General features: G+C 59.3%; 6 protein-coding genes and 1 pseudogene across 10 annotated transcripts in view; 5 read left to right on the forward strand and 2 right to left on the reverse strand.

Moving 5' to 3' along the window:
- PTPRE (protein tyrosine phosphatase receptor type E) overlaps nucleotides 1–33,006 on the reverse strand; it is a 52,673-nt gene extending 19,667 nt beyond the window's left edge. The window contains exons 1-5 of one of the 3 annotated variants that reach the window (XM_036439321.2): nucleotides 32,862–33,006; nucleotides 7,687–7,805; nucleotides 4,851–4,947; nucleotides 4,333–4,406; nucleotides 951–1,087 (exon numbers count right to left, since the gene is read on the reverse strand). In XM_036439321.2, coding sequence (XP_036295214.1) covers nucleotides 951–1,087; nucleotides 4,333–4,406; nucleotides 4,851–4,947; nucleotides 7,687–7,798 — 420 coding nt within the window. In that variant the 5' untranslated portion in view covers nucleotides 7,799–7,805; nucleotides 32,862–33,006. Of the gene's footprint in view, nucleotides 1–950; nucleotides 1,088–4,332; nucleotides 4,407–4,495; nucleotides 4,632–4,850; nucleotides 4,948–7,686; nucleotides 7,806–32,861 lie in introns of those variants that run through there. The other 2 variants (XM_036439320.2, XM_036439322.2) reach the window with 2 other exon arrangements.
- LOC118719587 lies at nucleotides 20,511–20,748 on the forward strand (annotated as a pseudogene).
- Nucleotides 33,007–69,345: 36,339 nt separating the features above from the next.
- On the forward strand, nucleotides 69,346–78,546 carry CLRN3 (clarin 3). The gene is made up of 3 exons (XM_036439325.2): nucleotides 69,346–69,574; nucleotides 74,501–74,680; nucleotides 77,633–78,546. The coding sequence occupies exons 1-3, from the start codon at nucleotides 69,346–69,348 to the stop codon at nucleotides 77,911–77,913; spliced, it is 690 nt and encodes a 229-aa protein (XP_036295218.1). The 3' UTR covers nucleotides 77,914–78,546.
- Nucleotides 78,547–138,846: 60,300 nt separating this feature from the next.
- On the reverse strand, nucleotides 138,847–343,273 carry DOCK1 (dedicator of cytokinesis 1). Of its 2 annotated transcripts, none has more exons than XM_036439319.2 (52): nucleotides 343,120–343,273; nucleotides 325,710–325,793; nucleotides 317,275–317,315; nucleotides 316,093–316,148; nucleotides 314,675–314,771; nucleotides 311,536–311,684; nucleotides 309,224–309,359; nucleotides 308,180–308,337; nucleotides 307,104–307,185; nucleotides 306,585–306,720; nucleotides 305,250–305,322; nucleotides 301,578–301,657; nucleotides 298,398–298,523; nucleotides 296,229–296,353; nucleotides 295,200–295,298; nucleotides 293,933–294,005; nucleotides 290,770–290,873; nucleotides 289,743–289,926; nucleotides 288,466–288,563; nucleotides 286,834–286,923; nucleotides 286,446–286,546; nucleotides 285,021–285,155; nucleotides 283,102–283,210; nucleotides 267,390–267,460; nucleotides 265,032–265,138; nucleotides 254,979–255,106; nucleotides 253,066–253,161; nucleotides 195,184–195,285; nucleotides 192,499–192,593; nucleotides 177,708–177,786; nucleotides 177,058–177,158; nucleotides 175,857–175,915; nucleotides 173,134–173,282; nucleotides 169,135–169,220; nucleotides 168,785–168,941; nucleotides 168,110–168,150; nucleotides 166,816–166,906; nucleotides 164,722–164,841; nucleotides 159,354–159,443; nucleotides 158,377–158,481; nucleotides 156,532–156,673; nucleotides 156,343–156,421; nucleotides 155,164–155,248; nucleotides 154,212–154,298; nucleotides 152,485–152,661; nucleotides 150,803–150,886; nucleotides 146,763–146,900; nucleotides 145,306–145,451; nucleotides 143,377–143,575; nucleotides 142,689–142,842; nucleotides 140,580–140,731; nucleotides 138,847–139,943 (listed from the first exon to the last, which is right to left on the reverse strand). In XM_036439319.2, the coding sequence occupies exons 1-52, from the start codon at nucleotides 343,163–343,165 to the stop codon at nucleotides 139,848–139,850; spliced, it is 5,598 nt and encodes a 1,865-aa protein (XP_036295212.1). In that variant the 5' UTR covers nucleotides 343,166–343,273; the 3' UTR covers nucleotides 138,847–139,847. The 2 variants fall into 2 exon arrangements, with proteins under 2 accessions (XP_036295212.1, XP_036295211.1); XM_036439318.2 differs by having other exon boundaries at nucleotides 301,578–301,720.
- Nucleotides 232,435–249,470, forward strand: INSYN2A (inhibitory synaptic factor 2A). The gene is made up of 3 exons (XM_036439324.2): nucleotides 232,435–233,568; nucleotides 242,389–242,460; nucleotides 247,052–249,470. Exons 1-3 carry the CDS (start codon nucleotides 232,457–232,459, stop codon nucleotides 247,233–247,235), a joined length of 1,368 nt encoding a protein of 455 aa, XP_036295217.1. The 5' UTR covers nucleotides 232,435–232,456; the 3' UTR covers nucleotides 247,236–249,470.
- A 39,938-nt stretch (nucleotides 343,274–383,211) lies between the features above and the next one.
- On the forward strand, nucleotides 383,212–441,677 carry CUNH10orf90 (chromosome unknown C10orf90 homolog). The gene is made up of 7 exons (XM_045582191.1): nucleotides 383,212–383,801; nucleotides 417,494–418,622; nucleotides 434,218–434,411; nucleotides 435,494–435,671; nucleotides 439,608–439,671; nucleotides 440,591–440,690; nucleotides 440,895–441,677. The coding sequence occupies exons 1-7, from the start codon at nucleotides 383,583–383,585 to the stop codon at nucleotides 440,931–440,933; spliced, it is 1,923 nt and encodes a 640-aa protein (XP_045438147.1). The 5' UTR covers nucleotides 383,212–383,582; the 3' UTR covers nucleotides 440,934–441,677.
- A 13,635-nt stretch (nucleotides 441,678–455,312) lies between these two features.
- The window catches only part of ADAM12 (ADAM metallopeptidase domain 12), a 92,214-nt gene continuing 52,526 nt past the window's right edge, over nucleotides 455,313–495,000 (forward strand). The window contains exons 1-3 of one of the 2 annotated variants that reach the window (XM_045582190.1): nucleotides 455,313–455,964; nucleotides 475,696–475,829; nucleotides 490,918–490,991. In XM_045582190.1, coding sequence (XP_045438146.1) covers nucleotides 455,481–455,964; nucleotides 475,696–475,829; nucleotides 490,918–490,991 — 692 coding nt within the window. In that variant the 5' untranslated portion in view covers nucleotides 455,313–455,480. The remainder of the gene's footprint in view (nucleotides 455,965–475,695; nucleotides 475,830–490,917; nucleotides 490,992–495,000) is intronic. The other variant, XM_036438015.2, reaches the window with a different exon arrangement.

A 495,000-nucleotide genomic window follows, 5' to 3' on the forward strand; every position in this document is an offset into this window, starting at 1 on the left:
TCCTCTCTGAAATCAATACAAATATATATATATTTTAAATTAACAACGCCAGGGGAGATGTCCTTGCTGTACTTGTATTTCTGGCAGAGAGTTCACAGGACCAGTTTGCTACCACAGGGACCGTACCAGCTGGTCAAATCCATCTCAGCTGCTGTCATTGCTAAGTTCATGAAGGCACTCCACCCAAGAAGCATTCACTTGAGGAAACAAGCCAAAACCTTAGATTACACGGACTCCAACAGACGCCAAAGAGCTTGGGCCTGGCCAATGTGGCTCAGTGGTTGGGCATCGATCTATGAACCAGGAGGTCAACGGTTTGATTCCCAGCCAGGGCACAGGCCTGGATTGCAGGCCTGGTCCCCAGTGTGTGTGTTCGGGGGGAGGATGCAGAAGGTATTGGATCTCTCTCATCATTGATGTTTCTCTCTCTCCCCTTCTCCTTTCCTCTCAGCCAATAAAAAATATATTTTTTTTAAAAAAAGCTGTTGAGGCAGAGGTCTCCCTCCAGGTGGTCCCCGCAGTTTGACTGACCTGTGATGCTGGTACGGTCCCCATGGTAACAAACTGGTCCTACCAGCTCTCCACCACTATCAGATGCCTGGCAACTGGAGGCCCGAGGCTTCCTTTTCTAAGAGAATCATGTTTACTGGTGACACTGGGGATGCCCACGGCTTCAGTGGGAAACGATTACACTGTGGCCTCCCGGGCCCGGTCCTCCAGGCCTCGGACCAGTGTCTCTGCCACTGGGTTTCGGCGTTCGGGCCAGAAGGAGGCTTCACGCACCCCGCCTCTCCGGGACGTGTCATAAACGAGGAAGGGCGTCAGTCAGTGCGGGGATTGACAAGGACGGGGCCCGGCCAGTCCTGGGGGACCGTGTCCTCAGGGAGGCAGGAGTCCGGAGCAGCCCCCCGCCCTGACTGGCCCCGGCCCCGGGCGGCGGCCCCACTCACGTGGAACTCCTCGCGGAACATCTTGCCGTCGTCGGCCGAGCGGGCCCGGATCTCCTCCTCCAGGCGGCCCACCGGGATGGGGAAGTACTTCGTGGGCCCCGACGGGGACCGGCTGAGAAGCATCACCCGCTGCTGCTCTGCGGGAGCGAGAGACACAGGGGCCGCTCAGCGGGACTCGGTGGGCGGGCGAGTCATCAACCAGACTGGCCGGCAGCATGGCCGGAGCAGCTGCAGCTGGAGGACCTGTTCCTGTCGGGCCTCAGGGCCTGGCCCCGCGGCCTGAGCAGCTGAAGGCAGAGGTCCCAGGCCAGAGGACACCGCACCCCTTCTAAGGGCCGGGGTGCCCATCGCCCGCTCTCAGAAACCATAGACGCCTTCTCTTCCCTACGCCCCACCCCTCTCCCCCACCCAGCCACCCGCCTTCCCTCCAGCCCCTGCCCCTCCATGGAAGGTCCAGCAGCTGCCCCGCAGCCTCCGGGCCGGCACGAGGGACGGTGGTCCTGGGTTTTGGAAGCAAGCTCAGCTCAGACTGGAATCAGCAGGCCAGGCCCTTCCTCAATCCTGCTGGTCAAACCCCCAGAGCTCCAAGTTTTGGGTTTTAAAAAATATGTATTTTTTATTGATTTTTCACAGAGAGGAAGTGAGAGGGATAGAGAGTTAGAAACATCGATGAGAGAGAATCATCAATCAGCTGCCTCTTGCACACCCCCTACTGGGGATGTGCCCACAACCAAGGTACATGCCCTTGCCCGGAATCGAACCCGGGACCCTTCAGTCCGCAGATCGACGCTCTACCACTGAGCCAAACCGTCCTGGCAAAATATGTATTTTTTTTTTATTATTGATGTCAGAGAGGAAGGGAGAGGAGAGACAGAAACATCAATGATGAGAGAGACTCATGGATCGGCTACCTCCAGCACACCCCCTACTGGGGATCGAGCCCACAATGCAGACATGTGACCTTGACTGGAATCAAACCTGGGACCCTTCAGTCCACAGGTCGAGGCTCTATCCACTGAGCCACACTGGCTAGGGCGGTTTTGATTTTTTTTGGAGGGAGGTGGTGGGTGAGGCAAGGGGCATTGGGAAGGAGAAGGCTGCCGGCTGGTGTGGCTCAGGGGCTGAGCATCCACCTATGGACCAGGAGCTCACGGTTTGATTCCCGGTCGGGGCACAGGCCTGGGTTTTGGCTGGATCCCCAGTGTGGGGCGTGCAGGCGGCAGCCGATCAGTGATTCTCATCATTGATGTTTCTATCTCTCCCGTTCCCTTCCTCTCTGAGGTCCATATAACCATATATTTAAAAAAAAAAAAAAAAAAAAAAAAAGACAAGGAGAAGGGTGATGGGCAGCAAAGGGCACCCACAATTTGGAGCGAGACAAGGTCACCATGGTAACCTTGCTGTTTCGCTTGCTCAGGGCCTGTCCCTACCTGCCCGCCTGCAGGGCAGCGGCTCTGGGCCCAGCCACGGCCTGCCCCAGGCTGTTCCCGACACCCAGGCTGCAGAAGGACCCACACCTTCCTCCCTCCCACAGCCTCCTCCCCCACACGGCCTCCCCCCCCCCCCAAGACCTCCTCCCTCAGCCTCCTCCCTCCCTCAGCCTTCTCCCCCCAAGGCCTCCTCCCCACCAAAGCCTTCTGCCCCCACAGCCTCCTCCCTCCCTCAGCCTCCTCCCCCAACAGCCTCTTCCCTCCCATGGCCTCCTCCCTCCCTCAGCCTCCCCCTCCACAGCCTCCTCCCTCCCTCAGCCTCCCCCTCCACAGCCTCCTCCCTCCCTCAGCCTCCAGGAAGGTGACCTGGAGGCCACATTATCACCCACCCAGGTCACGCCCCGGCACTATCCCTGCTCAGGCAGGTCCTCTCTGGGGGCTGGGGGAGGAGGGTGCTGGGGGCTGGGGGAGAAGGGGGCTGGGAGCTGGGAGCAGGGGGAGGAGGGGGCTGGGGGCTGGGGGAGAAGGGGGCTGGGGGCTGGGGGAGAAGGGGGCTGGGAGCTGGGAGCAGGGGGAGGAGGGTACTGGGGGCTGGGGGCTGGGGGAGGAGGGTGCTGGGGGCTGGGGGAGAAGGGGGCTGGGAGCTGGGAGCAGGGGGAGGAGGGTGCTGGGGGCTGGGGGCTGGGGGGGGAGGGGGCTGGGGGCTGGGGGAGAAGGGGGCTGGGAGCTGGGAGCAGGGGGAGGAGGGTGCTGGGGGCTGGGGGAGAAGGGGGCTGGGGGCTGGGGGCAGGGGGAGGAGGGGGCTGGGGGCTGGGGGCTGGGGGAGGAGGGTGCTGGGGGCTGGGGGAGAAGGGGGCTGGGAGCTGGGAGCAGGGGGAGGAGGGGGCTGGGGGCTGGGGGCTGGGGGAGGAGGGTGCTGGGGGCTGGGGGAGAAGGGGGCTGGGAGCTGGGAGCAGGGGGAGGAGGGTGCTGGGGGCTGGGGGAGAAGGGGGCTGGGAGCTGGGAGCAGGGGGAGGAGGGGGCTGGGGGCTGAGGGCTGGGGGAGGAGGGGGCTGGGGGCTGGGGGCTGGGGGAGAAGGGGGCTGGGAGCTGGGAGCAGGGGGAGGAGGGGGCTGGGGGAGGAGGGGCCTGGGGGCTGGAGGAGAAGGGGGCTGGGAGCTGGGAGCAGGGGGAGGAGGGGGCTGGGGGAGGAGGGGGCTGGGGGCTGGGGGAGAAGGGGGCTGGGAGCTGGGAGCAGGGAGAGGAGGGGGCTGGGGGAGGAGGGGGTTGGGGGCTGGGGGAGAAGGGGTGCTTTGCAATCCCCCTTGAAGCCTGACAAGCTGCACGCTTGCTCCCCAAACCACAGAGCTTCCGCAGCCGCCGGCTGAAGGAGCCGGGCACCCACGGAGAAGCCTCACTGCTCTGTGCACCTCGAGGGGCGGCCAGACAGCCAGGCCTCTTAGTAGCAGTGACCCCTGAGGCCTGGGCGGAGGGAAACGCCCCCGGACCCATCCTTCCGGTCTGACACCCCCTGCTGGCCCCTCCCGGCGCGGCCAGGAGCCCCTCGGAGTCTCCGCTGAGGGCCCCCCCCCAGCAGGACTGCGAGGCGCTCTGAACCGGTGCCCGCTAAGCCCAGAAGCCACCAGCCACAGCCCTCAGAGCCCCACACCCCTCAGAGCCCTGCCCGCAGGGAGGGGGCTTTGAAACGGCGCCCCGGGGCGCTGCCTCCCGGGCCCCCAGTACCACGGCTCCCGGAGGGAGGGCAGAGTGCGGGAGGGAGCCCCTGGCTCGGCGGGTCCAAGCACCGGACCCTGAACCCCGGCTTGTCCGCGTCTCCCGGACCACAGCCCCCGGCATCAGACCCCCCTGGGCTCGTCGGGCACCGGGTCCTGGCGTGAGGCCCCGGGGTGGACCCCGGGACCCCGGTCCGCGCCCCGTCAGCCCGGCCCCGTCAGCCCGGCCCGGGGGCGAACCTTGCTCCTCCAGGATCCCGTTGGGCATCTTCCTGTCGCCGCCGCTGACCGTGGCCTTGCGGTGCTTCCTGAACCTGGGACAGACAGACAGACAGACAGACAGAGGGACGGGTTAGGTTTCCGCCCAGCGGCGCCCCGCCCGCCCCCGAGGGAGGGCACCCACCAGGTGAGCCGCGAGAAGCTGCTCCGGGAGCTCATGGCCCCGCGCCCTGTGCCTCCGGGCCCCACGCCCGTCTCCGCAGCCCTGGGCGCTCATTTCCTCCCGGAGACGACGGGGCGGCCCGTGGGGAGGGACCCGGGGAGGGACCCGGGGGAGGAGGGACATGGGGAGGGGGAGGGACACAGAAGGGAGGGACACGGAGGAGGAGGGGCACAGGGGAGGGACACGGAAGGGGGGCAGGCGGGGAGGGACACGGAAGGGAGGGACACAGAGGAGGAGGGGCACAGGGGAGGGGCACGGCAGGGGGGCAGGCGGGGAGGGACTCGGAAGGGAGGGACACAGGGAGGAACACTCCTACCTGAGGAAGTAGCCGGCCAGGAGCAGCAGCAGCAGCAGGAGCAGCAGTGGCAGCAGCAGCCAGGCCAGCAGCGGCCGGGCGCCGGGGGCCTGCGGCTCTGGGGGCGAGAGGAGCGCCCGTCAGGACCGGACTCGGCTGGGGGGAGCGGGGGTCCGGGCCGGGAGAGCCCCAACCCCGGGCGGTGCTCCTGGCTCCCAGCCCCCCACCGGCCTTCTCCCCGGGACATGGCCTGGCTTTCCAGTTTGCCTCCCAGCAGCCCTTCCCCCACGCCAGACCCCTCACCCCGGTCACCAAAAGCTCCCTGCTTCCCACCAGCCCCTCCTCCCAGGCACCGCCTGCAGTTTGCCAAGTACCCCCCCCCCCCATATGCCAGAACCACGCTCTGCAGTCTGTGACGCAGCCCCTCCCCACGGGCCTTCTTCTCGGACCCGGGACCGCCCGGTACAGTCCTACAGCCTCCTCCACCCGCCTCCTCCCTGCACACAGCCCCCCCCCCCCCTTCACAGGTGCAGCCAGCCCACTCCCGTCCACAGCGGCCACGAGGGCCCCCACTGCACAAGTGGCGGCGTGGACACTGAGAAGAAGTGACTCGTCCAAGGGGCTCTGATGCCTCCGGGCACAGATCTGGGGGGGGGGCGGCCTTCTCCTCCACGGCCACCTGGGCTGCTGCCACCTGAGCTCAGAGCACCAAGCATGACCCTGAGCCAGGGGGCTCCCCCCAACCCCCCTCCGCAGCCTCCCGTCAGCCTGCACCCCAGGTGTGAGCTCCGGAGCAGCCGTCCAGCCCGCTCCCACCCGGCCCCTAGGGGCCACGGCCTCTGCCTCTCACAGTGGCCGCTAGATGCAGCGCTGCACGGAGGGCAGCTGGGCTGGGAGGAGGAGGCCAGGCCACCATCAGCCTGGCCTGCCCAGGACACATCCTCGCCCAGGCTGTGCCAATGCTGCCCCCTCCTGGCCAATGTCAGGCTGCAACCTAAGGCGGGGGGCAGAGCGGAGGCCTGAGACTGGGCTCCATCTCCGCCTGGCTGGGCAGCCCAGGGCTCCGGCGGGCCCCTCCCCTTGCTGCCACAGAAATGCCCACCTCTCACCGCCCGGGGCCAGGTTGCCCGGCTCGGCAGTGACCAGAGGGCGGTGGGCTAGGGGAGGACACAGCCTGCCCCGGGGCTTCAGGGGCACCTGGACCCCAGACAGCCCGCCCCGGGGCTCTGTCAGGGGCTGGGAGGTGGGGAGGGCTGTGCACAGGGATAGAGGTGGGCGTGGGGCAGGCGGCCCCCCTCGGGGTGTCTGCTGTGTGCCCACGGCGGCCTCTGGGGGCAGAGGTCAGCAGGAGTGCCCGTGGGCCGATCTGCTGGCCGCTTCACAGCCCAGCCCATGGGGGCCAAGTGGACAGTGGCCAGAGTGTCCACTCCTCTCAATTCTGCAAAAGAAGAAATCTAGCCGAAACTGGTTTGGCTCAGTGGATAGAGCGTAGGCCTGCGGACTGAAAGGTCCCGGGTTTGGTTCCGGTCAAGGGCATGTACCTTGGTTGCAGGCACATCCCCAGTGGGGGGTGTGCAGGAGGCAGCTGATCGATGTCTCTCTCTCATTGATGTTTCTAACTCTCTATCCCTCTCTCTTCCTCTCTGTAAAATAAAAAAATCAATAAAATATATATATATTTTTTTTTAAAAGGAGAAGAGATCTACTCCATCGTCCTCTGAAGCTAGCTGACATTTATACGTTGGAATAGTTCAACCGGAACACAACTCTGAGGAAGAAATGGGCCCGGCTAGGCTGTCCCGGCCAGATTCGCTCAGAGGGGGAGTCTACGAGGAAATGCCGAAGCCGGTGTCTGCTTCATTCACACGGTGTGCTCAGACAGGGAGGGGGATGTCGGGGGGGGGGGGGTCAGGGGGGCCCCAGATGGTCACCTTGGAGCAGCCTTCTCCCCAAATTCCGGGTGTGTGGTGCGCGTGCACACTCCGTGCACGTGTGACCTGCACAGTGTGTGTCTTACATGGAGGCTGGTCCTGGACATGGAAAGTGGGGGACTTGAGCCCGGCCGGTGTGGCTCAGGGGCTGAGCATCGACCTATGAACCCGGAGGTCAGGGTTCGATTCCCGGCCAGGGCACACGCTGGGGCTGCCGGCTCGATCCCCAGTAGGGGGCGTGCAGGAGGCAGCTGACTGGTGAGAACATCATTGGTGTTTCTCTCTCTCCCTCTCCCTCTGGAATCAATAAAAATACATATTTAAAAATAGGCGAGAGAATAGAATGATGCACCCACGGGCCACCCGGCCTTCTTTCAGGACAAGGCTGAGCACGCTTATCTGTAGCCCCGCCCACTGGCTCTTTTTCAAGTCACTGCTGAACGTGTGAGCACTTTAACATGTGTCTCTGAAAGGTAACGGTTCTTGTTTTTAAAAACAGTCCCACCCGGTAAACCAACATCTTATCTAAGCATTAACAGGCCTCCATCCCACTGCTGTGTCCGTATTTGAGGACTGGGTGGCTGTCCCTGGGTGGCTCTGGCAGGGGCTGGTCTGAATGGGCTCCCACGGGGTCTCCTGCTCCCTCAGCAGGGGCTTCTGTCTGCTGCCTCCTGAGCCCGGGGCTGGGCTCCGGGCAATGAATGAACCCGAACCACCGTCGATCCCAGGCAGCCTGCTTTTCTAGGCGTCCACGCCCACACACCTGACCCCTAACCCCTGACCCCTGACCCCTCACACAAGCCAGCCCGCCCCCCTCCTCCCCTCTCAGCCAGGCTAGCCCCGGAGGCCCTGTGAGCTCCTGGGCGGGGCGGCGGGGTGCTGTGGGGTGGGGTGGGGGGCAGCTGGGAAGGGCGGAGGGCGCTCACCTGCGGTTGTGGAGGTCCAGTTGCTGTCGGCGGGGGTGCTCTCGTTGACCGTGAAAGCCCTGGCGAGCCGCAGACTAAAACCCGCCAGCAGGAGCGGGCAGAAGGGCTCCATGGCGGACCTGGAAGAGGCAGGCAGGCTCAGGGGACGCCCCCCCTCCCCCAGGTGGGCACGGGAGGGCTGGGACTGGTGACAGTGGGGTGCTGCGGCAGCACTGCCATGTCAGTCTGAGCATTAAAATCCTGCTATTGCCAAAACCGGTGTGGCTCAGTGGATAGAGCGTCAGCCTGCGGACTGAGGATCCCGAGTTTGATTCCGGTCAAAGGCATGTACGTTGGTTGCAGGCACATCCCCGGTGAGGGGTGTGCAGGAGGCAGCTGGTCGATGCTTCTCTCTCATCGATGTTTCTAGCTCTCTATCCCTCTCTCTTCCTCTCTGTAAAAAATCAATAAAAAATAAAAAAAAACACACCCTGCTATTGAATATGGCTATTATTGATTTCAGTGAGGGAGGGAGAGGGAAAGGTAGAAACCTCAATGGTGAGAGAGAATCATGGGCCAGCTGCCTCCTGCACACCCTCTACTGGGGATCAAGCCCACAACCCAGGCCTGTGCCCTGACGGGGAATCAAACCGTGACCTCCTGGCTCATAGGTCGACACTCAACCACTGAGCCAGGCCAGCTGGCACCATACTTTTAATACGTTGAGTAAACGATAGAGGAATTGAGTAGGGAGGGCGTATTCATTGGCTTAACACAGAACTCCTAGTCACACGCATTCATGTGAACCCCCCCCCGCATGTGGACCAATCAGAGAGGAGGCCAGCACCCTTGACCCAAAGGACATTTTCTCCAGCATCTAACACTGGGTGATTTTCCTGGTCCGGCCAGCAGAGGGCACTACACTTTGCAGCCTTCAAGCCCGCCCACCATCCAAGTCCCTTTCCTGGAGCAATTATGCTTGTTGCCAGACCAACCAACTTGTCAGGCCCCGGACATCCGCCCTCCCAGGGCGCTCACTGCCACCTGAGAAGCACAGAGAGGAACCAGCACAAAAATAACATGTGGGGTGGCCATGGACTCCAAGCTGAATGTTCACCATGTTACTGAGCCAGCTTACCGGACCTGACACCTTCTCTGTTCCCGGCATAAAATACACTGGATCAAACTACACCGAAGATTTACTTGGGTGAATGATAGAATTATATATGTAAATCACAATGTTGAAAACAACCTCAAATTCATATTGATAATCACTGACTTAATAATCTTATTTTCTGTTTTTAATATCACAAATATGTTCTGTACTTAAAGGCCTAAATATACCACTATTTATTAGTTGAAGTAGAAGTGACCATGTATACATACTATCTTGCTTGAAGAAGTCTTTGACAAAAAAGCAATATCTGTCATTTGTAAATTTTCTTGTTTTAAAGAAAGCAATTATGTTCTACAGATATAAATCATGTAAGTAAAAGTTATTTTATATATTAAAAAAAAAAATACACCGGCTCTCCGGAAGGGAGACCAACACAGCTCATTTGCAACAAAGCAGACTTGCCTCTGGCTCCCAGCGAAAGCCAGCCAGCTGCCGTTCAGATTAGAATCGCCTTTTTCATTCCACTGGACGAATTTTAAAATACGTTTTACTCTCGTTGATTTCGGAGGGACAGGGAGAGGGAACGGCTGGGTGAGCTCTGCCAGAGGCACTTCGCACCCCAACAAACGTGAGGAAGACGTGCCGTCTCTCTAGAAACTTCCTCCCTGTCCCGTTTCAGCCTGGTCTTCCCGGCCCCGGGAGGCAGGTGCTGTTCTGACTCCTGTCTGCAGAGCCGGTGAGCCCGGCCTGCCCTTGACCCTGACCTTCCTGGGCATGGAACCACCAGGATGCACCCCATGTGCGGGTTTCTGGCCTTTGGCGGGCTGCTGAGGCCCTCCCTGGGGCTGGGCACTGGCCTGCTCCTCCTGGTGCTGAAGGCTGCCCTCTGAGCGGCCACCATGACTGCCCGCCCACTCGCTCCTCCCGGCACTCGTCCAGGTTGTTGCTGTTTTTGTTTTGTTTTTTTCCATGATGAGCAAAGCTGCTCTGAACTTGGGTCCCAGTCTTTCTGCGGACAAATGTTTCTCATTGCTCAGGGGCAAACGCCTACACGCGGAATTGCTGGGTTTGAGGAACAGGCAGGTGTATCCTTTTTATTTATTATTTATTATTATTATTATTTTAAAAATATATTTTATTGATTTTTTTTTACAGAGAGGAAGGGAGAGGGATAGAGAGCTAGAAACATTGATGAGAGAGATACATCAACCAGCTGCCTCCTGCACACCCCCTACTGGCAACCAAGGTACATGCCCTTGACCGGAATCGAACCCGGGACCTTTCAGTCCGCAGACCTACGCTCTATCCACTGAGCCAAACCGGTTTCGGCTATTATTAATTTTTAAATCCTCACCCGAGGATATGTTTCCCATTGGTTTTTAGAGATAGTGGAAGGGAGAGAGGGAGACAGAGAGAAACACTGGCGTGAGAGAGACACTCTGGTGGCCTCCCTCCCGCACAGCCCCTACCAGGGCTGGAAGCCCGCAACTTGAGGAATGTGCCCTTGACCGGAATCGAACCCGGGACCCTGCAGTCCGCAGGCTGACGCTCTGCCCCGGAGCCACAGCAGCTAGGACGCATATGATTTGGGAAAGGTTTTAGATTAGTTTGAGATGATTAAAAAAGGGGAGCGGCCACGCACAGTCTGGAGACGTGGCTTCTCTTAGGACAGCCGGGTGCCGCCTGCGTGCCCGCATGCCCGGGGCTGGCCCCACGGCTGGAACCCGGGCTCGCCGAGGGTCAGGCGGCCCCAGCTGCCCGGTGCTGCTGGGCCGCCCTCCTGCCTCCTTCGTCACACGGCCCGTGGCTGCCTTTCCCGGGGGCCAGGCCCTCCGTCACCCACACCCGCACCCACACCCGCACGCACAGCTCAACAAACAAATCTGAAACAGGAGGGGCTGCTGTGAGACGTGTTAGTGATTCCGAGGGAAGCCAGGCCTTCGCCCACCGCTCCCCACGGCTGGGGAGGGTTTTGATCTGGCTCCATCTCCCTGCGTATGCTTCGGACACACTGTTTTTAATCTTCTTTTATCAAAAATAAATCCACCCTCTCGCCCGGGCCTCTGGGGTGAGTAGCTAATTAGGGCAGAAGCCGGGCCAGCCCAGCAGGGGGTGTCGCTGTCCCTCAGGAAGGAATCGGCTACCCCTGCCCCTCGAACTGGGCCAAACAGGGAATCTGACGTACTCAGAACCAACCCCGGCTCCGGAAGAAGATGCGCCTCCATACTGCAACGGGGACAACAACTCACCGCGGGCGGCTGCTCAGGCCGCCCCGGGCACCCAGCGTGGTGGGGGACACCCACTCCTGCCAGGAGGGGTCGAGGGGCCCGGGTCCCTGCTGAAGACCTGGCCCACCTCGTGCCGGAAGCAGGGTCACATGTGGATTTAATCTAAGTAAGTCCGTGGTAGCTCCATTCATTCATGCATTCATTCATTCATTCATGCATTCATGCATTCATTCATGCATTCATGCATTCATTCATGCATTCAATCATCCATCCATTCATTCATCCGCGGGCACTTCCTGCATCACGGTGAACACAATGAACAGGCCCCGCCCTTCATGACCTCCCTTCACGCTCTCCCTCTGCCCACGAGGACTCTGCTTACAGGGACTGCTTTTCCCAGCAGGCTCCGCCTCATCATGCTGGCTTCCGTCTGAGTCCTCGCTACCACCAGCCCCCAGGGACCCTCAGAAACAGGATGCACCCCGTTTCTATCAATAAATCACCCCCACAATCGCTTCTCGGCCTTTTGGCTAAGATCAAGTGTCTAAATCACCCCCACAGGCTTCCTCGTAGAGATCCGCCCAATCTTTGACCAGGAAAAGTCAGATCTGCGGGGCCTCTCCAAGATCCCTCTCCTCGCTGTCTCCGGGGAGAACATTCTCTGTGCCCGTCTGACCCGCTGACCAATCAGCTGCCGCCCGGTGCCACCAAACCCCTGGGGTGGCCGTACGGGGCCCAGTGCTCCTCGCGGCTGCCTCCAGTAAACTACAACCCGCGCCACCCATTCTGGGGTGAAGACAGCAGCACAGCGGCACACCGAGGGCCCCCCTCGGGGAATATTAATAAATCGACATTCTTTATACCTGTTAACCGAGCGGGACCTATAAATACGTCAAACGTAAACAACATCGGGAACGGGTAGGACGTATGAACATGTCCTTGAAATATATGTTGCGCCCTGAGAGGGACGGTATATATTTTTTGTAATCTTTATAATTGTTTGTAAAATTTATAATTTTTTAATTCCATGTTTCCATTTTTTTGTTGGTATTCTTTTCTATTTGTTTGTAGCTTTCTATTTTCCTTTCTGCTTTATATATAAATAAACAAAAAATATATATTTCATTTATTTTAATTAAGAATAAATTAAAAAAAATAATAATATGAAATTACATCCTCCGGGCGTGACATACTGACACGTCCTAGTGAAAGAGTATGCGCCCGTTACAGGTTGCGGAATTGAAAAGGGAACTCCCCGGTTAACAGGTTAACAAAGAGTCAGGCCTGGTTCCTCCGGTGGTCTGGTCCCACCCAGGGACACGTCAGGACACTCAGGAACGTTTACAGAAACACGACTGAGTCCAGCCAGGAGCCAGAGATTTGTTTTGTTCGTCCGTCCAGCAAATATACACAGTGCCTTCCGCACACAACACGGAGGGAGGGCTCGCTGGTCGTCAGGGGCGGACGGGGCTGCGGCCGCCGTGGAGGGGTGTCTGCTGGCCCGGGGAGACCAGCCCCTGGGAAGGATGCCTGCGGGTCACAGTGGGGTGGGCTGGGAGGGGCTGGCATCAAACCCCTTGGAAGTGTGTTCCCTTCCTGGCGTCCAGCCCAGGTCCGGTGCGGGAGACCCACAGCCAGGGAGCGATGCCTCTGTCTGTCCCGCGCGTAGTAGGTGCGCATGACGACCCCCGGGTTGAGCAGAAACCCGGATCCCAGCATGGCTGCTCGCAGACGGCTGCAGGCCCCCTCCTGAGTGCCCAGGTCTCTGCCCTCCTGCTTCCGAGGAGCTGTCCCCGGTCGGTCTTCAGCAGAGCGAGGCGGGAGGGGCAGCGTTTGGGCGCCTGGGCCCCTGAGCGATGGTGACCCAGAGCGTCCCCAGGGCACCCACTGTCCTGGAAGAGCCCCTGGGACGCAGGAGGCCGCCAGCCGGTGAGGAGAGAGGCGTGGGTCCGGGTTCACGCCTGGGCCCCCGCCTTCGGGTTCCTCCTCTGTGGCTGCGGCCGGGCCTGCCGTTAGGCGCCAGGGGGCACAGGCGGCTCTCAGGCCCCGGCTCTGCGCTGAGCTGGTGGGAGGAGCAGCGACACCCACTTTCCTGATGCTCAGGGCGCCTCCTGTTCATCAGATGCATCCAGACTCGCCAGGGCATCTCCGTGATTCCTCTACTTGCTGTTTTTTTTTTTTGTTTTTTTGGGGGGAATGTTCTCTTTGCCCGTTTGACCCGCCTCGGGCTGGGAGCCCACCGCGGTCTCTTGGGGTGCAGGGTGTCCCCCGATGCTCAGAGCCCATCGGGGCAGACAGACATAATAGCTGCTGCAGAAAGAGGAAGCCCAGGGCGGCAGGGATGTCCAAGGAGGGGTTTCACGTGATGGGAGCATTGTCATTTCACGGTCTGTTTTCTGGGCTCAACTTGCGCCCGAATTTGGAAGGCGACGGGGGCGGGGCGGGCGTTGTCTCAGGCATGCGCTGTCCTGGAAGCCCGGGGACAATGCCAGAGGAGACCAGCAGGTGGCGCCCTCGGGAAGCCATAGGATGGTCCATGCACACCTGCTGGGACTCTGGGACCCAAACCAGAGGGTTCCTAACTCCACCTCCTCCGAAGGCGGCCCTCCCCGCCAGCCTCTTCCCCGGGCCCTGCACCCGCCCTCCCCCGCCAGGCAACCTCCCCGCAGGACACACGCTTACTAACCATCGCCTTCCCCGTTCATCAGTGGAAGCCAGGAGCTGGGAGCAGCGTGGAGGGATGCAGCGTCCTCACGCCGGGTCCCAGCTTGGAGTTTTATTTCCTAATCTGTCCGTCCGTGACCTTGACCCACGTCAGGAAATTCCGCACCCGGTGGGCTTTCCTGGCCCGAAGCGAGAGAGGAACTAGAAAGCCAATGGCATCTCCCGTCCAGGAGGCGGGCGCGGTGCCCACGTAGCGATTCTCGCACACGCATGAACATGGATGTACTGGGGACGGTGACTCGGAGTGCACACGGAGCGGGGTGCCGGGGCAGCGGGGGCCACGGGGCAGCTGAGGGCGCGGCAGACGGCCCGGCCACGCCTGCTGTCGCCTGTCTCCCCGCACGGATCACTGTCAGCTCTTAACAAACCCACTGCTGACACGGCTCGGCTGTGACATCTGTGTTCCGGGAGACTGAGCTGGGAGAGAGGAGGAGAAGGGAAAGGAGACAGCGGGGCAGGGAGGGGCGGAGGGCAGGAAGTGGCGGGGGGGGGGGTGCTCAGCCCTTCCCCAATGTGGGGACACCTGCTGCCCAGGGTTTTAAACAATTTATTTTTATTGACGTCAGAGAGGAAGGGAGAGGGAGAGACAGAGAGAAACATCCCTGGGGAGAGAGAATCATTGGTTGGCTGCCTCCCGCACGGCCCTACTGGGGATGGAGCCAGCAGCCTGCCATGTGTCCTTGACCAGAATCAAACCCAGGACCTCCTGGTTCATAGGTAGACGTTTAACCACGGAGCCGCACAGGCCAGGCCGGAGGGAGAAGATCTTTCACGCCGGTTCCCCGGGCCCAGCTGGGCTCCGTGCTCTCTGGGGAGGACCTGCCGGGGCTGCCTGGGCCCCGCCCGCTGCGGTCAGGGGGACCCTCCGGGGAGAGACTGGCAGAGGCCGGGTGGCAGAATGCTGCCAACCATGGGTCATCCCGGCCGGACGGGTGGCCCGGTCCGGCCAGCAAAGCCCTGGCGCCTGGGGCTGCCTGAGAGGGTGCTGCCCAGTGAAGGGCCAGCGGGCGGAGGGCGGCCCTCATTCCCGCGGCGTGTGGTGAGCAGGGGCCATACGCCTGGAGGCCCGGGCAGCCTCGGTCCTGCACTCAGTGGCCCTGAGGGAGCCCTGGCTGCCCCACCTCTGTGCCGGGCGCCCGTGACGCCGTGGCTGGGGGAGGTGAGGCTGCGGCCGGGGGAGGTGAGGCTGCGGCCGGGGGAGGTGACACTGTCGCTCTCCCCGAGGAGCGAGGCCGGCTCAGCGAGAGTCCGTGTGAGGAAGAGCCGGGACCTTCTGACCTTTGCTCCCGCGTGTGCGCCCCCTCCTGCTCCCTGTCCCTGACCGCAGCCCTTCCCTCCCCTCCCCCGGGCAGGTGCCAGGGCAGAGCGCCCAGGGGATGGCCTCGGCCTGCAGGAGCTGGAACGACCAGCAGGTGGCACCTCCCCACTCGGAGACCAGGGGAGGGGCCTCGCATCCCGCCAGCCTGGCTGGTGGCTGAGGGCTGCCAGCCCCTCCAGAACCGCGGGCAGCAGGGACAGAGGCCACGGGCCCAGGTGGTTCCGAGATGGAGAGCTGCGTTTTGAGGCCTTAACACCCTTAACACGGAGCGTTACCTGTGGCTCCTGGACTTCTGCTAAGAGCCGCTAGCTTTCTCCCTTCCTCCCGAGGCGGCCCTGGGACTCCGGGGCTCCCCCAGGGAGGGGTGCGGTACCGAGGCGGAACCCGCACCCTGATTCCGAGAAGCAGGCGAGCTGATCGTCACAGGAAAATCGCAGACACTGGCCGTGGCCGTGGCCGTGGCCGCTGGCCCACCCCTTTCACACACACAGCGGCCCTCACCTCCCACAGCCTCCGGGACTGGCCCAGGCCCTCCCCGCCTGCCTTCCTGCAGGGAGCTGGAGGATCAGAGCCGTCACCTCCCTGCCCAGGGCCGCGCCGCTGGCAAAATGGCAGCGTCTGGGCTCAGACCCGGGGGTGGGTCTGAGACGCGGTGAGACAAACGTGGCGAACACGGGACTCTGTCTAAACTGGGTAACGTATCATTTTTGGACGAAGGGACACAACTTCGTAAATTCCAAAAACGTACTGAAAACATTTATTTACCCCGCCTCCTCCCCAAAGACCTCCACGCCCTGCGTGGGCACGCACAGACGTCAGCATTCTGGGGCTTGGATTCCCCGTGTGAACGCGGTCTCACCTGGGAGGCACCCCGTATCACAGACTGAGTGTCCAGTAAACAGTTGTCCACCGCGCGGACGGCCGGCTGGCCGGACGGAAGCTTTGCCAGAAAGGGCTGCCTTGAGCTTTCTCTCCGCCCCCCCCGCCCTCAGCATTTCCCCCAAACGCCCCGGTTCCTCTGCACACACCTCTGCATCTCCTCAATATTTTTTTAAAATTTACTTTTATTTAATTTCATTTGTTTTATTTTTTAAAATTAAATTATTATCTGTGTACATATCTTATCATTGCCCCCTCCCATACATGCCCTCCCTCCCCAGAGTTTTGTGTCATTGGTTGTACTTATATGCATGCATACAAGTCCTTGGGTTGCTCTCTCATCTCCCCCAGATCTCCCTACTGCATCTCCTCAATATCTATCAACAGTCACAGAACTGTGGCCTTCGAGAATTCCCAGTTCTAAGAAAAACAAGAAAGGAAGGAAGATAAGAAACCTCCAAGGAGAGGACTGTCAGGCCGGCTGGGACGTCAGGTAAGAACAAGGGGACTAGGCCGTATGCGTCTGAAGTTTCCATTCTGTTCAGAAACGTTCAGGGCAGGAAGGGGCTGTAAGGCCTCGGAGCTGCGTCCCTCTCTGAATCCCTCAGGGCTAAGAGCCTCCTGTGTCTGAAACCGAGGACAGCGAGGAGGAGGAGGAGGAGGAGGAGGAGGAAGGAGGAGGGAGGAGGAGGAGGGAGGAGGAAGGAGGGAGGGGGAGGAGGGAGGGGGAGGAGGGAGGAGGAAGGGGGAGGAGGGAGGAGGGAGGAGGGAGGGGGAGGGGGAGAAGGGAGGGGGGAGGAGGGAAGGGGAGGAAGGAGGAGGGAGGAGGGAGGAGGGAGGAGGGAGGAGGGAGGAGGGAGGGGGAGCGGGGAGGGAGCGGGCAGGAGAGCCCCTTCCCGCTGAAAGAACGCTTTGTGGTCCGGGCACCGTCTCCGGTGTCGGCTTTCTCCCTCCTTTCACCGCCCCGGTGACTGCTGACCTCCCTGCTGGACGGCGGCCGCCGAGCCCGAAAACGCCAGGGAAGGGCAGGTGCCTCCCGGCTCCGACTCCGACTCCGGGCAGGGAGTTCCAAGTGCAGCTCGACTGCCTGCAGGCTTCAGAGACAGCGGCTCCTGTGTCCGCGGCTCAGCGCTCAGGAGCAGAGGCTTTTCAAGTCAAAGGCGGGTCAGTCCCCGAGAGGCGCCTTGTGGTAATCACGCACATCGTCCTCGTGCTCTCACTTTCACCTCAGTTCACTTCATTTCTATGCTCTGACTTCCCAGGCTCTCCTACGTCTGTGCCACGGTGGCCTGGGATCCAGGGGGCGCAGACTCCAGCGGAGGTCAGACTCCAGAGAGGAGGTGGGTGGGCCAGGTGTGGTCTCGGGAGATCCACCAGTGTCCTTGCTACCCCGAAGGCCTTCGGTGGAAAGGGAAGGCCAGCCAACTGCCACGGATGCTGAACGGGGCTGAACGTGCCGCCCCAAGTTCAAGTCCACCCGGGACCTTACAAGGCGACCTGCTCACGGGTTCTCGCAGGGGTAGCTGTCAACACGAGGTTCCTGGACCAGGCAGGACCTCGATGCAACGCCTGGTGCCCTTACGAGGCAAGAGGGCCACGTGGGACGCTGTGACTGAGGGCCCACCGGCCGGTGTGGTTCAGTGGATAGAGAGTCGGCCCACGGACTCAAGGTCACGGGTTCAATTCCAGTCAAGGTCACGTAGCTCAGTCGCAGGCTTAATCCCTGGCCCTGTTCGGGGCGTGTGAAGGAGGCAATCAACTGATGTGTCTCTCTCACATGGATGCTTCTCTCTCTCTACAAACCAATGGAAAAACACCCTCAGGTGGGGATTAACAACAGCAACAAAACCCCGAAAGTATCTACCTGACCTTCTTCCCCGTTCCTGGCGCAGAGCACCCAAACCCCTGGAATTTCCTAAGCGATGAGAGCGCTAAGGGCACCGTTTGTTTTAACGTTTGGCCTTTGACCCCAGTTCCTGAAACCCTTGTAACGCGCTGGCTGAGCGGAGTGTTTGTTCCAATGAGGAGGCTCCCGGTGGCTCCCGGGTGAGGGGCTTTGAGTAACCCCCCCATCTTCCATCCCCGCCCTCCAGATGCACATGCATCTCTCTCTGGCCACCGTCCGTGTCCGTCATCACATCCTTCTGTTCTCCCAGGGTTCCTCTGAGTCCTGTGAGCCCTGCCAGCTGGTGCAGGGTACTCGAGGGGGATTGTGGGAACCTCAGGTGGACAGCCATCAGTCAAAGCACAGAGACCGGCTGGGTGTGGGATTGGCGTCTGAAGTGGGCGGGCCGTCTTGTGGGGCTGAGACCTCACCTTGTGGGGCCGGAGGCTCTCCCCAGGGAGACGGGGTCAGAATGGGGTAACCTTGTGGGACGCCCAGCCGGTGTGGCCGAGGACGGCTTGGCGGGGAAGACGCGCAGACCTGCGGTGGCCCTCGGGCGGGGAGTGACGAGCTCTGTGTGAATAAAGGAGAGCCTCCGGGAGGAAGGACGCCGGGTCTTCCCAGGACGCTGTGCAGAGACGCAGACGCCCTGACCTCCGACCTCCAGCCTCCCAGAGGCGGAGGATGATCGCCTGTGGTTTGAGGCCCCGAGGCGGTCCTCGTGGCTGGAGCGGCCACAGGAAACGGTTCCGGATGCTGAGCTAAGACAGGTGTGGCGAAATCTCTAGGAGGCCTGCGTCCCCCGCCTGCCCGTCTTCCCCTTCGTTGACTACGGGGTCCGGTGGGACCTTCTCTCTCCGCAGGTCCCACACCCATCGGCCACCACGTCCCCACATTCCTCTCTCAGACACCTTCCACTCCTCTGTCAGGTCTTCGCCCAGTCTCTCGGGGCCCAGTACAGCTCCCGGGACACACCCAGGACTCACCAACGGCCGCCCCGTTGCTCCATCGAGCCGGCCTGCCCAGCACCTCCCAACACCCGCTCCGCGGCCCTGCTCAGGGGGCCCGGGGCCTCCAGCGAGTTCTCACATTCCAGTATCTTCTGACCACCTTCACCGGCTCTGAAACGTCGTTCACTCATTTCGCTAAAACATTCAATCGCGCGTGTAGTATTTAAAAGGACACTCTCTCCTTAGGGTAAAATGGGAAAGCCAGCATCACCAGCCATGTAGAGAGATGACCCTGACATCACTAGCCACACAGAGAGACAGCCCTGACCATCAGCTCAGTGAAGATGGGGAAGGTGAATTTTGAAATTCTTGCTCAACACCGGGCCTGTGCAAAGCTCGTGGGCTAACGTCTGCTAAAAAGCTGCCTGAGCGAACGCTGAGCCGTGCCGACGTGCCAGGGGCACGCCGAGGGCCTCCCGTGAGGGCGAGGAGGGCTGGCGGAGGAGGATTCGGGAGGCGCCTGCCTTCCCCGCGTGGCTCAGGGTCCACCCAAACCTGACAGGCGTTTGTGCGCCAGAGGACGCCCTCCCGAAAGCAGAAAGCGGTGTCGCTGGCGAGTATTTCCTCCCACGCACTGGGTCGTCTTCTCGTGCTGTGGATGGTTTCCTGGGCTGTGCAGAAGCTCCTCCGCTTGGTGTAGTCCCATTTGTTTATTTCCCCCTTTTGTTTCTCTTGCCCGCGGAGACAGAGCAGAAAAAAAAACCAACCCATGTGAGAAACGTCGGAGGTTGTGCTGCCGATGTTTCCTGCCAGGATTTGTATGGTGTCGTGGTTTCAGTCTTTGGTCCATGTGGAGTTTCCTCTTGTGTAAAGTAGGTGGTCTGGTTTCATTGTTTTGCAAGTGTCTGTCCAATTTTTCCAACACCGTTTATGGAATAGACTGTCTTTTTTTTTTTTTTTTAAATATATTTTATTGATTTTTTACAGAGAGGAAGGGAGAGGGATAGAGAGCTAGAAACGTCGATGAGAGAGAAACATCGACCAGCTGCCTCTTGCACACCCCCTAACGGGGATGTGCCTGCAACCAACGTACATGCTCTTGACCGGAATCGAACCTGGGACCCTTCAGTCCGCAGACCGAAGCTCTACCACTGAGCCAAACCGGTTTAGGCTGGAATAGACTGTCTTTATCCCATTGTACGTTCTTGCCTCCCTTGACCATGGAGGTAAGTGTTTATTTCTGGGCTCTCCATTTTGTCCCATTGATCTCTGTACTTGCTTGTATGCCCATGCTGTTTTGATTCCTGTGGCCTTGTAGTATAGTTTGATATCAAGTAGCAGGATTTTGCCAACCTTGTTCTTTTTACTCAAGACTGCTATATTTGGGGTCTTTTGTAGTTCAATATAAATGTTTGGAGTATGTATTTGTTCTAGTTATGACATATTCCGCTGCCATTTTAATAGGGATCTCATTGAATCTATAGACTGCTTTAGGTAGTGTGGATGTTTTTATGATGTTAATTCTTCCTATCCATGAACACGGTATATGCTTCCACTTACTTGTATTGCCTCAGTTTCTTTCTGCACCATCCTATAATTTTCCAAGTGCAAGTCTTTTACATCCTTAAATTTATTCCTAGATACCTTTTTTTGTTGTTGCTGCAATTATAAGTGGGATTATTTTCTTAGTTTCCTTTTTGGATAGTTCATTATTGGTATATAAAAAGGCCACTGATGCCTTTTGCCTCGTTGCTACCGAGTGAGCAAGATGGGTCACCAGCAACTCCACTGGAGCCACCGGAGGAAATTCGGCAGGGCTCTCGCTCTTGCCGCGTCTGCTCCAACCGCCACGGCCTGATCCGAAAGTACGGCCTCAACATGTGCCGCCAGTGTTTCCGCCAGTACGCGAAGGACATCGGCTTCATTAAGTTGGACTAAGGGAACTTCTGTGAATGGGTCATTGAAGACATCTCTCTACCTTACGACAATGCTATCTCTTTGTACATAAAATAAAAAAAACACTTCAAAAAAAAAAAAGGCCACTGATTTCTGAATATTAATTTTGTATCCTGCCACTTTACTGAATTCATTTATCAGTTCTAGTAGATTTTGGTGGAGTCTTTAAGGTTCTCTATGTATAGTATCATGTCTTCTGCAAATAAAGACAGTTTTATATCCTCCTTTCCAATTTGGATGCCTTTTATTTCTTCTTCTTGTCTGACTGCTGTGGCTAGAACTTGCAGTACTATCCTATCTAATAAAAGGGTAATATGCAAATTGACCATCACTTCAACACACAATATGGCTGCCCCCAAGTGGTCAAAGTTGGCTGCCCCCATGTGGACTCAAGATGGCTGCCACAAGATGGCTAGCAGGGGAGGGAAGTTAAGGTTGACCAGGCTGGCAAAGGAGGGCAATTAGGGATGACCAGGCCTGAAGGGGAGGGCAGTTGGGGGCAATCAAGCCAGGAGGGGAGGGCAGTTGAGGCAATCGGGGTGGCAGGGGAGCAGTTAGGCATTAATCAGACTAGCAGGGGAGTGGTTAGGGGGTGATATGGATGGCAGGCAGAAGCAATTAAGGGCAATCAGGCAGGCAGGCAGGCAGGCGCGTGATTGGGAGCCACAGCTTTGGATTGTGAGAGGGATGTCATCCCTTGAGGGGTCCCAGATTGGAGACGATGTAGGCAGGGCTGAGGGACACCCTCCCCGTCCTCCCATGCATGAATTTTGTGCACCGAGCCTCCAGCGTTGAATAAGAGCAGTGAAAGCAGACATCCCTGTCTTGTTCTTGATCTTAAGGAAAACACCTTTGGCGTTTGCCCATGGAGTAGGGCGTTGGCTGTGGGTTTGTCACATGTGGCTTTACAATATTGAGGTATGTCCCCTCTGTTCTTACTTTGCTGAGAGTTTTTATCACAAATGGGCAAAGAACCCGAACTGAGACTTCTCCAAGGAAGACATCCCGACGGCCCACAGACGTCCAAAAAGATGCTCCACACCACTCGTCGCCAGAGAGATGCGAATTAAAATCACCATGAGCTGTCCCCTCACTCTCAGGTACGGGCCCAGCAGAACTGAAACCAGGCACTGAAACACAGACCTGTGCGCGGATGCCCGCAGCAGCACTGCTCACCGGAGTCCAGAGGCAGAAAACCACCGAACGCCAGCGGCCGATGCGCTGCCAGCCCTCGAAACGTGGTCGATGCAGACACCGGTGCTGCTCAGCTGTGCAGAGAAGGGAGCGTCGCACGTGCCGCACACGGCCCGGCCTCACACGCACTGCCGGTGAGAGAGCCAGAGCCAGCGCCCCTGTGCCGTCTGAGTCACCGCTGGGGCACATCCCGCTCATGTAAGTCAACAGGGACAGGAGCAGAGGGGTGCGGGGGGGGGGGGGGGGACGGGGACTGCTTACCGGGTACAGGGTGTTCCTTCGGGATGAGGAACGTGTCAAGACAGTAGCTGCACAACACGGGGCGTGCCCTACGCGCCACTGGGTTGTCCTCCTGAGCACGGCTCAGACGCTGGATGTGATTTTCCCTCCGCAGCGAGAGAGCCCCTCAGGAGGACCACAGACGGGGCTCTGGGACGACAGGCCCCGCTCCTCCTGGCTGCCAAGACCTTCACAGCCCTAACTCCCTTCCGCTCTGAAGTCAATACAAATATTAAAAAAAAACAACATATTGTCCACAAACATTACAAAAGGAGTTGATGTCATGTCATCCGTTGGTTCATACCACGTATTCAGAAGCAACAGCCTGACCACCTGCCATGTGCCAGGCAGGGTGCCAGGCGGGGTGCCAGGAGCTGGGAAGACAGATGAGCAGGTGCAGGCACCACCTCCTACATCCAGGTTCAAGCATCACCCACTTCCCTGCCAACCCCCCACTGTCCCCCTCCCTTCCCGCACAGTCTCCATCCTGGGGTCCCTGGAGTTCAGGGCGGGACCCCATCCTCACTCTCCTGAGGCACCTCTCCTATAGGGTCCCTGGGGAGCTCCCAGGTGGCCGTCTTTATCCCAGCTTCCGGGAAACACCGTCCCGCCCAGCTCCCGGGAGGGCCCTCTGCCCTGCTCCCCCTGCCGCCCCTGCTGCCCCTGCTCCCCGCGGCACCGGAGGCCACACCACAAACAAACCAGCGGGGACAGTCCGGATGGAACATCCAGTCCCCTTCCAGGACACACCCGCTCCGGGGTTGGGAGCATGGCCGCCGGGGCACGGCCTGGACGCCCTCGGGAGGAGGGACCAGCTCCTCTGTGAAGGTGCTGGCGCCCGGGCAGGAGAGGGGATGGGCTGAAGCCACAGCCCCTCAGCCCGGATCCTGTGCGGCTCTATAGGACTCCTTCCCTCAGGTGAGGACCAGGCTGCCTCCTGCTGCTCCGCGAACAGGGGGCGCCTCTCCCAGCTTCTGCGGGCCCTCCTCGCTCTAAGGGCGTTCCCAGGCGGTCTCCCCAGGGCCTCACCCGCCCCCTTCCGTCCCCCTCACCTCCCGCCCCGGCCCTGCCTGGGAGCACCGGGGGCCGGACACAGAAGGCCCGTCCTCAGCTTGCCTCCATCACCAGGGCGGCTCCTCAGCGGAGCGGGACCAGGATTTGGGGCCTGATGCACAGACGCGGGAGCCCCCAGAGAGGAAATGGCAAGAAGACACTGAGAGACAGTGCGAGGACTTAAAATCTGTGAGATCCAGTGACATTTGAGCTGCCCAGACGGCGCTCTGCAGGGTGGGAATTGAATTACACACGAGGAGGCTCCAAGCTGCTCCCCAGGACCTTCTCCCGATCCCCAGCCCCGCCCCGCCCCGCCCCGCCCGGCCGCGCAGGGAGAGACCACAGCCGCAGACCAGCCTCCCGGGCTCCCACGTCCCCCCGGAGCCCGTGCATACGACACGCAAACGGACGACGTGTCCCCAGAGCTTTCCTAACAGCAGAGCCTCAGCTTTCAGGAGAACACACCAAGCAAACACGGAGGTGAACTCCAGACCTCTGCGGCTGTCTGGGCCAAACCCACACGCCCCTTCCAGCTGCTCCGAGTGGCCAGGCTTCCTGCCCGGGGCACCGGCACCGCCCAGACCAGGGGTCTGACCACAGCCGAGCCTCTGGGGCGGTGAGCTGACAGAAACCCCCTTTTCTAACGCGGGCTCACGTTTCTCCCCACCGTCGGCCCCAGAAACAAGATACGGACGGGGAGCTTCCTCTGGGTTCACCGCGTCGCAGATGAGCCACGGACAAGCGATCTGAACGCGCACACACACATTCTCCGAGAACACGGCTGGTCCGTGTGACAGCCTCAAGCCCGGCAGCAGCTCGGGAGAGAAAGGAGAAAGCAGGAAAGCAGGGCGAGCCTCCCGTCCGGGGGCCACGGCGGCTGCTCGCCGAGCCAGCCCGCCTGCACACGCTTCCCAAACGCCCGGAGAATCTCCGGATGAGGTGAGAGATGCACGGGGAAAAACGTTGAGCACGATCTCTTTGATTCAAGGACATTTAGTTAGCTCAATGGCTAGACCCGTGGTTGGCAAACTGTGGCTCTCAAGCCACATGCGGCTCTTTGGCCCCTTGCGTGTGGCTCTTCCACAAAATACCACGGCCTGGGCGAGTCTGTGTTGAAGCAGTGGCATTAGAAGAAGCTGAAGTTTAAAAAAATGTGGCTCTCCCAAGAAATGTCAATCGTTTTACTGTTGCTATTTGGCTCTGTGGACTCGTGAGTTTGCCGACCGCTGGATTAGATCATCAGCCCGAGGACCGAAGGGTCTCAGGTTCAATTCCCAGTCAAGGGCACAGGCCTCAGTTGCTGGCTTAATCCCTGGCCCCAGTCGGGGTGCGTGTTCGGGAGGCAACTAATGGATCTGTCTCTCTCACATCGATGTTTCTCTTTCTCTCTCTTCCCCCTCCTTCCTCCCCTCCACTCCATCTAAGAAAATACAAACTAAAAATCAATGGGGAAAAATATCCTTGAGTGAGAATAAGAAAAAGGGACTTTTAGTTATTGTATTTTTTTTTTTAAATATATTTTATTGATTTTTTACAGAGAGGAAGGGAGAGAGATAGAGAGCTAGAAATGTCAATGAGAGAGAAACATCGACCATCTGCCTCTACCGGGGATGTGCCCGCAACCAACGTACATGCCCCTGACCGGAATCGAACCTGGGACCTTTCAGTCCGCAGACCGACGCTCTACCGCTGAGCCAAACCGGCTGCCTTAGTTATTGTATTTTAAGCGAAAGAAAAAGTACTTACACGTTAAATCGCAACTTAAGAAGAGGAAGACATGAGCCAGCCTAAGTCACCTGCACAAAACCGCCAACCCACCTCCCACCTGGACGTGGCCGGCGGGTGGGGTAATGCACACACAAAGCCGACAGAGCGGACCGCCGTGTCCCGCCCGCGTGCTCAGTGAGGCGCAGCACGAGATGGGAGCGTTGAAAAGCCTTTGGAAAATGCACTTTTCTCACAACCTAATCCAGCGACGGAAGGAACATTCTGGAAGTCTCCCTTCGTGTCGGTACTCTGCATCCATGCACACCCCCAGAGCGCGGCTTTCGGGGAGCCTCTAGGTGACCAACTCCTTCAAACCCGTGCCCAAGTTGGTCCGAAGGTTGTGGGTTATTGTTAAGCTGATTAACAAACCCGTGCCCAGCACAGTCCCCGGGCGGGTGAGACGGCCACATGGGAGGCAATACGTCATTCCTGTGCGTTTCCTGCGTCACCCCCTCCCAGGCCGGCAGCTGCCCGCCCTCAGGCGATGCCCTCACACGCCAGACCCAGCACCGGGGCAGAGTGATTGGACAGATCACTCATTTCTTTTCTCTCTCTCTTTTTTTTAAATCAGATCACTCATTTCTAGCTGAAATGCATACTCAACGGAAATTTATGATTCCCAGAGGTGGAGTGACTTTTTAAAAAAGTATTTTTTTATTGATTTGAGAGGGAGAGGTAAAGAGAGAAACATCAATGATGAGAGAGAATCATCGATTGGCGGCTTCCTGCTCGCTCCTTACTGGGGATGGAGCCCACAGCCCGGGCACGTGCCCTGGACTGGAATCGACCCGGGGCCTTCAGTCCACAGGTTGATGCTCTATCTACTGAGCCAAACCAGGGAGAGCGGGACTTTTTTTTTTTAAATTCTAAATAAACCTGTGAGAAAGGAGGCATAGGATCCAGTCCGGGTCCTGGGAGCCATGCAGGTGGGTCCCTGGCCATTGCTGCCAGCATCCCAGCGGGGCAATCAGAACCCGGCGCCCTGGGCCGGGGGGGAGGGGGGAAGGACAGGAGGGGAGCCCCCAGCACCCACAACCCTGACTCCCCTGGGCCCCGTGTTTGTCTTCAAATATTACTGGTGGTTAATGTTGCATTTTCTAAAGAAGCTTTCAAGGCAAAGCGAAGTTGAAACGTAAGCTGAATTGAAAAAAACGAAGGACACCTATTATTAGTGCCTGTCCCCAAACGGGCTTTAAAGATAAAATTCTTCTGCCCGGCCCTCGTGGCTCAGTGGTTGAGTGTCAACCTATGAACCAGGAGGTCAGGGTTCGATTCCCAGTCAGGGCACCTGTGCAGGTTAGGGGTTTGATCCCCAGTAGGGGGCGTGCAGGAGGCAACGGATCCGTGAGTCTCTCTCGTCATTTATGATTCTACCACTCACTCCCTCTCCCTTCCTCTCTGACATCAATAATAAATACGTATCCATATAAGATGAAAGTCTTCTATTCCGGCTTTTTCTACTCAGCAGAAGGAGCCGTTCTATTTCTGGCGTGCGGCTGCTTGGAAGTGTGGAAGTCTCATATCAAAAATATCTGTTTCCTTTTTCCCCACGGCGCTTCCTAAAGCACACAGGGAAGCGTGCCCTCACGTTCCCGCTCAGGCCTGCTCTCCCCACACAGGCTCCGCGGCAGCCTCGCTCCCCAGTCCCCCTCGCTCCGGGCGGAGCGGGAGGGCGCCAACAGCTTCTTTACTTTGCATTCGGCGGGTCGAACACCGTGGCAGCATGGCCGTGGTTCCCGGTGCAGGCACCACATGGGTACGCCCCCCCCCCCCCAAAAAAAAGACAAGGTTTTGCCAAAACCGGTTTGGCTCAGTGGATAGAGCGTCAGCCTGCAGACCGAAGGGTCCCATGTTCGATTCCGGTCAAGGGCGCGTACCTTGGTTACAGGCACATCCCCAGTGGGGGCTGTGCAGGAGGCAGCTGATGGATGTTTCTAGCTCTCTATTTCTCTTCCTCTCCGTAAAATAATCAATAATATATATATATATATATATATATATATATATATATATATATATATATATATATATATATATTTTTTTTTTTTTTTTTTTTTTTTTTTTAAAGATGCGGCTTCAAGTGTGCCCAAAGGAAGCCCGGGGGGAACGCCCTGGCAGCCGCAGCCTGGAGCGCAGCTGGCGGCGACGCCTGCCTTCTTGTTCACCGCCGTTCCATCCCAGCCCCGGCCCAGGCGCCGGTGTCCACGCTGCCCTGAGGGTGTGAAGTGCGGTGGGCTGGGCACGTGCTTTGTGCCAAGGACGGTGCTAGGGAGTGGCAGCCGCTGTGCCAGTCACTCCCCATCATTCCTGCCTCCTGTGAAGGCGCACCGGCAGGTCCCAGGGATGAGTGTCCGAGCGGCTCCTGGCCCCATGGTGCCTGGGCACCACCCTCCGGGAGAATGGACACAGACCAGGCGGGTCCGCCATCGACAGCCTCTCCAGGTGCCGCCTGCCCGGACTGAGTGACTCCGATGATACTCTGCAAACCCGTTTCCTTTCTCAAGAGGCCGCTTCTCGTTCATTTCCTGGTGCCAGAGAATGTCTGAAACTATCACCGAAAACCATCTCCGCCTGCAACCGGAGCTGCGATCCCTCTTAGGCTCCCGGGGGCCTTCGTTCCCCGTTGCCGTGGTGATGCTGCAGCGTCACTGCCGGCTTCCACTGGGTCCCCCGGCAGCCACGGCACTCGCTTCCATGGAACCATGTGCTGCCCGAAAACAAACACCTGGCCGTGCTGTCTTCCCAGGGAACTCACAGCCGATGTGGAGAGCAATTTTTTAAAATTGACTTCAGGGTAGCAGGGAGAGGGAGGGAGAGAAGCACCAGGGATGAGAGACTCATCCATCAGCTGCCTTCACGGGCTGCCTCCTGCACACCCCACACTGGGATCAAGCCCGCAACCCGGGCCTGTGCCCTGACCGGGAATCGAACGGCGGCGACTGCCTGGGTCATGGGTCACGAGCACCACCAGCCAGCGGTGCAGTGAATTAACACCAGAAGAGACACCTTAAAATACCTCCATTCACGCCCTTCCAGTAACGTTCGGGGAGTTTCTTACTATGCCCAATGACCTGAGAAATGCTTTTTTACAAAAAGCGAAAGTAAGAGGCCTGGGAGTGAGGAACTGAACGCGCTCACGCCGGGAGTTCCCGTGAACTGACCGTTTCTGAAGCAACAGCACAGTTCCGCCTCGCTTTTAACGTGTGAGCAGTGCACACACACCGACAGGTGCTTACACTCATTCCATAGGCCTCCCACTGTGCGTCTGGGTTAAAAAGAAAAGACAGCCGGAACTGGTTTGGCTCCGTGGATAGAGCATCGGCCTGCGGACTCCAGGGTCCCAGGTTCGATTCTGGTCAAGGGCATGCACTTTGGTTGTGGGCACATCCCCGGTGGTCACCCTTCCCTCTCACCCCGCTCCTTTGCGGACCCTGTTGTTTCTACCAGGCTCACCCCATAGAACAGGCCGCCTCCCTGCCGCCCCCCACACCTTCCTGTGGGCCTCTGGCTGGCACCATCTCCTGCCCCATGGACCTCTCCATCTGCGTGCCCACCATCCCGGGGGCCTGAGCCAGGCTGGGCGGGACGGGTCACTGGAAGGGTGGACGGATGGCCATTCCCTCCTCCAAGGGGCGGGGCTGAGGGGAGGGGATGCCTGAGATGAGCTAACAGCTCCTGTAGCCAAGGCGACTGTCGGCCCCCGGGGGCGAATGTCCAACGAGGCCGTGCACCAGACCCCAGCTGGGCGGAGCGGGACACACTCGGCGTGGAAACTGACTGTGTCCGGCGGCCGCTGGGGAGGCCACTGCTCGGCGCCTGAGTGGAACGGGCTCTCCATGACGTGAAAAAACGGTAAAAAATCACACAACTTTCAAAACCATCTCGATAGAAAGCAACATTCGGGGTGTTTGACGGGGCACCGGCTCCCCAGGGGGAGCAGGGGGGTTACGGGAGGAGACTGGCATTGCCGCCTCCCAGGAGCTGGAAATGTCCCCATGGCCCCGCGCCCCCACGCTCAGAGGACTGGGGCGCTCAGGTGGCTCCCGAACCAGGTCACGTTCGACTCCCCGTCAGGGCACAGGCCTGGGCTGTGAGCTCCATCCCCTGGTGGGGCGTGCGGGAGGCAGCGGTGGATGATTTTCGTGCATCACAGACGTTCCTATCTCTCTCTCCCTCTCCCTTCCTCTCTGAAATTGACAAAAATGTATTTAAAAAATAATACAGGAAACATGACTTAATCCTCAGCTCAAAAAAACAGACAGCCCTGGGCGGTGAATCACTCATTAAAAATTCAATGAATCCGCCCCCGGCGGGAAACTGCATCCCGGAACGCCAGGGGGCTTCGCCCCGGGAGGAAGCAGCCGTGGGCGCTGGAGACGGGGATTCTGGTGGATCCCGCTCCGCTGTGAGCCCCCGGCCGGCCTGTCTCTCTCTCACTGAGCGCTCCGGGAAGAGGGGGCGGCTCTGGGGTTTCCATGGTTTCCGACCAGATGAAGTACTCTGCCTTCGCGGGGGCCTTCCCACTTCCTCACGGCCGAGGACACCCTCCCGGTGCCCCAGGTCCCCGCGGGCAGGACCTCCGAACGGCGGGCAAAGAGCTTCGTTCCATTAACAGATGCGCCTGCTCACGTGTTCACATCAATGCCCGCCTGGGGACCCCAGCCGTCCCTCCCCGCCTTCCCGCCACATCTCAGGAAGTGTGACTGCCTTCCAAAACACGCCCCTCAGCAAGCCCTCCCTGCCAGGCCCCTGCCTCTCCTGGACGGAGTGGGCAGCCCCTGCAGCGGAGAAACAGGGGCGAGAAAAGGCCCGGGGGCTTTCGGAGTGGGGCGTACACAACAGGGCCCTTCCACGGACACGGGGCACCCCACCGGGGAAGGCGGCAGCACGTGGCCCCGGACACGCGGCACACACAGCCGTGGCTGCCTCGGGGCTGCTCTGCCGTGAGCTCAGAACCAGGAAGCATCCCCCGGGCTCACAGGACTGCCAATGTCCACGCCGCCTTTTACTGTATAGGCAGAGGAGGGCGGGCCTGAGTCACTCAGCGCTGGAGAGCTGAGCTCTGTTTTAAAAAAATATTTTATTGATTTTTTTTTTTTTCTTTTTTACAGAGAGGAAGGGAGAGGGATAGAGAGCCAGAAACATCGATGAGAGAATCATCGGTCAGCTGCCTCCTGCACACCCCCCACCAGGGATGTGCCCGCAACCAAGGCACGTGCCCTTGACCGGAATTGAACCTGGGACCTTTCAGTCCCCAGGCCGACGCTCTACCCACGGAGCCACACCGGTCAGGTCTGAGCTCTGTTCCGCCCACTCCTCCTGCTAGGCTCCCGTGCAAACACAGGATCAGAACTGGGACCTCTGACCGCAAGAGCGTGCGCAGCCCCGAGCCTGCGGGAGGCGCGCCGGGCGGGCGGGCGGGCGGGCGGTGCACAGACCCGCCACCGGCTGGCGGTGGGAAGGAAGCCCGTGCGTGTGTGCAGAGAGATTAGGAGCGGGATCGGCCAGCAGGTCACACGCGGAAACAGAAATGGAAGCCTGGCCAAGATCAGCCCGGGAACCGGGGAAATGGTCCCAAAACACAGCTACTGCCAGGGAGCGGCGGGCAGCGGCGTCCACGGGACAGGCCCCTGCTCGCCAGCACGCTCTGTGCCTGGAATGGCTGCGGGCGGTGCCTTTCCTAACGGAGGTGCTACTTTCTTCCGGCCGCGGCACCCCCTTTGGGGGAGGAGAGGACCGGAGAGGTGCGGGGGACACCGGGCCCACGGCTCCCCACCGTCAGCACGGAGGTGAGATGGACACGCCCACGGCCTCGGGCGCCTCTGAGGCCCAAGCCATTCAGTGTGCGTGGGCGGCCCGTAAGCCCCCAGGCGGCCCCTGCCCCGTGGGTCCTCAGCGCGGTTTATCTTTCAGCAGGAGGCCGCGCACTCAGGCTCGCTGGGAAAACAGGAAGGAGACCAAGTCCTGTTTTTCGTGACTAAATCTTTCCACCAACATGGCGTTTTTGAAAAATTGATTTCTCTGCGGCCACATGGTAAAAGAAGGACCATTTCTGACGGCAGATCCATCCATTAGCGTTGTCTGAGCTCATTGGAATACGTCAACGTATCGTCTTTAAGTTGTTAGCATTCAACAAGCCCCATCATAAAATAACACAAATGCAAGTTTTGAGGTTTTTTTCCTTTCTTTTTTTCTTATCCTCACTTGTATTCAAAACCAAGAGGAGAAAAGCAACTCAGGGAATCGGTCATGCCACTGGCTCTAGTGCAGTAAGGCCACTGGGGTCTTTCCTTTCCCCGCATTTTAGACACATTACACAAAACTCTGCATCATAATGAGCAGGTTTAATATCTATAACTCTATCTATCTATCTATACGCACGCACACACACACTCAGTGGCCAGATTATGATGGTCTCTGAACACATAATATTCTGGTCACTCAGTGTATATCCTATAGAATAAAAGGCTAATATGCAAATTGTCCTCTTGATCAGGAGTTTGACCAGCAGGCAGGCCGGCCAATCACCCATGTCCCCTCTCCCTGGCCAGGCTGGCCGGACTCTACCCATGCATGAATTTATATATATGTATGTACACACACACACACACACACACACACACACACAATGAGTGGCCAGATTTTTATGTGTTCAGAGATCTTATTATCTGGCTACTCAATGTATATCCTATATAATAAAGAGCTAATATGCTAACTAGACAGAACAGCAGATTGGCTGTCCAGGTGACCTTCCAGAGGAGGCGGGGCTGTGAGGGGCTGCCAGGGCCGAGCCCCTTGCACGAATATATATATATTTGTATTAACTTCAGACAGGAAAGGAAGGGTGATAGAAACATCAACAATGACAGAGAATCATGGACCGGCTGCCTCCTGCACGCCCCCGACTGGGGATCGAGCCCACAACCCGGGCCTGTGCCCTGAGCGGGAATTGAACCGTGACCTCTTGGTTCATAGGTGAACCCCAACCACTGAGCCACGGGGACGGGGCCTAATAAACAGTTTTATAAAACCATTTCCAGTCGGCGGTTTTGAAGCCGAACGCGTCTAACATCCCGAAGCTCCATTCCCGGTGCACAGGGGGACGGGGCCGGAGCTGGGAGAGCCCCTGCCGCCCAGGGATTGGCTCGCACCCCTTCCCTTTGCCCCGGAACGCATTCTGAGCCCGTGTCTCGGCGGGCCTGAGAAGCCTTTCTGTGGCCCACACCGAAAAGGCTCCATCAATCCCTGCCCTCCCGCAGGGTGGGTGGGTGATGCCGCTGCCTGGGGGTCGGCCGGGCCTGCAGCTGAGGACGCCATCTGCTCCCGCCGGGTGAGGACAGCCTTGCCCCCGGCCCGCCGGCCCCGCCCCGTGGCCCCGAACACAGGCTCCCGGGCCCCCGGCCCCCGGCCCCCGGCCCCTCGCACGTTCTCGACACGTCCCGGGGCCCACAGGGCACGTCACGGGTCCTGTTGCTAAGGACAATGGGCGGCGTTTGGAGGGTAGAAACAGGAGAAGCCGGGCTTCACGGGGGTGGGGGTTGGTGTGTGCGGCCGGCCCGGGGCCCCACAATGGTCGGGGCCTGTTTTCCTCCGAGGCGGGCCTGCCCCCGGTTCCTGGCGGCCTGACCGCCAGCAGCCCAGGCGCTGCCCGGGGAGCGGGGACCACGGGGTTTCCTGCGGCCACACCCAGATTTCCTGCCGGGCTGGGCCAGTTCCCCCGCTGCCAGCCAGTTTCTCCCTGCCCCGAGCTCCCGGCCGGCGTTCGGGAGCCCAGGTCTACATGCCTCATCACCCGTGACCACCGTGTACACCCGCACACGAAGGCTCTCCTCGGAGCTCCCGTTACCTCGCGTGCTCCGGGGGCGGCCCCAGGGGACCGTCCTGGCTGGCGGCAATCCATGCTTTCGGGCCTGTGGCTCCTCGGGGCTCTGGAAGGAGGATTCCGCTCGGAGCTGGGCCTGCTGGGAGCTGGGGCGGCCGTGGGTTTTATAGGGAAGCTGTGTCCTGTGTCCCCCCGCCCCCCGCCCCCCAGGGGAAACTGTGACTCCCGTGCCCAGGCCTCGGTCCTTTCGGGGCGTCTGGGAAGGACGTGGGGACTTTCCTGGGGGCGGAGTGGGAGTGGAAGGAAGAGGATGAGTCTGTCGCCAGCAGATCCAGGAACAGCCTCCTCGGTGGCTGGCGGCGGCTCCTCACCGTCTCCAGGCGGCTCACCGCTCTGGGGGAGAAGGCGTGTCGCTCAGAAAGGAAACCCGTGGGATCCGAGGAGGCTAATAAAAGCCGGGACCGGCCGGGGAAGGAAGTGGGGCCGGGCTTCGTGGCGTTTTCAGAGCTTCGTGCCGTGCACCTCCCACGCGTCTCCGCGGACTGCGCGCAGCACGGAGCCCTGGGGCCAAGGGGGCGCGGGCCAGTGGCCCTGCGGCCGCTGCAGAACGCGCCTCATGGAAAAACTTTCAGATTTATTTTTCTTTTCCTGACGTGGTGGCCATGCAGACCAAGGTCAAGGAGGAAACATGACTCAGAGGACAAAGGTCACCGTGTTGAAACGGATGGAGGGGGCAGCATGGGGCGTTCTGGAGGAAGGGCTGGCGAATGGACGTTCCTGGTTAAATTTAAAGTCAAATCCGTGTCATTTGACAGTAGCCCTTAACTTAGTTTTCTTTTATTCCTTTGGTACTGCCACGAACGAGAGTAAAATAGTCAAGACACCCTTTGGGATAACCATGTAACGCCTCAAATAGCCTGGAGCAAAGATCTCAACCTGAATCCTGGGCCTTCCATGGAGTCTTGATTCTGAAATTCCATCGCATTATTTAAATACCATGCGACGGAGCCGCGGACTCGCAAACCGTCTCCCCATGAGGGACCATGGTCATAGAAGGTGATCGATAAGAACTATAGCATTGCCAAAACCAGTTTGGCTCAGTGGATAGAGCGTAGGCCTGTGGACTCAAAGGTCCGGGGTTCGATTCCGGTCAAGGGCATGTACCTTGGTTGTGGGCACATCCCCGGTGGGGGAGTGGGGGGTGCAAGAGGCAGCTGATCGATGCTTCTCTCTCATCGATGTTTCTGACTTTCTATCCCTTTCCCTTCCTCTCTTTAAAAAATCAATAAAATATATATATTTAAAAAATATATATATATTAAACTTCTGAAGTTTATTTTTAAATACAGATTTTTTTTTTAAAGGAAAAATATGAGAACGGGTGGCTGTGCTGAAAAGATTCCCCTGAATCCAGTTTAAGTGGGAACATTTTTTACTCTGAAAACATTCAATTACCAGCGTAGCACTCGTTTATTTAACGGAAGATGAGGGATCACTGCTCAGAAGGGAAAGCCCTATGCTCTCCACGGTGCCCCGGCACGCACACCGCTGCCCAGGCAAACGCCTCCTTTAGCAGCTGACAGCGACTGCCATGCTTTGGAGCTGATGTTAATAACAGCAATGTTCCGTGCTGACTTTGAGTCACCTCCCTTCAGCGTCACCATGATCCTGGGACGCGATGATTGACAGATGGGAGGGAAGGGGGCGGGCCCAGTCTGTGGGCTCCCTCTGCTGCCGGCCGGCCACGTGGGTCAGAGGCGGGACAGTCTCCATCCTCAGGATGCTTACGCTCTCCCGTCCTGCTCAGGGTCAGATGTTTTTTATCTTATTTTATTGACCTCAGAGAGACAGGAGGGGAGAGGGAGAGAGAAACGTCAGTGCTGAGAGAGAATCAAGGACTGACAGCCTCCTTCACATCCGGTACTGGGGACTGAGCCCTCAGCCCAGGCATGAGCCCTGACCGGGAATCGAACCTGCTTCGTAGGTCGACGCTCAGCCACCGGGCCACCAGCCAGGCCAGGTGAGCTAGTTGACTCAGGAGCAAGTGGCTGGTTCCACGAATTGGAAATAAACCCTTTCCTGCTGGTTGACATCCAGACGCTCTGGGCCGAGTCTCGAATGCTGAGCCGTGGCAATGCCCTGGGCTGAAGCCCAGTCGGACGCTCTGTCCCGACGCCCAGCAGGCAGATTCCAGAGGCAGCGGGTCAGGTTCCAGAGAAAGGTTCCCGGGACCGGAGCACCTTCCCTCCAGCTGCTCAGCTCCCCAAAGCAGGAAGCCCCGCTCGGAAACGGAGGCGAAGGAGGGGCCCGAGGATGGGTGCTGCCCGGAGCTGCTCTGGCTCGCGAGGGCCTGGGTGGGAGCAGCGGTCAGACGCGGACTCCTGGGTGACGCTCAGTGACTCTGCTCCGTGGCCGGACTGTGAGTCTGTTTCTGGCTTTGGTACGACGCAGGAAGGTGGACAGGCCTGGACGCACAGGTCCCAGGCTCACAGCGAGAGGACACCTGCCCACTCATGGCCACGGGGCAGCCCGCCGACAGGCCAGGTGGTCCGAGAGGGCGGGCGGCAGGTGGGTGGGTGTGGAGGGAGCCACGGTGAGACCCGGTGAACCATCAGGATCCGTGCCTGCGTGGCGGAAGGAGACCTGCCTGTGGGCCTGACTCTCCGGAAGTTCACCTCAGCCTGGGGGGGACCCGCCGCTCTGGATGAGCATGTTATCCAGCCATTCGAACCCGAGCGGAGGAGCCGGTTTCTCTGGCTTGGGACGCGGGGGCAACAGGGACTGCCGACTCCTTGTAATGAGTCTCTAGCCCATGGGTATGGCTGCAGTAATGACCCTTCTCTCTGACCACACGGAGAGCATGTCACCCAGAACAGACAGCACCAATGAGGATGCGACAGCGACGGTGGACAGCACAACCACCGAGAGGCAGCACAGGCGGACGTCTGTCCTCGCTCCTAAGTCACTGACTATCACTGCCGCTCCTTCACGAGAGCAGCCGCCACCCATAACCATCACCCAGGAATGACCAGTCCATCATCCAGGAAAGACCAGTCCATCACCAGGAATGACCAGTCCGTCACCCAGGAAAGACCAGTCCATCCCCCAAGAAAGACCAGTCCATCCCCCAGGAAAGACGAGTCCGTCACCCAGGAATGACCAGTCCATCCCCCAAGAAAGACCAGTCCATCCCCCAGGAAAGACCAGTCCGTCACCCAGGAATGACCAGTCCATCACCAGGAATGACCAGTCCGTCATCCAGGAAAGACCAGTCCGTCACCAGGAATGACCAGTCCGTCACCCTAGGAATTACCCGTCCATCTCCCAGGAATGACCAGTCCATCACCAGGAAAGACCAGTCCATCACCCTAGGAATTACCCGTCCATCTCCCAGGAATGACCAGTCCATCACCAGGAAAGACCAGTCCATCACCAGGAGAGACCAGTCCATCACCAGGAAAGACCAGTCCATCACCCAGGAATGACCAGTCTGTCTCCCAGGAAAGACCAGTCCATCACCAGGAATGACCAGTCCATCCCCCAGGAATGACCAGTCCATCTCCCAGTAAAGACCAGTCCGTCCCCCAGGAATGACCACAAGCGTTCGTGCCTGGATGGACGAGCACTGCGGAGGGCCTGCCCCCCGAGAGACAGCCAACCAGGCACAGACGGGCCCCCCGGCCGCAGGCCCATCGGAGCGGAGCGCGGGCGTGTAGGACCCGGGAGGCGTTAGGAAGGAAGGACCCCGGGCTGCCCGCGTCTGTTCCCTCTGAAAGGTCTCACTGAAAGCGCGTCTCCTCCACGCAGACGCTCCTCCTTCAGCCTCCCGAGGGGACGGGACCCCGTTCCGCGGGTCGACTGGAACACAGAGGGGCTTGGTGCTTCTCTGTCTAAATACAAGGACACCAGGACCCTCGCTCTGGCCTGGACGCCGAGAGGCACAGGATGACGTGACCACAACCCCTTTAACAGCAAACAGGCGCAGTGCAATCCAGGAAGCTCCTTGTGGGCCGCCCCACCGCAGAGCACGGAGGGAGCCCTGACCCCCGATGGGACTGCGTGCCTGGGCTCCCAACGGCCATCGGAGGGTGCCCCCGGGGTAAGACAGGCCCCTTTAAGAGGGTGGACCAGGCAGCGAGAGGAAAGCTGAGGAGACGGCGTTCTCAGCAACGCATTCCGGGCCCGAGCAGCGGAGCCAGACTTTAAATGCAAACAACAACAAGAAGAGTAAGAGAAGTGGATACGAACCAGTCCGAGCCCGATAAGGCATAGAACCCAGTCCCAGCACGCGGCCCGATGGCCTTCTTTCTCCGGAAGAGGGAGTTTCTCCGACAGGGAAACCCTCACGCTGTTTTTAGGCAGCGGACGCTGTCCACGTCAGAAATAGGTTTGATAAACGTGGTACTCACCCCGGGCCCAGCGCGGCTATAGTCTGAAAAAGAGAGAGAGACAGAGAGAGAAAGGGTGAGTTTCGGCCACTGCTTTCTCTACGTCAGGGGTGGAATGTGCCCACTTCTGCTTTTTATCTTCAGGACCATCGATGCCTCTTGCTGAAACCATCAGCTTTCCAAAGGGTCCATCCTCCAACTCTCCTGGACTCGCTGTTTGCTGGAGGAGGGGATGGCTGACCAAGACCCAAAAAGAGTGGCCGCTAGCCGCCAGGGCAGCCCACCGGTCAGCTGCTCCCTCTGCAGCCCACAATGCCCCTCCCCGGAGGCATCCCCTAAGCCCCCCCTCCCCAGAGACACCCCCTTAAACCTGCTCGGGGTATCCCCTCGCCCCAGCTCGCCCCAGTTAATCACCGTTGGGCTTCCTCATTCCCCCACTAATGTAACGCTAATGCTCTTGTAAAGACAGTTTTATGGAGGTGTAATTTACACACCATAAAGCCCACCATTCAAAGTATACAATTCAATGGGTTTTAGCGTATCCTTGAGTTTCATAACCATCACCGTTATCTCATTCTACATTTTCATCACCCCCCCAAAACCCATGCCTTTTCACCCACAAACTCCCAGCCCCACCCCCCCCCCCCGCTCCCCAGCTCCTCTTCTCCCCAGCCCACGAGCCCTGGCAACCACGAATCTACTGGCTGGCCACGGACCCGCCTATTCTGGACATCTACAGCGACTGGTTGTTCCGCTGTTCGATCTATTTCCATGTTAGCCTTTTATTACACAGGATTGTACTGGGCGTCGCAGTCTATGCAATAAGGCGGGAAAAATAAATAGAAGACACAGAAATTGGAAAGAAAGAAAATAGTACCACTTTAATTCTCACATGGCAAGAATGCCTACATAGAAAACTCCAACCAATCTACAAAGAGCCGGTGGGCCTCTGCCTGTGGAGTGACATGGAGCCCAGGGGAACACAGCACGTGGCAGGAAGGCGAGGGGCGCTGTGGTGACCCCCGGGGGACGGAGAACTGCTTTTTTGTAAGAACAACTTATTGTAAGAGTCTTCCCCTCTCGTCCCCCAGAAAGAATCCGGGAAGATGCTGGAGGGGGTCTGCCTGGGACCCAGCATGGGACAAGCCAGAGCGGAAGGAACCCTGCACACTTCAGGATCCCTAGAAATGCTAACGGCGACCTTCCACACGGTGCTGAGTCACGTCAGCATGAAACGCTGAGTCATGTCAGCATGGAAGAGGACCAGTGACGAGCAGAAGCCTGTGACAGGCAGAAGCAGGGCTGCAGGCTGGGTCAAGCCAGACTGCGACCCCAAGGACAACCCCGGTCGCATGGGAACCAGAGGGCCCTCTGTGGACGCCTGGCTGAATGGGTGAGTGGGCACCATCGGCCACCTGTCAATCAAACACAGCTGTGCTTTTCCGTTAAACCTGGAACGAACGCTGTGCTGTTCTCATTCTCTCCCTTTCTATTGCCTGTCGAGGGGTGACATGGTGAATACAACTCCATGGGTTTCAGGGGTACAATTCTGCACCCTCCCCTCTGTACACTGTGCTGTGCGCCCCCCCCCCCCCCCGGTCAGGTCTCCTTCCATCACCACGTCCGTGCCCCCCCCTTTGCCCTCTCCTGCCTCCCAGACCGGTGTTGTTTGGTTAAACAAAGCAAGAACACGCGGAACCGCGGGCTCTACGAATAGATCGCACAGGGTCTCGGCTTGGGGCGCGCACATGTTGGCGTGAAACCACAAGCGGCAGCTTCTCTCAGCAGAGAAGTCGAGAAAAACCACCAGCCTAGGGGGCCCGTGAACGCCAGCTGGGTTAAAACATATTTTAAACTCACAACTCAGGGGCCTGGTGCAGACGGCGGCATGCAATGGAGCGAAAGGCTGAAAAAGGTGAAATGAGCACATTTCGAAATTGGGGGGACGGGGGTGGGGGAGAGGAGCGTGGGCCTCGTGGACACACGGCTCCTGGGGGGAGGGGTGGCCCTGAGGCGCTTGCACAGTGTCCTTCCGCCACGGCCCCGGCCCCGGTTGTACTGGGGCAGCATCGTCCTCCAAAAACGGGAAGCAGAGAAGCCATTAGACTGACGGTCAGCCAAGTGCCTCGGTGGCCGCTGAGGCCGTCCCTCCCACAGCCCACAGTCAGCCCGAGGACGCTGGTTGAGTCCTATTTTTTTAAAATTATTTTTATGTTTTAAATATATATATATTTTATCTCAGCGAAGAAGGGGGGGAGACAGAGAGAGAGAGAGAGAGAGAGAGAGAGAGAGAGAGAGAGGGAAACATCAATGATGAGAGAGAATCATTGATGGGCTGCCTCCTGCACTCCCCACCTGGGCATTGAGCCCACAACCCGGGCATGTGCCCTGACTGAATGGAACCGTAACCTCCTGGTTTATAGGTTGATGCTCAACCACTGAGCCGCACCAGCTGGGCCAGTTGAGTCCCATTTTAAAGAGAAGATGGAGACTTGATTAGTGTCGCACAGAACAAGGCAACGGGCAGCGGGCACCCCACGGCGGGTCGCTGAGACCACGCTTGGCTGGGCCGAACGGGGAGCCCACACTGTGGTGACATCTGTCCGTCCTTTCCCCTGAGAGAGTTCCCTGTAACCCTTCACTCGGTGGCGGCACAGCCTGCTCAGGGCGAAGCTGCCCCCGGAGAACCCGAACTCTAGGAAGGGCGCCCTGCGGTCTGTGCGCCAGAAGGATCTGGAAAGGCCCGGTGGGCCACACACTCCCTGCGGAGGTGGAGCGCGCAGGAGAGGCCTGGCTCACAGAGGCCTGGGCCAGCTGGCCGCGGGGGTCTGGCTGGGCACACCGGCACCATCACTGGCTTCCCGAGACCAGACCGGGAGGATGCCCAGCTGGACCGTGGAGAGGCGAGGTGAGTGCACAGAGCCTGGAGATCCACCTGGGGCGGGGAGGCCAGCCCGGGGGTGGCTGGGGGTGGCTGGGGGCGGGGAGGCCAGGCCGGGAGGTGGCTGGGGGTGGCTGGGGGCGGGGAGGCCAGGCCGGGGGTGGCTGGGGGTGGCTGGGGGCGGGGAGGCCAGGCTGGGGGTGGCTGGGGGTGGCTGGGGGCGGGAAGGCCAGGCTAGGGGTGGCTGGGAGTGGCTGGGGGCGGGGAGGCCAGGCTGGGGGTGGCTGGGGGCGGGGAAGCCAGCCCGGGGGTGGCTGGGGGTGGCTGGGGGTGGCTGGGGCGGGGAGGCCAGGCCAAGCGCTGGCTGGGGGCTCTTGCAGGAAGTGGCTGCACTGCAGGGTCTGGTCCGGATCCCTCACCAGATAAGGAAAGACCACATCGCTGTGCGGCCAGGCCTTGCAAAGAACAAAACAGACTCCAGCACTTAGCCCCGCCCCTCCACCTCGGACCTGCAGCTCTTCCTGGTTTGTCCGGTGCTGAGGGGGCAGAAAGGGCAGACTCCCGCATTAGGCAGGAGGCAGGCCTCTGCTCACCCAGCCGCGGGTGCAGCACCAGCCATCCTGTGGGCGGTGCCTGCCTCTGCCTCTCCATTCCAATGATGGCAGCAGCGTTAGGAGGTCTGGGGACGCACACTCACATTCAAAAGGAAGTCTGCGGGCATGCTTCCGAGTGCCGAGTGCACCTCGAGTGATTTTATAACACACACACACGCACACACACACACACACACACACAGGGCATGTCACACCGGAGAGGAATGGCCAGGAGCACAGAGCAGCGCCTGGCCCGGGAGGCGTCCGGAGCCCCAGGCTGACGGGGGGATGACCTCATGGTGCCGTCAACAAGGAGCAAAAACGCTGCGACTCCGAGCCTGCTGTTGCCCACACCGCCCGAGGCCCATGCTCCTTCCAGGCGGTTCTGAAACTCACCCTCGAGGGGGCGCCCGCATGGAGGGCCCTGGTGACCAAGCCTGACACACCCGCCTGTCTCCACCGCCGGGCCAGGCAGGAGAGAGGCTGGAGGAGCAGCTCAGGGGGCAGCGACCTCCCCCAGGACCGCTCTGTCTGCAGGCCCTGCGCCTCCGTGCTGACCTGTGCCAGCACCTTGATCACACTCTACCTGACACTGTCCTCCTCGCCCCGGCAGGGAGGGTTTCTGGAGAGCCAGACCTGCCTCACGCCTCCTGCTGGGGTCGCTGTGAAAGGTGCCAGGACGGGCTTCCAGGCCCATGTGCTCTTGGGAACTCAGCTGTGAGCCTGATTCGGAATCCTGTGTTTTTCTTTTAATAAATGTTCCCTTAGCCTCAGCGAAAAGGATTTCTCTCTCATCCTCAGGCAGTGAACCCCCGTTCATAGGTGTCGTTTTCCAGGGCGTCCATTTGAGGAGGCCGAGGCCCGCAGCCAGGCCGCTGAGCCTGCAGTGCAGGGCTGGGTGGGTGGCTGTCCTACCCTTAGCTGTGACCAGCAGCAGCTCAGAGGCCAGGGCGAGGCCACGGTGCCAGGGCCTCTCACCACGAGCCACGGCCCCCTCACCACGAGCCACGGCATTGAGTGACCATTCAGGAGGCCCTGGACTCCCCTGGACCCAGAATGAGAGGAAACGCACATCGAGCTTCTTAAATTAAACGTAACAACTGATGCTGCTGACTCAGACGCCAGTTCCCACAGCCCCGGACCACGGGCAGAGGCACACCCGGCTGCCTGAACATTTCGGCCTAATGCCTCCCTCCCCCTGACGGCTGAGCTGACCCCAGTTCTCTCCTGAGAATCCGTGTGAGACGCAGGAAGGGGGGCTGGTTCTAAAATGGGGGGGGGGTGAGCATCACCTGTGTCCTAATGCCTGAAAGAGAAAAGCCGGAGTCTCCCCTGAACACGGAACAAAACCGTGTTACAGCACAGACGTCACAGTTCTGGACAGGCCCGGGCCACAGGCGCGCTGTCTGCTGGCGGTCTGTCCGTCCACCTGCAAAGCCAGCCCTCCTCCTCGGGGTGGGGGGGAAGGTAGGGGAGGGAGGGCGCGGTGGTGCACTCAGCATTCTCAAGGAAATTGTTGTTGTTTTTTTAATCCTCACCTGGGAATATTTTCCATTGATTTTGAGAGAGAGCGGAAGGGAAGGGGAGAGACACACAGAGAGAAACATTAATGTGAGAGAGAGGAATCGATTGGTCGCCTCCTGCATGCTCCCAGAAAATCCGGGGCCCTTCAGTCCGAAAGCCGACGCTCTAACCACTGAGCAAAAACTAGCCAGGGTTGTTTTCTTTCTTCACAACTCAAGGAATCACCTTAAAATGTGTGGATCTGAGCAGCTTCCACTATCTGCATCATCCCAGGCATTTAGGTCCACCAACATGCAGATGTCAGAGGGGACAGACGTGGGTCTCAGAATGGGGGGGGGGCACCCCAGGTCCTCACCTGCCTCAGGATGGCCAGTAGTCTGCCCAGTGATCCAGGTCCGAGGGAGCGAGGAAGGCAAGGGGTGGGCGCTCCCCAAGCCAGAGCCCTGCCCGCTGCCCCTGGGGCAGGCTGGTGACCCTGCCAGCTGGTGACCTTGGGCAGGCCCAGCAGGTCCCTGGACTCCGATGGCCTCTGCACACGAGTTCCTGTGAACTCCGAAGGTGTGACCCTGAGATCCTGGCCAGGGGCGGGCGTGGTGGGCGGGGATGGGGGGCGCAGGAGCGGTGGAGGGGGAAGAGGCGAGGAGAAGGGGGCGCCAGGTGCCAGGACTCAGAGCGGCACTGACGTTCTGCCGGGCGCCACGTTGGCCACACTCCCGCCAGGGCCCGGCTCCCAGGATGGCCTTTCCTGTCCTCGATGGGAATGCGTGATAACGGGACTGGGCCTGTCACGCGTCCGCACGAAGGTCGCGCACGGGAGGAGCGCAGTCATGGCGAAGGGGAAGGAACGCTGGGAGCGGCGAGGCCGAGATCAAGCCGGTCACATGGCCAGGAAGGCGGAGAGGACCCCCAGCAGCTGGCCCCTCAGGAGCTGACACCCCCCACGTTCCAGGGCCCCTATGCTTCAGTCAGGGGTCACTTCCGGGGAGACAGGCTGTTGGGGAGCAGCCCGGGCCAGGGGAGGGGGGCGCCGTGGCCCAGCGCCCGCGGGAAGGACACTGGCCGGCCGCTCCCTCTCCCACATCCTCCATGGCCACCGCACACCCCTTCCTAAAAGCCAACAGTTTATGTGACATCTCAGCCGGGGACTCGCCATCCCATCCTCCTGCCTCACCCCAACGGGGATCCACCAGCCAACTCCAGGACCAGAGCGGCTCCTGACCCAGGCGGGGTCTCCCCGAAGGCGGGGCTCCGGAGTGGAACCCGGGAACCGGCCTGGAGCTGACGGCCCGCCGGAATCTGAGGAGGCCTCAGAGATCTCGGACGCGCCCTCCCGGGCTCCCCGCCACCCCACGGGGTCCCAGACCGGCTGTCACCAGCCACGCCCTCCTGGCCTGCCCTGTGGAGAGTGGAGAGCCTCATTTCAGAGCAGCCCCGTGTCTGACAAACCCCCTTTCATTTACACTAAGCCGGGCCTGTCCCCAAGTCCTCTGAGATGAGGCGAGAGATGGCCAGGCCCCAAGCCGGCCGTGGTGTGCACGCCCTGCGGTGGGTGCCGGCTCCCGGGGAGGGGACCCCGCGTAGCCCACACGGAGCCAGTTCTGTCATTTAACTTCCGGCCACTCCAGCGCGTGCACGTGTGCTGTGTGTAACCGCAAGAGGAATCGGGGCGCAGCCGCGCGGTGTGTATGGTGTGATGTGAAGTGTGAGAGGAAGGCCGAGGGGAGCGAGGCTGCACCCTGGGTTAAGGTCTCTGAGCACGCCGGCGGGGAGCGGGCCTCCGCCCTCTGCAGACGCCCGGCAAGGGGTCAGAGACCACGTTTATCCCCGACAAGCCCGCATCCGAGGAGAGCACAGCTTTTTTTTTTTTTTTTTTTTTAGAGAGAGAGAGAGAGAGAGAGAGAGAGAGAGAGAGAGGGAAGGGAGGGGGAGAGGCAGAGAGACACAGCGATGTGAGAGAGACACAGAGACCGGCTGCCTTCAGCAGGCCTCGACCGCGGCCAGGGATCGAGCCTGCAACCAGCGTATGTGCCCTTGATTGGAATCGAACCCGGGACCCTTTAGTCCTTGGCCTCAGCTCTAGCCACTGAGCCAGGTGGCTGGGGCCGGCCATCCTTCTGCACATTGGCACTGGGGTGCAAGTCGGTGTAAGGACTTAAAATAGCCCCGAAATGGGGGTGGTGCTCATCAGTTACCATGGGGATCCCTAACTGAGCGCTTCCCTGGGTTTGAAGGGCTCCTGCCAGGCCGGTGACATTGAGGAGGATGAGCATCAGGGGGGCAGCACCCATCTCCTGCCATTGGAGGTGACAAACATGTCAGCACGCCAGTCCCAGCTGCAGAGGCTTCGCAGGACGTGACGCCGACGTCGCGTGGCCGCGGAGATCCACTCTGACCCCACACCCGGAGTCAGCCCATGGACTTCCAAGGGTCCCGAGGAACAGGGACGGGGGTGCTGAGGGCCACATGCTCCCCAGCGTCCGGGCAGGAGGGCGCCCAGGCGGGCTGGACGGACCCACAGAGGCCTCCGGGAAAGGAAGCACTTCCATTCTCCATCCGGGGCCACGCTCCGCACAGGCCCACACTGTTCTCCCTCACCCGCCCGCGGGGGCTGTCACCGCCGCCGGGGGGATGGGGGGGGCAGGCTGCAGCTGGGTCGCCCCTGAATGCTAAGCGTCCTCGCCGTGGGAGCTGAAGAAAGCACGTCTATGCCCTGAAGAAGGCCACACAGAGGCCGGGCAAGTGGGGGCGGGGCGGGGGGATCCCCCACCCCCACAGCTCCGCTTCAGAGGCCACACGTTGGCACCGGCTGAATGCACGCTCACAGCGAAGAGGGGGGCAATGGGGACCCCTTGTTTCCCTCCCAGAGAAAGTCTCCCATTTGGGGCTGATGGAGCTACATGATCACGAATTCCTGTGACGTCTGGCCGATGGCAAATCCCCAAGTGCACGCCCTGACGGACCTGCTGCAGGGCCTGGGGGCGCAGCGCGAAGCGGTGAACGGGCGAGTGTGTGCGCGTCTCCGGGAGCTCAGGGCCAGAGGGGACCCGGCGAAGTTGGTGGTGAGACCCCAAGGAGCCACCACAGCTACGGCAGGCACAGAAGCACACCTCGCCACACACCTGGCCTCTCAGAAACCCCGGAGCCTCCAGGGGGATGTCACAGTCCAGGTCCAGCAGCTACTCTGACTGGCAATTTCCTTCTCATCTTCAACTACAGTGTAGGGCCAGGTAGTAGCCCACCAATGGCGAGACCCTCCAGGGGTCAGCAAGGCCAGAACCACCAATGGTGACTACCTCCAGGGGTCAGCAAGGCCAGAACCACCAATGGCGACCACCTCCAGGGCTCAGCAAGGCCAGAACCACCAATTCCAGGGGTCAGCAAGGCCAGAACCACCAATGGCGACCACCTCCAGGGGTCAGCAAGGCCAGAACCACCAATGGCGACCGCCTCCAGGGGTCAGCAAGGCCAGAACCACCAATGGCGACCACCTCCAGGGGTCAGCAAGGCCAGAACCACCAATGGCGACCGCCTCCAGGGGCCAGCAAAGGCCATGGGCAGAACAGAGAGTGCATTTCTGCGGTCAGGTGTGAGGGAGGGTGACGAATCTTGCGGAAGGAAATGCCTCGGTCACAGGAAAACACGCCCTGTGGAGCTCTGAGAAGAAGCGAGCCCGTTCTCAGGCCCAGCGCTCACTCCCTGGCCCCGGCGCTCGGTCCAGGGACACAGCCCCTCCCCGAGGATGAATCAGCAGCGCGTCTGCTTCATTGACAAACGCGGCTCCGGGAGGGAGGCCACACACGCTGCATCCGCACAGCTTCCTCTGCAGCCGCGGCAGTCAGAGCCGCTGCCATTTGTCACGGGAAAGGGGCCTCCCCGACAGGAGCAGAGCGGAGAGGGGGGCACACAGGCCAGGGGCGCGGAGGGGGAGGCCTGGGAGCTCGGTGCACGGGGCTGGACACGGACACGGTCCCCACTGCCGTCCATGCCAGGAGCTCCTCCGCGGCCGCCGGCCGGCTCCTCCAGCCTGCTCTGCCCCGGCTATGTGTCTCTGATGACACTGTCTGACCCAGCTCCGTGTCCAACAACATCACCCGGCAGCTCGCACCCGGCACGGGCAGAGCACTGGGGCGCGTCCCGGCCCACGCTGCCCACCCAGCGGGCAGGCCCCGCTCTGCACGGCCACTCCCACCCGCCTGTCCACTGGCCGAGGTGAGGCTGGGAAGCCTGGAAGTAAACGTCCGGGAGGACAGACAAAATCCCTGTGGGAAATGCTGACCCCACCCCCACCCCCACCCCCGAATAACAGGGTACGAGGCCCCCAATTCCAGGGCCTGAGAACATGAAGTGCGGGCGCCTGCCCAGGGGGCCTCCCACCATTCAAGGCAGCACGTCTTTGGGGCCGGGCCGTGGAGGAGGGTCCTCGGGTTGCAGGCCCCACACTGGGGCTCTGAGGCCACAGGAGGCCGAAGACCACCCCCACCCCGCTGGGATGCGCTGCGACAAGAAGCTTCTGGAACCCAGAGTTCTGGAAGCCCTCGGGGCCGGAGGGAGAGAGGCCAAGAGAGAACTGGGAGGTGTGACTCCTCCGGTCCTCAGAGCGGCAGAGACCGTCCGACCTGGGAGGTGGGGGCGGCTTCCTCAGGGACAGCTCAGGGGACAGAATGGAATCCTCTCCACAGAGGCCGTCCTGAGGGATGAATGCACCCCCCGCGGAATGCAGGAGAGCCGGCGTTTACGTAAAGGTGAGACGGACAGGGGCCATGGTGCTCTGAGCAGCCGTGTGGAGACTTTCCCGAAATGAGCCTTCCCTCTCCAGTTCACGGGCGAGTTCACGGGGCCTTCCTGGCAGCGTGCCAGGCGAAGGGTAAAGTCATGAAAGCGTCGTTGGATTTGTTAGAACAGTGGCTGGCAAACGTCTTAGTCCGCAGAGCCAACTATCAACAGCACGATGGACATTTCTTTGGAGAGCCACATTTTTTAAACTTAAACTTCTTCTAAAGCCACTTCTTCAACACAGACTCGCCCAGGCCGTGGTGTTTTGTGGAAGAGCCACACTCAAGGGGCCAAAGAGCAGCAGGTGGCTCTCGAGCCGCAGTTTGCAGACCGCGGAGCTAAAGAATCAGGTTGAGACCCCACAAAGGCGTAGGTTTCTTAGTGGATTGGCTTGTGGGATTTTTGCTTGTTTGTTTTTTACAACAAGAACTTCAGACAATTTAAGGGAAAATGTTATTTTATGGAACCGCATTTTAGGCAGGTAGGTGGTCAGCACCCAATCCCAGACGACCTCATTGCTTCTGACTGACCTCAAGTTTCCTGATTGGCTGAATAGAGCTGGCCTGACTGGCTGCAGGAGAGCTGGCCTGACTGGCTGCAGGAGAGCCGGCCTGCATTGGAGCCATGCTGACCTCATTCATTTCTGCGAGATATAACAAGTCGCTCACCTTTGCCTGTTTTCTTTGCCTTTTCTCCACTGGTGACACAGCCTGGGCTGCGCTGGTGAGGTCAGAGCGTGACATTCTCACAGCGACCCTGGGCTGGGCCCTGAGGGAGGCCTGGGCTGCCCTGCCGTCCAACCTGTTTGCCACGCTGCGAATCAGCTGGCTGTCGCTGAGGCTCTGGGACCTGTGTGCATGAACGAAGGAAGCCGGGACGTAGACACAGAGCCTTTGGCAGTGCCCATGGGGACGGGCATGTGTCGCTCTCGTGAGATGGAGGAGTGGAGCTGGGTTGTAGAAAGGGCAGGGGGGTGGAAATGCATTAATTCAGGGGAAGCTGAGTGCCCAGAGAGCAAATGCCATCAGGAAACCAGGAAACATATCCCGTTCAGCTCACCAGGTGTAAGAAAATAGACATTAACGTAAAGTAAGCACATGTGCACACACATGTGCAGTGTGCATACATATATATTTGTGCAGTTGTTCACATTTTAAAATTGCACATTTCACAGGAATAGCTTGATGCCCAGCCTCTCCTGACAAAACTCAGAAGGCATGTCCCCTGGGCTGTGTTCTCGGCGTCTGCCTGGGCTCACCCTGCCTGGGGTGCTCACCCTGATGAGGGCGCCCCCTGTGGCCAGGGCAGGTCCTGCTCCTGCCGGCTCAGGCCCACCCGGCTCTTCTGGTCCACGGCCTGGGGCTGCTGTGCCAGCGCCCAGCACAGAGCGGGCAGTGTGTGCTCCCCCCTCGACTGCCACGTGGCGGCTGCCCAGGAGCCGGGGAAGGGGGGAGGCGGAGGGTTCAGGTTGGAAGGGACATTTCACGTGACATTCATCAGAGCACCCTCTGCAGCTTTCGGCGGCTGACCTTGACCTCTCACCCCCTCACTCTGCTCTCTCCGCCCCACCCCGCCCCACCTCTGCTTCCATGGCACAGGGTCCTGCTGTTCCTCCGGGCACAGCCCTGCCAGTGCCAGCGTGCTCCGCAGCTCCGCGCTCTGCTCCGCTCCGGCTCACTGGGGAAGCCCTGCATTTCTCCTTTCCCCAGGCCCGTGCGGGGCCCTCGGAGGGCAGGGCTGCCCGGCACCAAGAGCGTTTCCGGAACGAAAGCCCAGGGCTGCGTCTGCAGGAGACGGTGCCCAGGAGGACGTGCCGGAGCGGGAAGGGGGTCTCAGATCCATCCCTCCCTCCGCTGCCACCCAGGCAGCCGAGGCCCTGGCCGGGGTCAGCACTCATGGCCTCGAAAGGACGCCAGTGACGAATGTTCGGTCATTTTAAAAATTTTAAGCTTTTAAAAATTTCTTTAAGTTAAATCTTTGTTGTTGAAAGCATTACATGTGTCCTCTTTCCCCCCATTGGCCCCTCTGCCGCCCCCCCCAGGCCTTCACCCTATTGCCTCACTCGGTCATTGTAGAGGGACGTGGCATTAGACAGGAGCAGCCGTTGCCTGTGCTGAGCTTCCCGGAGCAGGAGGAGGGCTCCTGGGGGTCACAGCACCCACTTTTCCTCGTCGTTGTCCCTTTCCGACGGAAAGACCGAGTCCCCGGGAAGGGCTTTCATTGCGTTAAAATGAAACGTTATAGCAAGACCTTCCCATGCCTCATGTTCTTCCCGTGTTCCCAAACAGGAGCTGCACAGAACAAAACGAATATAGTGATCATAAGGAAGCATGGTCGTTCCTGAAAGCGGTGACCATTGGCGCGTGTACGGAAACCGCACTCACGGCTTCGGTCATGACTAAGTCAAAAATTCAGCTGCGCATTTACAAAGCTTGATAAGAGGCTTAAAATACATATCTCCGCCCGCCGGCCTGGCTCAGTGGCTGAGCACTGATCTAGGAATCAGGAGGTCCCGTTCGGTTCCCGGTCAGGGCCCAGGCCCAGGCTGCGGGCTCAATCCCCAGTGCGGGGTGTACAGGAGGCAGCCAACTGATGATTCTTTCTCAGCATTGATTTCTCTCTCTCTCTCTCTCTCCCTTCTTTTCTGAAATATAAATATATATATGAAATTGATAAAAAGCATTCGTTTGGAGGTGAGTGCTGACGGAGAACTGTGACAGAGGCCAGAAGTCAGGACGAAGGAACGTGCCATCCACAGAGCTGTGGCCCCAGATGGCGATCAGACACGCAGTCCTGCTCTCGCTCTGAGGGAAGAAAGCTCCTGCCTCTGACGGTGGGACGGGCGCGGCCGCCTGGAGCAGGCTGGCTCACATGCTTTCCTGCGGTGAAGGAGTCCTCCCCGTGGGCAAAGACTCAAAGACAGCCGAAGAGTTTCCCAAATAAAAACAGAAGAGAGAGAAGGGGAGGGAGGCGTATGGGATCCCGCCCACGTGGCAGGGCGAGGCTCTGCGATCCCGGACCACACGCTCTCCGGGAAGCGGCTGCCGTGGCGAGGGTGCGGGGCAGCCCCTGAGCAGGGCGGACCCGCCGCACAGAAGGCAAACTCTCAGGACTGAAGGCAGTCCACAGACCGACGCTCTATCCACTGAGCCACACCGGGTAGGGCACTATGTTTTTCTAAGAGACCATACACAGGTAGAAGCTAAGAATCTTTCTCAACATCTCTTGTTCCCCACACCAGAAGCACGTAACACGCGGTAGTCCTGCAGCCAGGGTGTCTCCCGAGGGCTCGTAACCTTTTGGGCGATGCGGGTCCCGCTGGCAATTCTACGCAATGAAATAGAATGGAACCAGCAGCCCGGCCTTTTAAAAGGACGAGGAGCTGGGAGCAGACACCACCCAATCAGCTCACGGAAAGACACTCAACACCATCGGGTCACAAGGGAAACACAGACTAACACCGCCCCGAGATACCACTGGACGCCTGTAAAAACGGCAGAAATCAGAAAAGGAGAGAACTGGCGATATTAAACGCCGGCAAGGACGCAGAGCCACCGGGACACCCCCGGCCGCCGTGGGAAAGCCGGGGGCACACCCGCTACGGGAACCGGTGTGGGAGTCTCTCAGAAGCGAAATATACTTAACACTTCAGAGAACCTCAGTTCACACAAACACCTCCGTGGGCCTGTTGTAGCCACTTTATTTGTAAGTGCCGCCAACTGGAAACCACCCAGTGGCCCCCAGGTGGGCGGGCTGCACACACGGGGCACAGCCGTGCAGCGGAACACGACGCAGCAATAACGTGGGGGGCACTTGTGCCACGTGCCACCCCACGAACGCTTTTGACGTCCGAGTGCCGAGTGAAGGAAGCCAGACCCCAAGGCCCCGTGTTCTGTGGTTCCATGGCCATGACGCTGCAGAGAAGGAGAAAGAACGAGGAAGGAGAACCGATCAGCGGCCGCGGGGGTCCGCAGCGGGTGGAAGGGCCTGACCGCCAAGCCGCACCGTGAGAGAATCTCGCTCTGCGGAGGCGGCAGCACTGGTCTCCTTGAGGATGGTGCTGGCCGCACAGCCCTCTGCCTTCCTCCAGACGCACGGAAGCCACGTTTGCTGTGTGTTTGCTCAGAGCTGGGGTTCCTGCGCAGAAAGGAACGAGCGGAACACATCACGCCAACGAGGCACGTTCTAGAGTGGCTTTCAGTGCTCCCGTGGCCCTGGGCTTGCATTGACGCGATCTGACCTTCTGAACGGGACACCAAACGTGAGTAGATGCTATTGTGAACACGTTATTAAAAAATGAGATCTGAAATTTTTTTTTAAGGCATGAGGGACACAGATGTATAAAGGAAGCCACTTCTCTGACAATGAAGGTGCATGCTTCTCCCCAGGTGAAGGAGCCTCTCCCAGGAGGCCCAGGTGAAGAAGCTGGACTCCAGACCAAGCGGCTCAGGAGTGTCAGGAGGAAAGAGTCCGTGTGGCCAAGGCGGCTGGAAATGTCTGCGCTCCTTGCACCCTCAGGACACCTGCTGCAGGCTCCGCCCTCGCCACGCCTGGCCGGCACCGGGGCAGCGTCCGGGGACCTTTGGAAATATCTAGGTTAGCAGGCTCTTGAGGACCAGGGCCATGACTGCCAGACCTGAGTGTCCCTGGCTGCTGGCCCAGGTGCAGACTTGACAAATATCTGGATCTGTTAAATAAACAAAGCGTCTGCCTTCACTGATTTCTTAAAAATAAAAAATAAAAAATAAAAAATATATATATATATATATGTATATATATATATATATATATATATATGTATGTATGTATATATATATATTGATTCAGAGAGAAAGGAAGAGGGAGAGCAAGACAGAAATGATGACAGAGAATCGCTGATCAGCTGCCTCCTGCCTGTTCCCTACTAGGGATGGAGACTACAACCTGGCCTGTGCCCTGTCCAGGAATCGAACGGTGACCTCCTGGTTCATAGGTCAACGCTCAACCTCGGAGCCATGCTGGCTGGGCATTAAGAAAAAATAAAAATAATTTTTATAATAATAATAAAGTCTATTTGCCTTAGAATGCATAGTTCCAAGTAACTTACTTGAAATACTTTATTGCACTAATATTAAGGATTTATATAGTAAAAATAAACATTTGAAAGGATTTATAACTGTACTATTTGCACAGCACACAGCCTGGAAGACATTAACCTGAGAAATTACAGTTGACAGGAACTAACTACGGAAGCCACCTCGAATGCAAAGTCCCCCCTAATTCCATTCTATGCATATTAAACGTCTCCCCCCCCCCCCCAACACAACGGCCTAATGCTGTACCTCGGAATGTACACAATCCAAGGTGAAAGCTTGCTTCTCAGGTGAAGTGGGACACGTGTCCTTTCAAAGTGACTTGAAATAGCCATCAGGTCCTCGGGCCTCCAGTGAACGAGGATTTGACAACCGCGGGCAGAGCGAATGCATAGACGCCCACTCCCAGCCACCTCCGCAGTCCACGGACAGGCCACTGCCCACGGCTGTGCAGCCCGGTTTCCTTTTCCAGCGGGACATTGGACTCATGGTGACCTTGACCTGGGACCCAGCCCTCAGTGCCCTGTTCCTCTATACAAGCTGGGCTGGAAGAAGGACCCTGACACCAAAAGCTGCGATCGCTTCTCTGATGTGACATCACCGGCAGCCGTCACCACCACGTGCTGTGCTTTGTAAAGCACCGAGGTGGGGCGGACACACGTTCCCGGGCCCCAGGCTCGCCAGGAGAGCGTGTGTGTTTACTCAGCCGGCCTCGCAGGCGGAGTCAGGGCGGAGTCGGGGTCAGAGGGCCGGCGAGTGTCACACGCCGGAAGACCTGGCCCCGGGCGGGCGCCTGGAGGAAAACCATTGAGGTCGTGAGAAGGAAATGGCTTGGCACTGGCGACGTCAGAAGGCCAGATCGCATCGGTACAAACCCGGGGTCACATGAGCACGGAAAGCCACTTGAGAGCGTGCCTCGTCGGCGTGACGTGTCCCACCAGCTCCTTCCTGCACAGGAATCCCAGCTCTGAGCAAACACAGGGGCCTGCGGCCAGCAAACGTGATCGCCTGACGGCGGAGCGGGCCAGGAAGCAGCCAGATAAACAAGCCAGGAGCGGCCGGAGGACGGCTTCCTGGCGGAACGAGAGGGACGGTCGGTGCCTTCGGACGCCGCCCGAGACACGCTGGGCGGGCACCCGGCACACGGCACATGGCACAGGGCACCCGGCACCCGGCACACAGCACACAGCACACGGCACCCGGCACCCGGCACACAGCACCTGGCACCCGGCACACAGCACCCAGCACCCCGCACACAGCACCCGGCACCCGGCACACTGCACCCCTCGGGACGGGGGGAACCTTGCAAAGACAGCGTCTGTGAGGCTTTGCTGTGGGCGCAGAGGGCACTGCCCATGCCGTGTCCGAAGCTGGAGTGAGAAAGCCACTCGAGGGTTGCCTCTGGGAAGGGAATATTTCCTCTCACGGACTTTGCTGGGAGCATCGATTTTCCCGGCCGAGCAATGAGGATGCTTTTAGTGCTTCCCACCTCCGTGAGGTACACACAATGGAAAAGCCATTTAAAAGGCATCGGCCGTAGCTCTCTAAACCGTAACCGCTCTGCAATAACAGCAAGTGCGCCAAACGCTCAGGCAGGTAGGAACCGTTATTCCCTCTTCGAGGCAAAAGCACGTCAGAGGCGCCAGCACAGCTCCCTGGACGCTCCCCTCCGTGGAGTCAGCGTCGCCTGTGCCTTGACGCCGTCCACGACTAAAAGGACCCACTCAAAATGCTACTTCCTGGGGCATTTAAAAAAACGTTTCTTAAAAAAACAACAACTTACTTTCTTAATTGATTTCAGAGAGGAAGGGAGAGAGAGAGATAAAAACATCCATGATGAGAGAGAGACTCCTGGGTCGGTTACCTCCTGCATGGAGCCCACAACCCGGGCATGCGCCCTGACCCGGAATTGAACCGTGCCCTCCTGGGTCATCGGTCGACGCTCACCCACGGAGGCACGTCCTCCGGGCTGCCTGGGTTTTCTCTGGCCACATGTTTTATTCAAAGGCGCGGCCATCTCAGACTCATGACCTGGAACACAGGGGGCACCAACGAGCTGCCCAGGTCCGCGGGGGTCTCCCAAGCTCCTGCCTCCTCCCCGTGCAGCCTGTCTCCCAGGCCTGCGGGACCCCGGCCTTGGGGCCAATGGACACTAACCCCCTCCGGCTCCCCCTGCCCCATCTCCCTGAGGGGGTGAGAGCCCGGCCTGGGGCCTGTTATGTTCCCATCCCTGCCTGTCGTGCTGACTCTGTGGGTACAGAGAGGCCGGAGCTGTGAGCACGCTGGCACACGGGGCACCTGATGGCGCTGCTAGTAGCCTGTCTCTCTGCTTCGCAGATCTCTCTCCCTCTCTCTCTCCCCCACCCCCCCTTACTGGATTAGGACAGCAGCTTCCGAAGGGTCTCTCTGCCTGCTTCTGCTGCCTCCCCTCCTGCCTGTCCTCCCGCCCGTGGCCCCCTGGGCTGTCGCGGACACTCAGCAGCTGCCCGGACGGTGAGGGCACGGTGGGCAGACAGCGAGGCCTCCTGTGCCCGCTCTCCACGCACCCCGCCGGGCTCCCACCCGGACCGGCTGTCGGCCTGGGCTCTCTGCCCTCACTTATCCAGGAAACGCGAACGCAGCTCTAGGACATGGAAGCGAACACTTCTGCCGTCCTGTGACAGCCCCTCCGCGGAGAAGGAAACATAAACCCATGTCAGCGGCGACGTTTCCCGAGTGCTCGCCGGGCGTGAGGACTCGGGATGTCTGCTTCGCCATCAGTCCGCTGCTCAGCGCGCCCGCCTCAGACAGCCTGGGGCGCACGGGGGACCGGCCCCCACACTCGGAGGCTCCGCGGCTGCGCCTCCGCCGGGGACAAGACGGGGAGGAAGGACGGAGCTCCAGCCCCCACACGCGGAGGAAGGACGGACTCGGCGTCTGGTCTCCGCGCAGCATCAGCCGCTGGGGCGGCGTCACGAAGCCGTGCGTTTCCACGAGAGCAGAGGAGGCCTGCCGCCCGGAGACGGACACAGAGTCCCGGTCTTTCCAGAGGAAAAGGGGACGGAGTGAAATCTATAGGCGCCGGCAGGCAGTTCAGGCGGTTAGTGCGTCATCCCGTTATACCCAGGTTCCGGGTTTGATCCCAGGTCAGGGCATTGGTAAGAGTCAACCAACAAACACAGGGGAACAGCCAACCCATCTTTCTTTCTTCTGGGTTTTATATTTACACGGGTTTATGGTTGACATACAATAAACTGCACACGTTTAAATGATACAATTCAAGTTTTGACATATTCATATATATATAAGACCACCATAACAACCAACATACTGAATATATACATCACCCCAAACGTTTCACTGTACATAATTTCTCCCTCTCATCCCTTCCTAGGTGTGAGGAGGGGGCATTTTCTGTCACTACGAATTAGTTAGAATTTTCTAAAGTTTTGTTTAAATGGAATCACACGATATGTCCTTCCTTTAAATTTTTAGTTTTTGCAATCCACCTTTCTCTCCCCCCTCTCTACAATCAACACCAAGCTGACTCTTTTCCTCTGAAAGGATCAGCTGCTTCAGGGGGATCTGCGGGTTTCTGAGCGCTTCACTGAGGCAGTGTAAGAGCCAGCAGTCACATAGCACCATCTTTCAGGAACCGGTGAGGCTGGGGTGCTGGGTATGGGTGGGGACAAAACGACCTTAGCTCAGCCTGTAGAGACCCCCACGTCGGCACGCAGGCTGCAACCCTCTCTTTCCCCAAATACATCCTTTCGGCGATGAAACAGCTCATCCAGTGGTCGGCAAACTCACTAGTCAACAGAGCCAAATACCAACAGCACAACGATTGACATTTCTTTGGAGAGCCGAAAACCGACTTCTGCGCATGGGTCACGAAGTTTCAGTCACACCGTCTGTGCGCGCCCGCACACGGTGTTTTGTGGAAGAGCCACACTCCAGGGGCCCAAGAGCCACAGTTTTCCGACCACCGAGCTAGCCCACCCTGGCTTCCACCGACAGAGGCCTCCTCCGAGGACAAACACCGGGAGGTAAAACCTCAGCATCCAGAGTCCCCTCAGTCCCTCTCTCTCTGTGCTTCTCTCTGCCCCCCCCCCCCGCCCGCCATCTGCTCCCGCTGTGTGTCTCTGTCTCCCCGCCCCACCCGTGCTCTCCCTTCCCCTCCGGGGTGCACAGCGGAGGCAAATGGGGCTGAGGACAGGAGAGCGGTGGAGAGGTGCGTGAGCACCTGTCCCTGGAATTCTGGGCCCAAACCCACCTCTCCCTTCCCCAGGCAGGTCTTTCTGGGATCTAGAAGGTGGGCGGGGCACTCTCTAGGGAGGGTTTGCAGGGTCTCCTGTACGCCCTCCCCCTGTAGACACCCCCTCTCCGACCCCCAAACCCCGCAGCCTTTCCCCACATGTGAGCCCTGTGCCATGGGGCTGGGGCTGGAACGGCGGAGAGCGGCCAGTCCCGGGGACAAGGATAAGGAAGCTGACCAGGAGGTCCACCAGCCCCCTGAGCCCTGCTCCTCCTCTGCCCCCAAACCCTTCGCCCCCCAAACCCCACAGCCTTTCCCCACACGTGAACCATGTGCCATGGGGCTCGGTCTGGAACAGCGGAGAGCGGCCAGTCCCAGGGACAAGGATGAGGAAGCTGACCAGGAGGTCCACCAGCCCCCTGAGCTCTGCTCCTCCTCTGCCCCCGAACCCTTCGCCCCCTCGCCCCCACAGGAAGCCAGGCAGCAGCCGCCTCGGACGTGAGCGCCCCTGAGCCAGCCTCCTCTCGGGCTTTCCACCTGCGCCCTAGTTCAGACAACGCAATGAAAGCTCTATCCCACGCCGCAGCCAGACGGACAGGCTGTGGGGGAGGCGGGGAGCCCCCAGGCCGTGACCTCAAATCGTGCAGGTGCACGTCCTCCTTTGAGGCTGGCCTCTGTGAACAGGAGAAGAAAGAGAGGCCGGCACTCCCGGCTTAACGAGGAGCCTGCCGGGGGAGCGCCACCACTTGCCTGGGCTCCCGCTCCCGCGGGGCGCCGCCCTCCACCGGAACTGTGAGCTGGGGGAGCGAGGAGTAGGGGGGGTGGGGGGAGCAAGGAGTGAGGCCAAGCCTCAGAGAGACCCTCGGAGAGACCATCGGACTCTGCCGAGCGAGCAGGCCAGCGGAGGCCCGGCCCCAGGCACAGCCGGGAACGCCACGTCCTCTGCAGTGAGAGTCCAACCCGACAGGCCAGAACCAGGTCACCGGGAGAAACACACGGTGACCAACTAAAGAAGGAAAACCGCCCACCCGCTCACTCCGTCCTACAAAAACCGGAGACCGATGTCCGGCCGCGAACATCCGAGCAGAGTGAAGCACATTCACAACCGAGACCGGCCCAGCCACGTGGCTCCGGGGTTGAGCGTCGACCTAGGAGGTCATGGTTCGATTCCTGGTCAGGGCACGTGCCTGGGTTTTAGTCTCCAAACCCCGATGGGGGGCGTGCAGGAGGCAGCTGATCCGTGATTCTCTCTCATCCTGGATGTTTCTCCCTCTCTGAAATCAATAAAAAATATTTTTAATAAAATAAGGAAGACTGGGAATTTGGAGGCCTGCCCTGAGGACGCAGGCCTGGGACACTGCCCTGCTCCCTGGGCCCCTGACAGGCACCAGGCCCGGTCTCCGGGCCCCCCTTCAGCCCACCCACCCGACACTCCGATGGGAAGGGTCATTGTCGCCATCAGGGTAACGAGGGATGGCACTCGATGTCTGACACTGGACGTTAATGGGTTATATTAACTGGGCAACGATCGATTGCATTTGAAACGGGTAAAATAGGCATCCTTTCAAAAGAGCGCTCCGGGCCCTATTTCACCAGGAATCGATGCGAAGGGATAGGCGCGCCGTCTTCCTGAAACAGCCCGGGGACTCCGTGCACCTCACAGGCGCGGCCGAGCCTTTTGAAGCACCTGAAGGGAAGGCGGAGGCCCACGCGTCTGGCTCTGATCTGGCGGCCGCCGAGTTCAAAGGGCTGAGAACCACATCAAACCACCCCACGCGGCACCTGGCCGGGCGGGCCTGGGCGGAGGAGATTTGGGGAACAGCAGCCAGAACCCCAAGAAGAAAAGGAAGCTGGCCCGGGAACCCCCCAGGCTGGGGTCTCCCAGCTCGCATCCTAGGGGAGCCCCCGCCCCTGCATGCCCCTGCCCCGCTGGAGGTCAGCACCGCTCGGCAGAGGCCGCTCCCTGCAGGCAGCGGGGCTGACACCCCAGCCCCTGGGATACCGTCCGCACACAGAGCGAACTCCCGGCACGTCCGGGGCCCGCACCTAAAGTTACCCGCTGCCGAGGTACCCGTGAGCCTCGTCTTACCCGAGGCAGCTTGGTGGGTGCCCAGCGCAGAGAGACAGACATGCCCCGGGGGCGAGCCCAGGACAAGAGCCCTGGATGGGGCTGTGCCCAGATTGCCCGGGGAAGCTGGGGAGAGGGCGGCACCCATGGGCGCACCGGAGCTGGCACAGGCTCTGAGGTGGCAAGATGCCATGTGTCTATGGCGCTCGGCGGAGGGAAAGCTCTGAGGATGTGGGGGTGGGGGGAGGTGCTGGAGTGTGGAAGCCATTCCCCCGACGGGGGCCACAGAGCAGCAGGAGGCCACGCCGCCTCCAGCGCTGGGTCTGGCTCACTGGGGTGTTTCTGGGCATGCAGCCTGTTCCATGCAGCCCATGGGCCCACGTTCCAGTGCACAAAACCATGCATTTCTGTCTCCTAAGCCGCTCTAACGCTGAAGGGCCAGCCGTGTCCAAGAACGGGCACGGGTACTCGGTAACTTATGAGAGTAAAACGCTTGGTCAGGCAAAGTCCGCCGTCATTCAAGTTACATGGCAAAAAAGGAAGTTCCCCTCAAGTCACTCCACACCGATCTGACCTAGCACTTCCGGTGGCTGGGCGTGCGGAAGGCATGTCCCTATGAACACGGATTTTGACCTTATCCATTTGCGAGAACCCCCTGGTTCTCAGTGGGGGCGATGGATTCACAGCCGGAGGTGCTGCTGGGTGTGGTGGCCACGCTGTGTGGCGCGCCGGGCCCGGGCCCTGCCCTTGGCACGGTTATCGGCCACGCTCACCAGCCGTGCCTGTGCAGACATCACTCCCATTGCCGAGAAGGAAACGCTGAGGCGTGGATGCTGAACAGGCGGCCCAGGCCACTCAGAGCTGAGACTTACGGAATTCATACCTGAACCCAGAGCTTAAGCCCCCACACACACACCTTCCGTCCTCAAAGCACGAGCCCCCGGGCGGAGCAGACGACTGTGCCAACAAGTGAGCTGGAAACGAACACCGAGCCTGGCAGCGCTCTGGGACGGCAAGCGTGCTTTTCCCAGGTGCGGGGTCAGGAGGGCTTCGTGGAGAGGGGGGCAGCCGGAGTGGGCTCTGAGGTATGAGTAGGAGCCCCTACATGGGAGATAGAGAGGAAGGCGATTCCGAGCAGAGCGCTGAGCGGGCTCCACCTCAGAGGCCTACGGCGTGTCTCCGGGCCAGGAGACAGCACGCCAGCGGCTGGCGGTGACCCTGGGACACAGCACCTTCCCGCTGATAACCGCCCATCAGGCCAGCTTCCATCCTAACGGACACAACCGTCCCTGTTGTGACAGCAAGCTGCTGGGAGGGTAACGCCAAGGTCATCAATGAAGAGGACGCATCCGGACAGGAACGGAGGGCAGCCCCGTTCAGGGTCCCCCAGCGGCTTCCGAGCCTGCCTCCGTGGGGCGAGCCGTCCTGGGCCCCTCTGGTCCAACCCCGTCATTTTAGCAGGTCTGTTCAGCGTCCCCAGAAGCACTGGCAGTGTGACCCCCACACAGACCTATTTCCCGTCTCCACGATCCAGCTCGATCCGCATCCACACAGATGTGTGGCTGCCTCCCAACCACGTTCCCGTCCACTAAAAGCACCCGGCCCGTCCACGGCAGCAGACGGGCTCCCAGCACGCGTCACTCCCTCCCACACCCGTCTGCCCCATGGCAGCGGCGGCCTCCGGGCGGGCCCGAGGCTGGGCGCCGAGGACACGGGTCCTCAGGGGAACTGCACACGGCCGCCTCTGCCGGAAGCCGGAGCCCTGAGGCGGACGAAGGCAACACGGCAGAGTGCTGGGCTGAGGGGGGAGATCACAGCTGGTTTGGGGCGTGTTGAATCGGGCGTGTTTGATATGCCGGGAGACATGTTGGCGTGGGCGGGGGACTGGGCATGACAGTGGCAGAGCAGTGGTCTGGGCCAGCCAGGCGCCTCTGCCTTGGAAGGAGGGGCTTTGGTTGGAGGGGTGTCCGGGCCTGCGGGGAGGGGGTGGGAACAGCCCCAGGGACCAACAGAGGCCTGGCGTGCAGACCTGCTGACCAACTGAAGTGCACATTTCAGCTCCAGGACTGACAGACTGTCGGCGACTGTTGCTTTCTCACACATCCACCTTCAACGCGCCCCCATGGCCACCCCCACGCCTCCCCCATGGCCATCCCCATGGCCCACCCATGGCCATGGCCACCCCCATGGCCTCCCCCATGGCACCCCCATGGCCCACCCCATGGCACCCACAAGGCACCCCCATGGCCCACCCATGGCCACCCCCATGGCACCCCCATGGCCTCCCCCATGGCCACCCCCATGGCCATGGCCACCCCCATGGCTACCCCCACGCCTCCCCCATGGCCACCCCCACGGCCACCCCCACAGTCTCCTCCACGGTCTCCCCCATAGCCACCCCCATGGCCTCCCCCATGGCCACCCCCATGGCCATAGCCACCCCCATGGCCATCCCCATGGCCACCCCCATGGCCACCCCATGGCCACCCCCACGCCTCCCCCATGGCCACCCCCACACCTCCCCCATGGCCGCCCCCACGACCCCTGCAGCCCTCTCAGGGTGATGGACGGACGTGCACAGGGATCCCTGGAGGGAGGGATTGCTCGCTGGAGCGCGGAGCCGGGACCTCCCACAGCGTCCATGGAGGCACCGGCCGGGGACACTCTCTGGGCCAGCGGTTCCCCCACAGGAGGGAGCGTGGCCTCTGTGGGTTTGTTTTTAACCCTAAAACCACCCGGGCTTACCCAACAGCCTGGACTTCTCAGAGACCATCCAGCTCCGTGAACGCGTGGCCAGTCTGGGGCTCGGAGGAGGGAGGTGCCGGCTCCCAGGCGTCACTCACCGGAGCCCTCTGGCCTGGAGGCCGGGCTCAGAGTGGGTGCCTCGAGGCGGGAGCTGGAGACCCTGCGACCCTGCAGGTCCCGCCCCCTGGGCCTGCCTGTCCCTGCAGGGCCTCTGCCCCCTGACAGCCCATAGCCTGTGCGCAGGGAGCCCCGAGCCCACCCCGGGTCTCCCATGAGCTCTGCCTGTGCCCGCCTGGGCCACGCAGGCCACCCCTTCGTGCCCTGGATTTGACAGGCACCTTGTACACACACACACACACACACACACACACACACACACACAGGTAGACGCTCACCCACCTTCAGGACATACACCTCCAGGCCCCTGGGGTCGAGGGGCACCTGAGGAGGAGGGCAGACGGGAGGGCAGACGGGAGGGCAGACCTCGCAGACGGGATGTGGACACAGGCACTCGAACGCCCGGGACCATCTCTGCTGGTTTCCAACCCTCTTCCCTCCACAGTGTGAGCACAGAGGGCTCCCTTCCCGCGGGGACTGGGCGCCGAGGGCCGGAGGTCCTGTCCCAGCGAGTGGGCGCCTTTCCAGAAAGGCTCGGTGCCAGGCGGGCCCTGGGCCATTGCGGGGTCACCAGCGCCTGGCTCTGCCCTCAGCCGCGGGCTGTCCCCGGGCTTCCCCGGTGGCCCCGGAGCCGCGGGCTGGGCACAGGTCACTGCAGGGAGGCCCCGGCTGCACCCCATGGGCTCCCCTCGCCTGGAGCCACCGGCAGCGTCCACAGCCCCTCCTCTCCCTCCGGAGTTGGCGCAACTCGGAGCCACTTTCCCAAAGGCTCCGTCTCCTCCGCAGCGCGGGCCCAGCTCCCCCGGCCCCTCCGGGTCCGCCGCCTCCGCGCCCCGCCGCCGCCCGGGCGCTGCCCCCGCGACACCGCGCCCGGAGGATGGGGGCCCGGGGGATCGGGGGCCCGGAGGATGGGGGGCCCGGAGGATCGGGGGCCCGGAGGATGGGGGGCCCGGAGGATCGGGGGCCCGGGGGATCGGGGGCCCGGGGGATGGGGGGCCCGGAGGATCGGGGGCCCGGGGGATGTGGGGCCCGGGGGATGCGGGGCCCGGAGGATGGGGGGCCCGGAGGATCGGGGGCCGCGCCAGGCTGGGGCGGGGGGTCCGGGGTCCGGGTCCGGGTCCGGGGTCGCGCGGTCCCAGCTGCGGGCACCGGCGCGCCGCGGCGGGCGGGCGGGCAGGGACCGGGCTCCGGACCTGGACCCGCACCCGCACCCGCACCCGCACCCGGCACCGGCCCGGCACCGGCTCCTCCCTCCCTCCCTCCCCCGCGGCGGCGCGTCCCCGCTGCTCCCCCGGCGCCTCCCCGGGGCCGGCCGCCGCGGGGCCAGCGCTGTGGTCCCCCCGCCCCGCGCTCACCTCGGGAGGCCGGGGCCGGCCGTGCGGGTCCCGGCGCCGCGGCTCCGCATCCCGGGCCCCTGCGGCCCCGCCGGGCGCGGAGGGGGAAGCGAGGACGCGGAGGCCGGGGCTGCGGGGCTCCCCGCGCCTCTCCCGCCTCCGCCGCCGCCGCCGCCGAGCAGGGGACTGTCCGGGTCCCGCCGCCGCTCGGCTGCCGGGCTCGGGCTCCGCCGGGCTCCGCGGGGCGGGCGGGGGCGGCGCCGGAGGAGCGGGGGCGACGCCTGGTGTCCGGCGCGGGGAGCGCACCCGGCCCGCCCGCCTGGCCGCGGCCCCGCCCGCAGGGATGGGCGAGCGCCCTGCCCCCGGGGGTCCCTGGCCAAGGCTAAGGCGCCCTAAAGAGACCCTGGCCCGGCCCCCCTGCCTCCTCCCAGGCGCGCAAGGAGGTGCCAGGATATGCCCGGCGCTCTCCCCAGCGGGCAAGGCCCTGCCCGCCCAGCCCGGCCCGGGCACCAGGAAGTGGTGTGGCCGGAGGTCATGTCAGCACAGGGCACCGAACCACCGCCGCTCCAGGAAACACCCTCCCGCTGCTGCTCTCCCAGGTGTGGGCACTGGCCCGGGGCCAGTGAGGCACCCAGGGCTGTGAGCCCCCAGCCCCTGCCCCCCTCCATCTGAGCCCCCGGGTGCTGGGTGGGAGCTGAGGGGTGAGAGGAGGGCGGGCACACAGCCCTGGCAGCCTGTCTCCCCGGACCCAGCAGGGCAGGCGCCCCCATGGGTCGCCCAGGGTGGGGGCCCAGGGTGCCCAGTGAGGTCCCAGCTCTGGACCCCCGCCCGTGAGCAGAGAGGAGAAATGGGTGTCAGGCTCTGCGGTAAGGCCATTGATGTGGAGCTCGGATGGCCCGGGTGCTTGTTCGCCCCCGGGTGCGGAGGCAGAGCTGGGGCCCTGCGGGGAGACAAGCCGCCTTGTCAGACCTCTGCTCTGGCAGGCCGCAGCCCTGCCAGGAGCGTCCTCACTGTGGGACCCGGGTCTTCAGGAACTGAGCAGTACCCGCCACCTCTGCCAGCCTGAGGAGGCTCGTCCTTGTCCCACAAAGAGGGCGTGTGTCCCGTGCGGAGGCCTCGTCCTCCTTACCCCCTGCCCTCAGCCTCTCAGGCTCCAGGCCTCTCTCAGGCCCCGCCACATGCGGTCCTTTTCCCTCTTCTCCTCCGAGGCCTGGGGGACCTCCCCCAGCCTCCTGCCATCCTGGTCCTTTGGGGCCTGGGACTCAGCCCTCATCCCACTCACAGCTTCCTCTTTAGCCCCTGGCACACTGAGAACCCCATCCGCCTCGCTCTGCCACACCCCTCCCACTCACTCTCCACCACACCCCTGCCCTGCCCCTAAACCAGTCCCTGCCCCTGCCCTGCCCCTGCCCCAGCTCCTGCCCCTGCCCCTGCCCCTGCCCCTGCCCCGGCCCCTGCCCCTGCCCCGGCCCCTGCTCCTGCCCCTGCCCCTGCCCCGGCCCCTGACCCTGTCCCTGTCCCTGCCCCTGCCCCAGCTCCAGCCCCTGCCCCTGCCCCTGCCCCTGCCCCTGCCCCTGCCCCGGCCCCTGCCCCTGCCCCTGCCCCTGCCCCTGCCCCTGCCCCGGCCCCTGCCCCTGCCCCTGCCCCTGCCCCGGCCCCTGCCCCTGCCCCTGTCCCGGCCCCTGCCCCAGCTCCAGCCCCTGCCCCTGCCCCTGCCCCGGCCCCTGCCCCGGCCCCGGCCCCGGCCCCTGCTCCTGCCCCTGCCCCTGCCCCGGCCCCTGCCCCTGCCCCTGCCCCGGCCCCTGCCCCAGCTCCTGCCCCTGCCCCTGCCCCAGCTCCAGCCCCTGCCCCTGCCCCTGCCCCGGCCCCTGCCCCGGCCCCTGCCCTGGCCCCTGCCCCTGCCCCGGCCCCTGCCCCTGCCCCTGCCCTGGCCCCTGCCCCGGCCCCTGCCCCGGCCCTGAGAGTGCGGCTGGGGCAGTTTCCTGTGACCAGGCACAGTAACTGGACTGTGAGTGTGTCTTGTTTTTCTCGGCGCTCGAGGCCTGGCCATTTGGATTTCCTCCAGGGAACCCCGGTAACGTTCCTCACCCTGAGGGGCTCGATGACAAAGTCACCGAGAATGACAACGCTCAGACCAGGCATGCAGTCCAGGAGGCTAAGCGAAACGGCAATATCGGTTTGTAAGAAAGCCCATCGGAGTTGCTTTTAAACCACGTACAGGCACACGGACATCACGTTTCTCTAGGACCATGACATTCCTCTGGGACCGTGGTCAGCAAACTGCGGCTCGCGAGCCACATGCGGCTGTTTGGCCCTTTGAGTGTGGCTCTTCCACGACATACCCCGGCCTGGGTGAGTCTATGTTGAAGAAGTGGTGATAGGAGAAGTTTACGTTTAAAAAATGTGGCTCTCCAAAGGAATTTCCATCTTCAGGCTGTTGATGTTTGGCTCTGTTAGCTAATGAGTTTGCCGACCACTGGCCTAAGAGACAAAGTCAGAGGCTTATGATGGGTGATGGGCTGAGGGTGGCAGGCCGGGCAAACCTACTTCAGGGCCGACCCCCACAAAGAGGGACCTTGGGGTGGCTATTCTGGCCTCAGGATGAACCAGAATGAATGTGTCTACTGGACAGAACGTTCTGCTTTTACCTCACTGGATTGTCCTTCCCCTGCCCCCACTCCCAAGCCACGCCCAGGGAGAAACCCTGAGTGATCCATGAAGCCCCGGGGGCGGGCCCTTCGCATAGCTTCCGGCACGTCCCAGGAAAGCAGAGCTGCTTCATCCTCCTCATCCTCAAGCCTAACTCTTAGCTTCCCTCTGGGAACACTTCCGTTGTGGAGAACGTGCCTGTCCCGGGAAGCCCTGCCCCCAGGCCCGAGGCAGCCGCTCGGGGTCTCTCTGCCTGATCCATCTCACCCCATGGACGGAACCTTCAGTGTGAGCTCTTTCCTTCCTACTTTCTTTCCCACGACAGCATCCTCTTGAGACCCATGTTTTGCTACCTACATGGAGAGCTCGGGCGACGAGTCTTTTCCTCTGGCTGTTTTCAAGGGGTTTCTCCGCAGGGTGGCTTTTTTATGGGCACCGGGTTAAAACGGGGATTTGCGTGGTTGTCTTTGTGTCTGTCCTACTTGGGATTCGTTGTGCTTTTTGCTTTATAAGCTTAGACTTTTTGTCTAATTTGGAAAAAAATTTCAGACACTATTTCTTCACAAATATTTTCCTCCTTCTCCACTGTCTGGGCCTCTAATTCTATGTACACAATATCACCGGCCGTTGCCCGGCAAGCCACGGAAGATTTTATTTTTTATTGTTATTCTTTAATCCTTCCCCAAGGTATTTTTTTCCATTGATTTTTAGAAAGAGGGAAAAGGGAGGGAGAGAGAGAGACATCGATGTAAGAGACACATCAACTGATTGCCTCCTACACACATGCTGGCCTGGGCCTGGGATTGAACCTGCAACCCAGCTCTGTGCCCTTGACTGGGAATCGGACCTACGGCCCTTCAGTCTGCAGGCCGGCGCTCTAACCACTGAGCCCACTGGCCAGTGTGGCAACCGGACCTTTTTAAACATTTAAACCTCTTTTTTTTTTTTTTTTTCCTGCTTCAGTTTTGATCCTTGTTATTGCTCTCCCTTTCCATGTATTGACTATATATCCTTTGCTAAGTTCACCTGCTGGAGATTCTCACCACAGAGAAGGAATTGTAACTGGGTGGGGAGGCATGGCAACCGGGCTTCTTGCCGTGACCGCCTCCCAGGATGGTCACGTACCAGGTCATTCCGCTGGACGCCTGCAACTGTCATCTGTCTCCTGGGCCTTCAGCGTTGAAAACCTCGCTCAGAAAGGCGGGCGCTCGGGCAAAAATGTAGCCCCCCCCCTCGCCTTCCTCCAGAAGCTGCAGACCTCGGAGAGAGCGCGGGCAGAATGAGCCGACTGCGTGGCTTTCATACATCCTCACCAGGAGCCGAGGCCGGTAACCCCGGACGCCGTCATGCGTGGAGTGATGGGCCCTGCGCCCCGCTTTGCCGCCTGCCCAGCTCCGCTGTGCTCTGGGAACTGGGGGGAAAGGGGTAACAGGATGTGGTTGCACGGCGATATCCTGAGGGAACTTGGTAAACAGGATATAGGCAGCTATTTTTTTTTATCCGTGATTAAAACAAGATAAGACGTAGCTTTTAAACGTTTGCTTTCCTAGAGCAATGGGACTTTCAGAAAGGATGTGTGTTTTTAGAATTGCCTCTTTCCTGGAAAATGTCCTTCTTGAGGTAGTTTTCCATGAAAGCGATCCCAATATGTAGGTAAACCGCACACATGTTATAGCAGGAGCATACACATACATGAGCTAATCAAAAGGAGTAAAATAAACTCCAGTGTATCTCCAGAGCTCTCTGAGTTATGAGATAAATATTTGTGGTTTTTAAAAACAACCCTCTGATATTTCATAGCTCGCAAGATAAACAAAAGGAGAGATCAGCAGCCGCCAACTGCGGTAAAAAGAAAAAGGGAGACAGCTTGTCCCATGCATTTTGGCGACACAGCGGACCTTCCTCTCTTCGTATCAGCACCTTCCAAAGCAGGAGCCGCGAGCAGCAGGTGCGGAGCAGGCAGGAGAGGACCTGGACAATGGGTAGCATCTCCTGCCACGTTTCTCTCCTGCACAAGTTACCTCTGATGGTCCTGTATTATACAAACACTAGGTGCATCCTCCGAGGGTCCTTATTACAACGTAGAGAGTGTCACAGCCAATTACTTCAGAAAGCGTTACGAAGGACTCAGAGGCGGTAACCACAGATGTAACATTTGCAACAACGGCACCCAATGACTGTTCTCCTGAGCAGAGCCACCTCCCAGCTCTGCGTCCCCTGCACCTCGGGGGTGGGTCGAGCGGTCCCCTGCCTGTAAAGGTCTGTGCTCGCAGCTGTGCTCTCTCTGAGGGGCCTCCTCACCCCAGGCTCTGACATCCCTCCCCGAGGCCGCCCACGCCCGGCCGTGGTGTGCCCTAGCCCTCCTTCCTGCCGTCCGCGCCCGGCGGGGTCCCTGGCCTCCGCTGACTCCTAACCAAGGTGCTAGGCCCTGGAATAGTCCCACTTCTGGGTGGAGGGCGTTTGGGCTTGAAGCGCCATCACAGACCTGCCTCCCCAAACTAAAAAGGAATAAAAAGTAAATTTCAGTCACCAGCAATCCTCCCCCAACTCAAGATCTATGGATGTGCTACCGTCTTAGTTCCAGGCACATCTGTGAGCGCAGGAACAGGCCCACGAGAAACACGACAGATGGAGAGAGGGCATGACGAGGCGACCCTGTTTCAGGGCCTGCACCAGGAAACGGGGCTCCTGTTACCCCCAACTTGTGGGAGCTGGACTTGGGTATTTGAGATGTGGGTACCTTGTCAAAGCTCTGTACATTCGTCCCTCCTGGAGGAATGATGACAAGGCATCTAGCTAAGCACTGAAGTTTGGGGAAGATCAGGCACACAGGGCCCAGGTAAGATAAAAGAGATGTCAGGGGGTCACTCGCAATGTCTGAGAGCAGAGCAGCGGTCGGACAGGACAGCCCCCATGAGGCAATTTGCATATTAGCATTTTATTGTATAGGATATACACTGAGTGGCCAGATTATTTTGTGTCCAGAGATCATCATCACGTGGCCACTCAGTGTGTATTACCTATGGATTTAGATGATAGTGCAGAGAAGGCCTGGGGGTGGGTGGGAGCAGGGTGGAGGGGGCCAATGGGGGAAAGGAAGACATCTGTAATACTTTCAACAATAAAGATAAAATTTAAAAAATGTCCAATCCAAAACTGTCTGCCTGAATCAGCCATTCTTCTCTAGGAATTTATCCCAAGGCTAGGATTAACAATCTCTATCTAAGTAAGGCTATGTGCGCAACAGAATTTAATAATAGCGAAAATGTCCCAAACAGAACATTGTTAAATGAATGATAGTGAGCCCACAAAACTGAATGGTATTGAGTGATATAAAATGTTGTAAACATTTATAAAAGTAGCTTTTCAATTGACTGCCTCCCCTCAAAAAAAAAAAAAAAAAAACACCAATAAAATCCAAGGAGTAAATATTGTAAGACCACAATCTTTAATCAAAATCGTCGCAAAGTAGAAATACCTGTAACTAATAAAAATAGAAACAATGCTGTCATATAATTATTTTCAAAACTTACTCCCAGGCAAGGAAGAAATAAAAAATGTCATTTCAAGATGTTGAAAGACGATTTACAAAAGACCACTCCATGGTGCCTTTGGCAGAGGCGTGCTCCTGAGGGCTCCCTTTGGAACGATGGTTAGGGCCAAGTTAGTAACCAGCCAAGCAATTGGGGGTGAGTTCAGACCCAATGTGGTTGGTTGCTAGCATCAGCAAGCTTTGGGGGCACGGACCCCCCATTCCCTCATGCTTCAGAAATTCTGCCCTGTCGTGGAAGCTGACCTTCCTCCCGCGACACTGGCCCGGGAGTTACAGATTAATGGTGAGACTGGGAGCTCTCAGGAAGATCATGCTCCCCTTTGTTCCTGCTGGTTGGCTGTCACCATAGCAACCTCCCACTCCAGACCAAAGTTCAGCTCCTGCAAATCTTTATGACCATGTTCATAGTCCAGTGCTCATTGGTGTAACCCTTCCTTATGAAGAGTGAGCGCTTATATTTTACAACTAAGGATGACTCGACTCCATTCCTCAGTTCCAGACTCCAAATGATAAGGCCCACAGACCTCCCACCAAGATACACCTGCCTTTTCCCCTAGGACCGTGCTTACCTGGGACGATGCCTTCCACTGCGAAGACACTGACATTCTTATCGAGCTTCTTCATGAGCTTCGGGGCGTTCGTGGTGATCTGCGTCATCCTGGGGACCCCTAGCTGGGTCAGCAGCACCATCGCCGTCAGCGACACCTTCTCCAACGGCAGCGTGGTCATCACCTACGGGCTCTTCAGCGGGCAGAGCACGCAGCAGCTGGACCACGGGTTTGCGGAGCCGGACAAATACTTTGAAGGTAAATGAGAACCGAATTGGAATGGGGAGCGTGAGGCTGAATGACCTGGGTCAGACGCGTGTCATCTCATACCTTAATATCTGCTCCTGGTTAATGTTTTGGCTTTTTTCTATTCATTCGACAAATATTTATTGAACGCCTGGTCCACAGGTAACGTAATGGAACCAACACAAAGGCATCTACTGTAGAGACTTAGCCCTTCAGAAGCTGACCCGGGGTTGGGAAGGGAAGACGGACAGCCGACGAGACACCAAGTGCTGGCATTGCCACCCCCTTCACGTGTCTTCACTCTTTCCTCTTCCTGCCATCCTTAGAGCTGCTGGGTTCGTTCAGGCCTTCGCCAGCTCTTCCTGCGCTTCCTCCAACGTATCTCCCCGTCCGCAGTCTTGCTGGCTTCCACTCCAGTCCTCACGGTGTGCTTCCTAGCACGCTCATCTCGTCACTCCCTTCCCTGACCCCCGGACCATTCACTATTGTCCTTGGGATAAAGCCTCCATTGTCACCGCGGCTGAGTCTGGCCTCGCCTCTCTCCCTCAGCGTTTGATATTTTTCATATCAGTTCACCCCACAGCCGCTGTGTCATTGTTTCCTCTCGCAGTGGAGGCGACTGAGAAGCGAGCTCCGGAGTTTATTGACAAGTAGATGCTAAGGAAAACGGTGTCATGGCAAGACGGTACCCATCCCCGGTACCCGTCAGCCGGGAGGGGCACAACCTGTAACCGCGTTGGCTGTGGGGTGTCAGCGGGAGCCGCCGCCCCTGCCCAGAGCTTTCTGAGTGGCTGGCCACGCAAAAGCTGGGGAGGAAAACAAAACGGGGTGCATTCCTTGTCCCTGTGCCCCACGTTCATTCCTCCAACCAATTCGAACTGGCGTTTCTGCCTCCAGAACACCCACTGCTGTTGGCCATGACGTTAAACTCCCATGAGTCCTATTAATCCTGTTTTGGGAGAACACCCATTGTTCCCTGAGCTCTCAGGGACGCATGCCCTCCTCCCTCTCACTGGGCGGGAAGTGAACATTCATTGAGAATGACAAGAGCGCTCCTGCTTGGGCTGTGGGCGTGTGAACGCCCACCTTTGTGTTGTCTGAGTGTGAGGGCAACACGTGCCACTTGCTTCGCACCCGGCGTGGGTTTCGCTTTGCACAGTGGTGCCGGCGGATCCCCTGCAGGTGTGTGTGTGTGTGTGTGTGTGTGTGTGTGTGTGTGTAAGGGGGGTGGAGGGGCTGTGGCCTCCTCCGTCCCTCCCATTCCGGGCTGGGCGTCCTCCTCTGACATTTAGTCCCTTCTATGCACCAGGGCAGGAGCTGGGGCCTGGGCACTCGCTAGCTCCCAGCTCTAGGTTGTGAGTTTATGGAGGAAATGATTGTCCTAAATCAGGGCACCGTGGTGAGGGCTCCAGGTCATCCGTGTGTCTCGGGGTGTCCGCAGCCCCGCCGCCCCGGTTTCCGCAGGCCCACCCCCTCCTCCCCCGGCCTCGCAGCTCAGGGCGCAGGATCCGCGGCGCAGCTGCTGGGAGCCCAGACTTTCCAAGATGCGGTCACACTTCCGGACGTGAACAACATTTTCAAAGCGGAGAGACGTGAACAACATTTTCAAAGCGGTGCTGGGTCTGAGTCTCAGGCTCGCTGAGAAAGTCTAAAATAGGAACTAGCACCCCGTGGGGTTGAACATTCCCCAGCGTCTGTGTGGAGCGGTGGCTCCATCTGCAGCCAATGGCTCCCTGAGCGCCGGCCCCACACACCGGGAGGCTCGGAGGAGGCCAGGGCCAGGCCGGGCCCTGCAGCCTGTGGGCGACGGAGGCCCTGCGTGTCCAGCGGCGGGACAGCGGGGTCAAGGCCAGCCCGCAGGCGGCGGGACCACGTGGGCACCCCCTGCAACGTGGGAGCGCTATGGAGCGGGGACCATGGCACTCCCTGGCCTGGCTCTCTCCTTTGATACTTTATTCGGCTTTATTCTGGAGAGCCACATTCCAACCTCCCGACGTCACTGTGGGGGACCCCCCCCATGTTGGAGAAAGTCAGCCACGCCCCCAGGAGCTGGAGGAGAGAAGCCACGCCCCCAGGTGCTGGAGGAGAGAAACCACGCCCCCAGGTGATGGAGGAGAGAAGCCACGCCCCCAGGTGCTGGAGGCAAGAAGCCACGCCCCCAGGTGATGGAGGAGAGAAGCCACGCCCCCAGGTGCTGGAGGAGAGAAGCCACGCCCCCAGGTGCTGGAGGAGAGAAGCCACGCCCCCACCAGCGAAGGTGCAGTCTCCTGCTGGTGATTTGAGCCCCAGTAGCCAGGGGCCCAGCTCTGAGGAAGGGGTGGGAGAGGGGCTGTAAGGAGCCTGTCCCGCTGCCGCTGCACCGTGGGTGTGCCCTGGATGGCAGAACCCCACGTCACCGGGACACATGCCGCTCTTCTGCTGGTGGCTGTGAGCACACGGGGCTGTGCCCGTGGTTGGCCGCCGGGGAAAGCTGCCTGCGGGGCGGACTGGGATTGCCTTTCCATGGAGGCGTGTGCTGTCAGCGTGGCTGGATGCGGTCACACTGAGCACCTCCTAGGACCTGTGGACACCAAGGGCTCAGTTCCGCTTCCCTGGGATGCGTCCCGCTGGGCCCTGTGGGCTGTGGATTTTGACACGAAAGAGCCCAAGGAAGTCACTGTGGCCGATTTCAAAGCAGCGGAGGAACCCGGTCAGCAACAGGTCACCCGGTGGGGAAGGTCGTGGGCGAGGCCTGTGCAGGCCGATGGCCGGAGCAGCTCTCGCCGGCCCGGAGCCCCGCCAGCGTCACCGGAGGCATCGCCAGAGGGGCAGGGACAGGCCTCCTGTCCACGCAAGCACCTGCCCTGGCTGCTCCTCACTCCTGTGGCAGTGAGGAGCGTGGGCACCGTGGACTGCACACACGCCTGGCTCGCGGGGCTCACTGTTCTTTCTAGAAAAAGACTCGCAGTAGTGAAAGCCAGCCTGCCAGGAGCCGCGGGCACAGAGAGAGTCTCCCCCCAACCTGGCAGCCCGGCTCCCCTGCCCACCCGCCTCTCCTCCCCCCACCCCTGTGTGTCCCTGGGGAGCTCAGACCTGTACTCTCGGCCCACGCCGAAAACAGCCCGGGAGAGGATCTGCTGCCAGGTCACCTGACTGCGGGGAGGGCACGCGAGGTCTCCTCCACGGTTTACAGAAGCCCGTCCCATGCGCCTGCCGCCTGACCACGCGGGGAAGCGGGGCGTGGGGGGCAGAGAAGACAGCACCCACCCTTCTCGCCAAGAGGACCTGACACGGTCCCCAGAGGCTGGGGACGCCGGCTGGAGCAGCCCACGCTCCGGGCCTGTGGACGTGCCATGTCCCCCACCCCCTCCCCTGGGGTTGAGACGCCGCCGGGCTCTGCTCCCAGGGGCCAGGTGCAGGAGGAGGGGGAGAGGCAGTGCCCAGCGCCCACCAGGCCATGGATGCTGAGGGTGAAGTCCCTGCGCGCCGGAGCCCGGAGGTCCTGGCGGCACGTTTTCCCGCACGGCCCGCCCCCCAGCTGCAGCGCGCTGGCCTCTCTCCCAGTTGCCGATATCCGGGCAATTAGTTCCAATCAGGAGGTGCTTCTCCGGATTTCAAAGCCTGGCCCCCGAGAGGAAGAGGGGGAGCGGGGTGCATTTGCAGATTCTGCGGGCGGAGAGCAGCTGTCAGATGCTCTGGGGCACTATTTCCCCGAGAACCTTCTCTCGGTCCCCGGCTCGCGTGGTCTGCGTTCTGAGCCAGGCCGGAGGGAGCAGGGCGGTCACAAGCGTGGGGCAAGGCGTTCAGAGGCTGAAGTATGATGGTGACGTGTAGCTGGGAAAGGACGGCGGATTGTCACGTTAACACGGGAGTGAGTCCTCAGGTTTTGGAAGGGTCCCGTCCCTGGGTCTCACCAGCAGCCACAGGCAAAGCTCGCCTGCCGGTCACGTCCCTCATTTCCTCAAAAACAGTGGTCGCCCACCTGCAGCTTTAAGAGGGCAGAGGGCAGAGGACAGAGGGCGGAGGGCAGAGGGCGGAGCGGCGCTCCAGGCACTGGGCTCAGGGCACCTCCATCCCGAAGCCCCTGTTCTCTGGTTCAGGGTCCAGTGGAGGGGGAGCTGGTGTGGAGGGGGAGCTGGTGTGGAGGGGGAGCTGGGCGAGCATGACCAGAGCAGCCCGAGGCCCCTCGGCGTCACCTGCCCCTCCAAACAAGGTGTCTTGCTGCTTCCGGTTCCTCACGGTCTGGCACCCCTCCCACTGAGTTTCCAAACAGGTGTGTGCCCGCCGCTGCAGGTCCTGGGTGAGCCAGAGACGCAGGAGGCTCAGCCTGAGGGCCTAGCCATGCCCAGCCAGGTGCCCCCCTCCACCAGCGGGCAGGCACCCCCTCCAAGAGGACAAGTGGCCCCCCCAGAAGGCAGGTGGCCCCCTTCGAGGGCAGGTGGCCCCCCAGAAGGCAGGTGGCCCACTCCGAGGGCAGGTAGTCCCTGGCACCCCACCCACCCCCACCCGGGCACCAGGTGGTGACAGGCAGGGCTAGTTTGCAGTTGAACCAATGACACCGATCATGGAGGCTGTGCAGAGAGCTGAATGGCCATGGTTCAGGGTTTCGGGGTTTCAGGGTGGCCCGCCCTGTACGCGCCTCCATAGGAAAGCCGTCGGAGCTCCGATGAAGTTGGGAGGACGCCGAGTGGCCAGGGTCGAAGGCCGGAGCTGCCGGGGAAGGCTGGCCTCTGCAGCAGCTCACCAAGGGGCACCTGCTCTCCTGGGCTTTGAAGTTGGGGTGGATCCCTAGCCGGAAGCACGTGGCTCCACCCTGCACCCTGAGGGCCAAGGACGGGCCTGGAGGGGAACCGTGGGGATCCCCAGGTCCCAGAGATGCGCCTGCCCGCAGAGCGCACGCAGGAGTGGGGCCATGGGAGAAGCTGCGTTCCTGCCTCGTTCTCACCGACCTTACTTTAGTTTCAGCGACACTGGGCCAGTCGGGCCCGAAGACGCTGCACTCGGTGGTGATCCTGTGCCTGGTCCTCAGCCTGTGTGCGGCGCTGCTGAGCGCCGGCTTCACCTTCTACAACAGTGTCAGCAACCCCTACCAGACGTTCCTGGGGCCGCTGGGCGTGTACACCTGGAGCGGGCTCAGCGGTGAGTGCCGCCCGGCTCCGGGCAGCCCCTCGCCAGCCTCCGCTCCTCTCAGTCCGCCTGCGAGTGCGGGGCCTGCTGGGGTGGAGGGGAAAGGGTGGCGGTGGGGCTGGGGGTTATTTTTGCATATTTACGGCATTTATCAAGCCTCCCCGGAAACAAGAGTCTGCATTAAACGCAGTGGTGAGAGGCAAGGAGAGGGGTGGAGGGCGTGTAGGTGTGAAAGCATATGAGCACCTCATGTGGGGGTTCAACAAGCCACACACGTCACCGAACACCCCCCGGCTCCTGCTATGGGTTCCCTCCGAATTAGGCTCCCTGTGATGTACAGAAGAGCACACGCACACACATGCATGCACACTGCTCCCCCCATGGAACACGCAAGCATACGTGCACACGTGCATACTTAGGTACTTCTCATCTCCATATCCCATCAGTCAGCCCGTCACATGACTGTGCCACGGAGAGCGTGGCTCAGGAGAGCTGGTGCCCACGCCCTCCGTGGGCGGCGGAGGAGCCCGGGTTACTGGGTATTTTATTGGCAGGGTGGGGCCGCTGCCTGCTGGGGAGGGAACCAGCTTGAGTCACAGCAGGTTTGCCTCTCTCCGTGGCTTCCGGGCTCTGCGGCCACCACCTCTGCCCAGAGGCGTGGCCCAGGGGCACCTCTCCGCCCAGCAGGCAGCCGGCGTTCTCCTGCTCCCGCCCTGGGAGCCAGCCCTGTAACATGTAAGCCAGGCGGAGCGTCTGCTCCGGGGGCAGGTGCCGGGGGCTCAGGGGAAGGGCCAGGTGCTCAGGGAGCTAGGGGTGGAGCCAGGGGCAGGTGTCAGGGAGCTAGGGGTGGAGCCAGGGGCAGGTGTCAGGGAGCTGGGGGCGGGGCCAGGGGCAGGTGTCAGGGAGCTAGGGGTGGAGCCAGGGGCAGGTGTCAGGGAGCTGGGGGCGGGGCCAGGGGCAGGTGCCATGGAGCTGGGAGTGGTGCCAGGGGCAGGTGTAGGGAGCTGGGGGCGGGGCCAGGGGCAGGTGTAGGGGAGCTGGGAGTGGTGCCAGGGGCAGGTGTAGGGAACTGGGGGCGGTGCCCTGGCCCTCCCTTTCTTGCTGAGCTTTTTCTGCCTGGTGGGGGAAACCATCCTGAGGTCAGTGGGCACCCACTGGGCCAGGCACAGGGCCAGCACAGGGAGTCCTGCTGCCCACGCTCACAGTGTGGCTCACAGCCTCGCCCAGGCCAGGGTTCCCAGGCTATTTCTGTGGTTACCTTTGGCCTCGGTTGACCAAGCCAAAGGCAACTCTCATCGGCCGGTGAGACAGATGGTCCTAACTCTGGCTCACGCCACTGCCGAGTCTGGGGCAGCAGGGGCACAGGGCTCAGCCCCGGCTGCCGCCCTCTGCTTCCCTCCCGTGGGCTGCCTCCCGATGTGCCAGCCCAGCTCCCCGCTCCCACTCAGCAGCCCCGCTGGTCCTCCCGAAGGCGCCATGGTGGCCAGCCGTCCTTGGCCCATCACCATGGAAACAACCCGGAGAAAGGCTCCCTTCCCCAAATCAGGGGGCACCCAGGGGGCACCCTCTCCCCGAGCCCCCTCCTCGTCTGCAGGGCTGAGTGCGCGGAGCTGTCCTCCCCGGGCTGCGGGCCCTGTGCACCCGGAGCGGGGCCGGGAGAGCGGGGCTGGGTCAGCGGGGCTGGGGGGCTCCGAGGGGCCAGTCGGGGTGGAGGCAGGGAGAGGGCCGAGGGTGACCCACAGCCTCCGGGCTCAGAGCCCAGGAGGCGTCTCAGCCAGAGGGAGCCCTCGTGCCAGGTGCAGGCTGTCCGCTCCTCAGCTGAGGCTGAGCTGCCTGCCAGCTGGAGGGGCCGAGGCTGGATGTGTCTTTGAGGGAAAACAAGGAGGAAGGACCCCCTTCCCCACCTACTTCTCCCAACAAAGACGTGTTTGACCGGAATGAGGCATTCCGGCCGCATTCCTCTCCCTCGAGCACTGGGTGGGCGCAAAACAATGGGAGACATTGATGTGTCCGGAGGAGACTGTTCGGAGCAGCTGAGGCCAGGACCACCTCTGGCCCCACCACCTCCTCTGAGCTCCCACAGGTCTTTCCCCTGTTTGTTTGTTTTTTGTTTTATTTTGTTTATTTGTTGTTTTTTTAAAATATATTTTATTGATTTTTAAAGAGAGGAAGGGAGAGGGATAGAGTTAGAAACATGGATGAGAGAGAAACATGGATCAGCTGCCTCCTGCACACCTCCCACTGGGGATGTGCCTACAAACAAGGTACCTGCCCTTGACAGGAATCGAACCCAGGACCCTTCAGTCCGCAGGCCTACGCTCTATCCACTGACCAAACTGGTTCCGGCTCCCCTGTTTTTTGAGACAACTGAGAGGACTCTGCTTCCAGGACAAGCAGAATCATCCTCCACCCTCTGACCCCAGCCTGCCCTTTGCACCATGAGGGGCCTGTGCCCTCTGACCCCAGCCTGCCCTTTGCACCATGCAGGCACCATCATACAGGCTGAGAGAATGTGGGAGCCGGAGAGAACCGGCTGCTCCAACACGTTTGTTCCTCCACCGGGGACCCCAAGAGCAGCAGTGAGCACTGTGGCAGGTCGCAGGCAGGTCACAGGGCGGGATGGGACAGGCAGGAGGACAGGAGCCGGCGCCCAGAGCCTTCTGTCCCAGGACGCTGAGGCACAGGCAGTGGCGGGCTCTCCTCCCGAGGGCACCCCCTCCTGTGCCCATGCCAAGCCCTGGCACCCACGTCAGGAACACGGCTCACCCCTCGGCCCCTCCCTGTCCCCCGCACACTGGGAGCTCTGCCTAGACTCCAGCTGCCTCAGTAGGTCTTTGCGTTCACCTTCATTCCCATTGGGTGAGACCACCCATGTAGTTGGCAAATGCCCGCGGAGCACACGCCCCGAGGGAGCCGTCTGTCTCCGGTGTGCCCGCCCCCCTCACTCACGGTCCCCTCCCGCAGGCTCCCTGGCCCTCCTGGCCCTGGTGCTGTTTGTGGGGAACGTGCAGGCCAACGGGCTGTCGGAAGCGCTGGTCCAGGCGCTCTACGCGCGCTACCCGCTGGCCGGGCAGCACGGGGCGGCGCACCGCTACGGCAGCTCCTTCTGGCTGCTGCTGCTGGTCCTGCTGCTCAGCGCGCTCACCGCCGTCAACGTCGGCTTCTTCGAGCAGGCCCGGCGCCGGCGCCGGCAGGAGCAGCGGAAGCCGGTGGAGCAGGCGCCGCGGGACGGCATCCTCTTCTGAGCGCGGCTCCTGGGCGGCCACTGGGCCTGGGCTGCGGGCGGCTCCCCCGCAGCGGCCCTGAGCCGGTCCGGACCACGGCCTGGCCACCGGCAGCCGGCTGACACCGAGCCCGGCTCTGGTCTCTCCGGACGCCACGTTCCTCACACGTGTTGCCCCCTTCCCACAAGGGCGGGCGATGGAGGCGTAAGCTCTCTGGTCCGCGTGGTGGACAGCGCAGCCGGACGATGGCGCGGGGGAGGGCCGTCCCGCCCGCCCTGCTGTCTGCGGTAATAAAGGCTTGTGTCCCGCTTCCCCGAGGGGCTCAGCGCCTCAGCGCCCGCCATGGCGGTCTGGTCGGGATGGCCAGGTGCTTTAATTCCCCTCATGAAGGAAGACCTCCATGCCAGAGGGACACGGACTCGCCTTTCCAGACCCCATGCTGGAGGCAGAAGGAGATCCAGGGGCGAAGGACCTGGCCCCTGGCCCCTGGGTCCTGCCATGACAGACCCAGCGGGAGGCAGAAGAGCTGATACGCATGTGGGGGTTCCAAGGTGGGGAAGAGATTAGAAAGTGAAAATATAAATGAGAGGATCTTTACCCTGCAGCCTAAAGGAGGCTCAATGTCAATTCTATACTAATAAAAGGGTAATATGCTAATTAGATCAGACGTCTTCCAGACATCCTTCCGAACGTCCTTCCAGACAAAGCCATGCTGGCGGGGCCGAGGCAGAGATGGGTAGAGGTGATCAGGCCAGCAGGGGAGAGCCCTTAGGGGTGATCAGGCAGTCAGGCAGGGTTGTTAGGGCAATCAGGCAGGCAGGCAGGGTTGTTAGGGCAATCAGGCAGGCAAGCAGGTTTGTTAGGGCAATCGGGCAGGCAGGCAGGCAGGGGAGCGGTTAGGAGCCAGTGGTCCTGGATTGTGAGAGGGCAGTTGGACATCCTGCGGGATCGGGCTTAAACCAGCAGTTGGACATCCCTTGAGGGGTCCCGGATTGGAGAGGGTGCAGGCTGGGCTGAGGGACCGCCCCCCCCCCCACCATGTGCATGGATTTTGTACACCAAGCCTCCAGTAGATATGTATTTAAGTATAGTTTTATTAATTGAAGAGAGGAAGGAAGAGGAAGAGATAGGAACAGCAGTGTTCCCGTCCCGCCCTCTCCCCTGTCACCTCCCCCTGTCCCCTTCCTCTCCCTCCTCCCCCTCTAGCAACCTTCCATGTGTTCTCTGTGTCCACGAGTCTGTTTCTGTTTCGTTTTAACAAACTACCTTATAAACAAAGCCCGTACTGACTCCCGCCTCCAGTCCTTGCCAAGAGGGGCAGGTTTTAATGTTCACCCTTGACCTCCGCGGGATGCTCTGCCCGGCCGGCTCTCTGGACCCGCGGCCACCTCAGTGGGACGTTCCCCCGTGAGTCACGCAGCCCCGAAGGCTCCCCGGTGAGCTGTCACCCAGCCCGGGCCACAGCACGCCATGGCTTATAATTAATCCATTTAACGGGGAGCTGGGGGCATGTGGCCTGGCTGGGAGGTGTGTCCGTCCTGCCGGGAGGACAGGAGACAGGTCCCACGGCGGCTCCGAGAGGCAGGGGCCGGGCGGCGGGCGCCCAGGGCGGGTGCGTGTCCGTAAAGGAGCAAAGTGTCAAGAGCACTCCCGCTCTGGACTTTGGGCTCCGCGGGGCGCCCCGGGCACGTGGCCTTTGGGGTTCGCTGGGTTTGCCAGATCCTCGGAGTGTTTGGTCATGTGACCATTCCCGTCCGGATCAAACTTCGGGCCGTGCCCACCCAGCACTGCCCTGGGCCCGCCGTCTCTCCGGGCCGGAGGTGGCAGCGTGTCTGAAGGCCCAGGGCGTCCGGCAGGGACTCCGTGTGCACGGCGGGCGGGCCCGGGCTCCTGTGGCCAGGGCCTTGGTGTCCGCAGGTGGCAGTGACCAATAGTTACCAGGCCTCGGTCTATTCTAGACGCGCAGTAAGAGCCGGAACCCAGTGCTGAGTGTGACAGCCGCATGGATATGGAGCAGCTGGACAGACAGAGGTCCAGTCTACCACCACGGGAGCAGGACGACGGGGTGCAGAGGGGCACCCAAAGGAGACCCTTCTGTCCACAGGCCGATGGTCTAACCGCTGAGACACACCAACCAGGGCACCTGCCTTTCTCCTCTGGGAGCCGAGGGGATGCCCTGGACCAGGCTCAGCAGCCGTCCTGTGGGCGAGCACCGCCTTCACCAGCTGCTCCGCCGCACACAGCCGCGCCGTGCGGCACTCCCTCCAGGCCGCGGCGTCACCTGTCACGCTCCCTCCACCTGCCCGTGGGTCACCAGGCAGAGCCCAGCCCCAGCAGCCAGTGGCCGCACAGCCTGTGCATTCCTATCTGACCGGCTCTGGAGCCTCAGGGAGAGCAGCGCTGCTGCCTAGTGGGCAGTTTGGAAACTGTGCTTCTGGCCAGTCCCCGAAGGAATCATTCCACAGGTTCCCTTTTGTTCTGAGGGCTCTGCTTTATGTCAGTGTGCCGGCGTCCCACCCCTCTCTCAGGGGTTTGGAGCATCAGCAGGTTAGGCCTCTATGGAGTGAGTTAGGGGGGATTCTGAGGCGGCGGGGACAAGGCCCTTAGGGAACCTGGGCGGCCCAGGCCTGCAAGGCAGCACCAACGGGCCATTTCAATGGGCAGCCACTGGAGGGCAGTAGAAGCCCGTGGACCAGGGTAAGACAGGAACCTTTCCAGCAGGGAGATGGGGGCAGACCCAGCTGCCTCCTCAAAGCCTGTGTGAACCCTGCGTTTCTGGAAGCTCCTGAGCTCAGAGATGCCCCTCCAAACAGGGCCCTGCTCCCCCACCCTCCTGCGGGCCGCGACGGCCATGACCTTTGGGTGCCTACCATTTTGGGAGGTCTGCCAGAGATATGCCCCTCCGGCCGCACACCTTCTCCGGATCATTGGACATGCGGGACTTTGGTGTGAGCGTGTGTGTGTGTGTGTGTGTGTGTGTGTGTGTGAGAGAGAGAGAGCAAGGGCGAGAGCAAGGGCGAGGGGGAGAGCGAGGGCGAGGGGGAGAGCGAGGGGGAGAACGGGGGAGAAGGAGGGGAGAGAGGGGGGGAGAGAGAGGGGGGAGAGAGAGGGGGAGAAGAGAGAGAGAGAGAGAGAGAGAGGAGGGAGGGAGAGAGAGAGAGAGAGAGAGAGAGAGAGAGGGAGGAGGGAGAGAGAGAGGAAGAGGGAGGGAGGGAGAGAGAGAGAGAGAGAGAGAGACTGTCCTACATGCGATGCAGCCACTTGCCTTTGCAGGGTGCTTGTTGTTGTTATTTTCAGGTGCATTTGTGCCCGTTTGGAGCTGATTCTGGCCGTGACCGGAGGCCGGTGTTCAGGAGCCTCCCGGCCGGACTGGGAGGCACAGACACATTTCCGGTGCCGGGAGGAGCGGGGCCCACCCCCTCTCAGTGCCCCAGGCCCCCACCCTGCCTGCCGGCCCGATGCTGCGCCCACCCCGAGGCCCCCAGTCTGCTCGCTCCTCTGAGAGACGAGGTGCCGGGGAGCCGGGCGCGTGGCTGACTCCGGAGGCGGTCACCACACCCGCTGGGAAGGAGCAGCTCTGCCGTCCAGGCGGAGTCAGCACCACCTGCGGGTGTTTCCCTCCGGGCCCGCGGGCCAGCCCTCCCCTGGGGACGGGCCCTCCCTGGGCCTGAGGCCCTCCCCGGCCTCCGGGCGCCCTCTCCATGCCGAGGGCCGGCCTGTCCTCTCCCAGGTGGGTCCCCGCTTCCCGGACTCAGGAAGAGAGGGAGGAGCAGGGGTCCCCCGTCCCCGCCTCCCCGAGCGTCTCCCTGTGGCCTGGCCTGTGGGCACAGCTCCCCCGCCTCCTGCTCATGCCCCGCAGAGCAGAGCCTGTGCCCTCCCCGTCCCCGCCAACGCCCCAGTGAGACAGTGAGGCCCCAAGGAGGGGCCTGGGGAAGAGAGCGGCCCTTCGCACCCAGGCCCCCCAACCTCTCCCACCTGGCTCCCCTTCCCTCCCCATCCGTCCCCACCCCGCCCCGCGACCGGCTCCTCACCTGGGAGCTCCCTCCAGGCCGGTCACTGGGGGAAGGTCTCTGAGCAGCCCCCGGCCTCCCTCTGCCTCCTCCCCGGCTGCTTCCGGGGCAGCACCAGCTGCCTCCACTCTGTCCTCCCTCATCACACCACGTGGGGCGCTCTCCGCCCCCCACACCTGGCCTCACCCTGCCCGGCCTGCCCCCACCCAGCCCACCAGCACCCTGGCTTTCCGGGACCCACCGCCTTCACCCCACAGCCCAGCCCGGCCGGCAAGTCCCCGCTGCCTGGCCCCGTCCCACTGAGCCTCATGGACAGAGAGCAACGCGGGGGGTGGGGACCCCAAATCACCGGTGGGCTTGTGGGCCCCACTCAACTAACTCGGACGTAGCGTCTGTTCCGGGGCCTGGGGATGGACTCAGATGATGTCAGAGAGGAGGGGAGAGGGAGAGAGAGACCTCAATGATGAGAGAGAATCATTGGTCAGCTGCCTCCTGCACGCCCCCTACTGGGGATCGAGCCCATGACCCCAAGCATGTGCCCTGTCTGGGAATCGAACCCTGATTTCCAGGTTCATGGGTCAGCGCTCTGGATCACTGTTGAATGTCCACACGGTCCATCTCAGTGATTTTTATAACAATTTCCCCTCTGACCTCAGACATGGCGGCCACAGGGGACCTGGCCTGCCTCCGGAGACCGCCCTCCGGCCACAGAGCCTGCGCGTCCCTGTGGGGGCCCACGCTCGCCGTGGCCGTGGCCCGGCCTCCCTGCCCACGTCCACGTGTGTCCACGTCTCTCTCCACCCAGAGCCCCTGCCCAGGGCCCTGCCAGAGACACGGCTCCGACCGTGGAGGTGGAGGGCGGAGGGAGCCGCTTACTGGGCTTTGGAGAGAGAACAGCCCACGGCGAGCCTGCGCGCCCTTCCTCCTTTACTTCTAAACCGGTTTCCTCTGCGCAGTGGCTGCCGCGGGCTGTGGGCCCAGGCCGCCCCTCTGGAGGCGGAGGGCGTGGAGGCCACGTCTCCTGGCTCCATGACTAATCCGAGCTCTCAGAGCCGGCAGTCGTGCCCGTGGCCGAGTCTGTGAGGGGGGCCTGGATCCCAGACGCTGTAAATAGAGAAGCATGGCCGTGGCCGGGTGGTCCAGTGGTTAGAGCACCGTCCCAGGCACCAAAAGATTGTGGGTTCAGTCCTTGGCCTGGCGCTTTTGGGGGGCAACCGATCGATGTTTCTCTCTCAAATCAATAGACACGCGTCTTGGGTGAGGACAAAGGAAACGGAGCAACCAGGAGGAAGCCCTGTCTTAGGAAATGCCCCTGCGCGGAAGGTTCCAGGGCAGAGCCAGCTTCCTGAGGGTCTGAGCAGTGGGGTGGGGTGAGGGGTGGGGTGGGGTGGCGCCTCCATCCCTCCGCAGGCTCTGTGTGAGGGGTGGGGGTGGGGTGGGGGTCCCTCAGCCCCTTCCTCCCGCTCTCCTTTGATGGGATTAGGGGGCTGGGAGGATTAGAGGGTGGGAAGAGGATGCATTTCCCCTCACGGGCTCTGACCTCTGACCTCTGGCCGGTCAGCTCCCAAACCCCATGGCCTGGGGACAAACATTTCTTCCTGCTAACAATTCCCGCAGCCGCCCGTTCCAGCCCGTCTCCGCAGACCCCCCACACGTGTCCAGCTGACCAGTGCTCCGTAAACAAGGGCGGCGTGCCCTCACAGAACTCCGGGTGTCCTTTCTCCTGCACATTCATGTCCAGCTGTGACTTATCTGACAGACCATGCCGCCCCCGGGGCCCGCCCAGCGCGGGGGAAGCCACACTGCCCGCGTCCGTGCCCGTCCTGCAGCCCCAGCGGGCAGCTCCCAGGCTGGGCACCCCGCGCCCTGCTCCCTCGGGGCGTGTGTGTGGGTGCCGCCCAGGCTCCCCACCCCTGCCTCTGCCCCGGGACCCCCGCTCTGCTGCAGAGCCGTGGTCCGCACCCGCCTCGTCACCCAGGATCCAGCCCACTTGCCTTCAGCGACACTGCGAGCTCAGTGCCTGTCTCCTCCCCTCCGAGGGCAGCTCAGTGGTTAGAGGGCCATTGCCACACAACAAGGCTGCAGCTTCAGTCAGGGCACACACAAGAGGCAATCAATGAATGCAAAATAATGGAGCCACAAATGGATGTCTCTCTCTCTTTCCCCTTTCTTCCCTCCCTCCCTCCCTCCCTCCCCATCCCTCCCGTATCCCTCTCTCCCCTCATCTTTCCCTCCCTCCCTCCCTCCCTCCCTCCCCCATCTCTCCCTCCCCCTCTCATCCCGCCCCCATTCTTCCCTCCCCATCCCTTCCTCCCTCCCTCCTCCCGCACCTCCCTCCCTCTCTCCCTCCCCCCCTCCCTCCCTCCGTCCCTCCCTCTGCCTTCCTCCCCTCCCTCCGCCTTCCTCCCAGGCCATGCTCAGTGCCCAGGATCTCCAGCAGAGGTCGGGCTTGCCTTGGGGATGCGGCAGGGCCTCTGTTGGAGAGAACAGCAGACCAGCCTGTGGCCTGTGCTGTCAATGTCGGGGGGGGGGGGGGGGTCACAGTGACCCCGCCGCTGGGGCCGGGGGGATGGTCTGAGTCTAAGCCGTAAATCAGCTGCGACCGCCCGCCAGGGGACGGCCCTGTGCTGAGTGTCCGGAGGCCATTGGGTGTGTCTGTCCTTTGCGGATGTGCTGGCGGGGCTGGTGGTGGGAACCCCGGACATGAGCCTTTCCCGGGGCGTCACCGGGGTTTCCCTAGCTGGCCGTGCCCGTCAGGGAGCACTGCGTGGTCTCAACACCCAGGCTGACCGGGCCCGGTCCAAAGCAGCCGGAGAGCCAGGATTCACCTGCCGCCTCTTAAAGCCGCAGCTCACCGCGCTCTCCTGCACCGCCTCACGTCGGGCTGCCGCTGGGAGTCAAGGTGAAGCCCAAGGTCGTGTGCTTTGAGGCGGAAGGACCCACAGGCGGCAGACCTGAGCACCCCAGGGAGGGGCCCACGTGTCTCACCACACGTTTCATCTCCTCTCCTGACCCAGCCCCGCTCCCAGCCCCGCTCCGGGCCCCGCTCCCGGCCCCGCTCCCGGCCCCGCTCCCGGCCCTGCTCCCGGCCCCTCTCCCGGCCCCGCTCCCGGCCCCGCTCCCGGCCCCTCTCCCGGCCCCGCTCCCGGCCTCTAGCAGGGCTGGGCCCACGTGCAAGGCGTTCAAAACTCAGCACCCAGGGCACGGCCACCCCATACCTACCAGGTCCGCCCAACCCCCTTACAGTCACACACTCACACTCACTCACAGACACACTCACACTCATTCACACACACACTCACTCATACACACTCATTCACACTCACATACTCACACTCACACACACACTCACACACACACTCACAAACACACACTCACACCCACACTCACACACACTCACACACACACTCACACTCACACACACACTCATTCACACTCACACACTCACTCATACACACTCACACACACTCACACCCACACACTCACACCCACACACACTCACACTCACACACTCACATCTACACACTCATACTCACACACACTCACACTCACACACTCACACACACACACTCACACCCACACTCACACCCACACTCACACACACACACACACACTCACACTCACACACTCACACTCATTCACTCTCACACACTCACACTCACACACACTCATTCACACTCACACACTCACTCATACACACTCACACACACTCACACCCACACACTCACACCCACACACACTCACACACTCACATCTACACACTCACACACACACACACACACACAATTACCAATGGCAACAATTTGAAAACTCTTCTTAATGGGCCTTATGTGTGTTTGGGACTCTGAGTACACAACTGAAGGGTGTTTTTAGTCTAGGATTTTTTATGCCTTGCACACTTTATATATATATATATATATATATATATATATTTAAGTTGATTTTAGAAAGGTGAGAGAGAGAGAGAGAGAGAGAGAGAGAGAGAGAGAGAGAGAGAGAGAGAGAGAAACATCGGTTGGTTGCCTCCCTCGTGCTCTCAGGTCAGCAACAACTGTGACCCCATCTCAGTCCCTGTGGCTGGTCCCCACCCCCCCCCCCCCCCCCCCGTCCAATTCTGGGTCTGGTCCCGGTCTCCGGGCCGGACTGCCACGGCGTTTCCGGGGTGAAAGACCACCTTTCTCGCTCGTTAACACGCTGAGCACCACCTCTGGGGCGGAGGTCCTGGCCCACCCACCGTGTGACCTCAGGAGGCCCTGAATCTCAGCCAGGAGAGCGGCCAGCTGCTGAGAGTGTCAGCGGAGGCAGGTGTCTGGGTGTCACTCTGACCCGCATCAAACACCCTATTTACTGTGAACCACGTGGGGCTCCGTGGCTCCTGAGCGTATGCGGGAAGGAAACCGGCTCCATCCGACGGCCAGAATCCTGTCGCAGGGAAGCGGCGTGCCGGTCACACCCGTCTTAGTCCCGGGGGAGCTCTCGGCGTGGGCTGGGGGGAGACGGAGGGACAGAACCCCAGCTCCGGGGTCACCGAGGGGAATGCCAGCCGGTGCACGCCCGGCCTGCGGGCTGCGGGAATGAAACCGCGCCGGCCGCCTCTGTCACACCCGCGCCCGGGCTCAGCGAGTGGGCGGCTGAGGAACCCCGTCTAGTTATCTCCTGGCAATGAGACAGCAGATTGGTGTTTACCGAGCTGCGGGCTGTGTCAGAACCCCCACTGCCGTTCCCATGGCAACCAGATGCTCCGGCACCTCTCTGCAGCGCCGGGCCCTGCCTGAGCCGGTCCCCAACGTGTCTGGAGGGTTATTATCCCGTGGACATGGCGCTCGGAGGCCGCTCTCGCAGAGTAATCAGCCTCAGAGCTCAGAAAACCCAGGAACGCTCAAACTCGGGGAATTTGCAAAAACAAAACAAAACAACGGTCAGTCAGCAGCCCACGTGAAAGCGCGATGAGCAGGTCAGGGCATTTTCTACGGAAGAGGCACGCATTTGGTCCAGGAAAGCAAGGTGCTGTGGGTCATGCATCTCAGATGGAGTCCCCCTGAGGGAGAAGCCAGCTCCCAGCACAAGGCGCTCCTGCCAGCAGAGGTAGTCCCGGCGGGAGCAGGAGCAGCCAGAGGAGAAAGGGAGCGTTTTCGGGGGAACGGGGCAGAGATGTGGTCCTGAGAGCTCGTTCCGGGCTGCCTCGGAGGCCGTGGTCTGGAGCACGGTGTGGCCGGGGCTCCCCAGAAGCTCTGAGTTAATCCCTTGGCTTGCGAAGGCCACTCGCCCTCTCCGAGCCTCCGTTTCCTTATTGGAAAAGTGTGGTGGACCATGTTACCTCCTGCGGGCTCTCTGGGTATCAAACACCGCAGCGCATGGGCGCACATGGGTCTGACACACGGAGCGTGGGCAGCGGCCTCCCAGGCCTGACACACGGAGCGTGGGCAGTGGCCTCCCGGCTTCCTCGTTTCGTTGATTGGGCATTGCCAGGCCATGTGGACTCGTGGATGTGCGTGTGTCAGCGCCTGCCTTCACGGAGCCGAATTCTCGTCGGCAGCGTCAGGGGGAGAGGTGTCCCTTGGCCTTGCAAGTTGACCAGGCTGAGAGCAGAGGAGCAGACGTGTGGTCAGCCTGCCGGGGGGGCCTGGTGAATTGTCGGACGCAGCAGCCCAAACACACGCCTTACCAGAGCGCTGAGTTTGGCAGGTGGAGGGGTGCGGGAAGGCACTGCAGGCGAGGCTGGCACCGGGCGGAGGGACTGCTTGGTGCAGGGAGATGCCTGGAGTCCTCGGATGAGGCTGCTGGGTTGGGTGTCACCCAAGGCCCTTCAGCACCCACGCCTCGTGGACAGCTCCCTGGTCCGTGGGTGTGTTTGAGGGGATTCAGTTCGATGGAGAGATAATTCACACACCGTTCAATCCACCCATGTCTTACCATTGCCCCCCCCCCAACTCCCATACATGCCCTCCCTCCCCAGAGTTTTGTGTCCATTGGTTATGCTTATATGCATGTTTACAAGTCCTTTGGTTGATCTCTTATCTCCCCCAGATCTCCCTATGCAAAATCAATTTTGAGTAAATAGAACAAAAGTAACAGAAATAACAATAAAAATCCAAAACATTACCCTTACCCAGAAGTTTTGACTTCAGATTAAAGACATCAGTACATTATTAAAATGTTTTTTTGTGTTTTTTTTTTACATGTTTTCCCCTAGGGCAGTGGTCCGCAAACTCATTAGTTGACAGAGCCACAGTTTGCCGACCGCTGTTCTACACCAACAACAGCCTGTCTGTCCCAGGCCTGAGCCTGTGGAAGGCCACACCCAGGGATTCCCGAAGACACCAGGCAATCTGCAGACACGCTCACTCAGCCGGCGGGGCCCAGAGGGTGGAGGGGTGGCCTCCAGGCTTGTTGGCAGCGGGCTTCTTAGCCAGAGTCCGCCCTCCCCTGGGGAAGAGGGAGGAGGCCACGGCAGGTGTGGGGCATCCTTGGAGGCCATTCCCAGCGGGAAGGCTCTGCTCAGCTCCTGGGAGATGCAATTCCATCGGGTCCCTGGAGGGGGCGCACGACCTCCCTGCTCCTCCCCTGCATCACAGCTCTCTCTCTGCCTGTAAGGGAGGCGCTTTGGTGCTGTCATTCAGAGATGCTTCTTAAACGCTCAGTGATTTATTCAATCAACTAGGTGGCATTTTCCACAGACGAAGGACGCTCACAGATCATACTGCCCCGCAGTCCTGGCTTCATAATAAGATCAGAGACGTCAATGTTGGCTTTAGTCACACAGCGAGTGGATGGACCCCAATCCCCGAGCCCCTTTCTTAACCAAGACAGACGGTCTCTATGTTGTATTTTAAAATAGATTTTTGTCGATTTCATAGAGGAAGGGAGAGGGGGAGAGAGGTAGGAACATCAATGATGAGAGAGAAACATTGGTCAGTTGCCTCCTGCATGCCCCCTGCTGGGGACTGAGCCTTAAGCCCAGGCCTGTGCCCTGACTAAGAATTGCACGTGACCGCCTGGTTCCTAGGTTGATGCTCAGCCACTGAGCCACGTCGGCCATTTTTATTCCAGCTGGACACTCGCGTTGTTGTCTGTGTCCACTTTTCCTCCTGTTTTGGCATTTTCTCAAGCCAGGAGGCGGGGTGGGGAGGAGTGCTCTTTGACCTCCTGTCACCGTTTCACACGGCGGCTCTGGCCTGGGGCTTAAGGAAGAGCAGAGGTCCGGAACACTCTCCGGAGGGCGGAGGCCCGCACCTCGGCTGGAGCCCACGGCAGCTCTCCCGGGACAGCCGGGCCGCTCCAGCTTGTCCCCGGGCGCCCTGCACACGCCGAGCCCGGGAAGACAGCCAACAGCGGACTGGGAAAGGAGAGCTGGCGTCCTTCAGAGGCAAGCGGACACCCCTCTTTGGCACCGGTGCCGCTGGCATCAGGTTCCAGAGGGGAGCGTCAGTAAATGCCATTTTCTCTGGCGGTAAATACTGGCTGCAGGCTGCGGAGCCGCGCTGGCCTGCTGGGTGCTCGATTGTATGCAAATGGCTGGTCCGAGTGCAAGCCCCGGGCTCTGAGGGATCCCCCTGGCCAGCACCCCGGGCTGGGCAACCCCAGCGAGTTGTGTGTGCAATTGTGTGTGTGTGTGAATGTGTGTGTGAATGTGTGTGTGAATGTGAGTGTCTGTGTGTGAATGTGTGTGCAAATGTGTGTGTGACTGTATCTGTGTGTGTGAATGTGTGTGTGTGAATGTGTGTGTGAATGTGAGTGTGACTGTATATGTGTGTGTGAATGTGTGTGTGAATGTGAGTGTGTGTGAATGTGTGTGTGTGAATGTGTGTGTGAATGTGAGTGTGTGTGAATGTGTGTGTGTGAATGTGTGTGTGTCTCTGTGTGTGAATGTGTGTGTGAGTACATGAGTGTGTGTGTGTGTGTAAATGTGAGTGTGTGTGTGTCTCTGTGTGTGAATGTGTGTGTGTCTGTGGGTGTGTGCGAATGTGTGTGTGTGACTATATCTGTGTGTGTGTGAGTGTGAGTGCATGAGTGTATGTGTGTGTGAATGTGAGTGTGTGTGTGAATGTGTGTGTGTGCACCCAGGGCCCGGCAGGTGTGAGCGTTCACTGAGGGCCCGGCAGGTGTGAGCGTGGCCAAGGAGAGAGGGGGCTGCGGAGCCTGCAGGCTGGGGCAGTGACCTGGGCTTCGAAAGGCAAAGGGCTACTAAAAGGCTAAGCCAGGGTCCCAGAGTTGTCAGCGGGGGCTCCAGGGGTGGGAGGGTGCGGGGGCACAGCAGTGGGCAGGGAGGCAGAAGGGCAGGGGGCAAGGGAGCAGGTGGGCAGATGCTGCCGGAAGAGGAAAGGGTGAGGCAGGAGAGAGCAGGGGCTTGGATTTTTCCAGGGACCTGGAAGCTCACCAGCCCCTTTAGTGAGACACAAACTCAGTGCTTCTTCCCACCCCCCCTCACACTCCGGAAGGAGAGGGGGAGGAGGAGGAGGAGGAGGAGGAGGAGGAGGAGGAGGAGGGCAGAGCTAAGAAGGAGGGAAAGCAAGGCCCCCAAACAGAGAGGCCTCTGTTCCAACCTGTTCCTACAAGCGGGTGAAATGGGAGCCCGGAACCCGGATGGCTGGGCCTGGCTCATTTCCTGGTTGAGAGGAATGCTCCTATTGGTCAGCCCCAGGGAGGGAGGGTCAGCAAGCCCGTGGCCTCCCTGCCTCCAGCTGCAGAGAGAAGGAATGGGACGCAGGGAAGCGGCTTGTCTGAGCAGGAAAGTGGGGTTCGAGGCAGAGAAAAGCCACCTGAGCAGAGACCCTCGCCCACCTGGCCCCACCCCAGCCACGGCCTCTCCGTGGGTCGTGGCCTGGGACACGTGGCCATCCTCAGCACCAGCAGAAGCTCAGGGAGGTTGGCGGACGCCCACCTCCCGGACAGACAGCGCTGTCCTAACCGTCCCGTATAAATCCGGGGAAAGAGATGTTTGTAGCCACCGGCGTTTTACTGCCGCTGTTTATCGGCCTATCTGCTCGCAAAAACGGCGGCCGTTCTTCAGAGAGTGACATCCGCAGAAATCGGTTTTGAAAATATTTTCATTTTTATTACATTTCTCCCTCCCCATTTCCAGAGAACAGTAAAACTCGATGACACGTGTAATCTGATCAGCTTCTCCTCCGCAGACCTGCAGGAGCGTGAGGCTCAGTGTGCAGGTGGTTTTTAGGAAAAGGGGGTTTTACCTGCAGAAAAGGGTGGCACCCTCAGCTGCTGGTGGTCAAGGCTGGCGTTGGCCCAAACTGGGCCACCCAGTGCCCCCCGCCGCCCTGCAGGGAAGTACAGCCTGCAAAGGGCAGGAGCCGCGTTGACCTGGGGTCTGACTGTTGTAGGCTCACCGTTCACCTACAGCCAGAGTCGGGGTCCAGGGCATGGGCTGGTGACAGGCCTCCGGGGGAAGCACCTAAGTGGTCAATCTTTCTCCATCCATCAGGCTGTTTTGACTTGACTTCCGCTTCTTTTCGATGTCAAGAGTGTGACTAAAGCCACACCATCTTTCATGGCTGCACGCCTCTATCAGGAGACAGACCCTTAGTAATAGGGCCACACATCCCCCCCCCCCACACACACACACATCCCTAGCTGCCAGCGGTTTTCAAGGCTCTTGAGTCTGCCCGGCCGGCGTGGCTCAGTGGTTGAGTGTCAAGGGGGGGTCATAGTTCGATTCCCAGCCAGGCCACTTGCCTGGGCTGTGGGCTTGATCCCTAGTAGGGGGCGTGCAGGAGGCAGCCGATCAATGATTCTCTCTCATCGTTGATGTTTTTCTCCCTCTCTCCCTCTTCCTTCCTCTCTGAAATCAATTTAAACATATTTTGCTCATGTAGTCTTTCTTTCTTCCTTCCTTCCTTCCTTCCTTCCTTCCTTCCTTCCTTCCTTCCTTCCTTCCTTCCTTCCTTCCTTCCTTTCTTTCTTCTTTCTTTCTCCCCCCCCCCTCTTTCCTCCTCCTTCTTCTTCTTTTTAGAAGAAGCCAATCTTTATTTCTCTTGCTTTTTAAGGGACCCGGATATTAAGAAGTGAATTTTAAATGTTCCCCCGGGATCTGGGCTCCTCTCCACGGAAGGGTCTGTGTTCCTGAAGGGAAGCCCGGCTGGGCTGTAGCTCTGCCTGACCTCCCTCGGGCTCTCGCTCGATGGCTGTAGAAAGCCTCTGATCCAATCGCCGAGGTGAGCGTGTCCGTCTCACTGCCCACAGCGCCGTCTGGCTGGGTGAAAACACCAGTTGTTCCACCTTTCGGTGGCTTTTATTATATAGGATTGTTGACTGTTTTCCCCACGCTGCACTTCACATCCCCATGACTATTTTTAAAAAGTGTGTCTAGAGTAATTTTCCTGGTGAATATGTATGTGAAATTACTGTGAAGGATGATATAATCAGCGCATTTTATGAGTTTAAGGATAGGCATGGAAATACATTTTTCTCATGGATTAGTCATATTAGGTCAAATGGTTTTTCTTAAAACACCGATAATACTTCTTAGTGTAAGAGACTGTTGCTATTTTTTTCTTTGACAGAGCCATTGGAGGGCAGTTTAAGTTGAGTTGGTAAAACATCACTCTTGTTAAAAATTGTGATTTTTAAAGCGTTCCATAGACTTGTAAAGTGGAGTGGCTTTCATTGTAGAATGATGCACATGCTGTCGACGAATCCTTCCGGAAAAACGTGTTTTCAGAAATAAAATGCCCCCAACTGTCGGCGCCCTGCCTCTCGGTCACGGAGGGGCGGAGTGAAACAGGAAGCAGGTTTGTCTGTCGGGAACGGACAGACGAACCTGCCTTCAGGCCCAGCAACCTGGACAGCTCCTCCCCCCTGGATTCCAACGCATGCCAGGCGCAGGCGTGAGAGGTGAGGGGTCACACCCGTGCTAAAATTGCTTGGGAGGTGCATTGGCTCTGACCCCAGAAATCTGTGCTTCCATGGAAACCAGAACCTTTTGGAACGGGGAACCCTGGGAAGGGTATGTTTACGTGTGGATGTCAAACCTGAGAAGCCACAGATGGCCCCTGCACAGAAATGCCCGGCTCGCCTGGGATGGCGCGGTACCCACCCCCAGGGGGCGCTGAGAGAATGAAGGCTGACACACAGGTGAGTGTCAGCATCCTCCCACACATGTCCTGAGTGGACAAGGTGAGCTTTCCATAACAGAGCTCTTAAAATTTTTTTAAAAATATATATATTTTATTGATTTTTTACAGAGAGGAAGGGAGAGGGATAGAAACATTGATGAGAGAGAAACATCAATCAGCTGACTCCTGCACACCTCCTACTGAGGATGTGCCCGCAACCAAGGTACATGCCCTTGACCAGAATCGAACCCTGGGATCTTGCAGTCCGCAGGCTGATGCTCTATCCACTGAGCCACACTGGTTAGGGCCATCACAGAGCTCTTCACGTTGGAACTTCTCCCATTTCTCCCATTCCCAGGTCATAGTTGATCATGGGCTTTACGCCAGTTGAGAAACAATACCAGCATGGGCAGAAGTGGGCTGACAGTTGTGTGGAAAAACACGACACAGGTGAAGAGGAGACGAGACAAGAACAGGCCCGTGTTTCAAACACTCACAACCACAGCCCTCCACGTGCCCCACCTGCAGAGTGTGACCTTGAGGCGAATGGAGGACACAGTTGCCTTCCAGCTGAGACGTCTGAGCTGGGAGGATGCTCTGCGGCTGCCCCAGGACCAGGCCGAGAGTGGCATTTTCTGCTCTCCAGTTTTTAAACGTATGTTTTTATTGGCTTTAGAGAGGAAGAGAGAGAGAAAAACGGATTGGCTGCCTCCTGCACGTCCCACACTGGGATGGAGCTGGCAACCCTGGCCTGTGCCTTGACCCGGAATGGAACAAACCAGTGACTTCTGGGTTCACAGATCAATGCTCAACCACTGAGCCACACTGGCTTGTCTCCTCTCTACAATTAAAAAAACACACATCCTATCTAATAAAAGAGTAAATGCAAATTAACCATCACTTGGCTACCCCCACCAGCCTCGCCCACCAGCCAATCAGGAGCATATATGCAAGTAAACCCAACCAAGATGGCTACCGCCACAGAGAGCAGGAGGGAGGCTTGGGTTTCCCTGGCAATAGAGGAAGCCAAGCTTTCTGCCTGCCTAGGACTCCACTCAAGGACTCCACTCAAGGCTACAAAGTTTAATGATAGAGATACATAAACCCAAAGAGAAATGGGCAGCCACGGAACTGGAGAGAGCAGGAGGGAAGCTGTAGACACCCCTCCCCCCTGCACGAATTTTGTGCACATGCCCTTGTGCACAATCAATATATATACATTGATTTTAGAGAGCAAGGGAGCGGGAGATTGATTTTAGAGAGCAAGGGAGCGGGAGAGAGAGAGAGAAACATCAACGATGAGAGATCATCACTGATGGGCTGCCTCCTGCACGCCCCCTACAGGGGATGGAGCCTGCAGCCTGGCTGTCTGCCCTGACCAGGAATTGAACCGTGACTTCCTGGTTCGCGGGTCGGTGCTCAACCACAGAGGCACACGGACCAGGCGTATATTAGTATTTCAGAGTTGACGAGCCAACACTGGAATTCCATTGCTGAGGCAAGTTTTTTTTTGTTTTTTTTTAAAGGAAAGAAATCTATACTTAAGCTGTATCTACCACCACGGAGGGTTGCCTGCTGCCTGTGCCTTCAAATTACATTTCGGCCGCACGGCTGATGAAACTACGGTGGGTGGCATTTTTAAAAGCTAGGTAACATTCCTTTTAGAGAAAAACAAATCTGAAGTGCCATTTCAAAGCGCTAGTAGATACACGTGAAAAGCTATGGCATCTATTTATAAACACGTGTACATAAACACATACATATTCATGGCTCGCATTTGCATAGGCCTCCATGCAGAAGCCCACAGATCATCCCCAGGAAAATGATGTCTGTTGCTTGGCATTTCGGCTTCCTGATCACCCGGCCCCGCCATCCGTCACCCTCGCCGGAGCGCGCTGCTTCTTCACACGCTCCCCTGGGCTTGCCGCCTTCACTCCCCGCACGGAAACCCTGACCTCCTCTCTCCTGGGGCCGAGTTTGACTATAAATTAAAAATCCTAACCATCAACAGGAGACGTGGCTCTCGCCCCCCTCAGATTTCCACGCGCGGTCTTATTTCCCTCCGCGTGGGCCCTGGTCCCTCCCCGCCTTCACGTCGCCCCTCACCCTAACCGGAGCGGCTCCTCTTCTCGACGAGACGCAGGTGAGTGCTCCCCGCTAATTGAGCCGCGTCCTCCCCGCCTCTCAGCCGGGCCCGCGCGGGATGCTCCGCAGCTGCTAAATGTCAGCAGATAAACAAACCTCTCGTGCTGGAGGACGCGGCCCCCTCGATGCACACTGAGCTCGGAGCCGGTGTTAAGTCCGTAATCATCTGGAAACGCTCTTTCCTCCTCCATTCCGATTCCCAGCTCCTTCCGGCGTGATTGACAGCCCCGCAGAGCGAGTCACGTTCGTGTACTTAGCGCAGGAATTTATAATTGTACCACGGCATCATTTTCAATCAAATTTTGATGTCCCAGGAGAACCACCCCCTCGTCCACAGACCCTCTCCTGGCACACCGTGAGGATGATTGCTGTTTTCCTTGGAATGTGGGCTTCGGAAGAGCAGCGGGTGTCACGTACAGAGGCGCCATTGCCTGGATAGCCAACACCGTGTCCTTCTCTCTCCAAATGTCACCGCATTTCCCGGGCAGATCGTGCGGGGAGGAGAGTCTGCAGCCCGCGGTGTGAGAGACGGTGGGGACAACCCGAGGTGCCACCTGAACTCTGGCAGCAGGAAGCAGGCAGATGCTGCCGCCAGACCCTCCGTTAATGTCCTCAGGGGAAGAAATGGAGGAAAAGGCTCAGAACAGGAGACTGTCAAAGCAGAATAGCTTCACAGCAATCACTCTTTGAGACTCATCCTAATGGATGTTAATATGTTCAATGAAGTCTCAGGAATGAAGAGTTTGGTGCTAAAAAAGAGATGGAGGTCACAGTGGACCAGAGCAACAGATCAATGAAAGGATCAAACTCAAACGTTGGTTCTTAATGTAACGTAAGCAAGCGCTTCAAATACACGGACAAGGAGGGCTATGTATTAAAAAGTATAACTAAACTGTAGGCTGGACTTTAGAAAGAAAGTAAGAAGGTGCGGGAGAGAGACATTCCTATGTACTTTTCACATCATAATCAATTCTAAACAGAGTAGAACATAAATAAAATAACAATAAAATAAAGTCATAAAAGAAAAAAATACCCTTCACATGGAATGTTTATAACTCAAAATTTGGAGGACCTTTTTAATAAAAGCAGGACATGAAAATTAAGAGCCATAGAAGAAAACTGAGAAGTTTTATTATTTATGTCCGAATAAACCCATTGTAGGTTGGAAATATCGTAAATCAAAAGGCATTTAATACATTGAAGTTACCGAACATCACCCCAGCCCACCTTAACCAGCTCAGACACGTACATTAGCCTCCCATCGGCCACACCATCCCACACATGTCTACTTTAGAATCAAGTGCTGAATATCTCATTAATGCATTACGTGTATCGCTTCCACACCATCATAAGGTCAAAAAAAGGGCTAATTCCACTAATTTACAAAAAAAAAAAAAAAAAAAACCAAAACAGAAGAGAGAACCTAATAGAAAACCAAGCATAGGGAATAAACAAGGAGTTCGTGGCAAAGAATGTCTACCAATGACTAATTAGCCTAAGAAAATCTTACGCATAATTAAAGAAACACAAATAAATACAGTGACATAGTGTCTGAAAATCTATCTGGTTATCAAACATTTGATAGTACCTGATGCTAGCCTAATTTTGAAACCTGAAACCTTAGTTATGCTGGTCAGACTATAAATTAGGACAATAATTTTCAGAGGGTTATATTCTAATGTTTAAACAATTTTTAAAAACATGAACCAAAAATCCTGCTGCTGATACTGATGGGGTTTCAGGCTAATCCACATGTAACAATTAAAAAATATTTTCTAGCCGCAGTTGGTTTGGCTCAGTGAACAGAGAGAGCAGCAGCCTGCAGACTGAAGGGTCCTGGGTTCAATTCCAGTCAAGGTCCCTTTACCTCAGCAATGCAGCATTGCATACCCGAAAGGGGTGGGTGATGGGGAGGAAGCAAACAATAAAGGGGAAAGAGAGGGAGAAAGGAGAGAATGCAGAGAGACTGAGAAAGATATGCAGGCGAGAGCAGAGAGAGCAGAGTAGCGAGGGACAGACGAGACGAGAGAGAGAAGAGAGAGAGGGCGAGAGAGAGAGAGAGAGAGAAGAGCCGAGAGAAGCGCGAAGAGAGAGCGCTAGAGAAGAGAGAGAGAGATGAGATGAGAGATAGACGAGAGATATATAAGATAGCGAGCGCTAGAGAGATCTCTATGATCGCTATCTCTATTCCGAGCTCTACTCCTCTCTCTCTCTCTCTTCTCTCTCTCTCTCTCTCTCTCTCTCTCCTCTCTCTCTCTTCTCTCTCTCTCTCTCTCTCTCTCCTCTCTCTCTCTCTCTCTCTCTCTCTCTCTCTCTCTTCCCCCACCCCCCTCTACTCTCTTTACAAGTCAATGAAAAATATCCTCGGGTGAGGATTACCGCATAACAACAACAACAACAACAATAATGATAATAACAAAGATTCTCTTTAGAAAGATATTTTCTAAACAACGAATTGAGTATTCTAAAAAAGGACGATAAGAAGACAGAAAGTCGCGCAGACAGAACTTTGCAATAAAAGACACGCATTGGGTAAGATTCAGTGTTTTGCCTGAAGCCACTCCTTCGTGCTCACCGCCTGGGGGGGGGGGGGCTAGAGAGGAGACGAACACCGGGGACTCCCTGGCCGGAGCCCCCAGAGGGGTGAGAAGAGAAGGGGGGTGTCCTGGAACAGAAGGCGGGCCGAGGGAGAGACCCCGAGTCTGAAGGGGTCTGGGCGAATCCTTGGCCCACAGCGGACCCAGGGCGCCTGGGGAAGACTGGGGAGACCTTGCAGGACGCGAAAGGGGACAGGCTGAGAGAAATGGTGGGCTTCTGCCCACCCGTCAGAGTCTGGGGGTTAACGGAGCCCCGCTGATTGCTCCGTGGGAAAATACCAACAATATTGGAAGAAATATGTCAGAAAGGAGACTGCTGGCGCCCCCCGCCACCCGGGCAGAGACCGGGCATGTCCTGTTCTGTCACTTACTCCCAACCTCAGAAAATGCCCTGGCCTCCGGCTAGAGGCTTGGGGAGTCCGGGTGAAGGAACGAATGAATGAATGAGCACATGCGAGCACAATGGATGAACGGATGAATGATGCACGGGCACATGCAGGCCTCTTAGGGAAAGCTGCAAGCGGCCATCGGCCGGGAGGTCCAGGTGTGAAGGCCTGACCGAGACTCCGGCCACAGGAGGGCAGTCTGGACAGAAATGGGTCGTGGCCTCCCCGCCCCATCGACTCCAAACGCCCTGCTCTGTGCCTGTCGGTGCTCGGTGCTTGCTTCCTCCGGGCAAGGTGACCGGCTCCCGTCCCGGCCTTGACGTGCCCTTTGGAGAGCACCGGCAATCAGCTGCTTCCTGATTGCCGCCATCCACCGTGAATAATTAACATTATTATCAGACCGAGCGTGTGACTGATAAACAGCCTCTTAGGCCTCTCACATCCACGCCGCGGCCTCCGGGGCTGTTGACATTAGGCTGAGAGGCTGCGGCTCCTCGGGGGGCTTCCTCTCAGGCCTGGTGAGGCGCGTGGCTCCTGAAGGCGGCCGCCAAGACCGCGCTCCTCCCACAAGGTCAGGCGAGGCAAACCCTGGTGTCGGACATGTTCAGCGCCAGCCACGCACTTGGCCTGTGGCTCGTCCTTTAACCCGCCAGTCACCCCCCCCCCCCCCCGCCCCGGGAGGAAAGGGAAGCTGTCAGGACCCTGGGACTGGGGTTCTTCTATAAATGCGGCCCAAACGGTCAGGCTCGGCGGTTGAGCTGTTTCTGGAAGCATCTCCCCCACCAGCCCCCGTGCACCCCCAGCCTGAGTGCGTCTGAAGGCAGATCTATAACCGGGAAGCAGAGCAGGCAGATCGAAGAGGCGCAGACACATAAATCACCCGCAGCTCGCACGGCACCGATAGCGCGCGGACGCTACACCTGCATGGAGCCGCCCGCGGCAGCAGACGGGCCTCAGAGACATCTCCCAGGGAGCAGGCGGGTCTCATACACAAGACGGGAGCCCAGGCACCGTGAGGGGCGCTCTGGGGTCAGCGCCTGTGCCTCGGGGTGGGGCTGGGGCTCAGGTAAGGGAAGGCGGCCGCCTCCTTGCGGGACCTGATGGCCAGCACCTTCCGAAGGGCAGGGCCACGGGTACAGAGACCCCACGCCCGGTGGCCAGCCTCGTCGCAGACGTCTCGTGCTGAAAACGAACACGTGCCCATTGGCTGCCACCTTTATTTTATTTATTTATTTATTTTTAAAGAAAGAGTTCCCTCTTTTTAAAAAATATATTTTTATTGATTTTTTACAGAGAGGAAGAGGGAGGGATAGTTAGAAACATCGATGCGAGAGAATCATCGATCAGCTGCCTCCTGCACACCTCCCTCTAGGGATGTGCCCTGCAACCAAGGTACATGCCCTTGACCGGAATTGAACCCAGGGCCCTTCAGTTCTCAGGCTGACGCTCTATCCACTGAGCCACACCACCTTCGGCTGGACGCCAGGTTTAATTCGCCAGCCTCGCTCCCGGCTTCCTTTCCATCCCCCCCGTCAGGCTGTGTGAGAGCCGTCTGAGCCCGGATCAGGCTGGGCAGCGGGCATCGGTCCCTCCTCCGGGATGGAGACCCGTTCTGCCTCGCGTCCTGGAATTACACCTGTCAGCGCGTGTTTTACCGGGGCCGCGTGACGAGGAGCAGCCGCGAGGCGGATGGCACTAGCAGGCGCTCTGAAGGGATGGGAGCCAAGGACGTTGCTTGCCAGGAACACGGTCTGTGCGGCTCCCTCGCCCCCCTCCTGGCCATTTGCAAAATTGATGTCTGCTCCTCCCTCCTGCCTGGCCCAGAGTCCCAAGGAGCCTGGGCTGTGGCTGTGGGAGGGGCTGGGAGGTCGGAGGCGGCTGCCGTGGTGACGGGCTGATGGAGGGGCTCCTGTGAAGGGAGAAGGGTGTTCAGCGTCCATCTCTCCCCTGTCAGCTGCCCCTGACCTGCAGCAGCAATGAATCCAGGCAGAGAGGGAAGCTCGATTCCAGGCCCTCGAACCGCTGGCTGCTCTGCAGGGCCTGCCCGGCCTGGGCAGCGCTTCGCACAGGCCGGGCAGTGTCTGTGGGCCCGGTGGCCTCCTGCCCGGGGGAGGGTGGGCAGATGGTGGTCAGGACAGGCAGGGCCCCTGGTTGTCTAGGGAGCAGCCTTCTGGCACCGACCACGTGGGCCAGCTTTCAAGTAACAGAGAGATTTCCGCGAATGCCAAGCCGGAAGACCAGAGGAGAAACCCACCTCACTGCCCTGAGCTGCGGCAGGGCTGCGCACAAGAGCGGGGCTGCTGGGAGGCGGTCTCCCCCACGGCGGGTGGGGGGGTGTGTGTGGACGGGAAGTCCCCGAGGATCCTGGCTCCTGGGCGTTGCGTGGACGAGGAGCGTGAGGTCCCGCCTGGGGAAGTGACCTGAAGGTCACAGAGCGAGTTGCCTTTTTGATCTGCGCTCGTTTGTTCAACATCGAACAGAGAGTCTTCGGCCTTTTCCGAGGGACAGGGGCCGGGCTCCGCCAGGCATTCTGGAGGCGCAGGGGTCGGGGCTGTGAGCAAGCGGCTCTATTTTCTGGTCACGTCACCCCACAGGACACGAGAGGCTGTGCCCGCCATGGGCCATGGGGTGGGCTGTTCGTACCCCAGAGCTCCTGGGGGGCAGCCTTCGTTCATTCCCCAGGTGGCTGGGGCTGTGCCGGGCGCCCTGGGGTCTGATCCCACGGAACTCAGGGCATGCCCTCCGGGCCTGTCCCTGCCTCGGGGACCCGTGCTCCCTCGGGGACGGTGGGTGGGTGAGTGGGCGGCACTGGGACGCTGCCAGGGCGTCAGGTTGGCGCCCTGTGAAGGCCCAGGCTCCGCGCCGGCTCCTTACCGGGGATAAATTGGAGAGCAGCTTGCCGGGGGCATCTGTGGGGAGCGGAGCACAGCTTTCTCCGTGGCCGTCAGAAGCTCATATTAAATATTTTATTAATATCCCACAACGAAATTACAGCCCGGCTCCTTGGGTTTGGTTTCCAGTTCATTTCATCATCTTTATGACTATCTTATGGAGCCCGCCGCGCATTCCCTATATTTCTCATATTAGTTTTACCCAAACAATTTACATCATCTCCAAATGAAACTTCAAATAGATAGAAAAAAATTCACTTAGGTTCCCGCACTTCAGAAACAATGATTTTCCTTCTCTCTGACTAATATTTATGCGCGTGCAAAGCCTTCGCCCGAGATGTCGCTGGCATCCACCTTCCCGGCCGTGATGGATGGGCCGTTCCGCGGCAAACAAGGCACGTTTTATGCGTTCTCTCCGCTGCTGTTTGTGTGTTTTGAAGCTGCAGCTGCGTTTATTCAAGACACAGCCGTGGGGAGAAAGGAGACCCGGCTCTCCTCCCCTGGCCTTGGGTGGGCCCGGCTGGTCCTCACACGGGCACACACGTGGTCCAGGCCCCGTTAGGGACGTGGCTGGTCCTCACACGGGCACACGTGTGATCCAGGCCCCGTTAGGGGCATGGCTGGTCCTCACACACACACGTGGCCCAGGCCTGTTGCACGCACACCTGGAGGCAGAGAGTGAGGCACAGGGAGCGAGGGTGCGGACCAGCCCCGCCCGCAGAGCACCCTGAGGATGGGATGACCCTCCTCTCCCTCCGACAGGCGAAGGCCTCACTCAGGGCCACATGGGGAGAGCATCTACCGCAGACCTCGCCCCCGGAGAGCCATGTTCGCAGGGAGCTGTCTCGGGGGAGGACTCCTCACTTCCTGCGATGCTCTGGGCCTCCTTGCACCCAAGCGGTGATGCCACGTGACTGCTGAGCGTTAATGAGTTTTCAGAATCTGCTCATCCAGCTCCAGGCTTTTCACTGAGTGATGAGCGGCGGTGGCTAACGAGCTACGCAGGCGCACACAGAGATCGCCGGGATGGCCCCATGCGCGGCCAGTAAACACCCGATGAGCAGCCGGTGTGTTCAACAACAGGACGCACTCTGAGGGAGAGGAGCAGAGAGGGGTACATCTGTTCTCACAGAGCAGGAGCGGCTGCCCCACAGGAGAAGCCCATGTGTGCTCAGGGAGAGGACCGTGTTCAGGGGGAGGACCGTGTTCAGGGGGAGGACCATGTTCAGGGGGAGGACGGTGATCAGGGGGAGGACGGTGATCAGGGGGAGGACGGTGCTCAGGGAGAGGACGGTGATCAGGGGGAGGACGGTGATCAGGGGGAGGACCGTGTTCAGGGGGAGGACGGTGATCAGGGGGAGGACGGTGATGAGGGAGAGGACGGTGATCAGGGAGAGGACGGTGATCAGGGAGAGGACGATGATCAGGGAGAGGACGGTGATCAGGGGGAGGACGGTGATCAGGGGGAGGATGGTGATCAGGGAGAGGACGGTGATCAGGGAAAGGACGGTGATCGGGGGAGGACGGTGATGAGGGAGAGGACGGTGATCAGGGGGAGGACGGTGTTCAGGGGGAGGATGGTGATCAGGGGGAGGACCGTGTTCAGGGGGAGGACGGTGATCAGGGAGAGGACGATGATCAGGGAGAGGACGGTGATCAGGGGGAGGACGGTGATCAGGGGGAGGACGGTGATCAGGGGGAGGATGGTGTTCAGGGGGAGGACGGTGTTCAGGGAGAGGATGGCTGTAGGTGACTTTAGTTATCCTAAGGTGACCAGACGTCCCATTTTTGGCAGGACAGTCCTAATTTTTAACAATTTGTCCCGTGTCCCGCGGAGTTTTAAAAAAGTCCCGATTTTTTCTTTCCAAAAAGAAAAACACCTGAGTTCAGTCTAGGACGCGGGACAAATTGTTAAAAATCAGGACTGTCCTGCCAAAAGCGGGACGTCTGGTCACCTTATCCTAGACTGAACTCAGGTGTGGGGTGTTCTGCTGGAGCCAGTGCAGCTGAAACCAGTGTTTCCAGTAGCCAGGGACCCCCACGAACCCAGAGGACCCCAAAGCTACGGAACCACCGTCAGGGAAACACGCTGCTTAAGGTTCATGTGGGATCCGACCAGGAAAAGACTCTTTTCTCTTAGCAATGTTCTGTACCCTCCCGGCGGGCTCCCCAGTCCTGTCCTCCGCTCTCAGGGACAGTAACGCTGGCTCTCAGACTCGGCTCTGCTCCGCTGTCATCGGGGTGCTGCTGCCGGCTCTCCCCCGGCCGGCTGGCTGCTCTGGACGCCGTCCTGCCTGGGGCCAGGCTCCCCGCCAGGCAGCGGTCCAGGCACGGGCTCTGGGGGCTTGGCGCTGGACTCTCAGCATGCTGGGAATTTCTACCCACTGGAGGGGAAACTCCCTCCCTCTCATTCTCCCCCCACCCCCGCCACACACACACATACACACACACATGCGCGCGCACGCGCACACACATACACACACACACACACACACACACACACACACACACAAGACTGTCGACCAGTAATGTCACTGCAGCAACCCCCTTGGCTGTTGGAGAGCAGACTGGCAGCCCCACGCCCGGTCGCCCTCCTTTCTCCCCGCCTTGGGCACCGGGTGCTGAGAGCAGGGGATTCGGTGATGCTGCAAAGGCGGCCCAGGTCCCGGAACGTGGCACTTCCTCCAGAATGATCGCGGCCACGTTTTTGTCCGGGTGCTGGTTTAACGGACGCTCCCAGTCCAGTCCTGTGACCAGAATCAATCTTACACTTTGATCGCCGTGTGGACGTGTGTGGTCCAAAGTGGCAGGGTTCTCAGCAGCCCGAAACCACACAAGGCAGCAGCCAGCCCATCGCCTGTGCCCCAGCCTCGCCTCCCGGAGGCAACGAGATGGGTCTCCATCCTGGTTTTCTCCCCCGTTACCTTCGTAACCAGGACAACACACACACCTCGTGGCCTGACACGCCACTTCCCCTTCCCGCGGTTATTCCATTCGTGGCGATAAATTATCGTGTTATTTTATAATGGCTACATTAGAGAGCACACCACGCATTCTTCCTTTGTTAAAATCTACTTTAGTGTTTTTCACAAATTTCTATTTTTATTATTTCCTTCATGAATTATGTTTCCCCAATGTTCTCTTTGTGGGGAAAAGTAATCACCGTCTGGTAAATTCCTTAAGGAAGGCCCATGGGTACCGAATTCTCTGAATTACTGCATGTTTATGACTGTTTTTCTCTTTTGCTTTGATACAGTAGGACAGAATGAATGGAAATCAGATCCTTGGATTATAATTTCTTTCCTTGAGTTTTCTTGAACATTCCACCTAACTTTGCTTTGCATAGTACTTTTTAGAAGCATGGTATTAGTTGAATTTTCTTGCACTTGTAAATAGTTTGTTGTTGTTATTGTGTGTGTGAGAGAGAGAGAACTTTTGAATGTTTTTCTTTATCATTAACATTTAATCATTTTTCTTGGATATGCCTCAGACATCATTATTCCTGTCCAATTCTCTCAACTACCCATGGAACTCTTTTGTTATGTAAAGTCAGGTCTTCCTAGATTTTCAGAGACTTTAATTGAATTATAGTTTTAAATATTAGTTCTGTTTAATTATTTACCATCTAACTTTAGGGGTGACAATTATATGTATGTTAGACCTTTGCCTGGCTTCCATTTTAACCACTCTCCCTCTAAACATTTCTCCTCCTCTTCCTCTTTCTCAGTCTAATTTTTTCCGCTCTATATTTTTCACTTTTCTTTTCCTATATGCATGTTATTAAAATGTTACTCAATACCAGTATATCCTTTTTTTGGGCATCATGCAGAATAGATGTCATTTCTGATATGATGCTTGTCTTTTCTTATACTTCTTTTTTTAAATTCAATCAACTCTTGTTTAACGACTTTCTTTTTTTTAACATTTAAAAGTTTTCCATCTCATGGTGGTTCTTCATATCCCTAAATGCTTGTTAAATGATATTTCATTCGGTCCTGAATTTTTTCTCCCATCTTTCTTCTGTTTCATGGTTCCTGGCAGCAGGGAGAAGAACTGCTATCAGCTGAAATGTTTTGTTTGTTGTGGTTTGTTACCTTCTTAGAGAGGCTGTAGAAGTGAAGATTCCTCATATTTTTATCACACCACCCACACACACACACACACACACACCACGGTGAGTGGTTTGGGGTGATTTCAAGAGCATGCTCTTCCTATGTGCTTCGAAGTTTATTCAATGGCTGGATTCTCGTTGTTCTTTTAAGTATCTTATTGCTTTTTAGAGCGAGAGGGAGGGAGAGGGAGAGAGAAACGTCCATGGCTTTGGGTTTGCACTGAGAGAAAGGGCATACACCTTCTGCTGCTACTTTTACTTTAGTCTGTTTTACAAAGCCTGAGCTTCCTCCCTCGCCCCCTCTTTCCCTCCACCACCTGTCTCCAGAGGCTCTTCCTTGTCCCTTTCCCTTCAGAAACACCCCTTTCCGAACCTCCTGGTGGAGCCCTGTGCTCACCGCTAAGCCTGCCCCCTGCAGCCCGAGCTCCTCCCCACGAGGATGCTTCCTCAGCATCTCACGTGCACTTTGTTTCTGAGGGTAATTAGTCCCTCCGGCCCCTTTGTTCCCCCCGTGCAGCTGTTTCCGGGGCTCTCCCCGTCTCTCGTCTCCCAGTAGTAGACATTTGAGGAGGAGTCCTCCTCCTGCCTGGCCAGTGTGGCTCAGTGGTTGAGCATCAATCTATAACCAGGTGGTCACGGTTGGGTTCCAGGTCAGGGCACATGCCCAGGTTGTGGGCTCGATCCCCAGTGTGGGGTGTGCAGAGGGAGGCCGGTCAATGATCCTCTCATCACTGATGTTTCTATTTCTTTCTTCTTCTCCCTTCCTCTCGGAAATCAATAAAAATGTATGTATTTTTGAAAAGTAGTTCTCCTGGACCTTGATGTGCGCTTTCCACATTAGCTAGAAGAGTTTAGTGTTCTCCGTTTTTCTTTTTTCTTTTTGCAGAAGGCATGGGACTTGTGTGGTTTTATTGTTCTTTGTGTTGATTGGGAAAGTCCCTGGTGGATGGGTGGAGTGTTTGTATTTAAGTCGTCTCCGTTACCTAGCAACCAGGAAGCCCCTTTGATGTAGCTGTAAGTCACAGCTGCTCTCCTTTTACCTTTTTTCTTTGTGGGAGTCCTTTATACTTACTGAGTAAGTGGAGACACATGTTTTCAAAATTTGATTTGTGTCAAACAGTAACATCCCTGCCCCGGAAGACACAAATCCTGTTTGGTAAGCCTTAATTAACGTATACTATACATTCCGTTGTTAACAAAGTTAGAAGAGCCGTCCATGTTGAGTATCCTACGGGAAAACTCATCATCGCGTGTTTTGTTCAAATTCCTGAGTTTCATGACGTTTGAAGTTCTCATCCCTCATTTGCTCAAATCACCAAAGAGGTAGGAGTCTCCTGTCCTCTCATTTGGGCCCTGGGCATCGTCTTTGGAGCAGTTGAGTGACACCTCAGCATGAGAGGTACACGGAATATTCTAGAGCGAGGCAGCGGCCCTGGGACCAAAGAGGATTACATGGGATGGAACCATGCACGCGGCAGGATTGAACCTGGCTGAGGTTTCCTTCGCATTACATGTTCATAAATAATGTCTTCACAGCAACGGGAAGTTTGTTTATACAACATAATTATTCTGCGCGACGAGTCTCCTGTTATAATAGAGAATGCTGGGGTGTGCTTTGCAGAAAAATGCTGAAGTTTATTAAAGATATAAATTATGGATTCAACAAATGCAACCTAATAAATCTGAACCATATCGTTTGTGTGCTCAAGTAATTACTCTCTTATTTTCTCCTAATATCCCGTTGTTATTGGAAATTTTATGCTCTATTAATCTTCTTTGACCCCCCCCTCCCCCAAAAGTGTACCGTTACTCTCAACCCCCCGCACATGTACAAACACAGCGGCGTCCACGCACGGGCGAGTCAGCAGACACGGAGCAGCGTGCCTGGTAAGTGGTAGGAAGACTGACGTGTACGAGACAACAGGCCTGTCTTCCCAGCAACGTAAGGACCCGCTCTCCAGCTTTATTCTAAAACACGTGAGCAGGGAAATGTGCACTCGGAGGAAGTCCTTTTCGTGGGAAATCTCTGCACAGAAGCCGGGGCGGTGTTTTCTGTGTAAATCCTGGCGCTTGGCAGGAAGTCAGGCTGCAGGGATTCTGAGCCGCAGCTGGCAGCCCCGGGGTTCTGAGTGCTTCCTCGGAGCCACAGAGAACTCGTGGTCACGTGGCCCGTATTACAGAACGCCATCATTCCTGGAGAGGCTCCGGGCGAGTCAGTGCACGTCGCCCGAGAAGGAGGGTGAGCTCACTGACGGGAACTCCCCATCTGAGTGTGACATTTACGCTCCAGCCACCGATAATCAAGCGGGTGACTCTGGGGTCAATGGATTCGCGTTGTATTAAATCACACCTTTCCCTGAAACACTCGGAATATGTATGACCGGGGGGTTGGGGGGGGGGGAGGAAATGTGTGATTGCAGACTTTCAGGATGCTTCCCATGTCCAGAGTGCACCGTGGGCTCTGAGCCAGTCAGCTCGGATCGGGAATGATGCAGACCAGGTGTTCCCATCCCTCATTGGCTGAAATCGCCCAGGATAACGGAACGGAGGCAGAAGTCTCCTGTCCTCTCAGTCAGTGCCCCCCCACTCCTCCCCAGAACTCTCCTGTCCTCTCAGTCAGGGTCCCCCCACGATGTCTTCCCCTTCGTGGCTTGCGCATTGGCCCACACTCTGCAGGTGCAATGCATTTAGGAAGCTGGCACCACTGCTTTGCTCTCTGCCGAGAGACTCCCATTCTGGTTGGGTCCCGCTTCTTAGAGACGTTGAGAGGCGGGTGCAGAGAGGGTGCCGGGAGGGGAGACATGGAGACAGTTATTGATCACTCAGTCGTGGATGAGACCTTCATCCTCGCCCGAAGCTGAGATTCGGATGCTCATCTAAGAACCCAAAGTCCCTGATGCCTGGCCTCCGCACCTGTGCATGCCCGCCGACTTGCAGTCACCAGGGGGCAGCGGTTTCTGAGAAAAGCTTCAGTGGATGTCTCTGGCTGCCTTTCCTTCCAAACAATTTTCTGGGTCACATTTCACCTCGGCTCGTAAGTCTTGATCAGATCAGTATGAACCCAAAGCTCACAATTTCTGACACATCCATCTAAATCATTCTTTTTCTTTTCTCCACTACTAGAGGCCTGGTGCACAAATTTGTGCACAGGTGGGGCCCCTCGGCCTGGCCAGTGATCAGGCTGATAGGAGTGTGCCAGCCCGGGAGGGGCCACAGGAGGGCTCTAGGTCTTGTCTAGCCCTCCTGCCCAGTCCCAATTGGCTGGACCCCAGCAGTGTCTGCCCCCTGGTGGTCAGTGAACATCACAGTGACTGGTCAACTGATAGGTCGGACATTTAGCATATTACGCTTTTATTATATAGGATGGAAAAATCCATCCTTAAGACTGGGGTAAAATATATTTTCCCCCTTAAAAAGAGCACACACAGAAAGTCATATTTTTTTGTGTACTTTGTGCAATAGACACTTATTATTTTCACCCAAGGAAGAGTCAGATTTGATTTCTGTAAAGTAAGGGTTGGTAATAAGAAATTTATGAGTTTCAAATCCCTAGTCAGACTCCTTTAAGCAAAGTCAGTGCTAAAGATCTGGTCCTTGGTCTGAGCCCCAGTGAGCATGTTCATACACACACACACACACACACACACACACACATTTAGGGAGGATCAAAATATTCTCATGGCATAAGAGAGACTCACAGTCACTCATGGCTTTTTTATACTGACTCGCACCCTAATGTGGGTGTAAAGACAGTATTTTGGAGAAAATATCCCAAGTGGTAATGTTACATGGTGCTATTACTTTTGTGCTATGCCAGAGGCTTTGTACTAGCTGTTAAGACCCAATTCCTAGACACAGCCTAGATAATAAAAGCCCAATATGCAAATTGTCCCCTGCACCAGAAGTTAGACTGGGAGTTCAACCATGGGGCAGGGCTGGCCAGCCAACCGCCTGTAGCTCCTCCCCAAGGGAGGCCCCAGCCAGCAGTCAGCAGCACTAGGGACCCTGCCCATGTACAAATTTCATGCACTGGGCCACTAGTAGGAATGTATTTCAGATAGTTGACACAGGGCATGACCCTTGATTTATTAGAATACACTTTACGCATGATTTTTTGGAGGTAGCATTTTGATATTAAAAAATTCAGGGCCAAATCCACTAGGTCACATCATTGCTTGCTGTATTGTAATGGCAGCTGTATTTACTATTAAATATATATATATATATATATATATATCCTCAATATATATAGATAGATAGATATATAGATATAGATATAGATATAGATATCAATAGTTGATTTTTACAAAGAGGAAGGGAGAGGGATAGAGAGTTAGAAACACTGATGAGGGAGAAGCATTGATCAGCTGCCTCCTGAACAATCCCTACTGGGGGTCAAGCCAACAACCCAGGTACAAGCCCTTGGCCTGCATTGAACCTGGGACCCTTCAGTTGCAGGCCAACGCTCTATCCACTGAGTCAATCTGGTTAGGCTGTAATTACTATTTTTAAATGGGTCTCTCCAAAATGTCTTTAAATAATAGTTTGATCTACCTTTGTAAGGATAAAATGTCTGTTTTGCACTGGTCTAAAAGTGAGGACAGCAGCCAACGTGGCTGGGTGGCTGAGCATCAAACTATGAGCCCGGAGGTCACGGTTTGATCCCTGGTCAGAGTGGCAGACTTGATCCCCAGAGTGGGGTGTGCAGGAGGCGGCCGATGGATGATTCTCTCTCCTCACTGAGGTTTCCATCTCTCTCTCTCCTTCTCCCTTCCTCTCTGAAATCAACAACAAGAATTTTTTTTTAAAAAGTGAGGACAATTCTGACGCATCCCTTTCTGTAAGCGCCATGCTTATCACCCAGAGATACGCCTGCTTCCCGGGATGGGGTGCATTTCCCTCCGGAGCAGGCAGAGGTCGAGAAAGAGCTTCGCCAGCATTGCAGGTAGTAGTTCTTCAGGCTCAGATGGAATCACTGAACTTTCAGAATTCTCGCTGAAATTCTCCTCCCCAAGAAAATGCATTTCGTGGGTTAGACCTCGGCTTTCTGATCTATGTGACCCGCTAACACTGGTCTTTAAAAAAGCGAGAAAAACACACCCTTGCGTTCCAGCAAGTTGGAGGACGTGGACAGTCCACGGAGTCCTTTCCTGCCACTTTATGACCCCGTGCCTGTGCGTGCGCCTTTGTCTCAGATCACTCCCTTACGGTGTGATTTTCCTCTCTGTCGGCCCAGTGTGGCCACGGTGGGCCTCTTTCCTCGGCTCCTGGAAGGACCGTTATGAATTCTGTCGGACTGCTCCTAACTCTGAACTTCTCTGTTTGCTGTGACTCCATTTATATCTCCGCTCTCTACGCTGGAAACGTGCAACGTTCATTTTGCTGAGGTCGTTTTTCTTCTTTCCCGACTCCCTCCTCCAGCCGAGCTGGGAGAACTGGGCCGGGTACATCCATCTTCTTGGAACTTGGAGACCTGCCCTGGGACTCTCAGGCTGACAGGCACCTCCTGCCCAGAGGGCTGTGGTTCCCTCCACACTCCGCTGGGCAGGTCACTGAAGAGCAGCGGGGAGGGGCCAGCCGTTACGTGGGCGGCTGAAGGGGAGCCCTTGGGCCTGGGTTCTAGAAAGACCGTGAGTAAACCTAACGTGCCTGACACCACAGAGCCATGTAGGAAACTCAGACGGGTGGTCACACTTATGTCCTCCAACTGCAAACCAGCCGAGTTCTTCCTTTTTCCTGGGCAAAGAGGAAGGAGGGGAAAAATCAGGTCTTGAGAGTGTCATTAGAGAAACGCAGGCTCAGACATTCTGGGAAGCAAGTTCCACTCCATTAGTATTGAGAACAGATGGAGAAACACTGACCCCACCACCGATGTAGGAAAGAAAAGGGAGGAAACAGCTGAAAGGGAGCCGAGCAGCAGACGGGGGAGGGCAGCGAGAGGGCTGTCCATCGTGGCAGGTCAGGAGGCGCGTGGACTGATGGGCACGCTCTCGGGGGCCTTTGCCAGGAGAGGGACGGTGTACTGGGTCAGAGCCGGGAGCCTGGCTCCGGCGTCACCCTCATTGCCTGCCGGTGCTCAGCGGCAGACGAGGGCGTTTGCAGGCGGGACCGCTTCCTGGCGGCGAGGTGTTTTGAGACGGGTCACAGAATCCCAGTGTTCATCTTATTTAAAACCGCAGTTCGCTGCAGTTATGAATATAACCCGTTACCCAGGACGCGTCTGGCGGCCATTATGCATTATGGGCATAATTACAGCCCCTGCATTCGCCTCCCTCGCACTGTAAAATGTAACCGTGGCCGCCAAACGGGAGCTGGAGGGGGTCTCAGAGGGAAGGGCTGGTCCAGGTCACGAATGGCCGCCCTGCCGCCTGTGCCGAGGCCTTGTACTCCCCCCCTCCCCCGCTCCCCCGGCTCCAACGGCCGCGGCTGCCGCTCCAGTCACTCTCACACCCCGAGCAGCTTCTCTCCGCTCAGCACGTGTCACCATGGGACAGAGATGCCCCTGCCCTCGGGCAGCTGTCCGGGGAGACGGCCTTCGAGGGGACACGTCACTTCAGACTGGATCTCCCCAGAGGACACATTCGCCAGGGAAATGGCAGGTAAGGGGTTCAGATCCACAATGTGTAAGGAACTCAGACAACTCAGCACCAAAACCCTTGATCGATCCAACTGAGAAAAAGGCAAAGGACTGGACAAGACACGGCTCCACAGAGCACACAGGTGCCGAGCCACGTGAGGACGCTCAGGGGAGGGGCCCTCAGAGCGCCCGTCCCGCACGTGCCTGTGCAGGTGGGCCTGTGCAGGGAGCCGGACTACCTTGGCCTTGGGTTTAACTCAGGTGACCCTGCCTGGGGGGTGGGGGCGGAGGGGGGGGGACGCCTAGCCCTCCTGTCCCCCCGAGAGGGGAGAAACAACACAACACTCACAGGACTGAGAGCAGCCTCCCCACACCCCTCTCCAGCCGCTGGGGCACCTGAGGGTCACGACAGATACACCTGCCCCCCTCGGACCCCTGGAGAAGACTCTCCAGGGAATCCCGCAGACCAGGGGAAGCCCCGCCGGGGGAGGCGGCCTGCACCTCCCCCGCACAGACAGAAGCACAGGCAGCTCCGGGCAGGGAGGCGAGGCCTGCGCACCCCGTCCCTCCCCCTCCCCATTCCCCCGTTCCCACCTCCTCACATCTGCTTTCCGCAGAAAGGTCCAAAGCTAAGTAGGCAACAAACAGAAGGAAAACCAGGGGCGGGGAGAACACACGTGCACATGTGGAGTCTCACCTGACCGTCCGGCGTCCATGGCTCCCAGGCCCACCGCCTGGCGCCCTCTCCTCCGCCCCGCACCTCCAGGCCCGGCCTCGGCCTCCGGGACAAACAGCTGCTGTCCTCGGGGCTGCAGGCCCGGAACCCTACACTACCTTCCTCCTGCTCCACGCACTGCGGCCCCGGAAGGCGCGGCCCGCGGCTCCCTCTTCCCGTGGAGCCTCCTCCACCCGCTGACAAAGCCAGCCCGTGGATCCACTCCCACCAGACCTGCCCACCCCGTCTCCTCTCTGCTCAGCCTCCCGGGAGACAGTGTGTCCGACAACCCCCCTCCCTGCAGTGCAAGCCCCCGGCAGCAGGCGCCAGGAGAGAGGGCCCGGCTGCGGGCTGTGCCCCCGACAGCCCCTGGCTGCCCGAGCCCCCCTCCTGCACAGCGGACGGTTCCCCGGGCCAGTGTCTCGGGCTGGCGGGCAGGGCCTCCGGGGAAGCACTGGCACACCCTGTGCAGCTCCATCCGGTGCAGGGCGGTTATAAGAAATCTTGTGTTGTCAAAACCGGTTTGGCTCAGTGGATAGAGCGTCCGCCTGTGGCCTGAAGGGTCCTGGTTCGATTCCGGGCAAGGGCATGGACCATGGTTGTGGGCACATCCCCAGCAGGGGGTGTGCAAGATGCAGCTGGTCGATGTTTCTCTCTCATCGATGTTTCCAACTCTATCCCTCTCTCTTCCTCTCTGTAAAAAAGCAATGAAGTATATATTAAAAAATAAAATAAAAGGGAAGTTGAAGACGAACCTGGAAACAAGACTCCAGGTGAGGGAGACACGGAGGGTCAGGAGTCTCGGGGGCTGAGGCCACAGACCTTGGTCTGGAAGCTCCCTGCGCACCGCGAGGAGCAGGAGGCCCCCCACGAGGTGGGCACCCCACATTCGGAGGGCACTCCCTGAGAGGCGGGCACTCCGTGTGGCGGGCACTCCCCGTGGCGGGCACTCGTGTGGAGGGCACTCCCCGTGGCGGGCACTCCGTGTGGAGGGCACACCGGCACAGCCGCTCCTCAGGAGGCTGGCCTGCCTAGGAAGTTCCTTCCAGGGTGGATTTTCCAGCCGTGCACAGCAAACACGAGTAAATCTCCCGCTCCTGCTTAAGGAAACGGAATGACAGACCGTACTGGACGGAGGCCGTGTGGCGCGTTTGGAAACACCTGTGCGCCATAAAGGAACCCGAGGCTGTTTCTGCATCCGGAGGCCAAACGGAACGAGTGAAGGGGACGATCCGACGAAGCTTCAAGCGAGATGTCGCTCGGCTCGCCCCTCCAGCTGGGCTTCAGGGGCAGCGGGGGAGACGGGCTGCGGGAGCCGCGTGCTGGGCCCGGCTGCCTCCGTGTGGCCGGCTCCCACGGGGACCGTCAGGCGGCCTGGCCGGGAGCGGTGGGGGGTGGGTGTGCCGCTCCTTCAGCTCTCCCGTTCCTGTTTGTCCCCTCCTGCCGGGTGCCAGGCGGCAGGGGCCAGCTGCAGCAGGAGATGGCAAGCGTGATAGTGATGAGGATTGCCACAAAGGCAGTGGCATGCAAAGACGGAAATGCAGACTGGCCTCGGTCCTAGGGGCGCCTGCACCAGCCCCAGGTGCCCATCGTCTCCATGTTTGTCTTGTCGGGGAAACACATCCCACGCTGAGCTTCTTGCTGGCCATCGTGTGAGTGTTATGACAGCTGGACGTTTTCCAAGCCGAGCAGTAAAGAGAGCGACGAAGACGCTCCACTGAATAACGGTGCTTCCCTGCTTTGTTTTGGTTACATTTTCATAAGACGGGAGGGAGCCTTATGTTTTTGTCCTGACTTGGGGGGAGAAGGGACTGGTCGGAGTCTCCTGTTCGCGGTTGAATTGCTGTTCTTTTCCGGGGAGGGACGCGGACAGCCGTCACTTGAATAGAGGACGGACTCACGGTTCCCCCGGACGCCGGAGACAGGCTCGCAGGCCGCGCTGCTCAGCAGATGGCTCGCCCCCTCCGTCAGCCAGCGCGGGGAGAATGGGACACGTTTCCTGCCGGTGACAGGACTGCCGAGGATGAGTGTGGGGCTCGGATGGAGACTATTGATCACGAAGACCATTAATCAGGCAGACGGTCGGCTCATTTACCCAGGATGAGATTTACTGCGTTTGTTGTGAGATAAAGGACGTCATCCATCATCTTTCCTCGCCAAGAGCTGGTTGAGATGACCTTGTGAGGACGCGCAGGGGTGCATGCCCACGGGGCCAGTCCCGGAGCCCCCCTGTGTGAATGACAGGAGGTGCAAATGCCAACGTCCCCTCTTCCTCCTCCCCCGGCCAGGCCCTGCACGGCAGGGAGTCATTGCCTCTCCTGTTCCTGGTTCGATCCCACTCCTTGGCCACAAGATGGACTTGCAGATTCCATGGAATGACTGGTCACAGAGGTCAGCGATCCCTTCCGTTCACAGGTACGTGACCTCCCACCCGGAAGGTGTGTTCAGGGAGCTTCCCTCCAGCGGGCTCTCAGACACTGGCCTGCACAAACACTGGCCATCTCCAGTAGGAACCGCTCCCGTGTTGGCGGGAGAAAGTGATAACCGTGAAGCCACTGGTGTCTGTGCACTGCCGCTAGCCGGCTGGGCTCTAGCCACACGGAGCCCACACGCCAGGAGGAGCAGGCTGGACGGAGAAGCCTGAGAAGCCGAGGTGCAGGGCGGCGTTCTGCGATTCGGGCCGATGGCGGAGATTGGCAGGATCTCATTGGTTGGGCGATGAGGCCGGAAGGAGGTTTTTGCTCCCTGCTGGGATATTTAAATGGTTATTCTTCCTGTAGAGCAGGCGCCCATGGAAATTAGAATGCGGAGTGCACTTGCGAGGGAGTGGCAAGGAGAAACTTCCGGAAGGGGAGGGGGAGATGAGAAAAAAGCAGAGGGGTTTAATGTTTCCCACGTGATTCTGCCCCCGGGGGGCGGGGAGGACCGCGGAGGGAGTCTGAAGAGTCTGCGGCAGTAAAACTTCCCGGGACGTGTACCAGCCCGGAAAGACCAGTGCTTTCTACCTGTTAAATGCCACTTACTCCACAAAAACCAGGATAATCGCGCCAACATTTTGAAGGAGCAGGGGTCACAGAGAGGCTTGTTCGTGGGTGTCATGTCCATCACCTGACATCAATTCTGACCCCGGGGACACGCCCTCCCAATAATAATAAGCACACAACAAAGCCAATCTAAGCCAACAGCCACGAAGGACATTACTGAACAGTGGGAGGTGGGGGTTGGGGGTCAGGGAAGGGGATACTGGTTCCTATTGCTGTATGGATATTACATTTCTGACACGTGATAAAGGCAGCAATCTTTTCTCAGAGGCTGGGCTGGGCTGAAGTGGTGAGGTGTGAGGGGAACACCATGACCTCTGGAGGTGCTTCCGGGGAAGTAAAGGCTCAGGACAAAGACCTGTGCGCACGTGTGTGTGTGTGTGTGTGTGTGTTCATGTACATGGGTGCATGTGTGGGGAGAGAGAGAGAGAGAAGGAATGCAAAATGTTTACAGTTGGTGAATCTAAGCAAAATACTCTTTTTAAAATATATATATTTTATTAACTTTTTTACAGAGAAGAAAGGAGAGAGCTAGAAACATCGGTGAGAGAGAAACATCAACCAGCTGCCTCTTGCACACCCCCTACTGAGGATATGCCTGCAACCAATGTACATGCCCTTGACCGGAATCGAACCTGGGACCTTTCAGCCCGAAGACTGGCGCTCTATCCACTGAGCCACACCAGTTTCGGCTAAACAAAATACTCTTATACTCTTCTTTCTACTTGTGGGTTTGGAATTTTCCAAATAAAAACTGGCCTGAAACGCCTTCCTCTTTTTCGATGCGGTGATGACAGCTGTAGGGAAAACAGACTCCACACCCAACGACCGTAAGGCCGGAAAGTCACAGAGCGAGCGGCTGCCCCGCGCGGCCCCTGACACAGTGGCACTCGGCAGGTTTTCCCTGAAGAAGTGGGCACGTGCGTGAGAGGGCGAAGGGCAGACACGTTCGTGTGCACTCACATAGCGGAATGCTGGGCAAACACCCGGGTGTTTTGCTGAACATTTGATGACGTTGAAAAGCTTTTGCTGTGCTCAGTGAAAAAGATCAGGCTACCACACCTAGGAAGGAATCTTCTAAAAACACGTTTTCGAAAGACGTGGATTGTCCCTGGTGACAGGATCTGGTTTGTTCATACTCTGTCCTGCTTCCCAGTTTGCTGCGCGGAGTGTGTTTGCCTGATCTCCTTACCCATCATCGGAATCCCAGCTTGGGTTTAGCGGCGCCGTGCATGGGAACAAAACACATCCAGGAAAATCCCGGAAATCAGGCATTTTAGGGGACAAAATAACGGAGGCGAGCGAGAGCCACACGTGTGGTGAATTCACTCAATGCTTGATTACCTAATTGGGTCGCCATGATTTACGTTATCGTGGCAAAGCCTCTGGACTTACATTGAGTTGTTCTCGTGGCTGAGAAAGTATTGCAAAAGGCTAATAAGCAGTGCAGTGGATGGAGAGCACTTCCTGATTGCGGTGTCACTCGTGCAAAGGAAAAACCGCACGAAACGCAGCTGTGGAGGGGGTGCAGGCTGGTGCAGCGGCCGTGGGAAACAGTATGGAGTGTCCTCAGAGAACTAAATAGGAAACTGGCATCTGACCCAGGATCCCCCTTCCAGGAATACAGTCTAAGAAACCGAGCACAAAGCACCCTGTGTGGGAGGGGCCCACGGGCCACCTGAGGCCGCCCCCCCCCCCCCCCGCCACTCTGTGGTCACTGGGCTGAGTGCAGCTGTGCCCTGTCCACGCCGCCCCTCGGCCCTGCCCCGCTCCCCGCACCTGGCTTCTGTGGGGGTCCCACGAGAGGGACGTTCCGGCAGGTCCAGCTCTGCCTCCTGGAGGAGGAGCCCCACACGTGCTCCCTGCTCAGCATGCGCCCCGCCCCAGGAGGTCCCTCACAGGCCCCCTCCCGGGAAGGGCGTGTCCCCGCCGTGACAGGTGCCCCTGCTCCGGGGCCCAGCGGCCAGACGCCCACGGTGATGGCGCTCCTGCTCTGCAGCTGGGTCAGCGGGAGGCCCGGGGCCTCGCTCCTGTTCCCAGATGGAGCGGTTTGATTTTGCTCGGGGTGTTAGCGCTTGAAGAGACATCTGAGGCCACGTATCGATGCTCTACAGCGAGGTCCCGTGGAGCACGTCACATGCAGACGCAGCGGTAGCTGGACCCCCACACCCGGAGCTCTGGGGGCGGCCTCCCCCGGGGCCCCGGGAGGAGTCCTGCGGGGTGTGGGTCCCCCAGCTCCGAGCTGTAGGGAAGCGGGGAGCCGTTGCTGTGAGTCACCGACGGAAACCGAGATATGGGGCGGTTCCCACGGCAACCACCGGCCCCGGGAACCTCCCGCGGGACCCACGCGGGGGCGGGGGCGGGGTGTTCTCGGGTCTCCTTTCTCTGCGAGCGACGGGGAGCGGCAGGCGTTGCGAGCGGCTGTTCCTTTTTGTGAAAAGAGGAAAGATGACCTCTGCTCGAGACGGCGGTCCCCCTTCCAGGAAGGGGAGCCGGCTCGCTCTCTCTCCCTCAGGAGAAGGCCCGAGTCGTTATTACCCAGCTGCTGGCAGTGTTTCCATTAAGACGAGAGGGAGTGGTATCACCCCCCTCCCCCAACCCCCGTTATTAGATGCTGAAGAGGATGGATGTCCAGCTCCTTCTCCCCCACACGCTGGAAATGCCAGTGAAGCCACGGAAGCCGAGTTTTCGGTCGTTTCTCAGTTTGTGCCACGAGGAACGTGCATAACCACAGGAGGAACATGCATAAACACAGGAGGGACATGCATAACCACAGGAGGGACATGGAGATGTGGTGTCTTCTCCACGGCCAGCCCTCAGCTTCGTCTGTGCGCACGGAGGCAGCACGGAGCGGCCGGGGCCCTGCTCCTGGACGGGTTGACCAGTCGGCCGGCCTGGGCTGCCTGCGGAGCTGTGTCTCTGCTGGGCTCAGCTATCCTCCACCTGTGCTCCATGGATGGGAAGGAGCTGTGTTCCGCTCTCTCCTCTAAAATTACCCCATGCCTGTCCCCGCACATGCCCCCCACAGACAGCGCCACCGAGTCGCACGTCACAGGCGCGCAGGGCGCCCGCCGGCTGTTATTTCCGTAGCAGGATCAGTGCCAGCAGCCAGCACCCCCTGGGCCCACATGTAAACCCCAGCGCGGCCAGCGGGCCGCCCAGCGGGTCTGGGAATGACGTTGTCCTCTTACTCACAGGACCAAAAATACCCAAGGCCGTGGCCCTTCCATCTGGGGATGGATGCTGCTCCTTCTCTGAGAGACCGAGCTCCTATCCCGCCCCCCCTCCCGGCCCCCCCGCCCCGTCTGTGTGGGCCATCTGCCCGTCTCCATCTGGAGCCGGGTCCCAGCCCACAGAGATGTGCATGAAGCCGGTGCCCGGACCCGAGCTGCCTGACCCGGCCCACAGCAGACCTGAGCAACACAGAGCAACTTTACGGCTGGGGGTCACCACCGCACAAGGGGCTGTATGAGAGGACCGCGGCGTTAGGAAGGTGGGAACCGCTGCTCCAAAGGTATCAGAGCCGCTGTTAGGAACCAGCTTCCTGCCAAATGTGCCCACGGCCGGGGAGGGTACGTCTCCCAGGCTCTGCGCGGCCTCGTGCCCTCTCCGTCGTCTTCTCCCAGCTTGGATGTCTGTCTCTCCTTCTCCTTGGCCGCGGTCCCAGCGCCATTTCTGAAGGACACAGACGTGGACACTGCGTTCCGCCTCCCTCTTTCCCTGCAGGGCCAGCTCAGTCACCCGACACAGGTTTTAAACATCAGCGTCACCAGAAAGGGCTCCCGGGTCTGCGTCAGACACCGATATCCGCGTTCTGCTCGCTGTCTCGGGGCGCTGGCCGGGACGGTGAGGGGCAGCTGGCACTGCCCGCCTCACTCGCACTATCCTGGGCTCTGTGCCGCAGCGGCCAAACGGATGGAAGTGACTCTGCTCTTTTGTTAAGAATCGTATCGATTTTTAATCTGTGTTTCATCGGCATTTACGATCCATTGTGATGCCTCAGGTCAAGTGCAGCTCTGCTTCCTCCTGGCGAGTCCTTTCCTCGGAACAGAGCGAGGCGTGAGTCAGTAAGGGGTCCATTCGGGCAGCAGGTGCTCCTTACTCCTGGTCCCTGTGGGAAGCACCCGGCCGGCCACGGGAAGGGATGGTCTGTGGAGCGTCCACGCCGCCGCCGTGGCTCCAGCTGCCCCTCGCGAGCTGGCCTGACCGTGTTCTTTGGCCCAACTAGCTCCCCGCTGTGTCTGCTCACCTGGACTTCTCCTCCGAGGCCACCCTGCAGCCAGCGAACGGTCCCACTGCAGGCCCCAAGTCCCCGGAAATGAATGACCACAGAATGCCTTTGGGCGGAATGACACGTTAGGTGCTATCAACTTGCAATGGGGACATCACTGCTATTCTGGGCACATGTCTTTCATTTATTTTTAAAAAATATATTTTTATATGCTTTTATTGACTTCAGAGAGAAGAAGGGGGGGGTGGGAGAGAGAGAGAGAGAGAGGGAGAGAAACATCAGTGATGCAAGAAAATCATGGATCAGCTGCCTCCTGCACACCCCCATCTCGGGATGGAGCCCACAACCTGGGACTGTGCCCTGCCTGGGAATCACACAGTGACCTCCTGGTTCCTGGGTTGATGCTCAATGACTAAGCCTCACCGGCTGGGCTGGGCACATGTCTTCTATAGGTAACACAAAAAATGCCACTTCACACATCTTACGCTCCCCCCAAGTCCTCATGGCTATTACAGCTGCTATTCTCTTAGACTACAATTACAATTTTTCACTCAGACATTCAGCAGTATGGTTTTGACTCGTGGGGAAACCTGTTAAGAGGCTTCCGTATCTACAAGAACCAGGTTGGCACGGTGGGCACACAATATGTTGGTTTCAGGGATCGGCTCGGGGCTCTTACATGGAAAGCAGCCACGGGACCCCCGCGTGTGTGAGCGGTTTGCAGGGTGATTGACTCCTTTGGCCTGGATGACCTAAGACACAACATTCTTGTAAAAACTTGTGTTGCTTGTCCTGTTGTATTCTGACTCCTGTGTGCGGTGTCCGAGGTATGACATCCAACACATCACTCCGGCCTTCCATGGGAGACCAGCAAGGTCCTGGACTGGGGGAGTCCGGGCACTCGATCGTGGTGAGTCACAGGAGATGGGTGACCAGAGTCCCCAGACAGACCGAACTTCTGTGTGTGTGTGTGTGTGTGTGTGTGTGTGTGTGTGTGTTTACAACAACAACAATGATGCTGTATTGCCGGTGCTGAGTTCTGCTAAGAAAGATACTACCCTGTTTCCCCCAAAATAAGACTGTCTTCCATTAATTTTTTTCTCCCAAAGTTGCACTAGGTCTTATTTTCAGGGGATGTCTTATCTTTCCATGCGCTAGGTCTTATTTTCGGAGGATGTCTTATTTTCGGGAAAACACGGTAAAATGGCAGCAGCATTTGGTGAGGACTTACTGGTCTGGGGCCTCCGACTGAGGTTTCCATGAACCCCCTCATTTAATCCTCATGGCCCCGGGGAAGAGTGACCCTTACTGAGCACATCTTCCACACAGGCAGCTGGTCCTGGAGAGAAAAGCAGCCGCCCAGCCAGGAGCAGTGCGCGGGGGTTGCCCTGGTTACGGCACGGAGCCCAGAGCCGTGGCCCAGGAGGGACCCCACACCCCCAGCCGCCTGCTCCTGCGCAGGGACCCCAGGCCGGGTCTGGGCTGCCTGCACCTCGGTTCACAGGGCCTCGCCGCTCGCCGCTCATCACCGCGGCCCAGGGGCCTGGCCACCTGGCAGGTCCGTCCCTCTGTCTGACACGATCCCCGCTTCCGCGATGACGACGTCAGGAGACGCTGGCTGTAACGGCGATTCAAACCTTCCGGAAGTTCTCCCGAAGTATTGAGCGAAGCCTCTAAAAGCTAATTGGTTTCAGGGGTGAGTAATGGAATCACGGCATCAGCTGCAGCGCTGCCAAGGGCTTCTCATCCCGGTTGGCAGAGTCTGGGATCCCGGACGAGGGATTCCGGTCAGCGGCGAGCCAGGCACACGGTCTGGAATACAACGCGCTAGCCCATCGCCTCTCCCTCAGAAAGCAGCGCCCCGGAGGGAGGGAGACACTCCCAGCACAGACTCACGGTCGGTGCCCTCCCCTCGCTCACCCGGTGCACCTCAGTCTTTCGCCATCAGAGGGAAAGGACATCTCTCCTGCTCTGCCTCTCAGAAATGGGCGGAACTTTCTGGAGAAACGGAAAGAAAGCCTGGTTTGCAGGGAAACCCTTATTTGTTACAGGCACGCCCACAGAGCCACACAGGAGCGCCTGCCAGCCTCCCCGTCCTCCTCCACTCCCCGCTGCGGGCACGGGTCCATGCTCGGCACAGGTGCCACAGCCTCCCTGGGCCTCGCCGCTCCCAGGTGCTGGACGCAGACACGCAGGCCCATTGAGCGGAGGGAAGGCAGAGCCGCCCCCTACCGCCCCCTTCCCGGCCTGAGGGCCTCAGCATTTACCAGAGCTGGGAGGGCCGGCCGCGCACCCAGGAAGGACAGGGCGTGGTCCTCGTTCCGCTCGGTGAGAGCGGTGGGTAGCTCCTCCGGTGACACAGCACCCTCAGCCGGGTCCTCGGGCCAGTGAAATGCTACGGCCCCGTTCGCAGAGAACGCCAAGGTTATTTAGAGCAGGGGTCTTCAAACTTCTCTCATTATGAGAATCACCTGGTGGAGGTGTTAAAACACAGATTCCTGATAGCACTTCTTATAGTTGGGATCCGGGAATCTGAGTTTTAACAACTCCACCAGGTGATTCTCATAATGAGAGAAGTTTGAAGACCCCTGACTTAGAGGAACCCAGGCCTGGAGGGAGGGCCGACACCTGGCGTCGATGGGAATAAAGAACCAGGAAGCCCTCGCTCAGGTGTCTGGGATGCAGAAGTGTGTGGCGGGGGGGTGGGGTGGGAGGTGAGGGGGTGGGGGGAGTGGAAGGGGAGAAGGAGGAGGAGCAGTGTCTGCAGGCTGCAGAGGACTCGGCTCAGAGCCGTTTAGATAAAAGGGTTCTGTGTGAGCTCACGTGGGGGACGGCCGTGGCATGAGGGACTCCAGGACCCCAGCCCTGCGGCCCGGCGTCTCCCCACGTCCCCACGTCACTCACCACGGCGGACAGTCTTTCCTCACCGTGACCACGGGGCTGCCACTGCGCCAGCCCTCACAGCACCAAGCCTATTGAAGAACGAATGGTAACGACCAAGATCTATCCTGGTAAGATGACCAAACTCTTACAAATATTTAATAGGAAGAAACGGGTGGACTTATAAGCAAAAAGCAAAGAAACAAAAAAACACCAAAAATAGTAAAAGACTCATTGGAACTTCTCAACAACATAAGATTTCAGGGGAAGGTGGAGCAAGCAAATGTCTATAAACTTTGAACAGAACAAAAACGCTCACGTCCAAATAGTGCACAGAGCAAGCTGCTGCTCAGAGAAGTCACCCCAAGGGCGTTCTAAAAGCAAAGAGGATTAGTGCACCTTTCTGAGAACGTGACGCAGCGGGAGACTGCGTCCTGGGCCGGAGATTTAAATAAACCTAAAACCTCTCATTATCTCTAACGGGAGCATGTCTTCTTCCCGTGACCACAGCCAGGCGCCGTGAAGGAGAAAAAGGGAGATACGTCCATGCTAACTACAAACAGAACAAAACGTAATTACATACATGACAAAAACGCTCAATATCTTAGTACACACCAAGGTTTTAACATCAAGAGAAGACACCCAGCCGGAAACAGCCACGTACCTGAACGGACAGTTCATGAAGGAATCCCAGTGTGTGTGGCTAGATGGATATACGTATATGGACAACTATCTACTCTTAACAGTAATTTAAACAATTACAAAATTTCCAAATTAAACGATGCTTTTCGCCAATTAGCAACCTAAGAGACAGACAGCGTCCTGGGTCCCTGCGGAGAGCTGTGTCCTGGCGGCAAGGCAGCCAAGCGCTGAGATTGGGCATGTGCACACCTGTGGGCCGGCCTCTCCCTCCGGAACCTGGTCATTGCACACAGCTGGACAGGTGTCTGCACGTGTGTACGGGAGTGTTTTCCCACTCACACCGGCGAATGACCTAAAAATGCCCGTTAACAGGAGATGGTCGGCAAACTGCGGCTCTGTTGACTAATGAGCTTGCTGGCCACTGGGATAGGGGCTTAATCACAAGGAACAACAACAGCCTGTAGTTATTGGAATGGATTGGACACCATACAGACATTCAGTACCATGGCCGCTTCCACGTTCACGGACATGGGACGCTGTACCCACACATGTGGTGGGATTGGAAACAGATTTCGAATTCATATAAAAAATGTGTGTGCAGACGTGTGTGTGCACGTATGTGTATGTTCCCATCCACATCACCTAGCCACCTGAAAACACGGAGCGTGGTCACCACTGGGGAGTGAGATTAAGGTCCTATTTTTGTTTCCTTGTCCCTTCTTTGCCTAAATTTTCCTTAATGTCCAATTTTTAAATTTACAGGAAGGGGAATGAATAAAAGTGTCCTTGTTTTAAAAAATAATCAGAGTGGTCAGCGTGGCTCAGTGGTTGACTATCAACCTACGAACCAGGAACTCACAGTTTGATTCCCGGTCAGGGCACAGGCCAGAGTTGCGAGCTGGATCCCCAGTGTGGGGCGTGCAGGAGGCAGGTGATCAATGACTCTCTCATCATTGATGTTTCTCTCTCTATCTCCCTTTCCCTTGCTCTCTAAGATCAATAAAAATATATTTTAAAAAATATATTCAAAAGTTCATATCAACAGATTTTAACTTCAACAAATATTGTTGAGTTTCTTAATGCAGGTGAAGGGCTTCTTAATGCAGGCTGCCTCGCTGGCCTCAGAAGCGGGAGGTGGGCAGGGAGAAGCAGGGCGTCCTGTGTGATTGGCTGGGCGCCCAGGAGCCTTTCTGAGGTGGAAGTGGGGGCAGATGAACGGGGATCTGGTTGACCAGGTGCAGACTGTGTGGAGCCAGTTGCCACCGAACTTGGCTTCTGGGACCGGTTGCCTTATGGTGGGTTTGGTGTCACCCGTGCTCTGGCCACGAGTGTCTCTCTATCCAGCCTCTCTATGTCCTTCCATTAGTCTATAGCAGTGGTTGGCAAACTCATTAGTCCACAGAGCCAAGTATCAACGGTACAACGATTGAAATCTCTTTTAAGAGCCACATTTTTTTTTTTAAACTTAAACTTCTTCTAACTACCTCAAAACAGACTCATCCAGGTCGTGGTATTTTGTGGAAGAGCCACACTCAAGGGGCCAAAAAGCTGCATGTGGTTCTCAAGCCCGTTTGTTGACCACAGGTCTACAGGATCGACCACACCGTTTCTGAAAACATGGACATGTCCCCTGGACTCAGCCGGACACTGGGGATCGGATCCAATTTTTAAAAAAAAATATTTTATTGATTTTTTTTACAGAGAGGATGGGAGAGGGATAGAGAGTTAGAACTATCAATCAGCTCCATCCTGCACACTCCCCACTGGGTATGTGCCCGCAACCAAGGTACATGCCCTTGACTGGAATCAAATCTGGGACCTTTCAGTCCACAGGTCGACGCTCTATCCACTGAGCCCAACCGGCTAGGGCTGGATTCAATTTATGTTTCCATCAGCAGCGAGCAATCGCAGCCTCTGGTCCTTCATCGACTGAACCTGTGGGTGCGAGTGAGAGACCGGCTTCAACGCCATCGCTGTGGGCTGTGAGCCCTCCTGCAGCCGCCGCCCCGGCCGCGGACACTCTGAGGCCGGCCCTGGCTACGGCACAGCACACGGATCCCCCCCCCCCCCCCCCCACGGCATGGGGTCCTCTCCCAGAGGAGCCACCAGGCCAGAGGGCTGGGCGTACGTCTGCAGTCCTGTTCCGGACGCTATGCGAGCTCAGCTGTGTCTGCAGCCAAAGCCTGGAGCCTCAGCGCTCGGAGGCCCCTGGGCGGTGACGGGCCGCACACACGGGCCCCCGAACCACGGGAGGCCGAGAGGCCGGCCGGTGCGGAGCCAGGACCCGGCTTCGGGGCGGCCGTGAGCACCGGGGCCCGGAGTGCCTTCCTGGACCTGGAGGCCCCGTCAGCGACAGGAAACAGGACCCGGGCCGTCCTCCCGGCAGTGACGGACTCACCTGGACGACCGGCCCTGCCCAGGGGTGTGGGAGTCCTCCCTCCCCCTCCCGCCCGCGGGCAGGCCTGGCGCGGCCTCCTCCGGGCTGGCCGCTCCGGACGGCGGTGTGTGCGGCGCCGTCTGTTCTCCACGGGAGGTCCCACGATGTCCCGTCAGCGCGGACGTGGGCGGAGGCAGCACCTTCCCACGGCCGGTTCCCCGTCGGAACCACATCCAGTCGCTCTCGGCCACTGCTCTCTCTCCGCTCCCTCCGGGGCACGGACTGCAGGCACTCCCTCCTTCCCGCCTTTCCACTCGCCTGTCTGTGATGGGCAGACTCCACAGCGGCCCCGTGACCCCCGCCCCATGGCAAACCCCTCCCCGTGACCCCTGCCCCATGGTAACCCCCCTGTGACCCCCGCCCCATGGTAACCCCCCTGTGACCCCCGCCCCATGGTAACCCCCCTGTGACCCCTGCCCCATGGTAACCCCCCCTGTGACCCCCGCCCCATGGTAACCCCTCCCCGTGACCCCTGCCCCATGGTAACCCCCCTGTGACCCCCGCCCCATGGTAACCCCCCTGTGACCCCCGCCCCATGGTAAGCCCCCTGTGACCCCTGCCCCATGGTAACCCCTCCCCGTGACCCCTGCCCCATGGTAACCCCCCTGTGACCCCTGCCCCATGGTAACCCCCCCTGTGACCCCTGCCCCATGGTAACCCCCCTGTGACCCCCGCCCCATGGTAACCCCTCCCCGTGACCCCTGCCCCATGGTAACCCCCCTGTGACCCCCGCCCCATGGTAACCCCCCTGTGACCCCCGCCCCATGGTAACGCCCCCTGTGACCCCCACCCCATGGTAACGCCCCCTGTGACCCCCGCCCCATGGTAACCCCTCTGTGACCCCCGCCCCATGGTAACCCCTCCCCGTGACCCCCGCCCCATGGTAACCCCTCCCCGTGACCCCTGCCCCATGGTAACCCCTTCCCGTTACCCTCGCCCCATGGTAATCCCCCTGTGACCCCCGCCCCATGGTAACCCCCCCCCTGTGACCCGCCTTCAGCCCAGGGAACAGGGCAGGGGTGATGGGTGCCCCGGGCACAATTATGCTTCATAGGGTCCCAGGGCCCCTGGCTGGATGGCCCCCCTCGCAGGTCTGGAGGAAGCGGCCATGGGCGGGGGGACGCCACGGGCTTAGTGGGCGACACAGAAGGTGCTCCGGAGCTGTCTGTGGACCCGACAGGACAGACCGTGGCCCGGGAAACGGTGCGTGTCCAGACCCGCGTGGTGAGGAGGAAAGGATGCCCTCAGGTGCCGCAGAGCCCAACACGCGTGTGCACGTTTATTAACCTTATGCTTTTGAATAAGGTGGCAGAGTCATTTCAGAAAGGGGTGTCCGGGTTCCTATGGGAGGGGGTCCGCTTGCCTGGGGAGGAAGGGGGGGCGGTCAGAGAGCCTGAGGACCTGGCTCCCCAAAGATCCGTTCCAACCCACCCCCAGGCGACCGGCCGCCCGGCCGGCTCATGCCCGCCACGGCGGGATCTCTGCTTTACGACTTGGAAAAGGAGACGGAACAGCGGTCCGGGTGCGAGTGTGTGTGACAGGCAGGTGGCCAGCGTGACGCAGGAGGACGGTGCTCGCTGCTGGCCTTCGTGGAGGGAGACACGGGGGACCCGGAGGTTCCCATTGGCGAACCTCAGAGTCTCAGGAGGGGAGACAGCGCCCCCCAGAAGCCGCCCTGGAAGGGGTGACTCCCTGTGTGACCCGCAGCCTCACGGGCGGGAGATCGGGCACTGCCTTTTGGGTGAAGGACGCACACGTTCCGCCGATGGAAGATCAGGCGCACGTGTCCGTGGCCGGGAAAGCCATCCCGGGCCTCCCGTCCTGTCTCCGGCGGAAGCGGAGGCAGCGCATGCTTCTCAGACTCGGTTTACTCTTAGCGGGGAGGGAGGAGGGCGCTGAGGGCAGCGGGCACTCAGGATGGAGGAGGAGCCGGGCCCTCACACGCCAGCCCCGCGCTCGGGCGCCCGACGGCGGGCCTGGCGGCCGGGGCGCAGGGCTCAGGCCTCCGCCCGGGGGAAGGGGTTTTTCTTGGTCCCGGTGCCCACGCCGTTGCGGAAGGACCTCTTGGCCAGCGCCTCCTCCAGCAGCGGCGTCAGGAAGCCCAGGCCCCGGCCCCGCGCGGCCCCGGCCCCGCAGCAGCCCGGCAGCAGGAGGGCCGAGTGCGGGGGCCCCGGCACCTGGGGGGACGGAGGGAGAAACAGCCGGGAGTTACACGTTGGTTTCCAAGGTAACCGTGTCCACACCTGACAGCGACACGTCCCAGGGCCCCAGGTGGTGCCAGGTGTTACCGGGCCGCGGCGGCTGACTGCAGGTGGGAGGGCAGATGATGTTCTTGGTAAATGTAGGAATTAATGTCTCACGTGGCATTTCACGGAGATCCGGCATTTTACCCGCATCCCCATCCGAACACGTTATCCGTCATCGCAGCGTTAGGAAACCCCCTGTTTTTGAGACGCGAACCTTTGTGTTTTTTTCTGTTGTTGTGTTTTTTTTTTAAAAGCTGATCTAGCGGGTGACCTTGGTTAATAAAACGCTGCAGGTTCCTCTGATACCTCACCCGCCCGCCATTCCAGTGGCCACACGCTCACTTCGGCTGTGGGTGGAGGCATGGAATGCGTGGACTGTCAGGGGCTAACCAAGGCCCGCTTGAGAGTGAAATAATATTCTCCCTCCCAGGGGCCAGCTTCTCAGTGATTCCAGGCACACTGTCTGATGTCCCAGGGTTGCCTGTTGCCACATAAATGTTTATTTTTACTAATTTCCCGGCTCTGCGTATATATGTTTCTACGAAAAGCTCCAACAATAAGAAAACTGCTTCTCTGCCCCATCTCCCCTGACAGTCGTTCGAGTTGCCCAGTCCCGTCACCCACGCGAGTCTGGAAACAGCGGCAGCTCACTCACCTCCGGCGAGGGGGTGGGGTGGCCCCAGGACGCGGGCATGGCGGACACGGACAGGACGAGGATGAGGCTGAAACGCAATGCGCTGCAAAGTGGGAGAAACACCGCGGGTCAGGCCCCCGGGCAGCACAAACCGAGAAGCACCGCGGAGAAGCACGCGCGCCGCCCGCGTCCCTGTGGGGGGGAAGGCAGGCTCTTACCCGACCATCTCGGACCCTCCCGGTCTCCGCGGCCGGTGGCTCTGCTGGCGGGTCCCTCAGGCTCCCGGTGGCGTCTCCGAGGGCCCCCTTTTATACCAGGAGAGTCCGGAGCAGAAATGCCAGCGCGTCCGGTCCGCCGTGACTAATTGGTGCGGCCGCGGCCTCCTGTCTCGTCAGGTTTGAAAAGGACACAGCGTGGCGGTGCCACGGGCGCCAGCGGCGACTCCGTAAAGGGCGCCGTCAGCACGGCCCCGGCCGCAGTGCCTTCTGAGCAGCCTCCCGTCTCCGGAGGGCCCAGCTCTGCTCCCCGCCGAGGCCAACACGCTGTGGGCACCGGGACCTTACGAGCGGCCCAGGCCACGTGGCAGAGACCGAGGCAAGAGGGACGAGAGAGAGAGAGAGAGAGAGAGAGAGAGAGAGAGAGAGAGAGAGAGAGAGAGAGAGACAGCGCGCGCACGCGCTCACGCGCGCCCCCAACACCTGCCATGCGTTATGGTTTCCTTCTTTTTATAAAAAGTATATTTTTATTGATGTCAGAGAGGAAGGGAGAGGGGGAGAGAGATGGAAACATCTGTGATGAGATGTTTCTCTCTTTCTCCCTCTCTCTATTCTGTGAGTCTCTTGGAACCCTTTCCCACCCTCATCACTTGAAAGTTCTCACACATCATCAACCCCAGCCCGGCCCCACGCCCTGTCCTTCCGCTGACCTCAGCGAGGCGCTGGTCCCCTCCTGCCCCCTGCTCCTCCCCCCAGTCCTGAGGCGTCTGCATGGGCACTCACTAACAGGCCGCAGGGGGCAGCCCGGGAGAGGGCTGGGCTCGGGTCTGTGAGGTGCCCCGGCGTCTCAGCTTCCTTCCCAACCTGCTGACCAAGGCCCGGCTTCCTGGGAACCCGAGCTGAGCCCCCACCCCGGGGGGGGTGGGGGCGGGGGTCTCCATCAAGGTGCCTGGCCCCGCGGCTGCTGGCAGGTCGCACGCGCCTTAGCCGGTGACGGTCTAAGCCCGGTGCTGAATGCGGGGAGGAGACGGATGCTGGGCCCCGGACGCCTGACACGGTGGGTGACTTTCGGGCACAGGAGGGGGGAATGGGTCTGGCGTCAGGGGCCTCCCGAGCAGGCTCACCGGGCTTTGCCGGCCCAGGCCGCCGTCTGGTGACGGAGCCTGTGGTGTGATGTCTATGACAGGTGTTGGTGAAGCCGTTAGAACATGCAAAGGCCCACTGTCAGCCCTTAAAGGGCAGGCTGGCATTCAGCGCGTCCTGGGATTGAGTGGACTTTCCTCATTAACGGCTGACCCTCTTCCTGGTCATGCTGGGCCTGGCCTGAGTCACCGCCCTTTGCACAGGCTCCGAGACGGCGGCGGCGTGAAGAGTGAGGAGTCCCGCCTCCAAGTCCAGGCGCGTCCGTCAGAGGGACTTGGGACAGAAGACACCCAGGAAGGCCCTTTCCCTCCTGCCCCAGAGGGGGCCCAGGCCCCGCTCCCCGGGGGGCGCTCCGGCGGGAGCCGGGCTGGGCCGCGTGCGGACGGCGGTGAGGGACGCGCTGGGAAGGCCTTCGGTTCGGTGTGGTTTTAAACGTTGGCGGCTTTTTAAAAACAGCGGCGCCCGTGAACCCAATGCTCCTAATGGCGATGCACATCCCCTGCGGCTTTCGGCAGATGTGGGAAATCGATTGAACTTTACTGCTTCTCAGTTCACACAGTGTCTCCTGCGGGAAGTGGTTACAGGCGAGGGCGGCGGGGAAGGGAGCTGTGCGGACGGACGCGGGTAGTTTGTGGACAGAAGCTTTGCTCAGGTTCACGGCCGCTCCCACACGGCGTGGGCGGAGTCAGCACCTCCGCATCCGGAATGGGCGGCGTTGAAGATCCAAAGGCAGAGACACCCGCAGGCGATGGCCGAGCGCAGGGATGCGGGACTTGCCCATCTGCTCGGATGCTGGGGGCATGTGGGCGGAGGGTTCGGTGGTTGGGAACTGGGGGCGGCGGGGTGTGTGTGTGTGTAGGATGCTCAGCAGCATCCCTGGCTGCTAAGCACCAACTGCACCACCGCCACCACCACCACTGCCACCGCCACTGCCACCGCCACAGCCACCCCCGGTGAGAACAGCACGAGCCCCCTGACACCCCAGTGCTCCCTCGGATGGGGAGCTGAACTGCCGCTGTAACTGACAGCTGCTTTTCTCTCTCTCTCTCTCTCTCTCTCTCTCTCTCTCTCTCTCTCTCTCTCTCTCATAGATTGCGGTCATCACCCTACAGACGTATTGTATTTGTATCAGAAAAACGTCTGCTTGTTTTACTTCTTTTCAGTGAAAGCCTGGTAAAGACTTGCCTGATTCAGCCCTAACCGGTGTGGATCAGTGGCTAGAGCGTCGGCCTACAGACCAAAGGGTCCCGGGTTCAATTTCGGTCAAGGGCAGGTGCCTCAGTTGCAGGTCGGGGCATGTGCAGGAGGCAACTAGTCGATGCCGGTTCCAGGCCTGCCTCCCTCACTGCCCCCTGGATGAGGGCGGCTGGGGTCCACATCACCTGTGGGTGCTCGGCCACCAGACAGGATTGAGGGTGAGGCGCCGGGGGCGGGAGGGGGGGGCAGATCTGCCAAAGGGAGGTGCGGGCGGAGGAGACGCCGAGGATTCATCGGGGAAGCGTGTGTGTGAGCACCGGTTAAATAGGAGGACCGTTAAGGAATCTCCTCCCGCCATTCGTGTGATAGGCAATTCATTCTGAACGGCAGCGAGGCGAGGGTCTGGGATCGTCACTTCCGCGGAGCCCGGAGTCACAGCTGCCTCTGCCTCGGCATCCCCACGCCGGCTCCAGGCAGACAGTGCCGAACCTCCGTTCGCGGCACAGACGTGTCCCGTGGTGTTTCCCCAAACCGCTAACTGCCCATCTCACTGCTCCATTCAGAGACGGTATCCTCGGAGTAAAACCCGCCACAGCCTCCGTCGCGCCAGGAGCAGGCGCTGCCGGCGTGTGTCTTGAGCCCTGACCGGGGGCTGCCAGGAGGGAGGCCGAGCCACGGGGCTGTGGGTCCGGAGGGGAGGGCAGGCGGCATGGGCGACGGTCCAGGAGGCTCACTTACCCCCGGGCTCTGCAGGGCTGGAGGGAGGAACAGGACCTGCGAACTCGCAGGAAGGAACTCGGCTCCCCCTCAGCCAGTGTCCTGCACCCCGAGAGCGAGAACGCTGGTCTGGAAAACCCCGCTGTGTGCCCAGGCTGTCCTGAGACAGGGACACGGGTCTGTCAGTGTCCTGTCCTGTCCTGCAGAGTCACAGCTCAGCATGGAGGGAAGAGGAGAACGAGGACAACAAGCAGCTCAAAGCTCACAGAAATGCCAGCAGGACGCCCGGCCGGCGTGGCTCCGTGGCTGAGCGTCGACCTATGAGCCAGGAGGCCACGGTTCAATTCCCTGTCAGGGCACAGGCCCAGGTGGCGGGCTTGACCCCCCAGCAGGGGGTGTGCAGGAGGCAGCCGATCCATGATTCTCTCTCACATGTTTCTTTCTTTATATTTCTCCCAGCCTCTCTCTTTCTCTAAAAAATAATAAGTAAATAAAATGATAATAAAAACATATGTTTAAAACTATAAATAAAAGGGGGAAGCAAGAAAGGGGAGGCCGACCAGGCCTGACCTGCATCCCTGCATGTGGCCCTGGTGGGTGTGGCTTGCCCGGAGGGCCCGTGCTGGCTGAAGCCTGTTTCGGGGTTAAAAGGCCTCCAGCGCCAGCGTGCTCTGACCTTGACGCACAGACACGGAGGAGCAGGCGCCAGAGGTGGGAGCTGTCAGAGTGACGGATCGCGGCCCGGGCGCGCAGATGTTCCCCTCAGAGCGACCTCGTCTGCTGCTCACTCAGCACGTCCTCCCGGGCCTCCCACGGCAGACACGCCGAGGCCCCCCGGCCCCCCGGCCCGCGGCTCACAGCCACTCAGGGAGCATGCTCTCCCCCCACCCCGTGGGGGCCGCACCGCCGCTCCTCTCGGAGGGGATGCAGCGCGGAGGATGGGCTGGTTCTCTCTGGAGCTCCTCCCTCCCACCTCGTTAATTCACACACACGCTCCCGTAGGACCCAGCCAGCGGGCTTTGGGGGTTCATTGAGAAGACACGTGCGCCCCACGCTCATGGCAGCGTCCCTTACAACAGCCGAGGAACGGGAGGCACCGGCACCGTCTCCCCTGAGAAAGAAGGAAGTCCCACCCTTCCCGGCAGCACGGATGGGCCTGGAGGAGCCTGGGAAGGAGCCTGACAGAGAAAGACACGGGCCACCTGGGATCGCACTTCCATGCGGAACCTAAAGAACAAAATAAACCAGCGAAAGAGAGACAGATGCACAGAGACAGAGCACAGACTGATGGTGCGGGGGGATGGGGGTCGGGAGGCCAGGTGAAAAGGTGAAGGGCGTGAGAAAGGCAGGGGGGCAGTTACAGCACAGTCACAGGGATGCAGAGTACAGCACACGGAATACAGTCCATATCTATAATAATCTATAAAGCATAATATGCTAGTTAGCCTGGCATCCTTCCAGACCGGACGAAGTGAGGGGAGCCGGGGTCCCAGGGGCCGGCAGCTGGGAGAAGGAAGGCCTGCTCTCGCACGGATGTCGCGCACCGGGCCTCCCTCTAGTCGTTGTGATGATGATGTTTGGTGCCAGGTGGGCCCGAGGCTCCTGGCGGGATCTCGTTGCACGTTATATAAATGTCTAACTGCCACGCTGGGCACCTGGAACTAATATAGCGGTACATGTCAGCTGTAATTGAAGAAAAAAAAAATTAGAAGATGATATGGAAAGAGAAAACCTCATCAAAGACAAGCAGTTAAGTGAATCAAAGTTTGCCAGGAAGAGAAATAAATGACGCAGAGAGAGAAAACAAGATAACATAATATATGCGCATTCAGATCCTGCTTTCCAATTTCCCGCAATCTGCCGCGCTCCGCACCTCTCGACGTCGGGTGTAATTACTTCTGCCTGAACTTGGCAGCGTCGTAACTCAGGATCCCAAACGAGCATCAGCGCCTCGGGGCTCACCGCGCACCCCGAGGCAGTCACGGTGCAGAGGGATCACCGAATACTTTTAGTGCAGAGCATACTGACCTGTGGACATGACAGGAGGACGTCATGTGCTTCTGGCGCCCGGAGTAGGAGGGACGGCTGTGCTTCTGCTGGGGAAGCACCGAGGTTGGCCTGTGAGGGATTCCAACCCCAGTGAGGCAGCGGGACCTGGGGGGGGGGGGGGGGCGAAGGAAGGAACCACAGGCCAGCGTGCCAGCTTCCACGTGGACAGAAACCACATCCGTGCGCCCGTCGACATAGGGAGGGCCCCTCGCTGTGCAGAGAGCACCGGCGTGCTGCCGTCTGTCCGTCCATCGGGCGGGGCTGTGGCTTTAGGATGTTTGCACGGCCGGATGCTCAGCTCCATGGCTGCACCACTATTTGCTTGTTAAGCAGGGGTTGCCTCCGGGGAGTGATGGGGTGGGGGTGCGGCTGAGTGAAGTGTGATCGCAGGGGCGTACCCAGCGGATTTCCACTACATTTTACTTATTTAAATTTTTTTAAACTATGTTTTTATTGGTTTTTGGATAGAGAGATAGAAACATCGATGAGGGAGGAACATCATGGATCTGCTGCCTCCTCTGTGTACCCCGACTGGGGATGGGGCCCCACACCTGGGGACTGAACGCATGTCGGTTGTGATCCCTGGATTTGGGGGCATTTGTGTCATCCTTGCCACCCCCCCGCCCAGCTGCGGGTGAGATCGGCCTTCCCCTGGGTCTCCTCCCTCCGCAGCGGTACATATTGTCGTGTGTGATCCTGAGAAGCAGGGCACTTGCTAAAACAGCCCCCCTGCTTTGGATGAAAGTCCTGAGTGACGGGGGAGAAGAAATACATTTTCTAACATGAAGGGGGGTTATTAGAAACACCCACCGAGTCATGGCTGGTGTGGCTCAGTGGATAGAAGGGTCCCAGGTTTGATTCCAGTCCAGGGCACAGGCCTGGATCTCGGGCTCCATTCCTAATAGGGGGCATGCAGGAGGCAGCCAATCAATCATTCTCCCTTGTTGATGTTTCCATCTCTCTCTCTCTCCCTTCTTCTCTGAAATCAGTAAAAAAAAAAATTTTTTTTTTTTTTTTTTTTTTTTTTTTAAGAAAAGAAAGAAACACCCAGCAAGCATCATGCTAATAACTCGTTAGGCATCTCCTGTCGAAGCTGGCTCTTTGGCCCCTGGAGTGTGGCTCTTACACAAAATACCATAGCCTGGGCAAGTCTATTTTGAAGAAGTGGCATTAGAAGAAGTTTAAGTTTAAGAAATTCAGCTCGCCAAAGAAATTCAATCATCCTGTTGATAGTTGGCTCTGTTGACTACTGAGTTTGCCGACCACTGGTCTAGGCTAATAGACATGATTTCAAAATACCCTTGGGTCAAGTATAAAAGTTAAAAACCTTCTACAAGGGTTGAGGTCACCTTCTCAGACCACAACGTTGTCAAATTACAAAGGTCACGATGAAAAACTCGGCGCCTGGAAGTCAGCCACGCCAGCCCTCTGACCACCCGAGCCTCGGGGAAGGAGGGCCGTGAGGACGGGGCGTCTGCAGAAGACAGTGCCGCGCTGGACGGGAGAGCCTTCGTCCCACGCTCACGTGCTTCCGATGAAGCCGAGAAGATGCGGTACTCAGCATTCAATTAGAGAAGCGAAAGAGCCAGGAGCCTGAGCGCCCGATAAAGAAACTCAATCAAGATAAATAGGAAAACAATGGAACTGGGATATATAGGACAGCTCAAAACACTGACAGGCCCAAACAACGTTTCTATAAAAAAAACCGTAAGGCAGATGAGCCGCCGGAAAATCTAATCAGGCAAGATGACAAAGCAGCCTCGTTCTGCGAGTGAAGGACGGGACAGACTTAATCTTCTCCACGAGGAGAAAGCAGCGCTCCGAAGACATCGCGCGGTTTTAATGGAGTGGGTGGTTTCCCCCACGTCTATAAGAAAACCAACGTCACTTTTTTAAAGGAAGAAGTAAGCAAACCTAATTCTTAACTCTCCCCAGGAGTGATCACAAAGCCAACCATCCAAATGAGCCAACGAGAACATTGAAAAAGCTATCAAGCATCAGCCCTAGCCCGCTTGGCTCCGTGGGTTCGATTCCGGTCTCTCTCACATCGATGGTTCTCTCTCCCTCCCTTCCACTCTCCTTGGGTGAGGATCAACCACCACAACAACAACAACATTCTATCAAGAATCTACCTCCAAAATTCAACTGAGGATCAAACCTGTTGTTCTAAATGAATTTGGAAGTGAATTCTACCAAATAGATTTCCATGTGCTTTCCAACACCTCAGAGCATAGGAAACCAGAAAAAAACCTCTCAATGTATTGCTCCAAGTAACAGCTCTATTGGTGAGCCATCGCTGCAGATGGGGTATCCCCAGGACCGAGTGGATGTCAGCAGCATTTCTTATCACGGCTTCCGTGAGTCAGGAAGACAAAAGCCACTGACTTGGGTTTTGCCTCACCATCTCTCATGTGGCTCATAGAGGTTTCGGCTGGGGCTGCAGTCATCTGAAGACTCGACCGGGGCTGGAGGACCTATTTCCAGGATGGCCGACTCTCACGGCTGTTGGCAGACACCGTGACTCCTTGGCTCTCGGCAGGTGACGTCATTTCCTCACTGTGAGGCTCCCCACAGGCCGGCGTGGGGGTCCTCAGGACATGGCTGGTGACTGAGGGAGCCAGCTGAGGGAGAAAACAGGAGCGTGGCAGTGATTTCATGGCAGAGGCTGGGAATTCACCATTCTGCTTTGTTCTGCTCATTAAGGGGGAATCACCAAGTCCAGCCCACATTAAGGGGGAGGGGAATTAAGTTCCACACCTCGGAGGAAGGCGTATCAAAGGATTTGTAGACACAATGTAAATCCAACAGTCTGCCTTCCGGCCACAACATCTTTCCATCTCTCTCACCCGAGAAACTCCGATCCCTTCTCAAGGCTGCTCCTGAAGTCCAGTCTCAGAGCGTTCGCTCTAAACCAGGACCTCACATCGAGACCAGGTCCAGGCCTGAGCGCCCTCCGCTGGCTCCTGAGGTACCTAGCCCACTTCCTCTGGCTGAGGACCTGGGAACCCTCCGGAGCAGTGACCTGCCCCTCACACACCCAGCAGCGACGGGTGGACACGGGTCCTGGGTACCAACAAAAGGGGAGAATGACAGGAGGTCACCATCCCCATCCTGACGTCCAGCGGGAAGACGCTGGGAGTTTTTCTTATTCCTCCTCCTGGCTCTGTCCTCTGGGCTCTTGGTTCTGCTGAGTCATCCTCTCTTTTTCTGTGAAAGATAAGCATGTTTCATGGCAAACCCTCCACTTGCTGCCCGCTAGCGAGACTCTGGGGGCCCCTGGCCTCTTCCTGGTGTCCTTTGGCCTTTCAGTCCAAGCAGGTTCTCCTCATGTCGACACACCTCTTTTAAGTGTGTGTGTGTGTGTGAGCGAATGTGTGTGTGTGAATGTGTACAGGTGTACACGAGTCTGTGTGTGAATGTGTTAGTGTGTGCATGTGTGTAAATGTGTATGAGTCTATGTATGTATGTGTGGGTATGAGTATGTGAGTGTGTGTGTGTATGCATGTGAGTTTATGCATGTGTGTGTGTGCATGTGTGTAAATATGTATGAGTGTGTGGGTGTATATGTGAATATGTTTGTGTGTATGTGTGTTTGAGTATGTGTGAGTATATGTTTGTGTGTGTGTGTGTGAGCTCCTTGTTTGATACTAAGTGTCTTTCTCCCCGAGCAAGCACTCAGAATGCTAAATGACCTGTTAACAAGCATTTAAACCAGCACAGTTTATGCTAATTCAGGATTATCATGGCTCCCAGAACTCTTAGTGTTACCCTTGAAGTCACTGCTCTCTGCTTCAGAGGTGGTGGTGTTAGCCTGTGATGGAGCATCCGAGTGGCATCTGTGCTCCCGGTTGGGGTCACGGGTTCACGGATGTGTGCGCCCAGTGTGTGCACCGTGTGCCCTGGATCCGATCTGCAGGTGGAGTGAGTTTTAGGAGCCCAACAGCCACCTCCCCTTCCCTCCAGTCCTCGGCGGGAGAGCCGTCCCAGCTGCCCTGGGACGGAGCCGGCTGAGGGTTACACGTGCACCGGGCCCTGCATGCCCGCTCTGTCTGAGCCTGGCATCGGGGTGGTCACAGGCCCCTCGGCTGCCCCTGCTGCTGTGTGCCGGTGACAGACACTCCTGGGCGCGGGGTTCAGCTGATTCGGGAGCAAAGACCGACTGGCCCAACAGGTTCCCGCTAAGTGTAGCCCAGCCATCCCTGGCTAAGCAGATGTGTGTGTACAAAACCCAGAAGGCAGACTGGAAAAATAAGGTGCAAGTCCCCGGACAGACTTTAAAAGGTTAGTCAATTCCTGAGATGTAATTGGAGATAAAAGGAGGAAGCAGAGGCTGAGACCACCCCCACCAACGGCTGCTGTGGAGACCAGAGCAAGGCCTGGTCCAGAGCCAGAGAGAATGCCGAGGAGCAGCCCTCTGCTGACAGCACGGCCCCGCGCTGATTCAAACAACTCCTTCAGACACAGGAAGCAGTTCCCGAGCGCCCGAGTGGTTTTAAAGAAGAAAAAGACACTTCTACTATAAAGTGACCAGACGTCCTGATTTTTAAAAATCTGTCCCGCGTCCCATCCCATCGGGACTTTCTTAAAACGCTGCAGGACGCGGGACAAATTGTTAAAAATCGGGACTGTCCCACCAAAAGCAGGACGGCTGTTCACCTTATTTTGTGGGTAAAAATCTAGCTTCTATACGCGATCTCCTCTTAACAAAGACCTGAGGCAGGCACGTGTGAAGCGGCAGGGTTAAAATAAAGACGGATCTGTAATGGGTCACCAGGCATTTTGGAAGGCAGCCAGACAAACCCCAACTCTGAATGGGGGGGGGGGGGGGCTAAGCTGGACTTGGAGTGTCCTGGCATCCAAAGCAAAACCAGAACAGAAGCCCCTCCGGTGGGCGGCTCTGAGGAAGGGGTGCAGTGCCCCCCCCCCCCCCCGGGGTCTCACAGCTCTCCCAGGAAGTGAGAAGCCGAGAGCAGCACTGGGGTTTGGCGTCAGGGATGGAAACACAACCAGAGGACATGGGAGTCTTTTAAAATAACGTTTTATTTTTCCTCGTCAGTGATTAGCTTTGGAGCCTACCGGAAGGGCATTGCGATTACAGTGCATACAAAAATATAGATGACAGGATAAAAACATTAGGTTACACAAAGTTAGTTGGTTTGTTTTTCCCCCAAATCACCATGCAGGACAGTTTCAGGACATCGGAGCTTCGAAAAAACACGACGGAACTTCACTTGGACTTTTTATTTACTTTTTGTACATCTCCAGCAACGAGCAAGGAAGAGCCTGCTGGAGAGCGCCCGCGGCCGCCGTGGCCATGAACGGAGGCCACGGAGGCGGGCCCGGGAGCCGTCCGATACCCTCGCTCTGCACGGAGGGTGGGTGTCACCTGCCGAGCCACCCCCGGGCTCACCGTGCTTTACCTAAAAGGAGAAAGACGACGGGTCTTCCTGTGCGCAGAGCTCTTTTCCACTTGATCCAGGACGTGGAAGGGTGTCTCCCCTCCGTAAGTTAGTAGCTGTTCAGTAGCTGAGAAAGAGCCTGTTTTAAGCTCCCCAAGGAGACCGGGAGCTCCGGGAGCTCCAGGGAGGGTGGATGCAGGTGGAAGAAGAGGAGTCCAGCCAGCAGAGGTGCCCCCCGGAGTGCAGGGAGGAGGGCGGAGGGCTGGACCCCATCCTGCGGGAAGCTGGGGTCCGGCCGAGGAGAGGGCACCCTCCGGACGCCCAGCGCCATCGGTTCCCAGGCCCATCAGGTCAGCTCCCCCTGCTCCGGGCTCAGGTGTGGTTTGGCACCAAAAGGAAGGCTCTGAGGCAAGACTGCGGCTCTCCAGGAGGCCCCCTGGCAGCCCGGGTGCGGGCACAGGCCCGGGACGCCCCAGGCCCCCGTCCACCTGCCCCCCACACCCCGGGGGCTGCGCGTCCCAGGGCGGACAGCCACCGCCTCTTAGGGAGGAGCAGCTGCCCCGAAGGCAGACGCCAGGGTCCGATGAGGTAAACGCCGGGCAGAGGGGACGGCGGGCGGCCGCTCACTGCACGATCCCCGAGTCCACGGACGTCTGCTTGCGTGTGGTCTTGGGGGGCGGCGGGGGCGGGGTCTTGCTGGGCAGCGGGGGCGGCAGGTGCTGGAAGACAGGAGGCGAGGGGCGCGTGTTACCCCGCGGACGGGAAAGGAGACCTGGCGCAGGGCAGGGAGGGGGAGAGGGCCTGCACCCCGGTGGGGCTCCCTCTCCGCGTGGCTGGTGGTGGGCAGGGAGGGAGGGGCCTGCACTGCCCTCTCTGCTGGAGCACCAGCGACAGTGCCACAGACTGCCATCCGTGTCTTCATTTCACAGCCGACGCCACGAGGCCAAGGAAGGGCGCCATGGGGCTCCTCCCCAGCGTGGCCAGGGGTGGGCAGGGGGCTGCGCTCAGGCCCGGGCTGCTGGCCTTTCTGACGAGCCTCTTTGCACAGCCCTTGGCGTCTGCCCTCCCTGCTCCTTGCACGGTGGCTTCCCACCTGGGAGCCCTGACCGAGGGCCGGGACTGGACCGACCGCAGACCCGGGCCGTTTCCTGGTTCAGAGCACATCAAAAGGAGGGAAGCGGGACCCGGGCCGCCCAGGCCGCCAGGGTGTCATGGCGGAGCCCTCCTCTTGCTCCATCTCAGGCTCAGACAAAGCCCTTCCCCAAATCAGACCAGGCCAGACCCCAGGCAGCACTAGGCATCGGGAAGGGGTGTCAGCAAAGACGCCGATGACGCCGGGCCGGGCTCCCACTTACCCTGTGGTGAGGAGGGGGCGGCGGGGGCGGGGGCGAGCCCATGGCGTCCGGGCTGTCCATCAGGTTCCCGTAGTCCGCCGTGCTGCCCTTCAGGGGCAGAGGGGGCGGGACCTCGGCCGCGTCCATCCCGGTCATGCCGTTCAGCTCCAGACCTGGAGATCGGGGTGGATTTCACATCAAACCCAGAGCCACGGGGCGGCTCGCCCTCAGGCGGCCCCCATCGCTGCAGCTGAGGAGGCAGAACCTTTATCCTGAGGAGTGCCTGCTCCCTCAGGGAGGAGGCGGGAGGGGGACAGGGCAGAGGGTGGGCCCCTCCCAGGGCATGTCCTAGGGAGAGAGCAAGAGGTGCCACGAGGCCCCTCGCCCAGGGCTGGAGCCCACTGTGAAAACAGCCACGTCGCCGAAACCGGTGTGGCTCAGTGGATAGAGCGTCGGCCTGCGGACTGAAGGGTCCCAGGTTCGATTCGGGTCAAGGGCATGTACCTTGGTTGCGGGCACATCCCCAGTAGGGGATGTGCAAGAGGCAGCTGACCGATGATTCTCTCTCATCGATGTTTCTAACTCTCTATCCCTCTCTCTTTCTCTCTGTAAATAAAATCAATAATATATATATATATATGAAAACAAATAAATAAAAAATAAAAGTACAAACAGCCACGTCACCAGGACCCGTCGGCCCTTCCCCAGGTGCCTTCAGCTCCCGGGTATTTAAACAGCTGGGTGGGGGCGGGGGGTCAGCAGACCGGTCCCCGCCTGCCCTTTGCAAAGCCCAGCAGCCCGGGCACTGGCCTCCGCCGCCACCACTGCCGTCTCCAGAGCGTGGCAGGCGAGGTCTGACGTGCAGCCCGCCGCTCAGCCTCACCGGGCGGCCGGGCGGCGTGAAATGAAGTTGTTAGCATGAGCGGCCGGGCTGCCTCCGGTAAGCCGAGGGGAGTGCCGGCGGTTTCAGAAGAAAACGGGAAAGTGGCCGTTTGCACGCGGAGAAGCCGTCACCGGGGCGTCGCACGCAGCCCTGCGGGGACGCTCAGACACGCCGGCTCTCCTCCGGGCGAAAGGAGCACGTGTGCCCCTGCGGTGGGGCTGCCCGCAGCGGCCCCCGAGGGCCCTCTGGCGGGAGGGTCTTCCCGGGAAGGGCCGCGTGGAGGGAGGGCCCGGAGGCCTGGCCGGGGGCGGCCGGAGCGAGGAGGAGGCCTCGGAACGGTGCTGCCCAGGCTGGTGGCCGGCCCCTTGTGGCAGAATGTACACACCGTGGCCCTGGCCACGTCAGCCACTGAGTGCACACGGCACTGGCCTTTGTCGCTCACAGTGCAATGTGCGGCCATCGGCACTATCTACTCCCACACTTCCCGTGGGAGCCGGCACGGCCACGGCACACACAGCCCCGGGCGCCCAATGTGCCCCCTCCGCTCAGCCAGGTTCGGGGCCCTGAGGGGGCGGGAAGGATTGGAAAGGACAGACAAGAGAGGAAAGCTGGGTCTCGGTGGGACACTGTCCTCTGATGGAGCGCTAGCGTCAGCGCCACAGACCACCAGCGCGTCTTTATTTTACAGCCGATGCCTCGAGGCTCAGTGAGGGCGCGGTCAGCATGTTAACAGCATTCTCCTGGGATTCGATCCTACTCAACTACAAGCACCTGGCAAGCCTTGTTTGCCGCAGCCTCTCTCACTCAGGCACGGGGGCCACGTGTTCGGACACAGGTTCACGCTCACAACCACAGCTGTTGGCTGTCATGGTGCTGGGGGCTCTGCCCTCTGCGCTGGGCCTTGCACCTGGCCAGGAGGGGACTGTGCCCTCTCGTCAGCCCGAGGCTTGAACCTGTCCAGACGCTGTAGCCCCTGCCCCCACACTTCCTTACCCCCCGAACGCAGAGTCCCCATCCAGAGCACCATGCCCTCGCCCAGCGCCTGGAGGTCCGGAGAGCCGGAACCTGCATTGTCACCCGGAAGCCCGGGGGGCGCTCTGCCCCCTGTGCCCGTGTCCCGGGACACTGCCAGGGAGCCGGGTGCTCCTGGAGACTGCCCGCTGCCGGGGGAGGCGGGGCTCACTTTAGGGACTGGGACCGAGGGGCAGGCACAGGGTGCGGAGGTCAAAGGCGGACGCGCCACTCACTGGGCTGCAGGCTGAAGCTGAGCTTGGTCCGCGGCATGACCGGCGGGGGCGTCTGCTGGGCGGTGGGCGAGGACGGGGACACAGAGAAGCGCCTCTCGCTCCCGATGGCGTTGATCACCTGGCTCTTCGGCCGCTGGGGCCGCAGGGGGCTTATCTGGGGGAGTGGGGGGGGGGCAGAGAGAGAGGGGGTGAGGGTCTGTCCTGGGCTGCGGTGCCACCTCCAAATTCCACGGAGCGAACGGATTCCCCGGGACCTGGCGTTCACGTCAGCGCACCAGCCCGTGTCATGTTAGTGTCTGACATCCTCCCAATGGGAGCGCGGAGCAGAGGCGGGTGGATGGCGGGGGGCTGAGGGGAGGTTGGGGGACGCGTTGAGCAGAGCGGGCCACCCTCAGTCACCCGGGCTGCGTGGTCTCTGGCCGGGAGGGGCCGGGGACAGACGCACGGGGTGCTGTTTTCGGAGACACCAGGATGCCCGAGAACACGGGGACCTGCTCGGGCCCTGGGGATGCAGGGCAGTGTGAGTGGGACCAGGGGAAGCTCCCCTAGACCCGTGCCCGCCCTGCAGCATCGGTTAGGCGAGCGGTGGTAGGAGGGAGACCCCATACTGACGAGACAATTTTATCGCCAACTCACCCCCCGAGGGGACAGCCCGCGGGTAGGTGTGCAGGGGGTCCCCGGGGATTACCGTCTCCGACAGGATCACGGCCTCCGACCCCTGCGGGGCCGCGTCCACGGGCCGCAGCTCCTTGTCGAACGCCTCCTGGTGCTTGCTGTTGCGCTTCTCCTTCTTCTTGTCCTTCTTGTCCCGATCGGGGTCGTCCTTGTCCAGCTTGTCCTGCGACCGCGAGTGCATCTTCTTGGGCAGCAGGGGCTCCAGGGCGAACCTGGGGGAGAGAACGTTCAGGTCCCGCCCGCAGGGGTGCGGGGCCTCCCTCCCGGGAACCCAGGGCGGCCTGGGGACCGCGGCTTCCAGGAGGAGGGGCCACCGGGAGGCGCGGGGCGGCGAGACCTGTGTTAACCCATCGCAGCAGATGGACTGCGTTGGCACCTCAGTGACAACAGCCGGAGGAAGACTCGCAGCTGCAGGGTGAGGGGGGATGGGGGTTCCTGTGGGTCTGTGTGTGTGTGTGTGTGTGTGTGGGGGGGGCTTGAGTCTATTCCAAAGGCGAGCCCTCACCTTTTGTTTGTTTATATCAATATATCATATATACACATACACACTGAGTGGCCAGATGATGATGATCTCTGGACACATAATCATCTGGCCACTCAGTGTCTGCCCTATAGAATAAAAGGCTAATATGCAAATTGTCCCCTGGACCAGGAGTTTGACCAGCAGGCAGGCCGGCCAACCACCCATGTCCCCAGTGCCAGCCTGGTTCTGATGACCCCAGGCGACCTTCTTCCAGGTCGCCTGTGCCATTTGAGACTAAAGTCCCATTTCCACCCCATCAGCCTCCTGGCCAAGGGAGGAAACTCTGAGAAGAAACGAAAACCTGGACTCTATTCACGATGCCTCAAGTTCAAGGGCAAACCCCGGCTCCCCAGGGAGGCCGGGACTGCCCGCACGGTGTATTCACACGTGCAGCACACCACACGCCTGACCCAAACCCAATGCTCCTGGAAACAGGAAACCTTTCCCTGACCAGCTGGATTTTCTGGGGAGCAGCCTGATCAGATTTCCCTGGCAATCCTGCCGCCAGGGACAAGCACGCGTGATTGAAATGCCTCCTCACTGAGGCTTTCCACGCGGACTTGGCCTTCTAAATAGCAGACACGGATAAGAACTGCTGTTAAGGGGAAAAAGAAGTGGGTATAGTTCTCATTTAGTTCCCCATCGGGCACACCCGTCCCCGGCAAGAAAGGGCGCTCGGGGTGTGCCCGGGGCCGCGGGAGCTCGCTGTCTGTGCGGGGCCGGGCCGGGGCCTGGGGCGGCGGGGGATTGAGGGGCGGCCGGACGGGGTTGGTAAGCGCGCAGCTGTGCAAACTCCACAGTAAAACCTCTGGAAGCGCTTCTGGATGTTCAAATGGCAACATTGTTCCTTCTCGTGTAATGACAAATGCTACATGTTTGCTACTCAAAAGCACTAAAAGTATCAACACATGAGAGAGCGAGAGTGAGAGAGAAGGGGTGAGAGCGAGAGAGAAGGGGGCGGGCTTGGCCAGGGCGCCTATTAGGTCCTGTTCCCTTCCTGGCGGCTCTGTGCCCCGCAGCTCAAGAGCCAATCTGGCCCCCGAGAGGTCTCCCAGGTGAGGTGGTTCTCACGGAAGCCTGACGGGCAGGAGTGACGCTGGGGGTGCGCAGAGGTGGGGGGTCCACGCACGCCTGGCGAGGGCGCACCACGCTGCCTCCTGGACGTGCTGAGAGGACAGAACACTCCTGGGAGGTCACACTGGACGGAAACTTTACAGCCACAGTGGTACCCAAAGGGGGGACTTCTCTCTCGAAGACTCACAAGACCCTGGAAGTCTCACTGGGCTCTCAGTTCGAAACGTCATAAAGGTCTCCGTTTCATAGCCAGTTTTGATTTTAAAACATCCTCAGGTGTGATCCAACCGGCCCAGGGCCCCGGTGGCCCCTCCCACTCCCTCCCGCGGCGGAGCCCCCTCTCACCCGTCGGAGCCTGGCCTGGAGGGCGTGCTGTCCGAGGACAGGGAGGAGACGGAGGCCACCGACAGGGGCCGGGACGAGGAGGGCATGGTGAAGGACCGCACCATGGACCGCGGGCGGCTGCCTCGCCGGTCGTCCAGGCTGGAGGGCTGCGGGGGAGAGGGAGCAACAGAGAGAGGCTCGTCGGAGGTTCGCGCCAGCAGACTTCCGGTCTGGCGGGCTCAGGGTCCTGGACCACGTCGTCTCAGCCTGGAACCTAGACCCAAACTGTCAACACTTTTATGTACTGTACACGGTCCCACTGGGAGTCAGAGAGTAACTGATGATGATTTGGTTTTAGAAAATTTTAAATGCAGATTTCTATTATTATTATTATTATTATTATTATTAATTATTATTGTTTTACCAAGACCACAATCCATCAGCCTCTTCCACAGTCACGGCAGGAAGTACTGACCAGAGAGCCTGATTTACAGAGTAACATCTGGAACGGGATGAAAGAATGAGTAAGACCTTTAGATGGCCCTGACTGGTGCGGCTCAGTGGAAAGAGTGTCGGCCTGCGGACTGAAAGGTTCCAGGTTCGATTCCGGTCAAGGGCATGTACCTTGGCTGCGCGCACACCCCCAGTGTGGGGTGGGCAGGAGGCAACTGATCGATGTTTCTCTCTCTTTGATGTTTCTAACTCTCTATCGCTCTCCCTTCCTCTCCATAAAAATTTTTTTTAAAAAATCAATAAAATATATTAAAAAAAAAAAAGACCTTTAGACGAACTGGGTACAACTCTGCTGACAAACCATGCCCATGAAGGACCTATGACCACTGCACTCCTGGGCATGAGACACCATGCCCTGCTCTTAATTAAGGGGGTTCCTCCCGTGTGGTGCCCGGCGGGTGGATTCAGGGAACCTCACTGGGCCTGCCACCCCTGCCCCAGGATGGAGTCTCCCATCCTCTCTGGGACATGCTCTTGGACATTACCGAAAAGTGTGTCCCTCAAATATTCTGTGTAGAATAGGGGTGTCGAACTCAATCAGAGAAGGGGCCAGAATCTAAAATCCAGCCTAAATCGCGGGCCGAATGGTTTACTGAACAGTCATAAACTGTCATAGTGATGACAGCGCGGTGCGGGCCACATTGCAAGGCCTGGCGGGACGGATTTGGCCCGCGGGCCTTGTGTTTGACACATGTGGTGTAGAACATGTGTGACAGGTGCCTGATGCTGTGTGCTGTGGAGTTCCCTGTCGCTCCCCCCCACGGAGGGAAGCTGGAGATGCAGCCAATTCGTGGGCGGTTCCCACACCATTTCCCGTGACGGAAAGGAGGCGCTGGTTTCGCTGGCCGAAGGGCGACAAAGGGGACCAGGCGTCCCGTACACATCTCAGTCACTCTGCCGCGTGAGCCGACCACGTGACACCGTGCCCCCCTGCCCCCCGCACGCCCCCGCGCGGGGCCGCTCACCATGGCCCGCACGCCGTACTGCTTCTCCACCTTCTCCCGCAGCTGCCGGAAGCAGGCCTCCATCCGCTCGTGGAAGGGCCGCAGGGCCTCCGTGATCTTCTCCCCGTGGATCCGGATCCCTTCGGCCAGGAACGGGATCTGGAAGACAAGGGGGCGACCCTCCGCACTGCCGGGCCGCGCCTGGTCCGGGAGGGGCGGGCACGCAGGGCGGGCGGCACTGCCACCCTGCATGCTGTGAGGGGGGCTCTGCTGGGGGAGATTGCTTTGTAAATCAGTGGGGCTCAGCCCCGAGGACTCCTGGAGGACTCCCTGCCCTGGCTCGCCGTCCCCTCCACCTGAGTGCCCGCCGGCTGGGCGCTAGCCTTGGCGAAGAGCTGCTTTGTGAGTCTGTTTATATGCAACCTGATCTGTTGGCCACAGGTCATGTCACAGCCCAAAAGTCTTTCTTAGCGAAGAATATTCTAGGCAATGAGAGCTCTGCTCCGAAACGCAGACATCTAAGCCTGTGGGGTCCATCTAGTCTGTGGGATCCATCTAGTCTCTGGGATCCATCTAAGCCTGTGGGGTCCATCTAGTCTGTGGGATCCATCTAGTCTGTGGGACCCATCTGAGCCTGTGGGATCCGTCTAAGTCCGTGGGGTCCATCTAAGCCTGTGGGATCCGTCTAAGTCTCTGGAATCCATCTAAGCCTGTGGGTCCTGAAAGACATGCTTTGGAAACGAATCCGCATCTTTTCTTCCTCAAAACTAAAAATAATACCTTTGCTGCCGGCCCGGCTGTCACCAAGTCTCCACCAACACCTCCCTTCGGAGTGGAGACACAGCTGACCTTTACAAGTGTCACCCAGAGACGGTTCCTCCCCAGCAGGACTGGGACCCTGCGGTGCTGTCAGGGCGGGGCAGGAAAGGCCGGCTCCCTCCCCGGCTCTGCCGCCCTGCCCTCCCGCTCTGACAGGAGTACAGGAGCGCAACACTCTCCACGGCAATCAAGCACAGAGCTTCCTCTTCATAACTTATAATTAAATCGACGCACTGATTAGAGACAGATTTCCGCGCGCTGCCGCACCCCAACCTCCAGGAGCAGACTGGGAGACGGATGATGAGCGCACAATTGGATTCCACGTGAACAACTTCTGGAAACCTTGTCAAGATGAATCACGGCACAGCCTGCGCCTGGCTGGCACCCACGGCGGGCAGCTGCGGCCTCTGTGCACGCAGGAAGGGGGGCCGGGAACGTGTCCCCCGCGCCCCCCGTGTGCAGCCCTCTGCCTGCACCCACACAGCTGGTTTGGCTGACAGTTGGGCCTGACCCCAGCGGACATGTGCAGTGAGGTCCCGGCCAGCAGTGTTTACCATTCCGTGGGAATGGCCCCTGTGGACTGCGGCCTCCGGGGGGCGGGCTCTGTGCAGGGGACAGTGGTAAATGCTGACCAGAGCCGTCTGCTCCCCGAGTCCCCCTCCGGCCGGCAGGGGCAGCCTGGGACAGCCTGGGGGGCTGGTAGAGGCGTGTCCAGCTGGGTGGGAAGGCAGGTGTGGGGGTGCGGCTTGCAGGTTAAAGTTTCACAGCCAGCCCCACGCTGAGCACATTTCGATGAAGAGAGATCTTTCTGGAATGTCCAGGATGCACTCTCAGCAGTGTGCTGTGGGTTTGACAAAGGCCTGCGCTGGGCAGATTCTTGACCCAAAGAGGCTACTTGCTGGGCTCATGTTAAGATCCGGAACTGCAACCTGGCAGGTGACATGAATGGGGCATAAAATTTACCCCCAAAGAGGTGCCTGGCCAGGGCCTTCTAGAACCTTCTCTGGCAGCGGGATGTGTCCACCTGGCGCTGAAGTGCAGCCATGAGCGAACACTCTCTCCAGCCGCTCCGGCGCTGAACACACGCAGAGGCCACAGCGCAGGGCCTGGGCGGCCTTCCGCGGCCCGTCACTCCAGGGGGGCCTACTGCTGAGCATGGAGACCTGGGACACACTGCTGACCCCCACGCGGGCCCCGATCTGCTCTGGGACGGGGCCCAGGAACCTGCCTTTCTAAAGAGCCCAGAGCGGGAGAGCCCCCTGGCTTTGCTTCCACAGAGCACGAGGTCCTTGTCCGGGGCCGGCCTGCGGGCAGCAGGGGCATCTGGGAGGGCTGCCCCGGGCGTGGGGGGGGCCACCGGGCCACGGCGGCGTTCCTGTCCCAGCTGGGGACGATGAGGGAGGCTGGCCTCTCCTTTCAAAGAGAAACGCGGGCGCATCCCAGCGGGTAATGCGAGTCTGTGCGGCCTCCCGGCTGGGCACGGGGCAGGGGCGCTGGAGGAGACAGCTGCTCTGGGAGGGACCCAGCTGGGCCCTCGGGGCCCGGCCAGACCCTGGCACAGAGCGGGGAGCTGCGGGCACCCCTCACCAGCCTCCCCCAGCGGCTTTAGGGAGCAGGATGTGCGGGGATTCCCGGGGGAAGCTCGCTCCACCCACGCAGAGTCTCAGAAAAAAAGCCACCACAGACTGACAAAAGCAGAAGGAACACGCAGAGAGCCCCACGCTCTGCTTCCTGACTGCCTGGCTCCGCCGGGGAGAGGGACAGACGGGCTTTGGGAACGCGGCGAAGGAGAGTGTGTATTTCCGGGGCTCCTGCCGTAATGAAGCTGCTGGAAAACAGCTGCCTTCGTTTGGCTCCCCCGCAAGCTGCGTTAGAAGCCATCCTTTAATAAAGTTATTAGGGGCGATGACACCGTGCTGACACAGTTCTCTCTGGGGAACAAATTATTTTCCTCGGCAGGACTCGAAACTCTTAAAATCCAATTTGCTGTAAAAGCTTGCAGGGGGAAAAAATCAATAGGACTTTTGCAGACCAAACTGGTTTTAGTGAAGCAGCGGCCGCACAGTCTCCGGGAGGTCCGAACTGTGCACCCTCCGGTTATGGCAACGTCTACCCTGGAAGCTTCCAGACCCTTCCACGCTCTCCCTGCTTTGTAGTAACAGGAAACCACCCACAGGAGGCTTCCATTCCAGGCAATGTGGCCAAGGAGGTCTTACTTTAAAAAAAAAAAAAAAATCTATTTTTATTGATTTCACAGAAGAAGGGAGAGGAAGAGAGAGTGAGAAATGTCAGTGAGGAGAGAGAATCATGGATCGGCTGCCTCCTGCACCCCTTCTGGCCTGGGGATTGAGCCTGCAACCAGGGCATGTGGCCTGACCGGGCATCCAACTGTGACCTCCTGGTTCATAGGTCCATGCCCAGCCCCTGAGCCATGCTGGCCGGGCCCAGCCCTTCTCATCACGGAGTCTCCCAGCCAAACCGAAGCCACAGGCACGCGATTTGTGGCACTGTCACAGCCACGAGGATGGTTATTTCCAAACTCGCACACTATACAGAAACGGAAAGTAGCAAGTGCTGGTGAGGACGGGGAGCCACTGGGACCTGAGCAACATGGCGGCAGGCGAGATGCCGACAAGGCGCAGCTGCAGCGGCAAAGCCCTCGGAGGCCACGTGAGCTAGTGGGCTGACGATGGAGGAGCCACGCAGCTGAGGCTCGGAAAGGCCAGGACAGAGGGGGCCCAGAGGTGTCTCAGGATTTGCCGACTGTATCTGGGACCCCCGTCAGCCTGGGAGCCTCGCTTGGCAAGGCGGCCAGGGGTGCTGCGCCCAGCCAGGCAGAAGGAGCCCGGGCTCCCCGACACCCCCACCCCCCACCTCTGAGCTCTGACCCAGCGGCTGTGGGTCACACCAGCCAGCACCCTGCTGGCCACCCACGAGAGAAAACAGCTGGAAGAAGTGAGCTGCCCAGAATGGGCAGAGCTCCCAGGAGAACCGGCGTCCGCCCCTGTACTGCTGGCTCCCAAGGCTCCCCAGGCTCCCAGATGCTCAGATGCTGACCAGGCAGCGTCCATGGAGCACAGACCCCGCGGCAGTCACAACACCCCCCCCTCTTTTCCGGACACGCCCCTCCGAGGGAAGACGCCCGCAGAAAAGCAGAGCAGTGAGCCGCGCTGTAGCTGGGACACCCAGCCGTGAGGGCCCTCCCCCCCACCGCGCGCCCCCGGGGCTCCCCCCACGCTCACCTGCCACGCGATCAGGTCCTTGAGCTTCTCGATCTTCTCGTGCGCCTCGGGGTGCTCCTGCAGGTACCGCTCCGTGAAGAAGGCCTGGAGGGGTGGGAGCCACTCAGCACCCCCAGCACCCAGCACGCGCTCGGCACCCCCACCGTGCGCCAGGCCCGGGGACAAGCTGTGGGTCACACAGACTCACACTCATGCCACCAGGGAGCACACGCCCCTGGCTGGACCCCCACCCAACTCCTTAGGACTCTCCGAACCCCAGAACCCAGGGCACAGAGCCTGGTCAGTCCATGGAGCGAACGGGCAGCCAGGAAGGGCATTGGGTGGCACCCCAGGCCTGGGAGCCCAGCAAAGCCACAGCGGACCGAGACTCAGTCTGCTGGGTGGGGGCTCCCCAGAGGCTTACAGGCCGTCACCCCACCCTGAGCCCTGCCCAGGTCTACAGAGCGGCACCTCTTTGTCCAGGACCATTGGGGGGCCCGCTGGGCAGGGACCCTCGGCCTCCGCTTTTGCTGGTCTGGACCAGGGGTCAGCTCTGCTCTTGTATCAGAGCAGCCGCAGGCGGGCCCCGCTGCCCACTGGGCTTACAAGGACGGGGCAGCTGTGGTGCCAGCGCCGGGGCCAGACCACATGGCTGTCCGTCAACCCCGCCCACTCCCTCCTGATGCTTCCCGGGCCAGCGGGCTTTCTCCACGGGCCCAGCCCAACAGCCTCCATCTTGTGGCCTCAGTGACCGCAAGGGGCCGACCCAGGGGACCAGGCCTTGGACCGTCTCCCGCCCGCGGGGCTGCCAAGCCCCTGGCCTGGCCTAGCTCATCGCTCTGCCGCTAGGAGCCCGGGCGGGCCGTCCGGGCAGGGCTGTGGGGAGGGCCGTGGGCAGGGCTGTGGGGAGGGCCGTCGGGCAGGGCTGTGGGGAGGGCCGTCCAGGCAGGGCTGTGGGGAGGGCCGTCGGGCAGGGCTGTGGGGAGGGCCGTCGGGCAGGGCTGAGGGAGGGCCGTCGGGCAGGGCTGCGGGGAGGGCCGTCCGGGCAGGGCTATAGGGAGGGCCTTCGGCAGGGCTGAGGGAGGGCCGTCGGGCAGGGCTGCGGGGAGGGCCGTCGGGCAGGGCTGTGGGGAGGGCCGTCGGCAGGGCTGAGGGAGGGCCGTCGGCAGGGCTGAGGGAGGGCCGTCGGGCAGGGCTGTGGGGAGGGCCGTCCGGGCAGGGCTGAGGGAGGGCCGTCGGGCAGGGCTGTGGGGAGGGCCGTCGGGCAGGGCTGAGGGAGGGCCGTCGGGCAGGGCTGTGGGGAGGGCCGTCGGCAGGGCTGAGGGAGGGCCGTCGGGCAGGGCTGAGGGAGGGCCGTCGGGCAGGGCTGTGGGGAGGGCCGTCGGCAGGGCTGAGGGAGGGCCGTCGGCAGGGCTGAGGGAGGGCCGTCGGGCAGGGCTGCGGGGAGGGCCGTCGGGCAGGGCTGTGGGGAGGGCCGTCGGCAGGGCTGAGGGAGGGCCGTCGGGCAGGGCTGAGGGAGGGCCGTCGGGCAGGGCTGTGGGGAGGGCCGTCGGCAGGGCTGAGGGAGGGCCGTCGGCAGGGCTGAGGGAGGGCCGTCGGGCAGGGCTGTGGGGAGGGCCGTCGGGCAGGGCTGAGGGAGGGCCGTCGGGCAGGGCTGTGGGGTAGGCTGTCGGGCTGGGCTGCGGGGGCCGCATGCCGCCTGCCTTTTCGTAGTTTGCGAAGCCGCCCATGACGGCCGGGTCCACGATGCCGTTGAGCAGCATGGAGAGCGGGTTGATGGGCAGGCTGGGGTCCTCCAGGTGCTGCTGCACCATGCCGTCCAGCTTGTCGTTGGTCAGCTGCATGGTCTCGATGGCGTTCTCCAGGGGGCTGATCTCCACCTGCGGGGGGCGGCACACAGGCGTGGGGCCGGCTGCTTCCACGCCCCTCGCCGGCCCCTCGCCAGGGAGCAGCATCTGCGAGCGAGGACAGGCTTCCTCCCTCCGCGGTCCTTTCCAGCCTGCGGCGTTATGGGGCGTGGTCCCCGAGTCCCCGGAGGCCGGCAGCCAGGCCTTTCAGTCTCACTGTGTGGCCACACGTGTGGTCCCCATGCAATGATCCCAAAGGGACAGTGCCAGCCGCCTCCTCCTCGCCCCCCAGAGGCTGAGCAGCTTCTGGGGCTCCTGGGCAGCCCCCCGACTACGGAACCCCAAGGACACAGGCTCATGGGCAGAAGCCCATCCAGGGCTGAGCCCTGGAGAAGGAGGGGCCTTGGCCCCGCCCCATGCCACGGTGCCCACCAGGCTTGTGTGCTGCCCGGCACCCGGGCAGGCCCACAAGGGCGCTCCCAGCGCAGAAGGCGAGAGGGCCCAGGTGGGGACAGGCACGGAGCCCGGGCTCCGGATCAGGAGGGCCACCTGGGGGGGAGGGGATGGGGTGAGAGGGGTACGCTCTGGGGCAGCCCAGGGCTCAGACCAGTAAGGATGAACGGCCGGAGGGAAGCACAGCTGGGAAGAGAGGTTCCTGTGTGTTCCAAAACCGAGTCTGGGCTTTCAAGGGTGTTCACTGTGCACTCAGTGGTAGCCCACGCCCTCTGGCTAAGACCCTGCTGGGGGACAGCAGCAGGAGACACTACAGAACGGACATCTCTCACTCGGGCAGCACACGCAGGCCATCGCTGCGGCCGGGCGTCCAGGGAGCCTGTGGCTGACCGGCCCCTGAGGAAACGGCCCCACAGCTCTCCGAGGGCAAAGCAGGGCTTGGCCAATGAGATGCAAGTCTTTGTTTCTTTAAAAAGCACTGGGCGGGGGGGGGGGGGGGGGGGGGGGGCCCGCTCGGCCAGTGTGGCTTAGTGGTTGAGCATCATTCCATGCACCGATTCGATTTCCGGTCAGGGCACATGCTCAATCCCCAGCAGGGGGGGTGCAGGAGGCAGCTGATGTCTGATGCTCTCTCATCACTGATATTTCTCTCTCTCTCTTTCTCTCCCCAACTCTCTGAAATTAATAAAAGAACATTTTTTTTTTTAAGTGCCAGGGAGGAGTACCAGCTATCTTGGTTGGAAATGAGCAAGTGCTATTAATCAAGGTGTTTGTCATGCAAATGGCGATGAGCCATCAGGAAGGAGCTGGGAAAACCCTATGCAAATGGCCCCAGTCCTAAACCCTCCATTCAGCTGAGGGAAGGGGGGCTGTGCCACCCCGGGGAGGGCTGCTCCCCACCTTGTGGGAGGCAGGAAGCTCAGGCCCCTTTCCCATAAGCTCCACGGCTGTGCCCACATCTCACTAGGATGTTCAAAGACGGAGAGGCTGGGGCTCCGGGGAGCACGGGGTGGGGAAGGGGGGAGTGTGATGCTGATCTGGGGGCAGCATGTGCACTGGGCAGTGACCCCACCACACACGTGGGGAAGCATGAGCGAGGACCACGACATGCCTCGAGGGCGTGTCCTTACCATGAACACGGACTTGACTTCGAACCACCGGAGGATGCCCGGCAGCTTGTATGCGGTCGTGTAGATGGTCCTCTCGATCCACATGTTCTGCGGAGGGAACACGCCCGTGTGAGCGGGTCAGCAGCTCGGCGGCTTCTGCCCATCGGGACTTCCGGCCTCGCAAGGCCAGCCCCCAGGACGGGGTCCCCCTGGAGAGGACGCTGGGGAAAATGGGGGGGGGGGTTCCCTCGGAGCAAACGGTTTCTGGAAAGGCTGTGGGAGTGAGGCCCGGGCCGTACGGAGCCGTCACGTAAGGGACACGCAAAGGCACGTGCACGAGGACCACGGGGCTTCACTCCGGGGCCTCTCACACAGTAACAAACCCGTGCTCTCAGCTCTAGTGCTCCCACCCAGCCAGCGCGTGGGAGAAGAATCACCCGCCACTCAGACACGGTCACACACGCATGTGCTAAGAATGAACACGTGCGCATAGTTTCAGTAAAACACCACTTCGTAATCCACATGTTTTGTAACAGGCCGCCGTATATACCGGGAGGAAAGTGTTTCCAGCCAATCAACATCGCTCCTTCTCCCCCCTCCTGCGCTGTCACCTCCCCCTGGGGCGGTGCTCACGGAGCTGCTGAGTCTGGGTACCGAGACCCCGATACAGACACGGGCACTCGGAGGCACCTGTCCCAGAACCCGGGTCCGGATGGAGGCGACTCGGACACACCCCGGAGGAGGCATGTGTGTGCTGTGACCTCAGAGACACGTGCACAGCGCCATCTGTCACCTGTCACACCTCCTGGGGACCTGGGGTGTCGTGTGTGAGGCACCATCGTCTCACGGCGTTTGGGGGCGCTATGCTAGGGTGTCTGCACAGCGGGGCCTCGGAGGCCGCACTGGCCCTCTGTCTGTCTGGTGGGGCTGGCATGAGCTTTAGGGGCGTGTGTGTGCGCGCGTGTGTGTTTACCGCGAATTCATTGTCTGGGTTCTTCTCTCCCTTGCGGATTGGCCGGGAATATTCAAACCGCTGGACCTCGTTCACCCTGTAAAAGCTGCAGAGAGAGGGGTCGTTAGGCATCGAACCCCCAAAGCAGTCGATCTCCTCTCCGAGGCCAGGCCTTGCCTCCCAACAGGTCCCCCGTCCCCCACAATATCCCAACCCTGACCCGGGCGCCCTCCGAGCCTGTCTCTCCCCGCAGCTCCGACGCGGGCGGGCGCTGGGAGGTGGAGAATGAGCCGGCGCCGCCTCCTCCCGCCCCCGCCCGCAGGGAGCCAGACGCGGAGTGACAGGCGCCTGCGAAGGTGACGGGAAGGAGAGGGCCGCCGCCCGCACGCCTGTGCTCGTTCCATCACAATGGATCCGAGCAGCTTAGTCTTTCAACAACGAGCTCCTCAAGATAATGTCACTTAATCCTTTGTTATTTCGAAAATAAAGAACTGCATCTTCATTGCTGTTAAACAGGTCTTCCGTGCTTTACTAGTAGTTTCAGATCCACACGCGGCAGATCGGCCATCAGCAAGAGCGGCGAGGACGGGACCGGCGCGCCCCCCTCACCCGGGTTTCCGCAATCACGTGCGTGTTTCCACCCACGGCCGGAGCCCCGATGGGGAGGGCTGACTGCGCAGGGGGCCAGGCCGCTGTGTGGAGGGGCCCGAGCAGGGGGTCCTGGAACCCGTGCCCCCGGGTGCCGAGGGACAGGACGTTCTGTGGTTGTCGAAGCGAGAGCGAGGCTCCCGGTCCCTGGGCGCTGGTGCCCCTGAGCCGGGGGCTGTTCACGGGGCAGGTGGACCTCCTTCCCTGCACCCCACTTCCTTTTTTTTTTTTTTTTTTAATATATAATACATCTTTATTGTTCAGATTATTACACATGTTCCTCTTTTATCCGCCCCCCCCATAGATCCCCTCCACCTGATTCCCCACCCCACCCCATGCCCTTACCCCCCACCACTGTCTTCATCCACAGGTGAAAGGCTTCTGTCTGAGGGGTGCAGGAGGAGATTGGACAAAAACCTCACTTCCTTCTTGATGCTGGAAGCAATCTGCTCCCCTACGCCGAGGCCCAGCCCAGCCTTCCCCAGGAAAACGACGGGGGAGCGCTCCGCGGAGGGCCCCTCCCGCCCTCGCCGGCAGGAAGTGGGCGCTCACCTCACAATCTGCTCGGAGACCGGCCTGTGGAACCTGGGGGGCAGGTCCAGCTTGGGCTTCACCGTGAAGCACTGGATGTCTGGGGGCGCCGAGGTCAAGGATCACCGTCCCGGGAGGCAGCCCCGGGGCCCCCGCCCTCCCCCACCGGCTGGCGCTGGCCCGTGGCGGGGCGGGCGCTGTGAAGGATACACTGGCCGGGGGAGCTCCTGATCTCCTCGCTGGGCGGGGACGTGGTCTTCATCTTCTCGGCGTTGGGAAACTGCGTGAGGAGCCGCGCCTCGAAGTCTTCGCGCCGCTCGTACTCCTTCCCCCGGTAGATGAACACTTTGCCCTGCAGACGGTGGCGTGCAGTCAGGAACGGGGCGGGGGGGACAAGTTCACACAGGAGGGTCCTTCCCGTCTCCATCAAAGGGAAAGGCTCTGCCCCAGCCCGCGTGGCTCAGTGGGGGACCTATGACCCCGGAGGCCACGGTTCGATTCCCGTCAGGGCACAGGTCCGGGTTGCAGGCCCCGTCCCCAGCGGGGGGCGTGCAGGAGGCAGCCGGTCAGTGATGGTTATCATTGATATTTATCTCTCTCTCTCCCTCTCCCCTCCTCTCCAACATCAATAAAAGTGTTAAAAAAAAAGAAAAGAAGAAGGAAAAAGGCACTGACGGTGAAACTGCACGGTCTCACTCAGCAGGAGCCCAGACAAGGGCCGTGTGAATTAACCCCGTGTCCTCAGCACCATGCACGGCTGAGCTCAGGGCAGGGCTGCGGGCTCCACAGGAACAGCCAGGCTACAAACCGAGGCAGCGAGAGGGAAACCCGGAGCCAGGGCCAGTGGGTCACGTCACGGGGCCTCACGCGGGGCAGGGCTAGGAGCTATGCAGCTGCCAATGTGTGAAACACAGCTTATTCTGCTGACCGTGGGGCTGTGAGCAGGTCTGCATGACCGTGTGTGTGTGTGAGTGTGTGAGTGACTGTGTGTGAGTGTGTGTGAGTGTGTGTGTGAGTGTGTGTGTGTGTGTGTGAGTGTGTGTGTGTGTGTGTGACTGTGTGTGAGTGACTGTGTGTGTGTGTGTGTGTGTGTGTGTGTGTGTGAGTGTGTGTGTGAGTGTGTGTGTGTGTGTGTGAGTGTGTGTGTGAGTGTGTGTGTGTGTGTGAGTGTGTGTGAGTGTGTGTGTGTGAGTGTGTGTGTGTGTGTGTGAGTGTGTGTGTGTGAGTGTGTGTGAGTGTGTGTGTGTGAGTGTGTGTGTGAGTGTGTGTGTGTGTGTGAGTGTGTGTGTGTGAGTGTGTGAGTCTGTGTGTGTGTGAGTGTGTGTGAGTCTGTGTGACTGTGTGTGTGTGTGTGAGTGTGTGTGTGTGTGTGAGTGAGTGTGTGTGTGAGTGTGTGTGTGTGTGTGTGTGACTGTGTGTGTGTGTGTGAGTGACTGTGTGTGTGAGTGTGTGTGTGTGAGTGTGTGTGTCTGTGTGAGTGTGTGTGTGTGTGTGTGAGTGTGTGTGTGTGTGTGTGTGTGAGTGACTGTGTGTGAGTGACTGTGTGTGTGTGTGTGTGAGTGTGTGTGTGAGTGACTGTGTGTGTGAGTGACTGTGTGTGAGTGTGTGTGTGTGAGTGAGTGTGAGTGACCGTGTGTGTGTGTGTGTGTGTGTGTGACTGTGTGTGAGTGACTGTGTGTGTGTGTGTGTGTGTGAGTGTGTGAGTGTGTGTGTGTGTGTGTGTGAGTGACTGTGTGTGAGTGTGTGTGTGTGAGTGAGTGTGAGTGACTGTGTGTGTGTGTGTGTGAGTGTGTGTGTGAGTGTAAGTGTGTGTGTGTGAGTGTGTGTGTGTGTGAGTGTGTGAGTGTGTGTGTGAGTGTGTGTGTGTGTCTTTGTGTCTGTGTGTGTTTGTGTGTCTGTGTGTGGGTGAGGGGGGTAAATACACGCCACGGCCCCCGGGGTCACTGCCATTCACACTGGGCACGTGTCGTCCCGGTGGGGTGCCGGGCGGACACTGACCCTCGGGTGCAGCCCCGCGCCCTCCGCCTGTGAAGGGCTCGCGAGCAGCAGACTCACCCGCAGGAACGTGGGGAAGCCCTGTCCGTAGTAGCCCACGGCGAAGTAGTCCGGCTTCGGCCTGATCACCTTGACGATGTTCTCGTAGAACTGAGCTTGCTTTTTCTGGAAGGAAGGAGGAAGGGCGATTCGGGTTTGAACGGAGCGTGTGGGTCTGTTCCGGATGCCGCCGGTGGGCTTCTCCAGTGCCAGGAGGGTGGGTGAGGGGCGTGAGGCCGCCTCCGAGGCGAGCTCACCACCCCGGCTGCGGGCTGACGGCATTTCTCGCTGACCCTCTGCATTCCCAGGGGATCTGACCCAAACCCCACATTCTGCAACCGGCTGCGACTCACAGGTGTTCTCAACGACCACCTCACAGCCGTTTGTCTTTGGGCAAAACGGCTGATCTTTAGTATTTTTTAAAAATACACATATATTTTTATTTCAGAGAGGAAGGGAGAAGAGATAGAAACATCCATGATGACAGAGAATCACTGATGGACTGCCTCTTGCACACCTCACACTGGGCATGTGCCCTGACCGGGAATCCAACCCTGACCTCCTGGTTCATAGGTTGATGCTCAGCCACGGAGACACGCCAGCTGGACTGTTCTTTAGTATTTTAAATGTGGAGTTGGTCAGATACTGGGACACATTAAAGAAGAATTTTAAAGGGCCGAATTCTGCTCTAAAATAGTGGCAAACACCACAGCATCATTCGTGGGTGCCGTGGTTCCAGGAAGCAGGAGGGAGGACTGACAGCTTCGGTGGCAAGAGTAAGGCTCGTGTGGGCACGGGGTCAGCACTGTTTGCATGCAAACCCTCCGTGGAAGCCGAGAGCTTGGTCCCCGAGGGCCAGGAGCAGCCGGCAGGTAGGAGGAGGCTGTATGCCGGCCACAGGTGGGACGTGGCCGGAGGCCACAGGGAATGGGGGTGTGGAAGGGAGCGGGGAGGTCGGAGAGCCCGGCTCCCTGAAGCAGAAGGAAGGAAGGACCTACCAGCAGTTTGCTGAGCTGCTCGTAGTCGAACATCTCGTTCTCATACTGCTCGGCCAGCTCCTTGCCCAGCGTGATGGCCTCCTCCCACATCTGTGAGGAGAGGGGGCGGCAGAGAGAAACCAAACCTGAGCCGTGCGGCCCGCGCACAGAGCAGGGCCACAGTGCTCCTGGTAAAACAGGTTGGAAATCAGCCTGCTTAAATCAAAATACGGCAGGAGGAATGTCAGCAAAGACACGCAGTTCCCACAGACACGAACCTCCGGCCACGATCAGCATCCGCTGAGCGCCCTGCGGCCTCTGCCCACCGTCCTGCTGACCTGCGTGGCCAGCAGCCCCCTGCGTGGTCAGCCGCGGAGCCAGGGACGATGACAGGCTGTGACAAGCCTGATTTTGCTTCTTTCCCTGATCGCCCCGTCTCATAAACGCTCTGTCTCTGTGGTCAGCAAGACCAGGGTATGGGTCAGCGCAGTGGTCGGCAAACTCATTAGCCAACAGAGCCAAATATCCACAGCACAATGATTGAATTTTTTTTGGAGAGTCCAATTTTTTAAACTTAAAACTTCTAACGCCACTTCTTCCCAACAGATTCACCCAGGCCATGGTATTTTGTGGAAGAGCCACACACAAGGGGCCAAAGAGCCACATGTGGCTCGTGAGCCGCAGTTTGCCTATGGGGTTAGCACGAAACTCAGGTTTGCAGGAAGTCGGCTTTAAGTGCGAAGAGACAGGAGGATGTAAAGCCCGCTATCACGTGACCAGGGGGCCTTTCTGGGAAGAGCTATTTATTGAAAGGCCGACAAAGCTCTGAGGCCTGTGGGATAATTTGCTGAGACACAGAGGAGGCCCAGGCTTCCCTTAGTTTCCTTGGGAAAAACAAAAGAGAGGGGTGTGCCTGAGGAGAACACGGAAAATATTAATGCCCAGGAGTCGCCTCTTCCAGGAAGCCTGCCCTCCTCCTCCTCCTCCTTTGCTCTCCCTATTTCAAACCTTTTGGTAACGTGCCCTGTCACTCCTCAGAGGCAGCAGGCCTCAGGGGGCAGAGACACGGACCCGAGCCCGGCCCGGCTGGGCAGCATGTCCCGCACAGAACGGAAGGCTGTTGGCTTAGAATCCCCACCATCCCACATCCCGTCCTCAGACACCGATCGCCTCCTTCTCCGCCCTCCGCGGCCGCCGATGGAGCAGGGATCCTCGGGGCAGATTTCCTGCATCCGTCCGCTGGGTCCGTTCTCTGTGTCGGTCCTGCCCCTGGCCAGGCGGGTCTCCTGATGGTGCCCGTTTTGCAGATAAGGAAGTTGAGGGTTGAACGCGTCAGGCACTTGCCCAAGGACACACAGCGGGCAGACTGGCCCAGCGTGGTCTTTTCCTGCAGTTCGGCTCCGGATAATGGTTACTAGTAGTTTGAGCTGCTATCAAAACACCACCGACGGCGCCTCCTCAGCACACTTTCTTGCTCACGGTTCTGAGCTGGAATCCGAGACCAAGGTGCTGGCGACTGGGCTCTCAGCGAAGACTCTCCTCCTGCCGTGCGGACAGCTGCCCCTCGCTGGGCGGCCCATGGCCTTGAGCTCCCTGCCTTTCACCTGCATCAGCACTAAGCCTTCAGGGTCGTCCTGGTCATGACTGGTCTAGACAGAGTTACCCCCGGAGGTGTGACCTCCTGGCCCCATCACTGGCGGTTGGGGCTGCGACATGTGAATCGGGGTGGATGTGTGTGTGCAAACATTCAGCCCGCAATACGGATCACGAGTGTGAAAAGTAAGTCTACTGAGAACACGGGCCACCAAGCCCTATGCCTGGCAGACCCTGGGCACCGACCCCTCAGCCACCTGCCCGTCTTTCCCTCTCCTTAGCCGAGTGCCCCCACCCCGGGCCTGCCTTATCGCTGAGTCACCACGGGACTGAAACACGTGTCACACAGCCACGGGCTAAAGAAACCGCCTGCTGTTGTTGCTGAGAAAAAAGCTATTCTGGTCAGAGTTGCATTTAGTACTTGGAAAGACAAAATGAGAATCAGCCCAGACTTCGGGGGAGAAAGAGGCGGCCAAGTCCTTCTACGGAGGGCACACTCGCTCCTTCCCAGAATCCCCTCTGCCCACCCGGCCTCCTCCTGCGCAGGCTGTCCACGCCGCGAGCATCCTTCCCATCACTTCACCGGCGGGCGGGCCTTTCTCCGTCCTCCCGGGCCCTCCGCGTGTCCAGGAGGGGGCGCCGCCCCTTTCCGTGCTTCCCACGTCAGGGAACACGGTGCTTTCACGGCCACTCCCTCTCCGGACGCCACTTTTCTGCAAACTCACTCCCCCCCGCCCCTCCCTGCCTAACGTGTTCTTGCCTTAAAGGACGGGTGAGATGCTTTTGATACGTATCCGAGCCATTGTGTTTACAGCATGTCTTTTATAGAAACAGATTTGTATTGATTTCAGAGAGGAAGGGGAAGAGAGAGACAGAAACATCCATGATGAGAGAATCACGGATCGCCTGCCTCCTGCATGCCCCGCAACGGGGAATGGAGGCCACCATCCAGCCCTGTGCCCTGACTGGGAATCAAACCATGATCTCTGGTTCATTGCTCGATGCTCAACCACTGAGCCACACTGGCCGGGCAAAAGCATACATGTCTTGAATAAATATCTTTTCCAACGCATCCTGAGGTCTCCCGGTTGTGTTTTCTGTCAGATTTTCTATGCACCCACCCGCCCAGCACCCAGCCTCGCGGAAAGGAGGCGGCCTGGTGATTTCCATCCGCCTTCAGTAGGACAGGCTCTGCGGGGTGGGGCACTCCCACCTCCGATGTGAAAACCTTGAGGAACAGTCCGAGCCAGAGAGGACCAGGCTCAGCACGATCCCCACTGAGGTCGTCTGGACGAGGAAATCGCTTTAACGTGTGCGGCCGCGCGGCCGCCCAGCCCCCAGGGCCTGGCTCTGTGGCCCCGCAGCCTTCAGAGGACGCCCCATCTCCACGCTCAGCTCCGCGCTCGGCGTGACGTCCTTAATCCGACGGCAGCGTTCCGGACGCTGTGGGTTCACTCACCATCCGGTGCGGGAGCGGGGAGGGTGCTGACTCCGGAGCTGGTTTTCTCCGGCTTCCGTAGCACATGGCCGCCCCTGCAGAGCGGATCCTAATGGGCGCTCCGGCCACGGCCCGATGGAGGGAACAGATGCTGGAGGACGTCAGGATTTTCCCGATCGTGAGAAAACGCTGGCGCCCCCCCCCCCCCCCACACACACAGAGGACGTCGTTACATCCGTCCCTCCAGCTCCTCTCATAACCACCGCGGCTTTCCGGGTGGACCAGTTCTTAGAAAAGAAGGCCGAGCTTGTCACCAGACACAGAAACCGGCTCCCAAGCCCCTATTTTTGGTTCCCGGGATGACGCAGACGCCCCGCTTCTCGACTTGGGCACGAGGCGAAGTGCGACTCTGTCAGGGCGAGGCTATTTCAGGAGGAGCACACAGCGGGGGTGGAAATAGTCCGGCTGCCCACCGCACCTGGCTGCCAGTCAGGGCCCCTCCGAGGCTGCTGCCGGGGGCTCCGGCGGAGGGGCCCTGGCGGTGCTGAGCGCCCGCGCCCCCCCCCTCCGCCTGTTCTGGGGGCAGGTCTGTTCTGACTCCTCTCTGGCAGCCGGTCACTGTCAGAGCCGGTCACTGTCAGTCAGAGCCGGTCACTGTCAGAGCCGGTCACTGTCAGTCAGAGCCGCGCTGGGAATGAGGCTCTATTGGAAGTTACTAGGCCTCCACCCGGCACAAGCAGACAGGCGATGGGGAGCGTGTTCAGGGAGGAGGCTCGCCCGCCGTGCTGACACCGGCAGGAGGCGTCCGGGGGCCGCTGGGGCGGTGACAGCACAACAGGGAAGGGCTGGGAGCGCCTGTCAGCCCAGGAAGGAAGCACCGAAAAAGAATGAGAAGGGACAGAGACGGAAATGACGTGTCACGGAGAGGAAGAAAAAGTTAAAACACACACACACACACACACACACACACACACACATACGGGGGCTGAGCTGAGAGACAATGAAAACTCTTTACAACGGGGGCAAAGCAGAAATGAGAGAACGATTTTACGTGGAAGAAATTCGGAAAGATAACTACATAACTCAAAAGCCAGAGGAGCGTCCGACCTAAAGACAGACCATCCTCTTGGCTGCTGCTTTTGGAGCACTAGCCAGAGAAAAGAGAATTTTAAATAAATACGATACTTATTTGATTTCAGAGAGGGAGGAAGAGGGAGAGAGAGGGAGGGAGATAGAAACATCAATGATGAGCGAGAGCCATTGATTGGCGGTCTCCTGCACAACCAGGGATCAAGCCTGAAACACAGGCATGTGCCCTGACCAGGAATCGAACTTAATCCTCCCGGTTCATAGGTCAGCGCTCAACCACTGAGCCACTGGGGCCGGACATGCTAGAAAAACGTTGCTGGAAGCTGGTCCCAGCTTCCTGCCAGAACCGGGGGTGTCCCTGCAGCGACGATGCTGTCCACGGCCACGCCATGCCCACGGGCTGCCCGAAAAGCCTGCTCCAGGTCTTTGCAGGCAGGTCAGCCCGGGCCTGGAAGTCCACCTCCCTGGGGAGCTGCGGACATTTGAAACAGTGAGAGCAGCTCTGGGGGGGCCGTCTGCCCCACGCGGACAGAGTGACGGTCCCTCAGTTTCGCAGGTGACAGCCTGTGTCCATGAGCTGAGCTGTCCTTTGCCCACTCGTGGCTAATCTTCAGTTTGGGGATCCCCAGAAGCGGATGGTCTCAGGTTGAACTATGGTATCGCGCCCTTACGGAATGATGGTTTTAAAGAATTGCAATTCCCCCCCTGAAATCAAATGGAGCCAAAGTCCTGGGATCTGAACACTCCTGCTGCAGAAGGGACGCCGAACGCAGGCCCGATGGAGCCGCGGCAGCAGTTCCCTCCGAGTCTGTCCCCGACGCGGGAAGGCCCTCCCTGTGTGCCGGCCCCGCTCACACTGGGGACCCCTGCGGCCACTCTGATCGAAGACGGCTGTTTCTAACCGGTCCACAGGAGCACGGGGGGGAACAGCCAGACCCGTTCTTGCAAGAATCTGTGTTTGTCTAACCTACGGCCTCTGCAACGAAACCTTCCAACCCACAGCTTGTAACAAATGTCCGGGCCACAAACACGCAGCTCAGAGTGTGTGCAAGTGGTGCAGGCAGGGACGCATGGGCAGGCACACACAGACAGGTACATGCAGGCAGGTACACACAGGCAAGTACACGCAGGCAGGTGCATGCAGGCAGGTGCACGCAGGCAGGTACACATAGGCGGGTACACACAGGCAGGTACACACAGGCAGGTACACGCAGGCAGGTGCACACAGGGCCCCGGGACGGGGGCAGGGAGCAGAGCCCGTGGCCTCACCTTGCCCTTGTCGAAGTAGTGGATGATCTCCTGGTACAGCTGCTCCTTCAGCTGCCCCTGCGTCGTCGCTTGGTACCCGTCCCGCTGGGTGAGGTGGGCCACACACACGTCCTCCGACCACTGAGGAGAAAGCAGTGCGTGAGTCCTGCCACCGGGACGGGGCTCAGCCGTCCCCCTCGGCCCACCCTCGGGCAGAAAGCGCAGGGAGATTGGCACTTAGAGCCCTAACACGGCAGCCATGCTGTCACCAGGGACGCTTGGCTGCTGTCACCAGGCTGCTGCGCCTAACAATGAGGCAGTGCCCTGTGAAAAGGCCCCGAGAGGTGAAGACAGAAGAGCTGTGAGCCGGTCACACCTGGGATGGACTCTGAGCCTGGTCACTCCTGGATGGACTCTGAGCCCGGTCACACCTGGGTGAACTGGGATGGACTCTGAGGCTGGTCACACCTGGGTAAACTGGGATGGACTCTGAGGCTGGTCACACCTGGGTGAACTGGGATGGACTCTGAGGCTGGTCACACCTGGGTGAACTGGGATGGACTCTGAGGCTGGTCACACCTGGGTGAACTGGGATGGACTCTGAGGCTGGTCACACCTGGATGAACTGGGATGGACTCTGAGGCTGGTCACACCTGGGATGGACTCTGAGGCTGGTCACTCCTGGGATGGACTCTGAGCCCAGTCACACCTGGGTGAACTGGGATGGACTCTGAGCCCAGTCACACCTGGGTGAACTGGGATGGACTCTGAGGCTGGTCACACCTGGGTGAACTGGGATGGACTCTGAGCCCAGTCACACCTGGGTGAACTGGGATGGACTCTGAGGCTGGTCACACCTGGATGAACTGGGATGGACTCTGAGGCTGGTCACACCTGGGATGGACTCTGAGGCTGGTCACTCCTGGGATGGACTCTGAGCCCAGTCACACCTGGGTGAACTGGGATGGACTCTGAGCCCGGTCACACCTGGGTGAACTGGGATGGACTCTGAGGCTGGTCACACCTGGGTGAACTGGGATGGACTCTGAGCCCGGTCACACCTGGGTGAACTGGGATGGACTCTGAGCCCGGTCACACCTGGGTGAACTGGGATGGACTCTGAGGCTGGTCACACCTGGGTGAACTGGATGGACTCTGAGGCTGGTCACACCTGGGTGAACTGGATGGACTCTGAGGCTGGTCACACCTGGGATGGACTCTGAGCCCGGTCACACCTGGGTGAACTGGGATGGACTCTGAGCCCGGTCACACCTGGGTGAACTGGATGGACTCTGAGGCTGGTCACACCTGGGTGAACTGGGATGGACTCTGAGCCTGGTCACACCTGGGTGAACTGGGATGGACTCTGAGGCTGGTCACACCTGGATGAACTGGATGGACTCTGAGGCTGGTCACACCTGGGATGGACTCTGAACCGGTCACACCTGGGTGAACTGGGATGGACTCTGAGCCCAGTCACACCTGGGTGAACTGGGATGGACTCTGAACCGGTCACACCTGGGTGAACTGGGATGGACTCTGAGCCCGGTCACACCTGGGTGAACTGGAGTGAACTCTGAGCCCAGTCACACCTGGGTGAACTGGAGTGAACTCTGAGCCCAGTCACACCTGGATGAACTGGGATGGACTCTGAGCCCGGTCACACCTGGGTGAATGGGGCTGGTTTTCTGTTTTAGAAAGTAAGGCTCTCGCTAGAAAGATGCTCTGATGAACCTGGAGGTGGTGTGGGACCACCTCCTGACTCGGGCTGGGACGCTCTGGGGCAGGGAAGGTGTGTCTCACCCCCTGTGGCTCCTCCAGCCCCACATTCCTCCTCCCGGACGCCCTGCCCACTGCTCTGCGCCTGGTTGGTGTGAATGAGGCCCTGCGGGGTCTCTGACTGCCACCGGCCAGCCTGGAGACGGGCGTTTCCGTGTTTACGACGCCGAGGACAGCTGCTGCGACACCTTGTCACACCCACACTCACTGGGCCAACCTATCCTCACGGCACTGCCCGAATGCCTGGCTTCTGGCTGCACTGAGCCGGCGCCACGAAGGGCGTCTCACCGTGCGGGTCACCAGCCCAGGGACGGCGTGTGCCCTGACGCCCCTCACCTTCAGCAGCTTGGCGTGCAGCAGCAGCGTGTAGGCCGCCTCTGTGTAGTTGTCACACTCCTTGTGCAGGTCGCACAGCTTGTACAGGTACCTGAGCGAGAAACCGGGCACGTTCTTACGGTGTCGCCGGACAACCAGCATGAATGACAGCAGGCACTCCATTCCTCCTCCGAGACCAGTCTGCTGTGCTCCTTCACCCCGCGCACGTCCACAGCGCCGGGGGCTCCTGTGCTGCAGGGAGCACTGCCCCCCACACACACCAGAGGGTCATGGTGACCCTGAGCCCACGGGGGCCCTGCCGCACAGAAGCAAATCTGAATGGATTGGCCATTTGTGAAAAAAGGAACTTGGTGGTTGTTTTCCCAAAAGGGTATTGTTATAATCATTTGGCACTTTTTTTTTAAAGGAGAAAAAAAAAATCGTAAAAATCCGAAGTCAGAAAGCCATGGGGTGTAATAAACCCATGGTTACACACGATGCGCGGGGAGAGCGTGCTCGCAATGGGGTCCTGCTTGACGGTGTGACACTGGCCCCCACAGGGCGGCAGGCGCTGGGGAAAGCCCCGCGGGAAGTACAAAGCGCGAGGCAGCTGTGGTGTCAGAATACGAGTGGACTGACAACCTTTCACTTCACCGTTTCCGGTAAAGAGAGCCCATGGTGCGCCACCAGCACCTGCAGACGCCAGCGGCAGACCTTCCTTCCCCACACGCCCCCGCGGCTATAAAAACATCGTTTTCCCTAAAGGGAGGCCCTGACCAACTTTAAAATCATTTTCCGTGGGAACTTTCAGCTGAAACTATTCAAGAACACCCGAATGGCCAGTAACGTATTTACTTTGATAACATTCACTGCAAATTGGTTTCTTAAAATTAAATTCAAAGCAGCATCGTGGCGTGCGGGGTGGCTTCCATTTTGGACGCGTGGTGTTTACGGGTTAAAACCGGCCTCTTCCTTTGATCCTGGGGTTTCCTGGGAGACATGACGATTTGTGGTGGTGCCTTTTCTCAAAAGGTCCATGTGGGTCAATCAAGAAGTATAGACCCCGTGAAATCATCATCTATGTCTGCTCTGAGCCGGCAAGTAGGAGGACCACCCCCTTCCCACAAATCTCCGCACGGGCCTGGACGGTGCACACAGGCTCCGTACACACATACGTGCTCCCCAAGCTCAGTCTCTAGGCTGCACGACTCCCACACGATGAACCTGTGGTCTGTCAACATTTCTTGGCGTGGGCGTGACCCGTGCAATTATTAACAGACGTGTAGAGGGCGCAACACACATGGCACCTACATACCTGATATACATTTCTTCTCTTTCGATTTCTTTGTAGAAATTCTGAAAAATGGAAGCACACAACTTTAAGAGATCTGTTCTGGAAGAGGTGTGACAGGCACACAAAATGTCACGGCTCCTCGGCGTGTCCGCCCCAGCCACGTGGCCCAGCGCTCTGCCCTAAAGCCACAGTCACATGGGATGCACAACCCACGTACACACGCCTTCCCTTTTTTTTTTCGGGGGAAGGGAAGGGTTGAGAAGGGTCTAGCCTAATGATTCCAGTTCCTACACTCGGCATTCTATTCAATCCTGCACTGCACGACTGGAGCAGCTGCTCTGGGTTTTGGAATTCCCGTCGGAACCACCATGCGGGGGCCCCGAAGAGAGGGACTCTGTCTGTAATAACCGCCTTGGCCACGCTCAGAGCCGGGCCTGCGGGGGGCGGGGGGCACAGCAGCGAGGCCAGGGCACAGCGTCCCGGCAGGAGGTGCTGCCGGCAGGGCAGTCAGGGGCGGAGGGAAGGCTCTCAGCCCCAGACGTGCATTTCCTCTGCGGGAGCCGCCGTGGATACACAGGCCCGGCAGCGAGCAGCGCAGGCTGGTTCTGCCCGGGGCCTGAGGTCACTGGGGCCAGAGGTCACCGGGACCAGAGGTCACCGGGACCTAGGGAGCTGGGTGGGGAAGGGGGTCCTCACCAGCACGTTGACGGTGCAGCTCATGCGGTTCTCCTTGCTCTCATCATGCATGATGGTCCTGTAGTCCAGCAGCCGCTCCATCAGCCGCACCACCAGCCGCACGAACGTCTCGCCCGTCTTGGCCAGGTACTTGTGCTTCCGGCAGTGCTCCAGGAGGCTGCAGGCCGCCCCGTGTTCACCCGTGTTCACACATGTTCACCACACCCATGTTCAGCCCCACGGGGTGCGCCGTGCAGCGATTCCCGTGGGGATCGCTGCTGGGCCGCAGAGCTCACTGAGGGCTCCCTACCTCCTCCGTGCCCACCTCGAGGGCCCCCCTACCCCGTGCCCCGCTGCGGAGCAGCACTCACATCTTGTCGAAGAGCACTTTGTACTGCTCGTCCCCTCGGCCGCCTTCCACCTCGTGGTCCAGCTTGGTGATGATCTCGTTCTCGAACTGTAACGACAGAGCCCGTCAGCGAGCAGAGGGCGGAGTTCCCTCCTGTGACAGACGCCCACAGCACGTGCACCCGCTACGTCCGTGAGGATCAGCCTCAGACAGCCCCCACGCCTCCAGGCCGGGTTTCACTTGGCAGGCGCTGTGCCCGGCCCCGGAGATTGCTGATGGACCCCATCACCGGGGGCTCTTCCGCTTCCTTCCCGGGCCTCAGCGAATCCCCCAAATCCCCCTTGATCTTCTCCCCCGACAAGCCCCTCCCCCTTTTGATTCTGTGTAGCCTCAGCATGCAGGGCCAGGAGCAGCATAGGAACGGATTAATAGAAGGAGCGTGACCTGCTTTCATTCCCCCACAGCCTCATGATGGTGGCTTTTACCGTAAGTAACGGCCTCTCGCTAACCCACAAGCCCTCTGCTCTCTGCAGGGGCGAGTTGGCAAGGGGCAGTGCTCGCGGACTCCTGCGTGCGGGGAGCTGGCCGCTCCCAGCCGGCTGGCATTTCCGACCCCACCTCCCGAGCCAGGCCCTGCGGGAAGGCCGGAGAGCCGGTGTCCGGGAGGGCTGAAGCCTCAGGACAAATAAATCCCGGAGAAACAGCATGAGACTCAATGCCGTGACAACGCACGTGTCAACCCCACCCGTGTGGCATGAGCACCCAACGCGGAAGGCAGCGGGAGTGCAGAGAAACACGCGTGACCCTCACGCAGGCCAACACACATGAGCATTCGGACAACTCATCCCGGCTCACCGGAGGACACAGAACTGGGCCTCTTGCTACCGGACATGCGTGTTTGCTCCGCTCCCGGGTAAACCGGGCTGCCACTGTAAGGACAGCGGGGAGGGCGGCTCGCAAGGCGGGCTGCCAGTCAGATGGCAACGGTGAAGCTAACGCCTTCTAAGAAGAGCCAGGGGATGTTATGTAATCAGGGACCACAGCTGAGTCTCATTTGACAAACCTCCCGTCCACACCAGGTCGCCTGCACCAACACCTGGCAAACAACCCAGAGCCGCTCCCTTGGGTCTTGGGTGAAGGCTGGCGCTCTGGCTGGAAGTGTATGACGGGAAGGAGAGGCCTACATGCGTGTGTCAGTGGGTGCAGCCAGGCCTGCACTTGGCACACATCCGCTGGGATAGGTGCGAGCAAGCTGGGCAGGGGCCGGAAGGGAAGGTTTGCCGAATGCTTCTCCGCGCGGATGCGGCGCCCGGAGGCTGCCCGGAGCCGGGGCCGTGACCCAGGAGCGGGCTGTGCGTCCGCGGCCGGCGGACCTGAGCAGACGGCGGCGCCCCCTCTGCCCAGCGCGCTCTGCCTTCTCCTGGCCTTCAAAATGCTCCGGCGCTGCCGGGCGCGGGACCGAGGTCTCAGCCCCCGGCCCCTGGTGGCAGGGAGCGTCCAGAAGTCCAGGAATCGGAGTCCCCGCTTCTGCCCCTGCAGGCGGGACCATGCCCGTCCCGGGAGAGGGCAGGACCGCCCTGGGCCGTGTCTGTGTGGAAAACGTGGCCAGAGAGAAGCAACGGGCGTGGCTGGGCAGAGGGCAGCTGCTCGCCACCAACCTGGGGCGCGGCCTCGCGGGGTGACATCCACGTAGCATCGATTCCCCCAGCCTGTCACTCCGCTCAGACACGGGTGTTTTCCTGTGTCCTGCAGGCCTTGCTTAACCGCTCATAAACCTCATTACACACTTAATTAGTCTTTGGTGCTCCACATCCCTCCCGCTAACGCCCCCGCATCCTCCCACGTCCCCCGAGCGGGCGGCTCAGCGGCCCTGAAGCTCCCGTGAAACACTCAGGGGCCAGAGGCTCCGAGGCCCCAAACTCGAGCGGCCTGGCCAGCAGCACCCGGGCAGGGGCTTGGCCGGGCTCACTGAGTGGCAGCCCACGCCAGGAACACGCCCACAGCGAGTCCGGTTCCCTTTGGTGAAGAAGACGCTGGGAGTTGGGCCCCTGTGGGCTGGAGGGCTTTTAAGAACAGAATGTAATGTGATTAGAACTTTCAGAATCAAGGGTATGGGCTTTCACGATCTCTCCGACCGCTTCAGGTCTGAGCTTGCATGAAATAGCAGCCCAATCTTCTCCGTATTTCCCCATGAAGCATCCAAAACCACACACTCAAGTGTGACTCTGAAATGGAAATGAAGGTACAGCCGCCGACACAACCCTGACGGACGGGAGAGAAACAGGACAAATCGCCTCCCAACGCGACCACATTCACCTTCCGGAGCAGGAGGCACCGTCCCCACCGAGAGCAGAGGCTGCCGCACCCGCTCCGGCCGTTCGGTCACCGGCTCCGGGTGCCGGCGCGGGCGCAGCCAGGCGGACCCGGGAACGCGGCCCGGCGCCGGCACCGAGGTGACTGGTGTCCGGAGGCCCTTACCCTCCCGGGGAGCTCCGGGAGGCCGCACAGAGAGGGCGAGCACAGCTCCGCGGCCGGAAATCTCATTCCGTCACTAATGGCCGGAGCCCCACGGTCACTGGCGGCAAGGTGGCGGTGAGCTCGGTGTTTGCAGACGTAGCCAGGGGGTCTCTGAGAGGGGGAGGAGCATGCTGCTCGCAGGAAGCAGACCCAGAGGGTCTGAGACAGGAAGGGGTGCCCCTGAGGGGCCGGGACTCCGGGAGATGGGGTGAGGGGAGCCACGGGGTCATGGCCGGGCAGGTCCGCATGGACCGTCTGAGGGCCGCTAAGGCTCAGATGCCAAAGCTCCAGGCTGGCTGAGCCGATGCGGAAAGCTCTCAAGGAGAATCTCTCTTTGGAAAAAAAAAAAAAATCAATATTTCCCAAGTTCTAGTTTACGGGTAAACAGCTCCTCCGGGCCCAGGGGACAGGGAGCACAATTGCTGTTTTCTTTGCAAAGAGAGAGTCCGGAGAGCGTGTCCCCTGGGACAGTAGGATGTGGGGGGGGAGGGGCACGGGGCCACCGGTGAGGAGAGGGGCCTCCGGGTCACCCCGAGTGTGGGAGAGCCTGGGAGGTGCAGGGCGGCCACGGGACCGGGGCATCGGAGGCTCCAGGACACTGGGAGAGGCGGAAAGACTTGCTATGGGGACGCAGGACAGAGTGGCCACCTGCATGGGACTGAGACACCACAGGGGCCCCAGGACAGGGCAGGCAGGGTCTCCCGGAGGGCACAGCGAGAGGACACAAGCTGAGGTTCTCAGGTGCATTCTCGCCCCCTGCTGACTGGTACCCACAACGCCGGCAGGAAGAGGATGAGTCAGTCCAGTGGGAATCTGGGGGTGGGAGGGTGCCAGCCAGGGCCAGGCAGCACCCAGTCTCTGGCATGTCCTCCTCGGGATGATGGGACGCATGCACGCGTGTTGTGCTCATGGCACGTTTATCCGGAGAAGAGACTGTCTGCATGCAGCCTACGTGCCCAGCCACGGGGGGGGGAGGGGGGGGGCGAGGAAGAGGCGGCTGAGGCATTCCATGGAGGTCCCGCCAGTGTGTTAACCGTGCGCGAGTTTCTGCCTTTGGTGTATCGTCCAACAAGAAGACGGACAGAACATGGACAGTGTGGACACCATCACCATCACATTGGGACAAAGACAGAGGGTGGCTGCAGACCGTGTTATAAACATCCAATGGCCCCGGTAGGAAAAGGCCCCGCCCCTGGTCTAAAGTAACAGACGCTGGAGAGCACAGCCAGTCCGATGGAACGTTCTAGCCTGTGCCACGAGGCTGAGGAGGTCCAGACACAATGAGTCAGAAAGAGCTAAACACCGAGACCCATCCTTCCCCCAGTGAGAGGCCGGGCCAAGCCCTGCAGCAGGAAGGCCTGGGGGGGACCCACCCTCCGAGCTGGGGGAAGCTGGGTCTTTAGGTGGGCGCGCACATGCCAGAGTCACCTGCGAGTCTTTCTCACGGTTCCCACCCACACACACCCCCCCACACCCCCCCCCCCCCCCCACCCCCCCCCCTCACCATCTGGAAGCTGCGTGTGGAGTGGAACTCGCACTGCATCATGTCGAAGAAGATGGGGATGGTGGCCTTGCGCAGCTCTGTCTCGGGGATCAGCGTCATCTCCAGCATGGGGCCCACCATCTCCGGGATGAACTTGATCTTGTGCTGACCTTGAGGAAAGACATGCATTCGTCAGAAAGTGCTTTTAAAAAAGAATTCTGGAATGGGCTTCAGCGGACACAGGCCACTACGAAGTGGGTGGCAGGGGCACGGGAGTGGACACTGCGAAGTGGGTGCCAGGGCGTGGGAGTGGACGGGCACCCATCCCATCTGGGGGTGTCACGGTCGCGCCCAGCCCTGCGTCGGAGAAGGGGACGGTGTCCTGATGGCTGTGAAGGACGCCATGGACACGTCCAGGATGACGTCTGCAGCCCTGACTCCTGGCAGAGGGGACAGCCCCGTTTCACATGTAGAGGGTGTGGTCACGCAGCGAGAGGAGGGGAGCAGCTCATGGGGTCCCCGCCTCGGACCGAGCGGGGCTGGGAAACGGACACCCGCGTCTCCATTTGGGGACAATGACTACACAGTCAGGCGAGGGCGTCTGAGCAGAGCGTCTGGTCCGTCCGCTCTGCTTCTGTGTCGTACAAAGAGGAGGCTTCTACCCAGGCGGGTGGCTCAGTGGTTGAATCAGGAGGTCACGGTTCCATTCCCGGTCAGGGCACAGGTCTGGGTTGTGGACTTCATCCCCAGAAGAGGGTGAGCAGGAGGCAGCCCATCAATAATCCTCTCTCAGCACTGATGTCTCTGTCCCTCTCTCCCTTTCCCTTCCTCTCTGGTATCAGCAAAAAAAAATAATAATAATAAATTAAAAAAATATATATATATATGTATGTATATATATGTATATGTATATATTTAAAAAAGTCTACCCTCTTATCCTTAGTGTCAAAAATCTTGACTTATTTTCCTTTCCAAAATATGCTAGAAGAATACGCAAGAATTAAATGCTTGAATGAATTATTTGTGGCATTTTGTGTTATTAACACCAGCCATTTATCCAGTTAATCGACCTTAAAAATAATTTTACACGCTCAGAAAATAGAATCGATAGTCTGAAGAATTTAGTTTCGTTTATAACTCTGCTATTTGATACAGATTTCTAGAAAGAGAACCATTAAACAAATCTGGCTCTTATAAATAGCTATACTTACCATGCTACCTAATCCTCCTGTTAGTCTAACTTCATACATTTCTAACATTTGTCCGGGGTGGACACAGTCACAAAAATATAACCTCTGGTGAGGAATCCGAATAGAATAAAAATCTGATGTTCAGCTTTCCTGAATAATTAATACCATGGCTAAGGCCAGACCCCCGGGACTCTCATCACTTCCCAGACGCTGCGTGTTTCTGAGAGGCGTGTAACAGCTGCGAACCATTCTCTTAAAAATGCGATTATCCCCGTCTCTCCGGTGACACTTTTCTTGTATTTTGCCCAAAAATGTCAGAGCCAATGTTTCAGGAAACAGTTGATAGTGACAGCGAGTTGTTCATCAACCGCAACTTGAGTGCCAGGGAGCGCTCGCTGGTCACGGCGGCTCCCGCTCCCGCTCCCGCTGGAGGCGCACATGGGGACGGTGGCTGAGGGTGCCGGGCGGACAGACAGGCTCTGGCCAAGGCGCTGGCTGCACCGAGGATGACACCCCGGCCCTGAGCACGGACACTGGCTGGGTCAGCACTGAGCTCTGTGGTCAGTGCTCTCCCAGGACTTAACCTTCCGGAAGGAAGGAAGGAAGGGCCCTCAGGGTGAGCAAAGCGGGGGCTGGTTGGGGCCGGGAAGACAAAGGAAAAGCGGGGTAATTGGCGGGCATCTGTGATACTATCCACATAAAACACACACATAAGCCGAAACCGGGTTGGCTCAGTGGGTGGAGCGTTGATCTGCGGACTGAAGGGTCCCAGGTTCGATTCTGGTCAGGGGCATGTACCTTGGTTGCAGGCACATCCCCGGTGGGGGGTGTGCAGGAGGCAGCTGATCGATGTTTCTCTCTCATCGATGTTTCTAACTCTCCATCCCCCTCCCTTCCTCTCTATAAATAATCAATAAAATATATTTAAAAAAATAAATAAAATACATAAAAGAACACCAAGAAAACATACTCTCCACAACCAATAAGCCAAGGAAATGAGAAAACATCAGAGACAAAGACACCGTGAACACAACATAGCCCAACATACGTGAGGCGGCCAAAGCAGTACCATGAGGGATGTGAACAGGGATGCCCGCCCACATCGGTTCCTGACCTAACACGCATGACCCCACGGCTCTGCTGGCACCGGCGTGTATAGCTCCCACCACCGGGGCAGGAGCCTGAAACAGGGGTGGGGTTTTGAGTGGGGACCAGCCCCTTGTGAAGGCGGAATCGATGGCGGGGAATCCAACAGGATGGCACTGGCACAGCGATGCGCTCCGTGGCCGAAGCCTGAGGAAGGGAGGGGCGTCCGCGATGCCCAGGGCTGCGCGTGGGCGCCTGACGCGGGAGTGCTCTCCCGACGCTCCTGTTTGCCCCGCCCCCGGACTCCTCCTTCGCTGGGTCTCCAGGCTCCGGCTTCCTGAGGAAAGTTCTGGCAAAGGACAGCCGTGCTTCTCCACGGGGCAGAGCGTGGACACGTGTGGATGCCCCGACGCTGACTCCACGAACGGGAGACAGTCCCCCCGAGGGCCCGAGCCCGCGGCCACTCACCGAGGTTGTACCACATGTCCCTGATCTCGAAGCCGATCTGCCGCCTCATGTCTCCGTACCTGAGGGGGGGAACGGTAAGAGCGGGAATCAGCCTGCAGGGCTGGGCGCCTCCCCTCGGGTGTGAAAACCAGACCCGGCTATTCTTAAGTGCCGCGTCTCCATCACCGCATCGCACAGAGAAGAAGGCGTGCCTTCCTTTGGCACCAGAGGGGATGGGAGGAGGGGGAAGGAGCTGGCACCACACTTACTCATCACCACACACACACACAGACACCTCTCCCCCGACTCCCAGGACTTGGGGGAGGTGGAGAGCAATGAGAGAATGGCCCTGTCCTCCTCCTCCAGGGGCAGGTGAGAGAGCCCAGCTCCTTGGCCGGCGGGAGGGGGGGGGGGTTTGAGAGGGGGGCACTGTTTTCCGTGCCTGGCGTTAGCATCAGGCCCTGCAGACCCCGTGACCGCCCACACCCCGCCCACAGCACGCTCAGGCGCCCAGAGCAGTGAGCCCCGGAGTCCACACTCAGAACAGGCGGCCCCCTCCAGGGCCCCCCTTCTCTACCAAGTCCAGTGCTAGGGAGGGCGGAGCACCTCCTGCTCCCCACAGATACTCCCCCAGGTTCTTTGTTTACCAGGAAAACAAGCGCTAATGTTCCTCCCAGCGGGCGGGGAGCGGGTAGGTTTGCAGAGCAAACAGAACCGAAGCTTTGGAAGATGCGCCTTTAGGAGCTGGTGAGCAATTTACCTTTTCCCTTTACTGCCCGGGAACGGCTGATCGCGCTACACATAATAACGGGAGGAGTCAGCTCCCGCCTGGCTGTCTCCCCGTTGCCCGCCCCCTCCCGTCGGCTGCCGGGCGGGGCCTCAGAGCGGCCACTGCGTGTGGCTCCCAGGTCACCGGTCAGGCCCCCGCAGGAGGCGGCCTCGGCGCCCGACACCCCTGCCCGTCACGTGCGGGCCGGTCCCGGAGGGAGAATCTGAACGTGGCGCCTCCGCCCCTCCCTGGAGGGACCGCTGGTCCCCCGAGGCCATGGACCTCCAGCCCAGCACTGCCTGCCCCGGCCGGCCGCTGTGCTGTTCCCGGGCGCAGGCCTCCGGAGGCGCAGGGCCTGGCGGAAGGCGAGCTTCGGGGAGGCCACGAAGCCTCTCCCCGCGGGAGTGGCGTGGGGGTGGCGAGGCCGGGGACCAGCCCGCCCGGCGGACTCACTTGTTGAGGATCTTGGCTCTCTTGGCGCTTGAGAAGTTCTCCAGCTGCAGGGACTCCTGCGTGAGGAAGGCGACTGCCAGGTGGAAGTAGTTGTTCCAGAGCTGCGGCCAGCGGGGACAGAGGTGAGCGGCTCCGCAGCACGGACCACGCCAGCCACACGGGCCACGCGGGCCACGCCGGCATCCGTCTGCCCAGCCCGTGGGGACGGTTCAGACCAGGCGCGCCCTCCCCGGCTGCCAGCGGCTGCCCAGGGGGTGGCTCCGGCCCATGGCACGTGCTCCAGTGCCAGCTCTTCCGCGTGAGTGGGGGAGTCTCCCTCCTCTCCGCGCCTGGGTGCCTCCTGAGCTCAGGGTGCAAAGCCACAGGGTCTGAGAACACCCTGGCCACGCTCCCCCAGACCCAACGGCCTCCCTGTTGAGTCCCCAGGAGTCTCGATCCAACACTTCCTCTGTGCCACAGCCCCGTCCCCTTCTCTGTTACACGGAGCGAATCCCCAGAAGGCACCGCCATCAATCATCGTGACCGCCATCCCCACACCTCGAGGGAGGCCAATTTGTGTGGATCAGAGAGAAAAGATGGCGCTCAGAGGAGCAATTTGTCTTAACACAACTTCCCCCCAAGGTCACGCCCGCCGGCCCTTCTTCGCTCACCTGCAGCTCAAAGTTGGCTTGATCCAGGAACTTCTTGTTCAGCATATCTGCATACTGATTAATGGCGCGCAGGAAGACTCTGCAAGATCAAGAGGAGATCACATAATGGCGAGGCCCCTCGGGGGGGCTGACATTTCAATTAGATCCCACCCCAATCCGGCAGGGAGGCAGCTCGCCAGGCCCTGGGGAACGTGGCGAGGTTTGGCCCGTGAAAAACTCTGACAATTACACGCAGCCTCACTCGAGAAAATCAGCACGTGTAAGACAAGAGTCAGACGGGGGTAACGGGGTCTGGAAGTGACAGATGAAAAGCATTGCTGGGAAACCCACTTTAAAAAGGTGCGAATGAAACCCTTGGCTCGGGTCACAGCTTCTACATGTGACATATCACACTGTCACAGTGCCTGCATGTCATATATTACACTTTCACAGCTTCTACATGTCATATCACACTGTCACAGCGTCTGTATGTGACATATCACACTGTCACAGCTTCTACATGTGACATATCACAGCTTCTACATGTCATATTACACTGTCACAGCTTCTACATGTGACATATCACACTGTCACACCTTCTACATGTGACACATCACACTGTCACAGTGCCTGCATGTCATATATTACACTGTCACAGCGTCTGCATGTCACATATCACACTGTCACAGCGTCTGCATGTGACATATCACACTGTCACAGCTTCTTCATGTGACATATCACAGCTTCTACATGTCATATTACACTGTCACAGCTTCTACATGTGACACATCACATTGTCACACCTTCTACATGTCATATCACACTGTCACAGCGTTTGCATGTGACATATCACACTGTCACAGTGCCTGCATGTCATATATCACACTGTCACAGCATCTGCATGTCACATATCACATGGGTCCTGGCTTGGCGGGCGTCATAACGTGAAGCTCTGAAAGGGCTTTACACCTGACTGGCGGGACGTCTTACTTCGGTATCATCTGTCCTGTAATTCAAATGCTGATCTTGGCCACTGTTTACTTTTGTTTCAGTAAAAAAGTTTTAAGACCCTTAATAGCGCTGAAAGTGCTTTAACAGACCTGTCGAGGAATACTGATTTACTGACGGCGGACTGCTTTAAGCACCCAGAGTAAATATCCCTCTCTCCCACGCCCTCACGTTGGTTTTATGATGAAATGTGCAATCTGAACTCTCGAAAATCACTGAACCAAGCCCTTCACCAGCTTGTTCGTGTAGGTTTTCTTTCTTTATCTATTTTTTTAAAATATGTTTTTATTGATTTTCAGAGAGAGGAAGGGTGAGGGAGAGAGAGAGAGAATGATGAAGAGAATCATCGACCGGCTGCCTCCTTGCAGGCCCCCCCCTGGGGATCCAGCCAGAACCCTGGGCGTGCAGCCTGACCGGGAATCAAACCCTGAGCTCTGTGCTCCTGGCTCAGTGCTCAACCACGGGCCATACGGGCCCGGCTGGGTTTGTTTATGACTCTGAAGTGTTGGTGGTCAGGAAGCTTTCCCCAGACACACCTTCCTACAGGACCCCTCTCACCCGCAGCCGGATGCAGGAGGAATGAGCCTGAGGGCACAGGACCCCTACACATGGCCGCTCAGAAGGGCGCCAGCGCGTCCGGTTCTCCTTACACAACCGCTCTCCATCTGCCCTGGCCCCAGCCTTCTGGAAAGGCTCAAAATAGACCGTGTTTGTACGCTCACTCACATCTGCCTGCTCTCCCTGCAGGCTCTCCGCCTCTCCTTTCCTAAGTGACCCCTTCATTCCTCTCCGGCTCTTCCCACCGCGTGTCCCCACTCCAGAGGGGCGGTGGGATGGAAGCGTGAGAGCCCCAAAGCCAGGCTCCGGGACTGCCGCCAGGAGGGCTGCTGGGAGGAAGGGAGAGAGAGCCGGCAGGAGCCGGGAGCACGCCCCATGCAGAAGGCGCTGCCCGATCACTCAGGGAGGAGCCCAGAGGTGGGTCCGTGGCAGAGGACTGACCAGGGGCCACTGAGGAGCTGATGGAAGATGAGGAAGATCCAGGACGAAGGGGCCCTGACCTGGTGCCCCTGCCCCGCAGAGCCCAGCAGGCGGGGCAGCTGTTTGCACAGCCGGACACGCGGACGGCAGACCCCGGAGCCAGGCGAGGCCCGTCCGCTCCGAAGCCCACAGCCCCGAAACGCGATGAGAAAAGCAAAGCCACGCGGACACGTGGCCACGCCGGGCTCCGCATCCGGGGGAGGGGGGGAGGGGAGGGCCTGGCAGCCATCATCCCTGGCCACCTCCCCCCTGATTTTAGGGAGCCAGGCTTGCGTGGGCTCCGTCTAGAAAATCATGCTCACCAGCTCAGCCGTCCCCCCGCCCACGTCTCTCCAGTTCCACCCCCGCACGCGGCCAAGGGACGGGTCTCAAGGAGGGACAGTGGGTGATCTCGGGCTGAGCGGGAAGGAAGCCAGGCATGGTCGCCGATCCTGACCACCGGCCTCCTTAATGCCAGGCAACAGGTCACCCACAAACACGCGGGCGCAGGTGCTGCGGGAGGCCCGCCGGCCGCACGCCCGCACGCCCAGCTCCTTAATTGAAAACATAATCCGCGGCGGCGATTAAAATATATGGGATTCATTTCGCCTCTATTCTTCCCGGTTGTCCCACATACGCTGTCTTTATGCCGCACAATCAAACCAGTCCTCCCGCTCCGGAGACTGCCCACGCTATAATAAACCAGCGTATGGCGGCCATGGCGGTTTCCTCGCTGTCCGTTCCCTCTTGTCTCCTCTTCCCCTCCGGCATCCACGGGGAGGCGCGGTGCTGGCGGGTGGAGGGGCAGGTGGGGTGCGGGGCTGTGCGGGCACCCCGGTCCCCGGCCGGGGGCCACCCATGCCCGCCCTGCCGGAGCCGCACAGCCTCCTGGGCACGCTCTGGCCCCTTGTCCTTTTTCTCACAGCACGTATTGGACTCTGACATCATATACTCGAGTTCCAGGCCTGCGGGGTCACTGTCTGAGCCCTGCCGAGTGGAAGGCAAACGCCAGAGGACCGGGTGACATCCGTCATACTCAGCGTGCGGTCCCAGCAGGTTTGGTGGGGCGGGGCATAGACAGTGAGACCATGCGCCCCCTGGAGGCCAGCGAGGGGCGCTGCAGGCTCACGGAGGCAGGGGCGGGGCGGGAGAGGGGAATGTGGGCCAGAAGCCCTGGCGCCTGAGCCTGCAGGGTGAGCACAGTGTCAGCCCCTCTGGCCTCCCGCAGTGCTGCCCGCGGGCAGGGCCTTTGCACCTGCTGGCCCTCCCCCGGGAGGGCGGCCGCCTCCTGCCTGGACACAGCGGGCCCTCTCCTCCCATCCTCCAGCTCCCCGCCTTCCCGTCGCTCTAGGCCCTCCCACAGGCTCCGAGAACCAGGAACCTTGGCGCATGGGGCGAGGACCCCGCCTGTCGCTCTGTGCTCACCGGCCGGGTAGCTGGTGGGCGATGCCCCGTCCCCCGCCCACCCCGCGGGCTCTCAGCTCGCTGGCGGCGGGAACCCATCTGCTCCGCTTACAGGTGGCCCCTGCGTGACCCTCCGTGGGCACCTCACAGCCCGTGCACGGAGGAGGCAAGGCCCGGCGTGACCGAGGGAGTGCGGGGGGACTCATCTATCATGTTCCATTTGGCCGCTGCCGAACTTGGCCAGCCGGACCCCCGCTGTGGCCTTCTGCCACGTCCGCCTCGAGGCGGGAACGGACCGTTAATAACCGCTGAGCACGCTGTGCCCACAACCTGCCTGCTGCGCAAGAGACCCGCCTGCCCTCACGGCCACCGCCTTCCCCGCCCTGGGCCACGCAGCCACATGGCCCTCGGGCGCCGGGACAGCGCAGACTCCACAGGCGGCGTTGGCTGTGGCTGTTTAACCACCTCGAGGGTCAGGGCCAGAGCACACGCACGCCCGGCAGCCGGGAAGATTCCGTGCCAGCTCTCCAGAGCCCGCCAGCTTCCTGATCTCCGCTGGCTGCGCCCAGGAGGCCGCGCCAACCTGGCCCTGGGTTCCACTGCCCTCCGCCTCCCGGTGACCGCCAACGACCCCGGGGAGGGCGGGAGGGGGCCTGGAGGGGGTATGCAGAGGGTCACGGAGGGGATGCCATGGGGGCACACAGAGAGGGCGGGGAGGGGCACAGAGAGGGCATGGAGGAGGCACCATGGGGCACACAGAGAGGGCGGGGAGGGGCACAGAGAGGGCATGGAGGGGGCACCATGGGGGCACACAGAGAGGGCGGGGAGGGGCACAGAGAGGGCATGGAGGGGGCACCATGGGGCACACAGAGAGGGCGGGGAGGGGGCACAGAGGGGGCACCATGGGGCACGCAGAGAGGGCGGAGAGGGGCACAGAGGGGGCACCATGGGGACACACAGAGAGGGCATGGAGGGGACACACAGAGGGTGGGGAGGGGCACAGGGGGCACGGAGAGGGCACCATGGGGGCACGTGGAGAGAGGCACAGAGGGGGCAGCTGTTTCCGCTTGAGATGCCTGAGTAAGACAGCGTGTGCCTCCGCACCCGAACCACAGGCTCCTACAAAAATACACACGTAATGAGGTCACACAGCCAGGACTGAGCGGCTGGAACCCGGAGTGTGGGCTCGGGAGGCTGTCAGCAAAGTCTCAAAATAGCTTCACCGAGGCCTGTGAAAGGGGGTGGGGGTGGGGGTAACCCAGGAAAATGATGCCCGTGAACACAGCAGCACCCGCGTTCCCGATGGCGCCCGGGCGCAGGGCTTTGGGGGAGACCTCTGGGTGTGGAGGGGGGTGCTCTGTCCACGCGGACTCGCCAAGGCCTCGGGGTGAGGGTCCTTGTTCTTGGTGAGGAGGGTCATGTCCAAGTCTGTCCGACCGCCCGGGGGACAGGGGCGGGGCGGGCAGAGGGGCAGCAGCCAGGGGAACGTGGAGCCAGTGTCTTGGGCCCAAGGGCAAGTCTCTAGAAAGGATGCCTGCGCTGGTTTGCGAGCAGCAGGGATGGAGTAGAACCGGCCCTAGGAGAACAGCCTTGAACCCTGGTTCCTGGCTCCTTCCTGGCTCTGGATGGGAATCGAACCTGCGTTTCACTAAGCGCTCCGGGACACTCGTGTGCGCTGGCCGAGCACTGGGGAGCGCCCCCTGGGCCAGGAGCTGTGTCCGCACCCCCCTGAGGAGGCGTGGGGCCAGGCTGGCCCCCAGCGCAGCATCCCCCGCCGGCTGGTATCACACCCGCTCCAGCTGAGCGCGCTGCCCTGGGCTCTGGCCGTCCTGCCTCGCCCTCTCGCCCTGGGTCTGACGGGGGAGAGCGGGACATAGCTCAGCCTCCGAGTCGGGGCGGCAGGAGGCTGTGGGTGGGTGGGCTCGGCGGCTGCGGAGTTTATTTCCTCCTGCTTCACGACAGCCCGGCGTTAAATAGCCCGTCATCGCCGCCTCCCTCGCCTGCTCCGTGGCCTCTCCTGGGGCTGGGAAATCCAATACGTGGGATCTCCCTCTGGCGGCCTCCACCGCGGGGAGCAAAGCGATTTGGAGGCCGTGTTTACGGGAGCGGCGTGTGCATCCTCGGCCTCGGTTACAAATTAATTCCTCGCTTGGGCGGCACTTACAAAGCACACAGTTTAGGGAATATAAATGGGTTATCAGCCCGCCGCCGGGTGAAGCCGGAGAGGGTGCCGCTGATCGGCGCTGCGAAGGGTGGGTGCGGCGGAGCTCGGCGCTCTCCCTGCCGGCGGTCCTCCCGGCTACGCTGCCCCGAGGGGCGTGGGACCGTGTCCCCACGTCCCCGTGTGACGTGCGTCTCCCGTGCGGGGGCGGGGCCGGGGGCGTGGGGTGCCGCGGGCAACAAGCTCCCGCTCCGAGGCGACCGCAAGGTCCAGGTCTCGGTGTTAGCGACGGCCGGGCCCCTGGCAGAGCACGTGGAGCGAGGGATGCCCTGACCCGGCCCAGGAGGCGGGAAGAAACCTTCTTCGCGGTGTGAGCCGCCTCGTTGATTGAAAAACATAAACATGAAAACCAGGAAAGTCCACCTGAGGCTGGCGCCGGCGAGCCCGGGGAAGGGTGGGCGAAGCCCTGTGGGGGGGACACAGCGTGATCGGGGGACACGGTGAAGCACGCCAGGCCGAGATGACCAGGGAGGCCCTGCATCAGGGCACCTGGGCCGGGAGTGAGGAACAGGGCCCAGGGCCGGAACCGCAGGCTCACACCGCCGTCCAGGCGGAAGGCCCAGCGGGTTCCTGCATTTCCAGGAAGTCAACACGATGGGATGGAGGGACAGTGCCACCCACCCTCGGGGCCACCAGGGACAGCGCCCTGGCCCTCGGAACGTTCCCGCGGACTCCACCCCTCCCCCCCGGACCTCCTCTGGCTCAAAGGGAGTCCCTCCTGCCCAGCCCGCGTGGCTCCGTGGTTGAGCGTGGACCTATGAACCAAGAGGTCCCAGTTCAATTCCCGGTCAGGGCACAGGCTCCTTGTCTTCTCTCCCCGAGGGCATGCCTCACTTCTGTGCCCAGACTGCCATCCTGCCTTCTAACGGGCATGCCCTCAGGCCGGGACCAGCCCACGTATCAGGGTTCGAGAGGGGCACTCCCGTACAGGAGGAACCTCACAGGGCCTTTCCAGGGAGATGAGTCCCCGAGTTCGCCCGCGTCCTGCAGAGCCCGGTGCCAGGTGCCGGGGTCCAGGGCACGCCGACCACGGCAGCCACAGGCTCCGCTCTGGCCATCCGGGTGTTCCTGAGCCACGCACTGGGGCGCACGACCCTAAGATCAGCTGGGCAATGAGATACAACACGGAGCAGTGAAGGGTGAGCACCCACAAGGAAGAGCCGTTTTTAGAAAAGCAGATTCAGTGCTGTGGAGATTATGAAGGCAAGGAGCGTAAACATCCCGCAAGAGCAGGCATGCGTGAGGAACCTGGAGAGACGATCACGCGCGAAGGCCTCCCACCTCCTCGTTAAATAAGTCTCAGACGCAACTCAACGGCTGTACGTCATGAAGGTTAATCAGTAGACCAACATTCAAAAAGAAAAGGCATTAGCCCTACGTTTAGGAAAAAAGCAAAAAGGGGGAACGTATAAAAGATGCATTTATATAAAAACCGGAGGCCCGATGCCTGCAACTCATGCAGGAGCAGGCCTGCCTTCCCCCTGCTGCCCTCCCACCCCTGGGACCAGGCTCCCCTCACCAAGGGAGGCCCCACCCAGCCACCAGAGCCCTCAGATCCTTGGCCTGGGGCTCCCTCTTTGGGGCGATCATGGAGCCCCCAACTGATCGCCCCGCCAGCTGGTGGCCTGGGCCTCCATCTGCGGGATGATAGTGGGGATGGCCAGGCCCCTGACCAATCAAATCACAGCCATCTTGAATGGCCAGGCCCCTGACCAATCGAATCGCAGCCGTCTTGAATGGCCAGGCCCCTGACCAATCGAATCGCAGCAGTCTTGAATGGCCAGGCCCCTGACCAATTGAATCGCAGCCGTATTGAATGGCCAGGCCCCTGACCAATCGAATCGCAGCCATCTTGAATGGCCTGGCGCCGATGGGTGTCTGCAAGGTCGTCCGGATGGTCGTTCCACTGTTTGGCCTTCCGGTCTAATTAGCATAGGACGCTTTTATTATTACCGATTTCAGGCATATGACGTTACAGTTGGATATTTGTAGTCTGCACTGCGTGCTTTTCTTTACTGTGGTCCGGCTGGTGTTCAAGGTCACACATATCTCAGGCGTGAGGCGTTGTGATCGGCAGACGCCACCCGCACTGCGTTGTGCCCGGCCCCGCTGAAGCACGGTGGGGACATGAGACCCTCTCCCCCTCCTGGCCCAGTGGTGGGCAAACTCATCAGTCCACAGAGCCAAGTGTCAACAGGACAATTGACATTTCTTCTGAGAGCCGCATTTTTTAAACGTAAACTTCTAACACTTCTTCAAATTAGTCTCGCCCGGGCTGTGGTATGTTGTGGAAGAGCCACACTCAAGAGCCACATGTGGCTCGAGAGCCGCAGTGTGCCGACCACAGTACTACACTAAATTTTGTTTTAACCCCAGCACCTGACCCACACGTCAGTCACTGCTGAGTAAGGAGGCTAATGTGACCAAATGCTAGCCATACGCCCAGGAGCTGTCTTCTCCGCTCAGCCTGGACGTTGGCCCCCAGCCCCAGCCCCAGCCGGCCCTTCACAGCCCCGTTTTAACGAGAACCCCGCGGAATCCGCTCCAAGGGAACCGCCCCCTCAATGTCCTTTCAAGGTCCTCTGTCCCCCACTTCGATGCCTGAGCTGGGCCGGCCTTCAGCGAGCATCCCTCAGGCTGGCCTGGCTGCCTCCTGTGAGTACCGTCCGTCCACCGTCCCCTCCCCCACCCGCTCCTCGGGCACAGAGCCCTCCTGTCCTTGCTGAAGCTCCACGTAAGCCCAACCTCAGTCCCTGCACTCGCCTCGATGCGATCACGGTGGCGCGATGAAGGTCTGAGCCGTTTCTTTAAATGGTGGGCAGTGCTGCCCAGCCCGTGTGGCTCAGTGGACTGAGCTTATCTCCTGCCCCGAGAGGTCACGGCCCGATTCCCAGGCACAGCATGTGCCTGCGTTGCCGGCTTGAACCCCAGCAGGGGGTGTGCAGCAGGCAGCTGATGGCTGCCTCTCTCTCATCGACGTTTCCATCTCCCTCCCCTTCTCCTGTCCTTTCTTTCAAAAATCAGTAAAAACATTTTTTAAATTAGATTGGCTTCCAATTTCCATTTACAAAACAAACACACACCTCCAACAGCAGAGAGCCGTGCTTTGGATGTTCCTGGCAAACGTAAACACCAGAGGTAACTGTGTCCGTTTGTAAAACAGATTTGCCACCACAGGGTGCTCAGGCGCTGGAAACGCAGAGAACAAAACGGGGCAGCCTGCCTGGTGACCCAGACCCGAACGGCCACTGCTGGCTGTCCCACTGTGCGCCGTCACTGTGCAAGGTCACTGCTCTGTGCAGTCTCTGCTCTGCTGTCCCACTGTGTGCTGTCACTGTGCACGGTCTCTGCTCTGCTGTCCCACTGTGCGCTGTCACTGCACGGCCACTGCTGGCTGTCCCACTGTGCGCCGTCACTGCACGGCCACTGCTGGCTGTCCCACTGTGCGCCGTCACTGCACGGCCACTGCTGGCTGTCCCACTGTGCGCCGTCACTGCACGGCCACTGCTGGCTGTCCCACTGTGCGCCGTCACTGCACGGCCACTGCTGGCTGTCCCACTGTGTGCCGTCACTGCACGGCCACTGCTGGCTGTCCCACTGTGCGCTGTCATGACAACTCGCTCTGAAGGGCCTCTGCCCTGCGGTGCCTGACGACGCTCACGGCCTCCCGCAACTCCGAGTGGGGAGGCTGCACCTGCGGGCCACGCTCCTGCCCACTGTCCTCATCCCCGCAAAGGCTCCGAGCAGAGGAACCGGCTAGAAACCAAGCTGCCCCCCCCCCCCGTCCCCTCCACAGCGTCCTCAGAGCCCCATGTCCGCGCAGGGGCCACAGCTCCCCCACAGCGCCCCATGAGAGTGGATTCTGTGTGTGTGTGTGTGCATGTGAGTATGTGTATGTGTGTGCATGTGTGTGTGTGCATGTATATGTGTGTGCTTTGAGAGTGTGTATGTGTGTGTGTGCATGCGCGTGAGAGAGTGTGTGGGGGGGGGGGGGACGGAGGGGGGGGCACCTTTGCTGTCCTCAGTCGCCTGTCTCAGCAGCCACACCAGAGGCCAGCTGAGCGAACAGGAGCACAGATCAGGCTCAGAAGCCCCTCTGAGAGGAGGAGGGGAGGCGTCCCATCTTCTCTACCTCGACCTCAGCCCGTGGCCTCGGGTTCTAGACGGATCCAGGGCGCAGCGGGAAGGGGTGCCAAGGCTCCGCCACCAGAGGCACCTCCACGGCGCCAGCCACGTATCGCCCTGCCTCCGGCTCTTACAAACCTAAACCCGCGATTGGCACGTGGCTCAGCACACGTCCCCTCGGGCACCTGCCGAGCCCCTGACAGCTGTGTGAGCGACCTGTGAGCGAGTGGCCAGAGCAGCTTTATTGTCGACAGCCCCACAGGCCGGGCTCTCCAGTGGTTAGAGCAGTGCGCCACTTCCACACAATGGAACAGGACTCAGCAGTGGAAGAAAAAAAACCCACAAAAAACCCTTCAATACATGCAATATCTTGAATGGCTCTCAAGGAAATGAAGCTGCGAGGAAACGGCCGCCCTGGGAAGGGTGCGTATTGCTGGATTCCAGCTCCACAACAGTCCCCGCAGGACGGCGGGAGGAGCGGAGGGGAGAGGGGCAGGCCCGGGCTTCGGGAGGCACAGGAGGAGGGGGAGCCGCTGCGGTGGTAAAAGGGACCCAGAGACCGTGGTGACGCTGTGAACGTCCTGCTTCTGCTGCTGGTCATGCGACTCTACACATGTGACAAAACTGCACAGAACTAGATACACCTACACATGCACGACAAGTGCATGAAGCTAAGAAAAGCTGGGTCACACGCAACGTAGCTACGTCTGTTTCCTGTCCGTGATGCAGCATGGGGAGGTCACCACGGAGGACACCGGGGAAAAGGGGAGCGGGATCGCTCTGTATTACTTCCTATGCGGCCCGGCAATCCGTAATTAGCTCAAAATAAAAAGTTTAAGAAATGCAACTAAACATTGCTCCCCACTCGAAGCTACCTTCGTCCCCACTCTGAATGTCGCGGGAAAGCAGGGCCGGGAAGACACCAGGTCCCGCCGACCACACACGCTGCCCAGAGTGGCCCGTCACGGTGCATCGGGGAAAAGCATCGTTGTCAAACCACAGAGGGTTCTTTAATTAATGAATGGTGTTGTGATAACTAGGTCCAATTTAAATATCAATTCAGACACACAGAGCGCAGGAAGTCAAATTCCAGGTAAAACTAAGAATGTAAATATAAAATAATAACACAAACTAAAACCTGGAATTGAATATCAAACTTGCGGGTGAAGGATGGGACTCTGGAGAATGACAGAGGAAAAGGCGGAGAGATTCCGATAAGTTAGAATTTTGTATGTGAATTAACAAAAACAAACTTTTTTAAAAAAAATCACATAACCTAATGAAATAGTAAACACCACGGGGAAAATATGCTAAGAAATTTTAAATGGGTTAATATGAACCTGCATAAAATGTTAGTAAAATTCTCATAAAAAACAAAACAAAAAAGCACTAAAAGTGAATAGATCAGTAGGCCAAGGAAGTGAACAGTTTACCAAAAGAGAAATGTTTAAAAGGAAAAGGAAAATGACTGAATGCAGCAAATGGTAAAATAAATAAATAAGTAAAAATGCAAATATAAACAAAATAAGGCAACGTTTTGCCTGTGAAATGAACACAGCTCTTAACAAGATAATACCAAATTCTAGCAATGGCGCAGAAACACCCGTCAGATCCCTCCGGAAAGCAGTCTGACCATGTGTGCCAAGCCCGCTAATCCCGCTTCTGGGAACGGGTCCTCGGAGAAAATCCAAACCGGGGAGCCGCGTGCACGAAGGCCCCACCACGGCGTCTCCCACGCGCGCTACAACCGGAGCGCGCAGCACCAAGGGCGGGCCCCCGTGGTTCTGTGGCAGCCAACGAGGGAGCCGGAGACGAAAAGCTAGTGCCACGGAGGGCGTCTGTGGCAGACGGGCAGGTGAAAAAGGCAGTGGCCCGATGACAGTCGTACCAGGGCCCTAAGAAAGCGAGATTTGCGTGTGAAATGATGAATCGAGTAGAGAAACCAGGTGACTGTGCAGGGCTACACGGCCGTTCCCCACTCGATGCTCCAGGAGTTCGGGAGCAGGTTACGTGCCTCCTGGAGGCGTCTGCAGCCTCCGTGGTGAGAAGCCAGCTCCCTTCCCACGTGGGAGCTCCATCCCGCGTGCATTCGGGACAGAGAAGCTGGGAAGCTGAGGCCTCACGGAGACCACAAAGCGACGGCCATGACACCGGACAGCCTGGTTCTCTAAATGCTGGCTGCCGCCCTGGTGTCTGGGGCCAGACAAGGAGGCTCGGACCCGGGAGCTCCACCCGCCAGAGGGCTCCGGGCCTCTGCTCTGTGGTCCTAAGGACAGGAGGTGAGGAGGGCGGCGGGAGGAACAGGACCACAGCCTTCTGGAAATTTCTACACCGAAGCCGGAGGAGAGGAACCTCAGGGAGCATGGTCTGGAAGACACCCAGGCAGCACAGAGCTCACAGCCAGCAGACGGAGAAGCAGGAGGCGGCCGGGTGCCTGCAAGCAGATACTGAATGCACCCCGTTTCTCCACGGGAACGCCCCCCTCTGGGAGCCTGCGAGTGGACAGCCCCGGAGCCAGGACAGCAGCAGAACGACCATGGCCGGATGCTGGTTCTGTCCAGTGGGCCGGGCTCCCCCCCCGCCCCCCGCCACCCCTCCCAGCCTCGCCACCCCTCCAAGCCTCACCACCCCTCGCAGCCTCACCACCCCTCGCAGCCCTGGCGCCGTGGGGGGAGGGGCTGCAAGAAGGCTATTTTGAGAGACCAGAGTGCTTTCATGGCTAATAGGGTTTGTTGGAGCTTAAAAGACAAGATCCATCTAGAAACGTTCACCGCAGGATGATCGCACAGGAGTTATTTAAAGCAGCGTACCCTTTCCGGCGCCACCGGCTGGCGGCGTCTCCCGGGCCTTACGTAAGAGGCACGTGCTGCAGGCCCCAGCTCCGTCTGCACCCCCAGAGCGCGTGAACAGGGCGTGGGGTGCAGGCGGACCATCCGGGCATCGTGTCCATACGGTTACCATTGCCCCTTCCCCGAACACCTTCTCGCTAATGGGCCTGCTTCCTACGTGGGTGAGACACTAGGAAGACACCAGTTTTCCTCACCAACCAACTCCGACATCGACACCCGTGCCGACGTCTGCACCCCCGCCGTCTCCTCTCCTGGGACGATGCCCCACTGGCCGTGTTCCTGCCCTTCCCTCCTCTCCGGGCCTCCCGTGCCCCCTCGCCGCCTCCATGCTCCATGACCACTCGCCGGCTCTCTCTCCACCAGATGGCTTCCACCACGCTCCACACACACACCAACCCCCGTCTGAGTCACGCCTGCCTCCAGACACTTCCTCAGATGCGGCAGCACCGGAGCCCACAGGAGGGGCCCACGCCCGGTGTGCCGTGTCCCCTCCGTGTCCCCTCCGTGTCCCCTCCGTGTCCCCTCCGTGTCCCCTCGGGCTGGATTCCACCTCGGCCACGCCAGGGACACGGCTCTGGCCGCCATCAGCAGGGACCTCGGCGTGGCCAGAGCCTCCGGCCGCTTCTCCGCTATTTCCACGTCCTCCCCCGGCCGTTCGCTTTCCCGGCCTGTCTCCTGCTGTTGGCCACACGTGGGCTCCGTAGGGCCCCTGTCCCTGGTTAAGTCCCTGAATCTGAGAGCACCCGGGCTTCGGCCTGTGCCTCCTCCTCTGCTGCCACGCTCAGCGCCAGGGGCCTCGCTAGCGTCAGCTAAATGGCAGGAGCACCCCGGCGTGCACCTCCTCTCTCCCTGTGGCTCCGAACGCTTCTCGAATCGCTTTAGCTCGCCGTCTGCACCTCCTCCACGGGGCCGTGTCTCTGGACCGGGGTGGAGACTCATTCTCTGGGGCCCAGAGAACATTCCCACATTCCCATGGCCCTACAGAGCCCACCCCGGCCTACACAGTCTACTTTCTGAGCACTCAATGTCTCCTCTCCATTCACCTTGAGTGCGGTTTGATCCATCTTCCCGGCAGGTGACAGAAGGATGGAGAAACACTGAGCGAGGCCAAAGCACAGCTCGTGACTATCCCCCCCCCAACCCAACCCAAGGCTCCACCCTGTTAGCCATTCCACCAACCGCGTCTGGCTCACATCACACATCTAAAGACTTTCCTCGGCTGCTCCTTCTCCTTCCCTCTAGGCCAGTGGTCGGCAAACTCAGTCAACAGTCAACTCATGAGCCGCGTGTAGATTTCTTTGGAGAGATTTCTTTAAATTTTTTTAAACGTACACTTCTTCTAACGCCACGTCTTCAACACAGACTCGCCCAGGCCGTGGTATGTTGTGCAAGAGCCACACGCAAGGAAGGCCAAAGGGCACATGCGGCTGGAGACAGCAGAAGAGCGCCCCCCTGGTGGGACGGTAATGTTCACAGCCACAAACAGCACCGCACACGGCCAGCCCTCCTCGGAGCCCGGGCACGGGACCCGCAGGCAGGGGCACCGGGTGGGCACGCGGCGCCGGCGCCCAGCGGCTCCGACACGGCGGCGTGGGCGCGGCCTCTGGCGTGGCTTCTGTGTGGAACCATTGCGTTCACTGAGCTGCAAAGACCAAGCTGTCAGAGCTCGCTTTCCTCCTGCATCACCCCGCGGCGGGGTGGCACCAAATACTGCGCGTTACAACATAATCTGTAGCCGGACGGACGCGCAGCGCCGGGAACCTGACAGGCGGACACGGAGGACGAGGCTCCCCGCGGTGCACGGGAAAGGTCACGGGAGAGGGAGACGCCGGCTCGGCGGGCAGCGGCCTCCCGCGGCTCAGCCCCCGCGCCTGCCGGCTCCCGGTGCAGGCGGAGCGCCCTCAGGCGGGTTTCCTGCTGAATGCCCGAGGCCCTGACCGGCTAACGGTCCTGACGAGAACAAGGGGTCCCCTTGTCCATGACAAGGGGGCCGGGCCTGCTCAGGTCTGCTTCCTCCGGGGCCAGAGCCCGGGTGCTTTGTACCAAAGCCCTGTCTGGGCACCAGGGAACCCACAGCCTCCAGTGTTCGGTGGCAGAGGGGAGACCACGGGCACCGTGGGGAGGGCCCCCGGTGACCAGGCAGCCCCGGGCCCTGGCGCCGGGAGCGGGAAGCCGCTCGGATACTCACTTGTTCTGCATCATGTTCATGATCACCCAGTCGAACGGGTACACGTTCTTCCCAATGAGGTTCTTGAACATGATGAAGGTCTCCATCAGGAAGTCCTGGAGGAAGAGGGACAAACTGAGACAGCGCCGGGGCGGGGGTGAGGCCGGCCCTGCCCTACCGTGCCCGCCCCGCTGCACCCCTGAGTCATCCCAGGATGAATGACTGTGTCCTCGAAGCTGAACGAAAACTTCCTAAAAAGTAACGCAGATGTATTTCCCGGGCGCCGCAAACTATTTCTATCTCCGTTTGCTCAGCACCTCATAACTTTTCCAAAACCATGGCTGGAAACAGCCCACAGGCGTGTCTTCCTGACTTCCCAAGGATTACAGGTCTGTGGTAATCACTTTCTGCTCAGAGAAAAGCATGTTTACACACATAACATGAAGGTTATTTATAGTTCTTTACAGTGCCTAGCCGGTGTGCTCAGTGTTGACCTATGAACCAGGAGGTCACGGCTCCATTCCCGGTCAAGGGCACGTGCCCAGGGTTTTGGGCTTGATCACCAGTAGGGAGCATGCAGGAGGCAGCCAATCAACGATTCTCTTCTCTCCCTCCCTCTCCCTTCCTCTCTGAAATCAATAAAAACGTATTTAAAAAGAAAAACCCAGGGAGCAACTATGATCACCCTTTTGCCAAGAGGCCGCCAGCGGAGGAGAGCTTGGGGTCCTGGGCGTGGTCGGCCCACGGTCCCCATAACCCAGCTCACAATGCTCTGGCCACAGCCCTCCCAGCAGGGGTGTTCCGCGTGCCTCCCGCACACAGCCAGCGGCTCCGCTCCCCGGTTTCAATATTGAAATCCATATTTCACTCCTTAAGTTCCCCACTTCGTCAAGAGTTCCACATGTTAATGACCAGTTTGCAGATTCCGCCGGCGGAGTGCGGTAATTTCGCCGCGTCTCCATTTGCATGAAATTGCCCGCTCTCTTGCTGATCGCTCCTCCAAGCCTAATAACGGAGACGCAGGGTCTGGTTTTTATTATTCTGGAGGCGACGCCTCTCCCCACCGCCTCCCGCCGCCCTCCCGGGAGAGCGCCCCCCTCCTCAGGGGTCGGCTGCTCCCCGCGCTGTGCTGAGCACGCGGGGCGCTGTGCATTGTGGGCCGCGGGTCTGTGGGCGTCCGTGTCCTCGGCATCACTCACAGCCGTGGCCGCGGCCCCGCCGGGGCATCTGCCTCGCAGGGGGCCTGGCTGCACAGACGATGACGCTGGCATTTCCAAGGCGACAAGGGGGATGGAGGGCGGACAGGAGGTGTCAGTGACCCCTCCCTCCAGGCCGGTCCAGGCCGAGGCGATTCCTGCGTTGCTCATGGAGAGGGTCTGGCTGCCTCGGCCCGCCCTTCCCGCCAAGGCGCTCAAGGGCCAGGGTCCGAGAGTGAACTCGTGAGGGTCCTGCGGCCCAGACCCCTCGCCCAGGGGCGGGGGCCAGGGGCGGGGGGTCTTCCTTAGGCTTCACGGACACCCGGGGTTTCCGGGGGGGGCCCACACCCCAAGGGGGTGACTTGATGTTTAGGGGGGCAATCTGAGAGCGAGTTATTCACAGTGAGCTCCGCGCGCTTCCTGGGCTCTGTAAACACACATTGTGACGTTTACGCGTCTCTGTACTCTGGTGGATGCTTTGAAGCTTTACTTCCTATTTTTCATGTCACTTCATGTTATTTTTTAAACAGTTTCTGAGTGATTTCCTCCTCAGGACTCCCACTGTCCTCTCCTTCTTTTATTTTCCTCTCTCATGGAAGCCGTGCTCTTTGGGAGCTCGTGTGGACCAGGCTCACGGCCCATCAGGCTTCCTCCTGGTGAACAGTGTCCGCTTTTGGGAGAATAGAATTGTACGTCACAGGGGGCGGGAGGGGGGCATCGGGATGTTAGAGATGCTGGGGGGGGGGGGTGCGGGGCCAGGACAGGCTGGGACCAAGGCCCACACGGATGCTCCCGAGGAACAAACACAGGGACAGACCTCAGGCCGCGGCTCCCGCTCCGCTCCGCTGCCCTCACAGCGTGGGGGGCTGTTCTGCACTGACTCCAGGCTCCCAGCGGGAGGCCACTGCAGAGGTTTCCCAGCCAGACAGTCCCCTGGCTGACCTTCTCACCATGGCCACTCCCAGGAGCACTCTCACCCCCCACTTCCCGGTGAGAGGCGTCACCCTGGACCACCCAGGACACCTGCGTGAGGGCCTGGGTGTCAGGGAGCACCTGCCCTGAGGCCCTGGGATGCCGGTCTTAGGGAGGGTGCCCCTAATCGTTCACTTCCGCCCCGTGGCGCGCCCCCCGTCTGGCTGCAGGAGGGTGCTACTGAGCCATGCTGGGGCCCATGGGCACAGCTGGTGGATCAGGCAGAGAAGGGAAGCCGCAGGGCTCCCTGGCTCCTGCTGCTGCAGGTCCATCAGCGGGCGAGCGGGGTGACGCCTCCTGGGCAGCACCCCAGCCTTCAAGGATCCCGAGGCTTGTGAGGGGCCGCCCCGCCCCCAGCGAGCAGCAGGTGTGCGAGTCCGGACCTCATCCTGGGCACACGGCTCAGGCGGTCCCTCCCCGGAGGCTCCCATCGGCGCGGGCCACCCCCGTGCAAAGTCACCCTTACAACGACGACACCAGTGTCTTCCCAGACCGCTGGCCCCTGACAGGGGGTGGACAGGGTCACAGCGACACTCACCACCACGTCCGTCCTCATCTTCCCGAAGGTCGTGATCAAGTGGGCGTAATGGTAATCCTCCATCTGCCGTAAGATCGCCGTCATGCACGCCACGAAGTTCCCCTGCAGAGGAAGCGGAGACACAGTGAGACGGGGCAGGGGGGGGGGAGCGGGGAGAACCACACCGGGGGAGAGCGGGCATCACCCAGGAGTCTGGGCTGGAACCGGCAGCGGGAAGCCCCACTCCCGCCACCGCTGGCCGGCCCCCAGCAGGCACTGGACACTCCATCGCACCATCCTTCCCCTTTTCCTTTTCTCTCCTTCCCCCTTCTCTCCGCCGCCGCTCTGTATCAGTGCTTCCTGGCCAGGGCGGTCCGGGCTGGAGAACAAGCGTTACGTGTGCTCGTAGGGAACACGCAGGGGCTCCAGGCAGGACTGAAACCTCCACCTCCTCTGCCCTGTGCTCCGTCACCTCTGCCCTGACCGCAATGTGTGTGTGAGCCCTGACCTGGGGCTGGGGCACCCAGAGGCCCCTCCGCCTCCAAATCCTGCCTGCACCCGGGAGGCAGTCCCCCGCTCACAATGAGCTCTCCTCCAGAGCTGTGAGAGGTGATGTGAAAGGGAGTTCTCAGGGCGGACGGGACTGGAGGAGAGGGAAAGGAGGAGGAAAAGGAAACCGACAGACAAAACCAAGACCCGGAGAAGTCAAGGGCAGAAGCAGTCAGCAGATGGAGGCAGCCACCAAGTCGTAAGCTGTGAGTATGCACATGTATGTGTGCAGGTCTGTGCAGGTGCGTGTGTGCACGCAGGTCCGTGCATGTGCGTGCAGGAACGTGCATGTTTGTGTGTACAGGGTTGTGGATGTGAGTGTGTGTGCAGGTGTGTCCAGGTGCATGTTTATAGCTTTATCCATGTGAATGTTTGTTGTACAGGTCTGAGTGCATGCATGTTTGTGTGTGCGTGTCTGTGCCCATGCATTTGCATGTTTGCGTGTGCTTGTGTGTGCAGGCCTGTGCATACGTGCATTTGAATGTATGCACTGAAGGGGGTTTATGTGGCAGGAGGGCAGGTGGCTAAGTGGCCCTGTTGCCATTGAGTACAATGTATCACACGTCTGGGGTTCATGGCCAACAACATCTTAAAAGCCTCCCTTCACTTCAATATTTCATCCTAAATTATTGACATTTTAAGAAACACGGGACATGCATTTTCTCCCATTAAACCAGTGCAAGGGCGGTGAAATTATACGATGAGAAATACTTTCCGACATGCCCTAATTTCGCCTTATTAAATGAGCTCCCAAATTGCATTCTTTTACGAACTCCACTTTTACAAGCAGTATATCTGAATGCCTAAATGCCTCCTGCATTAATTTGAAATTCACTCTCTGCAGTGAAATGTTAAGGTCCGATACTGTTCCAATTCATTCTCCATCTGCAGCATCCATCCATGCTTCCCAACGAGCCCTCCTTGGCGCATTCCGTAAATTGAACAAATACAGTAATGACACGATGGTGTCTTCCGTGCGCCCAGAAATGTAAATTCTTTGCGAACAATAATAATTGAGGTTTAGATGCCGAGTTGGGGTTCAGAAAAAGAGCTAAATAACGTGTGTTTTCCACTGGAGGGATGAGTGCTGACATGGCAAGATGCCTATTGATGAACAGAAACTTTATTTCATCCTCACAGGAGGGTAGGGTTTAATGATTTTTAGAGAGAGAGGAAGGGGGAGGGAGAGAGAGAGAGAGAGAGAGAGAGAAACACTGATTGGTTTCCTTTCATATGTGCCCGGGCTGGGGCAGAAACCACAGCCCCGGTTTGCGCCCTGACCAGGAACTGGACCTGCCGCTGCTGAGGTGTGGCTGATGCCCTGGCCACCTGAGCCCCCAGCCAGGGCTACAGACTTTAAGATACACAAACACTTGGCCTCCCGTCGAGTGCAGGAGAAGCCGCCTTTGCAACTCCTCAGGCTAGAAGGTGCCATTTGGGGTCATGGTCTTCACAACCTCAGGTGCTGATCAAGTACAACGAGGCCGGCGGAACCACAGCCCCCAACCCAGTCTCTGCGGCCCCTCTGCAGGCCTCTGAGCGGCTCCCTCCGAGTGACGGCCACAGGGCATCGCTCAGCAGCTCAGCTCCACCTCCCCTCACCCGGAGGCACGTGGCGTCCTGAGAGCTCCGAGGCCTCCGCGGACGCCCCCTCCTCCCCGCGCCCCCCAGGCAGGGCCCGCTGTCCCCCCGGCAGGCGGAGAACGCGGGCGCAGGGAGAGGAAAGGTAAGGCCGCCACAGGTCATGCCCAGCTCTGGCGCTGATGGAGGGAGGCGGCCATGACCCGGGCTCCGCCCAGAGACAGCTGTTCCAGAGCGAGCAGAGGCCTGTGCCGGCCACGGTCCCCTCGCGTGGACTCGCGTTCCTTTTCATGTCCAACAACGGCGACACCCCCCCCGGAATCACCGGGATCACACGCTAGCATGTCTGGCCGGAGGCCATACACCAAGCGCTGACCTTGAAATGCCAAGCTCAGAGGAGAAGAGCCAGACCTCAGCCGGCCTTGAGGATGCTGAGGGCATGGGCCCTGCCACTGCGGGACTGGGGCCGGGGCCGCTCTCCCCCGAGGGGCAGGCGGCATGGGATGCAGAGAGACCCCGCCTGGCCCGGCGGGGAACGGCCGGGGGCAGGAATGGAATGACACACGGACCATGATGGAGCCCTTCCAGAGAGCGAGGCCGGGCGTGCGAACCGGCCAGGCGTGCGAACCGGCCAGGCGGGAGTCTGCAGGGAGGATGAGAACGTCAGCGAGGAGGCAACTCAGGGCCTGAGCCAGGGTGGGGACCCACTAACGGAGCCCGGGAGACGGGTCACTGTGGTCAGAGGTCAACAGGCCAGCTGGGCACGCGTGCTCTTGGCTTCACCCGAGGGAATGTTCCAGATGGGACCTGCACCGTTCAGTCCTTCCAAGAAGAAGCAAGTCCTGCAATGTCAGCTCTTCTCTAGCCTGAGCCGATGGACCCCACGGGAATGGGCCTGGGCCTGGTCACACGCCCAGGAGGGTGCCTCCCATGCGTGGCGAGGGCTCCATCCCCAGAGTGCCAGGCTTCTCAGGGCAAACACTGGCACCTCGAAGCTTTACCGCCACGTGGCCCCCAGAGGGCGTGAGGGCGGTTAACCCGCGCAGCCACGGAAGCGCATCTGCCGCCGATTACACACTGCAAGCAGAAATGGAAGAACGGTGAAAAGTTTTCGTTTGCTTCAAAAATATATTGTATTGATTTCAGAGAGGAAAGGAGAGGGAGAGAGAGAAACACTGAAGATGAGAGAGAATCATTGATCGGCTGCCTCCTGCACGCCCCCTACTGGGGATGGAGCCCGAAATCCAGGCCTGTGCTCTGACAGGGAATCGAACCGTGACCTCCTGGTTCCTCAGTTGACCCCCAAACACGGAGCCACATCAGCCAGCCGGACATGTGAAAAGCAAAGCTCTATTCTGAAGGCTCAGAAAATAACACGACTCTTGTGTGGCTCTGCATTGATTTATGGGAAAAGCATTTAGAAGTCAAATGAAGCTTTTACTTTGCACGGCGGGGAGGGTGGCAGCTCCACCAGCGGTGGGCGTCCCGCCTCCTCCGAGCCTGAGCCTGGGCGCCAGTCCCACCCCGGGGCCGAGCCAAAAGGAATAAATAAATAAAACGAAGACCTCTGCCTTGGGCCTTCAAAGCAATGCAAAGCGGGGGCAGGGAGGCCGCGCGCGGTGGCTGAGATTTAAGATTCAGGACGCAGGATGCCTCATAAACAGAAAATGTGAACTTCATTAGTAATCAGAGATGGAGATGATGCCGCGCTATCTGCTCGCCAAAACAGCAGCAGGGCCGAGGTGATGAGGCTGTTAGCGAGGGTGCGGGCCGAGCACTCACACACCGCTGGTGGGAGCCGAAATGGCCTTAACCTTTTTAAAAAGTGATTTAGCAATCGCTTCGAGAAGTCTTGAAAAAAAGACTCACCTCCTCCGTAATTTTACTTCTCAAAGCACCGCAGGTCCTGATTCAAAATCGGAAACGTGGTGCCACAGCTGCCCGTGGCGTCCGGAGAGAGCTCCGGGTGGGGGCAGGGCTGTGCCCGGGGGGGGGGGGGGGCTGTGCCCAAGGGGGGGCGGGAGAGGGGGCGGGGCTGGGGATGACCTGCTGAAGAGCAAGGCCCTCAGGTCTCAGGTCGCAGAGCATGAGGAGGAGGTCCCACACTGCAGGGGAGACACCTCAGGGGAGACCCACCGGCTACTGGGAACCTACGTGTTGTTCCGTCTGAGCCTGGAGGTCACGGTTTCATTCCTGGTCAGGGCATAGGCCCGGGTTGTGGGCTTGAGACCGGCTATTTCGTTTCGCAGCGTCTGTCAGCTCTGCTGGCTGAAGTCTAAGCGTGCGGGTATGAACTAGAAGGAAAGTAACTTCATCGGGCCCTAACCGGTGTGGCTCAGTGGATAGAGCAACGCCCTTCGGACTGAGAGGTCCCTGGTTCGATTCCGGTCAAGGGCGCGTACCTTGGTTGCGGGCACATCCCCGGTAGGGAGTGTGCAGGAGGCAGCTGATGGATGTTTCTCACTCATCGATGTTTCTAACTCTCTATTCCTCTCCCTTTCTCTCTGTGAAAAATCAATAAAATATATTTTTTTAAATTGCAGTTTCGGGGGAGATGTGTGAGTTGGTGAATTCTGCGTGACTTTCTCTGGGCGAGGGGTGGGGGGGCATTCAAGCCAAAGAATCCCCCCACTGAGGGAAGCACCACTGACACTGCACAGGAGGGGAGCAGCTGACAGCCGAGTCTGCCACTGAACAGGCCGACGGGGCCGGGAATAAACCTGGGCAGCGGCTGACGTCGGTGGCGCGGACACACGAAAGCCCCCGAGAGCACCAGTCACAGTTTTCGAGAGCGTCAGGTTGAAGGGCGCCGCTGCTGTTCATGGCAAAGGTGCTGCCACGCTGTTAATCCGGTGCTCGATCAGGCCTGAGACGGAATAGGCAGGCGAACCAGCTCCCCTGCCAGCACGGAGGCTCCGGGGAAGCCAGCGTGTGCTCACACACCGTCCGCCCGAGCTCCACTTCCCCGGAACGGCCGTCCGCTGGACGCCGAGACGGTTTCCTTCCGTTCCTCCTTTAAAGACAAGCTCCGTCCCACGTGCTGTTCCCCAATGTATGGTTAATTCCAACGCATTTCGTTTCCAAAATATTGCGACTCCTTTTTTCATAAAGGACCGTAAAATAAAAAGCGTTTGCAGACGCAAACTACAAGAAATTAAAAGCAGAATGGCCGATCAGCTGCATGAGTGCCGTCGATTAGTGCTTTTCAACTTGCAGCGAAATTAACCCCCAAATTCAAATGGAGTGCTGGGTGCAGTTCAGGGAGTCCTAGCGTTTTATAGCATTGCAGACGGTACAAGGAGAGAGATCTAATTTTAAACCAAAATCAATTCCGATTTTTACAGCGGCAGTAAAGGGCTTGTTTGCATCTGAAGGTACCCACAGCAATTAGCTGGCACTTATTCAGCGTGATGCATTAAACACACATTCATGGCTATGAAAATAAAAATAAACAATCAAATTTTATACATACAATTATACTTTACGGTAGAATGCGGAATAGTTCTCTTAAAATAATTCATTTGTTGCTAACCAAGTAGAGCAGACATTTTATATTTTTCATAAACTCAGTAGATCAGACTAATATTAGCGCCTCAGAGAATTTAGAATCTTCCAAGTCTCCCCCATGATACATAGTATCTCAAAGTATACTGTAACCGAAATAAGAGCAACTCAATCTTAATGCAATTTTACCTTTGAAGGGAGGATCAATATGCCTTCGCTTTTTTTTTTTTTTTAACTGACTTCGGTCCATAAAGAACATTATTGACACCAGAGCTACAGATTCAAGTGGAAACTCCTTATTGAATGAAAAGCAATTCCTCTAGATGAATCATAAAAAAATCCTGTCCTCAACATCATCAATATTGGATGGAGGAGTTGGTAACAAGGAAACCATGTCACAGAGCAGGTGTTAAAAATTAAATTAATAAATCATAGGGAAGATCTTGAAATAGAAAGTTATTGTATAATAGAAACAGAGATGACCTAGGTCAGTGGTCAGCAAACTCATTGGTCCACAGAGCCAAATATCAACAGTACAACGACTGACATTTCTTCTGAGAGCCACATTTTTTAAACTTCTTCTAATGCCACTTCTTCAAAACAGACCCGCCCAGACCGTGGTATTTTGTGGAAGAGCCACACTCAAGGGCCGAAGAGCCGCATGTGGCTCGTGAGCCGCAGTTTGCCGACCACAGACCTGGTTGATCAGATAGTATTCTTGGGAAGCATTTATACACAAATCCATGCTGACCCAGTGACACAAACCACGCGATACAGTGGAGGGCACTGATGGAAGGGGCGGGAGGGCACACACCACCGAAGCTCAAGACGCAGGATGAAGATCGGGATCCAGAGAGCGTGGTGAAGGCGCAGACACACAGAGGACACACTAACCACACGCCTACCACAGGGCTCCCTGATTTTCAAAAAAGGGGCTCAGAGAATTCAGTCAGGAAAAGGCGGACATCTTGTCGACAAACGGTATTCCAAACGGTACAATGTGACACGACTGTGAAAAGGCTGGGAGGGAAGGCAGGGAGGAGGGAAGGGAGGAGGGAGGAGGAAGGAGAGCCCATACCTCACACCACACACAAGAACCACCTTCAAGCGCATCCCAGGCCTAGATGCAAAACACGAAACAACAAAACTTCTGGAAGAGAAACACGGAGGAAACCTTTGTGACCTTGGGTTGGGCGTCAATTTTTAGGATACAAAAAAAAAAAAAAAAAAAAAAAAGCATGAAACATATAAGAAAAGAAAAAAAAGGTAAGTCCTATTTCAAAATCAAGAATGCTTGCTCTTCAGATGACATTGAGAAGAAATTGAAAAGGCAGGCTGCCCCGCTGGAGGAGACCTTTGGCAGACGCGTACCTGGCCAAGAGCTTGTATCCGGACTACAGAGAGCGCTCGGAGAGCCAGCCACAGACAAACGGCCGGTCAGAAAACTGGCCACAAAATCCAACAGGCGCTTCTCACAGAAAGAGATCGAGAGGGCCGGGACACATGGAGACAAGGTCACTGGCAGGGTTAAAACCACGATCAGATCCCATTGCACACCTGGGAGGATGGCGGGATTCTAAGAGAAAGAAGAAGGCTGCAGAGCCGCCGAAACCTCCCTGGTTGCTGGTCTGAACGTCAAACAACGGAGCCCTTTGGGAAGACAGGCCGTTTCCTACGTGGGGACCAAGGACTTACCCACAACCCCACCATCCTGCTTCTAGGGAGCAGCTCAGGGAAGGAAAGCATAAGCCGCACAGAGACCTCCACAGCAGCGCACCGGCTGTAGTCACCGCTGCCGACGGGAGACACCCACCTGCCTGCCGTCGGGTAAACGATGGAGCGAGGGTGGAGCACGCAAGAAGCAGCCCTGAGCCCTGAGCTAGAGCTACTGACACATGGCGTGGCCCCCACACGTGGCTCAGCCGAGGATGCCAGGAACAGACAGGCCACACATGTGACCTTGTGGAAATGGCGACAGCAGTGACGGGGGGCGGGGGGCTGGCTCTGGAGGGACTCGGGGGCCATCTGGAGGGGATGGAAATAATTCAGATCTTGACATCGGTGGTGGGGACCAAAGTGTCCCTGTCGGTTGAAATTCAGAACTAAAAAGCCTGATTTGGCTGAGGAACCTGAGGACGAGGCGGGGAGGACACGGTTTGAAAGTCACAGAATCCCGGCAGGCGACAGCGGCGCGCGCTGACGTCTGGGGCTGCTCCGCAGGCACACAGAGCGGACAGGCCCTTCGATCAAAGGGGGTCAGCGCTAATCACTGCGGCGCTCTGTTGGGGGGGGGGGGGGTCCGACAGGGCTGCGCGGGTCGCCATGTCCTTCGGGAGCGCCCCGGCGATGGATTCCTGTGCGTGAACTTTAAGACCGCACTGTCGCGTGTAAAGCCAGTCCCGCTGGAAGGTACACCGAGATCCCACCGACAGCGTATGTTCATCAGGAGGCTCGCGCCGCCCGTCTGGTGATTGCTCACACACGCGGCTCGCCGTTCGCCCACGTCTAGGTCCGTGCCGTCCATTAGCTGTCCACGTGGCAAACACTCACAGAGGCGTGCCGTGATCCGGCCCCAGGCGCTCACACTGCACAGTAAGCGTGTCAAGCTCTAAGGCTAGCACGGGCCATGCCTGTTCTACAGGCTGGAGTGGGAGGGGGCTTACTGGCACCTGAACGTGAACATCAGGCTCGCGTGTGCGAGGTGAGGTACACGAGTGCCTTAAGGGGGCCCTCTGGCACCTGGGGTACCATCACACACCTGGTAAGTACACCCTGAAGCTACTTTTCCATCACATTTGGCAAGAACAAAACAAGACAAAAAAGCCTCTTGGATGAAGATTTGTTGAGAAACATCATTTTAGGAGATGCCAATTAAAATGTACAGCAGCTACTCCCGGCCGGCGTAGCTCAGCGGTTGAGTGTGGAGCTGTGAACAGGGAGGTCACGGTTCGATTCCCGGTCAGGGCACAGGCCTGGGTTGTGGGCTCCACCTCCAGTGTGGAGAGTTCAGGAGGCAGCTGATGGATGATTCTCTCTCATCAGTGATGTTTTTATCTCTCTTTCCCTTCCCCTCTGAAATCAATTAAAATATGTATTTAAAAAAAATACATAGCAATTTACCCGGAGTTACATAAACGTTATTCCAATTTCTGCACAGACATAATGACAACACCAGAAGCCATTCCACTAATCTCACCCACATCCGGAGTCTATACTGTAATTTTTAAATTACTTAGCACTGATTATGACGGTGACCATTATAATTTTAATTAAGGAATACAAAACCTTGGTTGATAGCGATTAATCTCCTCAAACTAAATTCATATATTCGAAAGATTAATTTTTTTTACTTATGACAATCAGAGCCGTTTCCAGTCACTGCCACCCACACGCAATGAAAAAGGATGAGTCGCAAATCACCCGGGCTCCCTCCACCTGGACCCCATACGCCACTCCCACGGCGCACGCACAGGAAACACACGGGAAGTCACTCAGCAACAGATGTTCCGTGGAGATAATTTATCTTTTGATGAATCTCCATCTCCCGGCCTGGAAGGGAAGGTGCATCCGCGGCGTGGTACCTTAATCACTAATTTTAATTATGTTCCAGAATCACAACTCGTTTGCAAAACTGAGTATGTGTTTCACCAGTTAATTATCTGGCTGTGCAGTGAAACGTTTGCAAGATGCAAGGCTCCTGGTTCCTGCCTCCATGGGAAGCTGCGGATCACGGAGCGCACGGGGTTCAAACTGGAACCAGCTGTCCAGGTGTCAGACGGGACAAAGGGGACAACCCAGGCCGATCCATTAGGCCAGTGGTCGGCAAACTCATTCGCCAACAGAGTCAAGTACCAACAGGATGACGATGGAAAATTCTGTGGAGAGCCACATTTTTTAAACTTAAACTTCTTCTAACACCACTTCTTCAACATAGACTCGCCCAGGCCGTGGTATTTTGTGGCAGAGCCACACTCAGGGGGCCAAAGAGCCGCATGTGGCTCGAGAGCCTCAGTTTGCCCACCACAGCGTTAGGAGGAAGCTCGGTCCATAGGAGGCACGTGTCGGAAAGAATCAGGAACCCTGGGCATTGCTCCATGGGGATTCTGTTAAAAAGTAATTTATTTAGGAAAAAGCCATTACCATAAATGAAAAGCAAATCTCAGGACCACCGTGGACAAATGTACAGCCCTGCAGGCCACCACGAGTTGCTCTGACTGTCCCCAATAACCCCCTGAGGCCGCCTCTGAATTACATCCTTCCCCCTCACCGCCCCCCGCCCCCAAATTCCCAGGTTGAGTCTTGACCCCAGAACCTCAGGATGTTGATGGCCTGGGGTGGGCCAGTGAAGGGGAGTGGAGAAAAAGGTCACCGGTGTGAACCTAATGCCACCTGACCGCTGTCCTCATCAGGAGACCCCGCAGAGGGAGGGCCAGCGAGGCCCAGAGGACACACCTCCGACACCTTGGCCCTGGCCCCTGGAGGAAATGAATTTCTGGGCTCACGCCACCCACTCTGTAGCATTGTGTTGGCAGCCCCAGCAACCGCATGTAACCCTCCTCCCTCCTGGTCCCTAACATGCTCTCCAGGGGCCCGAGGGCCACCCTGACTACAGACACCCCCCTGCCTGTGCCCCCCAAGCTGGCTGCTCCCCAAGACCCCGGACTCCCTCCCGTCCTCCTGCAGAGCCCGGCTCCACGGCCTCCTTCCCAGGTGGGACCCTGAGCCACAGGAAGACCTCAGGGCCAGCCCCCCCCCCCCCCGGGATCCCCAGGAGGCCTGTGCCCGTCGCCGCCACCAGCACGGAATCACGGGAAGGTTCTCGCTGCCTGGAGGCGGCGGCCGTGGGAGAGGGGTCAGCCTGGGGCTCCCTCCGGTGCACGGCCTTCCCTAACCCACTAACGACAGGCGTCCAAAACAGAAACCCCTGCCACGATATTTTGAATTTAATTTAAAAAATCAATTTGCAATGACTATTATAAAAATAAACATATTAATCAGCATTCGGGTGTTCTTGAATAGTTTCAGCTGAGAATTCTCACGGAAAACGATGTTAAAGTTGGTCAAGGCTGCCACGGAGAGAAAACGTTTTTTTACAGACGCGCGTGGCGTGGGGGGGAGGCCCGCCGCTGGCGCCCGCAGGCGCTGACGGGGCGTCCGATGGGCTCACAGCTGAGCGGGATCGGCCTCTTCCCCCCGCCAACGTCCGGAGGATTAAGAGGAGGGACTTGGGTGAGGCTGAGGGGACAGCCCAGGCTGAGGGTCTGACGGGAAAGCCGTGCTAGGGACCGGGAGGGAGGAGGGTTACATGCGGTTGCTGGGGCTGCCAACACAATGCCAACACAAGGCCCCAGACCTCCCCCAGCCCCCGGCTCATGTGGACGTGAGCGTGTTCCGCGAACTGGCCTCGCGGGTGACAGCGTGTCCTGTCGCACGCGCTGGCACACAGCTGCCAGCCCTCCCCCGGGGACCGCAGAGAGAACAGGGAGAAGACGCCTTGGACACCACTCACCATCCTCCATGCACCCCGCGCACCCCCCAAGCCTCCCCCGTCAGAACGCGGCGGCCGGCTCCCCGGGCAGAGAGCTGAGCTGCCCTGCCTTTGGGGGGCAGCCAGGCAGCGGGAGATGGTGACCTTGGGGGCCAAGGACGGGCTCCTGTGCTGCCTGATGTCTCGGGGCTCCTAGCGCAGCGGGGTTCGGGCACAATGCCAGGCACCACCCAGAGGCGGGCCACGGGCACCCGCTCCTCTCGGGGAGGTACTGGGGACCCCTCTCCTCCCCGTGTGATACCTGGGGACTCCTTCTCCTCCTGACACAGACCGGGACCCCCTGCCTGCCTGAGAACGGGGTTCCTCTCCTGCCGTCACCAGCAGGACATGCAGGTAGGGAGAGAGCACGGCTCGGTACTTGGAAAACTCAATTACAGGGCTGCCGGCAAATTACAATGCTTGTTCCCCATCAATTACTTTTTCTATTTGTGACACATAACCATGTAGCACTCCCAAACCTCACCAATTCATTTACCCGCAGAGGGAGAACGGGTGTGTGTGTGTGTGTGTGTGTGTGCGCATTACGGGATGTATGGCTTACAAACAGACTGTGTGCCTATAGTTACCATAGTCAGGCTCAATAACATGTACTTGAACTTCCTACTGTTTTGAGTTCAAATAATTTTTATTATAAACATTCTTCCTTGCCGTTTCCTAAGAGTGCTGCTTGAATTTTCATTTATTTTTATCTGAAGTTATTTCAAATAAGTTAAGCCATGGTGTGTGTGTGTGTGTGTGTGTGTGTAAAATTAGTCTTCCTCCATCCTAAAACACATGCTCCCAAGTTATCGTTGGATTTAATGAAAACAGAACATCTCTTATTAAACAATGGAGGCCTTGTAGGAACTGGTTTTCCCAGGCACAGAAAGCACATACACGGTTTTTTAGGAGCAGCATGAAAGCCCGAGGCATGGTTATAAACACCCAGCACACATTCATATCTCATGTGTGTTGAATCCCCAACTTACTTTGATCAGCTAATAAGCAGCAGGCCAGGAGCAGGATTCTCGGGGCCATGGCAGCCTTTCTCATGAGGCAGTCTGCTGAGCCCATTTCTCTTTATCCCTCCCAGGAGAGGGGTAAGGGAGGACACAGCCCCACCCTGACTCTCCCTGCAGCTCACCCCAGCCGCTGCCTCTGCACCCTGGGAGAGGAGCCGAGGAGAATGGCTCCACGCTGTGTCATTAGCTCTTAGGGACAGACATCACCCCAAGGAGCTAAGCGCCATCCTGCGGGCACCCTCCCCCCTGGCTGCTGGAGGAAGAGGAGGTGAGTATCCTTCTCCCCTGAGCAGGAACTGAGGGCGCCGTAGCGCAATGGAGTTATCAGGCTCCAAAAGTGGGAGTTCAGTAATAGCGTGCTATGAAATGAAAGGGCATTAAAAGATGATTCTGATAGGGCTAATTGATTTTTAGCTTTCAAAACGTACACCATCTAATCGTCCGCTCCTGGTAGACATTGCCAAACCTTCTTTCAAAATATCCCCCCCGGGTGCTGACGGGTGTTGCTGCCATTTTTTTACAGATGGTTCCCTCTAACTAACCACACGCTCAGTGGATTACTGAGCAGAGACACAGGCACCCCCGTCAGGAGAGATGCTAGCGATGGGAGCTGAGGGGAGCACCTGTGACCCCCGGTCTGGTCCCGGCTGCTCTCCCGTGAGTGTCAAGGAGTCAGAAAGTCACGTTTCTGAAAACCAGGAGCAATGCAACATCAAGTAAAGGAGGGGGAGAGGGGGGTCCCTGTCTAGAGGAATTATAACATACATCTACGAGGAAATGTGTTTGTCCCGTAAAGATTTCCAGCCAACAAGATGGAACAGAAAGGCCTGTGGGTCAGCCTGCCCGCCCAGCCTGTCCATCCGGGGCCACTGCCTGGGCCGGACGCAGAGCAAACCTTGGCTGCCTCAGAAGATGCCATGCTTGCGAGGAGACCGTTAACCCCACGAGGCAGGAGTGGGGGGACGGAGCACCTGCGCAGCACCTGAAGCTTCTTCGGAAGGGACCGTCCGCCCACGTGGGGGGAGGTCGGGGGGAGGGTGCTACTCGGCGGGGGGTGGGACCAACGGCACAAGTGAGCAGATTCCACGTTCCCACAGGCCGTCCGTGGGCACAGACACCGCTTAAAAATCACATCGGCTGCCTCTGCGTGGTTCGGGTGCTCAGGCAGCCTGTCCCGCCCTGCACCCCCGTCCCGCCCCGCTCTGCACTCAGGGTTTGCCCTATCCTCAGGGCCTGCCCCGCCCCTGTCCAAGGCCTGAAGATAAAGGCCCGAAGGCTCTCTGAGCCGCTCTCCCGGGGGGGACTTCGAAGATGGACGGTCCCGGGGGACGGCCACCCAGGACCCGTTGCCCAGCAGCGGGTCTGCACGCAGCGCGGACTCAACCCCTCTGAGCAGCTCTGTCTGCCGCTTTTCCCAACAGAAAAGCTGGACGTCAAAGCTGCAGAACGTCCCTGACGCTGACCTTCGTGTTTCTGACATTAAGCTGAGGACCCGACAGAGGAGACCCCGTGGAGATACACGGTCGTGAGCGGGGCTCAGAGGAGAGCGAGCATCCTCCGGAGACACATTCTGACGCCGGGACCGCCCGCCACATCCCCGGTGGCAGGCCTGCCGCCCAGGGAGCCCTCGGACGCTGGCCCAGCGGCAGAGGCCGTTCCCCGAGTCCTCCCTCCCACGTGACGCCTGCCTGAAAGGGACATGGCGCCCGGAGGGTGGACGGACACGGGGACACCCCAGTTTCAACCCCGGTCTGTTGTGAGCCCGGAGCAGCAAACCTCAGGAGGAAAGCAGGTCACGCTGAAGGGCTGCCAAAGGAGGAAAGGATGCCTTAGGGTCCGATGGTCCCTTTTCCAAAAAGCGTTCTTGTTGATTTCAGAGACAAAGAGAGAGGGAGAGCGAGACATGAGAGTGGCCTCCTGCATGCCCCCTGCTGGGGATGGAGCCCACAACCCTGCAAGAGCCCTGACCTCCTGATTCAACTGCTGAGCCACGCCAGCCAGGCTGATGCTTCAATTTCGAACCAAACTTTTGACCTGGCTCTAACTACCGGTATGAGTAATACGACAAGGAAAGCAGCAGATTCTATTCCGACACAGGACGATTTTCAATTGTGCAGCCGCACTTACTGCCCATTAAGCCAAATTAGGTTTCTGTCTCTGTGAGGGTAATCCCATCAAATATTTCCTTGAAGAGTCTCTCGGATTAATAAAAGTATGTGAATTCCACGGCTTTTGCATGCCTTAGAACCGTGGTGGGCAAACTGCGGCTCTCAAGCCACAGGCGGCTCTTTGGACCCTTGAGGGTGGCTCTTCCAGAAAATACCACGGCCTGGGCGAGTCTATGTTGAAGAAGTGGCGTTAGAAAAAGTTTAAGTTTAAAAAAATGTGGCTCTCCAAGAAATTTCACTTGTCATACTGTTGGCATTTGGCTCTGTGGACTGAGGAGTTTGCCGACCAGTGCTCAGAGCACTGCACAGAGCACTCTGCCTCAGAGAAAGGGTGCCCGCACACGGAACCCTGTCCGGCAGTGGGCAGAGGCACGCATGGCATTCCCAGAGTGCCGTGTGGCGGCCTTGGCCCCTGAAGCACGGCTTATTGTCTTTCCAGGAGGGTCTTCAAACAGACAGGGACCTGCTCACTGGACTTAAATGTATTAGCTGTGCCCGGCTGCCCGGCCTGGCTCAGGGGCTGAGCCTCAACCTGTGGACCAGGAGGTCTCAGCTCCATTCCTCGTCAGGGCACAGGCCCAGGGCTGCGGCTGGATCCCCAGTGTGGGGTGTGCGGGAGGCAGCCGATCCACGATTCTCTCTCATCACTGCTGTCTCTATTTCTCTCTCTCCCTCTCCCTTCCTCTCTGAAAGCAATAGACGTATACTAACAATAATTAAGTAAGTGAAATGGGTCAGCTGAACATCGCTTTTAAGTGTAACTTTGCTTTGTTCAGAGCAGCAGGGAGACTCCCTGGGCGTGGAGGCCGTCCTGGCCAAGCACGGGGCTGCCCCACCTCCCCGAACACAAGGTCGGGAATTCCACACCCAGTGCCCCGGGTCCCAGGGATCGGAGGCCAGCACACCGTCCGGAGGGGGGCCTCCTGTGGCCGCTGAGCTGAGCTTTGCCACGCGTTTCCGTTCCGGGTGGAAGGCCCCGTGGGCTGGCTCAGCAGCAGGCGCACGTGGGTATTCTCAGCCACTTCCGAACGGAAGCAAAGAGACTCCTGTGGCCAAAGGCCTGGGAGCTCAGAGGGAAACCCGGCTCTCGCTGCCCGCGGTCTTCCCTGCTGGTTCCCGGGTGGGCTTTTGTCCGTGGCTGCCATAAGAAAGCTGGATTGAGAGGATTTTGGAAATGTCCATAAATCATCGCGTGGAGGTAGGGTTCTCCTGCGTCTTCCCTTCTCCGGCTCTCGATAATTTATCTGGAAATTGACCTCACGGAAGCACAGTGTGAGCCTGGGGATGGGATTTGGTTACGGAAAGTGGCCGCCAGTGAAGGAGCGTTATCAGAGCCATCCTGTGTTCCAGGGTCTAAGAGAACAAGACAAAGCAATTTGTTCACAATCCATCATGAGCCGTCCCTGCTCGGAGGGATGCAAGATGCGCAGGCGACGGGATTGAGCTGAGTTTCCGATTTAAACTGTGCTCACTCGGTGCCTGGGCTGCCGGAGAGCGGAAGCTGGGGAGCAGCGGCGGGGACAGGGCTCTGGTGCCGGCCACCAAGGTGCCCCCGTCACATACAAGGTGCACGCGTGTGTTTAAAAGTCCGATACCGTACAGCCCGGCTGGCGTGGCTCCGTGGCTGAGCATCACTGACCTATGAGTCAGGAGGTCCTGAGCAGAGAGTGCTCGAGGGCAGGGACGCCACTGTGCCACTCTGCCTGGCATGATGACGGCGGATGCACACCATCACATGTTTGTCCAGGCCAATGGGAAGCCTGCACCAGCAGTGAGCGCTCGGACGGTCTATGGACTTGGGGGGTGGAGGGGAGGTGAAGGGGTGGAAATGACCCATGGATGCAGGTTCATGGGTTGTAACGCTCGCACCCTCCGGTGGGGACACTGTAAGGGGGGGAGGCTGCGGGAAGAGGGGGGCAGGGGTTTTATGGGAAAACTATCCTCCTCTCAATTTCCCTGTGAACCTAAAACGGCTCTAAAAACCAACATCTGGATTTAAAAAATCAGTTATAAAAACTGCTAAATGTCCGCGGCAGATATGACAATAATAAAAGCACTGCCCGGCCTGCATGGCTTAGTGGTTGAGGATCGACCTCTGAACCGGGAGGTCACTGCAATTTCTGGGCAGGGCACATGCCTGGGTTGAAGGCTCGATGCCCACTAGGGGGCATACAGGAGACAGCCGATCGGTAATTCTTCCTAATCATTGATGTTTCTATCACTCTCTCCCTCTCCCTTCCTCTCTGACATTAATAACCATATTTAATAATAATAACAACACTACTACTAATAATAATAATAATAGCATTCTCTAAGGCAGTGGTCCTCAACCTTTCTAATGCCTGACCCTTTAATCCAGCTCCTCATGTTGTGGTGACCCCCAACCATAACAGTATTTTCCTTGCTACTTCATCACTGTAATTTTGCTGCTGATATGGATCATAATGTAAATACCTGTGTTTTCCGATGGTCTCAGGCTCCACAGCAGCGTTTCTCACCCTGTGGGTCGTGCATTATGATTCATTAACAGAAGCAAAATTACACTATGAAGTAGCAAGGAGAATAATGTTATGGTTGGGGGTCACCGCAGCATGAGGAGCTGCACTAACGGGTCGGGCATTAGGAAGGTGGAGAACCACTGTCCAAGGTAAGGAGGGGCGGGAACTGGTCAGGTCATAGCTCACAACTACCCGCTTAGAAGCAGGGGTGCAGTCACGGGAGACGCCTCTGTAAGGGAGGGGCCGGAGGCAGGAAGGCTGCCTTAGGGAGGGCCAGCGCCGAGTCAGGAGCACCTGCAGGAGGAGGACTTCCCCTTTAAGGGGTCTGATACCGTCACCAGTAACCGAGCTATTAACCGGCCGAGGAGACACAGAGACACGTCTGCCCAGCAGAGACAGGAAAAGTCCTGTGCTCCCGTGGTGTGCTCGGCAGCCCTGCCGCCCTCCCGGCGGGTGAGGGCCCGGCAGCTGGGCCCTCCTGCCTGTCCTGCCGGGGCGAGGACGCCGGCACCACAGGAGAGTCTAGGAAAGGCCTGGCGAGGCCCTGCCTCGGGGGCTGCAGTGTGGGTGGTCCTGCTCCCAGGAGGAGGTCGTTTAGAATGGCAGCTGTGACCCCTGGAAACTGCCAGTGTATCTGTGCATTCACACACATATTCAAACATGCACATACATATTCACACATGCACACATATAGCCACATATGCAAATGCATATTCACATATGCACACATGCAACCACATGCGCACACATATAGCCACATGCATGTGAGTAACCACACATGCACACATAGCCACACAATGCACATATAATCACACACACGTAGTCACACATGTATAGTTACACACATGCACACATATAGTCACACTTGCACACATACCCGCACATATATAAGCACATGAGCACGCATGCAGTCACACAGTCACACGCATGCACACACATACTCACACGTGTACATATGTAGCGCACATGCACATATATACCGGGATAACTGGTGGGTTGCACCAGAGGCACACGATGCCTTATCCATGGAGCCGCGGTTGAAGGCCCTTTGACAAATGGAGCCCATCTCACTGCACGAGGCGGGCTGCTAACGGGAGCTTCATTGGAATGGGCGTTGGGTCACGTGAAACCCGTCCGCTTACATGTCGCTACGCCCCGTGTTCAGGTACGGAGCTTGCGTGAAGGGAGCTCTGCCTGTGGATAAATGGCTGCGAGCGTATCGACGCTGCTTGGTATTCACAGGTGGAGAGGAGGCACGCTTGTCAGGAGGGGAGGAAGGGGACGTGCACGGAGATGTCTGCCTTCTGCGTGGCCTGTGGCTGCCGCTCTGCTTTAGCCCGGCACGTGAAGGTCACGGCGAACACAGCCCTGTCCCCGCACCCGTAGGCATCCCACCGCAAGCGGGCCGCCCTCAGCGGCGCTGTCCAATGTCCTTTAAGGTGACACAGCATGTGCGTCCAGGACAAAGCGAGAAGCCAGCAAAGCTCTCCCCGGGCCTCCGGCAAGGGAACTTGCCGCGGGGGCACCTGCCTCTGTGCATTCAGGGCCCGGGGGCGGGGAGGGGACCCTCTCTGCTCCTGGGAGGGCGGATACAGGATCCGGCTGGGTTCACGCGGATCGCCCACCACAGCCCACAGCGGGGACAGCGTTCGGGATCCCCGGGGCGGAGGCCCAGAGCCCGGCCAGGCAGCTGGGGACGGGGGCAGGGAGGGGAGGGACCTGAGAGCGCCCATTAACACCCGGCCCACACGGGAACAGCCCAGAACGCCGAGCCGCAGGTGAGGATGCTGCCGCCGCACTATTTCAGGGTGTGAATGAGTCACTCGCCTTATTTTAAGGGACTCGAAGGCTCATCCGCAATTCCATGTGACACCGTATTTACTCGGCGGGAAAGGGGGGGAGGTGCCACGAGAAGGAATGGCTTCGTGCTCCCAGTGGGGTGCGGCAAACCGGATAAACCATCGATCAAGTTCACCTTCTCCTGAACGTGAGGGCATCACGCTCAGGGCCCGACACAGCGAGATGGAAAGGCGATTCCACAGCTGCTGGCGCTGATCCGACGGGACAGGGGATTGCACCCCGGAGTGTGAGACAGCCCAGGAGGGACAAATCACACACCACGCCCCCGTGCCGAACGCGGCCAGAGGCAGCCGATGAGGGCTCCGACCCTCGCAGCCCCGGGAGCCCTCATTTCCTGCCTCACTGCCTGGCCCTGCGTGGACACTCTCCGTGGTTAACAAGCTCAGAAATCGATGTCAGAGTTCACGGTGAGAACACACATAAAATGAACTAAGATCTGCTCAGACGGCACCCTGGGTAACCGATGTGTGATCTTCTCCAATAAAGCTGCTTCGTCCTTTATGGCTGCATAATGTTCCAATTTACATCTTTGGTTTAATTTTTTAAAAGCTCACTGATTTTGCCCGGCCGGTATGGCTCGGTGGTGGAGTGTCCAGCCCTGAGGTCTTGGTTTGATTCCAGATCAGGGCACATGGCCGGGTTGCAGGCTCCATCCCCACTAGGGGGCGTGCCACAGGAGGATGATTCTCATCATTGATGTTTCTGTTCCTTTCTCCCTCTCCCTCCCTCCATTTGAAATCAATAAAAATGTATTTCTTAAAAATCACTGGTTTTTCAAGTTTCTTCCTTTAATTCACTGAAACAATGAACAACCGGTTGAAAGCATCGGCTGAGCTGCCTCCCTCACTTCAATAAAAGCCTTGTTCTATAGCACCGTGGTCGGCAAACTGCGGCTCTCGAGCCACATGCGGCTCTTTGGCCCCTTGAGTGTGGCTCTTCCACAAAATACCACGGCCTGGCCGAGTCTATTTGGAAGAAGTGGCGTTAGAAGAAGTTTAAATTAAAAAAATGTGGCTCTCCAAAGGAATTTCAATCGTTGAACGGTTGACATTGGCTATGTTGGCTAATGAGTTTGCCGACCATGGGGCTAGGAGATCAAGACTGAGAAGGTCCAAGGAGACGCCTTCCAGGGGAGGGGGAGAGCCCGCCATGGGGCCGGGGCCTGGCAAAGACAGGCACCAGAGTGAACCGTGACCACAAGAGCCACATTCCAACCACATCCACGTGAACCGAGGGCACTGCATTGTGCACAAAAGCATTTTAAAAGAGGAGGAGTCCTAAACAGCATTGAACCGCGTCTTCCGGCCTTTGGATCGGGGAGGAAGTGCCGTTGGCGGGCAGTGTGGGAAGACCTCCTCGGTGAACACTTTCCCGGTAGTTACAGGGACACTGAGGCACAGCTGAGACGCGCAGAGCGAGGCGGGCGTGCACACGACAGAGGGCAGTGTGGACCCAAGGCTGCCAACGCTCAGGTCAGGCAAATGGGAGACGGCGGTCTGCAAGCGGGCAGCGCCGTGGCGTGAACGTGCTGACCTATTTAATCCCCTAAGGGCGCAGGAACACGGGGAAAAGAGGAATGTTTGTGGACAACGTGGAGCTGAAAATCTGTGTGACCTTAGCGCCACCAAGCATTAATCAGGTGTTTTTCCTAAATCCTCACTCTTCCCATCTGGAGCCTGCAGTGAAAACAGAACGCCTGCTTCCCAGACAGCAGCCCGCTGCCCCATCCTCCGTGGCCCGGACTGACGTGACCCCGTGAGCACATGTAACGTCACATGCACGTAACGTCAGGTGGCCAGAGCGGGTGCGTAAGGCCGTGGAGGACCACGGTGACAGCGTCACAGCCCCGGCAGCAGCAGAAGGCGAGCTGGTCCGTGGGGGACGCGGAATAGGTTCTGGGCCGGATGATTCTAATAGCCGCTTGTCAGTGGAGAAAGTGGGCGATAATGTCCCGAAACGACATCGGAGGAGCAGAAGGTGTTACTGAGCCTGCGGTGCTGATGGCCTATTGCTTGGAAGTGTAATTGATCCGGTAATGAGATGGGGCATGTGACAGGGGGGAAGAGGCCTGACGGACACTCCTAGCGAGCCTGCGGGAGGTGCCGGCTGCTCTACGGGAGCCTGCCACGTGCAGGTGACCTCTCCGGTCTGGATCCGTCCCAGGAGAGAGCCACGCAGATCCCCCAGGAGGATGGAGGTGTAGGTACACGGGACACGGGTACTTGGCGTGGCTTGGGACCAGGGAAGGATCTCATTGGTCAATGCCACTCCTCCAACGGGACCCGAATGTCCGAGGGGTGGGTGTGAACTTGGAGGAACCCTGAACTATGAGGTGTGTTCTTGAGTAAATCTTAAGTTCACGTCAACATCACAGACCTGGGCAGGGCGGGTTGTACTGGGTCATCCTGAGAGCGGGGCGTGGCTCCAAGCTTGACCACTTCACTTCCTGGCTGTGACCTGTTCCTCTGCAGAGAGTATAACGGCACTGACTTCCTGGCTGTCTTGCGAGGACACAAGGAGACCCTGCCGTGGACCAGGGGCCGGCATGCCGTGGGCACAGGACGAAGTGACCGTGGCAATTGTCAAACAGGGCTTATGGGAGCCAAGGCCTGGGATCCGGAGGGTTCTGTGTTCCCCTCCTCCTCCCCCGGGTCCCGCATGTCTGTGAGGCTGGAGGTGGGGAGGGAGGGACACCAGGAAGTCCTGTACCTAAGACCCAGAGCGCTCGGTGTGGTGTGCCCGGGGCGGGGGCATCGGCAGTGTGGAACCAGCACACGGGGTTAGCAGAGCAGACACTGACGTTTCAACGGGCCATCCTTGGGCCTGGGCACAGCTCTGTTAGGTGAGGGGTGCCTCTGGCCGTTTGGAGGGATGCTGGCTTTCCAGTCCCTTAGCCACACTTGCCTGGAGAGGTCTGCTCCCCCCGGATTAGATTTGGATCATGAAGGTCAAAGTGGCCACCTACAGGGAGGAGGCAGCACGCATCGCCTTGAAGGTGGTGACCCATCAGCTCACCCACGTGGCACGCCTCTCCCGCCCGAGGAACCCGGACACGAGCTCTCGGGCCTTATGCTGTGACGTGACAGACAGACTTGCCATGAGCTACTCCAATGGACTTCACAAGGGGAGGGGGAGGACCAGTGACTAACAGACTCAGAAAAACAACTGTACGTCTCCCAGGCCCCTGAACAGCTGACAGTCCTGGTGAAACTAAGACGTTCCATTCTACTGCCCTCTCATAAGCGCAGGGTTTCCGGCCCTGCCAACCCCGGCCTTTCACTCCCTTCCCGGAATGTGTCTCAGTCACAAGGTCCCCGGAGCCCCTCTCCGGCGGCTCACACTGCCACCGGTGGCTGTGCGCTGCGCTGCGGGCACACACCTAGTCTATCTGTCTCCACTCAGGCCCGAATGTTCAGCTTCCTCACCACCAGCACCGAGTCTGTGTTTCCTGGGGGCTCCACGCACAGCGACCCGCTTAGGAGATGGAAGGCGGGCGCTGACTGACGGATTCGCGGTCCTGCAGGATTCTGCAGAGGGCTCCCTAGACTTCAGGAGAATTACTGAGCCACAAACATCCCCAGAGAGGTGATGATGGTTGGGGAGCTCTGGTGATGGCCCCTCCCACCTGACACGAACGGCCCATGTCCTACACTCCCCCACCTCGGCCCCTTCCAGGCAGAACCACGAGGGACAGGGCTCCAGGCTGCTCACACAGCACCTCAGACTGGAATGAACAGAATCTTATCCCTCCAGCCACATGGCACCAGCCTGCCAGCCAGCCAGACCAGTAAACTAGCTGGAAATTCAATGTGTTGGCCATTGGCAAGAAGGTGTAACAAATAGACCAGGTGGGAAGTGTTTGAATGCACAGGCCCAGGAGCCCCTTCCTGGCCAGGTATGGAGCCGAGGGAAGGTGCAGGGCAGACGCTGAGAGGTCAGACAGAGGATGCTGAGAGGTCAGAGGAGAGAGGGGGGATTTTAGGATGTTTTCTTCTAACATATCTGGACATACCACCACAAGCATCCGCATAAAGATAGAGCATTTCCTGTGAAGCCATTTATAAAGAACCCGCCCTCTATCCAGCACAGCCCTGGGCTCAGTGCACTCAAAGCAAGGACTGTGCCACGGCTGGGCCCCGGGCACAGGCCGTGCAGGGCCTGCCACACGGAGATGTGCCCGCAGAGCAGCATGCACTGTGTGTCTGGGGAAGGCCTCCCCCTGGGTCCTCCCCACTCTTCCCCAAAGCTGGCCCCTGACCGGGCCCCCGTCACTCTGTCTTTTCTTGATAGAGACTCGGACTAATGAACGGGGGCTACTTGTGAGTATATCCATGGAGACAGAACTTCAAGCCCCAAGTCTGAGAAAATTCAGGGAGCCATGAGACCTGGGGCCTGCCCTCTCCAGGCCCAGGGCCTGCCCCAGGCCCCGCCCGGGCCCCGCCCCGGGCCCCTCCAGGTGTGGACGAAAAGGGGCCACGTGCTAAGCTGAGGAGCTCAGGGGAGGCCTTGCAGACTCCAGTAGCCACAGGCAGTGTCAGATTAAAACTTTAACCAAACGCAGGTGTAGTAGGGAGTCAGGTCCAAGCCGGGATCGTCCCCGACTAAGGCCAAGCTTTACCTTCACCCAGTCTGTCTTTTCGCATCAATGACAACTTTGATTTGGAATGTCAAATAGCGTCCTCTCTCTGCAGCCCTCAAAGGACAGGCACCCCTCAGCAGAGACCACAGACCCCTCACTGTTTGAGTTAACTGGCTGTTAAGGACCCTGCTCCCACCTGAGTACAAGAAGCCATTTTACTTTTCATCCAATCCCAGGTTTCCCTGCTTGGCCCTCTCGCGCCTCCCTAAATCCCTCACAGATGGGTGGGTTCCTGTAACCCACTTGTGTCTCCTCTCTGGGGTGTGAGGTATAAAGCAAGGTGAACGGCAACAACTACCCCCCTCTCTGGAGCACTAGCCCAGTACGCTGGGCAGTTCTACTTCCAGGCAATTGTCCACAGTTTGGCTCAAATAAACACCCAATTCCTTACAGGTCTGAATGTTTTCTTACGTTAACCCAGGAATCAGGGGCCCTGGGCCAGGGGCTTTGAGCTGGGGAGACCCACTCCCAGTGGGGGCGGGGGAGAAGGAGCCTGAAGCAGACAGAGAGTGAGCCAGGAAGCCTGGGTGCTGGGCGCAGGGGCGGGCTGGCCAGGAGGGGCCGTGGCGCCTGCTCTGGAGGCTCTAAGTACCAAGAGGGGCAGACCTGGCAGGCGCCTCCTTCCTCAGGCCACTCAGGGCGGCCCGTCAGGCTCCACTCCCGGGGGCTGAGCCTGGGCTGGACTCCACAAGGCAACTTCCCGGAACCCCCTCTCCACAGCCACCCCCAGGTGCAGAGCTGCTGGATTCCAAAGCCCCTGGGCTGGGGGCTGGGGGCTGGCCTAGCGCGCGCGCGGACACACACACACACACACACACACACACACACTCACACACACTCACACACACTCACACACACACACACACACACACACTCACACACACACACACACACACACACACACACACACACACACACTCACACACACTCCCCCGCGGGGCCGGGCAGCCCCTCCCCGTGGAGACGCAGGTCCCCGCCCTCCAGCTGCTCCAGAGGCGGCTCGGGGCGGACTCAACAAGTTCCCGGGCCGCACAGCGCCGCCTACCGCCGGCCCCGCGGACGCCGTGCAGCCCGGGCGCAGGCGGCTCCGCGGCGGCTCCTCCGCCGCCTCCTCCAGCCTCGCGGGGGCTCGGAGCCGGCGGGGGGGGCTCCTCCGCTCCCTCCGGATCCCGGCCCACGCGCCGCCCCCGCCGCCGCCGCCCCCGCCCCCGGGCCGGCTCCGCCCGCCTCGGAGCAGCGGGGCGCACGGGAGGCGGCGCGGGCTCGGCCCCTGTCCCCGCCGCCGGCTCCGGAGCAGCGGGACCGGGGCCGCGGCAAGGACTTCCCCCCGCGCCGCCCCCGCCCCGCCTCCCCCCGGCCGCCGGCCCCGCGATCGCCGGGGACGATCCAGTCAATGAGGACGGCGGAGCGGCGCGGAGCCCGGCGGCGGGGGCTGGCTCCGCCGAGCCGCGAGCGGGAGCCCGCCGAGCCGCTGCCGCCGCGCGCGGGGCGCTGAGCCGGGGAGGGACCGGCTGCGGCGGCCGGGGGCCGGGGCCGGGGCCGGGGGCCAGGCCGGCGGCGGCGCGGAGCCCCAAGTTCCCGGAGCGGAGCGGAGCGGAGCCTCCCGCACGCGGCCCGGCCAGCAGCCTCCCGCGGATGCCCTGCCCGGAGCGCTCCGCGCCGCGCCAGGCTCGCCCGGGTCCGCGGCCAGACATGCCCGAGCCGGGAGCTGCACCGACCTCCACTCCCGTGTGAGCGGCGGAGGTAAGCGGGGCCCCGCGCCCCTTCCCGCCCCCGGGCCGCCTGCGCCTGGCCGCGGGCCGGGCGCCGCCGGGATGGGCTCGGACCCGGGCGGAGGGCTTCGCGGGGGACGCGGAGCTCCCGTGCAGCGCAGCGGACTGGGTCCGGGCGGTGCGAGGGGGGAGGCGGGGGGCGAGGTTATGCAACCGCCTCTGGGGTGGCTGGAAGGCTGGGGGGCGTCCTGCAACTTCGCTGAGGGCGAGGGAGGCGCGGGCTGCACGGCTGCGAGGTGGGTTCCCGGCAAACGCCACAGCCTGGCATCGCGGGAGGGCTGGGGGCGGCAGGGTCGCTGGCGTGCCCAGTTTTTAAGTCTTCTCCAAACTAACGCGAACTGGAGAGAGAGCAAGGCTGATTAACTCAGGGGGGTCCGTCCGAGCAGGGGGCCTGGGGCTGGCCACGGAGGAGAGGTACTAGCGGGAGCAGAGGCAGATCGATGCCCACGTGAGACGCCAGTCTCCTTCCTTGCCGCCAGGGCTGTCTGGGGTTGGCACCACCTCCCCGGGGCTGCGGGCTGGGGTCAGCGCCCGTGGGGGTCCTGGCACCTGGTGCCTGGCATCCTCACAGGGTGGGAGGAAGCCCTGCTGCAGCCACAGCCTCCCAGCCTGGGCTGGCAGGAGAGGGCAGAGGGAGGAGGGCATCCTCGGCCAGCGGGGGCCGGGGCAGCGCCTGGAGTCCAAAGTGGAGAGCCAGAGTCTGCGTCTTGCTGGTTCATGCTGAGCATCAACATCTCTCAGATCCAGAGCCCGTCCCTGTGACCTCGGCATGCATGCTGCTCCCCAGAGCCGTGCCCGGGGAGGGGGCGCCAGCGGTGGCGGGGCGGGGAGGCAGGCTGGAGTAAACAGGGAGAACATGGGTGCCTCTGGCTGGCGCACAGAGCAGGCGCAGGCCGACCCCTCTCCCGCTGCAGGTCTGAGCCTCTGTGCCTAGGGGCTGGGAGCCGGGCAGGCCCCTGCGCCTGAGGCAGCAGCGGGGGAGCAGTTCCATTTGACCTTGTCTGCTTCGGCACTCACATTCTGCGGGAGCCTCCGGGGGGGACCTGGACCGAGGGAAGGAACTTGGGGCCGGCCCTGCCTCGGCCGGAACACATGCCACCCTGTCACCAGCCTTCAGCCGGACTAGCAGAGAGGGAGGTCGGGGTGCTGCCTGCACGCTCTGCCGAGGACCTGGGTGGGCTGGGTGGGGAGACGGGGGTACCTCTCCGTTCCCCGCAGGGGGAGAGGAGGACTGTCAGGCTTGTAGTGCTGGGACCCTGATTGCACACACCCGGTCACCCACCCGGCCGGCCCCAGGGAGCAGTGTCTGCCGCGAACACGCTCTCGCCCTCCTCGGCTCACGCTACAGGCGAGCACGGGGTATCGTCGCCTCCCTCTGCGGAGGAGGCCGCGCCACCCCGCTGCTCTGAGGCACGCCGGTCCTGTTGAATGTTTCTTCTCAGAGAAAAGTTCATGTTTATCTTTGCCCCCTTTTTTTTTTTTGCAACGACGATTAGCAAACGTACAAGCAGCTCCGAGGAGAGATGGAAGTCCTGCCATCTGCATGCCTGGCTGCATGCTAAAGCCCCCCTCCCTGTTCACTATGTGCGTCAGGGGCGCTGCCGCTCAGGGGGGTGTGGTGGAGGCACACTGGGGGAGGGGGTGTGCCCGGCGCAGCCCCCCACTGGTGGCGTGGATTTGCACAGATTATGTTCCCCTCCCCAAAGCCCTCACTGCCTCTCTGGCTGCGCGACAGGCCTCCACTTCCAGGCGGGATGCCCTTGAGAAGCTAAGTGTGCCTTTGAACTCACTCCAGTGGCCACGGCTCCATTTGTCAGGATCGTGGCCGGGACTTGGAGCTTCTGCTTAGATCAGGCTCCTCGGCGTGGGGAGAGGCGCGGCTGGAGGCTGGGGAGGAAGCGGGCTAATGAGGCCGGAGCCGGGAAGCTCCTTGTGCACAGAGGGCACTTCCAAGCCCCCTCGAGGCCCTGCTCTCTGCCCCACCCCACCCCGCCCCCTGTCAGCAGGGGAGGGCATTTCGGTTTTGTGCTTCGCCCTCTGCGAGGAGAAGAGCTGAAGTACAGAAGTCAATAGATGAAAGACGGTGCACAAATAGCGAGCGTCTCCCTGGAGCCTCCCACTCGTGGAAATAAGCAGCCAGAGGAGAAGGATGAGGCTCAGAACTAACCGTTGTGCACAGCGCAGCAGCTGGGCAGATGTGCTCACTCAGGGAGACACTGCTTTCTCCGTCTGCGCCCCCCTCCCCGCACCCCCGCGGCTCTGGGTGAGGCAGGCGGCGCCTGAACCCTCTTCCAGGGCGCCCCTCGGGGGAGGAGGACAGGGACATGGCAGCCTCCTGGGGGCCACCCTCCCTCTAGGATGCAGCGACGGGGGCACAGGCAGCTTTTCCTCTAAAGCTCGAGGCCAGCTCCCCACGGCCGAGCAGGTGCCCGTCCCGGCTGCCCCCTGACCGCTCAGGCCCGGGTAACCATGCACGTGAGCAGATCTGAGGCCAGCCACAGTCACGTGGGAGAGGGGAGGTCATTACGACGCCCGGACAGAGGACACTGGCATCAGGAGAACAAGCCTTCCGTGGGTGGGGAGAGCGGCCCCCCGGCCCCTGCCACCACCCTGCCCCTGCTGCTGGGCCAGAGTCCCTCGCCCCCCGCCTGAAAGGAGCCCGCGCCATTCCAGAGGCAGACCCTCCCAGGGCTGACTTTAATATTTCCTAACATTATTGAATATTTTAAAGCGTGATTGGCATGACACGGCAACGCTTCTCTTACCCTGGAATTCGCAGGCAGACATTCGGATGAGTCTTTACCAGTGTTTGAGCTAACCCTGGAACTTAAGTGCAGGGGAATGCTGTAACTTCGCACCAGTTCGTTGTAAACATGTCTTACTGACAGGCTCAGGGGAGACCGGCGGTTCGGTGCCAAGTGGTGGGGGCCCTGGTTCATACCAACAGCTGTGTAGGTGCCCATCCTGGAACCTCTGGACCAGGGAGGGTAATGCCTGGTCCAGATCCAGAGTAGCGAGCTAGGAGGTCTCCAGGCCACCACGATGCTAACTCTCAGACTCAGAAAAGCCGTCCCTTCAGAATGTCCTGGTTGCAAATTCCGTTCCTGACATAGAGCCTTCCAGAGGCCCCCGCCCCAGAAGCCACCGGGGTATTCGGGCGAGTCTGGGTCACGTGGGCTCCAGATGTCACTCAGGCCGGATGAATGAGTGTGGGGACTTGGAGGGACACAAAGAGATTATCCGGTGACACTCCGTGGATGGGAACAAAAGAGCCCCAGGCCTGGTCCCAGCGGGCGTGGGGCTGGAGGAAGTGGACTGGGAGGCAGAAAAGCATCCTTGAGGGACGAGAAGGAACCGCGCCTCTAAATCATTAACCTTTTGACCACGTTTCAAAGGGGCTCGGAGAGAAGTGTCTCCCGAGTCATTACTGGCAAGTGTCGCCCGTATTGAGCGGTTGTTCACAGCGCTGGTGTCCACAGACAGGCTGCGTTCGCCGTGCCGGCTCTGCCGGGCGCCTCTCGGGAAGACCCGGTGGGAGGGCCCTGCAGTGCATGCAGGGTCACCGGAGTGCCACTCCCGGAGCCGCGGCAGGGTGACACATTTCTCTTTTTTAATTAATGTTGAGAAGTGAGCTGCGTTTTATTTTGTGTTTTTATTAATCCCCACCTGAGGACATTTTTCCGATGGTTTTTAGAGAGAGTGGAAGGGAGGGGGAGACAGAGAAATACCGATGTGAGAGAGAGGGGGATTGGTTGCCTCTCGCACGCGGCCCAGGGCTGGGGATGGAACCTGCGACCGAGGCACACGCCCTTGACCAGAACCAAACCCAGAACCCTTCAGTCCTTGAGCCAACGCTTTATCCACTGAGCCATACCAGCTAGGGCATGAAGACTCTTTTTAAAAAATCTTAACACAGTGCTGGCTGAAATCTATGTTGTTATTCCGAAAAATTCCAACTCGGGCCTTAACAATCTAGCCGTGGGCATCCAGTGAAGGGCAGTAAGGATAGCACATGAGACGTGAGGAGGAGGAGACGGTGGGGGGGAGGGGGGGATTGAGAACACGACAGGCGGCCTTGGGCTGAGGTCTGGGGCCTCATTTCAGCTGCTCGGTGGGGAGCCAGTGAGAGGCTCCCAGGGTCACGGCCCACCTTAATGACCCTGGCCAGTCTCCTCCTCCTCTTCCTTCTCCTCATTTCTCCTCCTCCTCCTCTTCCTCCTCCTTCTCCTCCTCTTCCTTCTCATTTCTTCTCCTCATTTCTCCTTCTCCTCCTCCTCTTCCTTCTCATTTCTTCTCCTCATTTCTCCTTCTCCTCCTCCTCTTCCTCCTCATTTCTCCTCCTCTTCCTCCTCCTCCTCCTCCTCCTCTTCCTTCTCATTTCTTCTCATTTCTCCTCCTCCTCCTCCTCTTCCTTCTCATTTCTCTTCCTCCTCCTCTTCCTCATTTCTCCTTTCTCCTCTTCTTCCTCCTCCTCCTCCTCCTTCCCCTCTCCCTCCTCCTTCCCCTCCTCCTCCTCCTCCCTCTCCTCCTCCTCCTCTTCCATCTGCACTGGTACCTAAAGGTTTGCTTTTCCTTCGTCCTTGCTGAAATCACGTGGCACAGGAGAAACGCTGCCTGTTCGTCATGCATTTGAGACTCGGGTAGCTTGGAGTGTGCGGGGCGAGTCCCAGGGAAGTGCACACGCGTGCAGGTCAGTTTACGGCGAGGAGATGCTGAGGGAGGCCCACTCCTCGCCATCACCCTCTTCTCCACTCGCCTCTTGGGCCCCGGAGGAGCCCAGGAACTGCTTTCCTCGGTTGTCTGCTGTTTCCTTTCATAGCTGTCAGCTTGATGGCAACCGTATACCTGCTCTTCACTGTCTCATCCCGCCCCTCCTGTCCCCACAACCCAGTGCAGGAAGAGGGACCCAGAAATGGCAACCACAGGGGATCGGATGGCGCCTGGGGGCCACGCCGGCCTCCGGGGGCGGGGAACTGGGAGGCCTGCCTCAGACGCCTGCCCCGGCCTGGGGTTCGTTTCGCCCCAGGACGAACTGTCAGGCTCCGTCCTGACGGGGGAGGAAGGGCAGTTAGGCTGACAGTGTGGCTCCATCTATCAGCAGGACAGGTGCCCGGCCACTGCAGGCCTGCCATGTGGTTCGCCTGGACTCCTTTCCTGAGCACCGCCCTCGCCTCCTGTGCCTGCCTGCCTGTCTGCCTGTGTGCCTGTCTGCCTGTCTGCCTGCCTGTCTGTCTGCCTGCCTGTCTGTCTGCCTGTGTGCCTGCCTGCCTGTCTGCCTGCCTGTGTGCCTGCCTGTCTGTCTGCCTGCCTGTGTGCCTGCCTGCCTGTCTGTCTGCCTGCCTGTCTGCCTGCCTGTGTGCCTGCCTGTCTGTCTGCCTGCCTGTGTGCCTGCCTGTCTGTCTGTCTGCCTGCCTGTCTGCCTGCCTGCGTGCCTGCCTGCCTGCCTGCCTGTCTGTCTGCCTGCCTGTCTGCCTGCCTGTGTGCCTGCCTGTCTGTCTGCCTGCCTGCCTGCCTGTCTGTCTGCCTGCCTGTCTGTCTGTGTGGTTCTCACTCTCACCCCCCCAACCCACGCCTTTGTCTCTAATTACTCATTTATCTTTTCCTTCCTCTCCACGTTCATCCTGTCATACAGTCGCAGAGAATTATATTTCTATTAATTCTATTTATTACTACGATTTTATATTCTGTGTTCTCCATTCAAATAAGGAAAACCTATACAGAAGACACTGATTTCATTCAAACCTTCGTGCCAAACCACATTCCCCCCGGAAGTCGCCCTGAAGGCCGTGGCTGCCTCTAAGCAAACATGTCAAACTCAAGGCCTGGGGGCCGCATGCCTCGTGTGTTTGTCCTGTGTTAACCTTGGAGTTTGACATGGTTGCTCTGCAGCAAACACGAGTCCGGTGAGAAGGCGGGGCATAGCCGAGATCACTCACTTCCAGATGTTCACCTCACTCCATGTCGCCGAGACTTTGCAGTTACATCTTCATTCATCCCTCCACCCCCACCCCCACCCCCGAGAAGAAAGCTGATGCTTTAGCACACCTGCAGGCAGGCCTGGCACAGCACGTCCACTGCCCCAGAGGGGTAGTCAGGCCGGTGGACTGCATGAGCAAACACTAAACAGACACCCCCCGCACCCTCTTCCCACTGTTCTGGGGGCCATCTCTGTCCCTCCATCTACCAGTGTCTGCCAAGAGCACTCGCCAGCTGCCATGTCCACGGGGACATGCTGGCTCCGCCCGGTCTGGTCTAGACTGGTGGCGGCTGCTCCTAAGGTTGCCCACGAGATGCAGCAGAAGGAGAGACATGCTCACCCGCTTTGCCTCGTGGGTCTCCATCCATGCCCTTCGCACCACTCAGACCAAACCAGCCCTGTGTCACCTTCTAGCTCAAGTCCAGAGAAACCACGCCATTCCCACACGTGACCTGGCTGACAGGGGTGTGGGGCCCCCACGTTCCCCCTGCCGCTGGCACTCCGTTAGGACTGGGCGCTGGGGTCTCTGTGCCTGCTGGCTGTGACACCCGCTCGCTCCTCCCTTCGCTCTGGCTTGCTCCCTCCCCGTCAGCCCAGGACCCCGCAAGTCCCCGGGGGCTGGACGCAGGACAGGCGGAGGGGCGCTACAGTGGGGCCACGGCCTGTTTGGTGGGAGGACGGGCATGCTCAGGCCGTGCCAGGAGTCGGCTGTGCCCTGAACGCTCACTGATCTCGGCTGTCCCAGCAGGAGTCCCCCCAGGGTCCCTGTGAAGAATCTCGAGGTTCACCCGGGAGAAGCAGGGGCGGAGAGGTACTCTTGACGTAGTTACTTCTCAGGGGGAAAAAAACCCATGTTCTAATTTTAACTTCAGATATGTCGTGAGTCAAAGCGCGCCATTTAGTAAAAGCCAAGCGGATGCGTCACAGACCGTCCGAAAGGCGAACGCTCCGAAGCCGTTCCCTGGTGGGTTCCTGTTTTCCCGGGAGCGGCTCCGGGCCTGAGGAGCAGCACCAGCCTCTGCGCCCCCAACCACCGGTGATGGCGGCTAACTCCCCTGGCACCGCCGGGGACGGGGGAGGCGGCATCGGCCGCGATGACCCGGCGCCCGGGAGCTCCTCGCAGAGCGAGCCCGGACCGCGCTGACCGCGGCACCCAGGCGGGCGGGGGGAGCAGCAGGGATCCCTCCTCTCGCAGGAACTGGGCGAGTGTTTGGAACCGGCTTTTCTGGATGTTGTTTGTTAGCAAAGCCAACTGCTGCAAATAAAATTAATTCTGCACACTCATGTAACGTCCCGTTTGGAGGAGGCATTTTTTCCAGCTGATTTTCTCCAATATCATAAAATTTTGCTAATTCATTTCTGCTCATTTGCATTCCATTTGGACAGAAAACAAGCAAGGGTTACCGTCAGCAGGAGCTGAGGATCAGAGACCTCAGTGAAGCGCGAACCAACAGGAAAGGCTGGTCGCTTTTGGGAGCCACAGGCCCCCCACCCCACCCCCCGCCCCGAGCACCCATGGACAGCGTGGCGGGTCCTCGCTCTGTCCCTCTGGCAGCAGGCCAGCGTGAGCCCAGCGCTGAGCCACATCCCGGCTGCAGGAATGGGCGATGGGTTTTTGCTGGTTAAACCATGTTTGCTGAGGTCACGGACACGGACACGTAGGGCCTGACCTAGAGGGTTTTTCTGCAGCCTCTGCCGCCTCTAACCCTGCTCCGACTCTCCAGGAGCCCCGCCCCCCCTGAACATGGGTCCCAACGAGGGCAGGCTCCCCACAAGATCCCACTTACGGGGTGCACGGGGCTCGGACGGCTCCCTCTGACGGGCTGCCACGCTGAGATGGGGTGGCACCCTCCCTAACGCCCCCTCTTGGGGGTGATTATCTAGGCACCCCCTGTGGTCCCCGTAAACAGACGAGTGCCGGGAAAAAGGTCATTTCAGTGAATCACAGAGAATGAAGCCGGATAACGAGTCTGACGAAGCCACAGGCCACAATCCCCCGGCAGGGAGCTCTGCCTGCAGACAGGGCTCCGTGGGAGGCGCAGGCCCTGACAGCAGAGCAGGCCCAGCAGCCCTTTCCTGCGGGCGAGGCGCTCACTCCTGGGGGGAGGGGGGGAGGGGGGCCGTCCCCACCCCACCCCGTCCCTTCCCTGGCCCCCGGCAGCTGGGTGTCAAAGACCCACAGTGTCCTGTCGCCACCCTCCACTCTGAGTGGCCGGATGTCCACGTGTCCTCGGGGCCCGAGGAAGAAAATGCTGACCCAGTTATTCTTGAGTTCCCGCCAGCACCTCCGACTCCAAGGTGTCTCAGGCCGGAGAGCCACCAGCAACGCCAGGATGTCACAGGCCTATGCAGGCTCCCGCGCTGCGGTCCCAGCTCCTCTGCATTGCCCCCAAGCGATGGGTGGGGGGTGTGGGCAGGACAAGCCTGTTCCCAGCCCCCACCCCATCCACGGACTGCATCCCCCGTGTGGACCACACGCAGGGCCACGCCGGGCCTCTGTCAGGGCAGGCTTGGTCTGAGGGCGCGGGTCCTGTACTTCCCTGGGCCCTGGACATCCCTGTCCCCTCAGAGCAGCAGCGAGGCTCTGGCCACGCCCTTCCTGCTTCTGGTTATGCAGCCGGCGGCCCCTCCCCACGGGTTTGCTCGCACATGGATCCTTCTCCCACAAGCACGCTAAGGCTCGCCCCACCTGCCCCTCCACATCTGGATGCACACACATGTCCAGACTGTGCCCAGCCCACACACACACAGGGTCCATAATTTGAAATTCATTTATTCATGCAAGGCTCCCTCTACATAACAGATGATTTGAGGGACACTGCATCTCCCCAGGCCTAGTCATTTCCGGGGTTTCCTTACTTGGATTCAAGTTTTTGCACTGTCCAGAGCCTGCTCCTGCCATCTGCCCACACGTGGGCTGACTGTCCGTGTTCCAGTAACTGGTTGACAGTCAAACAGAGTCCCTCCTGGGGCACGGGGTCGAGAGGGACCGGGAGGGAAGCTCACAGGAGAAGGCTGGCGGCAGGTGAGGACACAGAGCATGGCCCTGGCATCCTGAGGAACCGGGAGGAACCGGGAGGGGAGCGCAGGAGGAGGCTGGCGGCGGGTGAGGACACGGCGCTCGGCCTGAAGGTGTGGCACCAGGAACGAGTCCGTTCATTTGCCCAGTGAAGGCAGGAAAGCACTGAGGCACGAAGCGAGAATGCGGTGCCAGGAGGTCCCGTTTGTCTCATCTGCCAAACACCCCCTTTTTCTTCCAAAAGCTCGTTCTCAATGGGAAACGGGTGCCCGCCCTCCGACGGAAGGAAGCTCCCTGTGGGGCACATTCTGCCCCGAAGCCTGCAAAGAGCGTCCGCAGCCGCGGCCAGCGGCCAGCGGACCCCGCAGAGCCTCCTGGCCCTCCCCGTGCCGGGGGACGGGATCCGGGCTACTCGGCCGGCGTGGCTCCGTGGCTGAGCGTCAGCCGAAGAACCTGGAGGTCATGGCTGGATTCCTGGTCAAGGGCACAGGTCCCGGTTGCAGGCTCAATCCCCAGAGCGGGGCATGCAGGAGGCAGCCGGTCTACGATTCTCTCCATTGATGTTTCTATCTCTCTCTCCCTTCCCTTCCTCTCTGAAATCAATAAAAAAATATATATATATATTTTTTAAAGGGTTGGGAACAACGCACTGAGCTGATGAGAATTTCTATTTGTTGCCATCGTTTTTACTTACAAGGAAATGGTGCTTATCATTAGCAGCTCCCTGTAAAACAGGAGCGCCTCGAACTTTTGATTACTGTGATGATGATGATGTTGCCCCGGCCATTAATTTTCCTGATTTGCTCTATTAGTGTGATGCCGGGCCTGAGACTCCGGGTATCTTTCAAACCAGCAGACGGAGGTAGGAAAATTATTTCGGTGCAGCTCCTGGCACACCGCGATGATGAATAGCCGTGGCAGGACAAACTTATTCAGACACACATTTTTCAGGAGTGGCAGGGAAAAGGCTGAAAAATTACTAGCAAATTGCTTTTTGTAAAAATGCTCTCCCTTTCCAATTTCCCCGCGGCTGGCGGTCTGCGGCGGGAAGATGGCGCCGGGCCTCCTGCAGGTGAGGGATGGACGGGATGCGGGTCAGGGTTACCGTTGAATCTCCTCGTTAGGTCCCGCACTCGCACCCACACCGGGGCTGTGGTGTGCATCCTTTTAACCGGTGGGGACAGTGGCTCTAAAACCACGGTCGGCAAACTGCGGCTCGCGAGCCACACGCGGCTCTTTGGCCCCTCGAGTGTGGCTCTTCCACAAAATACCCCGGCCTGGGCGAGTCTATGTTGAAGAAGTTCAGGCGTTAGAAGAAGTTTAAGTTTAAAAAATGTGGCTCTCCAAAGAAATGTCAGTCGTCGTGCTGTTGGTATTGGGTTCTGTGGACTGATGAGTTTGCCGACCACTGCTCTGAAAGATACAGATTGTCACCCCGGCTGGTGTGGCTCGGTGGGGAGAGTGTTGGCCTGGGGGTCTTAAGGGTCCCGGGTTTGATTCCGGTCAAGGGCACATGCCTGGATTTCGGGCTCGATCCCCAGTGGGGGGAGTGTCCAAAAGGTCTGTCTGCCACCGGCGGGGCGGGGCGGGGCGGCCAGAGCCTGATCTAATCCACTCTCTGGGCTCAGGCCCTGACCTTGGCTCTCGGGGCGCCAGGGTCTGCTGCCAGGGCCCTGCACCCCTCAGAGTCCGCCCGCTGCCTCCTCCGGGAGCCCACCGGGGTGGGAGCAAACGCTAAGTCCCCCCGCAGCACCTGAACTCTCCTCGCTCCGAGCTCGTCCCTCGGGAAGGTCCTTCTACACGAAATAACAGCTGCGGCCCTGCCCACGAGAGCGAGCGAGGGGTCTACCCCACTGGTGCCACCGAGCGGCATCCAGGGCCACCTGCCTCTTTATAGCGTTTAATCATTCCGCCCAGGATGAATCTGCGTGATGAACCGGCAGAAAGCCGCGTGGCATTATTTTCTCCCAGGATTTAAAGGCCGAAAGCACCAACACTGTTTCCCTTTTCAGGGCTGTCATCAAAACTTCATTCTGGAAGGAATACCCTTTTTAAGTGTTTTCACAGACCGCTCTGGGTGGCATGGGGGGGCGGGGGGAAGACACAGTTCCATGGCCGGTGCTGACCACTGGTGCCGATCTGTCCTTCATGGTCCCCCATGCGGGGGGCCACTCTCCCCGGCGCCCCGAAAGGCTAACGTAAAGAGACCTTTTTCAGTCCCTCCACTCGGGGCTCTCCACGTTTATCTGATCAGGAGCTAGACGGCCAGGAAAAGGTCTTTAAGAGAAAGCAGCAATTCCCTAGCATTCCAATAATAGATTAACCACGTCACCCTTACTATTTACTAAAATAGTAAAAACCCAAACCAAGTAAATCGCATTTGGAGAACCATCTGCCTGGGAGGCGGGGATGTGCGCTCGGGGACGGTGATTGGCCGGGCGGCGGCGGCGTGTCCCGGGGTGTCGTGGTGAGCGCAGTGAGACCGTCTGTCTGACGGGGAACGGGCGTTTTGATCAAAGGAAAAGCGAGCGTCTCCCACGTGGGCGAGGAGGCAGGCTTTCCTGTCAGACCACTTCCAGCTGTGCCTGCAGGGCCGTCTGACTTCTTAATGTCACGGCCACCTCCCCTGTTTTGGAATAACCAGAAAGCTCAGCTGGCATGGCTCAGTGGCTGAGCATCGGCCGAGGAACCAAGGGGCCAGGGTTCCACTCCCAGTCAGGGCAGATGCCCAGGTTGCGGGCTAGATCCCCAGCAGGAGGTATGCAGGAGGCAGCTGATTGTCATTAATGTCTCTTTCTCCCTTACTCCCTGAAATCAATAAAAATCTATTTAAAATAAATTAAGCTCTAGCTGGTTTGGCTGAGTGGCTAGAGCATCGGCCTGCAGATGGATGGGTCCCGGGTTAGGTTCCGGTCAAGGGCACGTACCTCAGTGGCAGGCTTGAGCCCCAGCCCTGGTTGGGGCGCATGTAGGAGGCGACCCATCGATGTGTCTCTCTCACATCGAGGTTGCTCTCGTCGTCCCTTCCCCTCTCCCTAAAATCCAATGGGAAAATGTCCTTGGGTGAAAACTAACAACAAAAAGTAAAATGAAAAGCATCGAGCGTCAGCAGGAAGCCGTCCTGCTGCTGTGCCCTCCCCCCACTGACGCCTCTGTCCCTGTCTCGCCCGCAGGAACCATGGTCAGCAAGGACGCGGGCAAATGCGTGCTCACAGCCCCCGAGAGCGATGCGGAGCCGGCCGCCTGCCTGGCGCTGGAGGTGAAGTACGCGCTGGACCCCCGCCGGCAGGTGCGGAAGCGGAACAAGGCCCTGCAGGTGCGCTTCAAGGACATCTGCGAGGCGCAGAGCGAGCGGCGGGACCCGCCGCCGGCCGCGGGGCCGGGGCCCGAGAGGCGCGAGGCCCGGGCGGCGTCCTACCGGGCGGCCTACCGCAAGTACATGACGGTGCCCGCCCGCCGGGCCATCCCCAACGTCACCCGCAGCACCGGCGTGCAGACCTCGCCGGAACGCAGGAAGTGCTACCAGACCTTCCCGCCCGACCGCCGCACGGGCAGCCTCAAGGGCGTCCCGGGGGCCGAGGGCGCCTTCCAGAGCCAGAACAACGGCTTCGTCCTGGACGCCAGGCAGCGGGGCGCGCAGGGGCCCGGGGCGGAGGCCGCGGCGTGGGCGGCCGGCCGGGTGCAGAAGACGGCGGCCCTGGTGTCCCGCTCCCACCAGCACGTGGACGCGCTGGGCCGGCCCGAGGGGCTGGGCGGCGCGGAGCTGTGCCGGGACCCCCGCGGGCACAGCTGCCCGGGCAGCGCGCTCCGGAACGCCCCCCGGCCTCCCTCCGGGGAGCCCGCCCACCAGCTGGACCGGACAGCCCCACGGGACCGGGCCGCGCCGGGCACGGAGGAGCCGGCTCCCGCGGGCCAGGGCAGAGTGTTTAAAACGGAGGTGGCCGCCGTCTACACGGCCGCCCCTGGCGCCCAGGCCCCCGAGCCCGCCCTGTCGAACTCGGCCGCCACCAGCCAGTGGTCCCTCTGCCCCTCGGATCTCAATGGGCTCCAGGCGCCCCCGACGACGCAGTGCCTGTCCCCCGAATGTAGTGACCTCCCCCCGCAGCCTCCCGCCCCCGCGGGGGTGGCCGGCGGGGAGGAATGCCAACAACTCGTGCCTCCCACGGAAGTGGTGGACCTCAAGGCGCAGCTGCAGGTGATGGAGACGCTGATCAGCTCCAGCCAGGAGACCATCAAAGTGCTCCTGGGCGTCATCCAGGAGCTGGAGAAGGGCGAGGCCCACCGCGAAGGGTACGTATGCCCGCACACCTCACGCCGCCCTGCCGCTGCACTGCCCCCCGGCCCGTCCCCCCAGCCCACCCCGGGGGCAGCTGCCGCGGAGCACAGAGCAAGCCCGGCGGGCACAGGCGGGCTCTGAGGCCAGACCCCCTGCATGCGCTCCTTCGAGGTGGCTGTGGGCTAGCTCTCAGCTGCCCGCCCGGCCTGCCCTTCACACCGTCCTCACTCTCCGGAGGCACGATGTCCCAGGGCGAAGGGTTTATAGTAAGGTGACCAGAAGCCTGGCTTTTGGCGGGACAGTCCTGATTTTTAACAATTTGTCCCGCGGCGTTTTTAAAAAAATCGGGACTTTTTTAAGATGCTGCAGGACAAATTGTTAAAAATGGGGACTGTCCCACCAAAAGCAGGACGCCTGGTCACCTTAGTTTACGGTGATGAGGGAGAACGGCCAGGCCGGTCCCAGCATGGACACTGCCCCGCTGAGGAAGCACAGCGCGGGGCAGCGAGGAAAGGTTTCCGGTGGCCTTCTGAAGAGCAGGTGCTGACTCAATAAGTGAACAGCGGGGTGGCGCGGGTTCTCAGGGCTGGGCAGGCTTTACTTGTTCCCTTCCTACCCCGAAACTCAGAGAAGCAGCCAGCGCCCGTCGCCAGACCAGCCATCTGTGTGCGGCGGGAGAGGTGCCTCCACACGCACTGCCCTCCGGGCCCAGGCGACAGGGAACAACACCTCTAACAGCCGGCAGTGGCGACCGATGCTGAACTTTGTTTTTATTGACGTCAGAGAGGAAGGGACAGGGAGAGAGAGAAACATCCATGAGGGGAGAGAGTCACGGACCGGCTGCCTCCTGCACGCCCCCCACTGGGGATGGAGCCCCAACCCAGGCCTGTGCCCTGACCGGGAATCGAACCCTGACCTCCTGGTTCATAGGTCAACGCTCACCCGCTGAGCCACGCCAGCCCGGCTAGATGCTGAACTGTGGTTCCCAGGTTGTGAACGTGAAATTGGGCTGCAGCAAATTTGAAAACAAATGACCGAAAGCTAGGATGCTGGACTTAAGCCCGGATGGGCAGGCCATGAGGGGGGAGGGAAAGGGGTGGGCAGGCCTGGGGGAGGGGGAGAGAGAGGAGTGGGCAGTAGGGGGGGAGCAGGCCATGGGGAGAAGGGCAGGCAGTAGAGGGGCGGGCAGGCCGCGTGTGGGGGGCAGGCCATAGGGAGAAGGGAAGGCCATGGGAGGGGCAGGCTGTAGAGGGGCCAGGCAGGCCGTGGGGGCCAGGCAGGCTATGGGCAAGGTGCCGGGAGCAGGATCTGCCTTGGCTTCCGGCTCTCCGGCTTCGTGGGGGAGCCCCATCTACGTGAGGAGTCAGTCCTCGATACCCCACCTCCCGTCCCAGTGCAGGGTCTGCAGTCACTGGGCACGTTTCCAGCCGGAGGCCGTCTCCAGGAGATCCCGAGGGGCCTGCCGTCAAAGGCCGCCAACAGGCCCCCATCTCCACCTCCTCCCGTTTCAGGCCCGTGGACTGAGCATGGACACACCCAGAGCGAACAGGGGTCCCAGGCATGCCGGTCGTAGACCCCGTGCCCACCTCTGTCCCAAGCCCCTCCTGTCCTCCTCCTCCGGCTCCAGCACTCCGCTCTCGGAGGACGAAGCAGCAGGTGTTTCAAACCCCTGCCCGCCTTGCCCGTGACCCTCGTGCTGTGCCCAGGTCATTTGTTTGGTCCAAACTCAAGCTCCCCCCTTCCCCCAGTGGGAATGTGGAGAGGAACCGCCTCAGGGGGCGCCTCGTCCCTCTCCAGGGTCCGGGCAGGGAGACGGCTGATGCTTCCTTAGCGACAGCGTGGGGGGAGGGGGAGCAGCATTTGCTGATTTCCTGGGTGTATTTCCACCATCGCGAGGCCCCGCACATTGGACGTCCGGGCCCTCTGAGCGTGGGGCCTGACGGCACGCCCCAAGACCCTCACTTTGGAGGGAGGAACCCCACAGTGTCCATCAGAGCTGGGAAGCCAGTGCTCTGCCTGCCTCCCAGGGCAGAAGGCAGCAAACGCCCTCCACTCTGTGGAGATGATCCTACATTATGTAACCGGTGCAGGGCCTCACGGCCAAGTTCAAGTATCAGTGCGTTTTCCTTGGGAGACACGCTGCCGTTTGTAATGAGAGTGGAGGAGGCTCAGAAGCTGGGTAAAATCAATGTCTCTCCCCACCTTTCGCCCCCTCCCTCCCCCGCATGCCCAGCGTGGAGGGCCTGCTGGGCACGGAATCTCACAGGCCTCAGCCCCGGGGGGCAGGCACCCTGGCTCTGAATCTCCTGAGAAATGCCGCCTCACACTCACTGGGCACGGCAGGCGGCAGCAGGTCTGGCGGGCCGTGGCCTCGCCCTCGGGCACGGTGCTGGCGCAGGGCAGGTGGTGCCTTTGAGCTGGGCCGGTGGCCATGCCAGTTCCTGCTTGGAGCACAGCGAGTGCTCTGCACGGGGGCCGGTGTTCCAGCTCCAGATGGGGTCTGTCGGCCCCAGGGAAGCCGACGTTCCTCATCAGGCCTCACTAGGTGTCACCTGCAGGCCTGGGGGAGGGGGGGTAGGATGCCATCAGGCCTCACTAGGTGTCACCTGCAGGCCTGGGGGAGGGGGTGTGTGGGGAGGGCGCGGCAGAGCCTGGCCACTTGGGGGCCCTGAACTGCCGAATGGGCAGAGAGGGGCCCCTGAACCCCGGGGCTGCAGTTTAATGAGTGACATGTATGGGCACTCCCTGTGACACACGGGCAGGGTCTGGCTCTCCCAGCGGCGCGCTGTGCGATGTGACTTGCTTTCACCTCGGACCTGACGCTCGGCGGACAGAAATGGGACGATCACTCAGAGGCAGGCGCTCCTCCGCCGTCCTCACCCTGACGCCCATGCCCACACGGAACCACGGCCGCCTCCCCGACACGGAGGCCGCAGAGGGGACAGCGTCTTCTGTGTCAGTCAGAGCAGAAGACCGCATGCCTGCGGCAGCCAAGGCAAAGACGCCATCGCCGGGGCCAGGGCGTGAGGGTCTGCCGGGGACTCACCAGGGTCCGTCCGTCCCCCCGTCCCCCGAGAACTGGGCGCCCTGTTCAAGGACGATCGGGTCGCTCCTGCCAAAACCTGCCCACGCAGTACATTCAGACCCAAGCTCCCCTGGCTCGCTGGGCGGTGGAGTTAGGAGAGGGCGCGGGTGCCGTTGTCTCGCTGGCCTCCTGGTGCTCTGCCAGCCGGCCTCTCGGGCGGCGTCTGGCTCGACCTGGCTGGGGGATCAGAAGCCAGAGGGTCCTGCCCTGCAGCTGCGCTCCGTCCCTTCCTCCTCCCACCCTGAGCCCGGATCCCTGATGTTCTAGATGCATGTGTGTCTGTGTCTGCACGCTGGCTGTCACCCACACAGCTGACAGCCTGCCAGCGGCCGCGGTGGCTGCTCCTGGCATTGGCTTTTCAGGGGGACCGAGTGGAAGGATGGGGCTCAGCTCAGAGTCGGCAGCGCTGTCCGGCCGCCCCCGCTGACTGTGCTGGGCAGCTTATTCCCCGCTCGGAGCCTCAGCTGCTCGCTCTGCAAAGGAGCTGGGAGTGCCTGCCGAGCTGCTCCGGAGACTGAGTGAAACGCAGTGGACAGGGCGCTTGTCCAGGACTTGCTGCCTTTTTAGTTACTTTGTTAGTATACTTCCTGGCTACTTTGTTACTTCCTAGTTAACTTCGTTACTTCCGATGGTCTTAGGCTCTACAGCAGCTGTTCTCACTCTGTCGGCCATGACTTACAGGTTGAGAACCAGAACCGCTAGCAGGGTCGCCTAAGACCATCGGAAAACACAGATTGTTTACAGTTCATAACAGCAGCAAAATTACAGTTATGAAGTAGCAACGAAAATAATTTTATGGTCGGGGTGGCCACCACGTGAGGAGCTGTATTAAAGGGTCACAGCATTAGAAAGAATGAGAACCACCAGTAAAGAGGCTGCTTTATTCCCAGGAGTTGGGAGAGGATTACAGAACGGAGGCCTCGGCTTTGTGCTCATTTTCAGAGACGTGTGCAGGAGAAGGTTATCTGTCGTCACGGACAGAGCCGCTGGTGTGGAGCCAGGACCCGTGGGTTGGGCGTGGCTCACACTGGCCCAGCCTCCCTGAGCTGCGTGTTCCCATGTTAAAGGGCCCCTGTGAGAGGAGGCACCCAGGCTTCTTTCTGCTCCACAGACAGATTTTCAGAGATGTCTAAGAGCATCATCACTTCAGCCACTGCCTGAGAACACTCACAAAGGTTGAGAGAGAGAGGGAGAGACAGAGAGAGGGGGGGGGGGGGAAGGAGGGAAGGAGGCCGCCATCGATGCCCATCAATACACGCACAGCGACCCCACAGTTCTGTTCCTTGTTCGCCCCCCCATCCCTCGCCCATCCCTCATCCTTCTACCAACATCCGTGCCAGGCTTGGCCTCTGTCCTTTTCTGTTTCTGCTGCAGCTGATGGCTTCCACACATTTGCGATAACGTACTCCATTTCTAAAGCTTGTCATATCTGATGCCTTTGAAAGGGAAGCCCACGTCTATTCTTTCTAGCATTTTCTTTAACCCACAGGGCCACGGGGAGTCTTCTCTGTAGCTTGTGTTTGTATAACTTTGTAAACACTATTTTTTACGTTCCTGAAAAATAACAGGCTTCCCAATCTTAATGTGAGAAATGAAGCCAATATGCTGCTAAGACTATAAACCACGTTCCACATTCTTGCTTTGGGCTCCGAGTAGGCTCGCACACTTGGAAATGTAATTTAAATAATCTCCCTCCGCAGAGCGCCAATGCAGATTCCAAATGCCGCCCCCAGCCTCCGAGGCGGGCAGGTAAACAGAGCAGACGCCCATCTGCCGGCGAACGAGCGACTCCAGGCTCGACCCGAGAGGTTATGGAATTTATGGATCTGTGTCCTGGAATTCAGATTTTTCTTTTAAAGGGATGAAAAGCAGGTTCTAGTTTTCAGATGCTTTTTAAAACCCCGTGCAATTTCCACTGAGCTCTGCAAAAAACGGTCTCACCTTTCCCGGCGGATCTGGGGAGACTCCCTGGAAACGTCTCTGGGCCGAGCACCCACAACGCTCCCCTCTTCTCTGCACCCCTCATTCTGTGCCTCCCAAACCTTCACTGACTCCTCTCCATGACTGGCACACCACACGGACTGGCACCCCACACGGACTGGCACCCCGACACGGATTAGCACCCCGACATGGACTGGCGGGACAAACAAAGATACAAGGCCGCCAGGATGAGACCCGAGGGCAGGTGTTCATGTAGGGAATTACTGAGGGAGGTCAAAGGGCACTGGGAGGACCGAGGGGGCTGCTCCCGAGGGTGCGCCCTGAGCACCCTAAGAAAGCTTCACACAGCCAACCCCCTCAGACGCCCCTAAGGCAGGGGAAGTGGGAGGCACAACGAGGGGGGATCACTGTTCTCAAACACAACCTCAGTTAAAACAAACCAAGTGCTTTGTCTGCGTGGGGACCCTGGCCACTAGGGGACACAGCTGCTCAGCAGAACACAGTGGGTCCGCCGCCGGCTACAGACGCCGCCACTGGGCTCCCGGCAGACGGACAGTCACGCTCACTGGGAGGACCAGTACTGCCTCCCTGACTGACCGGTGACCTTGAGTTCGTTAGGAAAATCGACGTCACGTTTTAACAAGCTGAGCTGGGGTGTCCCCAGATCCGGTCGTGAACGGTGCGTGGGACAGGTCACCTCCTCCTACTCGCACTGTGGCTCCTGAGGAGCTTCCAAACACAGCTGGCGAATTCCCGGTGGGACCCCGGACTCGGGACCCGGCCCGGACCACAGCGGGGGGGCGGGGAGTTGCTCAGCCCCTGTTCGGGGTCACGGAGAACCGCTGACTCCCCCCGATCAGGCGTCCTGCTCCTCCCGGCGGCAGGAGGGCGCGGCTCTCCGCCTGTCACCAATGCGGCGCGGAGCCCGGCGTGCAGAGGCCCGTGAGGAGGCGGAGATAAATGACGGCTGGTTATCAGGACGGGGCAGCTGGCACGCGACCCGGGCGAGGCCGCGGCAGGTCTCTGGCACCAGGGAGGACGCCGCGGACAGAACCAGTGCACCGGGACGAAGGGCACCAACTGATGGGCGCACAGCCCTCTGCCGGGAGCAGGGCTGGCCCCGCTCTGCCGTCCCGCCCGCGCTGCGGCCTCACTCGGAGCAGCAGTGCCAGGGATCCCGGTGCCCCGTGTTCTGAAGCCCACAGTGACAGGAGTGCGCCTCGATCTTACCTGAGCCCAGGTGCCCTTTGCTCAGGCCCTAGAGACGCTACCCTGGCGGAGAACCACCGTGCTGTTTACAGGAACAGACACTCGGCAGGGCCTGTCTCCGCCCGCACAGGCCGAGGCCCGGCCACGGCAGGTGCTCACAGAGCGGAGAGGGCTTCTCTGAACCCAACGTCACACGCCCCGGGGGTGCCAGGAGAGGCTTCTCCATGGGAGCCCCCAGCGTTTGATTAGAACGGGGAGCCCGGGCTGGCGCTCACGCCGTCTCCCAAACACGTACTTCCACTGAAGAGGAGCCAGAGCTCCGGACAGCGGCCTGGCCTCCCTGCCAAGCAGGAGGGGAAGTGACCTTCAGACTTGACTGAGACGGCGTGGCAAGCTCAGCCTGCGCAGAGCCTCCTGCCTCGGCCAATTGGGAACAAGCCCGGCACCACCAGGCGCTCCCCCCCTCAATTCCATGGCTCACGCCGCCGCCTCTGCCTCCCACTGAAGCCCCCCACGACCAACGAGGGCCCAGCGGCATCATGTGAGGAGAGGCCCAGGGTCCCAGATGGGTCCTGGGGTGGGAACTGTGCTCCCGAGGGATGGCGAGTGGGGTGTGGGTGGTGAGGGTGGGAGGACCGAAGAGGGAAGGAGGCAAAAAGCCCTGCAAAGGTTCACTCGGAGTCTCGGCACTGTCCTTGGTGCTGAATGCTGTTTTCTTAAAGTTCCATGCATCTCTAAGACCAGGAAATCATGGCAACCAGCAAATTATTGTCACGGCGCAATACAGGGCGGGTGCTACAGAGACCGATGCGCTAAAAACCCACATTTCCACCGAGCACGCCTGTCATGGGGGTCTGCCGGGGCTCCTGATGGGAACAAACGAGGGCCAGAGCGTCCCACAATTTATACTTTTCATTTGCTTCCCGCACGCGGCTGGAATTTTTCTCATTAGACTTGTCTCTCTCCGCACTTCCATCTGAGAGCACAGAGGCTGTCTTATTTGGTCAGATCCACATGGCGCAAACGCCGGGGCGTGTGGGCATGGAGACCGGCCCAGGGTGAGAAACCTGCGCCGTAACGAGTTGCTCACGTCAGAAGGGAAGAGAGATTCGCTGACGGAGCCGTTCGCCTGCAGGACTGAGCACGCTGATTTCTGACCAGGACTTCCCGGCCCCTCGGCTTTAACCAGCACCCCGAGCTCTCTCTCCTCACTTCCCGTCACAGACAGCGCGGCCCCGCTGGCCCTGGAGACACCCCTGCTCCACAGGGCCCGCTCCTCGTGGTGACAGAGGGGGAAAGGGAGATAACCACCCCACGTCCCAGCTGTATGGCTTGCTTCCCAGCGAGACGCTGAAACCAGGGGGAATCCATATGTGTGTTCCCTGTCCTGTAGCAACAAGTCACCTGCCAGGTCTGTATCCGGAGAGCACGTCCCCTCAGAGGCTGCGGCGCAATGATGAACGTGACAGTAAAACGCCCAGCTAAGCCAAACCCTGCAGCGTGGAAGCGCCAAAGACAGTGAGATGGATTATCGAAGCGCTGAGCCCACGGGTGAGTCCTCGGTGGAATAAAGAGCAGCAGGCACACCTGGGCGGAGGCAGCCTGGGCCTGAACCCCAGGGCAGGAGGCAGCGCGTGGAACTTGACTCAGAAATTAATCTGGCACGGACCTCCACGCCCACAAACTACTATGGACCCCAAGCGTCTGAACCCTTTTCACACAGAAAGGTCCAACGCAAACCCCGAGGCCCACACCGAGGGGTGTCTCCAGGCCAAGGTCCTGATAACGGGGTCCTGGAACACTGCCAGGCCCGGCGGGAATGTGAGGGGGGCTTGTTGGGGAGGGAGGCGTGCCGGGAAGGGGCTGGCGGAGGAAAAGGGGAGGTGCCACGTACGCGCTCTTCCCTCTTCCTCTCCTGCCTTAGTCCCGGGCAGCGAGGAAGGCTGATGGGGGGTCCCGAAGGCGCCCCCAAAGGGAAGTGGTGGTGGATGAAGGTCAACACAAATGCCGCCTCGGACCACCCCCAATCCTGCTCAACCAGGAGGACGGCACAGACGAGGACGGCGCCACGCCGGGCAGAATGCAGTCCCTCGTCCCCGGGTCACGGAGACGCCAGGGCATCGAGGAGAAATCCTCGGCCGGGTGTCCGTGTGACGCAAAACGTAACGAGGACACACAAGCCAGTTCCAGGTGGAACCCGGGATGCGGGCCAAGGTTTGCACGGCTCGGGGGTCTCCACCGACGGCCGTGTGGACGGAGAGCCGGGGGGGCTGCTTCACGGAAACCTGCCCCTCAAAGCTGGGGGCAGACACGGGGGAGCTGGTTTCCCCTCCGGGTTCCTCGCAAACACCAGACACGAAAAGCCGCACAGAAGCATCCCAGGCTCCCTCTGCTCATAACCGAACCAGATTATTCGCTTCCTCCGGCAGCTTGTGTTCACGTTCCAGATTTAATTTACACACCGTCTCAGCGGTGTGCAGCCACAGAGACGGGAGCGAGATGGGCACACGTGACTCCCCCATCGCCGTGAGGAGAGGGCCCTGGGACGGCGGTCCCGGCCCCCGCCCCCCCTGTAACCTCTGCTGCTCTCCCCCCGCAGGCTCTCCTACCGCACCGGGCAGGACACGGCCAACTGTGACACGTGCAGGAACAGCGCCTGCGTCATCTACAGGTACGTGCCCCCTCCCTGTTAGAGCGACGGCCATGCTTACCCACAGACGCAGGGGCCCCGCGCGGGGAGGGGGGCAGCAGTCAGGAAGGAAAGGGCATTCTCCACCCGAATCCAGCACCTTCCTCCGGCGCAACCCCAGGTGTGTGCTCACCGGACCGGGGGAGCTTGATGCGTGTATCTCATGTGTCTGAGCGGTTTCGCTGACTGGTATGTGTTTGATGGCTGCTCCCTTGGGGTCAGGAGCAGGAGCCCCGCACTGCACACCAGTGGGGCCTGTTTCCCTGCGTCCACGCTGCAGAGGGAACTGAACGGAGAGTGAGGGGTGTCCCTGACCTGTCACCCTCCACGCCATCAGGCGGGAACATGGGCGCTCACGCATGTCCTCGGGGCTCACCTTTTGCTACCCCGGGAGCTAACGCTGAGCCCCCGGGCAGACGTGAGCCACGGACTCCCCGAGAAGGCCCGGAGCGCGCATGGCGAGCCCCCAGCCGTTTAACATTCCGCGCGAGATGAGAAGAGAATTTATTAGGACGTCCGCCATGTAACCGGAGACATTTGAATACATTTGGCTCTAAATCCAGGAGGAACATACATTAAACGCGGTATTAGAGGCGATTTAACAGCCTGTGGAGAACAGGGATTCCTCTTCTTCGGGAACTACCCCGGGGGGTTACTATTCGGAATCGCTCAGTGACCTCCTGGACAGCTCCTCCCTCCAGCCCCCGCCCGCTCTCCGGAGAACCACGGGAGGCGGCCAGTGTGAGCGAGGGTTCTCCCGGCGGGAGCTGAGCCCCTGGGGTCCCTCAGCGTGTCTCCCCCGAAGCGGGAAGAGGACGGCCATGCACAGGGACCTTTGTGCCCTCGTGACTGCTGAGTTGGTGACGTGCCCCTTCAGGAGCTGCGGGGAGCGGAGCGGGGGGTGTCCACCACCTGCGCCTGCCCCGATGCTGGCCTTGGGCACCTGAGCGGGGTTTCCTCTGTGCGAACAGAAAGGGGAGCCGTGGGCGCGGGGCCAGGTGATCGCGGCACCAGCCCTGTGAGCCGTGGAGCTCGGGTGTCTGTGGGGAAAAGCCCGCGGCGAACGTGAGGCCCTGGCAGGAGACGACCCCGTCTGCTGACTCTGCAGCGGGCCCGCGGGAGCCACGTCTCAGAACCAGGCCCACGGGAGCCGGAGAGCGGCCACGCGCCCATGGGCGACCACGGCTCCTCACGGACGCGAGCTCCTTCGATTCCCGCACGGGGCTCATCGGGCAGGAGAGGGTGGAGGCCGGGGCTCACCGCGCTGCCCCACGGCCGGCAGTCCCCCCACCACACGCCCCCCCAGGACTCAGCGCCGGGCGCAGCCGCTGGTAATGGAGAAGTGCCAATAGGAATCAGCCGGACAGATAAAGTCCAGCCCTCCCCCTAACAAGGGCCCAGATTAGATTTCTCTGTGATTACATGGTTCCGCGGTGTGATAAATTGGTTAATAACGGGATTCCCAGTGTAGTTACTTAATGGGAATCCGATGATTACAGGCACCCAGGGCTGTGGTGCTGGCCTGGGGACAGCCACCACCGCCCCACGGCCTGGTGATGGCCGGCACGGGGCCCCGCCGTGGTTGTGGTGTGGGGGACACGCTTTCAGCGTGCACCAAGCGCCCGGGACAATCGCTTCCTGCCCCTGACACGCCATACCGGACACGGTATCGTATCAAACACGGTATCGCACAGGACTCCGTATCCGGCACTCGGCAGCGAGGTCCCGTGTTTCTTGTTCAATATCCCGGTGAAGAACCCCCGTGGGTGTTGCCCCGATCACTGCCAGCTCCTTTTCTCACTGCAGAATTGACGGTCAGCTGATAATCAGCAGAACATAAGGTTTGACTTCCACGTCCCAGTTTAGAAAACCTTTTCACCAACTTTTACTTTTGGGGAGCGGGCGGGTGAGGGATCCTTACCTAATTCAGGGAGACAGTCAGGCAGTAGTGATTATAACCCTTGAGGTGAAGGAAACTGAGCCCTAAGGAGGATAAGGTGCTTAGGGGAGCCTCTGCCCCCCAACATCGACAGCACAGATCCCTTCCCTTCGAGGGCTGTGCTTTCAGATGCAGTGCGTTCTGAGATTCCCACCTTTCACAACTGTCCTTAGAGGCATATGCCCACTGTCACATGATCCAGGTGAGGAACTGCCAACTGTCACGTGATCCAGGTGAGAAGCTATGTCCATTGTCATGTGACCCAGGTGAGCAGGACCTAAGCCACAAGTGCTGCCTCTACCCTCTGTAAAAGTTCCTGGCAATATTTCTAACCTTTCCATAATATCGATAGTGCAGAGCCTCTGACAGTAAGGAAATGGAACAGCGGATGTGAAACACAAAACGGCCATTACCTGGGTCTCAGCTTGTGTTTAGAACCGCAGATCACACAGCTCAGCAGTTTCTCTCCTCGGTGTCAGGGTCTGTCCAGGATTAATGGACCGCTAAGTCAGTAGGGCTTCGTGTTTATAAATGGCTGGGAGCTCATGGATTCTCCTGGTCACTGGACCCTGACTGAAATCCACTGACATTCAGCAGGGCACCCAGGCCACACGCGGAAGGGGCATGAGCGGAGCTGTCCGGAGCCTGGCGGCTTGACGCAGGGTCCGAATGGAGGATGCCAGGGGTCCGGGGAGGCGGGCGGAGGGGCAGCAGGCTCGGCAATGCGGGCTGGTTACGGAAAAATGACACCGGACCAGGCGTCCGATCCCAAGGCCAAGGCGACCGTAAAGCGTTAGTGAAGGTTGGAGGATAGACCACGGCCTTTTCAACACGAAGGGAAGGGAAGGGAGGACTCTCGGCAAGCTGCACGCTCTGAAGAAATTCCCGGAGAAACAGCATTTCCTTCAAACAGCCACGCGGATCCTGCCGCTGTCACACTCATCACCACGCCGTCCCATCCCCACGGGGCTGCGTGTTTCCGCACGGCAGCTTTGCAATGCCATTGCGGTTTGGGGTTACTTTTCATCCAACTCTGTGCTTTGGCCTGAACAACCGCCTTCAGTAACGGTACCGTCCGAGATGTCGACGGGATGAACACGCCCCCTTCGCCCACATCGGCATCTCGGGGTCCTCGCTCTCCAGGTAGCTCAGACTGGACCAGAGAACGGAATCACGGCCTTCTGTTCGCCGAGCGATCCGGTGGGAACCCATCGCTGTGACCATGGAAAAGGGCCCAGAATAGAGCTTGCATGCGCCGGCACGTGTGTGCTGAGAGGCCTTCTGAACATGCAGACCTTCAGTGACCTGCTTATAACCGCGTGCAGTCCACGGACGAGCTGAGGGTGACTCCGACGCCACGTTCTCCACTCCAGCGCGTGACGGCCACGCGCCATGTGCCCACGGGGATGAGTCTGAGAAGCGTGTCTTTGGGCAGCTAGGTTGTGTGCGAGCATTGTAGGGCACTTCCACACACCTGGCTGGTGCGCCGCCTGCACACGTGGAGGCATGGCCTGGCCTGTGTGCCCGGGCTCCACGCCTTTCACAGACAACGCTGTTTCCAGGAGGAGAAAGGGCCCTCACAAGCAACCATGAGACATCTAGTCGGCAAAGCACATGCCAACAGAGCCACGTGCCCTTCCGTGGACATCATCCCGTACCATGAACATAAGTGTGTGGGGTTACTTTTACATGACGGGCTGGGCAGGGGGGCCTACACCAGCATCCCCACAGACACCCGGGCACCTGCTTGCTGTGACGGCTACGGCGTCACTAGGCAACAGGTGGGGTCAGCTCGGCCTCACCTTCGGGACCGCCGTCCCTGACCGGACTGGACGTACTTGACCCCAGCTGTGCGTGTGGACACTCCAGGGGTTCAGAATGAAAACAAACCAGTTATTTTTCTAGGAAAAGAAGTCTATTTGAAACACAATGGACCCTGAACAACACAGGTTTGAACTTACAAGCGGGTTTCTTTTTTCCAATAAAAATACCATGAGTGTGTTTTCCTCTTCCTTATGATGTCCTTGATGACATTTCCCTTTCTCTAGTGTACTTGACTGTAAGAATACAGGATATGATACATGTAACCCACAAATACATGTTAAGCGACTATGCTATCTGTAAGGCCCCCACTCAACAGTAGTAGGCTATTAGTAGTTAAGGTTTTGGGGGGTCAAAAGTCACACACAGCCCAGCCAGCATGGCCCAAGGGTTGAGCAATGACCTATGAACCAGGAGGTCATGGTTCAAATCCCGGTCACAGCACATGCCCAGGTTGTGGGCTCAATCCTCAGTGAGGGAGGGACATGCAGGAGCAGCCAGTCAATGATTCTCTCTCATCATGGATGTTTCTATCTCTCTCCCTCTCCCTTCATCTCTGAAGTCAATAAAAAAGTAAAATAAAATTTAAAAAGGGTTAAAAAGATTGTCAACTGCTAGGGAGACCGGTCCCTTGAACCCATACATCGCTCAACAGTCAAGGGTACCTCACAATGACATAAAATAGATTGCAACCATGGAGCCGTCAGCTGAAGGTATAAACACGGTATGCATGAACGATGACCCCGGTCAGGTCACCAGGGGGACCTTTGGGGGAGAGGCCACCCACTAAAGGCATTGCTCTCTCCTTTGCAGCGTGGAGCTCGACTTCAAGCAGCAGGAGGACAAGCTGCAGCCGGTCCTGCGGAGCCTCCACCCCTTCGAGGACTCTCAGGTCGCACCCTCGCCTTACTCTCAGGAGGCGCACGCCTCGACGCCCAAGCGGAAATCCAAGACGGAGCCCAAAAAGCACGGGAGGTGGAAACTCTGGTTCCTCTGACGCGCGCGGCCTGTGGCGTCCACGGGCCTTCTTCACCACCCACGGGGGCGCCCGGTCCCTGTCCGAAGCGAGGAGGACGGGGGGCCCCGTGGCCGCCGCGGGCGCCGCCCTGCTCACCAAAAAGGCCTTCGCACGGACGGACCGCTGGCGGAGCGAGGGCGTCCCGGCGCCACTTGCCGGCGGCCCCTCGCCGCCCTCGGACGTGGGACGTGAAACCGAGAGGACAACTAGCCACGCCGCCCCCGCCCGGCCCGCGGCCGGCGGCTGTGTCCACCTGCCGATCGGCGGGCGGGCGGCCCCCCGTGCACAGCTGAGACGCATCATGACTTCCAAGCCTTCATCCTAAAGACGGGGCGAGGAAAAGCGAGCCTTACGTTTGCCAAGGACTTCATTGTCACCCTCCCATGGCCACCACGCAGGGGGCGCGTGCGGGGTCCAGCACATCACGCTCCGGAGAAAGCACAATTTTTTCAAGTGGTCGGAGACCATGAACCATCTCTCACACGGGACTCTGTGTGTCTGCCTTCACGTGCTGCCGCGCTAAGCCACGTGACCCCCGAGACTCGGCACCCCCTCCCCCCATCACCGCCCCTGTGCCACGTTTACTGCTCATTTCCAAACGACCGGCTGCCAGGAGGCCCCGGGCCAGGCCTGTCAGCGCTGCCCCTGGACATGGAGCTTTCTTAGGTCTCATTTTTAATCTTTTGATACCCAAAGGCCACGTGCTGAATTCTGGCGTAGAACCTGCGTAGAGACACACAGCGGAGGACACGGCCACCAGTACATCGCTGTGTGCCCTGCCCTGGGGACGTGTTCCGGGGCACCAGTCTGGGAGACACTGTTCCCCGGAGCGCAGGCCGGCGCCCGGGACCACTGGCCGCGCTGACTGAGGCAGGCCGGTCCGCCTCGGAGCGCGGCCCTGTGTCTCGTTCAGCGGCCGCCGTCACACCGCGTAGGACCGCCTACACCTAAGCTAGTCGCAAACCGTAATCACTCACACGCTAGGGGAAAGCTGTGAACCAGATGTTTTTAGGTATTTTTCCAATCAGCCCGGACAGAGGTCTCTTTTGATTACACATTGCAATACAAATCTCAGTTCCTTTATTTTTTCACTCATCCCTTTGCCAGTATCTTTTGATAGAAATCGGAACCCCTTGGTCTATTGAATGACGTCGTCTGTCCGTTCGTGTGCTTTTCACAGGAAGACGTGTAGGGATCTCCCTTTTGCCTTTTCTCCGTACGGATCACGTTTTGAGTAGTCTGTGAGCGCCCGAGGAAACCCAGTGTTCGCGCTTCTGTCCCTCCGTCCGACATCCACGCTGCCGCCGGCACGCTCGCCCTGGTCCCGGGCCGCTGCCGGGAACGGAGCGGTGCCCCGGGCGGGGCCGCCGGGAGGACGAGAGCTGGTTCTCGCCTGCGTCTCCCTCCTGATGCAGCAGCGAGTCTCCGTCTGTCCGCGGTGTGCCCGTCCTCAGGGGCCTCGCAGGGGCCGGCCTGGGGTCAGAACCGGAAACCGAGCGGCATCCTTCGGGAGCTGCTCCAGCGGGCCCCAGACGCCCGCTCCCGGGACAGGAAGCACAGACGGCTTTTGTGGAGACGCTGCAGGAGGGCACGCGCATCCTTGGGGCTGGGTCAGCGGGGCTGGGAACTATTTTGTGGGAAAGAAGGACGAACCGGAGGGCCCTGTACCACGGAGGAACGGTGTCACGCAGACATGGAATTGGAAAGCCGTGTTTCACGTGTTTATACTGTTTCTCACTAACGTTCAAAATGTTTGCGACAAGCTGTCTCCTGTGTCCCGAGAGGCCCCCCGCTTGGGTGGATGGAGCGAGGGGGTGCGTGGCTTTCTAACGGCTCTGTGCCCGCCCACGCCGCCCTGGTGAACGGAGCAGTCTAGGTTCAGAACAACAACCAACCAACCAACCAACCAACAAAACTCGCGGAGTCGGAAGGAGACTGCAGATGCGCCCCCTCCTATTCAGAAATCGCAGCGTCTTCGGGTCAGAAAAAACGAGTGTTTCCAAAGGCATCTCGCAGTTCCATCACAACGTGTCTCTAACGCGACCCGTCTCTTAGGAAGATTTAAGTCAAAACTTTGATACAAAAAACAAGGTGAACAGTCGTGCTCCCTCCTCTGTAGATGTTCCCATGGCATTACGTGTAGAGGTTAAATTATTATACTTGTCGCTAAGTTCTTTGTTAGTTTTTAAATAAAAAAAAGAAGAAAAGAAAAGGGAAGTTCTGTGTGGCTAACTTATTTCGTGGTCGCAGTAACTTGGGGAAGGAGAAGTAAATCTAAGAAAACAATGACAAAGGAAAAGAACTTCATGGGGCCCTGGCCAGTTTGGCTCAATGGATAGAGCCTCTCTCATACCCAGGAGCAGCCCCTACGGCTGCTGCCCCAGAGGTCCCTGCCTTACGCCACTGGACACACGAAGGACACCATGTCCTGCCGGTGCCACCAGTCCCCCGGCCCGGGGCCACGGGCTCGGGGAGGTCCCAGGACCCGTGTCCCTGCTCTCATGCCCTCAGAGCCTGCCCATCTCCAGCAGCGTGGACACGCTCACCCGTGTGAGGGCGGTGTTCCCAAACCCCGTGTCCTCGAAGTCACTGGTTACCAACCATCCCCGGGAGCCACTGCCGGCCTCGCCCAGGGCGCCCGGCCCCGCCGGCGTGAGGCGTGTATCGGGTGCTGCTCTCTTTGGAAAATAACATTCAGAACAGCATTTTTTAAAAGCACATTTATTCATGAACCCTATTAGCATAAATATTGCAGAGCTCATGTTCACGCCCGGGACGACGTCTGTGTGGAAAGGTTTGGGGAGGAGCCTCGGTAGCAGGGGGTCTGTGCACTGAATGAGCACTTCAGTGACACTCTTAAATGACCGGGCAGGCAGGTCCTCGAAACACCCGCCCACCAGAGAGAACGTGTGCCCCCTACGGTCCTAGCAGCACCATCACCACAGCTGAGAGCTGGATACAGCCCAAGCATCCCTCAGCAGAGGAGTGGATCAAAAGGCTGTGGTGCATTGACACCGGGGAATACTCTGCAGCTGTGAGAAAGAAGGACCTCTTACCCTTGAGGCAGCACGGAGACACCTGGAAAGTATCATGCTAAGTGAAACAAGCCAGTCGGAGAAAGACAAGTCTCACGTGATCTCACTCATAGGTAGAATCCGATGAGCATAATAAACTAATGAACGGAAGCATGGGACAGAGTGCAGAACCTCGGGGGGCAGGCGGGGGAGGATGGGTGGGAGGTGACAACCCACGACTTTGCATTGATGCATCACCCGTGGACACAGACAATGGGATGGTGAAGGCCTGGGGTAGGGGGCAGGGCAGGCTGGAGGGAGTCAGTGTAGGGGGAAAAGGGAACATATGTAATACTTTCAACAATAAAGATATATTCAAAAAGGAGACGAAACAGGCGGGTCCTGGGGACTCAGCCAGGCTCACAGGAAGCCCTGTATGTCCCCTCTTCCCCTCCGAGGATGCTGTGGTTGCAATGAGCCCCTCCCCACCCCATCGGGTCCCCAGCAGCCGGTGCGCAGGGTGTCAACCAAGTGCCTGTCCTCACAGGATGGAGGCGCCAGGGGCCTGTGGTCAGGAGGGCCACTGCACCATCGAGGGGGGGGTTCCCCGTCCTGAGCAGCTACCGCGTCTGCCCACAGCTGTCCTGGGAGGGCTCGCGTGTTCCTTTCAGAGAATCGGCGGTGCCCAGTCTTCTCGTGTGCACCCAGGCCACAAGGAAACGCTTCCGAGGTCCCGTCCCTCTCCATTACGCTCTTAAAGGGCCCCTTCTCAGAAGGGAGTCTGACCACCGACAGCAGCAGGGAGGCCCCCAGGACACCCTGCCTGCTGCCCATTTCACCCGCTCGCTCCCCACCCAGCCCCCCAGGGCAGGAGCCGATTCCAGCGCAGGGACATGGGGCGGGGGCATGGCCATCCACCCATGGGACAAGGGCCCCTCAGCCCCCATGGCCACCGCCCAGAACTAACTGGAACACTCAGCCGCTGCCCAAGGCGGAGGGCCTGGGAGCCGCCACCGTGTGGAGAAGGGAGGCCAGTGGAGCGCCCCGTCAGCCGCCCGGCACCTGACACAGGAGAAGTACGCGGTGAGGGCGCTCTCCTGGCCGCGGGCACCTCTGGGCTCCAGAGCTGAGCCAGCTCCACGCAGGCCTGGGCCACACAGGGGCAAGACACGCGCTCCATCCTCCCTGCCTTCCACCCACTGACAGCCCGGGAGCCGCTCTCACCACCTCCTCCCACCGCCTCGCCCGGGTTCACTGCCCCACCCAGAGCCGGACGAGCTCTCCGGTCACTGGCCGTGTCCCCATGGGCCCCGACAGCCCCTCCCAAGTCACCGTCCCCCCTGAGCCATCAGCACCCACAGGCTGCTGACCAGCCCCTCCCAACAGGGTCCTAGCAGAAGGTCACAAAACCAGTGTGACTTCCAACCCCACATCCTTCACGCTCCCCAAGCCCCTCCCCGGCGTGACAGTGCCCCAGGGCTCCCCTGGAGCAGCCCCAACCACACAGGGTCCTCAGGCCTCGGGGTCACCCCATGTCCCGCTCCATGGGGCTCCATCCCCCGCCTCTACTAGGGGGTTCCGATGGCAGAGCAGCGACGCGGGGAGCGGGGAGAGGCTGAGGCATCTGCGTACAGAACGGGGCAGCCCGTGGCAGGTGAGTCCGATTCACAAGGAAATACTGTATGTTCTGGTTTGTACACATGACAGCCCGAGCCTCAGGGAGGAACACGGGAACGCATGTGCCGACCTCTGAGACGGGACTGGACTGTGTCACTGGCGGGAAACACACTCGGGTGGCCATGAACCTACTTCTTCCCCCAGAACTGTTCCTCGCAGCAGGAGAGGGGTACACCCAGCCCGCGGGCCCCCACGAAGTCATCTGGTCTGGCCGTGCCGAGGGAACAGGGGCGGGTTAGTGTCTGACCAGACAGAGCAGGCTAGTTTGAAGCTGATCGTTCCGTACGGCCCTCAGATGATGCTGTGACCATCCAACGGCCCCACCCGTTTCTACGCTCCTGCCTGGCCGTGGGGGGAAGACATGGGTGTCACCTCCCTGGTCAACGCCGAGGACCCAGAGACCGCGGAGGCCACACAGGAAGACGGCATGCCATCTGCTGGCCTGGGAAACGCCAGCTGTGTGCTCTGGCCTTTGGCTGGGAAGGGACTGCTGTGAAAGGCCATCAGACAAGCTCAGGGGAAGGGTGCCAAGGAGAGAAGCGAAAGGGGACCTCGTGGGCACCCTTTGCCAGAGAAACCACACTTCAGAAAGCAGGGGGGTGAGGTAAGGGCCAAGGGGTCAACTCTCGAGAGCAGGCCCGGTGACACGGGTTTTATATTATTCTTAGAAATTCCCCCAAAACAGATCCCATGCCATGCCGCAGTGATCTGCATGGGAGAAGCATGTACAGCACATGTGAGTGGACACGGAACGGCTAAGCTGGAGGAGCAAAAATACTGTAAAACTTCATTCCTGCCGTCTTCTGTGGAAACAGGTGGAGAGAAACTGCCCAGAGGACGAGGGCGGAGAAGAAGCGCTGGAGGAAGGCATGGGAAAACCAGAACCAATGCTTCTCTAACACGCCGATGGCGCGGCCTCCCAGTCCACACGGGCTCCAGCCACGGTGGGAGACCAGCCACGTCACATACCAGACGGTAAAGCAGGGCAACCGAGGCACCTGCCCGCTCGAGAACGCGGAGGGGAACAGCTCAGGGTGACAGTTTGAAGAGAAAGCCCCGGAGGGCGGCCAGGCGGAGAGAGGCCGCCGGCGGGAGGCCCGGCCCCGGGCGCCACTTACGATGAGCTCCGAGTCCCGGCCCATGGAGATGACCGTGCGGTTCACCGTGCGGAGCAGCCGCTCCATGATGATCTGGATGTGCCGCTGCGTGGGGCCCTGCGAAAGGACAGGCGGTGAGGGCGGCGCCCGGGACGGGCACCCACACACGTGCCGGGCGTCTGCCACCCCAGCCCCCGGAAGAGGAAACCAGCCTCGGCAGAGCAAGCTCAGCGTGTTATTAATTACCGCCCATTAATGCTAATTTGTCCCATCACCACGGCCGTGTCATGGAGGCAAAGCTTAATGAGAGCAAATCTGCCCAAACAACACGTGTGTGGTCCCTGACCAGCCCCCTGGGTTCCCGGAGGCCGTGGCCTCAGGCGGGTCCCATTGCCCCCTGGTCTGCAGGCCCGGCCGGGGTCTGGGCCAGCACGGCGCTCAGCGAGCCACCAAAACCCAGCGGGCCCCGGCCTCGCCCCGCAGACACGTGGCCTTCCCCTCGGGGGTGATGGGGCGCGGGGGCCCCTCGGAACCCGGAGCGTGCGGAAGTAGGTTCTCCAGTCACTTCCGCACAAAACCAGGTGGGCGCCCCGTCCTCCGGGAGGTCTGGCCCCTGGACCCCGTTCCTCCCACATCCTCCCCGACAGAACAGGGGAGCCCCGGAGTGGAGGCACGGAGGCTGCTCTGCGGGTGAAGCTTCCGCTCCTTTCAGAGCCACGTCCCGAGAACGGAGCCTGAACTCAGTCCGATCTCTGCCTCTGAGCTGAGGAGGCCGGGGAAGAAATCGCCGGGAGAGCAGACAGCTGCCCCTCAGAACTCTCAGGAGCGGCAGTGACGGGCACACAGAACAGAAACGCCGTGTGCACGTGTGACTTTAATAGCACAGGAACGTCTCCCCTTGTTCATTTCTCATTTCTCTCACCAAGGCCTCTGTCTGGCCGTAAGAATTAAAACCTAAGTCCTGAGAGACATTTAGCTGAGAAGTTGTAGGAAAGAAACTAAAAAAAAAAATGTATTTACTGTGCAAGGATGAGCAGTGTCATATAATGTTTATTAATGTGTCACAGTACGTTTGTGATTATACTGAGCGCCTCACGCAGAGACAGAAGCAATGTGAAGGTGCAGCTTTATAGAGAGAGGGACACCCCTTAAAATGAAGGCGTTTCTTTAGGAATGAGTCCGGGTGCCTCTGTCCCTGAGGGGTTTGCGTGGACACCCGGGATGGGCCTGCGGGATGGGGTTAGGTGGACCCGGGACGGAGACGGGGCATGAGGTTGGGGTGGATCTGGGGGGGCCTGTGGGGTGGGTAGGGGTGGACCCAGGACGGGGCCTGGAGGGTGAGGTTGGGGTGGACCCTGACGGGGCCTGGAGGGTGAGGTTGGGGTGGATCTGGGGGGCCTGTGGGGTGGGGTTGGGGTGGACCCTGACGGGGCCTGGAGGGTGAGGTTGGGGTGGGTCTGGGGGGCCTGTGGGGTGGGGTTGGGGTGGACCCTGACGGGGCCTGGAGGGTGAGGTTGGGGTGGATCTGGGGGGGCCTGTGGGATGGGGTTGGGGTGGACCCAGGACGGGGCCTGGAGGGTGAGGTTGGGGTGGATCTGGGGCGCCTGTGGGGTGGGGTTGGGGTGGACCCTGATGGGGCCTGGAGGGTGAGGTCGGGGTGGATCTGGGGCGCCTGTGGGGTGGGGTTGGGGTGGACCCTGACGGGGCCTGGAGGGTGAGGTTGGGGTGGATCTGGGGGGCCTGTGGGGTGGGGTTGGGGTGGACCCTGACGGGGCCTGGAGGGTGAGGTCGGGGTGGATCTGGGGGGCCTGTGGGGTGGGTAGGGGTGGACCCTGACGGGGCCTGGAGGGTGAGGTTGGGGTGGATCTGGGGGGCCTGTGGGGTGGGTAGGGGTGGACCCTGACTCAGGGTTTGGGCCGGGCGCCCACACTCACCACGTCCCTGCGGGACAGCACCTCCAGCATGTTGCTGAGCAGCTGGCAGCAGGCCTCCAGGTCCTCCTGCCGCTCCAGGTGGTACTTGAGCTGGTCGGTCATCATGGGCAGCAGGAGCTCCCGGCAGTCTGCGGGGACAGGGCGCCGTCAGCAGGGCCGCTCGGGGCACCCGGCCGGCCGGAGCCTGTTCCCGGCACGTGGCGCCGCTCTCCAGGGCGTCCCACATCCACGCCGCCCACCCATGAGGAGGGATCCCTTCTAGTGCCACATGGATCATTCACACACAAACCGCGCCTGGGCACCAATGCACACGGGAGTCCCCGTGCAGCACACACAGCCACACACACGCCGCAGCACCCGTCCACCATCACGCTTCCCACGGTTCAGGTACCGGTACTCCGCCGCGGGCCGGAAACGGCGTGGAAATTCCCGAAAAAGAAACAGCTCACACGTGTGAAGCTGCGCGCTCCTCTGAGGAGCAGATGGAGTCCTGCACCCGCTGCTCCGTCCCCCGGGGACCGAACCGACCCTTGCCCGCACAGAACCAGGAGACACTGGGAGACGGAGCGAGGCCACACTCACGTTATATTGTTCCATCTCACTGTCAGTCACTGCGGGGACTCCGTTCCCGAGCCCCCCCGGACCCCAAACCTCCCCCCGAAGGCAGGGCCGGCTCGCTCTCTGCTCCCGGCCATCACCGGGTCCCGGATCACAGTCCCCACAGGGAAGATGGTATCACGCACACCCCTGCCAGCACACACACACCCCCCCCCCCCTCCAGTGTGCACCCAGACACACAGACTCCACAGGAGCTGTGACTCTGTGCTGTGCCCACACATTCAGGGCATCCCCCCTGTCCAACGCGCACCCCGTGCACCCCAGCCCGGCCACTGCCTTCCTCAGCGACGCCCCATCGCCAGGACGCCTCCCGGGAGCAGGCGGGCCCTGAAGACCTGAGCAGGCGCACAGAGGGGACATGGGACGAAGGACACAGCCGCTGTGGGAGCAGCAAGGCTGCCCGGAACGTTCAGCAGGGACCTGGGGGGCAGCGGCCGGGGCTGGCGGTCCTGGGGGAGGTGTCCCTGCCCGTCCTGACACAGGAGGGCCCCGCTCCCCACTCAGAGCTGGAGGAAGTGTAAGTGGCCACTCAGGCTCTGGGCCCCACATGCCCCAGCCTAAGTCTTTTTTCTTTTTCAACCTCACCTGAGTATATTTTTCCATTGAATTTAAAATAGTGTAAGGGAGAGATAGAGATAGAGAGAGAGAGAGAGATAGATAGAGAGAGAGAGAGAGAGAGAGAGAGAGAGAGAGAAACATCAATGTGAGAGACACACTGACTAGCTGCCTTCACACATGCCCTGACCAGGACAGGGGACAGAGCCTGCAATTGAGGCACGTGCCCTTGACCGGAATTGAACCCAGGACCCTTTAGCAGCAGGCCGATGCGCTCTCCGCTGAGCCACACTGGCCAGGGCCCGGGCCACAGGCCATCCCTCACCGCCCCATTCAGCCGTCTCGCTGGCCGGGCTGCGGGGCCTGGCTGCGCTCAGAGGTAATTGAGTGTGTTGGTGTCATTTGTCAGGATTACTCCGGGTGAGGAGGCCACGGCCGCCCTGTCCATCTTCGGTGGGAGACGCTGTCGGCCAGCGGGCTCCCGGGGGACGCGCCCAGGCCCAGCCGGCGGAGCTGTCTGTCACCGGCCTCTCGTGACGAGAAACAGCACCACCTCAGGGAGCGTCACTGCGCTTCGCCCCGTGTAATGACGTTTCTTTGTCCGAGCCCCTCGAGGACATTAAAACGGAGCGTTACAGCCTGGGCGTTCTCAGTACCCCCCCCCCCCCACCCACCCCCACACACACACCAGCTGGTCAGGACGAAGCGGGGAGATGGGGAAGCAGGACCATACATGAGACTTTGAAAAGCAGCCACACCTCCCAGGCACGGACGGAGCTCCAGGCCCGGACCACACCCCCCAGGACCTGGTCACTGGTGCCCAGGCCTCCCTCGAGGTTGCACTGAGCAGCCCGGCATCTCAGCAGGCCTCCAGGGACAGAGGGGAGCAGACCCTCAGAAACAGGCCAGCACCCGAGTCCTCCCGAGGGGCCCCGGGCGGCCCCTGCTCCTCGGGGAGGCGCCGCTGGTCCTCCATCTGCTTCCCCCCCTGGGGCCCAGTCTGCACGAGAGAGGCCCATGTCTCATCGGTGCGAGCAGCCCCTGCACACGCACCGAGATGCACACGCCTGCACATGGGCTGCACACGGCCGTCTGACAACCTGGACGCGGGCCAGGGAAACGGCCACAGGACCACCAGAGAGCTGGTGCGGAGGCTGCGGTGCCCCGGTGTCTTCCAAGGACGGACAGGCTGTCCTGGCCGCTGGCCTCCTCGCCACGGAACAGGTGCACGGCGGCTCCAGCATGAAAAATGGCTGTGGGCAGCAGAACCGGCAGCTCCGTCTGGCTGGGAACAGAGCTCTTATCCTCAGTGAACATCACACACACACACACACACACACACAGATACACACACAGAGAACACACAGAGAACACACAGACATGTAGACACACATAGAGATACACACACACACACACACAGATACGTACACACAAACACACTCACACACACAGACACAGAGATACATGCAAACACACATACATGCAGACATACACAGAGATATACACAGACAGACACACAAGACACACACAAACTCAACACACACACACACACACATTCATACATGCCACACACATTCCTATATACCATACTCACACACATACAGACACCACTACGCACAAGCACATGCACTCCTGCAGTGATCTAAGTGGAAGCATGACACTCCATCCCAGCAGGACAGGAGGGGGCTCCTGTCACACGCCAAGGCCCAGCTCAGTGTCCTGAATGCCCTTTCCTCCCCTCCCCACGAGCAGAACGTCGCTTCTGTATGACGATTTGTGTCAATGGTCCCTCTAGGCACCAAACAGATGGCCTGGGAATCTGACCATCACACCCGGAAGCCAGCCCTGTATTTCAACCGATCATCACCGACAGCCGCGTGTGAACGGCTGCACCAAGTGCTGGGCCAGTGGCCAGGCCCGGGCTCCCTGGGGGCGGGAGCTCCTGGGCCAGCCGGGGCGGCCGCCACCGCGTCAGGAAGGGCAGAGGTCAGCCGCTCGCGCTGTGCGTCGGGCCTGGGGAGTCACTGAGCATGCTCCACGCCTGCTACTGCCGATCTGTAACCTGGGGGGCTGCTGTCCCCCCTCGGGTGCTGAGAATCACGTGGCAATGTGTGAAGGGGGCAAACAGCGCACCCAGTAACTGCAGCTTCAACTCCAGTGCCAGGAACAGCGTTACAGTCAGTCTTTCCCACCGGAAGTGCTACGAGAAGCCAGTGCTGTGAGCGGAGCTGCCCGTCTCAGGGGCCGGCGGGCAGTGGCTGAGGAGGGACATGCTTCCCTGCACTGACTTTTAAGTCCTTTCCATTTAAATGTAAAAGAGGATACTCGGTTCAATTTTGGAAACAACTATTTTGAACAACTTGGGTAAGTAAATCTTCCTCTCTTGTAAAAAAAAAAAAAAATGTGTATTAAATACAGATGAAGTATCTATGGTGAAAATGGAGCGCCTGGCCAGGCCAGGGTGGGTCAGTGGTTGAGCGTCGACCTATGAACCAGGAGGTCACGGTGTCATTCCCGGTCAGGGCCCAGGCCTGGGTTTCGGGCTCCATCCCCAGTGTGGGGCGTGCAGGAGGCAGCCGATCCATGATTCTCTCTCATCGTGGATGTTTTTCTCTCTCCCTCTCCTTCTCCCTTCCTCTCTGAGATCAATAAAAATGCATTTAAAATAAAAAGAAAGAAAAAGGAAAGGGAGCACCCAGACGGACACGGGCTGTAAGTGGAAAACCGTGTCCCGGAGACTGGGCGTGGAAACACAGGATGACGGGTGCCCGCAGCGACTTTCAGACTGAAGTCACGTCGTGATGATATTTCAGATAAAGTGTATTATTAAAATCAGTCTCAGCAACGGTCCTGCACTTGTGTTTAACCGCGGCTCCGGAACATTTTCAGCGACAGATGCGGCTCGCGCCCGGCTGCAAGGGCTGCGCGGTCTGGAGGGCGCCAGCAGGCAGATGTCACAGCCCTGAGTGCCCTCGCTCACTCCGAGGCCGGTGCGCAGCGCGGAGAGCAGAAGCCAGGCTGGCTGTCTCCGAGCAGACCCGCCACGCACGGCTGTGACGCGGGGGCTGATCGCTGCCGCTAGCTGTGAGTCCAGACACAGACACAACCCGTGGAAGCAGGACCAGGGAGGACCGTGGCCCGGCTGCCTGGAAGAGGCGGGCGGCCCGGCGGGCTGACTCCACGCAGATCAGCTGTGGGGACCGGAGGTCCTACGGCCCCCGACCTCCTCCACGCCCCCCAGCGGGACCCACTGTGATCACAGACGGCAGCACCGCGCCATCTGCTCGCCCTCAGCTGTGTGAGCTGGTGCCCCGATGATGAACGCTTGGGAATGGGCTCGTCTTTATCCAAGGTGTTCAACAGGCATCATCAGCTGTGAGCGTCCGAGCGGAACTCCCGCCCATAACCTCCTGACGGCTCTGTGTTCCGGCAAGATGCAGAGACGGGAATAAATCTGCTCATTTAAAGCGTTTGTTTTATGAACACTGAGTCACGTGCTCCTTAATTTTTAGCTGGGTCCCATTAAACAAATGATCCATAGGATGATTTAATAACCCGAGCCTGTCACACAGCACCGAGAGGCACAGCCCCGCTCTGGAGGGGGCTCACACAGGAAGAGCCAGGCGGCCGTGGTATTTCCCAGCCATCCAGGAGCTCCGTGTCCTCGTGGTTCAGTCTGCTCCAGGGACTTCTGCCCTCCAGGCGAGTCTTCAGGCCACAGAAATGCACACAACAGGGCCGGCCACGGGAGGGGGTCAGGACCGTCCAGGTATGTCCGCGTGGCATGGATGTGGGAAGGGATGGCACCCCAGAGCGGCTGCAGACCCGATGCCCGCTCCTCAGCCAGAGCACCTCAGGGCAACGGACCCATGCATGTGCACATGTGTGTGGACATGTAGGATTCTGGTATCTTTACACGTCGAATGCAAATTAAGTGTCTCTTAATGCAACAAGTCATGATTGTCCACAGTGCCAGGAGGAAACCATTGAGCCACCGAGGCAGGCTGCTCTCTCGGTGCTACACATGGCATCTGAAGTGAATTCCGTGTTCAGAACGCACTTCTCCTGCGGTGGGTGTGAGACAGTGTAAGCTGGGTGATGTATCTGTGACAAGACGACCCCTTAATCAGCACCACGGCAGTGGACAGCTCCCTGCCCACACTCCTTGCAGACAGGAACTATGTACTTAACTCCTAGGCCCTTATCTGTAAATGAGGAGAATTACTCTTTTCTAGCTCTGCGGTTCTTATTAAGTGGATGGCTCCAAAGCCCTGTCAGAGAAGTCAGACTGGCTAACAAACAGTCCGGGGCACGGGGCAGGTGCTCAGTGACTAAGAATGGAGTTAAAAATGGCGATAATTAAGAAACTGAAATGGACTTCCCCGTCTGGAATTCAATAAACCATTTCTAAAAGGCCGTGCCGTTCTGAACAAATGGCCTTTTCAGACGCACCTGTAATGAGAGATGTCGGCTGATAGGTGAATGAGGGATGGAACAGGGAGGCACTTTCCAGAAGAAGATGAAAAATGTTCTCGGGGCGTGAGAAGATGGAAGAGGGGGAAACCGGTCCCCGCCCGCCATTATTTACAATAACCAGCTCGGGGGCTCGCAGCTGGGATGCTCGTTTGACCTTGTCAGCACCCCTGTCCGGAGGACCCCGAGGATGTACGAGAGGCCCCTGAGTGGTGACGACCCCGGGAGGTCCCAGCCCCAATCTCTCCTTCGGTACAACAACCGTCAGGTTCGCACAAGGACCGCAGAGCAGATCTGTGCTTCTGTTTCCGTTCGCTAAAGAGTCTGCCTCCCGGGTCCCGCTGGGGAGAAGCGGGAGAGGTTTTACGTTGATGTTTGAGGATCAAAAGCATTAAACACTATTTTGTCCCAGGTCTCTGTTAAACACAGCTTTCCTTTCTACCACGTGAAATAAAGCAGGGACAGGAGGAGCAGGGTCATTGTGGGAGAGATAAATGCCCTACCTCGGGTCTAATCGCCATCAAGCAGCCTGGCGCTCCGGCTTCAATGGCTCCTAATGGGAGTCCCTCGGGGGCCGCGGCCTCTGCCCTCGGTCTCGAAGGGCTGCTGTAACTAATGGCCCCGCCATTAAGACGGAGCGCTGCCCTCCCTTCAGAGCGGGAAGAACCATTCACCTTGAAACGAAGAATGAGGAATGTAATTTAAGCTCGTTATGCCGGCAGTTGAAAGAAGCTCTTTATTGTTCAGAAATCGGACCCGAATGAAGTTTTATGATGAGCCCTCTATAAAGGGTGCCTGTTGGCTGGATTGAAGGGAAGTGTCAGGGGGACAGCCAGGGAGAGAGGGGACGGTCAGGGAGGGAGGGGATGGTGAGGGAGGGAGGGAACGGTCAGGGGGGGGGGGGGGGGAGGGAGGGGACGGTCAGGGAGGGAGGGGATGGTGAGGGAGGGAGGGGACGGTCAGGAGGGAGGAGGGAGGGGGGGGAGGGGAGGGGACATCAGGGAGGAGGGAGGGGACGGTCAGGAGGAGGGGGACGGTCAGGAGGGAGGGGACGTCAGGAGGAAGGGGGTACGGTGGGAGGGAGGGGACAGTCCAGGGAGGCGGGGCACTGTGCCAGGGAGGGCGGCGGACGGTCAGGAGGGAGGGGCCGGTCGGTGGGCGAGGGGACGGTCAGGAGGGAGGGGTCGGTCGGGGGGGAGGGGACGGTCAGGGAGGGAGGGGACGGTGAGGGAGGGAGAGGGTGGTCAGAGAAAGAGGGGATGGTCAGGGGCGGAGGGGATGGTCAGGGAGAGAGGGAACATGTGGAGGGCAAATGGGGGAGGGCGTGGGGGGCATGTGGAGGAGGTTTGTGGAGGAGGGCACATGGGGGTACTGGGGGTGTGTGGAAGAGGGCATGTGAGGACGTGGGACAGGGCATCTGGGTGAGGGCACCTGGGGGCAAGGGCTTCTTGCAAGCCCAATGCTCTTGTCTAATTTCTAAGCTACGGCGACCTCAGGTTATTCCTTTTATTCCAATTTCTATACTATTGATGCAAGACATTTTGTGATCACAAACCCTAGACCCTGGCCTCCCAGTGATTATTTTAATTTAATGGCAAAGAAATCCTCACTCCAAGCACAGGATCCAAGCTGTCATTCCCACGGCTTCTGTCACGTCCCCGGAGGCAGCCTGACACCCCCCCCCCCCCGGGCCCAGAGCTGCTCACGCCTCCCTCCCCCCCTCCCCACGGCCGCTCCGGTGCCCGTCTCCCGTCCTGCTATAGAGCCTGCCCGTCCCCCCACAGATGATGGGAGCCATTTCCGTGGGAAGCCACACTCTTCCCAGCCGGCGCTCAGGGAGGCAAGTCACATCGCGGAGGCGCGGAAGCCATCACCGCCCATTCAGGGGCCGCGTGCTCGGCATGCTAACGAGGCGCGGGCCTGCCTGGGGCCCAGAACCGGCGGGGACACGCAAGGTCACTCCCACACCAGCAGGTGACCAGCCCCGTGCCCACCCCCGCTCCCCAAAACACCCGCTCACTGGGGACCCCCAGGCACTGAATCATTGATCATGGATGCCTCACGGAGTGGCCGAGCTGTGCTTCCCCGTCTCCAGGGGAAACAACTGGCCAGAGCTCGAACACGGGGAGGCCCAGTGACGGACACGTGCGCGCGCGCGCACACACACACACACACACACACACACACACACACACGTGACGCCACACGCACATGTGTGACCGTTCCCACTGTCTGCATGTTTGAACTGCTGCTTCATACTCATGGAAAGGGGTGCTGAGTCCAGAGCCAGGGCTGAGCTGCCTGCCCTCTCTGCCCGCCCCCTAGCTGGGGTAGGAGAAAGCATCTCCACCAGCACACCTGGGGGGGAGGGGCAGGGAACAGCGAGGAGTCCCCACAGGCCGGCGGGCAGTGCCATCGGCAGGCACACTGGGCTCTCAGGTGCGGCCTACAGACCTCACCTGCCGGGCGCCTGAGGAGAGCGTGTACCCCGTGGAGCTTCGGGCCAATTTTGGCTCCCTGAGCCCAGGATATGTAAAGTCACATATCTCACACACCCCATTTACTATGTTGGTGGGAACAAGTTGCTGTTAAAAAGATACAGCTTGGTGCTTAAAAAGATGCAAAGCATCCTGCAGAATTATGTATTCTGGTAACTCCTTATTAAGCAAAGCTACTGCTTCATAAAAAGCTATAAATGCTTAATAAGAGCTATAAATGTTTATTTGCACGGGGCATACTTCCGGCACAGGCTTTGCGTCGGTCGGTGATAAAGGGCTGGTAGGACCAGAAGAACAGAAACAGGAGGAGAAAGAGAAACGCTCCCCTGGCCGCCAGGGCTTTCCCGGCACGTTTTCCAGGGGCCAAAGCAGCGGCCGCCAACCCTTCAGACCTCACCACCACCAGGGGTCCTCAGCCCACCGCTTGGTGACCGCTGGAGTAAGAACTAGAGTAAGGCCCGGCTGGTGTGGCTCAGTGGTGAGCATCGACCTATCAGGAATCAATCAAGGTTGATTCCTGATCAGGGCACATACCTGGCTTGTGGGCTCGATCCCCAGGAGAGGGCGTGCAGGAAGCATCCGATCCATGATTCTCTCTCATCATAGATGTTTCTCTCTCCCTCTCCCTTCCCCTTCTCTCTCTCTCTCTCTCCCTCTCCCTCTCTCTCTCTCTCTCTCTCTCTCTTTTTTTTAAAGAAGGCTGTCCTCTTCTTGCCTTGATGTTTTTCCTCCAGAAGAACACTCAGAGGAAGCCCTCACATTTTCTCTGAATATGAGCTTAGCTGTAAGTGTAAGCTCCAGTGCATTTTTAAAATATATGTTATTGATTTTTATTTATTTATTTATTTTTTTTTTTTACAGAGAGGAAGGGAGAGGGATAGAGAGTTAGAAACATCAATGAGAGAGAATCATTGATCATGGATGCCTCCTACACACCCCCTACTGGGGATGTGCCCCCAACCAAGGTACATGCCCTTGACCTGAATCGAACCTGGGACCCTTCAGTCTGAAGGCCAATGCTCTATCCACCGAGCCACACCGGTTAGGGCGGCTCCAGTGCATTTTACGAAGTTAAGTAGGAAGTAAGATGACAGAGAGCAGGAAACAGAGGGTCCAGGAACCCAGAAGGCACAAGGGACCGAGCCACACACACTGGCTGTCAGCCCAGCCAGGACTTCCGTGAGGGCCTTCTGAGGACCGGGCGCGGGCTGCCCCGCCCCTCAGCCAGCGTGAGGACGCAGGAGAGCAGGCAGCAGCCTGGGCCGGGGCCACGTGGAGAGAATCGAGCTGTGTTTTCCAGCCAGAACGTCCCTCCTTGCAGGTTTCAGCCTGCCTTCCACAAACCAGCAAGGTGACGGGATTATGCAAAGGTTCGAGGCTTTGAAGAAAGCCGCCTGACAAGATTAAGATACTGATCAGCCGGTCCGAAGAGAGAGAACACGGGCGGCGGGAGGCGTGGGGAGGCAATGCGGGGCAGGTGAGGTGCTCTGCAGGTTACGTGCGTGGAGAAGTCATTAAAATCCCCGTTAGTTGGAGCAGGGTTGGAAGAAAACGCATCCGAGGATGCAAAGCGGCGGATAAGACAGAACCATGACTTCTGCGTTTAAAGGAAACGTGAGGTTCTACTTTGCAATCCTCCCAACAGGAGTGGAGACTGCCTCCCGGGACAGACAATCAGCATCCCGGAGGCTACAATGCCCGCTGATTGCCGAGGGCACGGCGTGCACCGCATGGCAAACCCTGAGGCCGTCAGGTACCCTCCTCCCGGTGAGGGCTCCATCTTCCTGTCTCCTAACGGAGCTGTTCTAATTGGCTGCCACCTCCACTCCTGCACACGGAGGAGCGAATCCACAGGGCCAAGGCCCACAGACAGGACTGCAGGGAGCTCAGGGACGCGCAGGGCCCTCACCGTGCTGCGTGAAGAGGTCGCTGTGGATGAGCTCAATCAGGCAGTACAGCTTCTGGATGGTCAGCAGCCCCACCGGGACGTTGAGGATGAAGTCGGTGAACATTTTGCTGCGAGAAAGAACGAGAAAAGGGTTTAGGGAAATGCCGCTACATGGTCCCGAGTGTCAGGAGACTGTGGAGACGCAAGGTCATTCAGGGGTCACCCCATGCGGCCAGAATGCTGGCTAACGCCTGGTATACAATAAGGGCCAAAATCTTGTCCCAAAAATGATCCTTTAAAATTTTCCTGTTTCATTTCACACCCACTGGCATGGCTACTGTGTAACAGACAGGAAACAACTGTTAGCCAGGAGGCGGAGAAACGGGAACCCCCAGCCTACGCTGGGGGACTGTAAGACGGTGCAGCCACTTGGGAAAACATGCTGGCAGTTCTGCAAGATATTGACAAGTTACCCTCAGAGCCAGCCTTTCCACTCCCAGGCATGTGCCCACGAGAAACAGAAATGTGTATCCATGCAAATCCATGTGCGTGACCCGCAGCAACGTGGCTCAGGGCCCTGGGGGGGAGGGGGGGAGACAGCCCAGAGGCACAGCAGCCGGAGGGTGCACACACTACACGCAACACAGCCCCGCCACTCCCCCACCACAGGATCGGCACTCGGACACGGCCTGCAGCATGGATGTGCCCTGAAAACATCACGCTAAGTGAGGAAGGACACACCCCCACGGGCCACACAGTGTGTGCCCCCGTACACCCCGAAAAGGCATGTCTCTAGGTGCAGAGAGGAGCGAGCGGCTGCTGATGGGCATGGGGGAGGAGGGACAGGGGATGGGCCCCAGGGGTCTTACTGGGCAATGCATGCAGCTCTTCTAAGACGATATTATGGTGAGGGTCCCAGAATGGAAACCGTATCGCTGAACGTGCTAACACGGGAGAACTTTATAGCACACATTTCACATCTCAGCAGCAAGGGAGCCCAACCTTACGTTCACAGACGGCCAGAAGCACTTCCGGAGCACTAACAGAGCTCTTGTCAGCAACCAGAGAAGCGCAAGTTAGAACGGTGAGATCCGCCCTCGCCTATCACGTGGTCAGACTTGTACAATAATAATTTCAAGTTTTGGCAAAGTTTAGGAAGACAGGTGCCGAAACATGCACCTGTTTAGTATGACCTTCGGGAGGGCAACCAGATGATAGCTATGAAAAATCTTTTAAGAACACGCAAGACCTAGTCGTTCCGCTTCTGGTTATGCTAATGACGTAAATAAGGGCAGATGCTACAATTAAGCTATAAGAAACTGTATCCTCGCATAGTTCCCAATAATTAAAACCTGAACAGCCCTGGCCGGTGTGGGCCCAGTGGACAGAGCATCGGCTTGCGGACTGAAGGGTCCCAGGTCCAATTTCGGTCAAGGGTACATGCCTGGGTTGTGTACTTGATCCCCAGTAGGAGGATTGAAGGAGGCAGCCGATCAATGATTCTCTCTCATCATTGCTTTTCTTATCTCTCTCTCTCCCTCTCCCTTCCTCTCTAAAATCAATAAAAAATATATTTTTTAAAAAAGTAAATAAAATAGAGAATGAACTGACTACAGTGTACCACCCGTTAGTACACAAACCACTGACTCAGCACAGGAGGGCTAATAACGGCCCCTCGGCCACGCCCCCACGGTAAGATTAACTGACGGCACGTGGAAAGCGCTGTGTGCGGGGAGGAAACACGCAGTCACTGTGTCTCTTGTTGGTATTTGGGTAAATGACGGCCAGTGTCAGGGCGCCCCATGAAGGTCACAGAGGTGATGATGTGGATGATGATGCGTGCTGTGGGGAGGCAGGGTCCGGTGGGAGACAGTGAGCAGGAGCTGGGTGTGCGGGGTGGGTACGGGGCGGTGTAGGGGGGAAGCACAGAGAACAGAGGGACTCAGGGATTTAGGTGTGACTGGTTCTCCTGTGACCTCTTCTGTTTCGTTAGAACGGGAATCAAGTTTCCAAGCAGGAAAAGTATGCCCGTGGTGTTCCATGTCTTTTTCTTATTCTTAAAAATATATATTTTATTGATGTTTCACAGAGAGGAAGGGAGAGGGATAGAGAGTTAGAAACATCGATGAGAGAGAATCATCAATCAGCTGTCTCTTGAACATCCCCTACTGGGGATGTGCCTGCAACCAAAGTACATGCCCTTGATCGGAATAGAACTTGGGACCCTTCAGTCTGCAGGCTGACGCTCCACCCACTGAGCCACACCGGTTTCGGCATCTTTTTCGTTTTTAATCAGCAGAGACGGTGTGCACCCGGGGACCGCACACTGAGCAGGCCCGGGAAGGGCCTGGACGGCCTTCAGGCCCGGAGCCACCTTACCTGAGCTCTTTGGGGTCAAACACCAGCTTCACGTCGTTGACAATCGTCGGCAGGTACTTGAGCGCGGCCCCCTGCAAACCAAGACCAGAGGGGACGGCTGAGCCTCGTGTGGTGGGGCAAACAGGAACACGGATGGGTGATTCCAGTGCGGAACCACAGGCACGCCGGGAAGAGTTCGGAACCACAAGAACGCTTGCCAGGTGAGCGGCTGCTGGCTGGTGACCAAGGAGCCAAGAAAAAACCGATGACCACATGCCGGTCCCTGGCCACAACCTCCGCAGAGCGTGGCAGCAGCACTCAGAAGCCCAGCTCAGTGCCGGCTGACCAGCGCCCACCTGCCGTTCTCTCCTCGGCCCTGGCGCAGCGAGCACACGGGGAAACTGTGCCCTCAGCGGGACCCTCTCCCATCCGGATCCCCGCACGCTCTCATGGTCAGCAATTAAACCTTCTTCCCCTCTACGTCCAGCCCTATAGCAGGAAGCATTTTTTCTGCAGTAACTGTATCGCCTATGTTCATATTATGCATCTCCTAGAAAGCTGATGCTTGCAAAAACAACAGAGTGGTGGCAATAATGTTGCAATGCACTAAGCTGGGACCCCGGTACAATGTATCTCTCATCCCCTCAGACCTCCCACAGGCAGTGGGCAGTGCTGGAAGGCGAGAAAACTCACAAGGGAGACCTGAGCCAATGGCTTCGCCCCTGGTCGCACAGCCAGCACTGAGCTGAGTCCGAGGGGAAGGCAGGTGGGGGGGGGGGGGGGGGGGCAGAGCCTCTGCCTCCTCTCTATCCGGCGGGACAGGTTCCTGGGTCGGGCGTCCTGATGGGTCGGCCGCCCCAGCGGTCACTCAGTGACCCCTCCCCCCAGGCTGGGCTCCCCACCCTGAATGAAGCGGAGGAAGGTAACACTCGAGCCAAACCCCCCCGGGATGCGTTAGCTCAGAAATCACACGGAAAAGCACCGGAACGCGAAGACTGCAGCGCCCGTTCGGCCAGCCCTCCTTCGCCTGCTTCCCAGAAGCCGGAGCGAAGTTGAAACACAATTCGAGGTGCGACCTCTGAAGCGGGCGTGGGGCGGAAACAGCTTCGTTCTGGCCTCAGAGAGTCTTGCTCAGATGGCCTTGAAGCGGCTGTGAGAAGCTAGTCACTTATCGTGATGTTGAATAATCGGCATTTGCATGGGTGACTGCAAGTGACTGCTCGGACCCCCAGCTGCTCCACTTGCGTGTGAGGGCCCGAGAGCCAGGGGCACACGCATCCTGCACTTTACCCCGAGCCGAAGCGTCCCCTGCCCGCAGCGACCGCATCGATCCCGCCACGGGACAAAGCAGACAGCGACCAACGACATGGGCTTTCCTTCCGCCGAGGCCTCCAGGCTCCCTGTGAGCCAGAGAGGCCGGCGTCCCCACCCGGGGCCAGGCCTGTGCCCACAATCCACAGTGGGGTGTCTGCCCGGGACCCAGACACCTCAGAATCTCCCTGACACCCAGGCTGACTGAGATTCCTCCAAAACCACCCAAAGACATCCCCCCGCACCCCTTTCAGATGGCTGCATCCGGGGCTCCCGGGAGCTGGGTCCCCTCAGCTGGAGGAGCAGCCAGGACACGGAGAGGGACAGGCAAGTCCCCTCACCCAAGGGCTCTGACTGACTCCCAGAGCCCATTCCACCTACGCCCCCCCGGGCCACACGGCTCTTCGTCCACAATGTCAGCTTCGGCACCCTGTGGGCCTATCGAGACCCCATTTGCTCTGTGGGGAGCGCCCCACGGAGAGGGCGGGGGAGGGGAGCTAATACAAGACAGCAGCATGCAGAACCCCCAAACTCCACCTCCCTTCAGTGAAAGCTCGGGCTTACGAGGCCCCACGCAGGGAGGAAATATCCCGTGGAATCATTAGGCAAAGCACAAACCAGGAAGGAGTCAGGATAATGGGAACGGAGAGTAAGTGGGGGGTATTTTCCCCATTTTTGTCTTATTTTTCTTAGTTTTTTTGTAAATCAGTTCTTTATTTAATAACATCTTATTCAGAATGTGTGGTAATGGGGGGCTGTGGGTTTGGCCCCCCCGGGGTGTGTGCAGGAGGCAGCCAATAGATTATGCTTCTGTCACTGATGCTTCGGGCTCTCTATCCCTCGCCCCTCATCTCTTTTTAAAATTCAGTAAAGGAGCCCTGGCCAGTTTTGCTCAGTGGATAGAGCATCGACCTGTGGACCAGAGGGTCCTGGGTTCGATTCTGGCCAAGGGCACGTACTTTGGTTGCAGGCTCCTCCCAGGCCCAGCCCTGGTCTGGGTGCGAGCAGGAGGCAACCCATCGCTGTGTTTCTCTCACATCAATATTTCTCTCTGTCACTCCGTCTCTCTTCCACTCTCTAAGAATCAGTGGGAAAATATCCTCAGGTGAGGATTTAAAAAAATAATAAAGGGGGGGGGGGGGGAGAAAACAGAAAATGCTGAAGTTTTTCTAATTGCTGGCATAGTTCACATTAAAGAAATTAAATAAACTTTATACCCTTTTCTAAGCGAATTAAATTGTCATGCATCTCCGGAGAGTGCCAACTTAATCCAAACCGTAAACCAAAATAAAAAATAAAATGCACTTTCCATATAGTAGCGGTTTAATGGTGTAAGTGCCTCTCTGGCTAAAAATATTACCGCTGATGGTGATTAATAGACACTATTTTAGGGTAATGTTCAGGCTAGATTATTCAGTATAATTATTTTAATTAAATCCATTAGCATATCTTTATATAAGATTACAAGAGCTATCGATGATACAAAATAAGTTTTTCTTGAATAATGTATGAAGCAATTATTAATTTACATATTTCTCGGGAAAACGCATGGTTAAACAATTCCGTTTGGAGGTTTGAGCTGAAGTGTGTAGGGCCCCCAATCCTCCTCGGAGACCTCAGCGTTCTGTCTCCGGGAGATTCAGGCACGGCCTCGGGAGAGCCGGAACATTCTGGAAGCCCAAACTGGCAGAAACTGGTTACCTCTCCAGACAGCCCCATGGGGTGGAAAGGGGGAGGGGGTGGCAGCGTGTGACTCGAGCCCAGTGGTTCTCAACCTTCCTAGCGCTGCGACCCTTTCATACAGCTCCTCAGGTGGCGGTGACCCCCAGCCATAACATTATGTAATATTATCTTGCTACTGTTGTGAATCGTAATGTCAGTATCTGTGTTTTCCGGTGGTCTTGGGCGACCCTGCTAGCGGTTCTCACCCTGTGGGCGCCTAAGACCATGGGAAAACAGATGTTTACATTGCAGGGACTCGTTAGCAGGAGGAGCTGTATTAAAGGGCCGCGGCATTAGGAAGGTTGGGAACCGCTGAGTGAATGGGTGATTTAGGATGCAGCTGCGTGTCTCTGAAATGCTCTGGGGAAGGGAGCTCCAGCTGTAAGCTCGCCATTGGCTGGGGAGCAGGCGCTCAGACGGGCCTGCGGGCTGCGGTGGCCGGAGCCGCGGTCATAGACCAGAACGAAGCCCCCATGAGCCTTTGGTCTCCGAGGCGGCCGGCTGGGCAGGCGGCTCCTTTCCCAGCGCGACCACCATCTTCACGGGGACACCTGCGGCCGGGCTGGGGCGCGGCCTGTGGCAGGTGCGGGCCAGCCGTTCGCAGCCTCCCGCCAGCGCCGCCCTCTTGTCCGGGGACACAATGAGCCACGGGCTCGGTGCGCTGACTCCGAGCCCCTGCGGCCGGTCAGGGAAACGGAGGGGAGAGTGAGGACAGACGGAATCACAGGCAGTTTTGGGCCCAGGAGCCATTGGAGATTTCTAAGTATCTTCCCACGTGATCTTGTTGGATGGGTCTCACTCGCGTCTGCTACGTTCCCCCGAGTCAGACCCCCTCCCTCGGGGTTTGGCGGAAGACAAGGGACTTCCGTGACGTCGTTGCCGAGATGGGAACCTTCCGTCTGCAAAACGGTGACTGGGTCTTTTTTAAAATATATTTTATTGATTTTTTACAGAGAGGAAGATAGTTAGAAACATCAATAGAGAAACATCCATCAGCCGCCTCCTGCACTCCCCACACTGGGGATGTGCCTGCAACCAAGGTACATGCCCTTGACCGGGATCGAACCTGGGATCCTTCAGTCCGCAGGCCGATGCTCTATCCACTGAGACAAATCAGCTTCGGCCAGTGACTGAGTTTTGCTTGGAAGGCTGCCTCCTGGCCGCGCTTCCTGCATTTTGCTCTTTCACAGTCGGTGTGGTCCCGACATCGGACATGTAGGTTCCCATCATGGGTCCTGGTGTCCTGTGTTGGGTGAACTCTCCGTTTTCTCTGTGGAAATGGGGGTACATTTGTGACCCCTCTGGCTCAGAGAGAATGTGCAAAGCCTGGCGCAGTGTCGGGTTAGACGTGGCTCCTAGGGGGACCCCTGCTGGCTTAGATGTTTGAGATGCTCTGACCCCCCCCTCATTTGCATATCAGAGGTCAGCATGCTCTTGAACCTTTTCGGCTTTGATAGGGGGCGACCTTCGGTGTGTCACCTCAGCACGGCCACGGTGAGCCTGAGAGGGCGGTGAAGGACGGAGAACAGACAGACGAGAAGAAAGCTGGGGCTGGGTGGGACCCCGCTGTCTGACGGAGAGACAGCGCCACAGCCCGCAGGCCGAGTCTCCATTTTACAGCAGATCCCACGGGCAGAGGAAGGGCCTGGTCATGTTCTCGCGGGCTTCGATCCGCTCCACCACACGCACCTGACCCAGCCTGTTTACCGGCTGCTCCTCCCGCAGCCCTGTCACTCAGCCACGTGGGCCACAGGTGCGGACCATAAGGGCAAGCTCACGAGCACAGCCTTTGGCTGTTGCTGTGCTGGGACTTGCACGTGGCTTCGCCACGAGAGGAGCTGCCCTCTCATTAGCCCAGGCTTGAACCTGTCGGAACGCTGTGGCCGCTCTCCAAAGTCAGGGTTGGGGGTGGAGGGTTTGCTGTGTCCCAGGGTGCCGGCACCCTAGTCCCCTTCTCAGAACTGAAGCCGCCTCACGTCCACGGCAGGTGTGAGCCCTCTGGCAGGTGTGAGCCGTCAGCGCGTTTATGCCTCAGTGAAGGGCAAGGCCAGAGGAGGTCCAGCCAATATTTAACTTCAGCACCAGCGCGGCATCAGACCGGAGTGTTCATTCCTAAAGCACTGACAAAGCTTTGGCTGTATCCCCCCAAACTGCGTGTGTCCTGCGGGGGAATAGGGGTGAGAAGGGGCTGGGCATGAAGGCCACTCAGGGCTGAGATCTCAGGCACGGCCACGGCCATTGTTGGCAGTGGGGGCTGCCCTGGACTGCTCGGCTCTGCAGAGTTGGGTTTGGGGCATTTGGGGCTTCGTGGTCAGAACTATTCCAGGCGGTTTTCACTCATTCCCCGATGATTACTGCTAACTCTGGGACCATCCTGGCAGACACTGTCCTGACAGACACTGTCCTGGGACTTACGAGGAGTCTCCTGTTCTGTCCAGGGCTGAGCATTCCAGAACTTTCTGGAGGGAAGCTCGGACGATGGTCTATGGTAGGGGTGTCGAACTCAATCAGAGAAGGGGCCAAAATCTAAAATCCAGCCTAAATCGCGGGCCGAATGGTTTACTGAACAGTCATAAACTGTCATTGTGATGGAAACACAGCAGAGTGCAGTGATGAGCGTGCGATGCGGGCCACATTGCAAGGCCTGGCGGGACGGATTTGGCCCGCGGGCCTTGTGTTTGACACATGTGGTCTATGGTAAGAGAGAGATTTCTGTGTGCACATATGTGTGTGGGGGGTGTGTTATATATAAGTGTGAGCATGTATATGTGTATCTATATGTCTGTGTGTGCATGTGTGTGTTTGGTACATGTATGAGTTTGTGCATGCATGTGTGAGTTTGTGTAGGTATGTGTACATGTGAATATGTGTATAGGTGTGTGTTTGGTGTACGTGTGAGTTTGTGTATGTATATGTATATGTATGTGTATATGTGGGAGTGTGCGTGCGTGTGGCTGCTGTGTACATTCTGACCTGTGTTCCATGTGATGGACTTGGGGTTGGTTTGGAGTGTCCTTTGGTCTATTCTGAAGCACCGTGTCTCACTGAGAAAACCCTGGCTGGCAGGCTCTGCACCGACTTCCTCAGCTCGTGTGTCCCAGCCACGTGAGGAAAACCCTGCTCTCTGCCCTTCCTGAGGCTCCTGCCCGGCTGGGGATGGAGTTCAGTGTTCTGTCTGCCCGTCCTGTGGGCATCAGCCGGCACTCGGCCATGGTCCCTGCGGGCGGGCGCGGGGCCTGGGGTGCGGATTAATTGAGTCTGAGCCTCCGGGTGGGGGGCGGGCGGCACACAGATGGCGAGCTGGCTTCCTTCCGGGCGTCCCTGGGGCTCCATCTCGCCCCCTCCTGGTGCCACTGCTGCCTCCCCATCCCGGTAGGCAGTGTGCCCACAGCTGTGTGCCATCACAGTTAACACGGTGGTTGGGTGAGCTTTGCTCACCAAGAAGCCGGCTCTTATTTCCTTGAAAGGAATGACCCGGCTGGGGATGAATCCGTTTCCCAGCCTCATCCAGAATCCGTCCTCACCGGTGTTTGCTGCTTGTTGACCCTCTCTAAGCTCTCATCTGGGACACAGCCTCTCCACGTGGAAGCTCAGCATTGCTTCTGGCCTCGGGAGCTGTCTGAAGGTATGAGGGATGATGGCGATGCAGACCAGCAGTCTCTACGGCTTCCTGGCCGGGGCGGGTGAGCTCGCGCGGGTGTGCTGGGCTCCGACGGGCCCCTCCTGCAGCCAGGGTGCTGGTACCCCTCCCTTCCCCCCGTTCTGGTCGGCTGCCCGGGTCTCCAGCTGCCGTCTCTAACACAGGACTGGCTCTCGGGACAGGTTCTCCTGTCCTTTCGTCTTTGGACCGTGTCCCGTTCCCACCCCGTGTGGCCGTCCCCTCGGCCCTGCGCTGGCCGGGCCGCGCTGGCCGAGCCCCGCGGTGCTTGGTGACGCAGTGCGGTGCAGCGGGCCGGCCGCTGGCCGCCGCGTGTGGGAGCTCCTCTGCCTGTCCAGATGTCGGCGGAGCCGAGGTAATCCTAATCCCCGTGTCCGTGCCCGCTCACCGGTGATCCCCTGATCCTCCGGCGCCTCCGCGGGGTCTGTCAGAAGCAATAATGGAAAAGCTTCCGGGAGGGATAAGCAGGGCCACAGTCACGCCAGGGCCGTGCTTCTGTAGCTGGGTCGTCCATGGCAACACATGTGCCCACCACGTGTGCCCACGGCCTCCGGCTTTTCTCTGGGATCTTCAGGGTCCAGCTGCCCCGTGGAGGCCCCTCCCAGAGATTTCTCTGTAGGAAAGTGGGGGGGAGGGTCAGAGGGTCTCCACCAGCCTGACCAGTCTAAGCAGGGTGTCCCGGTGAGCTGGGTGCAGGGTCCGCAGGGCGGGGGCACCTCCCCCGGGAAAGCTGTTCATGCCTTCACGTGCTGTGGTTCCTGTAGATCTTTGCATGTGCCGAGTTCTGCGGATGGAGGCCTCTTGATTGCAAACTGCGTAACCCTGCAGTCACACCGGGCAGCTGTTCCAGGTGATGGGCAAGGAGACTCATCGTGTTAGGCCACATGTGTCAAACACAAGGCCCGCGGGCCAAATCTGTCCCGCCAGGCCTTGCAATGTGGCCCGCACCGCGCTGTCATCACTGCACTCCGCTGCGTTTCCATCACAATGACAGTTTATGACTGTTCAGTAAACCATTCGGCCCGCGATTTAGGCTGGATTTTAGATTTTGGCCCCTTCTCTGATAGAGTTCAACACCCCTATGTTAGGCTGTCCAGTCTTTCCGACGTGACACACTCAGGCCGTGTGATTCAGAATCCCAGCAAGTCAGTCACGTGGGGAGGGTGACACGCTGATGCTGAGGCCGGAGACCTGGCAGACACTCCCGATGCTGGAGGAGGACGCCGAGCATGGACACTCCCTGACCTCAGGTCTGACCGTAAGGCTGGTCATCTGATCGCCTGGACCCCGCTCACTGAGCTCTGAGAGAAGGGAATCATGGGTTCTTGGCCAGATGGGTCACTGGCTCCACAGTGTCCAAGTGTTAAAGCGTCCTCACTCTTTTTGTTTTATTTTACTGATGTCAGAGAGGAAGGGAGAGGGAAAGAATTGCTGCATAGCAGCTTCCAGTCCTGCCTGTGTGACCTCTGCACACGGTGATGGATTCCGCATCGAAGACGGTTTAAAATATAGGTTTTTTGCACGGATTTCCTTCTCTCCAGCTTAGTGTTTAAGGTCAGCAGGTGGCCAGATTGCACCCCCTTCTCCCAGCCCCGACGGGGTCGCAGTGAGAGCGCAAACAGAGGCGAAAGGGGGAGATGGGTGGGGAGGGAGGGGCAGCGACTGTCTGGCTGGAGCATCGGGAGCCAGACGTGCCTGCCCCCTGCATGTCTCCTCCCTGGCTCTGGGCACTTGTCAGCCTTATCTCTCCTTCTCCCCCGCCCTTGCTCCTCTGTGCTCCCCAACATCTCTGCTCGGCCCCAAAACGCTGCCCATCCCCGGACCACACTGCGCTCGCCTGGCTTGGAGCCTTGGCTCGGTAACGGTGTCTGTCCCTGGAGCGCATCCCTCTCGGGGGACTTGCCCGTCAGCACCGAGGCCTCCGGTTCCTGTGTACCCCTCCTGTGCTTCCCGCTCTCGCCCCCAGAGGCCTCGGCCCAGCCCCGTGCCTGTGAGCGCCGAGGAGCAGGTGTGCTGGCTGCTGCCTCTGGCCCTTCCCCGTGGCCCGCAGCCCCTGGCGCTTGGCTGGTGAGCACCTGGCCTGGCAGCCGGGCGCCAGCGCCTTCAGAACAAATGAGGGTGATGTGTGAGCAAGGCCAGCTGAGCGCACTGCACCGGCCTGGCCGGAGAGGCGAGCCTGGGCCCTGGGCCTGTCTCCCGCACGCGGCCCAGCCCCATCTCCCTGCCTCCGCCTGCGCTGGGCCTTGTGTGCGCCGCTGAGCCCTGACCCGCCTGCTTAGATCCGAGAAGCCCTCGCTGTGGACACGGGTCCCGTGGTGCAGGAGAGCCGCCATGCCCTTCCCCGGAGGGTGGGCTTCCCGCGGAGAGCTCATCAAGCCCAGAGCGCGCTGATTCGCACTCGCAGTAGTGGACGTGATTAGACACAATCCTCCCGTGTGCTCGCAGAAAAGGCTGGATGGCAGGTGGTGGGCGGGCTGCCTTGTTTTTCCGAAGGGGAGTTCTCAGCCTCCCAGCGGGGCCTGTGTGAGGGCCGGAGAGGAAGTGCGTCGCAGGCGCGTGTTCCCTGCGCTGTGGGTCCCGGGTCCGGTTCGCAGGACGGCTGCCTGGCCCCAGTGTGGGGACCGCTGGCTTTTGTCAGGAGGAGGAGGAGTTTATGGATTTAAAGATCACAGGCTTTCCCCTCCTCACACCTTCCCACACACCCCCCACCGCCCCCAAATTAGAATTCAAAATGTCTCTACTCCTTTCAGAGCCCCAGGACTTTACGTTCTGTCGTCTGTTCACTAAAGGCGGCCCTCTGTTGTTTCCTTTTACCTCCTTTATCCCGCAATCTCTCACCCGTCACCTCCTGGGCGAACTATGGGTGTTTTCACGACTTAGGAGTCACCAGTACTGCCCTGGGAGTGACTGCTGTGCACTGCAGCCAGGACGGTGACAGACAAAGCCCCTTTCGGCTGAATGGGTGCGCGCGCCACGAACTCGGGGGGAGAGGCGTCTGGGTGCTTCGCTGTAACTGCCTCCGGTGTATGTGGGTGAGCAAGGTGCCTGGTTCAGAGCCGCCCGCCCCAGCGGGCTAAGGCATCAAGTCCAAGTGCACCCAGGAGGCCCTCCCCCCGGCCGGCCGGTCCTCTCAGCGCCAGGCTTCCCGGCACGGCCCCGCTGCCCTTGCCCGTGGGGTGCCCCCCACTGCACGCCTGGGCTGGGGAGGCGGGCTGTGGGTTAGCGTGTCCTAGGCCACACTGTGCAGGTCCTATCATACAAACCGGATCTGAGAACCCCCACCCCCAGGAGCGGCCACCTGCCCTGTCCTCCGAAATGCGCCTCTTGAGGCCTGATCACAACTTCTCATTTTATTTCACAAAGGCACCGCGACGTGCTGGCTGGGAGCCTTGATGCCAGCTTGCCGTGCTGGTCCAGGCGGCCTGGCAGAACGGGCTCAGAAGGAGCAGTGTAGCCGCACTTGGCAGCTTCCGGCTGCCGGGGGCAGGTGTTGGCTGTCGCTGTAATCACCCTCTTAAAGGTCATTTAAAGGGCAGGATCCGTGGTTACACTGCAGCGACGGCAGATCAGGACTGTGTGCCCGACACGCACGCGAGGGAAGACAAGTCCTACCGTCACACCGAGGGCGGAGGGCGAGGGGGGGGGGGGGGGGCTTGGGAAACTGCTCCCCGGGTCCAGGCAGGGCCGCGCTGTGAACATCTCAGGTTCATGTGAGATGGTCACCACAAAGGTGTGCGAGAGGACGGAGGCCGAGGACGCGGTCAGGAGAGAATGTAAGACCAGCCCGTGCCGCGCGGGAGCGGACAGAAATGTCTCCCAGGTGATAAACAGGGTGACAGGGCTGTGGGGGGACGCCAGGAGGAGGCGCGGTGGCGGGAATGAGGCATTGCAAGTGGACAGCTGGCTTCTGTCTGTAGACATAGAAGCAGATGTGTGTGAGTGGCCAAAACAGGACACTCTCTCACGGGGAGAATGAGGGACTGTCAGACCCAGAGCCACCTGACTCCTGGGCACAAAGGTACTCCCTGCGGCAGGGCGGGTGGGAGCGATGGGGCGAGTGATGTCTGTGGAGTGCTCCGGAGTGCTCCGGAAGGGGAAGAAACGGGGTGCGGTTTGCGTGGAAGGGCCCACACTCTGCAGCGGGCACTCAGTGCTGCCCCTGCCCCTGCCCCTGCCCCTGCGGGTGCCCTGGGCTGTCCAGCCTCGCAGGGCTGCCTCCCGGGGTGGGGACACGGAGCTCCCCTGAGTGCCCTAGGTCAGCGTCCGCGGGCACTGGTGGTCCCTGAGGTCCCAGAGGTTGGCCATCGCCGTCCCAGGTGGCACTGTGCAGCTCCCGGACCGGGAAACCCGGCCCCTGAGGGGCACCTGCCTGCTCCGGGCGTGGCTAGATCCACACAAAGCTGCCACAGCGATGGGAGCTTCCAGAACGTGGCTCCTGACTTCCCGAGCGTCCCAGGAACCCGGCTTCTCTACGGATGCTGAGCACTCAGCCAAGATGGGCCTCTGCTATGTCAGAGCTAACCTGACCGTGGCCGAGCCCGGAAACCTGTGCGGGCGCTGTCCACGGGGGCCGGGCCGGGGCGGGGCGGGCAGCTGGGAGCCTTTGGGAGAACACTGAAGGGGCTGGTTCCTGGCCCTGTGAGGATGATCGGATGCGGGGGGCGGGGGGGGGGGGGGGGAGCAGGGGAACAGCAGTCCCTGAGAACGCCGGCTTTCGCTTCCAGATCCCAGTTCCCGTAGCCTGAGGAGGAGCGGGGGCTTCAGGGAGGCACCCGGGGAACTTCAGTTAGAGTCTTTGTTCCCAGGAAAACATTGCCCTCCTCCTCTTCCCCATCCTCCTCCTCCTCCTCTTCCTCCCCCCCTCCTCTTTCCCCCCTCCTCCTCCTCCTCTTCCTCCCCCCTCCCCCTCCTCCTTTTCATCTTTCTCCCCCCTCCTCCCCCCTCTTCCCCATCCTCCTCCTCCTCCTCTTCCTCCCCCTCCTCCCCCCTCCTCCTCCTCTTCCTCCTCTTCCTCTTCCTCCCCCCTCTTCCTCCTCCTCCTCCTCCTCCTCTTCCTCCCCCCTCTTCCTCCTCCTCCTCCTCCTCCTTCTCGCCAAGCGTGCTGGGGGTCGGGACTGCAGCCAAGTGCCAGCGAGGTCCCGCCGATGAATTGTAAGGAACAGCGCTGAGCTGGAAGCCCGCGTCGTTTGGGCTGCCTGCCTAACGGGAGCCAGAACCACGCGGGCATTAATTGGTCATTAAAGAGATAAAGGACCCCGAGGCCGCCCTGGGGATGAATGGGAACCTCTCCCCATTTTTCACGAACCCTCCTGTTTGTCCCATTCCCGGCCTTCCGAGACCGGCGCCGGTTACTTAACTTCCTCTGACGAGCCGGCCGCTCCATTTTTCAGGAAATGCAATTATTTTCTGGCGGCTGCCTTTGTATTTAATTTCAGTTTTCTCTGTTGAGCCCACCTCGTGCTTTACCCGTGGGTCTCCTCCCCGTGTGTGTGTGTGCGTGTGTGTGTGCGTGTGTGTGCGTGTGTGTGCGTGTGTGTGCGTGTGTGTGCGCGTGTGTGTGTGCGTGTGTGTGTGCGTGTGCGTGTGTGTGTGCGTGTGTGTGCGTGTGTGTGTGCGTGTGTGTGTGTGCGCGTGTGTGTGTGTGTGTGTGTGCGTGTGTGTGTGTGTGTGTGTGTGTGTGTGTGCGTGTGTGCGTGTGTGTGCGTGTGCGTGCGTGTGCGTGTGTGTGCGTGTGTGTGTGTGTGTGTGTGTGCGTGTGTGTGTGTGTGTGTGCGTGTGTGTGTGTGCGTGTGTGTGTGTGCGCGTGTGTGTGTGCGTGTGTGTGTGTGCGTGTGTGTGCGTGTGTGTGCGTGTGTGTGTGTGCGTGCGTGCGTGTGTGTGTGTGTGTGTGTGTGTGTGTGCGTGTGGCCGCTGTAAGAGGGAGGCACCCCGAGTTCTGAAGCCCATTGAACCCAACGGCCCGCCCGCCAGCCGCCACCAGGTGCCTCGCAGGTCCCTTTACCAGTTCCGGCGCCCGGGGAGACGCCCAAACTTGGATCCATTTCACTGGTTATCACACCATTTCCTGCCCCTTCCCAGGACCGCTTCCCTGTCCTGCGGCCACCCGGGAAGGAAGCTCTGTCTTCTGGAGCAGAAGCACCACTTCCGCCCCCACCCAGGCTGCAAGCAGGACCGTGGCTTCTCTGTCACCCACACCTGCCAGAGGCGGTTAGAAAGACACCTGTGCGAGCATCCATTTGGGAAAAGGAGAGGCCGGAGCAGGTACATGGGGGTCCCCACCCCCCTGATCTCGTGACCTGGCCTCTGGGAGCTGTGCCCCGTGTGTGTGTTACTGTCCTCACCCCGACCTCCTGGCCTCTGGGTGTCAGCGTGTCCCCACGAGCTCCCCAGACCCGTGCATTGCCTCGGTTCCGTGGTGACCTCTTAGCCTCCCTCTCCTCATCCCCCAACTCCCCCCTGACTTCCTGCCTCCTGCTCCGGGCTCAGGAGAGCGGAAGATTCTGCCCCTGCCCCTCCCCCCTCCCCTAAGACAAAGGAGAGACCACCATTCCGGGGAGCGGGACCCGGGTGGCTTCTGCCTCTGCAGGTCCCAGGGCCTGTGCGTGAGGCCTCGGGCCGGGTGCGCCCTGGGGAGCAGGGCTGCTGCGCTGGCCTCGGGCTGCTCTGCTCGGCTGTGCGGGGGACAGCGACATTACTCTCCCCACAGCTTTGCTCCGGGAGGAGATGGGCTCATTGCCCCCCGGAGCATGCGCTCCGTTTACAGAAAGCCCCGTTGTCCACCTGGGGACGTCGGTTTGGAAGTTACTCATTTCTGTGTTCACATTGTACACCTCTGCCTGCACACTCCTCTACAGAGAGCGAGGGCACGTTTAGGGGTGGTGTGTGGGACACGAAGCCCAGGGGTGCCCAGGCTGGGGACACGGAGATGCTGGGGGGGGGGGGGGGGGCTCTCTGCTGTCCCTGGGTTTGTACCTGGGTCGATGGCACCGAGCGGCCTTAATTATGGCCTTGGCGCAGCCCTCCCAGGAGCCGGGGGGGGGGGGGGGGGGGGGGGGAAGGGGCGGTGTGTGTGTCATTATTTCACGCCTCATTTTAGAGACTGAGGCCCGTTTCCAGGGTGCTGGTGGTCGCCGCTGGAAACCACTGTGGTCAGTCCCTCCTCCTGCAGACGGGGCCTCTGAGCCGGGAACAAAAGGGCAGTTCTGTGACTCTTAAAAGAACCTTTGTTGTTGAGAAGTATGAGGTAGGTGCCCCTTCCCCCCTTCACCGCCCTCTCCCAGGCCTTCGCCACCCTATTGTCCGTGTCCATGGGGGATGGTGTATGCATCCAAGGTCCTTGGTGGATCTCTTCCCTCCTTCACTCCCCCTCCCCCGCCGCCCCGCCCTCCCCTCTGCCTCCGTCCCCTCCCCGCCAAGGTTCCGCAGTCTGTTCCAGGCTCTGCCTCTGTGACTGTTTTAATGGAAAGCGTTATTAAGCACCAGAGAAGAATGCTCTTATCACCCCAGTTAATTGAATGTTCGGTGGTGACACGCACTTAACCTAAAATGCATCCTTTTCACTGTTTTGTAAATGAACGTTTAGTGCATTCAATTCCTGCCCCGTCACCACTCCATCCCATCGCCTGTTCCTAGTGGTCAGCCGTCTCCCCGCCCTCCTTGACCCCCAGAGCCTGACCGCCCTGAGCCACGGACACGTCATTTCCATGGCGTCATGCAAGGTGTGGATGTCACGACCACGGACTGAGAACCGCTAGCAGGGCCGCCTAAGACCATCAGGAAACACAGATATTCACATTACGACTCATAACAGTAGAGAAACTACAGTTATGAAGTAGCAACGGAAATAATTTGTGGTTGAGGGTCACCACAGCATGAAGAGCTGTATTAGAGGGTCGGGCATTAGGAAGGTGGAGAACCACTGCGTTCCCAGGACACACCCGGAAAGGCGGGCACCGAGGCAGGGACGGTGCGCAGCCGCGGGAACGCTGCCAGGAGTCATGTGGACAATTCCTTTCCTTTGAAGGAATTAGCTGGATGGCAAACGGCCCACTGCACGGGCACCAAACGCCCACTGCACGGGCACCAAATGCCCACTGCATGGGCAGCAAACCGCCCACTGCACAGCTCCTTCTGCAATGAGCCAGCGCCACAGGAGTCGCCAGCACAGGGTGGCCCACAGCGTGCAGGGCCGGGCTGCCCGGGGCCTCCTGGCCCCTCACCCCCAGCACCCCAGGAGCACTCAGTGCCCCTCCGGTGAGGGCACCTTCCCCCCAGGGCCGGAGGGAGACAGGTCAGCACAGGCGGCGAGAACAGCGGGGCACAGGGACAGAGACGGGGACCCAGACCCCTCTCTCCTGCACAGACGGAAGGTGCAGTCAAGGCTGAAGACAGGACCCCTTGTCTGGGCGCGGCGGAGGCCTGACTGATGCCCGGGCACTGATAGCACCTGCTCAGACTGAGGCACCTGGCCCCGTATTCTCATCAAAGCCCCCACAGTTACAGGTAATAAAAGGTAATATGCTAATGAAACCGAACGTCCTTCTGGACGTCATTCCAGACATCCTTCCAGACAAAGCCAGAGCCGGAGGGAAGCAGCCTGGGTCCTGGGCGCCTGCTGGCAGCGGCCAGAGCGAAGCCCGAGTCCCAGGTGCCAGAGGAAAGCCGGTGCCGGCAGCCGGAGGAAGGAAGGCCTGGTCTTGCACAAATTTTCACGCATCGGGCCTCTGGCATTTACATAGAGTGCAGAGCCTCCCTGCCTAGGAGCAGGCACAGCGGACTGTCAGGCCTTAGAGGCCCACAGAGGACAGCATTTCCATGGAATGCAGAGCCTGCCTGCCTAGGAGCAGGCACAGCGGACTGTCAGGCCTTAGAGGCCCCCAGAGGACAGCGCCAGCCCTCACGCAGCGGCAGGGTCCTGGGCACCGCCGAAGCCAGCCGGGCCTCCGGGCTGGGAGGAGGCGCGGCCGCTCCGCCCAGCGGCCCCGGAGCCCTGCAGCCAGGGGCTGGCCGTGAGCGTGGCCGTGGCAGGGAGTGCGGGCCTACCTTCACCATGAGGGTCTGGTCCGACACGCTGCTCATCATGGCGCTGATGGACCGGAACAGCTGCAGGAGGGACTCCATGAAGTCGGCCTCGCCCTTGTTCTCGTAGAGTCTGCAAAGGAACGCACCTCTGTGGCCACGGCGCCCACCCCTCAGGGTGCCTGCGTCTCCCCGCTCAGGGTGCCGGCCGCCAGGTGCTGTTGGGTGGCAGTGAGCCTGTGAGTGACGCTCTGGGCATCCCTGAGCCAGGAGGAGGCTGCTCTGGACCCCCGGCCACAGAGACGCCAGCGCCTCCGAGAAGCTGGGTTTTAATCCGGCTGCATATTGTTTCTCATTGTAACATAACCCAGTTCGTAAACCTGAAAACAGAAATGTCTGGAAAGGGAGGGGAGGAGGTGAAGACAGAGAAAGGGTGAGAGGAAGGAAGGATGGAGAGACCTTCAGCTTTAATTCTATCCCACGGAGGTTACATCGTTAATATTTGGGTATATTTCCTTCCAGTGGTTTCATTTTACTTTTTAAAATACTTTTATTGATTTTAGAAAAAGAAAGGGAGCGAGAGAAATAGAAACATCAACGATGTTTTGCCCTCCTGCATGCCCCCTATTGGGGATCAAACCCACAACCCTAGAATATGCCCTTGACTGGAATCAAACCCAGTACCCTTCAGTCCTCTAGCCGATGCTCTACCCACTGAACCACACCCGCTAGGGCCTGTCAGTGGATTGAAACCTATAATATTACATAATTGAGGTACACAGACTCTTAATTGCCTAAATTTAACATAATTTTATAACCACCTGAGAATGATACCATAACAGTAAACTTGAAATCACTTTATTTTAAAGAACTGATACTAGACAAGTTCACTCATCCCAGAATGGGTGCTGGTGGGAAAAAGGGTGGAGCAGTCAGTAAGTGGGCAATGAGTAAGTTACGCCTGGGTGCATGTATGCAAATGCAGGCTGCTCACTGTGAATAGGTTTCATCCAGAAAGTACTTCTTAGCCGTTACTTCAAGTTGCTGTGTCATGAGGCAGCAACGCGCTTGCATTTAAAAATGCTGCAGCTCAGATGCTTTATCGACAGATACGAGTCTCCAGCCTAATTAAAAGCACCTCTCACCTGAAGACTTGTGCACCAGGCACAGCTTTGTAAACTGAAAATTAATTACCCTGGAGGTATTTATCTCGATTTAAATGAGTCCCTCCGGAAAGTCAGAAACGGTCTAAGATGGGAAACTGGGACCCTGTCTGTCAGCGGAGGGTGTTCAAGCGGGCGTTGGCGTCAATGGCGCAGCGAGCAATTACAATCACGGAGTTGTGGGGTGGAAACCGGGTGGAAGGGAGCTATGGGGGGAGAGAAGGAGAAACAATTGTAATAATCTGAGCAATAAAGATTTATTAAATTAAAAAAATAAAAAATAAATAAAATCACGGGTCATGCCAGGCCAGTGAGCTCAGTGGCTGAATGTCACCCTACGAGCCAGGAGGTCATGGTTCCATTCCAGGTCATGGCATAAGCCAGGGTTGCAGGCTCAATCCCCAATGCAGGGCGTGCAGGAGGCAGCCGATCATTGGTCCTCTCTCATCACGGATGTTTCTCTCTCTCTCTCTCTCTCTCCCTCTCCCTTCCTCTCTGTAAAAAAATCAATAAAATATATTTAAAAAGAAAACACAGCTGACAGCTTGTGAAAGAAGGCAAAATCGACCTTCGAGTTCCTGCCTCGACCCTCGGTCTCATGACCGTGCTGCAGCCAGGCAATGGAGGGCCCTGTGGAGGCCCTGCCATCCTAGCCCGGAGGGCAGGAAGGAACGCGGAGAGGAAGAGGGAGGAGGAGGGGAAGCAGGGGATCAGGGGAGGGAAACCCCTGAGTCCTGGGAGCGCCCGACTGCCCGCCCGCCCAGCGGCGACGACACCTACTGGTTGAAGAGCACGCGGGAGCGCACGATGAACTTGAAGATGTACTCCAGGGCCTTCATGGCCTTGTACAGCTGCTCCGTGACGGCCGGCTTCTCCGCGTTGTCCACGTAGGTCCGCAGCACCTTCGTCAGCTTCCTGTTCGCGGCAGAAACACCCGTGAGTGAGTCCCCCAGTCACAGCACCGCGGTGCGTCCCTGAAACTAGAGAACCTCGTTTGTCAGCTCTCATTTTTTTAAAGGCATTTCCCAAAGAATTATTAAATCTCTCTTCTCACTGCAACCCGCACAATTAAAATTCTGAATAAATGTCCGTGACCCCCACTGTGCGAGGCAGAAGGTAACCAAATGGTCACAGTATGCTAACCGTAATGAACCCCCACACCTACAACCGTGCCCATTTTCCAGATGAGAAGACTGAGACCTAGAGGGGTTAAGCAGCCGAGAGCATCCACAAAGCCCAGGTGGCTGGGCTCCAGTACTGTGCCCCTCGACCAGTGAGCAGCGTCTGAGGCCTGGTCTCCCACCGCCCTCTGGTGTGTGTGTGTGTGTGTGTGTGTGTGTGTGTGAGAGAGAGAGAGAGAGAGAGAGACCCACAGGGCTGGCGGCCAATCAAGAGCAGTTGGGTGGACGCTGAGAATCCAGGGGAGCCACAGCTGAAGCTTCAGAACAAGAGGGAGCGCCTTCTTTAAAGAGCAGAAAGCTGCACTGACAAGTATCGCATGGACTCTTAATCCCAAGAGGCAAGCCGTGACCTCCAAAGAAGCACACACACACATTCATTCATTCATTTATCTGAGGGGGAACTGTGGGGGCGGGGGGGGGGGAGCAGACACCCACCCCCATCTCATCTCTCGGTGTCATCGAACAGGAACTGAAAACATCAGGTAAGGAGAAGAGAAAGAATGAGCCAAAACCAGTTTGGCTCAGTGGACAGAGCATCTGCCTTCAGATTCAAGGATCCTGGGTTTGATTCTGGTCAAGGGCATGTGCCTTGGTTGCGGGCACATCCCCAGCAGGGGATGTGCAGGAGGCACCTGATCGATATTTCTTTCTCATCGGTGTTTCTAACTATCCCTCTCCCTTCCTCTCTGTAAAAAATCAATAAAGTAAAAAAATATATAATATATATATATATATGTATATATATATATATATATATATGTATATATATATATAATTTTTATTTTTTTTTTAAGAGAGAGAAAAAGAATGAATTCCAGAATGAATTGCCAGGATGTACTCCATAACTCCGCGGGGAAGACTTTCAGCTCGTGAGGAGGGAAACACTCATAAACAAACATTCTCCGCAGATTCAGAGCCGTGAGGAGGGGACTGCCGGTCACAGGCGAGAAGGACATGGAGAAGCCCCTTACCAGCAAGCACACGCCAGTAAGCGCTCTGGTGTTCAGACACCCGGAGGACTCACGTGTAGGCCAGCGTGGCGCTGAAGTGCTTCCGGATGTAGGTCTCCAGCACAGGGTTGAAGTGCTGGAACTTCCTGTCAGCGATGAGCCCGATGATGAACACCTGGGGGCGATCAGCCATGCGGTGAGCACGGTGATGCCCTCGGCATCTTCCCCGCGCCCTGCGCCCTGGCCCCAGTGAACCCTGAGACGCCCGGCCAGAGGCTGGCCGGCCAGCTGACCTCTGCTCACCCTGGACATGGCTGTGCCCGACCAGAGTGACTGAGGGAGACCCTCTCGCTCTCCCCGACCGGCCCGGACTGGATGCACAGGCAAGGCTTTGGAGGTCCCCGCGATGGATCCCCGCCCCGGCTCCTCTTCCCGTCTGAGGGCGCAGAGCAGGCCTCTTACCAGGGCATCGAACACCAGCGTGTCGAAGGTCTCGCTCTCCGAGTTCTCCATCATGATGTTGAACAGCGCGTCCAGGGTGTCCTGGAGGAACTGCGGGGACACGGCCTGGGGTGAGCTCGGTGCCTCGCCGGACGGATGCCTGAGCACCGGCTCTGCTCTCACGGCCCCTGGGTCGGGCATGGCCACCCAGAATGCTGTTCACCTTGGGGGCATTTCCAGCCGGCAGAGGCCAAGGCCAAAGCCAGAGGTCAGCGGCGTCGAAACGAAGACGTGGGTGATCTGAGTGCAGCGAGGGGCCCGGCCGCAGGGGGCGCCCCGGGTCCCCGCCCCCGGCCTTTTCCACCCTCTCCTGGTGTTCCCCGTCTGCTGACCAAAGGCTCGGCAGCAACTGCTTTTGTATCACGTGTCCCCGTGTTCAGATGGAAAGATCCTCACAAAGGTCAACAGGCTGCCATCTGTGACCGCCCGTGTGACTGCCAGCAGGCTCTGCTCCACGCCCGGGCTCGTCACGGTCCGCCCGGCGTCCCTGCCGCAGTCCACCGACAGGCACACGGTCAGCCCAGCGCGCCCGCCCGCCGGGGCCTCCGGTTCCCGTGTGGAGCTCGGGGCTGGGAGATACGAGCGCCGCCAAGGGGTCCCCACACGGGGCTGCGAGGGGGCTTCTCTGGACAGCGCCCCCACGGACAGCGCCCCCCACAGGCGGACAGCCGCTCTCTCTCTCTCAGACTGTCCACTGCAGAACCCAATTCACCGTTTTCATGCTACAAAACGGGAGACGGTATCTTCTGCTAACTAAGCAGGTGCTGTTCTCAGTCTATCACTCTGCTTCCGGTTTTAAATAGACAGAAGGCAGGCCTTGAATAAACAGGGACCACCCAGTCTACCGGTGTCCTTACACAGGGGAATAGGAGCCCCGCTAAGCAAACGGGGACCCCCCTCACCCCGGGTCCTGGCTCCCTGTAACAGCCGTGTGCCTGGGACACGTGGGTTCCAGGCCTGCAGGGCGCATAGGACACGCCGGCCAAGGCACCGTCAGGCCAGCGAGGGGAGGGGTGGGTGGGTCCCCCGGCCTGAGGGGTCCCTGGTCTGAAGGGTTCCCAGTCTGAGGGGTCCAGGTGCACACGGAGCGGAGTGAGACAGGCAAACGTTCCCGGGAGGAGCAATCGGATTTGAAAACAGGTTATTAGATCAGGGACCGGGGACGGGAGAACAAGACGGGCTGGACGGCTCCTGCCCTCCCTGGTGAGGGTGACAGAGCAGCAGGAACCACTGCTCCGGAGGTGACGGGACAGTCTCACTGGCTGTGCGTCTCCTGGAGTCACGTTAACGTGTTCCCCCCGTCCCTGGAGTCAGGGCGCTTAGAGCCAGGGAAACGGGTTAGGGTGCCTGTAACTGGTCAGCGCGGGAGCCGGTGAGGACCTGGAATGACGGTCCACGCCGGGGATCCTGCGAAGTTCCGAAAGTGGAACAACGAGATTTTTTTGACCCGACATAGACCATATCACCGTTTAATTAAGGCCATTTCACGTAATTAATCTTCACAGAGATAAGACAGTCGTCCCTCTGAAAGCGTGTGTGTGTTGGGGGGGGGGGGGTTGGAGGTCGTCCTAGCCCCCGGGCCCGCCCGCTCACCTTGACCACCTCGCCGCCGTCCACCTTCATGAGCTGGCGCAGGTTCTGCTGCAGCAGGCTGGTGTTGGAGCGCCACTTGAGCAGGCCCAGCAGGTCCACTGCAACGGAAGCCGGTCAGTCCCGGGCCGGGGCCCTCTGCACGCGTCTCACACCGCAGACCCAAGCTGCTCGGAACCTTCCAGCGGCACAGGCCGCCGCGTCCTCCCCCCGGGGAGCTGGACTCGGGACTCCCAGCTCATTCGCCGGAACTGACCTCCACAGACCAGCCTCGAAAAGTGGCCGGGGGCCGCGGGAAAGCCGGGGCTCCCCCCCCCAGGAGGCCTGCGCATCCCAGCCTCTCCTCCCACGTCTCCGGACAAGACTCCTTTTCCATCAGATCACGTGAGAGAGTTCCCATCCTCTCAGGCCAAGGCTGCGAGGTGACAGGACTGAGGGGTGACAGCACTGAGGGGTGACAGGACTGAGGGGTGACAGCACTGAGGGGTGACAGCACTGAGGGGTGACAGCACTGAGGGGTGACAGCACTGAGGGGTGACAGGACTGAAGGGTGACAGCACTGAGGGGTGACAGCACTGAGGGGTGACAGCACTGAGGGGTGACAGCACTGAGGGGTGACAGCACGTGAAACACGTGCCCGTCCCCATGACGGCCCCATGTTCAATGCCCGCTCCTCTCTCGGTGGGCCCCCGCCCTGGCCTTCCTTCTGGGTGTGGTGCTGTGTTCTCCGGCCGGGCTGCTTCATTCGGCACCACCGCGTCTGGTCATCTTTGACCCACAAGGGGAACAGCCCGGCCGCCCAGCCCGGACACCGTCTGAGGCTGGGGCACAGCCACGTGCTGACGGTGTCCATCAGCAAGGGGCGCCTGACCTCCTGCTGGGGGCACTGGAAATGGCATCAGAACCAGCTTTTAGAAATCCAGGAGAACGGTCATTTCCCCAAAGGCCAGCTGGGAGGGGCACACACAGGGCTGACTCCCAATCCGGTGGATTTCACCGTTATGCCATGCCCCCTCCCTTTGGCAAAAAAAAATAAAATAAAATAAAAAATAAAAAGTCCTTTCTGAGTGTAAATCCGTTGCTTTATCTCCCTTTAAGGTTAATCTCAGATCAAATTCTGAGCGTGGACTTTAAATCCGAGGGATGTCACCCTCCTCGTCCCTGGACACCCACAGGGACCACCTGGAGGACAGGGGGACGACGGCTGGCCCTCGGCAACCGGAAGCCGGCGGAGGGAGGGAGACGGTCTCCGGGGAAGGCGCCCGCCCGCCCGCACTCACCGTTCTGCGTGAGCTTCGTGGAGCAGACCAGGGTGCCGATCTGGAAGGAGTCCTTGCTGACGGTGCAGCTGCCCAGGCTCTGCAGGCCCTTGCCCGTGGCCGCGTGGCCCTTCTCCTCCAGCTCCGCCTTCGTGGACGGCAGGCTCAGGTACGTGGCCACGTCCTCCAGCTTCTTGGCTTCGGCCTGCGGGGCAGGGCGATGGATGCCGCCGTCAGCACCCACAGCTCCTTTCCCCTGCCTCGCAGTCCCTCCGCTTTTTAGCCATCGTGGTATCTGCTCTTTATCGCTTGCTAAACTGTTTATCCTAATGATCTCTCTAACTCCTGCAGAGCAATCCTCGCTAACAAGAGCGTTTCTTTACTCAGCACCTGATGTGTTCCTGCACAGCACCTCCTCTTGGGAGGAGCAGCGAGCAGGCGGGTCAGGGGATGTGAGCGTTGGCCTAATGACACAACCCCGGACAGCAGCTGCCCGCGAAGGTGAGACGGGCTCAGGCCAGACGCCCGGGAGGGAATGGAGCAGCAGCCTCAGCAGCTTTGCCCATCCCCCCATCCTCCCTGGCTACTTTATCCTGTCCCCCCCTACACATTATTCCGCACCCCCCCACCCCAGTCTATACGTTATCCCGCCCCCCGCCTATGTTATCCCGCCCCCTATACGTTATCCCGCCCCCCGCCTATACGTTATCCCGCCCCCCTATACGTTATCCCACACCCCCCACTCCAGTCTATATGTTATCCTGCCCCCTCCTATACGTTATCCCACCCCCCGCCTATACATTATCCCGCCCCCCCGCCTATACATTATCCCACCCCCTATACGTTATCCCGCACCCCCCACCCCAGTCTATACGTTATCCCGCCCCCCGCCTATACGTTATCCCGCCCCCCTATACGTTATCCCGCACCCCCCACCCCAGTCTATACGTTATCCCGCCCCCCTATACGTTATCCCACCCCCTCCTATACGTTACCCCGCCCCCCTATACGTTATCCCGCCCCCCTATACGTTATCCCGCTCGCCTACCTTATAGACGATGAGGTCGTGCTCGCCATCCCGCAGCGTCGTGCCATCGTATCGCATCAGCTTCACGAAGGCCAGGGCGAATATCTTCTCCGACTTGTCCTTGGCTGTAAAGACAAGGGATCGCATCAACCTGTGAGTGTGCATGATTCCCACCAGCGTCTCAGGGAGGCGCGTGCTGGGGGGACGAGATGCTGACGGAGCGGGAAGGGCCTGGGCCCAGGAGGAGGCGGAAGAAGAGCCTGCAGGCCCGGGAACCAGGAGTGACCCTGGCCCAGTGATACCAATGCGACCGCCGGCTCTTACACATGGAGAGACACGCCCGGGGGGCGGGCAGGGTCTGGACACAAGGCCATGGTCAGCGGCAGCCGGAGGGGCAGACCATTCACTGCGAAAGCTGGCCTTCGATGGGAAACACAACATTGGCTGGTTCCTGCCTGGCCCCGGGCATTGACATTGACCACAGGCAGACAGGGGCGGGGGGCCTGAGCGGGGACTCTGTCTCCTGGCAGGACCGTGCTTCCGCCAGGCGCTGCACGCGAGATGCAGTCTCTCCCCGCCAGCGAGCGTCTGCTGCAGTCCCGCGTGACCTGCCATCTAACAGCGAGTGAACGAAAGGCCAGAGGTCAGAGGGGAGAGGAGCAGACGCCACCCACCCTGAGTCAGGAGCTGAGAAAACACGTCTCATCAGCCTTTGCATTCTGGTGTTCTTCAGTATCCGGCACAATCAATGCGGATTAGATAAATGAATAAACGATGGACGAAACCAGTGGCGGCAAACTCATCAGTCCACAGAGCCAAATATCAACAGTACAACGACTGACATTTCTTTGGAGAGCCACATTTTTTAAACTTAAACTTCTTCTAACGCCACTTCTTCAACGTAGACTCGCCCAGGCCGTGGTCTTTTGTGGAAGAGCCACACTCAAGGGGCCTAAGAGCCGCAAGTGGCTCTCAAGCTGCGGTTTGCCAACACCACTGGACTAACCAAATATAACAAAAGTAAGAGATGTACCCTAGGAATGGAAAAAAGCCTGTTGCAAAAGGGCACTCTAGACTACGTGAAATATCGTAATTAGCATCCGGGTGAAAAGATCAGACTCTTCCACGTGTGACATGATGTGAAGAAACAGTAAAAGAAAAGCGCGTCTCTGTGCAAGCAGCATGAGTGACAAACACACGTGCCCACCCCCGATGGCCAGGGCCTCCCCTGATCTCACTATGGAGTGGCACCGAATAAAAACGTGTCCTTTTTCTGGTAACACTGTACGTCTGCCCGGCAAGGGACCACGGCACTTGTTCCCCGCTCGTCAGCAGCTGTTACGGGGCAGATTCCAATCTGACAGAGTGTCAGGGGCCACGGAGGGCCACGTGCTGCCAAAGCAGGCCTGGCGGCCCCAGCGACAAGGCCCCCTCCAAGCGGGCGGGGGACACACACGTCAGCTCCCCGCAGGCTGGGCCCAAAGCCACGCATCCCCCGGCTCCCCCAACACGGGAGCCGCCGGCTCTGGAATTGCTAACGAGCTGCGGGAGCCTGTCAGAGTTCCAGCAGCAGCACAGGCCCCAGGCCGAGGGCGGAGCCAGCCTGAGAAAGCCCGGCCGCTCCCTCTGGGGGGAAAGCAGCTCACACTGCGGGGAGGGGGAGCGCTCAGTGTGGCCCCGCTCCTCCCGCTTCTGACCAGGTGTGTGCAGATGGGGCTGCGGGAGAGGCCCCGGCCGCCGCCATCCCAGCAGCCGAGGCTCGGTGGCACCGGAGCCAGCTCTGGATGCGCAGCACGTGCCCGGGCCCCACACGCCGCGGCCGGGGCGACTTCATTAATTACACGATGTGTCATCGGCGGCCGGTGATAGCATCTTGTCTATAATGAGCACTTAAAACTGACAGGAAAACAAGGACCTGGAAATTGAAACGCCACACGAGGTACCCCCCCGCCCTCGTGTGATTTGTTAATTAGGGAGAATGAACTCGCTGTGAGGGGGAGCATGCTCGCATTCCGAGACGAGACCTCGCTGGATTCAAGAACCGTGCGCCACCTCCCCCCCCCCCGCCCCACGCCCCTCCCTACCTGGGCCCCTGCAGCCCCCGTGGCTGCCCGCAGACCAACTCCCGCCCTGCCGTTCCACGCGCGCTGGGAGCCAGCCCCCACGGCCTTGGCCGAGAACATGCCTGACCCCAAAGCGTACCCCAGGCCTGTAACCCCCCCCACTCACCCCACTCCTGCTCACACGGTTCCCCAAGATGCCCTTCTCTCCTTGGCTCTTGCAAGCTGACCTCGGCCCTCGACTCAACCCCCAGTTCTGCAGGAGAACCCGATCCATGAGCTGTGTATACAGCAGGTGCCAAATAAAGACAAGCGATGAACGTGGCCTGGCTACACGCGGGCCGGGTCTGACCCAGAGCCCTTCCCGGACTAACGAGGGGACCGTGGCCCTGGGAGGGCACCGCGCCTCGGTCTCCTTTTCTGCGTGTGGAGCTGTGATCATGTGGAACGCACGAGGGACTGCTGTGAGGACTAATTACATGGCACAGACACCTCCGTGCCGGCAGCACCGCAGAGCACAGCGAATGTCAGTGAACATCCGTCCGTGGCCGTGCTTGTCCAGGGCCGGCCGGCGGGGGGCGCACACCATTAGCAGAGCCGGGCCGGCTGCCGGGGCCTGGACGTGGCCCTACAGCAGGCTGCGGGGTGGGCAGGGTTCCCCAAGCTGCCCAGCCTCCACCCCTGCTTCTCCCACTGGACCTGAACCCTGACCCTTTTTGCCGGACCCAGCTCTGCTTCAACACCGGGGCCACCCCGACAGGCCTCACGGGGTTCAAGGCCGCACACAGAGCAGGAAGGAAGAGCGGGTTTGGAAATCTCCTCCCTCCTCAGTGCCTTCTCTCATGGATGGACCAGCATTACCGGCCAAAACGGAGGAGGAGAGGGATTCAAAAGAGCAGCAAGGAGCCGCGCCTCCTCAGAGACGTTCAGGAAGACAACGAAGGTCTCCTAATACGGCCTCAAGAAAGGCGTCGATAACGTTCCCCAGGACGGGAGCTGAAGGCCTCACTGGGTTTAGGGAACCAAGTTCCAGAACTACCCAGAACTTTCCAGAACAATCCAGAACCAGGGCAGCCCCCCGGAGCTGCCCCCTCGTTTTCCCGGGTCGCACAGCGGTCACTCACAGTCCTGCGAGGAGCGGTGGCGGAAGGTGAAGCGGAGGTGGCTGCGGTTGACGTCCTCGATGGGGATGGCCACCTGCAGAGGGAGGGGAGGGTAGGCCGCGGGCGCCGCGTCCTCCAGGGGCAGCGCTGTCCCCGGAGGCGCCGGGGAGGGATGCCCAGCCCCCGGGTGTTTTCCGAGCGAAGGCCGGGCCTTTGGAACACGAGGGGACCCCGTACAGCTGCCCGGGACTCTGAGCCCTCAAGCTTCTCTAAAGCCTCTGGCCCTGCTGTGAGGGTGCCTGGCCCTGCTGTGAGGGTGCCTGGCCCTGCTGTTAGGGTGCCTGGCCCTGCTGTTAGGGGGCCTGGCCCTGCTGTTAGGGTGCCTGGCCCTGCTGTTAGGGGGCCTGGCCCTGCTGTTAGGGGGCCTGGCCCTGCTGTTAGGGTGCCTGGCCCTGCTGTTAGGGGGCCTGGCCCTGCTGTTAGGGTGCCTGGCCCTGCTGTTAGGGTGCCTGGCCCTGCTGTTAGGGTGCCTGGCCCTGCTGTTAGGGGGCCTGGCCCTGCTGTTAGGGTGCCTGGCCCTGCTGTTAGGGGGCCTGGCCCTGCTGTTAGGGTGCCTGGCCCTGCTGTTAGGGGGCCTGGCCCTGCTGTTAGGGGGCCTGGCCCTGCTGTTAGGGGGCCTGGCCCTGCTGTTAGGGTGCCTGGCCCTGCTGTTAGGGGGCCTGGCCCTGCTGTTAGGGGGCCTGGCCCTGCTGTTAGGGTGCCGACGGCTTTGTCCTTGGCCCGACCCCCGGCTCTGCACCCCAGGCGGCTGCGGGACGGGATGGAAGTGTCTCACTGTGGCTCACCGTGGAAGCACACAGAGCGAACACACGGCCCTCAGCCGAGACTGCCCTCACCCCACCGCACATGTGCACCCACCGCTGCGGGCACCCTAAAAGGCAGGGGGCCAGGGGACGGCCCGTCTCCCTGCACAGCCTCTCCACAGCCTCTCTCCTCCACTGGCCTAAGGACAGCATTTCACACAGAACCGGGCCCGGGAGAGAAACACATCGCGGTCTCGAGGGACCTCCCATGTGTCTCCGTGCGCGCCCTGCCTCTGTCCAGAGGGGACGAGAGGAAATGTAGTTCCAAGAAACGCCCGCGTGGCTCCTTAGCGACCTCGCGTGACGTGGCGAGCGCTCAGGGTGCCCTCCGCGGGCGGCCCGGGGGGCAGCAGGGGACTCCCCTCGGCTGCCAATGAGCATTTCACCACGAACCCCGCGGGATGAAGGGGCCACGGCCACGGTACCTTCACAGTCTCGAACCAGCGCGGCTGCTTGACCTGGTAGTAAATCACGGACTTGTACTCGGAAATGGCCCCGTCGCCGGCCCCCGGGAAGATCACGTGCTGAGAGAGGGCACAGGACCCCATCAGGTCTCCCCAAGCCCGACCCACATCCGGCTCCCCACCTCCCGCCCCAGGAGCCAAGCCCGAGGGAGGAGAGTGCCCAGCGGGTGCCCATCACCCACTGCCGATGGCTCGATCCCAGCGACACAGGGCCCATCCATCCGCTCCCCGCGGCCAGCATCACCCGCTCCCCGACCTGTAGGGGCTGTCACCTGGGACTGCCGTCCCGCACCCTGCTCACCCTCACCCCTAATGACGCCCACAGCAGGGCTGGAGGAAGCCGGTCCCCCAATAAAAGGCTACAGACAACCTTTAGGAGGTGGTAACACCCCTGCCGGGTGTCCCCAGCGTGAACACTGACCACTGGGCAGTGCCCACGGGGACAGGACACAGAGCCACCCAGAGAGAAAGATGTCCCTCCTCCTGGCAGAGCTGGGCCCCACGTGCACTCACAGGGCACTGCCCTCAGCCACGGGCCACAGAGCCAGCATGGCAGGGGCTGGGACACCTGCCATGGCGTGGCCTCCAGTCACCAGAGGTGACCACAGCCTCTGGGCACTTCCCAGGACCCTGTGTCCTGCAGCTGCTGTGGCCACACAGGTGGGGGCCTTGGTCCCACCCCCTCCCAGATGACTCCACGCTGTTACAGGTCAGAGGACCACGTTCAAGCCCAGCTCCACCTCTGACCTGAACAGGCCAATTGCTTTCTCTGGACCCCAGTTCCCTCCTGTCCCCAATGGAGGCCACCGCGCATCTGAGCTTCCAGGCCGCTGCCGGGCCCCGGGGAGCCCGCGTCTGGGCAAGCAGGAGCGGGGAAGGCAGGCCCAGGCCCCGCCCAGGAGCAGGAGCAGGTCTGTGCAGAGCTGAGGTCAGAGGTGAACACGTGGAGAGCCACACCAAAGGCTGCGCATCAGCTCGGCCAGTCAGTACCTCCAGGCGCTTGCCGTCCTCGTCGTACACGGACACCGTGACCTCCACGTTCTTGGCCGTGGTTTTGCTTCCTTTGTCGAAATCTCCTTGGACCAAGGTCACGTAGATGTCATTTCGAACATCACCTGGGGGAGGGGGAGAATCGTACCTTGAAAACAATCTACCCGGCATCCACGGTGTAACCGGGAATTCTGCGGACGGGTCTAACTCGTTAGCGCTGCTAGCAGAGCGCGACAAATACTGCTTTGGAGCCCTGGCCGGTGTGGCTCAGGGGATGGAGCGTCGGCCTGCAAACTCAAGGGTCCCAGGTTCGATTCCGGTCAAGGGCAAGTGCCTTGATTGCGAGCACATCCCCGGAGGGGGTGTTTAGGAGGGAGCTGAACGATGTTTCTCTCTCATTAATATTTCCAGTATTTCTAACTCTCTTGAACTCTCCTTTCCTCTCTGTAAAAAAAAATATATATATATATTTTTTTTTAAATCAATAAAATAAATTTATTTTTTAAAAATACTGCCTGGGGCCGGGGACCAGGGAGGCATCAGGAGAGAAGCCTTCTTCTGCCTGGTTCTCCCTCCCTCCTGGGGGGCAGCTGTCCTGCCCGGAGGCTGAACGGGGACAAGGAGCAAGAGAGCAAAACAGCCCTGGGGGTCTTTTTAAGGGAGAGGGAGACAGAAGCATCGATGATGAGAGAGAATCACTGATGGGCCGCCTCCTGCACGCCCCACACTGGGAATGGAGCCCTGGCCTCCTGGTTCATAAGACCCCTGAGGCCCGGATATCTTATTTATTTTTTTTATTCAAGTGTAGCTGGCACACAATTCAGAACTGTGCGTTTTACAGTGAGATGGGACTTAAATTGTGCAAAAAAAAAAAAGCAACTAATGAGCTCAAGACACGTCTGGCTCTGAGCACATAGGAGGCCCCGGGAACAGCCCGACAGGGAGGACTTAGCGGAGCTTCGTTAGCAGCGTGATGCAGGTGAAGCCTCGCACCCGGGACCGCTCCTGGCATCCGGCAGGCACACCCCGGGTGCCCACCCTGTCCCCCGGGGGACACGGGAACCGGTTCGTTCCGAGTAGCATAGAGCCCTCACTGGGCCAGAAACAAGGATCCCTTAGGAAGCCGTCTTGTTTTCCTTGGTGGCGGTGCTTTCTGTCTACTCTGCTTTCAGTGTGCCCGAGGAGTACATTAAGCTTCCATGTAAAAGTCATTATGACCAGAATCCCAGTGGTCGCTGGGGCAGCCGAGGCAGCTGCTGGAGATGGAAGCAGCGCACCGGGACCCTGACCCTGAGCGCCGTGAGGAATGACAGGGTGCAGGGCGGGCTGGAGGCAACAGCTGCGGGCCCAGGACCTGCCACCATGGAGCTGTGCAACCGGGGACAGCCACTTAGCCACCCACGGCTACTGGTCTCGTCCGTGAGGCAGGGTGGGCTGTGGGGTCCCTCAGTCTGAAAGGTCTATCAAGGCACAGAATTGACCCCGAAGGAAGTCCTCGGCCCACAGAGGCCCCGTCAGCCAGAGGACCGCCACGGCTGGGAGGTGGTGAGATGCCAAGTGCCCTCTCCCGCTGGCCCGGAGAAGCCCACTGCGGGGTCCCCAGAGGCAGACCCACAGGGGCTCACAAGAGGCCGTGGCACTGCCCCAGCTGCTGACAGAAGGCCCAGGCTCACCCTGGCAGGTTTGGCTCAATGGATAGAGCATCAGCCTGCAGACTAAAGGGTCCCGGATTTGATTCCTGATCAAGGGCCCAGGCCCAGGTTTGGGGCTCGATCCCCAGGGCGGGGCGGGCAGGAGGCAGCCGATCCCTGATTCTCTCTCATCGTTGATGTTTCCATCTCTCTCTTCCTCTCTGAAATCAATAAAAGCATATTTAAAATAAAACAAAAAAACAAGGCGGCGGCTCAGGCTCTCGGGCTGGGATGCTGGCAGATGCTGATTCGCCCTCTGGTCCCCGTTCTGGTGCCCTGAACAGTCGCCCCTCCACCCTCCCAGGTCGCTGTCACCGAAAGCAGCCGCCGCCCTCGGCCTGACCCGCAGCACCTGCCTGCGGAGATGACCCTGAACCGTGCGGAGGTCACCACCCCGCGCGGCCTCTGCCGGCCGGGCTCCGCGGTCCCTGTCCATGCAGCGCCCACCGGCCGGCACCGCGGGAGGAACCGCTCTTACCCGGCATGATGATCTCGGGGAAGCCCGTCTTCCGGGCCACGGCCGTGGTCCTGTCCACCAAGTGGGGGAACTCCTTCCTGATCTGATGGATGTCCCCGGGGAGCAGCTTCAGAGTGACCCACAGGCCTAGGGAGACAACAGGCGCGCCCGTTACGTCCTAGCTCATCCATGTTTCAAAGACGCGTCGCAAACCAACCAAACGAGCGAGCAGCTTCCAGCTCCTGACGTGAGGCTGGGAGAGGAGCGGTCGTGTGTGAGGAGGAGGGCAGGAGAGGGGCAGGAGGCGGAGCTGGCCCGGGCATCGCCGGCGTCTGACTGGCTGGGGTGCAAACCCCGCTCGGCTGGGGCCTCAGGACAGGCGTGCTCGCCGACAGCTCTGAGCGCCAGCTCTGCCAGGACCGGAGAGGCTGCTGAGCTCACATGCAGGGTAAATGATGAGGTAGCATTTGGAGGGTGGGGGGCTGGTCCGTGGGGCTGGCCCCGTCCTGTGGGGCTGGCCTGGTGGTGGTCCACAGCCCAGCGCTCTGCCGCCCACCGTCCAAGCTCGGATGCTGCCCAGCAGTTTGGAACTTGGGGTACGTGGAGCTGGGAATTTACCTCCCACGTTCTCCTCTATTGTCCCTCTTGGGAGAATGAGAAGTGAAAGCCTCTGAGCTGAGACTCGATGGGAAAGCGACAGGCAGGTCCGGTCACCTCTGAGCACTCAGACTACGGGGCCCGCCCAGCAAACAGCAGCTAATTCTGCGCAGTGCTCCCGGGCCATGGCCCTCCCCGCTCTCCCAGAATGCACTGGGCAGGGAAGCCCTGAAGAATGCTCACTTCTAGGGTGAGGCCAACCTGGCCCCGGTGCCTTTTGGTTCAGAGGCCCCGGTTCTCCCTAGAAATCCAGGGAATACGCTCCTCTGTCCGCTCTCACTGTGACCGTGGATGCCCCCCTGCCCTTGGGCTCACGGAACTGGGCCCGTGGGGCCCCAGGTTTGGGCCACAGCCCAGTGAAACTGACAGAGGTAGGCTGGGGTCCTCTCTCCTAGAAATGGTCTGCTAGCCAGCACCCTCTTCCTGTGACTGAAATAGTTCAAGTTCATCAACGCGGAGGGCCCTAGAGCAGGAGAGCAGGGCAGCCAGGGGCCTGGCACCCAGCTGACCGGGGCTCCAGAGGAAACAGCGGCCACTGGAGCTCCCGGGCTTCCAGACGGCTGTGAGAGGACGACTCCTGGTCAGCTCCACATGCTCTCACTGGTGACGGCGGCAGTGCTGACGGACATGATGAGGATGGCAATGATGGAATGATGGTGAGGAGGAAGAGGAGGAGGTGGTGATGATGATGGTGGCTGTGGTTGAGCCTACACCCGTGAACCAGGAAGACACGCTTTGACTCCCGGTCAAAGCACATGCCTGGGGTGCAGGCTTGATCCTCAGGAGGGGGTCTGCGGGAGGCAGCCGATCCATGATGTTTCTCTTTCACCCGTTTCCATCTTCCTCTCCCTAACCCTTCCTCTAAAACCTCTGAACATCAATACCAACATATTTTATAAAAACACAGGTGCCTGGGCCCACCCCAGAGACTGACTTTAAAAAAAAAAGGCTCTGCCTAAACAGGTTACATTTCACGGCGCTGGGCTGGAGTCTCTGTTCCATGGATGTTCGCCAGCGAGGCGGCAATCCACACCCAGAGAGCCAAGGTCCCTCTGCGGCTGAGGGTGGGCTCCGCGGACCAACTCTCTCTCCCTTAGAGCAATGTGGCCTGAGTCAGGGGGCCGTCCCTCAGAAGTCACCGGCACAGGCACTGACGCGGCTCGCTAGCCGATGCATCGGGGTCGCTCGCAGAGCGCTGGGAGTTCACGGGAAGCCCACATCGCATCAGGGGCTGAGAGGCAGACGGGGGCCTGAAGCAGCCTCAGGTCGGAGTGCTCTGAAGGTGCCTTCCCCTCGGCCGGGCAGGGCCTGGGTAAACAGTTGTTTTCCGGGGCCTCCCGTCCGCCGAGTGCCAGCTGTCACCCGCCGAGGCGACTGATTCATTGCCTCTGCCAACAGAAGGGCAGCTGCTGGGGAGCTTGTCAGCGTGGGATGAAAAATGATGAGTGTGGGACGGGCGGCGGGAAGGAGAAATCCCTCCATCACCACACTGAAGGGGAAGGAGGGCAAATGAGCCCACAATCTCGAGGGGGGAGGGCGAGGGGGATGAGGGGGCGTCTCAGAAAACAAAGTGGCAGCCATTAGGACGACACCTGCAAGGAACACAGTGACAGGGGCACGTGTGGAGGCGGGTTATGTCGAGCGTCTCGTGTTTCTCTCAACAGCAAGTGAAATAACAGCTGAGACAGTTACTGTAGACTCACTCCCGTGAGGCCAGTAAAATGATTAGGATGAAAGGAGCGGCTGGTGAGACTGAGGAAGGCAAACAAATGAGTCGCTTCTAGTCTCATCAACTCCGATTTCCAAAGGTTTCATTGTTTCCCACTCTGCCGAGCCCTCACATCAAGGAAGTTGGCTCTTAGCAGTGCTTACAAGGGTGATCAGCAAGAAAAGCTTCATAATGCTGTACATCAGGCAAACGACCACAGATGTTATCCCAGCTGCCATCATCACTATCATCAACATTGTCATCACCATCATCACCATCAACATCATCATCAGCACCATCATCACTATCATCACATTTCTCTACTCACAATTATCATTACTATTATCACCACCACCATCAACATCACCATCCTCTTCTTCCTCATCACCATCACACCATCACCATAATCACCATTCTCCTCCTCCTCACCATTATCACCATCATCATTACCACCATCACTTATCATCACCATTCTCCTCCTCTTCCTTCTCCTTTCTTCCCATCATCACCACCATCATCACCACCACCACCACCATCATCTCCATCATCACTAACACCATCAACATCACCACCATCATCACATATTCTTCTTCCTCCTCCTTGTCACCATCACCACCATCACGAGTTTCACCATTCTCCTCCTCCTCCTCCCCTCACCATGATCACCACCATGATCACGCACACCATCACAATTGTCATCATCTTCATCATCATCTTTGTTATCATCATCATCATCACCATCGCATGATCATCATCAAACTAAAGTGCAAACAGCACAGCACTCTCCAAACTCAAGCAAGTGGACATTTACAGAAACAAAACCGCAGAATACGTACCTTGGCCCTTGTGGTTGACCTCTTTGGCAGCAATGACCTTGTTTATAACAGTCTGAAGGAAGTCATTCTCCCCTGCCACCCTGGGTGAAAAACGGGATGACATGTTCAGCGGCTTGTGTCGAATGGCGTCGTCCAACGCGAGCCTGGAGGGCACGGGACGACCAAGACCACAGGAGACAGAGGGGCACAGAGACCCGGAGGCCCCGGAACAAGGGAGCACAAGAGATCAGCGTCACCGGGTGCGAGAGAGTCGTCATGAGCCAACGCACGACAGAGGACGGGAGAGGTGACAAGAGAGACAGGGAAGAGCATTGATCAGGAAAACGCTGAACCACACGAGAAAAGTAAAGCCAACGGGGCCGACCCTCTCCCCGGGAAGTAAGCGGGCACCAGACCCACACCCCCCGCTCCGGGGCAAGGAAAAGGGGGCAGATCTGGAAGTATGCGGTCGGATGGCATTTAACCCCAAGGAAACATGTATGGATAGCTCTTCCCTGTCAATCACGCTGAAGCCTAGCGTAGGTCAAGGGGCAGGTGGTTTGAAGGGAAAAACGCAATATCAATATCAAGATTTTTTTTTTTAAAGGACCCCAGCCACCTAATTTCTTAGGAAGCGTGGGGGGTCCCCACTCGGGTGGTGCTCCAAAAGGCCGTTGCTCAGTGTGACGAGAAGGGCACTGTCTCAGAGAAGCCAGCGACCACCCCGGAAAGTAAAATCATGGCACACATATGGATGTGAGCCCCGGCCGGGGGTGCTCAGCGGTTAGTGTCGGCCTGTGGGCCAAAAGGCCGAGGGTTCCATTCCCGGACAAGGATTCAAGGTTTGATCCCCGGCCGGGGTCAAGGTGTGGGTGGGTGGCAACCAATCCATGTATCTCCCTCATGCACATCAATGTTTCTCTCCCTTCCTTCTATTCTCTCTCAGAGCCGGTGGGGAAAATATCCTCGGTGAGGATAAAACGTAGTAAGTAGGAGGGGCCAACCATGTTTTCGGGCTCAGAAAGGAGGACCCTCTCACAGACGCTGCACCAGAACCAAGAGAATAAATACAAAGGAGCCAGTGTGTGCAGAGACGGGCGGAGTGGCACAGCAGGGACACTATGCAACGAGCGAGGAAACAGACATCATGTGCACAATGTTCACCGTCATTTCTAGAACCAACGAAGGGCGCCATTCATCACTGAGCCCCCATTCCCCAGGAGAGCTGAGGCCTGTTTACACTGACCGGACAGAGAGAGAGAGAGAGAGAGAGAGAGAGAGAGAGAGAGAGAGAGAGAGGGAGGGAGAGAGAGAGGAGAGAGGAGAGAGGAGGGAGGGAGGGAGGGAGGAGAGAGGGAGGGAGGGAGGGAGGAGGAGAGAGAGAGACGGACTGCACTTCCCTTCCCTACACTCACCCTGCCACATAATAAATCAGCTTTAATGGAGCCAAACACCGGTTTCATTAGCATGCCTCTCCCAAGGAGCGGGTTTCGTCGTTTGTTTTGCTCTAAAAGCGTGTGCTGTTTGTTCCCGATGCTGCAAATATCAATCTGCACGCAATTAGCCTCCTTTAACGGGGCGAGGAGTTCAAATCACAGAAGAGCTCACTTGTAAGAACGTTTTGAAGCGGGTGTCTCGCTCAAGGACAGAGGAAGATGGCAGCCCCGCGCTGGCTCGTGTAGCGGGTTAACACGTCCCAGGGAACATCCACCACGAAAAACCCACCCCCTACCTTTCCAACCAGGAGCCCATGTTCTGCTCTTTTCCCCCTACTTTCCTCCCAGAAGGCACGGGCAGGCAATGGGTAATTCCCACTAAATGCTATGACTGGGCCTCAGGACGCCCCGAGGTCTCATATACGCAACAGCATTTGAAAGAGAACTGGGCAGCCAGGCCGGTATGGCTCAGTGGTTGAGCATCGACCCATGAACCAAGAGCTCACCACCGGTTCCATTCCTGGTCAGGGCTCATGCTGGGTTGTGGGCTCCATCCCCAGTAGGGGGCATGCAGGAGGCAGCCCATCAGTGAGTCTCTCTATCCTTCTCTCTTCCTCTCTCTCTCCCCAAATATCCATAAAAACATATTTAAAAAAAATAAAAGAGAACTGGGCTGCACTCCTCCCATGGGGGAAGGAAGCAGCTTAATATCATCTTGTACTTGACCTCTATAGCTGCCCGTGTTCAAAAAGGACACCCCGTTGGGCATGAAGGAAACTTCTAGACTGTGCAGCGGCTTCCTTTGTAACGAGATGCACTGGGTGTGATTCCAGAGCAGCTCCGCCCATGGCACCTTCTGCAATGGCGGAAATGCCCGATCTGGGCTGACCCATGTGGCCGCCGCAGCCGCACGCAGCACTGGGCACATTAAAAGGGATGTGTGTGACGGAGAAGCTGAATATTTAACTGCGATAAATGTTCGTTCATTTGAAATAGCCCACGTGGCTGGTGGTGGCTGTATTGGACTGAAAAATAGAAGCCACATCGGTCGTTGGCCTCCTGTGGGGAGATTCTTACAGGGGAGTCGCCCTCCATGCCAATCCTGATGCTCCCTGTTCCTCTGTCAGACTGCAGAGCCGTCTGCGGAGCCGGGCATCCGGCCGCTGTCCGACCAGCTCGCCCGCCTGCAGAGCACCCTTCTCCTCTCAGCTGGAAGCAGGGTCAGTCCCGGGCTGGGTGGGCTGGTCCATCGAGCAAGGGTGGCGGTGCCAGGGGAGGCGCACCCCACCTCTGCTGCCCACCCCAGCCCGGGACAGCCTCCTGCAGCCGCCCACCTGCCAGCCAGCACCTGGAGGCCGTGGGCACCGTCTACCTAAGACCTGTGTGGAGTGTGAGGCCGCTCAAGCCAAACCAGGAAAGAGGAGAAGAGACAGAATGCGGGGCAGGCCCTGGCCCGGCCCTTCCTCGTCATCGGCTCTTCTTCCAAGAGTCCACACCCGGGGACGCCGTCTCTGACATGGGGCCTCGCCCTTTCTAACTCCCCCACCTCTCTGGGCCCCTGTCCGAGGGGCAGGGCTGCCCTCGGAGCAGCTGCTCCACATTCCCGGGCACCCTCTCGCGTTAAACTCCAGGGAAATGACCCCGGCCCTCTCGCCTTTCCTACGGGATCTACCTTCACATCGGAGGACCGACTGAACGGCTCTCCTCTGGGTGCCGCCCAAGCCCCCTCCCCTCTACAGACATTTGTCCGAGCCAGACAAAGCCTTCACAGTGGGTGCGGATCCAGCCGCTGAGCAACAACCGCGACGGGAAGGCCCGCGGCCTGAGCCCGGCGTGGAGGTGCCCCTCGCTTTAGGAGCGCATTCGCCGTGCTCGGGCTGGGTCTGCTGTGTCAGGAGGAGAACCTCCTGGGATGAATGTGAACGCACTGTATTATGAGAATGGGAATCGCTACGAGAATAAATTAATTACGTAAGGAAGCATTCATGCTCGGAGGGAATCGTAATTCTGCGTGACCTGCGTATAAGGCGATTCCAGGGTCACAGATAAAGTATCCCACCTGCGGGACCACCCTCGAACCCAGGTTCTCTTCAGGCTACAAACACCCCATGCGCCACCGCAGTGCCTAACGGGCCTTTCATTGTCTCAGAGCAGCCCGCCTGCTTGCGCTGCGTGGATTCGCGAAGGTAATCACTGCAGCACGCGTTCCCCCGGCCCCGCTGAGGGAGTCTGCCCCAGCACCGACGCCCGCACTTACGGCTGGAAGGGGATGAAGTGCTGTTTGTCCTCGTCGTCCACTTTCCCGTTTATTATGTCGGTGACATCCATCACTGCGGACGAGAGAGGAACAGACATGGTTTGCTTACACGCCACCGTCAGAGGAAAACAAAGAAACAAGGAACTGCCGACACGCCACGGGGTGAGCTGCGAGGTGGAACTCTCTTACAGCCAGTCACCCATCTCCCTGCCGGAAAGATGGATTACATTCTCTGAAAACCCGGGCCGCGCGGGGTGGGGCTCCAACGGCAGAGTTCCCACGTAATCAATCCCTTTGCCTGGGATCCGACAGGCCCCATGGCGTGGCACTCCCAGGAGGGCTCTGTGGGCTGGAATGTTCTAGAAACTCGAGCTGCTAAGACCTGGCAGGGGTCGTGGAGGGCCTGAACTGGGACGGTGATTCCCCGAGCCCACCTTCCACCAGGGGCTGTTGCGGCAGGCGGTGGGAAATACAGCTGTTACGTCGGGGTCCTTATACCCTGGCGAGGTGGCAAACACGTTCAATGTGCGCGCGCGGAGGGATCTGCAATGGAAGGGTTCGTAGCGGGGTGAAGGCCCGGGGAGAAGCGGGGCTCAGGGAAAGTCTGCGGGGAAAGGATGCTCTGACCTTTGTCTCGATAAAAAGTGTACATTAAATGCAGATTGTACTCTAGTTCAATGGGTTTTGAAAAACGCAGATCCGTGGAAACACCACGCCAATCGAGATATAAATCGTTTTCACCCCACACACACGTCCACACGTGGAGGCTGGGGAGAGGCCCACTGTAGTCAACAGGAAGGCCAGCGGGGCTCAATGTTGGAGTGTCCAGCCAGGCACCAAAGGGCCACCACCTCCCCAGAGGGTGAGAAATGAGTGCCAGCCGGAGGCGGCTCGGCAGAGCTTCCCGGGACCGGACAGCTTGCTGGGCGGAGGCAGCCAGGCTCTCCCTCCTCCCGGGCGGCCCACACGCAGAACGGAGCAGAGCAGACATGGCGGCGGGGCCCGTGCCCCCTGGCTGCTGGCCACTCGCTACAAACTCCCTCCTCGGCCCCTCCATCGCCCCGTCCAGAGGCCTGACCCCTCCAAGGCCAGGCTGCCCTCCAGGCTGAGCGTGAGGGCCAGGTGCCCCCAGGAGAGGAGGCCACCTGAACACCAAGCACCTGGTGGGCACGCGGCCCTTGGCGGCTCCCTGCGCAGCCCCTGCCCGAGACCACCGGAGAGAACGGACAGGTTATTTCTCCCCCACGGACGAGCTGACCGACACAATGCCCAGCAGCGGCTCCCTTCGGGGCCAGAGCGATGACCAAGACCCGAAGGACAAGGAGACAGGCTTACCGGCCACGCCGAAGGGCCGCCGCAGGCCAGAGGTCAGCTTCCGCGTGTTGTTGTCCCTCAGCTCCATGCGGCCCACGCGGACGATCTGGCAGACGAAGCTGATTTTCTCCCTTTTCAGGTCTTTGCTTCCCAGGTCCTGGAATAGGAATTTACGTACGTTATCCGGAGCCCCAGCTCCCAACACCGCTTCCTTCCGCTGGGACAGACAGCAGGGAGAGGCGCAGAGACGCATTTCTGAGCAGCGGTGAGCATTTCATAAGCTGTTCAGGACCGAAAGGGAACTGGACAACCACAGTCCAGCAGCGCCCGAGTCCACATCGGAGAGATCGGCCCTGGCAGTGCCATCTGGGGAGGCTGCGGGCAGCTAGGGCCCCAGAGGACCGCTGGGAAGGGTGTCATGATGACGAAATGGCCGTGAAGAATGGGCACCCCAAGAACCATGTGCCCTTGAGGGGAGAGGTGGAGGGGGGGGTCATTAGAACCTGAGCGAGTCTGCCCCACATCGCCGGATGCACTTACGGTGAAAACAGCTCGCAAGTTGTGTAGTCTGTCTATATCTTTAGGCAATCCTGAACTTGACCAGCGGACCAGGTAGTTTTCACTAGAAAGAGAAGCAAATCGATTTTTCCAACAATAACAGGGCGCACTATGCACAGCCACATTAGCTTGTAGTTAACGCCAGGAGGTTCACGGAGCAGACAACCACAGAATTCAATGCCGAGGGCAGCTGCTGCCCTGCTGACGGAGAAGAGGAGCCCACATGGAAACATTTGAGACCACACCCCCCACCCTCTTGCTCCAAATAAAACCCCGGGCGGGTTCCACCCGGGCGTCCAGGGCGATCCTCACAAAGGAACTGTCTGAAAATGGCATGTCAACATCTACTACTTCTAAAGCATATCTGTTCGTTGAGAATGACCACAGTCTAAAATTTACCATTCGACCAGCCACTGTGGCTCAGCGGTTGAGTGTTGACCCCTGAACCAAGAGGTGCCTGCTTCAATTCCCAGTCCGGGCACATGCCCAGGCCCCATTCCCAGTAGGGGACAGAAAGGAGGCAGCCCATCGATGTTTCTCTCTCATCGATTTTTTGAACTCCCTATCCCCCTCCCTTCCTCTCTTTAAAAAAAATCAATAAAAAATATTTTTTAAAAAGACCCTCAAAGCCCGGCCAGTGTGGCTCAGTGGCTAAAGGTCAACCTATGAACCAGGAGGTCATGGTTCAGTTCTTGATCAGGGCACATGCCCAGGTTACAGGCTCGATCCCCAATAGGGGGCGTGCAGGAGGGAGCCAATCAATGATTCTCTCACCACTGATGTTTTCCTCTCTCTCTGTCTCTCTCTCACTCCCTCCCCCCCATCCCCCACCTCTCTCTTCCCCTCTGACATCAACAAAGATATTTTAGAAAAAAATACCCATGTACAGAAGGCTGACCCTGGCCCAGAGCCTGGGCTGCCTGCCATCACACTGTCCGAGGAGAGCACGGGGTCAGCCACTGGAGGGGAGTGTGGCCTGAGGGCCCCGGGGGCTCTTAGCAGGAGTAAGACATGGGGACGGCTCAGAGCTGCTGTGCCGGCATCGGGATGGCACCGACCTGATGAACCTGGACACCCCGGGGTCGTAGAGAGACATGAGCACCTCGGCGTCTTCCCCGATCTTGCACACCACGTTTTTGAGGTTGACGAACAAGGCCAGGGAGGGGGTGGCGGCGAACTTCGCCTGCCGGCTGAGGTCCATGTTCTGCTTCTGGGACTGCAGTGGAAGCCGGGGGAAGTCGGCATTAGCAACACTCTTTCTTATTAAGCTCGCTTTTTCATTACCTCACACAGAACAGAAAGCCAGGCACAACCAGTCAGCACAACACGGCCCAGTCACTCCTAGTGCCCGGAGTTCCCAGAACCGGGTGCAGCCAGCTGAACAGAACAGCACCCGGTAACAGCCACAGACATGGGGCGCAGACGGAGCGTTTCCTTCAGACACACAATCACTGCATGGACCTCTGCAAACCTCCTCTTACGCAGGACGCCTCACACGGTCACTAGGATGTGTGATGAGAAAGGTCACTAGGATGTGTGTTCCCTGCCCTCATCCAGCCTAAAATGTCACCCCTGCACAGAGCCAAGAGGCCGTGCAGAACCAAGCGTCCTTTCCCAGGAGGTGAGAACGAGTCATTAGAATCCTGCCTCCCGCCCAGCTGGCGAGGCTCAGTGGTTGAGCGCCAACCAATGAACCAAGAGGTCCGTGGTTCGATTCCCAGTCAGGGCACACGCCCAGGTTGAGGGCTCGATCCCCAGTAGGGGGCGTGCCAGAGGCAGCCGATCAATCCATCGATTGATGTCTCTTTCTCTCCCTCTCCTTTCCTCTCTCTGAAATCAATGAAAACATATTTTTTTTAAAAATAAACATAAATAGGCCCCGCCTGCTAACACCCCTGCACCCCCCCCCCCCCCCCGAGGGATGGAGTCCTTCCAGGCATCAGCACCGCGTCTGGGGCAGGCCCCCTCCCTCATCGCCATGAGGAGCAGGCCGGGGGCTGTGCCTGCCGGGTGTTTTCAGTGAAGCCTGGCCTTGCCGGTGTCGGAGCGGCTGGAGCTGACCCTGTCCCAGAAGCACGCCCCCAGAGGTGAGCCGCACGCACCTTCTCTTCCTGTAACCGTTCCTCCACTTGTTTCGACGCCACTTCATGAGCTCGGAAGAGGCTGATCGTGCTGGTTAGCTCTGGATCCAGGATGTTCCCATCCTCATCCCTCACCACCAAGTCCAAATCGAGAATTCTGGAACGACAAGAACACAGAACGTCAGGCACAAAGACCAAGGGCTTGGATTTTTCCTCACACACCTTCAGTCCAGGCAGCTGTGCAGAGGAAAACCTCACAGAAAGTCGAGGTCACCCACAAATATTCAGTAAACGTAAATTCTGTAAGGTCACTTCCCCGAGGAACTCAAAAAAATACATAAATCAGTAACAAAAACGTCCTTTGTCACAGGTCTATAAGCCCACGTGACCAGTGTGTTACCAGCTGCTGTATGAACAGTATCCACAGCTCACAGCACACACACGCGGTGCGGTGTCTATTCCGGTGAGTCCTATGCAAGTGTCCACCTACTTCGAGTCGGTTCTAATCCCTATATTAGCCTGTCGGGAGTTACCCCCAACTGCACTGAGCAACCTTCTGGCCAGATGGTGAAATACGGCAGCCGACTGAAACCATGAGCGGCGTCTCGCCGAGAAAGCCGGCCATCCCTCGCTACGTGTTTTGTCGGCAGCATTCTCTCCCTTTCCCCAAATCCAACTAACTGCTTTGGTGATTTTTTTTAACCATCATTTCTATGGAAGGAGCCAAAGTGATTACATAGGAGACGAGGGCTGTGCCATGGTGGAGCCACATGAGCATCTCACCTCGCCTTTGAGAGTCCCTGCCTGCTGGTCACAAGTCTATGGAAGCAGAAAATGCCTTTCTTTTTTTTTAACCATAAAACCTAGGGAAGTTGCTTAAAGAAAAAAAATTCAATTAGAGGGTCTTTCCTGGGCACCAGCTGAAGAGGAAACGGACTGGCCATAAAGACTCCATCCGGACAAAGGAGTCCAGCTTCTTCCGGAGGGAGGGCTGCCCGCGTGCGCTGTGATGGGAGTGAGACCACGCGTCAGGCAGGGTTCAGGCGGGGTTCGTTTTGACCGTCTGGACAGCAACCACAAAACCTAACCCTTTCCTTTCAATATCGATTAAGCAAATTCACCGGCGGGAATCAGGGCCATGACGGCCTGTCCGGGGCGGGGGAGCACTCAGGCTTTTAAGCAAATGGTCTCCATCCCTGCAATGACCACAGGCATCTCATTGGTTGTCTTTGCAACATGTTTCCCAAATTCTACTGCTTCCCCCAGCCCTGCAAGTGCCCTCAGGCCCCTGGTCGAGAGCCACATGCGGCTCTTTGGCCCCTTGAGTGTGGCTCTTCCACAAAATTCCACAGCCTGGGCCAGTCTATGTTGAAGAAGTGGCTTTAGAAGAAGTTTAAGTTTAAAAAATGTGGCTCTCCAAAGAGATTTCAATCATTGTGCTGTTGGTATTTGGCTCTGTGGACTAAGGAGTTTGCCAACCACTGACCTAAGTCCCTCAGAGACCAACACCCTGGACACATCCCCACCAACCCCCAGCCCGAAGCACCGCTGAGGACGGGGGCTGGGACCGCCCAAGGCATGACATGCAAAGCTGTGTGTGTGTCACGTACGTGCATTTTCCTAGAAAGAGGGTCCTCGACGCTAATCAAATGGCTTTTGTCAAATGCTTCCCGGAAGCCGTTTTTAAATCAAACCTGCAACACCGAGATTCTATTTTATGTCGCTTCTCCCTGGAGAAGGGCCTGGAGAGCTGTGTGCGGAGCCCTGGGCTGGAGAGATATGACGGCGTGCACGCAGCTCCTCAGCCAAAGGACTGTCTTCCAAGGACTGTGTTTTCTATCAAAGCAGTAACCCCGTGGGAAACACCTCTCTTAACGGCATCGCTCCGCAGCACAGTGTGCTCCGGCAGCTTCCCGCGACCAGATCAGGCCGGGGGTCTCAGGAGGCAACTTGGAAATACCGTGCTCTCGTGGAAAATGAAAGCAGAGCTCCCACAGCGTGGGTTTCTCAGGCAGGAGGCCATGGCATGGGTTTCAGGTGACAATGTCAACTATCCTGTATCTAGAACCTATGGGGGGGAGAGGGGGAGTCACCAGGCAAAGGGCAGGCCCCCTCTCCCCAGCTTCCTGGAGAGAAGAATCGGACCCAGAAAAGTCCCGGTGTTCGAGACCCAGCAGAAGACAGCCCCTCCCTTTGAAAATGAAGAACACACACTGGCTGGCCGCGGGGAGTTGGGCTTTCCGATAAAGGATGGGTTTAGTCTCCTCGAGGCTCTGGTCGGAGTTACCGCGCCGGCTCAGTTAAGCATGAAATCAGCTCCCAAATGGACACACCTGTTTCCGTAGTCGATCTTGGCAGTGACCTTCTCCTTCAGCTCCTTGAGCTCGTCCTGGGGCAGCGTCCCGGAGAGGATCTGCGAGCGCCACTCGATGAGGTCGTAGATCATGTGCCGCACGCTCCTGAACATCTCCCTGTTGTCGTGCTGCGCGGAGGGGGCAGGGCGGCCAAGGTCAATGCGCCGGGGCAGCCCAGCACTGCCGATGTGTTCTTTTCCACACACACACACATGCAGTCAGTGCTTTATATGACAGAATGCACCTTGTGTCCAATTAAAAGCCATGTTAGCCCCGCCAGTGTGCTCAGGGGTGCGGGGTCAACCTATGAACCAGGAGGTCAGGGTTCAATTCCTGGGCAGGGCACAGGCCTGGGTTGTGGGCTTGATTCCCCAATGGGGGCGTGCAGGAGGCAGCCCATCAGTGATGATCTCTCATTGTTGATGTTTCTCTCTCCCTTCCTCTCTTTGAAATCTATAAAAATATACATTGAGTGGCCAGGTTATTATGATCTCTGGATGCATAATAATGTGCCCACTCAATGTCTATGTGCATATATATACATATCTATTAGAGGCGCGGTGCATGAATTCGTGCATGGGTGGGGTCCGGCCAGCCTGGCCAGGGGAAGGGGACATGAGCGGTTGGCCGGCCTGCCTGCTGGTCGAACTCCTGGTCGAGGGGACAATTTGCATATTAGCCTTCTATTCTATAGGATAGACACTGAGTGGCCAGATTATTATGTGTTCAGAGATCATCATCATCTGGCCACTCAGGGTAAATTAAAAAAAATAAAAAACGTTCTGTGGAATGTGGTTACTACCAGACACTCAGGATTAAAAGATAAAAAAGTAATGTATGACCCTCCACATGGTGTCTGCACTGCAGCCTAGGCACCTCTGGGTCAACAGTCCGCCAGCGCAGGGCTGCCTGAGAGCCTCCGGGCTGCCCACTGGAGAACCGGCCCCGCTGGGCAGCCACGGACACTCTCCGGAGTGAGTCTGAGCCGACAGGTGCCGCCTCTCAGACGCTGGCATCGCTGCCCAGCACCCCCGAGCACTGGGCTCCTGCAAGAAGCCGAGTCTGAATCAATGAGTCACAGGGAAATGCAGATAAGATGCAGAATTCACTTCTTCTCACTGTCCACCTGTCTCCAGGACGGACGGCACAAAGAGGGGCCACCGTCTGCTCCTGCGAGAGGCCAATGGGCCTTAGGGACCCTCAGAGGGACCCACAGAGCCTGTGGGCGTTCTGTGAGAATAAATCTGGGTGACACCGGAGCAGGTAAAATTCTGAGCCTACGACCCTATAATATGTGTAAGTGTGATCATCGCTCCCTATTCAAACAGCGTCTCTTCACACCTGAGCCTCAGCCCAGCATTTCCAGCATTTCACCTCCTCCCGAGGAATTCCTCAGCTCCCCACTTCCATCACATAGAACACACTAGCATCCCAGTAACCCTTCTCTGCAGCATGATCCCGATGTTATTAAATGAAAACTAAATGGCCAAAATTAACCATTTAGTGAAAAACTGTGTTTGTTCCCCTCTTACTAATTCCCCTGGCCCATTTTTCTAGAGCCTTGTCAACTATCGAAAATCCTTAATATTTTGCTAAATTGTCTACAACAACACAGTAGAGCAAAAAGTAATCACACACCAAAAAATAAATAAAATAAATAAATAAAAATATCACAAGCATTTATCTTCAGCTTTGTACAAATCCCACAATGTAGGTCCATAAAAGGCAAATAGGAATTTTTAAAAAGGAGCCATTGGGAAGGCCTATTTCCGGGCAATATGGCTAAAAACTTGTCCGCTGCCCAGCCCACGTGGCTCCGTGGCTGAGCATCGACCTACAAGCTGGGAGGTCACTGTTGGATTCCTGGTCGGGGCACAGGCCCTGGTTGCAGGCTCGACCCCCAGGAGGGGGCGTGCAGGAGGCAGCCAATTCATGTTGATGTTTCCCTCTCCAAGATGTTTCTACCTCTCTCTCCCTTCCTCTCCAAAATCAATAAAAACATTTTTTAAAATTAAATAACACCGTGCCCACTAACACATGAGCCAGCATCCACTCCTGTTTGTTTTGCTGCATTATTTTGTTTAAAAATTGCTAAGTCAAATGTGAAACAGCAATGACAAAATTGCTCCGATTTACACAAAACATTCGTGGCTAACTTGATGCGCTGAGGTTTTGGAGAACGTTTGATGAACAATTACAGCAACTGCTTATTACTGTGCGTTTGCAGGAAGCGGCGCACAATGGCAACCAAGGAGCCTGCCTTCGCAGCTGCAGGATCCCAGGAAGCGGCCCGGGTCCCAGAACCAGGAGCGGCTACCCGCACAGCCAGCTAGGAGCGGACAGCATTAGCATGCGAGAAGCAAGCAGCAGCTGGAACAGAAAGAAGGGCTAACAAAAGGTAATCTTTGCAAATGTGAATTTCTGTGCCCCGAGGGAATAGGAAATGGAAGAGGCCAGGGCTCCAAACTCTCTGCATTAATAAGACTTCCCCCACAGCCAGCAGGATCAGACCGGAAGCCAGAATGGAGACGATGCCCCGCTCCTAACCATCACGCTGGAATCCACAAGGCTCAGCAGTTTTCTCCAATGATAACAGCAGAAAATGTCCAAAAATATATAGATAGATATAGATATAGATATAGATATAGATATAGATATATAGATATAGATATATAGATATATAGTAATCATCTCCTACTTAATCCCTAAATGAGCACCTACTGCAGCTTAAAAGCAGGTGTTTGCCTTCGAGGACAAAATATGAACACTGAGGGTCCGCCAGCAAGGACTGTCCAATCCTCTTTGGAAAGCAAAGCAGCCTGTCCCTCTTCCAACACAAGGAAGGGGAGACACAGCTGCACCCCAACACAGCACAGGTCAAAGGGCGCACGACTCTCCCCACCCCAAAGGCTGAGCAGAATCCAAGCCACCTGCTTCCTTTGCCTTTTCTGCATATCACCTGGTCCCAGCTCTGCTTCTGAGGTTTGGGGGCGGGGGGGGGGGGGGGGGGGGGGGGGGGGGAGGGGGGGGGTAATAAGGAGGGACACACATCGATCGGACAGAGAAGACCCAGACGGGCCGAGGTCACGTGTCCAGCCGCGGTCACACGGGCGCTCACCACGTAGAGCTGCCGCCAGATGGTGGACCACTCCCGCAGCGTCGTGGTGACCTCCTGGATGAGCGGCAGGTCGCCCGGGATGACCGTCTCATGTTGCCTGGGGAGAGAGGCGGAGAGGCAGCTGAGTTCACGCTCCGCCAGCCCTGAGAGGGGCACCCTGTGGGCCCATGGCGGACAGGGAGAACAGGCGCTGCAGGGCCGCAGCCACACGGAGCACTGCCCGCGTCTGTAAGAGCCACAGGAGGTGTCAGGACAAAGCCGAGGAGGCTGGTCTGCCGCCCGCGGTGCACGCCGCCCGCCTCCGATGCCGAACCCTGACGAAGCGGGCGGGCAATACCCCCCCGAGTACCCATCGATCTCGGACGTGCCCCAGATTACAACCAGCCGCGTGGCGTTAGGCCTCATGATACTAGTTCCCGTGCATTTGTATTCAGCAAACTATTTTTTAAATTAACCACCCCCGGTCTGCCTGCTGCCTGCTGCCAATGGAGACCGATGGGAAGCACACCGACAGCACCCCTTGTTCGGTCAGTTCCGGGCGGGGGGCAGGAAGTTCCCCTGCCACTTCCTTTGTGGCCCCTGTGAGGTACTTATTTCCAACCCTGCCTGCACAGCATCTTGTCCGTATAAAGCAAGACCACGCTCTGGGCCGTCACGCCCATGCCTCTCGGTGACTTTCTCCGCGTTAATGAGGCGTCTGTCACGGGCCCCCGGGAGCCGAGCGGGCGCCCTCCACGCGCTGAGAGGCAATTTTGCAATCAGCCGGAGAGGCGTCATTATGCAGCAATCATCTGATTAGTAATTTGATAACCTGCGTGTTTGACTGAGAGCGAAGAGGTAGCTGAGACAAACAAGGAAAACATCTTGATGTGCCCTCTCTGCCCCCGGCGCACCTGCCTAGTCATGTCTCACGCCTGCCTCGGGGGTTCCCGTGCCGCAGTGCCCTTGGAATGACCTTGTACAGCACGGGGATGACCTCTTAGAAACATGGGATGACCTTTAATAAACATAGGCCACAACCGGAGAAATTGTCCATGTTACAGGCCCCAATTTAACAGCTGGTTGTTCACCCTAAACTCTCCCAAAGCCTGCGGAGTCTTCCAGAAACCCCCTCCGAGCTGGGGGTCCGAGCAGCCTCTGCCTCATGGGACAGCCCCCCGGGGAAGCACAGGGCACTGCGATGCTCTCCAAAATCGACATCCGGTTCAAGGACCATGACTGCAGGTAAGGGGCTGATTTGAGACTCTTCAAAAGGCTCAAACCCAGGTTGCACTCAACCCTAAGTCCCTCTTCCTCCCCCAAACTCCTGTCACCCGTGGCCAGCCGCACCCGCCACCCAACCCCCTCTAGGACTCTGCATGGGAAGGCCAGCACGGCCAACCCTGCATCTTTCGTGGACACACCAAGACCAGACTCACCCTTTTCCTTCAACTATTGCTTCCTTCAGATGAATGTATGAGGCAGGAAATATACCCTTGGGAAGGAAAAAAAAAGCGTTTTTATTATCAATATGATTATTGACTGTCAATCAAACAACTGTCCCCAAACAAGATGGGGGAGACTGGGTCTCTTTTAATCCTGCAAACTTAAGGTCTCACGGAAAACAAAGCAAAGAAAACAACACGTGAAAGACGGCAACGCATCAGCTTGTGTTTCTGCGAGGCTGCGGATCCGTTAGGAAGAAGCAGAGGGGGTGTGTCTGCAAAGACAGGATCGCGGGGATGGTCCTGAGACGTCTCCACGGCCGCCCCCCCGTCCGCACTGCCGACCTGGACGCAGGCCAACCATCGGCCACCGGACACCCACGGGCCACTGGTGTGATGGCCGCCGCTGGTTCCTGACTGCAAAGTGCTCAATGACCCCAAAAGCTGCCTGGCCCACAGATGTTCTCAACAGTCTGATGCAGAAACGGGTGCATTTCGCCCCCTCGCCACTAGGGAGGGGAGCACGGTTTGCAGGGCTCTCATCTCCAGGGTCAGTGGTCAGCTAACCGCGGCGAGCCTAGGTTTGCCGCTCTGTTGACTAATGAGCTTGCCGACCACTGGGATAGGGGCTTAACCACAAGGAACAACAACAGCCTGTAATTATTGGAATCAAGAGTCTAGAGCAGTGATCGGCAAACCGGTTTGGCTCAGTGGATAGAGCGTAGGTCTGCGGATTGAAAGGTCTCAGGTTCGATTCCGGTCAGGGACATGTACATTGGTTGCGGGCACATCCCCAGTAGGGGGTGTGTAGGAGGCAGCTGGTCGATGTTTCTCTCTCGACGTTTCTAGCTCTCCATCTCTCTCCCTGCCTCTCTGTGAAAAATCAATAAAATATATTTTTTTAAAAGTCTAGATCAGTGGTTGGCAAACTCAATAGCCAACACAGGCGCAGTTTGCCAATCACTGTGCGCGGGGACACACAGCGGCAGCTCCTAGGCACACGTTGGCCAGAACAGGCTGGATGGCAGTCCCACTGCAGGGCTCCTCCCCCCCCCCCCAAGTTTAAATTCCAAGAAAGAGACGCGAGGAAACGCCAGGGGTGAAGGAGAGGGAACCGATCCCCTCTCAGGGTGATTTATGGAAGGGCACGCGCTGGGTTCAATAAGAGCGACTTACCTTCTTAGACTTTTTCCTTAAGGTGTAGCCTCGGTACCACCCTACACAAACACAGAGGCCAGAGGTTAGTGCACAGAGACGCCCTGGGGCCCTGACCACCCTCACGAGGGAGGACGCATTGCTTTGCTGACCCTGGGCGAGTCTGTTTTGAAGAAGTGGCGGTGTTAGAAGAAGTTTTAAAAACGTAGCTCTCAAGAGAAATTTCAATCGTCGTCCTGTTCATACTGGGCTCTGTTGACTAAGGAGTTTGCTGACCACGGGGCTATGGGACTGTGCGCAGACTGTGCTGGAGGCCTGGGAGGGCCTGGACGGGCAGCCACCGGCTCCTCCTGCCACGGGCCCTGGAAGGCGTGGCTCGAAGCAGCCAGGCTCCGAGGAGGATCCCTTGGCCCACGGGCAGGCTCTGAGCATGCGTCCTCCCGCCCCTCCCTGTCTGACTGGTGGTGGGGTCCCCCAAGTGCAAATGCCAGCCTCGGCCCCACAACAGACGTGCCATTGAGGCGGACTTCCCGCCGAGGAGCAGGCCCCGCAGTGAGGGTCTCACAGGGAGCTTCTGTGGCCAGCCCCACAGGAAGCAGCAGCCCTGGCACCGGCCCAGACGCCCTCGGGCCTGGCCCACACTCAGGCCCCCTCCCTCCTGCGGAGAGGGGAGGGGAAGACAGCGGTGAGGGGGTGAGGGCAGGCAGACAGGGCAGCTGTCGGCAGGGGTTCCATTCTAAAGGGAAGAGTCCCTTCACATAGGGGCCGGCACACCACAGCCTCGCCCTGCCCTCAGGCTGCGGGCAGACTGTCCCTGGAAATGCCTTGGGTCCTCGCCAGCACCCGCCCCCCACACCCCACACCCCACACCCCGCACAGCCTGACGTCAGCGTGTCCTCAGCCCCGTCGCCCTGAGGTCACTTGAGGCCACGCACTCGGGGAAAGGGCACCCCCAGCGCACAGCCCAGCTGTGCCCGCAGGAGCCAGAGGACCGAGCCCACACCCAGCCGCCACGTGGGGGTGCAGCGGGCCGGTCCCCACACATAACCACACCCGGGTCCATGCTGTCCACCCTGAGAAGCCGGGGGGACGGAATTAGCTCAGAAACGGGAAGTGGCCAGAGGCAGGAAGCTCAGGGCTGAGGGGCCAGGGCGGTGGGGAGTGGGGGTGTGGGGGCGTGGGGGCCCCCGGAGGGCAGGGAGTAAGACGTGGGCCGCCCACACGCAGCGGGAGCCACGGGCTCTGTGTCCCGAGACAGCAGGAGGCAGGAGACCAGGAGCACGATCACAGGCACGACCCCATGCACATCCACGGAAGCCAGAGGCACGCCCTCCGGCGAGGACAGGAGCAACAAAACCCTGCACACAGGCACAGGCTCGCCATGGGGGTAGGGAGGGGGGAGGCGGTGAGCGCAGGCACCTTCCCTCCGCTCTCCTGCAGGCAGCCGGCCCTGGAACGGCCTTCCTGAGCAGAAGCAGACCCTCGTGCACCAATCCTCCAGGCGCCTGCGCCCACGGATCAGACCCAGCCTCTGCCCTCCGAGGGCTCCCAGGCGGGAGGGCTCCCTCAGGCCAGCAGGAGGCAAACCCCGAATCTTGCTGCAGCACAGAGACTGTGGCTTCATCCAAGGAATGGTTCCAAAAATAATAACAACAACAACTCCCTGATCTCTGAGCAATGCCTGCGCGTCCCTCAGGGTCAGCATCCCGCCCCTGGGATTCGGCAGAAATGAGCGGGCAGCAGGCCGGGCACGTCTGTGGCCACAAGAGTCACTTCCTAACCCTCCGTGGTCTCGGGGCAGCCTGGCCCTGGGCCCTCTAAAGGAGGGGGGGTCCTCCACGCCCCCTCACAGCTCCTTCCCCCTCCAGGAACCTACACACTTCCTTTCCCGCCCAGGCCCCCAGCCTAGAGGAGCCTGAGACAGAGGAATTAATCATCGCCTGAGGGCGAATTCGTTTTCTAAAAGTTAATATAAAGGGTGATCCTTGCGAAATTTTATATTCTCTGGAGCAATCTCAGTAATATCCTGAGAAGGGTCACATAGCAAAAGGAAATCAAATTTGACAAACAGAAATAAATTTTCGTGGAGAGAAAGTGGGAGCAGGGGGTGAGGGGGGAGCAGGAGGAAAGACGGAACTCTCGCACCCTCACGGAATGTAAACGAAACGCGAGGAACCAGCAGAAAGACAGTTACCCGCCGCTGTTTGACGGTAATAAAACCACCCGTCTCCCAGGCCCATACTCTTTCCCCGGGTGCCTTTCTCTGGCCGGGTTCTGATTCAAACCCAAAGACAATTCCCAAAATATGGGGGTTCATTGCCCATGAAAGGTCTTTACAAAGAAAGGAGGATTCTAATCAAACCTCGGAAGATTTTTTTTTAATTTTTAAAAAATATTTTTATTTATTTCAGAGAGGAAGAGAGAGGGCCAGAGGGATGGAAAGAAACATCCATGATGAGAAAGAATCTTGGATCGGCTGCCTCCTGCACGGCCCCTACTGGGATCGAGCATAAAACCCAGGCAAGTGCCCTGACCAGGAATCGAACCCGGACCTCCTGATTCACAGGATGATGCTCAACCCCTGAACCACACCACCGGGCAGCACGTGGAAGAGTGGCTAGCCCCCAAATACGTGCTCCCAAAAGGGTCCTCTCTCAGGACGCCGGCCCAAAAGTCAAACGCCTCTACTCTCCGGGTATTTTTTTAAGTTAAATGTCTGATGGGATGACGGGCTCGCTAAGGACGCCCCTTCAACAGGGACATTCCTCCGGTGAGGGAAGGACAGGACGCCGCAGTCCCCTCGAACCCGCTGCCCAGGATACTGCCATCTGCCCAGGAATGCTGTCGCCGCCCGTGCCCGGTAACCGGGAAGCCCCTACAGCTGACTCGGCCAGAGAACAAAAAGACGCTCCCTGCCGATGAGGAAGGTGTCTGAGAGGAGAGGGCCGGTCCTTAACCTCGACTTCATTTCTCTCCGTCTCCGCGCAGCCAGGGTTACCAGACGCGCAGAGCAGACCGGGCAGCGGACCACCAGCTGTACAAGATGCCAGCGCTAAGCTGTCCGTCACCCCGCCTGCCCCGAGGACGGGCCTGCGTCTGTGGCGTCACCATCGGCTCTGAGGAAGACACTGCTAACGCCCTTTCTTTCTTTCTGTTTGGGGGGCACAGGGTGTGAGGAGGATGGGGTCTCAGCGTGCAGCCCCTGGGGAGTGCAGGGCAGGGATGGGTGTGTGGCCGGGCTTGGTGCCTCCCGGGACACGGGGCAAGCCGGGGCTCGCCTGGTGCCTAAAGCCCGGCACGCTCACTGGAGTGCCGAGCGCACACCGAGCCCAGTCTGAGGTGTGCCTGCTGGTTACGATGGGACCTCGGAGCCCGTCTGAGGTGTGCCTGCTGGTTACGATGGGACCTCCGAGCCCGTCTGAAGTGTGCCTGGTTACGATGGGACCTCGGAGCCCAGTCTGAAGTGTGCCTGCTGGTTACGATGGGACCTCGGAGCCCAGTCTGAAGTGTGCCTGCTGGTTACGATGGGACCTCCGAGCCCAGTCTGAAGTGTGCCTGCTGGTTACGATGGGACCTCGGAGCCCAGTCTGAAGTGTGCCTGCTGGTTACAATGGGACCTCGGAGCCCAGTATGAAGTGTGCCTGCTGGTTACAATGGGACCTCGGAGCCCAGTCTGAGGTGTGCCTGCTGGTTACGATGGGACCTCGGAGCCCAGTCTGAGGTGTGCCTGCTGGTTACAATGGGACTTCCGAGCCCAGTCTGAAGTGTGCCTGCTGGTTACAATGGGACCTCGGAGCCCGGTCTGAAGTGTGCCTGCTGGTTACAATGGGACCTCCGAACCCAGTCTGAAGTGTGCCTGCTGGTTACGATGGTACCTCGGAGCCCGTCTGAAGTGTGCCTGCTGGTTACAATGGGACCTCCGAGCCCAGTCTGAAGTGTGCCTGCTGGTTACGATGGGACCTCCGAGCCCAGTCTGAAGTGTGCCTGCTGGTTACGATGGGACCTCCGAGCCCGTCTGAAGTGTGCCTGCTGGTTACGATGGGACCTCGGAGCCGGTCTGAAGTGTGCCTGCTGGTTACGATGGGACCTCGGAGCCCGTCTGAAGTGTGCCTGCTGGTTACGATGGGACCTCGGAGCCCATCTGACGTGTGCCTGCTGGTTACGATGGGACCTCGGAGCCCGTCTGAGGTGTGCCTGCTGGTTACGATGGGACCTCGGAGCCCGTCTGAAGTGTGCCTGCTGGTTACGATGGGACCTCCGAGCCCAGTCTGAAGTGTGCCTGCTGGTTACAATGGGACCTCGGAGCCCGGTCTGAAGTGTGCCTGCTGGTTACAATGGGACCTCCGAACCCAGTCTGAAGTGTGCCTGCTGGTTACGATGGTACCTCGGAGCCCGTCTGAAGTGTGCCTGCTGGTTACAATGGGACCTCCGAGCCCAGTCTGAAGTGTGCCTGCTGGTTACGATGGGACCTCCGAGCCCAGTCTGAAGTGTGCCTGCTGGTTACGATGGGACCTCCGAGCCCGTCTGAAGTGTGCCTGCTGGTTACAATGGGACCTCGGAGCCGGTCTGAAGTGTGCCTGCTGGTTACGATGGGACCTCGGAGCCCGTCTGAAGTGTGCCTGCTGGTTACGATGGGACCTCAGAGCCCGTCTGACGTGTGCCTGCTGGTTACGATGGGACCTCGGAGCCCGTCTGAGGTGTGCCTGCTGGTTACGATGGGACCTCGGAGCCCGTCTGAAGTGTGCCTGCTGGTTACGATGGGACCTCCGAGCCCAGTCTGAAGTGTGCCTGCTGGTTACGATGGGACCTCCGAGCCCGTCTGAGGTGTGCCTGCTGGTTACAATGGAACTTCCGAGCCCGTCTGAAGTGTGCCTGCTGGTTACGATGGGACCTCGGAGCCCAGTCTGAAGTGTGCCTGCTGGTTACGATGGGACCTCGGAGCCCGTCTGAGGTGTGCCTGCTGGTAGATGGGACCTCGGAGCCCAGTCTGAAGTGTGCCTGCTGGTTACGATGGGACATCGGAGCCCGTCTGAGGTGTGCCTGCTGATTACAATGGGACCTCGGAGCCCGTCTGAGGTGTGCCTGCTGGTTACGATGGGACCTCGGAGCCCGTCTGAACTGTGCCTGCTGGTTACGATGGGACCTCCGAGCCTAGTCTGAAGTGTGCCTGCTGGTTACAATGGGACCTCCGAGCCCAGTCTGAGGTGTGCCTGCTGGTTACGATGGGACCTCCGAGCCCAGTCTGAGGTGTGCCTGCTGGTTACAATGGGACCTCCGAGCCCAGTCTGAGGTGTGCCTGCTGGTTACGATGGGACCTCGGAGCCAAGTCTGAAGTGTGCCTGCTGGTTACAATGGGACCTCCGAGCCCGTCTGAAGTGTGCCTGCTGGTTACGATGGGACCTCCGAGCCCAGTCTGAGGTGTGCCTGCTGGTTACGATGGGACCTCAGAGCCCGTCTGAGGTGTGCCTGCTGGTTACGATGGGACCTTCGAGCCCGTCTGAAGTGTGCCTGCTGGTTACAATGGGACCTCCGAGCCCGTCTGAAGTGTGCCTGCTGGTTACGATGGGACCTCGGAGCCCAGTCTGAAGTGTGCCTGCTGGTTACAATGGGACTTCCGAGCCCAGTCTGAAGTGTGCCTGCTGGTTACAATGGGACCTCGGAGCCCGGTCTGAATTGTGCCTGCTGGTTACGATGGGACCTCCGAGCCCAGTCTGAAGTGTGCCTGCTGGTTACGATGGGACCTCGGAGCCCGTCTGAAGTGTGCCTGCTGGTTACAATGGGACCTCCGAGCCCAGTCTGAAGTGTGCCTGCTGGTTACGATGGGACCTCGGAGCCCGTCTGAAGTGTGCCTGCTGGTTACAATGGGACCTCCGAGCCCAGTCTGAAGTGTGCCTGCTGGTTACGATGGGACCTCGGAGCCCGTCTGAGGTTTGCCTGCTGGTTACAATGGAACTTCCGAGCCCCTCTGAAGTGTGCCTGCTGGTTACGATGGGACCTCGGAGCCCGGTCTGAGGTGTGCCTGCTGGTTACAATGGGACCTCGGAGCCCGTCTGAGGTGTGCCTGCTGGTAGATGGGACCTCGGAGCCCAGTCTGAAGTGTGCCTGCTGGTTACGATGGGACCTCGGAGCCCGTCTGAGGTGTGCCTGCTGGTTACAATGGGACCTCGGAGCCCGTCTGAGGTGTGCCTGCTGGTTACGATGGGACCTCGGAGCCCGTCTGAACTGTGCCTGCTGGTTACGATGGGACCTCCGAGCCCAGTCTGAAGTGTGCCTGCTGGTTACAATGGGACCTCCGAGCCCAGTCTGAGGTGTGCCTGCTGGTTACGATGGGACCTCCGAGCCCAGTCTGAGGTGTGCCTGCTGGTTACAATGGGACCTCCGAGCCCAGTCTGAGGTGTGCCTGCTGGTTACGATGGGACCTCGGAGCCCAGTCTGAAGTGTGCCTGCTGGTTACGATGGGACCTCGGAGCCCAGTCTGAAGTGTGCCTGCTGGTTACGATGGGACCTCGGAGCCCAGTCTGAAGTATGCCTGCTGGTTACAATGGGACCTCCGAGCCCGTCTGAAGTGTGCCTGCTGGTTACAATGGGACCTCTGAGCCCGTCTGAAGTGTGCCTGCTGGTTACAATGGGACTTCCGAGCCCAGTCTGAAGTGTGCCTGCTGGTTACAATGGGACCTCGGAGCCCGGTCTGAAGTGTGCCTGCTGGTTACAATGGGACCTCGGAGCCCGTCTGAAGTGTGCCTGCTGGTTACAATGGGACCTCGGAGCCCGTCTGAAGTGTGCCTGCTGGTTACAATGGGACTTCCGAGCCCAGTCTGAAGTGTGCCTGCTGGTTACAATGGGACCTCCGAGCCCAGTCTGAAGTGTGCCTGCTGGTTACGATGGGACCTCGGAGCCCGTCTGAAGTGTGCTTGCTGGTTACAATGGGACCTCCTAGCCCAGTCTGAAGTGTGCCTGCTGGTTACGATGGGACCTCGGAGCCCGTCTGAAGTGTGCCTGCTGGTTACAATGGGACCTCCGAGCCCAGTCTGAAGTGTGCCTGCTGGTTACGATGGGACCTCCGAGCCCGTCTGAAGTGTGCCTGCTGGTTACAATGGGACCTCGGAGCCCGTCTGAGGTGTGCCTGCTGGTTACGATGGGACCTCCGAGCCCGGTCTGAAGTGTGCCTGCTGGTTACGATGGGACCTCGGAGCCCGGTCTGAAGTGTGCCTGCTGGTTACGATGAGACCTCCGAGCCCAGTCTGAAGTGTGCCTGCTGGTTACGATGGGACCTCCGAGCCCGTCTGAAGTGTGCCTGGTTACAATGGGACCTCGGAGCCCGTCTGAAGTGTGCCTGCTGGTTACGATGGGACCTCCTAGCCCAGTCTGAGGTGTGCCTGCTGGTTACGATGGGATGGCGACTGGTCCTCTCCACCCCAGCGCCCCCCGGTGGAGGGTTTGGCTACGCCTAATTGGAAAGCAATTTTGCTGTTGAAACGTTCGGTCTTCATGGCTCCTTTCGGTGCCTCTGCTCTCCAGGAGCCACGCTCCGAGCCAGACCTAAAGCACCAACCAGTCAACTCGGTCTCACCCAACCCCAGACCTGCAGAACGTGAAAGCCAGCCTGGCGCTGCTTCTCTTCCTGCCTCTCCTCCGGGCAGCAGTGAGCACAGGGCAAAGGAATCTACAGACACTCGCCGGGAGCACAGCCTCCGGGGAACCCCGGGCCTGGGCCGCCATGCCACCCCGCACGTCCGCTGGGCGCCGGGAGCAGCCGCAGCTCTCACCAGCTCTGTGGGCTCCTCGGAAAACGGGGTCACGGATTTAGAAAAGAAAAGGAGGTAAGAAACAACAAGGCTGGCTCCCCCGAGGGCACTCCTGGCAGATTTCTCGAGAGCACAGAGAAGGCTCCGCTCCCATCACACACCTCACAACAGTGACTTCCGCACTAAGCCCTCTCGATGTCTTCTGAGAATTTTTCTCAAGTGGCGGTTAGTATCAGTCAGGAATGACATGCACCTGCAAAAAAGGAACCAATGAGGTTCCTTTTGTGTTTTGTTTTTAATGAAAACCAGTTTTTTTCAACAACAAAAAAATGTTAGAGGTTAAAATAAAAGGAGTTTTCTTTTTTTTACCTGGGAAGGGTAACTCCCTTGGCGGGAGCATCGTCCAAACACTCCAGCGGTGCAGGTTCAGGACATTAAATAAAAGGAACTTCGCGCTTTAATTTCCTCTCTATAAAGCCTTCGTTACATAAGCAACGGCCTTGCTGCCGTCCTCACCGGACCGCCCGCCAAGACCACCGCAAGAACAGCAGCCCCGCGAGGGCGGCATGTGCGTGCGTGTGCGTGTGCGTGTGCATGTGCATGTGCGTGTGCATGTGCATGCTTTCTCAGTCAGGAAGGCTCTGCCCCGGGCCCCGGGAAGTGTGCCCGCTGCCCAGGACCCGCGAGCAGGGACCCCGGCCGGATACGCACCTTCGTACGTCTCCAAGATGTGCACGGTGTCTCCGATCTGCAGGGAGAGCTCGTCCGCGCCCCGGGCGTCGTAGTTGTAGAAGGCTGGGGGGGGAGAAGCAGGGAGTGTTAGTGGAGGGGGAGCCGGTGCTGCTCTCACACAGTAACTCATCATCTCAGGGACTTTCCTATATGGTCACCAAAATTCACAGAAATGTAATGTCCTCCAAGGACGTAAACAGTAATTACAGTTTGTTTGTTTGTTTTTAGATTTAGCATTTTATGGTGAATCTTTTACAAGAAATAGTTGCATCAGGTACAGGAAACTCAGAGCATATGCCAGCCCTTCCCAGACCGGCACAGCCGTATCCCCACGCCTGGAGGAGCCAGAAGCGCACTTAGCACCGCTCTGCCAGCATGCCTGCCAGCGTGCCAACGCAGTTACAGATGTGGAAAACAAACAAACAAACAAAACACATCATAAAGAATAACAATAGAACCAGAGGAACGCACCAGCACCCGCTGTACATACGCCCGGGCCCACGTGAGTCTGTGAGCACACACAGATGCCTGAAGGCCCCGCCCGCCCTCTCCTAAGCAGGCAGACAGCAGCCGCTGAGAAACCCTCACACGTGAGTACAGAACCTTCGTCTTTAGCTATGATACGAGCCTAAGACCCCGCCTTTATGGGTGCAGGATGAAAGGGCCTGAGGGATTATGCCTGAACCTCAAATTACACAGAAGAGCTGAGGGCCACAGGCAGGCTGCCCAGCCGTAACCCCAAATTGCACAGAAGAGCTGAGGGCCAAGCGCAGGCAGCCCAGCCCCCAGCTCTGCCTTAGACTCGCTGCCTGAGCAGACCTACATTAAAGCCCAAATAAAGACTCAACTTCGCCCGGCCGGCGTGGCTCGGTGGCTGAGCATCGACCTAGGAAGCAGGTGGTCACAGTCCGGTTCCTGGTTAAGGGCATGTGCAGTTACGGGTTTGATCCCTAGTTTGGAGGCAGCCAATCAGTCAACTCTGGGAGCAGCTCCTCTACCCCAGGCCTGTCCTCCTGAAACGTGCCTTCAGGATGGCAAGCAGCAATTAAAAGTTAATTCGTTCCTTTAAAGTCAGTTTGCAAAAGCGAATCATTCCGTCTGTGACCTCATTCGCTCTGTCTTGCCTTCAGTTGGGAAAAAGTGCCCAGTAGCACTCCCATCTTTCAGGGCTGGGGAAAGGAGACAGGTATCTGTACAGCATGTCCAGAGCAGCAGTCTACAGCGTAGCTGCACAGTGGAAGCAGCCCCAGGGTCCATGGGCGGATGAATGTCAGCAAAGTCGGGGACCATGCCCAGGATGAAAAGCCACCCGCCTTCACAAGGGCCCTGACCCGCCCATCCGCCGGGAGGACACTGTGCTCAGTGCAGTGAGTCGCACACACAGGCCAGCACTGTACGAGGGCGGGCACAGGAGGGACCGGGACAGTCGCTTCCACGGAGACAGACAGAAAGCAGGGTGGTGACTGCCGAAGGCGCAGGGGAGGGGCGTGGCGAGTTAATGTTTAATGGCTGTAAAAACAACAACAAATACCTCAGGGATGGAACCTTCCAGTGGGGGAAGAAGGAAAGTTCTGGAGGTGGGTGGTTGCACAACAGCGTGCATGTGCTTAAGGACACAGAGCCGGACGCCTAGCGGTGGTTAAATTGCTCACCGTGCAGCAGGTCTATTGTGCCATCGTCAAAAAAAAGATGCCCTGGCCCTGACTGCGCTGACTCAGTGGCTAGAACGTCGGCCCTGGGAATGAAGGGTCCCAGGTTCGATTCCGGTCAAGGGCAGGTACCTCGATTGCAGGTTCCTCCCAGCCCTGGTTGGGCCCACGCGGGAGGCAACCAGTGGATGTCTCTCTCACATTGATGTTTCTCTGTGTCTCCCCTTCCTGTCCATTCTCTCTAAAAATCAATGGGAAAATATCCTCGGGTGAGGATTAACAATAACAAACAAAAAAGATGCAATGGCTAAAAGGGAAGGCTGGTAAAGTAAATTGAGGAAAGTTCCTTATGGATTTAGCATCTCCTTGACTGTGACGGAAGAGACTCGATGGTCCCACATACAAACTGGGGAAGGTGGGGGGGGAAGAACACCCACATTTTTAAAAAAGATGCCACTTTCAAACTCACAAAGTCACTCCTGCGGGTCCCTATCTTTCCTTCTTAGGAACAGAGATGGTTTCTCTGCCAGTAAAATCCCCGGAGGCAGGACTTCCTGCAACATCTGGATATTAGAAGCAAGGAAGGCTTCTAAATAATTAAAGAGGGAGCAGGGCGGCGAGGTACGGAGCGTCCTCTGTTATTCAACATTCTCTCTGCCTTCGGGGGAACAGGTGGGAGGAATGATGAAGATAAATGTGGAAAGAAACATGTAAGGGAGTCTTTTCTCAAAGTCTAATTGAAGTGACAGACACATTTTAATGCCTTTCTTCAGAATGGAACAGCACCGCATGCCTCATTCACAGCCCGCCAGAAGGTCACCGTGCCGAGCACGCAGGCTTCGTGGGAAATACACTGGGCTGTGGGTGAAGGTTGCTTTGTTGTTTTGTTTTTTGCTTGTTTGTTTTTTTGTCATCTTTCATCAAGTCCGGGCTGGGGGAGAGAGCCACCGCCCTTGTCATTGACAGTCTTTGCAACCCCCCAAGAACAAGACAAGCCCTAGCTGACCCGAAAATTAGCTCCTTTCGCATTTAATTGTGTTCAGCAGCAGAGGGCGCAGAGATGAGATGGGGGAAAGATTCGATCTCTAATCATCCTTCTCAAGGGAAGAAAGGCACTGCCCTTTAGGAGGGCACATGCTGGTGGAGCAGCCAGAGCCCTACCGCCCCCTCCACCCCCAGGCAGGGGCACTCCCCAGGGGGCTGGGCCTGCAAAGCCTACCCCGTGGGCAGTTGGGACCAGCGGTACAGCCAGCCAGGTGGGTCTGAGCCCAGTGGACCCACACCCAGGGGCGGTCCCACACCCCAGGGTGTCGTCCCCCCCCCCCCAGGCTCCAGGTGGGGACCTGGGCAGCCAGGACCTGCTGAATGGTGGATGGGAGGCAGGTCTCACTTTCTCTGCTTTAGCCCTGCCCCCCACTGGTCAGACTGGTTCTTCCTGAAGGGCACCCTGAGCAAGGGCACCTGGTTCAGTCTCTGGTGTGGGGCGGGCAGGAGGCAGCCAATCCAGGATTCTCTCTCATCACTGATGTTTGTCTCTCTCTCGCCCTCTCCCTTTCTCTCTGAAATCAATAAAAATATATATATATATATATTTTTTTTTTTTTTTAAAGAATCTCCCTGGACAAGTGAATGGGTAAACAATGTGTGGTTTACACACAGGATGGAACGCTATTCAGTCTAAAGAAAGGAATGGAGTCTGACACCTACCACAATGTGGATGGGCCCCGAGGACACTGCGCTAAGTGAAATAAGCAGTCACAGCAGATCCGGGATGGTCCCACCTCCACAAGGCGCCCTGCGGAGTAAAACCCAGTGGGACAGAAGGTGGAGTGAGGGAGCCCAGGGTTTAATGGGGAGATTCCGTTTTGTAAGATGAGAAGCTTCTGGAGATGGGTGGCAGTGACAGCTGTGCAGTACTGTACCCCTAAAAATGGCCTCACTGTGCCTTTAGTGTAATCATATTTTCCATGATTTAAAGGAGAAAACGCAGTCAGCGCACGGGGCTCAGGCCTGTGGACCTGACTGGGCCTCCAAGGTTTCTGGTCCAGGACGAGGTCCCTTCGTGAGGGCGGGCTCCTCCGGCAGAGCCCGGCAGGGCCTGAGGAGCTGTGTGATATTTTAATAGTCATTGCAATGGACTAAAGAAGACAGAGGCCTGTAATAAAACTGCTTGTGCAGCGCGCTGGAAATACTCAGCGAGCATGAGAAATGCCCAGCGAGAGGCTGTGGAAGCTATTTGCTTGCTGATAGCGCTACTGCTGAATGGGACAAAAGCAGGAGCTGATAAAGCAGGCAGGAGAGATTCCGCCCCAGCAAACGCAGCCACAATGCGCTGCCATGATCCCCGCAAGCAGGGGCCGCTCTGAACGCGCTGAGCAAGAAACCGACCCTCTCTCTAGGTGTGTGCCTTTGTGTCACTTTAATGCTTAAAGCTCCACCTGATCTGACATCAGGACACACCATTCCCCCCCACCTCTCTCCCCTCCCCCCCATGTCCCTGCTGCTGTGTCTGACCCGCCTGCCCGTAGAGGGCTCCAGAGCCGCGGTCACCAACTGGTGGTCCCGTGAGGTCCGAGGGGTTGGCGGAGGCTGCTCTAGGTAACACCTCAGCTGACCACTGTGAAGCCACAACACCCCTCGAACCCAATACAAATTATTTCCTCTACCTAAACAGCTTCCTAGGAAAACTCCCAATCACAGAGGGATATCCTACCCACACTGTCCCCATGAGATCTATTTCCCACAGGTATTTGGTGAGAAAGCTGGGTCCTCACCATCACCACCATATCACCACCACCAGCAACAATAACAATACCATCACCTCCACCACCATCCCAAACATCACCAACATCATCACCAACCACATCACAATTCCCACAATCATCCATACCACCACCACCAATACCAACACCACCACCAATAACATCAATATACTTCCATCAACACCACCATCACCACCACCAACACCATTACCACCACTATCATCATCACCATTATCACGACCACCCATACCGCCACCATCATCAATAACATCAATACACCTCCATCAATACTACCATCATCACCACCAACACCATTACCACCACTATCATCATCACAATTATCCCGACCAATTATACCACCACCATCACCACCATCACCAATAACATCAATACACCTCCATCAATACCACCATCATAACCACCAACACCATTACCACCACATCATCATCACAATTATCCCAACCAATCATACCACCATCACCAATAACATCCATATACCTCCATTAACACCACCATCATCACCACCACCACCATTACCACCATCATCACAATTATCACGACCACCCATGCCATCACCATCACTACCAACACCATCACCACCACCATCACCATGATCATTACTCTCTCCACCATCAACACCAACAACCACACCATCATCACAACCATCATTACACGGTCAGAATCACAGCTGGCGTTCATTCTGCACTTACTAAGACCAGCCAGTGCACTTAAAATTTCCTGACTCCCTCCTTTCACCCCACACTAGCCCTAAAGGCATCCCCATTTCTGCGCAGAAAGCTCCGATCAAAGACCGGGAAGCAGGCCATGGGCATCATGTGACCTGTGGCTGGGGGAACAGCCTCCCTCCCTCCTCACAAACAAAGGGCACTTATGCTGCCGCCTGGGATGCCTCCTCCAGAGCCAGTTCCCTTTGGCTCACAGGGGCTATGCAGTGACAATCCGGACAGTGTCAGAGGCCCCACAGCCCTGACTGCGGGAAGCCCTGAGACATCATGAATAACAATCCCCTGACCCCACACACGGAACCCCCGCTAGAGGAGGCACTGCCTCCCTGTCACACTGGCTAAGCTCCCCTGCGAGCAGCTGCCCTCCCAAGCCTCGAAGGCCATCGGCCACCCGGTCCAGAGGGACCCCAAGGCCCAGGGGAGCACAAGGGGCAGGTGGAGACAGACGACAAGACTCCTACACTGAGAGCTCACAACCTCCAACCACTCCCCTCGGCCAAAACGGGGTGTGAGTGATCCAGACCCGCTGGGACAGACTGAGTTTCAGCCCGTCTCCAGAGGACACTGCCTGCAGGAGCTATCAACCCCGACCAGGAACTGCCCCGTGCATGCTTCTCAGATTATGTAATCACCAACAACCCCGGGCAGGCACGATGATTACCATCCCCGCGTCACAGGTGAGGAGCGGGGGCGGTGGAGATGGGGCAGTGCCTACCCGGGTCTCGGGTCTGGGGTCTGGGAGGCGGGGACGTGGGGTTTGGAGCAAAGCATCTGGGGAGCGAGTGGCAGCAGCACACGGGGGGGGGGGGGCCGCGGGGGCGGGGAGGGTTGGGGGAGGCCCACCCTCTCCCTCCCCAGCGTCCCTCCCTCTGGCACCGCCTGAGTAGCTCTTGTGAAACCAGGCAGAGAGATGTCAAAGCAAAAGTCACACAAAATATCATCTAACATCACACAAGGACGTCACAAGCAAAGCTTGTCAGCACGCCCTTCGGAGGTGAAATATTCCTTGCAGAATCTCGCCCCTCCCCCCGCCAGGTCCCTCAGCCATCCGTCAAACGCCCGCCGCTTCCCCTCTGACGGGAACTGATGTTACAGCCCGGAAAGGACATTCCCTACCCCAGCTCCTGTCACCGGGGATCCGTCCTGTCCCGCTCTGCCGTCTCCTCTGCCATACAACGGGAGCTGCCAATCCTCGGGGACAGGGTCCGAGGGACCAGCCAGGCCGGATTCAGACGTGTTTCGCTACATCCTCCTCCTAGCCCAGCTGTCGGCAAACTCATCAGTCAGCAGAGCCAAATATCAACAGCACAACAATTGGCATTTCTTCTGAGAGCCACATTTTTTAAACTTAAACTTCTTCTAACGCCACTTCTTCAACACAGACTCGCCCAGGCCATGGTATGTTGTGCAAGAGCCACACTCAAGGGGCCGAAGAGCCGCAGTTTGCCGACCACGGGCCTAGACAAACCACACAGCCCATAATAAAAATGTGACCTACGCTTCACTGTCTGAGAACGCGGCTCCCACGCCTGTGCCTTCCGGGTCAAGGCTCCCTCACGGGGCCATGAATGTGACCACGGGGAAGGCCCGCCGGGGAGGGGGACTCCTGTGGCACCTGAGCTCTCCTGCCCTCCTGGGGAGGCCTGGGCTTCCCTGCGTGAAGGGCAAGGGCAAAGGGCAGATGCCCCCACGCCGGAGCTGGCACCACCCACAGGGGCAGAGGGGGCGTGCGGAGGGTAGAGAGGGGTACCAGCCTGCCCCGTGCTGCCCTGGCACTGGGAGCCCCCGCTGGGACCTGCCCAGAGGGCCACCCGGCTGGCCTGCAGCCAGGGACCGGCTGATAATACAGAAATGACAGGTAAGTGGATAAGTGGACATCGATAAATAATAAACAAACACACACACAGGCAGGCCAGGCCCCAGGGGGCCACACCGAGGGCCCTTCGCCACCCCTCCCTCCCGAGTCTGAGACCCGCCCCCCTCGGCCTGAGCCCGTCTCAGGCGCTGATTCTAGGGACCGGCTTTGAAGTGAGAATTCTCCTGACAGAGGGAGACCCGATAACCCCCTCAGACCCCAGGGGGAAGGGATGGGCTGTGGACTGGGAGGGAGGGGGGAGGACAGGGGCCTGGGAGGAGAGGTCCGCCTTTCACAGACCCCACGAGGGGAGGCCCGGTCTGAGGTCACAGCAGACGCCCCCGCCGGCCTCAGAAGCGCCCTCTGGGCTCATGTGCGAGCGCAGCGGGGACAGGGCCACACGCCCGGGCACTGGCCACGCGGCTGGCTGACCGGCCTGAGAGGCATCCGCGGCATCGCACCGGCATCGCACCGGCATCTCACCGCGCCTTCCACAGGCCGCGCCTACCACAGCCGGACCGGGAGCCCGGAGCCGGAGCCCGGAGCCCGAGCCGGAGCCGGAGCCGCAGCCCGGAGCCTGGAGCCCGGAGCCGGAGCCCGGAGCCGGAGCCCGGAGCCTCTGCCCCAGGCCGCGCGGGAACAAAGGGCGATCTGGTGATGGGAGAGCGGCTGTCCCAGGAGCTCAGCCCCCGGTGGTGAGAACACGGTGAGAGCACGCACCCACCCACGCACCCTGCAGCTGGGATGCCCGGACCTGCGCCTCCGAAGGACCGCCTTCCCTCCCCCGGCGGTAACCCCGCTCAAGCATGACCGCCCCTAAAGACAGCGAACCCGCCCACGTAACCTTCCTCCAGAGGGCACCTCCGTTCCATCCCGTTCCATCGCGGCGCCTGCTGCATGTAGGTGTGTGCGCTGGGCCTGTCCCACCAGGGCCCACAGGAGCGCTCTGTGGCGGGGCCCAGGCGTGGGCAGGGCCGTGTGCTGGGCACCCCGACAGCCCGATGGGACGGGGTCCCCAGGACATCCCAAAGGCGAGGACTCACTCGGCCCTCTGCCATGAGCACTGTGATTGCCCCCATCGGACAAAGACACGGGCACAGGAAGGCTGACCTGCCGAAGGGCACCCAGCGAGGAAGTGACGGAGCTGGGAGGTGACCCCTGGCTCCAGGGCCCGTGCTCTGACCCCAGAAAAAGCAGCCCCTCAAAGAAAGTAACGCAGTGAGGTTCAAACACTCCGAAAACCTCGTTTGTTTGCTTTTAATGATCATTTCGAGATGAAAAAGGGAAGTCAATGTTGGCAGGGATAGCAGACTCACAAGTGCTGATGAGAGCTAAAGAATCGATACTGAGGATGCGAAGCATTTCATCTACGTAAGTACTTTCTGGAAAAACGCCTTGTCCACGAAGACCGGCCAGAGGACCCATCGCTGCCCTTCCTCTCCATCGCCAGCTTCCCAGAGGCCGAGGTGGCCATCTGGTAACGGAGCGCGATGCTGAGGTATTTACAGGAAAGGCGAGCGGGACGGTCTCTGCTTCCCGGAGGCCCCGGTGCCGAGGCCGCTGGTCCCCGGAGGCCGCTCACCCCATTAAGGCGACTTCCTGCGAGTCAGAAGTAAGTGAGGCCGTGTGGTCCATTCCTCTCCCATTCAAATGCCTGGTCTTCCAAGGTTTACTTCCACAGTAACACCAGGCACCCTGCTCCCATTGCCCGACCACCCACTCCCACCAGGAACGGGAAGTGGGCTTCCCTCCACTGGAAACAAAGGAGAGGGGCTGGGCCCACCTCCCCCGTGCCCATCGCCCAGGTGGGGCCGGGAGCAAGCATCCCCACCGGCCAGCACACGGCCTCCCGACCCTCCACTCCTCACACCCAGATGCAGAGCAATGGGGTTCAAAGACTCGCACAGCCCGGCACGCTTGACTCAGTGGTTGAGCGTCGACCTAGGACCCAGGAGATCATGGTTCCCGGCTCAATCCCCTGTGCGATGTCAATCACTCGCTCTCATCAATGATATTTCACTCTCTCTCTCTCTCTCTCTCCCCCTCTCCCTTCCTCTCTGAAACCAATAAAAATACATATATTATTTTTAATTTAAAAAAAAGACATGCAGGGAACCCCTGCCTGCAGTGTCCTCAGCTGGGACTCTGAGCTGTGGGCGTCCCACCTAGGAAGGCTGCCTGAGGAAGGGGGATGTTTTCCAGGCCAATATAAGCCCTGAAACCACCAGGCTGTCCACCTGGAGCTCCCCACGATGGATGTCAGCTGACACTGAGAAGGAAAAACTAAATCACTTAGAAATAAGAACGAAAACTAAAATCAAATAAATTCCGCATCGGCCACACGATGCTTCTGAGCCGCACGCCACGTCGCCCAGCAGGTGGGCAGACAGATAAAGCCGCCACCCGTCGCCTGGGCAGGAATGAAACTGGGACCCGCAGGGGGAGTGAGGGCCGCTGCCCGGGCCTGCTCCAATTTATCGCTCCACGCCAGGTGACCTGATTTCTTTTAAAGTTAAAACTCATCTCGAGGCATTGGCAGAATCTATCAGGCTTGGACGCTGAATGCTGCCCGTGAGGACCCGGAAAACGTAAATCCAGTGGGCGCTGGCCTCTCTCGGAAGTGGGGTCTGTCACGGAGCCGCGGCGAGTCAGGTGCAGTTTGCTCAAGGTCAGGGCCGTCCGCTCAAGGTCAGGCCTGAGCATCTGCGTTGACCACACAGAGGCATCCATCCAGCTGGGGTGCTGCTCCTTCCTCAGACACGCACCTGACCGGCGAGGGCCAGCCATTCTAATGGAGGGGAGGGGCGTGGGGCAATGAAAACCCAAATTCTCTGAAGATGCAAAGATAATGAAGCCTGGGCCCAGGTGGAAAGAAGGCTGCAGTGTTCAGAGAAGATGCAACCCCTTCAACTTGACACATCTGATGGGCTGGAGAGCCTGTGGCTCAGAGGTTCGAGCCATTTCACCTTCTGCAAACACGAGGCTCTCAAAGGGAAACACCATGAATCAGGACATGGGCATGTGTACCTGGGCGGCATCCCTCGCTTCCCTGCCTTCTGTCTGCCCCCTTTCCCCCTCCACCCCCCACCCCGCCGCCCCGACACAGAGAACACAGAGCCCCAGGGAGCCAGGGTGTCCCTCCATTCCTTTGGTTCCGGTCCTGGGCCAGCGCCAGGCAGCAGCCCCAGCAATGCCACCTGCTACACCCAGGAAGGTCAAAGATGCTCACAGGGTCCCCACAGACTCTCCCACCCTGACTCCTCCCACTGAGAAGAGGAGGAAGTGACCTGTTCCACTGCACACCAAGGAGCAGGCTGGTGTTGACCTGGGTCCTCCTCCTCCGGCCCCTCCCTCCTCCCTGTCCCTCCTTCTTCCCGGCCCCGCCCCTCCTCCGGACCCCTCCCCTCCAGGCCCCTCCCCTCTCCTGGCTCCTCCCTCCTCCAGGCCCCTCTGACCTGCAGAAGACAAACCCTCACAGCAGGGCTGTGTCTCCAATGGCCTCACCATGCAGGTAAGACTGCCATGAGGTGCTGTGGGTCCGGACGCCCAATGCACCATAGCATTCACAGAGACCGTTTTTATCAGCCACATAAAGTCACACTTCCCCCCAGCACACCTGTGAGAGCCGCACACCTCAACTCCCGCCCCCTCAGAATCTGACCCTCCCTCTATCCCCTTACACCCCCGTGGGAAGTGGCACCAGCAGACGCACACCTGGCCCATTTCTCTCACCTGCCATCCCCCTCACACCCAGGCCCCTCCTCCCTGCTGAGGGAGATCACAAGGTCACCACACCAGCACTGACTGGCAAACCCCATTACTGGGACGTCACACTCTGGGGACCCGAGAAGCCATCCTGCCGACCGGAGAGGGACGCCTGGGGGAGCTCTGAAGACAGCGCAGTCACAGAAGCAGTGCGTGCGGTGGGCGACCTTCTGGCACATTCCATACATTCTCTCTCCAGGCACCCGGATGAGACTAACAAGCTGAGAGCCCTCGGTCCAGGATGAAGCTGACTGCCTTCGGCGGGCAGAGGGGCTGTGTGCACCCACACTCAGCGCCCACCCGCACGCCGGTCAAGGCTGAGCCTGCCCCCCAGCTTCCCCCAAGAGCCTCCTCCTGGGAATCCTGCAACTTCCTGTCCGGGTCTGCAGCCAGCCTGGGCATCTCCTCCGTCCCCATCCGATTGCAAGGAATGTCCAGGTTTCAACACAGAAACCACCGCGAGCCCTAAGGTTAGATCCCATCAGCCTGGGGACGGAAGTGGGTTTTACACTGCCGGCTCCCATCTCTGACCTTCACCTCTGACCTCCCTGGTGTCCCCAAAGCACTGGGAACCTGCCACCCGACAGAGGCATCGCCCAGATGGTGGGCACCGAAGGTGGAGCGAAGTAAGCGGGAGGAAAAGCCTTACAGAATGTGAGGGGCCGCCGCGCCCCCAGGTACAGATGCTGGCGCTCTGACCCCGGCACCTCAGAAGGCGACCGTGATTGGAGAGAGTCTTTACACAAGTGATGAAGTAAAAGTTCAATAAATGAAAAAAATCAAGAATCCCTGTCTTATGCCCTTGCAGGTATCGAACAGCAAATGTTGGCATTTCTGGCACTTTAACTCCGTCTGCCACCGCTCAAGGGCATGTGGTCAATGTGGAGTAATGGAAACTTTCAGAAAATGTGAGCAGAAACCACGTGAGCAAAGAGCCGTAGAGACGAGAAGTGTTCCCCACACGTGGGCTCGGAGCACAGCTCAGCATTCAGACCACTTACACCCACACAGACACGGGAGAGGATCTACATTGCACACAGCCAAAACATACACACCTCAGAATGAAGGTGTGTCTCTGTGGCCTTCATAAGACGTCCTCAAATTCAGATTTTTCTAGTAACTGCAATGGCTTTGCAGAGAAAACGGTGCCAAAAGACACCTGTTGGTTTAGTCGCATGTCACTCACTGCTCCGTAGGTTTGGAGAGAATCTCCTTGACAACGACATCGCTTTGGGACTCTGGAGAATGGCCCCATTCACTGCGCTCATGTTCGACGTTTCATCCAAATTCTCTTTTCCCATAATTCTGCCACTTGACCTGAGTGCCCAATTAAAACACTGCTCTTCTGTTTTTGGCGAGGTTAAAGGGAAATGGATTCATAGGGTGGGCCCTGACCAATAGGACTGAGGTCCTTACAAAAAGCGTTAGGACACACGCACCCAGAAGGATACCCACGGGAGTACAGCCCACTGCGGACACCACGTGAGAACAGCCCACTGCGAACACCCCCGTGAGAACAGCCCACTGTGGACACCACGTGAGAACAGCCCACTGCGGACACCACGTGAGAACAGCCCACTGTGGACACCACGTGAGAACAGCCCACTGCGGACACCCACGTGAGAACAGCCCACTGCAAACACCCACGTGGGAACAGCCCACCGCAGACACCACGTGAGAACAGCCCACTGCAGACACCACGTGAGAACTGCCCACTGCAAACACCCACGTGGGAACAGCCCACTGCGGACAGCACGTGAGAACAGCCCACTGCGGACACCACGTGAGAACAGCCCACTGCGGACACCATGTGAGAACAGCCCACTGCGAACACCCACGTGAGAACTGCCCACTGCAAACACCCACGTGAGAACAGCCCACTGCGGACACCCACGTGAAAACTGCCCACTGCGAACACCCACGTGAGAACAGCCCACCGCAAGTCCAGGAGAGAGGCCTCCTGGGAAACCCACTGCCCACACCTGGGTCTCGGATTCCCGCCTCGGGACTGTGAGGAGAGAGAATGCCTCTGCTCAGGCCCCAGCCGTGGCCGTGAGGCAGCAAACGAACACACACCCTCCACACCTGCGTTTGCGGGCGCCCCAGGTGCCTCCCCCACACTAACAAGAGCAAACCTGGGAAACATCCCGCTGGTCTCTGCATACCGGAGCTCCCAAACTGCCTGCAGCCGAGGTCGGCAAACCGCGGCTCACGAGCCACCTGCGGCTCCTTGGCTCCGTGAGCGTGGCTCTTCCGCAAAATGCCCCGTGCGGGCGGGTGCGCACGGACAGTGCGATTGAAACTTGGTGGCCCGGGCGCAGACGTCGGTGTTCGGCCTGGGCGAGTCCGTTTTGAAGAAGTGGCGTTAGGACACTCAAGGGACCAAAGAGGGTCCTGTGTGACTCTCGAGCCTCTGTCTGCCCACCACGGTTCTAGGCACGCACTGGCACATGAGTTTTAAACTTTTTATGATGTCTCCAAAGTAAAATCCAGTTTGTAGACATATCATGTGCCCTAATTAGGTTTTTCCTGCAACTCCAGTGCATGAAAACGCCTGCATTATTATTTCCCTGCGATCCAACCCAATTTTCCTCCCCCAGCAGCGGCAAGTGTGCCTGCTGCTCCGGATAGGAGAGCTCTCCCTGCAGCGCCCACGTCCGATGTACCGGGTGCCACACGGGTCCCAGCACGGTCTTCCCGCAGAGCTAATCCGAACACACCGCCTCGGCCTCCGACCCCAGGCGAGCGTCACTCCCCCCACACCGGGCAGCACCGCCTTAGGAAGCAGCTTCTGACAGAGGCTCCTCCAGCGCCCGGGGCGGAAATCCGAACAGGAAGACGCTGTCACCACACGTCTAAGCCGGGCTTTATTCCATAAAAAGTTAGTGACCCAAGGCTCCGTGCTCATCTCAGAAGCGGCCCCGTGCCTCGCCCGCCTCAGCTCCAGGGTCCTCGCTGGTTCCCACGGGTGTCCCTCCACTTTCCTTCGGGGAAGCCGGAGCGGAGAGGGCAGGCGCCACCTGCTCCAGGGGCACTTGAGAGCCGGGACTTCCGGCGTCGGGGTGCCCGGCGCACAGCCCTGCGTGGAAGGGCCCGCGGGGAGAGCCCACACTCGGTGCACGGCTGGTCCACCTGCCTCATGACGAAGCCATCCTGGCCGCGCCGCTCTCCACGCCCGTCCCTTTCCCACGGCTGCCGTGACAACCACACCCCGGAGCCGCCAACACCCGCCCACCCAGCCCCGCTCACCACACACACCTGGGCCAGGCCGGCAGGCGTCCGCAGGCTGGGCGGCTCGGGGGCGCACCTGTTTCCAGGAAGCACCCAGCTGGGATGGAGCCCGGAGCTCCTCCTTCCTGGCTGGCTGTCAGCTGGGGGTCGCCTGAGCTCCCATGGCCTCTCTCTGGTCCTTATAAGGGAGCCCTGAACCCTCAGGGCCAGCAGCTACGCCCTGGGCCCTTGCCAGGCTCAGCATCGCTCGGACACTTGTCCATCTTTCTTCTGGGTCCCTCTTCCGTGACCAGGCAGAGGAGGCCCCTGCTTATGGGGCCCGCGTCTCCTGCAGGGTCTCCTCCACGTCTCAGGTACAGAACCTCCATCATCAGCAACAACCCCCCCCCCCCCCATCCCACCACGCCATACACGTTCACAGGTTCTGGGGATCAGGCCGGGACATCGGAGGGTGCTGCCCCACCCGCCAGCCTCAGGGGTGACTGGAGGACAGGCTGCCAACCCCCCCCAATCCTAGGATCCACAGGAGCATCACTGTGTGGGTGCGGGGACTCAAGACCCTGCCTACCTGGGGGAGGGGAGCGGGTGGAAAAGTTCATCTGGCCCAGGCACAGCCAGGTCAACGTTCATGCCTGCGTTAGTAAGCCAGATCCCTACACTGACCCTCCCGACTCAAAGACTGGGAAGTCTCACAGGGAACCCCACTGGAACGATTGGGGGGAGGAGAGGGGGCAGGGGCGGGGAGGAGGGACCAGCATTTCCTGCGGAAGCAGTGGGCCAGCTGTTTACTCCTTTCCCGATTTTACAAAATAAATAACTCATGTGTCTCATCCCCAGACAATGCCGCTAACAGTCCGAGCCGCACACACAATGAGCTGTGATTCATGCTCCCAAATGAGATGGAGTTTTATCATTTTCTCCCCCTCGTGATTCACCGTCCGCCAGGCCAGCGGCCAGGGAAGCCTAGCCCACGCTCAGGCTCGCCAGCCCCGGCTCACCAGGCCCCGCGGGCCACGCAGCCCGGCTGTGGCCGGTAAGGGAGGTGGCCAGTAATTTCCCCTCAGGCCACCGTGAGCTTGGGGCTGGAGTCCTCCCTCAGCGCCTCCCAGAGGGAGCCTCCCAGCCCCAACTCCCACCACGTGCACATCGCTCTCCTCCCTGCACCCCTCCTCCCTGCGCCCTGCACAGCGTCGGAGCCCCAGACCTGGGTCCCCCCCAACAGGGACCTCTGGTCCCCTTCAGAGACGGGGAGCTGTGCTGGCTGCCACGCAGGTGAGTGCTCCCTCCACCTGGTGCAGCAAAGCAGAACAGCCGGCTCCTCCCCCCGACGGCCATTCACACGCTCCCTAGAACCAGAACCGCCCGGAAACACCACCCAGCATCCTTTTCTTCGGCAACTTTCCAACACAGACTGTTCTTAAACCAAAGCGTCAGCCAACGCTGCAATGGTAGAAGCCACCACAGTGACCGGTGGGGAAGCTTCCAGAAGGTGTGAGACTTGATGCCGAGGGACACAGCTCTGTTCTCACCCACACCTGCCTCCCCAGACCCTGCCCCTCCACCTGCACACCTTCCCTCTAGTCCTCGAGGGCAGCGGTCGGCAAACGGCAGCTCTGTTGACTAACGAGTTTGCCGACCACTGTCCTAGGGACACGAGAGTCAAGCTGCTCACAGGTGTCGTCACCTACAGCGGGCACGCCGGCACCACCCACCCGCGGCCAAGAAGGGATGGAGGGTCTGAAAGTGGGGTGCCCCGAAGAGAAGCCCTCCCCCAGCTCCTGGCTGCCTGAGCTCTAGCCAGGGTCAAGGCCAGGGTCATACCCAGAAAGAGGCCCTCACTCCTGTGAGAGTGTGGGTGAGCCTCAGTGCCATGGGAGTGGCGGTTCCCAGCACAGGACTGAGGGCCAGCCCTGCCCGCTCCTGGGCCCTCCCTGCCTCCTGGCTGGCCCCAGCCCCAGGCCCCAGATCCTCCTCCACCGGTGGGTGCTGATCCCAGTGGGTTTGTGTGCACACATCCCCAGCGGCTCACCGCAGCCTCCCCTGGCCTCCCACCGCAGGCAGGGTCTCTGTGCCAACCTCCCTCCTCCCAGCAGACTCCTGGGGACATTTCCATCAGGAGGTGCCCAGGCTGAATCTGCGGGAGGTGCCCGGGTGCTGCTTAGAGGACGCCCACTCTGCTGCTGGCTCTGTGCACGTGCCTGAGCCTCAGTTTCCCCATCTCTACGACAGGCATGGGCGGGGCTCAGCCATCATGTCTGAAGCAAGGTGGCCCCCCTCCAGGTGTGGGACAGCTGCTGTGACCCAGGCCCACCCCCAGGCCCCTGTCCAAGGGGCACCATTGCAAGTCCCAGCCACTGCGCAACGGGGTCACAGAGGAGCACCCTGGAGGCTCCCTAAGGTCAGAGGGTCAGAGGTCAGAAGGAAGGGGCCAGCCGTGGGCCTGGGCCTGACACTCCTGGGGTGGGGGCCGGGCGGTAAAGGCTCTGAGATGGGGGACAGGGAACCTGAGGAGCACACAGCCCAGCCGGAGGGGAGGCCGGGCCAAGGGCAGAGGCCACAGGTCAGAGTTCTTGGGGCTGCCTCACTGGAAGGAGGAGAGTGAGGCCCAAACCCGCAGGAAAGATACTGAGGCCAGGGAGCAGCCACCCCCGGCTGGAGGCCGGAGGGCAGGTCGGAGGTGGCAGGAACCCAGACCCCCCTCCCCATCTCCCCCCAGGCCCCTGGGAGGGACAGCCCCGCGCACAGGGGGCGCGGTTTGGATTTGTGTGGCCACCAAGGAGCGCCAGGGTCTGGAATGCGCGCCGGGTCCGAGACAGAAACTTGCAGCCAACTCCCCTCCCCTCCCCAGGAAGTGACAAAGAGCGGGCCGGCCAGCAGTCCCGCCTCCGGCCCGGACAGGGCGCCGGGCCGGGTGTGCAGGGTCCGGGCCGGGCTGGGCGCGCTGGGCCGCCCGGGCGCACTGCCCGCGGGGAGCGCCGTCCCGCGCGGACCCGGCACTCGCGGGGCGCCCGGCGCGGACCGCACACGACTTCCCCGACGGGGGGCGCGGCCACGACGGCTCCGGGCCCGCGCCCCGCGCCCCGGCGGGCGGAGGGCACCCGCGTGGGGCGCCCGCGGCGGGAGGCGGGTGACGGGGCGCAGCCCGGGCGCGGCGGGCGGAGGGGACCCGGGAAGGGACCCAGCGCCCCCGCCCCGCGCGTCCTCCGCCGGCCGCCCGGGTCCGAGGGGCAGAGCGGGGCGCGGGCCGGCGGGGGCGCACACCCCCCTCCCGGCGCCCCCCGCCCCGGGAGGGCCCCCGCCGGGGAGGGAGGAGGAGGAGGAGGGGGAGGGGGAGGGGAGGGGAGGGGAGGGGAGGACGGGCGGGGAGGACGGGGCGCTCACCGACGCCGTACTTCTCCTCGCGCTTGGTGGGCACCCAGCGCGTCATGGCGCCGCTCCCAGCCGGCCTAGGCGGCCATCTTCGTTCCCGTCGGGCGGGGATGCAGGAAAAGTTCGCGGCGGAGGCGGCGTCAGGGGGACGGGCGGGCGGGCGGGGCGTCCGGCCGGATGGGAAAGGCCGGGAGCGGGGAGGCGGGACGGCCCGGGCCGCGCGCCGCCTCCCCGACCGCCGGCCGCCGCCTCCTCCGCCGTCAGCGCGCCCCGCCGCCCCGTCCCCCGCGATCCGGGCCCGCGGACACCCCCAGAGGGGCACCAGCCCCCCAAAGGGGCACCAGGCCCCCAAGGGGCACCCAGCCCCCCAGAGGGGCGCCCAGTCCCCGCACCGGCCACCCCTCCCCCGGGCGCCGCCGTCAGCGCGCCCCGCCGCCCCGTCCTCCGCGATCCGGGCCCGCGGACACCCCCAGAGGGGCACCAGCCCCCCCAAAGGGGCACCAGGCCCCCAAGGGGCACCAGCCCCCAAAGGGGCACCAGGCCCCCAAGGGGCGCCCAGCCCCCAGAGGGGCACCAGCCCCCCAGGGGCCTCGCCTTTTCCGAATGGCTGTGGTTCCCTGATTCAGGGGATCCTTTGGGGGCTGGGTGTCCTGCAGGGAATGAGGCGAAGCCCACGAGGGGGTGGGGGGGGATAGAGGGAGGGTCCAGGCGGCTCAGGAACTGTATGTTTTGGGTCCGAGGGCGCCCCCTGATGGAACGCGGCTGATTCAGGTCCCGCCTCCAGGGACGTCCGGGAGCAGCGCACCTGGGAGGTCCCCTGGGAGGAGCCTCCGGACCACGTGGTCCATCCATTCATTGAACAGAAGGGACAGGCACTCACTGAGCACCTACCCGCCTGGGTGCCAGGAGCACCAGCCTGGGTGTGCCGGGAGCACCAACCAGCCAGGCCAGCGCGGGAGGCCTGACTCAGGTGCGACAGGTAAACAGGCTGCTCCGAGTGGCTGGGCCCACACCTGGGCGGATGGCTCCACCAGGTCAGAGCGCCCTGGGGTGTGAACAGTCTCCACCGAGGCTGGGAGGGAGGCCGGCGGGCTCTTTGGGTTTGTGGGACCTCTGGGGTGGGGAAGGTGGAAGAGAGAAAGGAGGAGGAGAAGGAGGTGCTGCTGGGCCAGGGGCGTGGGCCAGGCCCGGGGCGGGCAGGCTCCGAACCTGGTCCTCACTGGAGGTCAGTTCTCACACTTGCACGGTTCTCACACCAGGAGAAGTCGGGGCTCCAGATTTCCTCACGGAAACACTTAGAACACACACACACACACACCTATTTCTTTTTACCATGATTTCAGGAAGGAATAGAACGGTTACAGATGGCCTCCGTGTGAAGGCAGCCCTTTAAATGGAGTAAATCTGGTGCCGGGGAATGTTAACTGAGAGAACCAGTGACAAAGGAGGAGGCCTGGAAGCCTTCCAGGACTGGAGGCCAGGAGGTAGGGAGGATGGGGTCGGGGCAGCCCTGGGTGGGGAGTGGGCAGGCAGCTGGGAAAGGCCAATGGGACACGAGCATGCCCGTGTCCTGGGTAACCTGTGACCTGAGCGTGCTGGTGAGTCAGCCACAGACTCCCAGCCTGCTACAGGCCTGCCTTTCTGATAAAGAGCTCACAGCCCACAGCGGGAAGGAGCCGGGCTCCAATCACACTCACGCAGAGCCTTCTGTGGAAACTGGAACCCTTAGAGGCTCGGACCCTGCACCAGGGCCCGGTGACTCTGGCCCCAAGAGGGCCAAGCAGCTGTGAGGGCGCCCTACAGGGGTGGAGGGTGCTCGGAGACAATGCGCTGCTCTAGGTCATGGCGGCTTCCCCGAGAAAGCGATGCGAGCCTGGCTTTCAGGAAAAGCAGAAACTGGCTGAGGGACCAGCCTGTGCAAAGGCCCTGGGGTGGAGGAACACCCGCCTTCGAGGAACTGAGAGGCCCAGCAGCGAAAGCAGAAGGAGCAACGGGAAGAGGCACCGAGCCAGCCCTCACTGGCAGAGCCTTCTCAGTCCTGCTCAGGATTCAGTTTCCACAAAGAAAGCCAGGAAAACATATCTCGGCTGTACTCACCTCCTCTTTCAAGCTCAAGTTCAATCCTGCTTGCGGGGCTATGTTACCCACGGGCGGGCATAGAAGCCGATCACGTGACGTCGTTTTTGAGAAAAGAAAGAGCGATCTAATTAATACCATGTTGGCTACCAGGAGCCACCACTCTAATCTGCCTCTGGGATCCAGGGTTCGAGCAGGCGTAGGGGGTTCCGGGCAAGTTTTAATTGCAGGAACTTGAAACTTGGCCAGGTATCCCGGACCACGGTGCTCCCTCTGAAAGATTCCGGTGTGTGAGTTCCGCTTCTGTCCTGACCCTTTGGTTCCGGGAGGCGGGGGGGGGGGGGGGGGGGGGGTGGAGAAGCACACTTTTGTTCCAGGGCACTGGAGGTCAAAGTTCGGCCTCTGCGCATGCTTTGTGCTCCCAGCAGGGCCTGTGGTCTCTGGAGAGCAGCTCAGCATCTCCTTAGAGAGAGGACGGGACCCTTCGGGGCTGGTTCTGCAGTGACAGCCCCGGTGGGACCGTGGGAGCCGATGTGTGGACATGGAAGCCCACCCGGAGGCCTGGCCTGGCCACCGCCCTGCCCTGGGCTCCGGGCCTTCTGCCTCCAGGCTGGGGGCCTGTATTCTGACGAGGAACCACGGGGACGCTCCTGAGGACTGCAGGGCAGACTCCAGCTGCGCATCCGACCCTCCGCCCAGGTCCCGGGAGAAGCTCCAGTTCACATTTCCCCGAACGGTCCCCTCATTTCCCCGAACAGTCTCCTCTTTCCTTCCTGTGCAGCTGACCCACGGAACACAAGTACATGTGGCGGGGCTGCGCGCCGCGTGCGCTGTCAGAGGGCACGTCTCCAGGGAGACAGGGCGGCTTTGTGCCCGCTGTCATGGGTGCAGCCCGTCCCGGGTGAGAAGCGGTGCCTGTGGCCGGGGCCCGCAGCTCTCAGCCGGCCCGCCGGTCTCTGCCGTGGTCTCATCCCGCGGATCTAAGTGGCGCCCGTGGCCCTGGATGCTTTCCCCATGGTTGCAAGATTCCAGGAGCCCGAGGGGTCAGCCAGGGGCGTTTTTGACTCCTGAGTGGACGTGGGTGGGTCACGGGTCTCAGCCAGGCCCTGGCGCCGTGCAGGACCTGGGTCTGGGCCAGGCTGGCAGGTGGGACCTGCCTCGAGGGCAATGGGTGGCCCAGCCTCAGCCTCGCGGGAGCAGAGACTAGCGAGCCCTCCATGACATGGCAGACTCTGGAGTGGGGTCAGGACAGAGCATCTTCCACATTACAGTTTAAGGGAACATGTTTCATTTGGAAACCATGTTCATATTCACCATGCACACGCAGGAGTTAAAGTCAGCAAGTGTTCACCTGGCAGAGGCGCGGTGAGTGTTGGGGACGGGGCATATTTCTTCTGGAGGCAGGGGGGGGGGGGGGGGGGGGGGCACAGATGAGAATGGGAATTTTACAGACTTTTTTTTTTTAACGTAACACATTTTGTGGGGGTTTTTTTGTTTTGTTTTGTTTTTAATTATTTCAGAGAGGAAGGGAGAGGGAGAGATAGAAACCTCAATGAGGCGAGAATTATGGATCAGCTGCCTCCTGCACTCCCCCTTCTGGGGATTGAGCCCCACAACCTGGGCATGGGCCCTGACCTGGAAGTGAAACCTGACCTCCTGGCTCAACCACTGAGGCATGCCAGCAGGGCAGAATTTTACACACTTTAAAGGGATGTGCCCTGGCTGGTTTGGTGTGGACTGAGGGTTTCTGGGTTCGATTCCAGTCGAGGGCACAGGCCCAGGTTGTGGGCTCCCTCCCCGGTGTGGTTCCTGCAGGAGGCAGCCGGTCCACGGTTCTCTCTCATCATGGATGTTTCTGTCTCCCTTCCTCTCTGAAATCAATGAAAGTTTATATTTAGAAATAAAATAAAAAGGGATGTGACCAGATTGCTTGTCGCCTGAAAGGGGAGGAACATGGTCTCGCTGTGCGGTGTCTCCTTGCTGCCCTTTGACCCGGGGGCAGATCTTGGCATCGTAGTGGGTGACAGGCATGTAGTCACAGCGCCGGGGCCACGCAGCACGGAAACATATAATCAGGGCTTTCCGCCCGGCTTTCAGCTGCCAGGAAGCGGAGGGGATGGAGGCGCCACAGAAACTGGAGGTGGCCCCTCGTGGACACCCATAACCAGCAAAGCAGTGCTACGGACCACGACAGGGCAGATGAGAGAGGGTTTAGACCTTTAGAAGGCCTCAACTATAACAGTGAAATACAAAGCCTGGCCCTCGGCTGGATACGTACCCCTTTAACCAACTCCAGAAGGTGTTAGGGACAAGAGGGGCGTTCAAATCTTTTTTAAAATTTAGTATTTATTTTGTTAGATCCGAATAATAAGTCTCTACATGTCAGAGGTGCCTGCTGAAGTGGTCAGCATGAACTGTCCACGGCATTACTTTAAAATACTACAGAGAAAAATACAGAGGAATAAAGCTGTTTGGGTGAGGGGTCTGCGTGCTTCGTGTAGCTCTCTGCTTTACATGCATACATGCCCATTTGAAACTTCTATAAAATAAGGTCAGAGTGGGGGAAGGAAGGGCTTGGGGGTTAAACGATGCCTAGAGAACCAGGAGCCGGACCGCCCTCCCCGAAGCTCAGGCTCTGCCCCTCCTGGTCCGCTGCTCAGCCTCTCCAGGAGGATCCGGGCACACCTGGATGTTCACCCCAACCGCTCCTTGGAGCAAATACGTTGTTCAGCAGAGGATCAACGTATTTGCGTGTGCCTGGTGGGCAGCTGTGACCGTGGATTGAGTGCACCCAGCAGTCCTTCCCACACTGAGCACACGCAGACTTGGGCTGGGGATTGGGGGATGGGGATGGGGGGTGGGGGCTGAGGGCAGGGACCAGACAACGGAAATAGTCTGTCCTGGATCTGGGCTGCCAGGCCTGAGGTGGTCCAGGCTTGCCCTGGAGGCTGGGTCCCCAGCCCCCTATGCCCCTGGGCCTCAGGGCCCTCAGACAGGGCAGGGTAGCCATTCATAGGATCAACCAGACACGTGACCGTGACCAAGCCCTTGGCCGCTGTCTGACTCTGGGCAGGTTACCTGGCAGCTAAGTTTCTTTGTTGTTAAAAACACCTGGCTTCTCGGGTGCCGTGACGATGCAATGGCATGACGGTAACAGAGCGTAACGGGGGTGGGGGCTCCAGGCGTTTCCCAGGAGAAGGGAGCTGGGTGAGGGGAGCTCCTGTGGGTGGCCCCGTCGGCCTCCAGGAGGCGGCGTCTGGGAAGGAAGCTGAGAGGGAAGCAGGCTGAGTGGGGAGTCCTCACAGCTTAGTCACGGCTCCTTCATGGAGAACGTGCCACTGAGCACTGGGATGACTGAAGCCAGTGGTCGGCAAACTGCTGCTCTGTTGACTAATGAGTTTGCAGACCACTGACCTATGCGTTAGACGCTATAGTTGCCCCATTTCACAGATGGGGACACCAAGGCCCAAAGGCTCTCTGTAGAGGTCACAGCTAAAAAGCAAGAGTCAGGCTTGAACCCAGTCCGACAGAGGCCGGGCGTGAAGACAGAGAAGACAGCCCTCTCAGAGCCTGGAGAGGCCTTTGGGAAGTCTGCCCTCTGACCCCTCATTGCCCCCCTGTGGGGAGGGTGAGAGGGTGAGAGGGCGGTAACACCGTGAGGAGACTTAGGGGGATGGGAGCTCGCTGGTGGATTCACCTCAACAGGACCAGAAAGCCGTTCCGCGATGAAAAAAAGGATTTAGCCAAAGACGGTGGGAAACCGGCTCTGGGAAAGTTACGTTAACAGCCTCCGTGGCCTGAGACTGCGAAATAAACTGTGATTAACAGTAAGCTATCCTCGCTCATCAGGAAAGCGAGAGGAAGAAGCAGGACGGCCTGGCACTGTCTGCGAGCCCCCACGTGCCCCTTGGGGCTGAGACTTCCGAGGTGCAGGGCCTCGTTCGGCTCTGAGAGCCAGGCCAGCGGACGGCCCTCTGCTCGGCATTGCCCGGCCCAGGGAGGGGAGGCTCCGGCTGTGTCCGGGGAGTGTCTCGGCGGACGGGGCGGGCTCACTCCTCTCACCTGCCCTCGGCTCCGGTTTGGGCGGAGGCTCAGGTGTCCTGGGGGGAGAGCGGGCAGCCTGGGCGCTGGAACACCAGGGCCGTGTCAGAGCGCGCTGACCTGCTTCCTCCCCGCGCCCGGGCATTCTGCCAGCCCTGGCCTCCCGGTGGCCCCGCCTCAGAGGCCGCCCGCTGCTCTGTGCACCTGGGCCCTTGTGGATGAACCCTGAGGTGGCGCTAGTCACATGCACAGAGAGGCGACCCCAATAACCTGGTGTGTGTGCGTGTGTGTATGTATGTGTGTGTATGAGTGTGTGTGTGTATGTGTGTGTTTCACCCTCTGCAGTGTCCATCACCAGGTTTGTTTATCCCATTGCTAGTCTTTGGGGCTCAGTTGGTTTCTCCTTACACTGGCAGGCGTTCTTGGTAGAAGACAGAACATGTTCTCCCTCTCACACAGGGGACACATTGCTCAGGGCGTCCGCCACTTGTGCACGGACCTTACACCCGAGAGAGAGCAGGGCGGTAACCCCACCACCCACTCCTCAGTGGAGCCTGAGCCTGCGTGTTTGTTCCTGGAATGCTGGGGAAAGGGGGCGGGGACAAAAAGATGGGGCTGTCATTCTAACATCAGACTTTCAATCACCGGGGAGTTTGCAGCGAGCGGATGAGGGCTGTGGCAGGGGGTATTCTGGTGCCCACCTTGCAGATGACCAGGTAGCAGGGCTGCTGGGGCGGCCAGCCAGGCCTCCAGACCTCCCGCCCCAACTTCCCTGCCCCCCCCCCCAAACTGCTGGAGGCGCTTTGGCTGAAGTTGCTCCTGTCTTTAGAGTGAATAGAAATGGGGGGGGGGGGGGAGAAAGGGGGGCACGGCCAGACAGCCTCGGGCACCCCTGCTAGGAGCTGCCTCCTGGCCAACACCACATCTCCCAGCCCCCTCCCCCACCACACACACACACACACACACACTCGCCCCGCCCCCAGCTAAGCCAGGTGCTCTGAGGGCCTGCACCCGCCCTCTGGCTGCAGCCACACCTGACCTTGCAGGTCCCCTGGCAGACAGTTTGCTCACGCCCCTGAGAGCACTGCACTGGAGCCTTCCTGGGCCGGCACTCTGCCTGCCTCTGCTTCCCCCTCTGGCCAAGGCCAATACCATCCCTCCAGGAGGGGCGAGGTCAGCCAGTGACCCTGCCATGGCCCAGGCACTGCCACTCCCTCTGTGGCCCTCTCAGAAGCCCTTCCCTCTGGGACTGACTGCACTTACCTGGACTCACCCGGTCCTGGAAGGTCTGTGACTGCCCCCCAGGCTGGGCGGGAGTCCGGTGCATTTATCTGCAGGATCCGCACTGGGGGCTGATAGCAGTGAGGAGAGGGCACTGGGGGCTGATAGCAGTGAGGAGAGGGCACTGGGGGCTGATAGCAGAGAGGAGAGGGCCCTGGGCGCTGATAGTGTGAGGAGAGGGCCCTGGGGGCTGATAGCGTGAGGAGAGGGCACTGGGGGATGATAGCAGAGAGGAGAGGGCCCTGGGGGCTGATAGCAGAGAGGAGAGGGCCCTGGGGGCTGATAGCAGAGAGGAGAGGGCCCTGGGGGCTGATAGCAGAGAGGAGAGGGCACTGGGGGCTGATAGCATGAGGAGAGGGCACTGGGGGCTGATAGCAGTGAGGAGAGGGCACTGGGGGCTGATAGCAGTGAGGAGAGGGCACTGGGGGCTGATAGCAGTGAGGAGAGGGCACTGGGGGCTGATAGTGTGAGGAGAGGGCACTGGGGGCTGATAGCGTGAGGAGAGGGCCCTGGGCGCTGATAGCAGTGAGGAGAGGGCACTGGGGGCTGATAGCAGTGAGGAGAGGGCACTGACAATGCAAAGCAGCGGCCCCTGGTGAGCCCTGGGGTTAACTTTCATTACAGCCTCCTGTCTGGGGGTAACTGGGAATGAGGGAGTGAGTACGGGGGCAGGGAGGCCGCCTCCCTGCTGGGTGTGGCTTCTGCGGGAGCTGGCACACAGGCAGTGTCAGGGGGACACGAGCTCCCGTCCTGCCTGTGGACCGGACGATGTGGCCCATGCGGGCTGCATGAGTGACAGTAGGCACAGGGCCAATCCCAGTCCTTTTTAAATTTGCCCAACCCACCTGAGCCTCAGCATCAGGGAGGCCACTCCCAGGTACTGCACCCAGAAGAGGTCAAGGCCAGACCCACAAGCACATCGCCAGCACACCCTCCCCATCCCGGGCCCCGACCAGGCTCTGCCAGCCACCCCAGCCACACTGCCCTGCCAGGTGCAGGCGGCACCCACAGAGGCCAGGCGTCCGAGGAGAGCCCTCCACGCTCACACCTGCTGAGATCCGCTCCGCGGCCTGAGCCCCAGGCCGGCGTGATGACCTTCAGTGACCCCGCGGGCTTGTTCTAAGGAAGTGGCTGGGCCGGGGCCGCCTCTCTGTTCCTCTCCAGCGGATGCCGGAGCAGCAGCTCTGGGTTCTGCTGAAGAACCGTGACTCAGCCCTCCGCCAAGAGCAGGGGCGTGGGGGGCGGATTTCTCCGTCCGCGGCCCGGCCAGGTCGGACAGCCTGGGCAGCAGCCGGGGGCGGCCCTGTGTGCGCCGGGGCCGGGGCCACGCTCCCAGCGCGGCTGTCGGGGCGCCCCTGTTTCACAGACACTTTCGCCCTGATGTGAGACAGAGCAGTTTAGCTTTCCGAAAGGATACCGGCCTTGGACAGACCTTTGTTGTTGCTTCTAATAATCGTTTTTACTGGAAAATAAACCACGAATACAGGAAACTGTACAAAAATCAAATGCACGGCTGAGCGAATTGTTTCAAGGCAAACAGTATCAGGTTAGGAGAGAGGATTCTAAGGACCCAGACAATCCCTTGGTGAAGGCCTGGCTGGGCCGGCGGGGGAGGGTGGGGCTCGAGGGTGGGGCGGAGGGGTTCAGTGGGGATGAAAAATATCTATAATATTTTCAATAATAAAGATACATAAAGAGAGAGAGAGAGAGAGAGAGAGAGAGAGAGAGAGAGAGAGAGAGAGAGAGGGAGACCTGGCTGGTTTTCTCAGTGGATAGAGTGTTAACCTGATGACTGAAGGGTAGTGGGTTCGATTCCCGGTGAAGTGCATGTACCTCGATTGTAGGCTGGATCCCTGACCCGGTTCAGGGCACGTGACTGGAGGCAACCAATCAGTGTGTCTCTCTCACATCAATGCTTTTCTCTCTCTACCTTCCTCTCTAAAATCAATTATAAAACACATTTTAATACATAAAAATGTGTGTGAGTGGCCTGTAACCAGACATTTGTTTATCCCATGTTGAGTGCACAGCAAATTCAGAATAAAAATGCTAGTCCTAACACAATCATATTTAAAATATTTTTTGCAAACTTTTCCACCATCTCTCCTCCCCCATTAAAAAAAAAATAAAAAATACTTGTCTGCACCCAATTCGGCAAAGAGCACGCTCACAATTCCCACAGCCTCCCTCTTCCCCCTCACTTTGTCTCAGTCCTGCAGGCAATATGCTTGTTGCTCACCCCCATCTGGAGGCTGAGGACTGACTAGTCATTTAGGGGCGGGAAGCTTAGTCTCCATTAACTTCTCAGGAAGAGCTTTACAGCACATTCACCATAATGTGTGTTTATATTTGAGAGTCGGTTTTGCTGGATGTAAAATCTTATGGCGTAGAGTTGCTTTCTTTGAGTTTCTTAATATATGCTCCCTTTTCCTTTGGAAGCAAGCATTGCACTGCAGAGTCTAAAGATTGCGTGATTTTCTTTCCCTTTTGTGTCTCCTGCTCTTATTTTTGTAAGCTTGGCGGAGTTATCAGACGAGGCCTCCGTGTTGGTCTTCGGGGTCGGCAGGCTCAGGTACACGGTGCACGCTTTCCACAGGCAGCTTCCCATCTTCTTGTCCATTTCAGGGAGTTTCTCTCTCATTATTTTTAAATATTTTTCTCCCCTTGCTTTGACTATTCTCTTAATGGACTCCAATTATCTGTATGTTTCATCTTCTTTGCCTATCTTCCATCTTGGTTACTTTTTCTCAAGTCTTTTTTATTTCCTGTTTATTAATTTTTTTATATCTGCTATTTCTTTTCAGGCCTTCTTTTTGTTTGGTCACTACTGTGTCCCTTCTAATTGAGTCTTCATTTTTTAATGTAAATTTTTATGGCTTCTCATTCACCTGTGAGTTCCATTATCCCATTTCTGAATTTTCCTAAACGTTCACTCCTATGTCCTATCGCTTCAGCATATTTTGGAACAAGAGGTCCATTCTGATGTGTCCTGTGGCCGGACCTTTCTGGCATTTTATTGTCAGTAGGGATGTTTCTCAGCCTCTCTCTTGTTCCTATAGTGAATGTGTATGGGATTTGTTTGACCTTGATCCGTGCCTGTTGCTGGCTTGTAGTGGAATTAGTTCTTGGGGAAGGTTTTCTCTCCCCACAGAGCTCCCTCTTCTGTTGTTCGTGTGAATTGTTGGTAAATATGGGAAAGTTTCCCGGATCGGTTCCTCTTCCCCAAGGCACTCCCGACCCTCTCTTACCTGTGGTCCCGTCCCGATCAGTTTTCACCCACCCCCTGAGGTTCCTCCTGAGTGTGCCTGACCAGGACACCCCTGCCAGGGCAGTGTTGCAAGGTCACAGGACCTGAGCTGCCCCCAGCCCTTCTGACCTTCTTCCCATGGGCCCTTGCAGCCAACAGCTGCTGGACGGGGCCAGACCCCTCCTGAGGTCAAGTGCTCTGCTCAGACTTCCCCTTGACCTTGGCTTTGGACGGCTTTTCATCACGGCCCCCTCCTTCCATCATTGCCATCCAGGCGGACGTAGCAAACAGCAGTGTTGTCACTGCCAGATGCTGTGACACTGAAAGGCGGCAGAGAGCATATTCGCCAGATGCCCGGGCATGAGTCCTGAGCCATGGGCAGCCGAGCCTTCCCAAAGTGGGTGGCGTGTGTGTGGCTGAAGGAACACTGGGGACCAACAGCAGCCGCCTGCCAGGAATTACATCCCGAGCTGAGAGCAGTGATGTTTGTGTTCCTTTCACATCTCAATTGGGAAAATTCTGACTTCATTGTCATTCAGGCGCAGTTAATATTGTTAAAAGTCCTCATTAATATCAATAATAAATGCTAATTCTAGGACATTGAGTAAAGGAGTGAAGGGGGAAGCCTTAAATCTTGAGTAGGTCGGTTAATCTCTGTGTTCGAGTAGAAATGAACTGAAGGATTATTTTAAATATCACTCTGGCGTAGTGAGGGGTCGCTTTAAGTTTAAAAAAATCAATCTTGAAAATGAACTGGAAATTCCTGTTTTGTGACCGATGGGGAAAATCAGGTTATAAATCTTTCATGGCCCACAGTGGATGAAAATTATTGCAGAAAGAGCAATCTGTTCACAGAGTGTCATTTGTATTCTGGGGCTGACTACTGCGGGACCCTGAACTTGGGGCTGAGGCTTGAGCAGAGGTCATGGCGAGGTCAAGGCTCACCCCCTCAGGGGGGTAGGGCAGAACAGACTATCGGACAATTAGCCCTTTCTGGAGCAATGCGGTGATTACACAGGCTTGGCCTGAGGAGCCGGAGCCCGTGTGAGGTCACTGCCCTCGGGAGGCCAGCCCCGCTGGGGAGACTGAGGCAGGGGGGCCCCTGAGAGGCAGCAGGAAGTCTGGGAGGAGAGGGGCAGGAGCGGGAGCATCAGAACCCCGAGAAAGGAAGGGGCCAGCGCAGACTCTGGATGTTAGGATCGGACAGAGAGGAGGAGCCAGCAGAGGGAGCTGGGAAGGAGCACCCCAAGATCAGGAAGGAACCCCCGGCAGAGGGAAGCCCTAGCAGGCGGGAAAGAGGGCATGCTGGGAGGAAGGAGTGGGCCCTGGGAAGGAGCTGAGGAGCTGGGGTGAGGAGGAGGGACCCTCTGAGTGGCCACCTGGAGCTCAGGGGTGACCCGGACATGAGCCACCTTATGAGCAGCCCCGGGGAGTTGGGAGTGAACAGACGTGGGTGCAGGCTGATGGGAGGGGTGGGACATACCGGAGCCCAGCCCTGGCAGTGACGGGGGCGTGGGGGTCAGAGCACCGGTGGCTCCCTGAGCTGGGACAAGTGTCGAGTCCTGGAACCAGGAGCAGGGGGGAGGGGGCGGCTCAGCGGGAGGATGGGGTGTTTGGGGCCCTCTGAGCAGCCTCGGAAGGACTCTCTCACATGGACAGCTCGGCCCTGCGCTGGGTGCCTCCCTCACCACCGCCCGGCACTCGCCGTCACCGGGTGTTTGCGGGGCAGAGCCTGGTGGCTGGCCCACGTCACAGGTCTCCCAGCGGAGGGCGGGCGGGAGCAGGGCGCCGTAGTTCACTGCGGGCTGAAGGAGGAGGAAATTGTGTTGGTCTCAATGCCTCCCCGGGGCCCGGACTGTCCTCGGCAGCAGCAGTGCGGCAGGAAGCGGCTGACCTCAGCGCCGGCCTGGGGCCCCAGGGAGACATGTGCATGGTGTGTGTGTGTGTGTGTGTGTGCTGACCTCAGCGCTGGTGCAGGTGGCCCTGCAGGAGGTGTGTGCACAGGGGCCTGGAGTCCCAACCTCAGCGCTGGCCCTGAGCGGGGGTGGGAGGTAGGGGTATGTGTGCATGGGGAGCAGAAGCCAAAGAGCCCCTGTGAGCAGGTCTCCTGGTTCTCGGGGACCCTGAGGGCTCCTTAGTCTGCATGTTTCTCACTTCCTCCTCCACTACTCCCCTCGCCCAGCTCCGCTTTTCCTGCCCCCTCCTGTCCCTCTTCCCATGTCTCTCAGGGGCCTGGCCTCTGCCTGGGTCTGTGTGCCAGTCCTTCAGGCCGTGAGGCTGGGTGCCCAGCCCCTGCGGGGCGGTAGGTTCCTCTGGGAGCCTGCGTGGCTGTCAGCGACTGAGCGGAGCTTCCCCAGGCACAGAGGGCAGGGTGGGACCTGGGGCTGAGCTTTGGGGCGGAGGGGGGGTCCCTCACAGCCACTTCCTGGCCAGGGGAGGCCTCTGGGGTGGTCTCACCTTCCTCACAAGGGCCCCTCCATGGCTGCCCAGGCCCCACCGTACCGCCCAGGAGGCTGGTGCTGTGGAAGCTGTGCAAGGGCGCCCCGAGGAGGAAGTGTGTGTGTGTGTGTGTGTGTGTGTGTGTGTGTGTGTAGAAGGCTGTGAGAAGGGCGCCCCCAGGAGGGAGTGTGTGTGTGTGTGTGTGTGTGTGTGTAGAAGGCTGTGAGAAGGGCGCCCCCAGGGGTGTGCCCGAGAGGCCTTGCCTCTGGCCTGTTTCCTTCCAGGGCAGACGGGCCGATGGTCGCATGGCACGGGGTCTGCGAGGGACGTAACGCATGTGACCCCCAGGCTGTCCTGGGCCAGGGCTGGCCAAGCGTGCGGCAATGCCGTGTGGGAGGGTTGTCCACCGAGATGAAGAGAAGGAGGAAGAGAAGAAGGGAGGTAGGGGGGAAGAAGGGAGAAGGGGGGAGGGAAGGAGGGAGGGGGAGGAAGGGAAAGAGGGGGGAAGAAGGGAAGGAGGGAGAGAGTGGGAGGGAGGGGGGAGAGAGGAAGGGAGGGGGGAGAGAGGGAGGGAGGGGGGAGAGAGAGAGAAGGGAGGGGGGAGAGAGGAGGGAGGAGGGAGAGAGGGAGGGAGGGAGAGAGAGGGAGGGAGGGGGGAGAGAGGGAGGGAGGGGGGAGGAAGAGAGGGAGGGAAGAGAAGTGGTCACATAGGGGTGGGTTGGGGTCACTTTCCTAAAAAGGACAATCGGAGAGGTGCAAGCATTGCATCCGGAAGAGTGTTCTCACATTAAACAGTAACACGGGGCCGCGGAGTGCTGGCACAGTAACTGGGGAAGCGTGCTCTCTCCGCAGTGTCCGTGACGGATGGCTGCGCCATGTGGTCCACGCTCCAGGAGGCCCCTCGATGGAGTAGGACAGCGTGCAGGCTTGTTCGGGGAGAGCGGTGACAGCACGAATATGTATAGAACGAAACCAATTCTGCAGAAATGGCGTGTGAAGTACACATTTAGAAAGACTGCGAGGAAACACACAAAAAGTTCAATAATGATTAGCTCTGGGTGAGGGAATTACAGACATTTTAATTTAGCTTCATACTCGTCTTCGTGTTTGCACGAATAAGAATTTATTTTTATATTATAAGGCCCCGATATGAGTGGGAAAGGGAATGGAAAAATGTGAAAAAGGGAAGGACTGGGCCCTGGCTGGTGTGGCTCAGTGGATAGATCCTGGGCCTGTGTTACCGGCTTGATTTCCAGTGGGGGAGGGGTGTGTGCAGGAGGCAGCTGATCGATGAATCTCTCTCATCGTTGATGCTTCTTTATCCGTTCCTCTGGCAATGGACTGTTTCCTTGTCTTGGCTGCTGTGAATGATGCTGCCGTGAACATGGGGGTGTTCTCGTCAGTCTTTGGGTAAATGCCCCAAGTGGAGCTGCTACTTTTCTTTTTTTGAGGAACCCCCACTGCGTCCAGAGGGACTGCCCCGTCCACACCCCGGCAGCAGTGGGTGTGGGTGTGGGTGTGGGTGTGGGTGAGGGTGTGGGTGTGGGTGAGGCTGTGGGTGAGGGTGTGGGTGAGGGTGAGGGTGTGGGTGTGGGTGAGGGTGTGGGTGTGGGTGAGGGTGATGGTGAGGGTGTGGGTGTGGCTGAGGGTGTGGGTGTGGGTGAGGGTGAGGGTGTGGGTGTGGGTGAGGGTGTGGGTGTGGGTGAGGGTACGGGTGTGGGTGAGGGTAAGGGTGAGGGTGTGGGTGTGGGTGTGGGTGTGGGTGAGGATGTGGGTGAGGGTATGGGTGTGGGTGAGGGTAAAGGTGAGGGTGTGGGTGTGGGTGTGGCTGAGGGTGTGGGTGTGGGTGAGGGTGAGGGTGAGGGTGTGGGTGAGGGTGTGGGTGAGGGTGAGGGTGAGGGTGTGGGTGAGGGTGAGGGTGTGGGTGTGGGTGAGGGTGTGGGTGTGGGTGAGGGTGTGGGTGAGGGTGAGGGTGTGGGTGTGGGTGTGGGTGAGGGTGAGGGTGTGGGTGTGGGTGTGGGTGAGGGTATGGGTGTGGGTGAGGGTGAGGGAGTGGGTGTGGGTGAGGGTGTGGGTGAGTGTGTGGGTATGGGTGTGGGTGAGGGTGAGGGAGTGGGTGTGGGTGAGGGTGTGGGTGTGGGTGTGGGTGTGGATGAGGGTGTGGGTGAGGGTGTGGGTGTGGGTGAGGGTGTGGATGAGGGTGTGGGTGAGGGTGTGGGTGAGGGTGTGGGTGTGGGTGTGGGTGTGGGTGAGGGAACAGAGCTGATCACAGCCCGCTGCGTGCTTGGAGGGCGCCCTGGGGTCTGCCTCACCCTCCAGCCGAGGCTCCTGAGTAACTCCTTCCCCGAGGGTCCCAGCCCTTTTCTTCTCGGCGCACACAAGCCAGCCCTGACTTTCTCTGGCACAACCGAAAATAACTTCTTGCCCATCTGACACAAAAAAAGAGGGGAAATTTGATTCACTCACACTGGGCAGCGATGCTGTGTTGGCTGCTGTCATCTTTTATTGGACAACCACCGGGAAAGAGGCCAGGCCCCGGCTCGGCAGCAGGTCGTGCACGTTTTCACACTTCCCGCGGCACCCCGGTGCCACGGCACCCCGGCTGAAAACCGCCGCCTGACGCCGGCAGCCCCGGCTGAAAACCGCCGCCTGAGCCGGCACCCTGGCCGCCCTCCGCGTCCTCCGCTGTGAGCCTCCTGCGAGCCGCGCGGGCGGCCCATCTGCCCCGGCCCCTCGGACCCGGCCGTCACCGCCTCCCGCCATCTGTGACCGGCCAGTGCCACCCGCCCGCGGGCCGTGGTACGAGCCCAGGGGGACGGGAGCGTCTGTCCGAGCCCAACGCACCGCACACGATCCGCCAATGCCGTGCCCGCTCCGGACGTCTGTGGGCATCTCCTGCCTCGGAAGCGGCGCCTCCATTCTGCCTGCTCACAAGCTGTTCCGCTTCCCGTCCGTTTAGGGAGCGGAGCGCTCAGGCCCGTTTTCAGAATCGCCGTGGTTTCCCACAGAACATCTGATTCCGCAGTGTTCTATCTCAGTGTTTCCCAACCTTCTCTCATGATGAGAATCACCTGGTGGAGTTGTTAAAACACAGATTCCCGGATCCCAACGAAGAAGTGCTAAACTAGAATTTTTGGGAACATATAGGTAAAATTGCATACCTAACTTAGTGCTCTGTATATAAAATCTGTCTTAGAGCACTAGTTAAGTATACAATTTTACCTATATGTTCCCAAAAATTCTAGTTTAGCACTTCTTAGTTGGGATTCAGGAATCTGTGTTTTAACAACTCCACCAGGTGGTTCTCATCATGAGAGAAGGTTGGGAAACACTGTTCTATCTCAACAGCCCGCGTCACATGACGGCGAGTGAGCCGGCGGCCTGTGACCCCGGGGGCTGCGGGCCCGGTGGTGACGGCTCCCACCCGGGGCTCCCACATCACGAACACAGGCCCCGAGGACAGGCTGCTGTACATGCGTGTCACCTGCCGCCCAGCACCCCCGTATCCAGCTCCCTCTCAGCAGGAAGGGCAGATGTCGGAGCTCTGGCTCCACACCCCACCGACCCGCTTCTCTGGAACCCCGCCGCCCTCAGTCGCCGGGAGGGGCGGCCGCCGTGGGCCGGGCTCCCCTGGGCTCAGAGCCCGCACCTCCCATGGGGGAGGCCCGGGGACCCCGAGAGCCCACCAGATCCCCCTCTAAGGAAAGCCAAGAACAGCTCGTCTCGGCTGGCCTGTGGGCACGGGGCTGGCGACAGACCCCCTTGTGTTATAAGAAAAGATTTCCATTTCTTTCTTTTTTTAAAATATGTTTTATTGATTTTTTTTTTTTTTTTACAGAGAGGAAGGGAGAGAGAGAGCTAGAAACGTCGATGAGAGAGAAATATTGACCAGCTGCCTCTTGCACACCCCCTCCCGGGAATGTGCCTGCAACCAACGTACATGCCCTTGACCGGAATCGAACCTGGGACCTTTCAGGCTGCAGACCGAAGCTCTACCACTGAGCCAACCGGTTTCGGCTCGATTTCTTTATATAATAAACATAATAAATGCTCACTAAGGTAAGATGACCAGACGTCCCGATTTTCCACAATTTGTCCCATGTCCCACAGTGTTTTAAAAAAAACTTTTTTTTAAAACTCCACAGGACAAATTGTTAAAAATCGGGACTGTCCCGCCAGAAGCGGGAGGTCTGTCACCTTACCCAGGGGTCTTCAAACTTCTCTCATTATGAGAATCACCTGGTGGAGTTGTTAAAACACAGATTCCCAGATCCCAACTATAAGAAGTGCTATCAGGAATCTGTGTTTTAACACCTCCACCAGGTGATTCTCATAATGAGAGAAGTTTGAAGACCCCTGCCTTACACGAAGGCTGTCCGGCCGGGACCGGACGCAGACACAGACACAGTCTCCTAAAGCATCACGCGGTCCTGCTCCTCCCTCCGGGCGCTCGGTCAGAGGCCTCTGGTTTTTAAAACGTGCCTCTGCCGTGAGGGCCCTCCTGCAGCGGGAGGCGGTGCAGACGCCGGGTTCCTGCTAATGTTCGATCACGTGGACGCCCGTGTTCTGAGGAGGCGGCATTAGCATGATTTTAAACAGCAACATGGCGCCTTGCGAATCTATTATTTCCCAACCGTTTCCCGGTGGCCGGGCATCTCAGCTGCAGGTCATTTGTTTCCGGCAATAACGGGCGAGCGAGTGAGTGCAGCCGCCAGGTGATGTGCTCGGAAGTTAACCGTAACCATAGCGGGAGCGCCTCTTCTCCGCCCAGCTTCCGGCAGTTTCCACGTGGCCCATTTGCAGTAGGATTTCAAGGTCAAATATCCGTCCCCCTGTGCCAGGCCCGAGAGGCTCAGTGGTTGAGCCTGTACCTATGAACCTGGAGGTCAGGGTTCGATTCCCAGTCGGGGCACACGCCCGGGTTGTGGGCTCGATCCCCAGTAGGGGGCGTGCAGGAGGCAGGCGATCCATGCTTCTCTCTCATCATGGATGTTTCTATCTCTCTCTCTCCCTCTCCCTTCCTCTCCGACATCAATACGAAAATAGGAAATCCATAAAAAATATATTTTAAAAAAATTAGTCCATTCACTTGCCCACTCACTCCTCAGCTATTGTTGTGACATCTGTGCGTCCGGTGACACCACGGAGCACACCGAGGGGGTGGCCCGTGGTCGGACACTCCCAGCCCATCTCTGTTCGCGTATAAGGTGAAGGGGGACGGGGAACTGGCCCCGCGCCATGGCTGGTGCCGCTGGCTGCCGTCCCCCACAGTGTAATTACAGAGACGGATGCTAATTGTTAACTTGGTTAAGGAGTGTTAACTTAGACAGATGAACCTCTCCTCTCCCACTAATTAGCTATGCAAACAAACACCCACTTCCCTTCCCAGGGGGATGGATGGGAACTTTCCGCCCGAGCAGGTGTCAGGCCGCCCTATTTGTTAGTGGTTTCCACTTCAGCGCCCTCGCTTCACAAAAGCAAATGACACCATAAAGCAGCGCCATAAAACCGTGGCTGGGAAAACACCCTCTGGTTTTGGAGGAATGAAGCCTGGCTCTGATGCTGGAGACAAAGACGCAGCTTGGCGGGGATGGCGGGCTGTTCCCAGGTGAAGGGTGCTGAGGGGCTTAAGGGACAGTGGGTTCCCAGGGGCACATTTCCAGGGTATTTATTTTTTTTAATATATTTTATTGATTTTTCACAGAGAGGAAGAGAAAGGAAAAGAGAGTCAGGAACATCGATGAGAGAGAAAAATCGATCAGCTGCCTCCTGCACACCCCCTACTGGGGTTGTGCCTGCAACCAAGGTACATGCCCTTGACCGGAATCGAACCCGGGACCTTTCAGTCCGCAGGCCGACGCTCTATCCACTGAGCCAGGTTTTGGCTCAAGGTATTTATTTCCAATCCTCACCTGAGAACACTTTTCCATTGATTTCTAGAGGGAGTGGGAGGGAGGGGGAAAGAGAGAGAAACATGGGTGTGAGAGAGACACCTCCATTGGTTGCCTCCTGCACGTCCCCTGACCAGGGACAGACACCGAACCTGCAACCCAGCTTGACCGGACGGAACAGAAGCCAGGACCCTGGGGACTGTGGCCGATGTTCTAACCACTGGTCGGGCTCCAAGTTATTTATTTTTCTAAAAATCCACTGAGCTGAACCAGTCAGGGCCGAGTTATTTTTTACTTAAAGCAGTAATGCCTGTCCCTTTGGTATATACAGAACAGGTCCTATCAAGCAGAGGTGATTTTTTTCTTAAATTATGAAGTTGGTGGAAAAAGGAAATACATTCAAAATTTATACACTCTTTGGCCAGCAATTCCCAAAGTGTGACAAGTGTTTTATTTATCTACCATCTAATTATGTCTATTATCTATCTATCTACCTACCTATCATCTATCTAGCTGTCATCTATCTATTATGTACCTCTATCTATCTATCTATCTATCTATCTATCTATCTATTTATCTTTTAAACCTCTGCAGCTGTGTGTCTGTGGCACACAGCACCGTGGCTGCACATAGTAGGTACTCAGTCAACCTCTGTCAATCCAGGTAGCACATATGTCATAGGTGGTCAGGCCAAGGCTCAACGCGGCTGGACGGCCGGCGTGCCAAGGGGCTGCAATGGGAGGGGAGACCGCCCCACCCCGAAGGCTCTGGCTCCCCTTGGGCGGAGGCTGGGTGGGGGCTTTCGGCTCCCTCTCTGCACCCCCACCCCACCCCCCACCTCCGCGTGTCCAGGGCTGCCTCAGCCCTGCTTGCTGACCACTGGACTGCATTTCCCTGGTGACCTCCGTCCAGGCACCTCCCTACCCTCGGAGCCCCTGCAGGCCGGGGCGCCATAGGGAGACCCCACGGTCTCTCCAGAGTCCGGGTTCCCTTTGGTGTCTGTCAAACCGGCTATTTCCGGCACGAAGGCTCCGTCTCCCGGACCTCAGTTTCCATCGGCTTCGTCCAGATTTCGCTGTGACCCCACAATCCCCCCTCCCCTGCCCTGAACATTGTGTATTGGCCACATGCTGGGCCACCTGCTGGAACTGCAAATTCTCCGGCCCCGACCCTGACCCTGACCCTGACCCCGACCCCAACCCCGACCCCGACCCCGACCCCCCAGCAGACGCTGGTGCAGCCACCCTCCCGGCTAACGGGCCCTGCAGGTGGCTCGGGTGCACACGGGTCTGAGAGCCGCCCCCTCGGTCCCTTCCTGCCAGTTTCCTCCCTCGGCTCCGACGGGGCCTCCTGCCAGACCCCGAGGGGCCCCGATCCCCCCAGTCGGGCCCCTGCCTGGGGCAGGTGTGCGGCAGGCAGCCTCGGGGAGAAGCCTTGAGGCCTGCTGCTGGGCCTCCGGTAACTTTCCATCAGCTTGGAAGCCACAGCTCTGGCTCTGTCCTCGGGCTCAGCGGCAGGCCTGGCGCGGGTCACGTGGGCCTGTGGCTGCCAGCTCCCTGCCTGGCCGCCTGCCAGCTCCCGAGTGTGCCCTCAGGCCCCAGAGGCGTTCCTTTCTTCTTCCTCCTTTTTAGTCTTTAGGACGTGTTTATCTTCCAATTACAGCCGACATGCGTGTTATATGACGTCAGGTGTGTTCTGGGGAGCAGGCACAGCATAACCCTCTCAGCGCCTACCCATGGAGCCCGCACCCCAGCCCCCGCACCCTGGCCCCGGCACAGCTTTAGGACTGCATGGACTGTGTTCCCTGTGCCACGTTTCACACCCGGGACTTCCCTGGGACTACCGACTCCCTCTTCTTCATCCCTCCCTGCTCCCCCAGCCCCGCCCCTCCCCTCTGGCGCCATCACACCGTCTGCGTGTCCGAGTCTGAGTCTGTTCTGCTAACCCATTTATTTTGCTTTTTAGATCCCCTTGTTGGTCAATGTGTTTTCCTGAGCAGACACAGAGCATGATGGTAGATGTGTTTTCATTGCCATTTTACCCAGAGACGCGTCCTCACACCCTCCCTCTGGGCTGCGGGGCTGGTCGGTGCAGCGTGTGTGTCTGCTGCAGCCACAGGCAGACCGTTTCACCGTCCCCCAGGCGCACCCGCCACGGGAGAGCGGGATGTGCTGCTGACGACGCAGGGCTGGCCTCCTGGCCCAGCTCCCACCTCGCCTGCAGGTGAGAAGGCGCCCAGAACCCCGGAACCAGTGGCAGAGGATATGCTTGCTTGGCTGACCGCTGTGTCAGCAGGAGCTTGTTGAGTGTTGAACTGTGAACCAGGAGGTCACGGTTCGATTCCCAGTCAGGGCACAGGCCCGGGTTGCAGGCTCCGTCCCCAGGGGGGCGTGCAGGAGGTGTGTGTGCTGACGACAGGCTGTGGTTTGTGAGATTGCCCTCCTCTTGCAGGCGGGGACCTGGGCTCAGAAGCCTCCGTGGGACGTTGGCCATTGAATAACGGAAGCTTTGAACACGCCCAGAGTCACGCGCACGTGGACTGTCATCTCCCAGGACGGACGGTCGCTGTGATCAGCAGGAGATGCTGTGACGATCCGGGAGACACAGTAGCTTCCTAATGGATGGTCCTCTGGGCCCGGACGCGGTGTCTTAGCAAACGCAGCATTCCAGCGCCATCTGGGAGGCGTCCCCAACCAGATTATGTACAAACCAAGTTTGCTATTGACTTGCCCGGATCCGAGCGGAATCAATTACGTGTTATTGTTGTCTCTGCTGGCACTGCCAAGCGGGACAGCCACGGGCCTGCGCCATAAATCACCGAGCCTGATTCGAGGGGGTGCGTGGGGGGGGAACAGCGCTCGGTCGGTGTGTTCTGTTTGGATATATTTTCCTGTGCAGAGAGCAAGTTTCCCCATTCCCCTGGGGTCCATGGCTCTCAGGGCTGGGCCCGGAGTGTGGCACTGGGGGTTGTGGGTTCCCGGAGCACCTTGGCGAAGGCGTGTAGACAGGGGAGGCAGACCCAGGTGATTGCCCTTAAAGCTATTCTTTTTTAAAAAAAATATTCTTTAAATTGATGTCAGAGAGAAAAGGAGAGGAAGGGAGAGACAGAAACATCAATGATGAGAGAGAGTCATGGATCGGCTGCCTCCCACACGCCCCTCTACTGGGGATGGATCCTACAACCCAGGCCTGTGTCCTGACCGGGAATCGAACTGTGACCTCCTGGTTCACAGGTTGATGCTCCCCCGCTGAGCCACGTGGCCAGGCTGTCTCTTGTCCTTAATGTGTCCCTTCCGCCAACACCCTGAGCATCCGTGTGAGTCCCGTTCTCGTGGGGAACTGCCGTGTTCCAGGAACTAGGCATCTCTTTCGAGCTTGTCCGATGCGGTGGTTGCAGGAAAACGTGGCTCTTGGACTCGCTGCCCTTTGATGGGGCGAGGCTGACACCTGAAGAACGCCTCCCGCCCCCTCTGCACCATGTGAGGGCCTGTAGAGAGTGAAGCCGCTCTCTGTGGCTGCGACGTCCCCAGGCCCAGAGGCTTGGCCAGCAGCAGGAAGCCGGCTGCAGGGGCCCTTCCCTGAGTGACAGCCCAGTCCCAGGCCCCCATCGTCATCGGGCACCGCAGCGAGAAGCATCCCCAGGGCCGAGCACCCGCCATTCACCGGGAAATCGCGGGTCCCCTGGGTGCTTCCCCGAACACAGATGTGGGAGTTTCTTTCCCAAACGCGGTGCCGCTTCCTCTCACCAAACACTGGGGACCATATAAACTCCGGGTCTCCCTGGTGAGCAGATCCCCGGGGGCAGAGCTATTTTGGTGAACTGCGACAATGCCGGGTGCCAATCGGTACTATGAACGTTGCATCTCTTACGCGCCCGCCAGCTCTTTTGGGTACAGTTTCTAAGGGAATCTTACAGCGTCACTGCAAGGGCGATGCTATGATGCTCTTCGTGGCCCATTTTATAGATGGGAAACAAGGCTGGGTGAGTTGATTGGCAGGGCTCAGGCCTCACGGCAGGCTCTCCTCTGCCAGAGGCCAGTCCCACCACGTCATAACTGCAGGAGTTTCGCTGAAAGGTTGATGGAACTTGGGGACTCGACAAGGGCTGAGTCACATATGTTATCACCTGTTGGGAATAGCTGAAGGCATTTTCCCAAACCTGAAAAGGATGATGGTTTGCTGCCAGACTGCTCAGGGCATCGTAATCTACATGTTATTGCCTCCTCCTGGCCAAACACCTGAACAGCTGAGGGCAATTCCCCAATCTGACAATGCTTCTGTAAACCCTACCCTTGGAAGTGTGTTATCTCCACCTCATCTTGGGACAAATTGTGTTAATAAAAAGCAAGGGGTCCTGAGACAAAGAGAACTTGGTTCCTTTAAGCCAGGCTCCTCTGACCCCCAATGCCTTTCAAAATTATCTTTCGTCTCTGGACTCTTATTTCCATTACACAGCCTTTCTCCAGATTGCTGAACCCTTCTAGATGCCAGAACAAGAACCTCCTTCCTCCACTTGCTTCTGATGCCACTAGCGGCAGAGTTGTGCTCTCAGTAGCTAAGAGGAGAACAGGGAACATGACATTCAGCCTGTTCTGAGCAAGAATAGGAACTGTGCCTGGAAGTGTTATTTACAGTGTACACTGAAATCCTTAAACTCGGTAAATATTTATGTAAACATAGCCCCTACTAAAGATTTAGAAGTTCTGTGTGAAGACTGTTCCAGAAATTAATAACTGAATAATTCTTCTTACATTACAAATGTATGATGTGGCCCAGCTGGTGTGGCTCAGTGGTTGAGCATCAACCTATGAACCAGGCAGTCACGGTTCGATTCTGGGTCAGGGCACAAGCCTGGGTTTCGGGTTCGATGCCCAGTGTGGGGCGTGCAGGAGGCAGCCAATGAATGATTTTCTCTCATCGTGGGTATTTCCTACCTCTCTCCTTCTCCCTTCCTCTCTGAAGTCTACACAAAGATATATATTTTTAAAACGTAGACTATGAAGAAAGAAAAGCGGTGGGAGAGTTTGCTCCGTGCTCCCCGCACTAGCTCAGCTTGACAGGAGGCCCTCCTGTGTGCTGTGCTGAGCGGGAGACACACGGGGAGTGAGGGGAGTCCCCATCGTGCGCCCCATCAACACACCAGGCGGCGGGAGGCGTCCGGCTCTCCCGGCAGCGGAGGGAAGGGAAGCGGGGCTCACTGAGGGTCTGGGCCACGCGGTGCCTGTCACACACCCTCCTGGGAGCCCTTCCCGGGGACTGTCGGTGCCTCTGTTTTACAGATGAGGAGCCCACGGCGCTCACCCCAGGTCACGTGGTGCACTTGCAGAGTCAGGTTCAGGCCCCGGTGGAGAAGGCCAAGCCTTGCCCAGGACACCAAGAGCCTCCCGTTTCCCCCGCCTCCCCTCATGGAGGGCCAGGTGGGTGGGATGGAAAGGCAGGCCTGGCAGAGAGGGAGAGGGGAGGTGGGAGGGACGGGGGGGGGGGGCAGAGACCTCTGTGGGAGGGGATGTGGCCTGTGAGGGTTGTTCAGAAGGAGGATTACCCATCAACAGACTTGGGGCGGGTGGCATTTTGCAGAGAGAACAACAGACGTAAAAAGACAGAGGCAGGCAGGCAGAGGGCGTTGCTGGGGAGTGACGGAGGGATAGGAGGTAGGCCCACAGCAGGTCTGTGCTCTGGGTGGGAGCCAGGCCCCGTGGTGGAATCCCACCAGCCTGAGTCTGAGCCCTGGCTCTGGTGTTACTCAGCCCGGTGACGGCTGAGGAGCCTGGGATGGGGACACGGCTTCACATCCACGGCGGCCCTCCTGGGGTTTCAGTGGACACCTGGGTGATGGCCGAGGTCCTCCAACGTGGTAACTCAGGCTCCAGCCTTCTTCCCCGCGGGGTGGCGGCTCCTGACGCCCCTGTGGTCCGGTCACGCCCACGCCCTGCCTGGGGTGCAGCCCCTGCTGGGGCTGCCCAGGGCTGGCCGGCCATCAGCAGGCCGGGTTAGAGTCACAGGCTCCGGGCGCCCACAGGGGGAAGGGGCGGTGGGGGAGGGCTCCCTTCTCTGCGCCCCCCTCCCTCCTTTATGGGATCGCCTCCTGAATCCCCAGTCACCCTCAGCCCCACATCTCTCCTGGAGCCTCCGCGCTCCCGCCAGGAGGAGGAGACTGTCCCTGAGGCCTGTCTGGCCGGCACCTTGCGGAGTGGAGAGCTCTCGAAGGAAAAGCAATTAAGCAGAATCACCCCCAGTGCCTCTCCTCTCTCCTCCTTTCTCTCTGCTCCAGGTTGCTCTCCGGCCCCACACTCTTTCCTAAAGGCCAGTCCGCGGTCTGTACTCACCGCCACCCGCTCCCGTTCCCGATCCTGGGAGGCAGCTTCGGCGCCTGGAGGGCTGTGGGTGTTTGCATTGGTCTGGCTCCGGCTGCATCCTGAACACACGTTGGGGCGGTCGGCGGTGTGATTTGAATTCCTCCATGCTCCTGTCTTTCTCAGATCTCCCTGCTTGTTTATCTCCGCCCAGGCCTCAGCACACCTGCTTTGAATGCTCCGTATCTTCTTTGATCTCCCACACGGAGACTCCGTGCGCCTGCCGTCTTCCCCGCCCAGGCTGCTGTCACAGAAAAACCTTCCCCGGGCGGCTCGGAGACAACGGAACCTTCTCACTCCCATGCTGGAGCCCGGGAGCCGAGGCCAGGGGGCGGAGGTCCGAGGAGAGGCGCTCCCTGGCCACAGGGTGTCTTCTCGCTGCGTCCTCACAGGCGGGAGGGGCAGGGCTGGGGGGCCTCTTTTCTAAGGACACTCACCGCCCCTCTCCCTACGCCCCGCCTCCTCACGCCGTCACGTTGGGGTGAGATTTCAGCATGTGAATTTCGGGGGATGCTGTGATGGTCCCACGTTCCGTGTAGTTCAGGGTTCCGGCTCTGGAAGAGGGGCCGCAGACAAATGAAAGACGAGACAAGAAATCATAATTTGGAAATATTGGGGGACCAGGCGGGAGCCCAACTCAAGAGGAAGGACTCTGCTTGGGCTCGGCCTCCCATCCTTTTATTCAGTTTGGGATCCACCTACAGCCCTCAGGCAGGCCATTTCCAGTAGCGGGCAGATATCTTGTCAGTAAGGGTTTACACAACTCGCAGGTGGGGAAGTTGCCTCAGCTACCATTGTCTAGACCCGTAGTCGGCAAACTGCGGCTCTTGTGCCACATGCAGCTCTTTGGCCCCTTGAGTGTGGCTCTTCCACAAAATACCAGGCCTGGGCGAGTCCATGTTGAAGAAGTGGCGTTAGAAGAAGTTTAAGTTTAAAAAAATGTGGCTCTCCAAAGAAATGTCAATCGTTGTCCTGTTGATATTTGGCTCTGTGGACTGATGAGACATTGTACGGATGGACACATTTATAGTCTTGGAGAGCATGCCCTGTTAGTACAAGAAATGCCTATGAAATAGTATTTGTATAGTTCCCAGCGTTCAGCTGTCACAAAATAAAGCTACTGTGAATACTTGTGTACATGTGTTTGTGTAAACACACGTTTCCTTTATTATTATTATTTTTTTATCTCGGGCAAATCCACCGGAAGGAGAGAGATGGTTGGGTCATGTGAGTCGCATGACATGGTCAGTGAATGTTTAACTTTAGGAGGAACTGTCAGCGGTTTTCCTGGGACTGGACCCCGTGGACGCCTCTCTCCCGTGGGAAAGGCTGCTGGGCCCGCACTCCGCCGGCATGCGCAGTGGCGGCGTGTGATCTTTTAGTCATTCCGGTGCGTTTGCAGTGGCATTTCAGCACGCTTTAATGTGCATTTCCCTCGTGGCTAATGGCGGTACGCGTCCTCTATGTGCCTATGTGCCGACCTGATGTGGTGCTCACTGCCGGGTCTGCGCAAGTCCCTCCTCCATCAGGAAAATCGGGGTGTCTGGGCCCTCATTGTGTTTTTTGTTTGTTTTTTAAAAAATTTTTAAATATTTTATTGATTTTTTTACAGAGAGGGAGAGGGATAGAGAGCTAGAAACATCGATGAGCGAGAATCATAGATCAGCTGCCTCTTGCACACCCCCTACTGGGGATGCGCCCGCAACCAAGGTACATGCCCTTGACCGGAATCAAACCTGGGACCTTTCAGTCCGCAGGCTGACGCTCTATCCACTGAGCCACACCGGTTTCGGCTCATTGTGTGTTTTGAGAGTTCCTCACATGCTCTGGAGGCCAGTCCTCGGTTAAGTGTGTGATTTGTGAATTTTCCCCCCAGTCTGCAGCTTGGTTCTTTATTCTATCAGTTTAAAAAAATATATATTTTTATTGATTTCAGAAAGGAGAGAGAGAGAAACATCAATGATGAGAATTATCGATTGGCTGCCTCCTGCACTACTGGGGATTGAGCCTGCAACCTGGGCATGTGCCCTTGACCGGAATCGAACCCGGGACCCTTCAGTCTGCAGGTGGATGCTCTGTACACTGAGCCAAGCCAGCTAGGGCTGTTCTTTATACTCTCGATAGTCTTACAGGACTGTGGCCCTGACAGGAGGGGACGTGCTTTGCAAGGGCTTTGAGGGCGGGGAGCGTGTGGGGGGAGCTGAGAGGAGCCTGCGGGACGTGTCTGACCTGGGCCGGCTCGGGAGGGCAGGGATTTCCAGACAAAGGAGCGGCGATCAGAGCCGCCGCCGCCGCCGGAGGGCTGGGTCTCGGTTTGCTTTTATGAAAATCACAGGCAAAATGAGAACGTCGCCTCGCTGGCCTCGAAGGTCACTTTCATCTCGGAGAGACTGCGATTCTCCGCACGCAGCCTCGTGGGCACTGGCTAATGAGCCTGGGCCGCCGTGCATGCAGGCCTTCCCGGGAAACCCGGTTAATTGTATCTTAGCCAGAGAGTCAGCTCTCATTTGCGGCTTTGGGCTCTCGGATTGTCCCTTCCTGTGGGTTCCCTCCCTGAGCCCCTCACCCATTTACATCCCCTCACCCCCCAAAAATCTGCCAGTCGTGTCAGAAGTGAGGGGGTGCACTGTGCGCCCCTAAATTTGCAGTTGGCTAACCTTTGCAGGGCGGTCAACACTTTTAGGGGATGACATTCTCAAAAATAAGCTGTGATGGCTAGAAACATAATAATAATGAAATTATTATTAATTAAAATAAAAGCAAATTAAAAATATGTGAGAGGGAGGATCACCCCCAGGCGGAGGAGGGGTTTTCTCTGCGGGAGGAGCAGCAGCTGGAGGAGCGGGTGCGGGCCATTGGACAGAGGATTTGGGGGGTGAGGGGGGCAGCCAGGAGGGTCGCTCCTCCTCTCAGGGTTCCCAGGACTGGGCTGTGGCCTTGACTTTCAGGGGCACTTCTCCCCAGCACTGGGGGTCCCGGCAGGAGAGTGAGGTGGCCAGGCCTGAGGGGTGACTCCGGAGCTCCCCTTCACCTACAAATGCCTCGTGGGCCTGGCCATGTGCCCAGACCAGAAGCTTAGAGGCTTTGAAGCTGCTTGGAGGCCCCTACACCCCAAAGTGAGGACCCGGAAGAAGCCCCGGCTGAGAGAGGTCACGTCTGGGGCTGGCTCCGGGTTGGAGGGTGAGAATGCAGGGGCGGGGAGGGGGAGGCAGCTGTCAGCGGCATCGGCACTGAACAGGCAGAAGGTGCGGCTGCTCGGTGAGCTGGTGTTTCAATTAGCAGCCTGGGCGTAGCTGTAATTGCCTATCACACCGGTTGGTCTTTGCCTCAAAAGACCCACTGAATTATCTTTGTTTAAAACCTTTAGGGTGGCCCTCACCGGTGTTGCTCAGTGGATAGAGCGTCGGCCTGCAGACTAAAAAGGTCCCGGGTTCGATTCCAGTTAAGGGCATGTATCTTGGTTGCAGGCACATCCCCAGTGGGGCTGTGCAGGAGGCAGCTGGTCGATGTTTCTCCCTCTGTCTCTTTCTCCCTTCCTATCTGTGAAAAAGCAATAAGTTATTTAAAAAACAAAACAAAACAAAAAACCCCACAACCTTTGGGATATGCAAAGAAGTGTCTTTCAAGAAAGATGACTAAGAACAATCACACGTTTGTGGCAAAAACAAAAAAAAAACACCCTTTCCTCTGGCTGACAATCTGGCAGGGGCTCTTTGAAGGGTGCGGGGCCCGCTGCCAAGAGGTGGCAGGAGGGCCCCTGGGGTGCCCCAGGCGCCTGGAGAAGCGTCCTGATGCGGTCAGGGTGTCGGGGTGTCAGGGTGGGGGTTCACCCCGTGGGGTCACAGGCCGGAGGGCTCCAGCCAGGGCCTGCATGAGCCAGGACCCTCCTGCTTCCAGCCGGTTAGAGCTGCCCCCAGGTTTTAAACAAAGATAATTCAGTGGATCTTTTGGGGCAAATACCAACCGGTGTGATAGGCAATGACAGCTACGCCCAGGCTGCTAATTGAAACGCCAGCTTCCCGAGCAGCTGCATCTTCTGCCTGTTTGGTGCCGATGCCGCCGACAGCCGCCCCTGCATTCTCACCCTCCAACCTGGAGCCAGGCAGCCGGGGCCCCCGCCGGCCCCGGCAGCAGCACGGACATCCTGGGATGTGCAGTCGGACCCCCAGCGACTTCCTGTGTCCCTGCTGCTCGGGTGGCGACCTGGGGGGTCTCCCTTTCCTGCCCAGCGGCCCTCCCCTCGGGGACCGGCTGCCCCCTGACTTCCTGACAGTTCCGGGGCCCTAAGGCCTCTGCACCTCACAGCTGCCACCGCTCACAGCGGGAGGCGGGGTTCCTCCGTCTCTCCGTGCGGCAGAGCCACAGGGATGGGACGGACGCCTGCCCGCCAGGTCACACGGGCCGCGTTGAAAGAAGCCAAAAACCCACCTCAGGAAAGACAAGAAAATTAAGACCAGAGCAATATGAATACGGGAACAAGGTACCCGAGAGCTTCTAAGATCGAAGTCATAAGATCGATGACCTCTATAGGTGATGCCATTATAACGGCCACCCCTCCAGAAGCTTCTCGGCAGGACCTCAGCCTCCTCCCAGTGTCTTCCCGCCAGCCCTGCCCGGTGTGGCTCAGAGGGTGGAGCACTGGCCTGTGGACTGAAGTGTCCGGGGTTCGTTCCCGGTCACGGCACGAACCTTGGGGTTGCAGGCTCCTTGGGCCCTGGCCCTGGCTGGAGGCAACCCATAGGCATAGTCCTCTCCCTTCGATGTCTCCCCGTCTCTTCCACTCTCCCTGAGAATCAGTGGGAAATTAGCCTTTGGTGCGCATTAACAAACAAAAACACCGCATTTGCAAAGTCTGTGCAAATCCCGGCGTGGGTTTGCTTAGTAACACGCTTACTCTCGGGTTCCCGCTCACCACGTGCTAAGAGGCTCGGTGAGGAGGGCAGCGTGCGGGCGATCTGGTGACCCCATTAAACATTCCCCGAAGGTGATAATGACTGCGGTCTCACTGTCAGCGCCCAGACGGTCACAGACAAACACAGGAAACCGCGGTCCCTCCGGCTCCCGGCTCTCTGATTAGCCAGGCGCTCCTGGGCGTGGGGGGACGCGGGCCCTCGCCACGGCGCTGGTGTGGGCGCCCCTGCACGCTGTGGGCGGTCACAGTCACGGGGGTCACTGTCCAAAGGGACTGGGAGGCTGTTCGGAGTAAGCGGCAGGGAGCCTCGAGGCAGACGCCCACAGGCCCGCACACCTGTTGGGGCGCCTGCACGGCATCGCTGTGGACTGGTCCGGTGAGGCCACGGGGCCTTCCGTGGCAGACCCTGTGGGAATTTCCTCACGTGGCTGGTCCTAGTGGCAGCGAGGCGGGCGCTCAGGCGTTCAGGGCTTCCTTCCCGAAGGGGCATCCCCTCCACTCACACGCCATCGGCCACGGCCGGTCCATGGGCCATTTCAGGGCAGCTCCGTGCGGTCCCCCACGCGCCCCTCCACGTCCCACCAAGCTGCATGAGGACTGAGTCCCCGGAGCGGCCGCTCTCTGAGCGACAGCTGTCCCCGAGCCGCACACGCAGCCGCACACGGAGCTGTCCCCGTGTCCGTGGTCCGGACTGTGGCCTTGCTTCCACAGAGAGAGGCCGAGGAGCAGGCTGCACCCAGGAAGTGGCCGAGCGGGCCCGCTGCTTCGCTGGCTCTCACGTCTGTCCTCCCCGTGGAGGGCCTTTGTCCTCACTGCGGGCATTGCCCCGTGTTTCCAGGAGAGCTTTCTGGAGCCCATTGCCTTGTCTTCAGGATGGTGACTCTCAGCAGGACACGGGGGCACAGACCTGGACTAGGCGTCACCCCGGCCCATTTCCAAACCTCCGTCTCTTCCTCCCTTTCAGTGCTCTCTTCCCTGGGCCGCCCGCCCCAGCCATGCACCCATCTGGTGGCCTTGGCCTTCCAGGGGGCCAATGGGAGCAGCATGGGGTGGCGCAGTGCAGGGAATGGCAGCGCCCAGCAGAGGGCGCTGTAGCCCCGAGCTGTGGGCACCCAGAGGCCACAGCCCCACAGCTCTCCCCGCAGAGGTGGTTTCTGAGGGGTACACCTGCTCTCCCCGCAGAGAAAGGTGGTCTCTGAGGGGTACACCTGCTCTGGCTCAGACGCTGCCTGGGGAGGGTGCAGCACCATGGCCCTGTGGGCTCCGCCAGCCCGTTGCAGTAGGAAGTAAACATCCATTTAAGGCTCCTCCTCCCGCTTCGTCAAACAGAGATGGATGGGGATCCAGGGGCCTCTTTCCCCGAAGCACAGAGCACTCGGTGGCTCCGTTAGAACCGCACCCACCAGGTGGCTCCCACAGTAGAGTGAGCGGTGCTGAGGAAAGCCCGCCAAGCCCGGGGTCCCTGTGGGGTCGGGGTAAACGCGGAGTTCAGGGCTCAGCCAGCAGCTCCTCACGAGCAGGCGAGCTGGCGCCGGGGACGGGAAGCCAAGCAAACTTTTTTCTTTTTAAAAAATATATATTTTATTGATTTTTTACAGAGAGGAAGGGAGAGGGACAGAGAGTTAGAAACATCGATGAGAGAGAAACAGGGAAACCGTGACAGGCACACGTCTGTCACACCACCTCCTAACGGTATGCAAATGAGGGTGCGGAGACTTCTATTCACTGAGACACATGGGTGAATATGTAGGCAACCGCCTGTGTACAGAGATCGATGCGCATTACTGCATACCCTGTGTAACTAGCTCTTTAAACTTAAGACTTAGATGTCTTTTCATGTCCACACAATAGGCCCATCCATTTCATCCTTCCCTCTGCTGTGTCTTGAATAATAACGGGGAAAATCATAAATGCGTGGAGTAAAGCATTAAAATACATTTATTCATTCCCGCGATAAATATTCATGGAGTGTCGTCCACACTGAAGGCACTGGCCTTGGTGCTGGAGATAAGGAGGGAGCAGAAGTCCTTGGCGTTCTGGAGGGAGAGGCAATAAGCCAAGTGTGAAATGGGAGAACCATGTGGGGTGAGTGGGCGAAGCCGCGTGGAGGGAGGTCCGTCTTCCCAGTGGGGTCGGGGAGGACCTTCCCGCCGAGGAGGGTGCGTTGGCACAGAGACACGAAGGAAGCTGGGAGGGAGAGGACAGGCCGGGAAGAGGGTCCTGGCACCCAGGGGCGCTGGCAGGTGGCTGGCAGCCAGCTCTTAGAGCCGCTGCGTGCCACACTGGCTGCATCCCACCATGTGAACACCACCACCGCGCATGTGGAGCCACCAACCTGATGCCCCTGAATGTGGACTTGGGAAGGCGCACTCCTGTGCACTATGTCACTGACCTTCAGTGTCTAAAGAAGGTGGTTTTTAAAACCCTGGTTTGGCTTTCTGTGGAGGAAATCCTTGCCTAAGGACACACAGGTGGTGAGCAGCTGAGCTGGGTGGGAGCTCTGCCCACCAGGCTGGACCATTAACTGTTGGCTGATAGACTTTGGGTGGATGGATAGATGGATGGATGAATGGGTGAATGAATAAATGGGTGGATGGATAGATGGATGCACAGATGGATGGATGAATAGATGGTAGATGGATGGATAGATAGATATTTGAATGGTTGAATGGAAGGGTGGATGAATGGATGGATGGAGGGGTGGGTGGGTGAGTGGAGGGATGGGTGGATTAAGGGATGGGTGAGTGGATGGAGGGATAGATGGACAGATCTTCTTAGGAAGCAAGGAAAGACGTGCCTCCTGACGGAAGGAGCAGCCCGGTGCAGTGGGGGCGGGCTGTGTGGCTGTGTCGGTGAAGTGACACAGAGCTCCAGGGGCTGGGCTTTGAGATGCACCCTTGCCCACTGGCACGGATCACTGGGTAACCTTCTCACCCAGACACCCTGCAGAATAAAGCTGGTCACCAGGCATTTCTCCGCCTCTCTGATGCGGCCTTCCTTCATTGCGGAAGCATCAGTACCTGAAGGTGAATCTCTAAAAAGGCTTCTTCAAAGCCTGTGTGGCTCCGGAGCGAAAGGGGCCCTTCTGCCGGCAGAAAAATAACTGCCATCTGCACCCTCCCTGCTTCATCTCCGGACCAGAGCCATCCAACGCTCAGATAGTCAAAGCCTCAAATTAGCTCCCAGATAACGGTGAAAGGCAGCCGTCCTTCACCCCGATAAGGAGCGCGGAGGATGAGTTAGTTAATGCCGGGGCACCTGCTCGGAATGCTGAGCCGCCTGCCTCCCCCTGCACCAGGGAGGGTGCTTGGCCTTGAACCAGGCCGGCCCCAGCAGCACTGAGCCCAGTGCCCGCCGCCCCCTGTGCGGCCGCCGGCTGGCTGCAGCCCCTGGTGGAGCCATCCGCCTCACGGGCACTGCCATCACACACCTTACAGGGCACCGCCTCCCGCCCTGCTCGGCATCTCATGAGCATCCTGAGTCAGCTCTTCACAAGCAGGAAACTGAGGCCCAGGGCGCTTGAGGGGCTGTTTGGACACCTCAGTCCTTGGGGCTTTTGGAGGGCACATTGACATGGTGTGCTAGAGTGGAGACAGGCCGGACTTGGCCCTGGACGGCATTGCCCAGTGGTTAGAACATCAGCCCTGCCCACCGAAGGGTCACAGTTTTCATTCCCAGTCAAGGGTGCACACCTGGGTTGCCGGTTCAATCCCGGGCCCCAGTCGGGGTGCATGCGGGAGGCAGCCCGTCGATGTGGCTCTCTCACACAGATGCTTCTCTCTCAGGGCCCAGCAGATGGGGTGGCGGGCGTGGGAACGAGCCCCCCGGTCCCCAGGATGCCCAGCGGCGGGGCTCTGAGACCCATCACCACGTTTGCACGGAGGCCACACCTCCCACGTGTGGCTCTCGGCCAGGAAGGCAGGCGCCCCGGGCCCCGAGGCGGGCCCTCTGCGGGGAGACACGGGCCTGCGCTCCCAGCGGCTGTGACTGAGGGCCCCTTCCTCAGGCTGCACCCCGCCTGGGAGGCTCCTCTCTCCCGTCAGTCCTCACAAGCTCAACGCCCACTGGGGTTGCCTTGGAGACGCGGACGGGCACAGGTAACCCCTCTGTTTTGTCAGCCGTCCGGCTGTTGTCGGAGGGATGCTGGTCGCCACCAGTGACCCCAGGCCATTGGGAAGGCAATGCCTCCATAATATTTTCAAAAATGGATCTATGTTTGTTTGTTTTTAAATATATTTTATTGATTTTATTATTATTATTATTATTTTTTACTGAGAGGAAGGGCGATAGAGAGTTAGAAACATCGATGAGAGAGAAACATGGATCAGCTGCCTCCTGCACACCCCCTACTGGGGATGTGCCCACAACCAAGGTATTATACATGTCCTTGACCGGAATCAAACCTGGGACCCTTCAGTTTGCAGGCTGACGCTCTATCCACTGAGCCAAACTGGTTTTGGTTAAATCTATGTTTTATTCCCAGCATCTTCCTACTCCCCCTGAATGCGTAGAGTTGGGAAGGTTAATTTAGCCAAAATGCGAAGAAAGTGCAGCCAAGGCTTCCGTCCGGAAGCGGCGGTGGTGCTGTGAGGAGCGTTAGGGAGGACCGAGGACACCGATCTCCTTGCTCAGAGGGGAGAGGAGACTGCCGGGTGCTGGCTGCGGAGTCGGAGGGAGAAGCCAGGGTCCGAAAGGCTTCTGCTCTGCCCTCCCTGCCCCGAGGACTGCGGCAGGATGGCAAGGAAGCGGGAAGGTCAGACCACTAAAGGGCCTGGGGCCCGGCCGGCGTGGCTCCGTGGTTGAGCATCGACCTAGGAACCAGGAGGTCAGGGTTCGATTCCCGGTCAGGGCACAGGCCCCGGCCGTGGGCTCCATCTGCAGTAGGGGGCATGCAGGAGGCAGCTGACCAATGACTCTCTCATCGTTGATGTTTCTCTCTCTCTGCCTTTCCCTTCCTCTCTGAAACCAATAACATACATTATATAAATAAAGAACCCTAGAGCAGTGGGCAGAGCCGGTGCCTGGCTGGGCCTCGCCAAGAGGCCAGCCTGGCCCCCACCCCATGCAGTGCGGCATCTCGGGGGTAGGAGTCCAGGTGAGGGTGGGAGTGGGGTGGTCTAGGCAGAGCAGGCTTGACCCAGTCCCACTGAGACACCTGCAGTCCTGGAGCCCCGGGCAAGAGCCTCTGAAACCTCCCGGTCCCTGAGAGGTAGTTTCCCGCGACAGGGCGCCCTGTGCCTCTGTCTGCGCGGCCTGGCTGCCCGCTGCAGGCGGACGGAGCAGGCGGCGGAGAAGGCTGCTCGCTGCACAAGGGGCCCTTTGAGCTGAGGCCGGTCCCCGGAGAGTTTTCCCAGCAGAAGGCGGGGCGGCGGGGACCGGGCTGGAGGCCGGGTGCCGTGCCCAGGGGACAGACAGACGGGGCTTTGTGCGGACCGGGTGGCAGTCAGGGCGGCTGCCGCTGCTGGGGTTGGGGGCAGGGATCTGAGTTGCCTAATCCTGGGATGAATTTCCGGCCTGTGCTTTTCTGAAGTGCTAGATAAAGGTGCTTATCTCTCTTCCCCCTAATTGAATAATTATGGCGTCGGCGCTGTTTTCATTATTGTCACTCAATACACGCTTCTGCCGACTTACAGCAACGGCCCATTTTCACAGACCCGCGTGGGGCCCTGAGCAGAGGGCGCCCGTCTGCGGGGACGCGCAGGGCCCGCCGGGGGCGGTGGGAGCGCTGACACCCCTGTGACCCAAGGGAGCTCGGGGGGCACTTGGAGGCCGGGGTGCCAGGCCCGGGAACCGCTGGCCTGGGGTCTGTCTCTTTGCTGGCTGGCCTCCTGCCGGTCGCGCTTCGTCTGAATAATGGCTTTTCCCATTGCGTGTGGCAGATTTTTCTTCATCTTTCTAATCTGTATTATGAGAGAGCAGAAATGTAATTTCCCCGTTAGCTCGCCTTTTACGTGAAAAATGGCTCCTCTGAGTCAGACACAAGGGAGGACATCTTTCAAAGGGTAATGACCCCTCTTCCGTCTCATGGCAGCTCCCTCGTTCCCTGGGGAGAGGAGGGCGCAGTCCACGTTTTTCCGTGGGGTCTCACCCCCCACGGAGGACACGTCTACACAACAGCCTGTGGGCGGGATGGCTCGGACTCTCTGGTCTTGAGAATGGCCATCACCAATACATGAATAGCTACGTGTCTAAGAGGATGTGGTGAAAGCCATTCAAATGTTCCCAGACCAGGGGAAGAGAGACGGAGTCAACTAGCCATGAGGGCTGGGCGGGAAGGTGCCCTCCCCTGAGGTGGCCACGGAGGGCAGCCACGACAGGGCCTTGTCCGTGGGGAGACTAGGGAAGCTGGGCTGCAGAGGGAGCAGGAAGCACAGACCCTGGGAGAGGGATGCTGCCCTCGCCAGGCTGCGTGTCCTGACTGCACTGAGGATCCAAGGACCAGGTTTCCACTCTGCTCATAGCTCCCACGACACCTGCTCTTAGGAATAGACGTCCGTACCTGGCAGTGAGCAGCCGCTCTGGCCAGCAGGCACTGGACAAGGCCCGGCCCCTCGCCCTCCCCTTTCTCAGCACCTCCCTCGCTCTGCTGCCTTCTCTTCTTCCTTCCCAACGTGCCAGCTGCCCCGGGCGGCCACAGCAGGGGTCATCAGGGACACGCTGCCTGTGATCTTCGGAGAAGAAGCCGGAGCCTGCCGGAAAGCCAGTCCCCGCACGTTGTAATTGCAAGAGTTTCACCAAAAGGTAGATGGAACTTGGAGACTCAGCTAGGGCTGAGTCACATATGTCATCGCCTGTTGGGAATGGCTGAAGGCATTTCCCCAAACCTGAAAGGGGTGCATAAATTGATTATTTGCTGCCAGACAGCTCAGGGCATCTCAATCTACATGTTATTGCCTCCTGTTGGCCAAGCACCTGGACAGCTGAAGGCAATTCCACAATCTGACAATGGATTCTGCACCTAACCCTACCCTTTGATGTGTTTATCTCCACCTTGCCTTAGGAAAATTTGTGTTAATAAAAAGCAAGGGGTCCTGAGACAAGGAGAGCTTGGTTTCTTTAGCTAGGCTCCTCTTCCCCATCTCCCTGCCCTAATGTATTTCAAAATTATGTTTCATCTCTGGACTCACTTAATTTGCACACAGGCCATTCTCCAGATTTCTTGAACTCTTCTAGATGCTGGATTGAGACCACCGGCATTCCAAGGCCCCAGGAGGGGAATTTCCAAGGCTCCGCTTGCTTGTGCCTTGGTTAAAATGCATATAATTTGCCAGGACCAGTTTGGCTCAGTGGATAGAGCATTGGCCTGTGGATTGAAAGGTCCCAGGTTTGATTCTGGGCAAGGGCATGTACCTTGGTTGCGGGCAAATCCCCAGTATGGGGTGTGCAAGAGGCTGCTGATCGATGATTCTCTCTCACAGATGTTTCTAGCTCGCTGTCCCTCTCTCTTCCTCTCTGTGAAAAATCAATAAAATATATTAAATATAAAATAAAATAAAATGCATATAATTTTCCACTTAAAAGGAGCTTTAAAGGCCCATATGGCCCACATTTGCAAGATCATCCTGATTTCAAACATTCTGTTCCACTTTCAGCCGATCGGTTCTTACGTGTATTTCAGAGCAAACTTTTCCTTCCTGCTCTGCTGTGGAGCGAGTGAGTGCGGGCCCCGCAGCGAAGGCCGGGAGCTCACGCCCAGTGAAGGTTAACAGGGGCCGTGTGTTAGGATTCCTGGGGTTGCGAGTGACAGAAACCCACCCTGACGACTCAAGGAGCCACTGGCTCAGGAGCCCGACGGTGGATCCGAGAAGCCAGCGGCCAGCAGGAACAACTGGATCCCCGTCTGTCTGAACGCCTCCTCTGCCCAGGCCACCGAGCCACCCCGAGACGGCTGAGCTCCAGGGGAACCTCTGCCCCTCCCCCATCACCTGTGACCCGCGGGGTCATGTGAGGGAGGGCGCGCTCCTCTGAGAGACCAGCTGTCTGCCCGCTGGGACCTGCTTAAGAAAACATGGCAAGGACTTGCACTTGGAGCGACCTTTGTAAGCAATCAATATTCCCGGGATCGGTTTGGGAGTCACTGCAGCAAATCCGTCAACACCAGTTTATTTAAAAAGAAAAAAAAAAGGAAAAAGAATCCAGGTCCTTTTGTGTTTCCAGCGTGACCCAACTCGAACCCTCTTGCCGTGCCCGGGGCTGGCGGGGAGGACGGCTGCGGGTGGGGTGCGGCCCTGCACCGCGCGTGCAGCCCCGTCTTGTCTGCGGGGCCTTACGAGGCCGCGGCGGCCCTGCTTTATGTAGACGTGGCTCCTCCGACGAGGCTGTCTGTTTCTCTAATTTAACGCGTGCGGATGCTCGTGTAATCCCGGAGGACAGGGGAAGGGGCCGCCACAAGATGGATGAGAGCCGGCTGCCTGCGGCGGGAGCAGCCGGCTCTGCCCTGTGAGCCGGGCTGCTTCCGCGGAGTGAGTGACTTGATTGATAGGACGGAGGCCGGCCGGGACAAGATAAAATAAAATCGGGGCTTCAACCTATCCATCAGAGTGATGATCTCGGCGGAGGAGTCGCCCATGAGCACAGTGGATGGAGATACAAGGAAACGGCGAAATGCCCCCGCCCCCTCCAAGCTGCTGGCGTGGCTCAGGGCCTGAGCATCGACCTCTGAGCCAGGAGGTCACGGTTCGATTCCCAGTCAGCGCACATGCCCAGGATGTGGGCTCCATCCCCAGGAGGGGTGTGCAGGAGGCAGCGGGTCGATGATGATTCTCTCTCATCATTGATGTTTCTATCTCCTCTTCCTCTCTGACATCAATAACAAACAAACAAACAGACAAACGGCCGGACACCGTGTCTTCCTCCCAGGAGGCTTCTCAGAGTCTCATCTGTGGCAGCCCTCCCCCGGGGCGCACGCTCCGTGCCCGCTGTGTGTGGGGCGTGGGTTCCTCTGCGGGCAGCGACCTCCTCAGGACGGTCATTTGCAATCACTTCTCCATTCACCTGCCCATGGCTGCCAGATAGGGAAACAAATAACGGGGGCCTCTCTGTGGGAGGGGCAATTCCGGGGGCCTCTCTGTGGGAGGGGCAATTCCGGGGGCCTCTCTGTGGGAGGGGCAATTCCAGGGGCCTCTCTGTGGGAGGGGCAATTCCGGGGGCCTCTCTGTGGGAGGGGCAATTCCAGGGGCATCTCTGTGGGAGGGGTAATTCCGGGGGCATCTCTGTGGGGGGGGAATATTGGGTGGGGGGTGAACATCTTTGCCTGAAGATCAGGAAGCTGCTAGTAGAGGGGGGCGGTCTATGGGCTGGAGACAGCCAGGGCGTCTGGTTACTCCCTCCTCCGGCCCCTGACCCCGGGCCAGTGGTTTCCCCTCGCGTGGTGCTGGGCCGACGGAGATGGCACCAAACACGCCACGCCACGCTACGCCATGCAAGGCCACTCGAAGGAGTCTGTCACCACCTGCATGTCCACATGGCCATGGGTCAGGACCAGTCGCCCTCAGCGCCGTGCGGACGTCCACTCCACGGCATGGATGTGTCAGGGGCAGCCCGGGGCACGGGGCTGGCGTGGGGAGACATGACCGGCTGCCCTGGCTCCTTCCTCAGGTCCCCGATCCGCTCCGCACCCCCACCGCCCTGGAAGACAGGTGTTGGGAGACCGAGGCTCGGGGGGGCTGGGGGCTGTGTCGGCCAGCCGCCACCCCTGCCCCGTGGCGCACGCTCCCCTCGGTCTGCTCCTCTGAGGCCGCTCAGAACCCAAGTGCTCTGTCACGTGAACGGGCCTCTTATCTGCCGGCTGAGTCACCCTTTGTGTGGCCGGAGCTGGGCTGGTCCCTCCGGCCCCGGCATGACAGAGCCGGAGCGGTAAGCGGCAGCCACGGCCACTGCGGCTCCTGGGCCCGGCTCCTGTAACCACCCACGGGGTTGGGGGGCCCGGGCCGGGGCGCTCGGAGCCTCACGGTCACGGTCACGGACTGTGCCTTCGGGAGGGGAGCGCAGGGAGCCGGAGCCATGCGCCTGAAACCCGAGAAGAATCCCGGCGACCAGGGCAGCAGGTGGGAGCGGGCGTCTCTCCACAGCCCGTGAAGGGCACCCGGAGCGCCCTGTGCACACACTGCCCCCGGGGCAGCTGGGGATGGGGACCGGGAGCCCCGGGTCCCTCCTGCCGCGCTCAGCGCCCGCGAGGAACAAAGCAGATTGTGTCCGCCGGGCCGGAGGGCCGGAGTCACAAGATCGCGCGTGTCATGCAGCGCCCTGGAGTCCCTGCAGGGACCCGCCCGCCCGGGGCCGCCGCCCGCCGCGCCTTCCAGATCCGGGCCTTCAGCACTGAGCTGAAGCACCATGTGATGGTCATGGATTTCGTGAAGAGCAGCTGGTTCCCCTCCCAGAGAAGAGCCAAGGTGTGCCTCCTCCGCCTGTACCACGGCCTGAAGCCGGCCGAGAGGAGCGCCGGCCGCTGCGAGGTACCCGGGCCTGGGCGGGCGCGGGGGCGGGCGCGGGGGCGGGGGTGGGGGTCGGCACACGCAGGGGCACAGGCCTCGTCCGGGGACACGGGGGCGGTGTTCCGCAGACAGACAGGGCAGAGGCTCCGTCTGCGCTAATTATGTCGTCATTTGTGTGGGGTTTCGCCCCAGGAGTTTGGAAAAGACATTTCAGGTTTTGAGCGACAGGGTGGGGAGAAGCACACGGGATGGATGGGGTTTGTACATGACACATGCCTGTGTGTGCAAACATGAGTCAGCGCTCCAAGGAGTCGGACCCTTTGTGTCCCCGTGTAGTGACACAGCCTTTTTCTGTGAGTTACATGCACCGAGTGGCCAGACTGTTATGATGATCTGTGAACACATAATCATCTGGCCACTCAGAGTGTATGTGTGTGTGTGTGTGTGTGTGTGTGTGTGTATATATATATATATATATATATATATATATATATATATTTTTTTTTTATAAGCACGGTGCACGAATTCATAAATGGGTGGGGTCCGGCCAGCCTGGCCAGGAGGAGGGGACATGGGCGGTTGGCAGCCTGCCTGCTGGTGGAACTCCTGGCAGGGGACAATTTGCATAGATTATTATGCGTTCAGAGATCATCATCATCAGGCACTCAGTGTATTCTGGGAGCTTACACGTGCCATCACCTGCCTTTAAGAACAAACTGCTTCCTGTTTCCGGATGTGGGCGGCAGCAGGACCAGCAGGGCCCAGTCGGAGTAAAATAGGACAGATCCAGTCGGCCGGTGAGCAGGTGCTTTGTGTCTGAGGGGAGCTCCAGGTTTCAGGCAGAGGCAGAGGCTGCCTCCGGGGGATGAGGAACCTCGGGGATGTGGAATGTGGGCGTGAGGGACACAGACTCCCCCGGAGCCCATTTGCATTCCGCAGCCGGGGCGAGCCTGCGGCCGCTGCCGTCCCACAGTAAACACGCAGGAAACCTGACCGCCCGCGCGCCGGATGCATAATGAATGGCGTGGTAACCGACTCCCTTGCGCTCCTCCCGTCCCTTCGGAAGCACGCAGCCTGCGGATCGCTCCTGTCTTATGGGACGGGGACCTTTCCGCCTATCGACGCTCTATCGGGGGCCCGAATGCTGGCACCTGCCCCGGCCTTTTGTTCCCCGCGCTGGCTTCCTTCCTGAGGGCAACCGGAGAACCCGCCCGGCCGGGCGCGGGGCCGGCTCCTGGGCCGAGCCGGGACGGGGACTTTCCACGCTCACGGCGCGGGGGAGCCACGGCCGTGCTGGTGTCCGTTCAGGCCGGGGGACGTGGTCCGTGGCCCGGGGAGCCAGGGCCGAAGGTGTGCAGTCAGAACGTGGTGCAAAGAAGCCAGAGACGTGGTTCTTGCCACGTCACTAGCCAGCAGGTGGGGCCCGGCCACTACCGTGCGGGTCTCGCTGCGGGGAGCTCAGTCCTGGGCAGAAGGACGTGTGCGCCCGTGGTAACGCGGCCTGGGTGAAGGCCACGGGCGGGAGGCAGGGCGGAGAGGGCCGTGCCAGGGCCGGGTGCGAGTGCAGGCCAGCAGGAGGCGGGGCTGGCACGGAGGGACGGGGCCGGAGGATCCCTGAATGGCCCCATTCATCACTGCAGCCGTGCCGGGCACATGAGCCCGGTCTCCAAAGAGAACCGTCCGGGAGGCCCAGAGGGGAGGCGGGCGCCCGGGGCCCCAGGACAGCGGCAGGAGGACCCACGTTAGTCTTGTCCTCCTCGGAGGCCGTGCTGCCTGCCTGGCGCTGCCCAGGGGGCTTCGGCCGGGCGGTCACTGTGCCCGAGCCCAGTGGGAGAGGCCGGGGCCCCGGGCTTCCTCTCTCCTTGCACTCCAGGGGCCTTTCCTCCTGGCCCTTTCCCCACGCGCCCCCTCCCGTCCTAGGTCTCACGTGGGTCCCCCCCTCCCCCCTCTTGCTGCCCAGGCTCTCTGCAGGCCCTGTGGTCACAGGACACGATCCCCACGTCCTGATGCCTGTCAGCCAGCACTCAGCTCCACAGGGCCTTGCCACGTGAGTGCAGCCCCAGGCAGTTTATATTGTATCTGTTTGCTTTTTCTTTTTAAATAGATTTTTATTGATTTTAGAAAGAGGGGGAGAGAGAGATGATGAGAGAGAATCATTGCTCGGCTGCCTCCAGCAACCCCCCTATGAAGCCTGCAACCCTGGCATGCACCCTGATCGGGAATCAAACTGTGACTTCCTGGTTCACAGGTTGATGCTCAACCATGGAGCCAGGCAGGCCGGGCTGCTTAGTCTCTGCTGCTTGAATCAGTCTGACTCCTTCTTAAAAACACACCTGATTAGGGCAGGCCCACCTGGGACAGCCTCCCTTTTGAATGACTCAACATCAGCTGATTAGCAACCTTAATGACATCTACAAACTCCCGAGCCAGATAACATAGTTTAATTGTGGAATTGACAGTCCATCATGTTGACCAGTTCTGCTCGCACTCCAAGGAGCTAGAACATCTAGGACAAGGGCACCAAGGGGTGAGAATCTTGGGGGCCATCTGGGTCTTCTGCCAACCACAGTCTATAATAATAAAGCATAATATGCTAATTAGACCAGGCGTCCTTCCAAATGACCTTCCAGATGAAGCCGGGGCCGAGGCAAGCTGCTCGTTTCGTGCCCTGGACTGGAATTGAACCTGAGACCCTTTGATCTGCAGGCCAACGCTCTATCCACTGGGCCACACCGGCTTGGACCATTGTATCTCCTCCTTCAATCACATCCCAAATGGAGAAGCTGTTCCGTTTCCTCTCTCTGTGTTTCATTTACATTGCTCCTTCATCCAGCAAGGACTTTGAGGCGCTCCCAGAACGCGCACTGACAAGCTCCAGCATTTCAGAAGAGTAATGCCGGGTTCCCACACGCCTCAGATGGTCCTCTCTCGTCAGATGCTGGGATCCAGGGGCCCGGCGGGAGACAGCCAGTTGATGTCTCTCTCTCACATTGATGTTTCTCCCTCTCTCTTTTTCCCCAACTCTCCCCCTCCTCCCTCCCTTCCACCCTCTATGAAAAGCAACGGAAAAACACCCTCTGGTGAGGATTAACAAACAGAAAGTCAGCCTGTGTAGGTATCATTCACATACATTCATGTTCATACATTTCTAAGGGCACAGTTCTTTTTGTCTGAAAAATGTGTGCAGTCCTGTAATCAGAACTGAGTGACGATGTAGATGTCCTACTGCCCAGAAAGTGCGCTGAGCCCTTTATACCCAGCCCCCCCCCCCACCCCCTCAGCCCAGCCCCTGGCAGCCGCCGATCTGCTCTTCCCCTGAGTGTTACGGGTCTGGCAGGTCCCATAAGTGCAGGCTCAGTGTGTGGGTTTGAGACTGTGGTGAGAATGTGTTTGGCATCCTCACCAGCAGCCGGTGTTGTGTTGAGGCCGAGGAGGAGGGCGGCCATGCCCGCAGCCCCTCCTGCATTCTGCGCGGCGGCCGCCTGGGCCCTGACCCTCAATCGTGCTGCTGTCACCACAAACCGTGCAACAGGCAGCTCTGCCCGCGTGAGCCCCTGCCTCCGGCCCCGTCTTTGCCGTCGCCTGCTGCACAAGCTGATTTCAAAGAATAATTGGGAAAATAATGAGCCAGCGCTCCGTGGCGGTTTCCTGTGTGTGCTGCTTTGTGTCCGTGAGGAATGCCTCTGCCCGGTTTAACCGCTTCCTCCCTGAGCCCCGGAGAGCAGCCACTGCCTCCCGGGGACAGAAGGACGGAAGACAGAGGACTCGCCCCCATCTGAGCAGCTCAGGTGCCTGCTTCTATTCTAAAAAATACATATATTTATATTGATTTCAGAGAGGAAGGGAGAGGGAGAGAGCGAGCGAGAAACATCCATAATGAGAGAGAATCATGAATCAGCTCCTCCTGCGCGCCCCCTACTGGCGATTGAGCCCAGAACCCAGCCTGTGCCCTGCCTGGGAATGGAACCCTGACTTCCTGGTTCCCAGGTCGATGCTCAGCCCCTGAGCCACGCCGGCCGGGAGATGGCTGCCCCTTGCACGTGCCCTGACCGGGTCAAACATGTGATGACTGATGGTCCCCCCTCCAGCCGCCATGCACCAAAGTTGGGATGTGCTCTCGGCCCGGGCCAGGCCTCGGGACAGCACACACCTTCTGGGGCGTGAGCGCTGGCTGGAGGCGGAGCCAGGTCCCTGTGGCCTGGAGAGCCGTGGGGACGTGGAAAGGTCTGCGGCACGCACTGAGACCGTGTGCGTGCGTTTCCTCTCCTCGTCCCTCGCTTTCCCGTCCATATGGATCCAGCCCTCTTCCGCCCTCGGTCTCCACTCGGCTTCCTCCGAGGTCACCGCCTCTGTCCTCCCACAAGGCCGGCCCCGGAGCCGCAGCCCCACCGCACAGGGCTCCATGTGGGGCCTGCCCGTCAATGTTGGTGCGATTTTATTTTATTTTATTTTATTATCTTTTATATATTTTATTGATTTTTTACAGAGAGGAAGGGAGAGGGATAGAGAGTTAGAAACATCGATGAGAGAGAATCACTGACCAGTTGACTCCTGCACAACCCCCACTGGGGATGTGCCTGAAACCAATGTTCATGCCCTTGACCAGAATCAAACCTGGGACCCTTAAGTCCGCAGACTGATGCTCTATTCACTGAGCCAAACCGGTTCTGGCCATATTGGTGTGATTTTAAGCCGCTTTAAATGACAGAGGCTTCTTGGCCTCAGCTTCCCGCTTGTCCGGTGTATATCAAGAGCGGCCCCGAGAGAACGGTCACACCCACCGATGACCGTGGAGGGTCACAGGTCCTTCCAAGGCCTGTGTGCTACCAGGGAGGGCTGCGGGGGGAAGACACGCTCCCGAGCTCGGCGGCCCCGTGTGCGATGCTGGGAAACACGCGTGGGGTGAAGGACTCAATCAGGCGCGGGAGGCTGGCCCGCCGAGGGGCGCAGGCGGCACGTTTTTGTGTTTCAGTTGCGGTTGCACCCGGTTGGCCACATAAGGGAGGATGTCGGGCAAGGAAAAGGGCATGCACAGAAGCACAAACCCTGACAGCCACTCCGGGACGCACCGTGCGTGGGGAGCTCAGAGTTCCCAGGGCGGCCGCCCCAGGGCCCGGGTTCCCAGCTCGAACGGCCTTTGATCTGGCGGCCGTGCTGTGAGCGAGCCCCAGGGACATCGAGCCACGCCACTCCGACCCAGGGAGAGTGTGTGACTCCCTCGCTTTCCTTTGTTGGTCTGTTCATCCTCAGCCGAGGATGTGTTCCCATCGGCTTTTCAGAGAGAGTAGAAGGGAGAGGGGGAGACTGAGAGACATTGATGAGAGAGAGAGAGAGAGAGAGAGAGAGAGAGAGAGAGAGAAAGAGAGAGAGAGAGAGACGCATCGATTGGTTGCCTCTTGCATACGCCCCAGCCAGGGCCAGGGAGCTTGCAACAAGGTGGCTGCCCTTGACCAGAGTTGGTTCTGACACGGGTGCTGGTCACAGGAGGGTTCTTGCAGAGCACATGACGGCAGCAGCTGGGCGACGGCAAGGGCCCCGGGGGCAAGCGGCCTGGCTGCGGCTGATTAAAATGTGTGAACACGGGGCGGTGCCAGGTCTGCCTCGGAGCGTCCCTGAGCGGACTGAACAAGGTCACGCCGGCCGTGCCTGGTGCACAGAGCACACAAAGACAGCTGCTGTTTCTACCGTCTGTGAACTAAGAAGAAAGAGAGTTGCCCAGCCAGCATGGCTCAGTGGTTGAGCACCAACCTATGAGCCAGGAGGTCAGGGTTGAATTCCCAGTCAGGGCACCTGCCTGGGTTGTGGGCTCCATCCCCAGTAGGGGGCGTGCAGGAAGCAGTCAATCCACAATTCTCTCATTATTGATGTTTCTATCTCTCTTTCCTTTCCTCTTTGAAATTTATTATATATTTTTTTAAAAGAGAAAGAGAGTTGTACACATCATAGCTGTCGTAGCTAAAACTGAGGAAAACCTGCCGGGTGAAGGAGAGGTGGGGGTACAGAAGGAAGCTCCTGCAGTGAAGTCCTCGGTAAGCTTTGGGGTCTGAGCGCCGCTCCCCTGGTAACTGAGACGCGGGGAGCATGGAGCAGGGTCCCGTCTGGGGATACGAGGTCCGTCCGGCCAGATGCCTCCCCTCATTAGCGGGTCGTCAGCAATCACTGCCGGAGGGCCCGCCTGGCGTGCTGTCGCCATGGGAACGCTGCGTGCGTGTGTGTGTGTGTGTGTGTGTGTGTGTGCGCGCGCTCGCGTGTGTGTGGCAATGGCACGGGAGCCCTGTGAAGACCCAGCGTCCACACAAAGGCCATTCAGAGGGCTCTGCAGAGGCCAGGGTGAGCCTGGGGGAGTGCAGGGGCAAATGGTGGGGACTACTGCCTCGATGGTGGGCACCGTGCCAGCAGTCACTCCTGGCCCTCCACGGTGACGGGGACCACGGCTGCCATCCACCTGTGAGCCAAGTGAAGGCTGAGCGGCGGCAGCCGGTGAGCTGGTCTCGGAGGAGCTGCAGGGACGGGAAGGAGGACAGGAAAGGGTGTCCCGTGGCCGAGGAGACGGTCCGGTGTGGTGCCTGCCAAGTACTCAGAACTGTCCACTCGGCAAAATGAGCCCCAGATGACTGATTATTGAGCAGCTTCAATGCGGGAGGCAGGAGCCAATGAGACCCGTCCTGGAGACTGACCTCCGGCAAGGTCAGCGCCTCCCTGGCTCAGTGCTCCCGGCGGCATCGAACCGCAGGCAGAGGCTCGTGTGGGGGCAGGGCTTCTCCAAAACCAGGAGCCGGGAAAGTGCGACTGCCAGAGCATCCAGTCACCCACCCTCTTCCTTCTCCTCCTTCCTCCTCCCTCTCTCCCTCCCTCTCTTTCTTCCTTCCATTTATCCAGCCATCCTTCTATCCATCCATCCATTCATCCATCCACCCACCATCCATCCATCCATTCATCCACCCATCCATCCACCCTCCCTTCCATCCATCCATCCATCCATCCACCCACCATCCATCCTTCCATCATACATCCATCATGCATGCATCCATCCACCTACCCATCCATTCATCATACATCCATCATGCATGAGTGCGTGCATCCATCCATCCACCCAACATCTAATGGATGACGTCTTTGAGAGCGGTCCAGAAAGTACATATGTAAATAAGACCTAGACCTTGGCGTTTTGAACTCACCCCACCAATTCACACCTGGAGACCCCAAGAACATGAAGCCACAGAGCTCCTCAGCAGCCTGGCCCTGCTGACCCACAAGAGAACCGCATCGCAGAGCAGAGGTGACCAGCCAGGCTGGTCGGGGCCCCAGGCCTGGCAGCTGCCAGCGGCAGGGCTTTCCCTCCCTCCCACCCCCCAGGGAGGCGCCGTCCGTCCTCGGGCTCAGAAGGAACTGGGCTCTGAGGACTGGGCAGCACTCCGTGCGTTTTTGTCTCCCGTGAGGACAATTGCCTGGAGCATCTCGAAATCCAATTATATTGTTAATATTTCATGTGTGGCGTTCCACCTGTGCTGCTGAATTTGTATGCATGTGTGAAAAGACGTGCTTGCCCATGCAAATGAAATGATTGTACGTCAAGTAGCCACATGAAGGGATGTGGAGGTTCCCACCGGAGCGTGGTGGGCGCGTCGGAGCTGGGACCGCGGCTGCAAGCAGGGCCTCCGGCCCCCTCGGAGGCAGCGCTCTCAGCCACTGAGGTCAGGGGACAGGGTGACTGCTGAGGGGGTGACTCAGGGGGCCTGGTAAGTGGGGGGAATGCATGGAGCAGGGCTCTCGGCCTCAGCCTCTTGACGTTGGAGCCAATCACTCTCAAGTGGGGTGTCCTGGCATCACAGGGTGTGAGCTGCGTGCCTGCACCCTACCGGATGCCAGCAGCACCTCCTCACACAGCCAGGAAACCCAAAATGCCTGCAGACGTTACCCACTGTCCCCTGGAGGCTAAGCGGCCCCCGTTGGGAACACGGTCATAGAGCTTAAAGACAACCTTCACGGAAAGGAAATCTGGATGTGTTTCCCTTGGTCACAGAGACCGGAGCCTGACAATGCCAGGGGACAGAGCAGGAAGATAGAGTCCGGCCGGTGTGGCTCAGTGGTTGATCTTCAGCCCATAAACCAGGAGGTCGTGGTTTGATTCTGGTCAGGGCCCAGGCCCAGGTAGCCAGCTTGATCCCCAGTAGAGGGCGTGCAGGAGGCAGAGGATCCAATCCATGATTCCCTCTCATCATGGATATTTCTAGCTCTCTCTCCCTTCCTCTTTCCCTCTCTGAAATCAATAAAACTTTTTTTTTTTTTTTTAAAGAGTAGAAAAGCTAAGTCTGGGTGCCCTCTCCAGCCCGATGCAATCATTCATTAGGGAGCTGGAGAAGGTGGATGCCCATTGAATTTATTTCACCATTTTCACTCACTCCACAATCACTCTCTCATTGCTGCCACGTCCCAAGGGCGGAGAGAGAGTCACAGGTGGAGGACGGAGTGAGCACAGGAGCGGACCAGAGACCATCCTTCCGGGCAATCCTAACACTTGGTGCAGAGTGGCAGTGATGGGGGGGGGGCATTCGGGGTGCAGGAAGGAACGGGTGCAGGAACACCCCAGGCAGCCCACGGGAGGGCGCGGCCTGAGACACGGGGCTGGGAGGCGCTGAAGACGCGTCAGCGATGGCGGGTGCAGAGCCGGGAAGGGTGGCGCACGACGTGCTCGAAGGCCAGCGGGCAGAGAGCGCACGCGTCTTGGGGACCGAAAAGCGGCTGCGGGGTCTGCACAGCTGTGTGCGCTGGGGGGAAAGCCCGCCCGGGGAGCGCCCTCTGAATGCCCGTGTTTACGCCACCGTCATCGCAGGGAAGGCTTTCACCAACACCGGGAAGCACTGGGGAGGCCTGGGGAAACCCATCCATAAGGCTGTCAGACTGAAATCTCCAAAGCGGGGACTCCGCACGACAGATGCCACTGAAATAAATCCTCCAGGCGTCACCGCTGTCTAACGAACATCAGGGGCTCCTCCTCCTCCGCACGGAGCACAGACAGCGGCCACGGACGGGAGAGAGCGCCGGGCGCACACGGCCCGCCTTCGGCGCTCACAGTGCGGGGCTGGGCTGGGGGCCAGGGGCTGGGCTGGGGGAGGGGGCGCAGGAGCTGGGCTGGGGGGCAGGGACCGGGCTGGGGCCCATGGGCCGGGCTGAGGGCCCAGGGGCCGGGCTGGGGGCCAGGGGCCGGGCTGGGGGCCAGGGGCCGGGCTGGGAGAGGGGGGGCAGAGGCCGGGCTGGGGCCCAGGGGCCGGGCTGGGGGCCAGGGGCCGGGCTGGGGGGGGGGGTGTAGGGGCTGGGCTGGGGCCCAGGGGCCAGGCTGGGGGCCAGGGGCCGGGCTGGGGCCCAGGGGCCAGGCTGGGGGCCAGGGGCCGGGCTGGGGGCCAGGGGCCAGGCTGGGGGAGGGGGGGCAGGGGCCGGGCTGGGGGGCAGGGGCCGGGCTGGGGGCCAGGGGCCAGCGCTGTGGTTGTGAGGCAGATCCAGCCCCGGGGAGCACGGGTCTCACACACGCAGGTTGCCACTGGCTTTGGCTCCTAAAGGCGCTCCCGCAGCACGAAGAGAAGCAGCGGTGGCTGGAAAGCACAGAGAAACCTCCCCACGCACGCCCGGCCTGCGTGGCTCTGTGGGTGCGTGTCCTCTCCCACGCAGGGTCCTTCATCTGCGGGAAATGCAGGTGGAAGCCACGCTGAGGCGCCCCCGCCAGCATGGCTAAATGAGGCAGACACCAGCCAGTGCTGGCGAGGACACGGCCGCCGAGCTCATGCACGGCTGTGGGAGCAGGAACGGGCCCGGGGACGCTGGGACACTGTGGAGCATGTGCCTGCCCCGTCCCAGCGGCGCCGCCCTGGTGTGTGGTCCCACACGGTGCGCCTGGAAGACCTAGGGAAGAAGGTTCGTGACGGCATCCCTCGTCATGGCACCTACATGTCTGTGGGGAGTGAGGCGGGTGGATAAGTTGTGGCAACAAAACGGAGCAAGCCACCACTGCCGCCCGAGGGTACGTTCGAGTGGAGCTACAGGAAGCTAACCGGTGTGGCTCAGTGGATAGAGCATCAGCCTGGGACTGAAAGGTCCCAGGTTCGATTCCGGTCAAGGGCATGTGCCTTGGTTGCGGGCACATCCGCAGTGGGGGGTGTGCAGGAGGCAGCTGGTCGCTGTTTCTCTCTCATGGATGTTTCTAACTCTCTATCCCTCTCCTTTCCTCTCTGCAAAAAACCAATAATAAATATATATATATAATCTCAAACGTGGGCCTGCGCGCTGTCTGCCTCCATCTCCCCGCGGTCCAGAGCGAAAGGAGCCTCTGGTCTGGCTGGAGTCGGATGACTCACTGGGGGTGAGGGATGGAGAGGGGGAGGCACGGGGGAGGCTCCTGCGTTTTAAACATCAGAATGGTGGTTCTTCCAGAGGCACTCATTTTTTAAAAATATTTTCTCATTGACGTCACAGAGGAAGAGGGGGAGAGAGAAGCGTCAGTGATGAGAGAGTGCCACTGGTGGGCTGCCTCCTGCAGGCCCCCTACTGAGGTTCGAGCCTGCCACCCAAGCACGTGCCCTGGCTGGGAATTGAACTGTGATCTCCCCGTTCTTAGATCGACGCTCAACCGCTGAGCCACACCGGCCGCCTCCAAACGGGATCCTCTTATAAAAGGGATCACGCCCCCCTCTGCGGACAGCTCCTTTTCCGTGGGCGTGCGTCGCCCTTCGGTGAAAAGGGGTGGACGTGGTCTGCCTCACGGGAGAGAAGACGGGAGCGCTTGACTCTCGCCGCTGAGCAAATACAGCGTCTCATTGAAGATAAGGAAGCAGCAGCCTGGCTTGTACAGGGGCGTGGAGATCAAACACGTATAAATGGAAGCCGTTGGGGTGGCAGAGGAGGACTGTGGGGAGTAAGAAGACGCCCAGGCAGCAGCAGGCCCGGGCACACACACGGACACCAGCCGAGCCCCAGCTCAGGAGGTGCGGATGCTGAAGGCGGGAGCAGGAACAGCGCATCTCATGGACCCGAGGGCGTGCGTGCCGTCGCCTCTCAGCGGGGCGTCCGCAGGGCCTGGCGGTGAACGGGGTCTCTCTGCCCTCAGTCCAGGGCGTAACGTGCATCTGCCTTGGACGGTGGGGTGGAGAGCCACCTGCTGATGAGACGTGGCTCTGAGCTCCCCGAAAGACCCCGGTGGCCGCACAGGGAGGGGGGCCGCTCCCGAGGAAAGCATTTGCGATGCCTCCCGAGGGCTGTTCCTCCAGAGGGTCAGGAGGGGCCGCGTCCATGATGGGCTCTCAATGCATATTAAGCATCGGCCGTGGCCCGCAGCCCGCGCCGAATACCAATCGGCACACTCCGGCGTTTACTGCTCATGGATTCTGTGACTGATGGTCCCTCGCCCTCTCTCTCCCTCTCCCCCTCTCCCTCTCTTCCTCTCCCCTCTCCCCCTCTCCCCCTCTCCCCCTCTCCTCCTCTCCCCCTCTCCTCCTCTCACCCTCTCTCCCTCTCCCCGTCCTCCCCCCTCTCCTCCTCTCCCCCTCTCTCCACCTCTCTCCCTCTCTCCCTCTCCCTCTCTCCTCCCCCCCCTCTCTCCTCCCTCTCCCCCTCTCTCCTCTCCCCCTCCTTCCCTCCCTTCTTCCCTCCCTCCCTCCTTCCTTCCCTCCCTCTCTCTCTCCCTCTGACTGTCTAGAATAGTCACGTTCACAATGGCAAAGGTAGGACGAAGGATGAGCCCGTGGAGGACGATGCTTCTCTGTCCACACCACACGTGGAGCGACAAGGGAGCAGAGAGGAGCCCGGGGCACAGCCGGGACAGAGCCCTCGGCCCAGCAAAGGCCTCAGGAGCCGCCCAGGCAAACGAGGACGGTGTTGGGACTGGCTCTCCCGCAGAGACTGAATGGGGGGCTGCGTGTCCACATGTGTGTCCACACCCAGGACACACACGCCTGGCAGCGAGCCCGGCTCAGGCTGGAGGCGTGTCGGGGCCCAGCTCCCCGGCTCGCCCAGGGGTTCGGCGGAACCGGAACCGGGCGGTCCGCTGGGAGCACGCACTCGGCGGGCGTGGAGGGCGCGGCGGCGTCTTGCGGAGCAGCTTGTCCTTGCCCGCGGGCAGGCGGGCACTCTTCCCTCTGGCACCGGGGACCGGGGTGGCGATCAGCTCGGGGCCCAGGACACGCCCTGCTGGGGAGCACCCGAGAAGGAATGTCCCACTTCACCCCGTTTAGGGATGGGGTGCGGCCGTGTGGAGTGATCTGGAGGGCACCGGGAAGGAAGGTCCACAGCGCCGGGTGGGGGGGTGCGGCGTGTGCAGTGACCTGGGGGCAGGCAGCTCAGTGCCGCGCAGTGGCGCCCAGGGTGTCTTGCACGGGACCCCGTAGGGAGATTAGGGAGGGAGAACACTGGGCGGGAATGGAGTGGGGTTGATTTCCTGGCAGCGACCGGCGCCTGGCAGCTGTGTCTCCACGTCTTTCCAGTTCGATGAAGGCGGGTGCGGGCTGCTGGAGGCCGGGCCCCTGGGCCGGGGCACTGAAGGCCGCGGCCTCGGGCTGGGGAGCCTGGCTGTTATTTTTCTTTCTGCCTGAGATCCAATTAGGAGGAGACAGCAAAGAGCAAGGATCAAAGGTTTCGCTCCTCATGTGGCAGGAACTGCCCCGAGCTGGCTTTGACCGCCAATGGCCATTCATTAGGAAGATGGATGGGCCAGGCTCAGGTCCCAGAGGCCTGCCTGACCTTGGAGGTCAGGTCAGGGGACGCAGAGCCACCGCGGTGCGGATGGGGGGAGCGCAGGCGCCTCGCCCACATCCCTGCCTCCTCCCTGCCTCTCGAACCCTCCGGGGCCCAGCTCACGCTCCGCCCCCTCCCGGGGCATTTGTCAGCGGATGCTGGTCCCCGGCTGGGCTTCCTGTCCGCGCGGACTGCCCGGGGGGTAGAGGTCAGGGCCCACAGCGCACTGCGTCTCGTGGGGGACCACGGACTGGGCCCTGATGTAGACGGCGACCCTCGTCTCCGGAGACCAGGGCTCCGATGCCCCCGTCTGCACTGGCAGGCCACCTGGCTGTAGATGTGACCGATGCCCGCTGAGACGTCACCTGCCGCGCCTCTCAAAGAAGCCCGGGCGCAGTTCTCGCGCCCACAGTGGTTCAGAGGGCGGCGGGGGCTCCGTGGAGAACGGGACTGCTCAGCTGCCGGATGTGGTTGTCCGGGTCTGGACCAGAGGATTGAAATGGTCCCTGAGCTCGGTCCTGGGGCACGCTCCCCTGGGCAGCGGGCGGGGCTGCGACTTCAGAGGTCGGGCCAGTGCTCCCAGGATGCACACAGGTTAGGCATGTTTGCCTGTGGGCGAGGTCGAGGGCGTGTGCCCTTGCCTGTCACCAGGCCTGGGACGCCTTCCCAGGGGGTCACCCAGTGTTCCAGGCGGCCTCGGCGTTAGGGGCGATGGTTTGCCTCCATGGTTAGCGTTGTAACGGGGGGAGCAGAGAAGGGCCAGGGCCTGCTGACCATGAACAGCACACACGGCGGTGTGTGTTGCTTAGAAACGCTGGTGTGGCCGTCCTCCCGGAAGGAGGTCCTTGTGGATGTGGAGTGCTTCTCATCCCAGGCCCTGGGGTTGGCTGGTGGGGCCTCGAGGACGGAAAAGAATGGCTCCGATGTCGCTGAAGTCACGGGAAAATGTGACAGTCCACCTGCGAGGTCTCGGAGTCTAGCCCTCAGCGTTTCTCCGTCAAATACATGTGTGTCCTGCTTTTCTCTCTGGTCCCCGTGAATCCCGGGCCTCTCGGGTGACTGCCAAATGGGTCGTGGGGTGTGTGTCATGGGTGACTGGAGTGGGGGGTCTGGAGACAAAGCCACTCGGGGAACATGTCTCTCAGGGGGGTGATGTAGCTGCCTGCTGATTTCCTCTCAGCGCGGACCAGTGACCCTCCACAGCCATGGTCCCAACCCATGTGGCTCAGGGGTTGAGTGTCATCCCATGTATGGAAAGGTCATGGGTTCGATTCCCAGTCAGGGCACAGGCCCAGGTCACAGGCTTGATCCCAAGTAGAGGGTGTCCAAGAGGCAGCCGATCCAAGTTTCTCTCTCACATCAATGCTTCTCTCTCTCTCCCTCTCCCTCACTTCTTCTCTCTCTAAAATCAATACTAACCTAAAATAAAATAAAATAAAATAAAATAAAATAAAATAAAATAAAAGACTTCTACAGCGATGGGAATGTGTTACAGCCACACCGTCCAATATGGCCGCCACCGGCCACACACGGCTGTGGAGCACTGGAAGTGTGGTCAGTGCGAGTGAGCAATGAGAGTTTCATTCCATTGTAACTGGTTTAGGCTCCAACAGCCTCCTGTGGCCAGTGGTCGCCGTACTAGGCAGGCCACTCCAGAGCGTGCAGAATCCACGCCACTGCGGGTTTGTCTGGACTGTCCATGTGCTACTTGGGGCCACATGCGCTCAGTGGCTTGGAGCCTGGCTAGAACCCCAGAAATTTGAGGGATTAGGGGGGAGGGGAACAGGGGGATTCTAGACTAGCCCCTGACACATGTGGTCACTTAAGGGGAGCCCAGGTGACTGATGGACGCCTCTCTTAAAGTGTCTTACAATGAGTACAGCCCTAGCTGGTTTAGATCAGTGGATAGCACATCGGCCTGTAGACTGAAGGGTCCCGGGTTCGATTCCAAAAGCATAAGGGCATGTACCTCAGCTGCAGGCTCCTCCCCAGGCAGGGCAGGTGCAGGAAGCAACTAATCTATGTGTTTCTCTAACAGCAATATTTCTCTCCGTTCTTCCTTCTCCCTTCCACTCTCTCTAAAAACATCCTCAGGTGAGGGCTAGAACAACAACAACAACAACAACAACAAGTAAAGAGCTGCTGTAAAAAGCACAGATAATAACACCTGTTGGCAAGGGTGTGGGCCTAACTCAGATATCTGTCAGCTGGTTTGGCTCAGTGGGTAGTGTCAGCCTGCGAACTGAAGGGTCCCAGGTTTGATTCAGATCAAGGGCACATGTAGAGGGTGTGCAGAGGCAACGATCCATGATTCTCTCTCATCATTGATGTTTCTCTCACTCTCTCACTTTCTCCCTCTTCCTTCCTCTCTGAGATCAATAAAAATATATATATAACATTAAAAAATAATAAATAAAATTGATGAGACAGCTGAACGTTCCTGAGTATACTGAAAACCACCGATCGGTATATTTTAAATGGGTGGGTTGTACTGCATGTGAATTCCCTCTTAAGGAAATGGTTATGTTAAAAAATGCCATAAATGCCGAAACTAGTTTGGCTCAGTGGTAGAGCGTCAGTCTGCGGACTGAAGGGTCCCAGGTTTGATTCCGGTCAAGGGCATGTACGTTGGTTGAGGGCACATCCCCGGTAGAGGGTGTGCAGGAGGCAGCTGGTGGATGTTTCTCTCTCATCGACGTTTCTAGCTCTCTATCTCTCTCCCTTCCTCTCTGTAAAAAATAAATAAAATATATATATATTTTTTAAATGCCATAAATGAAATTAAAAGGCAAACAGGGAGGGAAGGGGGGAGAAATAAAGGAAAACAGGACACATACAGAGCCCCCCCCCCCTCTCCGCCCCCCACCTTGCGTGTCTGGGGTGCGGGGTCCGTGGGGAGACGTCCGGGGGGCAGGCGCTGTGCTGGTCCCCTGTGTCAGCCGGGGTGGGTGGGCCTGACAGAGCCACGGATTGAAATAATGACTCGGAGAGGCAATTAATTCCCAGCCTGAAGTGTGCTAAGGCATTTGATTTAAAATGTGGACAGAATTGAAATAGAAATCCATTTAGCATCCGCTCATCCAACACATATTTAATCAGCGCCACCGTGTGTCCGGGCCGCCCTCCACTCGGAGAAAGCGGGGAGCGGACGGGAGGCCCTGCCTCCCTGAGGGTTGGGTCCGACTCCTGCCCAGCCCGTCGGCCAGGGCCTGGAGGAATGAGAGCACATTCTATTTGGGTGTTGTTTATTTTGCTTTGCTTTTAAATATATTTCTGTTGGTACAGAGAGAAACAGAGAGGAAGAGAGAGGGAGGGAGGGAGAGAGAAATATCAATGATGAGAGGGAATCATGGATCAGCCACCCCCAGCACACTCCCCACCAGGAGTGAAGCCTGCGGCCCAGGCCTGTGCCCTGACCTGGAATCGAACAGCGACCTTCTGGTTCATGGGTTGATGCTCAATACTGGGCAGCACTGGCCGGGCCTTTTGGTAATTTTAGGAGAGTCTGAGAGGGGGCCGTGATCACAGTGGCAGGGGATGGTGTGGAACCCATGGCTACAGAGGGTGGAGGGGAGGTGGGAGCCACCAACAGGACTCAGCCAGCCCGGAGAGGGCCCGGGAGGGGAGCCAGGGAGTCAGTGCCCCACCGTCTACCTCCGACAACCTACCCGAGTCCCGGGGGTGAGCCAAGGGGAAACCAGAGGTCAGAGAGCTCCACGCCCACTACGTCCCTCCCGCCCCGCTCCGGCCCCCGGGAGCCCCGCCCCGCCCTCTGGCCGCCGTGTGGCCAGCCTCCGTGTCTGCGAGCTGTTGCCGAGCTCTGTGTCTGTGTGGAGCACGTCTGCAGCCGTTCAGAAGGCGCGTTCCCGTCTTCGTGATCAGGGTACACACGGCCGTGAAGTGATGAGAGTGACGGGCGGCCTGGGCGACATCCATGTGCAGCCCAGCTCTTTGCAGGACCCGATCCGCCGTGTCCCGCCACGCCCCAGCGCCCACCGCTCAGCTCTGCCTCTTCCCTGCAGCGTCCCGGGCGGCACCAGATCAAACGGGCACACGCGTGGGCAAGGCCTGCGTGTCAGGCAGGGGCTGCGTGACCGGATCCCCAGGCCCATGAAGGGAACCCGCGCCTCCTGCACCCCAACCTGACAACGGCCCTATCCCCCGGACAGCACTGCCGGCGCCCACGGACACGGATCCGGGCCGCACCCGGGCCATTCCGCGGGGAGCCTGCGCAGTGCGTGGCCGCCTCAGTGACATCCGTGTGTGCGCGCCGGGCCAGCCGCCTTCCCCCTGCGGGAAAGACCCGCTGGCTCCCTCCAGGGCGTCCGAGGAAAGCACCCCAATAGGAGCCTCAGGGGGCGGCGGGGAGGGAAGATGCACCCACGTTTGCGTGTCTGTGTTTGGTTTGTTATCCTTCGAATGGGACCGCAGGTGCCAGGCCCGCCCTAGGACTGTGGGCTTTCTGCTCCAGCCACCTTGGATCTCTTAAGAAAGTGCATGTGGCCGAAACCGGTTTGGCTCAGCGGTAGAGCGTTGGCCTGCAGACTGAAGGGTCCCGGGTTCGATTCCGGTCAGGGGCATGCACGTTAATTGCGGGCACATCCCCAGTAGAGGGTGTGCAAGAGGCAGCTGGTCGATGCTTCTTTCTCATCGACGTTTCTAGCTCTCTATCTCTCTCCCTTCCTGCTCTCTGTAAAATATCAATAAAATATATTAAAAAAAAGAAAGAAAGAAGTCTTAAAAAAAAAAAAGAAAAAGAAAAAGAAAAAGAAAAAAGAAAAGAAGTGCATGTGGGTGGTTTGTGTTCAACCGGAGATCAGCCTGAGAGAGGAGGGACTGGGGCAGCCAGGCGGACAGCAGGACCCCACGTGCAGGCGAGAAAGCCAGGAGCCAAGCCGGGACCCCTGCCAGGGCGCGTGCCCGCCTCCCTGCCAGAGGCGTCCTGGCCTGAGCGGGCACCGCTGCCCGCAGCCAGCCCTCCCGGCGTCCCAACTGCCTGAGCGAAGTGGCTGCCTGGGGCTGAGCCTGCAGAGAACACTCTCGGGAAGGACGACACTGAAAGCTTCCTCACGGGTCCGTGGGCCGGGAAAGCCTCTCTCCCGCCCGCGCCTCCCAGCCGCCCGCAGCTCCGCTCCGAGCACGCAGGGCGGCCTCCTGGAGGAGCCGCCATGCAGAGGCGACCCTCCCGGCCGCGCTCCCCCCGCCTCCTCTTAAAGTGGCTGGTGTTTGTTGCAGAAGGAAAGGGGAAAGCACTTTAATTAATATTAACGAGCGGAAGGGGATTAGCAGCCAAATCCCCTATTACCAGCGTCTCTAATCCACCGCGAAGTGAGCCCGCGGCCGCGAGCCCGCACTTACACCCGGGGAGGCCCGGAGGGCGTCCGCCCGGGTCCGGAGGCGTGCGTGGGCCCCGGCCGCCGGGCTCCTGGTCTCTTCACGGCGCTGCCCGTGGGCTCACCGAACAGGCCCTGAGCTGCAGCCAGGCCCGGCCTTCCCGGGAGGGGACCCCAGGGGCCAGCACCCTTAGCTCCCAGCACCCAGGAGCCCCCCTCCCTGTGGGGGATCTTCCTGGGAAGAGAGGCCGAGACAGGCTCATCGACCCCAGAAATGACTTCAGGTTCTGAGTTATTGCCAACAAAGCGGCAACTAGAGGTGTGCCTGCGTGTGTGCGTGAAGACGGAGCAGACCTCAGCTTCGATAACCACAGCCAGCAAATTCTTCACCACCCAGTGGGGAGGGAGGGAGGGAAGAGGTGGAAGGAGGGGAGAGAGAAAGAGAGAGGCGTGGGAGTGGGGGGACACACAGCTTGTCTGCGTCTATCTTCCCCTCCCATGCCAGTGCCGCCGGGAGGAAGTCCCTGTGCCCGGTTACTTTCCCTGCGCCGTCAGCTCACATGCGTGTGAATAGGCCCAGACGTGACTCGGCGTCCCTCTGAAGACCAGCTCACACGTGACTGCAAATGCGATGGTTTGTGGAAGGAGAGGCTCATTGCAGTCTGGAGCAGGAGGCATGGGGACGTGGACGGGAGGAGAGGCTGCTGGCAGGGGTGCGAGGCCACACGGTGTGACAGGTGCTGACGGCACAGCCTGCTGGTGGCCAGGCAGGAGGACAGGCATTTTGTCTAAAGGCCCGCTCACGGTGGGTGACGCTGGGCGAGGACCAAGGGAGCCCTGGGAGAGCCCTCGGGGCCAGGACAGCTCACCCAGGACAGTCCTGTTACCCACACTGTCCACACTGTTCTCTGCTGCGCAATCGGGGGAATGCCGTGGGCACGGGGTAACTGGGCGGCCTCTGACCAGGTCTCCATGACATCCGGCAGGAAGAGTGGGGAGACGGGGGCTGGGTGGCCTCGTGGCTGGTGGGTGGAGAGCCTGTCCCAGTCCCCAAGGCCAAGGGCGTCCCCTGTGCCATGAAGCCGGTCCTGGCCCCACGCTGCCCGGCACCAGGCCGCGCTGACCAGGCAAACACGGACCAGAACAGCGAGGCGGGGCGGAATCCAAGAGGAAGGGCGGACGCTGAGAGGAGGATGAGTCCTGGGGATAAGAGGGATCATTTCCCCAAAGCCGCTCGGTCGTCAGGTGCTGGAGACAGACTCTCCAAAAGGCACCCACCCCCTCCATCATCATCTGCACATCCCACCCGCCTGGCCACGTCCCGGCTCCTGGCTGCTGTCCAGCTCTCTGCTCGGCACCTTCCTGGTCAGCTCTTCCCAGCGGCCAGCCGTCCTCCAAACACACTGCTCTGAGCCCGTGGAAGGATCTGTCCTGCTTCCCGTCTCAGCGGTCTCTTTCTCTTCCTTCCTTTTTTTAAAAATATGTTTTTATCGGTTTCAGAGAGGAAGGGAGAGGGAGAGAGAGAGAAACATCCATGATGAGAGAGGATCTTTGACCGGCTGCCTCCTGCACGCCCCACACTGGGGATCCAGCCAGCCCCCAACTTGGCCATGTGCCCTGACCTGGAATCCAACCCTGACCTCCTGGTTCATAAGTCGATGCTCAACCACTAAGCCATGCTGGCCGGGCATCTTTCTCTCTCTTTGTCAACGTGATGAGAAAAACCAGTGGAGACGCAGTGGTATTCACGGAAGAGACAGATCCCCCAGCACCCACAGGGGCGGAGAAGGCAGGTCTGGGGAGGAGAGGGCCGGGGCCCCAGCCTGGGCAGCAGTAAGAAGGCGGTGGTCTGGCTTCCCCTCACGTGCTCGCCCATCCCAGCTCCCTCCTCCCTCCTCCTCGGTGCTGATTCTGGCGCTGCCAGCACCCAGGTGTCTGCCGTGGCTCAGCGTCTCCCCTTAGGGAATGGGCAGAGGCGGGGAGGAGGCAGGCTGACGCAGCCCCAGACACACAGGCTCACGTGTGTGGGCGGGCCGTCCGCAGGCAGACGGGGAGCTGGGGACCAGGCTCCTGGCTGTGAGCTCTTCAGCTTCGCACACGAGATCCGCGGCCTCGGACACACGGGTTAGCCGCGGGCTTCCCCGTCTATAACCCAGAGCGGCAGTCACCCCGCGGGGGCGGCCCCAGGGCGCCGGGGGCTCTCGCACCGCTGTGCCGGCCCCCCGACCGGAGCATCCCCCGGAGCACCGAGCCGCGGCCAGCATGAGCTCCCCGCCGCCCGCCGAGAGCGCGCCGGGTGAGGCCCAGCCCCGGCTCCGAGGCTTCACGGACACGTTTCCACACGGCGGTTTGCAGCCAGAGATTGCGCCTGGAGAACGGGTGCTGAGCCTGTCCCTCCTGCGGCTGTGAGTGAGGGCCGCTGCTGGGAGCAGGCCTCGGGGAGCCCGCTCGGTGTGGAACGCTCCGGGAACAGAGATGTCAGAGATGTGCGAGGCCCTTTGGGGATGGGATTGCACCGGAGCACCATGTGCGGGCGGCGGGTACGTCCGGCGGGGGGAGGGGGGTGGGCTCGCTTCCTCCAAGGGAAGGCTCGGCCGTGCCCGGCCACGTGGGCAGCTGGCCCTGCACGCCGTCCCGACAGGCGTTTAGGAAACCTCAGAGGAGCCTCGATAGGAAGGCCCGTGGCCGTGTGCAGACATGTGCGGGTTCCCCGGGGGCAGGCGGGGGGCAGAGCTCACTGGGCAGAGCTGTGTGTCTGGGTGGGTGCTGTCCCTGAGTCGCCCCTAGAAGCAGGCAGGGGCAGGTGTGTGCAGGGAGACGGGGGAGGAGCCTGGGGAAGGCCCGGTGCGCTCAGGGCCCACACACAGTGCAGAGCGAGTGCCACAGGCCGTGTCCGGAGCCGAGGCGATGGGAACAGGCCCGGCCGGTGCCTCTGAGAAGCCCCGGGAGGCAGTCCCTAGCAGGGCCTCCTCTGAGGGTGCCGGTTCCCTGCTGGGCGCCGGGGCACAGGGCTCTGGCCACCTGAACCGCGACTGCGTCCGTGGTGACTTGGGGTTCGCCAGCCAGAGAGAGGCCTGAGGTCTCGGTGTTTTTCCGTCTGGTGCCTGGGCCCCGGCCCCCGGAGGAGCTGTTCCTTGCACGGTGCTGGTAGTTGTTCTTTTACCCGGAGGGGAGTGGGGAGGAGGAGAGTGAGGCGGTGTGCAGCGGGCCCGTGCCCCAGGCCACTGAAAACGGACATACTCGCTGCTGAGTGGCACAACCTTAATGAGGTCCCGCCCTGAGGACCAAGCCTGCGGGCACAGGGCGCTGTGGGGAGCCAGCGGGCACAGGGCGCTGTGGGGAGCCAGCGGGCACAGGGGGCGCTGTGGGGAGTCCGGGGGCACAGGGGGTGCTGTGAGGAGCCGGTGGGCACAGGGAGCACTGTGGGGAGCACCATGGGAACCCGTTGGCCAGGAGGCAGCTGCCTGTGCACCAGGCTTGAGGGGGCAGGGCCTGATTTGATGTTTAAAGGAGACCTTTTTTATTTTGTATTTTCCTTAAATAGATTTGCATTGGTTTCAGAGAGGAGGGGAGAGAGAAGTAGAACATGGGTGATGAGAGAGCATCACTCTCCGGCTGCCTCCTGCACACCCCACGGGGACAGAGCCACGTCCTCCCAGCTCCTTTGCGGGCTCAGCCCCCAGCCACGCCGGCCGGGGTAGGGCTCTCAGATCCGCCACGGAACCGGTGGCACAGCCCCTGCTCGGCGAAAAGGTCACTGTTCTCTCTTCCTTCTCCTTTGTTGGCGAGGAGCTGGGAGGTGACCCCACCGCCTCCTGCCTGGTTGGGGGTGCTCCCGGATTTGGGAGCCCCGCCACCCGTGGCTGTCCCGGGCTGAGGGCTGATGTCAGGAGAAAGTCACCGGATGGTCCTCTCAGCGTTGTGCTGGCGGGTGAAGTGTCGGGACGCTCAGTGCCCTCAGTGCGGTTGGCGCAGGCACCCAGCCGGGCGCTGGGTCAGGCACGGGGCCTCCTCCCGTGCCCGCCCCTCTCCGTCCCGTTCCCGGGCATACCCTCCCTGCCTGCCTGCCGCGGTGCTAACATTTATTTCATTTCCGGGCCTGTTTCCAGAGCTCTTGTCCAGGTACCCACGTGGCCCACAGCCCCGTGGTCTGTCTGGGTGCTCAGCACTGGCCAGGCTGGGAAGGAGGGAGAGCTCCCAGACAGGAGAAATCATGGGGAGGTGAGAGGGGGTAGGCCATACTGGAGCATTCCAGCAGTTTTTTTTTAAAACACACACACACACACACACACACACACACACACATATATATATATATTCTATAATAATAAAAGTGTAATATGCTAATTAGGCCGGATGTCCTTCCGGACAAAGCCGGGCTGTGAGGGAAGCCCGGGTCCCGGGTGCCAGAGGGAAGCCGGTGCCGGCAGCAGGGGAAGGAAGGCGTGCTGCTCTTGCACGAATTTCTTGCATCGGGCCTCTAGTTTTTATATATTTCTATTTCTATTTCTATTTCTATTTCTATTTCTATTTCTATTTATTTCAGAGAGGAAAGGAGAGAGAGAGAAGAAGAGCGAGATCAATGAGCCCTAGCTGGTGTGCCTCAGTGGATAGATCATGGGCCTGCAGATTGAAGATTCCGGTCAAGGGCACCTACTTTGGTTGCAGGCTCCTCACAGCCTGTGCCCTGGTTAGGGCTCATGCTAGAGGCAACCAATCATTGTGTTTCTCTCACATCGATGTTTCTCTGTCTTTCCCTCTCTCTTCCACTCTCTCTAAAAATCAATGAAAAAATATCCCGGGGGAGGATTTAAAAAAAAAAAGAAAAAAAAAGAAACATCGATGATGAGAGAGAATCATGGATTGGCTGCCTCCTGCACGCCCCCCACTGAGAGCCCACAACCCGGGCCTGGGCCCTGACCAGGAATCGAACCCTGACCTCCTGGTTCATAGGTCGATGCTCAGCCCGGAACCACGCCGGCCGGGCTCAGCAGCTCCATTGGGGTGGACGGGGTGAGCGGCCAGATGGGGAGGATCAGATGGCGAGGCGTCTTACCGTGATGCCTCGGAGTTCAGATTTCACCCCGAAGACAATGAGGCGGCCCTGGCGGGTTTCTGACGTGGAGGAGGGCTGGATGCGGTTCGGGTTTCTGGTTTAGCGCGGCACTTCCGGCCGTGAGGCTGGAGACAGGGCCAGAGGCAAAGCCGGCGAAGTGACACCCGGCGGAGACGGTGGGGGCCTGACCGGGGACGTGGCTGCTGGGACTCACCACGGTGGCCTTGCACCAGGGAGAGGAGCAGAGGCCGGCAGACCCGGCCCCCAGGCCAGCACAGAGGCTGGGCCTGACTCGGGGCCGTGCGAGCGAGGGGGAGGTAAGAGAGGGTCTGAGACGTGGCAGAAGGGGGACCCGCAGGATCAGTCATTGGCTGGGGGCTGGGGGCTGCGGGCTGGGGGCTGGGGGCTGGGGGCTGCGGGCTGGGGGCTGGGGGCTGCGAGCTGGGGGCTGCGGGCTGCAGGCTAAGGGCTGGGGGAGGTTCCAGGCCCCCAGGCCACGCTGTCATTCCCCAAGGGAGGGAGCATGGGCGAGGCGGCGTGGGGGCTGCCTCCCCCTCACAAGCCCCGCACTTTTCGTGGGGAGAGGAGGGCGTGGCCGGAGCTGTGGAAAGTGCAGGACAAGAAGAGGTCGCTCATCTCCGTCACGCCGTGTGGCAGGGGCCAGTGGGACTGCGTGTACCAGCAGAGTGGGTCCGAGTAAATGTGGGGCAGGAAGAGCGAGGCCCAGCGGGGCAGGGGCAGCGGGGCCCTATTTATAAACACCGGCCGACATGCGGCCCACCGCTGGCTGACAGACAGAGGACCCCCGCTCCACGGAGGAGGTGCCCTGGGGAGGAGGCCCTTGGGGGCAGGGGGGGGGGGTAGGGAGAGAAGGTAACCTGTGCGTTCTTAACCCACGTGGTGCATGTACGGCTGTTAAATGTGTCATTTGTTATGTCTTCAACATCGCATGACTTTTTTAAAAAGTCATCAAAAACCCATCACTGGAGACCATCATTTTAACACATTTTCCAAGCCTGGCCAGGTCACGGTTGGATCCCAGGTCAGGGCACACGCCAGGTTTTGGGCTCCCTCCCCACTAGGGGGCGTGCGGGAGGCAGTGATCTATGATGATTCTCTTTCATCATGGATGCTGCTATCTCTTTCGCCCCCTCCCTCCTCTCTGAGGTCCATGAAAATGCATTTCACACCGTCCCCAAGAACACCTCGCTCCTGCTCACACAGCCTGTGGGATAACCCCAACCCACAGCCCTGTGTTCCCTCAGGGCCAGGCGTGGGGCTGTGCACGGGCTCCTCGCCTGGGTGCACAGGTGTGTCCGTGGTGTTGGACACGGTCGGCCTCTGCGGGATCTCTCCACACTCCCCCTTTCAGAAATCACGCATCAGATGGAAGAAGCAGGGTGTCTGGGTTGGCACTTTCAGTTAAAAATCCGGCTCCGAGCTGCAGCCCGGTGGGAACGCACTTGAACGCACCCTTGACCCGACAGGGCTGTTTTCACCTTGGGAGACCCCGCGGCCAGGGACCCGGGTCCGACAGCTGACAGCGCGCCGGTGTGCTTGCGCAGCTGCAGGGCCACAGGCCGCTCGTAAATGGAATTCCATTTTCAGAACCAGGACGGAACGGGGCAGTAATTCCACCTGCCGCACATTTGTTTAAATTACATCAACATACGCGACGGAGGCCATTTTCTCCCGGCGACGTAATTTCAAGGATCATTTCATGAGTGTGCGGCGGGAAGGGCGTCTGGGGTGGGAGCCACAGGGAGGGCTGCGGCGCTGTGTGATCCGAGAGGAGGCGGGTCACCTTGGCCACCTCTGCTGCGTCCCCTGTCCCTCCTCCCGCCCCTGCCTCTCCCGTGTGGGTGCCCTGGCCTTCCTCTGTCACTCTGTGCATTTACCCACAGCACAGGCCAGCGACAGGTCCTCCTGTGAGAGAGGCCTCGGACATTCTCTGGGGCCCAGCCCTGAGCCGGGGGCACTTCGGCCCATGCGTCCGCAGGGCCTGACTTCCGGCCAGGCCAGCAGCCGGCTGGGTGCTCTCAGGAAGTTAGGTTCCTGTGTGGCCGGTGCAAGCCAAGCCGGGCGTGGTTCACCCATTTCGGTTCATGTAACAAGTCCCTGCGCAGACTCCCAGGCCCCCACCAAACTGTGTGACTTCACAGGAGCTGCGTGGCGGCAGGTGGACGTGTGCCGTGGGCTCAGATGTGGACAGACTGGCATCTTTGTGGAACGGAATCATTTCCAAGAGCATCTTCGGGGGGGGGGGGGGGGGGCAGGGGGGGGGGGGGTAACTGGTCACGTGGTGCAGGGGAAGCTTCCCTCCGCCACGTCTGTGGGCATCGCAAGGGAGGCCGACTCCACTCGCACTGACCCCAGCGAGACTGGAGGAGTCAGGCCCGTTCCTTTTATTGATAGATTGATTGCTGGATGGGTGGATTTTTATTGATTTTAGAGAGGGGAGAGAGATAGAAACATCAATGATGAGTGAGAAAAATTGATCTGCAGCCTCCTGCCCGCCCCCTCCTGGGGATTAAGCACCCCCGCTACCGAGAAAGCGAAGCCTTTGTGTCCTCCAGGTGGCGTGGGGTCCGACGCCTCCTCACCTTCCCGAAGGAGAGGACGAGGGATTGCACGAGGTGGCAGGACGCCTTGGCCCAGTGGGGTCGGGACGCTGGGAAACCAGCCGGGGCTGGTCCGTGTGGTACCACAGGGCAGTGTAGGGGGTGTTGTTGCTATAATATATCAGCCTCGCCTCCTGTTCCAGGTCCCTGGGATGGGACGCTGGCTCGGGGGGAGGGAGGGCAGCACAGGCAGGGAGAGGGGTGAGGAGGACACACCATCAGGCACGGCCTCGGCTGAGCCACAGTCCCGGCACTGCCCGGGGCCACAGGCAGCCCTCCTCTGCCTAAGAGCGACGGGGCGTTTGCAAATCCCTTTCCTCGCAGGGGAGGGGGAACTAGCCTGGAAACTGGTGTCCACATCGGCCCCCTGCGGAGGCTGGCGGAGAAGGAGGGAGCAGCCCCGCGGTGGGCACGGAGACACCCGGCGGGGTGCTGCCTCACATCCATCAGGGCAGCGCAGGTGCACCGTCCTTACTTCACCCCATGCCCGAGGACAGAAAACGGAGAAAAGAAAAGGAGGGAGAAACACTAAGAATCGCCAGATAATTGGAGGCCCGGCGCCCCGCTGGCGGAGCATGTGGCGGGATCGATGGGGCGAGGCGGGGGCAGAAGGCGAGAAGGGGCTTCAGAGCGCCGCCCGGCCGCCACGCACTGACCCCGCTTACGGAAAATCAAATCTGCGCGCCCTGCCGCCGGCAGCGGGTGTCTCCAGCCTGGCCCCAGGTTCCTCTCCACATCCATTGCGGTAATCGCTCTACAAAAGAGCCGCCAGTTCTGCTGACTCGTGAGGTGAACAGGAAAACAAAGCCCTCACATGCGTGTCCTCCGTGGGCAATGCGTCTCGCCGTTTATTGTTGTCAAGCGGGGTGTGTGGGGAGCACTGTCCACAGTTCCAGGTGCAGGGGCGTGGTGTGGGGCGCGCTGTGGCCTGGGCCGGGGGCAGAGGATTGACAGGCTGGGAAGGGGAAACGGACTCACACCACGGAATCAGGCCGGGAGAGGGTAGATTTTTTCCTGTGACGTCCAGCCCTGGCCCATGAGCACCTTCGGGCAATGCCGGGTTCTGGTCCCGCTGCACAAGGGCTCGGCAGCTGGAGAAAGGGCTGCGCGTAGATGGTTAAGATGGGGTCCGTGGATGAAAGATAGTTTTGAGAGGCATTGGGGGTCAGAGGAGCTTCAGCCGGAGGAGCTAGAAGGCTCTAACCCAGACCAAGGACCTGTGCTTTTATTAAACACAGTTTGTCCCGAGGCAAGGTGGAAATATACGCTTCAAAGGTACGGTATCAAAGGGTTCCCAGAAACATTGTCAGATTGGGAATAGCCTACAGCTGCTCAGGAGTTTGGCCAACAGGAGGCAATAAAAAGCCCTGAGCTGTCTGGCAGCGGACAATCCTATTCAGGTTTGGGGGAAGTGCCTCTTAGCTGTTTCCAGCAGGTGAACTACATGTGACTCACCCCTGTGAGCCCCCCAAGCTTCACCAACTTTTGGTGAACTCTTCCAATTGTGACATGCTGGGATTGGTCTCGGCAGGGCAGGCGTATGTCACAGAAGTTACCCCCGGGGCCCGCGGGCCAGCTTCATCCCACAGTAGTATCTGGTTGGGCCCCAAGAGTGTTGTTTTTGCTGTTCACTTTGAGTTTTTAAAAATAATTAAACATTTGGACGGTTTCAAATAAAAATCAGGCACAGAGCTCCTCTTAAAACACCAGGAGGTCTGGCCTACGGCCCTGGGCTTCCAGCAGCTGAATTGAGGGGCGCCCACCCCGGGGTGGGGGGACTCTCCGCCTGCCCCAGCCATCCTGGCCTGCCTGCAGCTTCCGCAGCACCTGCTGGTTCCTGTCGGGGCGTTCGTGACCGGGGCAGGCTGCTGAGGCGGTGACAGCCCGGGTCCCAGCACACCCCTCCTCCGGGGAAGGTCAGGCGGACACCAGCTCTCGTGTGCCCTCGGTGCTTTTATTTGAAAAAGGATTTTTCTTGAAAGTAATTGCACAGCTAATGAAAATTGATTTTTCTTTCCAACAGTTTATTTTCCAGAGAACGAGCACAGGAGCGTTTAGACGTGCGTACTAATGGTAGGGGCAGGGCGTGGAGAAGGGCGTCTGTGACCTCTGGGAAGAGCAGGTGCCTGTCGGTCTCAGCCAGGCACCACCGGCCAGGCTCGGGGTGAGGGGGCCCAGCGGGTGGGCAAGGGCACCCATTTGCCAGATTTTTATTTCTTACCGCGTTTCATTTTTTTAAAACCAACGAAGTGCGTTCTCATCTATCTCGGAGCGAGCGTGGAACTGAGTCCTGGAAGCGAAACCTGTGCCACAAACTGTGCGCGGTTTCCGTTGGGACAGACGGTGCCCGGGTCCTTCCATCCCCAGATGCTCCACCGGGTTACGTGTGAGCACAGAATGGGCAGCACTCACGTTCTCATGTGCAGATACTGAGTTTCTATAGGTGCACGCGCATACGTGTGTGTGCATGGGTGTGCATGTGTGCGCCAAAGGGAAAGAAAGATCAGGCATCTCCTTGTTAATTGTCAAGTGAGGTTGACTGCACATGACAGAACATGTAACCATGGAGAGCGTGCAGCTCGGGCGGCCACCCGTGTCTCCCTCAGGAGAATTGCCGTTCCCGAGGAAGAGCCCTGTGCCCTGTCGGCCAGTGGGCGCCAACCGGTGTCTCCCGGACAACAGGTGGCCGGTGAGGTTCGAGAGGTTGGCGCACGCTGGCTAGGCAGCACTTCTCCTCTCTCTTCCCCGAGTCCGAGCCACCGCTGTTTATCTCGATGGATGGCCTGTTCTGGGCATTTCATGGAAAGGGAACCACATAATCGGTGATCTGTTGTGCACGGCTCCATTTACATACATGATGTTTGTGTGACTCCTCTTACATGCATGATGTTTATGTGGCTCCTCTTACATACATGATGTTTATGTGGCTCCATGTACATGCATGATGTTTATATGGCTCAATTTGCATACCTGGCGTTTGCGTGGCTCCTCTTACACACATGATGTTTGTGCCTGGCTCCTATTAAATACATGATGTTTGTGTGGCTTCTTACATTACATGGTATTTTTGAGGATGGTACAGCAGGAATCTGTGCTTCATGCCTGTTCATGGCTGCACAGGACTCCACTGTGCAGACATGTACCACGTGTTCATCCATCCATTGGTTCAGGAACACTTAGGTTGCTTCCACCCTTTGGCTTTCGTGACCAACGCTGACAGGAACATGTGCATACAAGCATCTGTCTGAGTGGCTTTCCACTCTTCGGGGTATGCACAGAAGGTCACAGGGTCACGTGGAACTCCACGCTTACCTCTGAGGCCGGCGGACTGTTCCCGCAGCAGCCGCCCCTCTGTCCCCTCGCCGGCCGTGTCTCCTTCCCCGCATCCCACCTGCGCTTGCTGTCCTGTCTTTTGTTAGTGCTGCTGTGGACTTCGTTATAATCGCCTGGTGGGTAATATTTCTCACCGTGGTTTTGACTTCCATCTCTCTAACGGCTGACGATGTTGAGCACGACGGCTCTTTGAATACTGTCCTTTCTAGTCCTCTGCCCACTTTTAAATCGGGCTTCCTGTCTTTTTGCTGGTGAGTTGGGAGAGTTCTTTATGTAGCCTGGATTCCAGGTCCTTGTTGGTGCTGTGGTTTGTAAGTATTTCCTCCCATTCTGTAGGTAGTGTTTTTCACGTTCGTAATAATACCCTTTGATGCCCAAACTATTGCTTTATCTCTGCCTTGTAAGCGTGTTTTAAACTTACCTCCTCCTAACTGCCGAAGAGCTCCAGGTCGTTGAATGCCCGGGACCTCGTTGCACCCCCTTTTCTGTGGAGCCGTGTCCCCTCCTTCCTCCCTCCCTTTCCTCTCGGGCTTTCACCCCCGAGGTGCCCCTCCTTGTCCTGGCGGGCTGGCCGCACAGCGGGGTGCGTGCCTCGTGCGGCACTTTTACGGCCGGGGCAGGGATGCTGTTAACCTTTCCTTCCAGCCGGCTGCGTGTCCTTTAATGTGCTAAGTAGTAACATTTGCCATATAAAAGTCACTGGCTCTTTTACCATCAGATGTTCCTCTTTTATGGCCTCCGGGTGTTTTGTCTCCTTTCAGGAGACTTTCAATATTACAAAAAATAGCGCCCCATTATTCTCTGATGTCACTCTTTTATGTGGACGCGCTTAAGTCTTTCGCAGTTTAGTTTTGTGTGTGGCTCTAAAGATGGACCGGACTGTGGTTTTATCCTCACAGGAACGCCCGGGGTTATGTGCTGTTCTGGTCCATTTGCTTTGAAAGGTCCCTTTCACCATGTGTGTGTGTGTGTGTGTGTGTGTGTGTGTGGGCATCTCACGTGGTTTTGCTCCCCTGGTGGCTCCATCCTCCCCTTTGCGGACACCCCGTTGTTCTAACGGAATGGAGTATGTTCCAGTAGGTAGCAAGGCAATATCTCACTCGTATCACAGTCACCTTGGCTGGTCTCTCTTCCACATACATTTATACTCAGCCTGACAATTGTATTTTACTAGAGGCCCGGTGCACGAATTTGTGCACAGGTGGGGTTCCTAGGCCTGGCCGGTTCAGGGCCGATTAGGGCTGTTTTTTCCAGTCCTGATCAGGGCTGGGCCGATTTGGGCCTGCCCAATGGGGCCTGCAGACTTGGGGGAGGGGCGGCAGGGGAAGAGAAGAGGGGTTGTGGGAGGTTGGCCAGCTGACCTGGGGGAGGGACTGGCTGGAGGGAGGGACCTTGGGAGGTTGGCTGTGGGAGTGCACTGACCACCAGGAGGAAGCTCCTGCATTGAGCATCTGCCCCCTGGTGGTCAGTGTGTGTCATAGCGACTGGTCATAACAGTCACTTAGGCTTTTATATATATATATATACAGGCAGTCCTTGGGTTACATTGAACTCGACGTAGTTTCGTGGTTACATCGCCATCTCCCATTTATTTCCAAAAAAAAAAGTTCCGCCATTTTGACGTATGTACACATGTGCTTTGTGTTTTTTATTATTTATGTATCACAAGTAAAGGTCGGTTAGGTCGTGTTTTTACCGCAATGGTTTTATTGGTCCCCCCACACGTGACTCTGCGTGGGGCCCGGCCCGTGAGGGTTTCCCCTGTCCAGCTGCTGACCTCTGACCTCTGGCCCCGCAGCCCCGTTGGTTGGGGTCGGTGTTGCCGCAGGAGAGCCCGTGAGGCTGGCGGTGTGGCCCTCACTCAAGTTCAGGTTCGGTCTGCCCCGTCCTGCCCGACCTGTTTCTCCAGCAGCCAGAGCTGCCGGCTCTCTTCTCAGCTCCTCTCCTCCCAGGGCTGTAGCGGGTTCTGTTCCCTGGACTCTCCTCCTGCTGCCACGCCCCTCGGGCCACGCCTGTTCCCGCTGTGCCTGTTCCCCGGAGCCGCCAGACCTTGGCCGTGGCTCCTTTGGGTGCATTCCTGCGCCCGGCGTCCATGCCGGTGCCACCTGGCACCTCCCCCAGCGCCTGCGCAGGCACCACCCTGGGGTGTCGGCGGGAGACCCTGATTAGCAAAGTTCTCTCTCCCCAAAGTCCAAGTTCACCAGCGAAACGCCTTCTGTCTCGTCAGTCTCGTTTCCGGTTTCTGATTTTGCAATCAAGGGTAAAACTGTTGCATTACCATGAGCACCATGACCGTTTCCATGTATGTATGTTTTGTTAATTCTCACCCAAGGTGGGAAGTCAGTCCCGAGAAGCTGGAGAAAGAGGAGAAATGGGCGTCTGAGGGAGGCAGTGGATAAAATAGCTCTTGGACACATCTTTTAAAAAGTGTGTTTTTATTGATTTCAGAGGGCCAGGGAGCGGGAGAGAGAAACATCAGTGACGAGAGAGACTCACTGATCAGCTGCCTCCTGCATGCTCCCTACTGAGGATGGAGCCCACAACCTAGGCCTACGCTCCTGCCTGGAATCAAACCCGGGCCCCTTCATTCTGCAGGCCGACACTCTGTCCACTGAGCCACACCAGCCAGGATGACACACCTTTGGAGTAGTGGCTGTGTGAGCTTTGTTTTGACTTGTCAGAGGGGCCTCAGATGTAAACGTCAACGTGGCGATTTCTGTTCCTGCTAAGAGAGACGCACAGGCGAACAGCACGCCCCTCCCCCGAGGGGGACACGGACATTCTGGTGACGTCATCACAGGGGGTGACGTCATCACAGGGGGTAGAAGGCTCCGAGGTTCTTGAGTTCAGGCCGGAGGAGCCCGTGTCATTCCGAGGGCGGTGACGGCTTCGCGTGGCGGTTTCTCTCTGAGCTGAGCTCACCCGGCCTTTGGAAGGAGGCAGAGGGCTCGGGAGCCGCGTGGGATCCACCCCGAGTGGGGAGGGCGTGGCTGTCCTCTCCCCAAGGTGGGACTCTTACTCAAAGAGAGACGCATCTTCCTCCAGGGGTGCTGGGCCAGGGCCTCAGGGTCCTCGGGGGCGGGGGCTGACCAGGCATCTCCCGAAGGCATCTCCCACAGCCTCGGCCATGGTGGGGAGGGAGCGATGGCCAGGGTGTGGGGAAGTCGGGGTGAGCCATGGGCTCGGAGAGCAGTGAGCTTACAAACAGCCGCCTGCCGTCCCGTCCGCACCGACGCCAACCAGTGACTCCCCGGCGGGGCGATGCCGCTCGGCGCCTTGGGGGGCATGGAGGTGTCAGCACCTCAGGGGGCCTTCCTCCTTCCTCCTTCCTCCTCCTCGTCATCGCTAAAAACAGGCTGACGACTCCAAGTCACAGTGCGACTGGCTTGGGGACTTCCCTCTCCCGTTAAGAATCTGGTGAATGTTGCCATCGGGGCCCTAGGTGTTGTCTCCTTTCTCTCGATGCCTGGAGACAATTGCGTTTCTCACATCTGGGGGTGTGTGGCCCCGGGCGCGGGTGCCCTTTGCACCCCACCTCCAAGAGGACGCGCACAGGTTACTTTCTGTGAAACGCGGACATGAGACCTGAAACATCTCATGAGTTCTGAGCAGAGTCAACACACGATGACACGTGGCAGCCACGCTGAGTCTCTGAGCCGGCACACATGTCTGGCCAGTCAGGCCCAGGTCTGCATCCAGCTCTGCCCGGCCGGGCCCGCGCTCCCCCGAGTGTCCTCACTCACAGCGGCGGCCCCCACCTCCTGCCCAGCCTGCGTCCCTGCGCTGAGGGCACAGCAGAGTCTGTGGGGCGGGAGGGGGGAGGAGCCAGCAAAGCGAGAGCCACAGCCAGCTCACCACCCACCCCTCAGCCCTCGAGAGCCCTCCAATATCAGATGGTTTTCTCCCGTTCGAACGAAATCTCACACCAGCGCGCTGTATTTCAGATAAAAGGGGTCTGTTTTCAAAGCCACGCTCAGGGAAGGACAGGTGGGGTGATGCACGGCCATTGCCTCTTTGGGGGAGATGTTTGATGGGAAGGGTGTGATTGCTTGTTAAGGAAAACCTGCCCGATTTTAAAAATAGTCGCCCCAGCCCTAGCCCGTTTGGCTCAGTGGATGGAGCGTCGGCCTGTGGACTGAAGGGTCCCAGGTTTGATTCTGGTCAAGGGCACAGGCCTGGGTTGCAGGCTCAATCCCCAGTAGGGGGCGTGCGGGAGGCAGCCGATGGATGACTCTCTCACCGTTGATGTTTCTCCCTCTCTCCCTCTCCTTTCCGCTCTGACATCAATGAAAGTAATTTCTGAAAAGGGGCTGCTGCTCCTAAGGTGTGTTTAGACACCACATTGCACCTTGCATCCACGGTTCAGATTGTCAGGACCAGCCGTGGGCTGTGGGTCTGACCAGGTGCTCCTGGGCCTGTGATTAGGGAAACGGGGTGCTCCCCTCCAACAAACACCGTAAACAGACAGAGCGGACACCCCGGGGGTGGGGAGGGGGGAATGATCCCACAAGCATTGGCTGCGTCCAGGATGGCCCTCGGTCCGCACACAGACCCGGCTGCAGGCGCAGAGGTGGCGGCGTTGGCAGGGGGTAGAGACCTCGGAGGAGAGCGCGGGCACAGCTGGAATAACTCCCCTCTTTCCGTCTGCAGGAGGCGCTGGCATCCCAGAACAGGAAGATGATTTCCTCCCTGGTCATCTCGCAGCTGATGGATGAGCACAAGCCCGCGGAGAAGGGGCCCGCGGTGCCCGTGCCCGTGCCCTGTGCCGGCGCCCAGCCGCCCCCGTGGCCCGGGAGGCGCGCCCTGGCCCCCCGCAGCGGAGTCGCCATCAGCCGGGCCTTCGCGCTGCTTCCAGGCCAGCCAGGGCCTCCGCCCCCCGCCCGGGTGCCTGCACCTGCGCCCAAGCTCACCCCCGAGGAGGAGCGGCAGCCGGGCGGCAGCCCCCAGAGGGGCTTCGCATCCATCACCATCACCGCCAGGCGCGTGGGCCCCCCAGCCAGGGCCCTGGTGTGGGGGCCTGGGGGGAGCCCGCTGTGCACCCGGTGCAGGGCCCCGGACCCGCAGCCCAGGGGCCCCCCTGCCCTGGCCGGCGGCGCTGACCCAGGGCGGCACCACGGACCCCCCGCCTGCACGGAACCCTCCGGAAGCAGCGCCGGGATGCGGCTGGAGTCCCCCGAGGCCCACGCACGGCTGTGTGACGGACACCAGTGCTGGGGGGCCGGCGGGGACCACAGGCTCTCAGGCCACAGGCAGTCCGGGCGGGGCCCGCTGCTGTTCAGCTCCTGCGTGCACCTCAGGGTGTCTCGGCCGTGCCCCACCGCCCCCTGCTCTCAGGACCGGTCCCTCTCCGTCCCCATGGAGCCATCGCAGCCAGCCGGCCCCCAGAAGCACAGGTCCGTCCTGTCGCTCCACCTGAACTGCAGTTCCCACAGGCTGACACCAGAGGGGGCAGGCGGCCCAGCCTCCGGAGGGCCAATGGGCAGCGGCCTGAAGCAGCCTCTGGCGGAGGGCCCCAGCCTCCTGGGCCCCCACTGGGCCCCCGCCCTGCACCCCTCCGTGGGGCAGGGGCAGCTGGGGGCCAGCACATGCCCTTGGCGTGGCCCCCCTCCGACGGGAAGCACAGAGCTCGCAGAGGCGGGGACTGAGCAGGTCACTGCGAGGAAGGGGAGCGGGGACCACGGGACTCCCGGCCACACCGGCAGCCACCACACCAGCAGCCACGCCAGTGCCCACACCAACCAGCTGTCCATCCACATTCCCGGCTGGAGCTACCGGGCGGGTGAGTGGCCCTCGCTTCCCTGGTGGGTCCAGCACAGACCCGCCCCCCCCCCCTCCCCGGGAGGCCAGGTGCCGGGTGCGAAGCCGGCCGGGTGGCCAAGAGCGGCCTCTCAGTCACTCACCAGCTCCCAGAGGCAGCTCAGGCCCCGGCTGCGCTCCAGGCCACGGCCACGCCCTGCGGGGTCTGCGCTGGGGGCTCCCCGGAGGAGATCCTGGGACAGGAGAGGCTGGCCCTCCACCCTTTGTCCCAACGACACGTCCAAACCAAGTGCAGCGGCAGAAACCGTGGCCCAGGTCACCTAAGGGTCGCGTGGTCCTACGTGGTCCCAGGGCAGGCGTGGACAAGGCCCTGCCCCAGAGGCTGTCCGTGGTCCCTGCGTCTGCACATCCGACCGTGCCCAGAGGCCAAGCACCGCCCTTTCACTGCCAATCGGACGGTTGATATTGGTGGGATGGCTCCATACTAGAGCGTGTGCATGTGTGTGCATATGTGTACGCTCGTGCACGTGTGTGGATGTGTGATCGTGCACATGTGCGCGTGTATGTGAATGTGTGTGTGATACTTACAGAGCGTTTTCCAAAGGAAGCATCGCTGGCCTCTCCAGGCCGCAGCAGCCGTTTCCTGCCTCCTCAGCCGCGCTTCGTGGAGCCGCTGGGCCAGGATGTGCTCTGGCCCCACGTCACGTGGCAGGCGGGGGCCCTGGGCCTGCGGGGCGCCCCCTCTCCGGGCGGCTGGCTGGGGACGGGGCCTCGGCCAGAGACCCGAGCTCTCTCTCTCTCTGTGCAAACTTCGATTTTCTGCTTCACTCTCTTCTAGCGGCTCTGGCGTCTGCATGAGCGACTTCCCTCTTGGGAAAGATATTTAAAGGTAACGGCACTGACACGGGAACGGCAGCTGTGCGTGATGGTTTCACGGTGCGATTTCCGCCATTAACGCCGTGTTAATTAACCAGAGTGGCTGTGAAATATGTTAAAGCTGTAATGCGCGCAGACAGGAAAGGCTGCAATTAATTTGACAAGTTTATGTCTAGCCGGCGCTCGGAGATCTTTCAGGCCCGGGACACACTCCCGGATGGATCCGACCGTCGGGATGCCTGTGCCATGCGGGCGGAGGGCAGGGGAGGGACGGGCGTGCATTTGGGGTTCTCAAAGGGTGCCTCTGGCTTGAGGACGTTTCCGCTTTATTTCCCTGAAGCGGAATGTGTGAGGGAAAGAGATTCTGCGTGACTCTGGGTCCCTTAACCCAGAAGGTCAAAGCTGCAGAACCTTGGATTCACTGTGTGGGGCCAACCCCTCAACTACAGGGCGGGCCAACAGTGGGTTACAGTTGTTCCCCTGAAGATTAACACAGTGATCTTACCTAATAATAGAGAAACATGTAAATTGACCATTCATCTGCTACACCCACAGCCACTCAGGGGTGGCTATGCAAATTAACCTGACAAAGATGGAGGGTTAATTTGCATAAGCAGGTGTGGAGCAGCTGGGAGGGGTGGGACCCCTGCTATGAGGAGGAGGGTGGCGGCGGAGGGAGCTACAGGAGCTTTGGCTGGGAGCGAGGACTTGCAGGCTCCTGGGTGGCTGGAGCAAAGCCAGGGGAAGGAAGGCCTAATCTTGCATGAATATCACACAGCAGGCCTCTAGTTACTAAATAATAATACAAGAATAAACTCTGTTTCACATACAGTGTAAACTACTTTTGCCCCACCCTGTATATACAAATGCATGTACACACACACACACACACACACACATTCACTCAGTGTCCCTGTCCTTCTGGGCTCTGTCCCTCAGAGTCTGATGTGCAATGGGACATATTTCTTCCCAGGTGGCCACGCTGTGGAATCTGTGCCTGGAATTTGTAGGCACAGCCCACATGCTGTAACTGCCCCATCTGCCCTGTCCTAGCATAACCTACACCGAGCATGTCAAACTCACAGCCCACGGGCCACATGCGGCCCACAATGAATATTTTGCAGCCCAGCCAATGTAACAGTACATAAGAAACATTTTTAAATTTTTTTGTAACTTGTTTTACAATGTTCTGATATACATAATTATTAATAACGAACTACAACGTTCGCTAATGACTGGTTACTATCATTGTGTGGCATCCATTCCCCTTGCGTGCCTTACCTCGGGCCATTTCTCTCCGCTGACTCTGGTGGTGCCTATTTTTGTGTGGCCACCAGTCTCGGACTGACTTGTTTGGTGTGGCTGCAGGGGGTTCCCTGCCGGGCCCCGCAGAGGGCTGTCTCCCCGTGTGACAGACTCCGCCCGCCCACAGGGGCTGGTGGGCTTAGTTCACGGAGCACTGTACCACCCGCGGGGAGGCGCGGTCACAGCCCGCGTGGGTCTGTGTGGAGCCCTCCGGGCAGTGTGCCTTAGACTCAGCTCCTCTGGTCCCGAGGGGCTGAAAACACAGGAGGAGCCCTTACCTTACCGGTGAGATTTGTCTGAATGACCCAGAGCGGGAGCCAGCAACGTTCTTTCTTAAAGTATGTTTTCATTGATGTCAGAGAGGAAGGGAGAGGGAGAGAGAGCAACATGAGTGATGAGAGAGAATCCCCAATCAGGTGCCTCCTGCATGCCCCACACTGGGGATTGAGCCTGCAACCCGAACATGTGCCCTGACCAGGAATTGAACTCTGACCTCCGGATTCACAGGTCAGCGCCCAAGCACCGAGCCACACCAATCCCGCAACAAGCTTTTTTTTTTTTTTTTAAAGACCAAATAGTAATGGTTAAGTATGGCTTTGGGAGGGCCAGATGGTCTCTGTAGAAACTACTTTTCTGTTGTAGAATAAAAGCAGCCACTGTTACAATGAATGAATGAGCATGGATGGCTGTGTTCCAATAAAACTTCATTTATAAAAACAGGTGTTGGGGGGTCCATTTTGGTCCCATAGGTTGTAATGTGCTGATTCTGAATTATCTGCCCCCCAAGATGAACTCCACCCTGTGCAATGCTGCCTGTGGGGTTCTCTGGGGATTCACCTTGGAGCTGGGTAGCTATGGACTTTTGTTGGGCAGTGGTCTTGGGAATGGCCCTGTGGGTGGAAAGGGAAGGGAGAGGAACGGAAAGAGAAGGAGAGGGGAGGGGAGGGGAGGGGAGGGAGGGAGGGGAGGGGGAGGGGAGGGGAAGAGAGGGGAGGGGAGGGGAGGGGAGGGGAGGGAAGGGGAGAGGAGGGGAGGGGTGGAAAGGGAAGGGAGAGGAACGGAAAGGAAAGGGGAGGGGAAGGGAGGGGAGGGGAAGAGAGGGGAGGGGAGGGGAGGGAAGGGGAGGGGAGGGGAGGGAGGGGAGGGAAGGGAAGGGAAGGGAAGGGAAGGGAAGGGAAGGGAGGGGAGGGGAGGGGAGAGGAGAGGAGGGGAGGAGAGGGGAGGGGAGGGGAAGGGAGGGGAGGAGAGGGGAGGGGAGGGGAGGGGAAGGGAGGGGAGGGGAAGGGAGGGGAGGGGAGGGGAAGGGAGGGGAGGGGAGGGGAGGGGAAGGGGGGGAAGGGAACTGAGGGGAGGGGAGGGGAGGGCAGGGGAGGGGAGGGGAGGGAAGGGAAGGGAAGGGAAGGGAAGGAAAGGGGGGGGAAGGGAAAGGAGGGGAGGGAAGGGGAGGGGAGGGGAGGGGAGGGGAGGGAAGGGAAGGGGAGGGGAGGGAAGGGGAGGACAGGGAAGGGGAGGGGAGGGCAGGGGAGGGGAGGGGAGGGGAGGGAAGGGGAGGACAGGGAAGGGGAGGGGAGGGGAGGGAAGGGGAGGGGAGGGGAGGGGAGGACAGGAGAGGGGAGGGGAGGGGAAGGGAGGGGAGGGGAGGGGAGGGGAAGGGAGGGAAGGGAAGGGAAGGAAAGGAAAGGGGGGGAAGGGGAGGGAGGGGAGGGGAGGACAGGGGAGGGGAGGGGAGGGGAAGGGAGGGGAAGGGAAGGGGAGGGGAGGGGAGGGGAGGGGAGGGAAGGAAAGGGAAGGGGAGGGGAGGAGAAGGGGAGGGGAGGGGAGGGGAGGGGAGGGGAGGGGAGGGGAGGGAGGGAAGGGGAGGGGAGGGGGAGGGCAGGGGAGGGAGGGGAGGGGAGGGGAGGGGAGGGAAGGGGAGGGGAGGGAAGGGGAGGGGAGGGGAGGGAGGGCAGGGGAGGGAAGGGGAGGGGAGGGGAGGGCAGGGGAGGGAGGGGAAGGGAAAGGAGGGGAAGGGAAAGGAGGGGAAGGGAAAGGAGGGAAGGGAAAGGAGGGGAGGGCAGGGGAGGGCAGGGGAGGGGAGGGGAGGGGAGGGAAGGGGAGGGGAGGGGAGGAGAGGAGAAGGGAAGTGAAGGGAGGGTAGGGGAGGGGAGGACAGGGAGGAGGGGAGGGGAGGGAAGGGAAGGGGAGGGAAGGGGAGGGAAGGGAAGGGGAGGGGAGGGAAGGGGGGGAGGGAAGGGGAGGGGAGGGGAGGGGAGGGGAGGGAAGGGAAGGAAAGGGGGGGAAGGGAAGGGAGGGGAGGAGAAGGGGAGGGGAGGGGAGGGCAGGGGAGGGAAGGGGAGGGAAGAGGAGGGAGGGAGGGAAGGGGAGGGGAGGGGAGGGAAGGGAAGGGGAGGGGAGGGAAGGGGAGGGGAGGGGAGGGAAGGGGAGGGGAGGGGGGGAAGGGAAGGGGAGGGGAGGGAAGGGGAGGGGAGGGGAGGGCAAGGGAGGGGAGGGGAGGGGAGGGAGGAAGAGAAGGGAGGAAGGGGAGGGGAGGGCAGGGGAGGAAGGGAAGGGGGGGAGGGAAGGGGAGGGCAGGGCAGGGGAGGACAGGGAAGGGGAGGGGAAGAAGCAGGTCCAGGCAGAGGCAGCTGAGACCTTCAGACACTAATACTTTATGGGCACCAAGAGCAGCAGCGGGCAGAATAACCAAGCGCGGTGCCCTGAAGTCACCGTGGTTCACGTTTCAGTGGACCGGCTCCCCTTCCCTTGCTCTGCGCGTCTGCTGCTTTCTGTGAGATCCTGGAGCTCCAGCTGCACAGTAATGTCCCCTGGGGCTCGGCACTGGGCGCCGTGTCATCTGTATTTCCTGACATTAGCATGACTCTGCGGAGAGCATGTTTATGGACTTCAAACGATGTGCCTGATGGCCGATCAGAGCCTCGCCATTTCCTCACCGCTGGTCCTTCGCGTGGCTACGCGCTCCTGACTTCGGAGAACGATGGTGATGAGGAACTTGGCGAGGGAGACTTCTCCACTCTGCTGATTTTCTTTTGGGGGGAAAAAAAATTCCCTGGAGTGTTGTGGTCAGAGCGTAGTGGCCTTTGTTAGGTTCCTGACGCGCGATGTACACCAGGCCCCCCAGGAAGCAGCAAGGACCGTCTGCCTGGGCTCGGCCAAGCGTGTCTTCTGTCTTCCCGTGGAGGAGAGAGCGCCCCCACCCTCCCTGGGGAGAATCGCTGAGCCAGAACCGTGGTCGGCAAACTGAGGCTCACAAGCCACGTGCGGCTTTTTGGCCCCTTGAGTGTGGCTCTTCCACAAAATACCACGGCCTGGGCGAGTCTATTTTGAAGAAGTGGCGTTAGAAGAAGTTGTTTAAAAAACTTGGCTCTCCAAAGAAATCTCAACCGTTGTCCTGTTGGTATTTGGCTCTGTGGACTGATGAGTTTGCCGACCACTGGGCTAGGGGAAGAAATCAGTGGTTGGCAGGGGAGGGGGCGGGGGGAACTCCATGCCTTGTTGGGCTGGAGCCGGTGTCTCTGTGGCTGCTGGTGAAGGGGACCATTTTCGGTTATGTCTGCAGCTCACCTTGACCTTGGCCATAGCTGGCTCCGTGGTGCCACCCCTCTCTGTGGCCTTCTCCCTCAAGGCCCGGGTAGCGGCTACATGTAGGCCAGATGGTCTTCTGTGGAGCACTGTGGGACATGTCACTATCCCTAGTCCCCCACTCCCACCCCCTCCCCAGATGTGAGAAACGTAAATGTCTCCAGATACGCACTGGGTCAGGGGACAGGACAAAACCGCTCCTGGCTGAGACCACAGTCACGCTGTGCCCTGACCTCCTGGCCACCGTGGCCGGGACCACCCTGCCCAGCAGTCCTCACCGCCCACCCCACTGCCGCTCAGTGCACCCTCCCAGCCTCACCTCCCAAGTACTGACTCCCAGAATCCCATGGCCTTTATGTGACGTGTTTGCTGTGTCACCAGCACTGTGTAGACAGCACGGTCGCTGAGGTCAGAATCCAAGTTTGATTCCTGGGCCCTGACATCGGCATGCCCAGCCGGGAGCCAGGGGTGTGGCGCACATGCTCGGGACCTAGTGCCAGGTCAGGGTAGTTCAGCCTGGTGATCCAACAAAGCCTTGCTGATGTCAGGGTCACCCAGAGGCCTGCTGCCTGATCTCTCTCAAACTACCTCTCCCCGGGGCCACACTTGAAACCTCTGCTCAGAGAGACTGGGGCGCCATGTAACTAACATCCCGTCTGAGGTAGGTGGAGAGAAGTAGAGAAGCTGCAGCGCCCCCACGTGGTTGTAAATCTGAGGGAGGAGTCTCAGAATGCCACTTTCCCCTAAGAACTCGCCAGAATAACCGAGTATTGTCACGGAACGGCTTTATTGTCCTTCTGATGGTCACATTTAAGGCCAACCCCCCCCATGGAGAGTGTTACAGAAATGTTCTGAAGGTGTTTTTATCTGTTTAGCTCTTGGTGAAGGTGGATGAGATGGGGTCCCTCCCCCAGGACCTTGAACGTGCTGTCCCCTCACTGCCCAGAGCCTGTGGTCTCCCGAGGATGCTCTTGTCAGCCACCCGCTGTTGCTGTGGAGGAAGGGCTTGGCCCTTCTTTCCGAGTCACCCTCTCGATGGCATGTGGGTCGCGTGGCCATAGTTGCTTAGGGAACAGTCACTCTAACCGGCTACTCGCTCAGGAGTGCCACATGAGGTGAGAGAACGGGACTCGAGGCCTGTCGCGGGCTGAGGGGATAACGGCCGGGTTTGTACATTGGAACCTCCAGAGCGCCCCACGAATCTGCGCAGTGACCATCGGGGGAACCAGCAGAAGCACCTGGGTGTGGGAGTGGGACCCAGCTCAGTTTCAGTTCTGACTCTGCCCATTGCCAAGCCAGTGTTCTCGGAGAGGTCATTTCCCCGGAGCCCCGGACACGGTGGTGCAAGGTGGGAACTCAGCCTGCGGTAACCACCATTGTCCTCCCCTGAGCTGTCTGCAGGAAATGAGTGTAGACGTGATCGGGGAAAGAGGAAGTGATAATGGCATGGTGAATTCCATAAGGAAAAGATACACCTTTCAGATATAGATGACCCTAGAGAAAAGACCAAAAAAAAAAAAAAAAAAAAAAAAAAAAAGTGTGAGAAACAGGTGATGTGTTGAATGCCTTTGGCTTGATGTTTTTCATCTCTTTGTTTGCTTTTTCAAAATGATCTTAAAGCAGAAGCTCAGATCTTTCTAAAATGTGTAAATTTCTTTTCGGTGTTTCTGACTAATGTGGGAGAATAAGAGATGAATGAAGGTGGTAGGACCAGCCGTAAAGTCATCTAATATTACATTGTGCAAGGAGGTTATGGTTAAACGCAGAAACCTTTTTCACGTTGCTACCACGGGGTCATGCATTTCCCATGTTAGGTCTTAGCCGCATGAAGGCATTACTGTGGGTGAAGGACCACAGCTCTCATTTGTGGCATACTAGTGATCTCACGTGGTTCAGTGGCTGATATCAGAGACCATGGAAATATGTTCTTAACACATTGCTGACCAGTAGTTTTATTGCTAGCTTTACCCAGCAGCCAGATAAGTTTCTATTGAATGAGTACAAAAAAACACAGTTTACATAAATGTTAAAGGCACGCTTTAAAATTAAATACCTGTTGCATTTTGAAGTTATTTATTACATATTCTTACAAGCTAATATATTTTTAAGGGATGGTAGTTTGTAAAACACTGTGTAATATGAAGCGAGAATTCTGATGATCTGTCTGCAATGTGTTAAGCAGTGGAAAGCATCAGATGCATTAGGGATGTGTTTTCAAAATGTCTGTGCTGAATCTTATGCTGGAATCTGAGTCTGTGCCTCCCTAGTTTAGAGCTTCATTCCTGAGGATGTAGGGGATAGAAAATAAAGTCCCTTCCACCTAAGTTCTTCCTGGAGCTTCTGTAGGAAAAGGCCTACTTAACAGGAGAAAGACAAATATGTTTATTAACATGTAGTGTTCATCTGTACGTGGGAGCAACCTGGGGAAAAAGAGTAACTCAAAGTGGTGGCTTAGAACTCTGGCTTATATATCCGCATTTTCAGCAAAGACTGATTTTGTAGAGAAAGCAGGTTTAGGCATCCAAGTTTGGCAGGGTGAGAAGATAAATATGTAAGAGGAAAGAAATGGTAGATAAAAGCTGGTAAACTTTACGTTGATTCCTCTGGTGATGTCTCCAGGCTGATAGGGTCTATAGGGGTCTCTGATGATTATCTTCTGTCCTTCCTTGCAGAGGAGAGAGAAGGGATACCTTTGTAAACTTGTGTCTTGCTGTTAGGGGAGGGCAGAGAGCTTTCCTTGTATCTGCTTCTTTGCAATTGCCTTCCCCTCAAAATAGCTCTTATGCCAAATGTCACCTGGAGAGCAAAATCCCCCACAGTAGAGGATCACTGATCTGGACTAAGAATCAATGGTTAATACCATACAGTTAAGTGAACTGCAATCTTTATTCAGATTTCACCAGTTTTCCCACTAATGTCTTTTTCTGTTCCAGGAACCCATCCAGGATACCACGTTGCATTTAGTCATCATGGCCATCGAGGGTAATTTTTGATATTCAGATGTTATTCTTATCTTCTTAATCCTTTTTCCTTTGTTTTCACCGACAGGCTCAAGATGGCCTTCTCTGACTTCCATTCCTCTTTATTCCTTCATTTATATCTGTCATCCTTCTGGATGGATTTCCTCAGAGGGTGGAAGGTCGGGATCTGTCTTTTTTAAGTGGTTTACCCGACGTCCATTGAAGATTGAGGAGGAAATATATCTCTACTGGTTGAAAATGCCAATCATCTATCAAGTTAGTGTTTCTACAAGAATTTCCCTAATACATTTTGTTGTTTTGGTCTAGAAAATGTCATGCCTCTTGAGTATTACCTGACTCATAAAAGCTGCTCTGTTACTGTTGGTGGATTTGAAAGGTAGAGAATATACACCGAGTGGTCAGATTACTATGATGTCTGAATGCATAATAATCTTGCCACTCAGTGTATATCCTATAATATATATATATACTGAGTGGCCAGATTACTACACATTCAGCGATCATAATAATCTGGCTGCTCAGTGTATATTACATGCTGCTAAGTGCATCGGCATTAGACGCAACTCATTCTGGCAGGAGTTGGGCTGTGAGAGACTGGCTGCTGTAATACTTTTATAGATTTTGATTATTTTATTTTTAAAATGTCCCCTCAATCTAACCCTGTCTCTCTGAACTGGAATACTCTAGGGACCTCCTCTACATGCAATCGAACAGTATTTGCCACTTTGTGGTTGGCTTCTCTCACTTCCCATAATGTCCTCCGAGTTCATCCATGCTGTAGCCCCTCCAGCATTGCCTTCCTGGTTAAGGCTGAACCATATCCTGCTGCAGGCACAGATGTTTTGGGTATCCACTCATCTGTCAGAGGACACGGGGGTTGCTTCCACTTCTCAGCTAGTGTGAACTATGCTGCTATGAACATGGGTGTACAGATATCTGTCTGAGTCTCTTCTTTTAATTCATTGGTTATACACATACTGAGAAGCAGAACTGGATTTCCATCCCACAGTCTGAGCACTGGAAGACAGACTGCCCCTCAACAACCATTGGGTGAGATTGGCAGTGGGTTGCCTCCCTCAGCTACCATTGGGTGAGGTTGGGAGTGGGTCCCGCCCCTCAACAACCATTGGTTGATGTTGGAAGTAGGACCCACACCTCAACAACCATTGGGTGAGGTTCAAAGTAAGTCCTACCCCTCAACAACGGTTGGGTGATGTAGGTAGTGGGTCATGCCCCTCAACCACCATTGGGTGAGGTGGGGAATGGATCCCGCCCCTCAACCACCATTGGATGAGGTTGGGAGTGGGACCTGCCCCTCAACAACCATTGGGTGAGGTACAAAGTGGGTCCCACCCCTAAACAATCATTGGGTGAGGTTGGAAGTAGGTCCACAAGGCAGGACACAAATTAATTATAGGAATACAGATCTCTATGAACAACCCCCACCTTTAGGCCCAGACCTTTTGACTGGTCCTGCCTCCTCCTCACTGCTCATGCCCAATCTACCCTCAAGGACCCGGGGCAATTGTGTCATCTCAAATCACTTTCCCCCTCCCCCCTCCCACCCTCTCCGCCTTCCTCCCATTACCAGGAGTGGCCCCTCTCGCTCTCCGGATGCCTCGCGGGGTCACTAGGTCTGCGGTCCAGGCCGCGGGGCCTCTGACGCGGACCTCGGCTTCCTTCCTGAACCTGCCTGCCGGCGGGGCCGGGGCCGTGTCAGGGCTGGGAGACGGGGGATTTCCAATCCAGGGGCCGCCGCGGCCGCGAGGGCTGGCTCCGTGGGCTTTTGTCTGAGTGTCTGGCCATCTGGGCGTCTGCTCAGACGGAGCGCAGAGAGCACAGGCTATCAGGATCGCTGGAGTTTCCCCCTCAGTTCATAAACACTTCGGGACAAAAAGGGGCTGGAACTGCATCCCCGGGGACGTGGTTATAACGAGCGCTGTCCATGTGAGGGTACCCTGAGGCCTGTCCATGGAGCGGGCACACAGCCCCACATTCCCGCCCCTGGCCTTCTCAGCCAGCGGGCTGGCAGCACCCCCCGGGACGGCCCAGGGAGGCCGGGAGCCCCCCCCAGCCCCGCACAGAGCGAGTCGCTCAGCAGAACTGGCCGAGGAGGCAGCCGTGGCCGGGCAGTGGGGAACGGGCTCCGTCTCCTGGTCTCCTCGAGGCCACTGAGGCTGGAGCACCAGCCCCTCTGGAACAGCCTGGCTTCGCTGTCATGAGGGCGAGGGGGGTGGCCCGGGGCCAGGGTGTCCCCCTCCTGTCCCACACCCGCAGGAGAACACGCCACACTCGGGGAGACAGGCTGAGCGGGGGCTCCCGCTGGGACAGGGTGAGCGTGGCCTGTGTGCCTCAGGCTGTGACTGGTGGGGACATTTTATCGCCGCCTTTCCTGCGAGCGTGGACCTTTGAAAGGACGTGGATGTAAATATTTCTCTCTTTTCTGCATCCAGCATGGCTAGAGAGCGATCCGTTCCTGAGCAGGGATGGCTGGGGATTGAGAAAAGGAAAGAGACAGACACAGAGACAGAAGAAAAAAGCTGAGGCCAGGTGGGACCCCTGTCCTCTGACAGGGACAGGGACAGGGACAGGAACAGTAACTCGGAGTCCATACAGTGTGTTCATTTTATTTGGCAAAAAACAGGGAGTTTTACTAAAAGCCAAGACAAAGGAGATTATGTGCATGCTAGGGTGCGCCGGGTCGTGTTCGTTCCTGGTGCTTGGCTGGATTTTCACAAAACCCACCCCCTGGCACCGGGCTGAAGGTCAGGCTGACAACACGCCTGCCTCCGGGCAAAGCGTGTTTCCAGGACGTGGCTCTGCCGACGCCACTGGCTTCGGCTGACAGTAATTAAGGAAATTCCCGTGTGCCTTCCCAGGCGCGCTCCACACGTGGGGGTGTTTGCGGTGATGTCAGGCTGCCCGGGGGTGTCGTCCGCGTTCCTGCCGTAATATGCACACGAGTAACGGGAGTCTTCAGGGCTTTCCACGTCCCCTTTCCCGTTACTGTCTTTACCGCCAACTTTCCTGGACCTCGCTCCTGTGTGGGATCTCAGAACAGGACCTGCCCTACGGCCAGCATCCTGGCCATCAAACAGGGGCTGGGAGGGAGGGGGCGCAGTCTGCTTTTCCAGGGACCACAGGGCGTCCCCGAAACTGCCTCGCCCACAGACGGAGCTCGAGGCCGGGGCAAGAACAGGTGGCCTGTCCACTGTGACTCAGGAGGGAGCTGGCCCTCCCGGGCGGCCAATCTCTGCCCCCTGTTGGTTTGTGTGGGTTTTTTTTGTGTTTTTTTTTTAATAATTACAGTTTATTTATTTGTTTGTTTGTTTACTTATTTATTTTTATGTTGCTCATATGTAGATACAGCACTGATTTATGTATCTGACTTTATTTATTTATTTATTTTGGTTTGTGTTTTTAAGTTGCAAATAGAAACAGTGCGTGTGTTTTTCTTCAGCACGTTTTATTTTTAGGCAAGCTGGAAAACGAAAGGCCGCGCATGGAGCCACGAGAATTCTCACTTGTGTTGATGGGAGAAAGGCATCTTAAAGGGGGAAAGCACCCCTCCCTCCCGTATAAATAACCGCAGGCGGTGGCCTCAGGAGGCCTGGCCGCCGCACACACATGTCATCGCTGTGTCCCCACGGGGTGGGAGCGGCTCACCCCGAAGCCCTCCTGATCTGGGCAGGGTGGGCTCTGCCGGCTCCTGGGGAACCCCCCTCCCCACCCCCGTCTTGCTGATTCCCGCTGCGTTCCCCTCCCTGTGCCCCAGAGCTGGACCCCGTGACGAGCTTTTCTGAGAGGTTCTGAGTGTGGGTGCACACGTGCCCACCGTGGAGACCGTCAGCGCAGAGCAGAGGTCTGGCAGGAATCCCGTGGATGCTCCCCACCCGCCCGCGTGTTTGCGCCGCGTCTGGTGGATGGACAGACGCGGAGATGGTGAGTCACGCCTCCGCTTCTGGGAGACGCCTTTGAACTCCGTGAAAACCGAGCCCTCTATCAGGTCCTCCTCCCCCGGCACCCTGACCCCTTAAAACCCACAGGAACCTGAGCGGTTCTAGACGCTCAGTGCCCGGTGCCCACCCCTGCCCCGCTCCCGCAGGCTCCCGGGCGCGATGGGAACAAGGGCTGTTCCCACCAGCGTTGGCCTCACGTCCGCCAGCGCCCCGAAGACTGCCTGGGCCGGAACCCCGCTTTCTGAAGGGCACGTGCTTCCCGTTTGGCCCAAAAGATCCCTTTGGAAGGGATTGGTGAGGAACAAGGGCGGGAGGAACCAGACGGAACTGGAGGGTGTGACACCTCCTGCGAGAAGCTTAGGGACGTGTCCGGCACCGGGGGTAAAAGCAGGACGGAAGCTAGTCAAGTGCCCTTTCCCTACCATTGTGGAATCATGCCTCAGTGGGACGGTCCGTCCCCAAGGGCAGGGGGGCGTAGGGAAGAACAGTGCCTGCCCCCCATCCTCTGAGACCCGCTGCCCGTGGCCGTGGGTGTCAGACAGCTCTCAGCTGCAGGAACGGACCTTTTAATGCCGGGAGGAAGGCACCTCCTCCCCGGCTCTCAGAAGGACAGTCCGGCCTCTCGGGCCGGGCAGGTGGAGGGGGACACGGTGTCTCCAGAACAGCCGTCACTTCAGTGACCTTTGCCCCCTTCCCATGGCTCGAAAAATGATGATTTTCTTGTTTGTTTTAAGTATATTTATATTGATTTCAGAGAGGGGCGGAGGACAGAGAGAGAGAGAGAGGGAGAAACATGGATTGGCTGCCTCCTGCACGCCCCCTACTGGGGATGGAGCCTGAAACCCGGGCACATGCCCTTAGCTGGGGACGGAGCAGTGACCGCCCGGCCCCGAGGCCGGCGCTCAGCTGCTGAGCCCGCCGGGCGGGCGGAGGGAGGCTTTTCAGGGAGTCAGTGAGCAGCGCACAGTCACGGAGACCTCCCCGCAGGCGGGCGGGGTGGGGGGGGGGGGAGCGCTCTCACCGGCCACAGACGCCGCCTGCGCGCGTGAGAGGCAGTTAAACGCTTTTCCATCCTCCTGGAGCCGAGGGCGCTCTGGGGGCGGCCCGTAAACCAGCATGTTTGTTTCCTGTGAGTGACTCCCGCCGACGGGAGAGGTAACTCAGGAAGCCCACGCGGACGGGGGCGGGCGGGGGAGCGTCTGTCTGGGCACCTGTTCATGTCATCAGACGGGACGGTCACCTGGGGAGGGGGGACGGGGCGGACGTGAGCAATGGGAGCCTCGAGGCCCAGGGCGAGGATGGCAGAGACCAGCCAGCGATCACCCTGTGGTCACTGCGGTCGGCAGGCGGCAGGCGGGAGGCGGGCGCCCTGGGCCCCGCGATTTCTCCTCCGTTGCTGTTTCCAGGCGCCGCGTGCTTCTCCTCAGAGGCCGGGATGTGTGTGTGTGTGTGTGTGTGTGTGTGTGTGTCTCCGAGTCTGATGTTCAAACCCGATCTTCAAAGGCAGCGGTGTCCTTAGCACAGGCTGCACACGGGGCCCGGGGCCCAGCGGGGTGGGCTGACATGACTGGGGTGTGTAAGAAATGTGAGGAAAACCAGGAGAGGGGTGGCCGCCAGGCGGGTGGGCCTCCCGCGGCCCCGCAGGGCCAAGGGCAGAGCCGAGCCTTTCCCCGGATCCCACGGCTGGCAATCCACTTCCTTCTCTGACCGGGCCCCTAGGAGGGACTTACACCTCCCCGGAATGGGGTTTCCTGACCTTGCTCAGGAAATGAGGGTCTGCCTGGGGGTGGAGGGCGGACCAGGGCCAACCCGAGAGGCCGGAAGTGGAGGTGTCCTGGGTCAGGCCTGTCTGCTCCCTGCCCGGGCCCCACAGAGCCCCCACGCTGGGGACCCCCCAGCCAGAGTCCTGAGGGCATATGGGGGAGGGGATTCTGGGATCAGAGCTCCCACACGTTTTAACCCCCTAACTCTGCATCTCACGCGGAGGCCCAGTCTGGATCGCATTTACTAAGCACTCCAATGGGCTCTCTGATGCTGCCATTTCCTTCACACAAGCCCGGGCACCCAGCCAGGGTCTGGCTGCAGGCCAGTGGCCTCTAGTGGAGGCCGATGAGGCACTTCCGGCGGCCGGTGCGGCTCCAGCTGCACCGTCACCGCGGTCACATTCAGCGAGTCCCCGCGGCCCCGGGACGAGCCCGAACCCAGCGCTGAGACGGCCTCCCAGGCCCATGCAGCCAGTGGTCGCCATGGCAATCAAGGGGCGGGATGAGTCATTAATGCCGGCCCGTCTTACAGCACGAACGTAGCAGCCATAAGATGAAGTCACAGCCAAAACCGGTTTGGCTCAGTGGATAGAGCGTTGGCCTGCAGACTGAAAGGTCCCAGGTTCGATTCCGGTCAAGGGCATGTACCTTGGTTGCGGGCACATCCCCAGTAGGGGGTGTGCAAGAGGCAGCTGGTCGATGTTTCTATCTCATCAATATTTCTAACTATCCCTCTCTCTCTTCCTCTCTGTAAAAAATCAGTAAAATATAAAAAAAATAAAAAATAAATAAGTAAATAAATAAAAAGATGAAGTCACGCTCTGTCCCCACACACCGCACGGTGATGGACGCACAGGAACCAAGGCGCCTGAGCTCGGAGCAGGAAGGGGTCTCTCCGGCCGGGCAGGGCTGTTGGACCGTCGGCAGCCGAGGGCAGGTGTCCGCGGCAGCATGGTTAGCGGGTCGTGGGGGCTGACCGCCCACGGGCATTCCTCTCTGGACCAGCTCGGCCAGGGTCCTGATGATGTCGGTGGCTTACCCAGGCCCGTTCCTGACCTGTTGGCCTTTCCCTTTCCAAGATGCTCTCCGCGGTCCCTGTGGCCAGGGGCCAGGAGAGAGCAGCGCGCCGCTCACTGGGCTCCCCTTCCCTCCAGGAGACTACACCTGCTGCGACCTGGTGGTGCAGATAAAGGAGTGCGAGACGCGGGAGGCCACCGCTGCCGCCCCGGGGCCCGCGCCCCCGCCGCCACCCCGGCCCGCGCCCTCGGAGGAGCCAGAGACCCCCGACCAGCGGGAGGACTGCTCCGAGTGCCGGCAAGCACCGGCCAGCAACACCTTGACCCTGCAGGTGAGGCCCTGGGCATGCCATGCCCGGCTCCCGCCGCGGGGAGACTGCTCCTGGGGTCGCATGACCTGCCTTCGGCCTCCGAGGCTGGAGCCCTGTCTCGCCTTCCTGGAGGCTGTGTGCCTCTGGGCCCCCGTGTCACAGTGTGAGTCACAGAGACCATGGCATCTGTCAGGCATGTCACTGCTTCTCCTGAAAAGGCCCGTGTGTGACAGCGACGGATGACCTGGGTCTGAGCTTCCTCAGGCTCCCAGTCCCCCCACCCCCACCCCCACCCGGACCCTGACCCAGGAGCCGGGGGCTCAGGACACTCCCACGCCTCCCGTCACGTCCCTGGAAGCTGGGATCAGGGCACCGGGTCTGGGCCTGTGGGCAGCGAACGAGTGGACAGGGTGGTGCTGGAAGGAACGATAGAATGGCAGGCCAGAGGTCGGCAAACGCATTAGTCACCAGAGCTAAATAGCAACAGTGCAACGACTGAGATTTCTTTGGAGAGCCAAACTTTTTAAACTTAAACTATGTAGGTAGGTACATTGTTATGAACTTCATCAGGGTCCTCCAAGCTGGCCTTTGCTAAAAGCTCGAGGGGCCAAAGAGCCGCATGTGGCTGGAGAGCCGCAGTTTGCCGACCGCTGTGGTAGACGGTTACCTTTGCTCTCACCACCGTGATGCTGGCTCTGGTCCACCGTGTGGGTCTCGGGGGCCGGAGGGCCGGTCGGTGCCCTCCGGGGGCCGGGCCGCCTTCCCGGGAGCCAGGGGGCTGCAGTGGGACCAGATCACGCACTGACACTTTGGTCCCTGCACTGTTCTCTTGCTCCGGTCCTTGGCCAGTCAGATGGCTGTGTCCCCCGTGTCCCTCCTCTTAAGGATAAATCCCTTTGCCCGGCGTGGCCCAGTGGTTGAGGGCAGCCTAGGAACCATGAGGTCACGGCTTGGTTCCTGGTCGTGGACCCCATCCCAAGTGGAGGCATGCAAGGAGGCAGCCGATCCATGATTCTCTCGTCACTGATGTCCCTCCCTCCCTCCCTCTCCCCTCCTCTCTGAAACCAGTAAAAACACATTTAAAAATGAACTCTCCCCCGCAGGAGGCGCTGGAGGCCCGGCGGCCGCAGTTCATCTCGCGCTCGCAGGAGCGGCTGCGGAGGCTGGAGCTGATGGCGCAGCAGAGGCGGGCCCAGCGCCAGGAGAGCCCGGGGCCCAGGCCGGGCCCCCTGCCCGTCCGCACCAGCCGGAGGCAGTTCACCGTCCCCCACCCGCTTAGCGGTGAGCTCCGTGTGGGGGCGGGGGCCTGGGGGGTCCTCGGGCTTGGACCTGCACCCCCGGTGCTGATCCCATGCGGCCCCCATGTCCATGGGACCGTGTTCTCACCGAGGGCCCGGGCGTCACCGAGCCGGCCCGGGAGCCGGCCCAGTTTGGAGATTCTCCGCGGGCACTGAATGCGCAGCTTCCTTGGCTCACAGTTCCCATGGCGCCGGGAAGGAAGCACGGGGCCTTGTGTGTGTGTGTCTGTGTGTCTGTGTGTGTGTGTGTGTGTCTGTGTGTGTCTGTGTGTGTGTCTGTGTGTGTGTCGTTGTGGTTGTGTATGAATTTCCTCTTCTAAGGACATGAGTCCTTGGCTCAGGGCCCACCCTGACCCAGCGTGACCTCGCCTTAGCCTGAGGGCATCGCACAGGCTCTCCCTCAAGCGGAGTCACGCGCCCGGGGCTGGAACCACGGTTTTGGGGGAGACAGTCCCGGGCGCTGCGCCATCCTGTGGTATTTTGCCTGAAACAGACCCAGGCTCACACTCCTTCACGGGGAGATCCTCCCAGATCCTCCCAGATCCTCCCAGATCCTCAGACCGTGGTGATGCTGGGGTCACGCCTGTCACTAGTTTGAAGTTCCTGAAGCGCCTTTTCATTCCCCGAGTTCTGGGACCGCCCCAGCCACCGGCTCCCTCTCGGCCGGCTCGGGCGTGGAGTCCGGCCCCTGCCTGCCCCTCTGTCCGCGCTCTCCTGTCGGTTTGCTCGCCGGTGGTGCTCGGCCCGATAAACAGATCTGCAGCCGCGTCTGCCTGCGGCCTGCCTGCGGGCGGGATGCTGGGCAGAGGCAGACGTTCCCCCGCAGGTGGAATGGGTTCATCCGTCACACGCTCACGGGAGCGGCGGCTTCAGTGTCAGACGTGTTACAACGAGTCCGAGTGGCTCTCGGTCAGCAGCCTTGACCCCGAACAGACTGGGGAGGCGCTGCGGACGGGCTGGGGGACAGCGGCACCCGATGTGCAGGGTCAGAGGCGACGGGGCCGGGACCGGTGCAGCCTCCTGTTGGCTGATGAATGCTGAGCGGTCTTCAAGGCTTACGGCAGTGACATGTGTGTGCCTGCACACGTGTGTGAGGGTAGATGGGTTCTCGTGCAGAGATGAGGGGGCGTGTACCCACGGTAGACATCATAGAGAGACGGGACGGCGTGACCAGGTCCTGCCTGCAGCCCACATCCTTACTGACGTCCAAGCAGCAGTGGCCGGACCCCCCAAAACCAATGAGCGCAGACGGCCCTTTCTGAGCTGGGAACCCGGCCACCTCGGCGTGGCCCCCACGGTGACGCCGTGGGAAGTGCCTGTGGGCGCGCACCGCACCGAGTCCCTCTGGGAAATCCTGCGGCACCCGGCAAAGCTGACCCATTCACCTGAATGACATTAGCCGCATGTCCGGGTGAGCCAGGTCAGGAGCCTTTCGAGCCACGGCCCAGTGGAGGGACGGAATTCTCCGGAAGGTGCTGCAAAACCCCTGCCCCCGCAGAGCCGCCCTCGGGGACACGAATGGCTGCGGCGGGTCCTAGGACAGATCTGCGCTCCCGGAGCGTCTCGCTGGAGAAGCCACCCAGCAGGTCTGGGGTGGCCAGCCCGGCGCCACAGTAACAGCCAGGAGCTGCCCATTGCGCGGCCGGGAGCACGGCCGCCCCCTCACCCCCACCCCTGCCCGGTCTGAGCTCATGAATGCTTTTCCATAAAACATCTGAATAAATATTTGGGGGCAGTGTTCCCAGTATTACTCACCAAGGAATTTTTTAATGTGCTTATCAGATAACAGCAAATTGTTACTTCATCAGCCCTCTGGCTAAACGAGGAAGCAGGAGCCTCATCCAGCGGGAGGCCGTTTCCCGGAGTCAAAGATGTTTGCACGCTCAGCACGGCGCTGTGAGCGGCCTCCGGGCCCCGGGGATGGCCTGAGCTGTGTGTTTTCAGGAACAAAAACTCAAAACTGGGGGGACACAGACCGATTCCTGCCGTGGACTCCCAGGAGACCTGCCGGACAGGTGTCTCTGGTGAAGGTCACACAGGGGAGCACAGAGGAGCAGAACGGTGCGAGGTGACTTCCTCAGGATTCCTCCTCCCCACGGCCTCGGTCTGACTTCCCGGGTGATCTCTCTGATGCGCGTCAGTAAACCCACCTGCAGCGAGAGCGAATGTGTATCCGGCCTCCACAAATCGCCGTGTTCCGTGGCTCTTTCCAGAACACAGGGGCACCCTGGAGTTGGGGCAAAAAGCCTCCTACCCTCGGGGTTGTTCAGATGCAGGTGAGACGTGGCTACTCCATGGTGATGGGAGCCACTGTTAGCGTTAAGGTCCCTTTAAGTGGGACAGACAGACATACATATTTTTTAGAAAGTGTGGACAAAGCACACAGGGTTTTCTTCCGGCACAGAGAGACTAAACCCTATTTTATAGTCACACGTGACTTTGAGAACTCATTGGCGCTATTATTCTGCAGTTGTCCCTTTCCTCCTCAATGTCCTCAAGCCTGGGACAATCAAAACGCACTTCAGAGGAGGAGCATCCCCTGGGATTCTCGCAGCCGTATCCTTCCGGACGTTTATAATGCCCAGTGCCGTGGTGGGCAAACTGCGGCTCGGGAGCCACAGGCATCTTTTGGCCCCTGGAGTGTGGCTCTTCCACAAAATACCACGGCCTGGGAGAGTCTATTTTGAAGAAGTGGCATTAGAAGAAGTCTAAGTTTAAAAAATGTGGCTCTCAGAAGAAATTTCAATCATTGTGCTGTTGATATTTGGCTTTGTGGGCGAATGAGTTTGCCGACCGCTGGACCCTAGTGCATGTTAAAGGCACTGGCAAGTCCTGCAACAGTGAGGCCTGCTTACGTCTGTTTAACTCCATTCTTCCTAATTATGTTAACCTGGGGATGTTTTCATCTCATTGTTAAGAGCTCGCTTGGGAGACGTTGTTCTGGGAATCTCTGCTTGTAGGTGATTTCCCTTGGCCTCCCGCCCTTCACTAGAGAGACCGGCCTTCTCTCTGCCGTTTGCTCTCATCAGCCCTTCTTCCATCCGTGCCGGCAGTGCTGCCGGAGAGCCTGGGACCTCTGGGCGGGTGATGGTGTTGGTTTCACTGTGTAAACCAAGTCTGGAATGACCAGGAGCCCTGAGGTAGCTGGGGGACGGGCTGGGGCACCCCTCGTGCGTCTGAGAGACAGAGCAGAGCGGCCCCAGGCATGACATTGGGACGATTTCTCTCCAAACATGTTTCATAGACGTGGTTGGCGTGTCCCGGTGCCGCTCCTCACGCCTGCCCGGGGGCTCCTGTCAGCACCGGCGCCGGCACTGCGGCTGCCCCGGCACACCAGAGCCGTCGCCGAGCTCCCTCTGGCACACGGTGTCCCTGCAGCTGCTTCATGGGGGGATGGCCGTTCCCCGGGGCCCTGAGCCGCGTGACGCCGGGCACTGCCCTCGGCAGACCACGACAGCTTCCAAAAATGAAGCACAGCCCGGCCACAGGGCTCCGAGATTGACCATCGCCCCCTAAAACCAGGAGGCCAAGGGTTCGAATCCCAGTCAGGACAGATGCATGTGCCTTTGCCTGTTGGGTTTCGAGCTTGATCCCCAGCATGGGGCGTGCAGGAGACAGCCAGGCCATGATTCTCTCTTGTCATTGGTGCCTCTCTCTCTCCCCCTCTCCCTTCCTCTCTGACATCAGTAGAAAGGGGAGGTCACTGTCCATAAAGCGTGTTCGATGCCAACCCTGGGCCTCGTGCCCGGAGTTCGCTACAGCCAGGACCAGTGGGGAGCCGGCGGGAGCTCTGTGGTGTGAGCACGGGCTGTGCCCGCAGTGCTGGGGAAGAGCAGGAACAGCGAGTGTGGAGCCTCGTGCTGTTTCTCCGGAAACGTGTGCCCGAGCCCCTGACCTGAGCCCCTCTCCTCTTCTCCAGATAACCTGTTCAAGCCCAAAGAACGGTGCATTTCGGAGAAGGAGATGCACATGCGCTCCAAGAGGTACCTGATGGCGTGGGGGGGGGGGAGGAGAAGGAAGCGGGGGGGGGGGGGAGGGCAGCTTCGTGGGCCCGGCGCTGTCCGAGGGGCTGGCTGCCAGTCCCCGTGTGAGCGCTGAGGTCGTGGCCGTGATGTGGAAAGCTGGTCCAGGGAAGTGCGGCCGCGGGGCTGTGCCTGGGGGTCTTCGTGCTTTCGTGAGAGATCCCTAGGAAAGTGGGGGTTCCTGGATTCCCACCCACCGGTGGCTGGTCTCTCAGCGATCGCGGGCTCCCCAGCACAGCGCCCGGCCTCGGCCCGATCACATGGTCTCCGTGACACGAGCCCAGTGGACTGGGGGAGGGAACCTCTTTGTAAATAAAGGCTCCAGCGGAGGCGAAGGGGACCGTCCGTTAACGGCCTGCCCGCCGCGGGTCCTGGCGGGGCCTTTAGGGCCAGCGAGTTTCAAGGCTGGCTGGTTAGACGTGCGAAGCTGAGGCGTAGACCTCCTGGCACAAGTACTCCCTTTCAATGTGGGGGGAATCCCGTCAAGTCCTTCCCTCTCGGTCCCCAAACCCAGCACTGCCACCAGGGAGCTTTCCAGCGAAAATAATCGTGGTCAGGCCAGCATCTGTGGACAGAGCATACACCCCAGCGCCGTGCTTTATTACACTGGGAACCCCCGGTTTTACAAGGAAAAGGGAGTGGAGGGACAAGGAGAGCGGCCACTAAAGAAGGAGCAGCACTCCGCCTAACCCCACCCACCCCGTCCGTCCATGTCTCCCCCCCCCCCCCCCCCCCCCCGCCTCCGGCTCTGTGTGCTGAGCCTCGCAGCTCTCCGGAGACAGTCAGGGCGCCCTCGGCCGATTCCCCTCTGGACTGGGGCGCTGCTGACAGACACACGCTGTCTAGCTGCCATTCACAGTGCTTCCTGCGTCTGTTTCAGAATCTACAACAACCTGCCGGAAGTCAGAAAGAAAAAAGAAGAACAAAAGAAAAGGGTGATCTTACAGAGCAACAGGCTCCGCGCCGAAGTCTTCAAAAAGGTAACAGCCCGGCCGCCCGCAGGTGTGACTGTGAGTGGGCCCAGGCGTCTTTGGCCACAAGCAGGTGTGATGTGTGGGCCCCGGCGTGCTCTGCCCGCCCGCAGGTGTGATGTGTGGGCCCAGGCGTGCTCTGCCCGCCTGCAGGTGTGATGTGTGGGCCCAGGCGTGCTCTGCACCTGACGTGTCTGTCTCCTGCTTCCCCAGCAATTACTGGACCAGCTCCTGCAGCGGAACGCCGTCTGACCGCAGGCTGCCGGCAGCCCCTGCTGGGCCCGGAGGCTCCCGACGCTGGACACACCATTAAACAGCCCGCCTTCACCACAGTTTTTACTTCAGATGATTTTTTTTTCATAAAGGAAAACCTTGCTCCCCAAAGTGCTGGCCCCGCGCAGGCCGGACCAATGCTGCCTGAGGAAGGGGCTCCGCAGACCAGGGCGACCAACCCCTCACCCGCAGACCCCTTCTCCTCGTATTCCCGAGTTTTCTCTTTGGCTCTGAGCCCCCTTCCCACCTCCATTCTCCACCCCCAGCACGCCCAGGGGCTCAGGTCCCAGGGGTTATATTTTTTACATCGAATTTCCAAACCCAATGCTTTTTACACACCAGCTCCTGACTGTGCCCGCTGTGCCGGCCGCGCTCGGGCACCGCGTGGAGCTTAGGGGCCTCTGGACGCAGCGCCTGGTGCTGGAGGCAGGCTCTGGGTAAGCTCCCGGGCACCGCCAGGGAGCTGGGGCGAGCGGCTCCCCCACCCGCCCCGCACCTCGCCAGCCAGAGCCAGCTCCATGGCTGCTGCCCAAGCCCCGTCCTCCGCAGCCGCCCCACCGCCCACCCCCGCCCCGGACAGCCGCTGGCGGACGCGGCGGGCGCCCAGGCTGCCACACGTTCTCCCAGCGTTTACGTTGGTCGTTTACCATTTGGGGAGTTAAGAACCAACTAGTTTTTATCAAAGACGGAAATAAAATAAAGGCAGTTATTACAAAAATTCAAGCATTTCTCTGCGAGTCTTTCGCGTTCTGAGTGGAGCAGCTCAGCGAGGAACGCCGCCAGGCCCCCCTCCACCCGCCCTCGCCAGCGCGTGCGGGTGCGATCCCCCCGGCGCCGAACAAGGTGGTTCTGAGCCGGTCTTTCCTGGGACGAGGCTGCGGAGGAGGGTGCGCGGCTCTGCTACACCGGCCGTGGCCGCGGCTGCTCGCTCTCCAGCGCTGGGCAGTGAAGTCCCCGTCGGTTCCTGAAGTCAGAATGGATGCCCTGCACCTTCATCACAGCCATCCCCTGCCTCTCCGGCACCGGTCCCCTTTGCCGGGTTCTCTTCGTAAAACCAGACCGTGGGAATTCTGAACTTCTAAGTGGACTTTACTGTTGTACCTTCAGCCACCCAATCCTGGCCTGGAGCCGACCTCCCACCCCTGGGTGGGCGTGGGCGTGGGTGTGGGTGTGGGCCTGGCGCGGGGCCGGCTCCGTGGTGCTGGGCGGCAGTGGGAGGTGTGTTGCCGCTGACACACACGAGCTCAGACCGCCACGCTGGAGCCCGTGGGACGAAAGGCACTCGCTCCTGCCGTGGCCCCTCCGTGCCCGCACGCCGGGCACCGCTGCCTGGCTGCCGGCCCTCTGCCAGCCGCTAACGGGATCCTGGAAAAACGGACGCCAGGCTGGTTCCACGGCATCTCTGCCAAGGCGCTTCCTGGACCCGAGCTCCATGAGTCAGCAGATGCTCGCCGGGCGGGCGCTGAGCCTCCTCGCAGACACCCCCATGTTCCCGCCCGGACGATCCCCGGCTGGCTCAGGTGCCCCAGGCGGAGGGGGTGGCTGTGGGGCGGCGTGTCCGGGTGAGATGCGATTGGAATGTGACTTAGGGGGTTAGCCGAGCCCGCGGCCTGCAGCTAGGAGCAGCAGCTAGGGGCAGAGGAAATGAGCTGCGAAGTGACTCAGGGCCGCCTGCCCCGCGCAGGTCCGGCTCTCCCCGCTCCCACCGCCTTGGCAGTGCCCCCGGACGTCTAGCTCAGTAGGATCCGCTTGGAGCAGGCTGTCCCTGAGCCGAGCCAGCCGCCCGCCCCGGGATGAAAGCTCGGGAAGCAGGCCAGCCCTCGTCTGTCTGTCCCGGCCGATGGGCTTTAGGAAACTCCGGGGGATTCCGGGGGAGGGGCGGGGGGGGGGGGGTTCTGCTCACCGCCGGCTGCCGGGCAGGATCCTTCGCAAATGTCTTCTCCACATGGAGCGAGCGACTGCGCTGGCCGGCCCCCAGGAAGGGGCTTGCTCACGTCCTGTCTGCTGGGGCCCGTTCCTGAGCCTCAGGCCCCGGGAGGCCGTCTGAGGCTGCCGTCTGGGCGGCGGGGAGGGAGGGGGCTCCTGCCATGGCTTCTGGCTGCGGGAGGAGGAGGGGTTGGACACTCACCTGGAGGTGCTGCCTCCTGCGGGCCCGGGCCTGGGCCGCTTCAGGAACTTGCAGGGGGCGGGGGAGACGTGACTCAGGAGTAACTGTGACGAGGGGGGCCTGCAGGTCCACACTGGGAGGCCGGGGCTCAGGTGTGAGGGGGGATGGAAGGGCTGCCAGTCCTTCTCCCTCTGGAACCGAGACGGCAGGATGCCCACAGCTGGCAGCACACACACAGAGGAGGGTGCACACACACAGAGGAGGGTGCACACACAGAGAGGAGGGTGCACACACAGAGGGGGGTGCACACACACAGAGGAGGGTGCACACACACAGAGGAGGGTGCACACACACAGAGGGGGGTGCACACACAGAGGGGGGTGCACACACACAGAGGAGGGTGCACACACACAGAGGGGGGTGCACACACACAGAGGGGGTGCACACACACAGAGGGAGTGCACACACACAGAGGAGGGTGCACACACACAGAGGGGGTGCACACACACAGAGGGGGGTGCACACACGCAGAGGAGGGTACACACACACAGAGGGGGGTGCACACACACGGAGGGGGGTGCACACACACAGCGGGGGGTGCACACACACGGAGGAGGGTGCACACACACGGAGGAGGGTGCACACACACAGAGGAGGGTACACACACACAGAAGACGGTGCACACACACAGAGGGGGGTGCACACACACAGAGGGGGGTGCACACACACAGAGGGGGGTGCACACACACGGAGGGGGTGCACACACACGGAGGGGGTGCACACACACGGAGGAGGGTGCACACACACGGAGGAGGGTGCACACACACAGAGGAGGGTGCACACACACAGGGGGGCGCACACACACAGAGGGAGGTGCACACACGCAGAGGGGGGTGCACACATGCAGAGGGGGGTGCTCCCGTGCCTGCTCTGCTCCTCCACGGCCACACGCGGCCTGGCTGCGCTCAGAGCCGGGAACTGCGGGACGCGAGGAGGGGAGGTGGCTCCCCACAGCGCGGCCAGGAGTGGCGGTGATGACGCCGGAATCCGATCACTGTCACTAACAGAGAAATGTGAAAGGGAATGGAACGCTGGTCAACCTTAATGGCTCTGAAAGGTCGGAGCTAATCGCTCACTGTTTAGCTGAGACATTGGTAGTTAAAGCAGCCTCCATCTGTCAGTCATATGTAGATCCTTGCTGATTGGCTATTATTGGAACTGCCTGCCTAAAGGCTAGGGGTGTATCCCATAACCTTAATACAAGGGATGGCAAGGCCAGAGCAGAGGTAGTCCTCCCCCTAGAGGTGGGCTCCCGCCTGGCCCCCAATGTTCCCACATTAATACTTTTCTAGTCTCTCTCATGTGTGTGTGGACTCCTCCAGAACCCGAACCCTGAACCACACGGACGAGAAAGGGGCTCCCACGGAGAGACAGGCCTCCAGATGCTGGGACCCCACGAGGGCCTTGTCCTCTGTGCCAGGTAACGGGAAGGTTTCATCACACAGGCCACACCGCCGGTGACAAAAGCAGGGGAGACCCAGTTCCTGACGCCTTCCTTCAGGAGAACATAGCATTTCCCTAAACACAGCCACTGACAGCCGTGGCAGACCCACGGCACCGAAAGAGGCATCGTTAGCCCCAGCTGGTGTGGCTCAATGGGACGAGCCTTGGCCTGCGGACTGAAGGGTTCCCGGTTCAATTCTGGCCAAGGGCACATGCACAGGGTGCGAGCTTGATCCCCAGTAGGGGGCGTGCGGGAGGCAACCCATCAATGATTCTCTCTCATCATTGATGTTTCTCTCTCCCTCTCCCTTCCTCTCTGAAAGCAATTAAAACATTAAAAAAAGAAGAAGAAGAAAAATGGCCTAAGAACATGAGCTAGCCCTTCAGAGAGAGAGAACTGGTTAACAAGGAACAAATGCTAAGCGTCCCTGGGCGAAGAAATGCAATTAAAATAATGAACATTGAAACCCAATTTTTTTCCTTTTTTTTTTAAGATGAGAAGAAAATGTGCGGAATGTTCAGAGAACAGCGTGTCTTCGGCTAGGTCACTGCCTCCCTATGCCTGCCCAGCTCCGAGCCATCTGAACCTCTGCTGTCCACCTCCCCACCCTGCGGTCGACTCCCACTGCCCCTCCTGAGGAGGGCGCCCCCCTGCGGGGCCTGGGGTGCGGGGCCAGGCAAAGGCTCCTGGGAGCCCAGGGGGAGGGGCCAGAACTCAGAGATTTGTGAAGAAGCCAGCAGCCTGTGAGGGGCGAGGGGCGAGGGAAATGGCTGCAGAGGGAGCCACACAGGGCAGCACCCAGGGTCCGGGATGCCCGGCTGTGCTGCCCCTGGCAGGAGCCCCAGGACCCCCTGAGCCGGCAGACCGGCTCCCACCCCAGCTGCACCTGGCCTGGCCCCAGCGGGAGGCGTGCAGGAGGCAAGGGATCAGTGATTCTCTCTCATTGATGTATCTATCTATCTCTTTATTTCTGAAATCAATTGTGTGTGTGTGTGTGTGTGTGTGTAATTATTATTATTATTATTATAACTAGCAATATGCTCCAGGCCAAGTCTCCCGTCTCAGCGGGGCTGGCGGGCAGCCTCTCTGAGTCCAGCTGAGAAAAATGGGGAAGCAGAGGCTTTGCACACGAGCCCCATGGACCTGCGTCAGCCCCAGACCCGAGGGGAGCAGCTGAAAGGCAGGAGACAGGATCCCCAGGAATGACCCCCCCCCCCACGCTCCCCCCTCCGTGCAGGTTTGGTTTGGAGTGAAAACCAGCTTCCCTGCTGCCGCCTGCCTCTGCGCGGAGGGACGTGGAGGTCCGCGGAGGTCCGCGGGGCGGGGACGAAGGCGGTGTGCGGGGCAGCTGCGCTCTGATGTCTGAGGGCCGCAGACAGCGCCCAGGCAGGATTAGGCCGGATCAGGAGGGGCGTGGTCAGGCCGAGGCCCGGAGCGAGCCGTCTACTGTTTCAGACTCCGGCTGCAGGCGTGTGCCACGTGGACCGAGAAACGCAGCTGGGCCCCGGGTTTGGCTGAGTGGATAGAGGGTTGGCTCAAACACGGAAGGGTCCTGGGTTCGATTCCAGTCCGGGGCACATAGCTTGGTTGCAGGCTCAATTCCCGGCCCGGGGCCAGGTTGTGTGGGGCAACCAATCGATGGGTGTCTCTCACCTGGATGTCTCTCTCTGTCTCTCCTGGTCCCTTCAGCTCTTTCCAAAAATGAATGGAAAACGTCCTCGAGTGAGGGTTAACAACCACAACAATCTACAGAATAAAAGCCTGAGCGACCTTCCCGGCAGAAAGACCGGAACGACCGGTTGCTATGATGCGCACTGACCAGCAGGGGCAGACGCTAACGCAGGAGCTGCCCCCTGGTGGTCAGGGCGCTCCCACAGGGGGAGTGTCGCTCGGCCAGAAGCCGGGCTCATGGCTGGCGAGCGCAGTGGTGGTGATGGCGGGAGCCTCTCCCACCTCTGAGGCAGCGCTAGGAGCAGTGAGCCCAGCGGTGAGGAGTGAGCGGGCGGGCGGGAAGGAGCCACGAATCCCGGGTTGCCAGAGGACGTCAGGGGATTGGGCCCACGCTGGCAGGTGGACATCCCCCGAGGGGTCCCGGACTGCCAGAGGGCACAGGTCAGGCTGAGGGCTGCCCCCCCAGCCCCCACTCAGTGCATGAATTTTGTGCACTGGGCCTCTAGTATAATAAATAAATAAGTGATTTATTGGAAAATAAAAGAAAAGGAAAGGAAAGAGAAAAGAAAGAGAAGAGACGAGACGAGACGAGGAGAGGAGAGGAGAGGAGAGGAGAGGAGAGGAGAGGAGAGGAGAGGAGAGGAGAGAAGAGGAGAGAAGAGGAGAGAAGAGGAGAGAGGAGAAGAGACAAGACACTTGGGGCCCAGCTAAGCGAGGCCTGCTGCTCTCGCCCCTGCCAGGAGAGGCAGCACTCTTGGACGTGACCTCCCCTCTGGTCTGGAGGCGGAGTGGGACCCGGTTCCTCACTCAGGTTTCAGAGCTCAGACAGCTGTGAGCAGAGACCGGCGTTGTCCCGTGTTCTGCTTGGAAAGGATGGAGGAGAAGCGGCGTCCGGTGCTGGGCCTCGGCCGAGCCGTCCCTCCCTGGGCTGCAGGGAAGCCTAGAAGCCCTACGTGTGCGGTGTTTGGGCCGTAACGCGCCCAGTCAGTCAGTGTCATTGCCATTGTCACGGCAGCGCTGGGGCCTGGCCGGCCGGCCGGCCGCTCCCCGGAGCGTCTGCTCTCGTATGAGAAAGAGAATGAGTATCTTACCGCCCCGCGCCCCCGCCCCCCGCCCCAGCCTACTGCGGGGCTGCCCGCCTGCGGGTTTGCGGGGGGAGGCTCAGAGGGACATTTGCCTCTAACCCCTCTCCCGCCCCCGTGCCTCTGCTAAGGAGGGGAGATCCCGTCACAGACCTGTGCGAAGGGGATTCACAGAAACAGCCCCCGGCCCGGAGCACCCCGAGCACTTCCTAAGGACTTTCCGGGGGGGTTGGGGGTGTGTGTGAGACGCCGCTCCCTCTGGAGGACCCGGCAGCCGCTCCTGGGCGTGTCCGGGCCTGTGGGTGTGTCTCCTCCTCTCTCCGCAGGGACCCCGATGTGTCACTGTCCAAAATAGAACTCAGAAGTAGGTCAAAGAGTGCGCCACAGAGCAGGTCACTGCCGAGAAGCGAAAACCGCAGCCGAGGCGGCTCGGCTCTGGGGGACGCCAGCTGAGACCTCTGTGTCCGCCCGGCTCAGGCCTGAGGCCACGGCGGGAGGAGGGGGGGGGGCTGACAGGAGTCACCCTGCTTCCCGTGGCGGGCGTGTGCGCTCCTGACTCCGGAAGGCCCCCCGGGACGGACAGCACGGAGTCTGAGGTCCAGGAAGCACAGCCCGGGCCTGGGCCCACACTCCGGGTGGGGACGAAAGAGCAGCGACTGGCCTGTGTCCATGCCTCGGGGCCGAAGGGGCCAGCTTTTGTGTCTGTGTGTGTGTTTTTAATATATTTTATTGATGTCAGAGAGGAAGGGAGAGGGAGATAGAAGCATCCATGAGGAGAGCGAGTCGTGGATCAGCTGCCTCCTGTAGGCCCCACAGTGGGGATGGAGCCCACAGCCCGGACCTGTGCCCCGACCGGGCATGGAGGGTGTCCTCCTGGTGCACACGTTGGTGCTCCACCAATGGGGGTCAGCGCCTGGGAGCCCCAAAGCAGTGCACTTGGACGTGAATCAGTGTGACATCACCTGCCCCCGAGGGACGCTGCGGCTCCTCGCTGCCGGAGAGGAGCCTGGGAGGGCCGGGCTGGCGGCTCCTCCCCAGCGGCTCCCGCTTCCTCGCCTCTGGGGGCCGGGTTCCCACGGGGCGCACGAGGCTGACTGCACCCCCTTATAGCCCCCCCCCGCCCCGCAATGAGACAGCGTTTCCGGGTGAGCAGGATCCGTGTTTCCCAGGACCAGAGCTCAAAGGGTTTCCCGGCAGCTCCCAGGGGGCAGGGGCTCCCGAATGGGCGGGATGACCGTGTTTTGAAAAACCGTCACATTGGGTTTGGGGGCCTCGGCTGTTCCGCGCGGCGCCGAGTTCCCGGTTTCAGCGGCTCTGACTCGCTGCCGGCTGGTCGCTCTCCGCAGCCAGCCTCCCGTCCGCGGTCGGGACTGTGTGAGCCTCTTGTTACGTCCGAAGAGAAGAGCAGGAGCAGCAGGCTCCGCTGCAGCCGGAGACTTTGGAAAAGGAAACCACGAGCCGGACGGACTGCCGGCTCCGGGACGGCTGTCCGACGGCTGTGCCTTCGCGGGGAGGCGGCGTCACCGAGGCGCCCGGAGAAAGACTCAGGGCAGTACCCACCCGTCCCCCGGACCCTCCCCGGCCACCGGGCACCGGGGCGGACCGGACGGCGGGCCGTGGGGAGAGGAGGCCACACGGGCACAGGGCACCCCTTACCCAGTCCCGGAAGCTGGGTCCCTTCTGTCTGCCAGGCTGCGGGGGAGGCTGCGAGGGAGGGTGCGGGGGGGGGGGGGGGGGGGGGGGGGGGGGGAGGCTGCGGGGGAGGCTGCTGGGGGAGGCGGGGCCTGAGACACAGCGAGCCAGGCCAGGGCCGGCCTCCAGGGGGCGCTGTCTGAGGAGGCAGACAGACTCCCACGGCGGTCACTCAGGGCGAGTGGTCAGCACCGGAGCAGCGGCCGCCTCTATTGGCCGCAGACGCAGGGCAGACGCCCGAGGACAGGCCTGCTGCCGGGAGGGGAGACGCGTGTCCTCATGCTGGGAGACGCACATGGAGAACCAGGACGTGCTAAACACTCGCTTTTCTTTTTTTTAAATATATTTTATTGATTTTTCACAGAGAGGAAGAGAGAGGGATAGACAGTTAGAAACATCGATGAGAGAATCATCGATCAGCTGCCTCTTGCACACCCCACACTGGAGATGTGCCTGCAACCAAGGTACATGCCCTTGACTGGAATCGAACCCGGGACCTTTCAGTCCGAAGGCCGACGCTCTGTCCACTGAGCCACACCGGTTTCGGCTTGCTTTTCTTTTTTTAAGGTATATTTTTAGCCGAAGCTGGTGTGGCTCAGTGGATAGAGCATCGACCTACAGACTGAAGGGTCCCGGGTTCTATTCCGGTCAGGGGCATGAATCTTGGTTGTGGGCACATCCCCATTGGGGGGTGTGCAGGAGGCAGCTGATCAATGTTTCTCTCTAATTGATGTTTCTGACTTTCTGTCCCTCTCCCTTCCTCTCTGTAAAAAATCAATGAGACATATTAAAATAAAATAAAATTTTGTGTATATATATATATATATATATATATATACACACAATATACACACACACACACACACACACACACATACAGGCTTGGGGTGAGATGGACCGGCCCTGGTGACTGATGAGAAGGGCAGGGCGGAGGGAGAGGGAAGGAAGTGGTCAGCCGTGACTCGCATCCTCAGGGAGGAATGAATCGGAGGGTCCTTGGTTCAGACAGGCTGCGCCTCCTCCAGCTTTGCATCAGTGGGCAGGCCACCCAGGGCCTTTGTTCCCGTCTCCGGGAGATCCGGGGACAGGCCAGGATTGGGGTGATGGGGGCCTGGGGGCCGGGGCAGGGCAACCGCAGCTGGTGGCTGGGCGGATGGGTGTAGGGCTTCTCTATCCCAGGGCCAGGGTGGTGAGAGCGGACCTGGGGCCTGTCCCTCACCTCCAGCCCAGGACGCGGGGGCAGCTCTGGGAGGCCTGGTCAGCTTCTTTCCTTTATGTTTAGACGGGCCCCGGGCAGGGATGGCGGGGAAGTCCCGGGGAGGACAGGCAGGAGCAGGGGGGCAGGGTGCTGCGGTGTGTCCCCTGACGGGCTGGCTGGGTGAAGGCAGGGAGGCTGCTGGTCGGTCGGTCAGGATGTGGTGATGCTGACAAAGGCCAGAGGCCTGGAAACTGCTGCACGGTCAGTGAGATCAGCCCCGGCCAGCGCAGGGCAGGGCCCAGGCCGGGAGCTGAGCTGGCTCTCCTGCCTGACCCCTCCGGTCAGTCACCCGGAGGAAGGGGCGGCCTCAACGGCCCCCAGGACGCAGAGCCCAGAAACCGGAGCCGTGGGGGCCACTGACATCCGGGAAGTGAGTTCAGACAAGGACAAGAAGGAAAAGGCTGCCTGTGCCCAGGCGGAGGCACGCCCAGCAGATTCCCACCCCCCTCCCCCCTCCCCCAGAACCACCCAGAGCCTCGCCCTCCCTCATCCCCTCTCTCCCCTCCCCCCAGCACCACCCAGAGCCTCGCCCTCCCCCCTCCCCCCTCCCCCAGCACCACCCAGAGCCTCACCCTCCCCCTGCCCCCCTCCCCCCTCCCCCAGCACCACCCAGAGCCTCGCCCTCCCCCGCCCCCCTCCCCCAGCACCACTCAGAGCCTCCCCCTCCCCCTGCCCCCTCCCCCTCCCCCAGCACCACCCAGAGCCTCGCCGTCCCTCCTCCCCCCTCCCTCAGCACCACCCAGAGCCTCGCCCTCCCCCTCCCCCTCCCCCCTCCCCCAGCACCACCCAGAGCCTCGCCCTCCCCCGCCCCCCTCCCCCCAGCCAGAGGGAACCAGCCCAGCCTCTGATGTGGAGTTAGAGGCCTGGGGGTGAGGGGGAGCAGGGAGGACTCACAGTGGCCTCCATGATTTAGGAGAAAGCGACCCTGGGCAGGACCGAAGGGGCACACACCTGGTTAGAGAGTGAGAATGGGACCCTGGGGCAGGCCAGAGAAATGGGGGTTTGCCTGAAGCCGTGAAGGGAAGCACAGGAGGCCAGTTGTTTGCAGTTTCCAGAGCACAGAACGGCCCTGCCCGGCAGGCGGGGCTCAGTGGCTGAGCTTGCCCTGTGAACGAGGAGGTCGCAGTGCGATCCTGGCCAGGAGACATGGCTGGGTTTCGGCTTGACCCCCGTGTGGGGTGTGCAGGAGACAGATTCCCTCATCATTGACGTTTCTCTCCCCCTTCCTCTCTGACGTCCATGGGAATACATGGTTACAAAGGGGCTCTTTGTGGGGGGCGGGCAGTGAGTCCCATCACAGCAGACACACCGAAGGACGAGGTGGACGGCCCATGGCAGGTGCCACCGATGCGGACAGACCGGGGCGGGGAGAGCCGGCCTTTCTATCTCTTCTGACCTGGGACCCCCAGGAGCCCCTCAGCCCCCGAGACCTTCCTTCCTCAGGGTTCCAGTGGCTCCTCTGGCCAGAGGAGGCCCCGGGAGCAGGCTGCCGAGGCAGGGCCACTGCCTGTGACGTGAGGGGAGCCCCCGGAAGAGGCGTGGACCCCACGTGACTGCGGGCTGGGAGGGTGGTGAGGTTCAGTCTCCCCTAGAGGAGAGGAGAGAAAGGTTTCTCAGAACCGTAACCGGGGCCATGGCGTGTTTGTCTCCCCGCACGCGGTGCTGTGCGGAGGAGGAGGGGCGGTGGGCTGCGTCACGTCGGAAGGAGGCCCCCTCGCTGGCGCGGGGTCAGGCGCTGCCCGGGACCCGGCCCGGGGGAAGCTGCCCCCACCCCTCCCCCGCGGGTCCCCCGCTGAGCGCACGTCCCTGGGTAAGAAAGGAGCGCCTGTTGGCTGTGCGCGCCCGGAATAGCACACAGGAAGCCGAGCTGCCGAGGTCGCTGCTTCCGGCAGGAAGGGACCACGGCCATCCATCTGCAGCTGGAGCGGCAGCCCTGGCCTCTGACCCCGCCTGGACCGAACAATCCAGGGGCCCCCCTTCCTGCGGACGGGCAGGCAGAGTCCCGCCCGAGGCCGGCCGCAGGGCCAGGCTCGCCTTCTGCCTGTGGCGGTGCCTCCCCGGAGGAGGCAGGCGTCCGGATGGAACGGAGGGGGCGAATTGGAAGCGGAGACATCGAGGCCGTAGCTAGGAGTTCCTGTCCTGTCGCTCTTTCCCCTCCCTGCTCCGGCGGTTCGGTTTCCTTTGGTCAAACACAGCCCAGGACCGTCTTGGGACAGAGTGAGAGCTCCTTGGAGAGAACTTTGCAACTTCCAGGTTAAAAAAAAAAAGGACTTGTGCAGCCAAGAGCAATGGCAAATATTAGAAAAGAAACGGATGAAGGCCGGCCCAGGGCGGCACTGTGCGCTCCGCTATGCGGCGCCTGTAACCAGCAGCAATGATGCGGGCGGCCCGGAGCCGCACTCACCTCACAGCAGGCCTGCCCGCTGGCCCCGCAGGAAACCTTTCTACTTCTCCGTCCTGGGGTTTCTGAAGCTGGGAAAGGAGAGTGTCAGAACCACCCGCGTCCTTGCTAAAACTTCCAAGAAGGACCTGCAGTGCCAGTGCCCGGGTGTGTGTGTATGTGTGTGTGTGTGTGTGTGTGTGTGTGTGTGTGTGTGTGTGTGTGTGTGTGTGTGAATGTGTGTGTGAGTGTGTGTTTGTGTGTGTGTGCTTGTGTGTTTGTGTGTGTGTGAGTGTGTGTGTGTGTTTGTGTGTGTATGTGTATGTGTGTTTGTGTGTGTGAGTGTGAATGTGTGTGTGTGAGTGTGTGTTTGTGTGTGTGTTTGTGTGTGTGTGTGTTTGTGTGTGTGAGTGTGTGTATGTGTGTAGGTGTGTGTGTGTGTGTGTGTGTTTGTGTGTGTGTGTGTGTGTGTGTGTGTGTGTGTGTGTGTTGACTTCTTAACCAGCAGGTGGCCCGGGAAGCACTGCCTCTGCTCTCCGAGGCCCACCGGCTCCAGGAGGTCTATGTTTCTCGGGACCCGGGCTGACCCTACAGCTCGAAGCTAGAGCTACAGACACAGGCCGAGGGCAGGCATCCGGTGTGGCCCCAGGAAAGCAGCTGAGCCCTGTGCCGGCGGTGTCCGCATCCACCCCTCTCCTCGTCCACCCCTGGCGTTGGGATCGTCAGTGGAATCCTGCATGGAAGCACTTGAGCCATATACGCTGACTTGGTGGAGAGCACAACAAATAATGTCCCGGTTAACAACCAGGTTATGGGTAAACAGGTTAGGTAACCAGCTCGGATGGCTCAACAGCCGTGGTTCCTCAGTCTGTCCTTGGAAGGCAAGAGGCATTTCTCAGGGTTCGCTTTCCAGGCCCTACCTCCGAGTTGCCGATGGCTGCTGGAGCAAGTGGGTGAACGAAGAGAGGACCCCGCAGAGCGGGCTGGACTCCCCTGCCGTCTCAGGTGGAGTGTCCAGCTGCCTGGCCTTGCGAGGGGGACTCTTGGACCAGTTCTGATGGCTTTAAAAATAATATATATTTTTTATTTTTTAAATATATTTTTATTGATTTCAGAGAGGAGGGACAGGGAGAGAGAGATAGAAACATCAATAATGAGAGAGAATCATGGGTCGGCTGCCTCCTGCACACCCTCTTCTGGCGATGGAGCCTGCAACCTGGGCATGTGCGCTGACCGGGAATCGAACCATGACCTCCTAGTCCCGTGGTCGGCAAACTGAGGCTCTCGAGCCACATGCGGCTCTTTGGCCCCTTGAGTGTGGCTCTTCCACAAAATACCACGGCCTGGGCGAGTCTATTTTGAAGAAGTGGCATTGGAAGAAGTTTAAGTTTAAAAAATGTGGCTCTCCAAAGAAATTTTAATCGTTGTGCTGTTGATATTTGGCTCTGTGGACTGATGAGTTTGCCGACCACTGCCCTAATTCATAGGTCAAGCTCAGCCACTGAACCTTGAGGGCTGGGCGGTGGCTTTTTTAAAAGGCTTGCTCTTTGTTGGGGGGGGGGGGATTGCCTTGGGAACACGGGGGACATTCGGGGGTGGGGAGGAGGTGGGGGAACAGTTCCCTTCCGGGAGGGAGAGGTGCTGAGAAGGAATGTCCTCACATGTCGGCCACCTGCCTCTGAGAGCGCGGCGCGGGGCCCGGCAGGCTGGCCCAGGTGGTTCTCCCCGCCGGCTCCACAGCGGGATCACCTGCTCTAAGGATCTTCTCCGCGGGACTCTCAGACCCCCGAGGAGAGTCTGAGGGTGATGATCTGGGTGGGGCGGGGTGGGGAGGGGGCAGCATTAGCTCCTTAACTCTCTGGGTCTAAGCTAAGGTGACCAGACGTCCCGATTTTCAACAATTGGTCCTGCGTCCTGAGGCGTTTTTAAAAAACAGTTAAATTGTTAAGAATTGGGACTGTCCCGCCAAAAGTGGGATGTCTGGTCACCTCAGTCTAAGAAGTCACAAGGTGGGGAACGGGCAGAGTCCACAGGCGGGTGACAGCGTCCCGGACACCCAGCTGCGTTAGTCTGAGGCCCGCTTCGCTGCTGCTCTCCGGGGACCCCGGGGCCACGTCCCCTGACCCTAAGCCAGGCTCACTGCTGGGAGAGGAGGAGACCACCAAGGACTGGGGTGGGAAGGCAAGGCCCTCCGCTCACTGGTGTTTCCCAAACGCCCCGTGCTCCCCAGAGAGTCTCATTCCAAAGGCGAGAGTGAGCCCAGGACCTGTCTTTTTTTTTTTTTAATAACTTTTTTTTATTGATTATGATATCACATAATTTGTCTTCACCTCCCCATTCCCATCCCAAACCCCTCCCCATATATGCCCCACCCCCCTGTTGTCCATGGCCACTGGCCAGGCCCATATGCATGCACACAAGTCCTTTGGTTGATCTCTGGGACCTGTCTTTTTAAGCCAAACCCAGATCCTTTCTCAGAATTGGGGAAGTCTTTTCTGGGCCCAGGCCATAGACAAGAAACCAGAGTCCCTGGTACCGAAGTCCAATCTGCGGCCACACCTCCAACCCTGTGCCCGCCTGCACGTCCAGGGTGAGTGCTCAGGCCCCAGAGGTGCACCTGGGGGCTCCGGGGCCAGCCGGGGACCCCCGCCGGCTGGAGGCCGCCTCTCAGAGCCGCTACCTGGGTCCCGCGAGCTCCCTGCGAGCCCAGCCGGCTGCAGCGAGCCGCCGAGTCATCCTTTCCAGCCCGGCTGGAAAAGCTGGACCGGCCGCCGCCGCGTGTGCTTTCCTGGCAGCCGGCGCGGGCCGCGGCCACATCATCCCGGGGCGGGGATGCGCGCTCGGGCCACGTCTGTGCCGCCGGCAGGGCCGCCCGGGGTGGGCGAGCGGCTGGGGGCGGGACCTGGCCGGGACCCCGCGCGGGCTCTAGGACCCGCGGGACGCCGGCGGCGGCGGGGAGACAGATTTGCTCCGTGGGGACGGGACGGGCCGCCGGCCGCGGGTCCGGGTCCGTCTCTCCGGCTCCGCGCTCGCTCAGGACCTCCGCGGGCCGCGCCAGCCGCTCTGCGGAAAGTTTGTGAATGTGAAAGCCTGGCCCGGTCCGGAGCCGACTCCCCCGATCCCCCGGAGGGAACCCCGGGCCCGCCGCCCGGCGCGCTCGCCGCCCGCGTGGCATGGTGCGCGCCCGCCGCGGGGCACGGGGAGCCGCTGCCGGAGGCGGAGACCATGGCCGCGCGCCCCCCGCCCGCGCCCCCCGCCCGCGCCCTGCTGCTCGGCCTGGCCGCCGCCCTGCTGGCGCCCCGCGCCGCCGCCCGAGGTGAGTCCCGCCGGCCGCCCGGTCCGGGTCGGTCCCGCCCTCCTCTCCCTCCGGCCGCCTAGGTCCTGGGCACCTCGCGGGCACTGGGGGTGGCGGCGCCGGGGAGCGGGGCTGCCCGGCCAGGAGCGCACCGGGGCGCACGGCGGAGGCCCCGGGGCTCCGGCTACCGGCACGGAAGGGACCCCCACCCGCAAGGCCACCCCCACCCGCCCGCCACCGCCAGGTGCCAGTTCCCGGAGCGGGAGGGGGAGTTGGCTGCGGCCCCAGCACGCAGCCCAGAGGCTCCGCAGGGCTTGCCGTCCCCTCCCTCCCCGAGGTCTGTGTCTTGACAGTTAGGTCCACGTGTCTCCCGGAGGGTGCCCCGGGGCCAGCTCACCCTGTCCCTGGGGGACGCCCCGACGCCAGGCCCTGGGCAGACTCTGCACCAGGCTCCCTCCCCCGGCCTCTCCCTTCTCTTAAAACGGACTTGTTTTCTGTGGTTTTCTCTTCCTCTCCGTTCATCCCGGGGCGCTCCCAGCGGTCCGGGGTGGCCAACCGTGAGCAGAGTTTTCTCTGCCGGGGGTGGGTTCCCGGGCGGCGGGGGAGCCCTGGAGCCAGGGCTGGCGTGGGAGCCACGTGTGGAGGCAGCAGCTGTGTGACAGCCGCACCCGGCTCCCCGGAGGGCACCTGTGGGCCCAGCAGGTGTCTTTGCACAATTCGGGGCTTCCCCGTCGCAGCGCCGCCTCTCCGCCGCTAGGGGCGCTGTGGGCCCGCCAGAGGATGGCTGGCTGTGGGGGGTGGGTGGCACCAGGAGGGCTCTGTGCACAGGCTGCTCCTCAGCCACTGGCTCCATCACACCCCGTCCCACCTTGTCCCACCTTCTGGTACGTCTTACTCTGCAGCCGCCGCCCTCCACGCCCACCGCACCCCTGTGATGTGGCAAAACCCCAGCTCGCCCCAAAATCCACGGGCAAGCCAGAGCCCGGGAGGAGGGATGGCCAGGCTGCGGGAAGCCAGGGAGAAGCCAGGAGACGGCCGGGCAGGGACCCTGCCGACGGATCAGACAGAGTTTTGAAAGACTTTTGTACAAACGAGTCCCTGTGAATGTTTCCTGAGAGAGAACTTTTTAAAAACGGAAACAGAATCCCAGAGTGGACTCGGCCCGCGCTCCGAACAAACAGAGCCGAGGCCACTGAGCGTGGGTGAGAGGTTTTAGACGAAAACCTGTCCTCAGTCAAGCAATCCTGGGAAGGCGTTTCGCGGAGGGAGGGGGCTGTGATGTTGTGACTGCAGCTTTGGGGGACTTTTCCTAAGGGGGGCGGGGGGGGCGGCAGAAAGCCGGCGGGTCGGGCTTCCTGCGATGGATGACCTGGGATTTTGCCGTTTCCTTACCCGCCTTCTCAGTGTCCCGTCCTAAGTCAACGGGCTCTCAATATGGAGTCTTCGATCCATCGAGGTTGTTCAAACACCCAAACGAATAAGGAAACATTTCTTCGTGTCGGCAAGAGAGAAGGAGGAACCCCTGTCTGTCAAAGACAGAGTCCAGCCTGGGGTGTGACCCCGAGCCCCAGAGCCTGCTGGGTGCCTGTCAGTGGCCGTCAGCCCCGACGGGTCCAAAACAGAGGCCTCGACCCCAAACCCTCTGCTTCTGATTCCCTCCTGCCCCAGGATGCCCAGCCCGGGAACGACACCTCAAACCTCTCCAGGTGCCTCATGGGAGCGCCCAGAGAGGACCCCGAAGCCGTCCCTTTCTCTCCATCAGCCACCAGCCTCCAGACACACTCCCGTCTCCCCTCTCTCCTTTCTGCGGAAGCTCTGGCCCCAGCATAGCAGCCCTCTCCGTCTGCTGCCCTCCCTGCCTGTCCTGCACCGCGTGCTCTTCCCTCCCACTGCCCGAGTCACCATCCTCAGCCATCAGCTGGACCACGCAGGCTTCCTGTTAACCCCAGTGCCTCTCCGTGGCTTCCTGTTAACCCCAGTGGCTCTCCGTGGCTTCCTGTTAACCCCAGTGGCTCTCCGTGGCTTCCTGTTTACCCCTGTGGCTCTCCGTGGCTTCCTGTTTACCCCTGTGGCTCTCCGTGGCTTCCTGTTAACCCCAGTGGCTCTCCGTGGCTTCCTGTTTACCCCTGTGGTTCTCCGTGGCTTCCTGTTTACCCCTGTGGCTCTCCGTGGCTTCCTGTTAACCCCAGTGGCTCTCTATGGCTTCCTGTTTAAAAACTCTCTCGTGGCTCTCTGTGGCTTCCTATTTACCCCCAGTGGCTCTCCGTGGCTTCCTGTTAACCCCAGTGGCTCTCCGTGGCTTCCTGTTTACCCCTATGGCTCTCCGTGGCTTCCTGTTAACCCCAGTGCCTCTCCGTGGCTTCCGTTACCCCCAGGCCTATCGTGCGCCTCTCCGTGGCTTCCTGTTACCCCCAGTGCCTCTCCGTGGCTTCCTGTTTACCCCCAGTGCCTCTCCGTGGCTTCCTGTTAACCCCAGTGGCTCTCCGTGGCTTCCTATTTACCCCCAGTGGCTCTCCGTGGCTTCCTGTTTAAAAACTCTCTCGTGGCTCTCCGTGGCTTCCTATTTACCCCCAGTGGCTCTCTGTGGCTTCCTGTTTAAAACTCTCTCATGGCTTTCCGTGGCTTCTTTTGGGGGGAAAAAAAACCCAAGCCTGTGGATGACCTAGTCTCTATCTTCCTCTTTGACCTTTTCCTTCCCATTCCGCTCACTCTGCCCAGCTGCACTGGCGTCTCTTCCTACCTGCCTTCCAAGAGAACATCACCATCCTTTTCAAAAGCAATCGTCACTGTTTGCACGGCGAGGGCTGCCAGCACTGCTCACAGCGGGCCACCCCTCGGTCTGTGATGATGGTATGGTGATGGTGAGGATGGTGGTGATCATAGTGATGGTGATGATGGTGATGATAGTGATGGTGATGGTGGTGATGGTGATGATGGTGATGGTGATGGTGCTGATGGTGATGGTGGTGGTGGTGGTGGTGATGATGGTGATGATGGTGATGGTGATGGTGCTGATGGTGATGGTGGTGGTGGTGGTGGTGGTGGTGGTGGTGATGGTGATGGTGATGGTGATGATGACTGGCACCTGGGGCCTGCATGCCTCCGGAAGTCAGTCATGCTTGAGCACCACACTCCTCACACACGTTTTCTTTCCCTCCCTGGTCGTTTGGCTCTTTTCCTCCCTTCCTTATAGAAACAAAAATTACATCCATTTTTCATGTTTTGAAACTTTCTCTTAAAGTTGTATAAATACTCCAAGTCATCATACACCTAATTAGATAGATGCCGCAGCTGTGGGAGCTGAGCATTTGTCAGGAATGTAGCTACAGCATCGGGGAGCGCATCCGCTCCTGGCGGGCATGACGCTGAAGGAACCCATCACCATGGCAGGAGAATCGTTTATTTGGAATCGGAGGGGTTCCTCTTTAGGCGGGACTGTCCCTGCAGCATCGTAATGACAGGCAGGTCTGAGGGGCATGTTCAGCTGTCACCTCCCTGCCGAATGGACAGCCTGCGGCCCCTGGCTGTGCGCCCACGAGGAGTCCTGTGAACCGCTGAGTGTGCGATCCTTAACCGTCAGCTCCCTGGACTGAGAGCGTGCCACTGACATACTCTAGACAGAATGCTTTAGGAAATGGTTTCTGTGCGTTTTTAGTAGCTGTTTCTTTTAACATTTTATTCAACCTGAAGTTTTTAGCCTGGCTGACGTGGCTCAGTGTTTGAGTGACAACCTGGGAACCAAGAGGTCATGGTTCGATTCCTGGTCAGGGCACATGCCCAGTGTGGGGCGTACAGAAGGCAGCGATCAGTGATCCTCTCTCATCATTGATGCTTCTCTCTCCTTCTCCCTCTCTCTGTCTCTGAAATAAAACAATGAGACAGAAACCACTGCAGTGTTCTTTCCAGCCGGTCACTGACACAAACTTCCCTGGGAGCGTGGGGCAGGGCTGTCCTGAGACCTTTGCACGCTCTGGCTCCTCCCACTCTCCTGGAAGGACCTTGCCCTTGGCCCTTCCACAGCCCTCTCCGCCTTCAAGGAGGGGCCAAGCCTCAGGGGTTGGACCTGCTCAGTGGCCGACGCTGGGCTGTCTCTAGGCCGCCCTATGGCGGGTACCAGATCCCAGCCTCGCCGCGACCAGCCCTCTGTGACCAAGACCACCGCCTGCAGAGAGTCACCACTGTAGCCAGGAGAGTGAGAGCTCATTGGGTGTTACACTGAGTGGCAATGGGGTTCAAACAAACTATTGTCCAGGGGAAATGTTCCCTCGGAACCCCACACTCTCCGACAGGCCTCCGTCCATCCTGCCTCGTCTTTCCTGTCAGTGTCTGTGTCATGCCAAGGCCACGGGAGATCTTGCTTCTAGGCAGCTGCGTGCACAGTGGGCATCTCGGGGGTAGCCCTGGACCTCCGTCTGCCTGTCCACCTGCTTCTGGAAGCTCTGGCCTCCCGGTCAGGTCAGGCGACCTGCCTGGACCTGTGGACAGACCTCCCACTCTGCCCAGCGGGCGAGGTGACCTCTGCCTGCAGCTGGGCCAGGAGAGCCCTGGGCTTGTGTTTTCTTTAATTGCCATTAAAGCGAGAGAGGGTGCACACTTCTCATTCCATTGATGGGCACGTGACCCTGAGTAGCATCTGAGAGCCTGGTTTTGCTTGTTTGTTTGTTTGTTTGTTTGTTTGTTTGTTTGTTTTTAAGATGTTTTCAGAGGGAAAGGGAGGTGGAGACGGAGAGAAACATCAATGGGGAGAGAGAACCATGGACCGGCTGCCTTCTTCATGCCCCCACTGGGATCAAGCCCTTAACCCCAGCATGTGCCTTGACCGGGAATCAAACTGTGACCTCCTGGTTCACAGGTCGATGCTCAACCACTGAGCCATGCTGGCCGGGCAAACTCATAGTATTTTAAAAGCACATTTTTCAGCTTGTGCGTATTTATTTTTAGAATACATTTCTCTATTGGTGGTTTACCATCAACCCACTGTAGAAGGAGCATGACAGTGGAGCCCAGATCCCAGCATGGAGGAGGTTTCTGAAGGGAATCGGGAAGTGAGTGCTGCTGGGGGTGTTAACGTAAATAAGAGCAGGGTGGCCTGATGAGGTGCGATTCTGGGAGATGGATAGTGAGGCCCGCAAGTTGGCATGCCCTGCTTTTCCTGTTTACATCCAATGGACAACTTAGGGTTAGGGGTGCCGACTCCCACCCGCTCCCTGCACGCATCCAAACGTCCGCTCTTAACTTTGACTCCTCCCAAATTTAACTGCTAATCACAGCCTACTCTTAACTGGAAGCTTACCAATAACATAAAGAGGCGATTAGCACAAATTTTGTATATGATATGTATTTAAGACTGCATTCTTACAATGCTAGGCTGGAGAAAAAACAGTATTAAGACGAAATACATTCACAATGTTTGTTGAAAAAAAAATCAGCCTATAGGTAGACCAGGTGAGGGTTGTTCAAGTCCCTGTTGTGGTATTTAAAGATCAAATCTGTGTATGTGTGTGTGTGAGAGAGAGAGGGGGGGGAGGGGGGGGGAGAGAAACAGAGAATAGTGCTGGGTTTGATTTCCTAATATTTTATAGAGGATTATGTCTAAGTTCATAAGATATATCGGTTTGTAATATTCTTATTAATCTCCTCATCGAGTTACTGAGGCCTCAGAGTGAGGAAGGTCTAACTTCCTCCTGTAGTTTGTGAAAGAGTTAGAGTAAGATTGTTATTATTTCTCTCTTAAGTGTCTGATAGAGTTCACCGGTGTGGCCATGAGGACTGGAGAGGGTTGTACACATGTGTGCGTGTGTGTGTGTATGGGTGAGGGTGGTGGAGGAGTTTAATCATGAATTCAGCGTCTTATCAAACACAAGGCCATCCAGATATGTTTCATTCTGTGCCAGTTTTGGTTGTGTCTTTCAAAGACCAGGTCCAAGTCATCTGAGTTAACGAGTTTATTGGCATTTGTTTTCATATTTTCTTATAATTTTAATGCCTGCATCCTCTATAATGATTACCCTCACCCGAATTCCTGAAATCTGCTAGTCATGCTTCCCTCGCCTTTCCTCCCATCTTGCTGAGAAGTGAGTGTGTTGTCGGTATTGCTAACAGCCTGGGTCTCACGGATTTCCTTTTTCCCCTTCTCTCGCCTTCCGAGTGTCTTTCCCTCCAGGTTTCCCATCTGCTCCTCCTGTAGCTTCTCATGGCGGGTCCTTAGGCTCCCGACACAGATCCTCTTCCCATTCCCGCCTAACCTTTGGAAATGTAACCATTCCCACTCCCGCTCCTTAGCTGCATATCGCAGTCTGAGACGCTGTGTTGTCCTTATACTTCAGTTCCAACCATCTCAGAACTTCTCTTGTGATGATTTTCTTTGACTCGGGGTTTTAGAATTCGTGGCCTGCCCCCCACAGACTTGAGGGTTTCTAAAAATGCCAAAGCACAGGTTCTGTGCTTCCCACCTTCACGGCCGTGGAGACAGGTCTCACACTCCAGCTGATCATCTGCCGGTGGCCGCCGACGGGCCGCGGAAAGGAACGCGTCTCCCGCAGCTGGGTCCCCTCCACCAACGGGCGTAGCCGTCTGGTGGCCCGGTCACATCTTCCGTGGACTCACCGGCGCTTTGTTCACCGTCTGTCCATCACCAGGATATCAGCATATGTCCTTGAACTCCAGTGGCTCCTGATCTGTTTCTCCTTTTATTTCTATCCGTTCTCTTCATGAATTTTGAAACTCTTACTAGGTCTCTACACATCTAGGATTGTTCTGTCCGCCCTTTATCCTTCCAACGTTGCCTCTTCCCCTGAGGTAGCAATTCTCTCCGTGTCTGCATTGACCGATGCTACGATGGCCACGTTTTGCTTCCTTAAGCACAGCGTAGGAGCATATAGGCACAGAGCATCTTTCCCCATTCTTCTTACTATTGTTTTTACTTTCATCGCATGTACTGATGCTGGAAGTGCGTGCCTTGTCAGCAGTAACCAGCTGACCTTGCGTTTTAATCTGCTCTGAGGGCCTCGGAACGGGACGTGTAATCCAATTACAGCTAATCTAATTATTCGCAAGGGGAGTCCGCCGCTCATTATCTTGCTGCTCCTTTTAAGTGGCCCCCTCGCATTTTTGCTTCTTTTTCTTGCTCTTCTTGTTTTCCTTTGGGTGGGGTGGTCTCAGCATTCCGTGTCTGAGCTCCGGTTCTGGATTAGATCAGGGTTCTCTGCAGCGGCTGCTGAGGGATGAGCTGCCGACCTCAGACTTACCGCCGTGATCCTGGGAGTCGGGGAAGGAGCCGGTGCTGCCAGGAGCCCGGCCGGCTCCACACTGCCACAGTCCTGGCACAAGTCCCCGGTCCCCGAACAGTTATTCTGAGAGAGAGAGAGAGTGAGAAGTCAGGACCCGCTTTCTTTGCAGAGGGCTCCCCAGTCGTGAGCACCGTTTCATTGCCGTTGACCTGAAACACGACCTGGGTCAGACCCTAACTTTGAGGCCAGGTTTGGGGTGAGGGCAGGTTTGGGGTGAGCGCCTCCATTCCGTTGGCTGCCTGTCGGGACACCACACCGCGTGCTCATCGATGGCCACTTGGTCGTCCTCAGACCCAGGGGGCCCAGAACGTGCCCCCATCTCCGGATCCCTGTGCCCCGTCGCTCTTTCCCACAGGAACCTGAGCTCAGCGCTGTGGCCGCGGCTCCCTGAGGTCGCTGCACACTCCGAGGGGGAACCCCGAGAGGACTCGGCCCGGCCGCGCTGGGCTGCGCTCCGCCTGCCAGAGGCTGCACCCTCTGTGCTCCTCCGCCTGCTCTCCGGAGGCCCTGCGCCGCCTGCCAGCGGCGTGACGGCTGTCAGCCATCGTCACGGGCCTCCGCCAGGTTTCCGGGCGAAGACCTTTCCCTTCACTTAATGCACCCACTGTTGGGGTTTTTGGCGTCTCCTAAGCAGCACCTCTCTTTGCCTCCTAATTAGCGCTCATTGACGGGGCAGGAGAGGAAAAGGCTGGTCGCTCCTGGAAAGCCAATAGAGACGCTGTGGCCGAGGGGGCTTGCTGGGTAGCCCGGATGTGAGGCCACCAGTCTTGCTGGACCGGATGGGATCCTGCCTCCCGGGGCCACTGCCCTTGGTGCCTGGCAGAAGGCGGCCAGAAGGAAGCACGGTCCACAGACAGGCCCACAGAGAGGAGGAGGACCCGGGGGAAACTGAGCCACAGGCCGGTCCCTCCTCCTGTCATCTTCCATCTTGTACATCCCTGTGCCCTCCCGGGGGAGGTGGGTGGGAGAGGAGGCCAGGGGCCAGCCCCTGCGCCCAGAAACAAGGAGGGGGGTTGGGTGGAGGGGTGGAGAAAAGGAGATCCTCCTTGAATAGTTCCTGTTGCAGTTGAGTTTGTCTTCCTTCTTCGTATCAATTGTTTGTGGTGCTATTTTGAATCGGGTTCCTGTGAAATTGAGGTCTTTGTCTCCTCTTAGTGATTTGTGAAGCACTGTTTATATATTACGGCCCTGATCTGCTGCGAGCCATCATTTTGGATGAATAACAGTGTGGTTCAGTTCTTACCTGCTTCTTTAGGTGATCTTTTCCTAGTTGTTTTTCTCTTCTTGTCATTATAAATGGGATAACAGTTTTATCCCAGTAATATTGTTTTCTTGTGCTGATTTATTTACATACATCCCGGGACGTGCCTGCTCACGAAAAGCCTCTTGCTGCTGTGAGTAGATGTGCGGTGGATTATTTTGGGTTCCCTGGGTGGTGAATCATGTCAGCTCTACATGACTCCTCTTTCTTGACATTTACTTTTCTGCATCTCCCGTGGCCGCTTTCTCGCCGCCTCTCCAGCACAGAGAACCGTTTTGGAAGCTGTTCGAGGAGCAAGCATCCCTCTGATGTGTGGCCTCTGCTGGAAAGGCCCCGGAACCCCGCCATTGACCGGAATATCAACTGCAGGTTTGAGGCGCAAGTGCATTATTTGAAGGACGAATCTGTGGCTAGTTCTGATACAGGGATTTTTTTTTTAATCCGCCCTGGATGCGGAATTTTATTAACTGTCTTTGAGGCACTCACTAGGGCGCCGTGTCTTTCCGTTTCTCTCTCTCTCTCTGGATCCTTTGACCTCCTGGCACAGCTCCCGACCAGGGAATAATGAGCCAGTGATGGATTTACTGCCCCGTATGGAAGCATCTTTCCGCTGTTGGGGCCCAGCCAATGCCATCAGGTTGTGTCCCGTTATTCAATATGCTGCTGATTTTCATTTCCTGGTGTCCTCGTGAGGAGTTCTCACATCTTTAGGAAGAGGGTAACGTGGCCTTACATCAGCTGTTGACTGACACAACAAGGCTGCTTGACAAATTAGGCCCGGAGTCAGTGGCTCTAAACAGGAAGACGTTTCTTTAGATCCCGAGTCTGCGAGGCAGGGACTCACATCCCGGAGTTCTGGCCTCAGCGAGGCTGCCTGCTGTGTCTGAGGGCCACGGGCTGCTGACGAGTGGCTGGGCCTGCCGGAGTGTCTCCCCGTCCCTCCAGGCGGCCTCGCCCGGAACACTGTCCTCTGATCCTGGATGAATCACCAAATAGGGATGTGCCCCCGGAGAGAGCAACCTTTGTGCTTCCATTTTAGGGTGTGGTCGGGGCTGTTGTTCAAACGCCAGGCTGTCTGAGACTGGGGTCTAGATGGCCTGCGTCAGAACCACCCCGGGGAGAGGGCTGGGAATGCAGATCCACACCTCACGTGGCCCCCACCCCGGATCAGGGTCTCGTCTCTGCCCGGGGAGCAGGGCGCTGCTGGTCTAGCGAGCCCCTCACACACAGAGTGCCGCCGGCCGCTGCGGTCCACGCCGGACACGCTCCCCACAGCGTCCCAGTTCCTGGTGAGACGTCATGGTGTCAGGACCTGTGCATGTCACCTGTGCGACCATTTCCTTAAGCAGCACTTTTTCTTCATTTATTTGAAAACTAGAGGCCTGGTGCATGAAAATTCATGCACTGGAAGGGGGGGAGGGGTGTCTCTCAGCCCGGCCCGCCCCCTCTCACAGTCCAGGAGCCCTCGGGGCAGGAGGCAACTTGGCAATTGGGGAAAGGTGATGACCCCATCGCACCTCTGCTGCTGCCACTGCCAGCAGCGCAAGCCTTGGCTGGCCCTGGTTACCTGGGCCTCAGGCGGCCCTGGGTGGCTGGGCAGCTGCCATCTGAGCTTGCCTGTGCCTCAGGCTCTCCCTGGCAGCTAGGGGCTGAGGGACTCTGGAGGCAGGTACATGGCAAGGCCCAGCCTACCTGGGGGCGGGCCTGGCCTTGCCTTGCACCTGCCACCCTGGCAGGGCTGAGGGGACTGGGCACTGGCAGTCAATTAGCATATTCCCTCCTTATTGGCTGTGTGTGCCACCATCTTTGAGAGCATGGCAGTCAATTAGCATATTCCCTCCTCATTGGCTGTGGGCACCGCCTGGGCCTGCATTCCTCTCCCTGCTCCCGCCATGTCTCCAGTTCTGCCTCTAAAGTTTCATGTGTATGAGTGTATATATGCATGTACATACATGTGAGTGCACATATGCATTTCTATGTATGCACACATGTGCATATACTCACACACGTGTGGGGTGTGGGCATACATGAGTGTGAACACCTGTGTGCGCACGTGAGTGTGTGGGTTGAGTGCATGCATATGTGTGCATGTGTGTGGCTGAGTGCATGTGTGTGTTCATGCATTTGGGAGGAGTTTCTCTCCATATGGCTCTAATTTATGCTGATACCGTCAAGTTAGGAAACAGAAATTGTATTATTTTCACAGAAAATGGATGAGAACATTTCTTTGCACCCCACCCAGCCCTCCTCACGGAAAACGATTTCCCGGACACCCGGGGAGAGTCTCCGAGGCTTCTGGGGGGCAGGAGGGGCCAGCCGCTCCCACGCCGCCCGCTCCCGCCAGGCTGTGTCTGCGGGCGGCCGATGGTGGAGGAAAAGGGGAGAGAGGGAAAAGGAAATCCATAAATACGTGGCTTTTTGAACGTGGAATCGAAACATCCATCTTTCTAAAATGTCCAGTTTCCGCCCGGAAACGAGGCCGAAGGTAGGCCATTGGGAAGAGCGGGGCCCGGAGCAGGCGGTCACTCCGCCCCTTTCCCTGCTTGAGGGCCCAGCACACGAGTCAGCGGAGGCCCGGCACCTCACCTTCCGTGGCCTCCAGATGGCAGGTGCTCAGGACGACAAGTTATGAGCATCTCTCTGCCTCCCCATCCAGACAGCTTCCTCCGAGGCTGGGCCTCCGAGGGGAGCGCCCTCTTAAGAACACGCGGCTGCTCAGCGGGGTCCGGGCGGCTCTGTGTCCCCGCGGATGGCGGCCCGAGACGGATGCTCTGCCTGAGCTCCCCTATCGAACTGCGCGCTGGGGCCGGGGTGCAGACTCAGGAGGGTCCCCGGTTACTGTCTGGGGCCGGGGTGCAGACTCAGGAGGGTCCCCGGTTACTGTCTGGGGCCCACACCCTGGTTACTGTCTGGGGCTGAGGTGCCGATGCTGGGAGGGTCCCCGGTTACTGTCTGGGGCCGGGGTGCAGACTCAGGAGGGTCCCCGGTTACTGTCTGGGGCCGGGGTGCAGACTCAGGAGGGTCCCCGGTTACTGTCTGGGGCCGGGGTGCAGACTCAGGAGGGTCCCCAGTTACTGTCTGGGGCTGGGGTGTACACCCCGGAGTGTCCCCGGTTACTGTCTGGGAGTGAAAGCTCCCGAGGCCGCCCGTCCGTATGGGAGCCACGTGTGACCGAGAGCAACTCGGTTTGGAAATATCTGGTCGCAGCCCTGGGCTCGCAGTCCGGGCCAGACACGTGCTTCCGTGCCGGCGGATGCGTGGGGGCCCGCAGCGGCTCCCGATGGCGTGAATGCGTCGCCGGCAGTTGGGTCAGACAAGCTGGCGGGTTAGGGGGGGTCCGGTTCCTCCGGGGTGTCTTCCCAGGGAGCTGAACACCCGTCCTCCCCAAAAAACAGGTCACGGGTGACTGTGCCACAGAAGGCACTGCCGTGCCCTCGGCGTGGATGGAGAACAGTGACCTCACAGGTGTGCTCACGTGAACTCGAGTTTGGAAATGAGAACGTGTCTGCCGAATGGACTGGGGCTTTGGCAGCCGGTCACCATGGACGGAGCAGGGCCGGGGCTGCAGAGCAGAGGCTCCCACGGCCACCGGGTCCAGAGGAGCATCACGTGGGCTTCAGGGGGGTCCCCATCCTGTTCGGGGGCCCCCATCTGGCAGGGACACACACTTTAAAAAAGAATCATTCGCCGTCCATCTGAAAGCCAGAAGGAACTGGGAGGCGTATTTTTGTTACAGAATCTGGCCACTCGGCTAGACCCCAGCTTACGGCTGGCTCTCAGAAACAGCAGTTGTCAGGGAAATTCCGCAGGGAGGAAGGTTTTGCAATTTTGAAAGTCCACGTGGATTAGACGTGGAGGAAACGTCCCGCAGAATAAGAACGAATGTTCCATAGAACAAAGCCGAATGTGAGTGAGTGGAAACGTTCAAATCAAAGCCAAATGCACTAAGGGTGCTACGCATCGGCTGCAGAGCTGAAAGGTGCTTAGATTGTATAAAATGTCCTTGTAATGAATGTTCTTAGTGTTTCTAACAATGGTTTTCAATTTATCACAAATCCACAAAAGTAAGCAGTATAAAATAAAATAAAGATTAACAACGTATAAAAGGGGGCCGGTAGTTCACCGCTGCCCTCCTGTTGGACCAATAACTTTGCCCCTCACACATGCCCGTTTCCTCCCGCCCGCGCTGCTGTCTGTGCTCCTGTCGTGCAGGGGCACTTGGTCTGAGAGCTCCCACGATGACAGTTCCAATTAAGCCCTCGGCTCGCCGTTCTGGCCTTCATTCGGCTTTTCATGAGCGATTTCCTGCTGGGGAGATAACGAGCAAAACGGCTCAGACGCGGGTCCTGACTGAGCCAAAAGGAGTGGACCGGAGTTCTGGCTCATCGGTCGGGTCAGCGGGACCCGGTGGGCTTGGGTCTGGGCCCTGACCTGCCGGGGACCGTCCGTCACTGAGGGAGCTAGAAATCGCTCACCTGTCAGACCCCCGAGACCCGACTAAGCCCTACACCCCCCACCCCACCCCCATCCCCATCCCCGTGCCGTTGTGCCCACAAGGCTGAGGAAGCGCTCACGTGTGTGGGGTGATGCATTCAATACACGTCTGCACACGGGGACCCAGCCGAGAATCGGACAGACAGGGCCGCGCAGACGGGGGCGGTGGTGGAGGCAGACGAAAGGATGAGGAAATAAACCAAGTTCAGCTCCTGGGAAATGCCAGGAGGGTGAGCAGGAGAGAGCCTTGGGTGGGAGGAGGGTGCTGGGCGAGGCAGCCTCTCTAGGGGCTGATCTTTGAGCTGAGACGTGAAGAGGGAAATTGGCTCGCGCGCGCGCGTCCATGCGTGTGTGTGTGTGTGTGTGTGTGTGTGTGTGTGTGTGAAGGGCTGAGAGCAGGATCTCCTCATGCACAGAGCGTGAGGTGGGACCCAGCTGGGCGGTGAGTGGTCAGAAGGGGGGTCGGTGTGGAAGAGGGAGATGGAGGGATCTGGCGATGAGGTTCCGGGACGGGGGAGGGGGACACTCGACGGGTCTGAGCCTCCTGGCCAGAGGGGCGGGGTGCTGTGTGCGGCTGCAGGGGGACCCTAGTCCGTGGCTGTGTGGGCGGCCTCCTACCGGCAGCATCTGTCGGACGGTGGGCAAGTGGCTTATCTTCTCTGTGCCTCCGTTTCCTCCCTGTTCCATGGGGATAAGCTTCACAGGGTTGTTCGAGGTTTAAATGAGGTAAACTTGCAGGGTTAGCGTGGACTCGATGGCTAGCCGCTGTCCACCGTGTTCCCCTGCAGCCTGAGAGGGCTGACTGACTGTGTAACCTCCGCTCAGCACCACCTTTCCCCCTGCGATGGTTCTCAGGGATCCACTCCCCGCCCACCTTCACGGCTCCCTTCTCGGGTGGGAAGGGCTCCCACCAGCCAGGCGCACCCTGCACCAGAGCCTGCCCTGTGCCCTGGAGGCCCACCCAGTCCGGCCTCGTCCGCCTCCTGCACTTCTTCCCTCCCCCACCCCATCCCATTGCCCCTGTATTGTCGCCACGGCGATGCTGACGGCTTCTCTGTCCTTAGAACACACACGCTCTCTGCTGCCCCGGGCATCTCCGTCCTTGTGTCCTCATTGGATGGCTCTCTCCTTTCAGGCTGGGAGGGAGGACTGCAGGGGAGGAGGGCGCCAGGAGGACTTAGTTCAGAAGCAGGAGGGGCTCAGAGCGAACACCAAGCACAGAACCCCGATTGGAGGGGATGGCTCGGGGGTAACACAGGGCGGCCGCTAAGACGTGGCCCGGCCACGTGCCTCAGGGAGCGGGGAGCGGGGAGCGGGGAGCGGGGAGCAATGGCGGCGTTGGCGGGGCGGGTAGGGAGGGAAATGCTTTGTTTTCTGGCCGGAGCCAGGAAACATGGTGAAGTGGAGGTGAGGGCAGGACCAAAACATAGAAATGAAGCGTCCGGTGAACACTGAGCACAGACTGTGCTGAGGGCCTTGGCCACATGGATAAATATTGATTTGGGCAGCATCTGCTCGGACATTAATGAGCTCTCAGGGGGACAGTAAGAGTGCAGAGGGAAGGGGGCCAAGAGGGAAGACTTGGGGGGTGTTCAAGTCCCCCAAGGAGGCGAGGAGGCCAGGGAGAGTGTGGGTGGAGGACGGCAGGACCCGGTCAGAGGAGGGGAGGGGCGGAGAGCCAGGCTCGTCAAGTCCAGGCCTCGCAGGGGCAGGTCCGTTTCAGCAGAAGGGGGCCAGTGGTGGCCAGCGATGGCCAGGAGCACGTTGGCGAGCTCTGGCGTGGGACTGGCCTTTCCCGGAGCCGCAGATGATGGCTCTTGAGTTGTCTGACTCCAGCCAGTCCGCGGGCATTGGGGATGGAATAAGCCAGGTCCCGGCCTGTCCTCGCGCTGTGAACATCTAAACGTCGCTCCTGGGCCTGGCTGATGTGGCTCCGTGGTTGAGCATCGACTATGAACGCAGAGGTCATGGACTCAATGCCGGGCCGAGGGCCGGATCCCCCGTGTGGGGCGTGCAGGAGGCAGCCCGCCAGTACTTCCCTCTCACTGATGTTTCTCTCTCTCCCTGTTCCTCTCTGAAGTCACTAAAACTATTTTAAATAAATAAGTTAGTAAATGTAATGAAAACTAAAAGCTGCACCTGGGGTGTAGGTCTTAATCATTGGGCCCATCCCCCTCCTGTCGTTTCTTTTTGGTTTGTTTGGTTTTTTGTTTTTGTATTTTATTGATTTTTTTTACAGAGAGGAAGGGAGAGGGATAGAGAGCTAGAAACGTCGATGAGAGAGAAACATCGACCAGCTGCCTAGGGAGAGGGGGGAGGCTGAGGGGAGGGGGGAGGCTGGGGGGAGGGGAGAGGAGGGAGGCTGGGGGGGGGGAGGGGAGAGGCTGGGGGGAGGGGGGGGAGACTGAAGGGGAGGGGGAGGGGGGAGGCTGGGGGGGAGGAGAGAGGCTGGGGGAGGGGGGAGGCTGGGGGGAGGGGAAAGGCTGGTGGGAGGAGGGAGGGAGGAGGCAGGGGGGAGGGGAGAGGCTGGGGGGGAGGGGAGAGGCTGGGGGAGTGCAGCCCGTTGGGAAGCGGGGCAGCAGCCAGTCCTGACATGGGCGGCAGCACACGTTCTTAAACGGGTTTCGCAACCTCTCAGCGCTGGCGGGCGACCCCCGGGGACGTTTGGAAATAACCCTCTTGGAGGGAGACTGCAGACAGAGGCTGGCTCTGGGGGAGGCTGGGACTGTGGGGGAAACGGCCTCAGGAACCGGGAGGGGCCCGGAGGCCGAGCGTGTGCTCCCCGTGGGTCCCTGCGGCTCCGGCCTGAGGTCACGGGGCCCTCGCCGGCAGCCCCCTCCCCAGCTCCCACGTGGGCCTGGGCGGGCAGAGGCTCAGGGAGGTGGCCCCGCATCGCAGGCATGGGCGCTGGGCCAGGGGACGAGGGAGCCCCTGGAGGAGAAAGAGGGGCTTTCTGTGCGATCCGGAATAAGTGGCTGTTGAAGGAGTGAGGGGGCGGGTGGGTGAAGGCACCGACAGGAGGCAGCCTGCCTGGGGCCGGGACACGCTGCGGGCACGGCTCCTGGGGGCGCCGGTCCTGGTCCGGGGTCTCCCCAGAGCCCCTGCTTGTGGCGAGGACGCGCCCTCCCCGGGTACGGGGAGGGCAGCACAGTCCGGCCGCCGGGCGGGGCCCCTTGAGCCGCGCGTCCACGCTGGGCGGCTCCTCTGCAGCCGGGAGGCCGGCGTCTGGTCTCCACGCAGGTGGCCCTTATTTCTTCCCCCCTCCCTCCCTCCTTCCTCCCCCTTCCTCCTCCCTCCCTCCCTCCCTCCTCCCCCTCCATCACCTTCCTTCCCCCCCTCCTCACCCTGCCCTCCTCCCTCCCCCCTGCCCTCCTTCCACCCTCATCCCTCCCTCACTTCCTTCCCCTTCCCTCCTCCTTCCCTCCTTCCTCCCTCCCTTCCCTCCTCCCTCCCTCCTCCCTCCTTCCCTCCCTCCCGCCCTCCCTCCCTCTTTCCCTCACCTCCCGTCCCTTCCTTCCCCCCCCCCCCCCCTCCCTCCCTCACCTCCTTCCCTCCCCCTCCCTCCCTCTCCCCCTCTCTCCTTCCCTCCCGCCCTCCCTCCTTCCCTCCCTCCCTCCCTCCTTCCTTCCCTTCCCTCCCTCCCTCCCTCCTTCCCTCCTTCCTTCCCTCCCTCCCTCCCTCCCTCCCTCCCTCCTTCCCTCCCTCCTTCCCTTCCTTCCCCCCTCCCTCCCTCCCTCCTTCCCTCCCTTCCCTCCCTCCCTCACTCCCTCTCTCCCTCCCTCCCTCACTCCCTCACTCCCTCCCTCCTTCACTCCCTCACTCCCTCCCTCCTTCCCTCCCTCCCTTCCCTGGCCGCCCTCCCCAGGGGCACCAGTGCCTCCGCCCGGAGCCCCTCTGCCTGCCCCGCGGCCCCCATCCTGTCGGGGTAGGTGCAGGCTCAGCCCCAGGCCCCCTTCCCCCCTCCTCCCCGTACTCATGACCCTCTTGCCCCCCCTCCATGCACCCCTCTGCCGCCGGCCACGTTCCCAGCTCTGGGTTCACCCCGATCCCCTTTGGTTCTCGACACCTGGAGTTTCAAACGCTTCGCGACCCGCTTGAGAGTTCTCCCGAAGAGGCCGTGTCAGGCGGCAGCGAACCCCCAGCCCCGAGGAGGGAGCTCTGTAACCGCAGACTTCCGCGGAGGAGGATACACCGGCGCGGCTTTAGGAGAGCCCGGGGACCGTAAAATGTCTGGGATTAAGATTTCTATACCACGCGTGCCCCGTAAACGGGAGCTCCGGGTAACCCAAAACCGAGCGCGATGACTCAGGTCTGGGACATGGGCGTCCGGCCGCGGCGATGGGAACGGCCCGCCCCGCCCTCCCCGAGGGCCCACTCCGTCCCCGCACCCCCAGGGCCGCCCAGTCCTCCCCTAGGGCCCACTCCGTCCCCCCCCCCAGGGCCGCCCCGCCCTCCCCGAGGGCCCACTCCGTCCCCCCCCCCCAGGGCCGCCCAGTCCTCCCCGAGGGCCCACTCCGTCCCCCCCCAGGGCCGCCCAGTCCTCCCCGAGGGCCCACTCCGTCCCCGCACCCCCAGGGCCGCCCAGTCCTCCCCGAGGGCCCACACAGTCCCCCCCCCAGGGCCGCCGGGGCTTCTGGGGGGGGCGGAGTGGGCCCCCCTCCCCGAGGGCCCACTCCGTCCCCCCCCCCAGGGCCACCCAGTCCCTCCCCGAGGCCCACTCCGTCCCCCCCCAGTTCCGCCCAGTCCTCCCCGAGGGCCCACTCCGACCCACCCCACCAGAAGCCGCCCAGTCAGCCCCGAGGGCCCCACTCCGTCCCACCCCCCAGAAGCCCACGGTGAGGAGAGCCACACTCCGCCCCACCCCCAGAAGCCCCGGTGAGTGGGGCCACGTCCTCCCCCCCAGGAGCCCCGGTGAGGGGGAGCACACTCCGCCCCCCCAGAAGAAGCCCGGTGAGGGGGGCCACCTCCGTCCCCCCCCAGAAGCCCCGGTGAGGAGAGCACACTCGTCCCCCCCAGGAAGCCCCCGGTGAGGGGGGCCCACTCCGTCCCCCCCAGAAGCCCCGGTGAGGGGGCCCAGCTCCGTCCCCCCCAGAAGCCCCGGTGAGGGGGGGCCCACTCCGTCCCCCCCCAGAAGCCCCGGGTGAGGGGGCCCACTCCGTCCCCCCCAAGGAACCCCGGTAGGGGGCCCCACTCCATCCCCCCCCAGAAGCCCCGGTGAGGGGGAGCCACTCCGCCCCCCCCCAGAAGCCCCGGTGAGGGGGGCACACTCCGTCCCCCCCCCCCCAGAAGCCCCGGTGAGGGGGGCCCACTCGCCCCCCCCCAGAAGCCCCGGTGAGGGGGGCCCACTCCGTCCCCCCCAGAAGCCCGGTGAGGGGGCCCACTCCGTCCCCCCCCCAGAAGCACGGTGAGGGGGCCCACTCCCGCCCCCCCCAGAAGCCCCCGGTGAGGGGGGCCCACTCCGCCCCCCCCAGAAGCCCGGTGAGGGGGCCCCACTCCGTCCCCCCCCAGAAGCCCGGTGAGGGGGGCCCACTCCGTCCCCCCCAGAAGCCCCGGTGAGGGGGGCCCACTCCGTCCCCCCCCCAGAAGCCCCGGTGAGGGGGGCCCACTCCGCCCCCCCCAGAAGCCCCGGTGAGGGGGGCCCACTCCGTCCCCCCCCAGAAGCCCCGGTGAGGGGGGCCCACTCCGCCCCCCCAGAAGCCCGGTGAGGGGGGGCCCACTCCGTCCCCCCCCAGAAGCCCGGTGAGGGGGGCCCACTCCGCCCCCCCCAGAAGCCCGGTGAGGGGGGCCCACTCCGTCCCCCCCAGAAGCCCGGTGAGGGGGGCCCACTCCGTCCCCCCCAGAAGCCCCGGTGAGGGGGGCACGCTCGGAGAGCAGGTCGCCCCGCCTGGTGGAACGTGGGTGGCAATCGGCGGCCCGGAGGGGTCGGTACGGCAGCGGGTCAGGCAGGCAGGACGGAGAAACAAGATGGCACAGATGTTCGCTGAATGACTTCCCTCTTTCACGGCCAGGCTGGTCCGTCTGAGCGGGCAGGTTACTGCATCTCTAGACCCCCGCCCGGACGCACATCACTCCGGCCTCCGCCCGGCCCGGGTGGCGGGTGTGGGGCCCGCTCTCCGGCTCCGGAAAGGGGTCGTCCCAGCACCGGAGCCGGGGACTTGGCAGAGCCGATCCCAGGCCGAGCGCCAGGCGGTCCCCACAGGCCCCGCTGCCCGGGGGCTCCCGTCCGGCCGGGGTGGGGGTGACATCCTTTCTCTCCGATGCCCCCACGGGCCCGGGTCTGAAGGGAACGGCAGAGCTGTGTCCTCAGCGGCAGAGCTTTGTGGTCGGAGAGGGCCGGGCAGAGACTTCGCCCGCTGAGCACTTCCTGATGCAGGCGATGGCGGTTCCCTTCCCCCTCCCCCTCCCCCTCCCCGTTCACCTCCCCCTCCCCCTCCCCCTCCCCCCTCCCCGTTCACCTCCCCCCCCCCCCCTCCCCCCTCCCCCTCCCCCCTCCCCGTTCACCTCTCCCTCCCCCTCCCCTCCCCGTTCACCTCCCCCTCCACCTCTCCCTCCCTCTCCCCCTCCCCGTTCCCCTCCCCCTCCCCCTCCCCCTCCCCCTCCCCATTTACCTCCCCCTCCACCTCCCCCTCCACCTCCCCGTCCCCCTCCCCGTTCACCTCCGCACCAGCTCCCCCTGACCCGCTGAAGACGGGCTTTCTCTCCCCGCAGGCCTCGCCGTGGGACGCACCGTCGCGCCTGCTGCTCCGGCCGGGACGGAGGACGGGGCCTCGGCCTATGAGGTGGTCCGCGCCGCGCTCTGGGACGGAGACTCCTGGCACCCGCTGCCCAGCGCCAGCGGCAAGGTCAGTGCGTGCTGCTTCTCTCTTTCCCGGACGGTGTGAACGCACCTGCACGTCAGGCCGGCTCAGTTCTGTCCTTCCCCGACCCCAGCTCCGGCCTCAGAGCGTGGGTCCCCGTGCTTACAAAGGCGAAAGGCACGCCAAGGCGGGGCGGGGCCGGGGGGCCGGGGAGCCGGCATTGCTGCCCCTGATGATAGTAATTTTCACTCTCACACACACACACTCAAACACACACACTCACACACTCACTCACTCACTCACACACACGCACTCACACACACTCACACACACACACTCACACACTCACACGCACACGCACTCACATACACACTCACACACACACTCACACACTCACACACACACACACGCACTCACACACACTCACACACACACTCATACACACTCACACACACTCACACACTCACTCACACACACACACTCACATACACACTCACACACACACACTCACACACTCACACACACGCACTCACACACACTCACACACACACTCATACACACTCACACACACACACACTCACACACTCACACACTCACTCACATACACGCACTCACACACACTCACACACACACTCATACACACTCACACACACACACTCACACACTCACACACTCGCACACACGCACACACTCACACACACACTCATACACACTCACACGCACACACTCACACGCACTCACACGCACTCACACACACACACACTCACACGCACTCACACACACACACACTCATACACACTCACACACACACACACGCACTCACACACACACACACACTCATACACACACACACTCACACGCACTCACACGCACTCACACACACCAGGAAGTCCACTTCCTGACTCACAAGCCCCCGTTGTTCTTTCCCGAGAGCCGGGTCTTTTTCTACAGTCATGTCTAGATCATCGTCACTTTGCTTTTATCGATCCGTTATTGGTAGAAACATATTTTTAAATATATTTTTAATTGACTTTTTACAGAGAGGAAGAGAGAGGGATAGAGAGTTAGAAACATCAATGAGAGAGAATCATCGATCAGCTGCCTCTTGCACACCCCCTACTGGGTATGTGCCCACAACCACGGTACATGCCCTTGACCAGAATTGAACCTGGGACCTTTCAGTCCGCAAGCCGTCGCTCTATCCACTGAGCCAAACCGGTCTCAGCGTTATTGGTAGAAACATCTTAATGCAGCGTCCTGGTGGAGCTGAGGGTGCGGTGTCAGGCAGTGTCACATGTCTGCTCAGACACGTGTGTGACTGCGGCCTCGGTGACGTGAAGGGAGAGTACACGGAGGCTGCAGCATTAACGATGGGATTCGGTAGTTCGCTGCGTCTTGCCTGCCGCGCCGAGGTGACTTCCTGGATGCCAGCACGCCTGGGCACGGCTGGAAATGGAGAAATCGATGGAAACACGAGCTCTTCGGAGAGACCCGCAGAGAGTTCTGTCCTCCTGCTGTGGGCCTGTTTTTAGGTTATTTTTCATGGCGGAAAGCAGGCCGTGTTTCTTTGTGAAAGAAGCTGAGATGGTGGAAATGCTTCCTGCCAGGCTGCCGTCGGTGACAGCACGCCCTCGCCGCTCGGTTTCAGAGGCTCGGCGGTGGAAGCGAGCACTCAGGGTCAGAGTTTGGTGTAAGGATCTAGGCCAGCCGCACCCTGGAACGGCCCTGGGTCTGGGCACTGTGGCACGCGATGCGCCAAGTACGGCCAGTCGCGGTGACACTGACGTGTCCTCGGTGGGTTGGGTGTTGTTCCGGGGGTTGGATCCCTGCCTGGTAAGGGTGTGCAGAAAGGTGTAAGACTTATCCTGTTTTTCTTTGTTTTGTTTTTAAATTTATCATGTTAAAAAATGTTTTTATTGATTTTTTGACAGAGGGAGGAAAGGAGAGGGAAAGAGAGAGAAACATCAACGATGACATAGAAACAAAGAAACACCCATTGGCTGCCTCCTGCGCCCACCCTTCCCCCCAGTGGAGATCGAGGCCGTAACCCGGGCACATGCCCTGACTGGGAGCTGAACCAGCGACCTCTTGGTGCACGGGTCAATGCTCAACCACTGAGCCACCCCAGCAGGGCTAAATTTTTCTTAATATATATATTTCAATTACAGTTGACATACAATATTGTGTTAGTTTCAGGTGTACAGCACTGTGAGTCGACATGTATATATTGTAATTGGCCAAGGGACACTGCCTCCCTATTGCGTTCTCTCTTCATGTTCCTTTAGTCACAAATAGTTACTAAAAATCCATGCCGTCTGGCCTGTGTGAGGGGCCTGAGCGCGTCTGCCTCTGAGAAAGGCGGGAGCCCGGTGGCCGGCTCCGGGCTGGGAAGCCGCTCAGAAGGACTCAGGAAGCGTCAGATCCTGCGCAGAAGAAGCTGGAGGAGGAGGAGAGAGGGCCCCCGGGGCAGAGCTCCGTCACAGCCCCTTTGAAATCCAGACCCTCCTCTTAAAACAAGGCCACGGGGGCACATAAGCTCCGGTGCTGTCTGCTCAGCGGACAGGAATGTGCGTGCGCTGCCAAAGGCTCTTGCCCGTTGGAGCGTCTTAAGTGGGAAACGTGGGGAAGGGCCGAGCCCCCGCCGGTGGGTGCCTGTGCTCATCGGGCACCGAGGGCAGATGCCGGCGGCCGGCGGGCAGTGCCATGTCTGGGCCGGCTGGGGGGCGGGAAGGAGTGGGGAGTCCTTGTTCCAGAGACCCCTTGCCTCCTGGGTAAGCCAGGGGAGCAGGGAGCTCCTTTTTTTCTTTTTTAAAATATATTTTTATTGATTGCCTAGTGCCGTGGTCCGCAAACCGCTGCTCGAGAGCCACAGGCGGCTCTCTGGCCCCTTGAGGGTGGCTCTTCCACAAAACACCACGGCCTGGGCGAGCCTATGTTGAAGAAGTGGCGTTAGAGGAAGTTTAAGTTTAAAAAAGGTGGCTCTCCGAAGAGATGTCCCTCGTTGTGCTGCTGATGTTTGGCTCTGCGGACCGATGAGTTTGCCGACCGCGGCCCTAACACACCAGCTCCTGGTGAAGCCGCAGTGCCCGTCTGCCTCCTGGTGTCCCTGCCTCGCACCCTAATGGGCAGCGGACACAGGCCTGCGGGTGCGAGACGGCCCCTGAGCCGGGTCCAAATGGGAGGAGGCGGACGGTGCCGGGCCCAGACTCGGGGAGGCGGCGGGAGGCATGTGTGCGCATGGCCTGCGATGAGGGGCGCGGCTCACCCCGCTTGTGGACAATCTGTGCCGCCCGCACGGGCCCAGGGGCCTGTTGTCCTGGAAAGACAAGAGCGTCTCTCTCTCCGGAACCGGGGGAAAGGCCAGAGCAATGAAAGGGGGCGTGCTTCGGGAGGCCGGCCGGGATCCCGGGCTCTGTTTGGCTCGGTTGTTGGGATTAATTACGAAGGATTCAGAGTTCGAGCCCCAGGAGAGGTTCCTGCCTGTTTATACGTCCCTCCCCCTCCAGGGCCCCACCGCAGGCCCGCCTCCTCCCTGGAGCCCTCCCTGACCACCCAGGCTCCCTGACCTCACCGTGTCCCACCTCCCTCCCCCTCCCCCTCTCCTCCCCACCCCCGCCACGCGGTCAGGACCACCCAGCGGCACCCGGCGCTCCTTCAGTGCGGGTGTGGAGGGGAGACTCGGCCTGTCCTCGGCCACTGGGACCCAGAGGCACAGGCCGCTCCTGACTCCGGGGCTGGTCATCCCGGGGGTGACGGAGGGCAGGGCCGGCTGCCGGAGAGGCGGGGAGACGGTCCTGACACGGTAACAGAGGGCGAAGGCCCCGCGCCCTCCGCTCAGCCTGTGGTCCCGCGTGGGTGTCCCGCCCGCTCCTCGCAGTCTCTCCGCTCTGCCCACGTGCTGCTCAGCCGCGCGAGGCCGCTCACACCGGATGCTTCGGCAGAGGGGCCCTGACGGTCCTCCCCCAGGTCCCTAACCCCCCGCCCCCCCCCCCCGTTCCCCTCCTGAATCCGCTCAGCGAAGGGGGCGGAAGGCGGGCTGCCCGGGGACTTGGACTTCAGACGGACGGCAGAGACTGGAGTGACGTGAGTCCCGGGCAGAGCTTGGGTTTGAGTCCCACGATGAACCAGATGCCATTTCCACTCGTTTCTGCTGACTCCACGGCCTCCTCCTCTGCACCGACGCCCAGATAGGACAGTGCATGGAGCATGCTCCCCGCCTGGGGTTTGGCCAGGAGAAGGTGACACCTCAGCAGAGGAGGCAGCTCCGGGAGCTATGCAGACCCTGCCCAGCGGGTGTGTATGTGTGTGTGTGTGTGTGTGTGTGTGCACTGCCTCCTGGTTACCAGGGACAGTGTTTAACAGGGACCTTTTCGAAGTCACAAACAGCCAAGTCCTGGGGCATCTCCCGCCTTCAGACAGGACAGCCTGGGTGACTCACACGTGCCCGCAGCCCTGACCGTCATCCCTTAGCTCCGTGTGCAGAGCCCGCCTTCCTGGGCTGCCGGCTGCTGGCTGCCTCCCGCGCGTCCTCCCCAGGAGGCCCAGCCGCTCAGGCCTCTTCCTCCCCAGTAATAGGGCCCCGCCGAGTGTCTGTGGGGCCACTGGTCAACTTGGGAGTGGTCAGTGGTCCGAGGAGAGGGAACAGGGACTGGCCAAGCCCGGGCCATGGGTGGGAGGAGGGCGTGGCCAAGGACTGAGCCAGGGCCTGATGGTCACAAGACAGAGGGGGCCGTGGTGACTCCCCGCAGGCCCCGGGGGTCTGGGCTGCAGGAGCGGACAGGGGAGGCCGGGTGCCAGGTGTCTCCGCCTGGGTACAGGCGTCTCCCGTCACCCCAGAGCCGCCCGCGGCAGCTGACACGCATCGCCGCGGCTGCCGTGTGGAAAGGACGCGTGCAGTCACAGCTGTTCCTGGCAGCTGCCAGGATGGATGACATGGCTTCTCAGCCACAGCGACTGCTGTTACACTTCTGGGACGTGGTTTGAGGGCATTTCCTTAAAAGGAAAGAGGGGATTTGAACAAAGGAGTCAGCACACTTCCTCCCGAAAACGCCAGAGAGGGGCAGACGTTGGCGTTCATACCCTCTATAAAATGCCAAGTACGTGAAGAAAAGTGAAGAAAAGGGTTGGCCTGTCGAAAACATATACTCTTAGCAACCCATGTCTTTTGATGAGCAGGATTTTTTTGAATCCAATTTACAAAATGGCATTTCCCTTCCTAGTGTCTGTCACTTTCCGTTCTTTGACGGTTAGCTTACCTGCTTTTTGTGATGTGTGTTTCTTGCTGACAGCCATCTAGGTAAGTCTTGTTTTTTCAGAGTCCGACCATCTCTGCCGTTAGTTTCGAGTGTTTAGACCATTAACGTTTAATGTAATTATGGACTTGGTTAGCTGTATTGAAGTGGTTGCTTTTGACCTTCTGCTTTTCCATCTGTCTTTGTGTCCACTTTTCCTATTTCGGTTCGGATTAATGTAGAGGTTTTTAAGGGTTCCATTTTTCTACATGTTCCCTGTGTCTTCCTGGATTGTTTGATCAGCTGATGGGTGATGTTTGGTGAGGCGTAGCCTTTGTCAGAGTCTCTCCTGAACCGCAGGCTCAGAAAACGGTTGTGTCCTTTCTCAGTTCTCCCAAGAAGGACGCATGGCCAGCACCGCCTGCGTGCACACGAGCGACGTGAGTGTGTGCTGCACAAAGGATGGCTCACGGCCCTGGGCTTGGTCCCTGGAGGAAGCCAGCTCGAGGAAGGCGGTGGGATCCACACTGAGCTTCTTTAACTTGCTCATGTCCGCTGTCAAGTCATGTTACACTGTGTGGGGGGATTTTTAAAATTCCTTCGGCCTCGGACCTCCCCTTTTCTGCACCAGCCCTCCGAGGTGTGCGGGTCGAGGCGGTCTCGCTGATGGGAGGAGCCAGGCAGGGCTTTGCACTGCGGCGGCTGAGGAGCCTGAGCCGGAGGGCGAAGAGGCTTGGCCGTGCCCCGGGAGTCCGTTTCCGCCAGCTCCAAACACACCCCTTGTTCCCGGTTGTGCAGAAATAGCTTCCTGTCCCCACGCCCCCTGTTTAGCTCTGAGCATAAGACCTCACCCCAAAACCTTCCCCAGAGCGCGGGACGGCGGACCTTCCGGGGGGGGTTCGGGGGGGAGTGGTCGGGTGCCTTCTCAGGGTCCGACGGCAGTGAAGGACCCGCCCTGAGAAATGGCGGGACCTCAGAGAGGCCGATCGCTCCTCTTTGCAGCCGGCTTCCTCCGCCACCAGACTGTCCCCGCCGCTCAGAGAGGCCAGGCTGAGGGGGAGGACGGCCGCTCTGCAGGGGCAGCCCAGGGCCCGCAGCAGCCAGGACGGTTGTGGTGTGGGTGACCCCCAGGTTAGCACGAGCAGCTGGGAAGGCCACGGAGGACAGCCCCCTGACGGACGGGGTTCTTCCCACCAGCACACATCCCAAGACAGAGCGGCCGCGTCGCAGGGAGAGGAGCCCCGGCCTCCTGCGGGAGGTGGGCGGGAGGACCCACTCTCGGACATCTCCGGACCAGCCCTCTCCCCCTCCCTTCCCCCCCCAGCCCCATGCCCCGGTGCCCAGCTTCCCACCGGCTCCTTCCCTGCCTTATCCTCTTCGTTTTTTAATTTTTATTTTTATTTCAGAAAGAGGAAGGGAGAGCTGGATAGAAACATCCATGATGGGAGAGAATCACCCACCGCTGCCTCCTGCACGTCCCCTGCTGGGGATGGAGCCCACAACCCCCGCTTGTGCCCTGACCGGGCATGGAGCCGGGACCTCCTGGTTCAGAGGTCAGTGCTCAGCCCTGCGCCCCACGGGCTGGGCTCTCTTCTGCTCTTGTCCTTAACGTGCAGCCCCTTTCGGGGCTCCGTGACCCGTCTGTAGCGCCTCTCATGTGCAGGTCGCTTCCGCCACCACAGCCCGGGCTCAGTGAGCAGGAGTTGGACGTAGTGCGTCGTTGCTGTGTTCAGAGTTAGAAGTCCCGCAGTGCGGGCGTTCACCGCTCTGGGAAGACACAGTCCTTGCTGCTGTGTGGGTCCTTCCTTTCTCTCCGCCAGTCCACGGTCAGTGGTGGCTAACGCAGTGCCAGCGGGGCTCTGCACTGTGGTCTCCTTCTGAAAAACACTGAGTCCGGCCCGGGCTGGCCCGCTAAGTGGTCCCACATCGGCCCCTGCACCAAGGGTCTGGGGTTTGACTCCTGGTCAAGGGCACACACCAGGGTCGCAGGTTTGAACCTCAGCCAATGTCGGGGTGAGTGTGGGAGACAACCAACCAATGTGGCTCTCTCACATGGATCTCTCTCTGTCTCTCTCTCCATTCCTCCCTCCCTCCCCCTTTCTAAAAATCAATGGACAAACCCTTCTGGTGAGGATTAGAAAACCAACAGCTGAGCCCACGCTCGCTTTGCACAGGGGCCAACTGTGCTTTTGTTTTAAAAAATACAGCGATCGTGTCAGACGCGGGGGACCCCTCGCCCCGCCCGGTCCTCCTTGTCCCAGTTGTCCTCATGCGAGGGGTGAGTCCTCCCGCCCGGGGGGTGCGTTCCTTCCCGTCACCAGGATTTCTGTTTCTGCTAAAACGCATTTATCATCCTCAAGCCATCATAAAAGAGCAATTACTTTCTGGAAAATGCTGACTTTCGGTTTTTGGTCCAAATCCCCGAGATCGCACGCACAGGGAGCCCGGGTCCAGAGGCACATCTGTGATCGGGGCTGCAGCCCCCGGGGTTCACCCTGAGCCTGTCCAGGAGAGGGCCGGGCCGGAGGCCGGAGGGAGGCCGGGGAGAGGCTGGGGGGAGGCCGGAGAGAGGCCGGAGGGAGGCCGGGGAGGCTGGGGGGAGGCCGTAGGGAGGCTGGGGGGAGGCCATAGGGAGGCCATAGGGAGGCCATGGGGAAGCCGGGGGGAGGCTGGGGGGAGGTTGTAGGGAGGCTGGGGAGAGGCTGGGGGAAGGTTGTAGGGAGGCCGGAGGGAGGCTGGGGGGAGGCCATAGGGAGGCCATAGGGAGGCCATGGGGAAGCCGGGGGGAAGCCGGGGGGAGGCCGGGGGGAGGTTGGGGGGAGGCCGGGGGGAGGCCGGAGGCCAAACTCGCACGGCCTGGCGCCCGGACAAACGTGCCGGAGGGAATGAGCCGCCGGGAGTGATAAGGGGTGTGTGTGGGGGCGGGAGGGGGGATAGGGGGGAATGAGGAACAATAAGAGCGTGAAGCCAAACGATGATTTGATTTAAGCATCCAGCTTGGCCGGCCTGAGAGCCCTCCGGAGGAGGCGGAGAGTTCAGATAAGGCCGGGATGTTTGCACACGACTTGGCCTTGAGATGTTTCTTAAGTGGCCAAGCTGTCCCGGGCCGAGGTACATGCTCCCATGTATGTTCCTCAAGATTGAACATGATTCAGTGATTAAGCCCGGCCGCAGAGTCTAAGCGAGGATTAAGGAGGCCGAGGGTCAGGCCGCGCCTGGAAACAGGAAGTTCACAGGCGTGTTTGGAGGTGGGGGGGAGGGGGTGTCGCCCACGTGGATGAGGGAGCGGGGACCCACGGGTGCCCGTCTTCTCGGGATTTCTCCGTGGACGCTGCCCGTCCCTCGCTCCGGCTGTGATGCACATGGCTGATGACGGTCCTCAAAGCTTCCTGCCAGCCGGCCACACCCTGCAGAAACCACACCCCCTCATGAGTCCACACCCGCCCACAAGTCCACTGTGGCTGCTCTGCCCCCAGCCCCACCCACACGCCTCCCGCCGGGAGCCAGGGTTCCCCACACCTGGCTCAGGACCCCGAGGCCTCCCCTCCCTCCAGCCGCCCGTTTCCTGTATGTGGGAACTGCAGACCTAGCGCTCCCGGCCACGCTCCCCGATAGACACTCATCCCCCCCGCTTCCCACGGGCCCCGGGTGAGCGGCACCCTGCGCCCAGTGTGGTTCTTGCGTGGCGAGTTTTCTTCCCTGCAGCGGTGGCCTGAAAGACACAGCCTGTCTGTGTGCACACGCACGGGGAAGGTGGAGAGAGTGATCTGGAAGCTGCTAGGATTAGCACTTAGCGAGCCATAGACCAGCTGGCTGCATGCGGCGGTTCCTGCAGGAAACGGGAAGGCCAACGCCCCGGCTGGACAGACTGAAAAACGAGATTTCCCGCCCATGCACACCCTGCGTGCCGCTTCCCATTGGGTCCCCCCAAAAAGCAACGCTGCGCCCCTTGCAGGAGGCACGGTGTCCCCGATCTTGCGAGGCGGCCGCTCTTGGAAAGCAGCACCTTTAGGGGTTTCCCCTGTTTGGGGCTGTCCCTCCAGGGGCTCTCAGAGCCTCTGACCCCACCCGGCCGGCGGGACTCAGCATGAGCATCGACCTACGACCCAGGAGGTCACACCGATTCCCGGTCGGGGCACAGGCCCGGGCTGTGGGCTCCATCCCCAGTGGGGGGCGTGCAGGAGGCGGCCTGTCCATGATCCTCTCTCACCATTGATGTTCCTCTCTCTCTCTCCCTCTCCCTTCCTCTCTGAAACCAATACAAATTGCTGTTAAGTGATGTGTCTGCCTCAGAATCGGCCCTGCCCTCAGAGGGCGGCAGCGGAGGAAGGGGCCTATGGCAGGCAGGCTGCTGGGGCAGGGGGTGGACGGGCAGCTTTCCCATGAATAAACGCGGCTTTAGGATGGTGACTGTCCCAACAGTCATCTTACATGAACACCGAAGCGTCGCTGCACATTGATGCATCCGTGGTCCCGTCGGCAGCCACGGGATAACGGGCCTGAACGGAGAGCGCCCCGTGGGGGAGGTGGCGGGAAGGGAGACGCGGGCTGAACACCCGTAGGCGCATCGAGGCCGGGACACACGGTGACAGGAGTCCACACCGAAGGAAAGAGCCCAACCTTTACCCACGCAAACCGTCAACACAGCACGACGCCCAGCTCCCAGGCAGCTCTCACCAAGGTCCACGTGTGCCGTCTGCGCCGTTAACGGGGTGATTGCCAATGTCGGTTTCCACCGGGAAGAACTGCCGATAACTCACGAATAAGCATCACGGTCATCTGTGTGACGACCCGCAGGCCCCTCTGGGGACACCCCACATGGCTCTGTGCAGCCTTCCTCCTCCCCGCCTTTTCTGCGGTTACATCAGTGCCGTCCTCTCCCAGTTCTGGGCGCCGTGTCTCCCGGCTGTGAAACCAGCCCGCTGCTAGGCAAGTGGTAATCAAGATTCCTCTAAATATTCACGGCAGTGAAGACTCCCTCGCGCCCCATAACGCCAGGGCTGCGGGCCACGGCATTGATTTGGAGCCGGAGAGGGAGCGGGTGAGGCAGAGTCCCCGGGCGCAGTATGTTAACGTTCCGCTTGGAAAATTAGATCCCTGTGCGCGTCCCGGACAGACCACCGAGCTGGCCGTTGTCTTCGAGAGGGCAGCCTGGAATGGTGATGGGAGTGGGACTTGGCTATTGACCCCCATTTTTCTAAAGAAATGTACGTCCCCTTTGTTGACTCACTGCCATCTTATTTCAACTCCATGGTCAGGCTCAGAGCTCCCCAAGTCATTGAAAATGGGCTGAGATCAAGGACAAAGAAACCTCCAGCTGAGGATGCTGTGTATCATTGCATCCACCAGAGAGAGAAATTAACGTGGCATCCACGGGAGGCCAGGACTGACCGGAGAGACTGCACCCACGCTGAGGGAGAAGATTTAAACCCGAGTTTGGGTGAGCTCCCAGTTACACACATTACAGGAGGGCAGCCACAGGGACCGGCCAGAGAAGACGCCAGCCCATCAGTCACTTGGGAAGCATCTGTTTGTAGGATGTGCTGGCGAGTGGCCCGGGGGACACCACGGAGAGAGCACAGGGCACCAGAGGGTCTCAGCCGGAGCCTCACTTTGCGGACCTGCCCAGGAAAACTACCCAGGGGTGCGGACCCTGCCCTGACTTCACTCTGGGAGAGACCCCTCACAAGAAACCAAACCTTGGCCTTAAACTTCTAGCTTCCAGAACTGGGGGGAAATGAATTCCTGTCAGCTAAGCTACCCAATTTGGGGCGTGTGGGTATGGAAGCCAGCCCAGTAAGGCAGGGGGCTTCTAAGATTGTTTTTCTGCTGGCTGGTCCGCACCCTGATGACGATTGTATTGTTGTTGTTTTTAAAGCTGTACGTATGCATTTTATATCAGCCCCAATTAGAAAAATAGAATGATGACTGCCCAGACATTTCCGGCTTATTGATTAGCATTCCATTGACTTACTCAGCAAAGGCAAGTCTGTAAGCATTCAATAAAGGACACAGTTCCATTAGGAGAATCGATATGTCATTTTTAAGAAAGGGATTGCCGTGTTTAACCAGCACTGGGTCGTTATCTCCCAGGCAGGAAAATCAAAAGAAAAATGGGACAAATACGTGTTTTTAAAGGAAGAAATCTGAAGCAATTAGTGCTTTTGAATTCAAATAGCTCCCTGTTCTCCTCCTCCATTGACTTCTCCTGTACCGTTCAGATCCTCGACTAAAGTATACAGATCCAGATCTTTTTACCTCCCTGGGGGAAATGCACTCTTTGAAAATGTTGACGTTGGAATGTTAGAACAGCTCCCGGAGGGACTTTCTGTGGAATTAGTACAAACGCTAATGTTTAATCTAGCCCGCTTCTTTGGGGGAATGAATGGGTACTGCCAATATCTTCTTTTTATTCGCAAATACAATTGTCAGGATTTCTCTCCTGAAATAGCCGTGTGTGTGTCAATATCTCAGACAAACAATTCATAATTAAGTTATTTACACAGACATACTAAGCACAGATATACACATAGACACTGGGTACATCTGTACAGAAAAATGATACATGCTTTTTGTCCTAATATTCATTGTAAATTTAATTAATATCTTGTTTCTCTAAGATACAATTAATGAGCATGAATTGCAAGCCTGGAGAAACATTCTGCCTGTCTCTAATTAATCCCAAGGGTCAGAAGGCACAGGCCAAGTTAGACAGAAGTCCCTGCGGCAGACTCAAAAGCAAATGGGTGTCTTAGGAACACTTTTGCACGCTGTGTTAAAATCCACATGAGTGATATGTTTAATGTCGCATAGGATAGGAATGGGAACAGGAATTTTTACAGTTCAACAAATACTCAGAAATCCATACCATTCTCATAAGCACCAGACACTGTCAGAATATATCAATTAAGAAGCGTGGTTTTCACCAGATCTCTAAAGTTGTAGTCATTTGCTAGAATGAACTTGTAAAAACAAAATCTGTTTAAACGAAGAAAATATACATAAGCATCGCTTCTATGTGGGTATTTGTCAGTTTAACTCTCAAGCTTAAGAAGTTACTTAAAAAATAACATCACCGCCTCCAACCAGTGTGGCTCAAGGGTTGAACATTTGACAGGAGGTCACAATTTTACTCCCTGTCAGTGCACTTGCCTGGGTTGCAGGTTTGATCCCCAGTAGGGGGCGTGAAGGAGGCAGCCGATTAATGTTTCTCTCTCATCAATGTTTCTATTTCTCTTTCTTCCTCTTTCTGAAATCAATAAAAATATCTCCTATATAATAAATGCTAATATGCTAAGTGTCCGGTTGTCCGATTAGCCATTCAACCAATCAAAGCATAATATGCTGATGATATGCTAAAGCCACTCAACCGCTCACTATGATGTGTACTGACCACCAGGGGGAAAATGCTCTGACCAGTAGGTTAGCTTGCTGCTGGGGTCTGGCTGATTGGGACTGAGTGAGATGGGCCAGACACACCCTGGAGCCCTCCCACGTTCCTCCTTGGCCCCGATCTTGCACCGGTGAGGTCCCTCAGCCTGGCCTGCACCCTTTTACAATCTAGGACCCCTCAGGGGATGTCAGAGAGCTGGTTTCAGCCCAATCCCCCAGGCCAGGCTGAGGGGCCCCACTGGTGCACGGGCCCCTAGTTTAAAATAATAACATCTCCCATCCGTTAAGATTGAGCAGTATCTTCGTAAAGCATATTTTTTTAACAACGCTTTGGGCATTAATATCCGAACTAGTCTCTTACTCAGGCAGCACTTGGGCTACGCAATCTTGGTCTTTTTGCTGAGTCAGAGATGTCCGATGACTGTGGTAATTTCAGTGAATTTCCTGGGAAGGTGGAACTATTCCCCCTCTGCCATGAAACCACAGTTTGCTTCCACGGAGCCTTGAAATGTGTCTGTTGCGAATGATGAACCGATTTTAAAACTTAACTTGATTTTAATTAATTTTAATTTAAACGCCCATATGTGGCCAATGGCTACAAGCTTAACAGGGAAACTACAAGGAGATGTCCAATGGCCGCCCCCCTCAGCTCCCGCCCCGTCCAGGGCCTCGTCATGCAGGCGGGCGTGCGATGCTCTCAGAACCCCGGGGACCTGCAGTTGTGGTTTTTGTTTAAATTTTGTTGCACTTAGCTAATTATTTTAATGTTGGATATTGGAATTTACAATCTGTTTTCTGTCTTTCCCCCCCCATTTTCTCTTAAAACTTAGCATGTGGTCAGTTAATTCCGTGTAGCTGAAACGCTGTTATAAACAAGTCTCTGGAACACTGGAGTTTGGGTGCCGTTCAAATGTGGAATCTTAGGAAACTACCGATAAACGGGCAAAGGCAAAGGCAGGCAAAACCGATGCCACAGCAGTTAGCAGCGATGGTGCCAGCGGGTGGTGGGCTGTCTGAACTGGACTGAAACCTCCCCAGCACTAGGGCGGGGCCGAGGGTCAGAGGCGGGGCCTATGTCAGGGGCGGGGCCTGTGTCAGGGGCGGGGCCTTGTGCCAGAGGCGGGACCTGTGTCAGGGCTGCTGAGGGTGCGGTAGGTGTGGGGAGTGGAGAGGCCCACGTGGCTGGGAAAAGGTGGGGCGTGTGGGTGTGGAGGGCCGAGGCCAGGCCACGGACGCCCTGGAGGCCAGGTTCACGCATTGACCTCTCACGGTCTTTGTAGCTGGGGTGCGAGTGCAGGCTTCTTCCACGCGAGGGTGGGCTGACCAGGTTGTGTTTTTAGTTTATCTTTACTGACTTGAGAGAGAGAGACATTTATGCGTTGTTGTTATGCATTCTTTGGTTGATTCTTGCCTGTGCCCTGAGGGGGATTGGACCTGAAAGCTTAGCGTGTTGGGGATGATGCTCTCCAGTGGTCGGCAAACTCCTTAGTCCACAGAGCCAAATATCAACAGCCCAACGATGGACATTTCTTGGGAGAGCCACATTTTTTAAACTTAAACTTCTTCTAACGCCACTTCTTCAACATGGACTCACCCAGGCCGTGGTGTTTTGTGGAAGAGCCACACTCAAGAGCCTCATGTGGCTCGCGAGCCGCAGTTTGCCAGCCACGGCTCTAACCAGCTGAGCTACCTGGCAAGTGCGGGATGGTGTTCTTAAAGACCGCCCTCTGCCTCCGCCGGAGAATGATGGGCAGAGAGCCAAGGCAGAGATGGACGGACCCCGGGTGGGAGGGATTTGCAGTCATCCTGGTGAGAGTGACTGAGGTCCCAGCTGGGCCGGGCCCCAGGCCCTGAGAGGTGTGATTCGGAGGCAGAGCTACGGGGCCCGTGAGGGAGGAGATGGAGCCGGTGAGGGCCGGCAGGCTTCGGGGGGACCTCTGCTCTCTGACCTGAGCCGTGGGGGGAGAGAGGCGCCCTGTGGAGCAGGGAAACTGAGGAAGCGCCGATTGCGGGGAGGCGTGTAGCGTCTGGAGGGTCCGCAGGGTGAGGCCGGAGGGAGGGCGTGGAGAGGTCAGAGTCACAGCGGCCGGAGCCTGGCCAGAGGGTGAGTCTGCACCCGGCTGTGTTGAGGGGAGCTGGCTCTTGGCATCGACTCAAAGAGCTTTGTTCTGCCTGACTGTCTGGCTCAGTGGATAGAGCGTTGGCCTGTGGACTGAAGGGTCCCAGGTTCAATTCCGGTCAAGGGCATGTATCTTGGTTGCGGGCACATACCCAGTGGGGGGTGTGTAGGAGGCAGCTGATTGATGTTTCTCTCTCATCGATGTTTCTAACTCTCTATCCCTCTCCCTTCCCCTCTGTAAAAAATCAATAAAATACATATTATTTTTAAAAAAGGCTTGTTCTCCCCCCCCCCCCCCCCCCCGCTGACTCTGCCTGTGGAGCAGCAGATTCAAATGTTGGCGAGTCCACGCGAAATGTCCTTCAAGGGTCCCTTCCCGCTTCTCTTTCAGGATCACCCGGAAGTGCTGACGGTGCGGATACAAGGGCAGAGCGAGGAGCTGATCGTGAACCTGGAGCGAAATGAGTGAGTGCGTGCGTTCTTGCTCACCGCCCGGCGGGCGCTCGGACGGGGCGTGAGTTCCCATTGGCGCTGGGAGGAGCGGGACCAGGGCTGTGGGTTCAGGTCCCGATTTGAAGGCGAGGCTGGGATTAGCTTCAGACGAGGCTCCGCGGGAAAGCAGGTGTCGCTCTGCAGAAGGACCTGCTCGCGGGGCAGGCTTCGCGCGGAGCCCTCGGAGGGAGCCTGGTGCCCGGGGACGGCGCCGGGCAGCTCTCTGCCCGGCCGGTTCCTGGTCGGTCTTAGGAGGGAGACGCTTCCGATGGGCAGAAACGCTTCTCTCCCGGAGAAATGCCCGGGGTGTATCTCATCTTCCCCACTTTGTCTCAGCGGTGTATTTATTTTATCTTGTTAGTTTAAAAAATGACCCTTTTTTTTTTTTTTTTTTTAATAAAATTACGTAAATTTCCAGAAAATGGTAGGTCTCACGTTGTTCTCCGGAGCACACGGCCATGGTCACACACTGTACGGCTTCCCGGTGAAAGCTGTCTGCGCCAGGGGTAAGCCACAGCGTGTGCGTGAAATCTCCGCACGTGCGGCTGCCCCCGGTCCTGCCGCCCAGGCCCTCGCTGCCCCGTTGGACGGGCTGAGAAGGGACGTGAGCGCTCCTGCTGAGCAGTCGGTATTCACAGCTACAGGCCCGGTTCCCAAGCCCCATGCATTCTCTCTTCCAAAACCCTGCTTCCTAGTCCACACCCATCAGTGAGTTGCTGCGGTTTCTATTGTTGGTTTTTCTTTTGTTTTGTTTTGTTTTGTTTTTGCTGAAATGACAGTTTCCCTGCCTTCCTATTTCTGGCACGTTTCCCTCTCACCATTGGGCTTTTGTAAGCAGTAAACAGTGTGCGTTCAGCCTTTTCCGTGCGACTCGGTCTCAAAATAGAGTTCTAGGCCAGGAAGCTGAACAGAAGCGTGTACGTTGCTTTTGATACGTCTCCCTTAGCCTGCTCTTTGTTTCCGTGTAAGAATACTGTGGGATATTTTGGGGTTTGTATGTTGCTATTGGTATACAGTTTAAAAAACCTCTCAGTGGACAGAACGAGGTGTTCTCCGAAAGGTGGAGAGAAAATAAGGCCCCGTTGGTGGTACGTCTCCTTGATGGGGTTTGAGGAGCAGCCGGGGATGTGGGAGATGTCTCTATGGACGTGGGGTTGTCTCTGTGGACGTGGGAGGTGTCTCCGTGGATGTGGGAGTGTCTCTGTGGACGTGGGGGTGTCTCTGTGGACGTGGGGGTGTCTCTGTGGACGTGGGAGTGTCTCTGTGGAGATGGGAGTGTCTCCGTGGACGTGGGAGGTGTCTCTGTGGACGTGGGAGGTGTCTCCTTGGACCCCCGGCCTGGGGAGTGGCAGACGCTCCCGCACCTGCTCGGGCACCGGGAAAGTGGGACGGGACGTGGTTCTAGAAATGGCATGAGCCCCACGGGCGTGGCTCAGGGGTTGAGCGTAGACCTAGGCACCAGAGGCCATGGTTTGATTCCCGGTCGGGGCCCGTGCCCGGGTTGTGGGCCTGATCCCCAGTCAGGGGGCCCATGCAGGAGGCAGCCGATCCATGACTCTCTCTCATCACGGATGTTTCTATCTCTCCCTCTCCCTTCCTCTCTGGCATCAATAAAAATACATTAAAAAAATAAAACGGGTCTGAAATAGTCACTCTGCCCTCAGGGAGCCGCGGGCTGCTCTGTGGGATGAGGTGGGCTTATCCTAAGAGCAGAACAAGAGTTCCTTCGTTTGTCTGACTTTCTTCCTTATTAGAAACACGTGGCAGATAGAAGCTGCTGCAAGCCCGACCCCCACAGCAGGAGAAATATTTGGGGACGTGATTTATTTATGCAGGAGTGTCTTTCCCACCCTCCTAAGCCCAAGCCTTCCGTTTCAACGGGCCGAGAGGTGGGGGGTCAAGTTCTTGGTTTTCTCTGAAAATCTGAGGCTCCGACAGAGATCCCCCTGTGACCACTGAGCGGCCCCCGAGTGGGAACCTCGGGGCCGGGGGAGTTCCCTGGGTGTGGGGCGCGGATGTCATGTGCCGTGTTCACAGAACAAGGAATTATTGATCTGTCCAGTAGAGTCCTGATGGCACTGCACTTTCATAACAACCAAATACACAGAGTGTTGGGAGGTGGGTTAAATGAAAAAATACATAATGATGTTTTAAAAACTTACTTTAAAAATTATTCCTACAATCTAATAAATATTTAAAATACATTTAAACTTTGGGTTGAATGTATTATCTTACCAAGTAAGATAAGACCAAGCAGGACGATGCTTATGACCCACACGTTTTATATTCTATAAACACCTTTCCATCCAAAAGTCTGATTTTACATTTTACTGTCCATTACTAGTAGACATTACTCAAATCCCTTTTTGTTTAGAAAATTATTGATTCCAAACTGATGTGTTTTCCAAAGTAATTTTTGCATGTAGGAACCTAGACATAGGTTGTAGACGGCAATATATTATTCAGTAGTTAATTGGTTGGTTTAGGCCCTATCATATTCCAGAAAAGATTCAGTTTGCTAAAAAAAAAAAAAAAAAAAAAAAAAAAAAAAATACCAAACAAGAAAACCCCACAAGAATGAACACAAGTCTTGGCTTCAGGTGAAAGACATTAGTACATCATTAAAACGTTTTTAAAGTGTTTTTCCCTAGGGCAGTGGTCCCGCAAACTCATTAGTCACAGAGCGGCAAACACGTGGCTCGCGAGCCTCGTTTGCCGACCAACGGAAGACACTGAGTCCAGGAGCTCTGAGAGGACCCAGGTTCTCGGGGACACGAGACCCCACGCGGGTCCCAGGCCCTGGGTCCCCAGGCAGACTGCCCGCACCGGCCGGCCGGCCCTTCACGCACCCGCCCCGCGCGGGCCCCCTCGCCCTCCGAGCCGCCGCTCACAGAGCTCCCGGGAGGAGGCGAGGACAGCGAAGGCCGTAAATCACGCCCACAGCAAGTCCGCGTGAGTCATCGGGACGGGGGCCTGGCGAGCGGACAGGCCGTGATGAAGACCAGGTGTGAAGACCGCACCAGGTCACACCACAGCGATGCGGCTGCTGGCTCAGACGTGTGATGTGTGCACACGCACACACACACACACACACACACACACACACCCCTGCTCTCTCCCTCACAGTGGCTGACGGTCACCAGTCCCCGCTCTAGAGAACAGCAAAGGGCTCCTGGCGGGCGGCTTGTTCTCACGGTTGGCGCCCAGACCTGTCCTAATGCGTCCCCCTCTCCCTGTGCGTGGGGCGGGGAGCGCAGGGTGCCCAGGCGGGGGGCACTGAGACGGCCCCGCACCACCGACCGGCTCGCCCCCTAACACACAGCATCGCTGTGACGGACGTGGGCGCCCAAGGCCCTGGCTCGGCTCCGGCCTGAGGGACGTTGTGTATCAGCTCTGGTGCCGGGAAACATTTCTCTCGGCTGATTTGGCTGACACTGCACGTGGCTGAAATCACAGCTGCGGGGTCGGGGAAGGATGAGAAGAGTTAATCCTATACGGAGCGTTGTACACAGTGGCACTCAAACCGCCTCCGGGGCAGCGCTGGTACAGACAGCACCTGCGTGGCTCCTGAGCTCCCGTGGCTCCGCCGGCGCCCTCCAGCTGCTCGGAGAGGAAGGTCTGAGCCCGACGCCGACCGGCGGCCTCAGGACCTGCGCCCCGGTCTCTCAAAGGACCGGCCCGGGCACTTTCCGGAGAGAAATGACCTCGTGCAGCTTCACAACCACTTTTCTCTGAGCGCCCAGTGGCGCCGTTCTCCGCTGCTCCAGGAAAGTAAGGGCTTACGTACGTGCCTGCGCGGGGCTGGCTGCGGGGGGGTTACCGCGGGCCGGCCGTGGTCACCCCGGGCGCGTATGACCGGCCCAAACGCAGTGGGAAGAAGCCTCACTCCTGTGTCACGCGAAGAGATCACATCCTTCCAGGCGTCGTCTGCGTGAACCCCCAGCACAGGCCCGTGACATCACAGATGCGTACATTCCGGGTG

Source organism: Pipistrellus kuhlii, unplaced genomic scaffold (assembly GCF_014108245.1).
Source record: "Pipistrellus kuhlii isolate mPipKuh1 unplaced genomic scaffold, mPipKuh1.p scaffold_m20_p_15, whole genome shotgun sequence".
Classification (NCBI taxonomy): Eukaryota; Metazoa; Chordata; class Mammalia; order Chiroptera; family Vespertilionidae; genus Pipistrellus; species Pipistrellus kuhlii.

Coding starts and splice junctions, on each gene's coding strand:
- CUNH10orf90 (XM_045582191.1), top strand. CDS start 383,583: ATGCAGCGCCCTGGAGTCCCTGCAGGGACCCGCCCGCCCGGGGCCGCC. Junction 435,672..439,607: donor CGTCCCCCACCCGCTTAGCG/GTGAGCTCCGTG, acceptor CCTCTTCTCCAG/ATAACCTGTTCAAGCCCAAA. Junction 439,672..440,590: donor ATGCACATGCGCTCCAAGAG/GTACCTGATGGC, acceptor CGTCTGTTTCAG/AATCTACAACAACCTGCCGG.
- DOCK1 (XM_036439318.2), bottom strand. CDS start 343,165: ATGACGCGCTGGGTGCCCACCAAGCGCGAGGAGAAGTACGGCGTCG. Junction 288,564..289,742: donor CACGAAGCTCACGCAGAACG/GTGAGTGCGGGC, acceptor CTTCCGTTGCAG/TGGACCTGCTGGGCCTGCTC. Junction 155,249..156,342: donor GTCTCCGAGCAGATTGTGAG/GTGAGCGCCCAC, acceptor CTCTCTCTGCAG/CTTTTACAGGGTGAACGAGG.
- CLRN3 (XM_036439325.2), top strand. CDS start 69,346: ATGCCTTCCACTGCGAAGACACTGACATTCTTATCGAGCTTCTTCATG. Junction 69,575..74,500: donor GCCGGACAAATACTTTGAAG/GTAAATGAGAAC, acceptor ACCTTACTTTAG/TTTCAGCGACACTGGGCCAG. Junction 74,681..77,632: donor CACCTGGAGCGGGCTCAGCG/GTGAGTGCCGCC, acceptor CCCCTCCCGCAG/GCTCCCTGGCCCTCCTGGCC.
- INSYN2A (XM_036439324.2), top strand. CDS start 232,457: ATGGTCAGCAAGGACGCGGGCAAATGCGTGCTCACAGCCCCCGAGAGC. Junction 233,569..242,388: donor GGCGAGGCCCACCGCGAAGG/GTACGTATGCCC, acceptor CTCCCCCCGCAG/GCTCTCCTACCGCACCGGGC. Junction 242,461..247,051: donor AGCGCCTGCGTCATCTACAG/GTACGTGCCCCC, acceptor TCTCCTTTGCAG/CGTGGAGCTCGACTTCAAGC.